This window comes from Tachyglossus aculeatus, chromosome 25 (assembly GCF_015852505.1).
Source record: "Tachyglossus aculeatus isolate mTacAcu1 chromosome 25, mTacAcu1.pri, whole genome shotgun sequence".
NCBI classification, from domain to species: domain Eukaryota; kingdom Metazoa; phylum Chordata; class Mammalia; order Monotremata; family Tachyglossidae; genus Tachyglossus; species Tachyglossus aculeatus.
The window spans coordinates 19,998,878-20,575,593 of NC_052090.1; the positions used below are offsets into that span (position 1 = coordinate 19,998,878).

General features: G+C 43.7%; 4 protein-coding genes across 5 annotated transcripts; 2 read left to right on the top strand and 2 right to left on the bottom strand.

Moving 5' to 3' along the window:
* The first annotated feature begins 80,988 nt into the window (after positions 1-80,988).
* On the top strand, positions 80,989-374,640 carry NKAIN3 (sodium/potassium transporting ATPase interacting 3). Its single transcript, XM_038766751.1, has 6 exons — positions 80,989-81,042; positions 254,059-254,196; positions 261,054-261,134; positions 324,508-324,705; positions 359,764-359,824; positions 374,260-374,640. The coding sequence occupies exons 1-6, from the start codon at positions 80,989-80,991 to the stop codon at positions 374,271-374,273; spliced, it is 546 nt and encodes a 181-aa protein (XP_038622679.1). The 3' UTR covers positions 374,274-374,640.
* Positions 374,641-390,964: 16,324 nt separating this feature from the next.
* GGH (gamma-glutamyl hydrolase) lies at positions 390,965-415,370 on the bottom strand. The gene is made up of 9 exons (XM_038766756.1): positions 415,241-415,370; positions 406,187-406,301; positions 402,742-402,792; positions 401,604-401,688; positions 398,390-398,528; positions 396,943-397,049; positions 396,734-396,824; positions 394,640-394,777; positions 390,965-392,281 (listed from the first exon to the last, which is right to left on the bottom strand). The coding sequence occupies exons 1-9, from the start codon at positions 415,347-415,349 to the stop codon at positions 392,160-392,162; spliced, it is 957 nt and encodes a 318-aa protein (XP_038622684.1). The 5' UTR covers positions 415,350-415,370; the 3' UTR covers positions 390,965-392,159.
* A 7,803-nt stretch (positions 415,371-423,173) lies between these two features.
* On the bottom strand, positions 423,174-447,493 carry TTPA (alpha tocopherol transfer protein). The gene is made up of 5 exons (XM_038766769.1): positions 447,116-447,493; positions 433,672-433,825; positions 428,781-428,974; positions 426,841-426,951; positions 423,174-424,398 (listed from the first exon to the last, which is right to left on the bottom strand). Exons 1-5 carry the CDS (start codon positions 447,335-447,337, stop codon positions 424,225-424,227), a joined length of 855 nt encoding a protein of 284 aa, XP_038622697.1. The 5' UTR covers positions 447,338-447,493; the 3' UTR covers positions 423,174-424,224.
* A 39,320-nt stretch (positions 447,494-486,813) lies between these two features.
* Positions 486,814-524,800, top strand: YTHDF3 (YTH N6-methyladenosine RNA binding protein 3). Of its 2 annotated transcripts, XM_038766430.1 has the most exons (6): positions 486,814-487,067; positions 490,807-490,831; positions 502,912-502,965; positions 503,719-503,804; positions 508,291-509,889; positions 521,727-524,800. In XM_038766430.1, exons 1-6 carry the CDS (start codon positions 487,044-487,046, stop codon positions 521,748-521,750), a joined length of 1,812 nt encoding a protein of 603 aa, XP_038622358.1. In that variant the 5' UTR covers positions 486,814-487,043; the 3' UTR covers positions 521,751-524,800. The 2 variants fall into 2 exon arrangements, with proteins under 2 accessions (XP_038622358.1, XP_038622360.1); XM_038766432.1 differs by lacking the exon at positions 502,912-502,965.
* The last annotated feature ends 51,916 nt before the right edge of the window (positions 524,801-576,716 follow it).

The following is a 576,716-nucleotide window of genomic DNA, read 5'->3' on the forward strand; positions in this document are numbered from 1 at the left end:
GTACTCACACAAGCACTTTAATACAGTGCTCAGCAGCCAGTAGGCACTTAAATGCTATGAACTGACAAGCTCAAAAACCTAACGAAAACTGCCATGCCCACTCCTTGCAGAAAATACCAATACCTTTGTTCAATCACCTCAGTTTCATTCACAAGCTCCTCTAGTATTACCCACCCTCAGTATAATGGAAAACTGAGAAGGACTGAAATATGAGAACTAGATTTAAAACATCTGCTCCTTTCCTTCCCACTCACTCCCAGACCTGACACGTAAACACATGGTGGGGAATAAAGGTAACCGAATAGCAAGGGGAAATGAAAAGGAGGAAAGGGGAAAGGCAGTGGTAGTGGCCTAAAAAAGTCTTCTCCACATGACAGTATTCTCCCTTCACCATCTGAAAGTTTTAAAAGTGGCAAAATGCATTCCAGTAATAGTTGCAGGGTTAAAAAGCAGCCAAATTGAAACATGGAACAACAACTTTCAAGTTAAACCCCATCAGATTTATCTTTAGCATTCTTCCACCAACTACCATTCTTGGTCTACAATGAGGCTTATGACTGCTCTTAGGTATTATTTAGTTTCAAATGGATTTCCTCCAGATAGGTAAATATGAATCCCGGCCCAGTTCAGGGTGGCATCTCTTTTTTCATTCCAGCTCTGTCGAGAACTGGATGTTGTATGTTGCCAACTTGTACTTCCCAAGCGCTTAGTACAGTGCTCTGCACATAGTAAGCGCTCAGTAAATCATCAATAATATTTATTGAGCACTTACTATGTGCAGAGCACTGTACTAAGCGCTTAGCACTGTACTAAATAAATACAATTGATTGATTGAGAAGCAGCTAGAAAATGCACGAGGGCCAAGTAGGTTCCGGAACCCGAAGCGTCCAGTCTCCATTTCTGTTCGTACAGGTGAAATCAGGAGGAAGATTAGGATTCATTCAATCATATTCATTGAGCGCTTACTGTGCGCTGAGCACTGTACTAATTACGGAGCCTCAACAGCTACTTTTTCAATAGTATTTTTCAAGCGCTTACTATGTGCCAGGCACTGCACTAAGCACTCGGGCATCTACAAGTTAATCAGGTTGGACACAGACCCTGTCCCACGTGGGCTCCCAGTCTTCATCCCCATTTTTCAGATGAGTTGCCTGAGGCCCAGAGAAGTGACTTGGCCAAGGTGACACCGCACATAGTAAGCGCTTTCTAGACTGTGAGCCCACTGTTGGGTAGTGACTGTCTCTATATGTTCATTCATTCAATTGTATTTTAGCGCTGTGTGCAGAGCACTGTACTAAGCTCTTGGGAAGTACAAACTGGCAACATATAGAGACTGTGAGCCCACTGTTGGGTAGGGACCGTCTCTATATGTTCATTCATTCATTCAATCGTATTTATTGAGCGCTTATTGTGTGCAGAGCACTGTACTACGCGCTCGGGAAGTACAAGTTGGCAGCATATAGAGACTGTGAGCCCACTGTTGGGTAGGGACTGTCTCTATATGTTCGTTCATTCATTCAATCGTATTTATTGAGCGCTTATTGTGTGCAGAGCACTGTACTAAATGCTTGGGAAGTACAAGTTGGCAGCATATAGAGACTGTGAGCCTACTGTTGGGTAGAGACCGTCTCTATATGTTCATTCATTCAATCGTATCTATTGAGCGCTTACTGTGTGCACAGCACTGCACTACGCGCTTGGGAAGTACAAGTTGGCAGCATATAGAGTGGCCCAGTGGAAAGAGCCCGGGCTTTGGAGTCAGAGGTCACCGGTTCAAATCCTGGCTCCGCCAATTGCCTGCTGTGTGACCTTGGACAAATCACTTAACTTCTCTGTGCCTCAGTTCCTTCATCTGTAAAATGGGGGTGAAGACGGTGAGCCGCCCCGTGGGCTAACCTGATCACCTTGTAACCTCCCCAGAGCTTAGAACAGTGCTCTGCACATAGTAAGCGCTTAATAAATGCCATTATGATGATGATCATCATCAATCGTATTTATAGAGCATTTACTGCGTGCAGAGCACTGTACTAAGTGCTTGGGAAGTACAAATTGGCAACATATAGAGACAGTCCTTACCCAACAGTGAGCTCACAGTCTAAAAGGGGGAGACAATAATAATAATAATAATGATGGCATTTATTAAGCGCTTACTATGTGCAGAGCACTGTTCTAAGCGCTGGGGGGGGGATACAAGGTGATCAAGTTGTCCCACGTTGGGGCTCACAGTCTTAACCCCCATTTTACAGATGAGGTAACTGAGGTGAGGCTCAGAGAAGTTAAGTGACTTGCCCAAGGTCACACAGCAGACATGCGGTGGAGCTAGGATTCGAACCCATGACCTTTGACTCCAAAGCCCGGGCTCTTTCCACTGAACCACGCTGCTTCTCGTTTTGAGACAAAACCAAACATACTAACAAAATAAAATAAATAGAATATGACGATGATCATCATCATCAATTGTATTTATTGAGCGCTTACCATGTGCAGAGCACTGTACTAAGCGCTTGGGAAGTACAAATCGGGAACGTATAGAGACAGTCCCTACCCAACAGTGGACTCACAGTCTAAAAGGGGGAGACAGAGAACAAAACCAAACATACTAACAGCCAGGATTCGAACCCATGACCTCTGACTCCAAAGCCCGGCCTCTTTCCACTGAGCCACGCCTGCTTCTCGTTTTAGGACAAAACCAAACATACTAACAAAAGAAAATAAATAGAATATGACGATCATCATCATCAATCGTATTTATTGAGAGCCTACTATGTGCAGAGCACTGTACTAGGCGCTTGGGAAGTACAAATTGGCAACATATAGAGACGGTCCCCTACCCAACAGTGGGCTCACGGTCTAAAAGGGGGAGACAGAGAACAAAACCAAACCTACTAACAAAATTAAAATAAATAGAATGGATATGTCCTCCGCTAATCTCCTCACCGTACCTCGTTCTCGCCTGTCCCGCCATCGACCCCCGGGCCTGGAATGCCCCCAATCCCTCTGCCCATCCGCCAAGCTAGCTCCCTTCCTCCCTTCAAGGCCCTGCTGAGCGCTCACCTCCTCCAGGAGGCCTTCCCAGACTGAGCCCCTTCCTTCCTCTCCCCCTCGTCCCCCTCTCCATCCCCCCCATCTCACCTCCTTCCCTTCCCCACTGCACCTGTATAGATGTATATATATTTGTGCATATTTATTACTCTATTTATTTCACTTGTACCTATCTATCCTATTTATTTTATTTTGTTAGTATGTTTGGTTTTGTGCTCTGTCTCCCCCTTTTAGACGGTGAGCCCGCTGTTGGGTAGGGCCTGTCTCTCTATGTTGCCAATTTGTACTTCCCAAGCGCTTAGTACAGTGCTCTGCACAGAGTAAGCGCTCAATAAATACGATTGATTGTTGCCAACTTGTACTTCCCAAGCGCTTAGTACAGTGCTCTGCACAGAGTAAGCGCTCAAGAAATACGATTGATTGATTGATATGTAACAAAATAAAATAAATAGAACAGATATGTAACAAAATAAAATAAGACTGTGAGCCCACTGTCGGGTAGGGGCCGGCTCACTATGTTGCCAACTTGGACTTCCCAAGCGTTCAGTACAGTGCCCTGCACACACTAAGCGCTGTTCAATAAATAGGAATGGTTGTTCTTGGCGGGATGGCAGGGACCCGGGCATCCCCCGGCTGCACTGACCTCTCCGGGAGCCGCCGCCGCCGCCGCTTTTGTTGTTCTTCTTCGGGGCCATTGCACGGCCGCCGAGCGCTTCGCACAGAGTGGCAGTTTCACGGGAGCGGCGCGTGCACGCACCCCTGCTGCTGCTGCTGCTGCTGGAGTCGCCGCCCCGCGCGCGCGCGCCCGCCGAGCGCGCCGCCGACTCCTCTCCGCGCTCGCGCGCGCGCGCCCCCGCCCCGCCGGCGATTGACGGGCCGCCCGGCCAATCGCAGCGAGGCTCCTCCGCGTCGACCCCGCCCCCCCAGCCCGCTGCCACGCAACCGCTCTGCGCGTGCAGCGGCGGGGGGGTGGTGGTGGTGCTCCCGTTCGGGCTCCGCCCCCTCGTGGAACGTGGCAGACATGGCAGCGGAGGCCGCTCTCGCGAGCGTTGGGGGCCGCGGGCGCGAGGGGTGGGGACGGGATCCGTCGATCAATCATATTTATTAATAATAATAATAATAGTAATGATGATAGCAAGTATTGAGCGCTTACCATGTGCAAAGCGCTGTGCTAAGCGCCGGGGAGGTTACAAGGCGATCAGGTTGTCCCACAGGGGGATCAATCAATCATATTTATTATTATTATTATTATTATTATTAATATAATAATATAATTATTAATAATAATAATTGCATTTATTAAGCTCTGTCCTAAGCGCTGGGGAGGTTACAAGGCAATCAGGTTGTCCCACACGGGGCTCAATCAATCATATTTAATAATAATAATAATAATAATAATAATAACAATAACAATAATAATAATAATATCATTTATTAAGCGCTGTTCTAAGCGCTGGGGAGGTTACAAGGCAATCAGGTTGTCCCACACGGGGCTCAATCAATCATATTTAATAATAATAGTAATAATAATAATAATAGCATTTATTAAGCGCTGTTCTAAGCGCTGGGGAGGTTACAAGGCAATCAGGTTGTCCCACACGGGGCTCAATCAATCATAATAATAATAATAATAATAATAATATAATAACATTTATTAAGCGCTTCCTATGTGCAAAGCGCTGTTCTAAGCGCCGGGGAGGGTACAAGGCAATACCAGGGTTGTCCCACAGGGGGCTCAATCAAGCGCTCAATAAATACGATTGATGATGATGATATTTAATAATAATAATAATAATGATAGCATTGATGAAGCGCTTACTATGTGCAAAGCGCTGTTCTAAGCGCCGGGGAGGTTACAAGGCGATCAGGTTGTCCCACAGGGGGCTCAATCAATCATATTTAATAATAATAGCATTTATTAAGCGCTGTTCTAAGCGCTGGGGAGGTTACAAGGCAATCGGGTTGTCCTACAGAGGGCTCAATCAATCATATTTAATAATAATAATAATAATAATAATAGCATTGATTAAGCGCTTACTATGTGCAAAGTGCTGTTCTAAGCGCCGGGGAGGTTACGAGGCAATCAGGTTGTCCCACAGGGGGCTCAATCAATCATATTTAATAATATAATAATAATAATAATAATAGCATTTATTAAGTACTTACTATGTGCAAAGCGCTGTTCTAAGCGCCGGGGAGGTTACAAGGCGATCAGGTTGTCCCACAGGGGGCTCAATCAATCATATTTAATAATAATAACAATAATAATAATGATGGCATGTATTAAGCGCTTACTATGTGCAAAGCGCTGTTCTAAGTGCTGGGGAGGTTACAAGGCAATCAGGTTGTCCCACAGGGGCCTCAATCAATCATATTTAATAATAATGATAGCATTGATTAAGCGCTTACTATGTGCAAAGCGCTGTTCTAAGCGCCGGGGAGGTTACAAGGCGATCAGGTTGTCCCACAGGGGGCTCAATCAATCATATTTAATAATAATAATAATAATGATAGCATTTATTAAGTGCTTACTACGTGCAAAGTGCTGTTCTAAGCGCCGGGGAGGTTACAAGGCAATCGGGTTGTCCCACAGGGGGCTCAATCAATCATATTTAATAATAATAATAATAATAATAATAATAATAATAATAACATTGATTAAGCGCTTACTATGTGCAAAGCGCTGTTCTAAGCACTGGGGAGGTTACAAGGCAATTGGGTTGTCCTACAGGGGGCTCAATCAATCATATTTAATAATAATAATAATAATGATAGCATTGATTAAGCGCTTGCTATGTGCTTGCTATGTGCAAAGCGCTGTTCTAAGCGCTGGGGAGGTTGCAAGGCAATCAGGTTGTCCCACAGGGGGCTCAGTCAATCATATTTAATAATAATAATAATAATGATAGCATGTATTAAATGCTTACTATGTGCAAAGCGCTGTTCTAAGCGCCAGGGAGGTTACAAGGCAATCAGGTTGTCCCACAGGGGGCTCACAGTCTTCACCCCCATTTTCCAGATGAGGGAACTGAGGCCCAGAGAAGTGAAGTGACTTGCCCAAAGTCACCCAGCTGACAAGTGGCGGAGCCGGGATTCGAACCGGCATTTGTTAAGCGCCCCACATGGGACAGGGACTGTGTCCAACCGGATTGGCTACATATTCACCCCAGCGCTTAGTAGAGCTTAACAAATACCATTATTGTTATCATTATTATCATTATTATTACTATGTTTATTCTGTTTATCAGGTTGGACACAGTCCCTGTCTTACATGGGGTTCACTGTCTAAAGAAGAGGGAATAGGATTAAACCCCATTTTACAGTTGAGGAAACTGAGACACAGAGAAGTAAAGTGACTTGCCCAAAGTCACACAGCAAAGTGGCAGAGCCAGGTCATAATAATAATAACAATGGCATTTATTAAGCGCTTACTATGTGCAAAGCACTGTTCTAAGCGCTGGGGAGGTTACAAGCTGATCAGGTTATCCCACGTGGGGCTCACAGTCTTCATCCCCATTTTACAGATGAGGGAACTGAGGCACAGAGAAATGAAGTGACTTGCCCAAAGACACACAGCTGACAATAATAATAATAATAATCGTATTTGTTAAGCGCTTACTATGTGCAAAGCACTGTTCTAAGCGCTGGGGAGGTTACAAGGTGATCAGGTTGTCCCACGGGGGGCTCACAGTTTTAATTCCCATTTTGCAGATGAGGTAACTGAGGCACAGAGAAGTTAAGTGACTTGCCCAAAGTCCCACAGCTAAGTGGCGGAGCCGGGATTTGAACCCATGACCTCTGACTCCAAAGCCCAGGCTCTTTCCACTGAGCCACGCTGGTCATCTAACTCCCTTTAGCAAGTTTGTGCCTAACTCCCATGTGCAAGATAAGATATTTATTGATACAGTTCTAACTTTAGGAACTAACTTGACAGTTCCAGAGAAATCAGTAGAAGCTGAATGATATTATTTAGAGGAGCATTCGGCCAACTTTAAAAAACCCTACTGCAATTAGCACTGCAATGCAATAACCCCAGTATCTTGGTGGCTCTTTTAAATACCCTTTCATCTGCGCTCCACTATCGAGTTGTCCAGGAATTATACAAATGGGGGTTGGATGATCTTGATTATTTGACTTCCAGAATAAGTTTAATGTTGTACTGTGAGAGACTGACCCAAACTAGTTTGCATGGATTGAACATTAATATCAATTATTGATGCCATCCAGGTGCTAGATTTTAAAAAGCTCTGCAACAACAAACTTCGCTTGGGAAAACAGGAGTTTAGAAATTGCTGGGCTTCCTAATTATAATTATTTTTCTCAGTCTCTAATAAAGTTAAACCATTAAATAGCTACAGTACCTTTCCTAGCTTCTCTTAGCTTTAATACGCTTGCTCCCAAGAACAATTCAAACCCCTGTGTACAACGTTTCCAATCATCAACATCAGTGGAATTTAATGAGTGCTTATGGCATGTAGAGTACTGTACTAAGCGCTTAGGAGAGTATAATATAATAATAAGCAAATTCCCTGCCCACAACGAGCTTACAGGCCAGGCTGCCTCTTGATTCATGAACTCAGTCTGTTTTCAGTTCATGCCCAATACCAGCTTATGTATATTTTCTAAAGCCAGTCACTGCATTACTAAATAAGTAACTTGTTAATGAATGAGGCTTAACATCTCTTTTGGCTCTACATTTTCTGGGACATTCCCCGTTTTGAGGTATGCTATCCTACCATCCGGCCACATTTCTGAAGCATCGTTAGACAATTCCGCAGCCTCTTAGTTGTCAAGTTGGAAGCAGTTGATTGCAGCACAAATAACTAACTTACACATCAGCAGTGTAGACACGACTGCAAATATTACCATGGTAGGGATCTGTAAATAAGTGGAATGTGTTTTACAGCAGAAACCCCTGGATGTATTGACATTAAATGTGTTTAATTATGTGTTGAATATTTCATTATGTGTTGAATACATAAGGGCCTCGGGCAAAGGGTGACCTCTTCGTAAATAGTAGAGTCAAATGCATTTGCAGTACCCTACCTCCTAAATAATGCTGCTGTACTGTAGTCCTAAACTTTTTCATTGCTCTGGATGAGCGGTTCTTCCCAACCTTAGCTCTAAATTGGAAGATAATAGTCGTAAAAGAATGATGAAATAACTGGAGTTGTAAGACCTCTTACAAACTTGCCCACAGAAAAATCTTAAGCCAATCTACTCAGGCGAAAAACTAACAAAGTTAAATGATTTTCATTTGTAAACATGGAATTAGAGCCCGCCATTCTCTGTCTTGCAAAGATCTCTTCCCCTCCACCTTGCCTGCAGTATTTAAGTGCTGTCAACACCCATGGGTCCTGAAGCCTTACCAAAGGTTGTTTCTGTTTTATATTTTTCAGGCCTTTTTTTATTAAAAAAATGGTATTCGTTAATTTATTATGTGTCAAGCACAGTTCTAGGCACTGGGGTAGAAGCAAATATTTCACATCCCACAGTCCAAGTTGGAGGGAGGAGGATTTAATCCCCATAAGAAGCAGCGTGGCTCAGTGGAAAGAGCACGGGCTTTGGAGTCAGAGGTCATGGGTTCAAATCCCAGCTCCGCCAATTGCCAGCTGTGTGGCTTTGGGCAAGTCACTTAACTTCTCTGTGCCTCAGTTACCTCATCTGTAAAATGGGGATTGACTGTGAGCCCCCCGTGGGACAACCTGATCACCTTGTAGCCTCCCCAGCACTTAGAACAGTGCTTTGCACATAGTAAGCGCTTAATAGATGCCATTATCATCATCATCATCATCATCATTTTATAGGTGTGAGGTAACCGAGGCAGAGAGAAGTTAAGTGATTTGCCCAAGGTCACACAGCAGACACATGGCAGAACCAGGACTAGAATCCACTCCTTTGATTGCCCTGCCAGTGCTGTTTCCACTAGGCCATGTTGACGCTTCCTTGTGCTGGAATTTTTAGTTAGGAAGGGGGTTCTAGAAGTGGCCAGTGACAACCTGTCGCATTTATTTTTAGCAAAATAATTGATATCAGAGATTGGACAAAAGGATGAATATGTGTTTGTCCAAGTAGTTAGCAAGATTTCTGTATTGTATAGTTTAAAGGGAACCGGATAGAAAGTGACTCATTTAAGCAACTGTTTGCATTAGTCTAAATCAACAGCAGCCTATTTGCAGTAGCTTCTTTTACTGTTTACTCAGTACACGAAGAAATGATCTTATATTCAAAAAGAATAAAGGTCATTGTCAGTGAAGCATAACGTGAAGAGCATGAGTTCTGGTTGTTGATCAATTCGGGCTTCATTAGAGGTTTTGGGGAGATGATTGATTGATTGATGGAAAGTACTACCTTCTCCTATAATCCTAATTTCAGGTCAGAAGAGATTTCACCCCTGTAATATACAATTCCAAGTATATGAAAATATACTCTATATAAGAGTATAAGAGAATTTAGAGTCTTCATTTTCCCAAGGCTGAAAGTGGCTGCAGAAAATGTGGTAGGCTAAGTCATTCTGAGCAACTCCCATAATTTAGCATAATTTTTTTCCTCATATCAATCAGGCTTCCATCATTCATTCATTTGTATTTATTGAAGGATTCCTGTGTGCAAAGCACTGTACTAAGCACTTAAGACTAATAGTTCTACTAGGCCTTTCGAAGAATCCCCACTCACCCCATGCAACTATGAATTGATTTTCCAATCAATCATATTTATTAATAATGATGGTATTTCTTAGGTGCCTACTATGTGTCAAGCACTGTTCTAAGCGCTGCGTTAGATAGAAGGTAATCAGGTTGTCCCATGTGGGGCTCACAGTCTTACTGTGAGCAGGGCACCGTACTAAGCATTTGAGAGAGTACAATGTATTGAAAGAGTTGGTAGTCTAGGAGCCTTTGCCTTAATGGAGTCAGAGGTCATGGGTTCAAAGTCCGACTCTGCCAACTGTCAGCTGTGTGACTTTGGGCAAGTCACTTAACTTCTCTGTGCCTCAGTTACCTCATCTTTAAAATGGGGATTAAGACTGTGAGCCCCACATGGGACAACCTGATCACCTTGTAACCTCCCCAGCACTTAGAACAGTGCTTTGCACATAGTAAATGCTTAACAAATAGCATTATTATTATTATCATTAATAATAATAATAATAATTGTGGCATTTGTTAAGTGCTTACTCTGTGCCTAGCACTGTAATAATAACAATAATAATACTACTAATAATAGTGTTTGTTTAGCACTTACTATGTGCAAAGCACTGTATTAAGTACTGGGGTGGATACAAGCAAATCAGGTTGAACACAGTCCCTATCCCACTTGGGGCTCACGGTCTTGATCCCCATTATACAGATGAGGTAACAGGCTCAGAGAAGTAAAGTGACTTGCCCACAGCCACACAGCAGACAAGTTCCAGAGCAGGGATTAGAACCCATGCCTTTCTGACTCCCAAGACCTTGTTCTATCCACTACACGATGCCGCTTCTAAGCATTGTGATACATACAAGATAATCAGGTCCCACATGGGGCTCTTGATCAAAGTAGGAGAGTAAACTGATATTGAAACCCTCCCTTTGTCTCTCCCAACCTAAGTCCATACTTCACACTCTACTACCTGGATCATTTTCTAAAAATGTCAGCCACATCTCCCCATTCATCAGGAACCACCAGTGGTTGCCCACCCACCTCCGCATCACACTGAAACTCCTTAACAGTGACTTTAAATTCAATCGGCTTTTCCCTTCCTGCCTCACCTTACTGATTTCTTACTACAACCCAGCCCACACAATTTGCTCCTCTAATGGCAACCTACTCACTGTAACCGATCTCATTCATCTCACCACTGACCTCTTGCCCACTTTCTCTCTTTGGCCTGACCCCCTCTCCCTTCATATCTGCCAGACCACCCCTCTTCCTGCCTTCAAAGCCTTACTAAAATCACATCTCTTCCAAGAGGGCTTCCCCGACTAAGCCCTCATTCCCCCTACTCTGTCTCCATTCTATGTCACCTTTACACTTGGATTTATACCCTTTAAGCACTTGATTGTCACCCTCCTCTCAGCCCCACACACTTTGTATATACCCTTATACAAATATAAATATATATATGGGCATTTTGACTAGGCAAGCACGGAGCCCAATGAATTGGGTAGCGAAGACCGGGTCTAAGAATGATGAATGACAAAATCAGCTCCTTAGTCTCACTTACACTTTATCTTTTTGGGCCTTGAAATCATTAGATAGTTCCCAAACAAGGATCCAGGCGCCACCAGAAAGCAGCTTCTGCCAATAGACTGGCTCTCAACTTGGGTTCTATTTCTGGCTCTGCCGTTGGCCTGCTGTGTAACCTTGGGCAAGTCACTTGACTTTTTTATAGTACTTGGTAAGTGCTTACTATATTTGAAACACTGTTCTAAGCCTTGGGATAGGTAGAAGTTAATTAGGTTGGACACAGTCCCTGTCCTGAATGGAACTCATAATTTAAGTATGAGGGAGAATAGGTATTTCCATTTTACAGCAGAAGAAACTGAGACACAGAGAAGTTAAGTGACTTGCCCAAGGCTATACATCAAGCAATTGGTAAGCAATTAACTTCTCTGAGCCTCAGTTTCCTCATCTATGAAATGGGGATCAAATACCTGTTCTCCCTTCTTTGAGCCACAAGTAAGGGATTATGTCTGACCTGATGATTTTGTGTCTTTCCCAGAATTTAGTACAGTGCTTTAGCACATAGTAAGCACTTAACAAATACCACAGTTAATATTATTCTCAAGAGAACTATGCCTACTTTCAAAATGTATCTCCTCCATTTCTGATCCTGAACCCAGCCCTTCCCAAATTCACGTCCCTCAGATGGGTGTATTGGATAGGACCACTTTTGAAACTAGAAATATTCTGGAGATGGAAGTAGGTTAGAAACAGGAGAAAAGTTGGATTTTGAAATGGAAAGGACAAGCAAAATCTAAGAAAACAAATCAGGACAAGTTCAACAGATGTTGCTCAAGGTTTTCTTGCCATTCCAAAAAAAAAAAGCGTAAATCCAGTGAACCACCTTTTTTTTTAATTATAAAGGTTGGATTAAAAATGTACACACGCATTTGGACTTTACCATTCTATTGGATAAAGTATAACGATCCATTGATTTTGCTTTACAAAATTTGTCCTTCCTTCCAAGCCTTAATCCTATTTTACACCAGAGCTAAAACTGCCAAATTATTACATCTCTGCTGGTTCAACTGACTAAATTCACTTCAGCCTGAATTAACTAGATCGGTCATGTGTGAAATATTAAGCTTTATGTAGAAAATAAAAGAACACAAGAATATAGGAATGTGACCTGATACGACAAACCTGGAGAGACTTTTGTTTGAACACATTTCTTGTTGTTTCATTTTAGCTTCTCCCTGTTCCAACTTCTCACTCCTTTGTCCCTTCCGGATTTTAACTCTTTTCTGGCCTGCTCCTCTGCAAGAATCTCCCTTCCAATCAATGTCCACAACCCCTCCCCGCCCCCCTCTGCAAAACGCTGCCACTTGAATCCTTTATCAATCAGTGATATTTCCCACCTCTAACCTGTATGTTTGTTTGTTATTATATTGTATTCTCCCAAGTGCTTAGCACAGTGCTCTGCACACAAGAAGCACTAAATAAAAGCCACTGATTGACTGATAGAGCACTCACTTTGTGCAGAGCACTCTACTAAGCCCTAGGGAGAGTAAAATGCAAGAGTGTTTGTAGACACATCCTCCGCTCACAAGGAGCTTGCAGTCTAGAGGGAGAGATGGACTTTAATATAAGTAAATAAATTACCGATACGTACATAAGTGCTGAGGGTGGGGTCAGTATCAAGAGCTCCCTCTCCCTCCCCACTTTCAGGTTTGCTTAAGGCTTTAGTGGACCTCTGTTCTGTTTGTGCATTGGATTATAAAATCCTTGGATCAGAAATCATCTGGCAGAATTCCATCTGTTACACAATGCTTTGGAAACTTAAAATGTGATCTAAATCCTCTGACATGTGGGGAGGAGACTTGAGAGTCAGAACCCCCTTACTGATTTGCCAAAGACAGCATTTAATATAGTGGTTAGACACAAAGAAGCCCTTCAAAATCTTCAACCAGTTGATGGGATACTGAAAAAATTTAATGCTTTCTTTAAAATTCTGGTCATTTTCAAGTGAAGACATGGAAGTCAGGGATGACATGGAGGATATGGACAGCGGAGTTGGTTAGACACTTTTTGGCTGCTGCCTCAATCCTCTCCCCATCTATCTCTCCTTCTCTTCAACCATCCCACATACCTTCCCCCAGTTTTCTGTGGGTACACTTCTGCCGTAGTCAATATGTCAGTCAATCAGTCAGTTGTATTTATTGAGCACTTATTGTGTTCAGAACACTGTACTAAGCACTTGGGAGAGTACAATATTACAATATAACAGACATAATCCCTGCCCACAATGAATTTACAGTCTAGAGAGGGAGACAGACATTAATATAAATAAACAAAATTAAAGATATGCACAAAAGTGCTGTGGCATTGGGGGGGGGGATGGTTTAAGGGAGCAAGTCAGGGCGTCGCAGAAGAGAGTGGAAGAAGAGGAAAGAAGGGCTTAGTCAGGGAAGCCGTCTTGGTGGAGGTGTGCCTTCAATAAACCTTTTAAGATGAGGAGGGCAATTATCTGACAGATATTCCAGGCCAGAGCCAGGATGTGGGCAAGCCATTTACAGCTGTCCAAACATGGCTCGATCAATTCATAGTATTTATTCAATCAATCAGTAGTATTTATTGAATGCTTAGCCTGTGCAGTACACTGTATTAAAAGAGTTAGTAGACATGACTTCTGCCCTCAAGGAGCTTATTAACTGAGCACCCATTTGGGTCCTCATCCACTCCTTCCTCTCCCCTCCACCTTGCTTCCCTAGAGAGGCAACGTGAAGAGAGTGGCATGGAATGTCAGAGACGTTTAAGAATAGGTAAGATGGCAAAGAGGAGCATGCCTCAGGTGGAGCTATCAACAACAACTATAATAATTAATAATAATAATAATAATAATAATAATAACGGTGGCATGTGGAACACTTATGTGTCAAGCAGCGGGCTAGGTGCAGGGGTTGATCCAACATAATCAGCTACTTTAAATTAACCCTGTAGAAGTCAAGAAAGTGCAACACTGGTTTTATGACTAATTTTAAATCAGGCATAAACAGGCCTTAACAGACCTACATAATTTTGAATCAACAGACAACCCGGCTCCACTAAAAACATATGGCATAAAATGGGTTGGTAGTAGTAGTAGTAGTAGTAGTAGTAGTAGTAGTAGTAGCAGCAGCAATGTATTCTTAATCCCCATTTTACAGAGGAAGAAACTGAGGCACAGATAAGTTAAGTGACTTGCCCAAGGTGACACAACAGACAAGTGGCGGAGCTGGGATTTGAAAGCCAGGTCTTTCTGATTCCCAGGTCCGTGCTCTATCCATTAAGCAACACTGCTTCTCAAATCTGTATTTGGTATAAATGACTATGTGAGCCGTTGGTGTTTCTGATTCATTCATAACACATGATTTGTGTTTGTTAGGATCTGTTATGTAATATGCTGGAAGAGAGGATAATGTGAAAAGCTCAGATACTTGCAGCTGTGTTTACTTGTGTAATCTTTCTAAACAAACCTATTGCATTCAATCTGGTTAAAAGAGCTATGCCAGAATGCTTAGCATTTAGCTGGTTGTCTTGCATTTTGTTGGTGATTGGAAATATTACCTTATTGCTGCTTGAGAAGACACATGAAGCATGGCTGCTTTGATTGCTACTGGGAGTTGAATTAATGTTAAAATTAGGCTCTTACAAAATAACAAGGATAGTTTACAGTGACCAGTAACCTTGAGCCATGTGTTTAATCTGAAGAACACTGGGAGATTCTTTTGACTTTACAGTGACGCAGTACAACTCATAGAGTGTATTAATCAGGGTTCTGTGGTTTATGTGAGTTTTTTGACTCCCTTAAATCAGGCTTGACAATAATTTTCAGAAATTTACCAACCCACACACAACAAAATACAAAACCATCTCCCCAGCCTGCGTTATTGGGGTCAAGCAATAACAGCCAGCCTTCCATGGACTCCTGATAGGCTAGAGCAATCACTAACTCCTCTATAGCCACCTTGAAACTGGTTTGGGCCAGTTCTTCCAGGCTCTCTGATGATATGAAACTTAGCAAACCCTGCTGTCACTAGGAAGCCTTGGCGTTCGTGAAGCAAACTTGCCTGGTGGAATGCCAAGTTATTCCCAGATAATAATAATAATAATGATAACCAACCACAGACTCGTGGATCTGAATTTATGCAGCCTTCAAGATAAGAAATTGATGCGATTTCAGTACTGTCACAGCCTGCTTATAACTGATTCAGAAGGACTGCTCTGAAATGTGTAATAATTTTCAGTTTTACACTCATTGTAACAAGTTTGGTAGATTGTGTTTTCAGTTTGTGGCATGTGGAACTCTTAGGTATTGTGTTCTTCCTACTCTCTCCTGATCTCATTTTCTGACTTATAGTCTTTTAGTAGAAAATGATTAGATCTACCTTCTTTATTTTTTTTAATTTTGGTATTTGTTAAGCATTTATTATGTGCCAAGCACTGTGCTAAATGCTGGGGTAGATACAAGCTAATCAGGGTGGGCACAGGCCATGTGCCATGGAGAAGCAGCATGGCTCAGTGGCAAGAGCCCGGGCTTGGGAGTCAGAGGTCATGGATTCGAATCCTGGCTCCGCCACTTGCCAGCTTTGTGACCTTGGGCTCACTTAACTTCTCTGGGCCTCAGTGACCTCATCTGCAAAATGAGAATTAAGACTGTGAGCCCCATGTGGGACAACCTTATCACCTTGTATCCCCCCCCAGCACTTAGAACAGTGCTTTGCACATAGTAAGCGCTTAACAAATACCATCATCATTATTATTATTATGTGGGGCTCACAGTCTTAATCCCCATTTTATGGATGAGATAACTGAGGCACAGAGAAGTGAAGTGTCTTAACCGAGATCACACAGTAGACATGTGACATAGCCGGGATTAGAACCCCAGGTCCCCTGACTCCCAGGCTCTTGCTTTTTCCATTAGATTGTGCTGCTTCTCTTCTTTTGCCTTATTCCTAGGTAAAATCCCTCAACTCATCTTTGAGTCCCAAATTCCCCTACCTGGACTAATATCTCTCTCACTCTCTCTCTCTCTCTCTCTCTCTCTCCTCCCCCCCCCCCCCCCCCCCCCCCCCCCTCCCAATTCATACAAGTGACAACTGAGTTTGTATCGCTGCTTCTTTTTTAGAAGCAAACTGGAGACTACTGCAACACACTTTGAGTCCACCCCCAATACACTGCTTCCCTGGTCACCAACCACTATGACCACCATTGATACTGGTGCCAGCGGAGGTTGCTGAATGCCAACATTCTCCAGGAAGAACTGATTCCCTAGGGGAGTAATTGTATTGGCTGCCCGGAGCAACTGCACCTTCTTCCCTTCCTCTCACCCCTTCCTTCACTTCACCTTGTCCTGCTGGATACAATCTAACTTGGACTTGGAGGATCCCAAATAGATCCTGTGGCTCTCACTGGGTAACAAACACAATCAGTTCTAGATTAGAGAAGGGTCTCCATTTTAGAGTTGATAGACAAGTTCCTCAGATTCTGCTCCCTTCATCAGAATCTGTCGGAGCATGCCAATTTGCCCTTGATTTTTTTGAAAAACATCCACAGAAAGGTGGTGTTTTCCCCCTTCTATGTCAAGGAAAAGGTTAGAAAGCTTTTCAACAGAAGGACATCTTAAATCTTCTTAGCCTCTTGTGTTTAACAGAATCACAGAGGTGTGTGAAACATCACCTACTGCTGAACGGAGCCCGGAGATTACTGAATCATATCACCCACCATTGCTAGATGGAGAGTGAGTCAGAAACTATTTACACCATTGAGAAATAAAAGGATTCTGGGAACTATTTTCACCTAGCTGTTAGATTTGTCTCTAGATCTACTGGTGAAAACAATGGACCTCCATGGAATTAATTCCAGAAAATAAATCATGTCATTCAAGCTACATTTCATCCGAGCCAACTGGGTGGGAGAATCAGTTCTGTTATTTGGACAATTTACTTCAAATCCCTCCCTGAAATTAATAATAATAATAATAAGAAGAAGAATGGCATTTTATTAAGTGCTTACTATGTGCAAAGCACTGTTCTAAGCTCTGGGGAGGTTACAAGGTGATCAGGTTGTCCCACGAGGGGCTCACAGTCTTAATCCCCATTTTACAGATGAGGTAAATGAGGCACAGAGAAGTTAAGTGACTTGCCCAAAGTCACACAGCTAACAAGTGGTGGAGCTGGGATTTGAGCCCATGACCTCTGACTCCAAAGCCCGTGCTCTTTCCACTGAGCCATGCAGCTTCCCAGAAGCTGTGGCTTCCTGGTACAGTTGGTCTCCTTATTTATTGTGGTAGAAGGAGTGTGGCCTAGTGAAGAGTATGGGCCCGGGAGTCAGAGGATCTGGTCCTAATCCCACTCTGCCACTTGTCTGCTGTGTGACCTGGGGCAAATCTTCTAACTGTTCTGTGCCTCAGTTACCTCATCTGTAAAATGGAATTAAGACGTGATCCCCATCTGGGACATGAACTGTGTCCAACCTGATTACCTCAGCGCTTAGTAGAGTGCCCGGCATATAGTAAGCCCTTAACAAATACCTTTTAGAAAACAAAAAACCAAAACAAACTCTCTAAGCATGCCGTACTTGGACTCTTCGTATGTTATGCTAGTGGCTTCGGAAGTGTTTGCAGATGTAACTGGACATGTAAATTGTCATTTACATTGTGACTAGTAAAACAGGCCAGGAAATGCCAAATTGATAAGTTGGTCATGTTTCAAATGGTTCATGCTGAACAAAATCGAGGATCAGTGACCCAAGAGATTGCTCTTCTCTCTAAATAGATTTTGATCTCTGACATATGATAAATTTCAGCTGCTTACTCAGGGATCATTCAGGATTGGAATTCCCCAGCCATTAAGGGAAATCGCTGTTCACGTTCAGATATTAGCAGTGGAGTTGCTGCTTCAGTGGAGAGGGAGCTGGACCCCAGGGTGGAGTCAGTGTAGACTCTTAGGCTGACTAATGCAATCAGCAGGCAGATCTTCTCTTTATCCGTAAACTCACCCAGCAACATTGCCGAAGGAGTGTTTTTATAGGCATCAAATTCAAAACAAATAAACCAGACATGACACTTGAACAAATGTGTATTCTGTAACAGGAAAGGAGATTTGTGATTCCCCAGAAGCAGAAAGATTGAGTCCTGTCTGTTTCTATCCTCTTTCCGTAACTGCAGATGAACAGTGTTTCTGTGAAAGATGACTACTTTAGAATCAAGGCCTGGCCTGAGGCAGGTGCCATCATGGGGTTGGTTCATCCAACCTCCCATCCACCCTCACTGTCTTCCCTCTGGCCGTGACAGCTGGGAGAGAGTTGGGATATTGGGCAGAATGGAACTTGGAGAGTTATGCCGGGGCAATGGAGAAACTGCCCATGACTACTGGGATATGTTACTGGTGGCCCCCATATCTTCTCCCAGTTGGAATGCCGAGGTCACTGGTGATAAGCGGATGCCACTGGCAGCTGCCCAGGGCACAGCCACAGGTCAGTTTCCTTATCTGGGGCAGGCCTTCACTTAGTGTGAAATTTATGGCGACTGGTCCATCTGTTCTTCTTACATCCCCTCCTGGCTCCAGTTTTGTCTTCTGGGTTTAGTTGTTTGCTCTCCTACTGTTGCCTTTTGGCATCTGTGAATAGACTGTGAGCCTGTTGTTGGGTAGGGACCGTCTCTATATGTTGCCAATTTGTACTTCCCAAGTGCTTAGTACAGTGATCTGCTCACAGTAGGTGCTCAATAAATACGATTGAATGAATGAATGAACCGATTGTATTTATTGAGTGCTTACTGTGTACAGAGCACTGTACTAAGCACTTGAGAGTACAGTGCAATAGAGTCCTGCCCACAGTGAGCTCACAGTCTAGAGGACCCCTCCTCTGCCTATTTGCACCTCCTCAAGAACATTCCTAACAGAATTGTTTCAGTGTGTTCCTGTAGAAAAAAGTCATGAAAATGTATGCACTATGCCCACATCTATATGTAATGTATAATATAAATAAACGTATGGAAACACAGGAAGTTTCAAGTTTCAAGCTCTCTGTGGGCAAGAAATGTGTCTGTTTATTGTCATATTGTACTCTCCCAGGCACTTAGTACAGTGCTCTGCACACGGTAAGCACTCAATAAATATGACTGAATTTCTGAAATGCCAGTTCTGTTCTGATCTTCTACCACAAGGTGGCAATTCAGCTTACTCAAGCCTGACAATGCAGTCTCTCTCCTATCTCTCTTTTAATACAAATTCTTATTGTCTAAGAAGTTATTAATTACAAAATAAAGCATTTGCCAAGAAACACCCCTTGATCCTCTTTTTCTTGGGAAGGAGTGGATTATTAAATTAGTAGCAGGAAATAGAGAAATTGTACCTCAACCTCATCTCTCTCGCTTACATCCTGCTTCTGGCCTGGGGTGCACACCCTCTTCATGACCAACAGATAATTACTATCTCCTCCAAGAGTTCCTCCTTGACTAAACCCTCTTTGCCTTTTCTTCCACTCCCTTCTGTGTCACCCTGACTTGCTCCCTTTATTCATCCCCCTTACCAGCCCTTCAGCACTTACGTACATATCTGTAGTTTATTTATTTATATTAATCTCAGTATCTCCTTCTAGACTGTAAACTCACTGAGGGTAGAGAATGTATCTGTTATATTGCTACAATATACTCTCCCAAACACTTAGTACAGTGTTCTGCAGGCAGTAAGCACTCAATAAATATGATTGACTGACTGTGTTCTAACCCCAGCTCTTCCACTTGCCTGCTGAGTGACCTTGAGCAAGTCATTTCAGTCCTCTATGACTCAATTACCTCATTTATAAAATGGGGATTAAGACTGGGAGCCCCATGTGGGACAGGGACAGTGTCTAACTTTGTTATCTTGTATCTACCTCAGCACCTAGAACAGTACCTGGCACATAGTAAGCGCTTAACAAATACCATAAGAAAGTGGGCAAATTGGAATCTACCATTCCAGAAAACCTAGATCAGTTAAGGAGTTCCTGTTGGCTGGAACACAAGTTCTCCTTAATAAAATTAGGGTAACAATTAAAAGTCTTTAGGGGACTACATGATGGTCAAGTGGTGGCTAGACTGTGAGCGCACTGTTGGGTAGGGACTGTCTCTATATGTTGCCAACTTGTACTTCCCAAGCACTTAGTACAGTGCTCTGCACACAGTAAGCACTCAATAAATATGATTGATTGATTGATTGATTATAAGCTCCTTGAGGGTAGGAATCATGTCTCAACTCTATCATCCTCTTCCAAATACTAGGTACACTGCTCTGTACTCAGTCTCTCTCTTGAATGCCACTGAGGTGCGTCTGATTCATAGTGACTCCACGGCTACATCTTCTCCAGAATGTCCCATCCTCTACTATAATCCACAGTCCTGCCAACAGCTCCTCAGCCATCACTGTCATGGTCCCATCCATCTAGCAGCTGGTCTCCCCCTTCCATGTCATTCTGGCATGTGTAACCATAGATTTTCTTGGTAAAAAATAGGGAAGTGGTTTACCATTGCCTTCATCTGCCTGCTCACAGTAATGTTCAATAAATACAACTGACTGCTTGCCAGACAGGAGAGGGAAAAAGAAGGGTCCAGGTCGTCCAGGACTTTTTTCTGGTGTGAGGTGCAATGACGTTGGGACCACCGCTTAGAGTGGGAGAATTTCAGAATTTTAGGAAAGCTATGATGCTGCAGCACAGTGGGTTCACATGCCCCACAGTGCTCCATCTTTGGATTGCTGGATGTTGGCTTAGACGGCTGGAGAGAACCCTAGATTTGGGGCCCATCCTGATCCAACCAGCTGGTAAATTTACCATTTTTCTGGCCATCACTAAATGCCATGGGATTTACCTTCTTGCTTTGTTTGTTTGTGTGAATGAAGACCTTTGTTCCTCCCTCTCTGTTGATGGACACCTGTTTTCTCAAACAATAGTGTAATTAGGGGAGGAATTTAATGTGTAAAAAAATTACTTTGGATAAGTTTCAAGGGAAAAATATGTGCTGTAATAGAAGCCAGAAACATCTTCCTCATCTATAGTTTGACTCCAATTTCCCCTAGTGAAAGTAGAGGCTCACAGTGGTTCCTCCACTCAAATTAAAATCCTGATCATAGATTTCCAAGCCTCTCATTAAAGCCAACCCCACCCTACATCTTATCCGCCCTCATCTGCTACACACCTGTTTAAGCACTGGCTCCAGAGAGCAATTATCCTTCTTATCTCATATGCACACCTCTCCTGCCAGATTGCCATTGCAGTTGTCATTTCCCCCAACCTGGAATATCCTCTTTTCCTCACCATGGCTCTTCTGTTCATCGAATTGCTACAAAAATAAATCAATAAATGACTCCGTGAAAATTATCAGAGCAACATCACCTTCAATCTCCCCTCAGCAATAGCGAATATTCCTACCAATATCCATTGATAGATTTCCACATTTTCCTGACATTTGTCTTTTATATCTATTTGCATTTTTGTGCTCGATTGGTATCCCCCAATTAGACTGGAACCTCTATGAAGTCAGGAATTGGGTGTTTGCATCATCCCTATCTCAGAAAGTGCAGAGAGCACTATAGCAGATGTATAGTTAATTGAATGCTAATATTTATGGTATCACCCGAGGTATAGTAAGTTAGCATTAGAGGATTGAAGTGTGTGGGCTGGGTTATAGTAAGAAATCAGTGAAGGTAGGAGGGGGCGAGCTGATCGAGTGCTTTAAAGCTGATGGTAAGGAGTTTCTGTTCGATGTGGAGGTGGTTGGGCAACCACTGGAGGTTATTGAGGAGTGAGATTATGTGAACTGAACTTTTTTTAGAAAAATAATCGAGGTAGCAGAGTGAAGTATGGACTGGAGTAGGGAGAGACAGAGGAGGCAGGGAGGTCAGCAAGAAAACTGATGCAGTAATCAAGTTGGGTTAGGATAAGTGCTTGGATAAGCATAGTAGCAGTTTGGATGAGGAAGAAAGGGAGGGTTTTTAGTGATGTTGTGAAGGTAGAAGTAACAGGATTTGATGATAGAATGAAAATATTGTTTGAATGAGAGAGATGAGATAAGTGAAGGATACAGCACACGTTTGTGAGGTAAGGAGGACAGTGGTGTTGTCTGTGGTGTTGGGAATGACAAGGGGAGGACAGGGTTTGGGTGGGAAGATGAGGAGTTCTATTTTGGACAAGGCCTGAAAAAACCTATTCAGGCAGACGCTACATGGGCTACCAATTGGGCTTTCTGATATTTCCTAAAGTCAGCAAAACAAAATCAGTAACCAACACTAAAAAGTCAATTTTTTAAACTTTGGCTCCTGAATATTCAGTATCTGCCAAAGATTTCTGAAATTTTACCTCTGGCTCTTTTCCCCTCAAACTCGGCCTTTTTCATTCCAACTTACTTTGGAGGGGGTTTCCCTTCAATTAGGATGAAGAAAAAGCTCATAGCGGAGGAGAGCATGCTGTATTATTTGATTGCAATGGCCTAATTTGGAAATTTATGCTTTTTGCAAGAATCATCAGCGTTTGGAACCCTGTCGCACTGCCACTGCATCATTTGAATCAAATTGTTAGTAAGATGCAGTCCTGAAGATCACAGAAGATCTAACCAGTATGCATGTTGGGAGGGAAACAGAACTTAATAGGAAGAGTTTCTCTAATTAAAAAGGATCGTTGTTCTCCAATCTGTTTAATGATCAGTAGAGGGCAGTAAGGAAACATGGAAAAGAAGGAGCAAATGAGCCCAAGGTATAAAAATATCCAATCTAAGAATCTACAGGTTTTCAAAGGTATGTTTAGTTGTAAAGCATTTTGTGATATAGTTAATGAAATGAGGTTTCTTGTAATTATATGTGTAATTATATGTATATAATTATATGTATTATATATTCATATATATTATATATGTATAATATATATTATATGTATATAATTATATGTATATGTATATGTGTATACATATATATGTGTATATGTATATGTGTAATTATATTGTGTGAGCCCCTCGTGGGACAACCTGATGACCTTGTATCCCCCCCAGCGTTTAGAACAGTGCTTGGCACAGAGTAAGTGCTTAACAAATGCCATTATTATAGAGAAGCGGCGTAGCTCAGTGGAAAGAGCCCGGACTTTGGAGTCAGAGGTCATGGGTTTGAATCCCGGCTCCACCACTTGTCAGCTGTGTGACTTTGGGCAAGTCACTTAACTTCTCTGTGCCTCAGTTCCCTCATCTGTAAAATGGGGATTAAAACTGTGAGCCCCCTATGGGACAACCCGATTGCCTTGTAATCTCCCCAGCGCTTAGAACAGTGCCTTGCACATAGTAAGCACTTAATAAATGCTATTATTATTATTATATATTAAAGAAGCACTGTGGCTAAGTGGATAGACCATGGGCCTGGGAGTCAGAAGGTCATGGGTTCTAATCCCAGCTCAGCCATGTGTCTGCTGTGTGACCTTGGGCAAATTACTTCACTTCGCTGGGCCTCAGTTCCCACATCTGTAAAATGGGGATTAAGAGTGTGAGCCCTACGTGGGACAGAGACTGTGTCCAACCTAACTTGTATCTGCCCTAGCTCTTAGAATGGTGCTTGGAACATAGTAAACATAATTACAGATAAAGGACAAACATGAGACACTAAGAGGTGATGACCTATATTATTTACCAAGAGGGTGACACTCATTCATTCAATCGTATTTACTGAGCGCTCAATGTGTGCAGAGCACTGTACTAAATGCTTGTGAAAGGTCCTTTCCTTGATACATTGCACTTGGTAAATAATATAGTTCATCACCTTTTAAGGTCTTGTGTTTGTCCTTCATCTGTAAGCTTCTTGTGGGAAGGGAATGTGTTTGCTTATTGTTGCATTTGGCTCTCTCAAGCACTTAGTACAGTGCTCTGCATGCAGTAAGTGCTCAATAAATATGATTGAATGAATGAATGGAAAAGGGACTAATTATCTTAAGGATAGTCTTTGGATTTATGGAGGGAAAAACACCTGTGTCCAAGGATGGGCTGCTTCACTGCAATACTGTCTGGTGCTTAGCAAGTGTAACCTACATGGGCAGGTGGCATTGAAGCTTGACTGAGCCATGCTAAGTCCACCTCCATCATCATCACAGTTATTTATAAATAAATCACTCATATCATTTGTAATACATTAGGTTTCCATCCCAAATCCCTCTCAAAGACTATCAGAGTGCAGGTGTGGGGAATTTTGGGGTATCCCCTCCACCCCTCCCAGAATGCTGTGTGATCCAAATGGAGCACAAACACTGAGCTCTTCTATAGTGTGTAGGTCTGATCCCTGACGAATTATGGTTTAAGGAAAACCAGCACTAAAAAATTGGCCTTTATTGGCACCTCACAAAGGCGTACATCTGCTTCTTCTATTCATTTTCTGACCAGATAGATGTGCATTTCCAAAGGACACCCCTTAATTTCCAGCTGCAATCTGGAGTTTACAATGTAAGAGGGGAGATGAAACAGACTCATTCTTTAAATATAAATACATCTAGATATGGGTGTAAGGCTTCACTGCTTTAAGGCAAGGCAGGAATTGAGTCTTTGACCCCTGTTGTGCTCTCCCAAACTCTTATTGCAGTGTTCTGCACAAAGCAGGCACTCAGTAAATACTGGTTATTAATCAGGGTTGGGAGGTAGCTCTGATGTAGTGCCATCAACTGTAAAAGCAATGCCTAAGATTTAAATTGGAATAGAGCTTATATATTCTCAGATATTTTTTCCTTTTTAAAGAAAAACTAGTGAATAGTCACTCCTCTGGTAGGAAATAGAGGTGCCTGGCTGCTTGTCTCCAAAACCAAATAGTCTTATGCTTGTAAAATCTTTCATCTGTGAGAAGCTCTAAGTTTTCAAACTTTGCCATTATCTGTCTGAGGCAAAGAGCAAGAAGGTATTATTATTGTCAGCTGCACAGCTAATCTCTTTCCCTGAATTGCTTCAAGAAACCATCAAATACAGAAATCACACCCTCTTCCTACCTCTCTGAAGCCACATCTGTCCTGCATTAATGTCAAGATGATAGTATCTGGTTGCTATATCTTCTGTGAAACAGTAAATGTACTTTTCTCTAGCTCTTAAGAACATCTGCCAGTGGTATCAAAACAAATCCTTGTGTAATTAGACACTTCTAATGTAAATGTTTAATTTGACCATGTGATTCTCATTTGCTATTATATTACTGCAGCATGAGACCAGGACATAATTTAACTTTAAGCCTACAATTAACAAATTGTTTTCTTTTGCTAACTTCTACCAAGTCCATCTCCGTTTTGACAGTGACTTGCAGAATAGTAAGGGAAAAACAAGATATGAAATAATAACCCTGCATTGTATTTAACTGTCAGTGCTAAGCTGCTTATTTTTTAAAATAGTTTCAAACCATTAATTTCCTTGAATCAGCTTGGGTTAAGAGAGAGCTTTAATAGTTTCCTCCTCCTTTCCCATTCCTTCCTTCCTTCTCCCCACATCCTGAAAGCAAAGAAAAAATGGTACATGTCATGCCTAGCATTATACATTATGGTGTATTCTACGGGGTGGACATGTTTCTCTATAGGGTGTAGAGTATACTCACAAAATACAACATATCATGCCTTCTAACTCTATTGCACTCTCCCAAATGCTTAGAACAGTGTTCTGTACACAGTGGGGGAAGGGAGGGATGTGTGTGTGTGTGTTAATGCTGCAGGATGGACAGATGTGATTTGTCCTCTCAAGAAGCTAAGCAGATCAAGGTTCATATTTTATTATCTGCCATCTCCCTGTTTATTATCTGCCAAAAAGAGAAAAGGAATTTGGTATGAAAAATGTGTTTTAAGGTATAATATTCAAGAGAACCCACTTGATGTAAGCTCTGGTCTCATTGGATGTCCAGACTGGACTCTACCCCTCTACATTCTTCTCCAGGAAAGAATATCCTGAAAGCAGCGACTTTTTGGATCAGAGCAGACAGTGCAGTGAGGGAAATTGGGCTTTATTTCCAAAGGGATTGGCCATCTCATCTCAACCACGTAAAGAAGTTTTCCAGCTAGTCTTCTCCTGCAGCGCCCTTTAGTGATGCTCAGCAGAAATTGTGGCAAATGCCAACCCATTGGTTCCAATGCATTCCAGTCTTGAAAAGAATTCTGTAAAATCTACCAGCCCTCGGAGTTTTTCCCAGACTTCCAACTTTCCACCCTATGCTCTCTACTACTTCACTTTTCTTACTCCAGAGCCAGTGTTGTGCTGCGGATTAATTCTACTCTACACCTCTTTGACATGAACTCACTGCAAGTGAACATGAGGACACACTGTAATCTTTTCTTAGAATGTCAGCCCATAACTACTCAGCAAAAACATATTCTCCCCAAATTTGACATTATTTTTACCAGCCACGTCTAAATAATTACCAGTCTGCTGAGAGTTGAAAGCACTACATGTGTCTTTGAAAGCATTAGTGGTGATTTCTGTGGGGACTATGAGAACCAGGGATTTTTTTTTCCTAAAGGAATATACGTTAACTCTGATTGGGGGAAGGCAAAATCAGCTTGGTCTAGTGGAAAGAGCAAGGGCCTAGGTAGTCAGAGTAACTGGGTTTTAATCCCCCACCTGCCACTTGCTTGCTCTGGGATCTGGGACAAGTCACTTAACTTCTCTGGGCCTCAGTTTCCTCATCTGTAAAATCGGGATTAAATACCTCTTCCCCTCCTACTTGGACTGTGGCGCTCATGTCCGACTTGATTATCTTGTATCCACCTCTGTGCTTAACATGGTGTTTGGCACATAGTAAGCGCTTAACAGATCCAACAATTATTATTATTATTATACAGGAGGCACTCAATAAGAGGTAACAGTGAGGGAGGTTTCCTACCTTGGAGCAACAGAATTGAGAAATCTGATCCCAAACTCCTTTCAGTCTTAGAAATTGATATTCTGGAATCTCAATTCTGTGTTGACTCACAGGGTCTATCTGGTTTTTTTTTTTTCTTTCTTTGGACTGATGTAGATTTTCACTGCCTGGAAGGGCAAGAAATCACCCGACCTTGGGACCCAAGGTTGGGTGGGTTTGGGGAGGTTCCCACAGAAAGGGATTTCGAGCACTGCCTCCTTTGCCAGCAGCTATGGATTCAGAACCAGGCAAATGACAAAACCCACCCCTTCCCAAATAAAAAACAAAAAAGAGCTCACTGCTTCCAAGCCAGCACCCACCTATAATTCTACTGGATGGCCCAAATTCCCAAATATTTGTATTTTTCTGACCAAACTGAGACATAGGTATCACCCCAATTTAATGTCAGGTGTTATTTGTGCCAATAAGGCACAGCCAGATTCCATGAGAACTTTTCTACCTATTATTACCACACCTCCAGGGGAAAAAATAGGAGCACTGAATCTGCTTGCAGCTAACTTACATAGGGAGAGATCACACATATGCTTTGCCACGTGCTGCCACTCGTTGCTCTCTATCATCATCATCAATCGTATTTATTGAGCGCTTACTATGTGCAGAGCACTGTACTAAGTGCTTGGGAAGTACAAATTGGCAACATATAGAGACAGTCCCTACCCAACAGTGGGCTCACAGTCTAAAAGGGGGAGACAGAGAACAAAACCAAACATACTAACAAAATAAAATAAATAGAATAGATATGTACAAATAAAATAAATAAATAAATAAATAAATAGAGTAAAAAAAATATGTACAAACATATATACATATATACAGCTCTCTATGCCCTGCTGGGAATGTGGCTGGTAGGAAGGAGAGAGTATGAGTAGCTCTGTGCAGACTGATTACTTCCTCAGGACTGAGTCTCATGTGGCATTGCTGATGGGAGACACCATCTTCGCATTTGAACCATGTGGATGTGGGTGAGAGACAAGAGGAGGAGTCAGACATGAATGGGATTTAGAAATTCTGATTGTTTACCTGCTGCCAAACTACCTGCTTCCTCTCTGCACCTGCCTTTTTTTAATTTCCTCCCCATTGGAAGCAATTACTCTACTAGCAAAGAGACCTTCTTTTGTAGTCTTAAGAGCTAGGTTTTATTCACACCTTGCTTAGAGTCTTCACAGACGGTGGGAAGTTTGTCAAATTCAGCTGTTGGCTGCTTTGATTGTTTTGGTACCAAAATGCTATTAAACTGAAACCATTTTCTTCAGTAAGAGTTAGGATTTGGGGAAACAGCAGAGGGAAATGATGCTCTTGCTTCAACTTCTTTTTTCATAAAATATTGAAAAATGTTCCATGGGCCATACTAGAACATTCATGATGTTACTCATGCTGGGCAGAAAGATTGAGTGTGGAGTGTGGAGTTATCAGAGGTTCCCATGGTAACAGATTTTTTTTTACAAGCTGAATTCCAGAGGGTAAAATAAATCCTCTCCAGCAACATCCCCGGAGATATGAATTGCATTAGTTATTCAGCATTCCTGTGTTTTTAAACTGAGTGTCATCAGGCAGAAGCAGTTTGAATTCCCTTTAGGAAGATCTTCTTCAGGAATATGCATGCAACACCCTGCCCCAAATTTATGCTTCATACCCGTCTTCCAACTGTAGTTTGCTACTAATTACAGTAGGAATTAGTCTTTAAGATCCCTGAGGGCAGGAACTGTGTCTTCTGTATTTATTGTATTCTCTAAAGTGCTTAGTGCAGTGCTCTGCACATAGTAAGCGATCAGTAAATACTGCTGATTGGTTGACTGATCAGCATTGTAAGCTTGGGGAGAAGGTGGCTCAGTGGAAAGAGTACGGGCTCTGGAGTCAGAGGTCACGAGTTCAAATTCCGACTCCACCAATTGTCAGCTGTGTGACTTTGGGCAAGTCACTTAACTCCTTCTAGACTGTGAGCCCACTGTTGGGTAGGGACTGTCTCTACTGTTGCCAACTTGTACTTCCCAAGCACTTAGTACAGTGCTCTGCACACAGTAAGTGCTCAATAAATACGATTGATTGATTCTCTGTGCCTCAGTTACCTCATCTGTAAAATGGGGACTGACTGAGCCCCCTGTGGGACAACCCGATAAACTTGTAACCTCCCCAGTGCTTAGAACAGTGCTTTGCACATAGTAAGTGTTTAATAAATGCCATCACTGTTATTATTGAAATATCTTATATTGGCCCAATGCAATCCCTTACTGAGTTCTGAAATAGTTGAGGGAGTAAGAGTAATAAAATGAGATTAGAAAAAAGCACACAAATTAAGTGCAATGAGGCTAAGCAATTTATATCCGGCATGTACAATCTGGGTTTTTTAGGAGGATTTTCTTTTCTTTAGTAAAAAAGACTGAGATTATCTTTTGGCCAAATTTGCCTCCAGCCACTTGTCACTAAAGTTTGAGAGTTAATGTTCGTGTAACCGACAGCTAAATTCAGCCTAGCATATTACCGCTGTAATTTTTCAGAAGTCACCTTCTAAAACCCCTTTAGGTGTCCTGGATTTCCAAGGTATTGAGAAGTGAAAAATGAATGTCAGATAGAGAATGTAAAAAAGTGACATTGCTTGGTTCTTAAGACTTCATTAGAATCTGGCCCTTTTGTAAAAAAATCTTATATTTTCTACAAGGTTAAGAATTTCCAGTGGGGGAAAATTATCCATTCAATTGGATCAAAAAGTAATCCCATCAAAAGTTATGTCATCCTATGGTTAATTTACCCTGTGGATAACATTATATTTATCTGACTTCCAATGGGCCCAGAGCAAAAACCCTTGAGAGGCTTGCTTTGTGTCAACTGCTATTTCATGTCCCCGAGTGTTTGAATAGCTGTAAAAAGGGCACATCTATATTAGTCCCTATCTTCTAATATCCCCTGGATTCTTTTTTTTTTTAAATGGAATTTGTTAAGCACTTACTACTTGTTAAAAACTCTTCTCAGTGCTGGGGTAGATACAAGTTTAGCAGGTTGGATACAGTCCCAGTCCCACAAGAGGCTCATAGTGTAAGTAGGAGGGAGACAGAAGCAACATGGCATAGTGTATAGAGCACAGGCCTGGGTATTAATTCCTGTTTGCTTGTTTTGATGTGTATAATTCTATTTATTTATACTTATGCTATTGATGCCTGTTTACTTGTTTTTATGTCTGTCTCCCCCCTTCTAGACTGTAAGCATGTTGTGGGCAGGGATTATCTTTATTACTGAATTGTGTTTTCCAAGTGCTTAGTACAGTGCTCTGCACACAGTAAGTGCTCAATAAACATGATTGAATGAGTCAGAAAGTCATGAGTTCTAATTTTGGCTCCACCACTTGTCTGCTGTGTGATCTTGGACAAGTCACTTCACTTCTCTGTGCCTCAATTATCTCATCTGTAAAATGGGGATTGAGACTGTAAGCCCTACGTGGGACAAGGACTATGTTCAACCCGATTTGCTTGTCTCCACCCCAGTGCTTAGTACAGTGCCTGGCACATAGCGCTTAATACCATTAAAAAAAAGAAAAACTGGTCATGAATCCCCATTTTACAGTTGAGGAAATGGAAGCACAGTGATGTTAAGTAACATACCCGAGGTAACATAGCAGACAAATGGCAGGGCCAGAATTAGAACCCAAACCTCCATCTCCAAGGGCTGTGCTCTTTCTTCAAGGCCCTGTTAATTCTTCTTAAATTCTGAATGCTTTTTCTTCTAAATGATTATTCCATCCATGTAAATATATGGTTTTTTATCCAGAGCAGAGTCTCTTAGTTCGTATTCCAAATACTGGTGGAATTAATATTACTGTAGGCATTGTCACCTGAGTACTGATTTTCTTTTCTAAAGAATGTGTGCCTGACCTTTTCACAAGTATCAAATTCATGAGGCACAAGATGAGAATGGAGCCTCAAGAGGACTTCTCAATGTTGGACTGCATTTCCAAGAAATGAATGCACTAAACCAGTCCAATTGACCAGTTATAGAATTTCAGAGAGGGAAATGTCAGGATCTGTACTAAGTGCTGGGACAGATTCAAGGTAATCAGGTTGGACATAGTCCATGTCCCACATAGAGCTCACATTCTTAATCCTCATTTTACAGATGAGGTAACTGAGCCACAAAGAAGTTAAACAGCTTGGCCAACGTCACACAGCAGACAAATGCCAGAGATGGGATTAGAAGCCAGATCCCGTGACACCGAGGCCCTTGCGCTTTCCACTAGACCACACTGCTTCTCAAATGGACACCTGGTCTTTTCCAAGTAGCTAGGTATCCTGCCTCGTGGAGACATGAGTACCTATTCTCTTCTTACAAATGTAGAGGATGAAATTCTCCAACCTCTGTTTAGTTGTAACATTCTAGAAGGCTGTCAGGAAGCAATCCTTCTCACTGGTCAGAACTGACTGTGTTTTAAGAACATCACAGTGCAAGAAACACCATTACTGGGTAAGACTATGATCCGTCCTGCTTGCTGTGGAACTGTGAGATGGTTGTCCTCTTGGAAGAACATAAGAAATGACCAAACTCCTGGGCTTCCAAGCCAATGGTAAGAGCCTCCACCCTGCTTCATTCCTTACAGAGATATAGGGAAAGTTGATCAGGTCTTGAAACAGCTACTAATTAAGTAGAAATCAATTTGTGTGGCTTTTTCTGTTCTTCCTACATAGAAATTGACTAATTAGGAACACCTTTCTCCCCTCCTGAAATGTGCCTACTTTGTGTGTGGCATCACACAATTTATTATTGATTGACCTTTGGTCACTGCCCTGCTCTGTGACATTGAACAAGTCACTTAACTCTCTTTGCCTAAATTTCCTCATCTGTAAAATGGGGTTAAGAAACCCACTCTCCCCACTTAGACTGTGAGCCCCATGTGGGAAAGGGAAAGTAACCAATCTGATTATGTCGTATCTACCACAGTGCTTAGCACATAGTAATCAATTCCTCAGACTACCACAGCACCAACACGGTCATTTTGGAAGAGATGTTTAAGCATGCCCTTTCCAACTGGAAGGTGGGAGAGATTAGGGAGGCAGAAGCCCGCTAATGGAACTGGAGTCTGTACAGAAACTCTGATCTGCTTTATTGTACTCTCCCAAAAGCTTAGTACAGTGCTCTGCACATAGTAATCCCTCAGTAAATACCATTGATTGATGGATTGATCTGATCAGAAAGCCCTAGTTCAGAACTACATAGAAAAGAATGTACAGAAACGTCATACAGTTCTTTCTAAAGAACTCCAGGACAATTTGTCTGCTGTTCCTTGTAGTCATAAGCTTAAAGGAAGAAAAACAGCCTTTATCCATTTCCTCAAGAAAATATCGAAGCTGAATTGGGTGGAGTGAACCTGGCATTTCAAACCCACTTTTGACATTTCAAAGCAAGCTTTCCTGCCGTTTCTGGACCATTTCACGAGATCGTGTAGCAGGACAAGTAGAAAAATAGTTTCCTGGTCACTTCTGAGAGACAGGGCGATCAAATGGAAATTGGCAACTGGACCCACTTTTTGAATGGGTCGAACCTCTGTTTGAAGAACTGGTAAAAAGAGGCTGTCCCTGATTTGACATTCTTCTGGTTTTCTTTCCTTCTGAACCTGTCACGTCCTCCAGTGAGAAGGGTTTGTGACTCGAGCTCCACGATCTCTGGGATGCAAAGAAAGATGCCCGTGCCTAATCATGAAGAGGGTAATCCCATAATCCCACAGAATGGACCAGTGCAGGTTTGTGTCTTCTTTTGAAAATGATGAATGCATATTTCTATACATATCTTTTATTTTTGAAAATCCACTTTCTGGGTTGAAGTTCCCATCAACCACTTGCATGTTGTTCTCATTCCATTTTGGTTATGAAAACACCTCAGATTCGCTCTGAGCAATCTCTTCTCCCTGCCAAACCATGCTGCCGGTCCACCTCTACCAGATGACTGTCATTCCCACGGGGACATGTTAAGAATGACTCCAGGAAGTCTTTCTAGTTCACGACCAGCTCTGAGAGTGGATGCTTTGGTATCCTTGTACATTTGAACAATACTGCAGATGCTCCCGATTTCAAAGCTCTCCACCTTACGTATCTGCTCTCTCCCAACTTGTACTTCCCAAGCGCTTAGTACAGTGCTCTGCACACAGTAAGTGCTCAATAAATACGATTGATTGATTGATTGATTGATTCATCAATATGCTCACTCCATTCCTCCAAGCTCACCTTCTAAGTAGATGTCACTATCAACTCACATGGATCCCCTGGTCCAAGCCACCACCCCTCACCACCTGACTTGGAGGCCCTTCCCGCCTCAAATCTGACAAACCACAGCCCTCCCCTAATTCAAAACCCTGAAAGCCCACCAACAGGCCTTCCCTGATTAATTCCCAACACCCCAAGTCACATTTTTTTCTGGTATTTGTTAAGCACTTACTAAGTGTCAAACACTGTTCTAAGCGGCGGAGAAGTACAATTTAATTAGGTCGGACACAGTCCCTGTCCCACTTGGGCTCACAGTCTAAGTAGGAGGGAGAACAGGAAAAAATCCCCATTTTGCAGTTGAGGAAACTGAGACACAGAGAAGTTAAGTGTCTTGCCCAAGGTTATACAATAGACAAGTAGCAGAGCTGGGATTAGAACTCAGGTCCTCTGAATCCCAGGCCCATGTTCTTTCCACTAGGCCACACTGCTTCTCCACGTAAACCCATCAGCTATCCCTTGTAATTAATACACTTTTACCCATCCTCAACACTTCTTCAATTGCACATTCAAGTATTTATTTTGAATATTAAGTACATGCTTTTATGTCTGTCTCCTCCATTAGACATAAGCTCCCTGTGGACAAGCAATGTGTCCCTGGCTTGCTTTGGATTTCCCAATGGCTTCGTGTACAAAAACATTCCTCTGAGGGGTCGCTCAATAAATGGTTTTACTACTAGTATTTCTTTTATTACTAGTCCTACTGCTACTACTATTACTACTACTATTTTTACTCCTACTACTAGTACTTCTAGGACTGAGAAGCAGCATGGCCTAATGGATAGAGCACAGGCCCGGGAGGCAGAAAGACCTGGGTTCTAATCCCAGCTCTGCCACTTGTCTGCTGTGTGTCCTTGGACAAGTCACTTCACTTCTCTGGGCCTCAGTTACCTCATCTATAAAATATAAGACTGTGAGCTCCATGTGGGACATGGATGATTATGTCCATCTTGATTATCTTGTATCTACTCCAGCACTTAGAACGGTGCCTGGCACATAGTAAATGCTTAACAAATACCACTATTTTTATTATTATTACTATTTTCCAAATGGAAAGTTACCAGACAGTCCATCTAGTACCTTCGTAGAGATGCTGATTTCCCTTTTAGGATTATGGTAATTCAAACCTTTGCATGCTACACACATCCTCCCTCTCCCTGATTTTCTGTGACTTTGGGGGGCGAATTCCCAAATGCAGAATTTTTGTACTTCAAATGACACTGCCCCAATCTCATCGCCAGGATTTTCTGCCAGAATCCTGAGGTAGAATTAACCTTTCTTGGTTTAGTTACTTCTCAATAAGACTTGAGAGGATCTCACTTCCTTTCATTTTCAACATGGGAATATCTTTCAGCAGAGCTAGCTGTGCTCTAACTTAAGGAAAGCTAACTCCCTTTCTTCTTGCTGCAATCAATTGATCAAGCAATGGTAGTTATTGAGTGCTTACTGTGTGCAAAGCACTGTTCTAAAAACTGGCAGATGAAACCCCTGCCCTCAAGGAACTTGTAGTCAACAGGGGAGACAAGCATGAAAATAAATTTCAGTAGTAGATGCTCAGCATTATACATTCTGGACACTATCGGGTAGAAATGATACTTATTGAGCGTCTACAGAGTGGTCAATTTAGTGCTTGGGAAACAGGAACTCAGATTCACTTAGGAGCCTGGATTTATGCCATCAGCGAGCACCAGTCCAGAGGACACTGTTGGGAAAAAAGACAGAAGGAAAAAAGAATATACCTGTCACTGTAATTGATGGTATGCTGGATTTGAGCAGAATGCACACCTGATCCCTTGGTCGGAGAATTGAATCATTTTATCCTAATTTTCAGTGCCCTTCTTCCTTAGTGACTGTGGTGGAAGACAACACCCTTCTGGTTAGGAGATCTATTTGCGGGAACATAAAGTTTTAGAAAACTGAAGAATAGTTTGTGCTCCTGAAAAATGACTATACGTTTCCTGTATTTTTTTAAAAGATGTGTTGAAAATTACCTTTCAAAGCTTTAAATCTTCTCAAAGATATGTCCAGTCTTAGATGGTGAGGAAGCATCTGGACTCTTCTCACCAAATAATTAATCAAAGGAGCCATTACCATTAGTCACACTAATGCCGGTTTCCACTGTTAGCTTAAATCAACTAATGAACAGTATCAATTTCCTTATTCTCCTTCCATGAGTGAGCTTCTTATTTCTAGCCAGAGCAGCTGGCTAGGACTAAGTCTCTGATAAGTCAGTCATTGAGGATTTCTTTTTCTCCGATTCTATTTCTTCTTTAGTTAGACAGACATTCCCACATTACCCCTTCGCCAGAGTCAATCAACTGACTGGGAGACAACTTGGTAAAAAACAAACAAACAAACAAAAACAAAACTGGAGAGAAAAATGATATGCGAGAAAGGGAAAATCATTGAGCACTGTTCTAAGCACTGGGGTAGATACAAGACAGTCAGGTTGGATACAGCCACTGTCCTACCTACATAGGCCTTACAGTCCAAGTCAGAGGGAGTAGGATTTTATCCTCATTTTACAGATGAGGTAGATGAGAAACAGAGAAGTGAAGTGTTTGCCTGAAGTCACACAGCAGATGAGTGTAGAAACTGGGATTAGGACCTGGGATTAAACTCCTAGGTCCTGCTCTTTCCACTGGGCCACACTGCTTACTCCCTCAAGAGAGTCCTGTTGAGTAATACACTGATTCTTTAGGACCGTAGTTCGAGTGTATGTAACTCACTTTCAGGTCTCTTCCAAAGAGTCAGCATTCCTTTATCCCAGTCATTGATAAAGACATTGATAATGGTTCCAGGGAAGCAGCATGGTCTAGTGGCCAGAGCACAGGCCTGGGAGTTAGAGGACCTGGTTCTAATGCTGGCTGTTGTATGACCTTGGACAAGTTACTTCACTTCTCTATGCTTCAGTTACCTCATCTGTGAAAAGGGGATTAAGACTGTGAGCCCCATGTGGGACATAGGCTGTGTCCAATCTGATTATCTTGTATCTACCCCAGTGCTTAGCACAGTGCCTGGCACATAGCGCTGAACAAATTCCATTTTATTTTTAAAGGACTGAGCCCTGTGTAGCACACTGGACTCTCTCCTTTCCCAATTTGGCAAAGTGACTATCATGCAGATAGAATCAAATGCCTTAGTGCTGTCTAGGAAGATCAGATCTATTACTTTTCTTTTGTCTGTGTGGTCTAGCACTCCACCAGACAAAGAGATTAAATCAATGGAGCAGGATATGGGCTTTTCAAAGCTACTGTTGATTGCTTCCTTGTACCTTACAGTTTTTCAGGAGTTTACAAATTGGTTGTTTAATAATGTATTCTATTATCTTTCACGGGATTGATGTTAAACTGAGTGTCCTGTAATTATGAACATCCTTCTTCCCCTCCCCCCTATTTAAAAAGGTGACAATTGCCTCTGTCCTTTTCCATTCCTTAGGAGAACCCTTCTATACTGTCCTTCAAGAGTTCTCAGAAATAATCACTTGTCATTCTGAAGTCTTATTGTCCAAATCCTTAAGAATCCTTGGGTGTTTGTATTTAATCAGTAGGGACTGATGACATTTAGTTTGGTTTGACTCTTAAAAAATATTCCTTTAACTGTTTCTTCACTCATTCTAATTTGGCTTCCCAACCTCCTGTGACTCCACCTTATCTGCTGTTTTAATTGGATCTTTTTTCCAAAAGACGAAACCTCTCCCTTTTCAGCCTGTCATTAATTTTCCCTTTTTCCTTCTTGTAATGGGTCCCATCTGTGACTGAAAGTTAGTTACAGTGTTTATAAAATTCTAACTAGGTGCCAGAGACCCTGACCCTGATTATCAAGTGGAACATAGTTCCTATCCCTAGCAGCACTTTCAGTCTAAGATGCGGGAAGGGAAAGAAATTGGCCCTCATTTTGCAGCAGCCCAAGGGAGGTTAAGTGACTTACCTAAGGACACACACCAAGCCAAATGGAAGAGCTAGGGCAAAAATCCAAGTGTCCTAACTCCCAGTCTTTTCATTAGGTTAAGTAGCCTCTTCCACAAGCACTGCTAGAGGTGGACTTTTCTTCCTGAACCACTTTCTTCACCCACCGCTCCCCCCCTGTCTTTTAATGGTACTTATCAAGTGTCAGTCATGCTGAGAAGCAGCGTGGCTCAGTGGAAAGAGCACGGGCTTTGGAGTCAGAGGTCATGGGTTCAAATCCCGGCTCTGTCAATTGTCAGCTCTGTGACTTTGGGCAAGTCACTTCACTTCTCTGTGCCTCAGTTACCTCATCTGTAAAATGGGGGTTAAGACTGTGAGCCCCCCGTGGGACAACCTGATCACCTTGTAACCCCCCCCCCCAGCACTTAGAACAGTGCATTGCACATAGTAAGCACTTAATAAATGCCATTATTATTACAATAATAATAGGTTGGCCACAGGCCCTGTCCCACATGGGGCTCACAGTCTAAGTCCCTGGGAGGAGGAGGATTTAAACACATTTTACAGATGAGGTGACCGAGGCACAGAGAAGAGAAGTGACTTTTAGACTGTGAGCCCACTGTTGGGTAGGGACTGTCTCTATATGTTGTCAACTTGTACTTCCCAAGTGCTTAGTACAGTGCTCTGCACACAGTAAGCTCTCAATAAATACAATTGATTGATTGATTGATTGATTGATTGACTAGCCCAACATCATACAGCTGACAAGTGGCAGAATCAGGATTAGAACCCAGATCTTCTGACTCCCAGGACCACGCTCCTTCCACTAAACCACATTGCTTCCCACCTTCCCACCCTATCTCCAAGGAAATCACACCCTTATGTTATCCCTCAAAGATTAAACTCCATGATTCATCCCACTCACGGCTCATGCCAAATTTTAGCCCTGGGTGTCTAGAACCAAACAATTAGTGATATTTATTGAGAACTTACTGTATGCCAGCACTGTACTAAGCTCTCAGTAGAGTACAATACAAAAGAGATGGTAGACACATTCCCTGTCCACAGTGATTCGAAAGGGAAGCAACATGGCCCAGTAGAAAGAGAAAGAGCCTGGGAGTCAGAGGACCTAGTTTTTAATCCTGGCTCTGTCAATCGCTTGCTGTGTGATCTTGGATAAGTCACTTAACTTTTCTGTGCCTCAGTTTCCTCAACTGTAAAACGGGGATTTAATATCTCTTCTCCCTCCTACTTAGGCTGTGACCCCTATGTGCTACAGAGACTGTGCCCAACCTGATTAACTTGTGGCTACTCCAGCGACTAGAAAAGTGCTTGACCCATAGTAAGCATTTAACAAATTCATTTTAAAAAGGAGCTTACAGTCTAGAGCAGGAAACAGAAAATTATGTAGTCGATCCCCATTATAAATATATAGAAAATGCTTTCTAAACTATTTGTACTAGACTTGTGTATTGGAAGCAATGACTTCTATTTCAACAGAAACAACCTCTGAATTAGAAGCTCTCTTACAAGGATATTTGGATTATTTTAGAAATTTCACTTAGTGTATTTTGAAGGATAAGTGTCACTGAAATCTGAAATAATGGTAATCTTTTACTTGGTCCTAAATCAGTCTTACTAGATAGACCACTGGGTATATATTTAGAATGGAAAAATCAACTATGAGAAGCAGCTTAGTTCCATAGCCACTATGGAAAAAACACAGTCCTGGGAATCATAAGACCTGGGTTCCAATTCTGGCTCTGCCAAATGTCTGCTATGTGACCTTGGGCAAGTCATGTAACTTATCTGTGCCTTAGTTACCTCATCTGTAAAGTGGGGATTAAGAGGGTGAGCCCCACGTTGGACACGGACTGTGTCCTAACCGATTATCTTATATCTACTGCAGTGATTAGTACAGTGCCTGGCACATAGTAAGTGTTTAACAAATACCATTAAAAAACCCAAAACTGTCAAGAATCTGGAAGTCTGAAACCCATTTCCCTTTCATATTATTCACTACAAAGGCACAGACTAAATACACCAAACCTACTACAAACTTCATCTTCTGCTTGGTGATTTCATTACTAGCAATAAAACTCTTTCAAATATAAGAAGGCAAAAGCTGACTGATTACTCAATGAGCTGGCAGAATAAATCTGCATCCAGCTTGATAGCAGCAGGGAAGTTCCACCCTAGCACACAGTGAATATTAAAGGTATTACCTGCCTCAAGCAGCTGGGTTACTAATTACTGAGGAAAGCAAATTTATTCTCCAAGATTCTCAGATAGTTTTTGCATTTTATAGATGTAATAAACTTTCCATAAGACAGAATATTTTTGCCTCCCCAGCGAAAGGTACCTGTGGCCAGGAAGAGAGAGCCGTTATTAGATCTATGTTTTACACACGAGGAAATTGGTCTACCCACCTCTCGGACTGTGAGCCCTGTGCAGAGCAAAGATTGCGTTTAATTAGAGTGTCTTGTGTCTACAATGCATAACACATAGTAAACATTTAATAAATGTTTAGTCAATGTCAAGAGAAGCAGTGTGGCTTAGTGGCAAGAGCATGGGTTTGGGAGCCAGAGGTTATGAATTCTAATCCCAGCTCTGTCACTGTGTGACTTTGGGCTAGTCACTTAACTTCTCTGTGCCTCAGTTACCTCATCTGTAAAATGGGGATTAAGACTGTGAGCCCCACGTGGGACAACCTGATTACCTTGTATCTTCCCCAGTGCTTAGAACAGTGCTTGGCACATAGTAAGCGCTTAGCAAATACCACCATTATCATTATTATTAAATGCTATCATTATTATTGTTACATTTTAGCCAGCCACCTCCATTTCCTCTCCCATCCTACACTCATTGATAATTATAATAATAATCATGGTATTTAAGCACTTACTATGTGTCAACATCTGTTCTAACTGCTGGAATAAAGCAAGTTAATCAAGTCAGATTCAGCCCCTGTCCCACATGGGGCTCACAGTCTAAGTAAGGGAGGGAACAGGTATTAAATCCACATTTTACAGATGAGGAAACTGAGGCACAAAGAAGTGAAGTGATTTGCCCAAGGTCACACAGCAGGCGAGTAATAGAGCTGGAATTAAAACTCAGGTCCTCTGAATCCAAAGTCTGCTCTTTCCACTAGGCCACACTGTTCCAAAGCCACAAGCAAAAGCAAGATGAACAGATTCAAGTTTTGGCTATTTTCCCTTTGCTGGCACCCCCTCTAGTTGAAGCACTCATGGACACTGTCGGGGCCATAGGAACATTGCAGGAGGGATGAAGAGAGGAAGCAGAGGCCTTAGATACTCCACTAATCACCATCAACACCATTTATTTAGCTCGTACTGTGTGAAAAACATTGTACTAAATGCTTGGGATTGTTCAAAAGAGTTGGGAGATACAGTCACTGGCCTCCTGGATTTTACAGTCTGATTATCCTGGGTTGGATAATTATCTCTGGCCGGTCAAGAAGTAATGAACCACCACTGCCCTGGAAAGTACACTTTCCTCCTCTTTTCCTTAAAAAGGGCCCTGACAAGGCAGGGATTGAGGGTGAGAAACCTGGACAAGGAGATGGATGCACTCTCATTGTAAAGAATTTGAGTCATTGTCAATCAATCAATGGCTCTTCTCAAACACATCCCCAAATTCACAGGTGACTCAATCCCCCCAGATTCTTAGGACTCTTTCTCCAAATCTCTGGTGGGGAATTTCATTCAAGGGAGCTGCCACCTATTTTCACTGAAAGGTGTTCTGATACACAAAAGCCACTTAGTAGTCGATGGAAAGAAAAGCAAGGTGAAGAGGAAAGAGGCAGAGGAGACAAAGAGGTGTAGCCAGAATACAAATGTGGTACTGACTGATCATTACACCACCTATAAATATGGCCTTCTTGTTGTGAAGCAAGCAGGATGATGCAGAATGGGTTTAGAGGAGCTAGCAAATAATGATCATCCCATTCAGGAATGCTCAGGTCCTTCCTGGGAAACTAAGTCCAGTTCCAGCCTAAAATGGAGGTGAAGAACTTGAAGAGGATTCTTAATAATATTATGTGGTATGCTTAAAGCTTATTCAGTGCTAAGCACTGGCATAAATACTAGAAAATCAGGTTGGACTCAGTCTCTGTTCCACATAGGGCTCAAAACCTAAGTAGGAGGGAGAATAGGTATTAAATTCTCATTCTGTGGCTGAGGAATCTGAATCAATCCCTGATATTTATTTACTGAGTGCTTGGGAGAGTACAGTAGAAGAGAGTTGGGAGATACATTCCCTGCCCATGAGGAGGTTACAGTCTAGAGGTTAGATGAGGTACATTCGAGGTTGGTTTTCCTCTCTTTCAAGGTTTTAATGGTTAGAAAAAGGTCTGGTGCCTTCCCCTGCCAAGTCTTCCCAATTCACCCACCGCCCGTGCACCCACCCAGTTCACTAACTAGACCCCTGGGCCAGACTTTGTGTGAGAACACAGTCTCCTTTAAGACTTGCTCCTTTCTGGATTAGACACCCTAATGACACATCTGCATTCTGGATGAAACTTTTTCAGCACGTATGATGTAACTTCAAATGTATTCAATTTTTTAGGATCAAAAAAGTTGTGAGAGAAAGTTTTTAAATGATTACTCTCAAACTATTTGAAAATCAAACCTATTTCATTTTGTTAAAAATGAATTCAGAATTGATCAGATGTGGGTTGTGGGGTGTTTCTCAGGTACTATTTTGAAGATTATAATACCAACACTAGGTGTCACACTAAGAGAACCTCTCTCTCCTGCAGGATTGAAAATATAAGTTGCAAGTGTTGTCTGGTGTTGAAAATATATCCTGGCAATAGTGTTCTAATTATGGGGGTTGAATCTTTGCATTTATGTTTTCTGAGAGTTATCTTCTGATATTTTGCCTTCACATGCTACATATCTCTGAAACTTCTAGCATGCTTCTTTACACAATTTAGTGTCCTGAAGTCTGTAAGCTTCTTGTAGCCAGGGTTCTTGTCTACCAACTGTATTGCATTGTTCTTTCCCAAGCACTTAGTACAATGCTCTGGGCAGAGTAAGCACTCGATAAATACCATTGATTGATAGAGGTGCTCCTTCTAGACTGTGAGCCTGCTATGGGCAGGGATTGTCTCTATTTGTTGCTGAATTGTACTTTCCAAGTGCTTAATACAGTGCTCAGCACACAGTAAGTGCTCAGTAAATATAAGTGAATGAATGAATCATCATACCTCTACACTCCTCCTTGGATTCCCCCTAAATTCCACTGGCCCCCAAATTTCAAGACTAAATGAACTCTAGCATTTGAAGCACTTAGAGTTCCACCATAAATATACATATCTTCCTATTCCTATCCCATTTGACTTTCTTGGGAGAAGTGGAAGGAACAGAAGCAGTGTGGACTAGTGGCTAGATCACAGGCCTGGGAGTTGGAAAAACCTGGGTTCTCATCTCGGTTCTGTCACTTGTCTGCTGTGTGACCTTGGGCAAGTCACTTCACTGCTATGTGCCTTAGTTACCTCATCTGTAAAAGGGGGATTAAGGCTGTGAACCACATGTGGGACAGGCACTGTGTCCAACCTGATTTGCTTATATCCACCCTAGCACTTAGTACAGTGCTTGACACATAGTAAGCATTTAACAAATACTGCTATTATTATTATTATTATTATGGAGCAGAGGTCAGGGACTCAGGAGATGTGTGTTTTAATCTCGGCTGTGCCCCTGGCCTGCTGTATGACTTTAGATAAGTCATTTAACCTCTCTGGGTCTCAGTTTGCTCAACCCTAAAATGGAGAGAAAATACCTGTTCTCTCCACCTCTTAGATTGTGAGCTTCATGTGATCTGGGAACAGTGTTTGATTATCTTGTACCCACCCCAGTAATAATCATGGTGCTTGACACCTAGTGCTTGATATCAAAAAGATCATTATTAGCCTATTAAATTTCTCTTAGGCTTCTCTTAGGCCAGTGGCCTTCCTTTTTATGCCTACTTTGAGTTCTCCAAACCACAGGGAACTGCTTGTTTTCATTAATTTAATCTCCACAGACCGCTAAGCCTCCTGCCAAGTACAGGAGAGAGCTCAACTAGCCAACAAGTGAACTGGAGGAATGAAGTACCTTGTTTTCGGAGAAGCAGCGTGGCTCAGAGGAAAGAGCACGGGCTTGGGAATCAGAGGTCATTGGTTCTAATCCTGGCTCTGCCACTTGTCAGCTGTGTGACTTTGGACAAGTCACTTAACTTCTCTGTGCCTCAGTTCCCTCATTTGTATAATGGGGATTAAGACTGTGAGCCCCATGTGGGACAACCTGAGTACCTTGTATCCCTCCAGCACTTAGAACAGTGCCTGGCACATAGTAAGCACCTAACAAAGGCCATCATTATTATTTTTATTTTTTTTTGTTTTCCTTCTCCTTAGAGTGGGGATGAAACAACCTGGGGACGTGTGGGTGGCTGTGGATGTACTGGGGAGCAGCCTGTTCCTAAATCTGGTTCAACAGTGATAGCCAGGAACAGACTCAGAGGAAAAAAAGGCTTCTGGAACAAATCCAGCCAGATGGGAACTGCTTGGGAGATAGGAACTCTCCCAATCAATCAATCAATCGATCGTATTTGCTGAGCACTTACTGTGTGCAGAGCATTGTACTAAGCTCTTGGGAGAGGACAATAATAATAGAGGTGGTGGACAACTTCCACGCCCATAATGAGCTTATAGTCTAAATCTCAGAAAGGCTTTCCACATCAGCCTGCTGGCCCTTCTTTTCTATCATCTGCACCAGCTTAAATTGGAAGCTTAATAATGTCAATCATAATAGTAATAATAATAATAATAACAGCCACGGCATTTGTTAAGCACTTAAGGCCAAGGCCTGGGGTAGGTACAATCAGATCGGATACAGGCTCTGACCCACAGGGGCTCACAGTCTAAGGAGGAAGAAGAAGAAGAGTCAATCAGACAATGGTGTTTATTGAGAGCTTACTATGTGCAGAGCACTGCATTCATTCATTTATTCAATCATATTTGTTGAGTGCTTACTGTATGAAGAGCACTGTACTAAGCATTTGGGACAATACAACACTACAACAATAAACAGACACATTCCCTGCCCACAACAAGCTACAGATACATTCCTGGCCCATAACGAGCTTGTAGTCTAGAGGGGGTATTTAGTCTTCATTTTACAGATCAGGAGACTGAGGCACAGAGAAATCAAGTGACTTGCCCAAGGTCACACACAAGTAGCAGAGTCAGGATTAGAACCCAGGTCTCCTGACTCCCAGGCCTGTGATCTTTCCACCAGACCATGCAGCTTCTTTAGGGATAAGGATAGTTATGTCTGTTGAGCATGATTATATAACATTCAGCAAATCCATGCGCTATGCTCACACTAAGGCCTAATCCATTTAATGGGACAATGAAGAAAATCAATCTTGAAAAGTAAGGGAATCCCTAAAGAACCAATCCAAACTTAGTATTGGCACAGGTGTCATTTTGCACGATCACTGCAGACAAGGAAGTACCAAAAGTATTTGTATGAAACAATATGTTGTTAAGTGAAGGGTCACCACCTAGTGCATATGAGACCAAGCGGTGACAGGTCACGCAGAGAAAGTTGAGTTTTCTAAAGCTGAGTTTTTCCGCTTAGTTTGGTTTGAGACAAATACACTGGACAGGGGGAAGTGGTGCCATTTTTTCATGGCAGTAATTTCCAGCGCCGCTTGACTAAGCATGTTCTCTGTCTGTAGCTATGGTTCACTAATGCTGACAGGCTTAGCAGGCTGTTGACTGCCAGACTGTTTTAGATCAATTGCCCTTTTATCGTTTTTTATTGTTTTCACTGCCTTTTAAATTTTCCATCAGTTTTTTTTTTTCCTTTAGTGCATCTTTCCAGTTTCAGACAGGTAGGCTGTATCTCTGTCTAGAGAAAATAACCGTCTTCTTATGAGGGAGTCTGGCAGGAGGGGAGGGGTCCTTACCTTCCTTCTGATATACCTGGCGGGAGAGATTTTATATCCAAACTTCCCACAAAATGTGCATAATAATAATAATAATAATGGTATTTGTTAAGTATTTACTGTGTGAGCCCATGGAGTTCACAGTCTAAATTGGAGGAAGGAAGATCTAATCCCCATTTTATACTTGAGCAAACTGAGGTACTGAGAAGTTAAGAGATTTGCTCAAGGCCACACAGCAGTTAGTCGGTAGACCAGGATTAGGACCCAGGTCTTTTGACACGCAGGCCCTTGCTCTTTCCACTATGCAACACAGGTGAACCCCTAATGTAATCCAAAATGGGCCCCCAGAGCCAGAGGAAAAAAATCCTGTTTGAGATTCTGGGAACCATTCTCCTCTTCCTCACAGCCCCTAGCCTCCTTTCCAGTCAAACAACTAACCAATCAGTAGTGTTCATAATTATTTTAAAATTTGTTAATCGTTTACTGTGTGCCAGGCACTGTACTAAGCACTGGGGTGGATACATGCAAATCAGGTTGGACACAGTCCCTGGTCCATGTGGGTCTCACAGTCTCAATCCCCATTTTATAGATGAGGTAATTGAGACCCAGAGAAGTGAAGTGACTTGCCCAGGGTTACATAGCAGACAAGAGGCAGTGCTGGGATTAGAACCCATGACCTTCTGATTCCCGGGTCCATGCTCTATCCACTACTCCACGCTGCTTCTTACCCAGTATCTATGGTGGGCAGAGCACTGTTCTGAGCACTTAGGAGGGTACAATCACATTAGAAGACACAATCTCTGCCCTCCCACATCTTAACAATCGAATGAGGAAGGCCAGGGCCTCAGCAGACTTCTCCAGACTCACCCGCTGCTTGGAAAAGCATGCCATTCACTCCGTCGCAGGCGCCGGCAATCCCAGTCCATTGATCAGCGCTGATGGTCAGTATGCCACTCTCCCTAAAAGGCACAGCTAAGTAGGAAGCCCATAATGGATCCTGCCATTTGGTACAACCTTTCTTCCTGTCTGACTGAGCAGCCCATGGAGAGCATGAAGCTCAACTGACAATGTCAAAGTCGCCCCTTCAACACCAGCTGAAGCAGAGAAGCCAAGCAGAGAGGCAATTTCTGGCAGGTTGTGAGCTTGGCATTCATTCATTCATTCATTCAATCATATTTATTGAGCGCTTACTGTGTACAGAGCACTGTACTAAGCACTTGAGAAGTACAAGTTGGCAACATATAGAGACGGTCCCTATCCAACAGCGGGCTCACAGTCTAGAAGGGGGAGGGGGAGGCAGGGTGGCAGGGTGTGAAGCTCCTGTGGGATGGAATGGAAAGCCTGGAGGGGAAAAGTGGAAAAGTGTGAAAGTCAATGTGGGCTTAAACACTGACTATAATCAGAGACTGGTCTGGACTACTGCACCAGCCTTCTCTCTGATCTTCCATCCTCGTGTCTCTCTCCACTTCAATCTATACTTCATGCTGCTGCCCGGATTATCTTTGTCCAGAAACGCTCTGGGCATATTACTCCCCTCCTCAAAAATCTCCAGTGGCTACCAATCAATCTGCGCATCAGGCAGAAACTCCTCACCCTGGGCTTCAAGGCTCTCCATCACCTTGCCCCCTCCTACCTCACCTCCCTTCTCTCCTTCTACTGCCCAGCCCGCAACCTCCGCTCCTCCACCGCTAATCTCCTCACTGTACCTCGTTCTCGCCTGTCCCGCCGTCGACCCCCGGCCCACGTCATCCCCCGGGCCTGGAATGCCCTCCCTCTGCCCCTCCGCCAAGCTAGCTCTCTTCCTCCCTTCAAGGCCCTGCTGAGAGCTCACCTCCTCCAGGAGGCCTTCCCAGACTGAGCCCCTTCCTTCCTCTCCCCCTCGTCCCCCTCTCCATCCCCCCATCTTACCTCCTTCCCTTCCCCACAGCACCTGTATATATGTATATATGGTTGTACATATTTATTACTCTATTTATTTATTTATTTATTTATTTTGCTTGTACATTTCTATCCTATTTATTTTATTTTGTTGGTATGTTTGGTTCTGTTCTCTGTCTCCCCCTTTTAGACTGTGAGCCCACTGTTGGGTAGGGACTGTCTCTATGTGTTGCCAATTTGTACTTCCCAAGCGCTTAGTACAGTGCTCTGCACATAGTAAGCGCTCAATAAATATGATTGATTGATTGATTGATTGATTGACCAAGAAGGAGGAGAGGGAGGTGACTTCAATCAATGGTATTTGTTGAGTGTTTACTGTGTTCTGAGCACTGTATAAAGAGCTTGGGAAAGTACAGTATAGCAGACTTGGTAGACACTTTCCCTGCCCACAATGATCTTACAATCTGGCTCCTTGTGGGAAGGGAATTTGTTTATTGTTATATTGTACACTCCCAAGCACTTAGTACAGTGCTATGCACAAAGTCAGTGTTCAATAAAGGCAATTGAATGGAGGGACTACACTTTCTGTAGATAGCCTTTTTCACTTGAGATTTTGACTGAGAAAATTAGAAATACATGACTTGATCAATCTATCAATCAATGGTATTGATGGAGCACTTACTGTGTGCAGAGCACTGAACTAAAGGCTTGGGAGAGGACAATACAACAGAGTTGCGGTTCTCATTCCTGGCCCACACTGAGCTTTCAGTCTTTAGCTTCATGGAACCTAAAGGGTTATGGCTGCTTTAACTACAAGATAGATATACCAAATTCACTGAAGAACAACTTAAAATAGATCATGGCCAAAGTTGGTGTTTACCACTTGGATTATTCTCGCAAAAGTGCTTAGTACAGTGCTCTGCACACAGTAAGCGCTCAATAAATACGTTTGAATGAAAAGTCTCACTAAGGCAGTGTACTTAGCCGTCCTCTGGGAAAATCTGAATGATGTGGATTAAATTACAAACCTAAAATATGGCACCTCAGATCTCTTTTATGCCTCATGTGTCATTGTTTCAGCCTATTTTGTGGAAGCAATCTTCTTTTCCATAATAAGTTTGAAGCAGGAAATATTTTGAGGCCCTCTAGCCTACAGCTATGTACCAAAACTGTCATTTTCATCATCTGGGAACACAAACATAGTTTATAAAGCCTCTGCTGTATAGCTAGAGAAAGAGTGTGACACTGTATAATGTTGCTTTAACGTTAATGGAAAAGCTGTGAGTGGGTCCGATGAAGAGAAATAAAACTTTTACACTTTTGCCTCTTTGGTTAAGCTCCTAAGGGTAGTAAGAGATGGAGTTTCCTCCTTGTTCATCTGGTTTTCAAAGAAACTGCACCCACTCTTCACTACCTTCATCGACAAACTTGTGAGTGTGTACTCACATTTAAAACATTACGGCTATAAAGAGAAAACGAGAGAGAAAAAAGACAGGATTCCATTTCTTATTAGCTTAATACACTACAAAGAAATCCATGGATAGTGAGGTGATTCCTCTGTGGTAAACCATGACCCTCTCTTGAGGGACAGGGATCAAGTCTAAGTCCCACTTGTATATTCTCTTCTATGCTTAGTAAAGTGCTCACTGTAAGCACTCAATAAACACTACTACTGCATTCTCTGGTTAATTCAGTTGTATTTATTAAATGCTTACTGTGTGCAGAGCACTGTACTTAGTGTACAATGGTACACTTAATTACTCCCACTGCCTGATTTGGCCATCACAGCTACCTCAGCACCAGGGGTTTATGTTTATTTATTTGTTATTGATTCAATTGTGTCCTTTGTATCTACCTATTCCTTTGTTTTTGGCTATGTGCCACATCTGTCTGCTCTTTCCCTGCCTTACTCATCAATCCATAATGTTTATTGAGCCCTTATTCTGGGCAGTATACTGTACTAAGCAGCATGGCATAGTGGATAGAGCACAGGCCTGGGAATCGGAAGATCATAGGTTCTAATCACAGCTCCACCAGTTATCTGCTGTGTGACCTTGGGCAAGGCACTTCACTTCTCTGTGCCTCACTTATCTCATCTGTAAAATGGGGATTGAGATTGTGAGCCCCACATGGGCCAGAGACCAGTCCAACTCAATTTGCTGTATCCACCGCAGCACTTAGTACAGTGACTGGCACATAATGCTTAACAAATACCACAATCATTATTAGTAGTAGTATGTGCTTGGGAGAGTACAATAGAGTTAGCAGCCATGATCTCCCTCAAGGAGCTTACAGTCTCGTGGTGAGGAGACAGACACTAAATAAATTACAGATAAAGGGAAATAATAAACTAGAAAGTTTGATACATATGTCCTACTGGGGTAATTGTAGGGCGAGTGGTGGGAAAGGGAGGAATAACCAAGTACTTAGGTGTCACGGAAGGGCTGAAGTGGGGACATGAGAGATTAATTAGGGAAGGCCTCCTGGAGGAGATAGGATTTCAAAAGAGCTTTGAAGATGAGGAGTGCAGTGGTCTAACAGATACGAAAGCGGAGGGAGTTCCAGGAAGAAGGGAGGGTATGAGCAAGAGTTTGGTGGTGAGAGAGATGAAAATGAGGCACCATGCGTAGGTTGGCTTGAGAGGAGGAAAGTGTGCGAGCTGGGGTAAAGTGGGAGCGGAACAAGGATAAATGGTGGTGGGGAGGGGACGGTGAAGAGAGCTGATGGAGTGTTTTCAAGCCAATAGTCAGGAGTTCCTGCTTGATGTAAAGTGGAACCTAAGGCCCTATCTTATATCCATGGCTTTGGGGGCCCGAGTGAGATGTAGAGGAGGCTGTGATGGCAATCCCTCTTCCTCCCCAGCCCAATCCTGCCCGTCCCCTCAGCTCTGTGTCTGTCGGGGTAAGCCGTAAGGTGGTACATCTGTTTATTGGCACGGGGCTGGCCCAGTGGTAACAAAGGTTGGGAAAGGGGTTGGAGCTGCAAACGGACTGTGAGCCCGTTGTTGGGTAGGGACTGTCTCTATATGTTGCCGACTTGCACTTCCCAAGCGCTTAGTACAGTGCTCTGCACACAGTGAGCACTCAATAAATACGATTGAATGAATGAATGAATGAATGAGTTACTGGGCATGAAGAGCACAGGGAGAGCCATAGGAGACAGTGTTTTCAAAAAAAGCCACAGGGAGGGCGGAGCAGAGGGAGGAAATTTAGCAGTCTTAGGCTGGGTGACATGAACAAGGCAATGGGGCATCATCCTAAAACAGCCAGTGTTTTTCATGACAAAATGAAGTTCGCCATGCTGTCATGCACTCCAAGAGGAAGATGTGTAAGTAGTGACAGGAGCGGCAAATAGCAAACACATTAGCGCAACAAGAGGCTTCTCTTTACATACACACGGTGCAGAATGGATTGTCAATCCCACATCTGCCTTTCCAGGTCTCTGTTATCTAAATGTATATATGACAGGGAAGTGAGCATGAAGTCTGTTCCTGGGAGAGGTGACAAGCCCCAAATTAGTATATATATTTTTGTCCTTCGTATCTGGAAAAGACATCACTGATGGTGAAATTCTCCCACGAGGTTGTGTGTGACTGAGCAGGTCAATCTGGGACCCTTAGTCATGGTCACATTCTAAATGCACAAAAATGCTGTCTTTTGGTGGATTGCCATATTTGATAATAATAATAATTATGGTATTTGTTAAGCACTTACTATGTGCCAGGCACTGTACTAAGAGCTGGATTTGATGTTTCCAGTGCTTGGTACTGTTTTCACTTTTATCTGCTTTTCTCTAGTTTTTGTTACTATTATTGTGTTTGTTAGGCATTTACTATTTATGTTTCAAGCACTGTTCTAAGCGCTGGGGTAGATAACAGTTAATCAGGTGGGGCACAGTTCCTCTCCCACATGAGTCTCACAGTCTGAGTAGGAGGGAGAATAAGTATCAAATCTCCATTTTGCAGATGTTTAAACTGAGACCCAGAGAAGTTGGGTGACTTTCCCAAGGTCCTACAGCAGAGAGGTGGCAGAACTGGGATCAGATCCCAGTACTTCTGACTCCTGTCTGGCGTTCTTTCCACTAGGCCATCTGCTTCCACAGATTCCTACCACATTTCTTAATCCCTTTATTTTAATTCTGCAGGGGCCCTTCAACACCTAGTTTCCTCTGATCAAACAGAGCTGCTCCTTTCCTAGTAGCAGTGCACCATCCTGTTCCTGGCAATTGACTCCCAGTTTTCATCTAGGAGGCAGCCTGCCTGAGGTTTGGTTTTATGTGCCCTTAAAATGTTTCCTCCCTTGTTCTTGCAGTTCCAGCTCTCTATGCAGCAGTTCTTTGGGTATTCTGACTTCCTGATGAGCTTAGTGATCTCACCCTGGGTATCTCCCTCTTTCAGTTCTAGCCACTGGGAACTGACAAAGTGAATTGTACTGCTGATTGTATTAAGTACTTACTAGGAGTACAGCACTGAGGTGAGGGCTGGGTAAGATATGAGATAATCAGATCAATCGATCATATTTATTGAGTGCTTACTGTACTGTATTAAATTCCTGGGAGGGTACAATATAATAATAATAACTGTGGTATTTGGTAAGCACTTAGTATTTGCCAGGCACTGTACTGAGTGCTGGGGTGGATACAAGTAAATCGGGTTGGACACAGTCCCTGCCCCACGTGGGGCTCACAGCCTCAATCCCCATTTTACAGATGAAGTAACTGAGATACAGAGAAGTGAAGAGACTTGCCCAGGGTCACACGGCAGACAAGTGGCAGAGTGGGGATTAGAAGCCATGACCTTTTGAGTCCCAGGTCCCGTGCTCTATCCACTGTCATGCTGCTTTTTGTGAGTTGGTATCCATATTCCCTGCCAACAGGGAGTTTACAGTCTAGATTAGACACAGTCCCTGTGCTTCATGGGACTCACAATCTAAGAATTGGGTAGAGCCAGTACCATATTATTCCCATTTTGCAGAAGAGGAAATTTAGACACAGAGAGGTTAGATGATTTATTATTATTATTGCATTTGTTAAGCATTTGCTATGTGTCAAGCACTGTTCTAAGCACTGGGGTAGATACAAGTTAATCAGTCAAATTAGGAGGGAAAACAGGTGTTTAATCCCCATTTTATAGTTGAAGAAACTTAGTCCCAGGGAAGTGAAGTGACTTGCCTAGGGTCACACAACAAGCAATTGGCAGAGGTAGGATTAGAACCTGGGTCCTCTGACTCCCGGGCCCAGGCTCTTTCCACTAGACCCACACTCTTTCCACTAGGCCATGCTACTCCTTTTTGCCCAAGATTACCCTGCTAGCCAGTAAGTAACAGAGCTAAAATTGGAACCTGGCCAGGCTGCCTAGATAGGGTCATTTTTAGATTACTCTGGCATAGATTTGAAAACTGGTAGTGACACACTTTGACAGCTGCACAGCCCTACCTCCTACCTACGCTACTTCTACAGTTTCTGTTTGCTTGTCTTCATCATTCATTCATTCAATCGTATTTATTGAGCTCTTACTGTGTGCAGAGCACTGTACTAAGCGCTTGGGAAGTACAAGTCGGCAACATATAGAGACGGTCCCTACCCAACAGCGGGCTCACAGTCTAGAAGTGCTTAGTAGTAGTAATGGTATTCATTAAGTGCTTCCTGTGTGGAGAACACTGTACTAAGCGCTGGGAGAGAATACCCAGAACTTTACACTCACTCAAATACCACTGATTGATCCCATTTGCCAGTAGTCTACTCTTGCAGGGTAAAATAATACCACATCTGACCTTCTGACACAGCTGCTGGAGGTTTCAGCACAGCAGAAAAGAGCTAAACCATTTCCTCAGAATGCAGTAATGTAGATAATTCCCATCATCAATGCAGAAAATTACAATGGACTTAAGAGGGGAATTCACAGCAGTTCTGCCTTTGCTCCTCACAATGTACAAAGGAAAATGGTGGCTTTCATCATCTGCCTTAGGACCAATGTTCTTCACTTTGTCTACAACGACATATCCCGTGTGTAAATGAACCTGCTCATAATTCTTGGAAATGAAATTGCCTCTTTCTCGCTTGAAATGATTTTTAAAAGGATTAAGTCCACCCCCAAGATAAAAACCAAGCCCAGAAAATGGGAAATTATTTGCATTGCTGTGAAAATATGAAAAATGGCAAATATAAAAGCAGAGATGACTATGAGAAATAGCAGTATCCTTGAAATTTAGATTTCTTACTAAAATTTGCCCAAGTTGAAATAGGTAAAACATATTTCTGACAATGTAAACTCACCCAGCCATGTCCCTGGGGAATGAAAGGTGACTGGTGATCATCTCCAGGAGCAAGTGAGTACTCCAGGAAGTGTGAACAGTTTTCAGACATCATTTCGCTGAAAAAAATTGCATTTCACTTCAAAAATTTGCATTGGCTCCACCAACATCACCCAGTGCCCAACTACTACTTTAGTTCTTTGGCACCAACTATACATTTGGGTTCTCCTACTACTACTATTACTACTACTAATAATGTGATATTTATTAAGCATGTACGTGCCAACCCCTGTAATAAATGCAGCGTTAGATACAAGCTAACCAGGTTCGATGTAGTTTCTGTCACTTATGGGGTACACAGCATAAGTAACTGTAGCACTTCAATCAATCAATGGTATTTATTGAGCACTTACTGAATGCAGAGCACTGTATTAAGGTCTCGGGAGAGTACAATACAACAGAGTTGGTAGACACGTTTTCTGCCCACAACTAGCTCACATATCCTCTTGTGCATCCTATTACTTAAGCAATAACTCATTCACATATTCACTTCTCCTTCCTCCCAAGTGTTTTAGTGTCTGTCTTTACCACCAGATTCTAAGCTCCTTGAGGGCAAAGATTGTTTCTCCTTATTCTGTCATCGTTCATGGGTTCTAATCCCGGCTCTGCCACTTGTCAGCTGTGTGACTTTGGGCAAATCACTTAACATCTCTGTGCCACATTTACCTTATCTGTAAAATGGGGATTAAGACTGTGAGCCCCACGTGGAACAACCTGATTACCTTGTATCCCCCCAGTGCTTAGAACAGTGCTTGGCACATAGTAAGCACTTAACAAATATTATTATCCTGTAGTACTCTCCCAAGCACTTAGTACTGTGCTCTGTGCACAGATGACACTGGATAAATACCTTTGATTATCCTCTTCAAACCGCTTTGCATAATGCATAAACATTTCCTTGTTGCCAATTAAATGTCAACCAATCAATGGTATTTAGTGAGCACTTACTATGTGCAGAGCACTGTTCTAAGTGCTTGGGAGAGTACAATACAACAGAATGAACAGAAACGTTTCCTACCCATAATAAGCTTACGGTCTAGACGGGCAGACAGACATAGTTCTCACAAAGCCCTCAGCCCATGAAAGTCTGGTTAAAAAAGGTAATTTATTTGACCACTTACCCTCTCCTTCTTTCCCGTAACTCTCACCTGAAAAATGACATATACCCCAGCTTGTCTCCACATAGACTGGATGTGTGGTCATAGTTGCCCTTGTGTGAGGTTCTTCTATTTTGGGTTTCACTTGTGCCTCCTACTGTGTTTGTGGAAAATAGAGTTCATGTCTTCTTTATTTTTTTAATGGCATTTGTTAGGTGCTTACTATGTCCCAGGCACTTTACTAAGTTCTGGGGAAGATACAAGATAATTAGGTTGAACATCGTCCCCTGTCCCACATGGGGCTCAGAGTCTTAATCCCTATTTTACAGATGAGTAACTGAGGCAGAGAGAAGTTAAGTGACTTGCCCAAGGTCTCACAGCAGACCAATGGTGGAGTCGGGATTAGAACACCAGTTCCTTCTGACATCCAGGCCCACTAAATCACACTGCTTCTTACCTTCTACCTGGTGAACTCTTTCAAGTGCTTAGTCCAGTGGTCTGCCCACAGGAGAACCTCTATAAATGTTATTGATTGACTGGAAGAAATATGCACTAGATGGGATCTGAACAACCACAGCTCAGATTTCCCTTTTCCAAATGAAAGATTTGTTATTTTTGTGACAGACACCAAGTGTAATCCCTGGCAGAAACTCTACGAAGGAGAGACAATACTGAATTTCAATTGTGAGTCTCCTTTATGCATCCCTACAGACAAGTAAAATATACCATTTCCCTAAAATTACCTGTAGCTCTCTATATACACTCTGGAAATGATATACTCCTTTGAATGAGAAATGGACTTTCCCAGCACATGCGTTGGGTAGTCAAATGCCCTTGTCCATTTCTCTTCAGGTACCGGAAAGGTTTGGGATTGGAATGGCAACGTTGGATACTGCCTGCTGAGGGAGTGTGGAGAGTCCTGAAGCTTCAGCGGCTTCAGAGGTGCTTGATGGGATGGCAAGGGGCCAATTCATTCATTCATTCATTCAATCGTATTTATTGAGCACTTACTGTGTGCAGAGCATTGTACTAAGCACTTGGAAAGTACAATTCAGCAACAGATAGAGACAATCCCTACCCAATAAAGGGCTCACAGTCTAGAAGGGGGTGACAGACAACAGAACAAAACAATTAGACAGGCATCAATAGCATCAACATCAACTTTTAAGAGTTTTGTTGTTGTTGTTTTTTCCCAGAAAAAAAAAAAATTTAGACTGTGAGCCCACTGTTGGGTAGGGACTGTCTCTATATGTTGCCAATTTGTACTTCCCAAGCACTTAGTACCATGCTCTGCACACAGTAAGCTCTCAATAAATATGATTGATGATGATCAACAGTGGAAAGAGCATGGGCTTTGGAGTCAGAGGTCATGGGTTCAAATCCCAGCTCCGCCAACTGTCAGCTGTGTGACTTTGGGCAAGTCACTTAATTTCTCTGTGCCTCATTTACCTCATCTGTAAAATGGGGATTAAATCTGATCACCTTGTAACCTCCCCAGCGCTTAGAACAGTGCTTTGCACATAGTAAGTGCTTAACAAATACCATTATTATTATTATCATCAAATCACCACTGAGAAGCAGCATCACTTAGTGGAAAGCGCATGGTCCTGGGAGTCAGAGGACTGGGATTCCAACCTATAATTCTATTTATTCTGATGAAATTGACACCTGTTTACTTGTTTTGTTTTGTTGTCTGTCTCCCCCTTCTAGACTGTGAGCCCCTTGTTGGATAGGGACTCTCTATATATGTCACCGATTTGTACTTCCCAAGTGCTTACTACAGTGCTCTGCACACAGTAAGTGCTCAATAAATATGAATGAATGAATGAACCCCAACTTTGCTAAGTGCTTGCTGTGTAACCTTAGGCAAGTCACAAGTTTTTTTGGCTTAAGTTTCCTCAACTGTCAAATGGCCATTCAATACCTGTTCCCCCTCCTACTTAGGCTGTGAACCCCATGTGGGACAGGGACTGTGTCCAACCTGATTAACTCGAATCAGTCTCAGAACTTAAAAGAGTGCTTGACACATAGTAAGCACTCGACAAACGTAGTAGTAGTAGTAATAATAACGTGACAGTGTATCCAAAGAACAGAGGAGTGTCAGCAAAGTGGAAGCCGGTAGGCCACGTGACTCAGTGAACACCGCATTGTAAAGTTATCAGGGTTCTAATCCCTCCTCTATTTTTGGCTTGCTGCACAAACTCGGACACATTACTTAATCATTCCAGGCCTCAGTTTCCTCACCTGTAAAGTAGGGACAGACTCCTATCTCCACCCCACTTGGCTCCCCTTACCTCTTCAATTGCAAGACCTGGATGAGATAAGGTCTATACCTGATCTGATTACATCTCACAGGTATTGTAATTTAGTCTCCTTGAGAAAGATTTTGGCAAACAGCATCAGGCTGATAGCTAGTCCCCTCTTCCTCCTCCCCTCTTCCTCCCAGAAAAACTAGCCTTGGGTCACAGTCTTTGAGAAGGAATCACAGACTGACTTCAAATCAGAGAAGCTGATTTTGCTAAATGAAAATGAACTCCTTATGACCCCAGTACTACTCCTCCAAAGCCCCACTTTTATAAGACTCTAGAAAACAGAATTTACAAAGGATGTAATCAAGGGGAAGAAAAATGCATTTCAACTGAACTGGAACAGCCCAGCAGACTAAATCTGGGAAGGGGTTATCAATGGAAATACAACTGCCTGAGTACCCACTGATTATGATGGAAAGGGGAAAATTTTGTTATCTTTGGAAAAGTCAAGATACTTCTCTTGAATTATAGAGCAAGCCCAAAAAGGAACCAAAAGTGAAGCCAAGTTATCAGGGTAATACGTGAGAGTAACACCTTGGCTAGGTTTTTAATGATACCAACCATGGGGGGGGATTGGGATCAGGTGTGATTATTTTGGTTTGCTGAATAACCCACAGCTGGGTCACAGCTGTTTCTGTGGTAACAAGGTTTTCTCGGGTTGGAGGGGCAATTGAAGGTGGACTTCCCACAGGTGTGATCAAAGCTAATGCCTAACTGCGTTAGTGGAGGAGGGATTTGTGGGTAAATGCTACCTTACCCTGGCTTTCAGTGTGTTTGCTTCTAGAGCCCCCCGAGAATTGATTTCTGAGCCATTGGATAGCCTTGCAGATTTCCTTTAAGAAAGGTAGGGTTCCAGAGATTGGCCTTTCAGTTTTGAATTTATTATCTGCTGATTTGTCCACTTCATTATGGTGTTTTATTTTGCAGCATTTCAGATTTATCAGTCAGTGTCCTTGAACCATCTCTAGTATTAGAAGAGTTATTTCTGTTTTTCCAGTTCCTTCCACTGTTTAGGTGTTGAATATATTACCCTCATCTGTAGTTTTGTAAGGCTTGCATTATTGCAGTTGTAATAAAAGGCAAAATATCCTGACGAGTGCAATACGATTCCTCCAAACAAACTCCCCGCTGGGGTTCTGGTTTGTTTTCTCCACCCGACATGTAAATCCAAACAGCAAGTAGTTATTACTGAACTAACAGGACTCATGTTGTTTTGCCCTCCAAACATTCTTTTGTGCATTTTTCTTTAGTCTTTTGTTTTCAAGTGAGAAGTGTATCAGTTTTGAGAAATAATACAGGGACAATCTGAAACATTAAATGTTCTTCAACCAGTGCTATGTTGTGGCATCAGGGTGAGTTGAAACTCATTGGTTGTGTGAGTTATTTTAAAGAGAACCAGTCAACTATCTAAAACACAGTGTAGAGAGTAGCTGAATAATTCTTTGCATGTGATAGGCTAAAGCAGACATTGTTTTTACCAACCTTTTATTTGGTGTGTTCCCGCAACCCCTTGTAAAATCCTTATAGTTGTCTCCTCTTGTAGGCTTCTGAGCCAGGTGACAAACTTGTAAGCTGATTTGCTCTCATGGGTGGAGAGTTCTGCCTGTCCTAGATTTGTTTGTCTTCCATTTTCTAGCAGGAAGTGGCTCTTGCACTCTTTCAGGTATCATTTGGAACATTTCTCATTGATCTGGGCTTGTTAAGCTTTCCAGCTGTGTCTGAGGTAGCCTTTATGGCATTGTGTGTGTTGTCAGTATCACTTATCTAGTATCGCTTCTGACCCAGTAGAAAAAGGACTGTAGAAAGGGAAACAGCACACGTATTTGAGATTTGACAGCTGGGAATACAAGAGCCTTAGGGAGTCTGAGTTTCGTATTGCTGCTCAAGATATGCACTTTGGAATTAGGGATCCAGACATTTAGGGCCTTAATTTTGGCACAGTTTGTAATAGATCTCCCAGGTGCTGTGGAGTATGGTCAACTTAAAGTGAAGGTATATCAACAATAGTCTGGAGTCCTACCTTTTCACTGAACAGTTGTTCTGGATTTGCTGAATTAACATGGCACTTGGAAACCTGTGCAGGCAATTGGCAACCATTTTCCCCATAGCCTGTTTGTCATGTATGCAGGGTTTAATCAGTCAACCATTTTTTGAGCACTTACTGTGTACAGTGGACTGTACTAAGCTTTTGGGGGAGTACAACACAATATAACAGTTTCTTTTCCCACGGTGAGTTTACAGTCTCGAGGGGGAGAAGATTTGAGCTACACAATATCAACACTACAAGTGTTGTAAAATTATTTTCCCCCCCTATGGTATTTAAGTGCTAATTATGTGCCAGGCACTGTACTAAGCACTGGGGTAGATACAAGCTAGTCAAGTTGGACACAGTCCTTATCCCATATGGGACTCACACTCTTAATCCCCATTTTACAAATGAGGTAATTGAGGCCTAATGGAGTGACTTGCCCAAGGTCACACATCAGACAAGTGGTGGAGTGGGGATTAGAACCCAGTTCCTTTGGACACCCAGGTCCCTGCTCTAGCCACTAGGTCATGTTGCTGCACACAGAGGAAGTCACTAGATAAGGCTGATTTCTGACTGTGAGCCCACTGTTGGGTAGGGACTGTCTCTATATGTTGCCAATTTGTACTTCCCAAGTGCTTAGTACAGTGCTCTGCACATAGTAAGCGCTCAATAAATACGATTGATGATGATGACGATCATTCATCAATGAAGTACTTCCTTTTTAATCCATCCTTTGCCCTTATGGAACAATATTCATCCTAGGAAATAAATTCTGCACAAACATCAATTAGTTCTTAAAGCACTCATATGGGGTAAGCAAGGAGAAAAGGCTTTGGAGTGCAGCCTGAGAGAATGACTTTTTAAGGGTTTTTGATGGCCTTGTTAATGCCTACCTTTGGGCATTCTAATAGTGTTACTGCATTCCTCACAGATACTCCCTTTATTCAATTAACCTGCATCTGAGTGATCTACTTAGACAAATCAGAGTAGTCAATGGCCTACCAAATTTCTTTATAGCCTGAATGGTGTAGATATAGGTCACAGTGTATCCTAATTCTAGCAATGACTGAGTCCCCTCTGGTTTTGTGGATCATGAAACCAGAAGAGAAAGCTAAAATGATAACCCTGGACTTTCCCTCCCAGGCCTCCTGAAAGGCAATTCTATACTTTCCCTGTAAATTGCAAGCTTGTTGTGGGCAGGGAATGTGTCTATCAACTGTTTTATTTTACTATACCAAGTGTTCAGTATAGTGCTCAGCACACAGTAAGCGCTCAAATATGACTTTCCCCCCCTTTGGGTGACTTATAGCTTCTCTTAATTCTTGTTTATTGCAATGTGTTTCTTTGGAAAAACGTCTTCAGTTTGTTTAATCTGCTGAGAAGCTGAGACTCGGGTTCTAATTTTGCCATTTGCCTGCTGCGTAACCTTGTACAAATTACTGTTCCACATTTTAAAAAATAGGAATTAATAATAATTGTGACACTTAGATCAACACTGCATGTCAAGCACTGTTCTAAGTGCTTCAAGAAAATTAGGTCAAATACAGTTCCTGTCTCAAATTGGGCTTGCGATCTAAGTAGGAGGGGAGAACAGGTATTGAATCCCCATTTTACAGATGAGGTAACTGAGGCATAGGGAAGTTAAGTGACTTGCCCAAGATCACACAGCAGGGATGTGCCACAGCCAGGATTAAAACCCAGGTCCTCTGATTCCCACTAGGCCACAATGCAAACCTGTTTTTCCCCCCTCCTTAGACTGTGAGACCCATTTGGGAAATGGGCTGTAAAACAGCCCAATGCTCATCACAGAGTAAGCACTTGAATGTTACATACTTTCCCTTGGAATCCAGTTAATAATAATGTAAGGTCTGATTTTGTGTGTGTGTGTGTGTGTGTGTGTGATCTAGTCCTTATTGCTCTTATTTTCTCTGTCCATTGGCATAACATACTGCAGAGCAGTGAAGGGCTACATACTTGCCCTTCTCTTTGACCCATAGTCAAATCTATGGTCTCTGCACTCCCACCAATAGCACCAAGTTTGAAATAAATCTACTGTCTCTGGATCAGGAAGAGAGTGAAAAATCTGGACTGAACAACTTGTAGTTTCACTAAACTCACTTTGTTTCATCCAGCGGTAACACAATAAAGGAAATTAAAATCAGTGATTGATTGTGTTTGAGTACATTATCATCAAGGCTGAATACATAAACAATGTACCAAATGAAAAGCCATTTAATCACATTCTTCCTCTGTATCTAGAACGGTATATCAATAGCCAAGTAACTGACATTTATTTTATTCAAAAGAGGGAAAGAAATTCATTTATTCAGCCTAAATGGTTCTCCCATGTCAAAAAAAAATGTTTTATTTTGCTTCAAGTATCTATGTTTAGGAAAATGTATAACAGTCTTTAAATTTTAAAAGTCATTTGTTGTTCCTACCCAGGACGTGTCCATGCATTTCAAAGGTTTCCTCAATTAGGGTAGTTCTTTGCAGCTCTTCTTTATTCAAATGGTAATTTTTTTAAAGTGTTTAATTCATTGGTATTTATTGAGCACTTACAATGTGCAGAGTGAGTTACTAAGCACTTGGGAGAGTATAGTATAGCAGAATTGTACTGCCCACTAAGAGCTTACAGTCACCTTTTGGTTTTTGTAGGGTGAGGGCTGAAGGGAATGATTTTCTATTTATGGGACGTTGGGAGTGGATTAATGAGGCTCTTAGCTGTGGCTCTGTTGGTAATGTTTCTCTGAGGGCTACCTCACTGTGAGTTGTGCCCAGTGTGTTAGGCAGTTCTGGACCCTGAATTTTTCCAAAGTGCCTCCTTGCTGGGCTGATAGGGGAAAAGGTGATCAGAGCCCCTGAGCACTTGACTTTCAAAGGGGTCCAGAAAGGATGGGAGGGAAGTGGATGGTTAGAGGAAAGATGCTGGATCTTGCAATTCTCTGTGGCTTTCCTGGTCCCTTCAGTGTCTGGAGGTCACTTCTTCCTGCCATCCTAGTGGGACACTGTATCATGGCAATCCTTTGTCAGTTCCCTACTAAGGAAGTGGTCAGGCATTAGGAGAATCCAGTTCATTGAACTCTGAAGTCTAATGGTTCCCGTTTTTAGGTTAAACATATTCCCTACCCATAACGAGCTTAATGCGAAGAATCATTATAGAGATGGCCCAGCATTTCTGGCATGGGGCACAGAATTCAGCTCACAGTCAACACTTAAAGTTGATGACTGAAATGCAAAAACTGCTTAAATCGAGAAGCATTGTGGTCTAGTGGAAAGAGCATGGGTCTGGGTGTCAGAGGACTGGGGTTTTAATCTGGCTCTGCCACTTGTCTGCTGTGACCTTGGGCGAGTCACTTCACTGTATCTCAGCTGCCTCATCTGTAAAATGGAGTTTAAGACTTTGAGCCCCTCATGAGTCCTGGACTGTATCCAACCTGTTTATCATGTATATACCTCTGAGCTTAATAGGATTCCTGGAACATGGTTAGGGTTTAGCAAATACAATAAAAAAATTTTAAAAATCCCTAGATCATTGACGAAACTCCTATTAGGCCCTGGCTGAAAGAGTAACATCACATGGAACGATCCTATGTGTTGCAAGACTCAGGTCACTTTACTAAAGGTCAATCAGTGGCATTTATTGAATGTTTACTGTGTGCAGAGCACTTTTCTAAGACCTTGGAAGAGGACAATACAATAGAGTTGGCAGGCACATACCCTTCCCACAAGGAGCTTACAATCTAGAGTCTCCAAAAAGTGTAACTTCCTTGCTTTTGTGGTACAAGGAGTGGATTTCAGTATAAATCTAGGAGATGGACTGCAGGGGAAGCCCATAGGTCTTGGATATGACATTATTCTGGCTTTTTTTTAAATGAGAAGTCGGTGGCTTTGATCACCAAGAACAGATGAAATGGATTTTCAGTGTGTTTGATCTAGTTATCTTGTATCTACCCCAGCACTTAGTACAGTGAGTGGCACATAGCAAACATTTAATAAATAAGAATATTATGAATAATAATCTTAGTTGACTGGATCAAGGATTTTGTGTAGATTATCCTAATTGTTGGAGTGAGTTATAGCAGCAGTGAAGTTCAGAGATTTCTGTGAATGAATTAAGGCAGTGGAACATATATAGCATTCTTGTCCTTTCAATAATAACACGAATAATAGTGTTGGTATTTAAGTGCTTACTATGTGCAAAGCACTGTTCTAAGCGCTAGGGAGGTTACAAGGTGATCAGGTTGTCCCACGGGAGGCTCACAGTCTTCATCCCCATTTTACAGTTGAGGTAGCTGAGGTGACTTGCCCAAAGTCACACAGCTGACAATTGGCGGAGCAGGATTTGAATCCATGACCTCTGACTACAAAGCCCAGGCTCTTCAAGGCTCTCTCTGATTCAGGAACTTACATTTGTTCTTGGGTAATCAGTCAGTAGTATTGATTGAATGCTTACCATGTGCAGAGCACTGCCATAACTACTTGAGAGAGAACAATATAGCAATTAGCAGACATGTTTCCTGATCAAAATGAATTTACAGTCTAGAAGGGGAGGGATAAGACCCAGATTTTATAGTAGAATCATGCCTTTCCAGTAATAAATCCTGGTTGGTTGTTCTGGTGTATAAATTGTGATGGTTTTTGCAGTCTGCAGTGGCAGATCAGTGTTACTTTTATTAAACACACTGTGGGCAAAGCACTATACTTTAAACCCTTGGGAGAGTACAAGAGAATAGATTGACATGGTCCCTGCCCACAAGGAGTTTACAGATTAGAGTGGGGAGATAGACATTAAAATATTACATTTTGCTATGTACACTAGTGCCATGGGGATGGGGGAGGGGTGAATATCAAAGTGCTAAAGGGGTACAGACTTAAGTGCATAGGTGACAAAGAAGTGAGGACTTAAACAGGAAAGTAAGTACCCAGGGAAGACCTCTGGAAGACCCTTTTTCTTAAAAAAAATATTTTGGATGGCTCTGAGGGTGGGGAGATTGGTGGTTTCTTGGATATGAATAGGGAGGGAGTTTCAGGCCAGAGGGAGGATGAGAACAAGGAATAGGTAGTGAGAAATACAAGATCCAGGTACAGTGGGTATGGCAGGAGGAGTATGGGACTGGAGAGGTTTTGGGGAGATCAGACCTGATGGATTCAGCTTTATCAGTGAATTCGGTGGCAAGGTCATTAGGGGCAAGAATCTTGGGAGGAATTGGGAATTGGGAATTTGAAGAGGGAGTTAAGGTCTGAAGCAACTGGCCTGCTCTTGGTAGGGGAACCACTAAAGATGGAGAAATCCTACAGGGAAGCTCACAGTCTAAGTAGGAGGAAGGACAGGTATTTACTCCCCATTTTACAGATGACGGAACTGAGGTACAGAGAAACTGTGATGTGTCTAAGGCCATGCAACAGGCAAGTGGCAGAGGGGGCTTAGAACCTAGGTCCTCTGATTCCCAGGTCTGTGCTTTTTCCACTAGGTCAGGCTGCTTTAAAGTCCCTCAGATAATCAGTTGGGCACAGTATGTATGTGTGTGTACACACATAGGAAACTTCTCACCCCAGGGAGGGGAAAGAAATAGCTTATCATGATGTCAAACAAATTGGCTCTAATTTATGGTTGCATTTGTTGACAAATATATATTCTCTTCTGTTAAGTAGTGATTTGGTGCAATATTTTAAAACCCATTCCTTCAGCTTCAATTTATGATAAATGTACACATCTCTATCAATTTCTTTGTTTCATTAATTTCAGGAGTTGTTTTTCTTTGAAAGGGTTCACACAGTAAAGGAAAAAAGTAGAAAAAACAATTAGGTAATGACTCAATTTTCCTTAAACTGAATTTAAATCAGAGTAGCTAGAATAATCATTACAAATTATGATTTTTTTACTCGGCTATATATATTCACCTGATAATAATTTCACAATCATTTTTGTTAGCTGTTTAAGCACTTATCTAATTGCACTCAACTCATAATCCTTGAAAATGAGATTTGCATAAAGTAATTTAAAACAGACAGGGCAAACTAGGAGTACATAATTATATGTCATTCTGAAATAAATACATTTTTGGTTTTCAATTTCCATAACTGGGTTCATTTAAATGCAATTTAGTCAGTGTGGTTGAATTAATGTGAAATTGTATTCTATATTTTTATACAAATGTGTTTTTCTATCTGATTGTTATAGACAGCTGTTCCTTTGTACTACTTATTAGGATACTTGGAAATGCAGGCCCTGGGAGTCAGACAGTGGAAGCAGTAAATGAAATGCCTTCCATGGACCTATTAAGAGGTTTTTTTTAAAGAGCCAATAAGTGTGCATTTTGAACACATTTTTGATTCTTTGCTGGCAGTTTGCAGAATATGTAGGCAAATATTGACTTCTCCCCTCCTGTAAATCTTACTAACTCAACTTGGGCCCAAATCAATCATGGCTCCAAAAAAGGAAGAAATGAAAAGCATTATCTTTCTCTTGCCCATAAAATTGAAATTTGCCCAATTGGATTAGCTAAGGGCTCTTCTGCCTCTAAAGTTCCCCTTGACATCAAAAGGGCTATTTGGAGGGGGGAAAGACAGTGTTGGAGACTATCATGAAGCTAAAAAAATAGACTTGACTTTTTCCCAAACTCAATCCTGCTATCACTTTAAGGAATTCAACTCTTCCAGGTGGGGTTTCTGGGGTCTACCCCAGATAGGGGAGGTAACAGCCTGGTCTCAGACTGATCAGTTTTCCTCCAGATACCCATGATCTTGGCAACTATAGTGGGTTTTATGGCAACCTGGGCTCACTTTCCACATATTTAAAGATCTAAGTTTTTAAGGCTTCCCTTGTATGAATCTCACCCCACTTCCAACTCTCTTGAGGATGGGTGTTCGTATGTTGGCTGTGGAGAATCATATGTAGATCACAGTACCATACATTCTCAGGACACAAAGCACTAACTGTGAACCTTACCACTCTACGGGTTTGGTGTTATGCTTGCACCAAAGTGTTTTTAGATAGAAAATTGGGAACTCAGTCTCCATTACCAAGTGCAAGACAACTTCAGCAAGTACAAGAAAATGTGCAGGATTTTAAAATATCTGGGACTCTGCACACAGTGTGCTCTGCATACAGTAAGTGCTCAATAAATATGATTGATTGATTGCTCTTCTCTATACCTCTAGCAGAATCACAGCTTTCCTATGTTATTCCAGCTTTCCTATGTTGTTCTGTGTTATTTATTCTATGCACTTACAATGTCTTCCCATAAATCATATTTACTGAATGCTTGCTGTCTTAATTCCCATTTTACAGATGAGGAAACCGAGACATAGAAAAGAGAGGTGATTTGCCCCAGGTTACTCAGAAGACAAGTGGCAGAGCTAGAATTAGATCCCAGGTCCTTCTGACTCCCTGGGCCCTTGCTCTATCCACTAAGTTATGCTGTTTCCCTATTTGTAAAGTAGACTGAGGTGTTTGGTAGCTGTATTACCACACTTGATCAGGATTATGATGCAACTGACTTTGACTTCATATTATATAAAATGTGACTTTCTGAATTCCCTGGTTACAGTAATTCCAAGGCTAAAGATTAACCTAAATGCCAAGGAACCTGAACTGAAACTCCATCAGCAGAGGTATGCGTTCTTTGTAGTTCAAAGCCTAAAAAATATGGTTATGATTAGGGCCAAGTGAAATTTGTTGGTTTCTGGTGAACATGGATGACAACATCCCAATGCTAGATAGTAATAACCTAGTAGTATGAAACAGACTAAATATTCAGATGAGAATTTCAAGGATTTTGAATTGACTTTTCAGATTTTGAAAACTTTTATTTCAGAATTTTATAGCTGCTCTAACATTACTATTTTATTTCTGGCTTTTAAGCATGTAAAGTTTCATATTTACAGTTGAATGAATTGAATGAATGAATATTTAATGTACATTTAGCTAGTCTGCCATCTCAGAGCTCAAAATCGCTAAGGAAAAATGACATCAACAATCAATCAATCAATCAATCGTATTTATTGAGCGCTTACTATGTGCAGAGCACTGTACTAAGCGCTTGGGAAGTACAAATTGGCAAGTACAGACCCTTCACCTCCAGTTTCTCCCCACCCACTTGAATGGCAGTAATCTGAATTGAAGCAAGGTGTTCTTGGGGGGGTCTTGAGAAGCACTTATAAGGAGCACCTAGAGAAGCAGTGTGGCCTACTATGAAGAACGGGGACCTGAGTTCCAATCCTAACTCCACCACTTGTCTGCTGTGTGACCTTGGGCAAGTCAGCTTGTCTATGCCTCAGTTCCTTCATATGTAAAATGGGGATTAAGACTGTGAGCCCTATGTGGAACATAGGAGGCCTCCAGGAGGCCTTCCCAGGCTGAGCCCCCTCTTCTTCCTTTCTTCCTCCTCCTCCCCTCCCCATTTCCCCCCTTCCCTCCCTCTGCCCTACCCCTTTCCCCCCTCCCTCTGCCCTGCCCCTTTCCCCTCTCCACAGCACTTGTACATATTTGTACATATTTATGACTCTATTTTATTTGTACATATTTACTATATTTATTTTATTAATGATGTGTATATAGCTAAAATTCAATTTATTCTGATGGCATTGACACCTATCTACTTGTTTTGCTTTGTTGTCTGTCTCCCCCTTCTAGACTGTGAGTCCGTTGTTGGGAAGGGATCGTCTCTATATGTTCCCAATTTGTACTTTCCAAGCGCTTAATACAGTGCTCCGCACACAGTAAGCACTCAATAAATGATTGAATGAATGATATGGCTTGTATGATTGGCTTGTGTCTATCCCAGTGCTTACTATAATAATAATAATATTGGTATTTGTTAAGGGCTTACTATGTGCAAAGCACTGTTCTAAGCACTGGGGGGGGGGGTGTACAAGGTGATCACGTTGTCCCACGTGGGGCTCATAGTCTTAATCCCTGTTTTACAGATGAGGTAACTGATGCATAGAGAAGTAAAGTGACTTGCCCAAGGTCACACAGCAGACAAGTGGCGGAGCCGGGATTAGAACCCGTGACCTCTCACTCCCAAGCCCAGGCTCTTTCCACTGAGCCATGCTGCTTCTTACTACAGTGCCTGGCACATAGTAAACACTTAACAAATACCATTTACATTTTTTTTTAGCTCAAATGGACAAGAGGAAGAGCCGATCCTTTCTCTCTTCACAGAAGCCCCAAGTCTCCTCTCTTCACAGAAGCCCCAAGTCTCCTCTCTTCCTCATTTAAGCTACCAAAATACATGCTTGGTCATTCCAGCAAATCTGTAATTCTGCTTTCATCCAAGAACAGGCAGATGCACATTTTCACGGTGGATGAAATTTGGAAACATAAATATGTTCAAAGTCTGAATAATAATAACTGTTTAAGTACTTCCAGGCACTGTTCTAGTGCTGGGGTGAATACAAGTAAATCATGTTGGACACAGTCCCTATCCCACATGGGGCTTACAATCTTATCTCCCATTTAACAGATGAGGTAACTAAGACAGAGAAGTTAAGTGACTTGCCAATGGTCATACAGCAGACACATGATGGAGCTGGTATTAGGACCCAGGTCCTTCTGACTCCCAAACCCATGCTCTATCCATTAGGCCACGTTGCTTCTCTAAGTTCTCTGAAGTTCCCATTCTTCCATTTTCTTTTGTAATATTTTGAACCAAAACTCAGCAAATGATTGGAACTGCTGTGTGCAGTGGACCGTCCACAATGTGCATTGAAATGTGAGGATAGTCCATACAAGATTTGATTATCGTAAATGGGATGGTTTATTGAACAACAACCTGCACCTCTAATTGTAAATGAAGGGAGATTTGTTGCATTATCTACTCTATTTGGTTTCAGAATCACACCTTTGGCAGCATTTATACTGTAGTCAGTGAAACAGAGAGGGAACAGACTGGTGTGGGCGACTTTTATAGAAAGAGTCCTATTTGCCTTGAAAGACCAAAATGTTTGATTTTAGAGATGGAGGGATAGTTTTATCCTTTGGAACCACTCTTCAACTCTGGACCAAACCCAACCTTATCCTGATTGCTGTAGAACTCTGAAAAGAAGACTGAAACCTCACTGTCAAATCCATTACTTGAAAAGGTTTTTGTTTTGTTTTTTGGTGGTATTTGTTAAGCACTTATATTGTGCCAGACCATGCACTAAGCGTTAGGGGAGGTACAAGATAACCAGGTTGGACATAGTCCATGTCCCACATAGGGCTCACAATCTTAATCCCTATTTCGCAGATCAGGTGGCTGAGGCAGAAAAGTTAAGAGACTTGTCCAAGATCACACAGCAGACAAGTGGCAGAGCCTGGATTAGTCCTCTAGACTGAAAACTCATTGTAGGTAGAGATTGTGTCTACCAACTCTGTAGAAGCAGCATGGCTCAGTGTCAAGAGCCCGGGCTTGGGAGTCAGAAGTCATGGGTTCTAATCCTGGCTCTGCCACTTGTCAGCCGTATGACCCTGGGCAAGTCTGTTCACTTCTCTGTGCTGGAAAATGGGGATCAAGACTGTGAGCCCCAAGTGGGGCAACCTGATAACCTTGTATCTATCCCAGCACTTAGAACAGTGCTTGGCACATAGTAAGCACTTAGCAAATACCATCATCATTATTATTATTATACTGTATTCTACCAAGTGCTTAGTACAGTGCTCTGCACACAGTAAGCACTCAAAAAATAGGTTTGATTGAACGCATGTCCTCTGACTCCCAGCCTCGGGCTCTTTATACTGGTCCACACTGCCATTCAGCACTTGTAGAATGGACGTTTTTACTTCCAGATGGGGAGGAGACCATTTTCCTTTATTGTTGGGGGATCCACACAGATTTAAATGAGGCATTGATTATTCAAGGAACAGAATCTTCCCTCAGCAGGATATTTGCAAAGCGAAGACCTTAGCTGTGGTCCTGTTCTGAGCTCTTGCTGTTCTCTTGTGGCAAATGAACAGCAATCAATAAAATCGGTAGCAAGGGGAAAGACAACTGGCAGGAAAAAAACAAATTGGAAAATATTTCATCAGTAGATTTGGAACTGGAGCCAGGAAACTCTTGGTAGGTGAACTGGTTTTGTAAGCTCCTTAAGAGCGGGGATCATGTTTTTACTGCTCTAGTATCCATTGGTAGTGTTTATTGAGCACTTTGTGCAGAGCTCTGTACTAAGTACTTAGGAAAACACAGTGGAATTAGAAGAGATGATCCCTGCTCTCAAGGAGCTTATAATCTAGTGAAAGAAGCAGACACTAAAATAAATCAGATTGAAGGAAATAATTATAATGATCTGTATTTTAAGTCTTTAAATGATGTGGAAGTGGCAGTGGGAGGGAAAAAGGGTAGGCAGATGAGAAATTAAATTAGAAAAGCTTCTTGGAGGTTATATACTCCCAAGCTCTTAGTACTTTGCACTATACACAGAAGGTGACATCCATCAGCTAAATACTACTGTTTAGCTGGTTTCTCAGACTGATTCATGGAGCCCATTTGAAAGAGGAGCTCCCCTTGGTCTGGATGAGGATGATTAATTATGGCATTTATTAAGTGCTTATATGCTAAGTGCTGGGGCAGATAAAAGATTGAGATCAGACACAATCTCTGATACAGTAGACCTGGGGCAGAGTGGGGACTCAAACCTGTATTTCTTGGCTTCTGGTCCTGTACTCTCTTTGTCATACTGGACTATTTTTTTAATGAAGAATCTAATAGATTTTGTTCACTGGGAAAACAAGTTTGGTGGGCTGTTTGGTTTCGTTTTTCTCCCTCCCCAAACCAAACCTTTGAATAGTTCCATTCTCTATACAAGAAGTTCAAAGCAGTTAACTGATGTAGATGCTTTGATTCCCAAATAGCACTGAACCTTTCAAATATTTCACAGAGTTGGGCACTTCAGAGCATCAAGCTTTGAACATCTCAGAGGTTTATAGAACCTGGTGGTGTCCTCTTGCTCTGAGACTTGGCTCAATGGCAGAAAGTTCATCTGGCTTCTAGAGCAAGTGAACTTAGATCTGCTCCCTTTTTTTCACCTTTCACTCAGCCCTTATGTACATACGAGTAATTTATCTTTTTAGATTAATATCTGCTTTTCCCCGCCTAGACTGCATCCTCATTGTGGACAGGGAACATGTCTACCAACTCTGATATATTTTACTCTCCCGAGTGCTTAGTACAGTGCTCTTCACACAGTAAGTGCTCAATACATTTGATGGATTGAACACCCTCCTCAAGCCACACTCAGCATCAAATGGTGAGGCAAGATCAGCAACCAAGTTCTGAATTTGAGTTCTGCTCCCACGCATTGAGACGATGTCCATGGCAACTCCGCTTCTCTGGGTAGGATGTGTGTGGAGAATAACAATAAAAATAATAATTATACTATTAAATGCTTACTATGTGCCAAGCACTGTTCTAACTGCTGGCGTTGTTACAAGCTGATTAGGTTGGACATATTCCTTGTCCCACACGGGGCTCACCATCTTAATCCCCATTTTACAGATGAGGTAACTGAGGCACAGGGAAGTGAAGTCACTTGCCCAAGGTCACCCAGCAGACATGTGGTGGCACCAGGATTAGAACCCAGGTCCTTCCAACTCCCAAGCCTGTGTTCTAAACACTAAGCCATGCTGCTTTACAGTGTGTAATGGATGAGAGTGGGATTCCCAAGCAGCTTCTGAATTCTGAATAGGGAAATGAAATGGCAGGACAAATCTAGTGAAGCACAGCATCACACAATGAGAACTCCGTTAAAAATGCCACTGGACTCTAGATTTTAAAGGTCTGAACAGATAAACTTCACTTACCTGTCCGAAAAGAAATGGGAGTGGAAATAGCTCTATTCAGCTGAAACTGACTTGCTTAATCTATCCAAGGTCTTCTACTTCCTGCTAAGATTGTGCCTAGTTTATATCATTGGACCATGCTAAATTGACTCCTTGTTTTCATAAGTATTCCCTTCATGCTGAGTGTTTTAATAAAAAAAAAAGTTCCTTTCAATTTGTGTACTAAGTTTAGACCTAAGACAGGGTAATGCGTTCATTCTATACAAACTGTTTCAATTTAGTTGAAGAATGCTATCTCCTAGCAGGAGAGCTAAGCATAAGAATGTAAAATTAGATCATTTATATGTCTGTCCTTTGAAGGATCAGCCAAATAGGATTTACTAAATTCACGGATGGTATGATGAAATATTCAGTTGTTTCTACACATGGGATCGTGGTGGACAGGAATCACTGGTGAGCTGGCAAAAAGCTGAGTGAGCAAATGTTGCCTGCTCACCGGCTAAGCAGAATGGGGCTGAGCAGACAGTCAGTGGCATGGACATTGACCAATGGGTGGAGCATAGGTCAGTCAATCATATTGATTGCTTACCGTGTGCCGAGCACTGGACTAAGCACTAGGGAGAGTATAATATGACACACATTCCCTGCCCACAACAAGCTTACAGTCCAGAGGTCATGCGAACCACAAGGTGAGTAGTATTCTCTTTACTCCGACATCACTTTGCTTGACTTTCTGTAGGCTTAGCCCTCATATGTGGCAAAGAAGTCATGTAGCAGCATCCAGCTCTGCCCAGGACCAGTCAATCAATGGCATTTGTTGAGCGCTTACTGTGTGCAGAGCACCATACTAAGCACTTAAAAGAGTACGGTGTAATAGAGTTGGTAGGCATGTTCCCTGATCACAATCACAATCTTGTATGACTCCTCATCAAGCTTCTGATGGCCTTTTCTTCCTTTCCACTGGGTAAAGAGGATATTAAAATGGAAAAGTCACCTAGCACCTCTCTTCCAGAAACACCATAGCAAAAACAAGATTTCCCCGTGTGACTTAGCCTACAGTCTGCATGAACTATACCACTATGGAAGCAGGGTGCCTCTGGGTCTAATATCAATCTTCAATTATTATTTATAAGCAGGGAACAAAAATCCCAGGAGAAATTGGGCGTGGTAATATCTACAACAGGCAAACCAAAAGGAATTTTTGGTTACTTTTCTTGCAGATTGGAGAAACTGGAGATAAAATAGCAGCCCCTAGCCCCTGACAAGGGGTGAAATCTCCCTGCAGACTAATAATGATGATATTCAGGATGAACAGGGTCCGTTATTTCCAAGGGACACTCGCACACACACAATGTAATTTTCTCTTGAAATAGGAGCCATGATGGAGAGTCTTAATGACTAGGGAAATCTGCTTGGCATATTTTTTTAAATCTGACCCTTATAACTCTGTGATCACATGCATGCACTAGATGGGAAACAAAAATATTCACCTAGGGATACTATTGAGAATTGCTAATTGTATTCTTCCAAGTGCTTAGTTCAGTGCTCCATGCACAGTAAGCACTCAATAAATACCACTGATTGGTTTAAGGGACCAAAAAAGGTCACATTTTACAGTAGAGGAAACTGAGGTATAGAGAAGCTGTGACTTGCCCAGTCAAGCAACCGGCAGAGATGGGATTAGAACCCAGGTCCTCCGACTCCCAAGCCTGTGCTCTTTTCACAAGGCCCCACTGCTACCTGAATCACCAGAGAGACTCTCTGCATTTCTCCCCTCAACTATATTTATTTGATTATTGAGAGCTTAGTGTGTGCAGAGTACTGTACTAAGTGCCTGGGAGAGTACAATAAAAAAAGAGTTGAACATATTCCCTAACCACAGTGAGCCTACAGTCTAGAAGAACAATGTGGAGGTGAGCATAGGAGCAGTCAAGAGTGTGAGCTGGGCTGAAGTGAGGGGAGAGCAAATAAGCAAGAGTGAGACAAATGATAGACTCATTCAAAAAGAAAATCTTTCTCCAGCCAGGTGAGCAAAAGGAGCATGGCATTTGGTAACTCTGGGGCTGGGGAGGAGCCATATTGGTGGGGGTAGAGGTGATGTAAAGAGACATGCTGGGACACTCTGGAGAGGAAGGGAGATAACAGATTTGGGAGAGCCATCTCCATTGGCCTTGCTCTTGTTCTTCACTCTTACCTGGGGAGGGAAGGGGGGCGGGAGAGAGAAAGGAGGTTGGATCGCTAACTTTTCTGCCACTCTTTGCTGAGGATGATAGGACTGATGGTGATTAGACAGAGGCCCCACAGGCTTTGGAGATTAAAAGCCCACCATCCCTAACAGAGCTGGTTGCTAATTCCTAAATGTATTCTCAGTGAAGCAAATAAAAATCAAAAAATTTCACACAACCCTTGGCCCTCTCTACTAAATATCAAAATTGCCCAGGTGATATTGCAATATTTCTTATGAGAAGTGATTCTACCTTAACTATTTCAACTCTTCCCCAGGTGGGACTGTTTGGGAATTTAGGTGATTACATTGCTTTAATGTGTGGCTTTCCACCTAGTTTAGGTTTCCTGAGAAATCAAAATGGAGAAAGAGTAAATACCTGCTTCACTTCTATATAGTAACTTTGTCCTCCTGATATAAAAGCACTCATATTGAGCAGCTGATTTTGGGGTAACTGATTTGTTGGTAACTCTATATGACTTTTTTCTAACTAAATATGGAACTACATGAGCAAACAAACTATACCTAGTAACCTCTATTTTATTTTCTCCTATGGGGCTGAATAGAATATTGTCCTGAATGCTTGTTGAAGTGAGAAGTGTTTTTTTCTTTTGTTGTTGTTGTTTTTTAAAATTGAATATGGTATTGGGCAGGAATCAGGTTTTCTTTTGACTACCAGTAGAACCTCCGAGATCCAACCCACACTACCTGGATCTTCAGTTGAGTGTTAATATTATTAATGATGCTCATCTTTAAGTGTTTGCTATGTGCTAAACTCTGAGGTAGATAAAATGCAATACATAGTTCCTGTCCCACACAAGGCTAACAGTCTGAGGGAGAATGGGTGTTGTTTCCATTTTCTAATGAATCAGTGAATCGTAGTGAGCACTTACTGTGTACAGAGCAGTGTAAGTGCTTGGGAGAGTATAATATAAGAGTTGGTAAACGTGTTCCCTACCCACCAACGAGCTTACAGCCTCGGGAATGGGGAAATTGAGACTCAGAGGTTAAGTAACTTGCCCAAAGTCAAAAGCAGGCCAATAGCCGAGCTGGGATTTGAACCCAGGTCTCTTGACTCCTGGCCCTGAATTCTTTCCATTAAGCCATGATGCTTCTGGCCCCAGTTCCAGATTCTTGACTCTTTGAACGGTTTTTAAGTGGCACTGACAATAACCCATCTCCATTCCTAGTTTTAGGAAGGAACTAGGGTCATGACAGCTTTAGGGTCACACCAGAATCAAGGCAAAAAGACTGGAGAATAGCTCATATGTAGCTAGTGGGGAAGCACTTGCCACATTTTGCAGAGATTGTAGGAAGACAGTGTGAGACTTGTGGAATTAATCAGGCTCACTCCTTTGCTCCTTGGAAAATTGAGGCTCTCCAGTAGTTCACCCTATGCTCTATGCAAATGGTCAATGAATAAACATTTAATTCTACCATTTCCCAACCCAGTTGATCTTTGATCTCTTCTGCTCCAGCATGTTCTGCCCCCTGGAGAAAACAATGACCTCCTGTTTCAACTTCAAGTCTTAAAGAAATCTGCTTCTCAAAAGGGCTTCTCTACCCTGGCAAATCCAGGACTGATGCTTGTCTTCCTTGTTGATTTGTGGTGATATTGTCATGCATTTGCCAGTCACTGGTCCAGCTCTCTCCCATATCATCCACTATCATCCACTATCATCCACTTCTTCTGGGCAACTGCAAACTCAGGAGGGTACGGCTCCCTTGTGGGCCAGGCTGGGGCCTGGAATGGCTAGACATAGCACGAAAGTCTCACTGTGGGGTGCTGACCTGTCACTGGTCTCATTTCAATCAATCATATTTGAGCATTAAAGGCTTGGGAGAATAAAATGAAACAAAGTTGGCAGTCAAATTTCCTGTCCATGATGAGCCTACAGTCAAGAGGGGAAGACATATATTAATATAAATGAATTTATGGGTATGTACATAAGTGCTGTGGAGCTAAGGGAAGGAGTGAATAAAGGGAGCAAATTAGGATGGCACAAAAGGGAGTGGGAGTGGGAGAAGAGGAAATAAAATCTTTCAGGGAAAGCCTCTTGTCCCCAAGGTCTGCTATGATATGTTGGGTTTCTAGGAAGGTGCATTCAGTTTTCCAGCCACAGGAGAATAATTTAATTTGCTGTAGGTGTGTGTGTGTGTGTGTGTGTGTGTGTGTGTGGCAGGGGGGCGGTGAACACCCACCTACACAAGCCTATCAACAAGTATGTCTTTGGAGTCTGAAGCTCTGGCTGGGTGAATATGGCTGGAAAACTGGCTATCCAGCTTGGCACGAATGAGGTTGGCAATCTCTAGTGCATGTTTTCTAGCCTTTATCCTAATCAGGGAGAGCAGAGTGTGCCATGGAGTCCATGGCCTTGTTAGCCAGTCCAGGACACTGTAGAGAAGCAGCATGGCTCAGTGGAAAGAACACAGGCTTGGGAATAAGAGGTCATGGGTTCTAATCACCTGTCAGCTGTGTGACTTTGGGCTAGTCACTTGACTTCTCTGTGCCTCAGTTCCCTCATCTGTAAAATGGGGATTAAGACTGTGAGACCCATGTGGGACAACCTGATTACCTTGTATCCCCCCCAGCGCTTAGAACAGTGCTTGTCACATAGCGCTTAACAAATGCCATTATTATTATTATTATTACTGAAAGCAATAATCTCCAGGGCAGTCCCACTGCTACTAGAACATTGCGTGACTTGGTTTTCTGGTAGTGAGATGGGTTGTGCCAAGTCATCCACCCCAGCGGCGTCTTCCCTGAGGCCAGCGGCCTCTGCTGTGGGATGGCTGGCTGGGCTTAATGGTGTGGCCCCTGGCCATGAAACATGGACTGCTGCCCTTTCTGCCACTTTAGGTGCCTCCGCTCCTGGTCTGTTGCTGGTAGTTATTTGTACCAAATGAATAGTTGGGATCTCTACTGCTTAGGTGACAATTTCCACTGGGCTTAATAGCACACTAGGGGATATGCTTGGCCACAGAAAATGACCAGACAAATAACTGAAATGATGATTTTTCTGAAGAGGTTGGGAAGGATGGGGAAAAACAATCCTTCAAGCAAAACCATTCTTTTCTTTGACTCTTCTGGGTAGGTTAGGAACTGTCTCTTTGATCCTTAGACTCCAGAAGCGAGGGGCCACTGATGGTACTTTGGAACATCAGACAGAAGCACATGTATGCCTTAAACTGGACCTGAAGATCCGGGGAGGCAGTATGGCCTCGTGGAAAGAGCACAGAGCTGGGAGTCAGGAGACTTTGTCATTCATTTGATCATATTTATTGAGCACTTACTGTGCACAAAGCACTGTACTAAGTGCTTGGGAGAGTGCAATGTAATGATAAACAGACACATTCCCTGCCCACAAGGAACTTAGTCTAGAAGGGGAAACAGACATTAATATGAACAGTTTACAAATATGTTCATAAGACCTGTGGGGCTGGGAGGGGAGAATGGATAAAGGAAACTTTTGTTCTAGTCATTCATTCATTCATTCAATCATATTTATTGAGCACTTACTGTGTGCAGAGCACTGTACTAAGCGCTTGAGTCCTGGGTCTGCCATTCACTTGCTGCATGAACTTGGGCCAGTTGGTTGATTTCTCTGTACCTCGGTTTTTTCATCTGTAAAACGGGAATAAAACCGCTCTCTCTCCCTCCCTTATAGATAGTAAGCCTCATGTGGGACAGGGACAGTCTGATTTAATTATTTTTCATCTACCCAAGTGCTCTGTCCATCATCTTTGTGCAGAAACGCTCTGGGCATGTTACTCCCCTCCTCAAAAATCTCCAGTGGCTACCAGTCAACCTACGCATCAAGCAAAAACTCCTCACTCTCGGCTTCAAGGCTCTCATCCCCTCCTACCTCACCTCCCTTCTCTTCTTCTACAGCCCAGTCCACACCCTCCACTCCTCTGCCGCTAACCTCCTCAGTGTGCCTCTTTCTCACCTGTCCCACCATCGACCCCCGGCCCACGTCCTCCCCCTGGCCTGGAATGCCCATCCTCCCCACATCCGCCAAGCTAGCTCTCTTCCTCCCTTCAAAGCCCTACTGAGAGCTCACCTCCTCCAGGAGGCCTTCCTAGACTGAGCTCCCTTTTCCATCTCCCCCTCCCCATCCCCCCAGCCCTACCTCCTTCCCCTCCTCACAGCACCTGTATATATGTTTGTACAGATTTATTACCCTATTTATTTTACTTGTACATATTTACTATTCTATCTTGTTAATGATGTGCATCTAGCTATAATTCTATTTATTCTGATGTTTTTCACACCTGTCTACATGTTTTGTTTTGTCTGTCTCCCCTTCTAGACTGTGAGCCCGTTGTTGAGTAGGAACTGTCTGTATATGTTGCCAACTTGTATTTCCCAAGTGCTTAGTACAGTGCTCTGCACACAGTAAGCACTCAATAAATACGACTGAATGAACAGTAGTAATAATATCAGTGAAGGTATTCAGTTCAGTTTTGTGGAAATGTGCCAAATTCTTCCAAACCTTGAATGTCTTTTAAAGGGAGAGCCTGCTTCAGAGTCATTGTGTTCATGGGCTCCCCACGGTGAGCCAAGACTGAGTTTAAAATAATACCAGATCTAAAGGTGTCTAGTGACAACAGTGTAGTCCAGTTATTGCTCTACAGAAGTAAGTGTTCTTTAAATACCATTAATTGGTGCCCTACCAGGAGCAGATGGGGGACAAAGCCCCTGAAAGCTGAACTTTCTGGTGTTAAAAAATCAGCTACCGTAAGTATTTTGTATCCTGTTGTCTTTCGGTCTGTAAATTTTTAGCGTCTGTATCCCTTGCTAGGGTATGATCTTTGAGTCAGCCAATCTTATTTATTAAGTGCTTACTGTGTGCAGAGCACTGTACTAAGCACCTGGGAGAGTACAGTATAACAGGCACATTTCCTACAAGGGATCGTGTTTATTTACAGTTTCTTCCCAAGTGCTTAGTATAGTGTTCTGCACATAGTAATCACTCAAAGATGGATTAATTGACCTCTTGGCCCCAGAAGCCCAGACGGTGACAGGCATAGAAATACCCTCTAGCCGGACCCCATTTCTGACTGTTTCTGCAGGGGCACGTGGCCCTGTTATGGCAATAATGGAGTGGGATTAGGTGGATTATACCCTTAGGGTGCCCACGACCAGCTGTCTTGAACTCAGGGGAGACTAAAACTTGCTAACTTCACCTTACCGGCAGCGGTTGTCTCAGTTTATTCTTAACTGCGGGATTTAAAAGGCCAAGTTGAGAGATGTCGGCAATAAATCTAAATAAGTAATTAATTAGGCTTCCTCAAATAATTAAAATATGCAAAGTATTTCTATTACCTCCGAGCGTGCTTGGTTTCACGCTATTTCGGTCTCTGGCATAATACACTAAGTGATTCTATATAAATGTTGTATTACTTTTGCAACAAGATTTAGGGATTACGATCCTAGTGGCTAGGCAATATGCCACGTTCTTCCAGACACTTTGGAAGGTGGTGGCGCGATTTCCTCCCTCCCCTTCACCCCACACCCATCTCTGATTCTCTTTACCACGGTAAATTATTCATTATGTTGGGTTCACTTACCTCGACTCCCTCAGGGAAGTGGAGATTTTTGGTTTGGAACACACTGCGACCTCAGGATCTGCTGTCTGTGACATCCTAACCGCCGCCTTCTCGCCCCCCTCCCCCCTTTCAGGCTTTTACTAGACCAGTGCTTGGCACATAGTATGCGCTTAACATACCATTATTATTATTATTTACGGACAGATGAGGAGAGATTGAATTCTGAGCCTCCTTCCACCCATTAATTATGCAAACATTCATGAACCACTTCAGGGCTGCATTAGAGAGAGTGTGTATGGGGGTGGGGTGGAGGTGTGTGTACATTCATTCATTCAATCGTATTTATTATTATAATAATAATGGTATTTGTTAAGCGCTTACCACGTGCAAAGCACTGTTCTAAGTGCTGAGATACAAGGTGATCAGGTTGTCCCACGTGGGGCTCACAGTATTCATCCCCATTTTACAGATGAGGGAACTGAGGCATAGAGAAGTTGTGACTTACCCAAAGTCACACAGCTAACAATTGGCGGAGTCGGGATTTGAACCCATGACATCTGACTCCAAAGCCCGTGCTCTTTCCACTGAGCCACGCTAAGCGCTTACTGTGTGCAGAGCACTGTACTAAGCGCTTGGGAAGTACAAATCGGCAGCATATAGGGACGGTCCCTACCCAACAACGGGTTCACAGTCTAGAAGTGTACACGCTTACCGCAAACCCCCCTGCCTTGCAGCAATCGGCTCTGTGTGCTGAGTTCAGGTCCCGCGGCGTGTAGCCTGGTGGAAAGTAGCCCCGGGAACAAAGCTTGGCAGCGGGATTTCGGGGAGAGGCGAGGCTCGCCCTCGGGCGCCTGGGCTCCCAGGGAAACTCCTTGTGGGAGCCGGTCATCGTCAATCGTATTTATTGAGCACTTACTGGGTGCAGAGCACTGTACTAAGCGCTTGGGAAATACAAGTTGGCAACATATAGAGACGGTCCCTACCCAACAGTGGGCTCACAGCCGGTCCTTCTGTCCCCCCTCCCCTTAGCCCACCTTGCCCCCCATCCTCGGGCCCCCCATCCTCGAGTCGTCCCACGTCCCCTGGGCATCTCCCGCCGCCCGACCACCCCTCTGCCCTGGGGAGGGACCCCCGGGAGTCCGTCCCGCCCCCCGTTAGGGGACCCTCGCCCCTTTCCTGGGCTCTCCCTCCCCTCCCACTCACTCCAAGACCACCCCCCCAAAAAAAGGACCGGACTGGAGATCCAGGAGTGCAGTGATTCCCCAGGGAGGGCAGACCCCGGGACCCTCCACCCCCCTCAAGGAGACCCACCTCCCCCTCGCCATCTGGAGCCCCCTCCTCCTCTCCCTCCTCCTCCTCTCCCTCCTCCTCCTCCCCCCCGCAGGACCCCGCAGCCAGATGCTCCACCGCGCCGGGCTGCGCTAAGCTCCGCTCGGCCGGACCGGAGAAACTACACAAAGGAGCGAGGGAGCGGAGCGGCCCTGCTGCGGAGACCCGGGCCCGGGGGCTGCTGGCCGGAGGATGCACTGAGCTAAGCGTTCGGCCCGGGGCTGGGGCGGGGGGCTGGCTGGCCGTCTGTCCCGCCGTGCCTGTGTGGGATCCCGGGTGACGATGGGCTGCTGCTCCGGGCGCTGCACGCTGGTGTTGGTGTGCGCGCTGCAGCTGGTGAGTGCCCCGCCACCCCGCACCCCGGGCCCTGCACCCCCGGGGAGGGGCGGGGGGAGCGGGGACCCCCCACCCCGGGCCCTGCACCCCCGGACCTCAGGCGCCCACCGGCCGGTCGCCGTTTGGGCTGGGCTCTGCTGGGCCCGGGGGACGGGAGGGGACGGGAGGGTCCTCCGCCCGGGACCACGACCTGGGAAGGGGAGGGCTTCAAGCACCCTCCCTTTCTGGAGCCGGACCCCCTCCGGACCCTCCCTTTCTAGACCGGGACCCTCCCCTCCGGACCGGTCCTTTTCCAGAGCAGGACCCCTCCGGACTCCTCCTTTTCTAGAGCTGGACCCCCTCCGGACCGGTCCCTTTCTAGAGCCGGACCCCCACCCCACCGGACGGTTTCTTTTCCAGAGCCGGACCCCCCCCCCCACCCCCCAACTCTGGACCAGTCCTTTTCCAGAGCCGGACCCCCTCCGGACTCCTCCCTTTCTAGAGCCGGACCCCTCTCCGGACCGGTCCTTTTCTAGAGCCGGACCCCCCCCCCCCCCCCCGGACCGGTCCTTTTCTAGAGCTGGACCCCCTCCGGACTCCTCCTTTTCTAGAGCTGGACCCCCTCCGGACTCCTCCCTTTCTAGAGCCGGACCCCCTCCGGACCCTCCCTTTCTAGAGCCGGACCCCCTCCGGACCGGCCCCTTTCTAGAGCCGGGCCCCCTTTCGGACCGGTCCCTTTCTAGACCTGGACCCCCCCCCCCCCCCAGACCGGTCCTTTTCCAGAGCCGGACCCCCCCCCCCACCACTCTGGACCAGTCCTTTTCCAGAGCCGGACCCCCTCCGGACTCCTCCCTTTCTAGAGGCGGACCCCCCCCCCCTCCGGACCGGTCCTTTTCTAGAGCCGAACCCCTTCCGGACCCCTCCTTTTCTTGAGCCGGACCCCCCTTCGGACCGGTCCCTTTCTAGAGCAGGACCCCCCCCCCCCACCTTCCTTTTCCAGAGCCGCCCCACCCCACCCCTGGACCGGTCCCTTTCTAGAGCCGGGCACCCCCCCCCCCCAACCCCCGGGTTCGGTCCCTTTCCATTCATTCATTCAATCGTATTTATTGAGCGCTTACTATGTGCAGAGCACTGTACTAACTGCTTGACTTTCCAGAGCCGGACCCCGCCTCCGGACCGGTTCCTTTCTAGAGCCGGGCCCCCCTCCGGACCCTGCTGGGCCGGTCCCTTTCCGTTCATTCATTCAATCATATTCATTGAGCGCTTACTATGTGCAGAGCACTGCTCTAAGCACTTGACTTTCTAGAGTCGGACCCCTGCGGGCCGGTCCCTGGCCATTCATTCATTTAATCGTATTCATTGAGCACTTACTATGTGCAGAGCACTGTACTAAGCGCTTGACTTTCTAGAGTCGGACCCCTCCGGACCGGTCCCATTCCTTCATTCAGTCAGTCGTCTTTAGTGAGCGCTTACTGTGTGCAGAGCACTGGACTAAACGCTTGGAAAGTACAATTTGGCAACAATTAGAGACGGTCCCTACCCAACAACGGGCTAGAGCCGGACCCCTCCCGTGTCCGGCTGGCCCAGAGGCTGGCAAGGGGAAGGATGGACACGTCAATTTTCCTTCCCAACACGGTGGGAAGCGTTTTCCTGTAAAAAACAGGCAAGAGTGGCCCCCTTCTTCTAGACTGTGAGCCCACTGTTGGGTAGGGACTGTCTCTATATGTTGCCAACTTGTACTTCCCAAGCGCTTAGTATAGTGCTCTGCACACAGTAAGCGCTCAATAAATACGATTGATTGCTTGATTGCTGTGCATTTGAGTCCTTTTTGGAGTGGGGGTCGAGGCTGCCTCTTCTGCGAAGCACATAGGGGTTCTCTCGGTGGTAAACCACAGGAATGGTCCAGGGGGCTGCTTGGAAAGAGTTCTGCTGCCATGGAAAACGCTCGTATCGGGAACTAACGTGATGGGAAATGCATTTAGTTTGTCCTCTCTCCCTCCTGCTGAAGTTTGTATCTTTTTTTCTTTCCCCCTGAGGAAAGAGCCGTTAGGTGAACTGTATTGAGCAATAACAGCCCCTTGCTTAACTCATATACAGAGGGATCAAATAATGCCGTTTCCTTAAGTTAGTCTTCTCTCCCTTGAGTGATTTTAAGGGTTTTCCCCCTTCCTTCAGCTTCAGTCATCTCTCTAGCCGTGGGCTTCCGTGCTGCGGAATCAGGACCAAAGACAGCTTTATGTGGGTTTTTGAGGGCTTGGGAGCGTGTTGGCTTCTTGGGAAGATACCTTCTCTTGTGTGATACTTCTTATAAAATCGAACGTATATCATTGTTTAGCCAGAGTCCCCTGAACATGATTCTTTCACTTGTGCAGGTGAAAAAGAAAATTAATCGGTCGGTGGTATTTATTGAGCACCTACTAGGTACAGAACACTATACTAAGAAATTGGGAGCATACAATCCTTAGTGGGAATGATCCCTCCTTTCAAGCTTTCAATCTAGCAGGAGGAGACTGATGCTCAACTAATTTACAGATGGGAGGGCAAAAGAAAAGGGATATGCATATTAATTGGGGCTTTAGTATTTCTTTTGGGTGTGGAAGACAATTAGATGTTATCAAAGAAGCAGCATGGCTTAATGGAAAGAGCCCGGGCTTGGGAATCAGAGGTCGTGGGTTCTGATCCCGGCTCAGCCACTTGTCAGCTGTGTAACTTTGGACAAGTCATTTCACCGTGCTTCAGTTCCCTCGTCTGTAAAATGGGGATGAAAACTGTGAGTCCCACATGGGACTACCTCATTACCTTGTATCTACCCCAGTGCTTAGAAAAGTGCTTAGCACATAATAAGCACTTAACAAATACCACCACCATTATTATTATTATCATTATTATTATTATTATTATGTTAGAAAAAGAGCTTTGCTTAGGAACAAACCTGTGTAGACTTTTTTGGCTATCTCTGAAGCCGGTAATATGAGTGAGTCCTGAGAGCTGTAAGGAAGGTGAGCACTATTCTCTAGGATTGCTTTGTTGAGAAATAAACTGCTAAAGTGAGAGGGTGAATAATTGGTCTGTCGACCAGATCTTTTGGGAGAAGCATTATCATTTGGAACAGATCCATCACACCCAGGAATAACTTTCGGGGACTGCAACACCTCTTATAAAGTAGCCACTCTACTTGCTTTTATAATGAGGGCTAGTTTAGCTAGATATCTGTCAAATGTGTATAATCGAGCAATTTATGCTATCTCTTCCAGGTACGTTTTTCTGATTTATTTTCAGATGAGATAAAAAAAGTAGCCACAGCATAGATAGATGTGTTGGGTCTAAAATTTAATCTAGTAGACATAAACTCAGTCAAGGTTCTCTGATATGTCAGGGCAGTTTGGTTGAATTTATGGTGGTAGGAATCATCACTATGGGGGTGTCAGGTCTTTCTCAAACATCACAGAGGTCATAAGTATAAAGTATGCCCAACTAAATGGTGCCCCCAGATGTTGTTGTTAAGCAAGAATAATTGTACTTGCATTCACTTATGGAGAGGTGAAAGGCATAATACAGATTGCAGAGGAGGTCGAGGTGAAGTGCCACAAGGACTAATTGGCAATAACACAGAAGTCAAATACCTATGGAAAACAACTTCGCACGAAAAGTAAGATGACCCTGACTATTCTTTAAAAAATAGGTAATCCTGGTGTGTGTGGGGTTTGTTTGTTTTTTGTGTGTGTATGTGTGTGTTAGATTGTAAACTCCTTAAGGGCAGGAACTATATCTATTACTGCTTGTTCCTGAGTGCTGGAGACAGTGCTCTGAACTCAAGTGCTCAATAATTCTAACCTATCAATCATCAGTATCAATGAAGCAGCTACTGTGTACACTGTATGAAAGTGCTTGGGAGAGTACAACAAAGCTTGAAGACGCAGCCCCTGCCCAATAGGAGTTTATAGTTTAGCACTGTGGAGACAGATGATTTGAGAGACAAGGAAAACAGATATGTAGGTGAGGAAGGAATGAATACCTCCCATAAGACACTTTTGTAAGCAAAATCATTAACTGCATGGTGTGTTATTTGAATGTTGCAAGCTTCCTAGGTAATTTGAAGGTTTATGGAAGGGCTTTGGAGGTTGATGTAGCTTGGCAAAGTCCCTTTTGTATGAGCCACGTGGAAGGTGCCAACTTCTTCATCTTTCTCTGGATCTGTGCCAATAAATGTTTCAGGAATGTGTGGTGTTCCATAGGGAACTTTTTTTTTTTATTCTATAGATTTGGGGATATTTGCCATTTAACAACATGTCCCCTGCATTTGCATTAACAACAACAACTTGTGTGGCAATCAATCAACCGTATGTATTGAGCGCTTACTGGTTGTGGGCAGTGAATGTGCCTGTTTATTCTGTTATATTGTTTATATTCTACTCTCCCAATGACTTAGCAGGTGCTCAGTATGGTTGACTGCAGAGCACTGTACTAAGCACTTGGGAGAGCACAATATAACAGAGTTGGTAGAAACATTCCCTGGCAATAATGAGTGGCGTACTTTTCAACTGTGCCCCCCAAGCATAGCCGATAAAATCATATCCATGTACCTAGATGATTAATCAGAGGTATTGAGTGCTTACTGTGTGCAGAATACTTTACTAAGTGCTTGATTAGGTTTTGACAGGCATGGTCCTGTGGTGAGCAGGGTGCTACCTTATTCCTCCTTCTCCAACTCTCTGGTGGGCAGAGTGGCTCTGAGTTCTCTCCTTCAATTAAATGGTACCCAAAACTCCCCAAATGAGGAACTTCATCAACAACAATAGTAGTAGTAATGACATTTATTGAACATTTACTGAGTACTCCGCCCCATACTAAGCACTTGAAAAATGTAACCCAGACACAAATAATGTTTCTTGCCCGCAAAGTTTCGGCAGACTTAATCACTTTTATCTCAGGGCTGAAATCCTGGCCATATTCAGCCTTCTCAGCACAATTTCTCTAGATCCCCAGACTACACTTGAATTTCTCATGGCATTTAGATTTGTTCAGGGGAGATTTCTTGGTTGGCCACTGGTTAACAGTAGAACACATGAAAATCTGCCACAAGGAGTATCGATGCATTTTAGTAAATTTGATTCATCCAGAAAGATGATGATACCGAGATTATACTGGGCATGGTGCAGAGTGGCTTCCTAGATTTAAGCATTAGTAAAAAGTCTCAATTTTATCATAGGTGTGTAAACAAGCATCTCTCCACACTTTCCAAGCTTGTCATCTGTTTTGGTACCCTCAAAGATACTTTGAAAAGTGCTTTACCCATAACATTTCAGATGATTGCTTAAAAATACATTTCTTTAATTGTAAACATGGTTTTCAAACTTTTTATAGTCCTTTGTACTGTTGAACACTAATTTTTTAAATGTACCAATAACAGACTACAACATTGTACTATGTAGTGTGGTAATGACTCTGAGCAGCAGTGAAGCTATCTGGCCAAGAGAATTTGGTCTGCATGTCATCGTTGGTCTCCACCCTCCCTAGCATCATGATTTCCCAATGTCACAAGAGTGAAGTGCATAGCATGGCGGCCAAGGGGTGAAAATGGAATCCAAGGATTTAGAGCAGAGAAGCAGTGTGGCTCAGTGGAAAAAGCATGGTCTTTGGAGTCAGAGGTCACAGGTTCAAATCCTGGCTCCGCCAGTTGTCAGCTGTGTGACTTTGGGCAAGTCACTTAACTTCTCTGTGCCTCAGTTCCCTCATCTGTAAAAATGGGGATTAAGACTGTGAGCCCCATGTTGGACAACCTGATCACCTTGTATCCCCCCAGCACTTAGAACAGTGCTTTGCATATAGTAACTGCTCAACAAATACCATTATTATTATTATTATTATTGAATTGGGCGCTAACCAGTGAGTTTACTCACAGACCAGGACTTTTACAGCAATTGGCCAAAGGAGGGAGTGCTGCTCTGGCCTCCCTCCAGTAATGGTGGATTAGACCAAGGGCTCAGGTAGCAGCTTCTTCCTCATCTCTCTTCTTCACTAGGTTGGGTAGTGTGAGCCAAAGGAAGAAGTGAGTTGAGAAGTCATGACCCCTTGAGACCCTCTATGTGGGTTGGTGGTTCTGATTAGGTCCAACGAGAGGGTTATATGGTCTAATAGAAGTAACTTTGGGCTGGGAGACCAGAGATCCAGGTTTTAATACCGGCTCTGTCACCGATCTGTTGCATGACCTTAGCCAAGTCACTTAACCTCCCTGTTCCTTAGTTTCCTCCACTGCAAAATGGAGATAATAATGCCTGACTCTCCCTCCCTCTTGAGCATGTCGGGAGGATAAAATGAGAATTGCTGTGAAAGCATTTAGGGGAAGAAAAAAGTCCTAATCAAATTCCAGGTATTACCATTATTACATTCTAAAAAGACAGAAGCACAGAATGCTGGCCAACTTGCCATTTTCTGTTTATACATTTCTCCTGCCTCATTTTCTTTCATGCACTTCTAAGCCCCTCGCTGAAAGCAAAATCCCAGATTCATATCTAGTGTTAGAGAGCACCTCTCTCCAACTAGGTCTCCTCATAAGAATTTGAGGTAATTATGTGGATTATGCAGGCCCTCTCCTTGCTATTGTCTGAACTATCTGAGGCTTTTATTTTTCTTGAAGTATCAGGCTAATAAGCTCAACCTTCCCCTTAACATTGGCTGGGGGAAATAGTCACTGCTGCTGCACCTCAGGGGGGTAGGTGTGAGAATGTGGCTTCCTCCTCTCTAACCCTTCCCCGGCTTCCAGTGACACTAACCAAAGGCTGCTCAGGGTCTGAGCTATGGTAATGGTATTTATTGAACACCCATTGGGTGCAGTATACTGTACTGAGTGCTCAGGAAATATTAATCCATTATATTTAGTGCTTTCTCTGTGCAGAGCACCGTACTAAGCACCTGGGAGAATACAGTGGAGCTGGCAGACACATTCCCTTCCCACAATGAGCTTACAGTCTCGAAGGGAAGACAGTCATTAGTGCAAATAGATGATTTCTAATATACAACTTAGACGTGCATAAGTGCTATGGGGTTGAGGGTGGGGCAAATATCAAATGCCCAAAGGTCACAGATCCTTATTAAGATAAAGAAGCACCATATTCCATGCCCACAATGAATTTACCCTCATATGGCACAGGAAATTAATTTTGTCAGCCTGATTTCCTTATAAGAAATACAATGGTTATCAATTGGTGGTCGGCACTGAACTAAACACCTAGTTATTAAAATATGTAAGAATTGTGGCCTAATGGAAAAGGCACAGGATGGAAAATCAGAAGACGCTGATCCAAGTCCCAGTGCAACTACTTGCCAGCTGTGTGACCTTGGGCAAGTTATTTAACCTCTCTGTTCCTCCCTCTCATCTTAGGTTGTGAGCTCCATATGGGGCAGGGACTACATCTGATCTGATAATGTTGTTTCTACCTCATTGCTTGGCACATAGTGTTTAATAAATACTGTTGTTAATTATGCAGCAAAATATATTCATATGTAGGCAGGATTCAAGTGACTGTCCACGTGGGCAGAAGAAATAGTTGAAAGATTGGGTAGAGTAAATTGGCCTGACCTTGCCAGCTAATTCATTAGCCATTTTATAGTTGTACAATTCCATTTTCTCAGAGTGCTCCGGAAAATCTAAAGATCTGATGCCAAAGTCGAATGACCCAACCTTTGTGCTAGAATTGGGAGTGATTTTTTTTTTTACAACGGCACAATTGAATGTAGAAGATGACATGAACCCAATTAAGTTCTAAATGCTTCCACATCTTGACTGATGAACTATTTCACTATTGTGTTTGTGTGTGTGTGTGTGTATAACATGTATAAATATATATAATATAACATGTATAAATATAAATATATACATATAAATGTGTGTCCACTAAAATCAAACTTATTTGGGTTAATTTAGGAAAATTGCCTGCATTATTTTTTGTGAATGTTCCAAAACTCTGTTTTAGTATTTCTACTTGAACAATATTTAGTGACTCCCTTAGTCAATTTAAGGAATCAAGTTCTTCTCTTGATGGGTGGAAGATTTATGCTTGTAACTCCCATTAACACTAATTAGAGTAATGTGTGTAAATCCTCACACATTGAAATGAGAATATATCCATTAGACTAAAAGATAACACTTCAGCATTGATTAGCATTCAGAATGCCAATTAAATGGCATTGCAAGCAAATGACACACAGCCCACAGTGCATTAATTTACATTTTTCATGTCCCATTTTGCACATTGCCCTAAAATGAAGCTACAGTCAAGGCCAGGCTCCTCTTTGTGAATGTTTGCTTTTCAGTTGCGAGACCCACAGTCAACCGTATGCATTCAAGTGGGCATGTCATTATTCTGTTAATAGTATTGGGACTTGGGAGAGTTGATGAATTAGAGAAAGTAAAACCCTCGAACTGATAAATTGCTGCCCCATTTGATGTTGGTAGAAGAATCATCAGTTCATTGATTTGGAGAAGCAGCATCTGCCCATGGGCCAGGGAAGAGGAGGGTGGGAAGCCGTGGTTAATGACACTGGCAGCACACTGATTGGGGGAATTAGAAGCCCTGTTACAAAGAGAAGCAGGTGTGGGATCACAATGATGGGGTTGGTTCAGTATTTGAAAGCTTAAATTCGTTTTAGGGGTCCCTGCCTCCTTCCCTTAATTGTCAACTACAGCCAAGTGTGCCGGTCTTGGGGTTGGAAATATTCCCTCCCGTGCCCCATTCTCTTCCCAAAGCTTGGTACCCAAATCACCACAGTTCCTTCATGCTTTAAAAACAAAACAAAAAACCCTCATCCTCATGGCAAAAGAACAGGAATTAAACACATCAGCTGCAGAAGAGAGAAACAAGCCCTCTGCACTCGTTAATGACCGGTTTCTAAGGTATCTTTGGCCAAAGTCATGCTACAATAATAGTCACTGCACCAAAAGTCAGCTCCACCTTCTTGCCTTTACATCCCATAAATTTTCCAATCCTTTTACAAAGTTTCTCGGAATCCAGTCCTCTCATTCAAAAATGCCCCGAAGATACTTCCCCCCCACACACAGCCACGTAAAGCTTCATGTGAGCTGCTAAGACTGGTGTGAACCCTGCTTTCTCAAAGTCTCTGAATATTTATGCTTGGTCAGAGAAGAGCTGTGCTAAGGGCTCCCATGGGGTAGGAGTCGGGACTTGTGGCAAACGCTCCCTTTTCAGCAGTGAGGACAGAGAGAATAGAAAGAAAGGTTTACATTAACTCTCTTCTGGGAAGTTATTCCTTCTCCTCTAGTCTTCCTAATCTCTTGAGAAGCAGCATGGCCTAGTGGATAGAGTGGATAGGCCTGGGAGACAGAAGGACCTGTGTTCTAATCCCGGCTCTGCCACTTCTCTGCTGTGTGACTTTGGGTAAGTTATTAACTTCTTTGTGCTTCAGTTTCTTCATCTGTAAAATGGTATTACATTTTAAAATTAAGACTGTGGCCCTATGTGGGACAGGAAGTGTGTCCAAACCAAACTTGTATCTACCTCAATGTTTAGTACAGTGCCTGGCACATAGTAAGTGATTAACAAATACCATTTTTAAAAAAACCTCTTGCTCTCATTGAAACCCAATTCCTTTTCCTTTATTTTACTCTGTTGAGAATGAAAATGATTGGGCAGTGCCAACACTGAAGGATCATGGCCCAGTAGAAAGAGCCCAGGATCAGGAGGGCCCTGTTCTAATCCTGGCTCCACCAGTTGCTGTGGTGTGACTTTGGATAAGTCACTTCACCGCCCTTGTCCTCATTGTCCTCATCTGTAAAATGGAGATCAAATAACCTATTCTCCTTCCTCCTTAGGCTGTGAGGCCCCTGTGGGACAGTACAGTCCTTAAGACAGGGTAAGCTCTTAACAAATACCTCAGTGATTATTATCACATTGTCTTAACTCTCCAAACCCTAAGTAGTAGTAATTGGCTGCAGTGCATTATGATAAGAGCTTGGAAGATAACAGCAGAATGAAGAGACATGTACTCTGCCCTTCAGGAGATTATACTTTAACAAAATTTTGTTTTTGTTTTAAATGGCATTTATTAAGCACTTTATTTCAGGTACTGTACTAAGCGCTATGGTAGATATAGGCTAATCAGGATGGACACAGTCTCTATCCCATTTGGGGTTCACAGATTTTAGTCCCCATTTTTCAGATGAGGTTACTGAGGCTGAGTAGTGAAGTGACTTGCCCAAGAGCACACAGACAAGTGGCGGAGCCAGGATTAGAACCCAGGTCCTCCTAACTCCCAGGCCTGTGCTCTTTCTACTAGGCCATACTGCTTCTCATCCTTTCATAATAGGTTCTCTCTTCTGACCAGTCAACCAGCTTGTTCCTTTTTTATAGAATATGCCCATTCTCTACTCCTCTTCTAAAGGGGAGAGCAAAACCAGACTCTCTGCATAGCTAATTCAGTTAGTAATGGAAGGCTCCTTAGCTTGTCCAACCTGATTAACTTGTATTTTCCCCCAGTGCTTAGAACAGTGTGTGGGACAGAGGAAGTGTCTAACAAATACCATAAAAAAAGGCTTGCTTCCAAATGCTTACATTTTTTGTTCTGTTACCAGGTTAGTGTTGCTCTTTTTCCATATAAAACCCTTGAATTGAATTCTCCTTCCCTCATTGCAGAATCAGTCAAGTCACAAGTGATAATTGCCCCAAATTTGATCTGCTTGTCTCTTATCAACTTTCACAGAGATAATGTGCTACTAAAAAAGTCCAGAAGTTGAATTTCCCATGTCCAACAGCGTTGAAAACCTCTCTGACTTGGATATGTATTTTGGAATGGATGTTACTGAACGAGGGGCCAAGAAGGTCAGAAGTGGCAATGATTCATGGATTTTTACCTCTGGATCACTGATTCAAATTCTGCCCAGTGCAGTATAAATTAAGTGACCCTTATAATAATTACTATTCTTATTCTTATTATATTTGTTAAGCACTTACTGTGTGTCTTACACTGTTCTAAACACTGCAGTAGATAAAAAAATCAATCATCAGAGCCAGTCCCCATCCCACATGGGGCTCACACTCTAAAGTAGGAGGGAGGACAGGGATTGAGATTGAATCACCATTTTTCAGATGAGATAATTAAGGCATAGAGAAGTGAATTGATTTGCCCAAGGTCATATAGCAGACAAGTGAGGGAGCTGGGATTAGAGCCCAGGCTCTTTCCACTGGGCCATGCTACTTCCCCATGGAAAGTGTTAAACTGAGTGCTGTGCTGAGGGGGCCAGGGGCAAGGAGCTCAACGGGGCTCATAAAACAAGTCAGGGGAAGCTTGGCAATAAACACATGGAAAGGTGAGATGACCAAAAAAATAAAAATGGAAAAAGACAAGACTTAAGTATTTATTGAGTGCTTACTGTGAAGCTTTGTACTACCTGCTTCGGAGACTACAGTACAACAGAGTTGGTAAATGTTTCCTGGCCACAAGAAATGTAAAATCTAGAGGGGAGGACAGGAATTAATACAAAAAGAAATTAAAGTATGTACATAAATGCAGTGGCGCTGAGGGTGGGGTGAGTATCATGCTCAAAGAATATAGAACCAAGATTAACAAAGTTACAGTTTTGGGTGCTGAATGTCACTCTCCCAAGAACTTAGTACAGTGAGCACTCATTACATACCATTGATGGATTGCAGTAGGGCTGCTGAGTGGCCTAGTGGAAAGAGCATGAGTCTGGGAGTCAGAAGATCTGGGTTCGAGTCCTCCACCATGTTCCTGCTGTGTATTCTTAGGCAAGTCACTTAAATTCTCTGGGCCTCTTACCTCATCTGTAAAATGGGGATTAAGACTATGAGCCCTCTGTGGGACAGGGACTATGTCCAACCCAGTTACCTTGTATTCACCCCAATGTTTAGTACAGTGCCTTATGCATAGCAATCAATTAAATACCACACACACACACAAAAAAAAACCACATAAAAAACCCTCTGCTGCAAGAATCTAATACTTCAGAAAGCCATGACCTGTGGCCTTGTCCTGACTCCCTGTAGCAGTGGAGAGCAGGGTGGAGTTTGATATCTCTTACTTCTATTACACTCTCCCAAGTGCTGCGTGCAATAGGAACTCAATGAATTAACTCTCACCTTCTTTCTCTTCCTCCCCAAGAGGGCACCCGTTTCAAAAGAACTCCCCTCCGCTGACACAAACCAGTTCTGTTGTGTTATTACTTTCTGACTTTCTAATTTTCTTCTCCCAGAACACACTGCCATCACTGTGTGAAATTTTGTGCTATCAATAATTTTATTTCAGTCTCAAAAATCAGTGGGGCAATTGAGTAGATATTTCTTTTTGTTCTTTCTGAGTTTGTTTCCAAAGCTCTGGAGGGGTGGAGTTGCCTCCTGGCCCAAAATGGTGTTAAGTGATTAATGAAGTTGTGACTGATCTTCCTCAGTGTTAGTACTGGTCTGACTATCAACACTCTGATATCAATCCTTTCCATTCAGAATGACCTAGTTGATAAAACAGGACTTGGGAGCCAGAGGACCCAGGTTTTAATCCAAGTTCTTCCACTTACCTGCCGTGTGACCTTGGGCAAGTCACATAACATCTCTATGCCTCAGTTTCCTCAACTGCAAAATGGGCATCAAATCCCTGTTCTCCTTCCTACTTTAGAGTGTGAACCCTATGTGGGACAGGTACTGTGTCCAACCTGATTAGCTTGTATCTACCCCAGCACTTAGAACAGTCCACTACATATAGTAAGAGCTTAACAAATACCATGAAACAAATTGTTGAAGGGTGTCTTATGGTCAGCAGGGCTTACACACTGGTATTGGAGAGCGGGGAAGATGGAAAGTCATTACCTTCTGATAAGTATTGATTGGTCAGCATGAAACAAATGTCTGGTTTCCCATCTAATATCCAGGTCACAAGACTCCTGTCACGATTGGCGTTTAGGTCCTCTCCTGCAGGGATGTGGATTAATCAATGGTCACAAGAATTGAACAATTAAGCAGCCTTCTGGTGTCTTGACCCGCTGTGTCTGCCTGGGTTGAGGTACAGTCCCCCCCACCCCTCCTCCCCCCCCGCCTCCGGTCAGAGCAGTGGAATAGAAATTTCTGAAAATTCTGTCCTGATGGAAGGACACCATAGCTAGAATGCATGTTATTCACTTTCAAGGTAGGCTTCTAATTTAAAAATTAATCTTAAAATAATGTCAGAGACCAGACAATATCATAAATTATTTTGTCCAAGTTCTTTTAAGTTCTCCACACTTGTTAAAGATTATCTTTTGAGTCCAATTTTACAAATATCCAGTTCTGGTTTTCATTTTATGTTTTGGCTGGAGCTTGGTTAAGAAATTAGGAAATGTTCACTTGACAATGTGAACCAATCTGGTTAGGGTGAACCATAGCGTTAGGCAAAATGAAGTGTATGTGCATGCGCATGCCCTGGATCAGGTGAGCACTACGTCACAAGTTTTCCTTAAGTGCATTTATTGAGTGATTTCTCTGTGCTGAATCCTGTACTAAATGCTTGAGAGAGTACCACAGAAGTAATAAACCTGACACTTGACCTCACGGAGTTAAAAATCTAGTGGGGAAGACGGACCCTAAAATAAATAACAGGTAAAGTCAAGCAAAAGAGTTTAAAGTTATGTGCATAAGTGCTACTGGGGTGAGTTCCCTAGTGCTTAGAGGTGAATACCGTAAATCGCAACCCTGGTGCTCTAGAAAAATGGGGGTGTAAAAATATTGCAATTAATCAAGAATACTTATTGAATGCTTACTAAGTGCAGAGCACTGTACCAAGTTTTTGAGAGGGTATAATGATATTGGTAGATAAGGTCCCTGCTGTGAAAACATATCCTCCTCTAGACTGTAAGCTTGTGTGGGAAGGGAACATGCCTACCAACTCTATTATACTGTAATCTCCCAAGTGCTTAGTACAGTGGTCTGCACACAGTAAACACTCAATAAATGATTGCTGTCATCTTAAGAGAGGATGGAGAAGGTTCACACTTTAAATTTCTTCCTTTCCCAAAGAGGCTGACACTGCGGCATTTAACTGTTTTGAAGGAGTCGAGATGAGAGGTCATTAGTGAGTAACCTTCTCCCCAACAGATCGCAGAAGTGTTCTAGGTCAGACAAATCCATTGGCGAGAGAAGTGGACTGTAACTCTTTCTCCATGACTGTTTAAAACATCTATGAATGGTCAGCATGTCCATTCTGCTGGTAGAGAGCTTTGACAAGCTTGCTACTCTCTGCAGCTCCTGAAGCCTTCTGTTACTTCCCCTGGTTTCTCTCTGCTTTGGGTAGTCACCCAAAACCTGACCTCTTCATCAGATAGTGAGAGCCCTCCAGGTGTACAGTTGTCCTACACTTTTCTCTTCAGATGCGTAATTCGATGTCTCCATTATTAACTCTCGCCACAGCTTCCCTTAGGATCATAAAAGCTACCAATGCCTTCCAAGCTCTTAGAACAGTGCTCTGCATGCTCAGTGAATACCACTGTTTGATTCTGACTGTGATTGCTTGTGGGTAATTCTGCCCATCTGTATCCCCTGTTAGAGAGAAGGTTCTGTCACTTCATTTCTCTGTGCTTCAGTTCCCTCATCTGCAAAAATGAGGGTTAAGACTGTGAGCCCCAAGTGGGACATGGGACTGTATCCAACCTGATTACTCTGTATCTACCCCAGTGCTTGGCACATAATAAACACCTAAATACCATTTTTAAAAAATCCCGATTCACCTACAGCAACCATTCTTCAAGCGGCTCATTCACAAGGGTTTTATTATTTCCTTTCCCCCCGAACCCCCCCCGCCCCAAGAATTCATCATGAATGATTTTCATATTCTGAGGGCTCCTCTCCATTGGGCTTAAAGTATGAAACATCAAAGGTGGAAACAGTGGCAGCTCAGTCAGTTGCCTGGCCTGCCCAATTAGAGGGAACTGTTAGATGAAGTCATTGAAGCATTAGGAAGCTTGTGAAAAATTAGATCTGTCTCCTCGTCTAAAAAAGAGCTGTGGTTGAAAATATACAGATGGAATCCTCCTCTAGGGACATTTCCTTTCACACTTACCAACTCCATCCAAGTTCCCATGCAGCGTTTCCCTAGTATGAGAATTAACGTTTTGTAACATTTCAAAGGCTCCTACCTCATGCTGAGTAGCACTGACCATCTATTATTTATGGATTGGCTTTCTTTTGCAAGGCTAAAAGGACCTTCTGAGCCATAGCTTTTTAACCCCTTCATGGCTAATGGAGCTTGCATTAATGTGTGTTAGGACAGTCTTCATTCCTTCCCCCTGCAGCCGGGGCTTCATCTTAATAATTTATTTATAATTTACAAATAATAAGAAAGGTGGTTATTCACTTCATAAATGTTAACAATTTATATTGACTTCTGTCTCCCCATCTAGGCTGTAAGCTCGCTGTGGGCAGGGAACATATCTACCAACTCTATTATATACTGGACTTTCCCAAGCGCTTAGTATAGTACTCTGCATACGGTAAGCACTCAGCAAATATGACTGGTTCATCATGTCCTTTCCACCCACTCCCAACTCCACCCACTGTTAGTTTTCCCCATGGGAGCAGCTGTGACTGTTGGATATGTTAGACTGAGCTGTGAGGAGCCTGAAATTCTGCTCCTCTATCTATTACACCCTATTACTCTTATTACATTTATCACCATCCCTGTCTGTGTGGTGTTTTTATTGTTCCATCTCTGCTTGTGTGCCTGTTGCCAAACCCCTACCATACAGAGTTCCTTCAGGGCCAGGGACCTTGTCTAATTGTCATCAGTCTTTTTTCCTCCCCAGTGTTTAGAAGGATGCTTTGCATCTAGCTGGCACTTAACAAATGCTATTACGACTAGCCTTCATTTTTAGTCATGTTAACCAAGGTAAGCAAACCGATATTTTGGTTTTGTTTTAGTGTGCTTTCCTTTTCTGAGGAAAATTTCACTTTTTTATGGCATTTGATAAGTGCTTTTAATAAGTGCTAGACATTGTACCAAGCACTGGAGTAGATAAAAGCTAATCAGGTTGGACACAGTCCATGTCCCACAGTCTTAATCCCCATTTTACTGATGAGTGATTGAGTCACACAAAAGTTAAGTGATTTGCCCAAGGTCACACACCAGGCAAGTGGCAGAACTGGGATTAGAGAACAGATCCCAGGCCCATGCTCTACCCCCTAGACTACACTGCTTCTCTAGAGTCATGGTACTTTAGGATCATAAATTGCACTCTAGGACTATTCAAGTTAGCTCCCTTCCAGTCAATCAGAGGCAATGTTTGAGCACCTCACCCTCTCCCTCCACTGCCTGCCCCACCAAGTGCAAAGCACATGGCTGTATGTTTGGGAAAGTACATCAGAGGTTCCTTACCAACAAGAAGATGACAATCCCAGGGAATCTTACTTAGGAAGGCTAACCATCGTGGACATGCTTGAAATAGTTATGAGTGTTTGAAAATTCTGTACCATTAGGCAGACTGCTGAATTGCAGCCAACATGGATTATATATCTTGAGCTTTGCGTATTGCAATGAATACAGCTGCAGTTTTTGGTGAATACACATTCTGATGTTTGGAGATGAAAATACGGTCAATCATGGTGTTTGTTTTTTCCTTCCCTCTTTAAAAGAACAACACCACAGACAAGGAAATTAAAAATTAAAGCAGAAATCAACTTAATACAGCATCAGCTCAAGCAGTTCTGGATGAGATTCAAAGAGCTACATGACAATGAATTCAGAAGGACAATATACTTCCCGCAGTTATCTCTGGGTGTCTTGCAGTAAGACAGCAGTCCAAGGGATCTCCTCTTCTGGCTTTACCTTCCTTTCATTGTATTTTCCCAAACTCCTTTTCCATGGACAATGAATGAACAGGTGGATGGATGGATAGAGAAGCAGCTTGGCCTAATGGATAAAGCATGGGCCTAGGAATCAAGAAGAACCTGGGTTCTAATCCTGGGCCCTGCCATTTTTCTGCTGTGTGAACTTGGGCAAGTCACTTAACCTCTCCATGCCTGTTATCTCAACTGTAAAATGGAGATTGACTGAGCCCCATGTGCTTCCAAACTGATAATTTGCATCTATTCCACAAAACTTCCCCCAAACTGAGTTTGTGTTCTCTTTAAAGACAGTTTATGACTTTGATAATCATCAGTGATATTTATTAAGCACTTACTGTGTGCAGAACACTGAACTAAGCATTTGGGGGGGTACAATACAACAGAGTTGGAAGAAGCATTCCCTGCCCAAATGAGTGTGGCAACAAGTCCATTGAGAAAGGTGGCTTATTCACTTGAGAAATATTAAGAATGATATGCTCAGGAAGGGAAGAGACTAAAATTTGTCCAAAGAGATGATTGGGACTGTTATCTGTGTATTCACTATTGTATCCTCATCTTCATGTTCGCTTCTTGGGTTCAGTGTTTCAGGAGCTGTTTGGCCCCCAATCTTGACTAAGAGGTTTCTGATCTCAGTCATTGATGTACTGAATAGGCACCAAAGTCACCGGAGCTGGGGTATCCATTTTTATGGCTTGTGGCCTATTTCTGGCCCCATTTAGGCTTCTTTATGTGTTCTACGGATCAGACACTGATAAAGAACTGCTCCCCGACCCAGCCAACAGGTTTTGAAAAAACTACCACATTGTTAAGGTTGTAAACTTGCTAGACTGTAAATATGCTAGATTCTAAGTTCCTTGAAGACAGGAATCTTCAAGCTGGGAAGCCAGTGTGGCTTAGTGGAAAGAGCCAGGCCAGGAGTCAGAGGACCTGGGTTCTAATCCCAGCTCTGCCACTCATGCTGTGCGACCTTGGGCAAGTCATTTAACTTCTTTGCCTGTCATCTATAAAACAGGAATTTAGAATGAGAGCCCTACATGGGACATGGACTTTGTCCAACCTGATTATCTTGTATCGATCCCAGTGCTTAGTACAGCACCTGCAACATAGTAATAGCTTAACATATTGTTAGAAAAAAACCTGATCTCTCTCTCTCTCTCTCTCTCTCTCTCAATCTCCCCACATCCTTGGGACAGGAGCACTTCCAGGAGCATTAAGGAATCAAGGATGATGTCATCTTCATTTCTTGTACTGCTAGACTGTAAGCTCCTTGAGGGCAGTGACCTTGTCTGACAACTCTGTTGTGCTCTCCCAAGTGCTGAATACAGTGCTCTGCTGCTAATCTCCTCACCGTGCCTCGTTCTCGCCTGTCCCGCCATCGACCCCCGGCCCACATCATACCCCGGGCCTGGAATGCCCTTCCTAGGCCCATCCACCAAGCTAGCTCTCTTCCTCCCTTCAAGGCCCTACTGAGAGCTCACCTCCTCCAGGAGGCCTTCCCAGACTGAGCCCCTACCTTCCTCTCCCCCTCGTCCCCCTCTCCATTCCCCCATCTTACCTCCTTCCCTTCCCCACAGCACCTGTATATATGTATATATGTTTGTACATACTTATTACTCTATTTATTTTACCTGTACATATCTATTCTATTTTATTTTGTTAGTATGTTTGGCTTTGTTCTCTGTCTCCCCCTTTTAGACTGTGAGCCCACTGTTGGGTAGGGACTGTCTCTATATGTTGCCAACTCGTACTTCCCAAGCGCTTAGTACAGTGCTCTACACACAGTAAGCACTCAATAAATACGATTGATTGCATACAGTAAGTGCTCAATAAATACTATTTATTGATTGATCTCAAGTGTATAGTACAGTGCCCTGCACCCAGTAAGATGCACAATAAATGCAATTTATTGACTGACTTGAAGACTGCTGCTCGACTCCCTATAACACATCCCTCCCTCCCATCAAGGGAGAGGCAGATACTGTTGGTTGAAATGGAGGAATGTAGGTTCAGAGGTTGCCTGGGTGGTGGGTGGGTCATTTACCAGTGTCTGCTGGGGTAGTGGGGCAGGTTAGGACCAATTTAGGCAACTGTAAGTGCTAAAGCTCAAATTTTGCTGATCAAACCATCAGTAGTATACATTAAGACCCTCTGAAAGTGTGAGCTCCTTGTCATCAGGGAATGTGTCATTGCTTGTACTGAATGTTGCACTCAGTGGGTGCTTGGAGAGTACTGTAGGGTTAGCAAATACAACCTTTGCCCACAAAGAGTTTGACTACTATGAGGAGACAGACAATACAGGAAATTTGGAGGAAGGAGAAATGGATATTATAATAATAATATTGATGGCATTTGTTAAGCACTTACTAAGTACTGGGGAGGATACAAGGTGATCAGGTTGTCCCATGTGGGGCTCACAGTCTTAATCTCCCTTTTACAGATGAGGTAACTAAGGCACAGAGAAGTTCAGTGGCTTGCCCAAAGTCACACATCTGACAAGTGGCAGAGCCGGGATTAGAACCCATGACCTCTGACTCCCAAGCTGCTGCTATGCTATGGATATGTATATATGGGTATATATATATATAAGTTAGTGATTAAAAGGTAGTGTATGTAAATTGATATGTGCAGAAGTGCTTCAGGTAGTTGTGAGCCCCCATGGATGTAGTTGGTGTGGAAGAATGTTATCTTTTTAGCTCACCGACTATTTGTGCAGGTTTTCTAGGGCAGACTTGTTCACATCCTCAGTTTGGAGGCACGGGCCAACTGTAGTAAAAATCTTGCCAGATCTGTTTAGTAGTCCAAGATAACGTATCTGCTGTCCTCTGTGTTTGTGTGCGTGCTTACAGAGCACAGATACAATTGAAACATCAGAAACAGAATCGCTACTGAGACATAAGAAATGGCAACCACAGAGATGCTCAGGTTTCAGCCTCAAAAGTAGTTTGAGCCCCTCTCCTCTGGGAACTTAGAAAGATTATTGAATAGGACAATGCACTTGTTTTTGCAATATTTCCTAGACCCTTCTAAAAATAAGGACAACATAATCCCTGTACAATTATTTTCAGAGCATTACAGAGCAGAGATGCTGGTTGAATAACCTTACTGGGGCTCTTCCATCTTTAAAGAGATGAAGTTACTTCCCCTTTGATAACAAGTCCTGTATTTGAACAGGCCTGGGGACTCCTCCTTAGAATTGCTTTTATCTAACAATTGTGAAGCACTTGGCAAATATGAATTACTATACAAATGTTAAAAAAAGATAATCTTGAAGGTAGCTCCATAGACATTGTCAAAATATTCAGGCAGATCAGTAAATGGGCTTAGAACATGAGATTTGCTTTTCTAGCTGAGATTCTTAAGAGGAAAGTTGTGAATTGTAGGCTTTTTGTGTTCAAATGGGTTGTTAGTGATATCGTAGCAATCACGTTTGCAATAATTTGAAGCTTTTTATTTACTCCTGTCATTATTTTCTACAGGAAAATAAGTTGGAACTTTGGATAGATAGAAAAGTATTGGTTGTATGAGAACTTTGCTTAATTGTGCATGAGATATGATAATTTTGGTCCTGGGGTGTGAATATCTATTGGAGGTTGGGAGGAGAGAGAGAGACTCCTCCATGAACAGAAATACTGCAGCACTATTTCCTTGTGTTCCCACAGAACAAAATGGCCTGTTTTGATATTGTGTTTTCATAGCCAAGTAAAGTTTCCTGAATAAGAAAACTCCTTTAATAATCTAGCTACAGGCAATGAGTTCTAATTCTGGCTCCACCACTTGTCTGCTGTGTGACCTTGGACAAGTCACTTCACTTCTCTGTGCCTCAGTTACCTCATCTGTAAAATGGGGATTGAGACTGTGAGCCCCATTTGGGACACAAACTATGTCCAACTTGATTTGCTTGCATCCACCCCAGTGCTTAGTACTGTTCTAAGCACCAAGTATGTATATATGAATGATCAATCATATAACCTCTTAAATCTGATTAACTATTTGTTAATCAATTTTCTTATTGAACACCTGCAGTGTGTAGAGCCACTGTACTAGACACTTCGGAAAGTCCAATATAGTGGATAGAGCATGCTGGAAGTCAGAAGGACCTGGGCTCTAACTGAAGCTCTGACTCTTGTCTGCTTTGTGACCTTGGGCAAGTCCCTTACCTTCTCTTTAAAATGGGGATTAAGCCAGTGAGCTCCATGTGGAACATGGACTGTGTCTATTTTGTATCTACCCCAGAGCTTAGAACAGTGCCTGGCTTAACAAATACCACTAAAACAAAACAGAACACCAAAAACAGAGTTGAGACACATTCCCTGACCACAGAGAGCTTTTGATTCAGAAGGGGAGATGGACATTAAAATAAATTATGGATATGTACATCAAGAGCTCTGCACACACAAGTACTCAATGAATATGATTAATAATAATTGTGGCATTTAAATGTTTACAATGTGCCAGGCACTTTACTAAGTGTTGGGGTAGATATGTGAAAATCAGGTTCCACATGGGACTCCCAGTCGAAGTAGGAAGGAGAACAAGTTTTGAATCCCCATTATGCAAATGAAGGAACTGAGGATTGATTGATTGATTGATAAGTGCTGGGGCCTGAGGGGTGAATAAAGGGTGCAAATCAAAGTGCAAGGGTGAAACCCAAGTGCAAGGGAACTTAATATTTTTGTTTTCACCTCCCCATCGGTATGTGCAGCTCACAGGAGCTTTCTCTGGAATGGGGAAAAGGGGAAGGAGATGACGAACAAGTAGGAGATGAATTGTGGGAGGTAGAAACCACAGTTGAATTTCGGTCTTGATTCTGAGTTGCCAGAACAATTTAGATTGGCAGTATATTTTTGAGACACAGAAACACCCAATTTGTCATCAAGAAGTGTCCTAAATCATGAACTGGGCTGTAGTACTACTTCATCTGGTTTTTTAGAGCAATCATGTTAAAATAAAGACTGAAGTAGGAGTGAAAATGAATGCTAAAAGAGGAACAAATAATGGAAACAATTCAAGAAATCACTCACTGTACTTGGGGGGGAGATTTTAGTTTCTTAGCTTGTTAAGTGCAGGAAACATGTCTGCTAATTATCTTGTAAGCTCCCAAGCGCTTAATACAGTGCTCTGCACGTAGTAAGCACTCAATAAATGCCAATAATCGATTTTCATTTTTTTTAAGATCCAGGAAAAGAGTAGGTTTGAGTTGCTGATAAGGATGTTTCTTCAAGGGGTGAATGTTTGAGATAGAGATAGGAGGTTTCTCCTACAAGTTTCCTTGTGGGGAAGTGCTGTACTAAGCACTTGCTTACTGTTTGGTTTCTTGGAGCCAAACCCCAGAGGTCTTGCTCCCCAGAAACCCTCCTCTGCCCTCATTGTGGGGGTCAGTGTCATGGTACAGGGAGGGGAGAAAAGGCCTGGACTTTACGATGACAGCTGTCAGTCACACAGTCTTCCAGGTCAGCCAGGCCTAGACAAGAACCTTTGCCCTGGGACCCCGGAACCTGGGTTGGGATCCGAACCCAGCATTGAGACCAGCCATGCTGACCTGGGCTACAGAGTATCACATCCCAAGCCTCAGCTCAGGAGCCTGAAAACAGGGCTGAAATTATTCAGACTCCTAAGAAACCGACAACTTGCATTGCATTTCTCTGATGCAGTTACATGCAATGTTCAGCTAAAATGTCAAGGAGCTATCCACTCATTAAAATTGAGTGTTTGCTAGTCCTCTACTGTTGGTGTTGAGAGAGCATGTTATTATTCTAAGGATGTGTGAAAACAATCTTTTTTTTTTTTTTTTGCTGCCAGTAAGAAACCTAGATTGTGGGCTTTCCGAGTACATTTATTACATTAAATGTGTCCGTAGACTTTTCTCTGCAACTCCTCTTTGTCGGCTTTTTTTTAAATTACTATCAGTTTTAGCCACATTTTAGAAGTAATGCAGAGGGTCAAAGCCTCAAGTTACAGCACCTTAAGTGGATCAGATTTTTCACTATTGGGATACAGCTAGAATATGATTTACTGGGACTCAAACATTCCATAAAATAGCCCATGACAGCTAAATGCTAAAACAAATGTTTTTTGGGGTTTTTTTTGGCAGGGGTAAAGGGGGACATGCAATAAACCCTTTGACTTGTCCGTTCGTGCAATTGCTTTAAGTGCAAGATTTGTGCCCAATGTCAGAAAGGGGGACTTTTAGAAAGAAAGATGTAAATGGAGCAGAAGTTCCTGGGAACCAGGCAGATGGCAGAAGAGTAGGGAGTTTTGGGAGGGCTGACTGGTCCGAGATAATGGGAGAAGAGGGCTTACTTGGGGAAGGGCTCTTGGATGAAACGTCCTGGTGATTACAACTGAAATAGCCTGGGACCATAGTCGGGGACAGACTTTGACTCAGAAGCCTCTGGGGCAGTCCTGCCCTGGGGAAAAGCCCTTGCCTTAGATTGGGCATTGGTCTCAGAGGCTTGTTGTATTCACTCAATCACAGTTATTGAGTGCTTACTGTGTGCATATTCATTGAGTGTCAACTGTGTGAAGTTGGTCATAACCCAACTTCATAAGATTCTGATACGGATGCCACAAAAAGAGAATTGCTTCAGTCTGGGTAGAAAGCTTGCCTGCCCAGGCAATGATGAAAAGCAACTTTTTTGAATTTGTCTCTTTTTTGCCCCTCAGTTGTAAACTCTCCCAGATCATAAGGGTTTGGGATATAAAGATTTATTTTTCTGGGAAGGGAACCAAATCTGCAGTATTGCACTCTTCCAAGTGCTTAGTAGGGTGATCTGGACACGGTAAATGCTCAATCAATTAATCAATTGCATTGAATGTGTACTGTGGGCACTTTCTAATCACTTGGAAGAGTGCAATACAGAAGATTTTGGAGACATTCCCTGCCCACAGTGAGCTTAGAGTCTAGACAGGAAGGCAGACACTCATACAAATATTGGATATATACATAAGTGCTCAATAAAGGGAGCTCAATAAACAAGATTTTTCAGAGATGTGGGAACCCATGGAATTATTTTTTGGACCATTGGGCAAATTAGGAAGGAGCTAACTCCCTCTCTGGACTGTAAGCTTCTAGTGGGCAGGAAATGTGTTTACCGACTCTATATCGTATTCATCTGAGTGTGCAGTACAGTGCTCTGCACACAATAAAACTCAATAAGTCCCATTGATTAGTGATTTTTGTTTGACATCTTATTTTAACAAGTAGACAAGAGAAGGCCAAGCCAGCAAATGAGGTCTTTTACAATGGTCATGTAGTAGTCACCTGGCTTTTCCAAGCCCCTGCAGGGTAGGATGATAGAGAAGAGAGAATACAGAAATGATTTTTAATGACCACGGCTCTACTCTGAGTTGAGCCATTTAAACGTTGAAGATGATACAATATAAAACATTTACATATGTCATGTTTGTCTCTAAATCTGGGGCATGTAATCTGTTTTGCAAGTTAAAAACGTCTCTTTTGTCCCAGGTTAGCAAATTTTTCTCTTCATTAGTTCTTCACATTTCCTATATAATATGTTAAAACCAGGCATGTGGTGTAAAGCGCAAAGAGATGTTAAAAATGAAATGACCAGCAATTTCTTATGCCGTGAAGTCATGTAACGATACGTTAGTAAGGGATATTTCACTTTTATGTGCAGAAAACTGCCTGGTCCGAACAATTCCCTAATCTTTTTCATATGTCAATTAAAATAATGTCCATTTCTCATCAACAGTTTTGATAATTGTGTAATTGAAAAAATTACCTGGTCTTTGTGCTACAGTTTCTTTGATGATTTGCCTTTCAGAATCACTTTCCTTCATTGACTTATTAGATAACTAACTATTGGAGAACAAGTCAGTATTTATTAAGCACCTATTGTGAGCAGAGCACTGTACTAAATGCTTGTTTGAGTACAATAATTAGACATGCTCCCTTCCTTCAAGAAACATACAGCAGTGTGGACTAATGGATAGAGCACAGGCCTGGGAGTCTGAAGGACTGAGTTCTAAAGTTGGCTTTGCCACTTGTTTGTTGTGTGACCTTGGCTAAGTCACTTCACTTTTCTGTGCCTCAGTTCCTTCATCTGTGAAATGAGAATCGAGACTGTGAGCCCTGTGTGGGACAGCGACTGTGACCCACCTGGTTAGTTTGTATGTACCCTGGTACAATTATTATTATTACAGTGTGGCCGGGAAGGCAGACACTAAAATTAATTATAGATAGGACTTTGGAGATGACAGAAAAGCAAAATAATCCTGTTTTTAAAATATCATAACCTATGTTCTCTCCAGTGCTTCTCCATTTTAAATCATAGCCAAATATGTCAATTTTCAAGAACCAAAAGACCTGCGTAACCTTTGGTTTGGAAACAGGATGCCACAAAAAGAAGAATCCAGCTTTCTGTTCTGGAAGTCTTTGCCCTGTCTTGATATCGAGGCGTTACAGTCTTCTTGGGAGGCTTGTGCCACACAGGGTTCCTGATCAGGCTCAGAGACCAAATAGGCATTCTGGGACAACTTCTCCCAGGAACAATTGCCCAAAGTGCAATTCTGGGACATGAATCCATCCCCTGCAATTCTGAGGCTTTCTCAGCCAATCCAGCACATTGGGTCACTCTTGTTTAGTAGAATGCATGTATTTTACAAGGAAGGCATCCCATTTGCTGCCTATGTGAGTAGTTTAAAAATCCAAACAAGATAATCATTAGCATTTGTGAAGAATGGCCAAGGAACACCAAGTGATGGAAAGGAAGAAGGAAGGTGTTCTCCCATCAACTCAAACTTAACTTGTCCAAAATAGAACTCCTTATCTTCAGACCCAAACCCTGTCCTCCTCCTCCTCACTTTCCTATCACTATAGACGGCACCACCATCCTTCCTGTCTCACAAGCCCATAACCTTGGTGTTATCCTAGACTCCTCTCTCTCATTCGTTTATTCATTCAATCGTATTTATTGAGCACTTATTGTGTACAGAACACTGTACTAAGCGCTTGGGTAGTACAAGTTGGCAACATATAGAGATGGTCCCTACCCAACAACGGGCTCATAGTTTAGAAGGGGGAGACAGATAACAAAACCAAACATGTGGAGAGGCGTCAAGTCATCAGAAAAAATAGAAAAAAAGCTAGATGCACATCATTAAGAAAGCTAATAGAATAGTAAATATGTACAAGTAAAATAGAGTAATAAATCTGTACAAACATATATACAGGTGCTGTGGGGAGGGGAAGGAGGTAGGGCGGGGGGATGGGGAGGAGGAGAGGAAAAAGGGGGTTCAGTCTGGGAAGGCCTCCTGGAGGAGGTGAGCTCTCAGTAGGGCTTTGAAGGGAGGAAGAGAGCTAGCTTGGTGGATGTGCGGAGGGAGGACATTCCAGTCCAGGAAGAGGACGTGGGCCAGGGGTCGATGGCGGGACAGGCGAGAACAAGGTATAGTGAGGAAGTTAGCGGCAGAGGAGCGGAGGGTGCGGGCTGGGCTGTACCCACATATTCAATCCCATCACTAAATCTTATTGGTCCCACCTTCACAACATCACTAAAATCTCCCCTTTCCTCCTGATCCAAACTGCTACCCATTAATACCATCACAAATCCTATCTGGCCTGGATTTCTGCATCAGTCTCCTTACTGACCTCCCAACTTCCTGTCTCTCCCCACTCCAATCCATTCTTTAATCTGCTGCCTGGATCATTTTCCCACAAAAATGTTCGACATCTTTCCCACTCCTCAAAAAACTCCAGTGGTTGCCCATCCACCTCTGCATCAAACAAAGGCTCCCCACTGTTAGCTTCAAAGTACTCAATCACTTTACCCCCTCCTACCTCACCTCATTACTCTCTCACTACAACCCAGCTGGCACACTTTACTCCTCTAAAGCTAATCGTCTCACTGTGCCTCAATTTCCTCTATCCCCAGAATGACCCTCCTCCTACATCTTGCCTCTAGCCTGGAATGCCGCCCCCCCGCCCCCCACATCCTGCAAATCCTACAGAAAATTACTTTCCCCGACGTTCAAACCCTTACTGAAGGCACACCTCCACCGAGAGACCTTCCCAAACTAAGCCCTCTTTCTTCTTCTCTCACTTCCTTCTATGTCTCCCTTATTTGCTTCCTTTGCTCTTCCCCCGACTCCCAGCCCCACAGCACTTATGTATAAATCTGTAATTTATACTAATGTCTCTCTCCACCCCCACCCCCCAGACTGTAAGCTTGTTGTGGGCAGGGAATGTGTCTTTTGCTGTACTTTCCCAAGCGCTTAAAACAGTGCTCTGCACATAGTAAGCACTCAATAAATACGATTGAATGAATGAATGAAAGGTGGAGGCTATTTCTACTTGGATTTTCACTATCGATGTTCTCTAACCTTGACCCAGTCTTAAATGCCTACTCTTTCATGATATTGTCATAGCCAGATTATGACTTCAGTGCACCTGGGGAAAAAGAAGCCAGGGGAAATCTCCTGGATAATACTGACCTGTTCTTGTCCTTCCCAGAGCTCTCCCTATGTGTGCCATCTCCTCTCCCAGGCACAACTAACTCCATTTTTCTCCTCAGTTGGCGGCTTGAGCTTCACCACATGTCTGGTGTGTGACCTTGGGTATTTCTCTAGGACTCAGTTACCTCATCTGTAAAATGAGGATTAAGATTGTGAGCTCTCTGTGGGGCAGGGACTGTGTCCAACCTAACTTTTATCTACCCTAGTGCTTAGAACAGTGCTTGGCATATAATAAGTACTTAACAAGTACCATTATTATTATTGTTACTATTATTAGAGTGGTGGTATGACTGGGGGAGAGGGAGGCAGGGGGTTGACAGGATGACAGTAGTGGGCTTCTTTTTCAATGATTAGGAGGTCCACGGGTGCTCAGTCTTCAAGGGGCCGTGGAGACAATCACCCTGACAGCTTTCTGAACTGGAGTCCTAGACTTGTTTATACCAAGCTTCTGAATAGACTTGAAAGTTTTCGATCAGGGCTGGAAGGACTCCAAATGGTGGCTTCTGACCTGAATGCTCTTTAAAGCCTGTCAATCAGTAAGTGGTATTTATTGATCCCTTGCTGTGTGAAGAGCATAAGCACCGGCCCTCCCAATCCTCATCTCCCCTCTCAAAATACTGACCTCAGTGCTCGGCACAGAGCCATGGTAAATATAATTGAAACTGTCTCAACAATAGTTTGCCAGAATTTTAGTTAGAATGCGTCACAGGCAGCATGTCAGAGGAAATCTGTTTCATCTCTGTCAGCTCTCAGTGAGGTTCTCCTTTGTGGCATTGAAAAGACATCTCTTGGTTCAGGCTTTATCTTAGTTTTTCTTTTGGACTAATACGACTTCAGGCCTACGTTATCATTTTTCTTCAATTCATCATGCATTTTGTTCTTTCACTGAAAGACAAGTTATTGCAGAAACCATTTTCCTCCAACTTGCTCAGCATTACATCCTTTCCTTGTTACAGCAAATGGACTTTTAATAAGCTTCTTAGGGACTCCTGAAAGAAAGTAATTAAAGCATTTTCCTTTGAAGTTCTGGCTTTGTTCTGCTTCAGGGTCTCTGCTGTAGATTTGGGGTTACAGTCACTAAGGGTAGGAAGTCCTCTTTTAAAGCTTAAAGTAAATTATTTCCAAGACAAATTAATTAACCAAGTGAATGTGGACACAGCATCCCTTGTCACAGAAGGGGCCCAAAACACTCTCCATCAGAAGATATAGAATGAGTCCAGGAATTTGACAGTGACCAGTCTGGGACTAGGACCCAAGTTCTCTGACTCACTGATTTGTGTTCTTTCTACTAGATTAGGTGCAGAGAACTTCCAGACTGTGTGTGTGTGTTGTGGGTGGTAGAGAGGAAGGATGTATCTAGCTGTGCTGAATTGGACAGGATTTCTGCCCTGTCCAAACTGAGTGTGCTTGGCACAGGGCATCTCTGTTTCTTCTACACAGTCTCAGGCAGGAAATGGAATTTTCTATGGGAAATTTCCTCTATGGAAATATTCCTGGCAGAGGCAGATGGGCTTCTGACATGGAAAGTGAGGATAACTTGGGGCATGGCACCCTGAACAGCCCAGAAATTTGGTTATTCAAGTCTTTCCATCTTCCTGCCTTTTGGCAAAGATGAACAGTCTCTCAGAATAATCTCTCTTACTTTTGGAGAAACTCTTAACTCTCACTGCGTGTCCTGGGAACACTCGCCACTAATGGTTGTTTCGGATTAAATTTATGTCAGCCGATTCATGTCAGGTTTCAAACTAAATGGAGAAAATTAGTGATTGGTGTTGAATTTAAGCTCTCTATATACCAAGTAGCTCGAGAATTGCTAGGATTAAACTCCCTCACTCTTCTAAAGTCTTCAGCATTATATATTTCCCATTCTTTGCATCCACTTGTTGGTGTGAATCAGAAGATGAAGACAAAAGCCTCACAGGTGATTAAGCTTACCCTGGTCAAAGTTGCATAAATGGATATGCTTCAGCTTTATGGGGTTCAAGCGGATATTGAATTCATATAATTAAGGAAATCTGAAAGGTACTTGCTTCTGGGTTAAGGAGAGTGCATTGGTGGATTCAGAATTCTTAAAGAGAAAGTATCTATTTTCTATGGAGTAAGTTTGGTGTAGTGTGCTTCTCAGATGGTGAATGGACACAGGAAATGTAAAGAGGAAGGATGTGAAATTGACTAATGGGGGGATATCTGTAATTTATATTAATGTCTGTTTCTCCCTCTAGACTGTAAGCTGAATGTGGTCAAGGAATGGGTCTGTTGTATTGCACACTCTCAAGTGTTTACAACTCTGTACACATAGTAAGCGCTCAATAAATACAGTTGACTGAGGGACACCAATTCCAATAATTCAATGAATTCAAATCATCATGGTCATCATTAATATTTATTGAGTGATTACTGTGTGCAGAGCGCTGTACATAGTGTTTTGGAGAGCACAATACAACAGAGTTGGTAGATTGTTGAAAATGCTGCAATTTACTGTCAGTAAAAGCTTGATTTTTCCCAGACCCCAGCATACCCTGCAATTTTCCTCAGAGGGTGACCTGGCTGGAGCTCTCTTCTTTTATTATTTTTTTTTTAAATTTTTGAGGTATCTATTAAGTGCTTACTCTGTGGCAAATACTGTACTAAATGCAGGAGTAGCTACAGATAATCAGATGGAATGTAGTCCCTGTTCCAAATGGGATTATGGTCCAAAAAGGAAAACAGGTATTCTAATCCATTTTATAGATGAAGAAATTGAGACACAGAGAGGTTAGTATTACCAATATTGTTATTCTTGTTAAGCATTGGGTGTCAAGAACCATACTAAGCTCTGGGGTAAATAGAAGTTAATCAAGTTGTCCCACATAGGGTTTATAGTCTCAGAAGGAGGGAGCAGGATTTAATCCCCATTATACAGATGAGGAAATTGAAATTCAGTGACCAGTGGGGTCTGGAACCCAAATTTCCTGACTCCCGTGCTCTTTTCATTAGGTCACGGCTAGCTCCCGGGGTGACTGAAAGAGTAGTGGGAGGAAATAGGGAGGGGTGGCCAAAAACTTCTCAAGGTCAGTCCCAACTGGACCAATCCAATGTACCAGACCATGCTCCCTTAAAACTACTTAAAAATGCAAAGGATCAGAGCAAGAATGTGCCATGGCTCCTCCAGGGGGGCTTGGGGGATTCTGAGAGACTTTTTTTATGTTGTTTGTTACGTGCTTAATATGTGCCGGACACTGTACTAAGTGCTGGGGTGAATACAAGTTGGACAGAGTCCATGTCCCACATGGGGCCAACATTCTTAATCCTCATTTTATAGATGAGGTAACTGAGGCTCAGAGAAGTTAAGTGACTTGCCCAAGGTCACACAGCAGAAAAGTGGTGGAGCCAGGATTAGAACACAGGTCCTTCTGACTCCCAGGCCTGTGCTCTATCCACTAGGCCAAGCTGCTTCCTATATCTTCATTTCTCTTCATGTCTGACAGATGTGCCTTATTAAAGGCACATCTTCTCCATGAGATCTTCCCTGACTAAGCCTTTCTTTTTTTGCCACTCCCAGCTACTTTGCCATGACTTGCTCCCTTAATTTACTCCCCCTAAGCATACGTACACATCTGCAATTTATTAATATTGTTCTCTGTCTCCCCTTTTAGACTGTAAGCTTGTTCTGGACAGGAAATATCTGTTGTATTGTACTCTCCCAAATGCTAAAGTGCTCTGCCCACAGTAAGCATTCAATAAATACAATTAAGTGATTGATTAATCAGGTTGGACATAGTCCCTGTCCCATCTGGGGTTCACAGTATAAGTCAGAGGGAAGAGAATTTAATTACCATTTTGCAAATGAGGTAGCTGAAGCAAAAAGAAGTTAAGTTTCTTGCCCATGGTCACACAACAGACAAGTAGCCAAGCTGGAATTAGAACTCAGGTCCTCTGAATCCCAGGCCAGTGCTCTTTCCACTAGGCCATGCGGCTATAGCCCTCTGGAGGACTCTGAGTGAAACCTAATACTCTTTATGAGAGGGAAAGATTCCTTCTCACCAAGTGTCTGCCATAATTGACTCAATATTTCCATCAAGGAGAGGTTTAAGTGCGATGGGCTGCTCAGACATAGGGGTTGTCATGTGGCCCATTTTACAGTAAATGGGTTCATGATGGATTAGTTCAGTATTTCTTACCACACAGAGAGGGGGAGAGAGTCCCATGTGATATGAACTGAAAAGCTCCACAACAATTACTCCCCGCCCCCCTCACCTCCTCACCCCAGCTTGGGGTCTCAGAGAGTCTGATTGAGGTATCATATTTCCAGATAAAAATGCTGTTCAAATCATCAGTTCAGAGTTGAAAGTGCAATTCCTTTGAGGGTATTTTCCTTGTCCACAAAGCTTCATCACAAATGAACTTTATGTTCTCCTCGTCCCTTGGCATTGTGAAACCCATCATGGTACAGGGTGAATTTTCAAGTTGGGGGCACTTGTGTGGATTTGCTTGTGATAGGTGACTCAGAAGAGCAAATCTGATTGAGCTGTTACTTGTCAGTCCTTCCTGGATTTCGGCCCCTTTGATTTCCCAGATCTATTTATTGTTTCACTGCTGAGTCATTAAAATGGACTGCATCACAAGGTGATTTAGAAAATTGGTATTATCCTGATAACAGATTTCATGAGCACAGTACAGTATGTGTAAGCTTTCAAAACCAGTTATTGTTGGTTTTCTTTTCATTTGAAGTAAGCGGCGAACACAAAAGACTACCAATTTCTGAAATTAGTTGCATACAAAATGGGACACAAAATAATCAGTTGTTTTTGATTAGTTCTCTTCATGCTGGGGGATTCCAAGTGGCTACTGTCCGGAAATCGGGTTTGGGAAGATTCAATGCTCTTCCCTGATTCTTGATTGACAGATGTCAGGTGTGAGCCCAAGGTTGGGGGGAAGGGAAGGGGGATGATGATTTCCCAGGACTTTGGAAGGGGACAACTGTGCAGCCCGTGATGGGTCCTTGGCTAGGCGAGGCCTTCCTGATCTTGGAACGCTGGGAAGCCTATTATCAGGACTACAGTTGCAGGACTCTGTATGCCTGAAGCCCCATGGGGAAACAGGGACTGAGTCTCCTGTGGCTTGGAGCCGCTTTGTGAACAGGTCTCTGGGATCTACCACAGGATGACCTAGTGGAAAGAACACTAGGCTGGGATTCAAGAGCTCTGAGTTTGAATTATAACTCCACCCCTTGACTTCTGGGTGACTTTTTTGGGGGTGGGATGTTGTGGGGGAGGAAGGGGCACGAACCACCTCTCTGAGCCAGTTTCCTCATCTTAAAATGGAGCTATGTCCATTCTTCCATCCCCCTGCTGAGCCCCATGGGTGGCAAGGACTGTGTTTGATAAGCTTATATTGTATCTACCCCAGCCCTTAAGAGAAGGATTTTGTAAAGATAGTTTGGGGAGCCTCAAGGACCAGGATTTGAGCCAAGGAAATATGAGGAGGTTGGGAGTGCTGTCCAAAATACAGCTGGAAAGTAAGATTGAGAAATCGTGAAATGGAGAAATGGAAACTGGAAAAGTAGGAATTGAAAGAACATTTTCGCACCTCCATGGAAATAGCATTCAAAAGAGATGAGGCTTCTTGTAAATGGTGGCTCATGGAGTGGTAACATTCATCTACTTCAGTGCATTGCAAAACCTAATCTTCAAATTCTCCCTCTTTCCCCTTGGAAGGAACTTCTGTTGTCCAATCCACCCAGCTTCTCTCACTACTCCCGGAGTCACGGGTGACTTTTCCCACTCCAGGCCCCTTCCCCAACTGTATGCACCCTACAGAGTACCGTAGAAGTGCTTTCCAAGAAGCAGGGGGGTGGATATGAAAAACTCTGAGGGTGAGGGAAACCCTGATTTTGCCCCATCGAAGATTTCCTCAGACTGAACTTTTGAAGATTCTGGAAAAAGACTTACGACCTGTACTGTGTGAACACATGGAAGCGACACAGCCTAGTGGAAAAAGCATTGGCCTGGGAGTCAGAGGACCTGGGTTCTAATCCCAGCTCTGCTAATTGGGTGCTGTGTGACCTTGTGCAAGTCACTTAACTTCTCTGTGCCTGTTTCCTCAACTGTAAAATGGGGATTCAAAGCCTGTTCTCCCTCCTTCTTAGACTGTGAATGCCATGTGGGACAGGGACTGTGTCCAGCATGATTATCTTGTGACTACCCCAGCACTTATAACAGTGTTTGATACATAGTAAGTACTTAAAAATACAATAATAATAATAATATCATGAGCTTGGCCAATTCCAAGGAACTTCTAATGATATGGATTGTGTCCAACCTGTTTAGCTTGTATCTACTTCAATGCTTAGTAGACTGCCTGGCACATAATGAATGCTTAACAAAAAATAACACAAGACCTCTGCAAGAATGGAGTCCTAAGAATTTCCTTGGATTTTTTTTTTTAGAAGAAGATTCTCTGTAGGATTTTCCTTTGAAAACTTGTAGTTTGTTGCTCCATTACATGGGTCACCACTATTGACATTCAATAGTAAATAATTTACAAATAGAACAAAGGCAAAGGAGCAGAGGAACAGAACATAAAGAGCACTTCCCTAGCTATTTCCTTAGCTGAAAATCTGCCCTCTGACATTCACCCAATTTCAGTTTTAGATTGAAAGCTCCTTGAGGGCAGCAACTGTGGCTACTAACTCTACTTCACTCTAACGCTTACTGCAGTGCTGTGCACACACTAGGGACTCAATGGCTGATTTATTTTAGAAAGTGCAGTTCTGTTCAAGTTCTAAAGTGTGAATCAATTGCAAGTATTAAGTGCTTACTCCATGGGGAGCACTGTACTAAGCACTTGGGAGAGGTCAGTAGTTAGTAGACCTGATCCCTGCCTGGAGTTAAAACCAGGGGAACATTCCTGATATAGGGGGAAAGTTGGTTTCGTTGTCCTGAATCCTTCATTCATTCAATCGTATTTATTGAGCACTTACTATGTGCAGAGCACTGTGACCTCCCTCCTCGCTTGCAGGTTTGGGTTTATTACTGCTTCCCCGTGTTTTCTTCAAGCTGGCGACCGTGTTCTCTTCAAGTTGGCGAGCCACAACCAGTCCTGGGTCCTCAGAGAGTTCTGCTATGTAGAATATCAAGGATCAAAAGCCTTCACTGGGGAAGAAGAGGGGCAATTTGATATGAGGGGTAATTTGAGGCTCTTTAAGTGAGTGACATGCCTGCCGGGTGAGAGATTATCCCATGTGGGAAAACTTGAGTGAAGGAAGTCTCAATGAGATGTTAATACTGAGTGTTGCTGCTGGGATTTCAGGTGGACAGATGCTGAGATTTTTCGGGTTTAATTAGGCCTCTGGAACCCTATGGATCAGAAGCTCATAACCCATTGTTCACTTTGGAGGCAAGGTATGGAGAGAGAATTGCCGAAGGTCTGCTGGAAGAAATAATTGAGGATCGTACCTTGCCAAGCTGTTTTTGTATTTATCTGCTTGCCCCTTACTGGGGCTCACATCAAGACATCTCCCTAGTACGACCCCAAATAATAAAGAGTGGTGCTTTTGCATTAATTTCATTTCTTTCTCAGCTCCCATATCATTTGAGCTTTTGAAAAACAGCATGGCCTAGTGGAAAGAGCAGGGGTCTGGGAATCAGAGGACCTGGGTTCTAATCATGGTGCTTTCACTTGCCTCCTGTGTGACCTTGAACAACTTACTTAACTTCTTTAGGTCTCAGTTTCCTCATCTGTAAAATGAGGATTACATACTTATCTTCCCTCACCATAGGCAGTGAGCCCCATGTGGGACAGGGCTTGTGTCTTTCTCAACTATCTTCTATCCACCTCAGTGCTTAGTACAGTGTTTGGCACAAAGTGCTAAATATCAAATAATACCACAATTACTTAACCATCTCATCAAATTCTCATCAGAGAAGGACAGGAACTGATGGCTTGGGGCTTGCTGATTTGGGGGTAGGTGTAGAATTGCAGAAAAAAATGAGTTTTTGTCTTTTAGAATGAGAGCCCCCAGGCGGACATGGACTGCTAGAGAAGCAGCGTAGCTCAGTGGAAAGAGCACGGGCTTAGGGGTCAGAAGTCATGGGTTCTAATCCCAGCTCCGCCACATATATGCTGTGTGATCTTGGGCAAGTCACTTCACTTCTCTGAGTCTCAGTTACCTCATCTGTAAAGTGAGGATGAAGACTGTGAGCCCCATGTGGGACAACGTGATCACCTTGTATCCCCCCCCAAAGCTTAGAACAGTGCTTTGTACATAGTAAGTGCTTAACAAATGCCATTATTATTATTATTAATTCCCAACTTTGTATTATTTTCTAGCACTTAGTACAGTGCCCTAAATGCAGTAAGTGCTTAATAAATACTAACACCGCTATTACTATTTAAATGCATTTGGCAAGAATAGAGCTTATTTCCTATATTCAGTGAGCAAATACAGCAAGAACAAGATGTTTGAGCTTTAAGTGGCTATAAAATAAGTACGCTTAATAAAACATTATTATATATTGTAACAGTGGAGTCTCCCAGTGAGAATAGGGGATGAACCTTAGTCCTGAGATCTCAGGACCAAGAATGTTCCTGAAAATGGGCAGCACTTCTGGCCCTCTCTCGTCTTTACCTGTTGTGTTTCCACTGGAGCATGGGGTGCAAAGAGCAAGTAAGAGGGCAGGGATACAGCACATTAAGTGGAAGAGGGCCTTAGCAGCCCATAATAATAATAATAATGGCATTTATTAAGCACTTACTATGTGCAAAGCACTGTTCTAGGGTAAATAGCAATAGGAAGCTTGTAAGAGAGCAAACCCCTTGGCTAGAACAAAACTGATAGAAGGGATTTTCTTTATAGAGCAGTCTAATCCCTACCCCTTTCAAATATATTTAGAAGCCCCCAGGCCCTGTCTCCAATTATTGAGGGAACCCTATCACCCTGCCTTCCCTCCCCCAAATCACACCCAGGCTCAGACCTAGCTTGTCTCCCTCGACCATAAACTCATTGTGGGCAGGGAACGTGTCTACCAACTGTTATGCGTAGTACTCTCCCAAGTGATTAGTAGTGCGCTGGACACAGCAAGTGCTCAATAAGTACGACTGATTGACATCTTTTTGTAGGAAAAAAACCATTAATCTCGAGTCAATATATTCTTGGTCTCTGATCCTTCCAGTTGTTTTCAGTGTAATGAAGTATCATGAAATCCAGGGGAATATCTTACGGAGCTAATTTTGTTATTAATATGGTCCTGAGAAAGTTCTTTAAAGATTGCCAGGGTTTCTATGCTCCCTGGGTATTTTGACACTTTTCCCATTGATGATGTGGAGAAGTGGATTAACCAGAAGCCATGAATGGCAACTGACAATCCCAACCCAGCTCTTCCTCAGAGCTCCACCTGCCACCCCCAGATACAGATGTCCTCTAAATATCCTATGTATGAGGCAGAGAGGAGGTGCAGGGGCTTTGCTCCCCTCCCCAGGATGATGAGGGTGTGAGTGGGTTGATGGAACACTGTTGTTTTTATTTTCTCTAAGGTATTTGTTAAGTGCTTACTATGTGGTAGGCACTGTTCTAAGCACTGAGCTAGATGCAAGCTAATTAGGTTGGATACAGTCCCTGACCTACATGGAACTCCCAGTCTTAATCCCCATTTTATAGATAATAATAATAATAATGGCATTTATTAAGCATTTACTATGTGCAAAGCACTGTTCTAAGCACTGGGGAGTTACAAGGTGATCAGGATGTCCCATGGGGGGCTCACAGTCTTAATCCCCATTTTACATATGAGGTAACTGAGGCACAGAGAAGTGACTTGCCCGAAGTCACACAGCTGACAGTTGGCGGAGCCAGGATTTGAGCCCATGACCTCTGACTCCAAAGCCCTTGCACTTTCCACTGAGCCACAAGAGCCACACTGCTTCTCAGATAAGGTACCTTATCTTCTGCTACCTTATCTTCTTAGATAAGGTAGCAGAGGCCCAGTGAAGTGACTTGCCCAAGGTCACACAGCTGACAAGTGGCTGGGCTGGGATTAGAACCCAGGTCCTTCTGGCTCCAAGGCCCTGTGCACTATCCGCTAGGCTAAGCTGCTGTTTTGAATGGGTTTGGATACAAGGAGCCTCGACTCAGGGTGGGCATCAGAGAGGCCAAGATCCTCCAAGAAGGAACCACCAATCCTGCTCTCCAGAGTAAAGAAGTCTGGGGACAGCCCCAACCTCCACTTCCAGGGAGTGGCCTCTCTTCCTTGGGTCTCCCCACTCCAGTCCATGCTTCACTCTGCTGCCTGGATCATTTTTCTACATAAGCTTTCTGTCCATTTTTCTCCACTCAAGAAACTCCAGTGGTTGCTTAACCACCTCTGCATCAAACTCCTCACCATGGGCTTGAAAGCCCTCAATCACCTTGTCCTCTCCTATCTCACCTCACTGCACTCCTACTACACTCCTCTAATGCTAACCTCCTCACTTAGAATAATAATAATAATGTCATTTGTTAAGCGCTTACTATGTGCAAATCACTGTTCTAAGCGCTGGGGGGCGGATACAATGTGATCAAGTTGTCCCACGTGGGGCTCACAGTCTTAATCCCCATTTTTACAGATGAGGGAACTGAGGCTCAGAGAAGTTAAGTGACTTGCCCAAGGTCACACAGCAGACTTGTGGTGGAGCTGGGATTCGAACCCCTGACCTCTGACTCCAAAGCCCATGCTCTTTCCACTGAGCCACGCTGCTTCTCTATAAGGTACACTTTATGTACCTTGATCTCTTCTATCTCACTGTCAACCTCTCACCCACATCCTATCTCTGGCCTGGATTGCCCTTCCTTTTCTTGTCATACAATTACTCTCCCCACCTTCAAAACCTTGTGGAAGGCACACCTCCTCCAAGAGGCCTCCCCTAAGTCCTCATTTCCTTTTCTTCCACTCCCTTCTGTGTCACCCTGACTTGCTCCCTTTATTAATTTCCCCCCTCCCAGGCCCACAGCATTTATGTAAGTACCTGTCATTTATTTATATTGATGTCTGTTTCCCCCTCTGGACTGGAAACCCACTGTGGGCAGGGAATGTGTTCTGTTGTACTCTTTCAAGCATTTAGTAAAGTGCTCTGCACATACTAAGCATGCAACAAATGATTGATTGCCTGCCTTAGATATGAGATGATTAGGTCAGTCTGTGTTCCACACAGTGGCTCATAGTCTAAGGGGAGCAGATGACTCATTTAATTTCCCTCGGGGCAGGGATAGTGTATACTGTCTTTTGTATTCTCCCAAGCACTTACCACAGTATTCTGCACACAGTGATTGCACAAATGCCTTCATGGATTGATTGATTAATAGTGGTGCTTCCACTGCTGGTCTTCCACAGTCTGTTTCCCAAGCCAATCTTCTACATACCTGCTCTTTTGGCAAGTTCACACTCAAGATTGAAATGCCACATTTTGCAAAAGGCACTAGAGTACGATCAGTGTTCTATGAGACATTCATTCATTCAATTGTATTTATTGAGCGCTTACTGTGTGCAGAGCAATGTACTAAGCACTTGGGAAGTACAAGTTGGCAACATATAGAGATGGTCCCTACCCAACAGCGGGCTCACAGTCTAGAAGGGGGAGATAGACAGCAAAACAAGACATATTAACAAAATAAAATAAATAGAATAAATATGTACAAATAAAATAGAGTAACAAATACATACAAACATATATACATATATACAGGTGCTGTGGGGAGGGGAAGGAGGTAAGGAGGAGGGGATGGGGAGGGGGAGAGGAAGGAGGGGGCTCAGTCTGGGAGGGCCTCCTGGAGGAGGTGAGCTCTCAGTAGGGCTTTGAAGGGAGGAAGAGAGCTAGCTTGGCGGATGTGCAGAGGGAGGGCATTCCAGGCCAGGGGGATGACGTGGGCCGGGGGTCGACCGCGGGACAGGCGAGAATGAGGCACTGTGAGGAGATTAGCAGCAGAGGAGCGGAGGGTGCGGGCTGGGCTGTAGAAGGAGAGAAGGGAGGTTAGGTAGGAGGGGGTGAGGTGATGTAGAGCCTTGAAGCTGAGGGTGAGGAGTTTTTGTTAAACCATTATTGCCCATGATGTGTTCATTACTTGAAATTGGGCCAAGTATGTGTTCTCCAATGACTGGTTTAATGTTATTCTTTGAATGCAGAAATAGACTTTATCGAAATAAGATGAAATGTGTGAAAATGTGGCATTAACCCTGGGCGAGAATGATAAAACTGGGCATGTCTGCTTGGGTGAGTTGGTCTTTTCTAAGCTTATCTCCAGACTCCCAATATCCAGCTCCCTCAGATCTAATATCCAGCCTGCTCAGCCCTTGTTTCATGTATTTTTAATGCAACTCAATGGGAAAAGAAGGTGTTTTCTAAAGCCCAACTATATTTCAAAAGACCCAAGTGAGTCTTTTACTGCAGAGATCATGCTATTTAATTGCAGATGAGATTGCCTTAAAATTGTGGCTCTTTGTCAGGATTTGGAGGTTAATGTGGTGAGAGTATCCGAAGTCATTATTTAATAGCAAATAGAAAGCAGAATAGGCTGGAGGTGGAACTGGATCCTAGTTGGATTCTACCACCTCAAGAGAACCAGTGGTTAACTCACCAAACGGACCTGTCTCTCATGTTATTTAAATACAGTGTGCCAGACACTGTATTAAGCACTGACCTTGGTGTCATCCGCGACTCCGCTCTCTCGTTCACCCCTCACATCCACTCCGTCACCAAATCTTGCCGGTCTCACCTCCACAACATCTCCAAGATCCGCCCTTTCCTCTCCATCCAAACTGCTACCCTACTTGTTCAATCTCTCATCCTATCCCAACTGGATTGCTGCATCAGCCTCCTCTCCGATCTCCCATCCTCCTGTCTCTCCCCACTTCAATCCATACTTCATGCCGCTGCCCGGATCGTCTTTGTGCAGAAACGCTCTGGGTATGTTACTCCCCTCCTCAAAAATCTCCAGTGGCTACCAATCAACCTACTCATCAGGCAAAAACTCCTCACCCTCGGCTTCTTGGCTCTCCATCACCTCGCCCCCTCCTACCCCACCTCCCTTCTCTCCTTCTACAGCCCAGCCCACACCCTCCGGTCCTCTGCCGCTAATCTCCTCACTGTGCCTCGTTCTTGCCTGTCCCGCCGTCGACCCCCGGCCCATGTCCTCCCCGTGGCCTGGAATGCCCTCCCTCCGCACATTCGCCAAGCTAGCTCTCTTCCTCCCTTCGAAGCCCTACTGAGTGCTCACCTCCTCCAGGAGGCCTTCCCAGACTGAGCCCCTTCCTTCCTCTCCCCCTCCTCCCCCCTCCCCATCCCCCCCCGCCTTACCTCCTTCCCCTCCCCACAGCACCTGTATATATGTATATATGTTTGTACATATTTATTATTCTATTTTACTTGTACATATTTATTCTATTTATTTTATTTGGTTTATATGTTTTGTTTTGTTGTCTGTCTACCCCTTCTAGACTGTGAGCCTGCTGTTGGGTAGGGGCCATCTCTATACGTTGCCAACTTGTACTTCCCAAGCACTTAGTACAGTGCTCTGCACACAGTAAGTGCTCAATAAATACAATTGAATGAATGAATGAAAGCACTAGGGTACATGTAAACTAATCAGGTTGAGCACAGTCCCTGTCCCACATAGGACTCACGGAATTAATCCTCATTTTACAGATGAGGTAATGGAGACACAGAGAAGATAACTGACTTGCCCAAGGTCACACAACAGACAAATGTTGGAACTGGAATTAGCACCCAGGCCTGTATTCTTTCCACTAGGCCACGCTGCTTCACAGTATCTCTTTCTATGACTCTCTCTGGTTAATCTCAGGAACTAGGTGATGGCAGGCAGGCTGCGGGATTACAAACTCTTGGGTCTTATACAGATCAAAGGTAGAGTCTGATATAAAAAAATAAGAGAAGATAACTATTAAGACTTAAAACTGGCTTCTGATTTTCAGGCTTATCTTGATGAAAAATTCATAAAAAATAAATGGGAGGATTGAAACATCTTAGGAGGTTATTAACACTGCCACAGGCTTGGAGACTGAGAAGGCAGAACTCAGGGAGAAAATTAGAATTGAACAGAAAGGAGCATCTTAGCTTTATTGTTTCCAGGAACTTTAAAAGTTATTCAGACAACGTCACAGAGGCAAAACCTCTCCTGGTCCCCAGGGAGTAAACAAAAAAGACAGACTATTTCCTCCTCGATGAAGCCTCTCCTTTTACTCTACTGAATTAGTGGCCCAGGCTGGCTACCAAAGAACCGTATGGCCAAGACAGAAAGATGAAAACTAATCCTACAACAGGAATCCAGTGTCTCACCAGCATCCCAAAAGACTTTAAAATATTTGATTGTACCGAGGACATTACTACATCTCTGGGTCTTTCAGTGGAAGAAGTAAAAATAAATCTATTTCACAGTACTTACTGTCTTTTACACTGCAAGCTCACTGAGGGCAGGGAATGTGTCTACCAACTCTATTGTACTGCACTCCACCAACTACTTAGTACAATGCTCTGCACATAGTGAGTGCTCAATAAATGCCATTGATGATGATTTGCAAAGTTGCTCTCCACAATAATTTAAATTGGGAAGGTGAAAAAGTACAGAATGATTTTTTTTAAATATGTTTCCCAGCCTTTTCTCCCTAAGAAATGGTAGCAAAAATGAAATTTATTCCAATTTGTCCTTTCCTAGCTCATAGCAAATCCTTGGATCCCTCCGCTCCTTGGCGGTTCTAAGTCAGAGAGGCAAGGGATACTCTTCTGTCTGCAAGCAAAGGGTATTTGGAGGGAGCGATGTGGGCTGGCTGTCATTTAACAGCCACTCACAGATGAGGGGCTACCTCGTTGGTGGGGTGGAGCAAATGGTGCAGATTCTACCTCTGTTTCAACAGAATCAATTAGTGGCATTTGTGGGCTTCCTGTGTGCAGAACACTGAACTGAGCAATTCAGAGAGAGCAATTTAGTTAGTAGACATGATACCTGCCCTCAAGGAGTTTATAATCTAGCAAGGGAGACAGACACTCAAATGTCTGGTAGGGGAAGTAAAGAATTTAATAAGTATCTAAACACTGTTGTAGGGGAGATGGGACAAGGGGATTAAATTGCGAAGATGACACAGGTTGGGAGAAAAAAATAGGGTGGACAGATGAGGGATAAGGAACTGAGAAAGTTGTCTTTTTAGCGGCTTCTTTTCTCCTTTCTCTCCCTGTACCTTCCTTTTGTCTCCTCCCCTCCTCATCACACTGCAGCCAGCCAGGGCTTGCTGGCTCTCTTGAGAGATCTAAGCATGAAGCTAAATCCTAGCTATCTGAGGGCCCCTTCTCTAGTGTCTCTGGGGTAATGTCAATGGGTGATGAAAGGGGCAATGCCTTCTCCCACCCCATTGTGTGGTTTGTGTGGACGATAGGGTTAGACTTGGGGAATCTCTATGTTCCTGTTACCCCTGTGGGCAGGGGGCAGCTGGTTCCTCAGCCCCCTGCCCATGTCGCTCAGGCGAAGGGGTCCTGGGGAGGCAGTGATGTTGGCAGAGGCTCCTCTCACCTCACACAGGTGGAGCTGCTCTGGCTGAGGTGCTGGAGGATCCCAGAGTGGCTGACAACAACTGACAGCAGTGGCCAGATGGCTCCAGTCTGTTTCTTCCTGGTTTTCTGGGAAAACCCCCTTCCCCCTCTGTCTACTTTGTAGCCAATGGTTCCTGGACTACAGGTGACAGGAGGGCATATTGACTTCCCTTCAGCTGCAGGTACTGGATGGGGAGTGGAAACTGTTCCAAGGTAGTGGCTGGTTTGAGGGTCATCTCTAAGGGGGCAGTGGAGGTGTGCATTGGGCCTTCCAGCTTGTCCAGGGGGACTCTGAAGGATGCTCTGTATGAAGAAAAGCAGACTCTTCTCTTTTTAAAATGGTATTTGTTAAGCACTTACTCCACAAGATGGATACAAGCTCATTGGGTTCAACACAGTCCATATTGCACATGGGGCTCACAGTCTTCATCCCCATTTTACAGATGAGGTAACTGAGGCCCAGAGAAGTTAAAGGACCATACCGAATAGTCTTATTTTCAGTTCTTGAAGATAGCAATTAAATTACAAAGCCAGAAACCTTGTTTCTCAGAATAGAAAATAGTAGCAAAAAAAAAGTATTAAGTGCTTAACGTGTGCAAAGCCCACGGAAAAGGTACACAGGTGGGAATTAGAAACCCTGGCCCTCTAGAGGCTCCCAATCTAGCCTTGCTCATAGCTTTCTGGCCATGGGAAGCTTTAACTTCCAAATTCTGAACCTGGTTTAAGTTTTTTGAGAATTTCCCTAGACTGTTGGGAAATGCACATGTTCAGGTGAGGGCCAGAGGGTAGTTACAAAAAGGGTGTTAGAAAGTAACAGGGGAATATGTCCTTTCTACCAACTCTGTTACATTGTACTCTCCCAAGTGCTTAGTACAGTACTCTGTAAACAGTAAGTGCTCAGTAAATACCACTAATTGATAATATATCCCAGGTGAGGCTTTTGGTGAGGCTATTAGAAGCCTAGTTGCCTCTTTCCTTCCTCCTTTATCTCCCCCCTTTCCCAACTCTGTCACCTGATATGGATTCTCAAATGGAACTCTGTTTCTCATTCACCTTCGTACAGGGAAATGGATTTCTCAATTAACTATTCCAAATGAGCTGAGATTTTATGCATGTTTTGCCACTTTGTTGGACTTCTGCAACTTTTGTTCCACTTTTAAGGAATTAATGGCCTGCCTCACCTACACACGTTGGCTCTACACATGTGATAGGATCTCACATGTGCACTTCATCAACAGCACCAGGTATATTTTACTTTAACCCAGGCAACTCCCTGGGTAAGGCACTGAAATCTTTTCCTCCATTTCCTTGGCAAAAATCCGAAATTCTCTATAAAGGACTAAGTGACCTGGAGCCCCAGGAGTAAAGTGTTTTGTTTACCTTACAATAAAATCCATTATTTCACTCCGAGGCCAGAACAGTGAGTAGACTACTCAACTCTGGGTTGACATTTGAAAGGGCATTATTATTTATACCGAGGTTGTCCTGAGAGTTGGTGACATTCAAACGAGAAGGAAATTAGCATTCTAATATTTCTTTTTTTAAAAGAAAATTCCCTGTAGCAATTTTCAGACATGAATATTTCATCCCTGGCAAAACAGTTCTCTCACACACAAAAAAAATACCAAGAGGTCTGAATCTACAAATGTTTCCTTTTTGGAAACAAGGGTCATGTTTTGTTTTTTTTTGGCTCAGAAGCAACAAGCCTGGGCTAGGATTTGCATTTGGGATGTCTGTGGGGTTTTTTTTTTTTTGGTATTTGTCAAGAGCTTACTATGTGCAAAGCACTGTTCTAAGCGCTGGGGGGTTACAAGGTGATCAGGTTGTCCCACGTGGGGCTCACAGTCTTAATCCCCATTTTCCAGATGAGTGAACTGAGGCACAGAGAAGTTAAGTGACTTGCCCAAAGTCACACAGCTGACAATTGGTGGAACTGGGATTTGAACCCATGACCTCTGACTCCACAGCTCATGCTCTTTCCACTGAGCCACGCTGCTTCTTACCATCAGCAGTAATAGAGATTTTTTTTGGAATTTGATTTGTGGAGCAGGAAGCTCACTACAATTGTAAATCACAAGGACTGAGTTTCCCCTGTTCCAAGTGCTCAATAAACATAACTGAATGAATGAATTCTCAGTACTGTTGCTTTCTTTGTCAGCCTCAAAAGTCATTTGGGTGACAGAATGCTAGGTTGAGGAGGGAACTATTTAAAGTACCAAGAGCTTATTGTGTGCAAAGCACTATATTAAGGACTCAGGAAAAATACACAGGTGAGAATTAGACTCGGTCCCGGGCCCCACCCCTCAAGTAGTTCTTAATCTTAGTCTGAGAAAGGTGAGAGCAAAATTAAAAAGTGGGATAGAATTCTATAAGAAAGTAAAATCAAGGCTTCTCTAGCTGAACCGGAGTCTGAAGAGAAAGGGCGAACTTTCAAAATTTAGGTTGCGAAGAGGAGAGCAAGGAAAGTCAGGAATAATTTTCACCTTTATATTTGAGAACTGAGAGGCCTGAGACGATGAATTCATTCAATTGTATTGAGTGCTTATTGTGTGCAGAGCATTGTACTAAAGCTCTTGGGAAGTACAATACAACAATAAACAGACACATTTCTTGCCCACAGTGAGCTTACAGTCTATGATCCAGACAGAACCAGAATAAGACACTCATGAACTTCGTTCATCTCCATCTCCCAACCCTCTCTTAGTCTGCCTGGGGTGAACACTTCCCTGGCCAGACTACGTCATTTTACCTTCAGCAACTTCTCAGAGACAATGACGGAAAGTCAACTTTACTGTTTTGCATAACCTGCAGGACTACTGTGGAAAGTCAAATTGGGTCTCTCGAAATCAGGGCTTTCAGATTTCTTTCCACAAAATGAGGAAGAAGCTATAGTTTAACTTTTTAAGTGTCAAAACACAGTCAGCTTCCAAGCTCTCTTGTGATGGAAGTAAGAGTTTCACTTTAGAAGAGAGTGCCCAAGGGCAGCTCTCAGCTGGTGTGTGAGAGCTGGCATTAATTATCCGGAGCTCAGAGGGAAAACAGCAGATATTACTGGTGGGAATAATAGGACACAAAGGGGCTGTATTCATAAAAAAAAGTTGTGCTCCATTTTCAGGAATTTTTTTACATATTTCATTTCAAGGAATAAAGCTCAAATATCACTAAGTTTGTGCTTTAGGAACTTAATTATAGGCCTTCACTTGACCCCCTCTGGGTTTGTTTCTCCCAGCCTGCTCCATCTCCCCTTCATCCAAATCTGGTCTTTGCCCCTAGCATTTCGGCGCCATATTTTAATAAATGTCCAGTGTTGGGGGTGTGCCTGGCTGGGGGATGGTCAGAAGGAGGAGAATGAGGGTGTGCAGGAAGTTTCTTTATCATTGGTACCAGAGAGTGGAACTCTACGGACACACTACCAGAATGATTGCAGATGGAAATGGGGTGTTCATTCATTCATTCAATCATATTTATTGAGCACTTACTGTGTGCAGAGCACTGTACTAAGTACTTGGGAAGTACAAGTTGGCAACATATAGAGACGGTCCCTACCCAACAACAGGCTCACAGTCTAGAGGCTGTTCCAGGAAAGGTGTGTCTATGGCTTCGCTATGGGTCAGACACAAACTCAACAGCATAAAGCAACAACCAGAGAGCGGAGTTGAGGAAACTCTGCCCAGCTCTTGGTCTTGGGCAGGGAAGTTCCTTGACACCAACCCCCTCCCTTCATGAATGATTCTTAGCCTAGGAGATTACTCTTCACTGATCCCTCAGGCATTGACTGTACCCTCCAGCCTGAAAAGGTCTACTGGCAGATGATTTCTCTGTGGGTCTTTGATCCTAGAAAAAAGAAAATAGGTATGTGTTTGTGTGTGCATGTGTATACTAGGTGGAGAGGTGGAATGTTACATATAGTCCAAATGTAAGTGTGTGTCTGTTGGGTGGGAAGGTGGTGTGTTATACAAACGCCATGTGCGTGCACATATGCATATACACTCCTTGCATTTCATTCTCTGGCGGGATAATAATAGTAATAACTGCAGTATTTAAGAGCTTACTATATTTCTGGCAATGTACTAAGGGCTGGGGTAGGTACAAACTAATCAGGTTGGACACAGTTCATGTCCCACTTGAGGCTCACATCTTAATCCCCATTTTACAGGTGAGGAAAGTGAGGAACAAGGATGTGACATGACTTGCCCCAAGGTCACACAGCAGACAAGCGATGGAGCCTGGACTAGGAACAAGGTTTTATTGAGTCCCAGGCCTGTGTTCTATCCACTAGGACATGCTGCATCCGAGTTTAAGGCTCTGCTTAGCCACAAAGGGGACCTCAGTCAGGCATGGTGACTCGGAGGCCACAATGAAGATCAACTGTTTCCGGTAGGCAGATTCTCAGCTGGAAATGGGTCCCCATTCCTCTCTCCTTTATGGTAGCCGACGGCTTGCCCCTTTGTTTTCCTTTTCAGACAACGAAATAAAGCTCACAGCAAGGATCTCTCCACACCCACTGAATTTTTGGATGATTAAATCTTCTTTTGTGTTCTCGGGAGAGAATGAAGGTTAAGGTTTGAACCCCGCCATATTAAAACCCTGTTTCAGGTACTCAGACTCCTTCTCTTAAAGATGGTTAGGTTTGCCAGTGCCGGCCCAGACGGTTTATCTTCATCAATTGGGTCTGGTTTGCAGCACTTGATTTGAAATACGGGAGTTCGGGACTCAGTGAAAGCTAAATCTTCGGGGGGGATTTAACAGGCTCCTGAGAGAGAGCGGGACAGTTGACAGACTTAATAAACTCTGGCCGTGACAGCAGAATTGCATGTTCTGGCTGTAGCCACTGAGGTAATAGCGGCTGCCTAATTATTTTTTGTAGCTGCTGCAGAGAAAGAACTGGGGCCCTGTTTAGGTGAAGCTGCTCTCAAATGAGCTCAGTGAAAGCTAGGTATTTCATGGAGCAAATATTGTTTGTTTTGGCAAAGGTTGCCATCGGGGTGGAGGGATGGAGTGCACAGCACCATCCGCATACTTACATCCAGTATTTAATTCATGATGAGAGGGGTTGGGGCTAAAGCCATTCTGGAATTTGATGTTTTTAGTTTTTAAAAGCTTTGTCTCTGGGGCAGCGTTATTGTCATTATTCCTAAGGTTAATAATACCAGTACAGATTCAGTCATAACACGTTTACTTGAAACAGTAGCCTACCAATTTGCTGTCTAAAATTTAGGATTTGTTTTGATTTGCAATACCCATGTGCCCATTCCCGAGGGGTCAGGAGCGTGCATTGCCAATTTAGAGTTTGTCTCTGGCCCAGATTAAGACCCACTCCCACCCCACAGACCCCAAATATGAAAGCAGGATGTCTGCTAGGGGTTTGGGTAGAGCTTGTCATGGCTGAAATAATAATAATAATAATGGCATTTATTAAGCGCTATCTGCAAAGCACTGTTTTAAGCGCTGGAGAGGTTACAAGGTGATCAGGTTGTCCCCCGGGCTCAGTCTTCATCTGCATTTTGCAGATGAGTGACTGAGGCACAGAGAAGTTAAATGACTTTCCCAAAGTCACACAGCTGACAATTGGCGGAGCCGGGATTTGAACCCATGACTCTGACTCCACAGCCCATGTTCTTTCCACTGAGCCACGCTGCTTCTCTGACAGAAAGCATCTCTCCATGCACACTTATAGTACACCCTGACTCCAGCCAGTTTTCCTTCAGAGGAGAAACAATCGATGGTATTTATTGAGCACTTACAGTGAGCAGAGCACTGTATTAAGCTTTAGGAGAGTACAATATAATTGAGTTGGTGGACATGTTCCCTGTCCATAGTGAGCTTACAGTCAAGAGGAGTGTGGCCTTACTGGAATGAACCTGGGGGTCAGGAGGCCTGAGTTCTAGTCCCAACTCAGCCAGGGTCCCTCTGGGTGACCTTGGACAAGTCACTTCTCTTGGTCTCAGTTTTCTTATCTGTAAAATGGGAATCAGTACTGATTTTCCTTCCTACTTAGACTGTGAACCTCATGTGGGACAGGGACTGTGCCTGACCGGATTACCTTATATCCACCCCGGGGCTTAGTGCAGTGCTTGGCACATAGTAGTATCACTATTATTAGTATTATTCTTCTTGAGGAGTCTCGGAAGTTGTGTATTTGACTCCTTTCCTGTTGAATTATGTGCCGTTAGTTCTGCCCCTCTTCTTTTCTCTGGCGGTCACTCCAGCACTCTGAGAATTGGGGGAAGCCCCCCTCCCTCCACTACCAGCTTTGGATCCCAAATTACCATGGCTTGATGTTTATGACTGTACTTAAAGCACATTTCAGTATATAGCCAAGAATTCTAGAAATATAGAATCATGTTGGAGTGTGTTCTTTAATGTGTTATTTAGGAGAGGCTCCGTACATCATAAACTTAATTACCATGGGGAGCCCCTCAGTGCATCAGTTTTCAGAATCAAATTTAAAATATATAACTCTTTCCTTCACAAATTGTGTAAAGCCTTTCTCCAGCGGAATCTTCTTTCATTGAAGGTGCAAGTTAAAAATTGCAGCACCAATTCTGTTAACTCTTTCTCTGGAAACATCCTGTGGGCTGAAACCTCTGAGGAGGCTGATTGATGCCTTTTGTGCCAGGAAGTGTGTTCTTGTATAACAGCCCTGAATCCCAGGCTAGTCCACAGTGGAACAAAGCACTGTCGAGAGTGTTTTGTGGTTTTGTTTTGTTTGTCTCCCCTTTCTAGACTGGGAGCCCATTGTTGGGTAGGGACCTTCTCTATATGTTTACGACTTGTACTTCCCAAGCGCTTAGTATAGTGCTCAGCACACAGTAAGCGCTCAATAAATACGACTGAATGATTGAATGAATGAGTTTGGTCCACACCAGCCCTGAGGGCTTCAAAGATGAAAGATTTGATATGTAGCAGAACCTCACTGGCAAGAATGCAAGGTAGCAGCATGGTTTTGCTGATGACCTGAAGAGACAAACCACCTCTTCTCTCAGTTCATTCTTCATTCATTCAATCGTATTTATTGAGCGCTTACTGTGTGCAGAGCACTGTACTACCCGCTTGGAAAGTACAATTCCAGTTGTCTGGAAGCTTGGCTGTGTCTGGATTTTGTGGTCTTTTCTACTCCAGGCATAAGAGACAAGGGAAGCAGCATGCCTTAGTGGAAAGGGCATGGGCTTGGGAGTCAGAGGACATGGGTTCTAATCCCAGCTCCACCACTTGTCTGCTGTGTGACCTTGGGCAAGCCACTTCACTTCTCGGTGCCTCATTTACTTCATCTGTAAAATGGGGATTAAGACTGTGAGCCCCACGTGGGATAACCTGATTACCTTGTATCTACCCCAGCACTTAGAACAGGGCTTGACACGTAGTAATCCCTTAACAAATACCGTTTTTATTATTATTAATAATAATAATCAGAGACCTATGTCTTTTAGCAATGGTTGGGTCAACAGAGTTAACCTTAACAGGCCCGCCCCCCCCCCCCCCCCCCCCATCCAGCCAAGTCTGGGTTGTTGATTTTTCTGGAAAACAAATTCATTCAGAGATAGGTCTTTACAGCCAGGTACCTTTACAGGGGCATTCTTGGCGCAATGGAATTATGCCAGACTGTGGAGTCTCTTAACAACCATTAGCGACCCCGATCAAATCCGGGGAGTGCTGAATTTATCCTTGATCTAAAATAATGAGTTTTATGTGTTTATTTTTCTGTTGAATGAGCACACTCTCGGTGAATGTAGTTTTTCCATTTGCAAAGTAAACCTCGACTGGTATTCCTTTAAAATTGAATGGGGACTCGGGTAGCGGCACCCTATAAATGAACTATTAATTCAGACCATCATTTTCTCAATGCTATAATTTCAAAACAATTAACTTAATAATGATTTTTTTTCATATTGGCTCCCACCTCAACACATTAGTAGCTCATTATAGTCCTGCATTGTGTATTGATCCATCTATTATGTCAGCCTGTTCCATTCTTATGCAGAAAGAAATGCTTTTATCAATTGTACCCATGAGCCTAAATTTATTGGAACAGATAAATGACATTTAATGCAATGTAGCTGGGAAACAGTGCCAGTAGACAAAGCTATTATTATACTAATGGAGTTTTTGAATTACATCTCACTAAACTCAGCATTATCTTCTACAGTATTCACGAGCCCAATGACAGGTAAGGAAGTGTAATATCTTCTGCTCCGTGGATAGTTCTGATTTTCTTGCTTAATAGCCCTGCTGCTTCAGATGTTGTTTTCCTTTATTTCTAACTCAGCTTAAATGCTTTAAAAGAGTCATAAACAGACCAGTCTCGAAGCCACTGGAGTGTTCAGTTCTGGAGGTGACATCCATCTTTCTGTATTTGATTGGTTTCAAAGACCTTAGAAGATTGTCCTGTTGTTCTCCGTTACCTCCCTACTTCTGAGAGCAAGGCTGCTCTCAACCTTTATTCCCAGACTTCAGATTTAGTTGGGGAGAAGTGGGGTTGGGGGTAGGGGAGAGGAGAAAATGCCCCAGTTCTGGGCTGGAGGATCTTTTTGCTGGCTTTTCTGTACAGATGCTGCCAGCAGCTGTATAATTTCTCGACATTCAGTGAAATGTACTCCTTTTTAGAAGAGAAGAGAATCCATGAAATTGTATTTCAACTCCATTCCTCATTTAGGGAAGTGTAGATGTCCCCCACCCCACCAATCCCAACACTTAGGATGAAAATGAATTTGGGGATATTGGCAAGTAAGCCTAATGGAAAAACTGGGCCTTAAGGATTTGGTAAGGACCATCCAGAATACCAACTGGAAGACGGGAGACTTGGGTCCTAATCCCAGCTCCTCTACATGCTTGGTGTCGGCGAGTGACTTAACTTCTCTAGGCCTCAGTTTCTTCACCTGTATAGATTGGGGATTCAATTTCTGTCCCCCCTTCCCACCTAGTCAGTGAGCCCCTTGTGGGCTAGGGACTGTCTGATCAGATTGTGTATTGTGTCTACCTCAGTGCTTAGCACAGCAATCTCCTGTTACCAGGAACAAATTTTTTTTTGTGGGGGGTCATTCCCCACATTGGCTTCTGGGAACATTTCCGCCATCTCTCATCGGACTATGAAACTGAGCCTAAAACCTACATACATCTGAGCACGTTGGGAGCACAAAGATGGTGTCTACCACCTCTGTTATATTGTACTCTCCCAAGCACTTAGTACAGTGTTGTGAACACAGAAAGCACTCAATAAATACCACTGGTTGAGAAGGAGTTCTGAGATAGGGAGTCCCAGGAACACTTGCTCTAAGAGCACAGATGAGTGTCCTGGAAAAGGTCCTTGCCTGGGCTTGTCTTGAGAAAACTGGCTTAGATGGACATTCTGACTCCCAGTTAAGCATCTCTGGAGCTGGTTTGAGGCCATGAGCCTAATATTCCTGGATATATGTGCCCCAGCTCTGTTGGGGATTTTATTTTGGGGTGTTTGTGGTCCACTCAACATGGTACCTCTTCTCCAAGGGGTAAGATACTTGCTAGACTCCCCCAGCCTAGTACTGTTCGGTAAGCTTCGATGAGAACTTCCCAGCCAGGCCAGCCCTGATGGTGGGGGTGCGGAGGTTGCAACTAGAAAAGAAACAAGTCCCGATTTCCAGAGGGAATACTAACTTGGGATTCTTTTCCATTTAACATCCATTTTCAGGCCCTTTTATCTTAAACCTGGCTTGTGTGTCTCTGACACACCGACATAGCCATCTAAGAAGCGATAAAAGGGAGCTTGAAAAGGAACATGTGAAATCATAAATACTTCAGGAATGAGAACAAGCCATTCACCCCATTAAATTTTAAACTCCTTCCAGGTAAAGTGCAGAGTTTTCAGATCGTGTTCAGGGGAGGTGGGGCAATTAAAAGGATACCCATTTGACCTTCAGAATTGTAACTTAACAGGGCCACAATGGGGGATATGCTACATACATCATTTGCCTGGGGCCTCTGGACTTGATTGATTTTATTTTCATGGCTTCAGATGAAGTGACTGGGCCTGGTGCAATCTCATGGTATGAAATAGGAAAAAAAATTGAATTCAGTCTTGGAATAAGAGTTTGTTTTCAGAATTTTACAAACACAGTTTTTAGATGTGGTGGTACTGGTCTGAAGGGTAGACTCAGTTTCATCTCTGCTGCTGGTGCACAGATATTATCGGCTTGACACCCCTTTGAAAATTTAGGACTTAAAGAATCCTCCTCCTTAATTAGGAGGGGTTTTATTTTTTAAGCGGAATGTAAGTGCTTACTATATTCTAGGCACTGTACTAAAAATTGAGTAGGTTCAAGTTAATCAGGTTAGACACAGTCCAAATCCCACATGGGGCTCACAGCCTTATTCCCCATTTTACAGGTAACTGAGGCACAGAAAAGTTAAATGACTTGTCTAAGGTCAAATAGACAAATGGTGGTGCTGGGATTAGAACCCAGGTCCTTCTGACTCCCTGGCCAGAAGTTAAGGTATTAATAACAATAATAATGATGGCATTTGTTAAGCACTTACTATGTGCAAAGCACTGTTCTAAGTGCTGGGGGGATACAAGGTGATCAGGTTGTCCCACGTGGGGCTCACAGTCTTAATCCCCATTTTACACATGAGGTAACTGAGGCCCAGAGAAGTGAAGTGACTCGCCCAAAGTCACACAGCTGATAAGTGGCAGAGCCTGGATTAGAACCCATGACCTCTGGCCCCCAAGACTGTACTCTTTCCACTGAGCCACGCTATTACTCTATTACTGCTGGCAGCACCCCAAAATGCCAAAAGTAGAACTTGAATGTTGTTGACTCTACCAAATATTTAGAGACTGTTGGATTACCCAGTTATCTTTCTCTGAGAAATTGAAATTCAGATCTACGACAACCTGTCCACCTGGCAGCTTTCACTAGATCCCTATGGACCTCTCCATGAAAAGGACTAGAGTTAGGACAAGTGTCAAGTGCTTGGGAGAGCTCAGTTGTTTTTTTTTTTTTAAAAAAAGACTTGAGGCTATAATACACAACATCATAGTTAATTGATAGTTTATGTTTGGTTTCTTTCCCAGTCCACTGAGGTGTTTGTGATTCTCCACAAACTACCTCTATATACCCTAGAGCTATTAGGTTACCCATGATACTGCTGTCAGTTGTGGCAGAGTGTCTATTTTGTTTATTTTAAGGACACCTAGAATGAACAGGCAGCTTCCTAGCTAGCCATTAATCTAAGGTTTTTACGGCTAAGGAGTAGCTAAGGTGACCCAAGGACTGTCAGAGAGAGAGAGAGAGAGAGAGAGAGAGTGGGGTGTGTGTGTGTGTGTGTGTGTGTGTGTGTGTGTGTGTGTGTGTGTGTGTGTGTGTGTGTGTGTGTGATTTTATTTTGATCCAGTATGGCCTATCATGAAACTGGTGTCTTGTTTTCAGATTCTAATGCACAAAAAAGGTCCAAATAGCACTCAGCCTCTTGCTTCGCCAGCTGTTCAGTTGTAATGGGTATTTGGTTGGGCTAAGGAATTGGTTCAGGCACAAAAAAGACTTCCACATGCTAGCTGGCATTTCACGATCAAGAAATGACCTGCCTGCTGAAAAGTCTCATCAATCTGAACTCGGGGTACTTATGGGGCTGGGGTTATATGGGTAATTTGCAGGTAGAAGCCACAAGGGCATGATCCGTAAAGCTACATGGATGGTTTTCTAGTTTGGCAAAGGGAAAACTTTTTATTGTAACACACACAAAAACCCTTCAGTAGTATTTGAGGACCTACCTTGTCCAGAGCCCTGTACTGAATGCTAGTGAGAGAACAGTTGAGAATCCACTACTGGACATTCTTTGTCCTCCAGAGCATAATACTTGAACTAAAGTAATTGTTTTCATACCACTTACCAATCATTGGTATTTACTGAGCACAGACTGTATGCAGAGCACTGTACCAACTTCTTAGAAAGCTCCTAGATTTTTTCTCCTTTTTGGCTCCGGTAGAGGAAAGTTTTTTCCAACTTGCTCCCATCTGGGGAAGGGATTGGGGTGACCTCAGGGAACAGCTCCCAGATTGGTGTGTTTCACAGGCTAGTTATAGCATATATCAGACCCCAAATAACTGGCCAATTAAGTATAGAATAAACCTTGTAGTTCAGCCAAAGTATAGCAGCGTGGGTCTCCTCTTGCAACACGCAATGAGCTAAATTTCTCAGAAATCATTCTTGAACATCCATGTGGTGCTTTCCTCATAAAAAGATTGTCTCAATGGCCTGTAGATCAGAATTTGGGAGTTCTCAGGGCAGTGTGCTGGTGAAGAATGGTAAATCCCTTTGTAGACAGGGTATCCGTGAGAAGCAGAGCTAAGAAAACAATGGTAGGAAGCACTGTCCATCATTTAGTCTCTTACTCTGAATTCATTATAGCTCTTTGACTATCTCCCTGTCACACACTTGCCTGGGCATCAGGCTGGCTGACTGGGGCAGGAGCAGAGAGACTTCTGAACAAATAAATTCTTCCTGCTTTTGATTTTTTTGATCTGGTGGTGCCGAGTCGCAGGGAGCCTCTCCTATTGATGCAGGGAATGAAAGAAGGGGTTATCACAACAGCCTCAGCTCGAGCCGCCCAAGCTGCCTGCGCTCTTTGTGATGTTCCCTGAAAAGAATACATTACTGAAGGCCAGCCCTGGGTGAGCTTGTCAGTCATAAAAGTCTGTTTGGAGGCAGGGTGATCAGTGTTTCTAAGAGTATGTTCCTGAAAAACATGCAGTGGGCCAGGAGAAATTATAATAATAATAATGATGGTATTTATTAAGCACTTACTATGTGCAAAGCACTGTTCTAAGCACTGGGCAGATTACAAGGTGATCAGGTTATCCTACATGGGGCTCACAGTCTTAATCCCCATTTTACAGATGAGGTAACTGAGGCACAGAGAAGTTAAGTGACTTGCCCGAAGTCACACAGCTGACAATTGGCTGAGCCGGGATTTGAACCCATGACCTCTGACTCCAAAGCGCGTGCTCTTTCCATTGAGCCACGCTGCTTCAGGGAGTTAACACTTATTTGACTCACTCATTGATGAGAAATGGGAGAAATTGAGGAAATTAGTTTTATTGGCAGCAGATTGTGAATGTGTGAGAATATTATTTTAGCTTTCCACTCGCCTCTTGTGACTAATGGCTTCTTGGGCAAAGACATTCTTTCATTTCATCTGCTTACCCTGAACAGCCATATCATGTGTCTTCTTTCAGTATTAAATTGAGCAGGCGCTAAATACTTTATCTTGGAAGGTGTTTCACTCTGAGTATGATCAAGTGGTAACGAGAAATCCCTTTGGGAAGCCCAATCTTTCCCTGCCTTTCAGTTGAGCGGGAATTCATGGATTCTTCTCAATTGTCTCCAGTTCTCTGGGGTGTACATTCCGACTCAGGTTAAGTGGGGCAAAAGTGTTGCAGAGAGAAGGCTGTGGGGGCTTGTATTTGTTTAAAACACACTTTCATTCATTCAGTAGTAGTATTTATTGACCGCTTACTGTGTGCAGAGCACTGTACTAAGTGCTTGGGAAGTACAAATTGGCAACATATAGAGACGGTCCCTAATAATAATAATAATAATAATGGTATTTGTTAAGTGCTTACTATGTCCAAAGCACTGTTGTAAGCGCTGGGGGATACAAGGTGATCAGGTTGTCCCACATGGGGCTCAGAGTGTTAATCCCCATTTTACAGATGAGGGAACTGAGGCACAGGGAAGTAAAGTGACTTGCCCAAAGTCACACGGCTGGCAAATGGCGGAGCCAGGATTAGAACTCATGACTTCTAACTCCCAATCCTGTGCTCTTTCTACTGAGCCACGCTGCTTCTTTGCCACACTTCTTCTCCCTACCCAACAGACCCAGTTAAACTGAAATGTCAGATGTAATTCATTCAATCGTATTTATTGAGTGCTTACTGTGTGCAGGGCACTGTACTAAGCGCTTGGGAAGTACAAGTTGGCAACATATAGAGACCCATTAACTTAGATGGAGGTCTCTAGGCTTTAGTGTCACTTCATAATCTTGAGAAGAGTAGATAACACCAACTTGGGGATATGTCAAAAGAAAGCCCTGTCTACTGCATATGTTGGGAAGGCTGGTTGAAAGAGGGAACTTTTTTCACACTACCATTTCTAGCCTAATTCTAACATGTCTTTGGTCCTAAATGGCTTTTAATGGACTTCATAACAGACCACAAATAAGCAACAGACTATGAAACATGAGAAGTTTGTTTTTCTGTGTAAATATCAGCATCTTTCTATAAATTAAAAGCAGCTTCAGGCAGGGACAAGAAAAGGGGAATATGCATTTCCTATTGTGATGGAAAATGCTGTTTTTGATTTTGCTCCTTCAGTCATGCTTCTTATTAGTTCAGAATGAGACTGTAAGTACAGGTACTTTATCCAAAGCATTTTCAAAGATTCATTCTTGATTTGGTGTAGTTCATTTACATACTGTGATTCCTTTTTCTTGTTGCATTCTGAAACCAATGCCTAGAATTTGTCTGCATTTCTAGATACTGTAAATTTGTTCTGAATGATAAGCTCACTGTGGGCAGGGAACATATCAGTTATATTGTGCTGTACTCTCCCAAGAGCTTAGTACAGTGCTCTGCACATAGTAAGCATTCAATAAATGCGTTTGATTCTGAAGTTTGGTGAGATTTCAGAAGTTCAGTCAAATGCTCCCTAGGAAGTTCTAGAATATTTCAACACTTGCTGGTATCAACCAAAATTGTTACAATACAATAGTTACAGAGAGGCAGCGTGGCTCAGTGGAAAGAGCACCTGCTTTGGGGTCAGAGGTCATGGGTTCAAATCCTGGCTCTGCCAATTGCCAGCTGTGTGACTTTGGGCAAGTCACTTGACTTCTCTGAGCCTCAGTTACCTCATCTGTAAAATGGGGATTAAGACTGTGAGCCCCCCATGGGATAACCTGATTACCTGATTACCTTGTAACCTCCCTAGCACTTAGAACAGTGCTCTTGCACATAGAAAGCACTTAATAAATGCTATCATTATTAATACCCTCTCTTCTATACTGTTGCTTTTCGTTTTGAGTTGTCATCGGGGAGAAGCTGGTTGCACCCATTCTTCTTACCAACTGTTTTGTGACACCATGCTCTTGGGCACCGGGAGACTGGGCAAGAGAGTGTTAAAGGGTCAGGGCAAGCCATCACTGCTATTGCAAAAACAATTGCATTTGCTGCTGGGGGTAGGGTGTACCCCTCTTACCCATTGGTGTCTGAGCAGTGCTCACCCCAAAGGCATTTCCTTTGACCAAGGGTGCATTAATCACAAAACCAAGAACAGTTCAATTGCTATCCCTAGTAGGGGAATCATTTCCAGGGCAGCTTTTTGCCATGTGGAACCAACAGCAGAAATCTTCCCTAGGGATGCAGAGATGCTCCTTCATGGAGGGAGTGAGAAATGAAGTCTTGCATGTGAATTTCCAGGTTGAGGAGCTAGCTGGTAAGCTCTGACTAAATGACTTCTTAAATAGCTAATATCTGACCCTGTCTGAAACTTAACCTTAAAATTTCCTGAGGAAGTGAGGTAATTTCAAAGGCATAAAATTCTGACATAATGTACGTCAGGGGCTTGTTTTAAGATCCCAGAGATGTAGGCGTTTTTTTGGCACTGTGGGAAACTTCCGATAAGAAATCTTACTGTCATGGCTTAGAGGAAAGAGCACAGGCTTGGGAGTCAGAGGTCGTGGATTCTAATCCCGGCTCTGCCACTTGTCAGCTGCGTGACTTTGGGCAAGTCACTTAGCTTCTCTGTGCCTGTTACCTCATCTGTAAAATGGGGATTAAGACTGTGAGCCCCATGTGGGACAATGTGATTATGTTGTATCTACCCCAGCATTTAGAACAGTGCTTGGCACATAGTAAGCGCTTAACAAATACCATAATTATTATTAGTGGAGGTGATGGTTCTGTAGCATGTCAAAAGAAGTGAGGGTGTTTTCCACAGAGACAGATCTATTTAGAACAAGATGTTGGCATCCCTGGAGCAAAACAAATTTTCAAAAGGAAAGGAATTTTGTGGCATACTCCTAGGCTTCCTAAATAAAGCACAGAAGAAAAGTTGTATCTGTTGAAGTTTTGGCTATGGGGTTCTTTGAGGAAAATGGAGCTCATGAGTTTTGGAAAAGGACAATAATGAAGTCACTCAGTTGTCTGTTATGGCTCATGCCATCTGTTAGTGAAGAAGCATCACTAGTTCAGAAATGGTAGGAATTAATTATGCCAGTTCCACTTGGCAGGACATTTCCATGACTCCTGTGTTGCGTTTGGTGTCAGGGTGGGTCAGCATTGGAAGCATCAGGAGAGTTCTATTCAGGGCAGAGACTATTACCTCCTTGACGAGGAAGCGTTAAAGTCCTAGACAGTTGTTGATTTCTCGCTCCTGAGAGTCCCTTAAGGGGACCTTCCTGACTCCAGATTGAGAGACACCCTGGGGTCTGGAACCTCTTCCTAAGGTGTACTAGTTGGTCCTCCCTAGGGTAGCCATGACTTCTGATGGGTACCGGACTAAGCGCTTAGTACAGTGCTCTGCACACAGTAAGTGCTCAATAAATATGATTGATGATGGACTAGGCCAAGAGAGAATCCCCTGGGGAGTGGCATTGTGGTCTAGTGGAAAAAAGCACATGCCTGGGAGTCAGAGGACCTTGTTTCTAATCCTGGCACTGCCAATTTCTTGCTCTGTGACTGTGGGCAAGTTGCTTAACTTCTCTGTGATTGTTTCCTCACATGTAAAATGGGGATTAAATCCTCATCAGTGGAACAGGGATTGGGCCCAGGGGTTAGAACAGTGCTTGACACATAGTAAGCGCTTAACAAAAATCATAAAAAATAAACACATCAACATGAAAATCAAGAGTAGATTACTTGGAAGAAATGGGGTCAGGACCAAGCTCACAAAACTGGGTGAGTCGATCAAAAAGCCATGAAAGCCCAGGCTTCTCATGGCACATCATTGTGCAGGCCAATAGAAGGAAAAACTGAACTACTGAAACCAAATCCCTTCCTCCCCTCCCCGGCCTGAACATTGGAGAGTGTTGGAAATCACTAGAATAGAGGTATTGACTTCATTGATAGTTTTGTCAAGAAGCCCACAGATTCTCAAAACAGAGACTTGAAACTAATTAATGTATTCCTTGGGTTCTTTTAATACTCTAAGGACCCAAAGTTAGTAGTTTAATAATTAGACCATTCTTCATATTTAGGCAGAAATTAGAGATGATGAGGAGTGCTCACGCCTTATGCAGGTCAACTGGGTGTCATTATCGCAGCCATTTAATGCATTTTAATGGTAGTTGATAAGTTGCAAAGTGCTAGTTAAGGCAAAAGTAGACCTTTTGTTCCATTCTGTGTTCAGCGTAGGCAGAAATAGGCTCGGATTTGCATTTTTTATGCTATGAGTTCCAAAAACTGAAACTCATTCTCACATGATGCCAGACTGTGTGATTGTGTAAGAAATGTCTCCTGCTGATGACAGCCACCCTAGCCACTCTGCACCTTAGGATTCTAGAAATAAATTTGGCATATTTTGGGGGACGAGTGAAATCACGAAAAGATGTCCCAGCGTGGCTCAATGGAAAGAGCACGGGCTTTGGAGTCAGAGGTCATGGGGTCAAATCCCAGCTCTGCCAATTGTCAGCTGCGTGACTTTGGGCAAGTCACTTAACTTCTCTGTGCCTCAGTTACCTCATCTGTAAAATGCGGATTAAGACTGTGAGCCCCCCCGAGGGACAACCTGATCACCTTGTAACCTCCCCAGTGTTTAGAACAGTGCTTGGCACATAGTAAGTGCTTAACAAATGTCACCATCATCGTCATCATATCCCCTGTACCTTTTATGAGATACTTTCATTGCAATGTCAAAGTCAAATATCAGTCAGTAGTATTTACTGAGCACTTCTTCTGGGCTGAACACTATAATGAGTGCTTGGGAAGGTACTGTAGTTAGTAAACCTGCTCTCTGTCCTCAAGGAGCTAACTGTATAGTGGGAGAGATGGACATTAAAGGCTGAAGTAACAGTGAGTAATGGTATGTACATATAGTAGATTGTGTTAGTGTTTTTCCCCCCTCCTGTTGATCCTTTCTTTGGGAAACCTAAAACAATCGTTTTCAGATGTCTGTTCTTGTCCTGTTGACCCCAGCTTATGGAGATAGAAGGTGTGTTACTGTGGGGTCCCTACTTCTCAGGACCTGGTTTTAGACTGGTACCATCCTTCCTTGCTCCAAAAACAAGCCAGGCTGAAGCTTCCTCTTTTTCTTTTTCAGGAAAACCCACAAATGTTAGAGCCACTGTTTTTCCTTCTTTTTCTTTCAACCAGAGACTCTCTGAGCACCTGCTGAACCTTCCAGTGTCTACTACTGTGTGCGTGTGTGTGTGTGTGTTCGAGAGAGAGAGAGAGAGAGAGAGACAGACAGAGACATACACAGGCAATGTTCATAGCACTACAAGGAATGAGCAGGAAAGGAACAGGAGAGGCAGCTTGGCTGTGGCAACCCTCCACTTTCTCTTGCTTTCAAAGCGAAGGAGGATTCCATGATGACCTGAATCGGAAATGGCAGTTCATCGATGGGAGAGATCCTGATAACCGGGACCTGCTGACACAAAGAGTAAAGGAAGGCTGCTTCCAACGTCAAGTGATGAGCTCCTCAGGGACCCTCTCCCCATTTGGCCTTTAACATTCAGAAACCCCCCACACCCCCCAACCTGTCAGGAAGACCAGCCAAGCATAAGGCAGCATCGGCTCGAAACCCACCCACCCGTCAGGCAAGATGGCTGACAGGAAAGAGCCGGAACAGAGGAGATGGTTTCAGCACTGATTAAGTAGTCTCTCTCTAATGAATTACTCTGTGGAGGCAGGCTTCTGGCATGCCAGTGTCTGAGTGAGGCTTTGCGACTTTAACTCGGGCCAAGCAAGCAGATTGCTGGTGGGGGTTTTCAAGCAGTTCGTGCTTCTGCTTGTGTGCATCTTTGAAAGGCAGGGGAAAAACACAGATTGGTTGGCTCAAGAGGCTGGGGATGGGATCGAAACTTTTCACCAGCATGGAGCTGGTCTCGTGGGTAGCCGTTGGCTGTCATGATTTGGGTTGCCACCTGAGGCTTATCTGACTCCCTTTATACCAACATGGAGCATATCTGTGAGGTTCATTTGACTTGAGGACATTGGTACAGGCTGCATGTGAGATGTAAACAATGTAGGGAAACGAAAGGCTGGGAAGTAATGGATGGAAGCATGGCCTAGCAGTAAAAGCACAGTTCTGAGAATCAAGATACCTGGGTTCCCGTCTTGGAACTGCCATTGGTGTCTAGCGTGATCATAAGCTAGTCACTTATCTCTTCTGGTCCTCAGTTTCATCGTCTGTAAAATGGGGATAAAATAGATTGCGAGCCCCTTGAAAGACCGGGATTGAGTTCAATGTCGCTCAGTGGAAAGAGCACGGGCTTTGGAGTCAGCTTCGCCAGTTGTCAGCTGTGTGACTTTGGGCAAGTCACTTAACTTCATTTTGCCTCAGCTACCTCATCTGTAAAATGGGGATTGACTGTGAGCCCCCCGTGGGACAACCTGATCACTTTGTAGCCTCTGCAGCACTTAGAACAGGGCTTTGCACATAGTGTTTAATAAATGCCATTATTATTATTATTATTACCTTGTTTCTACTCTAGTGTTTAGCCCATAATTATGGCATTTATTAAGTGCTTTCTATTATTTGTCTGCCAACTCTCTTGTGTTGTATTCTTCTGACCGCTTAGTGCAGTTCTTTGCACACAGTAAGGATGAAAACACCATTGATGGATTATTATTCAAAGAAGGATTGACCCTACATAAATACTGACCCTACGTAAAGACAGTGTCATCTATCTTCATGCCATTTCTGAAAAGAGGGAGGGGTGAGCTTTGGCCCCATTTTACAGATGAACAAATGGGAACTCAAAGAGGGTGTGACTTTCCCAAGGTCACTGTGAGAAGTGGAGCCAGGCTAAAACACTCAGCAACCAGACCACTAACTTAAGGTGCTTACTGCTGTCTCTAAAATATCATCATGTGAGAAGAAATGAGATCCATCACAGAAAGGCAACACTGGCCATTCACCAGCACAAGTGAGCATCCTGGAGCTTTTATACTAGCTAATCAAGGTCTAACTACATTAAAAGTAAATTAAACTGATGGGTCCCGTTCTCCTGGAGGCTGATGGCCATTGACAAAGGTAAACAGTTTGAATCTCATCAAACTCTAGCAGCCAGGCCATGTGTGTGACAATAAGGAATGGCTGGGAGAGGACGATTTTAGAGCAGAGGCTTTAGGGAAAATGTGATGGTGGGACAAAACTGAAAACAGCACCCAGTAGTGAAGACAACAAAGGTAGGGATTTCCCAGTTCCTAATTGGTCTCTTCAGGCACATCTGCACACCTGGATAAAATTTGACCCTCAGCAGTGTTTTATGTAATCTCTAATTCTTTCTGTTAGTGACACATTGGGAATTTTCAACTACTTCCCCTTTTCTCTGAGATGACTACAGCATGTCTTTGTATTTTTTAATGTTATTTGTAAAGTGTGTGTTATGTATCAAACACCGATCTAAGTACCGGGGTAGTTACAAGTAACACACACAGTCCCGGTTCAGCATGGGACTTGCGGTCTAAATAGGAGGGAGAATAGGAGAACTGAGGCACAGAGAAGTTAAGTGACTTGTCCAAGGTCACCCAGCAAGCAGTTGACAGAGCCAGGATTAGAACCGGGGAATTAGAACCCAGGGCCTCTGAGTCCCAGGCTTGTGCTCTTTCTGCTAGACCACACTGCTTCTCGTTTTGTGTGCTTGCCCAAGTGACTTAGATGGGTGTTTCTTAAATCTGAAGTTCTCCCTGGCCATAGCTTGAAGAATTGGCAAATCCCACCAGGAATATAGCTTAGCTAGTTGGCTGATGAAAACCTCCTGCCATAGTTAATGTGGGTCAAACCACAGGGAGTGAAGGGGTCCTGCTTCGCTGTTCCATAAACAGCAGAGAAAATGGAGGGGATCCTGAGGAGAATGGGCCAAATGAGTTAAAATATTAGAAAATATATGTTGCATGAAGAAGGAAATGGAAGCTGTTTCAACTAGAGAAAAGAAGGCCAAGGGGTGGCAGAAAATGTATTGGAGGCCTTTCAGAGTTTATCATTGGGAGGATGCAGGACCATCTGTTCTATCTCTATGGAGAGCAGTAGGGGAGGAAATGGCTGGATGTGATTTATATGAGACATAAAGATGACTTTCCTGATTAAACGGATGATAAAGGTAGGTCAGCGAGATCTCAGAACGCATCTCTAAAACCCCTTATCTTGGGTGGTTTTGGAGCTGTCTTACATGGCAATCTGGGGGCCTGGATAGATGCCCTCTTGGAGAGCACTGCTGGCTGTAGGATTCTATAAGTTAGTCCCTTATTTATTTTTCCCTGACATAAGCCCTAATAATACCGGCCTGGTATTTGTGAAACGTCTCGTCCCCAGGTAGGTGTTCCAGACAATTCTCTCATTAACTCTTCCCCATGTCCCTAGATTTAGGACTACAGTCAATGACTCTAAGGACTTCAGGGAAATTAAGCAGGCCAAAAATACCTTGTCTCTTGGTTTTCAAAGTGAATCTGTTTTAAATGCTCTAACCCTGAATGAAAAACGACACTGCCCTAATCTCTGAAACCACCATCTCTTAAGCCACCAGCCTCCTAACTTGGGAACATGAAACCAGAAGAAATGAATTGCTCAGGTGAATTTCTCAGCATGGCCCTGTAGAATCTGCTTTAGTGCTCTTCCTAGCTGTTCAACGTGAGCTCAGAAGAAATTGTTTGTTAATTAGAGAGGTGGTGATGTGACCCAGATATCCATCCACAAGGCATTTCTCGGTTTGTCTTTTTGGCATGTCTTGTGCATCGATGGGTTTTAGATTTTATTCTTCATCCCTTGATAAGTCCATCAGAATGCAAGGAAAAGTGGCTATTTATTAGCTGTGTTAAAGAGTGACTGAATGTGCTTCAATATATGCCTAGTGTATTTCCATTAAGTTAAAGCATGAGAACTAATTGGAGCATTACTTATGTGATTAAGTTGATTAGCATACAAAAAGTCAATCAACAAGATCAAAACATGCAGCATGGACATAAGGGTGAATTGCAAAGTAGTAGAAGTAGTGGTACCATTTACTGAGTGCCCTCTTGGTGCAGTCCACTGTACTAGTCGCTTGGGAAGCACAGAATAATGAGGTGATATGTTCCCTGCTTCCAAAATAGTGCTTGGCACATATTCATTCATTCATTCATTCAATCATATTTATTGAGTGCTTACTGTGTGCAGAGCACAGTAGTAAGCACTTGGGAAGTACAAGTTGACAACATATAGCGATGCTCCCTACCCAACAACGGGCTCACAGTCTAGAAGGGGGAGACAGACAACAAAACAAAACATGTGAACAGGTGTCAGGTCACCAGAATAAATAAAAATAAAGCTAGATGCACATCATTAACAAAATAAATAGAATAGTAAATATGTACAAGTGAAATAGAGTAATAAATCTGTACAAACATACATACAGGTGCTGTGGGGAGGGGAAGGAGGTAGGGCAGGAGGGATGGGGAGGAGGAGAGGAAAAAGGGCCTCCTGGAGAAGGCCTCCTGGAGGAGGTGAGCTCTCAGTAGGGTTTTGAAGGGAGGAAGAGAGGTAGCTTGGCGGATGTGTGGAGGGAGGGCATTCCAGGCCAGGGGGAGGACGTGGGCCAGGGGTTGACAGTGGGACAGGTGAGAATGAGGTACAGTAAGGAGGTTAGCAGCAGAGGAGCAGAGGGTGCGGGTTGGGCTGTAGAAGGAGAGAAGTAAGCGCTTAACAAATACCATAATTTTAAAAGCTTACAATGTAATGGGGAGACCCAGAAAAATACACACAAACATAAAATTGTTTTGTGGCAAGACCCTAAGGTTTCAGATCTTGCAGGCCAGCTGCAAATAAGTGTTTGAAGATGAATCATCAGATAGATGTCTCTTTCTGGGTTGGGCGAGACCTGGGTTTTGATCCCCTGAGTTTTACTGACCTCAGGCCCTGGAGATCTATCCTTGGGAGGAGCTTTTTCCATGTTGGTTGGAGTGGTAGTCCTTGGAGCCTACCACTCAAGTTTGGACAGGCCCAGCATACTGTGGTTGTCGGTACTTTAATGGTATTTCAATAAATCAGTCAATCAGTGGTATTTATCGAGAGTTTGCTGTGTGCAGGGCACTGTACGAAGCATTTGGGGGAGTACAATATTAGAGTTGGTAGACACCTTCCCTGCTCACAACAAATTTACAGCCTAGAGCTTTTATTAGGCTCTTCCTTTGTGCAGAGCACTGTGCTAAGCTCTGGGATATACAGAAGGTCATCAGCTCAGATCCAGTCTCTACCCTACCAGGGGCTCCCCCTTTGACAGATTGGCAACTGAAGTCAGGAGAAATCAAGTGACTTTCCAAGTCTCACAGCAGGTTAGAGGCTGAGTTGGGTCTAGAATCCAGGTCTCCTGATTCCCAGTTTCATGATTTTTCTACTAGGGTCCATGTTGGGACCTACTGCCCCATTTTTACCAAGGACTTGACAGGGCTAAAAATGTGGGACCACAGTGCACAGTCTCAGAAGGCTGGACCAGCCTCCACCTCAGAGCCTTCTCTCCACAGTGAGCTGCTAGGAGTCATTGGTTTTACTATGTCTGTTCCTGCCTGCTTTCTGTTCTTTCAGCAGGATGCCTTTTCTGGTTGGAGTTAATGGACTCTTCTCCCCTTTGTGAGGCCATGACCTAGCCTAGGGTCATCAAACCACTCTCTCGCTCGGCAGATTTGCCTAGGGTGGGACAGTGGAATAGAATGTTTGTCTCCTAAATCCTGGTCCAGAGCTGATTTGTTGCAGCGGTGTGTAGGAATGCCACTTGGTGGTGGGCCCATTGGTGTTGTTGTGAGCAAGGCCTCCTCCCAGAATTTCCTTGGGGGCTCACCTTCTGCCCCGCCTGCACTGCTGAGAGGTGCTTCTCCCTGCCCATCACCAGAGAAAGTTTGCCGATTCTGCTGCCATGAGGGGCGGGGCTAGCCAGGGCTCTCGGAGCTGGCACATTGGGGAGAGTGAACTCTCAGCTGTACAGCTTGAGAACCTGCAGGGGAGGGAAGGGAGGCTAGAAGTGGTTTTCTGTCTGCAAGAAGGGGTCTACCGCCTTCAGTTGGTTGAAATCTTTGCTTTCATTCTATTGATCCACTTGTCCAAACCATTCACCTGAAAAGATATTGCCTCAAACTGACCTTCAAAGGGAGCTAGTGAAGCTTGACCGTGTGCGTCTGTGGAGAGATCAGCTTCAAGGGGAGTCTCTGCTGGCCTGTAACCCTTGGGGGGAAATTAATGGGGAGGCAGGAACTGTGAGAGGATGACCAGCTCCACAGTGGTGTGTGGGGAAGAGGCTGGAGTGAGGTGGGGAGGAAGGGTGAGGTGAGGGGTGATAGCTTGAAACCAGTGCTTAAATGATACTTGACACATAGTAAGAGCTTGACACTATAGCAAATTAGAGAAGCAGCATGGCTTAGTGGAAAGAGCACAGGCTTGGGAGTCAGAGGTCATGGGTTCTAATCCTGCTCCACCACTGATCAGCTGTGTGACTTTGGGCAAGTCACTTGACTTCTCTGTACCTCAGTTACCTCATCTGTCAAGTGGGGATTAAGACTGTAAGCCCCACTTTGGGCAACCTGATTACCTTGTTTCTACCCCAGTGCTTAGAACAGTGCTTGGTACATAGTAAGCGCTTAACAAATGCCATCACCATTCACGCATGTAATTAGTATGAATGATTTCAAAAGGCTATAGAAGTAAGAGTGAGGTGGAAGCAAATCTTATTTTCTTTTCATAAAACTCTACACTTTGCTAGCATTCCTCCGAACTCTGATCCTGAGATATTTTCTTCCTCCTTATTACCACCAACAAAGTATGGGTTTCTCAGTAAGTGGGAGGAAAAAGCTGTCATCCAGGGAAAAAAAATACCCAGTATTTAGATACTTGTGTGTTGGTGGGTATACTTCACATTCAGAGAAAATCACTGTAGGTATTTCTCCCTGCCAAGTGGCTGGAGAAATGGGCTTTATTTGAACAAATGGTGCATTTTCCAGTGACTGATTGAGGGAATGGAAGATTTTGAGGCACACTCACCAGTTTGAATGCCATTATTTTCACTCTCCTGACCTATCGAATTTGGTTTCATGAAGACTTTGTTGTTTAAAGTTGTCTGGTACTAAAATACTTTTATATTCCATGGTTGGAACAAGTTGCTTTGTACTGAGTGGCAAGCAATTCTGCTCCAATAAAATCGTGATTTTTATGAAGTCGTTCTAAGCTAGTAAAAGAGCAGATTAATGCATCAGTAGGTGATTTCCCCCTAATAATTTTCCTCTCCTGAGGGTGCTGGATAGCTACAGACTTTACTGAAGCTGGTGTGAATGTCGTCTTATGGAAGAGGGTGAGTTGTTCTCAATCAGTTGTATTTACTGAGCGCTTACTGTGTGCAGAGCACCGTACTAAATGCTTTGGAGACTACACTATAAAGATGTAACAGACTTATTCCCTGCCCACATATACTCAGGAAAGGTTTGCTCTGCTTTGGTTCTGAGCACAGATCAAGCCCAAAGTACTTAGTTCAAGAGACCAAATGTGAGTCTATCCTGTTTTTCCTGACCACAACTGCCACACGGGCTTTCCTAGAGAGGAAAGAAACCAAGCCTCTTTCCTCCCCTAATGACTGGCTCTCAATATTCTGCAGATTTTTGACTGCATCCAGGCTGCGGCTGTATGCCCAGCAGCCCTCTTGTGGAAATGATCAACAAGGATGCCAGAAGGGAAGGTGGCGTGAGGGACTGTGGGTGGGGGAAAACCACAACTCTCCACCCACATCTTCATCTGAAGGGCTTGGTTAAGTCGTTCATCTCGGGTGAGTTGTACTGACCTTTCTGTAAAATGCCTGAGGATGTAGCCAGGAGCCCCTAGATCCATCTGAACGGTGCTGTCTGATCAATCACATTGAATCACGTTCAGGAAATGCCGAGGCTCAAATTTCCTTACCTCTCATCCTCGGACTGAATCTGAAGTACGAAGTGGGAGTACCACAGAAACTGAGTGCGGGGGAGCCGGGCGACAGCTGAAGAGATGATTGTCTGGATGTGGGGCGCTGAGAGGTGGTAGAGGAGCACAACTGGTCTGCCCACTTCATGCGAGGCCTCCAAGGGCAGCCCATGTGCCACAGAGCAGCCACATCGTAACAAACCTGGTCGGCAAACTCTGTGGGCAGCTGTGGGAGTTAGTGATGCAGGATGTAAATCTCACAGACCATTCGGTTCTAGGAGTTGTATGGAGCTGGGCTCAGGTGCCCGCAGATGCTCCTCTCGGGGACTCGGGCCGGTTCATCTTGAGCATCTTGTTGTCTGATTTGACCACAAGGAGAGCTTCCATGAAAATAAGCGCCATTTGCACTTTTATGTCGGGGGAGAGCCTAGCCAGGCAGTGGCCCATGGTGCATATCAAGTCGTTAGCAGCTCTGTCACAGAAAGCCCAGCTGGTGGGCCACTGGGGAAGCCAGATCGACTCCCCATTGTCCCTTTTCATTCCCCGCAGAAGTGGACCTGGTGCTGGAAGGACATCAGTTCATTTTCTGATGGACAGCCCTCTCCTTGGGGACTTGGAAATCACTGGAGCATTGGCTTCAGATGTGCTCATATTTTCCCTATTTCCTGTGAGGTGGGAGTGCCCTGGAATTGATTTTTTTCAGCAGGAAGGCTCTCCAATTGCACACCCCACCAGGAGAATCTGGATTGGGCTGCACAACCTGTAATGGAATCACTAGTAAATTGGAAAATCCTCTGCATTTAGGTGATGGTTCAGTACTTGTGGCCGGTGATGAAAGGTTGGATGATTTTTTTTTTTCTGTTGAGTTTAAGCCCCTGAAACATTTCTGGATGCTGATGAGACTAATCAGTGGCAGTGGATCTAACCTTAGCTGCATTTTTACTCAGCAGTTGTCGTAGGATCATTTGACTTGGCAATCGGAGGTAACTCCCGCTCAACTGGAATCCTGATTTTCACACATGGTGACAGAAGAGATACTAGAGGAGATCAGAAAGAAGAAATCCCCATGACTCCCTCACCCGACAGAGCTCACTTTCAAAGGAGAGATGTAGTGCTGTCTGGAGCCTCTTGCTTCCAAGAGGAGCCTTTAAGCATTTGTGTTTTCTTAGGCACTTTTCATTCCGGACATTATCCATTTTGTGTCCGGGTATGTAGAGAAGGCTTTGAAGGACTGTCAAGTACCCGATTAAATATTAGGAATGAAAATGTTTTACTATGGATCATTCCATTACTCACTCCCAGGTTGGCAGGAAGATTGATCAGAGAAGCAGTTGCTTCCTTTCTCTCATCACTGGGTTCCCCTACCCACCCCCACCCCTCAATCCCCTTTGCCCTCACCTAATTCTGTGTTTTAAAACATAATGCTTTATGGACAGCTTGGAGGAAACGGTCAGAGTCTTCTCTTCCCGTGGATTTTAGTGACCTTGTCCTTACGCGGAGAGAGTAGAATAGGCTCATCTGTTGTGTTTCCCCTTCGGTATCCTGCCAAGATGGAAATTTAAAGCTTTCAAAGTGAAGGTTTTTGGATGTTATTTCAGACCTGTAGGTTAGCTCTATTATAAGATCATTGCAGCAGAATAATGCTTTGTTTGCCTAGTCCTTTGACTTCTGCAAAGCTCTCTCATTTGTCACATAATAATTGTGATATTAGTTGAGCACTTACTAGGTGCCAAGCACTGTACTAAGTAGTGGAATAGATGCAAGGTAATCAGATTAGACACAGTCCCTATCCCACATTACGCTCAAAGTCTTGGAAGAAGGGAGAGGCAAAGTGGCATCATCCCCATTTTACAGGTGAGAAAACTGAGAGGTTAAGTAGCTTGTCCAAATTCACACAGCAGGCCAGTGGCAGAGTTGAGAATAAAACCAAACCTCCTAACTCCCAGTTCCATTGCTCTTTCCACTAAGCCAGGATGCCTGGAGCTGGAACCAGGAAGGCTTATTTGAAGGATGATTTCAAGGGCAAAGCTGATAAAAATGGTAACTTTGGTTTAGTGGAACCAAGTGGATGAGATACCATTGACTGGATCAGGAGTCTAAATGTGCGTCTGCTTAGCTGTTGCATTGTAGAGTAGGGGCTCAGTCCTCTCCATGAAAACCTCTCTGCTCTTCCTCATGAGTGTCTTTTTGAAATCCCAACTCCCCCAAATCAGGGCTGGTTCCAGGGTGGTCTTGGATCAAGGAGCACTGCTACTGATAGGCCCCCTGACAAATTCCAACAAAAACATTTCCATCAGCTGAGGGAGGACCTCTTGTAGGAGGATGAAATGTAACTTCTTGGCATCAGCAACTGCAGCATCATCTCCACTGATCTGAATTGGCAGCCGAGGTTTGTAATCACCCCTGGCCAAGGGGAGGACGTGGGCTGGGAGTCGACGGCGGGACAGGTGAGAACGAGGTACTGTGAGGAGGTTAGCGGCAGAGGAGCGGAGGGTGCGGGCTGGGCTGTAGAAGGAGAAAAGGGAGGTGAGGTAGGAGGGGATAGTCTGATACTGGGTTCACAGAGCAGACAAGTTGTGGAGGTGTAATTAGAACTCAGACTTCCAGGTCTGGGCTCTTACCATTAGGGCACACTCTCTAACAAAAAGACTTGCAATGTGCTGGTATTTAAGTGCTTACTATGCGTCAAGCATTGTTCTAAGTGCTGGGGTAGTTACAGGACCATTAGGTTGAACCCTGTCCCACTTGAGGCTCATAGCTTTAACCCTCATTTTACAGATGAGGTAACTGAGGCATAGAGAAGTGAAGTGACCTGCCCAGGTCACATGACAGACAAATGTAGAGCAGGATTAGAACCCATGTCCGTCTGTGACTCCTAGGACCATGCTCTTATCCACTAAACCATGGGTCCCCAAGGATAGCATACCCTAAGTGTGGTGCTGTTCTGAGGTAGCAGGGCCCTTGCCTATTGGAGTTTATGATCATTATTAACCATTCATTTGGGTTGTGAACCCAGTGTCAGACTGGGACCCCTATTACCACTGTCAGCAGGATCTGCCTTGTGCTAGAAATGAAAGCGAGAGGGATTTCTTTAACACAGCTTTCCCTGTATTTCAGTAGGTAGGAATTACCACATTTTGGACCAATTTCTGCCCGAATGAGAGCCTTGAGATTGCCCGCCCCGTATCCCCAGGAGACAAGTGCGTCTGAACCTCACCTCTCAACATGATTGCTCAAGCATTTTCTTGAAGAAAGTTGCGGCTGGCCCCCACATCTAATAAAAAAGGCTGATTGGGGAGAGTTCAGACTCTTCTCTAATATCTGGGAAATTACTTTGTTCAGGTAGGATTGGGAAGGTTAAGGCAAGAATTCCATCAGAATTCACCAGCTTGACCAATTTGATTTTTTTTTTACTTTTTAGATTTTAAATAGATAACACTGCTTAGACCAAAACCATGAACACCACGGACAGTTTTTAATAGGTCTGTCATGTGGGAGGAAGGAAGAGAGTAAAAGGCACTATTTAAGTTTAATATTGCACTGCTATCGATGGTCTGGCACACCTCAGATTCCTGAAAGGAGCCAAGTGTTAACCGCCAATGACGTGTATTGAACACATTCTATCACTCACCACTCTGACCTTTTCATAAAGGTTCCAGTTAGAAAGATTGCTGCTCTCCACAAGAGAATGGGGAGGTCCATGGTAGGAAAAAAAACAAAAACTGCCCAGCAAGGAACCTGATCTGGTCATGAACTGAGGTCAAAAATTGTAGCCAGTAGCCAGTGGTTGATCCTCAGAAAGTTTGGTTACAATGACTTTTTTTGTGGTATTTGTCAATTTGTTAATTTTTAAAAAATGGTATTTGTTAAGCACATACCATGTGCCAAGCACTGTACTAAGTGCTGGGGTAGATACAAGCTAACCAGGTTGGACACAGTCCATGTCCCACGTGGGGCTCACAGTTTTAATCCTCATTTTACAGAGGAGGGAACTGAGGTACAGAGAAGTAAAGTGTCCTGCCCAAGTTCTCGCAGGAGGCAAGGGTTAGAGTCAGGATATGACCTCCCCACTTCTAGACTGTGAGCTTGTTGGGTAGGAATCGTCTCTGTTTGTTGCTGAATTGTACTTTCCAAGCACTCAGTACAGTGCTCTGCACTCAGTAAGTGCTCAATAAATACGATTGAATGAATGAATGAATTCAGGACCACTAACTCCCAGGCTCATGCTCTTTCCTCATGGCCACCCTGCTTTTCTGACATTGAAGCTTTCAACAAGTCACTGGACAAGCTTTGGGCAACTGATTGCCAATTCAACTGGAGTAGAGGATGTGGTTGGGGGGAGGTAGAAAAGGGGGTCTGCTCCTCTCTGGGTACAGAGTTGGAACCAGTCCAGCTCAAAGGTCAGGCTTGGACTCAGTAGTGGCTGCAACTGTTTCACTAGAGCTCCTTGTGAGCAAAAGAAAAGTAACTATTCTATGTTGAACTTTCCCAAGTGCTTAGAGCAGTTCATGGCTTCCAGAAGGCACTCAATAAATGCTACCTTCACTACAACTTTTTGCCCATTTGTTTTTTATTTTGTTCATCAACCATGGCAACAGTATTTATTGAACACCTACTATGCACAGAGCACTAAGCCAGGCTCTTTGGGGAACCTTCAAAAGAAGTGAAAGGTGCATCTTCTGGTCAAATAAGGGAGTCAAGTGGAAACAAATTGCTGGCTGTACAGTTGTGAGAGATTAGATGTATTAAACCCAAGTGAGTAATTAATCAGTGGTATTTGAGTGCTTACTGTTTGCAGAGAACTGTACTAAGGGCTTAGGAGTAGTAGATTGGAGTCGGGTGGTCCTGTTGGGGTTGAATAGTCAGGGAAGGGGTTTATCAGTCAAGGGATGCATCTTGGAGGAGATGATGTTTTTAAGAAGGCTTGAAGGATGTGGGGGAGAGGAAGCCAGGAGCATTCCAGGCTGAGGAAACAGTGTGAAGGAGTAAATCAGAGGTGGGACGGTAGTGAGTGAGATATAGGACAAAGTTTGTTTGGGTGGGACGGAAAGCATAACTAAACGTGAAGAAGAATTCAAGGTCGAAAGGCTGAAGAAGGATCTAAACTTTTTCAAGGTTTCTTTTATGAAGTCTTCGTGTTTAGAAAAACCAAGATCTAATGAGAAGTTTAATGTGATGGAAAATTAACAAGAAGAGACTCAAATTCACTTTTTGCCATCTAATTAGCCTTTAATTAGAAGAGATTTTTCATTTTGTAACACGAGGAAACACATTCTGCAGTCAGGTAGTGTATCTCCAGAGCTGTCTTCTCTCTTTCTCTGCCTCTTTTTTCTCCCTCACTTTTTAGCCCTCTGCCCCTCTCCCCACAACACTCTACCCCATCATTATCAGTGGTACTTACTGAGCATATACCATGTGCAGAGCACTATTCTAAGTGTTTGGGAGAGAGCAATATAGCAGAGTTGATAGGCACATTTCCTGCCCACAACAAGCTTAAAATCTTACCATTAACGAGCTTATAATTGTTGCTTTCTCATTTTCCTTGCCATAGACCATCCATTCCTTCACTCGTAGTGAGTGCTTACTGTGTGCAGAGCACTGTACTAAGCACTTTGGAGAGTGCAATATAACAATAAACAGACATTGGTCTGTTGGTTTTCGTATTAGTCTGTTAGTATTAGTCTTAGTATTAGTCTGTTTTCCCTTGCTATTTGTATTTTTTTTTGTAATGGTCTGCCTCTGCTACTATTGTCCTGCTCCAGTGCTCCTCTGTGCCCCATTCCCCCCACCCTACCTCCTTCCCCTCCCCACAGCACCTGTATATATGTTTGTATAGATTTATTACTCTATTTTACTTGTACATATTTACTATTCTATTTATTTTGTTAATGATGTGCATCGAGCTTTATTTCTATTTATTCTGATGATTTGACACCTCTCCACATGTTTGGTTTTGTTGTCTGTCTCCCCCTTCTAGACTATGAGCCCATTGTTCGGTAGGGACCATCTCTATATGTTGCCGACTTGTACTTCCCAAGTGCTTAGTACAGTGTTCTGTACACAGTAAGCGCTCAATAGATACGATTGAATGAATGAATGAATAATCTGGAGAATGAATCTTCCATCTTCTTGACAAGAGTCACTGATCTACAGCCCTTCCAGTTTGAACTGTGCACCCTGGATATTTTAGGGATGGTCTGAAATCAACATTTCCTACTGACTAAGCTTTGGACTGCCTAGCGCCTTAGGCATTTTAGGGGCTCCGTGACCTCTTAAATAAATCCTTTAACATCATTAATGCAAGAGTTTCTGAAAAAGTGATGAGAAGTATAACAACAGTAATCAAAGCGAAATCAACAGGCAAGCTTTCTCACTTATTTTTAAGGCACAACACTATCTTGAGTTCCTACAATCTCCAGTTGCTACCTAAAATGCAAATATTTAAAGACAACCCCAAAAGGTGTCCTCAATCAAGTCTTCACATGTGAAATATGAACTCCACTGTAAGCCATTCTGAAGAACTATTATACCAATAAAAAGCAAATGTGAGCTTTTTCATTTTTTTCTGTGGTCCCCAGATTGGGAGTTTATAATTTCTTTCTTCAGAGAAGTTGGAATATCCATTGTGATCTACCTTGAGGAACACATTACCCTTTGAAAAATATCAATTATTTTGTTTTGGAATTAAAGTCATAAATTTTGTGACTAAATAATTGAACAGGGGCCTCATTATATTTTTCTAAACTTTAAAGGGGTATTCATTGTGATTCTTTACACATTTCAAAGTCTTTTATGGGTTTGAAGCATTTGTAACTCTATTATGCTTACTTTTTTGACTCATTAATGGATTTTTTTTTGTTCTGGGTACATGTTTGATTCTATTTCTCTAAGGCAAGAAAATATCTGAATCTTTCATTTCTTTCCCTTGCTCCATCAGTTTTTCAGGATTTGTGGAACTGGAAGGGCCCTCAAAAGATAATCTGGTCCAGTCCCCTCTAGGAGGACTGGCAGGAGTAAGTCATCCATGATGGATGGGTGTCTGTCATTTTCCTAAAAATCTTTAGTGATGGAAACTCTAACCCCCTCCTTTGTTGTGCTTTTCAGTGTTTGATTTCCCTGAGAGCCTAAATAAGCTCAAAATCTCTCTAATTTGTTATAGCCAGTGTTCTTTTTCTTCTTTTTTGGTCCTTCATTATTTTGAGTGTCTTCCCTGTTATATTGGGAGCTTCTTGAAGCTGAGTATTTGGTCTTTGACATCAATTGTATCCTGCCAAGTGCTCAGTATAGTGCTTGGCACACAGTAAGTGCTCAATAAATACTATTGATTACTTGATCAGCAGATGCATGTGGATATATATCTGGTCTTCTTCAATTAAGACAACTTTAAAATACCTAGGCTAATTATCTTAACCTCTGCTTTTTCTCCTGGCTACACCATCCTTCCTTCTTAATTGATCTCACTTGACTATAATTAATGGTGATGTACATTTTTTGTCTTCTGACAGAGAGTAATTAATATCCCATCATTGTTACTGTAGGGTAGAATATCGTATTAGAGTACTTTTCTAGTATTGGGGAGACTTTGCAGATGGCAAATATCTGGAGGTTCTGAATACCCTTGAATGACTTTCAAGTTCCAAGACTTTTGTACGTGAAAGGAGAACACTTTAAAAGGAACTAATTTCAGTAAACTAAAGATCCCAGTGTGACAATCCTAGAATAAAGAGATGGTGCTGTGCTTAATGGTCTGTTGAGTTTCCATTTTAAACTACTATCTGAGAAAACTGTAACTCAGTCGGCATAATTTACATCGGGTGTAGGTCTTAGCACACAGATCATCAGTCTCTTCAGGTGACAGTTTATCACCATAAAAATGACTTTATTTGATTAAACTATATTTAATTCTAGAGCCCTAAAAATATTTTTCTCCTGCCCTTTATTTTATGGCTGTTAACGGTCATGCTCCTGATTTCAAAAATGAAAATGTACCCGGGGCCAATAGGAGAGGTTTACAAACGTAAGGTCTGTCAACTTTCTGATGAGAGGGACCAGTAGAGAACTACATAACTGGAGAATCTGTCTATGACCTGTTAAGTCATTCCATCCATGCTGTCTCTTTGCTGGGCTAATCAGCCCCTGGTAAGAGAAGCAGCGTGGCTCAGTGGAAAGAGCCTGGGCTTTGGAGTCAGAGGTCATGGGTTCAAATCCCAGCTCTGCCAATCGTCACCTGTGTGACTTTGGGCAAGTCACTTCACAGCACTTAGAATAGTGCTCCAGCACTTAGAACAGTGCTTTGCACACAGTAAGCGCTTAACAAATGCCATCATCATTATTATTCTCTGTACTTCAGTTACCTCATCTGTAAAATGGGGGATTAAGACTGTGAGCCCCCCATGGGACAACCTGATCACCTTGTAACCTCCCCAGCACTTAGAACAGTGGTTTGCACATAGTAAGTGCTTTATAAATGCAATTTGAAAAAAGCAGCATGACCTAATGGATAAATCATGGGCCTGGGAATCAGAAGGACCTGCATTTTAATCCCACCTCCACCACTTGTCTGCTGTGTGACCTTGAGCAAGTCACTTCACTTCTCTATGCCTCAGTTCCCTCATCTGTAAAATGGGGATTAAGACTGTGAGCCCCATGTGGGATAGGGACTGTACCCAACCTGATTAGCTTGTATCTACCTCAGTGCTTAGCACAGTTCTTGAAATATAGCGCTTAACAAATATCATGATTATTATTATCATTAAGACCAGATTGCAAACAATGAGGACATGGAATAGGCAGATCACCTATGTGGAAACATCATACCTTACCTGGTCAGAATGTGTGAGGCTGTAAACTCTGGAGATGAGTGATGTTGGTACTGTCAACCTCCATTTTCTCGGGGAGTTCACTAATTTGTGTGGTTTCAGGTTCCCCCTTCTAGACTGTGAGGCCGTTGTTGGGTAGGGACCGTCTCTATATATTACCAACTTGTACTTCCCAAGAGCTTAGTACAGTGCTCTGCACACAGTAAGCACTCAATAAATACAATTGAATAAATGAATGAATGATGTTGCGCCCCAAGTCTCCAGCCCTAATCTATAATTCTGCATTTCCTCCTGCCCCTGGGTGATTGGTCACAAGTTAGTTGCCAAAAAGAAATGTTGATCTTAAATCGTTTTAGATTGGGTGTACTGGTAGATTACTCTGCCCTTTATCCAAAATGTAACTTAGCCAAAATGTTTAACTCAGTTCTGCCACACCCCAGTTAGCACTCTTAGTTGGTTCCATTCCAATTCCAGAAGAAATAATGTAAAGTGCACTAATGCATTCCCAAGAGCCAGAAAATTACCTAAAGCAATACATATTTGAAGTGATAAAAATCCAATAACAATAATTGCATGATCAAGTACCAAAATAAGAGATTTTTGAATAGGTTTGTGTTAATATGTAAATCCTTATCTTTGAAAATATTATATTCCCATCCTTTCCAGCAAAAGGCACCTTGTGCTAACGTATTTAAGATTCATTCATTCAATCATATTTATTGAGCGCTTACTGTGTGCAGAGCACTGTACTAAGCACTTGGGAAGTACAAATTGATCTATCATCTCTGTAAGCAGCGTGACTCAGTGGAAAGAGCACGGGCTTTGAAGTCAGAGGTCATGGGTTCAAATCCCGGCCCCACCACTTGTCAGCTGTGTGACTTTGGGCAAGTCACTTAGCTTCTCTGTGCCTCAGTTACCTCATCTGTAAAATGGGGATTAAGACTGTGAGCCCTATGTGGGATGACCTGATCACCTTGTACCCTTCCCAGCACTTAAAACAGTGCTTTGCAAATAGTAAGTGCTTAATAAATGCCATTATTATTATTTTTATTCTCTAATCCTAAATTGAAATATTTTAATCACACTATTCAAGGCAGTCAAAATACTTCAGGGGTTGAGGAGGAGGAGAAGAGAGCTGTTTCAGCCAATATAAACAATGGACTGTTATCTCTATGTGAGAGGGCTGTAAAAAAAATGTTGGCATTAAAATTCTAAAGTGCCTTTGCAGAAGATTGCTAATGGAAGAGCATTATATCACCCTTTTAAGCCTTCTCCTCTTTCTAACATTCCCAGCATGATGGACTACCCCAGGATCACAGGACCTCTCAACCTTGTCATCATGCTTTGATATCACACCTCCTCCAGGAGATCTTCCCCAGTTAATTTCTAATCTTACCAATTCATAGTTCCCTGATCACCACATCAACACTTATGTGCCACCAAAGTATGCACATCTCCTCAAAGCACTTATATACATATTTTATATTCTTGGTTGCTTTCTCCCTTTGATAATTTTAGTATCTTGTCTCCCTGGATAGATTGTAAGGCTCTTGAGGGCAGGGATCGTGTCTAATATATTGCACTCTCCCGTACACTTAGTACACTGTAGATGGTTAGGGTTCAAATACTATTGATTGATGAACCTTTGACTTCTCTCTATTGCTTATCTTCCACATTTTTTACTCCAAGCATGAACGATTCTTCTGCAACATTTCATGCAACGACCCCTTTTTTTCACTCTTCCTACCATCACCCTGGTCCACCTCCTGGCCAGACTATTACATTAGCTTCTTTCCAGCACCTGTCCACCTCAAACCACATCAGTCCATCTTACGCCGAGCTATTCATAGCATATAAAGTGCTGTTTAGAACAAACCTCGTCCTGACTCAGTAATCTCTGATGATGACCCATTTCTCTATGCTTAAAGCATAAATTCCTAGCCTTTGGCTGCAAGTCTCTTAGCATGTTCTCTTCATCTTACCTTTTCTTACTTAATCACAACTCATTTTGGTAGAGCTGGTGGGAAACCCTTGATGACTGAATCTTGAATTTTAAATGAGCTTCAAATGTGCCTAATGATCACATTTCCTTCTGGCATGTTTCTCCATACTCACACATGAACTACCCTAGAGAGGGAGCCTTAGCAAGACAATATCTTATGCTATAGCTGTTGAACTTAGATTATTTATTAAATCCTTTGTTGCTTTATGAAGAACGAAGTCAAATCCATTAATCATATGCTCAGAGAAGGAAATCACTTCCTGAGAGGTGACACTAAAACATGCAAAATATTTTATTCTTGTTTCCCTATAACCCCTTCCTCTTAAAACCTTTTCAGAAGTTCTTTTTGTCTGGCCTCATATCCCGCCTCTCTGTGCAGGGAGCAGAAAAGCTAATTTCTCATTTAAATAACCTGTTGTGCCCTGTAATTTATAAGAATTATTCTTGTAATGCAGCTGCCTGGTTTAAATTAAGACAACCCCCATTCTTCAGTGTAAGGGCTTGATGAGCTTTGATAACAGTCTACTAAAGGGTTTAGCTGGGTCTTCTGTGGTATTTAATCTCATTTTCATTTGGAGAGGAAAAACTGAGATGGGGAGGAGCAGCAGTGTTGCCTAGTGGATATAGCCCAGGACTAGGAGTTAGAAAGACCTGGGTCTAGTCTTTGTCAATATCAGCATCCCACCTAGTTCTTGGAAGGAATACAGCCTCTCTGTTATATTGTACTTCCTTCATTCAATCATATTTATTGAATGCTTACTGTGTGCAAAACACTATACTAAGCACTTGTACTCTCCCAAGTAGTTTGTACAGTGCTCTGTACACAGTAAGCACTCAGTGAAAACAATTAATTGTTTGATTTGGGGAACAACCTGCTTCCCTGGCTAATTCCAGTGGAATTCTGAATTACATTAACAGGTGACTGGTAGGGAGGAATGTGGCCTAGATGTAACGCACCTCCAAAAAAAATCAGTTAACCAGTAGTATTTATTGCAGTCTTACTGTGTGCAGAGCACTCCACTGGGAGCTTGGTAGACACCTTCTCTACAGTGAGTTTACAGTCTATGCTAACTCAGTTCTTTTTCTAACATGGGGTTAGCACTCAATGAGAACTACTGACTAGGGACTACTATACTACTATAGTATATACTATATAGTATGCTATAAAGTCTATACTATATATATACTATATAGACTACTATAATGAATTTTATATTAAGGAAAACTCACATTGTGGTTTATGTCCCTAAGTGATGATGATGGTATTTGTTAAGCACTTACTATATGCCAAGCACCATTCTAAGTGTTGGGGTAGAAGGAAGCTAACACAGTCCCTGTCCCACTTGGGGCTCACAGTCTTAATCCCCATTTTACAGATGAGGTAATGAGGCACAGAGAAGTGAAATGATTTGCCCAAGGTCCCAGAGCAGACAAGTGGTAGAACCAGGATTAGAACCCAGATCCTTCTGACTCCTAGGGTCTCACTCTGTCCACTAGCCATACTGCTTCCCTAAATGGTGCATCTTTCAACGTCATATCACACTCTACCCAAGTAGCCATGTGTTGCTGCAACAACATTCCTTAATTCCCTGTCACCCATGTAAACGAAGTGGAACTAAATGAATTTCACCAACAAGCATGCTTCCTTAAACATCTGAATTATCTGAAGTAGAGCTCTTTTGGAAAGTAGATAGTTACTTTTAGAAGGAATATAGAGAAGATTTTATTAAAAACAAAGGTAACAGCTGTAAAGATTTCCAACACCTCAAACCTTTGGGTATAAGAAGTTAAAAAAGCTGTTTTGCTTACAGAAACTCTTGATTATGCAAAGAAAAGCACAAATGTATTATGGTCATTGAACCATTAAATAGGAGTCCAGCAAGCCATTAAAATTAATAGGTCAGTTTGGAGCTGGCTAGATATCGAAGAAAAAGACTCAAGGTGATTAGCTGTCAAAGCGTTACCTCTGCTTGTCAAGATGAATGGAGGAAGCCCAATATTTTGTAATAGTCTTTCCATTTTGCTCCATTATAATTCATGTGTGGTTGTCACTTTTAAAAGTTGCAGATTGGAATTAAGCGAAAATGGTATACGCATCCTCTGCAACAATAAAAGAAATGAATTATAGGACCTAGAGGAGTGGAAAATTGATTTCATATTCTCTGCTATTGGTTCCTTGGACATCCCCACATTGGGCAAGGTGAGGTGGGTATTTTTCTTTACCTAACCTGCAAAGACGGGACAGTTTAGTGGTCTGCTACCTCAAGTATTCCTCCTTACGTGATGCAGGTCAAATGGAAATGTCAGGATCAAGTTCCAGTGTGATGTCAGTAAATTCTGTACTCTTGGAAAATGAGAATAAAGCCCTTGCTGACAGCACACACCCATGGGATTGTTCACTGTGTGTTTGTATCCTCTAGACTCTAAACTCTACTGAAGGCTCACCTCCTCCAGGAGGCCATCCCAGACTAAGCCCTTCTTTTCCTCAGCTCCCCTGCCTTAGCCCCAACTTGCCCCCTATGCTCTACTTCCCTTCCTGCCCTACAGCACTTATATATATACACATCTATAATTCTATTTATATTAATGCCTGTTTACTTGTTCTGATGTTTGTATACATCTATAATTCTATTTATATTGATGCTATTGATGCTTGTTTACTTGTTTTGATGTCTTTTTCCTCCATTCTAGATTGTGAGCCCATTATCAGCAAGGATTGTCTCTCTTTGTTGCTGAATTGTACTTTCCAACCACCTAGTACAGTGCTCTGCACATAGTAAGCGCTCAATAAATAAATGATTGAATGAATGAATGAAACTCGTTATGGGCAGGGAACATGTCTGCTAACTACTTTCAATTACATTCTCCCAAGCACTTAGTACAGTGCCCTGCACATAGTAAGTACTCAATAAATAGCATTGATTTTTATGGAATTTCAGTACTTACTTTGTGCCCAGCATTGTAGTAAGTACTGGGGTAGATGCAAGATAATCAGACCGGCTATAGTCCCTGTCTCACATAGAGCTCACAGTCTTAATCCCCATTTTACAGATGAGGTAACTGAGGCTCAGGGAAGTGAAGTGACCTGCCCCAAATCACACAGCAGACAAGGGGATTAGAACCCATGTCCTCTGACTCCCATGCCTGTGCTCTATCCACTAGGCCACATGGTTGGGAGGACTAGGGAGTCTCTAGTTCTTTGGAGGGGGCTGGACTGAATTGGCCCATAGGGCAAAGAGACACTAAGCTTTCAATCAATTGGAGGTATTTGTTGAGTGCCTACTGTGAATGAATGAATGCAGAGCACTCTACTTGGTAGAGTTCATTACTATAAAGTTATTAGACATAATCACTGCACTCAAGGAATTTATCATCTAGTGGGATTTTTCAGTCATTGAAGCTGGGGTAGTGGGGAGGAAAGGTACTTGCTTCCCGAAGACAGTTTGAAGACTGCAGGAATCTTAAGGCGACTAAGGACTAGGAAAGACTTTAAAGAGCTAATAGGTCAGAAATAGGCAGCATGATCTCATGGAGAAAGCACAGAACTGGAAGTCAGAAGGGCCTGGGGTCTTATCCCAGGACTGCAACTTGTCTGCTGTGTGACCTTAGGCAAGTCACTTAATTTCTCTGTGACTCATTTACTTGTAAAATAGGGATTAAAAGTATGAGACCCATGTTGGGTAAGAACTGTGTCTAACCTGATTTGCTTCTATCTACCCCAGTGCTTAGTATAGTCCCTGGCACATAGTAAGTGCTTAATAAATACCATCGCCCCTCCCCCCCCCAAAAAAAAATATAGACTGGTGACTGGGTTTCTCATCCCAGCTCTACCACTTGCCTGCTGCCTGACATTGGATAAGTCACTTAGCCTGTTTGTGCCTCACTTTCCAATCAGATTATCTTGTACCTACTTCAGTGCTTAGCATGTACTAAGACTCTGACACTAATTCTTTCTCCTGGAAACACTATTTAACTTTGGCTTCTCTGACACAGTCCTCTTCTGCTTCTCTTCCTTCACCTCTGGACACTCTTTCCTGATTTTTCACTGGCTCATCCTCTGCCTCCCACTCCCAACTATAGAAGTGGTCCCTAAAGGCTCAATTTGAGGTCCCCTTTTATTCTCAATCTACCCTCACTCCTTTGAGAAGCTCATCCACTATTATGGCTTCATCTTCCGGAAGCCTCTCTCACTATCTAGGACCTCTCTCCTTCTCTGCCATTTTACATCTCTTCCTGCCCCCAGGACATCACTGTTTCTAGTGGCACCACAAACTCAGCTTGTTCCAAACTGAATTCCTCTTCGTCCTTGCCCAAATCCTTTCTTCCTCCTAATTTTCCCATCCACATGATCAATCTCAGCATCCTCCCTGCCTCTCGAGCCCTACAACCTTGGCATTATCCCAGCGCTTAGAACAGTACTTTGCACATAGTAAACGCTTAATAAATGCCATCATTATTATTAAGCACTATGTACCAATCACTGTACTAAGTGCTGGAATAGATACAAGATAATCAGTTTCCAATGGAGCTCACAATCTAAGTAGGAGGGAGAGCAGGTATTGAATTTGCATTTTACAGATCAGGGAACTGAGACACAGAGAAGTTAAGTGACTTGCCCAAGGTCCCACAGCAGACAAGTGGCAGAACAAGGATTAGAACTCAGGTGCTCTGACACCCAGGCCCGTGCTCTTTCCACTAGGCCATGCTGCTTTTTATAGTTGAGTACATTTTCCCAAATATGGATTCCTTCCCCCTGTATTCTAAATTTTACAGCACTTCCCCCTCCCCATCCCCCTGCCTTACTTCCTTCCCCTCCCCACAGCACCTGTATATATGTATATATGTTTGTACATATTTATTACTCTATTTTATTTGTACATATTTATTTTATTTTGTTAATATGTTTTGTTTTGTTGTCTGTCTCCCCCTTCTAGAATGTGAGCCCGCTGTTGGGTAGGGACTGTCTCTATATGTTGCCGACTTGTACTTCCCAAGTGCTTAGTACAGTGCTCTGCCCACAGTAAGTGCTCAATAAATTCGATTGAATGAATGAATGAATTATCCTTAACTCTGTCTCTTTCAAACCCCATGTTCAATCAGTCACTCGATCCTGTCAGTTTTTTTTTTTTTTTAATATCTCCAGAATCTGCCCTTTCCTTTCCATCCAAACTGCCATCAGGCTGGCCCAGGCATCAATCCATCTGGAATACATGGAATGTCCTATTCAGGGTGAATTCAAAACTAGCAGAACTATATGAGAATTTAGTCTGTGTACTTTGAACCTGATTCAGTTTTTAAATGATAAAAGAAAAATTTGTTGGAACCCTCTGCAAAGGTGCTCATTGATGGGCCAGACCCAAACACAATTCCATTCCTCACTATTCCTACTGGAATCTTTTACTTCTCTTTTCTCCTCTCCTCTCCCAACCCACAAATTCTTGAAAAACCACTGGGGACATCGGGGAGATTACATTTTGAGTCTTGTGCATTCTAAATTTTTCTTCATTCCATTGATCGGTTATCTTTTCACACAAATCTCCCAACAATAGTTTTAGCGTGGTAACTGTGAATGTATTGAGTATTGATTTATGTTAATCCCTTGACTGTGATTAGAGGGCCTGTTTGGGAAATCTTTTAGGCTGGTTAACTTGGTTTTTATATCTACCTGTGTGGCACTGGGTTCACATATTGACCAGGGAGAGCAGAGCACTGAGATACAGAGTTCGACATAAACTACTTGGGGAGTTTGGCGTCCATTTTTGGAATTTAAGAAGGTGGTTTATGGCTCTTGAATGCTTCTGGGTCATGATGAACCCCAATGTTAGTCTGAAAGTTTCATTAAAATACCTCTTTCAAGGAAAATATACTAGGTTTCTTTGTGACTATTTAGAGGTGATGTTTTTGAGAGTCAAATTTCTTATAAATGATCAGTCACAAGAAATGGGCATAGAAAGGATTTGTTTCTCAGCTTCATTTAGTAATAATGGCATTTATTAAGCCCTTACTATGTGCAAAGCACTGTTCTAAGCTTGGCAACCAAGAGTCTGAAACTAGATGAGGAAGGGTGGGAACATCTATGTGTTTAAAAGATTAGGTGCAAATTAGGCAAAAAAATCCCAAATCCATTTAAATTTACACCTCTCCCCTTGATAAGATGCATATAAAGCATAAATCCCTTCTGAACAGAGCTCATCAGATACATATTTCACCCAACTAGATTTACTAGTGTTGGGCTCTGGCTTATTTGAAATTCAAAAAAAAGCAAAGCATTACGGCATTTTCTTCCTAATCCTATATCATCAGACAAGCAAAAACTAATTCCCCCAACCAAGTAATATTGGACAGGAATGATCTCTTGCCCACAGAAATAAAGCACATTCTTATTTGAATTAAACTAAATGAATTGCTAAGATTCACGTGTTCTTTAAATAAATATTTTGTATTTTGGCCTTTCTGGTATCCTTACCAGGTGTATTGGACAGTTCTAAAAGTCATCACGAAGTTGTCATTTTTAATCATGGACAGGGATGGTTGTATTGGAGAGAAATCAACATGGACAGAATGAATGGAAGCCGTAGGTCGAGGGCAACTGCCAGGAGTGGGAGAGGTGATGTTTATTCACCAGGGATGTTTCCATAGCAACACTAACAGCTGTGCGGTATCCAAGGAATGAAGTTTTAGAGGAACAAAGAGAAAATAATGCACTAATGAATTATTCACGTTGTCAGCACCTACTCAAAGAGGACAACTAGATATAGGATCCTTGTTCGTGAAACTATCGCTTGTAGGTCATATCAGCATAGTAATAAGACATACTAGAATTAGTATTGAATTAAAGTGGCAGCAACTAATTACCCCATCTGTTTTTCTTTAAATGGTATTTAAGTACAGTGCCAAGTTTTGTACTAAGTGCTGAAGTAGATCCAAGATAATCAGGGTGGACACAGTCCCTGTCCCACATGGTGCTCACAATCTTAATCCCCACTTTACAGATGAGGAAACTGAGGCACAGAGAAGTTGTGACTTGCCGGAATTAGAGCCCAGGTCCCCTGACTCCCATGCCATGCTGCTTCCTCTTTTCACTAAGCCACACTGCTTCTTGTCTCATTCTAATCACCATACTGACCATCTTCCTTTTCTCTTTGGCAATGGAAGCAGTATTCGTTAGAAACTAAATTCCAAGTTTCTCTTAGACTTGTAATGAGAAGAGACCGTAAAACATGGGTTTGACAAGTTATCTGCCCAGGCCATTATATTGCTTACAGTGCCAACAGGATGCTTCAAAGAACTTGGTGATCAGTGTTGAAACTCTTTGACATCTCTCAAGTAATTAGTACATGCTCTGCATATAGTAAGCATTCAATAAAAAACATTGATTGGATATTGTCAATTGATTGAAATTGATCGAACTTCAGTTTTTTCGAATCTTGTGCAAATTTTGGCCGCTGCTGACATAAATCAGTTGATAGGATGGAACTTTTTCGGAACCAAACCGTTGTGATTGTATTGTTCATGTGGCCCAGGATTCATCAGCCAGTCCTTCAGCAACTACAAAATTGGCAAGAATTTGGTATCCTTCATATAAGGAATTGTGCATTTGTGAGCACAAATGAGTATCGTTCAAATACAGTTCTTCTGCATTTATTTTTCTGACAGAGCTCGGGATCATTTTCATAGCTCACATCAAGGAACTAGTCTGACTTCAGATCTGAAGGTGTCCTTCATATGTGATTCCAGTCCTGCTATTTGACTCATGTCATCTATTGATTAACTTATCTCGATTTTATACTAGTGATGATCTAGGATTGCTAACAAATTTGACATCTTTGGCCTGTATATGCCAGTCCACTGGAAGTCAAAATCACAGGTGAAAAATATAGTGGTCCTCCTCTCAATGGGGGTAGCCAGTGAATTCTGGGTTGTGAGGAAATCTTAAGTGATTCAAAAGGTCTATTCAGTTACCGGATACCTTCTAGGTCTTGCTGTTGGAAGCCGTATAAAGGGATAAAGCTAGGCAAAATTTTCTAGTTAGAAGTTTTGCTTCCAAAGCTGCAGGTGTGAATTTATTGATCTAATCAGGAGGCATTATTTACCAAAAAGGGTGGAGCAAAATGTTAGGAGGTGCACAGAACAGCACTTTAAAATGTCAATAGCTGTGGTAATTACCAGCAGGAGGGTTTGATGAACCGAGAAAACTCAGTGCTACTCGTAGAAAGTCACCACCTCCAAATTTGAAGCTTCAATATTTAGCTGACTGTGGGCCTTTACATTGGGGAAAAAAATATATACAATCACTTGCTTTGTAAAAAAGGGAAATGTGCTTCTGCTCTCAGTCAAGAGGCAGAGCTTGCTGGGGTGTTTGCTTAAACTTTCCAAAGCAGTAAAGTCTATTGTAACTGTATTCCCCCAAGCGTTTAGTACAACACTCTGCACCCATTAAGTGCTCAATAAATACTCAACCCTTAGCCCCTCAGCACTTATGTGCATATCTGTAATTTTTTTTCTTAATGTTGGTCTCCCAGTCTAAACTGTAAGCCCCTTTTGGGCAGGGAATATGTCTACCAACTCTATTGTATTGTAGGCTTCTCTGCACACAGCAAATGCTCAGTAAATACCACTGATGGATTGATTGATCAATTGAAAATACCAAAACCATACATTTCAGGCTAAGCCACCTCCATTCTTTTCAACTTTTTTTTTTATTTTCCCCCATCTCTCTTCCAACAGAAGGTGAATTTTCTTAGAAAGTTCTCAGCAACCACAAATTGAGGTTATAGGTGAAAACAGATTCGCAATCTCATCTGTGGCAGTCATCATCATCAAGCACAAGTTCTCCCATCAGGATTCCAATGTGAAGGAGGAAGAAAGAAATGAAACCACTTTAGAAAAGAGTGTTTCAGATTAACCTTCTTAGGGATGGGAGAAGAGCCTGGTTGCCACCCTCTAGACCAGGTGATTCCTTCTGTTTATTCAGTCTTTTCCATAATAGATCATAGCTGCTTTTCCTCTTTTCTGTCAGGGAATTTGGCTTATACCGAGGTAGCCATGGTTTTGGCTTGGAAACTGAGCCCGCTCCCTTTTAACCTTTTGTGCTAAGGTAGAATCAAATTTGTGCAAACCTGAATCTCAAAGGACTTTGGTCAGTGGGCTCCAATCACTTTCAATTTGTTTTACCATTGAAAAACATATTTAATATTAAACAGTGTAACTACTGACAGATCCATCTTCTAGACTGTGGGCCCATCTTCTAGACTGTGAGTCCATTGTTGGGTAGGGAACATCTCTATATGTTGCCTACTTGTACTTCCCAAGTGCTTAGTACAGTGCTCTGCACACAGTAAGTGCTCAATAAATACGATTGAATGAATCCATTGTCACTTGTTTCACATAATTTATGGTAACTTGATATGAAATGCAGTGTTCTCATTGGATGTGCTCCTATGTTTATTTAAATTAAAATAGGACTCCACTCTCCCATATTTAGAATTCCAGCATATCTGTGGGAGAAAAATGATGGGTGGGAGGAGTTCCCCTATTTTAGAGGAAATGTGAACCTGAGAGATTTGGTAACTGGTCTTGAATGTTCCAACTGATGGGCTATAATTACTATTATTATATTTATTAAACATTTACTATGTGTCATTCTGTGTGTCAAGACTGTTCTAAGTGTTGGGGTAGAAACCAGTTAATTAGGTTGGATAGTCCCTGTCCCACATGAAGCTCACAGTCTAAGTAAGAGGGAAAACAGGTATTGAATCCCCGTTTTATAGATGAGAAAACTGAGGCTCAGAGAAGTGAAATGACTTACTCAAGGTGAGACAACAGGCAGCTGGCAGAGCCAGGATTAGAACCCAGGCCATCTGATCCTAGTCCTGTGTGTGCTCTTTCCATTAGGCTGCATTTTGCATATGTACATAAGCTTAGTACACATTCTCCCCAGAGGGTAGTTCAGGTTGGGGTTCACACAGTGGATATTCAATAAATTAATCACATTTATTGAGCACTTACTATGTGCAGAGCACTTTACTAAGCACTTGGGAAAGTACAATATAGCCAGGTTGGTAGACATGTTCCCAGCCCACAAAGAGCTCACAGCCTGGAGGGGGAGATAGACATTAATAATAATAATGGTATTTACTAAGCCCTTACTATGTGACAAGCACTGTTCTAAGCAGTGGGGTAGATACAAGGTAATCAGGTTGTTCCACGTGGGGCTCACAGTCTTAATCCCTATTTTACAGATGAGATAACTGAGGCACAGAGTAGTTAAGTGACTTGCCCAAGGTCACACAGAAGACAAGTGGCAGAGCTGGGATGGGAGCCCATGTAACTCTGACTCCCAAACCCATGCTCTTTGCCACTAAGCCACGCTGCAGATACGTTCTTGGGGAGAATAAAAGGTACAAATCCAAGTGCAAGGCTAATGCAAAAAGGAGAGGGAGTAGGAGAAGCTAGGGCTTAGTCGGGGAAGTCCTCTTGGAAGAGATAGGATTTTTATAAGGCTGTGAAGTTGGGGAGAGTATATTAAAATGGAATCAACTTCCACTTCCGCTGCAGGGGTTAGGAAATCCATTACTTACATCGTAGCAATAGTAGAATTCATTTTGAAAACTTGAGCCAGGAAATTTAGGAGCAAGGGATAATGCCTCTACTGCCTTGTTAAGGTTGTCATAGTGTAATAGGCAAGTATATTTTTCACGTTGAGTACAGTTGGAGGATTCTAAGGGAATGCAAGATATATTAATGATTTACCCCATTTTGGCCTGTGGTAGGGTTAATATGGTTTCATCTGATTTTAATTAATTTTCCCCCTGCCAAGCTTGAGATAAATAGACTTCCTGTGTTTACAAACCTGCTAGGTCTGTGTTTCCTGTAGAAAACATCGCAGTTGTCATAGTAACAACAAAAAACAAGGTAACTCAAATTCCTCATCCTAATCCTTTGAGAACCACATTAACATTTATGCCTTTCTAATTTTGACAATGGAAAATATTTTGACTTGATAAGGACTTCTTTTAATGCAAAACAGACTCTTGCCCTACTTTGACTTGCTTTTAGTATTAAAGATGATTTGTCTGACAATGTGCCATCTTTCCACACGAGTAAAATTAGTGGGTGGACCATGATGGATTCAGTTGGTCTCATGCAAGCAAGCAAATTCAGGTTCCTTCGAAGGCTTCACTTTAGGGAACCACAAATCACAGGTGAGACCAGAAGAACTGAGTGCCTCATCCTAAGTCCCCAAGTTTTTAATTTTAGTTCCCCCAAGTTAAGTCAGTGCCAGGTACTTAGTACATAATAAGTGCTTAACAGACACCATAAAAAAAAAAGAGCCAGTGCCTCACGCAAGGTCCCCAAGTTAAAAACTTCATTATCATTAGAGGCATTATTGAAGCTACGCTTTTATTTTGATTCATGTATTATATCATAATTGCTTGTATGTATTTAAATTAGAAGACATTTCTTTCTCAAAGTCCTTTACCTTGATTGTGAGTTTGGACTCCCAATTGTTCATTCTCCCTGGCTGTTGCTCTGTGTTGGGAAATAAAAGCTTTCCCACTCTCTGTAATCTGTCCAACAATGGTAAGTATTAAATATTTATTAATAATGATAATAATTGCAATGCTAATTACTAATTGTGGCATTGGGTAAGTACTAACTGTGAGTCAAGTTCTGTTCTTAGCCCTGGGGAAGATGCACGATAATTAGGTCAGACAAAGTTTCTGTCTCACAGAGGGCTCACAGTCTAAGTAGTAAGGAGAACAGGGATTGAATCCCCATTTTATAGATGAGGTAACTGAGGCACAGAGAAATGAAGTGACTTGCCCAAAGTCACACAACAGACACACAGCAGAACTGGGATTAGAACCCATGTCCTCTGACTTCAAAGCCAGTGTTCTTTCCACTAGGTATGCTGCTCCTCTTCACCCTGCACTATGGAGTTGGAAATGTACAATACAACAGACTTGAAAGATAGATCCCTCCCACAAGGAGCTTACAGTGTGGTAGAGCAAATTGAAACAGCAACCTCTGAGATCACACACACACACACACACACACACACACACACACACACACACACACACACACACACACACTCTCATTGTTAGGCTGCAAAACACACATGTAGACCTTTTCCCCTCAACTGCCTTTGTTCCTTCAGACTGCAGGCTGGCGGGGCTTAACACAATTCCTTAGGGACCTGAGAAAGCAAGTGAGCCCTTGGATCATTTTGTTAATACCATTCGGGATTATTTGCTATGTTGAGCACTTCCTTTGGATAATAACGATCCGTTACACCAAACCATGCCAATAGCTTTGTGATGAGGACAACTCCATGCTGTGAATTTCTTATGGCAAGGTGCATTATACTCCAATGGGCTTGAAAATTGATTTCCTTCACCAACCTTCAGTGTAAGTTTACAATTGCCTCATTTGACCTATTTCAGGAAATGCCCAATGAATTCCTCTGAACAAGGGCCGACTCCTTTTAAGAAAATAAAAATAAGCTAAGCAAAGCAGTTTTCCGTTCTCGATCTTGTTTTCATGGAGTTTCGTCTTTCCTGGGAAAAAGGTTTCTATTTTCCATTATGTAAATCTGACCTCCCATAATTCTAAAAGGGGCAATTCTGAATATTTAATAATGTTATTTGTTGTTTTTTATAGCATTTATTAAGCACTTACTATGTGCAAAGCACCGTTATAAGCACTGTGGAGGTTACAAGGTGATCAGGTTGTCCCATGGGGAGCGCATAGTCTTAATCCCCATTTTACAGATGAGGTAACTGAGGCACAGAGAAGTTAAGTGACTTGCCCAAGGTCACACAGTTGGAAATTGGCAGAGTTGGGATTTGAACTCAGGGCCTCTGACTCCAAAGCCCAGGCTCTTTCCACTGAGCCACGCTGCTTCTCAAGTGCTTTGTTGAGCAATTACTGTGTGCCATGCACTGTTCTAAGCACTGGGGGAGTTACAAGCTTATCAGGTTGGACACAGTCCCTCTCCCACTTGGGGATCCCAGTCAAAGTAGGAGAGAGTAAGATTTAATCCCCATTTTATAGATGAGGAAACTGAGGCACAGGAAAGTAACTTGCCCAAGTTCACACAGCAGGCAAGTGACAGAGCTGGGATTAGAACCCAGGTCCCTTAGGTTGATGTCTTGTTGTAACTACACTCGAGGTTCTACTGAACTTTCTGATTCTGTTGTCCAGCTCTTTACCAGTGCATTATTGGGTCGAATATTGCTGAGGTTGTTGCATTGAGACGGACCTCTGTAGCCAATGGTTGGGTGGAGGGTTTACTGCTTGTGAGATAGTATGTGCTGTCTGTGGTCTTCCAATTTAATAATAATTATGGTATTTGTTAAGCGCTTACTATGTGCCGGGCACTATACTAAGAACTGGGGTGGATACTAGCAAATCAGGTTGACTACAGTCAAGTCCCACATGGGGTTAACACTCTCAATCCCTATTTTACAGATGAGAAAACTGAGGCCCAGCTAAGTGAAGTGACTTGGCCAAGGTCACACAGCAGACAAGGGGCAGAGCAGGGTTTTGAACTCATGACCTTCTGACTCCCAGGCTCTTGTTCTATCCAGAGTGCCATGCTGCTTCTCACTTACTGTCAGAGCAATAGCATTGTATGTCTCTGCGAAGTGACCTGCCATCATACACCTACACCATCATCATCATCAATCGTATTTATTGAGCACTTACTGTGTGCAGAGCACTGTACTAAGCACTTGGGAAGTACAAGTTTGCAAAATATAGAGACAGTACCTACCCAACAGTGGGCTCACAGTCTAAAAATCGGGGCTGGACAAAGGCCAGCGGCCGTCCGGGGAGGGGCCCGGGGAGACAAAGGTGCCGGGGCCCTCGGCACACTCGCCATGATACGGCGATACATATCAACTCATTCCCAAGGGGAGAGGAGGCCGTTGTCAGTCCGTTTCATTTTGAGTAAATATAACTGCTCACCACTGACAGGAATTGGGGTGTTGGGTTGGTGTGTGAGAAATAAATGGTAGCATGGAGCAAATTGGCCACCCAGGTGAGTTTGATACCTTATGTGGGAAGGCTACCGTCCTTCATTACTTCCTCTTGTCAGTGCAGCATTTGTGAAGGTCCATTAGCCCTTGGAAAGACAGACACTCCCAGAACAGGCCTGCTTTCTGAATCCCTGTCAGTTGGAACCTTGCCAGCTGGCAGGTGAACTAGAAGGGGGCAGGTCATTAAAGACCCAGCAAAGAATTCTGAAGTAATTCTGTATATTACAGGGAGTTGCTTGGGAGCAATCTTGACAGAGTTATGAATTTGACCCTGGTGTGAATTTAAGGAGTATATAGCAGGTGGGAGGGGATTTCATAAAGTTCCAAATCTGGCTTGAAAGTCGTAATCTCATATTGTTCTGAAACTGAAACTAAGACTAACTTCCCCCCTCCCCAACCCCACTGCCTAATTTTAAACTGAGAAAACTAAGGGTGGTTTAACATTGCCATTGGGGGCAATTGTATGCAGTACAGAGCACTTCTTTGTCGTTGACCAGCGTTATAGGCATTGTGATGAGTCCTGTCTTGGTTTCTGAGATTTCTGTCTTCTGCTTATAGAAGAGGGAAGCATATCTGCAGGAAAGGATGAGGTTCGAATTCATGCAGCCACAAAGTAAGCATATGCAGCCATACACACGTGCGCGCACACACACATTTTATCAATCCATTATAGTTATTAAGCACCTTCTGAATGCAAAACTGACTCAGAGGCTGAAGATGGAGAAAGAGAGATTGTGTGGACTCTGTAAAAAAAAAATATGTTTCTATTCTCGATCAATCAATCGTACTTATTGAGCACTTACTGTGTGCAGAGCACTGTACTGAGTGCTTGGGAAATACAAGTTGGCAACATATAGAGACAGTCCCTACCCAACAGTGGGCTTACAGTCTAGAAGCATCTCAAGCATCAGATTTTAGGAAACTATCTTACATTCAGGGTCATCTTAGTGTTGGTGTGATGCGGAGACTTTGCATATTAATTCCACAGCTCTCCCCACATTAAAATCCCTTTTCCTCCAACAGGTTTTCTCTGCAGAGTCTCTGATTTACTTCCCAGCATCCTGAGCCATGTCATGCCTTCAGCCAACTCTAGCATTTAAGAACTTATTTATACCCTCCTTATCACTCATGTTTAAATGTCTGCTCCATTTAGTTGTGAATACTTATATGCTTGCCTCCTTTGTCAAGAGTGAAGCTCCTTGTGGGCAGGGAAAGTTTCATTTATTTATTCTCTACTTAAGTGCCTGTTAAACAAACTGAGTGGGTGTTCAGCAATCATTCAATAGTCATTTATTGAACACTTACTTTATGCTCTGCACACAGTAGTAAACATTTGAGAGAGAACGATAAAACAGATTTGGTAGACATGTTCCCTGTTCACAAGGAGCATATAGTCTGAGGGGGAATAAATGCCTCTTCCACCACCATTATTATTGTTGTTGTTGTTATAATTAATAATAATGATGATCATAACTAATGATAATAATGGTTAAGCATTTACTATGTGTCAAGCACTACTTTAGGCACTGGGGTAGATACAAGTTAATCAGGTCAGACGCAGTTCCTGTCTCACATGGGCTTACAGTCTAAGTTGTAGAGAGAACAGGTATTGAATCCTCACTTTTCAGCTGAGGAAACTGAGGCACAAAGAAATTAAGTGTCTTGTATAGGTTACCCAGCAGGCAAATGGTGGAGCCAGCATCAGAACCCAGATCCTCTGCCTCTCAGAAATGTGCTGCTCTTATTAACACAAATTTAAGATTTTTTAAAAAATGTATATTCAAAGTCAAAGTGGAGTCACAGTAGACCATTATTAGTATTTTATTTTAAATCTGAAAGGTTCATGGCCCAGTTCTGATATACCTTATATTGTTTAAAAGTTGTAAAGAAACATCGCATTCATTTTCAATACATTTGTTTCGAGCTGTTGCAGAATATAAGGTCATTGCTTATAGGACCTTTAATAACCCTATCCTATATTATAGACAGATGTCTAAAGACATAGTGGACTATAAACAAAGCTGATTCATAGAGCTGTGTTGATGTTGCTGGTGATATTGGAAATCCAAAAGTTGGTGAGGAAAAATCCCCCTGGTTGTTTATCTTCTACTCAAAAGAGAGAGAAAATCCACATTTGTCATATTTTGAGGAGAAAAAAAATGGATTAAAAAACAGAAAGTGGCTTTAGCAATATTTGTTCTTCATTCATTCAATCATATTTATTGAGCGCTTACTGTGTGCAGAACACTGTACTAAGTGCTTGGGAAGTACAACTTGGCAACATATAGAGATGGTCCCTACCCAACAATGGGCTCACAGTATAGAAGGGGGGAGACAGACAACAAAACAAAACATATTAACAAAATAAAATAAATAGAATAGTAAATATGTACAAGTAAAATAGAGTATAAATCTGTACAAACATATACAGGTGCTGTGGGGAGGGGAAGGAGGTAGGGCGGGGCGAAGGGGAGGGGGAGAGGAAGGAGGGGGCTCAGTCTGGGAAGGCCTCCTGGAGGAGGTGAGCTCAGTAGGGCTTTGAAGGGAGGAAGAGAGCTAACATGGCGGATGTGCGGAAGGAGGGCATTCCAGGCCATGGGGAGGACTTGGGCTGGGGGTCGACGGCAGGACAGGTGAGAATGAGGCACAGTGAGGAGGTTAGTGGCAGAGGAGCGGAGGGTGCGGGCTGGGCTGTAGAAGGAGAGAAGGAAGGTGAGGTAGGAGGGGGCGAGGTGATGGAGAGCCTTGAAGCCGAGAGTGAGGAGTTTTTGCCTGATGCGTAGATTGACTGGCAGCCACTGGAGATTTTTGAGGAGGGGAGTAACATTCCCAGAGCATTTCTGCACAAAGATGATCTGGGCAGCAGCATGAAGTGTAGACTGAAGTGGGGAGAGACAGGAGGATGGGATATCGGAGAGGAGGCTGATGCAGTAATCTAGTCGGGACAGGATGAGAGATTGAACCAGCAGGGTAGTGGTTTGGATGTAGAGGAAAGGGCGGATCTTGGCAATGTTGCAGAGGTGAGACCGGCAGGTTTTGGTGATGGATGTGAGAGGTGATCAAGAGAGCAGAGTTGAGGATGACACCAAGGTTGTGGGCTTGTGAGATGGGAAGGATGGTAGTGCCATCTACCCTGACGGATAAGTCAGGGAGAGGGCAGGATTTGGGAGGGAAGATAAGGAGTTCAAAGTGAACAATTAAAAGATCCTAATTTTTGCATGGAGCACAAACCTGCTTGTGGATTTGATTCGTAGGCATAGATGCTATATGTGATATAGATATTGATTGAAGTTAAGTGACTTGCCCAAGATCACACAGCAGACAAGTGATGGATCATAACCTAGGTTTTCTGACTCCTAGACCCATGCTCTTTTCATTAAATTGCTGCATTGAACCCTGCTTTTGAACTTTGAACCCATTTTCCAGATTTCTTGACTAAGGCCGAGACTTTCTGGATATCTTGATTCTCCTTTCTTACAGTTAAATGTACCTTTCACTTCTTTCAAGTAAACATTATAATAGCAGCATTTCTTCTATGGTGACTAGATCTTTCTACGTGCCTCAGGCTTGAACTGAACTGATTTGTGTTAAATTGACTGAGATATATGACCAACAATGTCAATATTGTATTTGAAATTGTTTGCCAAACAGAAGGAAGGTGGGGGAATTGGTCTAATTTTAGGTACACGATCCTTCTGACAGGAAGATTCAAGTTTCATAAAGTGGATAATTTCTCTGTCATTACCTAGAGCTTATTTCTGAAAGATATTATTTCTGGGCTAATCAATTTTCTCAAACTCCACAGCAGCATTAGTTCTTTTTTATCTATTTGGATAACCTGATAAAAAAAAAGTGATTTATGTTCTGCTAAGTGTTATTAGTAATCAGTGGTAACTAGGATGATAAAAAGGCCTTAGAGAATGTCTAATTATCTTTCCCAGATGTCCAAACAGCAACTGAAACAGGGACTGATGAAAAACAAAAAGTTAATTAAGTTGTTTTTAAGAACTGCAGTCATCCAATTAAAACATAACTGATATATAATCAACTAATCTCAGAAACCTCTGGGAATCTGATTGCACTGGAGATGGTAATCTTACAAGAGATGGGAATAGGTGTGGAGCATAGCATTGAGTGTTTAAGGAAAGAGTTGACACTTCGCTTTTTAGGATAGATCTCTTAAAAATCTCCTTCACCCACTGAGCAACCATCATAATTGCTACCTCATCTTGTCCCTGGAAAGACGATTCAATCTCTGAAATTAGGTGACTGAAATTCATACCCAGAGCTGGTCCTACACCTTTCAAAAAGCTCTAGAATAATGGTACCCTTTATCAGAAGAAAAAGTCAATAACGCTCAGACCGTCTAAAGAATGTGTATTATCCCTCAGAATTGATTTTAGTTGAGGTTTTTGGTTTTACTTGAGTGACTTCCAAGCTGATTCTTCTCTTTCCCACTGGGGAGTATCTTAGAACAAGAGGCTCTTCACCTAATTCAACAAAACTTTAACAAGAGATACTTAGCCCATCTGTTCCAACCAAAATTGCTTTACTAGCGATGTTGAATGATTTTCAGAAACCACTTCTTTGTGAAAAGTGGGGGCTGTTGTCCACTTTGTGTGGTGACCAAGAAAAGTCTCCGTGATGGTGATGTAACCTATGGACATGGGCTTTAAAAGGATATTAGCATGCTATCTGATGCCCTGTCACATTGAGTCTGTATCTTTTTTTTTCCCCACTGCTCTTGATTCTTTCCTAAGGATGGATGGTGGCAGTCTCATACTAACTGAACACTTACTGTGAACAGAGCACAGTACTAAGGGCTCGGGAGAGTACAGTGTAACAGAGGTGGTTGACATGTTTCCTTATCCACAAGGCATTTATAATCCAGAGGAGTGGACAGACATAGATATATGCAAATTATGGGTATGTATATAACTGTTGTGGAGCTGAAGGAGGAGTAAAAAAGGGTGCAAAACCAAATGCAAGCTTGTCACGGAAGGGAGTAGGAGAAGATGAAAAGAGAGTTTAATCAGGGGTGGCTTCATGGGTTAGATGTGCTTTTAATAAGGCTTTGATCAGCATGGCCTAGTGAATAGAGCACGAACCTCCTAGGCTTCTAATCCTGGCTCCGCCACTTTCCTGCTGGGTGACCTTGGGCAAGTCACTTCACTTCTCCATGCCTCAGTTACCTCATCTGTCAAACGGGCCTCATGTGGGACAGGGACTGTGTTCACCCTGATTTGCTTCTATTGATCTCACTGCTTAGTACGGTGCTCTGCATATGTAAATGCTCAACAAACATGATTAACTGACTGACACTCAGATGGACCAGAAGTGACTCATGGGGGGCTCTGGGACCAGCCACCGCTTACCTGGTCCCTTTGCCCCCAAAAGGATCTGCGCAAGAAGAGATGGAAGTCCAAAGAATAGGTTGGTGGTAGGAGTGGAGTGTGCAGACAGGGTTATAATAGGACAAAACTTTTACATGCTCTTGACAATGTGCCAGCAACTCTGCTGGCCTACTCACTTCTTGTACTTCATGACTCATTCACTCATTCATTCAATCGTATTTATTGAGCACTTACTGTGTGCCGAGCACTGTACTAAGCGCTTGGGAGGTACAAGTTAGCAACATATAGAGACAGTCCCTACCCAACAATGTGCTCACAGTCTAGAAGGGACCCAGTCTAGACCCAGCAAGTACATAACTGCCTGAGGCAAAAGAGAGTGAATGGCACAATTCACTAATAATTGCTGTATTTGTTAAGCCCTTATAGTAATAATGGCATTTATTAAGCACTTACTATGTGCAAAGCACTGTTCTAAGCACTGGGGAGGTTACAAGGTGATCAGGTTGTTCCAGAGGGGGCTCACAGTCTTAATTCTCATTTTACAGATGAGGTAACTGAGGCACAGAGAAGTTAAGTGACTTGCCCAAAGTCACACAGCTGACAGTTGGTGGAGCTGGGATTTGAACTCATGACCTCTGACTCCAAAGCCCGGGCTCTTTCCACTGAGCCACGCTGCTTCTCCAAGCCCTTATTAAGTGCTGGGTTGGAAACAAGATTGAGCGTGCTGGGATTGAAAGGTGGGGGATAGTTCCTGTCCCACAGAGGGCTCATCAATTCTCTGTGAGAAGCAGCGTGGCCTGGTAGAAAGAGCACAGGATTGGAAGTCCAGACCCGGGTCCTAATCCTTGCTCTGCCATGTACCTGCTGTGTGACCTTGGGCACTTATCCTCTCTGTGCCTCAGTTTCCTCAATTGTAAAATGGGGCTAAATATTTGTTCTCCTCCCCCATGTCAAAAAGGGACTAAGTGTGATCATCCTGAATCTACTCTAGTGCTTAGCACAGTGCCTGGCACAGAGTAAATGCTTAACAAATATTATCATTATTATTGCTATTTTCTCCCATTCCACCATCAGTAATTTATTTTAATTTTCATCTACTCCCTCTAAACTGTGAGCTCCTTGTGGACAGGGAATGTGTCTACCAACTTTACTGTATTGTTCTAGCCCAAGCGCATAGTATAGTTCTCAGCACACAGCACTCAATAAATGCTACTGACTGATATTCTCGATCTATAAATCTCAGGATGCAGACTCATCTTATTTTTCTGGCAGGAGACTCCATCACAGAATATATGAGGCACTAGTATTTGTGAGGAAATGGGGCTGTCACTCCTTGACTACCAGTAGATGGTACTTTTCCTCAGCTCCCACTCCCTTTGCTCTTCCCCCCTTTTCCTGCCCCACAACACTTATGTATATATGTATATATCTATAATTCTATTTATTTATATTGATTCTGTTTACTTGCATTGATGTCCGTCTCCCCCACCTCTAGACTATGAGCCTATTGTGGGCAGGGATTGTCTCTCTCTGTTACTGTATTGTACTTTCCAAGTGCTTAGTACAGTGCTCTACACATAGTAAGCACTCAATAAATATGATTGAATGAATTGGGGCCTGGCAGCACCATCTACTCCTCTGGAGAATAACTTTTTAAATTCTTAATATGGGAATGAGAGTTTGAGCTAAGAGGAATAATGCTAACGCACTCCTTCTTGTCACATTAGGGAGAAATTTTTTTGGCCTAAACACCACCATAATAACTGTGAAATCTGACTTAATTAACAATCAATGAATTCTGATATTACACTCTCTCTGTTGTGGGTGATTTAAAGACTAAAAACAAAGTATTTATGTTAACAGTATTGGAAATCAGTGTAGAACACCTTTTTCTGAAATGGCCAGCTTGTTAATTTAAACAGCAAACCTTCTCTTTAGACCCCTTGTTCTAAAATAATTACCCTCAACCCTCAGGAGCTAAAAGCCAAGATCCCTAATCACAGTCTCTCAGGCCTTGGAATACAAATGACAAAAGCAACATGAGTTCTTTCTGGGATGGGGAAAGAAGAAGTTGTGTTACTTTTTGGGATAGAGATTTCTAGAATGGTTTCAGTCCACCTACCTTTTATTCTCTTTAGTTCAATCATCATATCTCTGAAAAGGTAAGAAATTTCCATTTCGAGCTTTTCAAATTGGGACCCAAACTCAGATTTCCAGTGTATATCCAAAATATGTTTGTATATATGCTAAAAACAACAGGAAACTGTGGTGGTTTAGGCTGGCCTGGAGCAAGAGTCATGTGGTGCTGTGCCAGACTTCCATTCTTGAGTGTTTTACATCCCTAATCACACATGTGTTTTCTTTCTTTTTAGGCAAATGCATACTAATGATTTGGCCTTCATTGAGTTATATGCTTGGTATGAGTTGTCACCATGGGCTGTGAAATTGCAATCCGGGTAGCGGCATCAGTATAAAAGTACATCCGCTTCCTCTCGGCTTGAAGAGGCTTAATAACTGGGAGACGGGGAAACCAATAAGGCACCCTCTACTTAACAAATAGTGTGGAAATATTATAAAGCATAATGAACAGAGCAATCATTCTAAGAACAACATGAAAACAGATACACCAGCAACTCATCTTGAGCCGCAGGGAGACATTAAAATTCTCCTGAGCTGTGTGGGTTTTTTTCCCCTTCAATGAAAAAAGAGCTTTAATGTGACTAGTTAAGGAAAGGAAAATTAGTTTTGCCTTTCACAATAAATTTCCCCAGGCTCAGGAACCTGTGCAGATAGCAGAGTATTTAGATGTTTCATTTACACACAGCCTTCATTTGGCGTTCTGAATGGGAAAAGACGGAAAGGTTGACGGATGGTTGGCTGGGGAATGGGCATTCACTGTAGATCAGCTGTAGTGATACCTTCACTCATTCATTCAGTGTATTTACTGACTGTCTTCCTCATACAGAGCACTGTGCTAAGTGCTTGGAAAAGTACATTATAGTAATAATGACTGTGCTAGTTGTAACACATTTACTAGGTGCCAGTCACTGTTAAGCACTTGGTTTAGATTCAAGATAATCAGATCTTGAATCTGATTATCAAGGGCCTGTACCACATGGGGCTTACAGCCTAAGGGGGAGGGAGAACTTGGTATTTTAAATCAATTTTACAAACGAGGAAGCTGAGGGAGGCCCAGAGAAGTGGAGTGATTAGCCCAAGGTTACACAGAGTACACACTGCAAATTCCCTTTGGGGAATTTATAAAGTAGCAGATCAGGAGCCCAGCAAGCCTCTGTGTAGCTCGAGTTCAATCAATCCACCATTCAACCAGAGGTATTTATGGAGTGCTTACTATGTGCAGAGAACTGTACTAAGTGCTCAGAGGAGTGTAATACAACAGAATTAGCAGATGCGTTCCCTGCCCATATCAAGCCTACAGCCTAAAGGGGGAGATGGAAAAAAAATGAATAAATAATTTATAATATGTAATTTAAAGATATGTACAGCTCCCAGCAGCAATTTCAAGTGACCCTTACTTCTCCAGCCCCTCCAGTCCTGGAGGGTGTTTATGGCTCCGGGAGTGTGCTGGAAAGGGTAGATCCTGTGACCTCCTTGCCCCCGATTCCTAGTTCTGTTGTACTGTTCCAAGAGCTTAGTATGGTGCTCTGCATGTAGTAAGTGCTCAAGAAATCCTAATGACTTCCACTTGTCCACCTGTGGGCTCTTTCCACTTGAAGCAGCGTGGCTCAGTGGAAAGAGCCCGGGCTTTGTAGTCAGAGGTCATGGGTTCAAATCCCGGCTCCGCCACTTGTCTGCTGTGTGACCTTGGGCAAGTAACTTCACTTCTCTGGGCCTCAGTTCCCTCATCTGTAAAATGGGTATTGAGACTGTGAGCCCCACGTGGGACAACCTGATTACCTTGTATCCCCCCAGCGCCTAGAACAGTGCTTGGCACATAGTAAGTGCTTAACACATGCCATCATTATTTATTTATTTATTTATTTGTGCTCTCATTCAATCATGGTATTTGAACGCTCACTGTGTGCGAAGCACCATACTAAATGCCCTGGGAAAAACAAGGCAACAGTGTTGGTAGACTTGATCCCACCCCACAGGGAACTTGCAGTCTACAGGGACTCCTTAACATTGTCTAGAACCCTGCTAGACCCTGTTGGAGCTGCCAGTATCCCATTCCCCTGCTTGTTTTGGGCCCCAGAACTGCAGTTTCCCCTCTCCCTCAACCCCACCCCCAGACCAGGTGCAGAAATTTAAGAAGCCATCTGCATGTTTCACAGGAACCCTCAGGGTTCACACACATTTATCCTCTGTGCTGCCTGAAAACTCCACTTGACTCCCTCAGATGGTACTTCCCCTCTCTGACTTGCCAGGCTCGCTATCTCATCCAATTTAATCTGGAATCGTTAACATTTGTACTTAGCCACATGGATCCTAGCACTCAGTGGGCTGAACTTTTGCAGGCAGATGTTCGCAAAGACACTTTCCCTGTCAGTTTCCTCAGTGAATTTGCATGAAAAAGTCATTGCTCCCGAGGTGCAGTCAGCAGGAAAGGAATGAGGCACTCGATTTTATCAAGGTCCAGATTGGTTTCAAGGATGAGAGGTTTCGATCCGGTTTGCTCCGAAAAACATCGGTACCTAACATTCTCGGGAATAGATTCTGGTGTGCCCCAGCTTGTAAGGTCAGAGATTGGACACCATTTTCTATTGTTCAATTTAGGTGAAAAGATTTTTCGCTTCTTTCTTCCATTTAAAACTGTGTTTTCCCCTCTAGAACCCAAATTTGACCTCAGAAAGGGGAAGAAAGTCTTTTCTAAACCATGGCCCCTTCTCCAAGGCCAGCATTTTCTTGAATTGGCTAAGAGTAGCATAATAATGATAAATAAATAAATAAATATGGTATTTGTTAAGCACTTACTATGTGCCAAGCACTGTTCTAAGCACTGGGATAGATACAGGGTAATCAGGTTGTCCCACGTGGGGCTCACAGTTTCAATCCCCATTTTATAGATGAGGTAACTAAGGCACAGAGAAGTTAAGTGACTTACCCAAAGTCACACAGCTGATAAGTGCTGGAGCCAGGATTAGAACCCATGACCTCTGATTCCCAAGCCCATGCTCTTTCCACGAAGCCATGCTACTTCCCTATAATAACAATGATATTTGTTAAGGGCTTACTATGTGCTAAGCACTGTTCTAAGCACTGGGGTAGATACAAGGTTATTGGGCTGTCCCACGTGGGGCTTATAGTTTTAATCCCCATTTTACAGATGAGGCAACTGAGGTGCTGAGAAGTTGTGAGTTGCCCAAAGTCACACAGCTAAATGGGATTCGAACCCATGACTCCCAAGCCCATGATCTTTCCACTAAACCATGCTGGCCACTGATCACTCTTATTTAGCTTCCATAGCTAACACCACAAAGACCAGAAAATGGCTATCAGAAAAAGTACTCAGGAACCAGATTTCTTGTTTGCATGCAACCGTTTCAGTGGCTTTGGTGTGGTTCAAACACGATTAGCAACCTGGGGGTTACTGGAGAACAAACTAGGGAAAGGTATTGGGAAGAACACTTCCACAGAATCCGTCTAGTCTTGCCATGATACCGACTCTCTGAAGCCCCAGGACAGATCAGGTTTATTCCTGTGACAAACCAAGATTGGGTCTATTAGGTAAAGAAAGTCTCCTCCCACCCCACACTCTTTCCTTAAAATTTATCTCCTCCACACCAACCTCCTCTGGATCTGGCTATTTACAACTCCAGAATCCTCTCCAGTGTCTTTTTATCAAGCCCCAGTCTCCATTTCCCACATTTTAGGGCATCTACCTGTACGAGACTGCCCTGTGTTTCACTCATCTCACTGCTCATAATAATAATAATAATGATGGCATTTGTTAAGCGCCTACTATGTGCAGAGCACTGTTCTAAGCGCTGGATCTAAAGTGGCAACTCTGTTACAATTGCAACTGTTTTGTAGCATAACCTGCTTTTCCTGGCAGATGTTAAGTGGCTTTTGAAGTTTCAAGGGCCAGTAGAAAGTAAATAGTCATGTTCTTCTAATCCATTGTCATTTCCTTGCCTGCTTTCATGAGTGAGAGATCACTATTAATATTTTTTATTGAGCACCCACTGCATGTGGAGCACTAATCTAGGCACTTGAAGACACACATAAGAAGTAGGAAAAAAGATCCCTGACCTCAAGGAGAGGTCTAAGCTGAAGCATTAGACAAAACTGATTCACCTGTGCTGGGCGGCAGCAGCAGCATGGGAGAGAGTCTAAGGCAGATGATCAAGTGAACGAAGCACTGATCAAAGACAATGGCAGAGATTCAAGTTTTTGCCAAGAAAACTCTATGGATATATATACCAGAATGACCTTATGAGAGAAAATGAGATGTTCTGAAGAAGGTGTGTCCTTGGTGTCACTATGGGTCAGAAATGACTCGGCGTTTGAAGAAGAGACTGATGTCAAAACACTGGGGTAAGCACTCAGTGCTCAGGAAAGTGCAACCCAAACAAGAGTCTTGAAAACAATTTATGGTATTTAAGTACTTACTAGATGCCAAACTGTACTAAGAGCTGGGGTTGAAATGAGATAACTAGGTCCCACATGGGATTTAGTAGAAGAGAGAACAGGTATTGAATCCACATTTTGCAGGTGGGGGAACCTAGGCACAGAGAAGTTAAGTGACTTGTCCAAGATCAAAGAGCAGGTAAATGGTAGAGAAAGGGATAAGAACCCAGGTCCTCTGTCTCCCAGGCCGATGCTCTTTCCATTAGTGAGCCCGTTGTTGGGTAGGGACTGCCTCTATATGTTGCCAACTTGTACTTCCCAATAATAACAATAATAATGATGATGGCATTTATTAAGTGCTTACTATGTGCAAAGAACTGTTCTAAGCACTGGAGTGCTTAGTACAGTGCTCTGCACACAGTAAGTGCTGAATAAATATGATTGAATGACTTAGGTCACGGGATGGGCAGGCATATATTCTTTACAAATGATGAGAGCAGGAGGAAGAAAAAGGATAAAACTGGCATTAGTACAACTGTACCCAAATGGGTTTGCCTAATCAGATCAGTGTTCCCCATTTACAATGGGACAGGGACTGTGTCCGATCTGATTAGCATCTATCTACAGTGCCTGCAGCATGGCTTAGTGGAAAGAGCACGAGCCTGAGAGTCAGAAGGTCATGGGCTCTAAACCCAGCTCTGCCACTTGTCTGCTATGTGACCTTGGGCAAGTCGCTTCACTTCTCTGGGCCTCTGTTACCTCATCTGTAAAATGGGGATTGAGACTGAGCCCTGTGTGGGACAAGGACTCTGGCCAACCTGAGTAACTTGTATCTATCCCAGCACTTAGAACAATGCTTCGCATACAGTAAGTGCTTAGCAAGTACCATAATTATTATTTTAGTAAGTACTTTGCACATACATCAGTACTCAGTACATCAGTACATCAGAGAAGCAGCATGGGTCAGTTGAAAGGGCACAGGCTTTGGAGTCAGAGGTCGTGGGTTCAAATCCCATCTACGCCATTTGTCCACTGTGTGACTTTGGGCAAGTCACTTCATTTCTCTGGGCCTCAGTTACCTCATCTGTAAAATAGGGATTAGGACTCTGAGCCCTCCGTGGGACAACTTCATCACCTTGTAACCTCCCCAGCGCTTAGAAGAGTGCTTTGCATATAGTAAGTGCTTAATAAATGCTATCATTATTATTATTACTCCCAATGATGTTCCAGTCTCTAGACTGTAAACTTGTTGAGGGCAGGGAACGTATTTGTTGTATTGTTATATTGTACCCTCCCAAGTGCTTAAGTACAGTGCTCTATACAGAGTAAGTGCTTCATTCATTCATTCAATCGTATTTATTGAGCACTTACTGTGTGCAGAGCACTGTACTAAGCGCTTGGGAAGTACAAGTTGGCAACATATAGAGACGGACCCTACCCAACAAGAGACTCACATAAATATGACTGACTGACAATAGGTGTAGTGAAAAACTGTTTTTCTGCAGAACTGGCTACTCTGCTCTTTCTCCTCTTATTTAACTTTCTAACTGAAGGCAGTGAAATGTACTGGTGCCCAGCCTACGTGAAAAGGCTAAACAAAATGTACCTGAAGGTTCACAATGGAGTCTGAACCTGTTAATAAAGTCAGACTCCCACATCATCCCACATTTACCCTCTAAAGCAATCAAACCTCGGCTGTCCAAAAAGGATTCCCCTTCACTAGGCTTGTAAAGTGTGCAATCTTCCAAAATAACCTCCTAGAGGCACGTGGAGAGAATATTGTACTTAAATCTGCACCAGGTTACATGCTGCTATGTAACATATCTCCCTGTCTTCTCTTTGTGACACACCAGAATAGATTTTTAAGGTAATGAAGCCCTGTTATTTGACATTAAAATGAATATGCTGTTTTTAAGAGCCAGTAGGTAGTTGTGCTGAGGCATGAGTGACCCAATTTCCATGGGGTCAGTGGTCTTCAGGAGATCGATTGCTGCCTTGAGATGCAGTGTGGCCTAATGGATGGAGCCCGGTCCTGGGAGTCAGAAGGACCTGGGTTCTAATTCCGGCCCTGACACTTGTCTGCTATGTAACCTTGGGCAAGTCACTTAGCTTCTCTGTGCCTCAGTAACCTCATCTGAAAGATGGGGATTAAGACTGTGAGCCCCATGTGTGGCAGGGACAGTGTCCACCACAATTTGCTTGTATAAACCCCAGGGCTTACTATGGTGCCTGGCTCATATTTAGCAAATACCACCGTTATTATGGTTCCTGAATGTGACTTCCAGGTAGTCTTTGGGAAAATCCCAGGCCAGAGTGCAGCACTTGATCCGGGAGTTTGGAAATAACTGTGGCTCTGGGAACAGAGAGCTCAGCCTGGGTAGACCTTTGCCTTTCAGAAGGGTGAATCAAAAGCATCAATTCTAGTCACATCTGTCTCCCTCTCTAGACTGAAAACTTGTGGGCAGGGAACGTGTCCTCCAACATAACTATATTGGACTTGCCCAAGCGTTAAGTCCAGTGCTCTGCACATAGTAAGCACTCAATAAATATGTGTAGTTGATTATTGGCCATTTTCAGGAGTGGAGAATCCCAAACACCCATTAGGGACTGGGGATATTCTTCTGAAGTCACCATAAATGTCTGTAACAATGTGAGAGGAGGGAACTGCTTTTCTCATTGGGAATTGAAGTTCATTCTGTCTCCTTTGTTCCTTTGATGAGTGGCACGTGATTGGATTCTGTGACCCTCTTCCTCTCTTCTCCCTCTCTTTTCTCTCCCTCCCTACCCCCACTTCTTTCCTGGTACCCTGTCTGTTTCCTTCCTTTCTTAGGCTCCCTGCACCTGTCTCTCCCAGCTCCTCAGCTCTCTCCCTTTGAACCTCCCTCACCCCACCCTCAACATCCTACCAGTATTTTCTCAATAAATAGAGCACTACTTTCATTGGCTTGCAGCAAACGGCATGAAAGAAAAATCTTTTAGAATGGGGCTCTAGTAGTCATAATTTGAAACAAAAGCTTGGCCTGTTAATAAGCCCCTTCAACCCTGCTGATCATCTTGTTTCTTGATATACATCAGAAAGTCATCAGACAGCCACCTGATAAAGAATACACTTCTTTATAATGGCTGGTACTCACTTTATCATGCTGCGCTTTGAAAATGCAGTAGTCTGTCACAACTGTGAAGACATTAATATCTCTTTATCTGAGATAGAAGTGAAGTAAGGCACTCGAAGTAAATGAAACATGTAAATTGGATGCAGGATGATATCTCCATTTTTCTTTGTATATAATAAAAGGTGAATTAATTCTTATTGTTATCTCACAGGTTAATGGGAAATGATGAACAAAATTCACTAATGCCAGAGTACAGCCCTGATTCAAAATGAAACCTTGATTTTTGTCAAATTAGGCTCAAACTTTACACACCAGCCATCATCATCATAAAAAACATAGGATAAATGAAAAAAGCGTGAACTCTTCTCCATAAAAATATTCCCTCCTGACTGGCAGTCAATTGGGAAAACGTTCCAAGAGAACATTTCTGGAAGATCTATTTGTTCAACCAAATGTGTTCAGAATGAGAAGAAAGGCCTAATATTTCAATAGAAATGCATTTTTACATTTCCAAAGAGTGGGAATAATTCAATGCAGGCTCAGATAAGTTCAGGATATGGGATACAAAGGCATAAAAAGTGTTGAATTTTGTGAGACAGTCAAATGATCATGTGAACAAAACTCCCAACATCTTGGATACTAACATGATTGGATGCACGAGAGCTTCAAGGGCTCATCTTTTCTGTGCACAAAGAAAGAAAAGAATAATAGCTTGAATTTTGACATCCAGAGCAAAAATGACCAAGGCACCTGCTAAGACCAACGTTTCCAAGGATCTGAAGGGAAAGCATTCTTTAAAGCACTCAATCACCTTTCCCCCTCCTACCTCACCTCTTGACTCTCCTACTACAACCCAGCCTGTACATTTCACTCATCTAATGCCAATTCACCTATCTTGTCCATGTTCTGCCTCTGTCCTGGAAAGCCCTCCTTCTTCATATCCGACAGACAATTACTCTCCCTGTCTTCAAAGGCTTATTGAAGGTACATCTCCTCCAAGGGGCCTTCCCTGACAGCCATCTTTTCCTTTTCTTCCATTCCCTTCTGCCTTGCCCTGCTTTGCTCCTTTTGTTCATCTCCTCTTGCAGCCCCACAGCACTTATGTACATATCTGTAATTTATTAATATTAATGTCTTTCTCCCCCTCTACACTGTAAGCTCCTTATGGGTAGGGAACGTGTTTCATATATTATGTTGTATTCTCCAAAGTGTTTAGTACAGTGCTCCACAAACAAAAATTGCTCAGTAAATTCAATTGATTAATTAGGAAAGGCAGCTGATGGAGACTGCTGGTTGGGTTGTTGGATCAGGGCTCAAGAACTCTTAGAATTTCTACCGTCTTTGTGTCCTGGAAAAAGTCACTTTGTCTTCTAGTTGGCATAATGAGGACGCTAACAAGAATGGTCTTGTCTCATGCCTCTAATTCAGAAGAGTGTTTCCCAGATCAAATAGCTTATGATTGTGGGAGGTAATACTTAGTGCAAGTTGATTATGTTGTACTTAGTGTATGTTGAACACTCCTAAACTGTAAGCCTCTGAAGCCGTGTGTGGGCAGGGATTGTCTCTATTGCTGAATTGTATTTTCCAAGCGTTTAGTACAGTTCTCTGCAAACAGTAAGTGCTCAACAAGTACGAGTGAGTGAATCATGTCTACCAACTCTGTCATACTGTACTCCCTCAGCTGTTTAGTATGGCATTCTGAAAACAGTAAGCACTCAATATATTTGATTGAATGATTAGAGATAAAACTGAACATGATGTGCCAATTAGAGCAGGCCACCCAGGGTGTTCTACTGTTTTCTAGAGTTCCCTATGGACTATTATTATAAGCAATTAAACAGCAAACAAAAAAGAATGGAGCCCGTTTAGTGCTATACAATTCATTCATTCATTCAATCATATTTATTGAGCGATTACTTTGTGCAGAGCACTGTATTAAGCATTTGGGAAGTACAAATCGGCAACATTGTTCAGTGATTACACCCTTGTTCACATGATTTTCTGGTGATTAATACAAATGAGTATAGATTAAATCTAAACTAGTTATTTATAGAAACCTGATCATATTAAGATTTTCAAGCCTTCTGTGAAGAGTAATAAGTCTTTTTATCCCTCTCACAGAGCTAAATAACAACCCTGCCAGATGCAGTCAGTGAAAGGGTATTGGAGCTCACTGAACCTGGATAATCAATCAATGGCAAGTTTTGAGTGCTATACTGTGGGCTGAGCAGTGTACAAAGCACTTGGGAGACTATAGTGTAAGAGATTTGATAGATTTGTCCCATCCAAAAGGAATTTACGGTGTAGGTGGCTATTCCAACTACACTACTACTATTACTGCTGTTGCTACTTCTAATACTGCTCAGCGTTAACTGAGCACCCACTTGAAGCAGTGCACCTAATTAGACACTTGGGAAGTACAGAATAACAAATCGATACATTCCCTACCCACGAGGTCCTTACTCTCCCACTGGGGAGATAAACATAAAAACATAACTAGAGAGGTCAAAAGTCAGTAAAGTGGACGTGTATATGAGGGTGTAAATAAGTTTATAAGTGCAAGAGTTGGCTGAAGACACTATATAACTCAGGGTGCTAGGAAATAAATTGGGGGAAACTTGGAGGAGGTGGGATTTAAGGAGGAATTTGAAAGTGGTCTGTCTGAAGTGGCCCATGTCCTGGCCCACATCCTACCTCTGGGCTGGAATGCCCTCCCTCCTCAAATCCACCAATCACACTTGCCCCCTTCAAAGCCCTACAGAAGGCTCACTTCCTCCAGGAGGCCTTCCCAGACTGAGCCCCCCTTTACGCTCTGCCCCCCACGTCCCTCCCCATTGTCCTGACTCACTCCCTTTGCTCTACTCCCCTCGCCGCCCCATAACACCTGTGGATATGTGTACATATATATAATTCTATTTATGCTATTGATGCCTGTTTACTTGTTCTGATGTCTGTTTCCCCCCTTCTAGACTGTGAGCCCAATGTGGGCAGGGATTATCTCTGCTGCTCAACTGTGCTTTCCAAGCGCTTAGTGCCGTGCTCTGCACACAGTAAGCACTCAATAAATACGATTGAATGGATGAAGTGGAGAGGGAGGGCAGTTCCAAGCCAGGGGAACAGTGCAAGTGAGGGAATGGCCGTGCAAACATCCAAAGCGAGCTACCGCTAGGAGGTTAGCTTGAGAGCAGTGAAGACAATGAGTTGGGGATAGGAGCAAGGTAGATAAGGTGGGCCCTGGTGTCCTTGAGTCCAATTTGTGAGTTTTTGTTGGATACTGAGAGACCTGGAAAGCCAGAAAGTGGAAGGTTTGGAGGAGTGTAGATGTTATTTCCTTTTGGCTCTTACACTTGTTTCACCTTCAGTCCCCTTGCTACCATCTTTGAGAAAACCCAACACCTCCAAAGGCAGATGATGTGTTTTCAGGGTCTCTGTGTCAATTTCAAATACTCAGTAGACCAAAATTCAAGAATTGCAATCAGTCAGATACCAGAAAAAATTCCCAAGGCAACAATTAGATTTTGTTTTATATAAAAGACAACTAATCAGGTAAAAAAAAAATTGAACAGCTCTTAAGAGTCACTATTGTAAGTATAAAATGGGGACGATGGAAAACTACAAAGAGGCATCATTTCACTGGCACATTTAGAATTAGATGATTTGTTTTGAGTTTTGATAGTCCCTATTATTTGCAATTTGAGAAATTTAAAATAAGCTGACCAGCCATAAAAACTGGGTTTGTTCAAGTCAAAAAAAATAAATCATCACTTGAAAAGGCAAGAAAAACCAAAACACCTCCGTTTCAAATTCTGCAAAGAACAGGATGGCAAAGAAATGATGAAAACCCAAACCTTTGTGAAGTAGGTTTCAAAAGGCAGACTGTCATCTTTGTCATTACTGGCAGCATTTATTGAGCACTTTACCATGTCCAGAGCCCTGAGTTTGATATTTGAGTACCTAAGATAGAAGTTAAAAAAACATTTTCCCTACCCTTGAGGAGTTGTCAGATATAATTATAAAAATAATTGTGCTGCTTAGCCACTTACTTATGTGCCAAACACTGTACAAAGGGCTGGGATGGATGTAATATTAATTAGGTTGGGTACAGTCCCTATCCCACATGAGTTCACAATCTGAATAGGAGGGAGAACTGGTATTGAATCCCCATTTTATATGAGGAAACTGAGGCCTAGAGAAGGGAAGTGACTTGCCCAAGGTCACCCAGCAAAGCTGGGATTAGTACCCAGGTCCTCAGACTCCCAGACCTGTGTTTTTTCCACTGGGTCATGCTGCTTGTGATCTGTTGGTCTCCTGAGTCTATAAAACCGTGAGATAACTTGGGACATTCCTGGGGCTCATTTCCCCAGAGCATGATACAAAGGATCACATCATTTTTTTATGGTATTTGTTAGCGCTTACTATGTGCCTGTCACTGTACTAAGCACTGGGGTAGATACAATCTAATCAGGCTGGACACAGTCCATATCCTACATGGGGCTCATGGTCTTAATCCCCATTTTACAGATGAGGTAACCGAGGCACTGAGAAGTTAAGTGACTCATCTATAGTCACACAGCAGAGAAGCTGTGGAACTGGGATTAGAAATCAGGTCCTTCTGACTGCCAAGCCCATGCTGTAATCACTAGTCCACACTGCTTCTCATCCATTCTGCTGTACTTCTCATCTTATCCACTCCATTCAGACTCCATACCATGACTGCAGATGGAGGTTTATGATGGACTTCATTCTCCCCAGAGTCTTCCAGAATAACCGGAGGTAAAGAGGGAAGGAAAGCAGGAGGGAGAAGGGTCTTCTTTGCATTGCCTAAGGATGTAATTAATACTTGGGCTGCAAACGTTTAAAGCTTTGACCATTTCTCCTATCGAGTGGGGCTCCACATTCAGGGACACTCACATTTCCAACCCCCGCCTCCCACATCCTGCACTGTGGGTATCAGCACAACCAGTTTATAGTCAGACAGGCGTGCATTCCCAGAATAATGTTCCTGAAGTCTGCTGTCACATTCTATCCAAATGCAGAATGAAAATATGTTCATGCATCTCTCTCTCTCTCTCTCTTTCTCTCTCTCTCTCTCTCTCTCTCTCTCTCTCTCTCTCTAACACACACACACACACACACACACACACACACACACACACACACACACACACCCCGCCCCCTTTTTGCAGGTCCAGATTTCCCTGTTTCAGTGAAAACTAGCTGGCAGTTTTCTCCTGAAAATCCATTATACTCTACTCTAGGCCATGCTCACACTAGAAACCCCCACTGTAGTGCCATCTTGAGACCCCACAAAGACAAAACAAATCCAGGGTGAGATGCCAAGTGTCATTTTGTTCCCAGGCTTTTTGAGCTGGACTGAGCCTGCCCCAGCCAACTTACTTTATCCCAGTGCCCCTCTCCGTTTGGCTGGAAGCATTCACAAATGGCAAAGGCATAAAATATTTACAGCGGATGAAGCACTCAGGCCTGCCAGAATGATCTATTTCACACGTACGGTGCTGTACTATGGCTTTTAGGGCAGATTGTCAGTTTATGTTCACTCTAGCTTGGATTGCTGTTTTCTTATATTTCATTGAACCCTCTCATAAAAGGAACAATAAACTTTGGTATATGTCTTAAAGTTTTTCTTGCTCTCTAGCCCTCAGGTTTGGTCTGATTTAGAGAGGTAGCATGCATCCTAATGAGAAATTTGGAAATATGGGCGATGGGCATCAGAAAATAACTATAGAGCTTGAAAAGAAAAGAGCACAAAAGCTCCCCACTTCAATCATGCTGCCTCCCTGTCTTGCTGAATCATCAGAATGATTATACTTGTGTTTATTCAAATTGCTAATGAACTCCATTAAGGTTTCCAAACTTCTTTCTGGGCCTGGAGGAAATTCATTATGATCCACCCTATGTGGTCCTTTCCTCGCTTGGCCTGCCACCTGTCATTAACTGCTCCTAATGGTTTAGATTGAACAGAATTTGTGGGATAAGATGAATGTACTTTACGAAATAAGAGCACATCAGTATCCTGGAATATCACCTTAGGGAGAAGCCAAGAGCACTGAAGTTAAAATTACACTATTTTGCATGCAAGATTTTGAATCTTGTTGCAATTAAAGTATATAATACATATATAATATATATCTTCACATACATACACACACACACACACACACATACACACCACACACATTTATTCCTGCCTTTGGTAGTCTGTTATTCTCTGACTTTGTCCCTCTGCCGGAGTACTTGATGAAGAGAGCCATGACCTAATGCCTGGTAAAATTAAGGATTTGAAAGGAAAATAGTAAAACATGGAAGATTATGTTCATCCACATCCTGCCTCTGGTCTGGAACTCCTTGCCCCTTGACATATGAAAGACCATCACTCTCCTGACCTTCTAAGCTTTATCGTATCACATCTCCTCCAAAAGGTCTTCCCTGCCCAAGTCCTCATTTCTCCTAATTTTGAGTAGAGGGGTGAAAAGGGGGCAGGGATTTTAGAGGATGTGCACCGGTAGGGTGCCATTTTGCAACTCTTCAGCCCTGCATGGAGACTGTCAGGTCTTGTCAGAGATCTAGAATGAGCAAGACAGGAAGTCCTGTGCCCTATACAAGAGGGGACAGTAGATCAAATTAACCCGATTAACTCTGCCAATGGTCACTTTAGCTGGTCGTGAGAGCTGTGAATCAGCACTGCATACTCAGTTTTTCAGGTGAAAGAAGGTTCTTTCTGACTGGGGATGAACTCATTCAGTAGTTGTCTTTCTGAATGGGGAACTGCAGGTACAACTCCAAAGGCAGCGCAGAAGGGAGAGGGATTAGGGGAAATGAGGGCTTATCAAAATCACTGTACTTGATGGAATAATTTACTGCCATTCCAAGAACACGTATCTTGTCTTTTTGTGGCCAAAGGGAGCAACACTGTCTTAAGTTTAATAAATGCCATTATTATTATTATTAAGCAAAGGTGGGATAAATTTCTAACCATGAAGAGCAGCATGTGTAAGGTGAATCTGTAAGGTCTAAGGCAAAGATCATGAGCCTTTGAGTAACCCATAGATCAGAGCTGCTTATTGAGCACTTACTGAGTGCAGAGCACTGTACTAAGCGCTTGGGAGAATGCAATACAACTGAATTAGACATACTCCGGCCGCTTTCCTTTTAAAATAGGAAAGTAATACTTCTGCCGACCTAAGGAGAAAGGAAGACAAAGTGAGATCTTTAGTATTAAAATGGATTGGAAAAATTCCAAGCACAATTCAGTTTCAGGAATTAGAAGCTGATGTCTTGGTAATATTCTCATGCCAAATGAATAAGGAAGCATTTCAGGGTATTTAGAGATGCCAGCAGAAGTGAATGTAGAAGAAAAATATATTTTATCAACTTTTCTCTTGGTTGACATCTTTATGAGTGCCCATGTGTGAGTGAACAAGTAAATGGTCATAAATGAGTGACATATACTTAAGATAGATACCGCTACCCACTTAGAAATAGAATTTAAATATTTTCATAGAGGTTACAGTCACGCATGGCTGGTCAAAATCTAAGTTCTCCTATCTACCATGTAAATCTTTCATGGCTTGGATTTTCGTGATCATTGTTCAGTACAGCTCTTCCCCTTTTAGAAGGAGAGAGAGGTTTGTTTTCTGACTGAGAAGGGATATGTGTGTGTGTGTACTTCACCTGCCAGGGACAGGAAGCCTTGTGACCCTCCACTGGCTGTGTAGCTGAGTTTGAAGTGGGGTTGTAGGAGCTGATTTGCAAGAGTTAATTTGCAGGGACTGATTTACAGGGGCTGATTTGCAAGCCACTTGATCTAGTGCATAAAGCAAGGGTCTGGGATTCAAAAGGACGTGGCTTCCAATCCTCACTCTGCCACTTGCCTGCTGTATGACCTTGGGTAAGTCACTTAATTTCTGGGCCTCAGTTACCTCATCTGTCAAATGGGGATTGAGACTTCGAGCCTCATGTGGGACTGGGACTGTGTCCAACCTGATTAGCTTGTATCTACCCCAGCACATAGAACAGTGCTTGGTACATAGTAAGCGCTTAACAAATACTATCATTATTAACCTGTCACTTAGCAGGGGATCTGACACATCATAATTAGGGCACTTGATAATACCATAAAAAGGGATGAGCCTCACAGCAGACTTAGACAAGGGCCCGGAAGCTGAGTGGGCTTGAAGTGGTAATCGATGCAAGATGAAATAAAATATTTGGCTGACGGTGGGTCAGGTTAACTTGCTTTGGATAGCACCCAATACAGTGCCGGGAGTCTAGAAGTGCTTTAATAGATGTTATGTGGCTACGATGATCTGAAGAAGAGATTGGATTTTCACTTGAGAAATGTGAGTCTCACTCACCTAGTGGCTTATCATTTTATCAATCTATGATCCTCAATCAATGGTATTTACGGAGCCCTTACTATGTGCAGAGCACTGTACTTGGAAGAGTACAGTACAGCGGAGTTAGAAGAAATGTTCCCTCTCCATAATGAGTTTGCAATGTAGAGGTGGAGATAGACATTAATAAGAATAAATAAATGATTTAGAATATAAAATGTAAAGATATGTACCTAAGTGCTATGGCGTTGGGGTGAATATCAAATGTACCAGGATAATTTTACTGCGAGAAAATCATTTCTAACCCCTCTGAGGTACCTGTTGTCTTGTGTCTCTTGATGAATTCTTTCCTGCTTGTGGATTATAACTGATAAATAATTTAAATACAGTTTACCATTGATCCTAATTTACACCAAGAGTTTTTGATATATTACTGTGTAGATATGGGTACAATCAGAAACAATATAGGCCTGCCACCTCTAGCAAATTGCTCTTCCTTACCATAGTCATCAGCAGCTGTCCCTTGTTCAATTAATTCCTATTAAGGTAAAATTTAGTCACATCTGTTTCAGCCAGATAAAATGGGCTGGTGGCCAAAATTACCTAAACCACTTCTCTGTAATAGTTCCAGTATCGATTCCTTACAGATTTTCTGTCTCTTTTGTTTGGGCTCTATCTATAGGTAGGTCCCTGAGGTGAATAGTAAGTGTATTAATCCACTTCCATCCGGCCTTCAAGTGCTCTAGTTTTAGCTGAAACAAAAATATCGACAACGGCAAGAGGCAACATGAGGCATGTAATCATCTGACAGCCTCACCGCCTGCTTATTTGTCCAACTCTGTGATGAATCTCTCTCTCTCTCTCGCTCATATTCTTGGCCTGCACACGTGCCTATGCAGAGAGAGCACTTTAAATCGCTGAGCCTCAATGACAATAACTGAGGTTTTAAGTGCTCAGGCAGTAATAAACACCTTGCCGGGGTGGGTACAACACAATCAAATCTTACACAGTCAGTCCCCGACCCTCCTGAGGCTCCCAGTATAGAAGAGCGGGAGAATGGCTATTTTATCCCTGTTGTATTCCCGGAGGAGGAAACTGAGGCACAGAAAATTTGGGACTTGCGCAAGGTCACACAGCTGGCAAGCGGTGGGTGCAGAACCACGCTGCTTGTTCATGAAGCCTTGATTTCAGTGTTGTCCTGGTAAGCGTTAGCTTGGATTTTGGGATTTGGGAAAGAAGGGAAAATCAAAGATGCAGGGGATTTAAGCTGACAAGGAAAAAAGAGAAAAATGAGATGTTTTCAGACCACTTTATTGCAGTTAATGAAACCCAACTGTTCTTGGAAATGTGTTTTCTAAGGCATGGGGAATGGCCGGAACTGAGGGTCCGCAGGGTGTCCAGGAGAATTTGTGAGTGCCGGCTCTTGATAGCCCAGCCTGTAGCCCAACTTGTGCAGGACTGTTAGCAAATACCAGTCTACCCAGCTTGAGGGCAAGGGTCACGTCTACCTCTATTGTACACCCCAAGTGCTTAGCATAGCACTCTGCATGCAGGAGGTGCTCAAAAACTATCATTTGTGGTCTCGTGCGATATCATGAATTGATCAATAATAATAATAATAATAATAATGGCATTTATTAAGCACTTACTATGTGCAAAGCACTGTTCTAAGCAATAGAGAGATCCCAAGGTGACCAGGTTGTCCCACAGGGGGCTCACAGTCTTCATCCCCATTGTACAGATGAGGGAACTGAGGCACAGAGAAGTTAAGTGGCTTGCCCAAAGTCACACACCTGACAATTGGCAGAGCCGGGATTCAAACCCATGACCTCTGACTCCAAAGCCTGTGCTCTTTCCACTGAGCCACACAGCTTCTCTGTTTCAATGCAGAGAGTTGTCCGAGTGTATGACTTTGGGAAGAAAACTGAGTCTTGTGGAAGGTCAGCCAAATGGTGTCAGTAATCCCAGGTGAGCAGTCGACTTCAAAAGCACTATGGTGTAGTGGGTAGAGTGTGGTAGGCCTGGGAGTCAGAAGGTCAGGAGTTCAAATCCTGGCTCTGCTGCTTGCCTCTTGTGTGGCCTTGGGTAAGTCACTTCACTTCTCTGTCCCCGAGTTCCCTCATCTGTAAAATGGGAATTAAGACTGTGAGACTGTGACTCTTATCATTGGCCCTGCTTGTTTGGTTGCCAGCGATGGCTAAAGGAGGAGTCAGAGTGGCCCATGTGGCCTCTCTCCCCTCTCTAGCCTCTCGTTGCCCCCTCGGTTACAGAATCCACAGAACTAGAATCAACTTTGTTGAGAAGCAGCATGGCCTATTGGATAGAGCCCAGGAACAGTGCCTGGTACCTAGTAAGAGCTTTAACAAATACCCTTTTTTAAAAAAAGCAGTACCTGGCACATAGAAAGTGCTTAACAAATGCCATAAAAAAAAAAAAAGAATCAGACTCGATTCTGGTGACAGCTGAAGATAACAACTTCATCTTCATACTGTGGGGCCCTCCGCCTGTCTCCTAGGGCCAGAGGGAGTCAGACCCAAGAGCAATTCTGGTGGTCAGCCCCTCCCTCTTCCTCAGAGGTGTGACCATAGAGGACAACCACCTCCGGGAAAATCCCAGAATTCCTCTCTGGTCTTTTTAACTGTGCTGTCATTCCACCCACATACCTTCTCTCCAAGCCCTCCTTAGTTAACTGTTGCATTCTACTCTCCCAAGTGTCTTGAGAAGCAGCATGGAGTAGTAGATAGAGCATGGGCTTTGGAGTCAGAAGGTTGTGGGTTCTAATTCAGGCTCCACAACTTGTCTGCTGGCTGATCTTGAGCTAGTCACTTCACTTCTCTGGGCCTCATTACCTCATCTGTAAAATTGGGATTGAGACTGGGAACCCAATGCAGGACAGGGACTGTGTCCAACCCGATTTACTTATATATACCCCAGTGCTTAGTACAGTGCCCAGCACACAGTAAGCACTTAAATACCACAGTTATTATTCTCTGCACACAGTAAACACTCAATAAATGCCACTGACTGATTGATTCCTTTTCTTCTTTGTGCTCCATCACTACAAGAGCGGTCTCATTGTTATTTACCACATACTCTGCCTCTAGACACACTAAGGGTGTAGTTTAATATCTGTGCAGCTTCTTGGGGGTCTCCATGAAAGCAGACATTTGCTGTCTTCTGTCTGGTCCCCTGCTTGACACAACCATAGCGGGGCATCCCTCAGCCTGGTTGGTGATTGAGCCCTCTTTGGCAGGGACAAACCCTGCTGAAGCAGATCCACAAGGGGCTGTTTCTGGCTGTAAGCAGTGGGTCTTCCTCTTTCCAGGCCCCAGACTGCAGACAGACCACAGACAGCAACCTGTAATGTCTCTGACCTGGGCTCCGGGAAGCCAAAGCCCAGTTCTGGAGCCTGACAAGCGAAGGAAGCCCCAGGCAACTTGGCACTCGTTCTTTATCTTCCGGATTGCATCTTGGCGACCGAAGGTTTTCGTGTACAATCCATCCTTTCCCTTGCTTTATTTTCTGACTCTTACATCCAGCCTGATGGGTTTGCTCAGGGGCAGAGAACTGCAGAGGTTTCATGGGGGAGGAGGAAAGCGGCAGTATTTGATTGAACTTTCTTTGAATAGCATTTTCCTTCAGGTGGTGGCTCTGCTTTTAAGTCCCGACGGACTCTCCTGTTTATATACCTGGAACCAGTTTGGTTTGCCAGGGATTTGCTGACAGGGAAGAGGAATATTCTGCATCAGTAAGGCATCAATAACAGTTCGCCAGTTGGTTTAGACTGCTAGTTAGTTTAGAAGAGGGAACACATACCATAATGGATCCATTGAGTTGTGACTGGGAAGCATCAGAGAGAAAATCCTCCCTGACACCCCCAGGACTGGGCTCACACCCAGGAGTACAATTTGATTAGCTGGAATGGAAGCAAGCTAGAGAGAGGTTTTCTAATTTGCATTAATCAAGTGTCTCTGTTCAGATTTCCTTTCCTTTGTAAATCTGCCTGGGGGTGGAGTTCAAGCTTTGAAGTGTGTTCAAAGGTAAAAGGTGGCTCTCGCCTAGCTTGTGAAGAAAATGTGGGGGGTTGTATATAATACCCTAACTACCTCTTAAACCAATTCTAAGGGCAGATGACATCCAGAAAGTCAATATGAGTTTATTACTTCAAAGCATTTTGGAAAGGTCCAAGCTAAAACATTTTCTCACCTAAACAGTAGCTCAGATTTACAATATTTTAGACAACGGGCACTTTTATATATCCATCACAATGTAAACATTGTTAATATTGCAAAATCAGATTCTGTTATTTCACAAGCATGCATTGTTTTAATTACCCTCTCAATCTACCTTACATTCAAAATAATTTACTCTAGCTTTTTAAATGCATGAGAATTTATGTAAGGAAAAGAAAATGAACACAACAAAGTTATATAATAAACTCAATTGGAAATGAGGAAATTTCTAGGTACTAATTGTTTCTCCAATAACCAGCTGGGAAAATCAATATTTAAAGTAGCAGTTTAATATCTGTCTTTGATAGTGAAACAAGCCACGTGGACAAGGGGGAAGCAATAGATGTAAACTTTCTAGATGTAAAATCTTTGTGGGCAGAAATTAGGAATTGTGTCATCATCCTGTCATGCTCTCTTGACCAAGGTCACATAGCAGACAAGTGGAAAAGTCAGGATTAGAACCCAGGTCTTTCTGCTTCCCAGGCCCTTGCTCTAGCTACAAGCCCAGGTTGCTTCTAAGGCCTGGCCTAGGCCACGCTAGGCTGATATGTGTTTGCCCCTTTCAGGGTGTGTGGCCATTTTAAAATCTGTGTTCTGGTTTTGTGCTGCCCAAAGAGGATGCTCAAGAGAGCACCTCTCCACCTGTCTCAATCACACTATACCTCCACAGCTTTGTTAACCTTCAGTTGTGTGTAATGCTCGGAGCCCCATTGCTCCCTAACTCTATCAGTCTCCAAGATTCTCTCTGTCAGGTCTCAGTTGACTTTTCTTTGGGGTCTCCCAGCAGGATTGCATAGTGTATCACCTAGATAGAAGGGTTTGATGAGCCCTCCATGCTTCTGAAGGGAATTTTGCAGTGTGTAGGGTTTCTGGGGTGTAGCAGGTTAACCAGGTAGATAGCTAGGCCTTCTGGCTTATTAGCCCATAGAGCTCTCTTGACTTTGTGAAGTGACTCATAGTTAGCTTAATCAGCTGTACATTTTCCATGGGCCTCCAGAGCACCCGGAAGTGCTGACTCAAAGACTTTTGATGACACTTACTGCTCTGGATCCCAAATATATTCCAATCCTAATCTCCACCTGCCTTATCCCATCCTCTAACATAGCCTATGCTACAGTCCTGGTTTCCTGATGGGAATGGAGAAAGGCCAGACAGGGCACCTCCAATGCTGTGTCATTTGCTAATTTGTTGCTGGTGTCGACTGATTTCATAAGATCTATGAAGTCAGCGTGGGTAGGCAACAAGGGTGCTAATTGCCTAAGGTGTGCTCGATTGGTTTATGGATGTGCCCAGGCAGCCCATCTGATTGTCCTCCAATATGACCCATCTCCTCTGATTGGTTCTTGCAGATAGGATCAGATCCATTTAAATCATCTGCCAATCGTACGATGCTATCGGGTGTCAGCATAAAATGTAAGATCCTGGAAGATGGGGACCATGACTATCCACTCATTAGAGTGTAAGCTCCGTGCAGGCAAAAAACATTTCACCTCTTTATTCTGTACTTCCCACTCAACAGTGCAGTGCATTGCTACCATTGCTAATTTTACCAACCTTATTGTAGTCTCCCAAAAGTTTGGAACAGCTGCCCAGAGGTGCGCCACAAATTCTAATTATGTTAATTGGGCACTCACTGAGTGCGGTGCAATCAATCAATCAATGGTATTTATAGAGTGCTTACTGTGTGCAAGAACTGTGCTAGGCTCTTGGGAGAGAACAATGCAGCAGAGTTCATAGACATGTTCCTTGCTCCCACAAGGAGTTTACAGACTAAGTGCTTGGGAAGTATATGACCCAGAAGTGATAGGTTCTCTGCCCATTAGGAATTTAGATATCAACTTGCTTCCTGCTTTTTTTATGGTATTTGTTAAGTGCTGACTATGTGCCAGAGATTATACTAAGCAATGGGCTAGTTACAAGCTAATCAGGTTGGATACAGTCCATGTCCCACATAGGGCTCACTGTCTTCACCCCTCATTTATAGGTAACTGAGGCACAGCAAAGTGAAATGACTTGCCCAAAGTCACACAGTAGACACATGGCAGAGACAGGATTAGAACCCAGGTCTTTCTGACTCCCAGAACAGTGCTCTTTCCACTAGGTCATGCTGCTTCCTTGTGTTTCCGCCAGCAATTTTCAATATTCTGAATACACACCAGGGCCAGAGCCTACATAAATCAATCAGTTAACCCATCAGTGGTATTTACTGAGTGATTACTGTGTGTTTAGAGCACTGTATTAAGCACTTGGGAGAGTACAGTACAATAGAGTTGATAGACGTATTCCCTGTCCACAGGGAGCTTACAGTCTAGAAGGAGAGCTAGACATTAAAACAAACGTAAGCCACATTTCCTATTAAATGATGAACTTGACCAGAACTTGCCTTGTCACTGTTGTACACTCTAAAGCACTGAGTGAGGTGCTTAGGACTCAGCTAATGTCACTGCTGGTGTGTTTGATTGACATGGGATGCAACATGATACTGGTGAATATCACGGGCTGACTAGTTCTCTGAATATGATAGGTCAATTTGGCATTATGGTGATTATTATCATTGTATTTGATAAATGATTATGATGTGTCAAGCTCTGTTCTAAGCCCTGGGCTAGATAAAAGTTAATCAGGTCAGACACAGTCTGTGTCCTACGTGGAACTCACTAAGTAGGGAAGAAAAGAGGTATTGAGACCACCTTTTACAGATGAGGAGACTAAGGTACAGAAAAGTTATGTGATGCCCAAATTCATGCAGCACACAAGTAGCAGAACCTGGTTCAGAACCCAGGTCTTACTCCCAGGCTCTTGCTCTTTCCACTAGGCTGCACTGCTCCTCATCTTGGCAATAGAGATCCCTCGACAGATAGTGATGAGTTAAGTGAAAGTAAGGCATTGGGAATCTAGGATCCCTGCAGAATTTGGATGGGGTAACCTGCCTCAGGAATTGACTATTTGCCCTATTGTCCAGATGCCGAAGGAGCAGTTTCATGGTGGCTTTGTTCTGCAAGACTCAGCAATCCAGATGATTGATTGTGAATTTACTCTTGTAGAGAAATGCACATATACATCAATCCTCTGCTGCTGCCTTTTAAGTAGCACTAAAGGTAATGATGAGGTTATTTACTGTTGTCTCCATGTCACATTTAGGATGCAGTAGTCACTAGAGGGAACAATTGAGAAACACTGGATGGCTTATAAATGAATAATCTAAACTTTGGCCAAACAAAATTGATTAGACAGGAGTATTCGAGGTACTGCTTGCTTTAGGAAAGGCATTGCTGATCTGATTAGTGACTATAGATCCACTATAGGGGAAGGGCTTGTGAAGGCTGGCAAAAACACTATCCCTTACTCTACTCAAAAGATCAGTCCCACCACTTGTCTGCTGTGTGACCTTGGACAAGTCATTTAACGTTTCTGTGCCTCAGTTACCTCATCTGTAAAAGGGGGATTAAGACTGTGAGCCCAATATAGGACAGGGACTCTGTCCAACCTGATTAATTTGAATCTACCCCAGCTCTTAGTTTAGTGCTTGGCATATAATAAGTGATTAATAAATACCTTTAAAAAAATCAAGCTATTGCTAGCATTTAGTCTATGCCAGGGTTTGCCAGGGGTTAGCCTTGGCACTTTGGAGCATGGCAATTCATAACCTACACCTCTGGGTTTGACAGTGATTTGTAGACTCTATGCATGTAAAAGAAAATTACCACTGGTGCAGTGCTATCCTAGTGGCTTCTCTTTCAAATAAACTTGTTATAATAATTATTAGTATCAGAAGGGCTTACTATTTGTCAAAATCCTGTGTGCTAAGTACTAGGGTAGAGATAAGGGGTCCCTGTCCCACATGGGGGACTCAAAGTCTGGGAAGAAGAATCCGTATCTTTTCTCCATTTTACAGATGAGGAAACTGAGGTGCAGAAGTTGTCACTCAATGTCACAATTCAGTGTCAACTGCTTAGTACAACCTCTGCATGGAGTAAGTGATCAATAAATACCTTTGATCAATTTCCAGTGGCAATACTATAATTAAAACCCATCTCTCCCCATTCCAATTTCTGTGCTCTAGCCACTGGACTACATAACCTCTGTGGGGACTGAATGTGCAGCAGTATTGCAATATCAAGAATGCCACTCAGTGCTCAAGCCTTTACAAAGTTTCAGTGTAAAATTGTTTCATAATTTGAGTTCTGGCAACTCTTTGATTTCACATTTAGTGCTGATTAGTACAGTGTCTCAGCACTTAAGGTCATCTGGCTGCATTGTAGAATCCATCACTTGAACTGATGAAATTTATACAAGAAAGACTGTTTTCTTTTAAAAATTAAGCTTCCAATAATCCTAAGGTATTAGATCATTTGAAATTTTGTAAAACCCTAGGAATCAACCAAGCACTTTTTCTTTATACAGAAGCAGCATAGCCTAGTAGAAAGATCTTGGGCCCGGGATTCAGAGGATATGGATTCTAATTCTGGCTCTGCCATGTACTGCTGTGTGTCCTTGGGCTTAATTTATCTATGCTTCAGTTCCTTCATCTGCAAAATGGCAATTCAATACCTGTTCTCCCTCTTACTTAGACTTTGAGCCCCAGGTGGGACATGATTCTTTTGTATTTACCCCAGCCCTTAGTACAGTGCTTTGCATATACTAAGTGCTTAACAAGTACCACAACCTGAACATTCCAATTGATATCCTGGATATAGAAGAAGTTTCAGCAATTAATCCTAATAGAAAAGTTCCTGGGTGGAATTTTACATTGTAAAAACTATGAGAGTAGGGGCTGTGTCATCATTTTCTCTTGTGCTCTTCCAAACACCTGGTACAGTGCTATGCATCTAGGGGGCATTCAATAAATTCAGTAATAGGAATAATTGAAGAGACAAGGGCAAAAACCTTTCAGAAGGTCAGGAATTATTTGCTGATGCTATTTCTATGTGCTGCCATGGAATTCACTTTTTAATGCTGTAAATAGTAATAATAGTATTTGTGAGGCACTTTTTACATGCCAAGCACTGCCCTGAGGGCTGGGATAGACAAAAGATAATCAGACCCAGTACCTGTCCCACATGGAACTCCCAGTTTAAGGAGGAGAACATATGTTGAATGCCCATTTTACAGTCGGGGAAACTAAGGCATAGAAAAATTAAATGACTAGTCCAAGGTCACACAGCAGGTAAATGTCAGAGCCAGAATTAGAACCCAGGTCCTCTGATGCCCAGACCTGTACTTTTTCTATTAGGTCATGCTGCTTCATTCACATTTTTATTCCCACTCAATTCATTGCAGCTATTCCAAAAGAGTGAATTATGTCGGACCTTCCTGGCACTTTCCACATGGTTAATTAGCTCTTGGTATTAACACAGTGATCCGTATTAAGTGCTCAGTAAGCACGATTGATTGATTGATTGAGATTGGGAAGGCAATCTGGAACAGTACGCCCAAGTTCGTAAAGGGATCCAAACAAATCAGGGTCCACACTGGTCCCTCTGCCATTATCGACCCTTGTTCCCTTTAGATTTTCTTTCATGGGCAGCCAGAAGGCAGGATGCATTTGCTTTCCATCCCTTTAGGTCCAGATATACCTGTTACCATCTCTGTGATCCAGGGGGAAATGAGAACCGTAAGCTTGTTTGCAATTTCTGAAATCATCTGGGCTCTTTTCAGATATTTGGTCTCCTTTGGAGGTTTTTGCCTATGAGTGAAGAAGCTGCTTATCTCTCTGACTGCAAAATTTAGTGTTCTGAAATAGTGTGCTGACAGATAATTATCTGGGTAGCACAATAAGCCTGTCAACACAGATGATACCGCAGTTGATAGGGGCCCTGTGGAGACTCTGCCGGGGTAAGCACCAACCAAGCCCCATCGGGTCAAAAATTCTAGTGATGAAGGAGCTAAACTAGGGGGCAAAGTGGGTCTGTGCCAGGTGAGGAGGACATTGGATGGATGAGGAGAAGGAGCGATATAGGGTGGACCTGGCCCGATAAGACCTGAGAGTGGAAAGGAGTGTATGCCCTGGTCTCCAACTAAGCTGGGAGCTCCTTGGGACTATAGGGCCATTCACACTGAGACAGCCTGAGAGACTGAGATCAAGAAGGTCAACTCTTTTCTTTTTTTGTACCCCAGCGCTTAGTACAGAGCTCAGCCCATAGTAGGCACTTAATAATTCTCCTGCTCAAGACCATGAGCTTGTTGTGGGCAGAGGACACGTCTACTGACTCTGTTATATTGCACTTTCTCCCAAGCGCTTAGTACAGTGCTTTGCATACAGGAAGTGCTCAAAAATATGATTGACTAATAAATACTGGAATTGACTGTTCAAGTGTAGAGGTGAAGTAATGCCAACTTCCTTGTCAAAAGGGAGAGAAGAAGAAATGTAAGGACTGTGTCCAGACAACTCAGAAACTTTGCTCATTGGTCTCAGATGTACTTATTTAAAGTCCTACTTGTACACTTTTGAAGTTTATTTTATAGTATTTAAGCACTTACTATGTGCCAGGCACTATACTAAGCAATGGGGTAGAAACAAACTAATCAGGTTGGACACAGTCCATGCTCCACATGAGGCTCACAGTTTTACTCCCCATTTTACAGATAAGGTAATTGAGGCAAAGAGAAGTGAAGTGATTTGCCCAAGGTCACACAACAGAGAAGTGGCAGAGCTGAGATTAGAACTCAGAACCTTCTGACTCCCAAGCCTGTGCTCTTTCCACTAGGCCACATGGCTTCTAAGCGCTTAGAACAGTGCTCTGCACATAGTAAGCGCTTAACAAATGCCATCATTATTATTATTATTCTCCACTGGAAGAGAACTTCAACATGGAAACAGGTGCTACAACTTATTGCTAAAACATTGGGAGGCGGCGGCACCCAACTCATCATACCTTAGTTGCCATGGTAACAGTAAAATCTTGGTCCCATTCTTGCAATTTTTTTTTAACTTTTCCCTGTTTGTCCCCGTCTCCTCTCATAAATAACAGTCTGCTTCCATCTGACATTCTAAAGAGGTCACAGGCATTTTAGAATGGATTGCTTCGCCAAGGCAGGACGAAATGAGAGACAAGGGAGTACACTGTGACTGAAGGATGAATTGGCATGCGTTGTGACTACCAATGCCAGAGCAGCTTTGATTGAAATGAAATATAGGAAAGGTACAGGAGCAATCAGAGGAACCTATTACACATCTCCCGGACAGAGGAAGGAGGCAGAGCGGGAAATGTTCACGCAGAGAGGAAAGAGGAGAACCAGCTGGCTGCAAAGCTGGAATGGGAATCAGGTTGGGGTAGGCCTCGGCATGGCGGGAGATGAGTGGGAAATGCTCACTGAGCCTAGGGAGAGGACAAGGTTTGAGCTTGCTGAGGAGGAGGAGGAGCGTAATGTCTGGCAGTTAGGACCACAGGCCTGGGAGTGAAAGGATGTGGGTTTCTACTTCTGGCTCTGTCAGATGCTTGCTGTGTGATCCTGGGCAAATCCCTTAACTTCTCTGTGCTTCAGTTTCCTCAACTGAAAATGGGGATTGAATATCTGTTCCCCCTCCTACTTGGTTTGTGAGCTCCATGTGGGACAGGGATTGTGTCCAACCTAATTAAATTGTACTTACCCCAGTGCTTAGAACAATGTTTGACACCTAAAAAGTACGTAATACCTTCAAAAAATTCTGGAGTCTTTCTGGGAAAGTGATGAGCACAGAATATGGACTCCTCGGGCCTTTAAGTTATGAATCTTTTCACTCCTAGGTAGTGCACTAAGTCCTTTGCAGAGAAAACAAGAGGCCAGCTTAATCCCGAGGTCTTAGAGGCCAGAGAGTTGGCTGGGGGAGGAAGAGGTAATGGGTGGGAGGAAGATCCCCCAGAGAACCCACGAGGGATGGGAACATCCAGTTTGGAGAAGGCTCAGCATGGCTCCTCAAAGCAAGCAATCAGTGATAATAATAATTAATAATTATGGTATTTGTTAAGCGCTATGTGTCAAGCACTATTCTAAGTAATAATAATAATAATAATGGCATTTGTTAAGTGCTTACTATGTGCAAAGCACTGTTCTAAGCACTGGGGGGCTACAAGGTAATCAAGTTGTCCCACATGGGGCTCACAGTCTTCATCCCCATTTTACAGATGAGGGAACTGAGGCTGAGAAGTTAAGTGGCTTGCCCAAGGTCACACAGCTGACAGGTGGCAGAGCTGGGATTCAAACCCATGACCTCTGACTCCCAAGCCCGTGCTCTTTCCACTGAGCCATGCTGCTTCTCAGTAGTTACCAGTCACACAGTCCCTGTCCCACAAGGGATTCACAGTCTAAATAGAAGAGGAACAGCCATTGAATCTCCATTTTTCAGATGAGGGAACTGAGGCACAGAAAGTTTAAATGACTCACCCAAGGTCACACAGTAGACAAGTGGTGGAGCTGGGGTTAGAACCCAGGCCCTCTGACTCCCAGTTTCATGCTCTGTTCATTAGGCTATGCTGCTCCTCAGTATTTCAGGTGTACTTGAGATATTTTATGAAAAGTAAATGATGGGAGTTTATTCCAGTGTAAGAGATAATGATTTTTAATTTGAACCAAAATACCCCTGAGACTTGTCACGAAAATTGGTCCCCAAAGAGGGAATTGGTGAAAGAAAAGCTCTTGAAACAAACTGTGTTTGGGGTTTGGAGAAGAAAAGCTGGATAAGGAACGAAGTACTTTTGGAAATGAAGATGAAAATCTTGTGGGATATTATTATGAGGGCAATGAATCTACACCCCTGAAAGAAAACGTTCCTACCACCATTAAAGGGGGTCTCTTCGAATGTTTGGGAAGAGTCTAAGGATGGAGGGACTGGATTCTGATGATGCCAATAGTATAATGAGACTGGCACCAAATGGATGACAAGTTGCCCCAAATACTAGATGGTTTCTCAAAACTCTGTTGCAAACCAAGAAAGGTAATTGAAAACATTGGCTAGAAAAGAAAATAATAGGAATTAAAGCCATCAAAGACAATTCAAGCAGCACCGTTACTGAACATGCACTCCGTATTTCTTGGCGCCCCTGTGATTGGCCTCAGATAAAGGCTGAATTGAAGAGAATAAAATCTGCTCATAGTGTTCAGAATGGAAGATATTTTCTAAAGTTGAAGAGACCCAATTTTAAGGACAATAAAGAAGAATTTAGAAATGACAGGAGAGAATCATAAAAATAATGAAATTTTCCAGGATTTACAGTCACCGATTGGACTTTTCTATGTTCTTACTGAAAGGAAGATCTGAAATAAAGCAAAGGGATGTTTCAGTAGATCGTTATCATCCTAAATGGTATTTACTGAGTTCTTGCTCTGTGCAGAGCATTCATTCATTCAGTCTTATCTATTGAGCGCTTACTGTGTGCAGAACACTGTACTAAGCACTTGGGAGAGTACAGTATAGCAATAAACACACATTCCCCGAGCACAACGAATTTAGAGTCTAGAGGGGGAGAGACAGACATCAATACAAATAAATAAATTACAGATATGTACATAAGTACTGTGGAGCTAGGATGGGGGAAGAACAAAGGGAGCAAGTCACTACACTAAGCTCTTGGGAGAGTACAATTCAACAGAGTTGGTAGGTATGTTACCTGCCCACAATGATCTTACAACCTAGAGGAAGAGATGGACATTAGTACAAATAATTTATAGTATATCATTTATAGATATGTACATAAGTGCTGTGAGGTAAATAGCAATTGGTCACAGATCCATGTGCATCCAAGTGAGAAGCAGCGTGGCTCAGTGGAAAGAGCACAGGCTTTGGAGTCAGAGGTCATGGGTTCAAATCCCGGATCTGCCAATTGTCAGCTGTGTGACTTTGGGCCAGTCACTTAACTTCTCTGTGCCTCAGTTACCTCCACTGTAAAATGGGGATTAAGACTGTGAGCTCCATGTGGGACAACCTGATCACCTTGTAACTTCCCTAGTGCTTAGAACAGTGCTTTGCACATAGTAAGCGCTTAATAAATGCCATCAAAAAAAGTGCATAAATATAGAAGGGAGAAGGAGCGGGGGAAAAGAGGACTTAATCGGGGGAAGGTAGATGTTTTTGCTTATGCTAAGCAAATTATTTCTGGCAAAGGGCCATAGAAACAAGAGGAGATATTCTAATAACTAGGAAATTTGCAATGATAAAAGTCCATAAGCATGCAGAGGGAATAAACAGATGGGACAGATTATCTGGAAGGACTGTTCAAACAGGGAAGATCACTGTGAGCAGGCAGCTTTCAAGCACAGAGCGTACACAGGACAGGAATGTGTTTTGGGCAGGGAATGCATCTACTAACTCTGTTATATTGTACTTTCCCAAGCTGTTAGTACAGTGCTCTGAATACAGTAAGCACTCAATATAATTGAATGAAGTGGGAGGTGGTGGGCAGAGTTCTTCTATCCATACTTTCTTGCCCCAGTTAAGCCTGCTTCACTGGAACAAAACACCATTCTCTCCACTCTGGGGTTTTGACCCCTCTCCTCACACTGGAATTGACCGACTGTCCCTTTGCTCTCATGGAAGTTACATTTATATGCCTTAGGATGACCATACACTCTAAAGTGATGACATCATACGGAATTGGAACATTTTATGGGGAAGCAGCGTGGCCTAGTGGATAGAGCACGGGCTTGGGAGTTGTAGGACCTGGGTTCTAATTTCAGCTCTGCCATTTGCCTGTTATGTGACCTTGGGCAAGTTAATTCACTTCTCTGTGACTTAGTTTCCTTAACTGTAAAATAAGGATTCAATACCTGTTCTCCCTCCTACTTGACTGTGAGCCTCATGTGGGACAAGGGCTGTGTTCCACCTGAATAACTTCTGTCAGCTTCAATGTTTAGAACAGTTCTTGACACATAGGAAGCACTTCACAAATACTTATTTTTTGGGGGGGAAAAATAGTCTGCAATACTGAGAACATTTTTCTGGGGGAATCCTGACCCTCCCCCCCTTGTTTCATGAATGTTCCTTTCCCGCTGCGAGCGTAACACACAGGAACCTACAAGCATGGGTGACAGCTCTTAGCTGTTGGGCTTGGCACCAGGAGTCAATCTATTGCTTGGAATAGTGTAATAAAACAGACTTAGAAGATACATTCCCTCCCCAAATCAAGTTTACAGTCTGGAGATGAGTTTACCCTCTTGTGTGTTAACCCTAGAATACTGGACATTGAGGCATAGGGCAGGTAAAGCCAGACAGAAGCCAGGAGTCCTGAAAAGTGCTTAGAACAGTACTTGACACATGGTAAGTGCTTAACAAATACTATTTAAAACAAGACAGAGAAAGAACCTACATGGAGTCAGTCAACTGTAGTTATTGAGTGTTTACTGTGTGCTGAGCACTGAACTAGGGGCTTGGGAGAGTACAATATAACAGACACATTCCGTTCCCACAACGAACTTACAGTCCAGAGTAATGCAGAGGAATGGATTTCGGCGACGGTGGTTTGCACACATCCTGGTGTAAGCTTGTTGGGGGTACAGAATGTGTCTGTTATATTGTACTCTCCACAGTGCTTGGCACACAGTAAATGCTCAATAAATACGACCGACTGATAGAATGCAATGAGGAGGTAGGAGGCTGGGTGCAGCACTGAGAGGAGAAGGTTTATGTGGGAGGAGACATCAGCAAAGGCCAGAACTGGGCTGTAGCTCCTGGACCCAGCAGGAGGAAGTCTTGTAACCACTGCAGTCCTTCTCCGCCTCTCCTCAGCCAGTTATCTTAGAGGATTCCCTCTACACCTTCTCATCTCAACTAACTCCCTAAGTGATTTCGTGGTCAGAAATCTTCGTCACTTCTTGCAGATCAATCAGTTATATTTATTGAGTGCTTACTGTGTGTGGGGCACTGTAATAAGCACTTGGGAGAGTACTGTATAACAGGGTTGGTAGACCCATTCCCTGCTCACAATGAGCTTACAGTCTAGAGAGAGAAAAAAAGGTGGTATTTGTTAAGCACTTACTACGTGCCAAGCACTGTTCTAAGCCCTGGAGTAGATACAAGCTAATCAGGTTCTCCTGCATGGGGCTGACAGTCTTAATTCCCAATTTACAGATGAGGTTACTGAGGCACAGAGAAGTTAAGTGACTTGCCCAAAGTCACATGGCTGATAAGTGGTAGAGAGGGAATTAGAACCCAAGACCCCTGACTCCTTGATAACAACCAAGGAGAAGGCCTCTAAAACAATAAATCAATCAAGGGGTCTTGATGGTGTCATAAAATGTGCAAACCTCACTTCAGTGCTGTATCAGATTACTGGGGAGTCATTTGATTCCCTGAGAGATTTATAGTTCCATTTCATTCTTGGCAGTGTTTTTGTCTTAAGATTCTTTTCATTTTATAAGTTTAAGAATTGCATTTTTAAATGGAAATCTTTAAAGTTTTGCATGAATAAAATAGAGGGGGAGATACACCGGGATTTTAGGAATATGTTAATCCAGCTGTGAAAAGATGAGATTACAAAAGGAAGAAGGGAAAGAAAGGAGTACAAAATGGAACATCTAATATATTCAGCCTCCCTTCTCAAGCCACTTTTCATTCGGTTTTCCTGCACATCTCTGGGAGAATGAGTTCTGTGGACAGAAATTTGAACCTCAGCCAATAGGGTGGTAGAGAATAGGGTAGCTAATACTAATAAAAAAATGGTGGCATTTAAGTGCTTACTTTGTGCCAGGTACAATACTAAGCTCTAGGGTGGATACAAGCAAATTTCATTGGACATTGTCCCTGTCCCATATGGAACTCACAGTCTTAATCCCCATTTTTATAGGTGAGGTAACTGAGGCACAAATAAGTGAAGTGACTTGCCCAAGGTCACTCAGCAGACAGGTGGCTGAGCCAGAATTAGGACTCATTCCTTTTTGATTGGAACATGTGGATGGGACTATTTAGATTTTCTTTAACCCTGCTGATTTTGGAAATGATTTCGAATCAATCGATAAATACTGAGTGCTTACTATTTGCACAGCACTGCACTAAACACTTAAGAGAGTACAATATAACAGTTGGTAGGCAAGTTCCCTGCCCACAGTGAGTTTACAGTCTAGAGGAAGGCGTTTTTAATCTTCATTATCTCATAGTCAAGTGACAGGTTTGTTTATTCAGAGTGAGATTCCCCTTCCCTTTCCTCTCCCTTCAAATTCCTTCTTGCTATAGTTTTCTAAGATTCTCTAGGTTCATTTTCTTGCCTGAAAAATGGGAGAGGTCATGCTGACTTCATCCTGGGCACTTTGCAAGAAATAGCTAATGCAAGTGATGATACTGAAGTGTTCTGGCAAAATAATAAATGGCAGGAGCTCCATATCCACTGTCATGGGGATTGCTGAGCAGATGCAATAAGGAGCTTGATATTCTGCTCTAAAACAGGTAAAAAGGACTTCTGTCATTTTAAACCTGAACTTTAAAGGCAAGAACGTAAAGAGCCAATTAATAGTATTTGAGCACCAACTGTGTGCAGAGTACTGAACTAGGCCCTTGGGTGCGTATAATAGAGTTATAAAACATGATCCCTGCCCTCAAGAAAAATACAAATGTTTTCTGGGTTCCTCTTCTGTGTTTCTACAGCCTCTTTTGTGGTCTGGGTAAAATGGCTGGCAAATTAGGGTATTAATAATAATGGTATTTGTTAAGGGCTTAGTATGTTCAAAGCACTGTTCTAAGCACTGGGGGGATACAAGGTGATCAGGTTGCCCCATTTGGGGCTCACAGTCTTAATCCCCATTTTACAGATGAGGTAACTGAGGCACAGAGAAGTTAAGTGACTGGCCCAAAGTCACACGGCTGACAATTGGTGGAGCCGGGATTTGAACCCATGACCTCCAACTCCAAAGCCCAGGCTCTTTCCACTGAGCCACGCTGCTATTAGATGGGGGAGGATCATGAACCAACCTTGTTGGGAAGATAAAGAAAAGATGAAACTAATCCCTCATATCCATATGACATGCCCTGTGAGAAGCAACATAATCTAGTGGAAAAAACACGGGCCTGGGATTCACGGGACCTGAGTTCTAATCCGAGCTCTGCCACTTGCCTGCTATGTGTCCTTAGGCAAATCACCTAACTTCTCTAAGCCTCAGTTTCTTCCTTTGTAAAATGGGGATTAATTATCTGTTCCCTCTTGTACTTAAAATGTTCACCCCATGTGGAACAGGGACTGTGTCTGGCCTGATTGTCTTTATCTGCCCCGGTGCTTAGTCACAGTGCCTACTATATAGCAAGCACTTGACAAAAATACTATCAGTATTACTATTCATTCAATCATATCTATTGAGCACTTGCTGGGTGCAGAGCACTGTATTAAGTGCTTGGTAAAGTACAGTACGACAATAAGTAGACATATTCTCTGCCTACAATGAGCTTACAGCCTAGGGGGGGGAGACAGACATCAATACAAATAAATAAATTACAGATATGTAAAGAAATGCTGTGGGGCTGGGAGCGGGGGAGAATAAAGGGAATAAGTCTGGGTGATGCAGAAGGGAATGGGAGAAGAGGAGAGTGGGGGGCTAGTTTAGGAAGGCCTCTTGGGGAGATGTGCCTTCAGTAAGGCTTTGGAGTGGGGGAGAATATTATGACAAATAGGGAGTGTCCTTGGAAAGGGGAATGGCAGGAAGTGCGAGGGCTATAGGCTGGGTAACTGTCAGCTAGGATGTGTTGCTTAACACTCAGTCTCCGCATCCTCAACAGCTGAGCATTCCAGAGCTGGCAGCTGCACCCCCCGGCCCCAACACTCCCTTACCCCTCTCCAGTCCCCTGCCAGTGTGCTGCAAACTCCAGCTGGGTTCACCACCCAATTTGGCCCGGTGACCTTACTGGGTGGTGAGGAGGGCCAAAATTCACCATCTGACACTCAGTTCCAGGCCAGATCGACTGTGTTTAGCAGCTGGGAAGGCAGGGAGACAGAGTCAGAGCATCATGCTTCATGGAAAAGACAAAACAACCCAGAGAGAGAGTAGAGCAGGGAGCAGGGTGTTTGGCGATGCCAAAGTTGATCACCTGCTGTCCAAGACCGAGAGTTTTTACTGGGACCTCTGTACTAGTTATTCTCCCCAGACGGTTTAATGGACTGAATCTCACAAGTCAGATGTGCCTATTTCAAGGGAAAATGATGTTGAGAAAATGGGATCAACTTGAGTTTAATTTAATAGCATTCATGAGGTGACTTAAAAACAAGAATGTACGCACTTAGCTTAGAGCTTCCGGGCCCTCGGAGTACTGACTCCCTCAGAGGCAATCTTTTTGACACCAGTTCAAACAGTTCAACCTAATTAATATCTACCCCAGTGCTTAAAACAGCTTTCTACACACAGTAAGAGCTTAACAAATACCATAAAAATAATAATTAGACAAAACCTGGCTTGAGGAAGAACCAGAACGCACATATTTGTGCATACATCCACCTTACATGCTCCCAAATACACCTGCACATTCTGGTTAGATGTAAGAAGCAGTGTGGCCCTGTGGAAAGAGCCTTGGCCTGGAAGTTAGAGGATCTGGATTCTAAACCCAGCACTTCCACTTATCTGCTCTGTGATCTTGGGCAAGTTATTTAGCTTTGTGCCTCAGTTTCCTTATCTCTAAAATGGAGATTCAGTACCTGTTATCTCTCCCCCTTAAATTGTGAGCCCCAGGTAGGACAAAGACTGTGTCTGGTCCGAATGTATCTACCCCAGCACTTGGCACATAGTAAACTATTAGCAGTTATTTATTATTATTGTTATCAGAGTAGAAAACAGACTCAGCATATCAGGCAATCAGCAGTGTAATAGGGAATGGTTGAAATCCTAGCCAAAAGTGGGGTCATTGATGAGTCCTTTTAAATTTGATAACATGAGACTCTCCTTCCTGGCTAATAGAGGAATACAGAGGATTAGCATCCTTCTCCATGGATAATATGGTATGCTTCTCCTGCATGTGGCTGGAGAAGACCAAGCTTCCTTTTTGTTTTTTTTTAAATGGTATTTATTCAGTGCTTAGTATATGTCAAACACTGTTCTAAGAATTGGGAGAGGTACAAGTTAATTAGGTTGGACACAGTCCCTCTCCCACATGGGGCTCAGAGTCTCAGAAGGAGCAAAAACAGGCGTTTAATCCTCACTTTACAGTTGAGGAAACTGAGGCACAGAGAAGTTGAGTGACTTGCCCACTGTCTGTGTCCCACATGGGGCTCACATTAATCCCCATTTTACAGATTGTGTTTTTGTGTAGGGACTGATCAGTTTTGTGGGGTATCCTTGCTTCCCCTTCCCCCCCCCAACCTCATGAGTAATGATACTCTACCATTGGAGCCAACAAATACTCTCTCCTTAATGAGCCTGAATATGAGAGAAGAATGTCACTTCTGCAAACACTTAATGCTTTTCACAATTAAGATGTTGAAGTTCAAGGTCTTTTCCAGAAATGAAGCAAAGGCATTTTCTTAATGGCTCTGATGGCTGTATGAAGAGTAGATAACCTGAAAAAAAAGTGTCACTCCCCCCACCACCCACCTTCCAAAGAACTTAACCCCTGGCTTCATTATAGCACATAAATTACAGAAATCTATGTATTTGAAACATTTCCAAAGGCTTTCACACAGAGGTCTGCAAAATAGGAATGCACGCTGCAAGGTGAATGAAAGAACAGACTTGTGAAACGCTTTCAAAAGTTGAGGAAGAAAAGGACAAAGGTTGATGGGGAGAGAGTAAATGGGGGAAAAAAATGAGGTCTAAGATTCAGGTAGCTCTGATTAGAAATGTTGAATCCATTAGAGGCAAAAGAGGTGGAAACCACTCCAGTCATATATGACCTTAGATAAGTCACTTAACCTCCTTGGGCCCCAGTTTTATCAGTCATAAAATGGGGATACTGATAATTCCCTTTCAGTATGTCACTGGGGTGCTGGGAGAACAAAAGGAGATAAGCACAGTAAAGACAAAAGTGCTCTTCAGATTTTAGGTATAATTACATACAGGGATGTTCTCTGGACTTTAAGCTCCTTGAGGGAAGGGAATGCGTCTGCCAGCTCTGTGGTACTGTTTTCTCCCAAACACTTTGGTACAGTGCTTTGCACACAGTAAGGGCTTAATAAATGCTATTGATGGATTGATTGATTGGAAGGAGAAGCCCTCTAGACTGTAAGCTCACTGTGGGCAGGGAACGTGGCTACCAAATCTGTTGTACTCTCACAAGCGCTTAGCACTGTGCTCTGCACACAGTAGGTGCTCAGATACAATTGACTAAATAAAACTGGGCCAGATGTAGCATGGAGCTCTGGTGCCCTCGGCCATTGTGGTAGCTCCACACATGGCCCTTTACCATTCGATCCTGCTTCAGAGAACTGTTTCCACCCAGTCAATTTTGAGTCGGGGAAAACATGTCAGATAACATCTCTGGCTAAAACAGTTAAACCTGTATATATGTATATATGTTTGTACATATTTATTACTCTATTTTACTTGTACATATCTATTCTATATTATTTTGTTAGTATGTTTGGTTTTGTTCTCTGTCTCCCCCTTTTAGACTGTGAGCCCACTGTTGGGTAGGGACTGTCTCTATATGTTGCCAACTTGTACTTCCCAAGTGCTTAGTACAGTGCTCTGCACACAGTAAGCGATCAATAAATATGACATTGATTGATTGATTAAACCTCATGAATAAGTACGGATTGGGGCCACCGGTTCTTTCATTTCAGGCTCACCTCTTCCCATATTTGCATTTATAATAACTGTGGCATTTACTGAGTGTTCACTGTGTGCCAACCATGGTACTAAACTCTGAGGTAGAAACAAGATAATCAGGTAGGTCACAGTCCACCTGGCATTCGCAGTCTAGGTATGAGGGAGAACAGGTATTGAATCTCCATTTTACAGATGAGGAAAGTGAGGCCCAGAGAGATTAAGAGACTTGTACAAAGTAACACAGCAAGCAAGTGACAGAACCGACACTGGAACCCAGGTCCTCTGGAAACTTTGAAAAGGTAGAGGTTCTGTGGTGTCAGGGGGTCCTGGAGGATGTCCAGGGTGGTGAGGGGTGGGGTGCTCTAATCTCTCCTTTATTCTTTACACTGTCACACTATTTATCTAGTGCAGTTCACACCCAACCGAGCAAGAGAAATTGGGCTCAGCTAGGCTGACAGCTACAGGAAGGAATTTCCATTCATTCTGAGAGGGCTTTTTAAGGGGCTGAAGGACAGTTTTGTGAAAGTTGACAAACAAGACTCTGCACACAGTAAATGCTTGATAAATATGATTGATTGATTGATTGACTGATTAAGATGGCAGCTTTAACATAGGTCCTAATAAGAAGCATGCCACCCTGGCAGCTTGGAAACCTTGGCACTTCTTTTTTTTTTTTTTTTAATGGTACTTAAGTGCCAGGCATTGTTCTAAGCATTGGGATAGATATAAAGTAATTGGGTTGGACATAGTCCATGTCCCATTTGGGGCTCAAAGTCTTAAACCTCATTTTACAGATGAGGCAACTGAGGCACAGAGAAGTGAAGTGACTTGCCCAAGGTCACACAGAAGATACGTGGTGGAGTGGAATTAGAACTCACTTCGGAGAAGCAGCGTGGCTCAGTGGAAAAGAGCCCGGGCTTTGGAGTCAGAGGTCATGGGTTTGAATCCCGGCTCCACCCCATGTCTTCTGTGTGACCTTGGGCAAGTCACTTCACTTCTCTGGGCCTCAGTTACCTCATCTGTAAAATGGGGATTAAGACTGTGAGCCCCCCCGTGGGACAACCTGATCACCTTGTATCCCTCCCAGCGCTTAGAACAGTGCTTTGCACATAGTAAGCGCTTAATAAATGCCATTATTATTATTATTATTATTATTATTATTATTATTATTATTATTATTATAACCCAGGTCCTTCTGACTCCCAGGCTCTTGCTCTATCCACTAGGCCATGCTGCTTCTAGCCTAGTTGTGTTTAAAAAAACTCTGTAAAATCCAATCCTCAGCTCTTTATCCTATACGGTGCTCTGCATAGAGTCATCGCTCAGTAAATACTATTCATTGATTCCAGGGACAGAGTTATTCAAGTTGCTAAATAATGTTTGTTTCCTTTCTCTTCCTCTTTCTCTCTCTTCCTTAAGAAGTAGGCTCTGATCCTACTACAACCTAACCTGTCCACTTTGCTCCTCCAGCACCAATTACTCACTGTACCTCAATCTCATCTTATCTCGCCTCCAACCCCTTTTCCACATCCTTCCTCTGGTCCAGATATCCCTCTCTTTTTATTAATAATAATAATAATGACAATGATATTTGTTAAGCACTTACTATGTGCCAAGCACTGTTCTAAGTGCTGGGGGGATACAAGGTAACCAGGTTGTCCCACGTGGGGCTCACAGTCTTAATCCCCATTTTACAGATGAAGGAACTGAGGCACAGAGAAGTGAAGTGGCTTGCCCAAAGTCACACAGTTGACAAATGGCAGTGCCAGAATTAGAACCCATGACCTCTGACTCCCAAGCCGGTGATCTTTCCACTGAGCCATGCTGCTTCTCTACATATGTCTTTAATGTATGGCAGCCCACCATTCTCCCCATCTTGAAATCCCTATTAAAATTCCACCTCCTCCAAGAGGCCTTCCCTACTGAGCCCCCATTTCCCCCAGTCAGTCTCACTTCTGCAATGCCTATGCCCTTGGTTATCCACCCCACAGAAAAGTCATAAACCTAATAAAGTCACAAACCTAATAAACCCTCTAGACTATAAGCTCATGGTGGACAGGGAACATGTCTACCAACTTTGTTATACTCTCCCAAACACTTAGTACAGTGCTCTGCACACAGTAAGTGCTCAATAAATACATTTGATTGAATAATTTAAAAGGCAGACTCCATTCCCTCTGGGTCTTATGGCTAAATATTCTTGCCTGGCTGTGGAAGAGTCCGTTTCCCGGGCCATTGTTCTAATAAACAACTCAATCAATGGTATGTATTGAGCACTTACTGTGTGTAGAGCACTGTCCTAAGCACTTGGGAGAATACAACTCAAGCATTTGTCTTACTGACAGCAGGGCACACTTGTCTTCTCAACCACTGCTGTCTGAGCTATATTTATCCACAAGGCAAAGGGCCAGAAGTGGGGCATTAGTGATAGTAATAGTACTTATCAAGGAACTATTGTGGCCAATGCACTGTTTTAAGCACTTGGGAAAGAACGTGTGTTAGTCAATGGAATTTACTGAGCTTTTACTCTGTGCAGAGCATTGAAATAAACACTTGGGAATGTGTCATCGAGTGGACACAATCGCTGCCTTCAAGGAGCAGGGTATTTTCATGGGCAAAGTTATCAGTGTGAAAAAGATCATCAATCGTATTTATTGAGCGCTTACTATGTGCAGAGCACTGTACTAAGCGCTTGGGAAGTACAAATTGGCAACATATAGAGACAGTCCCTACCCAACAGTGGGCTCACAGTCTAAAAAAAAGATGCTCTCTCACTGGCACCCTCATGAATGCAGCTGTCTCCTTGTCAGCGGAGTCATTTCAAACCAAAGGATATCTTGACGGTGAAGCTATTGACCTGATATTTCCACGATCTGATAAACTGATTGGTTGTATAGAAGGCAGGGCCAGCTTGGCCTTGCTTCCTCTGAGTAATCTGCTGGTTAAAGCTACATGGCACTTACAGTGTTAATGCCCCAGCTCTATTCATACTGTCTCTCTCCATCTCTTCCCCACCTGATGTGGAATTGATAGTGCCCCAGAAGACTCTATCTCATCTCTTCAAAGCAAAATGAAGCAACAGAACCAATTATTGGTAACGGAAAGCTTTCTGGATGAGTGTCTGATGTTTACTGCTATTGTAAAATGTCTTTAATTCGGGACACATCACTTAGGAGAGCCTGCGAATGAAGATAATTTTGCACTGTGCGAAAAATTTCCCATTGCTTGAAAAACCATTAAGACAGTTGGAAGAAAGATTTCAAGTCCGAGTTTTCTCAATTTCAGGTTCCAAAACAGACCTGATCCCAGATCCCAAGATATAGACTGGAGTGGAATAGGAGTCCACCTGTTGAATCTTGAACAAGAACTGACAAATTGAGAAATAATGACAATCGCAGTATTTGTTAAGCACTTTTTATGTGCTAAGTACTGTTCTCAGCACTGGATTAGGTATAAATTAATGAGGCCAGACGTAGTCCTTGTCCCATAGAGTGCTCATGGTCTAAAGGGGAGAGGGAACTTTTTATGTTCCCTGCCCACAAGGAATTTACACTCCAACAGGGGAGGCACATGTAAAAAATATTTACAACCAGAATGATCAAAATCAATAAATTGAGCAGACATATGCATGAGCACTAAGGAGGCTGTAACTAAATTCATAAGTGCTAGAGTTGGCTGAAAGGATAATAATAATAATAATTGTAGCATTTGTCAAGTGCTTACTATGTGCCAGGCATTGCACTAAGTGCTGGGTAGGTACAAGATAATTGGGTTAGACACAGTCCCTATCCCACAGAGAGCTCCCATTCTCAACCCCCATTTTACAGATGAGGTAACTGAGGCACAGAGAAGTGAAGCCACTTACCCAAGGTCACACAGCAGACAAGTGATGTGAGCCTTCTAGACTGTGAGCCCATTGTTGAGTAGGAACCGTCTCTATATGTTGCCGACTTGTATTTCCCAAGTGCTTAGTACAGTGATCTGCACAAAGTAAGCGCTCAATAAATACATTTGAATGAATGAAAGTGATGGAGAAATTGTGGTATTTCTTAAGTGCTTACTATATGCCAAGCACTGTACTAAGTGCTGGGGTAGATTCAGATAATCAGGTCCCACCTGTGGTTCACAGTTTAAGAAGGAGAGAGAATTTGCCTGCTGTGTGATGTTAGGCAAGTTATTTAACCTCTTTGTGTCTCAGTTTCCTCATCTATAAAATGGAAATTCAATACATAGTCTTCCTCCTGGTTAGATTGAGAGCCCCAGGTGGGACAGGAACTGTATCCAATCTGATTATCCTGTCTCTACCCCAGCACTTAGTACAGTGTTTGGCATATAATAAGTGCATAAGAAATATCACAATTATTATTATTATTATCATTATTATTATTATTCTGCATGCACAACACATCACTTAACATCTCTGTCCCTCAGTTACCTCATCTGTAAAATGGGGATTAAGACTGTGAGCTCCACGTGGGACAACCTAATTACCTTGTATCTTCCCCAGTGCTTAGAACAGTGTTTGGCACATAGTAAGCACTTAACAAATACCATTATTATTATTGTTATTATCAATCCTTTTATCTGGAGGATGTTGAAATAGACTCAGTTCCAGAATTCCTTCATCTTCCCTAGTGATGGTGAGATGAAAGTCTCTTGCCCTTGTCAGCAGGATTTCTCAATTTGTCATTGCCATAGTCTGAGTCCCTTGTTTTTTCCCGGAACAAGGGCCTACCAAATGGCTTCTCTTCTAGACTGTAAGCTCATCTTGGGCAGGGAATGTGTCTATCCATTCTTTTATATTTTACTCTCTCCCAAGTGTTTACTACAATGCTCTGCATGCAGTAAGCGTTCAACAAATACGGTTCATTGACTGATTGCCTGGGCCAGCCTGATGTGGGACCTCTCTGTGCTTTCTGGTCCCAAACTGCCTCTGCCTTTTCCACAGATGGTGTGAATTAGTCAGTGGATTAAAAGCTTCTCTTCGGTGAGATTTGTGAGGGATGTGACACCTTGTGCCAGGCAAGCCCATTGCAAATGCCAACTAGGGAATAGTGGGCTTCTAAAAGAGACTCATAAAAAGAGATGGATGATTGAGACGGCATCTAATGACCTTTGGAGAGTTTCTGGCTGTTCTGAAGTTGGTGACCGAAATTGCCAGTTTTGTAGTTCAGGGGCATAAATATTGCTGAAAAGATACTTTTTAATGTGCCAAACAACTGCTCCATCTGTCACAGAGTTAAGGAAACCAGTCTCGCTGGAAAGAATGCAATGAATTGGGAGGATGGAGGAATTTCATTTATTCACTCATATTTATTGAGTGCTTACTGTGTGCAGAGCACTGTATTAAGTGCTTAGAAAGTACAATTCAGCAATTAAGAGAGATAATCCCTGCCCACACTGGAATTGCAGTCTTTCACCCCACATCCTTCCCCGATCCCTGGACCAGATTGGGATGAGGTGGGGTGGAGAATGAATTGTAAGTTGAGGAAACTCAGAGCAGGAGCCCAGAGTCAGTGATTCAGTCCCACATCTCAGGCGAGCGCTCACTGTGAGCCGGGACTGTGTCTGTTATATTGTATTCTCTCAGGCGCTTAGTACAGTGCTCTGCACACAGTAAGTGCTCAGTAAATATGATTGACCGACTGAATGACCAATGTTATCTCCCCCTCCTCCTGCCAGGCAGCCAACCATCCAGCAAAGCACAGACACAGGGTCTAGATGCTCTTATTGTCTTTCCTCCTTTTTCAGCCTCCCTTTGGCCACTTACAGTGACCCTGTTCAGGCAAAGTGGCCTACCCAGCAAGCTCTTTTCTACTGCTCATCTCCTTTCTCCCTAAAAAAAAAAAGACAGGGAAATCATCAGGGTGCTGGGGCTAGAAGAACAGAATTTCAGGCTCCTCACAACTTAGAGTCCAAGTCAAGACTGCCCCCACAATGACCACTCACAGCAGGAGCTGCCACAGCCTTCCTGAGGTTTTGAGGAGGGTGCTTTATGAGAAGGCTGCTTTTCTCCTTCCCATCAGGATGGAATGTAGGCTCCAGGATGAAGCAGGGATGAAGCAGTGAGAGTTCCCAGGGAGGCCTAGCAGTGGTCTAATGTGTTCATGATGGTAGTCAGATATTAGATTGTAAGCCCCTTGTGGGGAGGGAATGTGTCTAGCAACTCAACATGAGAAACAGCATGGCCCAGTGAATAGAGCACAGGCTTGGGAGTCAGAAGGACCTAGGTTCTAATCCCAGCACCGCCACTCATCTGTGTGACCTTGGGCAAGTCATTTCACCTCTCTGTGCCTCAGTTACCTGTAAAATGGGAATTAAGACTGCGATCCCAATGGGGGACATTCTGGCTAGCTTGTATCTGCCCCAGCACTAAGCACAGCATAAAGAACATAAGTGCTTAGCAAATACCATAAAAAAACTCTCTGTTGTATCCTCCCAAGCACTTAGTACAGTGCTAAACTCACAGTGAGCACTCAATAAATGCCATGGATGGATTGAGCATATCTCCTCTTTTCCCTGTCACCTGTAGTGTCTGAATATATTGTCACTGGCTTAAGCTCATGAAAATTTTCCCTTCCAACTTTACACCGGCATTTCTTATTTATTGCGAATTTCACTTTTTCTAAACAGATGGGACATTACCAGCTAGTGACAAAAAACAATCTCCATACAAGTATTTAAAAAAGTTGTTTCTTTTTTTAAAATTCTGTGACAGCAGGGTGTGTTGGGAACTCAATGAGAAAGTGATTTGATCACACCATTTGCTTTTCTACTGACATCATAAAAGCCGTTTTAGAAAAAAAATTAAATGCCAAAGGAAACTCATTTTGACAGCTCAGTTAACATCATACACATTTCTCTGTGAAGTCAATTAATGTGAAAAATAAATAATCTTTTCTTGTCAAAGCATCTGTGTTCCTAGAAGGCAGCAGTGCCGTTTAGCACCGTGTAAGTAAATAATGTGATTCAGTTGGATAAACAGATGCTTCGGATCCCACTGGAAAGGATACAGAAGTCGTGTGCTGCAGCTCATTGTAACCCAGGATTCTGACAACTGTTCAGTGGCATTTTCCTTTTCCACTGATCAGAATTGCCATCAGACCGTTCGTTGGCTTCTCTAGAAGTAGCTTCTTTACGTAGCTAGTTGTCACCAATAGGGAAACATCTTGGAATCAGTAGAGGTTAACTGTTTGCATTTCTGCCTTCTCTGGGCAAGAATTCCTAATCCATCATCAATCCATCGTATTTATTGAGCACTTACCCTGTGCAGAGTACTGTACTAAGCACTTGGGAGAGTACAGTATAACAGAGTTGGTAGGTTCATTCATTCTTTCAATCATATTTATTGAGTGCTAACAGTGTGCAAATCATTGTACTAAGCGCTTGGGAGACACAGACACATTCCTGCCCACAACAAGCTCACAGCCTAGAGGGATGTGTTCCCTGTCCACATGGGCTTACAGCCTAGAGGAGGAGATGGACATTAATGTAAATAAATAAATTTCTATATATACATAAGTGTTGTGGGGCTGAGGGAGGGGTGAATAAAGGAAGCAAATCCAGGGTCAAAGGTGACACAGAAGGGAGTGGGAAAAGAGGCGATGGGGCTTAGTCGGGGAAGGCGTTTTGAAGGAGGTGAGACTTCAATAAGGCATTGCAGGTGGGGAGAGTGATTGTCTGTCACTGGAAGTTTCCATTGAGATTGATGGCTGGACCTCAGTGGAGGAATCAGTTATAGTGCTAGTGGTTGGCACAGTGCTACTTGCATTCGCCCATGACTGCCACTTATGTGTCACTGTAGGGGCAGGGGTACAGCACTTTGTGAAGGGCAGGATTCATTTGTGGCCAAAGTGACTGCAATTGAGTGCCAACACTGTGATGTAGCTGCCTGACCCAACTTTGGTAGCCATTGTGGTTTTTACCATCTACTTCATCCAACAATTTTTCAAGGTTTGTCATTGGTCTATCTACCTTGCTTAATGCTCCTTGCTCTGGTCCTCTACCTTCACTTATGCCTTTACTCAGATGGATTAGCCCCAGCTGGCCTTCGCCTGAGGAGCAGCATGGCCTAGTGGAAAGAGCAAGGGCCTGGCTGGGAGTCAGAGGCCTTGAGTTCTATTCTCTTCTCCGCCACTTGCCTGCTGGATGACCTCAGGCAGGTCATTTAACTTCTCTGTGCATCTGTTGCCTCACCTGTAAAATGGAGGGGTAGACACCTGGTTCTCCTTCCCTCCTAGACTGTGAGCCCCATGTGAGACAGGAACTATGCCTGCCTTGATTATCTTGTATCTACCTCAGCATTTAGAATAGTATTTGCCACACAGTAGAGATTTAACAAATATCGCACTTCTATGGGCAGAGCTCGAACCCAGGACTTCCGATTCCCTGGGTTGTACTTCAGGGATCAAGAGCAGGGCTAACCAGTTTGTTTTGAAAGTCTAATATTTATTGTCATAAAGAGTTGGGCATATATGGGTGTGTACCTTAAGGACCTAGGTGGTTATAACTGGACATGTCAGCATAGTTATACTTAAGAATAGGACTTTTTGGCAACTGAATCGTGCAAAGCTCATTTTTTTGCTTTATCCTTTCTCTTTTAACATCCTAACCATGTCAAATTCTCCCTCAAGTTCACCATATGTCTTGATCTGTGAATTAATTTTTTTAATGGCATTTGTTGAATACTTACTATGTGCCAGGCACTGTATTAGGTCCTGGAGTAGATACAAGTTTATCAAATTGGACAGAGTCCCTGTCCCATGTTGGCACTTATGATCTTTATTCTCCATATTACAGATGAGGTAAAGAGAAGTTAAGTGGCTTGCCCAAGGTCACCCAGCAGAGAAGTGGAGGAGCTGTGATTAGAACCTAGGTCTTTCTGATTCCCAGGCCGGTGCTCTATTTACTAGGCCACATTATTTAAAGTGTTTTAAAAGGCATTGAGACGATTAGGCTAATTTTGTTGTGCTATTTTTGATGCCTGTAAGAGCACGGGCTGTGGAGTCAGAAGTCATGGGTTCTAATCCCGCCTCTGCCACCTGTCTGCTGTGTGACTTTGGTCAAGTCACTTAACTTCTGTGTCTGATACCTCATCTGTAAAACGGGGATTAAGATTGTGAGCCCCACGTGGGACACTCTGATTACCTTGCATCTCCCCCAGCACTTAGAACAGTGCTTGGCACATAGTAAGCGCTTAACAAATGCTATTATTATTATTATTATTATTATTATTATTATTATTATTTTACTTGTAATATAAGACCTGCAGTGACTTGTTATTTTTTTTTTTAATAAAGCCACATGGCTTTCTTGATGTCAGAACATTGTTGTTTCTCAGGAATACCCACACAGAGATGGTTTTCCTGACAGTGTGGCTTTTTAAGTAATTTTATAAGGGATATGCATCTCAGTCACTGCTACACAATCTGAATAGATAAAAAAAATCAGTCAACATCATTCTGGTAGTTAATGCTTCACACCCATCTATAATATTCTATGAACAGGTATTGCTGGGGTTTCATTCTTGTTTTTTTTTTCCTTACTTTCCCATTTAAAAATTGACTAGGCAGAAGAATAGGTTCAGAATAGAGCAATTTGGTGCCCCAGAGAGAAAATTTCTTTGTGAAGGGGGGAAAAAAAAGACAAAGCACTGCATCTTAAACTACTCTGTCTGTCACCTCTCTTCTCTCCCACTACACCTCGGTTCTCACTCTTTGTTTCATTCAAACTCACCTACATACTGTGCCTCATTCTCATCCCACCCACCTCTGACTTCTTACTCTCACCCTCCAATTTACCTGGAACTCCCCCACTCTTCGAATCCACAGCTCTCTCTATTTTCCAAGTCCTTCTTAAATCACATATTCTCCCAAAGATCTTTGCTAATTCACTTCTAAAGATTGTAAGCTCCTTGTGGGCAGGAAGTCTTTCTAAGTCTGTTGCATTGTACCTTCCCAAGTGCACAGTAAGTGCTCAATAAATATGATTGATTGAATTAATTTTGAATCTCCCCAGATTATTTCTCCCTAACTATTATCAAAGCACTTCTGTGCCTACTAAGCCTTGGTGTACTCACCACTACCTGTACCGGTTTGGTACAATTTTTCTATATCCTAGTCATTTGGCAATGACTCACATGCAATTCTACTTTTCTTTCATCCTCCAAGCTGTAATTTCTTTTTAGGGTCTATCTCTCTGCAATCTTGAGGGTCATGCTTACTAGTGCTGTTGTATTTCCCCAAACACTTAGTCCAGTTCTCTGGGAGGTGTTTGATAAGTACTATTAATTGGTAGGTGGTAGTTCACTGAATCTATTCATTTCCTCCTGAAGAAAACAGATAGCATGAAAATACTGAAGGATGCTGAGTTTAGATGATCCCAGAGTGGGTGTGCTCTGTTATGACTGGTGGATTAATTAAAATGGAAATTTTCCTAGGGCCATTTTAAATTTTACGGTAGAATTGATCGCAGCTGTACAAGTTCCTTAGAGTTATGCATGACTCTAAAGTATTGGTTTAAAGTTACAAGGGAAATGGCCTTTATAACTTTTGACTAGAGAATTCAGAAGGCAAAATGTAGATGCATTCGTTCATTCATTCAATCATTTTTATTGAGCGCTTACTGTGTGCAGAGCACTGTACTGAGCGCTTGGGAAGTACAAGTTGGCAACCTATAGAGACGGTCCCTACCCAACAATGGGCTCATAGTCTAGAAGGGGGTCAGAGAGGCGCATGCGTCCAAGGCATGAAGCCAGTCCTCTTTTGCTGACTAGTATTTTTAGTGTGCTTTCTGGCACCAGGGCCAGGAATATCCAGATGGGTACTGTCAAAACTTGGGTATATGTCATGGAGGTAGTCCTGCCTTTTGCCAGCACTCATGTTATTATTGTTCTTCCTGTTGTCTGGGTCACAAAGACCCAAATGACAAGACTCAAATCTGGGGTTCATGACACTAAGCCACTGCCCCCTTTTGCTGGCACCCAAATTTTAAAATTATTATCCCTGGTGCCCAGGCCATAAAGCCCCAAATAGGCAAGACTCAAATCTGGGGTTCATGGCATGAAGCCATTCCACCCTTTTGCTGGCACCCCATCTTTGTTGTTCCCAGTGGGTAAAGGGTCATTGGAGAGGCTAACAAACCTATAGGTAATCTAAGATAGTTTCTATGACACAGCAATGGATTTTTAACATCAGAAGCTGATGAGTCAAAATAATAATAATGGTACTTGTTATGCAAATAATATGTGCTGAGCACTGAACTAAGTGCTGGGGTAGATGTAAAATAATTAGATTGGACACAGTCCCTTTCCCACAAGAGGCTCACAGTCTGCTTAAAAAATGTCTAAAAATGTTTGTTTCTTAGCCAGGAGCTAGTGGAAAGAAATCTAAACAGATTGAATTTGGAACCATAGACTGACACTCACCCTCTATGAAAAAGACATGGGTTCAGCTGATATGGGAAAAGTGAATTAAAGCACTTAGGTCAACTCATTGGTTTATGGTTTGAAATCTCTCATGAGGCTGAGAAAATAGTTTAGAGTATCCAACTGAAGGTTCACATTTAGAGTGCTACAAATTATCATTAAGTGTTTTAAGCTCTCAAAGTACTCTGATCTTAGATTTTTCTCAACAAACGAGCTTATCCTTGTGTTTTTTTCTGAATCCAGCTTCATTATTGCACCTGGTGATTCACATCAGCCAGTTGACAGAACAGCGCCGAGACAGTTTAATCAATAATGATGATGTTCCTTACAGGTGCAGCCTGAAAGATGCAGGTCTCTGTCATTGTTGTTCATTCCACCAGCAACAACACACAAATGCCAAGGAGTAATGAACGGCTTCGTTTTTTCGGGGTGCAATTTTGGTTCCCGCTGGCAGCTCAAGCAGATACATGTATTGATTGTCTTACGTTGATCACTGATCAGAGAAATGGTAGACCTAGTGCAAAGAGCATAGGCCTAGAAGTCAGGAGATGTGAGTTCTAATTCTGACTCTGCCTGCTGTGTGACCTTGTTGGGCAAATCTCTTAACTTCTCTGTGTCTGTTTTCTCATCTGTAAAATGAGGATTAAAACCTTGTTCCCTCACCCCATAGATGGGGAACTCCATGAGGAACAGGGACAGATTATCTTGTTTCTACCCCAGTGCTTAGCACAATGCTTTGCACATAGTAACAAATGCTATTGTTATTGCTACAACCAGCAGCAATTACAACTGGACAACTCTAGAAAGGAAGGTCTTCTAGAGACTCTTCAGATTCTAACCTTATCTTCAAAAGGATAGGACAACAATTTACACTTCTAAGCTTACAGTTCTCATAGTAGCACCTTTGATCTTGAAATTTGAGGTTTGAAGAGGACCACATGATAACAATGTAGACAAACTGCAAGAGCAAGCCGAAATTGGGGCTGAATGCTAATTTCCTCTGTCTGTCAGAACAGCTCTGCGAGAGAGGAGGGGCCTGGTCCAAGCCATTGCTCCTGAAATGCCTTTGAAATTTACCAACAAATCATTCAAGCTGCTAATAAGATTAACAAACAAGAGACCAAAGTGTTTCTGAAGGGGTTGCAGGAGCCTTGGCAGGGCTGTGGGAGGAAGACACAGAATTTTGAGTAAGCCAAGACAGATGCCTTACTTCACCACATAGATTAAAATCGAGGATGAGCAGTGGTAAATCAAACTCTTTAAATCATTTCAGAAGGAAGTCATGGGTTCTGAAGGGGAGATGGAGTTTAAGTACCTCTGGTCGGCAAACATACATATCAGAGGGGTGAGGGCTACAGAATCTTTGGGGTGTTTAGTTTCTTTGGATGGGTATTTTAAAAAAACTTTAATTTTAATACAAAATTTAAAAATCTAATTATTACTATTCATGAGGCAGCCTGTCAGCTTTGTGTGTCTTTCTTCAATGTCTTTCTTCAATTTGTCCCCTGGAAATCAGCACAAAAGCTATCTCACTAGGGATATTGTTAGAGGAGGAGGAACACCTAAGATGAGAATGGCTTACCCAGACAATTGAAGGGCAAGTAGAATCAGGAATATGGGATTTATGGGGCAAAGGTTAGTGTAGGTAAAATTACACCAGTTTTGCCCTATGCAAAGCTGCCAGAATGCAATCTGTCCATCATCAGTAGTATTTACTAAGGCCTAAACTGTGTTGTGCAGTTCTAAGCATTTGGGAAAGTACAAGCAGTAAGGCTTGGTGGATACAGCATGGGCCTGGAAGTAAGAAGGACCTGGGTTCTAAACCCACTTCTTCCACTTGTCTGTGGTGTGACGTTGGACAAGACACTTAGGTTCTCTGTGCCTCAGTTACCTCATCTTTAAATCAGGGATTAAGACTGTGAGCCCCATGTGGAACAGGGACTATGTCCCACCATTTTGCTTGTATCCACCCCAGCACTTAGTACAATGCCTGGAACATAGTAAGTGTTTAACAAATGCTATTATTATTACTGTTCTATAAATTAAACCTTTGCTCAGCAGTCTGCCATTTTATTGCATTATCACCTTATCTCCTAAAATTCTACCAGTCCCTGTGTGCTAAGAAGGAAAATGGACTCTGAGAGGGTAAGTGGTTTACCTAAATTCCCTCAGTAAGACTGGGATAGAAGAAGGAGCTGAATTCTATGAGAAGCCTGCCAGCAAGCATTGTGGTCACAAATTCAAATTTGCACACTTCAAAATGAGGCATGGCTGGAATTTCCTAGGCAGGCTGTTGGCTTGTACTAAGGGAGGTTCATGAAGAAATGGACCCTTTTGCAAAAATCAAGTGACCGGAGTGAGTAGGGATGCAGTGTGGAAGGTAACAAAACTCCAAACCATAGACAGTTCTAGAGCCCGTTGTTGGGTAGGGACCATCTCTATGTGTTGCCGATTTGTACTTTCCAAGCACTTAGTACAGTGCTCTTCTCACAGTACGCACTCAGTAAATACAATTGAATGAATGAATGAATGAAAGCTGTGTCATTTGAGGGTTTGAGTGCCTTCTAGGGTGGAGTCATAACAATCCTGATCGGGTTTGCGGTTCTGAGTTAGAGTTCTATGATTCAGCATCTTTGTTTTCCTATTCATTTTTTGAACTCTGTGTCCAGTACTGGTATGCAGGTTGATTCATTCAATCGTATTTATTGAGTGCTTACTGTGTGCAGAGGTTGATCTGTAAACCCCACCCCCCCAATCCTGCCCAAATAGTTGACGGCTGTTTTTGGTTTTTTTGATGATCTCTCTTTTCATCATCATCATCATCATCATCATCATCATCATCATCATCATCATCAATCGTATTTATTGAGCACTTACTGTGTGCAGAGCACTATACTAAGCGCTTGGGAAGTACAAATTGGCAACATATAGAGACAGTCCCTGCCCAACAGTGGGCTCACAGTCTAAAAGGGGGAGACAGAGAACAAAACCAAACATACTAACAAAATAAAATAAATAGAATAGATATGTACAAGTAAAATAAATAAATAGAGTAATAAATATGTACAAACATGTATACATATATACAGGTGCTGTGGGGAAGGGAAGGAGGTAAGATGGGGGGGATGGAGAAGGGGACGAGGGGGAGAGGAGGGAAGGGGCTCAGTCTGGGAAGGCCTCCTGGAGGAGGTGAGCTCTCAGTAGGGCCTTGAAGGGAGGAAGAGAGCTAGCTTGGCAGATGGGCAGAGGGAGGGCATTCCAGGCCCGGGGGATGACGTGAGCCAGGGGTCGATGGCGGGGCAGGCGAGAACGAGGTACGGTGAGGAGATTAGCAGCAGAGGAGCGGAGGGTGCGGGCTGGGCTATAGAAGGAGAGAAGGGAGGTGAGGTAGGAGGGGGCGAGGTGATGGACAGCCTTGAAGCCCAGGGTGAATTTTGTTTTCCCAGAACAAAATTGCAGAATCTGAATCAAAGGCCTGAAACCATCCTCGTATGGTCGGAGTTTTGCTTGGCTTACCTCAGACTCCCCTACTTCCTTATATATAAAGCTTTCACCAGACCAAATATGTGGAAAACAAATTCTTATTTTCCCCAAATCCCATTACTTCAACCCAACCAAACCTCAAACATGCCCTTTGCTGCAAAGAAAACCTCAACTCAAACTTAAACCAGACCATAAAACTCGACTTAAGAAATAGTAGGTAAGTTTGTACTGATTTACAAATTGGTAATAGAGCCAGTCAGATGTCAGCTTGCCTTAGATTGGAAACTCCTGGAGGGCAGAGACTGTCCTAGACATACTCTGTTTGGCATTAGGAGGTGTACAAATATCAAAAGGTATTAATCAGTGCATCTGTTCCATTTTAGAAGACCCAGATGTTGACTCTGAGAGTTCATAGTCCAAAGAAGGCAAAAAAAAAAAAAGAAATAAAAAATAGGTTCATTCATTCATTCAATCATATTTATTGAGCACTTACTGTGTGCAGAGCACTGTACTAAGCGCTTGGGAAGTACAAGTTGGCACCATATAGAGACGGTCCCTACCCAACAGTGGGCTCACAGTCTAGAAGGGTTCAGAATAACTTTAAATCATTCTTTTCACCTGACTTTTCCACTATCAGTTTCATTCAAACTTTGCACTCCTTAAGTGTGGAGCTGGAGATAATTGAAGTGGAGCAAGGATATCCCTAAGCATTTCTAGTTACAACTTCTCGACGAGGATGAGCTTTTCTAAGCCCCAAGGGTGGACAAATATTCTAGTCCTCTCATTTGGAAAGCAGCCATCCCTGGTGTGTGACTGACAAGAGTCAGCGGTGCTGCCTCCCCATTTCAGAAGTCAGCACGGTGTGGAAATGGGGAAAGAATCCTTCACTTCCACTCAGCACCACTGAGGCATCCTCACTAATTCCGTTAAGTTATGTCTAACTTCCCTGCTTTACATCCCCCGACGGCTGCTTCAGCTCTTCATCACTCCTGAAGCAATAAATTACTATGACCACCCCCAGAGAACACTTAATGTACATGTCTTATGTACTCTAGTCAGTGCTCCTCCTATCTGTAATCTGACTTTTTCCCGCCACTGGACTGCAAGCAACTTGAAGGCAGAAATCTTTTGTACTCTCCCAAGTGCTCAATGGGGATCTTTCCCCCAGATTTCTTTAGTTTCAGCCCAACAGCATTTGTCCTATAGAGATTTGGGGCAATTAGGAATGAATGATTGACTCGGGGAAGAACTAACCATCCAGCAGCCGATCAAAACCAACAGATGCCCCGTACGTGGGCCTGAAAACAAGGACCAGAGGAGTTAATTTTTCACCTCCAACTTGAATGGCTTTCTCAATTAATAATAATGATGATAATAATAATAATAACATGATATTTGTGAAGCACTTACTATGTGCCAAGCACTGTACTAACCACTGGGGTAGATACAGAATAATCATATCAGACAGCATCCTTGTCCCTCACTGGGCTCACAATCTATGTTGCGGGGGGAGAACAGGCATTGAGTCCTCACTTTACAGATGAAGAAATAGTCAATTAACCAAGGGTACTCATCAGGCAAGTAGTGGAGCCAGGATTAAAACCCACATCCCCTGACTCCCATGGCCCATAATCTTTCCACTAGGCCAAGTTCTTTGTCCTCAGGACATTAATTAACCTTCAGAATCACCATCCCGTGGCCCATCCTTGCTAAAACAGATCAGCTCTCTGGGCTGCTCTGCTTTGCTCTCAGCAGTTTGAGACTGCTTTATTCTAAGGAGCACTCGGCCCATCCCATCTGAAGCCGAGCAACTTCTGTACCCATCACCGAGCACATCTTGACATTTTGAAAAGGAACACAGGCCTCCAGAGAGGCGCCTGTGGGCCCAGGTCCAACAGCTGCTCAAGTTTAGCGATGCATACAGTCGCGTTAAAAATATTAATTGCACATCAGGATGAACTCAGATGGAAGGGCCTTCAGAAGCAGAGCTAGCCCAAGACCCATCCATGTCTCTTGGCACCACCATCTTCACTGAGACTGTGGCAGAAAACCCCTCCCACCCCCCTAGAGTGAAAGAGTCCATATACAGTTCTTCAATCAGCGATGGTTTTGTAATTCCTGCTGCGAGCTGTCAAGTGCACTCAGACATTGCCTTAATGGAGAGCCATGAACGGACAATTCTGCCACATAACCACATAATGGGAGTTGATTACATAAAAAAAATGCTTACTACAAAAGGTATACTTAAAGGTGAATTATAACCTTTCCAAAACTTGAAATTATGAAGGGAATGAATATTGAGGTGGAGGATGGAGGGTGGTTTAATCAGAGGGAACAGATTAAACAGGACAGGCATTTGCTGTGGATAAACCTGCCAAGGGATGCTTCTCAGCAGCCACTGTTTTCCCTTCCCCTTTTGCCTCGGTCCTGGTCCCTAAGTTTTCCAAGATGTGGGTATTTGTTACAAGTTTGGACCCTGTGAGTATAACCCCCCTTTTTATTGTATTTAAGAGCTTATTTATGTGCCAGGCCCTGCACTAAGTGCTGAGGTAGATTAATCAAGTTAATCAAGTTGGACACAATCCTAGTCCCACATGGGGCTCACCGCCTTAATCCCCATTTTACTGATGAGGTAATTGAGGGCACAGAGAAGTGAAGTGACTTGCCTAAGGTCACACAGCAGACAATTGACGGAGTCAGGATTGGGACCCTTGAAATCGGAAGTCCCGAACTCTAGTCCAGGTTCTGCGTTTGGGAACTTTGTCATCACTGGGGAAATCTCCTGACCAAAGAACCACATAGGGCGTTCCTTGGGGTGGGAAGGCCCAGCAAGAGGGCTGGCTAATGTGGGAGGGGAAGAAGGCAGTGGTTACCATGGCAACCGCCTGTGGCATCATTCCATTCCAGCCCAGCTTCGGCCTTAAACTATTGCTGTCATTGGCCATAAATGGTTCCTGAACCTGAGAGGATGCTTGTGTGTGCTTTATTTAATGGTATTTGTTGAGTGCTTACTATGTGCCAGGCCCTGGACTAAATGTTGGGCTAGATACAAACTAATCAGGTTGGACACAGCCCATATTTCAAGTGGAACTGACTGCCTTAATCCCCAGTTTACAGATGGGGTAACTGAGGCCCAGAGAAGTTAACTGAATTGCTCAGGATCACTCAGCAGACGAGTGGCTGAGCTGGAATTAGAACCCAGATCCTTTGATTCCCAGGTCCGGACTCTCTTCACTAGGCCATTCTGTTTTGATGGCTGCTGCTCCCTTGCCCACTTACTTGCTCACTGCACCCTGAACCCTAACAGTCGATCATATTTATTGAGTTCTTACTGTGTTCAGAGCTCCATACTAAGAACTTGGGAAAGTACAATATCATAGTTAACAGCCCCATTCCCTGCCCACAATGAGGTTACACTCTCTCACCATCAATCTCTTGTTTACTCCCTCTCACCTGCTTGGAACTCCCTCCCCCTTCACATCCAGAAGGCCACTTCTCTCCCCATCCGCAAAACCCTTCTGACATCACCTCTACTTCATGAAGCCTTCCCCAACTAAACTCCCATCTCCCCATCCTATTTTCTCTCTTCTGTTTCACCTGTGCACTTGAATTCTTAACCCCCTAAGCACTTAGGGACAACCTTCCCACCGCTACAGCACTTTCATGCATATCCTAGACTCAGTTGCTTCCCCAGCCTGTATTCTATTTTAATGGCTATCTCTGGATTGAGAACAGGGATTGGGTCTGCTAACTCCCTTAGTCCAGTGCTCTGCATGGAGCAAGCACTCCATAGATACCTATGATTGATTAAATGATTGAAGAGTCAGGATGGATGCTTGTCCATCACTCATATTTTAGTCATGTTAATATTTGTCTCCCCATCTAGATTGTAAAGTTGTTACAGGCAGGGAACAAGTGGTGGAGCTGGGATTAGAACCCAGGTCTTCCTGATTCCCAGACCTGTGGCCTATCCACTAAGATATGCTGCTTGTCACCTTCAGAACTATTCTACTCCTTACTATTTAAGAGTCTTTGTGGGAATTTCCATTTGCTTTGTCTCTCTCTTAATATATCCCACAGGGCTGAAATTTTTCATTTTTAAAGTGAGTGTTGCTTTGGAGACTGTAAGGAAAATTTATCCTTCTCTCAATCCCTTGTGTTTTTTAAGAAGACAATGCACTTAGTCAAATGTGTAAACCAGAATATAAACAATAGCACTGAATATTCCAAGTACGTACTGATATTCTCCTGGGTAATTTGAAAAACTAAATAAAATAACATCATTAAAGTGATGCAAAATTGGGTATAACTAAATCCACTCATAAAAAACATAATGTGACAACTGTCTAGGTATATAATTCTTTTATATTCTTCTCTCCCAAGTGCTTAATACAGTGCTATTCACATAGTAAGCACTCAATAAATAATAATAATAATAATAATGGCATTTATTAAGCGCTTACTACATGCAAAGCACTGTTCTAAGCGCTGAGGAGGTTACAAGGTGATCAGGTTGTCCCACGGGGGGCTCACAGTCTTAATCCCCATTTTACAGATGAGGGAACTGAGGCACAGAGAAGTTAAGTGACTTGCCCAAAGTCACACAGCTGACAATTGGCAGAGCCGGGATTTGAACCCCTGACTCCGAAGCCCATGCTCTTTCCACTGAGCCACTCTGCTTCTCTAAATGGAAAGAACCTGGCACTGTGAGTGATAAGCCCTAGATTCTAGTTTCAGTTCCACCACAGGCCTGCTCTATGACTTTAGGCAAATCCATTATCCTCACTGGGCCTCAGTTTCCTCACTTGTAAAGTGGGCATAATATACATGCCCTCATTAAATCTAATACTATGAGTCTAATGTGAAACAGGGACTGGTTCTGATCATATTACTTGGTATCTTTCCCACTGCTCAGCTCAGCATAGTAAGCACTCAGTAAATACTATCATAAAAATGTACAGAATGTATTTAGTTAAATATCCCTTTTTATTACTAAGTTGTATTTTAGCTCATCCTGCACTATTTGGGAAGGAGTTTCTGGTTGTAAAATGAATCCTTAGCAAATAAGTATCTGAAAGCATGGAAGTTTGCAGAGACATCAATATCATGTGCGTAACTCTAGAAATGGAGAAAAATAATACCAAGATGGAGACATTCCGTATAGGCAGAAATTGGTCTTCCTACACTGTTTGCATTGTACTCTCCGAATCCCAAAGTCCAGTGCTCTATCCATAGTAAAGCGCTCAATAAATACTACTGATTGATCAACATTACCTAATCTTGTTTCTCATCCTATTCTGTAAATGGATTTTGGCTATCTGGCAGACCTGTAAGTGTACAGTGTCTTCCATTGTGTTAAATTTTCACAACATGTCTATCCCAGCATTGGCTTTAACTGACTTTCAATTCTGTGAGTGGTTAATGTTATCTCTGCATTTTGCTTTGCTTTTGCATTTAACAGAACAGTCTTCAGGTAGGATTAAACTGCAGATTCCAATTTCAGCTCAGAAAACCTCTGAGATCCATCCGGGTGATTTAATTATCCATGCCAAACAGTTCCCTGACCCCTTTGGCTTACACCACTGCAGTACAGATGGAGTTGATCCCTTCTTTTCTAGCAGTGAGGGATGCCCAAAGTTCAGGGACTTATATGACATGGGATGCATTTTCATGGTTCTTCCTGAGCTGTAACCTTAGGTCCTGCTTAGCAAAGGCTTTGTGGCACTGAGGTCCGTTTTCTTTTCCGAGAGAAAAGGTGTATTTCCAAAATGGTTCCCAGTTCCAAATAGCTGTACTTATATTGCTGCTAAGTAAATTAATTTTGCCTGTTGCCATTTAAATATTATGGAAAATATGTGAAATACCATGCTGTGCAAAATGGGAATTTTTGCAGAGGGAATGTGAGGGGAGCGGTGATAGGAGATGGGAAATACCCTCCCGGATAGTATTATAAATTAAATGTGTCATTGATTTAAGCACTTAGTACAGGACTCTGCACACAGTAAGCACTCAATAAATGCCACTGATTGACCAACAAGTTGATTTTATAGTTGAAAAATAATAAAGATTCAAAAAATGGCAGAGACGAAACTGCCTTGTGAGGTGGCTGTGGAGAGGCTTTGCCTCTTGTTTCTAATCCCCAGATGTAGTTATATATGAAGCAACATGGCCTAATGGAAAGAGCCCGGACCTGGGAATTAGGGGACCTATGTTCTAATTCTGGCTTCCCCACTTGTCTGCTGTGTGACCTTGGACAAGTCACTTAACTTCCCTGCACCCTTGTTTCCTCATCTGTAAAATGGGGATTCAATATCTGTCCTCCCTCTTTCTAGGCTGTGAGCCCCATTTGGGACAGGGATGGTGTCCAATGAGCTGAATTGTTTCTACCCCAGCACTTAGAACAATGCTTGACAAATAGCAAGTGCTTTACTATTATTATTATTATTACTATTATTATTATTAGTGTATTTACAATTACAACAGAATTATTGTTCTTGGTATATTTAAAAATCGCAGCAAAAATATTTATGATTTTGCCATCACATTTATTAAGCACTGTCCATGTGCTGGGTGCTGGGGTAGATAAAATATCAAACATGGTTCCTGTTTCACATGAGCTCACCATCTAACCTCCCCATTTTTACAAACGAGGAAATGGAGGCCCAGATTGCTGAATTGACTTGACTCAGATCACACAGCGGGCAAGTGTCAGAGTCAGAATTAGGACCCAGGTCCTCTGATTCCCAGGCCCGTGCTTATTCCCTTCAGAATGTTCTGCTCATCTTAAATATCTGTAAGCATATTTACTTCTTACAAAATCCTTGAAAGGGCTAGATTTAGAAATGTATGGTCATTTGGATTCTCTGTGAACTCTGAAGAATTTACCTCCTAAATATCCTTCCAGAGAGTATACAGATTGTGACTCTTACCTTTGATCATCTCCTAGCTGATGGACGGACATTGAGAACATTAAAGGCTAATAGGAGGCTTTCAAGCTTCTCTTTCCAAATGGGTTTAGAGAACTGGCAAAGAGCAACTATTCTCATGTCAGATATTTTGGGATGAAGCATCTTGCCCTCTTTGGGTATTTGACATTTCAAAAACCAACATTAGTCTTGGTTGTCTTTAGCAGCCAGAGGCAGAGTCATGTGGTGGAAGGGGGGAATTTTTATTTATTCATTCATATGATCGTATTAATTGAGCACTTACAGTGTGTACAGCACTGCACTAAGTGCTTGGTAGAGTACAATGTAACAGTAAACATAGTGGCGTGTTTAAGATTAAGATGACCTTTGCTCTGACAGTCGAAGCTAACTTGGACAGTTTGGCTTCTAAATCACCTTTTGAGACAGTCTCAGGAGCAGATTTTTGGTTTTTTGGAGTTTTTAAATGGTATTTAAGTGCTTACTCTGTGCCAGGCACTGTATTAAGTGCTGGGGTAGATGCAAGTGAATCAAGTTGGACACAGTCCCTGCCTCACACGGGGCTCACAGTCTTAATCCCCGTTTTCCAGATGAAGGAACTGAGGCTCAGAGAACTGAAGTGACTCACCCAAGGTCACACAGTAGACAAGTGGTGGAGGTGGTATTAGGACCCAGATCCTCTGACTCCCAGGCTCTCACTCTTTTCACTAGGCCATGTTGGTTCTCAGCCACTTTGGGGCAAGTAAAGAAAACTGGGGGGAGCTCCTGGGGAGTCAGGCGGCTGCTGGCGGGAAGAGTCTCTGTCTGTGACAACGAAATGATTTTAAGTTCACCACCTGTTTCCTTGGTCTTCACTTTCCAAGTTGTACATGTGCCTTCGGGCAGGTAGAGGATGGGTCAGGGCGACTGGGCTTCCAGTCTATGCCAAAGGATCCCAGATCAGAGGAGCAGTGTGGCCTGGTGTCACATGGGCACATGTGACATGGGCATGGGCCCAGGAGTCAGAGGTCTTAGGTCCTAATTCTGGCTCCACCGCTTGTCTGCTGCATGACTTTGGATGAGTCACTTAACTTCCGGGTGCCTCATTTTTCTCATCTGTAAAATGGAGAGCCAATCCCTGTTCTCCCTCCTATTTAGACCATGAGCCCCATGTGGGGCAGAAATGGTCTGACATAATTCCCTTGTATCTACCCCAGTGCTTGGAACAGTGTTTGACATGTTTTAAGTACTTAACATATACCAAAATTATTATTATTATTATTATCAGCAAGGAAAGGCAATCTCTTTGGCTGATATGACCCATGGCATCTTCGACTCCCTTGGGCACTATCAGGACTTCTGAACTGTTAGAACTGAAGAGAAGCAGTGTTCCCTAATGGATTGAACATGCGCCTGGGAGTCAGAAGGACCTGGGTTGTAATCCCGACTCTGCCAATTGTCTGCTGTGTGACCTTAGGCAAGTCACTTCACTTCTCTGTGCCTCAGTTACCTCATCTGTAAAATGGGGATTAAGGCTGTGAGCCCCACGTGGGAGAGGGACTGTGTCCAACCTGATTACCCTGGTGGTTAGTGCAGTGCCTGGCACATAGTAAGTGCTTAACAAATACCATAAAAAGTAGCTCCTTGGGCTGATGAGTTGTTCATCGCTTTAAATACTTTCAGGAGAACATTGACCACAGTTTACCCTTAGAACCTGACCTTGACCCTCTGGAGATTTAAGCAAGGATCAGTCAATTAATGCTATGTATTGAGCACTTACTGCATGCTGAGCACAGAACTAAACACTTGGAAGAGTACAATACCACAGAGTTGGTAGACCTATTCCCTCCCCACAATGAATTTACAGTCTAGAGGATGAGGGAAATGGCCCTTCTTCCTCTCTCTTCTCCTTTGCCTCCCCAATTGCTCATCCCTCCTTGCTCTCAGGTAAACTTTAGTACTAAGTGTCATTGGAGAGGACAGTTACCACAGCTTCCATGGGAAAGTGTGAGTCACAGATATTTGGGGCTCTGGAGAGAGCAAGGGAAAGGGGGGCTGCCACACCACACCTCCTTAAAGTGGATTAAGAATCAGTGGGAGAAACAGACCTGGAGCCCAGCTCTTGGTCTCATATCACTCATATCCCACTGACAGAACTGAATGATGCACTGGCTGCTCACAATTTATTCCGAACTCTGACATCTATATTGATGTGGCAAGCCCTGAGGAAAAGTCTTGCAATTAACATGTGCATAGTGTTAAACAATAAATATGCTGCTATAATTATCCGTGTTTTCAGAGAGTGGGAAAATAATATCTGGAAGAATTAGTGTCCCTGGCAGACACGCTCAGTGTTTTGCATTTGGTTTTGTGATGATGTATGACCTTAGTGGGCATTTGTTGGTGTCAGCATTTCAGCTCTGTTAGAATTGAAATTTCAGTGGGTTGAAGTGTGCTTGCAGGAGCCTAATTTCCAAAGTCATGCCCCGGAACAGGCAAGGCCGTGAAGACCCACTAGCTCAGGATCATGTACCTACTGTGATTCCATCAATCAATTAATGGCATTTATTAAATGCTTACTGTGTGCCAAAAGCTGTACAGCGTGGGTGAGAATAATATGGTAGAGTTTTTTTGTTTGTTTTTTTATGATATTTGTTAAGCACTTACTCTGTGACAGGCACTCTTCTAAACACTGGGGTAAGTACAAGGTAATCAGGCTGGACACAGTCCACGACCCACATAGGGCTCACAGTCTTCATCCCCATTTTCCAGATGAGGTAACTGAGGCACAGAGAGGTTAAGTGGCTTGCCCAAAGTCACCCAGCAGATAAGTGGCGGAGCCAGGATTAGAACCCAGGTCCTTCTGACTCCCAGGTTGGGGCTCTAACCATTGGAGCACACTGCATGTTCCCTGCCCACAAGGAGCTTAAGTCTTCTGTCCCCTCCCTTTTCTTGGATATGTTCCTTTGTTCTTGTGATTATGTCCTGTCTACCACAGGAGAAGGCAAGCCCTCTGAAGAGGATCCTCCCTCTCCTTCCTGTGTAGCTTTGGGTACATGGAAATCATTTCCTTTATGTTTTTTAGAAAAATCCAAAATGACTCAGGCCCGGTCACTGTTTTTAATTGGTCCCATGAAAATCAAGTTTTAAGCAAGGAGTGCTAAGCTAAGCAAAAGAAATAACGTAAAACCCACTGATGTATTCCCAAGATCCAAATGTTGACCAAATCAGTATCAATATATTAAAACAGTTATACGAATATATACATACATCATCAAATAGCAATGCATGTGCTTATCAATATTGAAAGGTTTTATATTGCTTTTATGTGAATATGTGTAAATACTTTTCAAAATGTTAGCTTGCTCATTGTATAGTACACTCAGGGTCAAAATCATGAACTTCAAATAAATTCCTGTAGGTACAGTAAGGATAGGAATTGGAAAGGTGAAATGTTGGAATGAAAAGGAAGTGGAGTGAAGAGAATGGTAGAGAAATTTAGAGGTACCAATTCTTATATAGTGTACCAACTCTGTTATATTGTTTATTGCATTCTACCAAGTACTTACTACAGTATTCTGCACTCAGTAAGCACCCAATAAATACAACTGATTGATTGATTGATTGAGTTGGAGTTTGGGGTGGGAAAGAGGAAAGGGCAGCAAAGCTCAGTGAGCTTAAATATTTTTGCTCAGAATTTTTTCATTGAGTGCCATTTATTAAACAATTACTCCATCCAGAGCACTGAATATGATTGAATGAAAGAATATAAGTGCTTAGCACTGTACTAATTTGCACAATTTGGCATCTTTGATTAATCTTCTTCTGACCATCTTCCACAACAGAACTTCAGTGTGGTAGAGGAATTCTTTTATTATGACACTAGAGCGGAGGCCCATTGAAACGTTATAATTGTTATAAAAGAAGAGAAATGAACAAACATCTTCCAAGTTAGGAAGAAATAGGCACTGAATCACTCAGAGGCTGGGTAATGAGATCCGGTGCCCCGGACTCATAACCCATGATACTTCAAATCCAGCCTCCATAGGTCAGTAAAGACTAGAAACCATTTCCATCGAACAGTTGTTTGATGACTCCCGTGAAATGAGTTCAGTGTTGCAGTTGAGTGAGAACGGCAGGTATCTGTAGTACAGACACCCCCAACCCTATTTCCCAAGTGGCTGAGAAATCTGTGCCTAGGAAATTCAGTGTCAAATAGCAAGGCCTGGGGCTAACCATCGAGTGAGGGTCATTGCAGACTTTATAAGTTTCTGTAACCTTCACAGAATGTTGCTAATCACTGGACCCGCCCACCCTGGGCAGATAAGGCAACTGAAGACATTGCACAGAATTCACTTGCCTCTAGGGCTCAAACTCTGTTTGACTTCTGATCTTATTAATGTATGGGGGCTGGATGGCGATATACCTGGCCATGGCTTAGCTCATCAGAATTTTAAACTGTTATAGGAAGTGGTCCAGGGAATTCAGCTTCAGGATTGTACATCCCATGAGCCTCCTTTGTAGACAGAGATTCTACCCAGTCAGTGATGCAGCCCAAGGGTTCTGGAGTCCCTGTTATCTCCACCTCAGTTTTCCATCACCTGGGTTCTTTTTGTCCAGCCCCACCAATTAAGGACCAGTCCTTTTGTAGGTGAGGCTAGCCCCTCCTGCAGAAAAAGCTATATGGTGGGAAAGCGGTAGTGCTGTTATCAAGCCTTGCTGGGAGACTCCAAAAGCATTAATGGAGTCATCCTGATTCAGGTAAGGACTGAACATGTCCCACAAAGAATGACCAGCACAGAGATCTCTCCTAAAAAGTGTCTGTCAGACACAACATTTGTTTATGCCCCAACAGCCAGGCTCATTGTTTGGAAACCGAAATGGTCTCTTATTTTGAAGTCTTCTAGAGAGCATCCTACTCCATCGATGCCCTAGGAGTTGGCTGTTTGGGCTTTGATGTCCTAATTGGAACCCTGGGGAATCTCTATGCCACATTCGTCTACATATGACTCTATACATGTGTTTCCTAATAAAATGTCTCCTTCTGCTTTGTAAAAGAAAAATTTAGTTAAGAGCTCTTCTCAGAAATCTGCATGGGGTGGTCTCTAGAGCACAGGAGCCATATAAATGAAATTTATTGACACATTCAGCACCTCACTGATAACACAGATTTGATGACATCTTCACCAGCATTTTTAGCGAGGCCTGTGAAGTGAAGATATACAAAACTGCAGAAACCTCCTCATGTGGTGTCATCTTTGACTTTTGCACCTTATTTGGGGCTTGGAGACAAGCTAATGCCGCCAAAATAAAGTATTTGTTGGCAAGGTTCTGTTTCTTTTTAGTAATGGGAAAAGAAACTGTTAGCTGAGGCAGCAGGCAGTTGTCAGTAAAGCTGTGTTGTGCCTCCTCTGAATGGTGACTGGATTGGGGGCGAAACAGAAACCTGCTATTTTTCCACCTGCTGCCGGGCCTCCTGCTCGTCTTTCATCTCATTCTTTGGCTTGCAATCCTCAGTTACTGTTGTTGATGAGTGTGTGGACGTTTGAGTGCCAACTGGGCCTGAAGTCTCACAGAGGAAACATCGCTGGGAGACACTGGGTTTGAAGCCACTACTGGGATAAGGGGTAACTGCCCCTGGATCCCAGCTTTCCCCACCTTGGACCATTCTTTGAACTGCAGCACCATGCTAATGGATTGCAGCTCCAAAGGCAGAGAGAGAAAATTGCTAGATCCGTGGCTGGCAGGGGTAGGGGTTAGATAAAGTTTGCTGTAGAATCCAAAGTGGGTGATCAGCATCAGTAGATGTTGCCATGGAGAGGTCAGTATAAGGTGAAAACTAGGTAGCAGAGGATACTGGGACAGAGTGAGGAAGTGGCAAAATCCATGAGAATCCAAATCCAGGAGAATTAGTCTTTTATCTCCTTTAAACAGATGAGGAAACTGAGGCCAAAGAAGGTTAAGTGACTAGCCTAAGGTCATGCAGCTGCCAAACAATGGGCCTGAGACTAGAACCAGGTTCTCCTGTCTCAAGCCCTGTGCTTTTTCCACTATTCTATGTTACGTCAGTGCTTAGCGTAGAGCTTAGCACGCAGTAAACATTAAAATGTGCAACATCATTACTGAAAATCATTATGCCACAATTCAGGGGTTAGAGCAAATGATTTCCACAGCAGGGGATAGTGTTTTAAATGAACTTTCCTTTTGTCTCTTGAGTCACTGACAGTCAGCCCAGTTGACGGGTTTTGGGGTTCCTAAAAATAGACGCTTTGTTGGTTTTTTTCCTCACCGCTTTTCACGAGGACCTATTTAGCTGGTTACAATTGGAAATAAAAAGAAAACTTAAAAAGAATCTTTCAATCAATAGCCCAGCTCTTCTGTCTTCTGATGGTATTTTAATACTGCAAGCATGGGAGTCTTCAATTCCATTGGCGAGCAGATTTCCTTCAGCTGTTTGTGGGATTGTATAGGTCAAGCAGCCAAGGGGCTCAACTTTAGTGTTCTTGAAGCAGTTATGACTTGACTGGAGGGTGCAATTCCATCTTAAATCACTGTTCTGAAGCTAACTGGCACTCTGGGTTTGGGTTTAAATAGTTTCCTCATTTCCATCTGGAGCTAGCTGGACTCTAACTGCACTTTTATCGGGCCTGCTTGGTACGGCTGGGGTCATTAGGCTGTGGACTGCTCCACTGGCATCAACTTGGGAGCCAATTGTTGAAGAAATTCCCTAGCCTGAGGAGCGAGGGACATCCTCAAGTAAACATTGGCAGATTCTCCCTTCTTCCCATTTCGTTGAGATCTATACCCAGAGAATTAGGAGATCATAAAGAAGGATGGAATGCCAACGTAACAGCCTGGATGGCCCAAGAACATCTTTGTAGCAGCAAATACTTGACAGAGACTAATCAATTTTATTTTTTTAGTCAATCAATTGTATTATAGGGTGCTGCACTAAGTGCTTAGGAGAGTACAGTTGCTCCCTCCTTTTCAATATCAGAAGTTCATCTGATGGGAAATGTCTTCATGAGCAAAAATTCTGGGTAGTCTGGTTTTCAACTGAGAAGGTGGGGTAGAGAAGGCAAGCTGCAAAGAGCTTCTATCAGTCCCTTCCCAGATGTGATGGCTTTGCTCTGGGCTCTGAGGCTGAAAGTACAGAAAATAATACTAATGATAATAATGATGGCATTTATTAAGTGCTTACTAGGTGCAAAACACTGTTCTAAGCGCTGGAGAGGTTACAAGGTGATCAGGTTGTCCCACGGGGGGCTCATAGTCCATCCCCATGAAATCAAGGAGTCAGTAGGGGTGTCTATAAAATACTGTTGTTAGAACAGTGAAAAGAGTTCATTGTCGTATTTATTGAGTGCTTACTATGTGCAGAGCACTGTACTAAGTGCTTATAATGGTATTTGTTAAGTGCTTGCTATGTGCCAAGCACTGTTCTAAGCAGTGGGGTAGTTACAAGGTAATCAAGTTGTCCCACATGGGTCTTACAGTCTTAATCTCTATTTTACAGTTAAGGAAACTGAGGCACAGAAAAGTTAAATGATTTGCCCAAAGTCAAACTGACAGTGGTGGAGCCGGGATCAGAACTTACAAACTCCGACTCCTAAGCCCATGCCCTTTCCATTAAGTCACACTGTTTCTCTTAATCTTTCTAACCCCCTTCTAGACTGTGAGCCCATTGCTGGGTAGGGATTGTCTCTATCTGTTGCCAAATTGTACGTTCCAAGTGCTTAGTACAGTGCTCTGCACACAGTAAGCACTCAAATATGATTGAACAAATGAATGAATGAATGTCTGTCTTCACCTCTAGACTGTAAGCTTGTTATGGGCAGGGAACATGTCTGCAAACTCTGTTTTATTGTGCTCTCCCAAGCACTTAATTCATTGCTCTGCACATAGTGGAAGAAGTGTGGTTTAGTGGATACAGCACGGGCCTCAGAGCCAGAAAGACCTGGGTTCTAATCCTGTCTCCACCACATGTCTACTGTGTGATCTTGGGCAAGTGACTTAACTTCTCTGTGCTTCAGTTGCCTAATCTGTAAAATGAGGATAAGCACATGAACCCCATGTGGGACAGGGACTGTGTCCAACCTGATTAACCTGGATCTACCCCAGCACTTAGAACAGTGTTCAGCACATAGTAAGCGCTTAACAAAGACCATAATTATTATTATTAGCAGTAATAGTAAAAGCTCAATAAATTCTATTGATTGACTGAGACCTGGGGTTAAACGCTTACTAAGTGCCAGGCACTGTACTAAGCTCCGGGGTGGATAAAAGCAAATCAGATCTAGCCCTGGCCTCGCCTCTATCTGATTTACAAAGTCCCAGCACAGAGGCCCTTCATCAGTTCTAAACACAGATTCCAATGGGGATGTCTACACAAAGGGGAAGGAGAAGACTTTGCTGACTCGGTAGGAGGAACTTGAGAATTGTCCAAATTAATCGATGCTGTAAGGTTGCTGAGGCCAGCGTTTAACACCCCAAAGCAAGGAAAGTGCCCCCGAAGTGGGTGAGCCAACCAGACCCTTCCTTTAAAAGATGCTATAGCTGACATTTATTTAGCCTGCTTTGAAGATGAAAATTGCTATATTAGAGCCTGGAATTGGTGGTATTGATTTATTAAGAATCACTAGATGTAGCCCGAGTGATTCACCTCATTTTTGGCATGAAATACATTTTCTCCAAGTAGAGGTCAGTCTCAATATTGATATTTTAACAACAGATGATTTGGGCTCTCATTTCTTGGAACTTTTGCTATCTCCTGTGAACAGGCTTCATTGCGTGGTAGCTTTGTAGACTCATGGGCATTTGGGTTTGAATGTATTTTCTCAGCAACATAACCAAAAACATGTCAAGCACTTGTTTACACGTAGCCCAGTGTTGGAGCTCCCAAAGACAGGGATGAAGCACTCAACTGTTTACAAAGGTTTCTTGGGTTTCCTGTTAATCCAGTATCAAAAAATGGTTGGCAATTTCTCGGTAAAAGCTGAATGATTTCAAGCCTTGGGACATGCCTTGAAAATTCAGTTTGTTGCTTTTTGATTATCGTAAAAGAGGTTATGAACGTTGTCTCCAAGATTTCCCTGGAGTGTGGTCCATTGAGTTTCCAAATTAGCTCTAGCTAACCAATTTAATGGAGCAACCTTAAGAATCTCTCAGTGGGCAGTATTGGCCTTTGATTTTGCTGTTTCAGTGCTTTGGTCTGTACTTATCTTTCTCCATGTTCTTTGTAGTGAGCGCTTCAGTTCTGCAAGAGCCTTTCTTTGCTTCCTGACTCTTAAGAAGTTAGGCCACTTCAAGTCAGCTGATCAATCAATCAGTGATATTTAGAGAACACCTCTTGATTGCAAAGCACTGTACTCCATGCTTGGGGGAAGATAACAGAAGTCAGGGTACCCATTCCCTACCCTCAAGGAGCTTACAATCTGGGAGAGAGAAACAGGCAAAAATTATTTCAAATGGTGGAAGCAGATCAAGGAATAGTGAATCAGGATGAAGTAGCTACATGAATGCTTATGTAGTCAAATAGACCTATGTATGTAAACCCAGAAAAAAAAGTCACATGGTAAGGCCACTGGATAGACTCTCTCCGTGTTTCTTTGGGCTTTTGCAACTTTAATACAGTAAAATGGCAATGAGTGGCAAAGGTGTAAAACATTCTGCTAGTGGTGACCAAAGCACTAAAAGGAAGATTTTATCCAAAACTTATCATAGTTGAAAGCCTGCCTTCAACTCTCTGCCCCAGTAACTGCCATTGAATCAATGATTCAGTAACACATTTTTTGCATAATGAAGTTCTTCAAGAAAACAACCTCGATATTATAGGAGAAATCCTCCCTGCTCCTTTGTTTAAAAATATTCCCTTTCATTTATTAGAAAGTTTATTCCTCCTCCAGGCCTACAATTTGTTCTAAGGCTCCTGCCACTCCAAAAGATAAAGGCCAAATAATCAATGGCATTAGAAAAATGTTTTGAATTTTTCTCCTTATTATAAAATTGAGTGTTACACATAAAATTTCTGACAGAAGAAGGAACTGGACTGTACACTCAGTTTGAAAAGTTCATTTTCGCAGTTATTCTGATTTTCTCAGTTTTCATTTTTATTTTAATTTTTTTTAAGTTAATTGCTTACTATTTGTCAAGCACCATTCTAAATGCTGGGAAAGATAATCAGGCTGGATAAAGTTCCTGTCCCACATGGGATTCACAATCAATTAGGAGGGAGAACAGATACTGAATCCCCATTTAGCAGTTGCGGAAACTAAGGCGTAGAGAAGTTAAGTGATTTGTCCAAGGTCACACAGCCAGCAAGAGGCAGAGTTAGGATTAGAACCCAGGTCCTCTGGTTCCCAGACCCATGTTTTATTGATCAATGGTATTTATTGAGTGCTTACTATGTGCAGAGTACTGTACTAACTGCTTGGGAGAGTACAATGCAACAAAATTAACAGACACATTCCCTGCCCATAAGAAGCTTACATCCACTAGGCTATCATCCAGACAGTCGGTGGCTTGTTCTTTGAGAGTATAATATAACCCAAATGTTTGCTGGAGAAGGGGGTCCATAATGTCAGCAATAAGAATCTGGTGTATAATCTTCATTTAGAACAATGTAGCATGTTTCTTTTGGACTATCATTTAGTCAATTGTATTTATTGAGCAACTGAGCACTCTACTAAGTGCTTGGAGAGAATAATAAAATTAGTACAAATAATCCCTCCCCACAAAGAACATACAATCTAGGTAGAGAGACACTAAATTGAACTGCAGGAAGCAGTGGAGTGGGTTTGTAGATGCTCTGGTGCGTGAGCGGTGTGATTACCCAAGTGCTTAGGGGATGTGGAAGTGGCAGTAGAGGGGGAAATGGGATGGGGAAATTATTGGTTAGTCAGGGAAGGCCTCTTGGAGATGATGTGATTTCAGAAGGAATTTGACGGTGGGATATGTTGCCAACTTGTACTTCCCAAGCGCTTAGTACAGTGCTCTGCACAGAGTAAGCACTCAATAAATGTGATTGCATGAATGAATGAGAGCTGTGGTCTGCCAGATGTGAAGCGGAGAGAATTCCAAGCAGAAAAGAGGGTGAGAACAAGCAATTGGCAGAGGGAGAGGCTGGTATATCACAGGACTATTAATGGCTATAATAGGCTCCTCATTCTTCTCAGTGTCTCCATCCACTTAGTACAGTGAATGCATCTAGTGTGTGTTCAGTCAATACAGTTCATATTACCATTCCTCTCCCCTTTTCAGTCCATACTTAATAATAATAATGATGGAATTTGTTAAGCGCTTACTATGTGCAAAGCACTGTTCTAAGGTGATCAGGTTGTCCCACGTGGGGCTCACAGTCTTAATCCCCATTTTACAGATGAGGTAACTGAGGCCCGGAGAAGTTAAGTGACTTGCCCAAAGTCACACAGCTGGCAAGCAGCAGAGCCAGGATTAGAAGCCATGGCCTCTGACTCCCAAAGTGTCTTCCTGAAAGCTCACTCTGCCCACATCTTTCCCTATCAAAACCCTCCAACAGCTACCCATTTCCCCCCATATCAAGTCAAAACCCCTGACCTTCGATTTCAAGGCTTTCACCAGCTCTCTCCTCCTTACTTCTACCTCTGCTCCCCAGCTCACAATCTATCCCCCTCCCAAGCCAATCTCCTCGTTTCTCTTCCTCCTGCTTCTGGCCTCTTGCTCTCTCCCCTGCAGAGAGTTACCTCCACCTCCAAATCTACCAGAGCATAGCTCTTCCGAAACTCCACCACCTCCAGAAGACGTTCCCTAAATCACCTTTCTTCTCCCCGGTCATATTTTCCCAATTCCCACCTCAACAATTCTGCACTCTCAGCCACACGTGGTTCACGTACACAGCAAATTATGGACTTCACTTTTTGTGCACTTTTCATTCACTTAGCCTTCTTTCCCTTTTCCTGCTTATCCATAAATGATTTAGGGTCTGTCAGTAGAGTCTAAGCTCCCAGCAGACAGAAATGCTATTTTTTAGATCTATTCCTCTCTGAAGTGCAGGAGTGCTCAGCACACAATAGGTGTTCCAATCCTCCCCACACTCCCTGGAAATTAATGGCACACTGAAGTCTAGAGTAATGAAATGACTGCGGAAATAGTCATGCTTAAAGGCTAATGTCCTGTCTTTTGTATTTTCTTCCAGCTCTCTGCATTAGAAAGGCAGATCTTTGACTTCCTGGGCTTCCAATGGGCTCCGATTCTTGGAAACTTCCTGCATATAATTGTTGTAATTTTGGGCCTGTTTGGAACCATACAGTTCAGGCCTCGGTACATGGTGGTGGTAAGTCCTTCACTTCTTTTCATATTTGTTATAAAGCTTTAAACCCTGCTTAGTCAATAGAGTAAAATGAGTGGAAGGATTTAAATTGTTCCTCTGTGTCTTGAATCATACACCTAAGGTTATAGAGGAAGCAGTCTGATGGCGACATTCAGGTTTTAAGGTGGAAATTCGATGCTATCACTCAGTCAACATTTATTGGGTGCCCTTTATTTTCTGAGCAGTGAACTGGGCATTGGAAAGATTTACAGAGACGAAGAGGACAAAGTCCCTGCCCTTAAGGAGCATAATCAGTGAAGCAAAAATACTGGGAATGACCACCAATGTTAATGACATAGAATTAAAGTAGTCCTGGAAACTCTAATTGAGCCTCTTCAGATAGTCCTTGTAAATATTTGGCTCTTTTCTTTTCTACTCCAACTTCCAAAATCTATTTCACTTGAAACTCCTGTGTTGTGAAAGGGGTGTGGGTGTAGGGATCATATAATGGGAACTAGCAGAGATTGCTGTGCATTTAGAAAACACATGCCGCATGCAGTTCATTCATCCAGTCTTATTAAGCGCTTACTGTGTGCAGAGCACTGTTCTAAGCACTTGGGAGAGTACAGTTCAACAATAAACAGGCACATTCCCTGCCCACAATGAGCTTACAGTCTAGTTCAACAAGGCTAAATCTTCACACCCCTCAGCGTGCATAAAAATGGGGCTTTCAGTTTCCTGAAAGGTGCCCAACCCCATCACATGGCATAAACAACTCCTATCAAGTTCAATACTGTCCATCGCTGGTCTTTTCTCTAAGTTTACATGAGTTCCAGTTCCAGTCTGGAGAATTGGATTAGGGCCCTCCCACCTGGGTGAGCATGCTCTCTATTTCATCAATTAAGCCAATTAAATGGATTTTGCTGCTAATCTGCCAGCCAAAAGAAACTGTTTTTCCTCAGTTAAGATGATAATAATGCTGAGACACTCCCTGCTGTGGTGTGAAATAAGAAATAATTGCACTGAAGTGTATAGGCTACTTTTTGTTTCTCTTCCCAGACCTCCCACTCTCAATAGTCTGGGGATGCCATGTTGATTTTCATGGTGAACAGTTTAATTCCTCAGCCTGCAACCTGCCCTTCCATTTCATCCCCCTCAACCCTATGCCTTACTTCCCCTCCCCAAAAGATCCTTCCACTGTTCTCTGTGTCCACCTGATCCAGGCTCAAAGCTCCCTGTTTTCTCTGGATTTCAGGGCCCTTAGTCTGGGCCTCTGAGTGAAAGGTGGAAAATGGAGTGGAATTGAACCATCAAGCCGGAGGATAGGTGTGGGTGTCTATGGGAGGTGTTGAGAAGCAGCTTGGCTTTGTGTATAGAGCATGGGTTTGGGAGTCAGAAGGACCTGGGTTCTAATCCCAGCTCTGTCACATGTCTGCTGTGTGACCTTGGATAAGTCACTTAACTTCTCTGGGCCTCAGTTACCTCATCTGTAAAATGGGGATTAAGTGTGTGAGCCCCATGTGGGACAGGGACTGTGTCCAGCCTGATTAACTTGTATCTACCCCAAACCTTAGAACAGTGCTTGGCACATAGTAAGTGCTTAACAAGTACTATATTATAATTATTATTGCTTAGATGTGGAGTCCCCTTCAGAATTGATTAAGAGAAGGAAGGATACCCGGTGAGACTAGAACTGTGGGCCTCCAACCCCTTTTATCCTATAAGGCTTTGCTCATTCCAACCATGCTTTTGCCAACTATGGGGGCTTTGAGAAACCAAATCCCAGAGATTGGTGAAGAGAAGACTGCCATTTACTAGAAAGTACAGAGTAAATGAGAACCTATTCAAAGACACCCAATGTGATTCATAGAAGTGTTCAAATCTCCTATTTCCTTCCCCATCTGAAGGCTAATCTTACTTGTTTTATATAACTTACTGTACTGATCTCCTCACTTCTGGTAAAATCTCTTTAGTTTTTAGTAGGAGTCCACCAAGCTGCTTTGTAGATAGTTATGTTTAAGAATGATGAGGTCGTGAAACAGCGAAAGGTCTTGAACATCTTCATTTGAAAAGGATAATGAAATTCAGAATGTAACATTAGCTCCATGCATGTTTATTACCCCACTGGGCAGGATATACTATTTCCTGGTTCTGAAATACAGCTAGCAGGAAAGTAGGCAAAGCTTAAACATAAAATATCAAACAAGGTTAGAGGGAATAGCTGAAAACTCAAATCTGAATTCAAGGATGAAGATTGGGGCATTTGATGCCAATTGTGGTGATGCTTCTTGAAGTCAAAGTTTTCCTGGAATAGCTGAAAAGCTTTTTCCTGGTCTTATATTCAATCATTTGTCCCCTCCTGCCTAGATAAATTTGAATTTCCACACATCCCAACCTCCCAGTCACCTTATCCCAAACACCAGTGACCATTTCCCCACACATCTTCCTCTTTCTTTCCTTTTCTGACTTGCTTCACCCAGCATTAGAAACAGTAGTCTTGTTTGGTCCCATGCACTAAGGCTTCTATGTTGAATTTCACACACCTTAGAACAAGGAATCAACAGTACGTTTAGATGGTCCAGAGCAAACTTTTTCAAAGTGTGGCTGCCATATTAATGCAGCAAGAGAACTTGTACGCGATCAGAAACTCCTGGGCAAGTGACAGGAGTCTCTGACTAATCACCCTCTACCATCCTGCTCCCCTGAGAAGCTGCAGAAGGACACAGAAGAGAGCCAGTCCTGAGGCTTTCCAGGATGGAGTGAAGGGGAGGCTGAGCCACATCAGAGGGATGAAAACCACTCGATCCCTCCCAGGCCTTCCTTTGGCTCTTTTCCCTTTCCCCTGGGCTGATCCTTGGGGTTTGCTTCTTCTGCAGCTCCTACCAGAGTCTCCCCCCAACCCCTCAAGTCCCTCACTTTAGGACTGCAACACTTCCTGCCTCCCTGCTCCCACCTTTTTCTTCCTCCCAGTCATTTTTCATGGCATTTATTAAGCGCTTACTATGTGCAAAGCACTGTTCTAAGCGCTGGGGAGGTTACAAGGTGATCAGGTTGTCCCACGTGGGGCTCACAGTCTTAATCCCCATTTTACAGATGAGGTAACTGAGGTACAGAGAAGTTAAGTGACTTGCCATTTGATAGTGTCCTTAGGCTAGTAAATTGTTCAGTTCTTCTATAGAAGCAAGCATGTCATTACCAAAATGGTAAAGTAAAAGATTGATAGTTCTAGGTGGATAAAAATGCTACAGGAGACAGCTGAGAAATTTACTCTATCCCAACTCCTGAAGCCGGTCAGAAAAATCCCTAGAAAAGTCAAGAGACTTTAAATCCCAGATGGAACATTTTTCTGTCCCCTTCCTTTAGCCACAGTAAATGTGAAGCCGCAGTGGGCCTGGGTTGTTGATACCAAAGAAGTGTACTTAGAAAATGAATAGCATCCTCTTTGGACACAAGAAATCTTTCTCTCTCTCCCTTTCCCCTGCAAGAATGTCTGGGTATTCAGCACATAGCTCTGCTTCAAGACTGATGGAGAGCCACTTGTTTAAAGGAAGAGCATCTATTACTTTTTCACTCTTGTTTTGCTTGGATTCCATATAATGACAATCACTTTCTAAGCTCTTGCTGACAAGTGCCAGGCTTGTTTGAGTTATACGCTGTGTCTTCTGCCTTTCAGCATAGGTAGCATGTTTTATTGCTAGAATAAATTTTCCCTTGTCTTCAGAAGAATCTAATTCCTGTTTCCTAAATGTCCTATACAGTATTAAGTTTGCAAAGGCAAATACATAAAATAAGTAAAGCGGAGGTTAAAGATTTCACTGTGTGACAAGCTCCTTTAATTATAGAATCTTAATGCTTGAAGGGTGTGTAGAAGCCATCCAAAGCCATTAAAGTTGTTCCAAACTTTCCTCAAAAGGCAAATACAAGTCACTTACTTCACTGGGAAGGATGGCAGGAATTTACATTCATCTTTTGTTCACTTATTTAGGTCTTCAGGACCTGAAAAATGAAACACTAAACTGAAATCTTAGAGCTCCTAGAAAAGGGGATTCTGTACCTCTCTGGGTAAATCATTTAATCTGCATTGCAGTCGCCTCAATAGTCAGTCAGTCAATGGTATTTACTGAGGGCTTGCTCTGTGCAGAGCATAGTACTAAGCGTTTAGGAGAGTACAATACAACAATATAACAGACACATTCCCGGCCCACAGCTAGCTTACAGTCTAAATGGGGCGAAGTTTAGAGGGGAAGTCTCCACTTCCCTAAAGCCCCTGTCTCCAAGTAGGGGATGGGCTGAAAATAGTTCCAGTAGGGCCCTGTGTGTCCATCTGAGTGTGCACATGTTTTTGTGTGTGTGTGTGTCTTGGTGTATCTGTGCCTGGGCACCTATTCACACTCATCCAAGACTGAATGTCCATTGTGCTAACTAGGATGTTGCCCTGCCTATGAGCATGGGCACATACATGTAAAACAGTCCCAGCCACACTGGCAAAGCACTCCCATCCTCTCCTCTCCCCTTTTGCATGCACATCCCTTCTCTTGCTTGCTGGTACTACTTTCAAGCCCCTGAAAAGCAGCCAGGACAGAAGTAAAAGCTGAGGTAGAGGGCAAAGCGGGCACCCTTAAACATGAGTGCTTTGTAACGCTGGCATCAGAGGTAAGAATTGGGTTTAAGAGAATCATCAAGGCTATAGGAATATATAGGCATAGTTAGATCTGTACATTTGCATCTGATTATAAATCCCAAGCAAGAAAAACCGTCAGCCAAGACCCTGTATTGATTTGGTTTAAAGCAAAACACCAAAAAAAATTAAGAGGGAAGAAAGGTGCACTTTTCTGATTTGCAAATGCATAATTACGTTCCAAGTTGCTGTCCCTCCCCTGAGTTATGAGCTCCAGCCCAGTCACTTGCTTGTGAGGTGTTTTTCTTTTTCCATCTATGCAAGACCATTTTCCTCCAAAAAGACTATTTATTTATTCCTTCAGTAGTATTTATTAAGCACTTACTGTGTGCAAAGCGCTTAGTACAGTGCTCTGCACACAGTAAGCGCTCAATAAATACGATTGATGATGATGCAGAGCACTGCATTAAGTGTTCAGGAAAGTAGAGTACAACAATAGAGTGACAATCCCTGCACTCAACAAGCTCACAATCTAGACGGAGGGAAACTGAATAGAAATAAACAGATATCAATACAAATAAATAAAATTATAGATACATATCTAAGTGCTGTGGGGCTGGGAGAGAAGGGCAGAGCAAAGGGAGCAAGTCAGGGTGATGCAGAAGGAAGTGGGAGATGAGGAAAAGTGGGACTTAGTTTGGGAAGGCTTCTTGGAGGAGATTTACTTTCTGTTCCAACAGCTGAACAAATATTGAATGTCCCCAAGATTCAAATTTACTAAAAGAGGCTCCTTTTCACTCATGACTAAGGTAAACTATACCAAAGGGATCCGTTCAAGCCTAGGACAGTTCATTGCAGTTTTGTTTTATTTTCCAGAAAGTTAGAAATATTTGAAGAGATCTGTAATAGAGTGGGACAGTATTGCCAGCATAATGCCCACACTTTATGATTCAATTATTTGATACACAGTGAAGTATGTTAGAAAAACATGATAAAGTATCTATTACATTTAATTTCAAAGCAATATTCCAAAACTGCAATCATCTTCACTAATAGGTGATCATTTATACTGGAAGGCCTGCTTACATTGTATGTAAAATGGGAAACCAGATACTCATAGATTTTTCTCCATAAAATGGCACAGTCCAATTCCCATATTTACCCTGTTGGGTGGTACTTTTCTGCTCATCCATCCAACCACTGTAGATCATAACTTAAAGAGCAAAAATGAAAGTTTGAGAGACAAGTCTCCTCAAATAGCAGTCTTCCCCACAGACTACTTGCAAATGTACAGAGAGCTATTAATGGGGTGTTCTGATATTAGCCAGAGTTAACACATAAGATTTCAGCTTTTAGGGCTTTTAGGTAGGTCAACAATCAATCAATCAGTGATATTTGTTGAGTGCTAACTGTGTGCAGAGCACTGTACTGAGTGCTTGGGAGAGTACAGTACAACAGAGTTGGTAGCCACGTTTCCTTTCCATGACAAGTTCACAGTGTAATGGGGAAGACAGACATTAATATAAACAAATAATTTATGGATTTATTAGCCCCACCTAAGTGCTGTGGGGTTGAGAGGGATGAATGAAGGGAGCAAATGAAGGTGATGCAGAATGGAGTGGGAAAAGAGGAAATGAGGGTAGAGACAGCTCTCCTCTTGTAGACACCTGGGCCTTCAGGTGTTCTTCCTTTATCAAATTTGTTTAGATTCTTCTCTGCTCTTGCACCTGTGGACAAACTGTCAAAAGGGACAGTTACTTCTTTCTCCAAGAAGCAGATAAAAAGTCCCAGTTCAGCATTTCCCTTGCAAATTCATTTTCAGGCAATATCTTTATGGAAGAGTAATGGTGACTCTGGCTTTCAACTTGCACCCGCACTGTTGGGCAGATAACAAACGCCTGAATTATTTCAAAATAATCAGCGACCCCATTGCAGATTTACATAATCGAGTTCATTGGAGGATAAAATACTCAGGAAACAGTAATCAAAGGAACGTTTAAGGATTATCTGGAGACTATGGACCAGTAAACACTTAAAAAAATAAATCTGGCCCTTCTGGCACCTATTTAAAGCAGCAGAGAATATTGGATTTGTAATTTCTTGGCTCTCAATGGGCCTGAGTAAGGAGAGCCCTTGTCAAGCCTTCTCTTCCTGGCAGTTCCTGGAAGAGTTATGCTTATTGATTTTTTTTTATTATCGATTGGTTTGCTATAAGAAGTCTTTCATCTTCACGGTGTTCTTTGTCTTTTTTCTTTCTGTCTAGTACACGGTATGGACTGCCCTGTGGGTCACCTGGAATATTTTCATCATCTGCTTCTATTTAGAAGTAGGTGGGCTCTCTAAGGTGGGTTCACTCTAACTTTGACTTTGCGGGGATGGGAGGGATGAGAACAGGGAATGGCTGGATGGATGATGACCACGATCTGTCTTGTTCTTAGTACATTAATGATTTCAAAAGGTGGCCACTGAGGAAATTGCCCCCTTCCTAGACTAGTATTTGGGGCCCAAAGGGTGGTGTTCAATAAACATAATTGTTGCGTATCAATGTGGTTCCTGAGGAAATAATCCTCTTTGGAAAGCATGTAAATGCTATTGAGTTGGGCATCTGGAGCCCAATCAAGTTAAGTCATATTTGTGATTCCCGCGTTCCAAAAGTGATTCTGCTGTGACACAAAGAATATTTGTGGTACACAAAGAATACTGGGGTAACTGGAGCTCCAAAGGAACGAATGGAAAATGGTTATGAACATCCTTGGGTCTGAAGCCCCTAATGTGATTGATTAAGGAGATTAATGCCATAATACGGAAAGCTTAATGACATCGTAATTTGAATACTAACCCGGAGACAGCTGATAAAGAATACTCCCCCAAACATCTGAATTCCATGATTTTATTTTCCCAAACACCTGAATGCTTCATTGTGTGGACAGTAGGTTCTAAGTCCTGAACAGATAGTAGAGACTCTATTGGGTGCCGCGTTACAGAAATTGTGTTTGGCCACATTCAAGAAGCAATATTAGGATAAGCAGATAAGCAGGGCTGTCATGGTGACATTTTTGGGTTCCATTCAAATGAGCAATAAGTCTTTTGTCATGACTTTGTCCTTTCTTTTCCTTGCATACCAACAAGTCCTGTTTCTCTAAAGGCAGAAATTCCCCTCTAGGCTTAGCATAACCAATTATCTGATACTTGCATGACTTTGTGGCATTTTGCTGGGGTGGGGGGGGGGTGCTGGAAAGAAGGGCGGGGGAATGCAAAGTTCCCCAAGGAGTGGTGCCAAGTGTCATGTGACTCCCAGCCACTGTGTAAAGAAGAATTTCCAGCCGGTTGTCCAGCGTCCATCACAGGGTCAGGGTTTGTCCTGTGGCTGTGGGTGGGGGAAGTGTGCCCTTTCCACTGCTCAAGCTGGCCCCCTACAAGTCCCCCCTCCCCTATCTCTGGTTTTCTAGATCCTCTGCTTAAGAGATCAGGCTGTCCCAGGAGTAAAGGTACCAGAAAAGTGCAGATCCCTGGGTGGTGGGGAGCGGGAGGACACCACAGTACAGCTGAAAGTGTCACGTGGAGGGCAGGCTGCATAGTAATCAATTGCATTAATTGAGTGCTTACTGTGTGCAGAGCACTCTACTAAGTAATTGGGAGAGTACACTATAACAAGTTAACGGATACATTCCCTGCCCACATTGTGCTTACAGTCTAGAGGAAGCTTACAATCTAGAGGAACTTACAGTCTAGAGGAAGCTCAAAGCCTAGAGGAGCTTCCAGTCGAGAGGACTGCATATCGCCCCTTATCCCCTGGGCACTGACAGAAACTGCTTCACTCTTTCAGACCATTAGGGCAACCTGCTGGCTCAGCCTTGGAATCCATCAACCCAGTGGTGGCATTTATTGAGTGCTTTCAGTGTGCAGAACATCAAACGAAGTGCTGGGAAAAGAACACTGAAGCCTAAAAACATAGTCTCTGACCTCAGAGGACTTACAGCCCACTGGGGGAAGGCAGGTAGATTTGGTGGAAGCAGGAGGACACAAAGGATAGAGGAGGTAGTCACACACATATTCAGAATGAAGTTGCCGAATGAATAATTGAATGTGCAGTTGAATGTACCGTTATATGAAAGGACTGAGGGAGAAAGTAAGTGGTAAGAGGCGACAGTGGGGTGGGTGTGGTTTAGGGTGTGGAGAATGAAGCTGTGGAGGCTTCTCGGAGGAGGTGAGATTTTAGGTGCAGAGATTTGGGGTCTAGTGGGATTGAAGTGGGAGGGAGTTCCAGACTTGGGAAGTAGCTTGAGAAAGGAGTCAAAGACAGGAACCCCTGACTTCAAGCACAAGTCCGATCTTTGCCAGGAGCACCAGGTTTGGAAAGCAGAATGCCCAGGCCGCTTTATAGCTGGAATCCTTCTGCGGTTGAGAAGCAAAGATTATGAGATCACACCTCACCTCTCTGGTAGGGGGTGCCTCAACCCTGCGGCTCCAGAAGTATTTGGCTGAAATCTGCACTATTCTCCTTATATTAGCCTCCTCCCTCCGCTCTCTCCACTGCATTGATTGCAAGCAACCCGGGACACTTGCAAACACCTGTATTGGCTCTTGTCTTGAAGGAGCAAAAAGGGTTTTCAACATATCACCTTTGCACAGCACTCAGCCTGGCTGTTTACGTGAAGGGGCACAGACCAGGCTTCAACAGGTGAAGACGTGAAAGGTGAACCAGAAGAAATAAGTCAATCAATTATTGAGCACTGTACCAAATACCTGGGAGAGAACAGCATAACAGAGTTGGTAGACAAGTTCCTTGCCCATCTCAGCAGCTCAGGAAATGACATATATATTCCACTGATTTAGAATGGGTCAGGACCCAGCCATATCCAGATCCGTGGAATTTCTGGAGGAGAGGATCGGTATATGAGTTGGTCCTTAAACAAAGGGGTATTTGCATTATGTAGGCAGATTCTGGGTGTACTTGTGAATGTATGGATATTTAGATGGTGCTGAAGTGAGGTTTAGGGAGTAAGAGCAGGGCAGTTTAGAAATTAACTGGGGGTAGACTTCCTTGAGGAGATGTGATTTCAGAAGGGCTTTGAAGATGGGGAGAATTTGGGATGACCTAGCACATAAGCAAACAGAAAAAAAAATTAAAAATCAGTCACCTAGTGGCTAGAGCATGGGATTAATCATCAGGAGACAAGAGATCTAATCCTCAGAGCCTCAGAGATGCAGCATGAGTGGCTAAGTCTGAGATGCTGTTTGTCAGTGTGCTGATGTCAGAGTTTCTTCTCCTCAGCTCTGTCGCTTGCTTGCCCCTCCTCTGCCAGCAGTCGCTCCACTCCATGAGTGGCCAGACACTCTCCCCTTGGGACCTTGGGCTGAAACAGAACTTCACACTGAAAAACATAAGTGCCACGGGTGAGACCAGCTGCGAATGGACAGGACAACAATGGTCTTCCTTTGTCAATTCCTAGTGTTAGAGGGAGCCATTTTCCAAACCTTCAAGAAAACCACAGTGTCATAGATTTTGATGGAGATGAGAAAGTGCCCACAGTAGGAAGAGAGGATGTGTCTTGGGGGTTTGCTTTCCAGTCCTGTAGGCAGGTTTTTGGTCTCTGAGGTTTTTTCTCTTTTCCCTGGTTGTGTCTGGGGAAGATCTTGAGTGCATAACCCTGCTTTAGGGCCTAGAGGGAGCGGAAAGTGATATGTGCCTGAATCTATGGAGCGTGTCTCTATGCATGTAGTTTGGTTTTACATATTTGCCCAGGCTTTGGTGAGTATGTATGTTGGTTTCCGTGGATGCGGTGTCCACGTATCTGTGTTTGTCTTACTCTTTTTATGTGCGTACTCACAACTGAGAGTCTAGAAGGCCTAGGTTTTAGTCCTGACCCCACCAACTGCCTACTGTGTGAACTCTCTGGGCTTCAGTTCCCTCATCTGTAAAATGGGGATATAATGCTTGCTCTCCCTCTCTCCTAAACTGTAAACTGATGGAGACAGGAACTGTATCTGACCTGATTATCAAGTAGCTCACCCAGCACTTAGCACAATGCTTGGCACATGTTAAGCACAATAAATAACATTACTATTATTTATTCAAATGAATCGGCCCATCCATGTTTGCTTTACTTTATCCTGGGAAAGGGGGCCAGGAGGGGTCTGCTGCAGGGGCACTCAGTACAGTGCTCTGCATACTATAAGTGCTCAATAAATACCATTGATTGATTAATTGAGGGGCAAGAAGGAGTAACAGTAACTTGGCCATGCACAGGTGGTATTGAGTGCCATTAAGAGCAGAACACTCAACTAAGCGCTTAGAAGAATACACCAGAGGCATCAGACTCATTCTCCATCCACAGGGAGCTCACATTCTCTTGGGGAAGACAACCAGACTGTTGTCCTTGAGGAAGGATAAAGTGTTAGCAGTGTGATTATGACCGGATGGAGTTGCGGAATAACTCAAAATGAATAATTACAGGCATAGGTTTTGTTTGTTTTTTAAATGGTCGTTGTTAAGCATTTACTACGTGCCAGGCACTGTTCTAATTGCTGGGGTAGATACAAGATCATCAGATTGGACACAGTCCCTGTCCGACACTGGGCTCACAGTCTTAATCCCCATTTTACAGATGAGGTAACTAAAACATAGAGAAGTGAAACGACTTGTCCAAGGTCACACAGCACAAGTGACAGAGCTGGGATTATAACCCAGCTCCTTCCGACTCCAAGGTCTCTGCTCTATCCACTAGATCACTCTGCTTCTCTCCAGTTGACCCTACATATTTACATATGCTTGAAACAGTGGCAGCATAAATGGCAGAGCTCGTTACCTGTTGAGTTTTACTCAGAAAGCAGGTTTGGGGGCTTTCAGATGGTGGCTCTGAGGCTCAGGTCAGTTCTCCCACCTCCTCTATCCCGTGACTGTGGTGGTTAAGTAGTCCCCAGACTCTCCTAATCACTGTGGCCCGTGACCCATGGCCAGCGGTGGCCTCCAGGGGCCGAAGCCTCGGGGAACTCCAGTGGTCCTAGCTACTCTCGGATTCAGGGCTCTGTATTAGACAGGATCATGGATTTCTCCCAAGATTTCGAAGGAAAATTATAGATGCTGCTGGCAGAAACCTCGGTTGTACAAGTTGAACATAAGGTCATTCAGAAAGAACATCATGTGGAACAAATAGAACACTCATAAATGCCTCCAAGATTTTGGATTCTATCACCGTGATGTTAATTAGCGGGTTTGGCTGATGTGATCTCATTGTTGTGGAACTTCAATTAAGAGCATAATCCAGACGATGCCTACACGCGAAAAGGACTTCATATCCTTCCAGGTGACATTTACAGCAGTTCACGGGATTGTAAAAAGACAACACGAAAAATGTGTTTATCTGCATTTCTATTTCTATAGCTTACACCGCTGAGTGTCTTTAGAAAATAAAATATTACAGCACAATTAAATTATAACACATGGACACTAAGCTGAAGGGCCTTTTTGGAAGAAGATGAGTCTGGTGAGTTATTCAACACTATTCTCTGAGATCCCACAAAGAGGGAAAAATTGTCACTTCAGTGCATCTCTGAAAGAAATGGTCAGTACATCTATTAAATCTGCTTTTCGATTGGAAGGATGAGTGTGCCCCCAAATGAATATTATCCCACCAGAAAGTGTTGGTTAACTGAGGAGTATGAATTAAAATATGTTTTGGGCACCTATTCTGGATGTTTAATGACCACTATGCCTATATATTAACACATAGTAGTATTACTATTATAAAATACAGACTATATTATAAGGCTTAGGGAGACATACACATATAAAGGTCACTATACATACCGCAGCACTTAATACAGTGCCTGGTACATAGTAAGTGCATAACAAATACCATAATAATAATTATTATTATACTGAGTCTTCTAGACTGTGAGCCCACTGTTGGGTAGGGACTGTCTCTATATGTTGCCAACTTGTACTTCCCAAGCGCTTAGTATAGTGCTCTGCACACAGTAAGCACTCAATAAATACGATTGATTGATTGACTGATTGAGTGGAGCGCAATATCTTTCCATCAGTACGAACGGGACAGACTTCGAAGGAGGGAAGAGTGGATGGTTTGAAGAAGGGATGACTTGTTTTGCCTATGGCAGAGGGCAGTGCTAACAGTGAGCTGGTCCATCTTAAGTGGCGCATTGATACAGCAGCATTGAGAGCCACAGACTCAGGATGTAATGTAGTGGGTGAAGATGGGAATGAACAGGAGCAAGAGTTGAGAGACCAAGGGTAACATAGGATGGGGAGGGCAAGGATGTGGCCCAAGGAAGAGAGCAGGTTTGAAGGCAGATAGGTGGTTCCCAGAGATCCTGCAAGTAGACATGGCCAGGTTTGGGGAAACCATTCATTCAATGGTATTTATTGAGCACTCACTGTGTGCAGAGCACTGTAGTAAGTGTTCTTAGGGAGAGTACAATGCAACAATGAGCGGACATATTACCTGCCCACAATGAGCTTACAGTCTATAAAATCAACAGAATGGATAGAGTCTCCTGACTTGTGTGGCAGGTGAGTCTCCGGACAGCCATGAAGACATCAGAACCGACAACCTGCAGGGAGGAATTGAGGTCAGGGCTACTGGCTTGGCCGGTGCCACTTGCACCCGCTCTTCTGGGCAAGAGACGCAACAAGCATGTAAGAAGGCAGGGGCACAGCACGTTGGAATGGCATGCAAGAGTTTTGGGTGCAAAATCCAGATTTGGGCCAAATGCCACAGAAGGGTGCTGATGCTGTACTAAGCGCCATAGACCAGCCACCTTGGTATCCACTGCACCTATGTTCTGGATTCCAGCTGAGCCTGTCCACCAAGTGAGAAGACGGAGGTGGTTCTTTTGGTAGAATCCTTCACTACTGATGACACGGTTTCAGCAGGCTCTCCCCTGCTTCTGCAGGTTTCACCGTCCCTCCCCGACCTGTGGCGAGGTGTGGTTCAGACTTTGTGGGGTGGGGGAATAATAATAATAATAATTATGGCATGCATTAAGGCTTACTATGTGCAAGGCACTGTACTAAACGTTGAAGGGGAAGTAGTGACCAGAGGGACACACTGTGGAGCTTTCAGGTCCATCTTGATTGTATGAAGTCATGAAGCAGTGTGGCTCAGTGGAAAGAGCCCGGGCTTGGGAGTCAGAGGTCATGGGTTCAAATCCCAGCTCCGCCACTTGTCAGCTGTGTGACTTTGGGCAAGTCACTTCTCTGTGCCTCAGTTACCTCATCTGGAAAATGGGGATGAAGACGGTAAGCCCCCATGTGGGACAACCTGATCACCTTGTAACCTCTCCAGCACTTAGAACAGTGCTTTGCACATAGTAAGTGCTTAATAAATGCCATCATTATTATGAGAAGCAGCGTGGCTCAATGCAAAGAGCCCGGGCTTGGGAGTCAGAGGTCATAGGTTCTAATCCCGGCTCTGCCACTTGTCAGCTGTGTGACTTTGGTCAAGTCACTTGACTTCTCTGTGCCTCAGTTCCCTCATCTGTAAAATGGGGATGAAGACTGTGAGCCCCACGTAGGACAACCTGATCACTTGTATCCTCCTCAGCGCTTAGAATGGTGCTTTGCACATAGTAAGCGCTTAACAATTGCCATCATTATTATTATTATTATTTTGGTGTCCAAAATGGGACTGCATGAACTGCTGTTAGGTTGATTTGGCCAAAATGATCAAACATTCTTTGTATGAATAGTGTCAAAGGGGAAGAAATCTAGGAACTTCTGACATTCTTTTTTCTGTCCCTGTTTATTTTCTAACTCTAGGCTGCCTGGGAAAAGTCAGTTTCTGAAGTAGACTGGTCCCCTGTGCTTTGGAAGAACTCTTAACTGAATTAGACCTTATTTTCTTTAATATCAACAAGATTAAAGAAAAAATGAGAATGTAAAGGGTGTTAGGGAGAGCGCTTTTTCCTGCTTGAGTGGAGAAAGCTCCCTGGGCGATTAATTTATCAGCAAAAAGTCCACCTAGTTCAGCTGCTCACCTGCATGTGGAGAACTTATTTCTGCCACCTATTCTCCGCCCCTATAAATGTGCATTTATTCATTCGTACGGTCACTTACCTATTTGGATTATTCCAAAAAAAACATTAGGCCCCATTCTCCCGTTAGAATATAAACTCCTTGTGGGCAGGGAATGTGTCACTGCTCTGTTGTGTCTTTCCCAAGCATTTGGTATGGTGCTTTGTACACAGTGGGTACCCATTACAAACCATGACTGCTAGTGATAAACTTTCCAGATTATCCGCTGGTTGCAGTTTTAATCTCACATCTGAAGAGAAAGGGGAAGATGGGCACGAGAGATTCAAGGTTCTTGTGAATCACAGGACTGCTGGGCCCTGAAATCAATGACTGTCAGAGTTGTCCAAACCCCGAGCAATCTGCATGAATAATTGAAATGTCTGCCTTGTTAACGCACAGAAGTCGAGTTATCCATGCAGTCAGACACATTGTCAATTACCAGCTATTTACTGTGTTTTTGAAAACCACAGGCAGCAATTTACTGAAAAGATTAGACCGGTTACTCTACACGCATGGCGTTTCCTTGATTTAGACTGTCAGGCTGCCAAGCTGTTAGCTGACAACTGAAGTTTGGAACGAGCGGCCGGGTTTAGGGGAGAGGCCCCTTTCAGACTGAGCCCTGTCAGAATTGGACCTCTGAAAGGGCCCCTGGAGAACATATCATGTGCTGGAAAGGATGCGTGTGAACCTCGGCAATGGGGAAAACCGTCTGCTCCCCTTTAGATGTTCAGTCTGCTTTGGGCACTTGGGGTCACGGTGTGGCGAGAGAAAGAGATCTGAAGTGCACTTCTTGAAGGGCTCTGCAAAACTTTCCTTCTAAATGCATCTATCCTGAGCCAAAGCAGTAGGTGTAATCTTGGGCCTTCTGACTCAGGAGATTTTTTTGTTCCTGGGCCTTTCATAGAAGAGCTGATGATGCTTCTTTTTTTATGGTATTTGTTAAGCCCTTACTATGTGCCAGGCACTGTACTAAGCATTCAGGTAGATAAAAGATAATTGAGTTGGACACAGGTCCTGTCCTACTTAGGGTGCATAATCTTAATCCCTTTTTACAGGTGAAGTAACTGAGGCACAGAGAATTTAAGTGGTTGCCCAAGGTCACACAGCAGACAAGTGGCAAGGCCAGGATTAGAACTCAGGTCCTCTGACTCCTAGGTTCTTTCCACTAGGTCATGCTGCTTCTTCACCTCACCCAGTTTTTCATTTGTGTTTATTCTTTCTGTTCCCTCCACTTTGATGGCATTGTAAGTAGTTCCACTTACCTCCCCGCTCCCTCCCTACCTTCTTCCCGCCCTGCCCCTAGCTCTAATTTGAGTGAGAGAAAAGCTCTTTTCCCAGAAGAACCTTTGGTAAACAATAGTGGACTCTGAGAAACCCCCAAAACAGGGAAGCAACTGAGGAACAATCAGAGAATTGTCCCTTATTTGAGTTCAACAAACTTGGGTGTGGCAGGGGAGAGGGAGGCCTACAGGAAGGGGAGGATGGATGGGGGAGCCTACCATTTATAATTATGATTAGTAGCCCCCTGAATTCGAATCCAAGAAAAAGTGGAATTTCTCTTCAGAACAGGGCTCCCTAGAATTGAGTCTGGCCTCCTACCCTCCAGGCCTTAGGAACATGGGCAACCTTTAGACACTAGGTAGAAGTGCTGCTGTCTAATGGGCATAGAGGAGTCCTTTGGCTTGGACACTACTATCACTGAGAAGCTCTCGCATGCTGTTACTAAAGACTAATGTAAGACATAGCTATGGTGGATCTCACAACTGTGAGTCACTGCACTTACCCCCGGTCCCCAGATATGAGAAAGATCTGGTAAATTTGAGTCATGCACTATCTGTGAAAAATCTGACTTTCCATGTATTGTACTCTCCCATGTGCCTAATACAATGCTGTGCATGCAGTTAAGCGCCCAATAAATTCTATTGAACATTTGTGTGGAAGCATCACGTCACGGTGAAGCTCTGAGAGAGAAATAAGAGAGAACTCTGATCCACAACTTCCTCAGGATTGATTTTCTTGAATCCAGCCCCGCCTCCTGCCACCCTCCAAGCTTGATAAACTCTATAGAATCGGTCTGTTCTGGGTTGGTCTGGACTGTCATCATTTGATGGTTTGTTTCGAACTCCCCATTTTCCTTCCATTTTTCTCAAAGGAGACTTGAATGGACTGTTTCATAAATTACTTTTTTATCTCCCATCTCAACTTTCAAGGGCAAAAATGGAAAATGCTAGAATTTCATCTTTGAAGTCAGCAACTGAAGTGGGAAGTGAATAGAGATGAATATTGGGCCGTTTTTTGGTATTACCTAAGGTTTTTTCTTATATATAAATACAGAAAATCAATACCCTTCAAACTGCATGGGAATAAGCTGGGAAAGCTTAGTCTCCTTTTTAAGAGTGACCACGTTTGCTGCAAATTGGGTCAGCGGTTGAAATGATTTTCCTGTATAGGCCTCCAGCGTGAAAGCTATTGGATTATACATTATTGATCGGCTCACGTGATTCAAGCTTGATAATCCAGGTATCTCTCTGGAATGGCAGGAGGCAATATCTTTCAACCTTTCTGAAATAAACTCTACTCTCCAGCTACCCCAGGTCTCTAGTAAAGGTTGACCAAATGGAAACCTAAAGCTCCTTAATCCTTTTTGTAAGTGTCTGGCCCAGAAAATTCGTGGGTAATATAACTGGAAGAGACCCTCTGGGATCAGAGCTAAGACTACTGGGTGCCAAAAGCATTATCCCCCTTCTAGACTGTGAGCCCATTGTTGGGTAGGGACCGTCTCTATATGTTGCTGATTTGTACTTCCCAAGCATTTAGTACAGTGCTCTGCACCCAGTAAGCGCTCTGTAAATACGATTCAATAGATGAATTATCATTGGTGTATAAGAAACTCCTGGATTAGGGATTCTTGTTTGCTATAATTAGGTTTAAGGAATGGAGCTTTGTTGGAGACTGCAAGTCCATGCAAATCCCAGATTACAACCAATCCAAATGGTATAATAATAATAATTATTTTTATGGTATTTGTTAAGTGCTTACTATGTGTCAAACATTGTTCTAAGCACTGCGGAAGATACAAGCTAATCAGGTCGTCCCACATGGTGTTCATAGTCTTAAATCCCCATTTTTACAGGTGAGGCAACTGAAGCACAGAGAAGTAAAGTGGCTTGCCCAAGGTCACACAGCAGACAAGTGGCAGAGCTGGGATTAGAACCCATGTCCTCTGACTCCCAAGCCCAGGCTCTTTCCACTAAGCCATGCTGTTTCTCTACTAAGCCACGCTGCTTCTCTCCACCCAGAGGTGTAACTTTAATCAAATGATATTGTACCCCAGGTTATAGCCATCTCAGTCAGTTAACTGTATTTATTGAGCGCTTACTGTGTGCAGAGCACTATAATAAGCTCCCAGGAGAGTACAGCATAATATAGCATAACAATATGTAATGGACACATTCCCTGCCCACGAAGCGTACAGCCCAGGTATTCAGCCATTACTGTTTGACGCCTAGACAGTCCAGTCAATCATTTCAAGATACGAAAACAGATGAGGGTCTCTTCTCCATCAGCTAAGAGTTGGGGATTTAAAGAAAGTGGATGAATTTTCAAAAATGACTGAAAAAAAAAACCGTGAGAGATGGAGGAGTTCTGAGGTTTAAAAGAGGTGTTCAGAAAGAAGTGGCCTGCTGCAAAGGACATGAAGAAACCACAGATTGTGAGCCCCTGGAGGGACATGGTCCCTGTCTAATTCACACTTGTGTATGCTCTGCACACAGTAAGCGCTCAATAAATGCAACTGAATGAATGAATACTTTTTCCTGGCACTTAGTACAGTGCTAAATACCATTACTACTACAACAAGGCGGCTATTATTCAATCGAAGTTGGAGATAATCTTCACTAAAGTTGAAAGGCCGCTACCACAGTCAGCAGAAGAAGCTTCTATTTTTTCCAGCCTCTTGAGAAGATTTATAATCATGAAGCTCCTCATTTACTGAAGTGGGATGTTATGCTTTAAATAAGGTTAAACAATAGTTTAGTGATGCTTCATATAACAATATATAGTGCATGGAGGGATTTTATATTTCCAGAAGTTTTGGAAGAGATCCCAATTTATATCATGTAAGTCTATGGGAAAGATAAAGCCACATGTTTAGTAAACAAACTATATTGTATAATAGAGTATACCTTTACTGAAGTATGGAGGTGGGAATACAGAAAGGGCCAAGTTGAGCAGGAAATCCCTTAAGAATAAATGGGGAGAATAAATAAGGGAAGCGGGTGGCTGGGTTGGTATTCATTGTAATTTTGACTTACCTTTAGGACCCAATCATCATGTTGGGGATGGTGATGGAACAGAAACTAACCAATTAATTTTAAGTCTAAGGACCAGCTTACCTTACAATACAGCTGCTCATGATGTATTGTGTCCATATATCCATGATTTCAAGGAACACATCATGGCTCTCTTGTGGGTTTTGCCTGGAGTAGTAACAGGATTTATTGTGCACCTTCTTAGTTCTTCTAAGACTGTAAGTTCCTTGTGGTCAGAGAACATGTCTACCAACTCCGTTGTACTGTATTCTCCCAAGGGCATAGTCCAGTGCTCTACACTTAGTAAATCCTGAATAAATACCATTCACTTTACACTCCTAAAATGAATGAAGAACTGAAAGAACTTCCTGAAGTGAACCAATCGCAGGCAGGTTGGTAGGATAAGACAATTTCGCCTCTGTTCACTCACTCATCCCTAGCTGCACCTTCTTCCTGAAATGCCCCAGCTCCAATTTTACTAAATCCTCATTCAAGCAGCCCCTGACATCTCTCCTCTTCCAGGCAGTCTTCCTGAAGTAATTAGAAGAGAGAGTAGTGAATTCCACCTGGTACTACCCTGAATAAACATGTCATTCCCATGACGATGGTTTTCCCTCATCTCACCACAATCTGCCCCAAACCCTTTGTTTATTTATGTTCACACTTCATTATTTTTTAATTCAGTTTATGTACTTTCCCGTGGTTTGTTGAGTTGTCTGAATATCACTGAAGTCTCTCTGGGGCAGCATTGCCTGTCAGAAGGTTTCCAGGCATTAAGTTACTGGGTCTGTCATCCAGTTTACTCATCCCATGGCTAACACAGTGGCCACCCACAAGGAAAATCTGGAGAAAGCTTTGTCTGTGAAATTTCACCATGCATAAAGGAAGCAAAAGATGGTGAGGTAATGAGTATTTCTTCATGTGGGATTGGGATGTGGCAAGCATTTGTGTCTGACCCTGAGGCTCAAAGGAGGATGTCTGCTAATGAAAATATTTACAGATGGGATTAGACCTTTGAGATTTTTACTTAATATATGAATCACATTTATGGAAAGCCCTGTTTTATTTTTCCTGAAGTCTCTGCCAAGGCTGAGCGCTTTATTACAAATGGCCCTCCCTTCAGATGATACTGGCTGTTATTAGTCTGCATTAATAGAGCACTCAGACCTCTGAGGCATGCCTGGTTCTTTACAGAATGTAACAGTAATCATTGCCACACTCCTGCCAGGTAAGGGGAGAATAAATAAAATGGTGCAGAAGTGCCATAAGCAAAACGTTTACTTTAGAAATTGGACTTTTTGTCACCTATTTCATCGAGTAATAATTAGAAAACAATTTTCCAATATTTTTCATTTATCCTCCTCACTTTTCCAAGACCTCACCCCTCCTTCCTTTTCTGCCTCTCTCCCAGTCCCTTTTGTCCATGTCTCCCTCCTCTCTTTATTTTTTTCCTCTTGCTGACATTCCCTAAGTTTCTGGCTATTCTCTTTTTTTCTGCTCTCTTCTCTTCAGCAAGGAACTGGGAGCTCTAGAAGGAAAATGAACACAGTAGCAAAAGAAAGACAACTTCTCCCTCTTCCCATTGACATTTAAGCAAATTCTGCCCTGGTTTGGAATGTGCCATGTGTAAGACTGTCTTTCTTTAGTAGTAATAATAGTACTTTATTAAGCACTTCTGTGCAGATCACTGTAGTAAGCACTTTTTTTTGTTTAGGACATTACCCAACACATCTTGGGTTTATACTAAAGGGATTATATAATAGTACATTTGGTTACCCCATTCAGAGGAAATAAGATCTTGGTAAGGAAATGAGGGATTGGGAAGGGGGTAAAAGGGCTGAAATGAAGTCATGCTGCATTAAATATAAGACAATCCGCAATGGCCTTTTAGTAACGTAAAATTTTGGGAGAAGGAATTGCATCTTTTTGCTCGACTGTACTCTCCCAAGCGCTTAGTACAAGGCCCGCACACAGTAGGTGCCCACTAGGTAATATCGATAGATTGCTTAGCCGGCACCCATGGTTAACCCTGTGAGCAACAGCACTGATATGGAAGATGACAAAATTGCTTTTTAAAGTAGGAAACAAGCCCTGACATCAGTTTGTGAAAGGACTGTCCGTCAGCCAGTCAATCGTATTTATTGAACACTTATTGTGTGCAGAGCACTGTACTAAGGTCTTGGGAGAGTACAGTATAACGGTATAACAGATACATCCCCTGTCAAACCGAAGCTAGGGTTGACTGGGTTGTCTGCCAATTGATTGTTCTACATCAGGCTGCATCTGATGGCTTGTGAGTGGTGAAAATCCAAGGACCGGTCCCATGCTTAGAATCATCTGGTCCATGCCAAGGAAGTTAGTGAGAAGTGTTGGAGCAGCAGTAGTCTTTATTGAGCTCTCATTGGATGTCACGCACCATGTAAAGCCTTCGAGATAGTGCATCCCCAAAACCACTCTGTTCTTGGCTCACAGGAGTTTGTGGAATGGCCCGAACTCTTAGGTGGAGGGGTTAAGGAAGAGAACTTAATGGAAAGGAAGGCCACACTCACTAATAATAATAATAATAATAGTTGTGTCATTAGTTAAACGCTTGCTATGTGCCAGAGAAACGGCATGGCATAGTGGAAAGAGCACTAGCACTGGGTTCTAATGCTGCTCTGCCAATAGCTTGCTGTGTGACCTTGGACAAGTCACTTAACTTCTCTGTGCCTCAGCTCCTCAACTGCAAAATAGGGATTAAATACCTGTTCTTCCTCCTACTTAGGCTGTGAGAAAACTGAGGCACAGAGAAGCCAAGTGACTTTCCCAAGGTCGCATAGCAAGCAATTGACAGAGTCAGGGTTAGAACCCAGGTCCTCTGACTCCAAGACCCTTACTCTTTCTGTTTGACCTTGCTGTTAGAGTTGAGTGATAGCTGGTGAGGAGACAGGAGAGTCAGTTGCTGAGGAGAGGACACAGAGATATTGTCTCATGGCCACGGGCTCCATCCTTGACCCTGGGTAGCCATCTGACAATGTGAGAGATAGATATGGCATTGACAACTGGGGGACCGGTTGAGAGAGTGTGGTTGGCTCAGATCAAACCCTCAGCACCCCTGGAAGAATGATCCGGGCTTCTGTGTAGCTGAAACGCAAATATGTCCATCCCAATAATGGACCTGAGGCTGTGGGTGACCTGGGGCATTGGTAGTGGTTCTGCTCATGCTAGTTGAACTTCCACTAGGTGACATAGGCTCCACTAAGCCCTTGGGAAGTAAAAAATAAAGAATTGATGAGTTGCCTGATGTCACGTGCTTACCCTCCGACCAGTGTGGTGTTGGGGCCTGGTCAGTCTCTGCCTTGTGGAATGGGTTGCCAATCGAGGCTAGATGTTTTTATCCTCCCTTACCCACACAGGGAGGAACTCCTTGACAGTCGTCCGATGCCCAAAGACAAATAGATGTAATGAATTAGGTACTTGGTGAAAATCGCCTGGCTGGCAGGACCGCATGCTTCTAGTGAGGGATTGTCTTCTGCTGGGCTCCTAAGTGTTTTATCGAGTCTGCCCTTGAGTACTTGTGACTAGCAGTATCTCAAAGTCGTTTCCTGGCAAATTACTCCATTGTCAAATCCATTTTGCCATTACAGGTTCCTTTCCTACTAATGTATAAACTAAATGTTCCTTTTTCAGGTTGTTAGCAGTGATTCCTGGTTATGGGGTCCTTCATCACATTAAGTGAGGCCTTCCCCCTTTTTGTGTGTTTTTCCCCTCTCAAATATTAATACGTGGCTCTCCTTTCCTCTCAGGATCACTTTGTCTCCACACTTTACACATCACATTTCTTTCACCTCACTCTTTAGGTCGCGCCCTTAATCATTTTTATCGGCTGAGGTTGGGTTCTCATTTATCAGGTCTTCGTTTCTGTGCAGAAGGTGTTTGTCGGTTTTAGTGTCGGTGATTTCAGGCTGCGGCTCGCGGATGAACGTTACATTCCTCTCTGAACCGTATCTCGGAGCCACCGGAGACAGTCGGTTAATTCGAGGCTGTGTTGCTGTGATGTTTCTCTCCCCGTTTTTAATTGACCTCTACAGCTTTCTTGTCCCACGTTGTGTTCAAATATCTCCTCTGGGTGGGATGTGCTTTTGTACAGTCGGCCATATGAGGTTTTCATCATTCCTGAATGAGACAGCAGAAGTCGACGGGGCTCCGCCACCAGAACTTGCTCCTTCCCTCCCTGTGCCCGCCTCCCTCCGATAACTCCCTGGGACAGTTTTTCTCACAGTATGTGAGGTGGAGGACCGTGCCTTGCTTTCTTCTCTAGCCATCGGTCCCTTGCTCATGCCCTCTCTCTTACCTGGAGCTTCCTCCCCCTTTCACACCCCAAAGACTACTACTCTCCCCATCTTCAAACCCCTACTAAAATCATGTCTCCTCCAGAAAGCCCTCCCTGACAAATTTCTCACCTCCCTAACCTGTTTTCCCTCCATACTTCCTCACCTATCCACTCAAGTCCTCTCTTCTAAGCACCCCACTGTCCTATACCTACAACCCTTATGCTTATACTTGGTTATAGTGTATTGTAATGCCTTATCCCCTCTAGTGAAATCATTTCTCCTCCAAGAAGCCTTCCCTGAGGTTATTTGCCCTCCTTTCTGCAATCCCTTAAGCACTTGGACACTTCCCTGACCCTTATGTATATATCCTCATTCTCTGACACTGTTTCTATCTATAATTTCTTTTAATGTCCCTCTCTCTCCCCGTGTTCCCCTGATTAGAAGATCCTTGAGGGGTGGGATCATGTCTACTTACCTATTGTACTTTCCCAAGCACTTAGCTCTGCTCAGAGTAGGAGCTCAGTAAATTCCATTGATTGATGGATTGAGGGAGAAGTTCAGAGTGGAATGGAGTGACAAGATGGCTGGCGGAGGGGCACCCATTTTGCCATTCTTCTCTGATGGATATCAGTGGAGGCTTGGCCACCTGAAGAAAGTGAAGGTAAAGAGGGATGTAAGAAAATGTAGAAGTGACCATCTCTGGAACACTTGTCCCTAACAAACCCCATGGTTGGAAGATTTAAATCATGTGAGACAGAGACTCCATCCTGCCTGCTTATCTGCCCTGTGACTTTGGGCTAGTCACTTCACTTCTCTATCCTCAGTTTCTTCATCTGTAAAATGAGGTTGAAATCCTACTTCCTCCTACTTCGACTGTGGGACAGGGACTATGTCCAACCTGCTACCCCAGAACTTAGAACAGTGGTTGGCACACAGTAGATATCCCTTCCCTTTAGGAGCTTTCAGTCTAGTGGGTGAGGCAAACACTGAAATAAATTACAGATAGGAAGGAGCAATAGGGTATATGAGGTGGATAGAAGTGATTCCTGCAGATGTGCCAATCAAGCTCTAGGAGGATGTTGAATTTTCTCTCCTCTTATATCAGTCAGTAGTACTTTTTGAATGCTTACTGTAGGCAGAACACTGTACTAAGCACTTGAGAGAGTACAATACAAATCCCCCTCTTGACTGCGAGCTCATTATGGGTAGGAAATGTGTCTGTTGTTGTACTCTCCCAAGTGCTCAGTGCAGTATTTTGCACACAGTAAGCACTCGATAAATACGGTTGAATGAATGAATGAAATGCCATATATATTGCATTTATATCATTTAATCTGTAAATGTTGTAAATATTTCTCACCTCCTCTACCTCCAGAACCCAGCAGTTCTTAATCAGGGTCATTTGCTGAACCCTAAATTCTCACGGGATGTGAGAGAGAAGCAGGGGATTAGAGCCACAGATCTCATAACAGCTCATAAAGAAGCAGAGAACGGGAACTCTGGGAGCAAAATTCGGCCTAGAATCCTTCCGTCTGGGTAAATACAGCTGATGTGACAGGGAATGATGTGGTGTAAGGTGTAAAACAGGCATCAGGAGTGGGATTTGACCTAATTAGTGTTGGTGACCGAGTTGCTCATAAAAAAGCCACCCTCTCCGGTTATGTTCTGGTGATGGTTCAGTTCTCAAAGGCTAATGGGTGTCCTGACCTTAAAGAGAAGAATAACGAAGCTCGAGTCCTGGGTGTACTTGGAGGGCCAAAAAAGTGTGCTCCATCCCTGCTTGTCTCTGGCCTATCCACAATGCCGCACCAGTGATATGCTTTTTCTGTATTGAACCAATTTGCAGTGGATTGGAGATTAATTGCGTACTATGTGGTTAGTGCCAGGGGAAATACAAAATGATCAGATGAGATACAGTCCCTGTCCCACATGGAACTCCCAGTCTGAGAGAGAGGGAGAGCATTTGTATTCTCCCCATTTTGCAGATGAGGGAACTGAGGCCCAGACAAGTAAAATGGCTTGCCCAAGGTCACATAGCAGACAAGTAGCAGAGCAGGGATTAGAACCCAGCTCCTTTGGATTTCCAGACCCGGACTCTATCTATTAGATCATATCGCTTCTCGACTGTGAGCTGTCCAGGGTGGGTCCAGCTCCGAAGGACTCTTCCCAACTGCCCAGAGTTGGAGCCAATCATGGAACAGGTCTGAGCCACAGGAGTTTCCATTCCTAAAAGAACAGAGCAGCATGGCTTAGTGGAAAGTGCCTGGGCTTGGGAGTCAGAGGTTGTGGGTTCTAATCCCGGCTCCACCACTTATCAGCTGTGTGACTTTGGGCAAGTCACTTAACTTCTCTGTGCCTCAGTTACCTCATCTGTAAAATGGGGATTAAGACTGAGCTGCACGTGGGACAACCTCATTACCTTGTATCTAACCCACTGCTTAGAACGGTGCTTGGCACATAGTAAGTGCTTAACAAATACCATTATTATTATTATTAAAGTCTTTCCACCTCCATCACACACTCCTGCCTCACCCAAACAATGACAATAAAATTGGTATTTGTTAGTGGCTGGCTATCTGCCAAGGACCATGGCATAGTGAAGTAACATGGTCTAGTGGAGAAGTAGCATGACCTAGTGGCAAGAACCTGGGCTTGGGAGTCAGAAGACATGGGTTCTAATCCTGGCTCCTGCATTTATCTGCTGTGTGACCTCGGGCAAGTCACTTCACTTCTCTGTGCCTCACTTACCTGAACTGTAAAAATGGGGATTAAGACTGTGAACCCCATGTGGGGCAACATGATTATCTTGTATCTACCCCAGCACTTAGAACAGTGCTTGGCACATGATAAGTGCTTAACAAATACCCTTGTTATTATTATAGTAAGCACTGTGGTGAATACAGTGCAATCAGATCGGACACTCTGTGTTCAGGGCTCACAGTCAAAGCAGGAGAGAGAACAGGTATTTAATCCCAGTTTTACAAATGTAGAAATTGAGGCCCAGAGAAAAGTCGGGTGACTTGCCCAAGGTCACACAGCAGGCCAAGGACAGAACTGGGATTGGAACCCCAGTGTCCTGAATCCCAGTCCTGTGTTTTTTGTTTGTTTGTTTTTCTTTAGGCCACATAGCTTCTCTCAAGGACCCGTACCAGGAATTTCCAGGAATTCCTGGGCCAGCCAACCCTGGTTGCCAGGGGAGTCAGAGTTGGTGACCCTGTTGGGCGTCATCCTTAGACGAGACCCTAATTCTCTGCCAGGCACAGGCAAGCGTAGGTGCTGTGACCACAGTGTCCCTGTACCTTCTCTTCTTCCTCATCTTTTAGGCCCCACCTTCGAAACCCTGAAGAAGCTGGTGGGGACAACCATCTGAAACAGCAAGTTTTCACATCCTGATCAGGAATCTGGCTCTTTTGGCCTGAGCCAAAGGGCAGTGGCTTCAGCTGGGCTATTGGGCTGGGGCCTGACTTCCTGCCTGGTGATTCAATAGCTGTTCTCTGCCCCTCTTAGACTGAGAGCCCTATGTGGGACAAGGACTTTGTCTGACCTAATTATCTTGTATCCACCCCAGGGCTTAGTACAGTGTTAAGCACAAAGTAAGCACTAAACACATACTATTATTATAATTACTGCTGTTACTGCTCATCAGTCTGTTCCCATCCGTGCATCCTAACGCACATGATTCAGTGACCATGTTTAATCCTGAGACCAACATTGCACCCCCCCAATTCTGCCCACTCCCCCAATCCCACTCCCCAGGAAGGGGAGCTAGGGAAGCTTTCATCACCCTCGATGACTGGCATCCAGTGAGGAATTGGCCTCTCTTACCAACCCCTACTGGCCTTGGGCTGTCCTTGCCTCTGCCCCTGTCCCTCTGCAGAGCTGACACCTGAGCACTCAAGTATTCAATGTCTCCACAGCCACACAAGGATTGCAGCTTCTGAAAGCCCATTCTCCCCCTCCAGAGCAAGGCTCAGAATGGAGAAGGATCTAGCAAGGTTGAGGGAGAAGCAGCGTGGCCCGAGCAGAAAAGCACCAACCTGTTAGGCAGAGGGCCTGGGTTCTCATCCCAACTCTGTCATTTGTCTGCTGAGTGGCTTTAGGCAAGTCACAGAACTTCTCTGGACCTTGGTTTGCGCATCTGTAAAATGGGGGTTCAATACCTGTTTTCCCTTTCTATATAGAGTGTGAGCCCCTTGTGGGCCAGGGACTGTGGCTGACATGATTATGTTGCGTCTACCCTAGTGCTTAATATAGTTCTTGGCACATAGGAAGCACTTGGCAAATACCACTATTATGATGATGATAATGATGATTAAGGAGGAAGAGAATGGAAGAAGCATTTCTCCCCTTTGGGAGAAATAGCACGGCCTAATGGAGACCACAGGCCTGGGAGTTAGAAGGATCTGGGTTTTAATCATGGCTCTACCACATGTCTGCTTTGTTACCTTGGGCAAGACACTTCACTTCTGGGTGTCTCAGTTACCTCATCTACAAAATGGGGATTAAACTTTGATCCCCATGTAGGCCAGGGACTACGTCCAACCAAATTGCTTGTTTCCAACCCAGTGCTAAGTACCGCTCCCAACACACAGTAAGTGCTTAACAAATACAATTATTATTATTATTTGGGCTTAGAGGGCTAATGGTTGGGTCCTCCTCGTCTCTAAGGGAAGTGATGTCTGGCGAATCAAATCAGCTGAGATCCTGCAGAGGAGCCACGGTTCACCTTGGCCTCCCCTAAGCAAAGCAACCACTGGCAGATTGATTTTGGTGAAGATGGACTTTCCCCTCTGAAGTTGACAGTTTTGAAATGAAATAGGCACACCTTCCCCTTGAAGGATGCTGTCTGGTATCCAGGATTTTCCTGGGTTCCGAAGAGGGTCCGGCAGACCTGGGCCTCTGAGATCTCGCACAAGTCTCACTAGGAAATGTGCCTTGTGGAGCCTCATTTCACCTTCCAGAGACCTTGAGGTGAAATAGGAAGCACATTAGAATTCCTTTCTTTTTCCTCATTAGGTTTTCAGCCATAAAAAGAGTGCTGGTGAAGACATTGTTTAAGTACCTAGCCTCTCATTTTCTAGAAAATGATAATAAAACCCACTGGAGTTTCCATATTTTAGTTAGAGTGGGCATGTAATGGATGTTGCAATTAGACCAGTGTTAGCAGCAAAAGCCTAATGGTATATAGTAGTTGCATTTATTAAAGGTGGGAAAGGCCTATCACTATTCTGCTACAGTAGCAATTGGAGCAGCACAACGTGTTGTGAGCTGTAGCTTTGAATTTTCCTCATAAAATTCACACTGGGTCTCCAAAGGCTTCTTCAATGTCCAGTCCCTTAGTACTGAAATTAGAAAAAAGGACGTAGAGTGATGATTGTTTCTAGATTTCATAGACATGAATTTGGAGGAGGGTTTAATAATGATAGTGGTATTTGTTAAGCATTTACTATGTGCCAGACACTGTGCTAAGCACTGGGGTGGATACAAGCAAATCACATTGGATGTAGTCCCTGTCCATGTGGGGCTCACAGTCTTAATCTCTATTTTACAGATGAGTTAACCGAGGCACAGAGAAGTGAAGTGACTTAAGGTCACAGAACAGACAAGTGGTGGAATTGGCATTAGAATCCATGACCTTCTGACATCCAAGCCCATGCTCCATCCACTACGTCATTTTGTTTTTGACTTGCATTATGCATGAGGACTGTTGCCTTTATTCACCCTTCTGTCAGCCCCAGAGCACTTAGGTAGATAGTCATCATTTACTCATTTCTATTAATGTCTGTCTTCCTCTCTGAACTGTAAGCTGGTTGTGGGCAGGTAACATGTCTACCCACGCTGGTGTATTGTACCCTCCTAAGTACTTAGTACAGAGTTCTGCACATAGTAAGCACTCAATACAGTTGATTGATTGATCCACTTAGAAGGGCAGCAAGCAGACAGGACTTTAGAAAGTGAGCAGATATCTGCAGCTCCTGGAATGCACTGCTTTTTTCCCATGAAAGTCACTTTAAAGAACAGGTAGGTGAAGCAACACAATATAAAGATACGTGTATGGGTCCTTTGGAGAGGGCATGACTGGAAAAGTGGCTTAAGGTAGTGGTGGGAATGCTATTTATTAAGCTCCCTCTTTAGCCCACTTGTTTCATGTAATAATTGTGTTTATAAGGCAACCGACTTCAGCCTTAAAAATCTGGAATCCTTGGAGTTTTGTCCTTCAGCTTTGACCCCCAGGAGTATGTGCCCAAACTGAAGCTTTACACTGAGCCCCCAAAGCAGGCAAAAATCATTAGGTACATAAATGGGTATTAGGGGAAGGGGAGGGCAGAAGAGGGGTGAGCCTCATTTGATTATGCATCCTGCTTCACCCTTTCAACTCTTTTGAACTCTTCATATAAATGCATAATTTGTGCCTGCTGGGCAGTTTCTACAGCTGCTGTTCTCGAAAATAATATTGATTGATCGATTGCTGAGTTCCTTTAGAAATCTTCCAATACACCAGGGGCAGTGAAATGCCCTTTTGTTCATCATAGATTGCAAGGATCAAAAGAAAAGCATATGTCGTTTTCCTCTGTGTGTGTGTGTGTGTGTGTGTGTGTGTGTGTGTGAGAGAGAGAGGGAGAGAGAGAGAGAGAGAGGAAGGGAGGGGTATCTTAGGAGTTAAATTCTCCCTTAATTTGAAGGACACACAAGTTCAGATCCATGGAGTGGTGTGGGATTATGTAACTGTTGATTAAGCCGGCATATGAATTTATATGAACCAGAAACCGTACGTACAATTCTGTATATATCTGTAAACTAGCAGAGAATCCCACAGGCTGCTTATCTATACATGTTGTTATGTTACTTTTAATGCACTGCCATTCCATTAAGAGAAGGCAGTTAAAATGTTTGTGTATTTGTGCATATACATGCACAATACAATCAAACTATTCCAAGGAAATGAATTACTTCTAAGAAGCAGGAAAAATAACTTCCCCCAACTTGTAGCAGGAAGACCATGTGCTTTTCGTGTTTCTGGCTAATCATGAAGCAGTAATGAGATTTTTGCTAACTATTGCATTATAATCTTAATTTGCTATCACTAATTACTATCATTATACTGTGCAAATTTAAGATTAATTGATATTTCTGAATTCACTAATGAGGTCCCTTGAAGCCAGATTTATACCCATGACATAATTTCCTTTAATTTGGGAAATCGCCGTGCTGAAAATTTTATAAATTATTTAGGGCCTCGATACTCAGCAATCATGTCTATCTACGAGGGTAGTTTCACAGGCTCAGGAAAGATCTGGTTGGCGATCAGTGTCAGAGCAGCTATTTGGAAGTGCAACTGCGATACTGTCTGTCCGCTATGCTGGCGGGTAGGCTTTCCAAATGCCAAGTGCCTGATTAGTCTCCAAGAGGAAGAGTTGGCACATAAATTGAGACCTATTTCTGAGAAGAATTAAGGACCCTAATGGCAAAACTGAGCACTCACTTGTCCATGTATTTTCTAAAAATGACTGTAAATTTAATCTTTCCTGGAGAGGAAGAGAAGGCAGCAGGATTGCACTCATCCCTAAGGATGGCCCTTGGTGGTTACCTCATTGTATGGGACTCGCAGATGGTGTCATATGCTTTAAGCTGGGCAAGGAACATAATGGAGTGATGTTAATAATAATAATAACAATGGTATTTGTTCAGTGCTTACCATGTGCCAGGCACTGTACTAAGTGTGAGGGTGGATGCAAACAGTCCCTGTCTCTGTGGGGCTCACAGTCCCAATCCTCATTTTACAGACGATGTAACTGAGGCACAGAAAGTAAAATGACTTGCCCAAGGTCACCCAACAGACAAGTGGCAGAGCCGGGATTAGAACCCATGACCTTCCGACTCCCAGGCCCGTGCCCTATTCAGTACACCACGTTATAGGCCTTGCTTTGTAAAAGCGTGCCCCAGGCCACCAGAACCTAGAGCATTTCACTAGAGGTACCCCGATCCCCTGACCTTAGCTGTCCACCTCACCTTGCTCCAGAGCAATTGGGTTTTCCCAGGCCCCTGTGAACCTTGGTGCCATTTCTGAGATGGGAAACTCGGTGGCAAAAGCAAGGCTGGTGCCTACAATCAGAATATGAGACATAAAGACATCTGATATCATATCAGACTAGGGACACACCAGCTGGAAACTGAACTATCTGATGTAAACCCTGACAAATGGTCTCTGTCCCCAGCAGTTGTGATTAAATAATCCACGGGGCATCCGGTAGGGTAGAACAAAACTATCTACAGTCCTCTGGACTTTAAGCTCACTGTGGGCAGATAACATGTCTACCAACTCTATTATATTGCACTCTCTCAAGCACTTAGTATGGTGTTCTGCACACAATAACCTCCCAATAAATGCAATTGATTGATTGTTTGATGCTATCCTCTTTGGCCCAGGGCTGCATCCGTGAGGGATGGAAGATGTGCCAATTCATTCAGTCACATTGATTAAGTGCTTACTGTGTGCACAGCACTATACTAAGCACTTGGGAGAGTACAATATAACAATAAACAAACACCTTCCCTCCCCACAATGAGCTTACAATCTAGAAGGGGAGACAGACATTAATAGAAATAAATAAATTATAGATATAATGTGTGGGGCTATTTCCGCAGTCTGGCCTATTTCTGCAGCCTCTCCAAGTTCTGAAAAATGCGAGCTTTCTTCATTTTGTCTCTCATGCGCAGATGATTTATCCTGTGGGGCTGCTACAGAGCAACATTTCTCCATCTGCCACCTTACTGAGGGGTAAGAGGCTGCTGCTGATAAAGTTGAGAATTCATAGAATTGGAAACTCAGCCAGAGCAGCCTCAAGCCTCATCTTCAATCTATTCCTGTAGCTGGGAAGAAAGGGAGACGCCATCACAGCGAACTCTGTTGCTTCCCAGAAAGGCCTCCTCCCTGCTCAGCCTTGATTAAGAAACTCTGGGATCTCTGCCCATAATTAGATTCCCGATTCAATGCAAAGAAGATGCCTTCCCTTCCCTGAGAGACCTCAAGTAGTAACAGTAGCATCTATTAAGGGCCAATTGGTTTCAGCACACTGTACTAAGTGCTTGGGAATGGGGAGGCAGACATGAAAATTAGATCATTACCAAAGGGATTAACAAAGCCAACCCACTTAGCTGCGGATATTTTTGAAAACATTGTTCCTATCAATAAATCGTATTTACTGAGTGCTTATGGTGTGTAGAGCACTATACTAAGGGCTTGTCAGTCAGTCATATTAAGTGCTTACTGTGTGCAAAGCAGGGTACTAAGCACTTGGGAGAGTACAATATATCAGAGTTGGTAGATATGTTCCCTGCCCACAATAAGCTTACAGTCTAGAGAGCCTGTATTAGAACTGAACAGTCCTAATTATTATCCTATCAAGCCCTTGGCAACAGGCAGTTACTCTCCCCCCAGCTTCAAAGTCTTTTGAAGGCACATCTCCTCCAAGAAGCCTTCCCCGACTAAGCCCCCCTTTCATCTCCCACTCTTTTCTGCATCACCCTGACTTGCTCCCTTTGTTCTCCCCGCCCTCCCCAGCCCCACAGTACTTACGTACATATCTGTAATCTATTTATATTGATGTCTATATCCCTACTCTCTAGTCTGTAAGCTCAGTGTGGTCAGGGAATGTGTGTGTTTACTGTTGTATTGTACTCTTCCAAGTGGTTGGTAGAGTGCTGTGCACACTGTAAGCACTCAATAAGTATGATATGAATGATAGCATAAGCCATTCCTATCCTATTGACATTGGGAGACCTTAAACCCCTTGGTGCTCACCCCAGCCCCACAGCACTTAGCCCCATATCCTTTTATTCTGTTTCCCCTTCCCCTAATTTCCCCAGGGAGCTCCTTTTGGGCAGAGATCCAGAGATCGTGCCTACAACTCTACTGTATTGTATTTTTCCAAGTGTTTAGTACTGCCCACAGTATGCGCTCAATAAATATTATGGGTTGAGCCTTTCACCTAAACAAAGTGTCTGTAACCCCAGTAGAGAGTGGTTATTTGCCCTCAAAAATCAACCCCAGGCCTCAAGAAAACAATTGTTACCCACTGTTTTCTGAGAGTTTCCATGTCACACTCTTGGTCTCAGAGAGTGTAAGGTTCATTTGGTTGATCTATGTCAAACACTGAACTTCAAGAGGTAGGGATAGATTTTGAAGGGGGAGGACTTTGGGAGTGGGGAGTTGGGGGGCTGAAGGATAGCCCTATTTACTGTCCCCCAAGCACATTCCTAGACATGATTTTGTGGCTGCTACCCAACCTTCCTGAGAATCTGGTTCCTGTGATTTCCACTAGAAGCCAAAGCACTAAATCACTTGGCCTTGGCAAGTGACATTGCATCCACACTCAAAGACACTGGACTTCTGGCCTTTGGATCACCAAAAGTAAAGAAGGCCCATGTTTCTAAAACCCCATGTATTTCAAAAGCTCCCCAGAAATGAAACTAAACAAACTGATTTTGAATATCTGTTTAAAGCAACTGGCTTCCTTCTGATATATATAAGAGCAATAATTTGAAACTTTTTTTAAAAGCAGATTGATTATTTTGGACATATGGAAGGGTATCATTACTGTTGCAGCACCTGTTTTAACTTGGATCATCAAGGATCTGTTGGGATTTCCCATCTAAACTACTGTTTTCAGACATTTAATCCAATTTTATCATGGGAATTTATCTGAAGCTCAAATTCCAGCATTTGCCTCAGAAACAATGCCAAAGAATCAGATTTTTCCCACCAATCTAAGTGCCAGTGGCAGATTGCCCTTCAGTGAATCAATCAGTCGTATTTATTGAGCACTTACTGTGTGTAAAACACTGTACAAGTATTTGGGAGAATACAATATAACAGAGTTGGTAGATACTTTCCCTGACCATAGTGAGCTTACAGTCTAGAGGAGGAGACAGACATTAACAGAAATAAATAAATTCTGAATATGTAAGTAAGTGCTGCGGGGCTGAGGGAGAGGTGAATAAAGGATGCAAATCCAAGTGCAAGGGCCACTCAGAAGGGAGTGGGAGAAGAGGAAACCAGGGCCTTTGGTTTTGCACTTCAGTTTGCTGTGACTAGCGAAAGACTGAGAAGGTTCTTTTGGGGCAGAAGCAGCTGCTCTGTTTGTCCTTTTTTCAGCAGGTAGGACAAACCCCAGTGCAGATTGCCCTGGGGAAGACAGAGTGGTCTAGAGGAAAGAGCACAGGACTGGAAGTCAGGAGACTGTAGGCTTGTTGGGGGCAGGGAATGTGTCTGTTTATTTTTGTATTGTACTCTGCACACAGAAAATGCCCAGTAAATACAATTGATTCTTGTCCAAGCTCTGCCAGTGTTTTACGGTTTGACTTTGGGCAAGTTACTTGACCTCTGTAGACCTTGTTGACCTCATCTGTGAAAAAGAAATGGGGATGATGCCCATTCTCTCTCCTTCTTAGATTGTGAATCTCATTATTGTGCGGGGACAGGGGAAGATGGGAGCAATTATTTAGTTTTTATGGTATTTGTTGAGAGTTTACTACGTGCCAGGCACTGTGCTAAGCTCTGGGGTAGATGCAAGTGAATCAGGTTGGACACAATCCATGTCCCACATGGAACTCACAGTCTTAATCCCCATTTCATAGATGAGGTAGCTCAGGCACAGAGACTTTAAGTAACTTGCCCAAGGTCACACAGCAGATAAATGGTTGAGCCGGAATTAGAATCCAGGTCTTCTGACTCCTGGGTCCGGGCCTTTAACCACTGTAGCTCTGTGGCTCCAAGAGTTAGATTAGCTCTTGGTTGTGACATGGGGCATTATGGGGCATTAAGGAGCATAGTGGAGATTGCTATGTAGTAGTAGTAATGGCACTTATTGCACTCCCACTTATTGCACTGTACTACATGCTTGGGAAAGTACAACAGAAGCAATAGGCTATCTATCCCAGCTCTCCGTACAGCGCTTGGTATATAATAAGCACTTAACAAGTGTCCCTGTTATTATCATTACATGGGCTGGATTAGGCAAACTGCTCTTTGATTTAATCTGCAGGGAATAGACAGTGAGTGAGTGAAAGATTTAAAAAAGCATCCTTTTTTAGTTCAAACCAGTCTAGATAACTGCCCAGATCAGTGAAATCATGGTCTTGGAGGGAGGGTCTTGACCAACCTACTTCAGCTGATTCTGGGACTATTTTAGCCTGGGAATTGGCTTCTCCTTTCTCCTAACAAAAGACTGTTTACCATTCATTCATTCAATTGCATTTATTGAGAGCTTACTGTGTGCAAAGCACTGTACTAAGCACTTGGGAAGTACACGTTGGCAACATATAGAGACGGTCCCTACACAACAACGGGCTCATCGTCTAGAAGGGGAAGACAGACAACAAAACAAAACATGTGGACAGGTGTCAAGTCTTCAGAACAAATAGAATTCAAGCTAAATGCACATCATTAACAAAATAAATAGAATAGTAAATGTATACAAGCAAAATAAATATAGTAATAAATCTGTACAAACATACATACAGGTGCTGTGGGGAGGGGAAGGAGGTAGGGCAGGGGGGTGGGGAGGAGGAAACGAGAATGGGGGCTCAGTCTGGGAAAGCCTCTTGGAGGAGGTGAGCTCTCAGTAGGGCTTTGAAGGGAGGAAGAGAGCTAGCTTGGCAGATGTGTGGAGGGAGGGCATTCCAGGCCAGGGGGAGGACGTGGGTCGGGAGTCGAGGTGGGATAGGCGAGAACAAGGTACAGTGAGGAGGTTAGCGGCAGAGGAGCAGAGAGTGCATTAGCACCTCTACTAATGGCCTGGGAAGGAAGAGGTAATGAAATTCAAAGCCCATGGGTTTACTACAGGGCAAAGCGGTTTGGTGGAGAGAGTCATTCAAGCTAGGGACTGAATGGGGGGGGGATGGTGGGGTTTCTTTGCCCTGCACCCCAGCTTTTGTGGAGAATGAAGAGTCAGACGTTCTGTTGAAAGAATTCTCGGAAAAATACAGGGCTCTAGCTGCCCTTTTCCCTCCTGTGCTCTCTTTGCGCACTTAAAATGCCCAATAAATACTATTGAATAAATGAATGAATATTCATTGTTTATTAATGTATCCTATTTAGCGATTAGAAGTCCTGGTGTGACACCTGTACAGTAATTACCTTGTTCAGAATAGATTAATCCAGGAGTCGGTAGGAGTTCAAAACAATGGCAGTGTTTAGACCACATTTTCATTGTGTTTGATGTCAGATTGCTTGGAACTTCGTTACAAGTTAAAGATTTAGAATATGCATCACTTAGAACAGCGTTGTAGAAAACGGATAGGTGAGGAGTTTTAAATCGGGAAACAGGAGAGATAGTGCTAGCTTTTTCTTTGACTGACTGATATTCCTTTTCGTTCCCCATGGAGAAAAGGTTTCCATTAAGAAAGCTGCTTCTTTGTCTTTCCTCAGGATCTTAATTGAGCTTCTGAACTGCGTTCAAGCCTCACAATACCTATAGCACCCAATAAGATATATATATATTTGAAATGAATCTAAATTTGAATAAATTTTCTGATTTCCCACCAACACCTTCAAAAAAAAAGCCCATCTTTTTGAAAAGGAAAGTGAATGCATTTGCAAGTTTAATTTCCCCAAGGAAAAGCAGGTTTTTCTAAGCAACTTTGATATGTTTTGCTTTTCTTCCCCTTGCAACTTGTGATTTAATTTTTATTCACATTTTTACATTTGTATTTGCATGATAAAAGAGGTGCCATGTTGCTCTTTTTTGAAAGTCACCTCTTCAAAGTCTAAGTTGCTGAGGGGAAAGGCATAAAGTAGGAATAAAGTTTTGAAATCTCATTTTTGATCAATTTATATAATCTTCCAAAATTCATCATTCATTAACTGGTGGTGGCAGCTGACTGTCTTCCTTCTGCAAATTCATGAAGAATATTACTTTGCTACTTTAAAAGCAGCTTTCTAATTTAATTCTGTAGCTTTATCCAGCACCAACACGGTAATGGAATCTGTGACCTTCGGTATTAGAGATACCATCTTTGAATTTTCCCTTAACTAGAGCAGTCAGTACGATTGATTCACATCACATCAGAAAGCCTTTTTCAAACATTCCATGCTGCTCAAAAGAGTCAATGGAAGTTTTCAGGAAAAGTAAGGCCACGTTTTCTCCTCCTCCTCCCTTCTCTTCCTCCAGGGGCCAACCTTTGCTCCTTTTTGGATTGAAGCATTTCCATTGGAATAAAAAAGTTAGCTCCCGCATTCATTCATTCAATTCATTGTCATATTTATTGAGCGCTTACTGTGTGCAGAGCAGTGTAGTGGATAGAGCACCGGCCTGGGTGTCAGAAGATCATGGGTTCTAAGGCCGGCTCTGCCACTTGTCTGCTGTGACTTTGGGCGAGTCACTTCACTTCTCGCTTTGCTTGTATCCACCCCAGCCAAGGGCCTGGTGCATAGTAAGTGCTTAATAAATAGCATAATTATTGCTTTTACTATTACTACTAAGTCACCTGATGAAACACAGAAGTTAACTGAATAATCCAACCTCTATTTAGGAGGGAGAGGGGGACAGATTTGGGTAGAGCATTTGTCATCAATGGCTTTGAGTCTGTAGACTTTAGCCTAATTTATGGCCATTGTGGCATATTACATGTAAATTAAAGCATCCTCACTCAGATACTTTCTTTGGTGCATTATATTTTTTAATAAATAAGCAGACCTGTGAGGCTCCTGGGAGATATATCTAATCTTTAAACTACCCACCATATTCTCCAGCTCCTGCCACCTTCCTGCTGTGATTTATCAAAACTAAACTTGACTATTCTGGTGCTGACTGTATTTGTCTCATCAGTTTGGGAATTTTATCCACTCCAGCAGAAAAGGACAACTCACCCTCTCCCGGTACCCTTTGGGCAGTGAAGTATTGCTAACCCATTTCTCATTCTGAGGCTCGCAGGCAGCATTGTAATTCTAACTGGTCTTTGCTCTGTTTAGATATATTTTAAAGTGACAGGCTGTTCTGCATATTTACACAAGAATATGGGTCTAGAATTCAGGGGCTGCTTGAGGTCTGGGGAAAGCGAGCTTTCCTCTGGAAAGGATTGGGGAAAAATGAGAGACCTTTCTACTGGATAAAGACAGCTTCCCTCCCTGCTCCAATTCTGTTTCAGCTTTCCAGTCCCCGGTTTTTTATATCATGACACTATCCTGTGAAGCTGTACACTTTTAAGCACTTGATATTCACCCAGTCAGTCAAGAAGTGGTATTTACTGAGCACTTACTGTTTACAGAGCACTCTAAACTGTTTACTTGGTAGACAAGTTTCCTGCCCACAGAGAGCTTACAGTCTGGAGGGCAGGGCAGACATTGAAATAAATACAGATAGAGGAAATGGCAGGGTAGAAGAATATGTACACAAATGCTCCCTTATGCTTCACCTATGCACTTACAACTGTGCTCTTTAAGCACGTGATATTCACCCTGCCCTCAGCCCCATGGCAGTTATGTATGTATCTGGAATTTAGTTATTTTGTATCATCACCTGTTTCCCCCTCTAGACTGTAAGCTCAGTGTGGCCTAATGGATAGAGCACAGGCCTGAGAGACAAAAGGACCTGGGTTCTAATCCCTCTCTGCCACTTGTCTGCTGTGTGATCTTGGGCAAGTCACTTAGCTTCTCTGTGCTTCAGTTTGCTCATCTGTAAAAATGAGGATTAAGACTGTGAGCCCTATTTGGGACAGGTACTGTGTCCAGCCCAATTAGCTTGCATCTATCCCAGTGCTTTGAACAGTGCCTGATACACAGTAAGTGCCTAACAAATACCACAATTTCCTTGTGGTGAGGGACTGTGTCTTCTATCTCTGTTGTACCGTATTCTCCTACGTACTTAGTACAGTGCTCTTCACAGTAAGTGCTCAATAAATACCACATAGTGATTGATTGGGGTAAATATCAAGTGTTTAAAGGGTACAGATCCAGATTTGGGGCCGAAATGAAAGGCAGTGTCATGAAGTTGAAACTGGGCATTGGAAATGGAAAGCAGAAACAGAAATGTTATGAGTGCTACATGGCATAACTCAGAACGTCTTAAAGTGGAGGGCAGCCTGTACTCAGCATAGCACAGAGGGAAAAGATCCAGGCAAATTGAGTTTCACATCTTATCAATCAATCAGTGGTATTTACTGACCCGTAATGCATACTGAGCACTGCACTATATATTTGATAGAGTTTAATAGAGCTGGTGGGCATGATCACTCCCCTCAAGGAGCTTCCAATCTAGTGGGGGAGACTGATCCTGGAATCATTTTTATGCAGGAGGAAGGAAGAGAGGTGGCAGGTCCAGACTGTCTCATGAATCATTCCCAGGGAATCTTGACCTGAGCTCTAGACTTGCATGGTGGGAAGAGGAGTGTGACTTCCATTTGCCACTCTCCTGACTGGCTCCCAGCTACTCCTTGTCAGCTCTGAGCAGGGAGGGAGCCCATTGTGCCCTAGGGCTACCCAGGGCAGGTGAGACAGACACTGACCTGCCAGGATTTCCCAGATATCCCAGGGCCAACCTGGCCCTGCTTGTGGTTAGTTGAGTCATTCCAAGGCCTGGAATTTTGCTTCTGAATTTGAGGCCTGCCTTTTACTGAATTCAAATTATTGTAGAAAATATTTGGAGAGGTGAGAGCTAATGACTGCACTCCTAATAACCTGAGACCATCTGTAGAGAAGAGAAGAGAGGCAGCGCTGCCTAGTGAGTAGAGCATGGCCTGGGAGCCAGAAGGACCTGGGTTCTAAATCCAGCTCTACTGTGTGGCCCTGGGCAAGTCACTTAACTTCTCTAGCCTCATTTACCTCATCTGTAAAATGGGGATTTGGACTGTGAGCCCCATGTGGGACAGGGACTCTGTCCAACCTGATTTGCTCATATCCACCCTGATGCTTAGTACAGCGCTTGGTACATAGTAAGCCCTTAACAAATAATAATAATAATGATGATGGCATTTATTAAGCGCTTACTATGTGCAAAGCACTGTTCTAAGTGCTGGGGAGGTTACAGGGTGATCAGGTTGTCCCACGGGGGGCTCACAGCCTTAATCCCCATTTTACAGATGAGGTAACTGAGAAGTTAAGTGACTTGCTCAAAGTCACACAGCTGACAATTGGTGGAGCAGGGATTTGAACCCATGACCTCTGACTCCAAAGCCCATGCTCTTTTCCATTGAGCCACGCTGCTTCTCCAAATATTATTAATACTGTTATTATTAATACTATTATCACTGTATGAGTATATTGGAATGAAGAAAATCAGCAGTATGAGCGGTACACCTCTCAACAATGCATACGTGAATGTATCCATCAGTCTTCAGTTCATCCTTTCCCCCTTTAAAGACCTCTTTGGGATACAATTTAAAGGGTGACTGGTTAAATGAATATGTGTCCTGTATCTACCTCAGCCCATAGCCTAGTCCTGTGGGGAGGAGGAGTGGAAGGATGAGAAACGGGAGAGGAGGAAAGAGGTGCCGGGTAACCAGGCAGGCGTGAATGAGGAAGAGAGGGGTTTGCATTTCCAAAGTATGTCAGCGCACCTTAGAGATTTCACAGTCTGTTCTCACTGTCTCTGTTTATTTGGCTGGTTAGAACAACTGTCACCTGGTGCGGTAGCATGGGGAGAGCTGTATTGTGATGGATGGAACTGTCAGAAATCATCCCGGGAGTTTAGCTATTGCACCAGTGCATTACATTTACAAACAGCTGCATTCCTGCAAAGCTTGAACGCACCCCTCTCGGATGTCAGAAGAGTGACTGCCTTGGGCCAGAAATCTGGAGAGTATTCTTTTCCTGCCCTTTGATATGTTCTGAACTTCACTGCCCCTGTAGGACTGGATTAATAATGGCTCCCAGTCTCCTCAGGTAATGATAATAATAATAATAATACTGTTGGTATTTGTTAAGTGCTTACTATGTGCAAAGCACTGTTCTAAGCGCTGGGGAGGATGCAAGGTGATCAGGTTGTCCCACGTGGGGCTCACAGTCTTCATCCCCATTTTACAGATGAGGGAACTGAGGCACAGAGAAGTGAAGTGACTTGCCCAAAGTCACACAGCTGACAATTGGCAGATCCGGGATTTGAACCCATGACCTCTGACTACCAAGCCCCGGCTCTTTCCATTGAGTCATGCTGCTTCTCAGGTGGCTTCATTGTGGAAAGGAAATGTGTCTGTTTATTGTTGTGCTTACTCTCCCCAGCACTTAGTACACACAATAAATGCTCAGTAAATACAATTGACTGACTGATTTCCCCAGGGAGGCATCTAGCACCGCACTGACCGGTCAATCCACACCCAATTCCAAGGCCATGGGTTCTAGCCAGCAAGTAGTTTGGGGACTGACATGGCAAACCCCAAACTGAGTGGGCTTCTCTGTAGTCCAGCGCTTAGAACAGTTCTTTGCACATAGTAAGCACTTAATAAATGCCATTATTACTATTATTATTAGTTCGAGTTGCCTGCTTCCTTCCCTCGCATTGCTCATTCCCATGCCTGTAAAATACTCCCTAAATTGTGAGCCCCTCAGGGATCCTTGTCTGATCCATTTATCCAAGATCTACCTCAGTGCTTAGCACGGGATTTAGGTGCAGAGTAAGTGTTTAGTACTGTGATTACCATCAGTAAGCTTTTATACAGTGTGTGCCCTTAGTTGCTATCCGGTCTCTTCATTCAGCAGTTACTTTTCTCCCCACAGACTCTGAATTCCCTCTTCCACCAGCAGACCAGAAGCAAGATCATCCTTCAGTATCTTGCCTGGGGTTTGCAGCTGCCATCTTTATGAAGGGATCGTTTCTTGTTTTTATTTGCACAAAAGGATATAACGGGGGAATCTCTTCAGAGACGTGTGGTATTTAATCAGCACACTTCACTTCTGTGCTATGATTCCAATGGGTGTTTCAAGTGCACCGTTCCTACAAGTAACATTTGACTCTCCAAGAAATGGTGCATATCTCCTCACCTTTAAATCAGTAGAGCACAAAGCTGCTTCCATCTCCCCATCTCCACCAAAGATCATGCAGCAGGTATTAGAATCAGGTCTCCTGATTCCCAGCCCCCATGCTCTTTGCACTAGACCACATTCCTGCCCAGTTTCCTCTAATAATCCATTCTAAGCTGCTCGGCTAAGAATGTGTCCAGCCCTTCACTCTGTGAAATGTTTTGCATTTTCTATTTTTCTGGTTACTATTTATAGATGTACCTTCGCGATGAAAACCCCACGGTGCGTTTTCAGATAATTAGTATTTTTTGGTTGGCAAAGTGATTCCATTTTCAGTTTGGTGCCTCTCTGCCCTAACTGAAGTAAACCGTAACTGTCCAGATATGTGCTATCTGCCCTATCTCACCCTGAGTAAGATTTATAATAATAATAATAATTTTGGTATTTGTTAAGTGCTTACTATGTGGGAAGCACTGTTCTAAGCGCTGGGGGAGATACAAGGTAATCAGGTTGTCCCACATGGGGCTTACAGTCTTAATCCCCATTTTACAGGTGAAGTAACTGAGGCCCCGAGAAGTTAAGTGACTTGTTCAGTCACAGAGCTGATAGGTGGTGAAGCAAGGATTAGAACCCATGACTTCTGACTCCCAAGCCTGTGCTCTTTCCACTGAGCCACGCTGCTTCTCTGAATGAATGAGCTTCTCTTAATGAAGGAGCATGTTGGCAATTAGAGTGTAAGAATTGATCAGAATTCCATGAACATTAGTAGGTAATTACATCTCAATACTTCATCATCACCAAATGTTTAAAATCTGTTGGGGGGAACGTATTAATTGTCGGCTAACTCTGTTGTATTGTACTTTCCCAAGCACTTAGTACAGTGCTCTCCACAAAGAAAGCCCTCAATGAATACCATTGATTGATTAATCGGTGAGAAACGTAGTGACTATCCCCAGGCCCCCAGGTTAATTCAGTTAAAGAGTTATTTGTGGTATATTTACACAGCATTTGACATATGATTATGGGAAGGGGCTCCTTAGTGAGCTATCATGGTGGAGGGTTTCATCCATCCCCAGTTAGAAACCTCTGGCCAGCTTCTGGGTCTGGAACTTGGGTTGTGCTGCTCTTAAGTAATTAAATAGGAAAAATCTTCCAGCAGGCCCTGACATTTCTGTCTCTCTTGGTTCCACCAGTTTGCAGGATTGTTAGCCACCAAATAAAGTGATTTTCGTATTTGAAGGTGCTGTCTCTGCTCCCTGCCCTGTCACATTTACGGAGCTTGAAATAACAGACCCGCTGCCAGGGTGTTACATTTTCTGCTGCGGACTGGTCTGGCTCTGAAATTGAGAGGTGATCCCATCATCCCGTCCCCTGTTTAAAGTCAGGCATTTTTAATTCAACAAAGTGATTTTTATCTGCAAACCTCAGAGAAACTTTCCTTAGAAGTGACAGCTCTTTAGCGAGCACTGAGGTTGGTGATTATTTATCACCCAGGTACGGAAGCACTCCGAAAAGGAGGCCACTCTAGTGCTGGGAAGTACAATTCAGCAACAAATAGAGACAATCCCTGCCCAATGCCATGGCCTTAGAGTCTCATCATCAATTTTGTGGATTGAAAATGCATCAAGCTGACCCATATAGCACCTAGGTGGGCTGAAAGGAGAGATTTGCTATTCATCTTCCTATAGGAAGTAATTCCTTTCCCCAAAAAGAGGCTCTTAGGGGTCCCAGAAGTAGATTTCTGAAAGCTGAAACCAGGCTACAGAGGGGGAATCAAGCGCTCTAGGGCAGAGGGGCTGAATGTTCTCACTCCTGAATTTCCCCAGAAAGGAGAGGGAGGGAGAAGTGATCATGACCAGTAAAATCAAAATCACAAGACTATAGACATCTTGAGTTCAGGGGCCCTATTTACTACTCTGTTATATCCTCCCAAGCTTCTACTGAAATGATCTGCATACAGTAGCTGCTCAATAAATACCATGGATTGATTGATTGTGTTTACAAATGAAGAACAGGCAGAATCCAGCAGACTGTGAGAAGATCACGTTTTACTTCTGAACACATTTTAGATGGAAAAGAGTGCAGGTGTGTTGGGATTTTAGATGGAAGAAAGGCATTTAAGTTTATACTTAGTATTTACAGTAAGCGACGTTTTGCTTCTTCAATATGCTTTTCACTCATTAAGGTCTCCACCCCATGGCCCTCTGAGAGAAGCATCCTGATTTTTCCTTTTTGCAGACAAGGAATCAGACACACAGGTCTTAAATGACTTGCCCAAGGTTACGTAGCAAAACCAGAATTAGAAATGAGGCTACTTGACTTCTAGACCTCAATACATGAAGCAGCTCTGCCTGGTTCGTGGCTGCTTTCCTGAGGGTTCAGTGTAGAAAATTACCCTGTCTCAGCCCCTACTTCTCTCTCCACTGTGTTTGATCTCGGCTCTGCCACGTACTCTTTCTCGTTGAAGTGAGTGTGTCACCAGCCTGTGAGCTCGAGGTGTTTAACCTCTGGTGGCTCCCAGTGCTGGCTATGTACAGCAGAGAAATAGATTCACCACCCAGTGCTTATAACAACTCAGAAATCATTCAGGGAGGGAATAATCAAGAGGGAATGGGTGATTGTGTCAGGGGAGCACTCAGGAAGAGGGTGACAGCTCAACTTTTGAATAATAGCAGCAATTTTCAATCTTTTGGGAGATTGGCGAGGGGTGGGGGTGAAATTAACTAACCGCACTTGGAAAAACAGCTGTCCCTTCTTTAGAAATGTGCTGGGTTCTTGGCCCTGGGATTTGGGCTGGAATGAACCAATTATGCCTAAGGGAGAGAGGCAGCAGCTGCCAGAAATCAAAAAGCATCTTCCTTGTAACACAGCCTTTGTTCCCCAACAGGGGAAGCAGTTTGGCCAAACTGGTCACTCTCAACAGTGGCTGAGGAGTGAGCCACACAGGATCTTTGCTTAGTAACCAGGATTTTTGCTCCAGGGTTTGACCTCCACAGAGAATGGACCATGCTTAGCAGAACCCAAATAATCTCTCACTGCTCATCATAAAGATTCATTCCCACTCCTCCAACCCCCCCAGCCCTGCGGGCTCCAGCCTTTTCTTGAGTTTCCCAGATTTGGTGTTTATAGTCTCAAGCTGTTTAACCCTTTGGGCATCCATCTAATGTCCACAGTGTCACAGTCTGGTTGCGGAGGACTATTTGAGAAAGTTGCTTTTTTGAATCTTTGACGGTTAATCTTCAGCATCATCTCACATCCTTGAAGAGACTCATTAGTGTGAGCATTGCTACAATACAGCACTTCCCTTCCATGTAAAGTGGGAGACCGTGGTCCTCTAATTAGATTCATTTCATGAGCAATGACTCAGTAAAATTAAACATATGCTGAAATAATTAGATGATGAATTATGCCACAGCTGCCCTCCCTACCAGCATTCTCAAAGGGGGTTCTAAAAGGTGGGTCTTAGAAATACTTGGTTTTCTGTCACATGAACTTGAAGACATATCCCTAAAGAAATCCTCTTTCAACTCCATCCTCCCCTTCCACAACCACCACAAAACAAGGATCAACCTGGCTTCATCAAATGAGTGAGGAAACTCTACCTCTGACCTTGCCCTTGATTTTCTATTTGGAATAGGAATTTCTTTGCCATGGCGAGGGTCAGAGAGGAAATCACTTCCTGGCTGTCCTTCTACAGGACACTCAGGAGGGATCTTCCTGTTGGAGTGACCTTGTTTATTATCCCATCTAATTGTGGCAAGTTATTTGGAGAGAGCACTGTCCAGATTTCTGACTTGAAAAAGCCTCTCAGCTTTATTCAGTTTTATTAACTTTCTAGAACTCATGATGAAGCAAAATAGGCTTAATAAGCTGTAATTCCTTTCTCCTTGACCACCTCCACTGTTCAGTCTCTTTTGGAAGTTAATCAATAATGGTCTTTCTGTTCTTATCCACAGAACCAGGACTTCACTTACTTTTCCTTTTAACACAGTGAGTCAGGGAACATTTGTTTCCCACCCTGACCCCCTCTAGTCTTTGAATTTGTATTTGTAAACCCAGCAGCATTCAAACAGTGTCTTGAATTTTATTTTAAAAGATAATGGAAGCCATACAAAGATCATCCAGCTGTGTGTACTAAACTGCCCATCTGAGCAGCATTTAGGATCTATCCTCACCAGTGGCAAAGGACTCAATTTGCTCTACGAACTGGGACAGAGATTGTTCATTTGCTTGGGTGCCGTTCAGTGGATTTTCCATTGGCCCAGCCCAGAACTGCCCTTCTGTTGAGAAGCAGCATGCTGTAGTGGATAGAAAACGGGTCTTGGAGTCAGAAGGTCACGGGTTCTAATTCTGCCTCTGCCATTTATTTGCTTGCTGTGTTACCTTGGACTAGTCACTTCACTTCTGTGGACCTTCTCAGTTACCTCATCTGTAAGATAGGGATTGAGACTGTGAGCTCCACGTGGGACAGGGACTGTGTCATTCATTCATTCAATCGTATTTATTGAGCACTTACTCTGTGCAGAGCACTGCACTAAGTGCTTGGGAAGTACAAGCTGGCAACATACAGAGACGGTCCCAACCCAATATGCTTGTATCCAACCCAGCACTTAGTACAGTGGCTGGCACATGGTAAGCACTTAACAAATACCATAATTATTATTATTATCTCTGCTCTCCCTCCTCTTCTCACTCTCTCATTTTGTTCATGAGGTCTGTGAGGGTCCCGTTCCCTTCTGTTCTAATTACACGGTCAGGAAAGATGGCTAAGCAGAATATTCCATTTCTAGATTGGGATGAGGGGAAAGCCCCACCCAGAGTTCTTTCCGTAATTAAGTAGGTTACTGAACGCTCATCACGTGCCAAGCACTGTGTCAGGCACTAGGGTGGGTACAAGATAATCAAATTGAACCCAGTCCCTTCTCACACAGAACTGGCTTACTAAGGAGGAGGGAGACCAGATCCCCATTTTACAGAGGAGGTAACTGAGACCCAGATAACTTAAGTGACTTGCCTTAGATCCCACAGCAGGACATCTGAGATTAGAACCTGGGACTCCTGACACCCAGGAGTTCTTCCCACTAGGCCACGGTGCCTCCCCATTTCCACCCATGTTTCCCTGTTCCCCAGCTCCTGCCCCTTTAGAGCAGAAGTGGCAGCTCCATAGAAAGTCCCAGGGACCTCCAGGCAAGCCCAAACGGGTGAGGGATCATGGCTGGGGATGTAGCCTTGGAGCTACTTTTGTAGAGTCTTTAGAAAAAAGAGCAAGGACCGAGGGAGGTTTCTGTAGTGAAATGGGGAGGCAGTGTGATCTAGTGAAAAGGGCAAGGGACTGCAAGTCAGGAGATAGGGATTCCAATCCCACCTCTGCCAATGCCCTGCTTTGTGACCTCAGACAAGTCACTTAATGTCCCTGGGCTTCTTGTTTCCTGGTCTGTATTGCAGATGGAGGTGGGACATTCTGTGAGAGATGTGTCCATGGAGTTGCTATGGGTTGCAGATGTCTCGACAGCATAAGACAAGACAACAATGGGGGTAAAGACCCCTGTTCTTCCTCCTCCCTAGACTGTGAGCCCTATATTCCACAGGGGGCTGTGTCTAATCTGCTTGGTGTATCTACCCCAGTACTTAGTATAGTGCTTGGTACTAGACTTCTAGACTGTGAGCCCATTGTCTCTGTATGTTGCCAACTTGCACTTCCCAAGCGCTTAGTACAGTGCTCTGCACATAGTAAGTGCTCAATAAATGCGATTGAATGAATGAATGAATGTTACCTGGTAAGTGCTTAATAAATGTCACAGTAGTAATAATTATTATGATTTTTACTTAACCTCTGTGGGCCTCAGTTTTCAGTTCTTCACTCCCTCGGTGTCTGATCTAATTATCTTTGCACCTAGTACTTGCCCAACACTTGCACTAAGTGCTTAATAATTAATATCATTATTGAATTATATGCAAATTAAGAATGAGGAGCAACGGGAACACTGCTGCTTTGTTCACTGTTACCTTTCAGGCTGCTGTATTCACCAACCTTTAGGGGACCATTCCTATTGGTTTCCTTATAACTGATTTTCTTGCAAAACAGTTTGTTCTCCTGAAACCCATATATCATAGCCTTCCTAGCATTAACCTGAATGTCAGGATCCCGTTCTACATACCGAATGGAGCAGGTCTCTTGAATTCATTTTATAAGCCTTCATTTCCTGTTTATAGTTTTAAGTTGTCTCTCCTGTGGTGTTCTGAGCTTGAAAAGGGCAGGACCAGGCTCCAGAAATACTCAACCATTTCACCTTGGAACATTCAGGTGTTTGGGAAGAGAAAGGCGGCAAAATCAGAGAGCAGCAAAAACCCAAGGACCGTTTGTTCACCCCTACTTCCAGGCAGATGAACTCTTGAGCCCCCACCAAATCCTCTCTTTCCAGCTGTCTCTAGATAGCTCTTGATATCCTATCAGTCAGTCGGAGCACTGTACTAAGCACTTGGGAGAGTACAATATAATAGACACATTCCCTGCCCACAATGAGCTTACAGTCTTATTTATTGAGTGCTTATTGTGTGCAGAGCACTGTACTAAGTACTTGGGAGAGTACAACAGAGATGGTAGACACATTCCCTACCAACAAGGAGCTTGCCTTCTACTCTACATTTCTTCCCCAGGTCTACCCAAACTCCCCTTTGCTGCACTTTCAACTCATTTTCCTGTCATGCAGTCCTCTGGATTGGGAGTTGGCCGCTGATATCCCAGCCAAGTGGGGCCTCTTTCTATGATCTATGGCCAAGGCTAACCCTGTTCCATGTCTTTCTAGGCCCAGGATCACAGGCAGTTCCCAGTTATGCAGGCCTGCATGATGTCACAGGTGTTATACTGGGCCTGTAGGGTAATCTATTAGCATTTTAGCAGCATTTTGTGTAACTTCACCGAGTCCACCCAAACTTACAGCATTTCTCCAGAGGGGAAGGTATGGGGGGATGAGGAGAAATGACATTCATTCATTCAATCATATTTATTGAGTGCTTACTGTGTGCAGAGCACTGTACTAAGCGCTTGGGAAATATGTGTCGGCAACATATAGAGATGGTCCCTACCCAACAACGGGCTCACAATCTAGAAGGGGGAGACAGACAACAAAACAAAACATGTAGACAGGTGTCAAAATCGTCAGAACAAATAGAATTAAAGCTCTATGCACATCATTAACAAAATAAATAGAATAGTAAGTATGTACAAGTAAAATAGAGTAATAAATTTGTACAAATATATATACAAGTGCTGTGGGGAGGGGAAGGAGGTAGGGCGGAGGGAATGGGGAGGAGGAGAGGAAAAGGGGGGCTCAGCCTGGGAAGTCCTTCTGGGGGAGGTGAGCTCTCAGTAGGGCTTTGAAGGGAGGAAGAGAGCTAGCTTGGAACATGTCCCAACTTGCTTGTGAGCCTTGACAATCCCTTCCCAGATCTCTGTGAACATGGACATCGTTTCCAAGAGGCAGAACCAGGTGGTAGGAGCTGAGGCACAGGGAGGCAAAAAGGCACCCGGTGCCATGACCATAGCCAACTGGGAACAAACCTGCCGAACCCCAGATTGCCCAGTATCAAGCCAGGTAATTGGCCAGCCTCCAGGTGACTTTACACCTGTGCAGTTTATAGTCAACTCAGATTTCTGGCCGGAGAGGAGAAATCTGGTCAAGTGTCTTGCACTGGAGTTGGGCATGTTTGGCAATTAGCCCAAATGAAGTGTAGATCTTAACATCTACTGGCTTGCTTTTTTATAATATTTGTTAAGTGCTTCCTATGTGCCAGGCACTGTAATAAGCTCTGGGGTGTAATAATAATAATGACATTTATTAAGTGCTTACTATGTGCTAAGCAATGTTCTAAGCGCTGGGGGGGATACAAGGTGATCAGGTTGTCCCACATGGGGCTCACAGTCTTAATCCCCATTTTCCAGATGAGGGAACTAAGGTCCAGAGAAGTGAAGTGACCTGCCCAAAGTCACACAGCTGACAAGTGACGGAGCCGGGATTTGAACCCACGACCTCTGACTCCAAAGCCCAGGCTCTTTCCACTGAGCCAAGCTAATCAGGCTGAACACAGTCCATGTCCCATATGGGGTTCACAGTCTAACTCCCCATTTTACAGATGAGGTAACTGAGTGACCTGCCCAAGGTCAGATAGCAGACAAATAATGGAGCAGGGATTAGAAGACAACCTGCTATATGTCAAAACTCACCCATGCTGGGCAGATGCAGCATGGGAGAGAGTCAAGGGTGGAGACTCAAGTTTGCTACGTGGAAGGAGGCAATGGTAAAACACTTCCCTAGTTTTACCAAGAAAACTCTATGGATACACTACCAGAATGATTGCAAATGGAGAGCGGGGCATTCCAGGAGAAACGGATCCGTGGTGTCTCTATGGGTCAGAAGTGACTCGACAGGATAAGACAAGACCAGGGATTAGAACCCAGGTCCTTCTGACATGCAGGCCTGGGCTCTTTCCACTAGGCCATACTGTTTGTCTTATTTGCTAAGATACTTGTAAAGACACTGGCTAAGTGTTTTTACCAATTTTGGCTTAATGGACTGTCTAATGGAAAGCTTGAGGTGTGCAGGCATTCATTTTTATTTTGAGGGTTTTGAATGAAAACCATTCACTCCATGAAATATGGGTGTTTCCTGTCTTTGCCATTGGATGTTGCACGGTCTGTTTATTTCTCAAGGGGAACATCTCTAAGGGAAATGAAAATGCTCTATTAAACCTGTCTCTGAAATTAGTGCTGGGATTTATCCTCAAGGTTACTCTTGGACTAGGGAGTAAGGACAGATTTAAGTCTAGATTCAATCAATCAGTCATATTTATTGAGCACTTGGTATATCCAGAGCACTGTACTAAGCACTCAGGAGAGTAGAACAGAACAGAATTAGCAGACCTGGTCCCTGTTCTTAACAAGCTAGAAGGGTATTTTTTTTGTATGTGTGTGAATTTATAAAGTAATTCCCTCCCTGAATTGCTCGGTAGTTTACAAAGAAATTGATTTGTACTGTGGCATGACGAATTTAAAGTAGGTGTAGGGGAAACTGGTGAAAATGAGAATGGTGAAACACTGGAATCATTGTCCTTTTGTTCTTAGGTTGTTTTGTCTTATTTTCTTGTCTTCCCTTATGTGCTGAAGGCCACTCCTGCCCATTTTAGATGGCAATCCCCGTGAAGTCCAGGGACCTTGTCTGATTTATACTTCATTGTATTATTCCCTGACACTTAATTTAGTACTCTCACACAGCAGGTGCTCAATAAATATCCAAGAATGAATGAATGAATGCCCGAATGAGTGAAATTGGATGGGGTTGTAAGGATTCCTCAAAATAGAAATGCAGAAACTTCTGCTACCAACTTCTAGGTATCCAAAGACCCATAGATGTGATGGGTTTAGGTGTTGGATGATGCAAACTTGAAGCTTTTCACATATAAAGAATGATGGTCCAATTTTGTAAAAACCAAGAATTTCCCATCACAGTTAAAACTTGCTCTAGCTGCTAATGCTTTGTAGGAAAGCGGGAACATTGAATTGTTTAGGGGTAGATAAGAAGATGGGTATGGAACTAGAAGAAGGGCAGTGGCAGAGAAGCCATCAGAAATTAAGGGAAGCTCCTTAGCTCCTCAGGTATTTTAATACAATTGTGTTTTTATAAACGTTTTATGAGCTCATTTTTGTATAGTCAACTGAAGAACTTCAAAATTGCATAGTTTCTGAGTGTCTGAGACATTCTCCCCCTTCTAGACTGTGAGCCCACTGTTGGGTAGGGACAGTCTCTATATGTTGCCAACTTGTTCTCCCCAAGTGCTTAGTACAGTGCTCTGCACACAGTAAGTGCTCAATAAATACGATTGATTGATTGATTGATTTAGGACCCGTCTGTTAAATGACACCAGAAATTTTGTTTATTGTCAATCATCAAATATTCCCAAGGTGGAGAATACTTTTAAAGACAATTAAGTGTGTTCTTCCTCAAAAACCTGGCAGATAGGTATGGGATACCCAAAGTATTAAAGCCAAAAAGAGAGTGAAATCACAGCTGCAAAGGAAACATTGTAATTTTTTTTAAAAAATCTAGATTTGGTGTGTACTACTAAGACAGTGATACTTCAAATCAGTGCCCAGCACTGTTGGCAGAGGATCAGGAACTGTGTCCAACCCCATTTGTTTGTATCCACCCCAGCGCTTAATACAGTGTCTGGCACATAGTAAGTGCTTAACAAATACTATTATTATTATATTATTATTATCAGGAGCAGGAAAGTCCCCCACTAAATTAACTTAACTGCTTGAATTCGCAAGTTCTGGCCAGATCTGAATTTCTGGCAGTGTGTTTAAGTGATTTGTGGGAGGGCAGGAGTCTGTGTTTTCCAGGCTCACATGGCACAGGAAGGCAAGTTAAAAATCAGAAGAGAAGCAATAGGCCTAGTGAAAAGACCATAGGCTTGGGAGTCAGAAAGGATCTGGGTTCTAATCCCAGCTCTGCTACGTGCCTGCTGTGTGACTTTGGGCAGGTCATTTAAGTTCTCTGTGCCTGCTACCGCATCTGTAAAATGGGGATTGAGACTGTGAGTCCCACATGGGACATGGACTGTGTCCAACCTGATTAGATTTTATCTACCCCTGTACTTAGTTCAGTGCCTGCCACATAATGAGTGCTTAGCAGATGTCATAAAAAAAAGTTAGCAATAGGTCTGTCAGTTCAGCTCAAATGACAGCTGAGCAGTCAGATCCTATAAAAGTGATTGAGAGATATTGACTTGGGAGCTCTGACTACATCCAGGATTGTAGATGTGATTGACAGGTAGCTCCTCTCATTTAATCCTCATCTGAAATTAGAGGCACTGGTGGAGGTTTTTCTTCTTTGGATTGAATGCTTTCATTGTGATAATCAATGGTAGAGCAAATGGAGAAATGGTGAAAAGAAGTCCCACACTTTTTCTTGTGTCAGGTTTTTCTGTTTTGATGGAGAACTCTGCAGTTATTTTATACTCCCTCTCCTTCCAGAGTTCTTGACATTAGAAAATTGAAATTCAGGTAAAATCTTGCTGCTGGGTAGGTAGGACTAGGTACAATGTGAACTCCGCGATGGAGATGGTGAGGAAATGCCTTGTGGTTTTGTTGATTTCCAGGTGTGTAATTCAATCTAACTCCAGCATTTCTAAGACGTGTCACTTTTAAGACAAAAACTACCGAGGTAAGATTCTCTGAAACCAAGCCCCCAGGAAATCATGAGGTTGCTTTGATGAATGGAAAATGACATTATATCAGTCTTGCATTTGTCTTTTTGAACAGAAAACATTGATGATCGCTAACAGAACTTGAGCCAGGCAGCTTTAGATGGCACTCCCTGCCGAGATGGAGTTTATGCTGCTGAATAAGTCTAATCTCCTGACGATGATCATAGAAAGTTGAATCAGATGAGGGTCACTACAGCTACCCAGAGAAAATGATGTGATCCATGCATTTAAATGTCAGTTCCTCTTCCCATCCGTTGGTAGTCTTCCCAGTGGACCATCCATCAGATTTCCTCAGTCACGGTTGTCACTCCTTATTTTAGAATTGAGACTTCGTTTCAGGGCCTTCAAGCAGCTGCTCTAAGCAAGTCACATCTGATTCATTTTTTTCCCATTTATGTACTTGCTTATCTTTTGTTTATGGTTTATTTTAAGTGCTTACTATGTGCCATGCACCGTACTAAGTGCTGGGGTAGACACGAACTAATCAAATCGGACCCAGTCCATGCCTCACATGGAGCTCACAGTTTTAATGTCCATTTTACAGATGAGATAACTGATTACGTACTGAGGGCTCACAGCTGGTTGGCCAAGATTGCAATCAGTCAGTCAACCAGTGGTACTTAGTGAGCAACTACCATGTGAAAGCACTGTACTAATCTCTTGAGAAAGTGCAACTAAGCAAAATATAGGATCCCCGTCCATAAGTTTTATAATGTAAGGGGCGAGGCAGACCTTCAGAATTATGAGCCCGTTGTTGGGTACGGACCGTCTCTATAGGTTGTCAACTTGTACCTCCCAAGCGCTTAGTACAGTGTTCTGCACACAGTAAGCGCTCAATAAATACGATTGAATGAATGAATGAATGCATAGTAGTGAGAGCAGTAGGAAGAAGAATCAGCTAGTAAAGCAAACATGATAGAATAAAATTGAATAGTTGAATGTTCATTTCTGCACTTCTGCATCACTTAACTATCTGTGGACTTTTGCACTCTCTCATAGCTCTTTGGACTATATCTTCATTAGCCAATCAGTGGTATTTATTGACTGCTTACTATGTTCAGAGTTCTGTACAAAGTATTGGGAGAATATAATAGTGTTGGTAGACCTGATCCCTACCCTCATGGAGCTTAAAATCTGTCTTCCCTGCTAGATCGTAAATTCCTTGAAGGCAAGAATCATGCCCATTGATTCTATTGTACTTTTGCAGGCACTTATTACAGTGCTCTGCCCACAGTAGGGGGTCAGTCAATAAATACTACTGACTGATTGCTACGAATGAATATATACACAAAAAACAAATTCCTGAAGATGGGTATAATACATTTGTGCTAAGGTGGCTGTGGGGAGAATGTGACTTTGGGTGTTGGGAATTAGTCATGAAAGTGACAGGAGGAGAGAAAGAAAGCAGCCATAACTGTTAATGGAAGATGCACCTATACCCAGAACTACACTCAGAAGCAGTAGGGCCTAGTGAAGAGCACGGGCATGAAAGTCAGAGGACCTGACTTCTAATATTGTCTCTGCCACTTGCCTGCTTTGTGTGGCCTTGGGCAAGTGACTTAACTTCTTTGTGCCTCACTTACCTCATCTGTAAACTAGGGTTTTAGACTGCGAGCTCTATGTGGGACAGGGACTATATCCAAGCCAATTGTCACCTTAGCACTTAGTACAATGTCTGGCACATAGTAAGCACTTAACAAATACAATAAAAGCAAACTTTCAGAAGGAAATAAGGACTGGAGCAGAGGAGAGTTGAAAGTGAAGTGTGAGGTAAATCAAGGAAGGCTACATGGAGCAGAATGATTCCAGCCCTCCCTCCAGCCTACTGATTCCCAATGCACACTGTAACAAGTGATGGTCATAGCTGACTCCTTAAATAGAGAAGTTTCCAGGTCTACCCTCACCCAAAGACAATTCCCATTACAAACAGAGGTTGCTGGTCACTCCCCACTCAACGGCACTGGGGTAGGGAGGGAGGTCAGGGGGAAGGGAGGTCCAGTGGCAGAGTTGGGCAGAACTGCTGTGGAAGAGAGGGAATAGATAACCTACGACCTCATAACTGCCCATTTCATGGGCAAGACCGACTGATTTGGGGAACCTCTCTTTCCACCTTCAAAGCCCTCCTAAATTCATGTCTCCAAAACGCCTTCCCCGACTAAGCCTTCATTTCCCCCTACTCCCTCTGCCTTCTGCATCATCTATGCACTTGGATCTGTACCATTTAAGCACTTAATATCCACCATAGTAATAATAATAATAATGATAGCATTTATTAAGCACTTACTATGTGCAAAGCACTGTTCTAAGCGCTGGGGAGGTTACAAAGTGATCAGGTTGTCCCACAGGGGGCTACAGTCTTAATCCCCCTTTTACAGATGAGGTAACTGAGGCACAGAGAAGTTAAGTGACTTGCCCAAAGTCACACAGCTGGAAATTGGCAGAGCTGGGATTTGGACCCATGACCTCTGACTCCAAAGCCCGTGCTCTTGCCGCTGAGCCACGCTGCGCCCCACAGCACTAACACATATATCTTCATGCTCTGCTATTTCCCCTGTCTGTAATTTACTCCAGCACTTAGAACAGTGCTTCACACAGAGTAAGTGCTTAATAAATGCCATCATTATTATTATTTTCACATCAAGTCCCCTTCTAGGCTGTAAGCTCTTCATTACCCAGCATTTGGGTCTATCAACTCTATTGTACTGTGCTCTCCCAAATGCTCAGTACGGTGCTCTGCTCCCAGTAAGCTCTCAATAAATAGCATTGATCTAGTAATTGCTTGATTGAGTTGGCCAACCCAGGGACTGCTGTAAGATTTTGTTTGAGAAACTATGCTCCAGATCCACCACTGGAACAGTGGAACTATTGCTGAAAATGGAAGCCCCAGAGAGATGGAGAGAGAAGAGGCTGAATCTAAACGTCAGGCATATTGTTGTCTCCCGAGGCACCACCCTGTTATCCTGACACAGCAAACAGAGTAGTTTCACTGTGCCCTTGGGTAGAAATGATGACATTTTCAAGATAGGCAGCAAATTGCCAGGTTTGTTCATTCGTGTGCTGAGGCTATCAGGAGGCTCTTGTCTTTTTAATGTCTGGAGAAGATTGCTAATTTCTCCTGTACTTATCATAAAAGATACGCACACCGGATCATATCTGTGATGGGAGAAAACAGGCTATTTGTGGGCCTTCATAATCATTCATCACTTTACAGGCCCAGTGTCCTCCACTGAAGAGCAGAAAGCTCCACAATGATTTTGATGCAGTGCTCTGCACACAGTAAGTGCTCAATAAATATGATTGACTGGTGCAGTACTGTGCAGTCAGATCCACCTGATGGCTAACAGCTGTAACGGAGCAGGTGTCACCCATGCTCTCCTTTGGACAAGGAGTTTGAAGACAAAATGGTTCTTGTGGAGGACAGCACCATCCAGAGCCAAACTGACCTTTTAGAAAGAGTCACACTGGCCTTTTCCATCATATCCTGCTGCCCCCAATTAGATCCAGCTCCCTCCCTGTCCGTTTGCCACAGCCCTTGGTAAAACAAATTTAGGCGTTTCCCAGCAGTGAGAGGCAGAGTCTGATCTGCGGGGCACTTGAGAAGTTCAAAACAGAGGAACAACATCTTTCCTGCCCGTGGGGCGCTTATCCTCCAACAGACTTCATTTTTCATGGTATTTGTTAAGCACTTATTATGGACCAGGCACTGTACTAAGTGTTGGGGTAGATACAAGCCGATCAGGTTGGACACAGTCCCTGTCATCATCATCAGTCGTATTTATTGAGCACTTACTATGTGCAGAGCACTGTACTAAGTGCTTAATTGGGTTCACAGTCTTAATCCCCATTTTATAGATGAGGTAACTAGGGTACGGAGGAGTTAAGTGACTTGCCCAAGGTCACACAGCAGACTAGTGGTGAAGCTGGGATTAGAACCCAGTCTCTTCTGACTCCTGCTCTATGCAATAGACCATGCTGCTTGCTAACTATCCTGAGCAGCCAAAGACTGAATCATGGTCTTGTGCTAACCATCTTCCTGTAGCATCACTTGATCCATATCTCTCCTCTCCTCAATACCTTCCACTGGCTCCCTGCATTTCTTCGCATCAAACCAAATCCTCAGAGTTGGCTTCAAGGATCTCCCTCATCTGCCCCTGCCCCACCCCACCAATCTATCTCTTTTTTTCTCCCTCTGCTCTCCAGCTCACTGTCTTCATTCCTTCCAAGCCAATCTTCTGACTGTACCAAACTCTCCCACCTCCTGATTTTCCTCTGGCTTGGAATTCTCAGTCCCCATTTCAGATAGAGCACAGCTCCACCCAGATTCAAAGCCCTTCTTAAATCCTACCTCCTCCAACAAGTTTTTCCCTACTAATTTCCCATCACCCTAGCCCATATTATCCCTTCAGCCAATTCTAGCACTTACAGACTTCCTTGAATCGTCTTTTGCATTGATGCATTTATCCTATCCACTCAGTTTATTTGCATTTGACCCTTCTAACTGTGAGTATCTCCATGTTTGTCTCCCTTGTTAGGGTATCAGCTCCTTACAGGCAGGGGATGGGTTATTTCATTTTTCAATGCCTGCCAAGAGTCTAGGATAGTGCACCGCACCAAGTGAGCACTAAGTAAATATCATCACAACTACTAATTCCCAATTCCAGGGAAAATAATTCTGTCCCAGTGATGGCAAGTGTAAGCTCTGTTTCTATACTATGAAGCTGTTTTAAATGGCTGAAATCTGAGGAAGCACATGGACTTTATTTTTTTGTTATCTGTGTCTTAAATTTCAGATAGAAAATGTTTGATAGGAGCCACAGAGTTCGAAGTGGCAATGTCAGAAATGGAAGCCTAATTACACATTCAAGCTTGAATGTGGTCAGACGGGTGGGGTTTTTGACTTTATCTGCTGGAAATAGCAGTCATTTCCAGAATAGTTGTTCTGTTCCTCTGTTTTAGGGAAATGGATGTTAATGGCACTATCCACGGCTCATAAAGTGGCCTGGAAGTCCTCTGTGAGAAGCGAGTCCATGAAGTAAATTAATAATTATTTGTTTGTGTTTTCGAGGATGAAGGCAGCTTATTCAGGCCATAGCTCCCAGCCCCTCCCAATTTTTTGGGTAAATTCTATTTAGTGCTGTATTGTATTCTCCCAAGCACCTAGTACAGTGCTCTGCACCTTGTAAGTGCTGAACAGATTCCATTGATTGATTGACTGTTCTTAGGAACTGAACATCCCGGTAAGAAATGTTCAGTACTGACTTGACCATATTGACTTTTTCTTAAATTATTTCACCAACTTGGTAATGCCCCTCGAAGATCCATTTGTGAGGTATTATGGATGGCACTGGCCTGGATCTGTCTGTTAAAGAGTCCTGCTACCGAGGAGCCCCTTGAGATTTCTTCTACATTTCAGGAGAGTTATGTTTGTGTTCCCTCATTTCGGGTCAAATTTGGACGTAACTTCTGAAGACCGTCCAGGTATACCCCAAAACATGTCAATGCAGGCCTTAATGATGTCGTAGAACAATAACAGACTAAAACTGTGGAGTTCTGCAGCAGAGTCATAATGTCAGCATTAATGATTGCTTCTGTTTACTCCAGTATTTCATGCCTTTCATTCCAGAGCACCATTAAGGTAATATATTCCAGAAGTGCTCGCTACGGTTGGATGGGGGGAAGGAAGAGAGGCGGGAGGTGTTTTTCCATGACAGGTCTTCCAAGTTTAATTGCCTCTCTTCTGCAAGCCTGACAGCCATTCAGTTCTCTGAATTATTAAACGTATATGGGCTAAAATCATAGTTAACTAAGTAATCTAATTGTTTAAGCTTGTAATCGCCTCTGCTTTTTGTTCCTTTCCAGTAGGCGCTCTCCAAAGCAGATTGTCATTCTTTCTCTGGCATATTTGTTGCATGCCTTGAGGCACTGGTTTGCCTGACAAGAGAACGAGATGGATTTTAAACTAGCTCTTGGCATCAGATTCAAGGCTATTGGGCTGCTCTAAAGCCAACCAGAACTGAGATGGCACAGGGCATCTGTTCAGGCCTGTTTTAGTTTTCTGCAGAGAAAAGTGCTTGATCCCAGGGACCTTGGCTTTCCCTCGCCACCAAACCAAGCTGTAGAAGCATGAATGAGTAGAATTACCATGGAAATGCAGGGCATGCGTATCTCTACCAGGGGGTATCCAAAAAGATATCTGTCTGTTGGAAAGGGACCATGATAATGACAATCAATCAATCAGTGGTATTTATTTGTTTATTTTAATGGTATTTGTTAAGCTCTTGCTATATCCCAGGCACTGTACCTAGCGCTGGGGTAGATACAAGTTAATCAGGTTGGATACAGTCCATGTCCCACATGGGGCACACAGTCCTAATTCCCATTTTACAGATGAAGTAACTGAGGCACAGAGAAGCTAAGTGACTTGCCCAAAGTCACGCAGCAGACAGGTAACAGAGCCTGGATTATAACCCAGATCTGGTGATTCCCCGGCCCAGCCCCAGCAAGCTCTCCCCCTATACTGGATTGATTTCTCCTCTCCCCCAGTATCACCACCACTTCCATGTCATATAGCTTTGGGGAGGGATCGAGAGCAGAGAAATAAAGAGGCTCAATTAGAGTAGGGCCTAACAACTTATGCAAAGCATGAGAAGTAACAAAAAAAACAAAACAGGAAAAAAGAATGCAAGAAAAGGAGCAGAAAAAATTAGTGCTGTTGTGGCAGTTTTGTCACAATGAAAGATGCTTACTTAGCCACTCCTATTCACTTCTTTGCTCAGGAGTTTCTTCAAACTTCGGAAGCAGCGTGGCCTAGTAATCAATCTGTCAATCAATCATACTTATTGAGCACATACTATGCCTGTCTATTTGTTTTTCTTTGTTGTCTGCCTTCCCCTTATAGACTGTGAGCCCATTGTTGGGTAGGGATTGTTTCTGTTGCCAAATGGTACTTCCCAAGTGCTTACTACACTGCTCTGCACACAGTAAGCGCTCAATAAATACAATTGAATGAATAATAAATGTGCAGAACATTTTACTAAGCGTGTGGGAGAGTGAAATATAATAGAGTTGGTAGACACGTTCCCTGCCCACAATGAGCTTACAGCCTAGAAGGGAAGAAAGACATTGATGTAAATAAATGTTACAGATAATAAATTCCTGTGAGTTTATGAACCGTCCACCAGTGTTTGACATTTTTCTGTTGTTCATTTTAGAAACAGGTGTGTTGTTTATACTAAGAAGCATTTCCTGCATAGCAGTTTAAGTTGTGAAACTGAGAAATCTCATCTTGGGAAGCGTCTACCTGAACCAGAACAAATTAACTGAGTGATAAATCTTTATATTTAAAGTGGAAGCTAGCATTTATTTGAAAACAAAAGTTACGTATATCATACATAGTATGTGCTGCTTTTTTTGTAAAATAACATGCTAGGATAAATTCATTTTACAAAAATACCAAAGCTGACAAAGGTGAAATTATTTTGTTATGGATTTTGTGCTGGTTTAATATGAATTAATTGGATTTTTTAAATGTAAAATATTGAGGCTCTTGGACTTCAAATAAAAAATTAGCTACCGTGTTTAGAAGTAAAAATTGTAAGTTAAAGATGATTTTTTGGGAAAAAATATATAATTTTTTTTCTTTTTAAAGCAAGGGGCTCATTTCCAGAATTAATTTAGGAGTAACACACAATTCTTTTTAGGTTAATGACACTTTAAGTCTGTGAGATGGTATTCTCTCCCAGTGCTTAGCACAGTGCTCTGCACACAATAAGCACTTAAGTACTATTACTGCCACTAAGAGCTCAAAAAAATAGTTTAGCAGAGTCTTCAAAATCTTTATCGGTTTGCAATTAAGTATAAATGCAAAAAATAAGTCCACTTGAGAGAGGAAATATATCACAGGTATTACAATATTAAATGTCTCTCTCGTATGAGTCACTTAGTGTTACAACGTTTGTACTCTGGCTCTCACCAGAGCCCAGAATGCTAGATGATTTTGTTTACAATTTATGCATTGTATTACTTATATATTATAAGTAATAGCTTACTATGTCATTCCTCATAATGTCCTTGAAAGAGTTCAGAATGACTGACCCCATTTGACTAATTAAGCCCCAATTAAGACTAGCTCCTAATAATCCTGTATCTATCCCAGAACTTAGTAGAGTGCTTGACATATTGTGAGTGTTTAATAAATGGTCCATTTATTTTATTATTATTTTATGAGTGAGACCATTGAGGTTCTGGGAAGAGAAAGATCTACGGGACAGTGTTGTCTAGTGGAGAGATCTTGGGACTAGTAAACAGGGGACCCAGGATTTAATTTGAACTCGGCCACTAGCTTGGTGGATGACTTTAGCCAAGTCACTTAACCTCCCTGTGCCTCAGTGTCGTCTTCAGAGAAATGGGGATAAACAACCTGCTCTCTGTACCTCTTAGATTGTGTGCCCCATATGGGACAGGAACTTTGTCAGATCTGGTGACCTGCTTTCTACCCAGTGCTTAGCAAAGGGCTTGGTTCTAGCAGACCCTTAATAAATATCATAATAACATTAATTATTATTATTAAACATTTTTGGAATTTGGGTAGAGGAGCAGCAGGAGGAAAAAGGGAAGGGCATGGAAAATCCACGAATCGGGGGGGTGATTAAGCGCAATCGGTTAGCGCATTTGGCTGTTAACAGAAAGGTTGGTTGTTTGAGCCCACCCAGGGCCAGTGGTTTCTCAGTGCTTAGTACAGTGCCTGGCACATAGTTAAGTTTAGTGCTTAACAAGTACCATAATTATTATTAAAGAAGAACTCCAGGCCCTTCCACTAGGACTACAGCTTTACATGGACACCTCAGGGACACCGTAGATCAAAAATAGGCAGTGCTTTCATGTTCCTGAAGGACATGATTCATTGTGATTTACCCGAGCATCCCAGATTAGTATTTGTGTGATAATGCATTAGTGGCAGGTATACAAAGCTGGGCTTGGCATGGATCATTAAACAGAGATGTGGCTTTTTCTCAGTTATAAAAAAGTGACCAACTTTAAGACCTTTTTTAGCAAGAGATGATCGGGACTTAATACCTCTTAATTGCCCATTATATTCCTTTGGTCTTGAACCTGTTATGTGAAAACGTGTACCTAGATGGCATTCAGAGCTCTTAGTCCATTCTTGAGAGACCTCCTCCCCCCACTTCCCCTGACTCCCCCAAACCTTTGACTCAGCAATTGAAATTCTAGGAAAGAACTCAGGGACGATGGGGCCATTCACATCCATCTCACAAGCAACCCATTGCTGGATTGGCGATAAATTTACAGCTGCTCCCAAAGGGCCATCTTAGCCTCCAAAAGTGTGGGGAGGGTTCATCAGGGCTGTGACTTATTTCCCCTAAAGCCGTACTTAAAAAATGGTTCTGAAGAAATTCCTGCCTTACCAATGAGGAAACTGACAAATAAGAATGGAACTGAATCTGGAAAAACTACTTTGGAACAAAGAGGGCTATGGATCTACCTAGTACAAAACTTTTTGTCCCCTTTCTCAATATTTTTTTCTTGAAGAGCACATGCATGCACTCATAGGCTGGTATTTGTGCTGTGGTCGGGGCAAACACAAGATTTGACACAGTTCCTGTCCCACTTGATGTTCAGGGTCTGAGAGAGCGAAGAGATATTTTATTCCCATTTTACAGATGGGGAAACTGAAGTTGAGGGAGATTTAAGAGGCTTGCCCAAGCTCACACAGCAGATCAGTGACAGAGCAGGGACTTGGATCCAACTATCCTGTCTCCCAGTGCCCTGATCTTTCCAGTAGGGAACACCACCTCCCTACACTGATGATTTACAGAGACTCTTTCTTTCAAGGAAGAAAAATTGGTGATATGTATAGTTTGCAACCCCTCTGAAAGGCAGTGCATTTCTGGGTCACCATTTTTGCCCTACAGTTTCCTTCAGTCAATTGGGAAAGAGAATTCAGATTCTAGTATTGCAGATCTAGTACTTGGTCCTCTTTGGTTGGAAATAATTTTATTGTCACTAGAGTTTGTGGTAGGGAAGCCAGGATTTGGGTGAAGGAATCTACAGCAGCACAGAGAAGTAGCATGGCCTAGTGGTTTGGGAGTCAAGAGACTTGGGTTTTAATCCTGGCTCTGCCACTTGCCTGCTGTGTCATCTCGGACAAGTTGCTCAACTTCTCTGTGCCTCATTCCCCTCAAATGCAAAATGGGGATTCAATACCTGTTCTCCTTCCTAGTTAGAATGTGAGCCTGATGAAGGACAGGAACTGTGTCCCCCCTCGATTATCTTGTATCTACCCTGGCTCTTAGTACAGTGCTTGGCACATAGTAAGCGCCTCACAAATACCGCCACTAGAGCATGTTCTTGCATCAGTTATTGACCGTAACTGGGTTGGGGTGAAAATACTGTGGAATATTGTGTCTACCAACTCTGTTATATTGTACTCTACCAAGTGCTTAGTACACTGCTCCCTGCCCACAATGAGTTTACAGTCTAGAGAGGGAGACAGACATTAATATAAATCAATATATTAAATTATGGATATGTACATAAGTGCTATGGGGCTGAGGGAGGGGTGAATAAAGGATGCAAATGTCATCATCATCCATGGTATTTATTGGGTGCCTACTGTGTGATAAGCACTTGGTAGAGTACAATACAACAGAGTTGGTAGTGACGCTCCCTGCCCACAACGGGATTGTTGTCTAGAGGGCCTAAAATGTGTCTTCACTCTGCCTTGTCTAGTTTTCAGTGAGACCATTTGGAAAAGCAGCTGCTGCTAGGAAATGGTTCTTGCTACTCAGGCCAATGTCGTTTTGATTCTGCTTCAGTTTGGACCCAGCCCCACTAGTAATGGCTTGGTCGAACACCATGGGTGGTAATCCCCATCGGGTTTTCAGGGGCTTTTGATGAAGTCCTTTGTGGATAACTAGTGCTAACCTTCTCACTGTACCTATGTCTCACCTCTGACCTCTCGCCCACACCCTGCCTATGCTATTGCAGTGCTCAGCATACAGTAAGCTCTCAGTAAATACCATTGATGGACTGATTGTTCACCAACTTGTATTTATCAATGGACAGTCTGCCAGCCAGACTCAAAGAGAGGCCCATGAAGAGCTGCTGGTTAGGCAGAGGAAGCAACCCCTCTGCACCTGGAAGGCTTCCAACTTTCCGGCTTAAATGCCAGGATTTCTAAAAAGCGGAGTGAGCTCCCTGGCTGGGCCAGATGGAGCTGGCGATGATGAATGTGTCTCAAGTTCCCGCTGCCTGGGATCCCGCAGAGCGGCGACTGCTTCCCAGCTGGGCACCCAGAACACCACCCGGGGCCCAGCTTCACCTGCCCACGAACAGCAGGGCCGTTTCCTGCCCTGGATCGCCTGGGACTGGGAATTGGAACAGCCGGTGGATGGCAGGGGATCGGAGCACTTCTCCCAAAAAAATGGGATGACTCTCATGGCGCTTTGGGACTCGCGGAAGCTTGGACATGGTGCTGCACAAGCTCCTCGAAGACCTCTTTCATGCAGGTAGAGGCAGTGTGGTCTAGTGGAAAGACCTGGGCCTGGGAATCAGAGGACCTGGGTTCTAATCCCCACTCTGCCACTTGCCTGCTGTGTGACCTTGGGCAAGTCATTTAACTTCTCTGTGCTTCAGTTTCCTCATCTGCAAAATAGGCACTAAAACCTGTTTTTCCTTTCCTCTTGACTATGAGCTCCATAAGAGACTGGAACTGTGTCTGGCCTGATTACCTTATATCTACCCCAGCACTTAGTATATAGTGCTTGGCAGATACTAAGCCCTTAACAAATACCCCAGTTAGTAACAGTACTAAGTGCTTAGGAAATACTGTGGTTCAGTGGAAAGAGCACGAGCTTGGGAGTCAGAGGTCATGGGTTCTAATCCCGGCTCTGCTGCTTGTCAGTTGTGTGACTTTAGGTAAGTCATTTAACTTCTCTGTGCCTCAGTTACCTCATCTGTAAAATGGGGATTAAGACTGTGAGCCCCACGTGGGACAACCTGTTCACCTTGTATCCATCCCAGGGCTTAGAACAATGCTTTGCACATAGTAAGCACTTAACAAATGCCATTATTATTATTACTACAAAACAATGGCATGACACATTCCCTGCTCACACATGAGCTTACACTCCAATGGAAGAGAGACAAAAATGTTGACAAGTAGCATAGCCATGATAAATAATTGAATGTACAATTGAATAATTATATATGCAAACGTTCTGTGGATGGTATATAAGTTCAAAAACACTAGAGGTGGCTGATGGGTTTATAAGACTCATACCCAAAGAGCACTTCCTCATGCTGTTTCTGTTTGATCTGTCTCAGGCTCTAACCTCATCCTTCATTAACCAACTAATGGAAAACTAACATAGGCCACGTTTTCACTGATTATAAAATCTGCTGTAGTGAGAGAGAAAATAAACACTCTAAAACTGTGATGATTGGACTACATTATCCTAATGCCATTTTCAAAAATATTGATTTGTTTCCCTACAATCGCTGTTACCAGCTATATTTATATTCCTGCCCCTGTTGTATGCTTGAAATTTATTTCTCTCTGCCTTCCCTAGTAGACAATAATAATAATGATCATCATATTTGTTAAGTATTTACTATATGCCAGTCACTAAGCATTGGGATGGTTACAAGCAAATCGGGTTGGACACAGTCCCTGTCCCACAACAGGCTCACAGTCTCAACCCCCCTTCACAGATGAGGTAACTGAGGTACGGAGAAGTGAAGTGACTTGCCCAGGGTCACACAGACAAGTGGTGGAACCGAGATTAGAGCCCATAACCTTCCGACTCTGAGGCCCTTGCTCTATCCACTAAACCAAGGGCAAGGGACATGTCTTTACTGTGCTGTCTCAAACTTCTAGTATGGTGCTTGATGAACACAGTATATATGTTGTTGCCCTTTGGAACTGAAGGGGAAATTCACTGATGGGGAAATTTAGCTTGAGTGGGAGAAGAGAGAAAGAGAGAGTGTGTGAAAGAGAGAGAGAGAGAAAGAGGGACACACACACACTGAAAAGGCCAATGGAGAACCCACAGTCTGGATTGTATGTTGCATGTGCACACATACATGTACGCAGGCTGTCCCTTGCTCCACTTTCGTGTTTCTTGTTTGCAACAGCTGGCCAGGCTCTGGTACAGCCAGTACACAGTTCTGGTTCTGGTGACCAGTTCTGATAAAATCCTCAAGTTGGGCCAAGTAGATCCGGGGTGGGAGGAACAAGCTGGGCACATGCATGAGTGACAACAGCTGAGGCATCAGTCAGGGTGTGACATCACTGCATGTCCCAGCCTGTGCCTCAGCATGACTGGATTATGCCAGCAGGAGTTTGTGGGGCATTATATTTTTGCATTGAGCCGCATTCTGATAAAGGTGCACATGGCTAGCCAACAGGAATAGGAGTTGTGTCATTCCCAAGAAGAGACAGATTTGAGACTACTGAGAAGAAATGGGAAGCAGCGTGGCCTAGAGCACGGGCCTGAGAGTCAGAAGGACCTGAGTTCTAGTCCTAGCTCTGACACTTGTCTGGTGTGATTTGGGGGCAAGTCATTCAACTTCTCTGTGCCTTAGTTACCTCATCAGTAAAATGTGAATTAAGATGGTGAGTCCCATGTGGATCATGGAGTATAGCCAACCTGATAATCTTGTATCTACCTCAGTGCTTAGTACAGTTCCTGGCACAAAATAAGCACTGAACAAATGCCATTAAAAAAAAAGGATTTTCTGGACATATTCATTCATCTCCAGCCTAACTCTCTCCACCTTCAAAGCCTTACCAAAATTTTATCTCCTCCAAGAGGCCTTCACTTAGTAATCCCTCATTTCCCCAATTCACCCTCTCTTCCTCATCACCTGGACACTTTAGTTTGTACCCCTTAATTGCTTTGATACTCAACTCAACCTTGGCCATTAATATTTATGCACATATTCTTATACTCTGCCTCTTCTTCTATCTGTACTTCATTTTAATGATTGTCTCCTCCTCTAGACAGAAAGCTCCCTGTGGACAGAGATCATTACTACCAACTCTGTACTCTCCCAAGAGCCCAGTGCAGTTCTCTGCACACAGTAAGCACTCAATTCTCTGCCTCTTGTCCGATCTGTAATTAATTTTAATAGCTGTTTCCCCCTCTGGGTTGTAAGCTCAATGTGGGAAAGGAGCATGTCTACCAACTCTGTTGTATTGAACTCTCTCAGGAACTTAGTACAGTGCTCTGCACACTACAAGTGCTCAATAAATACCATTGATTGACTGAATACATACCGCTGATTAACATTTAGCAGTGTGTGTACAACTGTACTGCCCTGACCGTTTTAGAGTGACATAAACAGCTATAAAGAATGACTGTATTATCATCCTAGTTTATGAAAGTCTGCTTCTTTTTTTATCATGTTCTCTGGGTGATGCTGGTTGTGGCAGATGGAGATGATAACTTTAGGTGGTCTACCTCTATTCTAGTTCTACATATTTTACAGAGGATTGGAACAAGGATCAGATCAAGGGGAACGAGTCCCCATTCACGCTGCTGATCCTGATCTGAATTAGGCAGTTCCAAAGAAATGTATTTATAAAAGCACACCATTACCACAGAGTATATTTCTGAATTGACAGAATTACGGTGGATGATTTTATGAGCCTAACAGATGTATCATTAGTGTTTGAATTCCCAGATGTTTTAGGTTGATCAAATAAATTGGAATCAAAGCCATATTGAAAAGGACCTTTCCTCCTGAACCAGAAAAGTCACAGTAGAAGCACACTTGGTGACAGAAGTTGCTGGTGAATTTTAATAGATTGGGAAGACTCATTCCGCCGCCCTAATGAAATCTATGGAAATGGAATAGAGAGGATCCCTATCCCCCAGTGATCAAGAGGAACTGACGGAGAGTAAATCTGATTGCCGGGAAGGGGAGTAATCAGGATGCAACTGTATGGAGTTTGTCTGGGGTAAATTACCGGGGGTTGACTGAATTTTGGAGCTAATGCAATTATTTTTCTATAATGTGTTCTCGGCTAAGAGTCCTTGGCAAGCAGCTTTGTCACGGAGCAAGGCAAGAAAAGGTTGGAATCAATATCATTAAATGAGTCTGGGAAGATCTGTGAGAGCAGAGCTGGCGAAAGCCACTCTGAGCTCCAAGATGTTTGGTCTGAGAGGTTTGGAACCTTCATTAGAAGCTGCCCTCCTTGTGTGTCAACATTTCACGTGGAGCATTCTCTTTTTATTTTTACAGTACTTGTTAAGTGCTTACTATGTGTCAAACACTGTTCTAAGCCCTGACATAAGTACAAGTTAATTGTTAGACACCATCCCTGTCCTACGTGGGGCTCACAGTGTAAGTAGGAGGGAGAACAGGTATCTCCACTTTATAGTTAAGGAAACTGAGGCACAGAGAAGTGAAGTGACTTGCCTGAGTTCACACAAGAAGCAATTGGCAGAGCCAGGATTAGAACCTAGATCTTCTGATTCCCGGGCACGGACTCTTTCCACTAGGCCACATCTTCCCCCATGTGTGTTCTTCCATCCCTCATCCATCCCTCCCTTTCCTGTGCACCCTATAAATAATGCATGCACACAGAATTAGTCACTGGAGCCGAGTCATCCTCTCTGCTTTCCCCTCCTGTTGACCTTTTCCTGCCCATTTCATGGTCCAGGTCTCAGTGTGACCTCAGAGCATGGACCTGGGTGTTAAAAGGACCTGGGTTCTAATCCCGGCTCTGCCACCTGTCTGCAGTGTGACCTTGGGCAAGTCACTTAGCTTCTCTGAGCCTCAGTTACCTCATTTGGAAAAATAGAGATCGACTATGAACCCCATGCGGGACAGGGTCTGTGTAGCTTTTATCTACTCTAATTAGTTCAATCTTATTTATTGAGCACTTATTGTGTGCAGAGCACGATACTAAGCACTTGGGAGAGTAATAACATATGTATGAGCTTACAGTGTAGAGGGGGAGACAGACATTAATATAAATTATTAAATTACAGAAATATACATAAGTGCTGTGGGGCGGGATGCAGGATGATTGAAGGGAACAAGTTAGGGTGTTACAGAAGGGAGAGGGAGAAGAGAAAATGAGGAATTAGTCAGGGAAGGCCTCTTGGAGATCTACCCCAGCACCTGGTACATAGTAAGCCCTGGAAAAATACCATGAAAAAATAAAAAATTAAAATGCTGCCCAGGCACCATCTTTGAGTCAGAACACTTGCAGGCTGTAATCCAGGGAAAAGGTTCTACTTTGTATGAATTGTCAGCTGCTTGAATTTGGGGATGTTGTCTTCCACTTTCTATTGTATGCTCCCCGATGCCTAATACAGTGCTGCAGTAGGTGCTCAGTGAATACTGATGATGATGAAAAAGCAGTGATCTACAACAGAATTTTGGAAAATAATTCTCAAGAATTCAGTGGCCTTCTTGGTTAGCCAACGTGCACCAATGTTGGTCTTAATTTTTCAAACCGAATGGGAATATGTGATCATTCCCTCTATTGTGTTTTCAGATACTTAGTTGTATGTCAGTCTCCTGAAGTAACTAACAACTCACTCCCCTACAGCCCTCTAGACGGTAAGCTCGTTATGGGCAGGGGACACTTGCTAATTCTGTGGTACTCTCTTAAGCACTTAGTACAGTGTTCTGCACATAGTAAGTACTCAATAAATATGATTGATTGATCCCCCATTGGCTGCTTTTCCATTTCCACAGCTCCCCCTGCCACCATGCCCCTCTTCCCTGATGATAGAAAGTATACCCTGCCTGGAAGATCGTGGTGTAAAAGGGCTTTTCGTTTCTCCCCTTTTCCGTCCTCGCAGGATACGGACCTAATGACCTTCAACATCTCAGTGCACCGCTCCTGGTGGCGCGAGCATGGGCCAGGCTGCATACGGCGCGTGCTACCCCCTTCAGCCCATGGGCTGATGGACGATTACATGTACGTCTCGGTGACCGGCTGCATCGTGGACTTCCAATACCTGGAGGTCATCCACAGTGCCATCCAAATTCTGCTGTCCGTAAGTGACCCTCCAAAGGAGGGGGGAGAAGTGGGGAGGTGTGACCGAACCCCTGCCCTTACGCCCAGTTCCCCTGGAGCCTGAGGGGTTGGGATCTTGGAAACATCACACTGTGAAAAACTCACCTGGTCCTTCTGGGGTTTTTTTAACAGTATTTGTTAGGTGCTTACTATCTACCAGGCACTGTATTGAGTGCTGGGAAAGATACAAGCTAATTGAGTTGGAGACAGTCCCTGTCCAACATGGGGCTCACAGTCTTAATCCCCATTTTATAGATGAGGAAACTGAGGTACAGAGAAGTTAAGTGACTTGCCCGAAATCACACAGCAGACACATGGCAGGGCCAGGATTAGAATCCAGGTCCTTCTGACTGTGTCCAATTGGCCCCGCTGTGGTCTGATCACAGTGTCTGGGTCTCTTGGAATGGATCATTCCAAAATCTCTCCTAAAAGGCCAACAGTGAGTCAATCTTATTTCAGTCTTATTGGCTGTGGTTACCAATGGGACCTTGCCACTAGGAGCCTTTTTTTTAAGGTATTTGTTAAACGCTGTATTAAACATTGGTAGATACAAGCTGATCAGGTTGGACACAGTCCATGTTCCACTTGGGGCTCACAGTGTTAATCCCCATTTTACAGATGAGGTAACTGAAGCACAGAGAAGTGAAGCAGCTTGTCCTAGGTCACCCAGTGTACTTGTGAAGGAGCTGGGATTAGAAACCAGGTCCTCTGATTCCCAGGCCCGTGCTTTAACCACCAGGCCATGCTGCTTCACCTTTTGAAAGGAAGGAAAGCCAAACCTGCAGCCTGAGGATGATGGGGAAAGCCCTCTATCTTGGCCTGACCTTGTGGAGTTGCCTCAGGATTTCAGAGAACATCTCACAACACTAGAAATTGCCTAGATCCACCTTTACCACTGTTACAGAATCTTCCGTAAGGTGTACAAACACCATCCGTGTCTGATTCATCATGTTCATCTTGGTCTGAGGCGAATCCTTATTTAACTTCGTTGTCCTCTCCCCTACCCAGTGGACTGTTTCATGGCAGCCCACAAATGTCTGGACAAGGTCCTTTTTATTCTACTGGAGTAGTTTTTCTGTTGGCTTATTTGTATGCATCTCATTTTCAAAGTGCATAGTATTTAGGATGGACAATTCCCACCCTGTAGAGTTAGGCACTAATTTACATACCATTTTTATGGAGCAATAGGGGAGTAGCCAATTATTGCACAGTTCAGCAGGATTTTCGGGAATAAAACATTGTTTCTGAATACCAGTGTTTGGCGAGATGAGAGTATTTGTTGCCAAAGAAGCTGGCTCATAAAATGCAAAATTGGAGCAAAAGAAAGGGTGTGTCACCGCCTGAAGAATCCCTGCCGTCTGAAAATGAATCTCTCTTTTTATACATCTGTTGAGCAAGGGTTTTCAGCAGTTTGTGCACGTAGAGCACTGGCAGTTGTGCTCGTTCTTTGGGAAACAAGTAGTTCATCTCTGACCTTTCCCGAGTAGTGCCTACAGGAGGATCACTCCAGCTTTCTACTCATTTACAAATGCGGCTCATGCTCAACTCGTTTGGGTTATGCATTTCAAATTATATTACCATCAGAGCAAGTCACTTCACTTCTCTGTGCCTCTGTTCCCTCATCTGTAAAATGGGGATTAAAACTCTGAGTCCCATGTGGGACGTGGACTGTGTCCAACCTGATTAGCTTGTATCTACCACAGTGCTTAGTACAGTGCCTGGCACATAGTAAGCACTGAAAAATACCACAGTTATTATTATTAAGTGGTTTATTTGTGTCATAACATCAGGGGCCTTTTCCTTTCCAAAAGTCGTCAGTCCTGACTTCTGGAAAGCAGGCATTAAAATACTTCCGTGATTCTTGAATACAGAGAATGATCAGGAGGGAGTTGAAAGGCTGACGGAGGAGTGGGGGGAGTAGAGAAGGGTGACCAGGGGACAGTGGAAAATTGCTTCCTTAGGTCTTTAGGCAACTACATTTTCCAAGGTATCAGTGTTAACTCTTGGCTATATTCACTTCAGCAAACTGTTTCTTCTGCTGGCCCTTTAGAAAATCCACTTTTTTTTAATGGTTTTATTAAGCGCTTACTATGTGCAAAGCACCATTCTAAGTGCTGAGGAGGTTAAAAGGTGATCAGGTTGTCCCACGGGGGGCTCACAGTCTTAGTCCCCATTTTACAGATGAGTTAACTGAGGTACAGAGAAGTTAAGTGACTTGCCCAAAGTCACACAGCTGACAATTGGCAGAGCTGAAATTTGAACCCATGGCCTCTGACTCCAAAGTCCGGGCTCTTTCCACTGAGCCACGCTGCTTGTAGTAGCATTAATTGAGCACCTACATGACGCAAAGCACTGTACTACACGCTTAGGAAGCCAGGAATGAAGAAGTAACAAATTCCCTCTCCACAAGGAGATTACACTCTAACAATCAATCAATCAATGGTATTTACTGAGTGCTTAATATACGGAGAGCACTGTACTAAGCATTTGGGAGAGTACAGTACAATAGAATTAGTAGACAAGATCCCTGCCCCTAACAATCTTACAGTCTAGAGATTGTAACAGGGAGATTAGCAGCACACTAGAGAAGCAGTGTAGCCCAGTGGAAAGTGCACGGGCCTGGGAATCAGAGGACCTGGGTTCTAATTGTGACTCCACCTCTTGTCTGCTGTGTGACCCAGTTACCTCATCTGTGACCCAGTGCCTCAGTTACCACACCTGTAAAATGGGGATTAAGACTGTGAGTCCTAGGTGGGACAGGGACTGTGTCCAACCTGATTATCTTGTACCTACCCCAGTGCTTAATAGAGTGCCTGGTACATAGTAAGTGCTTAACAAATACCAGTATTACTATTGTTATTATTATTATTATTTTTAAAAGTACTTACAAATAGAGGAATCAAAGGAAATAATTGAATGCCCATCTTCTAAGCCCTTCTAATCAATCAATCAATGGTATTTTTGATTACCTACTGTGGGCAGAGCACTGTACTGAGCACTTGGGGGAATATATTTGGTAGAAATATTGTTAAAATCACGTCTCCTTTAAGAGGCTTCTTTGGTAAAACTCACATCTCCCCACCCTGTTCCCCTTAGCCTACTGACACTCCAGCACTTCCCCATCATTGAAGAACTCGTGTGCTCACCCTCCCCGCCACCCTGTCACCCTCTCCCTGCTGAGGCATTTTATGTACCTATTGTTCAAGTCCATTGCTTTCCCCTACCTGTAATTTATTTTAGTTCTGTCTTCCCCACACAACTCAGCTCCTTGATGGCAGGGATCACGTCTACTAACTCTATAGTCCTCTTCCAAGTGCTTAATATAGTGCTCTGCACACAGTAATTGCTCAATTCACTTATTCAATCATATTTATTGAGCACTTACTGTGTGCAAAGTACTGTACTAAGCACTTGGGAGTGTGCAAGACAAGAATAAACAGACATAGTATCTGTTCACAATATATACTTTATATTGATCAACTGATAATAGAATATATACAAACATGTTCTGGTTGAGGAATAAATAAGTATAAGTGCAATGTGGGATATAAATAAGTTACTGAGTGCTGAAGATTCCTGGTGGGCTTGTGTGACTTCAGATTCACAGAAAGGCTTGTTATAGGAGGTGGGATTTTAGGAGGGCACTGAATATAGGGAAAGTCAGTCAATCATATTTATTGAGCACTTACTGTGTGCAGAGCACTGTACTAAGCACTTGGAAGAGTACAAAACATGTTCCCTGTCCACAGCGAGTTTACAGTCTAGAGGGGGAGACAGACATCACTGTAAATGAAAAGTTGTGGTCCATTGGATTTGCAGAGGAAAATGTTCAAGGTTGGAAAAACAGGATGGGCAAGGGGAAGAAGGTGGAAGACGTGAGGATGAGGTACAGTTATAGGGTTAGTTAGGGAGGAATGAAAAGAATGAACTGAAGAGCAAAGGAGGAAGAGAGGGAGTTGGTTAAGAGTCTTGAAGATGAGTGTGAAGAGTTTTCATTTGACTTGAAGGGCTGGGGGAAGCCAACGGAGAGTTTTGAGGAGTGGCGGGAGAGGTGTTTCATCAGAGAAATGGAAATTTAATTAGGAACTATATTTTACCTCAAGAGCTATTAATACAGAGTCCCCAAGAAGCAGGGTAGTAATTAGTCAAGGCTATCACTGTAATTGTGTTGGTACAGATTAAGGGCGACCAAACTTAGTGGACTTGGGGCCTGTGCTTACAGCAATTCAGTGGCAACCTCCTCATCCTTCACTCAAGAGCCCAAATCTGTTTTATCTTTATAAGGAGAGCTTGCCACAGATTTCTGAAGTTCATTCAAAATTTACCACTTCCGCTCCTGAAGGCACTGAGATTTTAGTTAATTCCTCTGAAGAGCCTCTTCTCATTTCTCCTCTTCTCATTTCTCTCTCCTTTTGCATCAGAACCAGACCTGGATCAAGGATAATGTCATTCAAGCATTTTTTTTTCCTCCTCTGGGATGGCCCCTCCCTCTCAAGGGAATAATAATAATAATGATGGTACTTGTTAAGCACTTATTATGTGCCAAGCACTGTTTTAAGCACTGGAGTAGATACAAGGCAATCAGGTTGTCCCACATGGGGCTCACAGTCTTAATCCCCATTTTACAGATGAGGTAACTGAGGCACAGGGAAGTTAAGTGACTTGCCCAAAGTCTCACAGCAGACGAGTGGTGGAGCCGGGATTAGAACCCCCAACCTCTGACTCCCAAGCCAGTGCTCTTTCCACTAAACCATCCAAACTCCCGCCTTTTCCATTAGACATAAAATAGTCCCATTTTTCCCAAAAGGAACCTCTATCAGAGCCATCAGGAAACCTCAAACCAAATCTCCCTCCTCCACAACCTCTCTGCTGAGCATGAGGCCACTCAACATCAACAAATGATGTCAAATCCTGGGAAGAAATTTAATGTTAAGCAGCTTGGCCAAAAGCAGCCTAGTTATTCAGAGATCAGTATTATCAGGGAGCCTAATATAATAATGCTAATAATAGTGGTATCTCATATGGTATATGAGCATGAGGCCTCATATAAATCAAGAAAGCTAGTGGCTGCATACCCATTGCTGTGGACTCTGAGAAATTCTGCTCCTATAGCCACAGCTCCCTACTGACCTTTATGTTTTTATTTTGTGTGCTGCATATTTTTCCTTGTCCGTTGGTTTAATATTTTACTGTTTCATTGCTCCTGATACATCTGTCTCCAACCCCCACCATGCTTATATTTATAGACTGTGAGCCCTTGAGGAATAGGGTCCATGTCTAATTCCTACCTGCATACCCTTTCCAAGCACTTAGTACAATACTGTGCACATAGTAAGTGCTTAATAAACACTATTACTACTACTATTTGTTAAACACTTACTACGTGCCTAGCAATGTGCTAAGCACTGGAGTAGATACAAGAAAATCAGATCAGACACAGTCCCTGTGTCACATGGGGCTCACAGTCTAAGAAGGGGAGAGATCATTATTTAATCCCTATTTTACAGAGGAGGAAACTGAGGCACAGAGATTTTAAGTGGCTTATCCAAGGTCACAAAGCAGAAAGGAGCAGAGTCAGGATTAGAACTCAGGTCTCCAACCTCTAGGCCTCTGTTCTTTCTGTATCCTACAGTAACCCTGGCTATTCGCCCTTAATTGCATGTTCATATCTCCCCTAGAACAGGGTAGCTCTTTGCAGTTAAGGACCGTGTCATATTCTTCTTTTTATGACTCCCCAGTTGCCTAGCACATTGCCCTCCACAAAGTTGGCATTCGGTAAAAGTGAAGGCTGTTGCCTATGATGTTGATAAGGAGCAGCATAAGAATAATAATAATAATAAGGATGGCATTTGTTAAGCACTTACTATGTGCCAAGCACTGTTCTAAGCACTGGGGGGATACAGGGTGATCAGGTTGTCCCATGTGGGGCTCACAATCTTAATCCCCATTTTGCAGATGAGGTAACTGAGGCTCAGAGAAGTTAAGTGATTTGCCCAATGTCACACAGCAGAGCCGGGATTCAAACCCATGACCTCTGACTCCCAAGCCCGGGCTCTTTCCACTGAGCCACGCTGCTTCTCTTCTTCAGCATGGCATCACAGCCAGAGGACTCGGGCTTCCTATTTGGTAGCATCTTGAAGCTCTGTGCCAGAAAGAATCTCATCAATCACTGTAAAGCTTTGCAGCTTCTTTTTCCAGTCACCTTCCCTTATGCCCAATTTGTTACATTCTCTTTTATCTTCATTTGGAACCTTTGCTTCTAATTTTTTTTTATAATCATGCTCTAGTACAGAGGCAAATAGGAATGCCCAGACTGTCTGCAATCGAAATATGACATCTGAATTAAAAAGTATAATTCAGGTAGGCCAGACCCAAATGCATTTCCTATACTACTCTTTATGAATACAAATTATATTATTATCATTGATGTCCTTTTCCATATTTCCTCCAACTTGGGCATTTGGATAGTCTCCATCTCTTAGTCTTCCCTTTCCCATTTTTTGGAGGGGGGAGGTCTAGACTCCATTCCTCTGATGCTCAGTCACTTCTAGACTTTTTTTTCATTTTTTATGGTATTTGTTCAGCACTTACTATGTGCCAGGAACTGTACTAAGCACTGGGAAAGAGACAAGCAATCAGGTTAAAATAGTCCATGTCCCACATAAGGTTCACAGTCTTATTTCCCATTTTTGCTGAGGAGGTAACTAAGGCCCAGAGAAGTGAAGTGACTTGCCCAAGGTCACACGGCAGACAAGTGGCAGAGTCAGGATTAGAACCCAGGTCTTTCTAACTCCCAGGCCTGTGCTCTAACCATTAGATCACACTGCTTCCCCCCCCAAAACACTAGAGGTCATGCATCATACATTTCACCCGTATCAAAAGGCCCATGGAATAATTACTCTCATTTTCTCCTCTGTTTGAGGGCTAAATGCCACCTTGATTTTGTCGAGTGCTTTTATTTTTTCAGAGCATTCATTTAACCCCCCTAATATTCCTGTGAGGTAGGGAAGAGGAAGGCATTATTATCCCCATTTTACAGATGAGGAAACTGAGGCACAAAGAGATGAAGTACCTTACCCGGGTTTCCCAGCCAGCCAGTGGCAGAGCTGGGACTAGGACCCTGGCCTCCGGACACTCAGTCCAATATTCTGTCTCCTAGATCAATCAATCAATCATATTGATTGAGTGCTCACTTTTTGCAGAGCACTGTACCAAATGCTTAGAAGAGCATAGTAGGCTTGGTAGACACAATCCCTGCCCTCAAGGATCTTACAATTTAGTGACATTATTGCAATTTTGCATCAAAAATTCTTCCCTAGTGACTACTGCTCATACAAAATCAATGAGTGAATCACATCTGTGTAACTTATCCAAGAGAAATGTTCTAGCAGGATCCTAAAACACCAACAGACAAATGGAAAGCTATGTTTTCCACTCACAGGAGACCCTGCATTTCCAAGGGCATAAATATGTTCCACTCTAATGTTTTGAAATTGTAGAGATATTTCATTTCAGCATCATATGTAAGAGGTTTAAAAGAGTGAAAGCTACATCAATCCATTCATAACTGATTGGAAGTAAAATCACTAACAGATCCTGGGAGCAGAGTTTATACAGAACAACAATCCACCCCCCTCATTTCCATTTTATTTTTTAATGAATTCGAGCAAATATTTGCATTGAATAATTGTTGTTTAGAACCAAGGCTAGCAGGAAAACCTGCAGTGGGAATGGGAAAGTGGTAAGAGTAAAGTAATCAATTAAGATTGTCATCTTATGTGCTCCCTTCTAATTTGTCTCTAGAACCAGCTCAACTAAATAGCCCCAAGGGCAGTAAAACTAGTTACCATGGATAGAGAACACTTTGAAAGCTGACTAAACTCCAGAGTCTCAGACTGAGCCTTCATTTTGGAAAGCACAGTTTTTTACAGATCCCTGTTTTTGTTCAAACTTGAGTATTGATGAACTGCGTCATAGGGAGAAAGAAATAAGGGCTTCAAACAAACCAAACATGAGCTTTTTGGTTGTTTGGTTGAGTCCTCCCACCAGTAATTACTTCTTTTAGACCTTGGAGATAAACTGTTCCCAAGAGAGCCAAGGAATAAGTTGGTTGCATTAAACAGTCTTTTTAAAAAGGTCTCATTAGATTGCAAGCTTCTTGAAGGAAGACAACTGTGATTTATACTTCCACATTATCTCTCCTTAGACTGTCAGCTCCATGTGTAGCAGTGACTGCCTTCAATCAAAATATCTGGCATTTGCCTCAGTACTCGTCCCATACTGAGAATTAAAAATCTTAATAAGTTCCCAAGGCTTAGAACTTTTGCCAAAGTAGACAGTCAGTGAATGCCCTGTTGGTGATGAGGTTTGGAAGCTTCAGGGGAACTAACATATGGGAGCAAAACTGACAGTAGCAGCAAATGATCTGAAACCACTGACATCCCAGGATAACTTTAGCTACCAAAAGACAGGGTGCAATTGCTCTGACGTTCCAGTCTTGGGCAAAGTTAAATAAAAATGGTGGCTAACCCAGATCAGAATGTCAAAACCCAGGCTTCAGCTTGTAACTGTGAATCTGAGGTCACTGATGAAATGGACTGTTCATCCCTCTCTAGCTTCCTGGCAAAGAATCCAATGATCCTCTGGGAGCAGGTGGGATGGAGTGGAGGGTGGAGTTGGAAAGGAGGGTGGATTGCTATTGATGCTTTAATACCCCTTGATTTTGGCTTTGGACTCTGAGTGGCCACAGAGCAAGTTTTGGGGGATTGGGTATTGTCATCTTCAATGAAGACATTTTCACTTTAGGATGGAAAAGTTGTTGCCACAGTAGATGATAATGAAAGCAAAGACTAGGCTCTTCCTTAAGTGCACACCTGCTCTTCCTCCTTTTCCTAAGCCTTGAGAGTATAGGGGAGGAAGAAGACCTGCCTACAAAGTACTGTAGCTTTTGAGAGAACATATTTTAATGACTGTACCTGCCAGGGAAAACTTCTTGAGGGCAGAAATCAGGTCTACTAATTCAACTGAACTCTCTTCCAAGATTTTGCACAGTGCTATGCAGACAGTAAGAGCTCTGTAAGTACTTTTGGTAGATTGGAGGCCCCGATGGCTACCCTAATGCCAAACCAGGGGCTTCCTCTCCGAACAAGTGGCCCGGTTTTTCCCAGAGTCATCTGTTCCAAAGGACTGACTGACCTAGGAATCAGAAACTCCATTACAGGTGGTCTCCTACAGGAAAGGCCTGAAAGCAAACGTCCTTTGTGAGGAGATCTGGCATCTTTATAAACAGAATGACTGGATAGGCAGCAACTGTCAGTCGTCTGGGGGCTGACCAACCCACTGGAGATTATTCAGGCTTCCAGCTCTGCTCCGTCTCCTTCCAGACATAGAGATTTGGGGTTGCTTCATCGCTCACCAGCTCTCCCATTAGATTAGGCATCGGCATCCCCAGAATCCCCATTCTTTTCTCCCAACCTTTCCACCACACCTACCTTGGGATGGCAGTGGCACATCAGGAGCATGGTGCACAGGATAATCAGCATTAGGTCCCTAAATCCTCATTGTCCTGGAACCAACTGAGGGCTGGTAGTGGGGGCTTGGCTCGGTGTTCAGTGCTAAAGAGCCAAGAGAACAGGCCCAACTGAGCAGAAGAATAAGACTAAGAAGATTGGACAAAATGTGGGCTCTTTCCAGAAGGTTTGTCTCAAATGGGTTTTTGTAGGCAATCCAACTCTTTGTGCCCGTGTTTTTCTCCCTAAAATTAAATGAAAAATTCCAACAAAGCAGATGACATTTGATAGTTCTGAAATGTGGTCCACTCCTTTGAAGCCTCAGTTTCCTTGGGCCCCTTTTAATGATCAAAAAGAAGTCAAAACCCCCAAGATGAAAGCCATGCCTTTAAATAATTTTACCCACGCTCTTAGAATATGCAAAGGGTGTCTCTCACAGAGTTGTGGATGTTTCCCTGCTAAATTCAGTGTGTTCAGGAGGAAATGGCCTTCATTTCATTTCAGGAAGCCAAAGGTCTTGAATACCACAAGCACAAAGGCTTCGCTCTAATTCTTTCTGCTCATTTCTCGTAACTGTCTTCTGAACTTGGAATTGGAAGTTGAATTCTAAACTCACCTCCTCAGGCCAGAGCTCATTGCAGGGAAAACATCCTAACATCAATAAATTTTATTTTTGGAAAAAGTAAACCCATTCAGCTGAGGAGGAAGCAAGTATGGTGGAACTTGTTTGCCACCCAATAATAAGGGGTCTGGAGTTCAGTTCAAATGAGGGACAGGCCATTCCCATGATCCTTTCTTTTCCCCTTTCCCACCTCTACATTGTTCTTCCATTTCCCTTCTGGTTTAAAGAGAGGACAGAAAATCAGGGAGCTTCATTCTAGCCTTGACCCTGGCCTTGACTGGATAGGGAAGTCATGTTTTCATAAGCATCATCAATACTATTTATTGAGCCTCTACTGTGTTCTAGGTGCTTGGAAACATGTGAAAGAAAAAACACACAATTCCTGCCCTCTATGACCTTATAGCTTATAAAATCTCATACCAGCAATAGCCAAACTGCAGCTTGCAAGCCATATGTGGCTTTTCTTAACTTGTGTTGTTCACAGTTTTTTACGTATTATTTTGCTGTTGTAGAGGTGGCTGTGATATACCTTGAAGCCCAGGCTCAGGAGTTTGTTTTTGTGTATAAACCAGTGGGAATTTTTGCAGTCATTCATTTGATGGTATCTATTGAGTGCTTACTGTGAGCAGAACACTGTATTTAGTGTGGGGAAGAGCACAATACAACAGAATACATAGAGACATTCCCTGCCCACAAGGAGCTTACAATCTAGAGAGGGGGTTAACATTGATATAAATTAATACATTATGGATGTATACATAATGCTTTGTGGCTGAGAATGGAGTGAATATCAAGTCCTTAAAGGGTACAGATTCAAGTATATAGGTGAGAAGGGAGAGGGAGTAGGGAAAATGAGGGCTTTATCGGGAAAGGCCTCTTGGAGAAGATGTGATTTTTATAATATTTTGAAGGTGGGAAGAGTGGCTGTCTCCCAAGTGCTTAGTACACTGCTCTGCACACAGTAAGTGCTCAATAAATACGATTAAATGAAGGAAGGAAGGAAGGAAGTTCCAGGTCAAAGGGGTCAGCGGTGAGATAGATGAGATCAAGACACAGTGAGCAAGCTTGCGTTTGATGCGGAGGTGGAGGGGCAACCACTGGAGGTTCTTGACTGGGTACACCTGGACCGAATGTTTTTTTTTGGGGGGGGGGGGGTTGAAACATTATCCAGACAACAGAGTGAAATGTGGAGTGAAATGGAAAGTGACAGGAGATAGGAAAGTTACGTAGAGGAAAGTAATGGGTTCCAAGTGGCAATTTAAAAAGTTGGTACAGGTAATGTGTGTAAGTCTCCTTTGGATGACATAACTAATGTTGCGATATTTTTATTGACAAATGCAAGCGAGGCGGGTTGTGACTGACAATCTTCCACCTTGAGTGCATAATCAGTAAGTGGATGTTCAGGACTCAGGAGTACATCTTGCCTGTTGTCCAGATGACTTGACAGAGAATGTCTTCTAGGGCCTTCAAGAGAAGTCACCCCATTATCACCGTAATTCCCACGGCAGTCCCCCACACCACCTCCCACACACACTCGAATTGAAGGATAGCAAATATCCAGCTGCTCCATACTCTGACCTGAGACGAGATCATTTTGGCCTGAAAATAAAGCAGTTTAAGGTTGTAGGGCAGATCCCCTGCTGGGTAGACTGAATCTGACAAACACAAGCAACAGGGAGAGGGATGACCAGGGCCAGAACTTTAGTGCCCTGATCTGCTTTCAAAGGGATGGAGATCCAGCTCTTCTTCCCACTTTACCTCAGCCTCTTCACTCAGCATGGCTTTGCTCCTTTCAGCTTGACATCGGGACACCCAGCAACAGGAAGAGAAATGTGCTATGTTAGGATTTGTACAAAGGTTCCCCACTCTAACCATGGTCAGTCCTATCCTGGAAGATGCTATCTTATCATCATCATCATTGTTGTCATCATCAATGGTATTTATTGAGTGCTTATAGTGTGCAGAGCACTCAACTAAACATTTGGGAAAGTACAATACAACAGAGTTGGTAGGCAACTTCCCAGCCCACAGCAAGCTTAAAGTCTAGAGGGGGAAACAGACATTAGTATAAATAAATAATTGGTGATTTATAAATAGATACATAAAAGGGCTGTGGGTTTGAGGGTAGAACAAATATCAAATGTCCAAAGATCACAGATCCAAGTGCAAAGCTCTTGTTGAGAGCTTTAAGAGCAACCCCAGGGGACCTGAAGAATTCCCTTTGTGTTCTGTTTTTTTTCTCTGACGGGGTCACCAGCTCAGGTCAGTGCTGGCCATTTGTCCAACCTGACTGCACAAGCTGCCTTGCTTAAGGGAATCGTATTGAGTTTGGCTTCCGCTTCCTAGCTGAGTAGTTACTGCTAGGAAATCTATCCACCCCACAGATTCCCAGAGCCTCCAGGGAATGGCGGTTGGTGAGCAACTGAAAAAAAAAAAAATGTTAAAGTAGAAAAATAAATGGCTATAGAAACGAGAACAGTAAAGAGCAACAAACATGATGAAAGGACTAGAAAATGATCCTGTGAGGAAAGGTTAAAGAAGTTTAGAGAAAGAAAAGAAAAGGCAGTGCAGGGACTTACTGTCTTCAGTTCTCCAAGGAATCAACATGGCCTAGGAAAGCATCATGGCTTAGTGGAAAGAGTACAGGCCTGGGACACAGAGGACTTGGGTCCTAATCCCATCTCCAATGCTTGCTTGCTTTGCAACCTTACACAAGTCAACTTCTCTGTGCCTCAGTTTCCACAACTGTAAAATGGAGATTCAATAGCTGTTCTCCCTGCTACTCAGATTGTGAGCCCCATGTAGGACAGGGACTGTGTCCAACCTGTTTAACTTGTATCTCCCCCAGGGCTTAGAATATTCCTTGTCCTTGTACAATACAACTGGGTTGGTAGATGTAAACCCTGTTCACAAAGAGTTTGCAGTCTACAGGGGGAGGCAGGCATTAAACAGAAGTAGTAGAGCTTAGGAATAGTTATATATTACTGTGGGGCTAGAGTAAGTATCAAAATACTTAAGGGGTACAAAGCCAAGTTAATAGTCGATCAGAGGGGAGGGCAAATAAGGGGAATAAAGGGTGTGGCATAGTGGATAGAGCACAAACCTGGGAGTCAGAAGGTCACGGGCTCTAATCCTGGCTCCACCACTTGTCTGCTGAGTGACCTTGGGCAAGTCACTTAACTTCTCTGGGCCTCAGTTACCTCGTCTTTAAAATGGAGATTGGGACTGCAGGCCTCATATGGGATAGGATATGTGTCCAACCCTGTTTTCTTGTATCCAGCCCAATGCTTAGTACAGTGCCTAGCACATAGTGAGTACTTAACAAATACCATAAAGGGCTTAGTCTGGGAAGGACTCTTGGAGGAGATGTGATTTTAGGAGGTTTTTGAAGTTGGGGAGAGTGGCTGCATGTCAGAAATGAAGCGGGAGAGAGTTCCAGACCTAGGGCAGGACATGGAAAAGGGGATGGTGGTGGAATAGACGATCAAGGTACAGAGACTTGGTTATCGTTAGAGGAGCAGAGTGTGCAGGTTGAATTGTATTATATCAGCAAGTTTACATAGAGGGAGAGAGCTGAGTGTGGACTTTAAACCCAATCGTAAGGAGTTTCTGTTTGATACGGAGGTGGATGGGCAACCATTAGAGATTTCTGAGGAATAGGGAGATATGGACTGAACCGTTTTCCAGAAAAATGATCCAGGTAGCAGAGTGAAGTATGGATGGAGAGGAGGCAGGGAGGTCTGTGAGGAGGCTGATATAGTAGTCAAGGCAGGAAACAATGAGTGCTTGGATCAACATGGAAGCAATTTGGGTGGCAAGGAAAGGACAAATTCAAACAATGTTGTAATGGTAGAACTGAGCAGAGTTTGGGACAGTTTGAATGAGAGAGTTGGATTGAGGATAATGTCAAGTTTACCAGCTTAGGAAATAGGGAGGATGGAGGTGCTGTCTACAATGCTGCCTGCAGAAATGCATGGGGAGGACAGGATTTGGATGGGAAGATGAGTAATTCTGTTTTGGACATGTTTAGCTTGAGGTGTCAGCAGAGCATCGAAGTACAGATGTCCTGCAGGCACCAGGAAATGTGAGACTGCAGACTGCCTTATGAAAGTCTCATCTCCAAAAGCCCTGCCCCAGTAGAAGCCCTCTTTTCCCTGGCTCCCTCTCCATTCTGCCTTATTTGTGCACTTGGATCCGTGACTTTTGAACATTTGGTATTTGCCCCACCCTCAGCCCATAGCACTTGTGTACATATCTACAAATTAAATATTATAAATTATTTGCTTATACCAATGTCTGTCTCCCCCTCTAGACTGTAAGCTCGTTGTGGACAGAGAATGTGTCTACAAACTGCTGCATTGTCCTCTTCCAAGGACTTAGTACAGTACCCTGCACACAGTAAGTGCTCAATAAATACCATTGATTGAAGGAAATATGTCAGGGCTGGAAAGGAAGATCTGAGAATCATTCAAGTAGAGATGGTAGTTGAAGCAGTGGGAGCAACTGAGTTCTCCAAAGAATTGGTGTAGATGGAGAATAGAAGGAGAATAGAACAAAATTTAAGGGGCTTACCTCTGCCACTTGCCTGCTCAGACTACCAGACACCTCAGCACTCATTGATTTATCTGTTACTGCTTTATTCACTTGTATCTGTTATGACAATCTACTTCATCCCTCTTAACTACAACATATTGATGGCTTCTTGTCTACCATCTTCCCGTTTGGATTGTCAGCTTCTTGGAAGCACATTGTGTTCTTTCACTACTTTTGTAAGTCTTCCAAGTGCTGTACTCTGCACACATAATGGATACTTAATAAATATTATCTACACTGAAGCCAACACTGTCACCCAACAGCTTAACTACGACAGTAATGATTTGGAACATGTTTTATTAGGAGACTTAAGACTGACTTTGGTTAATGGCAAAAGGAGATGTTCTTGCTACTCAACCAAAATGATTTTTCTATCCCAGAACAGACCTTTTGCTCTGGGAAGATTCACATTTTCTCAGCTCAGTGTATGTCACTGCAGGAGCAGCGAGCATATCTGGTGACCACAAAGGAGGAAATCCAAGCCTGAATTTAGAGCAAGGTAGCTCTGGCTCCCAATTCAGCCAGAACAGAGAACATTCCTGTCAAAATGATGGGCTGAGGGTTTGCATAAGGAAAAAGAAATACCTGCAAGTCTTCCTGTAAGGATTCAATGTGATTAGTGGCCTTCTGGTGTCTGGAAGGAAGGTTTAAAGTGTGCCAGTAAGCTCCAGGATCATCATCCATATTTAATGAACACCTACTGTGTATAGAGCATTGTTCTGAGCCCTTGGGAGAGTACTGTGAAAGTAGACCTCTTCTAGAAGAGGTGATAATCTAAAAACAGCATTTCAGTTCTTAGCTTTATTGCTGAGGCTGAGACTGCAGGGGATCCGTGGATTTGGGAGGGAGTCAGGATAAAATGGATCCCTGAGGGAAAACAAGGAAAGAGAGGAAAGATGTCCCCAGTAGAAGAAACAGATACTGCAGGAATTCATCACTTGGTTCCCCTCCTTTCAATTCAGCTGTCTCTTGGGACCAACCACACTGCTCTCTTGTTCATCATGTTTGTCACTAATTCTACTCCTTTTTTGAAAATTACTCCTCCACTGAACCATCCCACAAGCTTTCCATAGCTCAGAAGTGTCGATAGCATTCTGTGACCCTACTGATTTTCCAATCATTTTCTTTCATTTTAGCTGCTAGGTCAAGGCAAAGGAAACTGCCTCCCCACCATCCACACCCCCATCCCCACCACCACTAATCTTGCCTTAGCTTTTTCATTCCCTCAGAGCTGCACACCCATTTAAAGTGCCAATGTGATGTTGAAAGAACAAAGCGAGAAAGTGGAAGGATTTTCAGATTAACGAATGGAGAATGGGCAACAGGTTGGGCTAAAGCAGGCTTTGACAAATAGCTTCTCCTTGGAAATCAATGGCCAAAGGGCAGATTTATCAGAGCCACAACAAATGCTGCAAATAGTTTAACCTTCTTCTAATTTTAAGACTAAGAACAGCCCATTCAGACATTAAAATTCAGGTGGGCCGTACATCATTCTAATACTGCAGACTCCAGAGGGCTGAAGCCAGACTTGAATATGATGAGGGGCCAGATTTATGCAAGGGCTGCAGTTCTCGAAGTGTCTGCAGTGAATAGAGAGAATATTTATTTATGCCATTTGGAAAAAAAATATATTATTAGATGTTGTTCCCTAGCTAAATTGGTTCTTCCTTAACTCTACCTCATCGAATCAAGTGACTGTACCGAAGAAAAGTGATGTGCTTTGGAGGAAAGACTGTGTATGCAAGGGGGTGTACTCCTCAGATTGGGGTTTAGAGAAATAACATCTCTAATCTCCTAAAGGCACGGGATGCTCTCCTCTGGACTGTAAACTCATTATAGGCAGGGAACAGGACTTCTAATTCTGTTGCACTGTACTTTCCCATGGGCTTAGTCCAATACTCTGCACATAGTAAAGTGCTCAATAAATCAGCCTCTTTGCTGCCCTCCCAGCCTCCTCTCTCTCCCCACTCCAGTACATACTTCACTCTGCTGCCCAGATCAGTTTTCTACAAAAACATTCAGAACATGTTCCCACACCCCTCAAAAAACTTCAGTGTTTGCCCATCCACCTCTGCATCAAACAAAATCTCCTCACCATTGGCTTTAAAGCACTCATTCACCTTGCCCCTTCTTACCTCACCTTGCTACTCTCCTACTACAACCCAGCTGGCACACCTCGCTCCCCTAATGTTAACCTTCTCACTGTACTTTGTTTTCATCTATCTCACCGCCAACCCCTTGCCCACATCTTACCTCTGTCCTGAAATGCCCTCCCTCCTCAAATCCGACAGGCAATTACTCTTCCCATCTTTTAAGTCTTACTGAAGGCACATCTCTTCCAAGAGATCTTCCCTGACTAAGCCCCCATTTCCTCTTCTCCCACTCCCTTCTGTGTTGCCCTGACTTGCTTCCTCAGTTCTTCCCACCTCCCAGCCACACAGCACTTGTGTACCTATCTGTAATTTATTTATTTGTATTGACATCTGTCTCTCCATCTCTAGACTGTAAACTCTTTGTGGGCAGGAAGTGTGTCTTTTTATTATTGTATTGTATTCTCCCAAGTGCTTAGTACAGTGCTCTGCACACAATAAGCGCTCAGTAAATACGATCGAATGAAATATGTTTGAAGATTCCTACTGATGGTGATTCAGGGAGGTACAGAGGCAACCAAATCAAGTAGAAGAAAATGGAAGGAGGGTCCAGAGAGGGAATGAAGAGAAAACAGCAGATGAAAAGAGAGGTTGCTGGAAAAGCAAGGAGAAATGAGAGATGGATTTGTAGTGGTCTTAGCCCCTTTGAGAGTGGTTAGGGGTCTCAACCCCCAAATTCCCATTTTGGGATTCTCCCCACCCCCCATTGCCTTGTTTTGGGAATTTTCCCTGGCTTCCCTGGAGTGGGAGGCTGGAGCTGCCTGGGATGGACTGGACTTTGCCTCCCCTCATTGCTGTAAAGAGTTATCCTTCGGGTGGGAGAGAGCTGAGGGCTGCTAAATCAATCAACTTGTGCTGTTTATTGATGCTTGCTATGTGCAGAGTATATACATATATATATATATATATATATATATATATATATATAATTTTTGTGGTACTTGTTAATGCTTATTATGTGCCAGGCACTGTTCTAAGCACTGGGGTAGATAAAAGATAATCAGGATGAACAAGGTCCATGTCATTCATTCATTCATTCAATCATATTTATTGAGCACTCACTGTGTGCAGAGCACTGTTCTAAGCACTTGGAAAAGTACAGTACAGCAGTAAAGAATGACAACCCCATCCCCATTTTACAGATGAAGGAATTCAGGCCCTGAGAAGTGAAGTGACTTGCATAAGGTCACACACAGACAAGTGGCAGAACCAGGATTAGAATCCTGGTCCTCCTGACTCTCAGGCTCATGCTCTTTCCACTAGGACATGCTGCTCCTCTAATATTAGGTGCTTGGAAAAGCATAGTGAAGTTGTTCAACCCAATCCCTCCTTCCTGTCTAGTGACCAGATCCCTGGAAGGGATTCGAGGAAAGCTTGGGAAAGGAGAGGAAGGCAGTGGTGGGGGGCCAGGTTTCTCTGAGCCAAGGAGCCTACTTGGAGGAAAGATAGGAAAAGAGAAGCAAATTAGGGTTTCTTTCTCTCACGAAATAGGAGGTAGGCAACCTGAGACCTAGCCCTGACTCTCACTTCTAACATGCTATGTGACTTTGGTCAAGTTGCGTAACCTCTCTGGGCCTCAGAGTCTCCACTTGTAAGATTGAGATAGTGCCTGCATTTCCCTTGTCTTCTTGATAAGGCAAGTGAGATAGTATAGGTGAATTGTTTTGGGCTTTCCAAAATAAAAAATACTATTCAAATCCAAGGTATTATTAGGATTTTACAACTATTTCCCCTATCTGTAATTTATTTTAATGGTTGCCTCCTCCTGTAGACTGTAAGCTCCTTGTGGGCAGGGACCATGTCAACCAGCTCTTTTGTATTGTACTTTCCCAAGTGCTTAGTGTCATGCTCTGCACATAGTAAGCACTCAGTAAATACCATTGATTGATTGATTGAAATCATTTACTAATGTACGTTTCTTACGAGCCGGGATTCTTGGCCAATTAGAGAAACAGCATGGCTCAGTGGAAAGAGCCCGGGCTTTGGAGTCAGAGGTCATGGGTTCAAATCCCGGCTCCACCAATTATCAGCTGTGTGACTTTGGGCAAGTCACTTAACTTCTCTGTACCTCAGTTCCCTCATCTGTAAAATGGGGATTAAGACTGTGAGCCCCATGTGGGACAACCTGATCACCTTGTATCCCCCCAGTGCTTAGAACAGTGCTTGGCACATAGTAAGCGCTTAACAAATACCATTATTATTATTACCGGGGACAATATAATAATGATGGTATTTTTTAAGCGCTTACTATGTGCTAAGCACTGTTCTAAGCATTGGTTTAGATACAAGGTAATCAGATTGTCCCACGTGGGGCTCACAGTAAAATAATCCCCATTTTACAGATGAGGTAACCGAGGCACAGAGAAGCTAAGTGACTTGCCCAAAGTTACACAGACAAGTGGCAGAGCTGGGATTAGAACCCATGACCTCTGACTCCCAAGCCATGCCTCTTCGTCTTTTTCCTTCTATCTGGGGCCTCTTGTAATAGAAAGTAAGTCAATGACTTATTAGGGTACGACGCCCACTACACACTTTACTCTGTCACAGTAGTTTAAGATGGATGCAGTCATCTAATTGGGCACTTTGAATTGAATCAGCACGGTGGCTGCTTTGTAAAAGAAATGACCCATTCTTTCTTTTCTAGATGACAAGAGTTCATCACTCTTCTATCATTCCTTATTAGGCTAAGGGGCTTGGTGGGTTTGCTCTCCTCCAACTCTGCGGCTGTTTTGCTTTTAGTGGTTTCACATTGAATTGAAGTTCGAGGCTGTGAGAGATCTTTGGAGAGAAACATTAGCAAGTATGGGTTCTGCTGTGTTTTCTCCTCAAAAGATTTGAATGAGGATTAAATGGCAGAAGCTAAGCTGGCTTGCTTCACTGGGACATAAAGGATCTTTTGGGAATTATTTCTTTGCTTTTGAGTCCAACAGGTGAAGCAAACAGAATCCTTGAGGCGTCATATGGACAATTCAGGATGGCAATTGTTTCTTCAGATCCTGAAATGATGATTTTCTTCCCATGGCGTTTCTCTGCTCACATGTGATTTCCTGCAACGTGGTCCTTTTGCTGTTCAGTTTGGCTGTAACTACTGATTAGGCAAAAAGAAAACTTGTCAGTGAGAGTATAGATGTGCAGACAATAGCTGTGAGACACTTGACCCTTAATATCTTGCCACTGCAAGAAAGGCATTCTCGAGCCCTATTTATGTGACCAGTTCTATACATTCTGTGTTAGTTTGAAGATTAATAAAATGCTGTGAAGTCCTGGCCAGTTATAGAACTAAGGATTTCATGAAGCATATGTAGCTAGCATGAAGGAGGGGGGGATTTGAGAGTGATCACAAAGAAGACGTGGAAGGTTTAATGCAGAGTAAGTGTTCAGTGAATACCTTGGATGGTGAGGCGATGGCCGCAGTGAAAATTTGGAGAGGAGAAAATTTGACTGCTGGCTCCCAGTGGTCATATTGTCCTAGTGACGAGTCAATGTCTACTTACCTACAAGAGGAGGGGGTGATGAGGAGCTAGAAGAAGCAGCATGACATAGTGAATAGAGCACAGGACAGGGAGTCAGAAGGTCATGGGTTCTAATCCCAGCTCTGCCACGTGTCTGCTGTGTGTCCTTGGGTAAGTTACTTCACTTCTCTGAGGTTCAGTTACCTCATCTGTAAAATAGGGATGGAGACTGTGAGCCCCACATGGGATGGGGACTGTGTCCAACCCGATTTGCTTATATCAACCCCAGTTCTTAGTACAGTGCCTGGCACATAGTAAATACTTAACAAATACTATTATTATTATTATTATTATTATTACTACTACTACTACTACTACTACTACTACTAAAGGAGTGATCAGAAAGGTAGGAAGGAAACCCTGGATGAGCTACTGCCTAGAAACCAAGTCTGAGCATTTGGAGGAGAAGGAGATGGTAGTATTGAGTACAACAGAAAGATGATGGAAGGATTAGTATAGAGAAAGGGCCATTGGATTTTCCCACTTTGGAAACCTTTGAGAGTGATTTCAGTTCAAAGGTTAGGATAATAAAAGAACTGGGCAACTGAAGGCAGCAGAATGATAGACCTTGTGCTCTGTTTGTTAGGAAGGCAGCGACCCTGTTAGGGGCAGTCAGGCGTTCCACTGAAATGATGACCCAGTAATAATACCAATGAGCCAGCTGCAAAACTCTGGCTTTTCCCCTGAAGATGGTGGTTGTAACACGGGTAGCAGCAAGGATTTGGGGGAGCTAGCAACTGGATGATAAATCCTAACATCCCAAATCATATCAAACCAAGAGCCACTTCTAAACACTTGTGAGAAGTGCTTCTAAACACTTATGAGAATCAGGGTTGCCTAGTGGATAGAGCATGGGCCTGGGGATCAGAAGGACCTGAATTCTAATCCCAGATCCCACTTGTCTGCTGTATGACCCTGGGCAAGTCACTTAACTTCTCTGTGTCTCCATTTCCTCATCTGTAAAATGGGGGTTGATTGTAAGCCCCATGTGGGACTTGGACTGTGTCCAACCTGATTAGCTTGTATCTACCCCAGTGCTTAGTACAGTGCCTGGCACATAGTAAGTGCCTAGCAAATACCATATAAAATATATATTTATACCAATCTGTAGTACCCGGGTATAGATAGGGACTCCATTAAGCATGCAATTATGTGTTCTGTTTCTACTAGTTGTAAATATTTTTGTGTGTGTCTTCCCCCATTAAGCTCCCTGTAGGCAGGGACCAGAGAATCCCAGATCTGGAAGGGAATTTGGGAGGTGAAACAATCTAAGCCCAGGCCTCCAGGTTGATGAGTGGTTTATCCATCCAAGACATTGGCTGAGTGATAGAGACTCATGGAATTGAACTAATTGTTTGAAACAGCAACTTTAGGCCAATGCCTACGTATGTGTTACCGCAGTTTAGAAATTATGAACTAGAAGACTTATATTTGATGGGCCTGTCACCAAAAATGAACAGATTACTCCCAGCTAATGGGTAAATGGTATTTTCATGCTTGTTTCTGCTTTACCAGTCTTTACTAAACTCTGTAAACTACTCTAAATCGTCACCCAGCACTTTAGCGCTAAGATTTATAGGTCTTCATATATACAGAGATCTATGTATCGTATCGAGCTGTATAAAAGTAAAATGAGTTTTCAGCATATCGGCAAATCAACAACTAAATCATTAAACAGACGAGAAGTATTGTATGCAGGGTCTGAATCATTTGGGAGAAAATGTATCCAACATGACTGGAATGTGTTAAAAGACTTGCTGTCCAGAATCTGAGACATAAGAAGGATGAAGGAAGAAGAGTTGGGAGAAGTTTTGTAGAAGGAAAGGATAGAAGTTCTCCCTGAGTGAAAATTGAAGGTTGGAGACTTTGAGGAGTCCCAGCTATCCTAAGGAGTCCCAAGAGGGCAGTTAGCTATGACAAGAACAGAATTAATTTTATCATGCCAACAGTGGGATTTTTCCTTGTACTTAATATTCTTATTCCATCATACCTTTCCCTTAATGTCACCCTCTCTCTATAAGGCTGTAGTTGTGAGTAATATCCAGTATGGACATCATTTTAACTTCCTTCTTCTTCGACCTTTTATGGTTTTATAGACCTACCTAACCCCCATAATTAACCACCTTTCTTTGTCCCTTATCTCACACATAGAGAGTAGGGAAATGAACTTGTTAGTTTGGGGTTTTATTGTTGTTGTTGAGGTGTAAATTGCAATATTTGCTAAGGGTTATTTGCCTTCCTCCCTTACCATCACTCCCTCGAAGTCCTGAGTGCACACGGGAAGAGAAAAGAAAAATGGGCAGGCATTTTGTAAGTCAGTTTATATTTTGTCAGCTCTCTTCATGCTCTAGATACTGTCTTTGCTTCTGAGGGGAGTTACAGAAAGATCATAGAGCCCTGTCATCGGTGAGTTTAGAATTTTACCAGTCCTGTTTCACTCAGCTGCAAAAACCTTGGCATTGTTTTACCATCTGTTTAATGGGTGTGTCCTTTGTGGTGATAGCTTGATGACTCTTGAAGAGCCTATAAAGTCTTACATTCTACTACTACCTTCTATCTGTAAGGTATTTTAGTGTCTGTCTTCCCCTCTATATTGTACATTCCTTGAGGGTGGGAATTGGATCTATTAATTATCTTGTATAGGTGCTTAGTAGAGTGCACTGCACCCAGGTGACACTCAAGAAGCACAATTGATTGATTGCCTGAGACATGAGTCTGCAGCTGTGCAACAACACTTTTGAATCACTATTCACAATGTCACTCCTGGTCCCTTTCTGAGCTCTTTGCTTTATTTCCACCTGTGATTAATGAATTAATAATGGAGCCAGGAAAAATAAAGTGGAAACCAATGGACATCTTTCTGCTTCCTCTTGCTTCCTTCGTATCTAGACTCCCCTTTGAAGTCAGGGGAGCACCACGTCGGGGGGGAAGCGTTAAGAGAATATGAATCTGGCAAACAAGATTAGTGCCCTAAAGGCCAGCCCTTGCTTTTACCCAGATGACCTCAGTGATCTCTTTGGAGAAGGGTGCTTCCGCTAGACTGTCATCCCAATGGAAGGATGCTCCACAGAGAAGACTTTCAAATGGAAATTTGTGAAAAGAAGAACTTAAGCCAAAGGAAAGATTATTGGTCTGGAGAAAAAGGGAAAACTCGGTCCTTGGAGCTAGAAAAAAAATAGCCTAAAAGATTGCTTGGGTGTCCTCAGCAAAAAAAAAAAGAAAGAAAAAAAGAAGTCAAGTAATCCTTCTGTCTTGCAACTGAAGCCAGCCCAGAAATTTTAGACCTGGGAAGAAAATGATGGCTTAGGCAAAAAAGTGTCACTATAAAGAGTTTCAGTGGGTACTGAAAAAAAAAAGGCTGCTGGCTCTGGATGAGACTAGTTGAGAAGAAAAGGCCCAAATTCAGGTTAGCAGACCTTAGACCTCTGTTTATAATGAACCAAATTATATCTTTCACAGGCACTCTAGTCCCTGATTCTGGGATACAGAAATTAAAGATCAAGGCTAGCCTCATCCAATATCTACCAACCACTGGTTCAATTCTAAGCCCGAAAGAAAGTAGGAAGGACTGTCACGCAAAGCATCTTCTTTCCCACTTGTTGGAACAGGACTAGATCCAATGAGACAGAGCAATTTAGCCTCTTCCAAGCCTGAGATTTTAAAGGTGCTAAGCGAGCCTCCTGCTCACAGGTTGATATTCCAGTCAGCTGATCTCTGTGAAGGCTGCATCATGGAAATTTGACTCTCTCTGAACCCTTGAAGATGACCACTCCTCGTAGAAACCACTGGGATCTTCTATTCTGTGCTCAAGCTGAAATCTAAATAGAAAAGGAATCCTGGATGTTTCCTCAGCTCTGTCTCAGTGATGCAGAATCACTCAGCAGATCTCCAGAGCTTGGACAGCTGTCAGTGGGGGAAACTAGTTTCGTTTAGAGGGATGAAGCCCCTGCTTATTCCAAGAAGGCAGAACCTGACCATCTAACTGTGAGGTAATGATAACCCTGCTGATTTTGTTCAAGAACCTCTTTGGTTAAGGATGTGTGTGCACAGACACCTGACAATGTCACCAAGGACTCTATGGTAGAGTCCTTTTAGTTTGACCTATTCAGTGTTTTTTTAATGTATTTTATCAAGAGCCTTCTTTTTTGATACCAGTTAATCGCAATTTCAAAATCACCATCTGCTAAAGTGTGGCTAAGTATGATTACTTTGGCTATAGCATGTCTAATATTTTCTCTAAGTAGGCCAATAATGGACACAACACTGGAATCTTCATTTTCTTATATATCAGGAGAGAAAGGTTTATCTCTGGAGGTTATAAAAATGTGTATGTTAGGAAGGTGCAAACAATATTAATGAGAGAATCATTGATGAGTCAAGCAACAGTACAGTCTGAATATGTGAAACCATTTGATTTATGTGACTCTAATTTTTATTACTGAAAAGTGATGCAGAGATGAAAGGAGAATGTGGGGCTGTGGGTTTGTGGGCAAAAAATTGGGAATAACCTAGGCTAAATGGTGAAGTGTCATCTGAGTGTTTGATTTTATAGGATGACAATATCCCCTAGCCAAATTCCAGTGTGGACATTTTTCAGATTTGTGAAACAATCCTCTCTTCTTGGTCCATTTTTTCCCATTTCTCCCATCTCCTTGGAATACTGTTTAAAACCTAATTGTGCAAAGCTGCAGCTGTGACTGACTTTCATGGTAATTGGATTCCCAAGCTGGCTCCAGGGCCCCGACAAATGGCCCCTATTTACCCAGCCTGCACAAGGCCAGGACTGACCTGTCCACAGTGCACCCAGCTGTAGCTTTCTCTGGATTGAATGCTGACAATTTTAGGTTTCCTACTCTACCCTTGCCACTGTGGTTTATTCACGTAGTAGTTACGGTATTTGTTAAGAACTTACTATGTGCCAGGCACTGTACAGGTCATGGGTTCAAATCCCAGCTCCGCCACTTGTCAGCTGTGTGACTTTGGGCCAGTCACTTCTCTGTGCCTCAGTTACCTCACCTGTAAAATGGGGATTAAGACTGTGAGCCCCATGTGGGACAACCTGGTCACCTTGTATCTCCCCCAATGCTTAGGACAGTGCTTTGCACATAGTACGCTTAACAAATGCCATCATTATTATTATTATTACTAAGTGCTGGGGTGGATACAAGCAAATTGGGTTGGACACAGTCTCTATGTAGCTCCACATGGGGCTACATATTTGGTGGCTGACACAGAAAGGTTAAGTGACTTACCCAAGGTCACACAGCAGAGACACAGCGGAGTCAGGATTAGAACTCAGGTCTTTGATCAAACAGTAGCAACAAGTTGTCCAGTAGAAGGGAGAAACGGTGCTCTGAACAGTGCATGAATGTGCTTTTTGAAAAAAGACCCTAAAGGGGGTTTGTAAGTTCTAAGCAGCAAATGTGACCTCATTGGCCCTGCTGAATTTCTGGATGTGCTGGAGCAGATGCTGCAGATTCTGCTGCAATGGACGAGGTTGTTTTCATTTGCCCGCTGTGGTGCCTGTGTGTTTTATGGGACCAGACCTGCATTGCAGCACAGTTCTACCCAAGTGGGAGCCGTTAGTGCTGAGGAGAAGAAAGCGGTAAAAGAGATGGAGATTTTCAGCTGCTGCAAACTCTAGGCCAGAGAGCAGGGCCTAGTGGAGAGAGGAGAAGTTTGGGAATCAGGTGCCTCGGGTTCTAATTCTGGCTTCTTTACTTGACTTCTGGGTGACCCTGGGCAGGTCACTTAACTTCTTTGCTTCAGCTTCCTCATCTGTAAGATGGAGCTTCAGTGACTGTTCTCCCTCCTGTGTGGTATAGGAACTGTCTGATGTGATTTTTTTGTACCTAGTCCAGCGCTTAGTACAGTGTCTGGCAAATAATAAGTGCATAATAAATGCCATGATTATTATGATTATTTGGATCATCATAATATTCTCTATCCTTTGCCTCTCCACCTACTTTAGTGATATCTTCGATCACAGCATTTTTACACTAAATTGGATCATTAACCCAATTGCTTCCTACACTTTAATGAGCTGCATTACTAAATAACTCAATTACATCTGAATAATCAATATTGACCTAGGTCATATCTTCTCAGCCCTAACTGAGCTTTTTGCTTTCTGTAAATGCATGCAAGCTATAAAGAAATCCAGGGTCACTGCTCCACTAATTAAAAGGTCAGGTTTTTCCCCAGTAAAGTTAGGCCTTGGGAAATATCATCATCACCAATCATTTTCATTGACCTCTTTCTATGATCACTATATTAAGCACATGGAAAAGTACAGTAGAAGGAAGAGACACTGCCTTTGGCCTTAAGGATCATAGAGACCAATTGAAACCTGTGACATTTGGATATGTGATACTCATCCCACAGCACTTATGTAAAGATTTTTAAGTAACATATTATGAAATTATTTATTCACATCAGTCTGTCTCCCCCTCTGGATAGTAAGCTCCTTATGGGCAGGGATCGTGTTGGCTAATTCTGCTGGATTGTACTTGCCCAAGCACTTAGTGCTCTGCACATAATAAGTGTTTAATAAAAACCATTTATTGATTTATTGAGAGAGATGTCAGTAAGACTGCAGGCTCTCGAATGACCATGGCTATAGGTAGTGAAGTGAGTTGAGGGTTGATGGACTGTCTTTATTCATCAGGTTTTGATCAAATTGTTTTAGGAGACTTAATCCTTACAATCATTTCAAAGCAGAGGCATTTGCTTCTCAGTGGCCCCTCCCCCTGTTTTTCACCTTCTTGCATTAAGGACCCTGAGACCCTCCTCTTCTCTCTTCCCAAATATAGCATTTGGGGACTCAGGGACTGCAGAGATTTGCTAGGCACTTTACTTCCTGGGGCCTCTTTTCCCTTTATGCTTGAATGTGTTGCCAACTGGAGTAGAGTGGCATACATCTTACCATACATTTCTGGGCCCGTAGTTCCTGAAAATTCTATCTGAGTGTTTCACCAGGGGCTAATAAGAAGAGCCTGGTAAAGTGGAGGGATAAATCTTCCGCCTCACAGTTCATTAGATCAGAGGATGTTTTCTCTCATAAGTTAATATGATGATAGCTTGGTTTTACCTGGGCTTTTTTCCACTGTAGTCAGACAGGGTAAAGGTCATTTTACCCAAGCTCAGAGTGCAAGGTCTAGAGAAACATTTGGTACTTGTCATTTATGGCAGTAACCTTTCTTCCCAAGTCACTACTAGGAAAAAATACCACTTAGAGAAACAATACACTCATCTTTGGCCAATGACACTTGAAAAAAATTTTTTTCTTAGGATGAGTGGCCAAGTGGTTAGACAACAGGAAGTGATATTACTATTGCTACTAATAACAAGCCTGAATTAAGACTGTGACCAACACAAATCAATCAATCAATCAATCGTATTTATTGAGTGCTTACTATGTGCAGAGCACTGTACTAAGCGCTTGGGAAGTACAAATTGGCAACACATAGAGACAGTCCCTACCCAACAGTGGGCTCACAGTCTAAAAGGGGGAGACAGAGAACAAAACCAAACATACCAACAAAATAAAATAAATAGGATAGAAATGTACAAGCAAAATAAATAAATAAATAAATAAATAGAGTAATAAATATGTACAACCATATATACATATATACAGGTGCTGTGGGGAAGGGAAGGAGGTAAGATGGAGGATGGAGAGGGGGACGAGGAGGAGAGGAAGGAAGGGGCTCAGTCTGGGAAGGCCTCCTGGAGAAGGTGAGCTCTCAGTAGGGCCTTGAAGGGAGGAAGAGAGCTAGCTTGGCGGATGGGCAGAGGGAGGGCATTCCAGGCCCGGGGGATGATGTGGGCCGGGGGTCGATGGCGGGACAGGCGAGAACGAAGTACAGTGAGGAGATTAGCGGTGGAGGAGCGGCGGGTGCGGGCTGAGCAGTAGAAGGAGAGAAGGGAGGTGAGGTAGGAGGGGACGAGGTGATGGAGAGCCTTGAAGCCCAGTGTGAGGAGTTTCTGCCTGATGCGCAGATTGATTGGTAGCCATTGGAGGTTTTTGAGGAGGGGAGTAATATGCTGATACACCCATGTGGAACTGAGTTGACTTGATCTCGGCCTGACCAATGGGGAGAGAATAAAACCAATCAAGTGGAGATGTGAAACAAATGCCCGGTGGGAATTTTAAATGATGTTCATTCCCAGCCTTCTCAAGGTTTGCCTTATATGCCATGTTGGGAGCAAGGGGCAGAAAATTCTCATCCTGTGGGAATTGAATTTTACGTGGGCAAATTAGACGAGTAATTCAGGTCCCCCAAATACATGTTGGTGTCAGTTCTGTGGCTACCTGGGGTGAAAATGAGTGACTTGGGAGCTGAGCCATCCACTTGAATGAGCAGATAGCAATCCCAAGTGTATTCTTAGGCCCAGATGATCTGAACACTCTGCAAATGTGCTAGCGTATGGAGAGTGTCACCCACTCTATTTTCCCGAACCCAAGGGGAATTACCTCGATTCCACTGAACGCTTTATGGGATTTACATTTATGGGTGGGGGACTCGTCACTTTGATTCGGGCTTAATGAGACTTAGAGGAAACAGCGAGAGCCCCGGACTTGGGTTTCCAGTTTTCACATTTGTATATGTGAAGCATCAACTAATCCAATTCATTCACTGATCCTGGGTGGGCAGTGCCCACTCCTCTGCTTTCCATTCACATCCAAGGAGATGGGATTGCTCCTACCAGCTCCAGGGTCCAGTTCTAGGCTGGCCAAAGAGGCCAGGAATGCCTGCCTGGAGCAGGACCAGAGAAGATGACTTCAGGATGAACCCCTTTCTCCCAAAAGGGGGGTGACCAGAAGGGTTTTCCTTGGATATTCCTTCATTCCATATTCATTCCACATTCTTTCATTGTGGATGGCTCCCTAGTAGGTTCCAAGCTAGTGGAACGAAGCAGCAGAGACAACAGGAAACTCTTTCTGTTCAACTCAGAGCAGCCAAATCCTCCAGATCACCAGCTCTCAGCAAATTGGTGATTAACATGATAGCTGGGCAAGGTTGCCTGAGCATAACGTTATTAATTAAAACAGCAGTTTGGTTAATCAAGATAGCAAAAAGGAATTGGCTGGAATAAATATTTTATTAGCAGGCCCATCAAAAGGAGGCATTTTAATTAATCCCCCAGCACTAATATTGAGACGATGGGTGAGTAGCTGTCTGATCTCTCAACCTCGCCTCCACCCCAGCACTTAGCGCAGAGTGAGCACTTAGTAAATGCCAGAATAATCCAGTGTTGGGGGCCCAGTATCTCTGATATTTACAATGGGGCATTTTGGTCCCAGTGCTCCTTGGGAGGGCTCCTGGAGGGCTCAGCATTTTGGCACAGGCTCAATAAAGGCAGCGCAGTGTCCTCTGGTGAGGAACTGGATGTGACAGAAGTCCGAGCTTTGTCTGGATCCCAATGGATGTGCTATCCCCTAGTCAGGAAGAAAATGTCCGGGGCCGGAAAGGGACAGTGAGCTGTTACCATGATAATAGACCTGCCTTCCTCCCACCTCCCACACCCCATCTCCCAAGTTAATCTGAAGATTATGCTTGTCCCAAATAATTTGGCCAAGGAGATCTAAAAAAATTGCCTCATTCCAGTCATTTCAGAGTTGCAAGAAGCTGCACACTGCAAACCTAGTGCCTTGATTTCAGGCTGCGCTTAGGGAAATGGGAAGATCCAAAAAAGACTGAGAAGTAGTGTGGCCTAGTGGAAAGAGGCCGAGTCTGAGATTCAGAGGACCTGGGTTATAATTCTGGGTCAGCCATGTACCTGCTATGTGATATAGGGCACCTACTTTTCTGTGTCTGTTTCCTCAGTTGTAAAATGGGGCTCTAATCTCCCTCCCACATAGACTGTGAGGCCAATGTGGGATAGGTACTGTCTCTGACAAATGCTTAGTATGTTTTTTGGCACACAGTAAGCACTTACTGGCGGCGCATCATGGCATAGTGGATAGACCACGGGCCTGGGAGTCGGAAGGTCATGGGTTTTAATCCCAGCTCTGTCACTTCTCTGTCACTTATCTGCTGTGTGGTCTTGGGCAAATCACTTCACTTCTCTGTGCCTCAGTTACCTCATCTATAAAATGAGGATAAAAACCGTGAGCCCTATATGGGTCAGGGACTGTGTCCAACTTGATTTGCTTATATCCACCCCAGCACTTAGAACAGTGCCTGGCACATAGGAAACGCTTAACAAATGCCAAAAGTATTATTATTATTCTTACTACAATTAGTAGTAGTAATAGTCATAGTTTTATTTTGGGATTGAAGAAACTAATATTCTCTAGAACTGAGGTACTCTGAGGCTGAGAGAACTCTGTAGCAGAGACAGCTGAACATTCATTCATTCAATTGTTTTTATTGAGTGCTTACTGTGCACAAAGCACTGTTCTAAGCACTTGGGAGAGTACAGTATAACAACAAATGCACTCCTTGGGCTGCCACCGCTGTGACCACCAACAGTCCCACGAGCACTTGCTCCCCCCCCATCGAGAGAGCAAAGATGGTGATAAGGGAATGGGTGGCTGGGTGTTGCAACAGCTGCTCCTTATTCTCTCTCCTATGGAATAGAAGAGCAGAGGTTTTTCAATCAAGCCGTGGAACTTATTGAATGTTTATTGTGTGGAGACATTGTACTAAGTGCTTGGGCGAATACAATTCAACAACCTCAGCTCTGGGAAGGTGGAAGCTGACAGGTGACTGAGGGGAGGGAGAAAGTGAGAAGAAGGGAAATAGTGGGATAGAGGGTGGCAGAGAGAAGGGACATAATGGGATGGGGGGAAGCAGCAGATAGGAAGGGAGGAATCAGTTACTTCTGAGGCCACAGGTCTTAGACTCCAGGAGGAGCTAGAGTGATGAGAAGGAGGAATGAGAGTGGGGGTGCCTGAATCTCCAGGACCAATTTACAGAGTGGCTCTGCCCCAGACATCATCCTGTTGCTGGGCAAGGGGCCCCAGTTTGACTTCTGCCCATGGTTCAGAGTGATATATTGTGATATTTCTCTGCTTTCCCCAGCCATAATAAAGCAGACAAAAAGCAAACAGCAAGGATGCAGTTGAGAGGAGAGATCAATTGAACCTAGTCTTGCCTCTTAGTGTTCAGGAGCAAAGAAGGGGCCCCACGACAGTTAGAGTTATCTCCCCAATTTCAGACTTCTCCTGAGTCTGCCAGGGGACATCTTTCAGGCACAGCTCTTGCAGACTGGGAAAATCCTGGGCCAAAGTCATCGTGAGGCACCCGGCAGGCTCGGGCAGAATGCCCTGGGTCCCTCAAAACTCTTTTCCGAAAGCAGCAAAGCAGGAAGCACACCGAATGTTTGAGTTCTTCTTGGGTGGCCCTTGGGATCTGAGAAAGAAGGTGGGGCGCTTCAGACAGTTTGGCACCCAAAGATGGGCTATCCTGCCTTTGTAGGGGGCAAACTCGGCCTGATGGTCCAGGACTCAGCTGAGGAATGGCTCTCTGATCAGAGGCCAGGTGGACAATGTGGTTGAAACTTTATCCTCGAGGAAGGGGCAGTTTCCTGTGGTTCCTGGAAGGTTTTCCAGGTGACTCCTCAGCCACAGCCTCCCATTACATTGTCTATTAGCTATGGGGGAAAGCTCTCATCTTATACTGCTTCAGGATCCAGAAAATAGAGGGAGCAGAGTGTCCACTGCTCACTGTTCTGGTCTGTGTGGATAAAGAAACATCAAGGCATCAGATCAAAAAAGCAGGGGCCTGGAGAATGGAGGGAAGGGAGTGAGGTCCTCACCACTCTCTAAGAGACTGGAAGAAGAGAATCTCTGACTGAACCAGGTGATGAGCTTGGCTGGCGGCGGGGAGGGGGGCGTCAAAACACCATTAGTCAATGGTATTTATTGAGCGCTTATTCTGTGCAGAGCACTGGTACTAAGTCCTTGAGAGAGTACAAAACAACAAAGTCGGTAGATGCATTCATCACCTATAAGAAGCTTACAGTCCAGTGGAGGAGACACACATTTAAAGAAATTACAGTTAGGGGAAGCAGCGGAGTAAAAGGCAGGTCCCTTGAGGATCTTGGTATTTAATTTACCCTTTTGGCCCGGTGTGGGCCTCCTCCCCAACCCCTTTCCTTAAAACACACACACGCACACACACACACACACACACACACACACACACACACACACACAAAGGAGAAATAGAGATCAAATTTTTTGTGACTCCACAGGGACAGGAAGACACAAAAGTCGAGGGAATTGGGAACCTCCAAAACTTCACGGTGGCCACACCTAAAAACGTACTTGTGTTCAATCCTCCCTGTTTTCAAGGGCAAAGGAGTTCCTCTCCCAGATTGTATAAGGCAAAGGGTTCAAAGTACTAAGTGCTGGGAGGAATATAGTCAATCTTAACAGACATTGTCTCATAAGGGGCTCACAATCTAAGAGGGAGAGTAATAATAATAATTATGGTATTTGTTAAGTGCTTACTATGTGCCAGGCCATATACTAAGTGCTGGGGTAGATACAAGCAAATCGGGTTGAACACAGTCCCTGTCCCAAAGGGGATTCACCGTGACAATCCCCATTTTGCAGATGAGGTAACTGAGGCACAAAGAAGTAAAGTGTCTTGCCCAGCAGACAAGTGGCAGAGCCAGAATTAGAACCTATGACCTTCTGATTCCCAGACCAATGCTCTATCCACTCCACCATGCTGCTCCCCACCATAGTGTATCTCACCCCCATTTTACTGAGAGGGAAACTGAGGCCTCGAGAGGTTAGGGCCCAAAGTCACAGAGGAGGCCATGATGGAGGATTAGCAAACATGTCTCGTGACTCTCAAGCCTATTCCCTGCCCACTAGGTCACACTGCTTCCTCTAGAGCTCAGTGTCTCCCTTACCTTTTAGAGAATGCAACCCCCATGAGAATTCAGATCACCGATTTTCAATTAATTTGAAAATAATTTTCCCCAGTGACTACGTATTGGATTACAGCTTCAAGTGGATAGAGCAGAATAAATAGCAATGATGTAGTTTACTGGATGCCTAGCTAAATGTGAAAATCTAATTTCTAGTATTAGTGTACAATTTTCAAGCATCATAAGGAAATAAATAGAATTCTGTTTGCGCTTGTCATCTGTGAAGTAGAGATGCTCTCATTTTTGACTTTCAATTTCTGAGCCTTCCCGAAAATAGACTTAACTTAAAAATGATTAATTGGATTGCACTAGGGTATATTCATCAAATTGCCTTCAAAAAGGTCCCCACATTTCAAGTCTTGTAGGGTGATCAGACAAGTGTGGTGGCATGTAATAAAGTGGCATGTAAATCATTTTTTAACATTCCCTCCGCCATCTCGGAAGATGCCTCACTCAACTCTTCCAATTGTTCTCTAGTAAGAGCCAGAAAACTCCTCTGAGTGGTTGGGACTAAATAGTAACTTATCTCTTCTGGGATGCCTGGTGACAAGCAAGAGCCTGTTGCTCCAACAGTGCTGCTTTGAGAGCCAACCAGGGCAGCCAGGTTGGTGAGGTGGAGGAAACCAAGATAGTGGCTCTTCCCCTACAAAGTCAGTCAGTCATATTTATTGAGTGCTTACTGTGTGCAGAGCACTGTACCAAGCACTTGTTACCAAACATTGTTATTGTTATATTTTTCACACCATTACTCTTTTCCCCTCTTTCACCCCCTTGTTCCTTCTCCCCCACTTCAAAACCTTATTGAAGGCACATCTCTTCCAAGAAGCCTTCCCTAATTAAGCCCTCCTCTCCTCTTCTCCCACTCCCTTCTGCGCCGCTCTTACTCGTTCATTCATTCATCCTCCCTCCCATCCTCACAGCACATATGCATACATCTGTAATTTACTTGTTTATTTAATCTATTTATTTATATAAATGTGTGTCTCCCCCTCTAGTCTGTGAGCTTGTTGTGAGCAGGAATGTGTCTGTTGTTAGGCTGTACTCTCCCAACTTTGTACACAGTAAGCACTCAATAAATATGATTGACTGAATGAATGAATTCTCTGCTCCCTTCCCAGTCCATTGAAACATCAAGAACCTGGGGTCATCGGATGGTAACTTCTGCATTTCCAGAAAATAAACAACTTACTCTCTTCTGACGACATGGTTGGGCCTTCTGGCTAATTGGAAAATATCATCTCGATAATAGAATACTTCACGCTTAAATAGAATCCACATTCTGAAGAGGTTCAAAAACAATTACTCGACTAATTGCTAGTTGACTTAAAATTTATGCTGCTGGTTATCTGATTTAGTGTAAAAATAAAAGCTCTTGAATATTAAATATTAACTTGTTTGGGGAGATAATTAATCGGGAACTATGGTCCAAGCTCCTCTTTAAGGAGCTCATCTCATATGCATGTTTGAAAATAACTGCACTTCATAGGGAGAAAATTAACTTTAAAAATTCAGATTGAAGACCTCGTTCTTGACATTCCTGGGTAACTTTGATGCCCTTAATGCCAATGGAAGTAGTATGTACATTTTGAAATTGTGGCTGTTCTTGCTAAATTGTAGATTCCCTTCTCATGTCAAAAAATGATGAGTTAATTCAGCGAGTGTTCTATCTGCTTAACTGCAAAGACACCAACTGACATCTGTGCTTTACGTATATTGAGTGTATCTGTGATATTCCCTGATTTTTGTTTTCTTTTCATGCAGCTGATCGGTTTTGTGTATTCCTGTTATGTGATCAGTGTTTTCATGGAGGAAGACGACAGCTGTGAGTACTGATACCCCCCTATCTCTGTAACTCTTTGGCGAGTGACTTAGCTTTCCAATAGCTAATCACATACTGAACTATGAAACCATTCACCCTAAGGACTGAGTGATCTGAATCAACGCAATAATGTGCTGTGGAAAGCTCACACTGATGAGAGGCCACTAAGTATGTCAGACTCCATAGGCCCCCAGCAGCTGCTTGGGTGGGTGAACTCAGGGATCTACCTAATTGTGTCTAAGGAGTCAGAGAGGGATTGAGTCCTAGCTCGCCTCTCTCTGAAGTTGTCACCAGTGTTCTAGAAGTGGCCGGAAATAGAAAACCAGGAGTACCTGTTCACATTACTAATGTGCTAGAGCTAGCAGATGTTTTCAGCCTCCACCTGGTGTAAAACCTGTGATTTAACCCAGAAACCAGCAAGTTTCACTCCTGAAAGCAATAAGGTGGATCCTCAAGGAAGAGCACAGAGTTGGCTGAAAGAAAATTGGGACACAGAGTGTATATTGAGTCTTTTAACCCATTTAAGGTGGGGTAATTAAGTAACCTGCTTGGATAGGAGTGTAATAATGCCAGAAAGCGCACAGATAAGTGGCACCACCTTCCATGGAGAACAGACTGGACGATTGCAACTTGCCATTCTGGAAAGCCAAAGGGCATGAGAGAAGGCTAGAAAATCATGAAGGGAGAGGTCAGGGTGGAAACAGAATCGCTGCCCACAAAACCCCACCCCAGAGGGATGAAGGGATGTCTGTCAATGTTAGAAGGGAGGTGGCTCCAAGATTTCTTCACATGCCGGGGGGTAGGGTGCACAGAGAGAGGAGAAGAGTTAAGTGAAGAGAATCCATTGTCAATGGAAATGGTGAATACAAGTGAATCAGGTTGAACATCCCACATGGGGCTCACAGTCTTAATCCCCATTTTACAGATGAGGGAACTGAGGCCCAGAGAAGTGAAGTAATGTGACCAAGGTCACACAGCAGACAAGCAGTGGAGCAGGAATTAGAACCTGTGACCTTCTGTCTCCCAGGCCTGGGCTCTATACATTAAGCCATGCTGCTTCTGCAAGCAATTTCTATGTGCCAGAGCACCGTGCTGATAATCATGCTGAATGCAGTTCCTATCCCCCATGAGGTTCTCTGTCTAGGAGAGAGGAAGAGGAAGTATCTTATCCCTATTTTGCAAATGAGGAAACTGAGTCACAGAGAGGTTATGTGACTTGTCCTCCATCAACCACCAGGCCAGTGGCAGAACGGGGATTAGAATCTGGATCTGCTGACTCCCCATCCTGCTCTCTTTCTACTAAGGCCATTCAGCCTCACTGGTCTACCTCTCTATCCCTAGGACTAAAACAGCAGTTAACTAACTTCAGTAATGTGATTTAATATGTTATCATTAATGCTTTGTTAGAGTAGCCCATCTGGATATACTGATTTCTATGGTGCCATCAATTCAGACCATATGAAAAGACCAAAGACATAGTATATGGTCAAAGCAGAGCAAATGGATCCAAGAACGCCTGAAAGGAGAAATAGGTGTAGAAAGCTAATAAAAATGTCCTTTTTTTCAAAGTTTCTCAGGCTTAGGACAATTTTATAATTTTCATTCAAGGAAGTGAAAATAAAAGAGAAATTCCAAGGTGCATTTTTATAAGCTGTTTATTCAGTTTGCTTCAGAGAGCAAGACTGATTTAGTAAGAAGAAATTTGCTGGGAGCCAATACCTAAGATTTCATAAACTAACACATTTCATGCCAGCACTTAGTTTTTAAGCATAATGAAATACTCTCCCATTTCATGCAATGTTCTGGAATGGCTAGGTGGATCCTCCTACAGATGCCCAGAGAGCTTGTTCTATATAGAAATGCAGGTGTAATCTAATGTCACAGTATTTGGGTACCAAATAACTCCTGAATCATTGTGATTTAGATCTGACTTAATGAGAATGCCTGCATTATTCAATTCATAAAGTTAAACTTCGTTCTTCGACAGAGACCTGTCAGAGAAACTTAAAAATCACCAACAGTCACTCCTGTGCCTGCCATGTTTTGCCTAATGGATCTACAGAACTATGCTTTAGCTGATGGACACTTTCTGGCGGGTAATAAGTGCTTGAAGAAACATTTATTTCCTGCCACTCTTCTTCTCAGTTGAGTTTCAGTCTCCGGCATGAACTGCTACTTAGAAGGAAGATGATTGCAGGTCAAAGACAGTGAAATGAATGACATGTAAAAGGTACATTTCTGAAATGGTAGTTAATGCCTTCCATCATTCATCCTAATGAAAGAAGTCTATTTCTGTATCCTTTTGTTTTGTTCATTTTTCCCCTTGAGCTATATCCATCTCTATGAGTCCCAATGAGAGACTAGAATATGGGGAATCTGTAATCATAAGGACCTGTCACCCTCTCAGTGAGTCATTTACTCCTAAAAATGGACTTGGAAGCCTGTTACTATCTTGTCTGACTTCCCGAAAAGAATGCTTTTAATCAAGGGGAATGGAGAGGCTTGGCGAAAGATTGCCCCATCCCCACAAAAAAGTAATTAACCTCCATAAACATTTGGCAGGCTCTCAGGAGATCGATTGCTAGCATCATTCCTTCTAAATACAATTCAAATTCATGTAAGCATTACTCTAAAGGCCAGTCTTGTGAATGAAGTGTCTGCTTGAGTTTAGGAGGAATTGTCCAGGCTGTTTTCTCTCTCCAATCCCTCTTCTCCTTCCTACTTAGACTGTGAGCCCCATTTGGGACAGGGATTATGTCCAACCTGATTATCTTGTATCATTCAATCAGTCATATTTATTGAGTGCTCAGTGAGTGCAGAGCTCTGTACTAAGGGCTTGGAAGAGTACAGTATAACAGACACATTCCCTGCCCACAAGGAACTTACAATCTAGAGGGAGAGACAGAAATAAATGACAGATATGTACCTAAGTGCTGTGGGGCTCAGGGGGGAACGGGAATAACAGGAGCAAATCAGAGTGATGCAGAAGGGAGGGGGAGAAAAGGAAAAGAGGGCTTAGTCAGGAAAGGCCAATTGGAGCGGATGTGTCTTTAATAAAGTTTTGAAGATAGGGAGAGAAACTGTCTGTCGAATATGAAGAGGTAGGGCATTCCTGGCCAGAGGCAAGATATGGGCAAAATGTCCGTGGCAAGATAGATGAAATCGAGGTACAGTGAGTAGGTCAACCAAAGTGTGTGGGCTGGGCTGTTGTAGGGGAGTAGTGAGGTGGGGAGGTGATTGAGTGCTTTAAAGCTGATGGTAAGGAGTTTCTGTTTGATGCGGGAGTGGATGGGCAACCACTAGAGGTTTGGAGGAGTGGGGAAACATGAACTGAAACTTTGCACATTGCTTGGCTCATAGAATGTGATTAACAGAAATTGTTATTAGGAGGAGTAAGAGTAGTTGTAGTAGCATCTGTGAACATTGTGGGGATAAAGAAGTAAGAATCTCATTCATTCATTCAATTGTACTTATTGAGCGCTTACTGTGTACAGAGCACTGTACTAAGCACTTGGAAACTACAAGTTGGATGTAAGCCAGTTCATTGCTGAGTCAGAACAGCAATCCCCTCAGGCCAAGATCCATCTCCAGCAGGCAGAGCCGGATGCTGAGAGGAATAGATAATAACTGTGGTATTTGTTAAGTGTTTCCTATGTGCCAGACACTGTACTAAATTCTGGGGAGGATATAAGCAAATCGGTTTGGACTGAGAAGCAGTGTGGTCTAATGAAAAGAGCATGGGTCTGGCAGTTAGAGGACTTGAGTTCTAATCATGTCTCTGCCACTTGCCTGATTGGACAAACCACTTCTCTGTGCCTCAGTTTCCTCTTCAGTAAGAAATGCTCTTACTCCTAATTAAGACCGTGAGCCCCAGTTGGGACAGGGACTGTGTCTAACTTGATTATCTTGTATTTACCCATTGTTTGGCACAGAGTTTGGCAACAGTAAACAAAAATTATCATTATTATTGCATTATTTTTATTATTATTATTTCCCCAGTTGGAATGGAAGTGCCTTGTGGGAAGGGAGTGTGTCACTTGCTTGATTTGTACCTCCTTTAGCACTCAGTATAGTCCAGTGCACCCACTGATTGCTCAATAAATGCTACTGCCACTACCACTACTACCATACCATTTAGTTAAATTTTTATCCTTCTTGCCCTTCCCCGAGGCCCTGGAATTCTTCCCCATTTTCATATATTCAGTCTTCAGTTACCTTCTCTAGAAACTGCTCTGTTTCTGGTCTTCCACTTCAATTACAACTTCACTCGGCCGCCTTAGAAGTGGTCGTGTTTCAAGCTCCATCTCCGCCGCTCTTCTGTTTAAATCTGCTCTTAGAAGGCTCTTATCCCAGTCCTTAGCTTCCAGCACCTAAACGTCTCCATTTAAATTGCATCTAGTGTTATATATATATATTTGTTCTGACGATTTTCTCAGATAATATCCCCATTGCTCTCTATTTGACACCTCTTGTATCTTTATTTGAAAGACTCCTGGAAGACCAAATAGAAAGGGGGAGCCAGCATAGCCTATTGAAAAGAGCACAGGCCTGGTATTCAGAGATCCTCAGTTCTAGTGCCAGCTTCACCCCTTGCCCTGCTGTGTGACCTTGGGTAAGTCACTTAACTTCTCTGTGCCTCAGTCTCCTCATCTAAAAAATGAGGGTGAAATACATGTTCTCTTCCCTGTAGAGCCCCAAGAGGGGCAGGGTCTTTGTGGCCAAAGCTAACAAGCTGGGTTCAGGCTCTCATTGGTCAAAGTTGAGTTTAAGTTTGGTGCAAGATGTCATTGGTGAAGACTGGGGAGCTGGCCTCAGTTAATAAACACAGCTAGGTCTCAAAACTCTCAAGACCACCAGCTGAGTGCATCTGTCTTTCTTTCTCTTCATCCCCCATGATGCCCTATCTTTGCCTGGTTCCACTGGGTTCTCTGACTTGACCAGTGTCTAGTCATTACCTCTTTTTCCATCTTCCTAAGACCTACCCTACATAGGTAGATCTCAGCTCAGAGAAGACCTGATCATCTCCGAAATGAAAGAATTGAAGGCAAAGTTCTTTGCAAAAAATGATGTCCTAAAACCATTTCCCTGCAAATTCCTTCTGAGGATTGAGCAGGGAAGACAGGGTGTGTGGGAGAGAGAAGCAGCATCATCTAGTGGATACGGCCCGAGCCTGGGAGTCAGAAGGACTGGGTTTGAACTCTGGCTCCACTGCTTGTATTCTATGGGATCTTGGAGAAGTCATTTAACTTCTCTGTGCCTGTTACATCATCTGTAACTGAGGATAATCTTTTATCTACCTCAGCACTTAGTACGAGCCTGGCACAGAGAAAGAGCTTAACAAACACCATTAAAAAAAGGAGGAAAAAGGTTTGTCCGGCCATCAGCTGTAGCAACAGGACATGTGCTTAAACTGTTTTTGCGGGACTAGTGATGATTCACTCTGAGCCATCCACACTCTCTTGCCCAGTCCCCCCTGTGACCAATGACAGCATTGAGAGGTAAACGGCAGAGATCACGGGTGCAGTCCGAGGGGACAAAACTGAATCTCTGGGGCTGCAACAGAAAAGAAGAGGAGGAATAGGTGCAGTTCCTCAATGAACGAGCCCAACATGAGATCTGGTGGGCCAGCTGGTGGAGGAACATCAGGACACTTTACACGGATTCAAGGAGGAACGGTTTCAGATGGGGAGGAGGCAGATGGATCAGAGAGGAAAGAAAGGCTTCTCCAGGCTGCCGTCTTAAATTATGGAAGAGAATCTTCCAGAGATGCATTTGGGTGGGGGGTGGGGGGGTGTTCCTTGTTGACTTCCGAGGGGCTGGGTGATAGAACCTCACACATGCTGGGGGTGAGGTTCCCCAGATCAATCCACCCATTCAGCCCTCAGCGGTATTCCTCATATGAAGAGCAGCACAGAGGGGAAATCCATTACTCTAAGTTCTCTTCTGCTTGTGTGTAAACAAGGACCCAGCCAGGGAGACGAGTTTGACCCAGAGGGATGCTTGTTATCCAAAGGAAAAGTGGTTTCTGAGCTCCTGTTCTTGTGGGCGCATTGCAAAGTTTTGAGTGGCTGGGTACTCTCCAGGCAGTCAACATGAAGCACTTGGGCCCACCTGGAGCCCTCCAAGACCCACTGGGCCTTGGGCCGCCTCTCAGCTCTGTCAAAAATGCTTGTCAGGGATTTGAGATGACTCAAGTGGTAACCACACAGAGATTCATTTACAAGTGATATTCTTTCTTCCAAGAAGTGCCTTGGCAGCCATGGGCCGGGTATGAGTTTGGCATAGGAAACAGACTTAAAATGCCCTGGGAGTAAAAACTCTCTCATCTAATCACAGGAGGATTTCTGCTGTCATTCAGCAGCATGGAGGGGGCTGCCTGGTCCCTCCAGAACTGTGTTGGGGGTAGAGTGGCAGGGCTCTGCTTTATCTCAAGGGCCAGAGCGCACAAGCGTTTCTGACTGGATGGTGTGGATGGAAAATCGGTGTGGCAACTTCTGCTCGACCGAAAAGCCAGATGTGAAAACACTGATGGTGGGGTGGGGGAGGGTGGTGGCTTGGTGAAGATTGTAACTGATTGCTGATCAAGCCCCCTTGGCACTTGAAGAAAAATGGAAGGTGAATTGGGGGGGAAACATCTTGAACTGGAGCAATTCTCAGGTTCAGGCTGGCCATTTGGAACTTCATCGCCATAATGATGATGATAGTATTTATTTTATTAAGTGCTTACTGGTACTATGCTAAGCACTGGGTTTGATACCTTCAGAGCAGAGATCCCCAGCCCATGTGGGGTTCACAGACTAAGTGGTTGGAAGGACAGGCATTTTATCCCCATTTTACAGATAAGGAAACTGAGGCCCAGAGAAGCTAGTTGGCTTACCCAAGGTCCTACTGCAGGCCAGTGATGGGGTTGGGGCAAGAACCAGGTCTACTAATTCTCAGTCTGGGGTTCTTTCCAATAGGCCTCACTGCCTCCCTGGCAGTCAGTTGGTACAGCCTTGTGCCAAGATAAAGGGTCTGTGGGTTTGGGGAGAGGGGCAGATGAGAGCCTTCTTAGATGGTTGGAGGGTAGTCCTGTACAGAGACCGGGGGATGACCTTGATGACCTCTTCAAGACCCTGCCATTTCAGAATTAGGAACCAATTCTTTTGTGAGAGAAATTATTCTGGCAGCTAGCACAGAAAAGAAAAAAAAATGATGGTAGTTGTTAAGCACTTACAGGCACTGTAATAAGCACTGGGGTGGATACAAACAAATTGCTTTGAATACAGTCCCTGTCCCATGTGGGGCTCACAGTCTCAATCCCCATTTTACAGATGAGGTAACTGAGGCCCAGATAAGTGAGGGACTTGCCCAAGGTCACACAGCAGCCAAGTGGTGGAGTCAGGATTTGAACCCATGACCTTCTGACTATCAGGCCCTATCTCTATCTACCATGCTGCTTCTCTGAGGCGTCATTGAAATCTATGTAGAAAAGGTATCTATAGGTGGGTGAGTCACTATCTTCTTCTTAACAGCCAAATCCTTTATGAACGTATCAATACTCCGACACCAGTCTAACTGGAAGTTTGGAACTTGGTGTGGTGAAGTTTTCAGTTCCCAAGATTCCGTGATTCCTGGAGAACCGCTGGACAGCCCTCTGGCTATTCATTTCAGCTCTAGGGGTTAAGGCATTCTGTGTCCGCTTTGAATTTTTGGATCTATTTCACACCTACCTGGGTGTTATGATTATGATTTGTCATTATTTGCTTTGTTCTAATTTAAGTCTTCAGTCTTGTATGTGCTTTTTTGTTCCTATCTATCTATATTTATTTATTTTGGACTGTTATATTTTCAGTTGATTTTATAGGTGGACTTGACACCCTCCCCTACCACCAGCCCCCCCCGGGATCATGTTAAATCTGCCCGTTAAACCTGTAAGTAGGAGGGAGGAGGGGGTGGGTAATGATGGGGGTGACATTAATCCTTCGAACTTGGCCCTGACTAACCTACTCGGTGCTTTATTTGTCCTGGGAGAGGTACTTAATAATTGTGATTATTTGTTAAATGCTTAGTAAATGCCAAGTCCTATATTAAGGCCTTCCCAGACAGAGTCCACTCCTTCCTCTCCTCCTCCTCCTCCTCTGCCTTACCTCCTTCTCTTCGCCACAGCACCTGTATATATGTATATATGTTTGTTCGTATTTATTACTCTATTTATTTATTCAACTCGTACATATCTATTCTATTTATTTTATTTTGTTAATATGTTTTGTTTTGTTCTCTGTCTCCCCCTTCTAGACTGTGAGCCCACTGTTGGGTAGGGACCGTCTCTATATGTTGCCAACTTATACTTCCCAAGTGCTTAGTACAGTGCTCTGCACACAGTAAGCGCTCAATAAATATGATTGATTGATGGATTATTAAGCACTGGGGTAGAAGCAAGATAATGAGATTGAGACCAGTCCCTGTTCCACCTGGAGTTCACAGCCTAAGTAGGAGAGCGTTGGGTTTAATTCCCATTTTATGGATGAGGAAACGAGCCCAAAGAAATTAAGCGACTTGCCCGAAGTCACACAGCAGGTAAATTGCATCCCTGGCATTAGAACCCAAGTCCTCTGATTCCCAGACTTGGGCTCTTCCCAATAGTCCACATGGCTTTCTGTGCTCTTTGCACCTGGGGGGCAAACCCTGGAAAAACCAGGCCCCCTCCTAGGTGGTGGACAATCTCTGCCTGGGAAGTTCGAGGGTAGTTGCTGGGAGGGGTTTTATGGAGGAGCCCCAGTTCTTCCAAGGACCAAGGCTCCATGGTGGCTCTGTGGCTACCTGATAAACCAGGAATGGACAAGCCCAAGGCCAGCTCAGGGCAGCTCTACCCTGCTGCCCGGTCTCCGTTGGTTCCATTAAGGGAGACTGCCAAGTGAAATCACCTTTAATCAAGCAGCGCTTCCAGTAGGAAGTAACACAAACACATTCCTGAACCACAAGTCCCATAAAAGGGGCTAAAAAGTATCTATTTTAAAAGTGATTACAAAACACGTATGACATAATCAAATAGCAATGTAAACCTGTAGCCATAATGAACTATTTTGAATTAGATTTGGGGAGGGAGTACCTAAATAAAATCCTAAATTTCAAAGTGCAAACGGCATCTTGTTCTAAGGTACTAAAAATCTGTCATTATCTATGCTAAATAAATCTGTCATTATCTATGCTGTCATCACCCAGTGGAGTCAGTGGAAATACTTTGGAGGTTGAAGAGGTGAGGGGAGAGGCCTAAACAGAAGCAAACTTTGCACCCACATCTCTGCATTAAAATTCAGTTACACCACAGAAAGAGCACTCAAAGAAGTTGGTCAGGGTGGGAATCTTCCTGGCTAACTATTACAAATTCAGTTAAGGGGCCTTCCAAGAATTGGCCGTTACATTTATCACAGGAAGGAGATTTCTTCTTTCATTTCATCGAAGGTGAGTGTTATTTGTCAACCCTCAGTGCAAGGTTATGAAAAGCAGCATTTATTCCCAGCAACAGGGACAGGCTGTTGGCCTAGGAGAGAGGAGATACTTGAGCTCAGTCACTCTTTACCAGACCAGATTTGCTAGTGCCTTCCCACCCCCTTCCCCTGGTTGAATCGCCTCCTGCCTTCGGAAAAGCGTCTGCCCCATCTTCTTTCTGAAGGGCTATAGTCACCTGCCCCAATTTAGAGTCTTCTCCAAATTGGTCAGGCAAACATCGATCCCTTCTCCCGCTTGCCAATAAAGATATTTGTATGGGACCAGTGAAATGGTTTCCATCCCAGGAAAGTGACAGGTTCTAGAACAAACAGCCTGGCAGTGGCAGAACACACAGCCGGAGGGTGATGAGCTGAATTGGGCTCTTTTTACTTAGAGAAGGAGCAAGGCCTAGTGGATAGAGCATGGGCCTAGGAATCAGAAGGACCTGGGTTCTAATCCCAGCTCCGCCACATGTCTGCCGTGTGACCTTGAGCAAGTCACTAAACTTCTCTGCATCTCAGTTACTTCATCTGTAAAATAGGGATTAAGACTGTGAGTCCTATGTGGGATATGTACTGTGTCCATCCTGATAAGCTTGTATCTATCCCAGCGCCTGGTACATAGTAAGCACTTAACAAATACCAGAAAACAAAAAAGACTCTGAAGGATGTGGACAGAAGAATGGTCATTGAGTCCCCCAGCTGACTCCAAGAAAGGGGTGAGGGGAAAGAGAAGTTGAGAGTTCCTGAGCACTGACAAGGATGGTGGGAAGTCAAAGAAGGGTTCTTCACTGTCATTATCCTCCATGGTATTGAGTAAGCACAACTTGGTACAAAACACTGCATTAAGACCTCATCTGTGTCAAAGGGTAATACCAGTTATGGAATGGAGTGAATGGAGCTAGGATGGGACTGAACTCAAGCTAAATCTGAATTCAAGCCATGGTGTGGGGAAATGTCTGGCCGAGCTAGTCACAAGGGAGCCAATGTGGAGGCCTGTTTGAGAAGTCAGAGGTGGTAGTACCAACTGGATTCCAGCAGGAATGAAGCAATTGTTGTTTTGAGCCATGCTGTTCCAGAATGTTGCTTGGGTCAGAAGATTGGAAAAGTGGCAGAGCCTAGGTGAAAACCCAGGTCCTCTGAATCGCAGGCCTGTTTCCACTTTGCTGCTTGTTGAACAGTAGAGAAGCAGTATGGGCTAGACTAAAGAGAATGCGTCTGGGAGTCAGAAGGCCTGAGTTCTAAGCTTGACTGTACCTCCTCCATGCTGTGTGACTGTGGGCAAGTCACTCCAATTCTCTGTGCCTCATTTCCTCATCTGGAGAATGGGTATTCAATGCCTGTTCTCCCTACCTTTCAGACTGTGAGTGTATCTGCCCCACTGCTTTAATTCAGTGTTTGGCGTAATAATAATAATAATAATAATAATAATAATAATAATAATAATAACAATAATGATGGCATTTGTTAAGTGCCATGCACTGTTCTAAGCGCTGTGGGGGATACAAGGTAATCTATCCCACATGGGGCTCACAGTCTTCATCCCCATTTTACAGATGAGGTCACTGAGGCCCAGAGAAGTGAAGTGACTTGCCCAAAGTCACACAGCTGACAAGTGGAGGAGCCGGGATTTGAACCCATGACCTCCGACTCCAAAGCCCGTGCTCTTTCCACTGAGCCACGCTGCTTCTCTGAGCCACACTTAACAAATACCACAATTATTATTACTATTGTTATTAGAACTGTGCAACTGTTTTAGTATTGGGGAATGGGAAAAGAAGGGGGCGAGGCAGAAGCTAGCTGGTTTGGGACTCGGTGGCGGGTGGGACTTGGGGTATCCATCTTTGTCCCTCTGCCTTTTCTCATTTTCCATGATTCATCGAGGCATGTCCATCGAAAACCATTCCCAATTACCCATCTCGCCATTCTGGAGCAGGAACATATAACATCAAGTTGGAAAGTTCCTGGCTAACTGCCAACTCCACCCCTCTGGGAAGGTAGAATGACCAAGTGGAAAGAGCACAGTCCTGGAAGTCAGGATAACTCAGTCTAGTCCCAACTCTGCCTCTGGCCTGCTGAGTGACCTTGGCCAAGTCCCTCAACCTCTCTGGGCCTCATGTATAAAACGGAGATGATCGTTCCTCTCAGGGATAATGTGCAGGCCAAATGAGATAACTGATGTAAAACCTCTTTGGAAAAATGAAAGCGCTGTAGAAATTCAAGGTGGTATTGTTAATGATAGGCACAGTCAAACCTGTGTCATGTTGGCTCAGAGGCAAGGAGGTGGTAGAAGAGTGGGCAGAATCCAGCTGTCTGGGATCCCTGTAAAGGGTTTCTAGGGGCACAGGGCCGCGGGGTCGGACGAGGTGCCAAGTCCCATCATCTCTTTACCCCCCACCCTAGCAACCAGTGAAACACTACATCTGAGATCACTGGGCCTGCGGTCTTCAGCAGGGGTCAAGGTCACCTAAAGGATGCTCTGTATCCACTATGTCTCCACTCCGGAACCTGAAAACAATACTTCGATCTCTCTGGGGAACCTGACTGGCCCTTCCTTCTCTGGATGCAGGTGGGCATTTAAGGTGCTTGATGAGATAGTATTTCTAAAGGCAGAGCACAGTGGGGCAGAGCAGAGAAGTTTAGAAAAGGAGAGCGAGGAAGATCAAAATTGAGCTACACAATAAGAGCTGAAGCAGTTGGCTCAGATAATGCAGCCCAGGGGAGTGGGGATGAACCAAGGAGAAGTACGTGAGTGACAGGGATTGACTGAGTGAAGCAGACAATGAGAGCCAACCTTAAAACTGGCTCCATCACTCAAAGCTAAAGACAAATTTATCTGCTGTTAGGGCAAGTAGCTTAGCTCTTCTTCCCAGACTCCTGGTTAGCCTAAGTGCCTCAGGCACCAATAGCCAGGGACTGGTGTCATCAATTAGAGGTCACCCACCTGAGATTCCTGTATCAATCAATCAATCAGTGGTGTTTATTGAACACTTACTGTGAGCAGAGCATCATACTAAAAATTTGGGCAAGGTCAAAATGACAGAGTTGGAAGGCACATTCTACAGTCTAGAGGATGTTCATCTGCTTTCTGAGACATCATTTGGAAGTTGAAGGCTTTGTACTATGGAGTTTGGGCTGGTAGGGGAATTTTCCTTTGGAGATTCTGTTCTTTGGTGGAAAGGTTTCTTTGTGGAAGGTAATTCCAGATCCCAGAGTATCTTTGAGCAGATTCAGTGGGACAAACATGAGGTAACCAAGGGCTGACATCCTTCAGTTCTTTGGTCCTTGCCAGTGACATCAAACGACCCCTCTGTAGCATGCCTACCGGTGTGGAATGTGACTTGGCTTGGGAGTGAGGGGTGAGAGCTTCTGTTGCATCTGATAGTGACTCCACTGACTCTGTGGTTTCAGTTCATTGAGAAGGTCCCTTGCATGTTGTCCACAGAAAAGCAGGAGGCCCTTCTCCTAGTGTCTTGTTCAGTGAGGTCAAATGGCCCCTCTGCAGTGTACCCACCGGTGGTGGAATGTGACTTGGTTTGGAAGTGAGGAGTGAGAGCTTCTGTTGCATCTGATAGTGACTCCACTGACTTGGTGGTTTCAGCGTCATTGAGAAGGTCCCTTGCATGTTGTCCACAGAAAAGCAGGAGGCCCTTCCCCTAGCATCTTGTCCAGGTGGGCTGGGCGGCCCTTCCTTAAATCAGGAACCACAATATGCTACTGTCACTGCAGCAACCCAGAGAGCAGCAGCCCAGAGAGGCTGGGCTGCCAACTTTACATGGAATTTTACTTTAGGGATGGAGGGGAAGGAAGGGTACAGACTACTGTGGTTTGCCGGTGGTGGGTGGCACTGCACCATCCACACACTCACGATCTTCCCCCAACCCCCCACCTAGAGCCAGCAACACACCCTGTGCAGAGATGGGCGGAGAGCATGGGGGCTGTCTGTGGTCATGGAGATGTTCTCTGAAAGCTGTCCTGAGCACCAGACAACATTCTACCCACTGGTAGGATCACAGTGGCTGCAACTGTCTCTCCACCAGGCACCTTCTCCACCAACCCTGCAACAAACACATACACAGCTGTCGATTGCCTAGTTCTATCCCATGCATACAATCAGTTGTCAGGGAAGTTCTCCCAAATGCCTCAAGTAGGGCTCAGCATGTATTGTTGCTGAAGGTACCTTGTCAGCAAAGCAGAATGTCAAATACCAACTGGGCGATGCAATGCCTGGAGTCTGCAGACAAGCATGGAGCCCAAACAGAACAGGATCCAGGTTCCAAGTGGATGGGATCCAGGCATTAACACATCTTGTGTGTTCATTGTGGTTTTGTTGTGTGGTTTTTCTCTCATGAAATTTATAAGCTTTAATTGGAAACTTTCAATGAAGTATTTCACATCCCATTTGGAAAGGTTCTGGGTTGCCAGTGACCTGGAGGATTCATTCATTCAGTTGTATTTATTGAGCACTTACTGTGCTCAGAGCACTGTACTAAGCTCTTGGGAAATACAAGTTGGCAACATATAGAGACGGTCCCTATCCAACAACAAGTTCACAGTCTAGAAGGGGGAGACAGACAGGAAGCACCAGTGAGACTGATGGGGATTTAGGGAGAGGCTACAACTTCCAATCAGGTATGGAAATGTTCAGGTTATGTTTTTATTCTTAATATGAAAGCACTAGAAGCTTCCCTCCCATGTCCACATTTGGGAATATGAATTCAGGCAGATCCAACCCCGTTTTCCATATCTGTAATAGACTTCCCTATGGTTTTTCCAAGCTGCTCTGTCTCTGGCCACCACAGTGCCACTTTGTGGTTGACAGAGGACAGAATGGCTGTGTGGCTGACAATTTCCCTCCCTAGATTCATATCTGTCACTTGTCCTGTTTACCTGGTCCCCTCCAATTAGATTAGCAGGAACCCACAAACGTGCCACTTTCTTTGAAGTAACTTGCATTTTCTATTTCAGGTCGAAATAAGTAACATATGGTGACTGGGCTGTATCCACTGAACACATTGACCTGAGACGGAAAGAAATCAACCTAAGACGGAGAGCACCCCGAGCGAAAAACGCTTCTCACGGACACACCACCTCTCGAATTTTTAGGAAGAACGGACAGCCCCTTGATTTTCCAGTCACCAACGAGTCCATCGATCACAGCCTGCATCATATCCACATTGTCGTTAAGTGAACTGTAGGTACCAGGGTGGCTTTTTTTTAACCATTTGCTATGAAAATGGACATGTGTAAATCGAAACCTGAAGGGGGTTTTTTTATGCTGTCTAGTGTAAGGTGTGAAAAACGAGGGTATCTGGGATGAGGCCCTTCAGTCAGCTTCTATGAGATATAGGTGTGCATATTTCTATGACTGCATTAGAATTCTAAACCTGATGCAGTTGTAGTATGGCTGCTAGTACCTGTGTTGGCCAAGGTGAGCTGTGGACATTGCCAGATGCCTGCAGGATGGTGCTTTGCTCCCTGCCACCCTGTCTCCCTTCTGGGTTTTTCAAACCTGAACAGAAGACAGGGTACGTCCCTCATCAATCCATCAGTGGTATTTATTGAATGATTACTGTGTGTGGAGCACTGTACTAAGTGCTTATCTTCCATTGCCCTATCCCTTAAGCGGTTGGGGTGTTCAGCTCCTCTCTTGCCCTCAGTGACTCTGCTCCCCAAGGTGGAGGGGAGAGGCAAAGGGAGAGTCCAGGGATGGTTCAGTCTATGAAACATCTTACCCTTGGGGTGCTGTGGATCTCTGTAATTTGCACATTTTCTACTTTTTTTCCACTTCCTCCTTTGGAGACACTCACATGCGTAGAGTTGGCATCTCGGCACCAATCACAGCCTTAGACGCCTCTGCCGGATGCCCCTGTTGCTGGAAGAGAAAGAAATGAATAGATTGGGCCGGGGAAATCTCTGAAATGTTTCTTGAGAAGAACATGTCCAGAACTGAGAGAAGTGGTGCACCAACACAGAGAGGGATTTAAGCAAAATCGTTTTCTGTGGAGGAAGTGGCTCCCCTAAGCCCCTTCCTGTTCTTTGACATTTCCTAGTTTTCCCCACTGGGCACCCGGGTGGAATTTACTGCAGGCAAAGGGTCCCAATCTAAAGAGAGGCTTCCTTCAACTCCCTGAACCGACATGACATGGCAGATTGGGCCGTCACAGGTGACCCCCTCCCCTCCCCCTTCCCACCCAGTACCTGACCCTTTCCCTTAGGACTTAGCTCAAAACCTAGAAAGTAGCAGTGTGAACAGCAACACACTTTGTCACCTCCTGATTCCACCCCCCACCTCCTCTTCCACCTCTCAATGCACTTAGACTCCTTGGTGATTTAACCCCATTCTCACACCTCACCCTGTCCTGGTCCCAAGCAGAGCCTCATTGGTGCGTCACCCTCAAAACTGCCCCAGTTAGTCTTTTGAAGGTTGTCTGCCCTCCTTGCTTGAGGCTATGTAAAAGCTGAGCGAGCCGCACTGACAACTGCTCTTGCTCTGGACGCCACTGGTTCCCTCCTATCTTCTCCAGCTCTGGGTAGGTGATTCAGGGGGCTCAAAGAAGGTAATGTGGAGCCCAGATTATAGTGATGGGCACTGGCCAGGCTGGCCTCACCTCTTGCTCGGCCTCCTAATGAGGACCTACTCAGAGCTTTCTCATGAAGTCCTTTCCTGCCATTTCCCTTCTGATCCTCCCCAGTGACAGTAGAAGTGCCCAGTGGCCTGGAAGCCCTGCCACAAGTCAGTGCCATCCTTAGCCTAGGGCAGTGAGGCCAATTGCTCTGGGCCCCTGGACCAAGGCTCCCTCCCCATGCCACACACCCACCAATCGCCCTTCTAGACTGTGAGCCCACTGTTGGGTAGGGACCGTCTCTATATGTTGCCAACTTGTACTTCCCAAGCGCTTAGTACAGCGCTCTGCACACCGTAAGCACTCAATAAATACAATTGATTGATTGATTGATTGCAGCTGCTACAAGGAGAGGGCAGGAATGACTTTTCTGTGATCTTGTCCTGAATATCCATGTTGTTGGTCTGCCTGTTGTCCGGACCTCCTCAGCCTGCTTGTTACATTCTGGGGGCCGGGTGGTCTACCTCAAAGAACATTTGGGCATCTGTTTGGTGGTAGGGGAATTGCGTGCCTCTTTCCCGAATTTTTGCACCCGCATTGGTTCTGGTTCCAGGGGCAATCAGCCACACCCGATGTTGGAAGCCCAAGGGTTGAAGTCTGGTGGGTCCAGGGGCTCTTGGCAAGGGGATCCGAGGTGCCATGACCCCCTGCCGGGGAAAGCACAGTACCCATCTCCTCAGGGGCTGATGTTTCCTCATTGTAGAGGAGTGTCCTATCAGATGTGATTCCCCATCTCATGCTAGCAGGTGGCATCTCTCAGAAGTCCTGCTGTCTGGGGAGGCAGAGGGTACCTGGATGATTTTCAGCAGCTTTTCTTCTTGTCACCCGGGATAAGGAGCACATAGATCACTTCCAGATGCACCTATGGTAATGCAGGGACTTTCAGAGGGTGCTGGCAGTGAAAGGTGTAGAGAGGGCAGGGGAAGGATGGATGGTCAGGGTACTTGTGGCTGTTAGGCGTTGTCAGCCCAGAGTTAGTCAGTCAGTCAATCATATTTATGGAGTGCTTACTGTGTGCCGAGCACTGCACTAAAGACAGGATTCCTCTCTCCAAGACCTGCCCCACAATGCCGGGCCAGCACTAAGGACACACAGGCTATTAAATTGTATCATCAGGTTGCCGTTTGTCAGCTCTCCCATGAAAAATATTGGAAAGTGTTTCCTTTCCCGAGAAATGAGCACCAGGGTTTCCCGGTAGATCTAAATAGGGGAGGCAGCCAGCTGTGGGAGCACAGAGGTCAACCCATTGAACTTCTTGACCAAGAGGAATCTGTCTTCATTAGAATGAGCCCAAACTCCCTTCACCCTGGCTGAGGAGAAGCTGACGTGGCTCTTTCTAAATGGAGGAACAAAGAAGAATTCTGGGCTTGTCCATCTTTGTCAATCGGAAGGGAAATCTTGGCTCCTGTGGGTTGGAGCAGGGGTGCCTCCTCCACTAAAAAGTTCTGGCATCTCTAGTGATAAGAAGACCGTGACTGCACTGGGTGTCCCCCCGGCCAGGCACGGCTAAGTGGTGGGCACGTGTGCCAGTTGGGATGGGACCACTGAGCAATGAGAGGATGGGGAATTTCAGGGTGGATTGGCCTTCATCTTAGTAGTGTCTGCTTTCAGGACAAATTCAGTTTCCCAGCCTGAAAGCAATTCATTGAAAATTCTAAACTAGAAACTTCAGATCCCCTGATTCTCTTTTTGGGGTCTGTGTCTTTCAGTCAGTCATATTTATTGAGTGCTCGTTGTGTGCAGAGCACTGTACTAAGTGCTCGGTAGAGTACAATAAAGCGACATGTGGCAATTACCCAGGGAAACCGATTTGGGGGTCTAGAAGCTGAATTCTCAGCCCAACCCAGAAGCAGCATCTCAGGATGGATGGGCAGACTTAAGGACTGGACTCTAGCACAAGAGAAACCACAGAGGCAGAAACAGTTTGAAAATTAAGGCTGGTTTGCAGAAGGAATTTGGGGAAGGGCCGCAGTCTGGTGGGATGGAGACCCCCACCACAACTGTGGGTGTGGAGGAGGGGGTCCCTACTTGAGAATCCCAGCTGCTACCCATTTTGTGGATGGAGATGACTCTTTTGAAAGGCATAGGCTTCCAGAGGAAATTGATTTGAGACAATCATTTTAGTGATGGACGCTAGTGACTCAGATACTTTCCTCTTTGAAAAGAGTCTCTGAGCGGGGACATCCTGGGTAGCGCCACGGCATAGAGACTGTCAGTCGATCAGTCAGCCAGTCAGTCAATTGTATTTATTGAGCACTTACTATGTTCAGAGCACTGTACTAAGTGCTTGGGACCATACAGTATAACAATAAACAGACACATTCCCTGTCCACAATGAACTTTTGATCTAGAGGGAAGCTTACACCCAGCATATTCTAGGGGCTGGACAGTGGCTTCTGATGCAGTTGCCTGGCTCTTAGTCCAGGCCTCTACCAACTGGTCCTCTATAAACTGATACTTCACTTCAATGGGCCTGCTTTGGGTACAATTTCCCTCCCCTTTCCCTGCACTACACTGGCTTGCCTTGATTAGAACAGGGCACTTGGTGGTGGAGGGAAGTTGTTCTCTCTCCACTGTTTCAGCTCCTCCCCTTATCCCACAAGCACCTCCGACCCATCTCCTGGCATCGGCTCTAGGCTCGTGGGGTCCCGCTTGCTCCCCTTTACGGAAGCAAATTTGTTTTTCAGTGCCATGGGTCAGACCAAGCAGAAAATCCATCAGAATCCTTCTTGCTCCTGACCTCTCTCCTGTATAGTGCCGTTGGAATTTGAGTGCTGGGTTTGATGAACCTAAGCTGGCTTGAGGGCTGGACACACATCTGAGGACTTTTTTTAACCTTTCGATGCTGTGTTTTCAGTAAGAGATCCAAGGATACGATCTGTGGAATACTGCATATTCCACCCCTTTGCTTATCAACTTCTTGTTTCTCCCCAATTCCCGCTCCGGAGGTCGGCACAGTGGGCAGTTCTGGCTGCCACGGTTCTGGAAGGACAGAAAGGGACAGGTAAGGGTGACAGTGATGATAAGGGGATGGGGCAGCTTCTGCCAAGATTGAAAAGGTGCAAGCTGAGAGGGTTGGCCTGATGGAGCCCAGCTCTAGTCCGGTCCGGAGCCTTATGGATGGGCTCTGCTCCAAGGCAGGTGGTGTTCCTATAGCTTCTTGCTCCTTCCTAGCTCCTCCTACTCTGGAGCATTCAGCAGCAATGGAAGTAATAGTCCTTAAGATCTGATTGTCAGGAGACTCGGGTTCAAATCCTGACTCCACCATGCACCTGCTGTGTAACCTTGGGCAAATCACTTAATAATAATGATGGTATTTGTTAAGCGCTTACCATGTGCCAAGCACTGTTCTAAGCACTGGGCTAGATACAAGGTGATCAGGTTGTCCCACGTGGGGCTCACAGTCTTAATCCCCATTTTACAGATGAGGTAACTGAGGTACAGAGAAGTTAAATGACTTGCCCAAAGTCACACAGCAGACTTCTTTGTGCCTCAGTTCCCTCCTTAGCAAAATGGGGATTCAATGCCTGTTCTCCTTCCTACTAAGATTGTGAGCCCTATTTGGGACTTTATTATCTCGTATCTACCCCAGCGCTTAGTACAGTGTTTGACACATACTAAGTGCTTAACAAATACCACAACTATTATTATTATTATTATTATTATTATTAAGATTGTGTGCAGAGAACTGTACTAAGTGCAAGAAAAAAGTACCAGGTGAGGCTAATAAACATGGCATTTGTTAAGCACTTACTGTGTGCCAGGGACTGTGCTAAGATCTGTCATGATCCCTATCCCACGCAGGGCTTACAGCCTAAGGGAGGGAGGGGGGGAAAAAGTATTTAATCTCCATTTTACAAGTGAGGAAACTGAGGAACAGATAAGTTAAATGACTTGCCCAGGATCACTCAGCAGGCAAGTAGTGGAGCCTGGATTAGAATCCAAGCCTCCTGTCTCCCACTCCTGTGTGCTTTCCACTAGGCCATGCTACTGCTAGCTCCAGTGAATTTATGCATGTTTTCCACTTTTCCTTTTTCATCCTGACCCTCCTACCTGGTTTCCCTCAATAGCAGCTCTTTCCCCACTTGCCCCATTGTCACTTATGCACTCCTCCAAATCCAGAGGGCTTTTTAGGCCAGCAGCAGCTCTTATCTACTTCCCCAACCCGAATCTCTAATCTGCAGCTCTGCTCTCACTCCTGCCCCTACAGCTCTATCCAGAATGTAGAAAACAGCCTTCCTGCAGTCTCCCATTTTTTCATTCTCACTTCCCTTGATTCCCATCAGTGGGCTACCCCTGCAGATAATTAGATTGCAGGAGTAACGGGCAATAGGCTACTGTTTATTGGGGGAAATAAAGTGACCTCACCAGTGTAGCAAATGCAACCCCACTGTTCCTCTAGGTGGAAGTGAAATTGAGGTCTCAAGGAGGCTTTCTGAGATGGAGTCTTCAGGAAAATGCTTAGACAGTGAGGTGCTTTCTGCTGGAAAGAAGTGCAAGGATCTCCTTGCACTAACTCCTCTCCTCTGATATTCAAAACTGGCCCCTGGAAAAGGATACCTCCTCTCCCCTCATAGGAGCAGCTCCTATTTCATGTGGTTCCTCCCGGGAATTGCTACACGCCCATGGGTAAGTTTGTGCTTGTTTTTTGGACTTCTAGAATTGAGGGATCTCAGATGGAAATCACACTGTGTTTGAGTTAGCGCAGCTCATATCAAAAGGGTCTGTGGTCTCATGTCTTCCGCATGGAGTCTCAGCGGGGAGTCAGTTCCCCATCCTCCTCCGGGCCGCTGGGATCCCAGTAGCTTTCCTCCAGCACTGTGCGCCAAGGGGCTGAACTAGGTCCCAGTCCCCCAAGTTTCCGGCCCCCACCGGGAATCTCTGCCTGTGGAGATGCCCTGCGGGCAGACTGCCATCCTCGAGTTCAGTGTGGCTCAAGTGGCACATCCGACACAGAGCTGATGGACATCACCTCTGGGTCCCACCCTGCAGGGACTTTGTGTGTCCTCTCCTGCCACCCCTCGTGAGAGGGGGCAGGCCTGGGCCAGTTTAGTAGACTCACAGGCCAGTGCCTGCTGTTTAGGGTCAGGGACCGCGGTCCCAACCATCTGCTCGATATCCTGAAGATCTCTGAGGAAGATGAAGCCGTAAACAAGGGCAGGGGTGAGACGCCCCGTATAAAGCAGTCAAGGTGGCTTTGCATCAAAGTAAAAACCAGACAAAAGTCAGTGACCTCAACTCCTTTAAAAGACCTATGGCGGTGCTGTTTTGAATTAACCCAAAGCCGATGATTCTGTCCCAGGCTGGTACTACAGAATCAGCCCAAAGTGCAGTCGGATCCTCCACGCTGTCTCCCATGAGCTGGCTGCCTGCTGGCAAATTCTGGATGAAAATGGAGAGTTCACCCCTAACTCAAATGTGCCTGACGTCGGGACTGGCAGAAGGAAGGTCCGTTTGCTCTCACCATTGTGCCAATTCTGCCATCCTATGGAGAATGAATGAAACGCCTGCAGTATTTGACTTTTGGGAAAGCACCGTCTGAAGAAAAGACGGAGCGAAGGACCAGGCTTCTGCACCTCCTGTCTATTTCTCCGTTCGTAACTTTCCCCGTTCCAGCAGACAGATGTCTTGACGACGCTCTCCATCTCAAACACTGCTTGTTCCTCCCGCACTGCCTTCCGACACGTCTGTGTCCCTTACTCTGCCACTAGAACTTGTCGCATCTCATTGTAAATATGTTGAATGCTATTTTATACCGATCTGAATTTCTACTGTCCCATAGAAACACTGTGGAGTGACTTCACTATGTACTACCATCTTTTTGTATGGACCTCGAAACTGCCAGCTCTCCGTAAACTGGAAAGGTGTTGTTTTAATCATTTCAGGAGAGATCTATGTGCTGATTGGTAGCCTGTAAAAAATGAATGTTTTTTTAATATAAAAATAGAATCCAGATTTTTTTGCACAAGTTACTTTTTACATTGTGTGTGTGTGTGAGTGTGTATAATACCGTGCATATTATACTCACATTCTAATGTGATGGAAAACTTATAAATAGGAACACTATGTACATATTTTTATGTCTCTATGAACCCCTTTTATTCTGGGTACAGTGTACATTAAGTTGAAGGAAACTGGACTATTCTTTCAATTATGAATAAAATATACCTTGAAGTAGAAAATGGTGCTAGTTTTTAATCTTTGTTTTCTGTATGAGGAATGAAATTGCCTGAGGGGACACTGTGACTCCATGTTATAATAATGCTTTGCTATCTCCACTGCTTTGAATTCAAACATTTTTATTTGCTACTCCAGGATCAAAATGATTTAAATTTCTGCTTTCCAACCATGGAAGTACTAGGAAACACGATAAGGTTTTTATTTTATGGTATTACTGAAGAACCTGCTATGTGCAAGGCACTGTACTAAGCGCTGGGGTAAATATAAGCTGATCAGGTTGAACCCAGCCCATGTCCCACTTGGGGCTCACAGTATTAATCCCCATTTTACAGATGAGGTAACTGAAGCACAGAGAATTTAAGTGACTTGCCCAAGGTCACACAGCAGACAAGTGGAGGAGTCAGGATTAGAACTCATGTCCTTCTGATTTTCAGGCCCGCAAGCTATCCACAAGGCTTTGCTGCTTCTCAAAAGGATTGACGAAGCTACTGAACCACCAGTATGACAAAGGTAATGGAGCTATGTTTGGGGTTTTATGACAAGGATTTTTTTTAAAGCTGTCTCTTCATAACTAGGATCTTCTTTTTCAAATACTTCAGACAATGTGAAAAACAGCTTGCCAGATGTCTTGGAATATACAGATTCTTCTCCATTCATAACTTTTTCTTTGGATAATTCTAGGCCTGGCTCTTTACTGAACAGTCATTTTTTGATGGCAGCAGGTAAGTGATTAATCCAATTTGGTTTTCCTGGTTGGTGTGCTTTCGAGGTATGGGTTTGTAGAAGAGTTAAAGCTTCATTCAGTTTTCTAAACAGGGGTGGGGAGTTGATGTTGGCAGGTGCTTGTGACAGATCTAAAAGAGTAAAATGTATCTTGAAGCTGGAACTGAGGTAGGTGAAATTAAGGAGTGCTCCAACTCCGGGAGTGATGGATGCATTTCAGTTCCACTTTAATGTTATTTTTTTTAAATGTTATTTGGTAAGAGCTTCCTATGTGTCAAACACTGTTCTAAGATCTGGGATAGATACAAGTTGATTAGGTTGGACACAGTCCCTGTTCCACATGGGGCTCACAGTCTAAGTAGGAGAGAAGACAGGAGAGCTGAGGCACAGAAGTTAAGTGACTTGCCCAAGGTCACCCACCAGACATGTGGCAGAGAGGATTTAGAACCCGGGTTCTAAGACTCCCAGGCCTGTGTTTTGGGCTCCCCCTTTAGACTTTAAACTACTTGTGAGCAGGGAACATGACTACCAGTGGCTCAGTGGAAAGAGCATGGGCTTTGGAGTCAGAGGTCATGGGTTCAAATCCTGGCTCCGCCAATTGTCATCTGTGTGACTTTGGGCAAGTCACTTCACTTCTCTGGGCCTAGGTTCCCTCATCTGTAAAATGGGGATTAAGACTGTGAGCCACCCGTGGGACAACCTGATCACCTTATAACCTCCCCAGCACGTAGAACAGTATGTTGCACATAGTAGGCACTTAATAAATGCTATCATTATTATTATTATTATTATATTTTTGTCTCCCAAGTGCTTCGTTCAGTGCTCAGCACACCATAAGCACTCAATGAATACCATTGATTGGATCTGTTTGGAAAGGTGGGGGCTGAGATGGGACATGATTGATAGTCTCAAAATCATTTAGTATTCTCCCAAGTGCACAGGGCAGTGCTCTGTACATAGTGAGAGCTCAATAAATACCACTGGTGATGATCATGAAAGGTGGGGGAGGAGAACATGAAATTGTTTTACAAATCCCCCAGCACCAGGGGCATGCGTTAAAGCTGTGAGGAAGCTTCAATCAATTAATGGTTTTTATTGAGTGATTAATATATGCAGAGCATTGTTTTAAGAAGGACTGACTTCATCCAACAGCTGGCAAATCAAGGGGATGGGTCGCTGCAGGGTGGGGATACAGTGACAGATCCAAAATGGTTAGCTCAGGGGAGAATTAGGGATGCTAATTTCAGCTGTGACTATTTGAGTGGATGGTAAGGCGGCAGGTACCCATCCTGCAGCTTCACAGAGCCTACTTTGGTACCCCTTATAAGAGGCCAAATGCCAGGCTGATGGGACCAGTGGTCTGATCTAGAAAGATGGTACTGTCTGAGACATTTTTCAACAGCTTGCTAATTGGGTCACAAATAAACAGTGATAAAATGTAAGCTCCTTTTAGGCAGGGCTGTAATGCACTTTCCTCAGCTCAGAGTTCTCTGCTCTGTAAACACCACTGATTGATTATATGACCTGATGAGTTTGGAACTTTTCTGGAGTTCAGGGACTGGCACGTTCTAAAATCTCAAGAATCTTTTTTCCATTCTTTCGATTGTATTTATTGAGCACTTACTGTGTGCAGAGCACTGTACTAAGCGCTTGTGAAGTACAAGACGGCAACATTTAGAGACGGTCCCTACCCAACAACGGGCTCCAGCCAACACACCAACAGAAACGAGAAGCGGCAAGTTTGATTTTCGTTAATTCTGCCACCTTTAAAAGTGTTTCCAGTGGTTTGATGATGTCAGCCGTATTTTTCCTCAGGGAAGCAGCTTGGTCTAGTAGAAGGAGTATGAGCCTGGGAGTTAGAGGACCTGGATTCCAATCCCGGCTCTGCCACTTGTCTGCTGTGTGACCCTGGGTAAGTCAGTTAACTTTTTGGTGCCTCAGTTACCTCATCTGTAAAATGGGCATTAAATCCTATTCCCTCCTTCTTTGACTGTAGGTCCTATATAAGACAGAGACTATCCAACTGGATTGTCCCCAGCACTTAATACAGTGCTTGGTACAGACTAAGCACTTAAGTATCGTAAAGAAAGTAACTTTGTACTCTAATGATTCTCTTCTGCACTATTCAGCACGGAGTGGTGACCGGCGTAAGCACTATAATATAAATTTTACCTCAGTTTGGATATTTTTACCATTTTTTAAATGGAGGGAGTCTTACCTAGGCAAATGCAGTGCGATACTGGGCTGCTTCCAATCCGTCTTCCACCTCCATTCAGGCCTAGCCCCACCCTTATCATTTCTGCTGCGTGTGACATAATTAGGCCTGACATTAGTTTCGTACATTGGAAGAGGAGACTCGGACCTGAAAATCTGTTTCCAGATTATGCAGCAATGAGACTTTCTAGTCGGCTGTCGAAAATGTGATCTCTAAAAAACCCTTTGCCATTTACAACGGCTTAAAAAAAGATTCTAATGAAGACACTGGGCAGCGTCACTAGCCGCTAATGGTGGTGCCCACTCAAGTCTTTGTCATTTTGGAAATGAGTATGTGATGGGAGACTTCTTGCAGGACTTTAATTGAACAATTACTTAGAGGACAAAGCGACTTTAGGAATAAGAACCTCAAATGGTCCTCCTTTGCTGAGCAGACAGGTGACAGAACAATTGTTAATTGCAGAGCCAGTATGACGTGGCATACACAGAGAAGTGCAAACACACTCGTGCACACCCACTGATGGCTTCTCCCAAAGTTTTCAAGGCACTACTACCTGAGGGCAATTCTGGATCCCTGGCTGATGGAAATCAGGCTGTGAGAAAGAGGGGGATGTTCATCTACCTGTTTGTCTTTTTCTCTAGAATGAATCCCTGTCCCACATGGGGCTCTCAGGCATCATTTTACAGATGCAGTAACTAAGGCACAGAGAAGTGAAGTGACTCGTGCAAAGTCATATTTGAAGAGAGAGTACTGCAAAATTTTTGTAACATCCATTTTTAAAAAAGCTTTGGAACCTTCACTTGCGAGCACCAAGGAGGTCGTGTGAGTTTTTTTGCTTCTTAACAGTATTTGTGAAGCCCTTATACAGTGGACTACAACTCACCAAGTAGCCTCCTGGCTAGATGTCCTGGTTTGTGCCTGCCTTCTGCAGCAGAGGCGATGGGCTCTCCTGGACCTTGAGCCCGGCTTGAAGGCAAGAAGCAGGAGAATAGGTTACTAGGCAGTTTGTGGTACAGCTTTCCCCAGGAGCCTTTTCTCTTGAATCAATCAATCAATGGTATTTTTTGAGCACACTTTTTTTTATTGGTATTTGTTAAGCACCTACTATGTGGCAGGCATTGCACAAGGGTAGATACAAGCTAATCAGGTTGGTCACAGTCCCCATCCCACATGGGGCTCAAGATCTTAATCCCCATTTACCAGATAAAGCAACTGATGCCCAGAGAAGTTAAGTGAGTTATCCAAGGTCACACAGAAGACAAATGGTGGAGTTGGGATTAGAACACAGATCCTTTTGTCTCCCAGGCCTCATGTTCTATCCACTAGACAACACTGTTTCTCCCGCTGCTTACTATGTGCAGAGACACGTTTCCTGCCCATAAACAAGTATACACTCTCAAGCCTCCCTGATTCTCTGGTACAAAAATATTGCTCTGCAGGTAAAGGCGTCCCAGAGACAAAGACTACCTGAGAGGAAAAAAGGTCAACCAAATTTGGCATTTGCCTTTCCTTAATAAATCCCCAGAATAAATCTCATGTAAGTAAACGGGAAAAATCTCACATCTCTTAAAAGTAGTAAGCATCAGAGTGAGACTCCATGGATTTTCTGTTGATTGTCTCTCTCTGGATCAATCCAGCTCGAACACAGCATATATGATTTGACCAGAAAGTCTGAGAAATTGCACGGGGGCTTGGTGAGCAGATGGACCCCAGTATATCTGAACGTTTTTTTCCTTTTATCATTTTTTTTTTACTATGAACATCAGTGAAGGCTGGATGGGGTTGTGAAAAGTACAGGCTAATAGACATTCCAACAGTTTGGCTACTGGAGTCTTTACAAGTTCACAAGGCCAAATTCTAAGAGAAATCGGGCTGCAGGTAAAGAAGAATTCTAATTAAAGTTGGAAGTATGAAGCCTGAGATGGGTAATGCACTTCTTGGATAGCCAAGAGAGAATGAGTCAGAACAATTTTCAGGCTGGTGGGAGTTATTGGAAACTCTGCAAACCTGCATCATTCCAATTATGAGCTTTAAGCATAATTACAACCTTTTTTTAATAATGGTATTTGTTATGCACATTCTAAAGGCACTGTATTAAGCACAGGGTAGTCCATGTCCCACATGGGCTCACAGTCTTAGTCCCCATTTTTCAGATGAGATAACTGAGACACAGAGAAGTTAAATGACATGTCCCCAGGTCCTCCGACTTTTCCACTAGGCCACCCTGCTTCTCCCTTTCTCCCACTGCCTCGGGCTCTATGATACTGTAGGAAGCTTCCTACAGCTGGGAAATCTGGACCCTCCTCTTCCTAAAGACCACATCCGATTCACTGAGTAGATCCAGTAGACTCAACCCTCCACACAAGGCAGCATCACAAATGGCAGTGTTGCTTAGTGGTTAGAGCACGGGCCAGGCAGTCAGAAGGACCTGGGTCCAATCCTGGCTCCACCACTTGTCTGCTGGGTGACCTTGGGCACATCACTTAACTTCCCTTTGCCTCAGTTACCTCATCTGCAAAATGGGGATTGATTGTGAGCCCCCATGTGGGACAGGGACTGTGTCCAACCAAATTAGCTTGTATCTGCCCCAGTGCTTAGTACAGTGCTCGGCCTAGAGTAAGCATTTAACAAATACCATTAAAAAAAAAAGTCAGTCCTACCAGCAATGAAGTGATGCTCAACTCAGCTGTCCTGGGTGGCTATTGTCAGGTGAATGGATGCCAGCAGGATACTCAAACAGTGACTGCTCAGTGAGCAGAATCTGGGCAACTGAAGACAAGAGGGAGAGTGGAAACGTTTGAAGGACGCCATGAAGCGGAGCCTCGGACCAAACTGGGAAACCAGTGGGGAACAAGAACAGCACAGGGCCAGAGACTCCAGAGAGGACCAGCTCCTTCTGAGCAAAAGAAGTGCCAGATGTTGCAAATGACAATGTCTGTCGGGACAATCTTTGTGTGATCACAATGTGGTCGGGACTGAGTCCCACGTTGGCCTTTCCAACCCCACCTACCCTTAACTGTACTTCCCTGTCAGTGGTGTCCTCTTCAAGGATGAAGGCTAGCCAGTTAAAAGTTGAAACCTTGGAATGTGGGTTCTAAATTCTGAGCTGGATGTAAGTAGGGGTGGGGAAGGAAGGGTTACCAAACTGTTTGGCAGAGGCCTGAACTTTGTAGAGTAGCCACCAGAGAAATGACTTCTCCAATTATGATGGATACACTCCCTTTTGAACTTCATTCCTTTGCACTTAACAAAACCCCCAATTAGTATTTTTGTCAGGCAATCATCCTTCAGTCATGGTGTGACTATTCGCCTTTGCTTCCAATGTCATGCAAGTGAACTGCTCACACTAAATGCTACTCAACTTTTCAGAGGTGGGCTTCTTATTACTTACATATCTTCTGTTCCTTTGGTGCAGAATGGAAGCCATGGGAGAACACACTCAACATGTGCTTCAGTGTGAAATCTGAAAGCTGGTATATGGCCCAGAAACAAGATGGATCGGGAGAAGGGTTGGGGATGCGGGGGAGAGCAGAAAGGGCACAACTGCGGCTATGTGAAAGCAAATAAGAAATCTCTCCTGCTGCTCAAAGGTGGTGATGACGATTCCAGGCTTACTGGTCAAGGTATATAATCTGTCCAGAGTCATTCAGCAGATTTCTACTAGAATCAGAAGAGGAGGAATTAGCATTTCTACAGTAGAGGCTTGGAGGCTGTATGGCTTGTTGCATTAAAGCATGACATTCCTTAGAAAAAGATCTTAATGTTGAATAATCAGAAGGAGCAGGCAGCATTAGACTTAAAATGTGTCAAGTTCTAAAGTTGTTCCTGGACTTTTGAAGTCTTTTATGTTTGTTAGCTGTTTAAATATGGTGCCCTTTCAAGGGGAGAGCCTAATTCAGTTTTGTCATCCTCTAGCTCTGTGTGGTGGGTACGTGTATGTTTGTATTTTTAAAAGAGCCCAAAGATAAAAAGCACTATTTTCCAGGACTCTTAATGTGGAGCAAACATTAAATTGGGCTAGCCAGCTCTGTCTCCACCTCTATTTCCTAAGCCTCGTTTGTGAATAGCAAGAGACTATGACACCTACTTTAATTCTCCCGTAATTAATCTTTCCCTTTCCTCTGCAAAATGGGAGCAGTAGTGATCACACCCACAGGCCAGGTCAACAGAGTTTGATGCCAGGGCAGCCGCCTCAAACCCACATCTCCAAGATGCTCAAATGGTGGAATTGCTTTTGTAAGAGGGCTTCTCCCAATGGGGATTCAAACAGGTTTTCTTTTGTAAAAAGAAAACAGGAATTATTTAGAATCTGTTTACAACTGTGGATCGGTGGTTTTCAAAACTCCCAGGGAGATAATACCCTCCTGAGAACTGTTTTAAACAGAAAAGAATATCCTTGTTCTGTTAATATTTCCCTGGCACATTCTGTTTTGCCTATTTTACTCAGAACAATCATTTTCAAATAACCAGAAGTTGTAAGATGACTGGACATTTTTGATCCATGTCAAATTCTCAAAACAAATATTGTCGCAAACCACCGTGCGCTAATATATCACTTATAAAAGAGTAAATTTTGAATGGAATGAATTTTCTCCACACGATTAGAAAAATCAAAAGAAAATACCTAACTTTCAGGTTTATGAACTTTTTATTATCTCCTCGTGTTTGAGGAAATAATTGGGGCTGCATACTGTATAGTAGCCAAGGTAGAAATGGAAATTTTCATGAGATTGCTAAAATTTCTCTTACATGTACACTGTAATGTACTGCTTTTCAGGAGGGACATGCTGAAACCACCCTGAACCTCACTCCCCATGATCGCAGCCTCTCTGCTGTTAGCTGGTGCAAAATTCCTTTGGGGTGGTTTGTCTTAAACTGGTTTCAGGTGATTCCATCTCAGAATGTTTGGACTGCGGGTCTTAAGAAGAAAGATGCTTGTGGGCGGAGTCGGCAAGGAGGCATAATGTGCAGAACTCAATCTATAATTGCCTTTTCTGGCTGGTGAAGGAAGAGGGAGGAAGGCACAGGTAGCTGGTTCACAGAGGGCCCAGTAACCCAGGATCTCTTTGAACACAAAGTCAGTGGCACTCAAACTAGAGTGCCAGTCTTTTAGACTGTGAGCCCACTGTTGGGTAGGGACTGTCTCTTTGTGTTGCCAATTTGTACTTCCCAAGTGCTTAGTACAGTGCTCTGCACATAGTAAGCGCTCAATAAATACGATTGATTGACTGATTGATTGGAGGATGACAACTAAACTTCTAAGTTTTTTTTAAACTTTGGCTATATGCAAATCTTTAAATATCGCTAGTGTGTCAAATCAGAGCGATCACACATTTTAAACCAAAGATGATCTGGCTCTCTTTTGCCATCTAGTGTTGCTCATCTAAGTGCTGCAAAGTAGAAACACCTTCATTCAGCTTTGAATACATCCATGTGCCACTTACTAAGTACTCAGAAATAATTAAGGGATGTACATTTATGGTAAAGAGTGCGGTAGAGCAGGGAGATATCACTTACCCCCGGTCAGAGAGGGAGGTGGTGATGTGGCAGAGTCCAGATGTCCCGGCTCCTAGCTCTGACGACCTCGCTCTGCTCGTAACCCGCAATGACCGGCCAGCCGCCGCCTGGTCAATCTTCAGATCCCTCAAGCAGGTAGAGGGGGCGAAGAGAGGTTTCGGGCAGATTCTGGCTCATCCCCACCATCGTTCTCCGAAAGTGGACACCCGACCCCTGCTCACCCTTCCCCTCCAAACCCCCTCTCCCCCCCACCACCAGGGCTACTCCAGATGAGGTCCAGACAAAGCATCTCTAGAACCAGATCAGGGTGGCCTAGAATCACACCAAGAAAGCTCCTTTGCACTGAAAGCCTCAACTCTACAACATCTGAGGGGAAATCATGGTAAAGAATTTAGGCATAAGAAAGAAACACGGTCTGCTTCAGTGAATTTTATTTCTAAGGGCCACAGAAGATGATAATTCCTTAACCATGTCAGTGAAAAAAGGCTTGCAAAATAGAATTAATCCAAAGAAAAATCTTTACATACACTGAAATAAAATTATGGCTCATTCCCACGGACATGCATTTCTCATGCACACAGAATTGGTTTGTAAACACTACAGGTATTTTATAATGCTCCAATACAACTTTTGGATACAAGCACTTTACATATCTCACACTGGTTCCTACAATTTCAGTCAAGGATTGTTTCTGGCCATGGCCAACAGTATAAGAACTCCCATTAAAACTGTGTGACAAACTGTCCTGTTCTTTAGGTTCTGGGACTGTTTCTTTAACCCCTCCAATACTTGACTGCATCTCCCTCCTCCTACACAAATCACAAAGCCTCCCTTTTTTCCTTTTTCCAGTACAGACCCTCACACTGACAGAGGTCACCCAATGGACACCACTAAATCCACTTCAATCTCCTGCCCTAGACCATCCCCTCCTCCCTCTCTAGGGGAAGGAAGTAAGATCAGGCTTGAAGGTTAGCTGGCCTACAGTGATGTCTGCTTACTCTCTTCTAACAACGGAGAAGCTTAGTAAGTCAATGAAGATAAGCTTCCCATAAAACTATAAGCTTCTTGAGTAAATGGCTTAGAGATTGGAAAAATTGGCAAGGACCTTGAACACACATGAAGTGATGGTCATTCAAAAGCTCAATCCTTAGATGGCAGTCACTGAAAGAGTGCTTGGTTTTCCAGCTAATTGTCATCCATCCAAGAAACTCTAATTGTGATTAAAGCCTAAGCTAGTCTAACTAGAAGTGAAGAGTCCTGGATATTTTCCAAATGGAAATTTCCCTCTATACAGCATGAATTAAGTATTGGCAGCCCAAGTCATTCTGAGGTGCAGAAAGCAAGTGGCATACTTTCCCCTTAAAGGGTGCCAGGGTGCCTCCCTCTAGCCTATGCTAAAATACGGCCTAGATGGTCACATCACTGAATGGAGAGCTGGTAGGAATTTCCTTAAAGAGGCAAAACAAGCAATAAATCACATTCCAGGAAAGGAAGAATTGCTCTATCATTCCACTATGGCCAGGTCCGACATTAATTACAAAATTCAGAACAAGTAGCTCCAGCCACAGAGGGCTGTGTTTCTGTCTAACATACCTTTCGGGGAATACTCAATCAAAAAAGTAGCACTGCTGAAATCCAGAAATATTCCCAGTGAAAACGGGGGCATAATTATAAATCAAGGCCTTGAGCTCAGTCTCTTCACTGGCAAAACGATGTTGGCTCTTGCGGGCTGTAAAACATTAGAGAATAGAGAATCCATCAGTGCCATCCCACTCCGCCTGCCTACGGTGATCCCATCCCCTTGTTTCTGGTCACAACTGGTCCTCCCATGAAGGAAAATAATCACTGAGCTGAACCCAGGCAGAAATGACTGTTGAGAAAAATGCATCCCCCAACTTTCCTTCCATTCATTCATTCACTCAATCATATTTATTGAGTGCTTACTGTGTGCAAAGCACTCTACTAAGTACTTGGGAGAGTACAACACAATAAGCAGACATATTCCCTACCCACCACAGGCTTCCCTCAAAGGTAGCACAATTTTGCCTTGTGTCTCTGTCACCCCGTTACCTTTGGTATTCAAAGCCCTGATCTCAGCTCCTAAGAGGTTCTGTATTCAAAGCCAGGCAGGTTTTGTTCTCAGGGAGCTAGCGGAAGGGAAATGTGAAAAGGATCCCATTATCCCAGGAGAGCGTCTGCCTGAGGGAGGATGAGGCTGGTCGGTCATGTGTCCAGCAGGCCTTTTAGGGCGGGGCGAGAATTGCAAGAAAAATCCCCCAAACCTTCAAGTGGTGATAAAGGGAAAGGGAAAGAAGGCTAGGCTACACACATGCCCTCCATTTGGGACTTAAATGTTTCTGCTTTCACCGCAGGAAAACAACAGACACGTCAGAGCCTGGCCAACTGCAACCACCACCAGGACTTCTCCAGGTACAGAAAATGGAGGGGGGGCGGACAAAACCACAGGGCGACTATCCAACTCCTCAGCCTAACCTGAAACCCTCCTGAAACTCTGTCTTTTCCTTGGGATCCGTAGCTGATAAAATAGAGGCAAAATACAGTTGTAGAAAAAAGAAACAGTTCTTTTTTTTCCACAACCTTCAATATCCCAAAGCAACACATCTAAATGTGCAGTAAGATTTGGGTCAGGAGTAACCAAAGCAGGCTTGTAAACCCCTTCAGAAATAATTTGAGCTTCCAAAATATTTAACTTGCCCTTCAAACCTATTTCAACCCAGTACCTGGCCTACTACTACTACAATAATGATGGCATTTATTAAGCGCTTACTATGTGCAGAGCACTGTTTTAAGCGCTGAGGGGGGATACAAGGTGATCAAGTTGTCCCACATGGGGCTCACAGTCTTCATCCCCATTTTACAGATGAGGTCACTGAGGCTCAGAGAAGTGAAGTGACTTGCCCAAGGCCACACAGCAGACATGTGGCAGAGTTGGAATTCGAACCCATGACCTCTGACTCCAAAGCCCGGGCTCTTTCCACTGAGCCACGCTGCTTCGCAGTGGAAACTCCGAACACTTCATCACCTCCCTGTACCCAAGTCTAGCACCCACCCCCTTGCCTGAGAAAAACGGGCTGTCAGCAAGTCATCTTTTTTTAATATAGTCCCAAGTATGCAGAATGGTACTGTGTACAAAGCAGGAGCTTGGCACATATTAATAACAACAGGGTGGTGAGAGGGGACAGAGGGGGATAATTAAATTCCTGTTAGCCCACCTGGGTGGTTCCCTCCAGATCTTGAGCAGGTGGTTGGGTGGTAATGATTTGAAAAGATGCTGTTCAACGTTTCAGCACTCTGACAAAGTCAAGTTTTTCCAGCCCCCAGGCTAGAGAAGAGTGTGATGGGACCTTTTGTAAAAATCAATCTATCAGTGAGTGCTTGCTTTGTACAAAGTACCAGACTACACACTTGGAAGTAAACAGTAGCTGACAGACCCACTCTCTGCCCACAGGGAGTTGACAGCCAGTGGGGTCATATGATCCGCCGCTCCCAATAGCAGATCCGTCTCCATGGTGCTCTGGGAGGGCTCTCTCCCGGGAAGGGGCAGGGATGGCCTTGACGGGAATTTATGGAAGACGGTGTCCTGGACAGACCCTGAGCTCCCAGGCAATGGAGTGGGCAAGCTGGCATCGGGGAGGGTCCAAAGGGACCAGAGGAGTGGAGCTGGGGCAGGAAAGGACAGCATCCAAGAACCGGGCGAGCCTGGGGGGTCTGTGCTGACTGCTGACCGCTTACTCTTCCTGCACAGCCTGGCTGTCCTCACAGGAGGGAGGGAGTCCGGGGTGAGGCATTCCTTAATGGGCAATCTTCAACCCGACCCACTATCATTCGGCAAACAGAACTCGCCCGGTTTCACAGGAATGTCGTCTTCTCAAGGTCATGACTTTCCTGTTATTCAACTATTCATCCTGCTCTTTTTCTATGAGGACAGGTTGTAGCCTAAATTATACTAAAGATAAGGTGTAACGTGAAGGTTTTAAGATTTGAATAACAAAGCATTTCCCTTCAAACCGAAAGTAACGCTGCTGTGTCTCTCTCTCAAACCAAGATCAATAAACCAGTTCCTTACCTTCGTTCACGAGGAAGTCAGCCATATAGTACGCGGTTTTCATAGCCAACGGTGAGTGGGGTATGCCGGTTACATTCTTCCATTCAAAGGCGTTTTTCTCCGGGTGCCACTGGACGCCATAGATTGGATAGGCGTATGCTAGTAGAAAAATGCATGGTTTAGAGGGACAGCAATTTAAGACTTCACTTACAAGAAGAGTATCCCATTCCCTATGGATGGAGTGACACTTCTGAGTTCACATTTTACCTCAAGTCAAATTTACAGGGGAGTGGTCACTGTTAAATAATCACAGTAGTCTGTGCTTCCCCAGAATAAACTTGGTCAGCCTCGCAACAACATTTTCCTGAAATGCAAATGCCAACCTGATTTGCTTGTATCTACCCCAGCACTTAGTATAGTGCCTGGCACATAGCACTTAACAAATACCACAGTTATTATTATTGTTATATTTGTCATTGTTATTATTATGTGCAAATGAGCCTAGTTTCTGGAAAGATATAAAGCAAGGTTCCTAGTACAAGTATATCTCAGCACACTGGCCCAGAATGCCTTTCATTAAGGGTTGTCAGGAGCCCCTCGCCCCCTAAAACCGCTACACCTCACACCCAACCACATCCCTTAGAACAGTGCTTTGCATATAGTAAGTGCTTAATAAATGCCATTATTATTATTATTATCCCTTTCTGGGCTGGCTGCTGGAATGGCCTAAACACATTCTCCACTGACCCGGAGGGTGTCACCATCAATCATCAATCGTATTTACTGAGCGCTTACTATGTGCAGAGCACTGTACTAAGCGCTTGGGAAGTACAAATTGGCAACATATAGAGACAGTCCCTACCCAACAGTGGGCTCACAGTCTAAAAGGAGGAGACAGAGAACAAAACCAAACATACTAACAAAATAAAATAGACTAACAAAATAAAATAAATAGGCAAAATAAAATAGACAAAATAAAATAAATAGTCACGTGACTGAACCATCCCCAGAGATAGTTTGCCAGCCCCTCAAGCTGCTGTGCTTATCATGAGGAACTTGTCCACCCCTGATTTCAATGGGGCTGTGTTAGCCTTCGGGGCTAAACTGGAGCCTGAGGGACTGTGCTGGGCAGACAGAGAAAATCTTGGGCCCTACTAAATCCAAATCGGGGGCAAACAGAACCCTCAACCTGCCCAGTGGGAGTTGAAGTCAGACCAGAGCTTAGAACAGTGCTCCAGTGCTTAGAACAGTGCTTTGCACATAGTAAGCACTTAACAAATACCATCATCATCATTAGTATTATTATTATTATCTGCAGGAGCCCGAGCCCAACTGGAAGCCGCTAAAGCACTAGCAGCCCTTTCCAGAAGTGAAGCTGTGCCTGCTTTGTCAGCCAAGCACGTTTGTTCTTGCAATCCATCAATAATACTCACTGAGTGCCTTATGGCATTCTCAGGCCTCCCAACTGGATGCTGACTCGGCTCTAAGGTGAATACAGCCTCAACTCCATGATTCCTTTCCCCTTGCTCCAGTTATGTTATCCCCTGAGATTCCCCCTCGCTAAAAACAATGTGGGCATCAGGGCTCCAAAGTACAGGGCCCAACCAGACCTTAAATCAGCTAAGGCTCAGAGCCTGGAATTGGAGGGGAAAAAAAAAAGAGTAGATTTAACATATGGAAAATTCCTTCCCCCAGATCAAGTCGGGCTAAACATAAAATTTCACATTCTATATAAAGGTTGCAAAAAGAAATTATGTAATAATGGGATGAGCACCTTATGCTTACTCTGCTTAGGGCCCCAGAGCCTACCCCTCCCCAGGGGCATTTAGAAGAATAGGTGAATGTGCACACCCGCTGAACTTTGCCCACTGCAGCAGACCCAGTTCCGAGGAAGCTTGAAGGCAGAGTTCGTCAGAGAGCAAAAGTCAATGCATTCAGAGGAGGCTTACCGGGAAAAGAAAACATTAACCCACCAATAAGAGAACGGCTCAGTTAAACAGTGAGCGGGGTGAGAGGGCCCGTTCTCATTCCAGTTGGCCCGGATGCTGCCCGGTACAGACCAGTGAGATCAGCAGGAAGCCCCAGAACAACAGCGGGTATGGCCCTGATCTCTACCTTCCATCGTGGAGACAAATTCAATTTGCCCATGCACATTGGTTGTCAAAATCTTGTAGAAGTCATGCAGTCCCTTATTCCTTGTGAAATTCTGTGGCATAAAAGAGGAAAGAAAAATGAGAAGGAGTGTAGCCGGGGCGGGCCAAGTCTGCAAGACTGAAGAGCCCGAACCCAGTGGCTTTACTCTGGAAATAGAGCCATCTGAGTACCTGCGTGGAGACACTCCAATAATGGAAGTTGGAAGTCAGAGGTTCCGACGCAAACGCCTCCAATAAATCACTTGGGAAATTCTGGAACAATCTGCTTCCCTTTGCAGCTGAAACGAGGAAATAAAACCTTCACGAGTGACACTTGTAAAATGTTGCCAGAGAAAGATGGCAATAGTACACGGTAGTCAATGGGATCAAACTACTTGCTAAATTCATTACAATTCTCTCAAGTTCATCTGTTAATCCAAAATGATCCAAGCCAAACATAAAATATGCCATGCACAAAATTGCAATTAACACTGGCCAACCTTAAATTTACTGCCAACGCTTAAATATCCTGCTAACTCTGGCAAAATGAAAAAATCCTAGACAGGTGAGCAGGCAGAGACAAGTAGAAGATGCTGCCATCTATGTGGAAAGCCAATATTCCCCTGGAAAGTCACCATCTTGGCCAACGATCCACGCCATGTCTTCCCGCAGTGAATATCAATAACTCGTTTATATTCAGAAGGAACTAATCATCTAAATGACTGACAATCTAACCTGAGATTAATTCCATAAACCAAATGTTTTTCTTGAACAAAATGCTGGGAGTGCCTGTCCAAGGTGGCACATTATCACAATTTGGCATGAGCTGAACTACCCTTAGACCTCCTTAGTTTGAAGAACCTGTTTTCTCCTGAACTTCCTTTCCTCTCCAGGACCATGACTTCTTATGGACAATCTCCGTGAGTGGTCGGCACTGAGTGGGAGCCACGAGCCAGCCCTATTTTATGAGAAAATGGCTCCCGAGTCACTGACTGACCAAGATAGTCATACTTGAAATCATTAGACCTGACCAAAAACTGAACTTTGAATTGGACCTCGCTGATTGCTTTTAGAAGACTAGGTTCCAGAAGGCCTTTAAAACCACCTTAGCTCGTCGGAAAATGTCTGCTTGCTTCTAAAAACAATTCTTCCCATCCCCAGGATCTGCCCTGGCAGCCAGATTGATAATAATAATAACGATGGTATTTGTTAAGTGCTTACTATGTGCCAAGCACTCACAGCCATACACTCGGCTTCTGACCTAGTCTAAGCCCACTCTGACTCTGGTCGGGGGTCCAGGAGGATCTGGGGAAGCAGCATGGCCTAATGGAAAGAGCATGGGCCTGAGAATCAGAGGACCTGATCTCAAATCCTGGCTCTTTGAACTGTCTACTGTGTGACTTTAGGCGTCACTTACTTCTCTGGGCCTCCATTTCCTCATCTGGAAACTGGGGATATAAACACCTGTTCTCCCTCCCTCTTAGACGGTGAGTCCCATTTGGTCTAAGGACTGTGTCCAATCTGTTTACCCTGTTTCTACACCAGTGTTTTAGTACAGTGCTTGGCACATAGTAAGGTCTTAACAAATACCACAGTTATTATTTATCTGAAGACCTGTCTCGGCTCACAGGAAGATTACCTGAAGTGAAGTTCAGGGGTAGGGCCAGCCCGTGAGTGTTTGTCAGAGTCAAAAGCTTCTCCCCACTGGCCAGGAATGTGAGCTCTTCAAATCCAAGGCAGGTTCCCCACACTGGGAAATAGTCTCCTTTGTCATTAGCCTTAAAATGGGAAAGAAAGGAGGAGAACAAGGATAATAATTAATAGTAATCATGGTTAATTAGAGAAGCAGCGTGGCTCAGTGGAAAGAGCCTGGGCTTGGGAGTCAGAGGTCATGGGTTTGAATCCCGGCTCCACCACTTGTCAGCTGTGTGATCTTGGGCAAGCCACTTAACTTCTCTGTGCCTCAGTTACCGCATCTGTAAAATGGGGATTAAAACTGTGAGCCCCACGTGGGACAATCGCATCACCTTGTATCCCCCAGCGCTTAGAACAGGGCTTTGTACATAGTAAACGCTTAACAAATGCCATCACTATTATTATTATTATTAATTATGTTGAAGTTTAGTTTGATTGCCTTGCAGGGCATGTGAATGAGAGAATAGTCAATACAGGCATCCTGCGAATCCCTGTTCTTTGAGGTGCTGAGAGTAGAAGGGGGGGTGAGGTTAGTTTAACCCAGAATGTGTTCGCCGGAAGGACACAGGCCATGGGTTCCAATTCCAGCCGGGACAGCATAACTGACCGGGAAACAACGGAACCAGGAGTCACACTCAGCGATGAGCAGGATTTGGGGTCCCGGCTGCCTCAACTCCTGCCTTCCTGCCCTCCTTGCCACTTACCAGAGGGGTGTCCACCCCATATTCTTGGAAGAGGGAGAGACTGTAAACTCATTCTCTAGATTATAAGCTCACTGTGGGCAGGGAATGTGTCTGCTTATTGTTATACTGTACTCTCCCAAGTGCTTAGTACAGTGCTCTGCACACAGTAAGTGTAAGATAAATACAACTGAATGAATGAATATCCAAGTGCCATTTCCTAGGGAGAGAGGGGAGGAGGCAGAAGCAAATCTACAGTGCTGGATCTGGACACGGCGGTTTGGACTGGTAACCAGGACTAATTGGATTTGGGCCCACCCAGTTTGGTGAAGTCTGCTCGTTCTGAAGCAGACTTCTCAGCCACACCCAAATCCTCCCAGTCAGCAGTCCCAAAGCACATTATGACAGACAGTGATGAAGCAATGCACTTTGCTGGTGACATCTTCTTGCGGGTGGTTTTCTGTATCCTGTGCACTATGCATTCTCCCACATCCCCCCGCCCCCGTTCTGACCACAGGTCCGAGACTTAACGGCAAAAAGCGCAGTAGACAGTGACTCAGAAACCAGCCATGCTCAGACAGTGGCAGGATTCGGCTACACAAGTTGTTCCCTGGAAGAAAGGAAAGGAGCCAGCAAGGGGCCGGTAGTTTTTTAGGCTGTCCTGAATACATGAGTCCTCCTGGCCCAGAACACGGCCTGAGGTGGGGAGGGGAAAGAAGAGGCCTTGACAGTTCCCACTTGCTGTCAGTTTGGTTCTTGCCAAAGTGGCAGTGTGCCATTTTTCAGAATTACGCTTAATTACGAGAAATCTGAGACTACTGGAAGCAGCGCAGTTATTCCAGAAACTGAAGTAAAAGCAGAATGAATCTTACCAGTCATAGTGAAAATGGTACAAAGGCACTTAGAGTTCAGCTGCTACACTAGGTCTGACCTGAGCCGAAGTCCTCCGCCCAGTTCACTGGGAGGAACACAGCAATCTCCGCTCAGGGGCAGCAAGCCGGTTAGGTGACCTCAAGGTCCTCTGGGATGCAGGTGATTAGGAACTGAATTTACGGCAGATGATAAGCATCTTTTTCTCTTAGGGTTTTGATACTCTCCCCACAAGATGGTTGCATGAAACACTCCCCAGGTCACAAAGAATGTAGATATGGATCCATTTTTATCCAATGAAAGTCAACTTGTTCTCCAAGTGTGCAGGTGGGTCGGCAGTGAGGGGTAGCTGAGGCCAGCTTAATCTCGTTGCAACAAAATTCTCGCTTCTAAGGACAATGTTTCCAAGCGCCAGTAATGGCCCAAGCGACATTCCACACAAAGAAATTTCAGTTCAATGAACTAGTCCGGACTTTAAATTTGTTCTACTATAACAAGTGAACTTGCCTGAACTGAGTGATGGTATTTTCTGAATGGCACTTCCTGGTGTCATCCCAAGTCCCCTATGTCAAGAAATCGAAGAGTCCCCTAGGAAGAGGCTTCATTTGGGAGTGTGGAGGAGGATGGAAGGCAAAGGGGAGCTCTCAGGGGCTCAGGCCTGGGGTACTTACTTTTTACCACCTGAAAGGTCCAGGAAACATACTTGCACGCAGCAAGATTGTGGGAGCAGGGGTTGGGGTGGTGGGGGCACAAATAGTCCCCAGTAACTTTTCTTTAATACCTGAGAAAATTAATACCAGTTCCCCAAATTCCTTCTGGAATTCCCTGGCATTTCAGGAGACGCATCCATCTACCGGGTTCTGATCCAATGGGTCCAGCAGGAGGTTTTAAACCTGCTGCGCTGTTAACAAAAACAACTTTCCTTGTTGAAAACTCCCTGGAGTTGTCAGCTTATTAATCATTCGATCAATCAATGGATCACGACCTACTGACTGACTGGCTGGTTCCAGCCCGCCAGACCATGACTGCAGCCTCGATCCCACTGCCAACGGCTCTCGACCGCGGCAACAGTGCCAAACTGGGCCCAGCAAGGGCAGACGGATGGACAGCTACGTCACTGGCTGCCGGAGGTCCCGTTCCCACCACCTCTCTGGGCCGTGTGCTGGGCCTCCCTCCACAGAAAGACCCCCCCCCCCAGCTCTGGGGGCAGCTGGCTGATCAGCCCGGACTGGCCCCTCGGGGCCACACTGAGCCTCCCAGTGACTGAGGGGGACCCTGAGGGAAGTCCAGGCACTGCCACACCTCAGCACAAAAAATGAATTAACCCGGCAAATGACTTCCACCTTCAAAGCTGAAATGTTCAGAGCCCGCCTGGGACCTACCATTCAAGAGAGGGGTCTTCAACCATTCGTCTGTTGCCCTAACCCCTGATCATCTTCCCTGAATCATCGCGTGGCGTCTTACCTTACGCAACGCTGGGCTCCCGTTTCTTTGCGTGTCTCACCTTTGAGGGCTTAAAAGATTAACCCTACGACTTGTATTTTTTTGGATTAAACTGGAACTACATGTGTGAAACCCCAAACACTAAAGAAAACAATAGAATTTTACCTTTAGGGCTTTGTTGTACAGTAGTTTGGCCACGCTAGCATATTGCGAAGTCTGCAGATCCACACTTCCTCCAGGAAAAAGGACCCTGAAACCCAACAGAAAACACGTCTTTCAGACAAGCTGTCTACTTGCTCGATTGGATGCTGGTGGAGGGGAAACTAGGCCGGGACCAATTGAGGGTGGCGAGTACATGAGAGAACTGACAAGGCGTAAGAATGTTTACTGCAAGAGAACAGCGGCTTCCTAATTCCACACCATGCTGGATTATGTTTCCAAAGAGGAATCAGTTTCAATTATGTTCCCAAAGAGGAACCAGTTTCATTTCTATCCTTTACCACCAGAACTGGGTTTTTTGTGTCTTTTTTAGTGGCACTTGTTAAGCGCTTACTATTTGTCAAGCACTGTTCTAAGTGCTGGGGTAGATATAAGCTAATCATGTTGGACCCAGTCCATGTCCCATGTGGGGCTCGCAGTCTTAATCCCCATTTTACAGATAAGGTAACTGAGGCACTGAGAAGTGAAGTGACTTGCCCAAGGTCACACATCTGACAAGGGGCGGAGCTGGGAATGGAACCCAGGTCCTTCCGACTCCAAGGGTCAAACTCTATCCACTAGGCCACATTGGACTCTGAGCTTTGTCATTTATGTACTGTTATTATCTCATATTTCCTTTAGGGTCTGTCACCAAAAGCCCTTCTCACCTTACTTTTAGACCGTAGCCCCTGAAAGGCCAGGGATGTGTCTAACTCTCACCTGGCTATGTTTTCCTCCTATGTTTAGTACAGTGCTTTGCACACAGTAGATGCATAATAAATACTAATGCTACTACTTCTGAATTCTGACAGAAAAACAGCACAGACCCTTCCTCTTCAACCCACCTGACTAGAATGAGAACCTGAGGCCGACCACACCGAGGAAGACGAGCAATCAGAAAGCTTCTGCTTAAACTTGGGGCTTCATGAGGTAAATCAAACAAGGAGATTGCAAACTAAAAGAAACTGCAGACATCGTGCTGCGGAGAGTCATGCAGAGGACTGAATGCACCAAGAGAAAAGAGTGTAATGAAGGTATGGAAAGGAGACTATCAACTAAATAACCAAATATTTTCTATGTGAATAAATGGATCCTTCCAACTTACCCGTTGATAGACTGGAAAAGTGTTTCATACTCTTCTTCTGAAAGAGTTAGGCTGAAAGAGCAGAAATAGTTTCAGGACAGGTGTGACTACAACTAAAAACAAAATATCTTTAGTCATTCAGTCAGCCAATTGTATTTACTGAGCACTTACTGTGTGCCAAGCACTCTACTAAACACTTGGAAGAGCACATAGTAAGTGCTTAATAAATGCTATCATTATTATTATTATTACAATACAATAGACGGCAGCCAATGATACCAAAAAAGGCTTTGTGAAAAACAAAGCAAGACCTCTAAAGAAGAAAATGTTCAAAATACTGATAAGCTAAAACCCATTCCTTTTTTGCCATCTTTTAAAATTCAGCCGTGTTTCTTTAATGCCACATGTGGTGTTACTATTTTGAATCACACAGGCAAAGAAGTTTCTAAATGTTCTGATGATAGTTAACATGGATTGAGCATCTTCAAAGGTATAAAGAAAAGCAGGAACCCTGCCATGTGGCCACCAACACTTTTTTTTTTTCAGCTAGCCACCAACAGCCCAATGAGTTGAGGGATTTCAGCTCTGTGGCACTCCATTTTCATGCCTACCTTGACTATCGGACTGCCCTGCTATTTATTCATTCATTCATTCACTCATTCAGTTGCATTTATTGAGCACTTACTGTGTGCACAGCTTTGTACTAAGCACTTAGGAAAGTACAATACAGCAAAAAAGAGAGACAATCCCTGCCCACAACGGGCTTACAGTCTAGAGGAGGGGAGACAGACATCAATACAAATAAACAGACATCGATATAAATAAATAAAATTTCGGATACACACATAGGTACTGTGGAGCGGGGGTGGGGGGGAGAGCAAAGGGAGCGAGTCAGGGCATTTAGTACAGTGCTTGACATATAATAAACACTTAAATACCATTATTATTATTATACTGTAAAGCCTGAAGATGGCTCAGGTTTCTGAACCTGAAATCAAGGATTTTCATTGACTACACAGAATTAAGGAGGCCCCTATTCATTCATTCAGTCGTATTTACTGAGCGCTTACTGTGTGCAGAGGACACAGTATTCTGCTAAATTCCATTACCCAGGCAGAACACCCCATCACTGGCCTGGTTAATAAAGAAACAGAGGAAGGCATCAAGAAGACCAACAAGTCTTTGGGTGGTTTGTTGGTAGCTGGAATCTTCCCACCATTTCCTAAGGCTGCAACTTCCCACTGCTCCCAGCCCCACAGCATATATATATATATATATATATATATATATATATATATATATATATATATCTGTAATTTTATTTGTCTTATATTAATGTATGTCTCCCCCCACCCCAGACTGTGAGCTCATTGTGGGCAGGGAATGTCACTGTTTATTGTTGCATTGTACTTTCCCAAGAGCTTAGCACAGTAGTATGTACACAATAAGCACTTAATATGATTGAATGAATGAATGAATGAGCAGTTGCACATAAGATGAGCTGCACTAACAACAAATGAAGAAAAGGATCGCTAACCAGATCCTGGAATACCGTCTATCTACCAACAATGGAATGGTGCTTGTCACAATAGATGCCACTGTGCAGGACATGTGGAAACAGGACAGCCAAATAACTGCCAAACAGTTCTTCCCAACCTGCAAAGCCTTAGTAAAATCACATCTCCTCCAAGCGGCCTTCCCCGACTAAGCCCTCATTTCCAGTCAATCAATCAATCAAATTTATTGAGTGTTTACTGTGTGCAGAGCACTGTATTACGTGCTTAGGAGAGTATAATCTAATAGAGTTGATATACGTGTTCCCTGCCCACAGTTAGCTTACAGTGTACATTTCCCCTACTCCCTCTCCCTTCTATATTGCCCTTACACTAGGATTTGCATACTTTGTTCACCTCACCCTCAGCTCCACAGCACTTAGATGGCTAAGGGTGGGGTGAACAAAGTATACAAATATATATATATGCCATTCCTATCAATGTCTGACTCCCCCTCTAAACTGTAAGCTCCTTATGGGCAGGGATCGTGTCTACCATCCCCGGTGCACTGTACTCTCCCAAGTGCTTAGTGCAGTGTCCTGCCCACAGTCCTGCCCGCTGGAACAAAACACACTCTCTCTCTCTCTCTCTCTCTCTCTCTCTCTCTCTCTCAATATATATATATATCATGGTCGGCAACATTATCCTCAGGGTGAGGATGGGAAGCCAAGAAGTGTCCAGCAAGTGTCCGGTGACCGGGATCAATTCCACAATGGGGTGAGGGGGTGAAGGCTGAGGCCTTGATGCCCAGCAGTTGATACCCAGCACCACAACCAGCCACGGGTTGCTGTCGACGCTAGGCCTGTGAAAACGCGGGGTTGTGTTTCCTGGAGGCACAGCTGCCGTGCCACCTTCCTCTCCCACCAAACTCCACGAAGCCAACCTGCCTTTCAATGGCTTAAAACACTGAGAACATTAGGGCAGGCTCTATGCTGCCAGGGGACCCCCTCATCCCCAGTACTGTTTTACTTCCACGTTAAAATGTTGATACTTGGGTCTGTTGAATTCAAACTTGCTTTCAGGGTTGGTTAAAGGAAATTCCCATTGGTCTGTGAGTCTGTCTCCCCCGCTTAGGTTATGAACTTTTTGTGGGTCAGTGATAATAATAATAATAATGGCATTTGTACAGTATTTACAATGTGCCACACACTGTTCTAAAAGTGCTGGGCAGATACAAGTTAATGAGGTTGGACACAGTCTCTGTCCCACATGGGGCTGAACAGTCCAGGAAGGAGGGAGAACAGATACTGAATCCCCACTTTGCAGATGAGGAAACTGAGGTCTAGAGAAGTTAAGTGACTTGCATAAGATCACACAGTAAGCAAACGGAAGAGCGGGGATTGGAATCTAGGTTCTCCGACTCCTAGGCCCATTCTTTTTCCTGTAGGCCACCCTTGCTCACAATGTTTGAATTGATATTCATCTATTTATCCCAACGCTTAGTAGAGTGCTTTGTGGGTGTTTGATAAATGTCACAGACTAACAGCAGTAGAATATTAACTGGTCGTTTTTAGTCGTATAAAAGTTTGTTGTCATGATTGTTCTGCCCAGGAGGCAAGACAACTAAAGAATGGTCAAGTTTCGGGTTTTTGTTTTGTTTTTTTTAAATACCACTCATTCACTTTGAGCTACCTGATCAAATCCTAATTTTGCTCATGTTTTCCAGGATAAAAGGAACATATCACTCTTGCCTTAATATACTTTTTCTCCCCTCAAAACTTGCTTACCTGCACAATATTTTCACCTCCTTCGGAAACTTAATATTTGAGACTCTGGCCTATTATTTTTGCGACAAAGCCATCTACCCTAACCCGAGACCACAAAAACACCGTAAAATTGGCTGAGGAGAGGCCCTGAGAGTGACCACAGGATACAGCGCCTTAATCTCAGAGACAGAGCATTCTGAAACCTACCTTATTGGTACGACTCTTGCGCCTGCGGACTCCAGGTACTTCACATAGGAAGCAGCAATGTAGTATTTCCCCAAGCTCTGGAAAGCTTGAAAGTCACACTCTTGCATCAGTATTCCTAATGGGTTCCCCCAACAGAGAGAAAAGATTCAGTTACATTTTTGAACAAGTTCTGCCTCTTCCACCTACTTGTCCAGGGACATTGCAGGACCTCAGAGGTGATGCTTCAGGCAAGACAGAACACCCTGCAGGAAGACAGGGAGAGAAAATTAAAGTAACAGTGGAGGCTGCCCGAGGACCAGTGAAATGCTGCACGAGTAACCAGCCTTAAATATCTGACTCCCACTCTGCAGTGAAAAATAAATTTAGATAGAAGCTGTAGAACCACCTGCATCCCGTTGTCTCCTCTCCTCCTCCCCATCCCACCTCCTTCCCCTCCCCACAGCACCTGTATATATGTTTGTACAGATTTATTACTCTATTTATTTTACTTCTACATATTTACTATTCTATTTATTTTGTTAATGGTGTGCATTTAGCTTTAATTCTATTTGTTCTGACGACTTGACACCTGTCCACATGTTTTGTTTTGTTGTCTGTCTCCCCGTTCTAGACTGTGAGCCCATTGTTGGATAGGGACCGTCTCTATATGTTGCCAACTTGTACTTCCCAAGCGCTTAGTACAGTGCTCTGCACACAGTAAGCGCTCAATAAATATGAATTTAAGTAAGTAAGAGTAATAAGTAAGAGCGTTGCTGCTTTGGTTATTATTACTCTTAATTACTCTAATATTGTTACTCTATAATATTATATATTATTATTATTATTACTCTATTTTACTTGTACATATTCTATTTATTTTATTTTGTTAGTATGTTTTGTTTTGTTCTCTGTCTCCCCCTTCTAGACTGTGACCCCACTGTTCGGTAAGGACCATCTCTGTACGTTGCCAACTTGGACTTCCCAAGCGCTTAGTACAGTGCTCTGCACACAGTAAGCGCTCAATAAATACAATTGAATGAATGAATGAATATATGTACATATTACTCTATTTTACTTGTGTATATTCTATTTATTTTATTTTGTTAGTATGTTTTGTTTTGTTCTCTGTCTCCCCCTTCTAGACTGTGACCCCACTGTTGGGTAGGGACCGTCTCTGTACGTTGCCAACTTGGACTTCCCAAGCGCTTAGTACAGTGCTCTGCACACAGTAAGCGCTCCATAAATACAATTGAATGAATGAATGAATATATGTTTGTACATATTACTCTATTTTACTTGTGTATATTCTATTTATTTTATTTTGTTAGTATGTTTGGTTTTGTTCTCTGTCTCCCCCTTCTAGACTGTGAGCCCGCTGTTGGGTAGGGACCGTCTCTATATGTTGCCAACTTGGACTTCCCAAGCGCTTAGTACAGTGCTCTGCACACAGTAAGCGCTCAATAAATACGATTGAATGAATGAATGATGCAGCGGTGTACAGATGCATGAACTCTGACCTCATGTTTGCTGCAGGTGTGATTGGAAAGGGGCCAGAAGGATCTGGGAAGGGCTAGGGTGGGTGGAGCACCTAGAAAGAACTGTGCTTATCAGATGCCCTGGTTATCAGATGTCCTTAGAGAGAGGGAAGTTGAAACTGGGAGGGCCCCCAAACATAATGGCCTAGTGGAAAGAGCGCAGGACTGGAAGTCGGGGGACCTACGTTCTAATTCTGCTGAGTGACCTGGGGTGAGTCGTTTAACTCCTCTGTGCCTCTGTGTCCCCTGTAAAATGGGGATTCAATGCCTGTTTTCCCTTACACTGTGAGCACCATATCGGACAGGGTCTGCGTCTGATATGATCGTATTGTATTGACCCCAGCATTTAGCAAAGTGCCTGCCACAGTAACAAATACAATTAGTATTATGATAAAGAGAATCTTTATCTAGTTCTAGCCTTCTCACTAGGCCTCGATTTGTCTCACCGCCAACCTCATTCAAGCTCTCATCCTATCCCGTCTGGACTACTGCATCAGCCTTCTCTCTGATCTCCCATCCTCGTGTCTCTCTCCACTTCAATCCATACTTCATGCTGCTGCCCGGATTGTTTTTGTCCAGAAACGCCCTGGGAATGTTACTCCCCTCCTCAAAAATCTCCAGTGGCTACCAATCAATCTGCGCATCAGGCAGAAACTCCTCACCCTGGGCTTCAAGGCTCTCCATCACCTCGCCCCCTCCTACCTCACCTCCCTTCTCTCCTTCTCCAGCCCAGCCCGCACCCTCTGCTCCTCCGCCGCTAATTTCCTCACCGTACCTCGCTCTCGCCTGTCCCGCCATCGACCCCCGGCCCACGTCATCCCCCGGGCCTGGAATGCCCCCAATCCCTCTGCCCATCCGCCAAGCTAGCTCTCTTCCTCCCTTCAAGGCCCTGCTGAGCGCTCACCTCCTCCAGGAGGCCTTCCCAGACTGAGCCCCTTCCTTCCTCTCCCCCTCGTCCCCCTCTCCATCCCCCCATCTTACCTCCTTCCCTTCCCCACAGCACCTGTATATATGTATATATGTTTGTACATATTTATTACTCTATTTATTTATTTATTTTATTTGTACATATCTATTCTATTTATTTTATTTTGTTAGTATGTTTGGTTTTGTTCTCTGTCTCCCCCTTTTAGACTGTGAGCCCATTGTTGGGTAGGGACTGTCTCTATATGTTGCAAATTTGTACTTCCCAAGCGCTTAGTACAGTGCTCTGCACATAGTAAGCGCTCAATAAATACGATTGATGATGATGATGATGACCTCTCGCTCCTTTTACTCATTCCCCCTCCCAGCTCCACAGCACTAGTTCTAGCCTTCTCACTAGGCCTCGATTTGTCTCACCGCCGACCTCTCGCCCCTTTTACTCATTCCCCCTCCCAGCTCCACAGCACTTATATATGTATCTGTCATTTGTTTATATTAATGTCTGACTCTCCCTCTAGACTGTAAGCTCATTGTGGGCAGGGAAAGTGTGTTATATTGTATTCTCCCAAGCATTTACTGCAGACTCCGCACACAGTAAGTGCTCAAAAAATATGATTGACTGGCTGACTGACAGGATGTTTTGTATTTATTTGAAGCATCTTAAGCTCAGTTCTTTCTATCTTCCTTATCCACCCCACTCCCTTCTTCAATTCCAGCCTGTAGTGCTTTGAAAATAGGGTGTCTCACACACACACACACGCACACAACACACATAAACACGATGGGGCTGTCATGGGCTTGAAAAGGTAGGCTATTAAGTCTACTAATAATGCTGTGCCCGACATGAAAGCATTAGAAAAAAAAAAAGGGAACAGCATCTCCCTTTTATATAACTCATGGTTGTAACCACATTTTTCTAACCCTGCACTGTGCCAGTGCCAAGCAGATGAAGCCTATTGCCAACTTGAATTTGTGTTGCATTTTTGTCTTTTTTTTATGGCATTTGCTAAGTACTTACTATGTGCCAGGCACCTGTTTTAAGCACTGGGATAGATGCAAAGTAATCAGGTGGGCCTCGAACCATGTCCCACATGGGGCTCACGGCATGACGTAGCCTGGGAGTCAGAGGGTCATGGGTTCTAATCCCGGATCTGCCACTTGTCTGCTGTGTGACCCTGGGCAAGTCACTTAACTTCTCTGTGCCTCAATTACCTCATCCGCAAAATGGGGATTAAGACTGTAAGCCCCACGTGGGAACAACCTGACTACACTGTATCTTCGCCATGCTTGGCACGTAGTAAGCATTTAACACACACGATTATTATTATTATTGTTACTTATTGTTGCAATGTATTTTCCCTAGCGCTTAGTACAGTGCTCTGCACACAGTAAGTGCTTAATAAATATGATTGAACTAATTAAATGAATGAATAAGTGAATGAATGACGGGGGGGGGGGAGAAATGCAGGTGAGAACTTCTTCTTCTCCCCCTCCCCACCCCCTACAGCCTCCCCGCCCCCCTCAGCACTTATGTATATATCTGTCATTTACCTGTATATATGTATATATGTTTGTACATATTTGTTACTCTACTTATTTCTTTATTTATTTTGCTTGTACATATCTATTCTATTTGTTTTATTTTCTTAGTATGTTTGGTTTTGTTCTCTGTCTCCCCCTTTTAGACTGTGAGCCCACTGTTGGGTAGGGACTGTCTCTATATGTTGCCCACTTGTCCTTCCCAAGCGCTTAGTACAGTGCTCTGCACACAGTAAGCGCTCAATAAATACGATTGATGATTGATTGATGATGATTTCTTTCTATTGATGCCTGTTTACTTATATTGATGTCTGCCTCCCCCCTCTAGACTGTGAGCTCATTGTGGGCAGGCATTGTCTTTCTTGACTGTTATACTGTACTTTCCCCAAGTGCTAAGTACAGTGCTCTGCACCCAGTAGCGCTCAGTAAATACGATTAAATTAATGAATAAATGAATGAATAACCGGGTGGGGTGGGGGGAGAACCATGAGAGAGCGCATCTTGTTGGGAGGCGTGGAGGGGGACACGGGCGAGAACACCTTGTTGGGGTGCGGGGAGTGCAGGGGACCCGCCTCATCAAGCGGCTGAATAATAATAATTAATAATTGTGATATTTGTTAAACATTTAATATATGCCAGGCACTGTACACTTAGAACAGTGCTTGGCACAGAATAAGCACTTAACAAATACCATCATTATTATTATTATTATTATGAGGCACTGGGGTGTATACCAGCAAATTCTTTCATTCGATCATATTTATTGAGCGCTTACTGCGTGCAGAGCACTGTACTAAGCACTTAATATTGGGTTGGGCACAGTCCCTGTCCCACATGGGGCGCACGGTCTTAATACCCATTTTACAGATGAAGTAACTGAGGCCCAGAGAAGAGAAGTGACTTACCCAAGGCGACACAGCAGACAAGTGGCTGGGGTGGGATTAGAACCCATGACTTTCTGACTCCTAGGCCCGGGCTTTAGCCAGTATGCCACACCAGGTAATAATAATAATACTGATATTATTTGTTAAGTTCTTACTATGTGCCAAGCACTGTTCTAAGCACTGTAGTAGATACAAGGTGATCAGGTTGTCTTACATGGGGCTCACAGTCTTAATCCCCATTTTACAGATGAGGTCACTGAGGACCAGAGAAGTTCAGTGATTTGCCCAAGAGGTGGAGCGGGATTAGAACCCACAACCTCTGACTCCCAAGCCCGGGCTCTTTCCACTAGAACATGTGGCTCACAGTCTTCATCCCCATTTTCCAGATGAGGTCACTGAGGCCCAGAGAAGTGAAGTGATTTCCCAAAGTCACACAGCTGACAAGTGGCTCAGTGGTAAGAGCCCGGGTTTTGGAGTCAGGGGTCATGGGTTCAAATCCCAGCTCCGCCAATTGTCAGCTGTGTGACTTTGGGCAAGAGAAGCAGCGTGGCTCAGTGGAAACAGCACGGGCTTGGGAGTTGGAGGTCATGGGTTCTAATCCCAGCTCCGCTGCTTGTCAGCTGTGTGACTTTGGGCAAGTCACTTCATTTCTCTGGGCCTCAGTTCCCTCATCTGTAAAATGGGCATTAAGACTGTGAGCCCCGCGTGGGATAACCTGATCACCTTGTAACCCTGCTAGCGCTTAGAACATTCATTCATTCATTCAATCAGAACAGTGCTTCGCACATAGTAAGCGCTTAACAAATACCATTATTATTAAGTCACTTCACTGGGCCTCAGTGACCTCATCTGGAAAATGGGGATTAAGACTGTGAGCCCCCCGTGGAACAACCTGATCGCCTTGTAGCCTCCCCGGCACTTACAGTGCTTGGCACTTAGTAAGTGCTTAACAAATGTCATCATTATTATTATAAGTGGCAGAGGTGGGATTAGAACCCACGACCTATGACTTCCAAGCCCGGGATCTTGCCACTGAGCCATGGTGCGGATGGGCAGCAGCAGAGCCCTGGGTTAAAAACGGGGGTTCCCCCACTCCCAACCCCCCTGGGGGCTGACGGTAGATGGGTGTCAATACCATCAAAATAAATAGAATTATAGCTATATAATAATAATAATAATAATAATAATGGCATTTGCTAAGCGCTTACTATGTGCAAAGCACTGTTCTAAGTGCTGGCTCAGTGGAAAGAGCATGGGCTTTGGAGTCAGAGGTCATGGGTTCAAACCCTGACTCCAATTGTCAGCTGTGTGACTTTGGGCTAGTCACTTCACTTCTCTGGGCCTCAGTTCCCTCATCTGTAAAATGGGGATTAAGACTGTGAGCCCCACGTGGGACAACCCGATCACCTTGTATCCCCCCAGCGCTTAGAACAGTGCTTTGCACATAGTAAGCGCTTAACAAATACCATCATCATTATTATTATTACAAGGTGATCAGGTTGTGCCAGGTGGGGCTCACAGTCTTCATCTTCCTTTTACAGATGAAGGAACTGAGACACAGAGAAGTTAGGTGACTTGCCCAAAGTCACACAGCTGGCAATTGGCAGAGCCAGGATTTGAACCCATGACCTCTGACTCCAAAGCCTGGGCTCTTTCCACTGAGCCCTGCTGCTCTTACTTCATTCATTCATTCATTTAATCGTATTTATTGAGCACTTACTCTGTGCACAGCACTGCACTAAGCGCTTGGGAAGTACCAGTTGGCAACACAAAGAGACGGTCCCGACCCAACAACGGGCTCACAGTCTATATACACAGCCACGCTGTTTCTCATGATCTATCTGCATGATATATAATAATAATAATAATAATGATAGCATTTATTAAGCGCTTACTATGTGCAAAGCACTGTTCTAAGCGCTGGGGAGGTTACAAGCTGATCAGGTTGTCCTACGGGGGGCTCACAGTCTTCATCCCCATTTTACAGATGAGGTCACTAAGGCCCAGAGAAATGAAGTGACTTGCCCAAAGTCACACTGCTGAGAAGTGGCAGAGCCGGAATTTGAACCCATGACCTCTGACTCCAAAGCCTGGGCTCCTTCCACTGATCCATGCTGCTTCTCTGTGCATATGTATATATGCATACACACACACACACCACATGTGTGTATACATACATATACATGCACATGTATATATGTGTGCGTGTATATGCACATACATATATGTGCATATACATGTATGTGTGTATATATCTATGTGTATGTGCATATATATAATGATAGCATATATGTGTGTATATATGCTTATATACGCACATGTGTATGTATGCATATATATTCATGCACATATGTGTGTGCATACACATGCACGCATATGTGTGTGCATATATCTGCACATATATATGCACATGTATATATGTGCAGATATATGCACATATATGCATATATATGCAAATGTGTATATGTGTGTATGCACATGTATATATGTGTGTGTGCATCTGTATGCACATATAGTGCTTAGAACAGTGTTTTTCACATAGTAAGCGCTTCAGAAATGCCATCATTATTACCATATCTACACATACACATATCTATCTACTATCATTCATTCATTCATTCATTCATTCAATCGCATTTAGTGAGCACTTACTGTGTGCAGAGCACCGTACTAAGCGCTTGGGAAGTACAACGAATAAAAGAGAATCCTAAATGAGAAGCAGCGTGGCTCAATGGAAAGAGCCCGGGCTTTGGAGTCAGAGATCACGGGTTCGAATCCCGGCTCTGCCAACTGTCAGCTGTGTGACTCTGGGCGAGTCACTTCACTTCTCTGGGCCTCAGTTCCCTCATCTGTAAAATCAATCAATCAATCGTATTTATTGAGCGCTTACTGTGTGCAGAGCACTGTACTAAGCGCTTGGGAAGTCCAAGTTGGCAACATATAGAGACGGTCCCGACCCAACAGGGGGCTCACAGTCTAAAAGGGGGAGACAGAGAACAAAACCAAACATACTAACAAAATAAAATAAATAGAATAGATATGTACAAGTAAAATAAATAAATAAATGGAGTAATAAATATGTACAGACATCTATACAGGTGCTGTGGGGAAGGGAAGGAGGTAAGATGGGGGGGATGGAGAGGGGGACGAGGGGGAGAGGAAGGAAGGGGCTCAGTGTGGGAAGGCCTCCTGGAGGAGGTGAGCTCTCAGTAGGGCCTTGAAAGGAGGAAGAGAGCTAGCTTGGAGGATGGGCAGAGGGATTGGGGGCATTCCAGGCCAGGGGGATGATGTAGGCCGGGGGTCGACGGTGGGACAGGCGAGAACGAGGCCCGGGGAGGAGATTAGCGGTGGCAGAGGAGCGGAGGGTGCAGACTGGGCTGTAGAAGGAGAGAAGGGAGGTGAGGTAGGAGGGGGCGAGGGGATGGACAGGAGAAGCAGCGTGGCTCATTGGAAAGAGCACGGGCTTTGGGGTCAGAGGTCATGGGTTCGAATCCCGGCTCGGCCACATGTCTGCTGTGTGACCTTGCGCAAGTCACCTAACTTCTCTGAGCCTCAGTTCCCTCATCTGTAAAATGGGGATTAAGACTGTGAGCCCCACGTGGGACAACTTGCTCACCTTGTATCCCCCCCCCCCCCAGCGCTTAGAACAGTGCTCTGCACATAGTAAGCGCTTAACAAATGCCATCATTATTATTATTGTTATTATTATTATTGAAGCCCAGGGTGAGGAGTTTCTGCCTGATGCGCAGACTAATTGGTAGCCACTGGAGATTTTGGGGGAGGGGAGTGACATGCCCAGAGCGTTTCTGGACAAAGACAATCCGGGCAGCGGCGTGAAGGATGGATAGAAGTGGGGAGGGACAGGAGGATGAGCGCTTACTGTGTGCTGAGCACTGTACCAAGCGCTTGGGAAGTACAAATTGGCAACACACAGAGACAGTCCCTACCCAACATTGGGGTCACAGTCTAAAAGGGGGGGATGGGGAGGATGAAGACTGTGAGCCCCCCCGTGGGACAACCTGATCACCTTGGACCCTCCCCAGCGCTTAGAACAGTGCTTTGCACGTAGTAAGCGCTTAATAAATGCCATTATTATTATTATTAATGGGTAGCAACAGAGCAAGTGCCCATCACTATTATTATTATTATTAATGGGTAGCAACAGAGCAAGTGCGGTGGGGCCCCGTCCTTACCGAGGACCGGTCTGTCGTTGCAGGGCTGGGTCCGGGCGGCGGGGCCGAGGAGGAGGGCGCCCAGCAGGCCGCACAGCGCTCCGCGCAGCGCTTCGCACGGCCACCCCATCGCCGCCCGCCCGCCCAGGACAAGCTGCTCCGCTCTGCGCCGCGCCGCTCTGCGCCGCCCACTAGGGGGAGCTCCTGGGTCGGACCCGGACCTGTCAATCACGCCCCCCCGCGCGCGGCCTGCCGGGAAATGTAGTCCTCACCGCTCGGAGGCCTCATTTCATGCCACCATTCATTCAGTCAATCAATCAATCAATCAATCGTATTTATTGAGCGCTTACTATGTGCAGAGCACTGTACTAAGCGCTTGGGACGTACAAGTTGGCATGTTTTAGTCATAATCGTGGCCTGTATTAACCAAGCTTACTACGCGCAAACTGCTCTGTTTATTCAAAATCAATCAATCAGTCGGATTTATTGAGCGCTTACTGTGCGCGGAGCACTGGACTAAGCGCTTGGGAAGTACAAGTTGGCATGTTTTAGTCATAATCGTGGCCTGCATTAACCAAGCTTGCTACGTGCAAAACGCTCCATTTATTCAGAATCAATCAATCAATCAATTGTACTTATTGAGCGCTTACTGTGTGCAGAGCACTGGACTAAGCACTTGGGAAGCACAAGTTGGCATGTTTTAGTCATAATCGTGGCCTGTATTAACCAAGCTTACTACGTGCAAACCGCTCCGTCTATTCAGAATCAATCAATCAATCAATCGGATTTATTGAGCGCTTACTGTGCGCGGAGCACTGGACTAAGCGCTTGGGAAGTACAAGTTGGCATGTTTTAGTCATAATCGTGGCCTGTATTAACCAAGCTTACTACGTGCAAACCGCTCTGTTTATTCAGAATCAATCAATCAATCGTATTTATTCAGCGCTTACTGTGCGCGGAGCACTGGACTAAGCGCTTGGGAAGTACAAGTTGGCATGTTCTAGTCATAATCGTGGCCTGTATTAACCAAGCTTACTACGCGCAAACCGCTCCGTCTATTCAGAATCAATCAATCAGTCGGATTTATTGAGCGCTTACTGTGTGCAGAGCACTGGACTCAGCGCTTGGGAAGTACAAGTTGGCATGTTTTAGTCATAATCGTGGCCTGCATTAACCAAGCTTACTACATGCAAACTGCTCCATTTATTCAGAATTAATCAGATTTATTGAGTGCTTACTGTGTGCAGAGCACTGGACTAAGCTCTTGGAAAGTACAAGTTGGCATGTTTTAGCCATAATCGTGGCCTGTATTAACCAAGCTTACTACACACAAACCGCTCCATTTATTCAGAATCAATCAATCAATCAATCATATTTATTTAGCACTTATTGTGCGCAGCACACTGGACTAAGCGCTTGGGAAGTACAAGTTGGCATGTTTTAGCCATAATCGTGGCCTGTATTAACCAAGCTTACTACGCGCAAACCGCTCCGTTTATTCAGAATCAATCAATCAATCAATCGGATTTATTGAGCGCTTACTGTGTGCGGAGCACTGGACTAAGCGCTTGGGAAGTACAAGTTGGCATGTTTTAGTCATAATCGTGGCCTGCATTAACCAAGCTTGCTACGTGCAAAACGCTCCATTTATTCAGAATCAATCAATCAATCAATTGTACTTATTGAGCGCTTACTGTGTGCAGCGCACTGGACTAAGCACTTGGGAAGCACAAGTTGGCATGTTTTAGTCATAATCGTGGCCTGTATTAACCAAGCTTACTACGTGCAAACCGCTCCGTCTATTCAGAATCAATCAATCAATCAATCGGATTTATTGAGCGCTTACTGTGTGCGGAGCACTGGACTAAGCGCTTGGGAAGTACAAGTTGGCATGTTTTAGTCATAATCGTGGCCTGTATTAACCAAGCTTACTACATGCAAACTGCTCCGTCTATTCAGAATCAATCAGTCGGATTTATTGAGCGCTTACTGTGTGCAGAGTACTGTACTCAGCACTTGGGAAGTACAAGTTGGCATGTTTTAGTCATAATCGTGGCCTGTATTAACCAAGCTTACTACGCACAAACCGCTCCGTTTATTCAGAATCAATCAATCAGTCGGATTTATTGAGCGCTTACTGTGCGCGGAGCACTGGACTAAGCGCTTGGGAAGTACAAGTTGGCATGTTTTAGCCATAATCGTGGCCTGTATTAACCAAGCTTACTACGCGCAAACCGCTCCGTTTATTCAGAATCAATCAATCAATCAATCGGATTTATTGAGCGCTTACTGTGTGCGGAGCACTGGACTAAGCGCTTGGGAAGTACAAGTTGACATGTTTTAGTCATAATCGTGGCCTGTATTAACCAAGCTTACTACGCGCAAACCGCTCCGTTTATTCAGAATCAATCAATCAATCGGATTTATTGAGTGCTTACTGTGCGCAGCGCACTGGACTAAGCACTTGGGAAGTACAAGTTGGGATGTTTTAGCCATAATCGTGGCCTGTATTAACCAAGCTTACTACATGCAAACCGCTCCGTTTATTCAGAATCAATCCGTCGGATTTATTGAGCACTTACTGTGCGCAGAGCACTGGACTAAGCGCTTGGGAAGTACAAGTTGGCATGTTTTAGTCATAATCGTGGCCTGTATTAACCAAGCTTACTACGTGCAAACCGCTCCGTTTATTCAGAATCAATCAATCAGATTTATTGAACGCTTACTGTGTGCAGAGCACTGGACTAAGTGCTTGGGAAGTACAAGTTGGCATGTTTTAGTCATAATCGTGGCCTGTATTAACCAAGCTTACTACGTGCAAACCGCTCCGTCTATTCAGAATCAATCAATCAATCGGATTTATTGAGCGCTTACTGTGCGCGGAGCACTGGACTAAGCGCTTGGGAAGTACAAGTTGGCATGTTTTAGTCATAATCGTGGCCTGTATTAACCAAGCTTACTACGTGCAAACCACTCCGTTTATTCAGAATCAATCAATCAATCAATCAGTCGGATTTATTGACCGCTTACTGTGTGCAGAGCACTGGACTAAGTGCTTGGGAAGTACAAGTTGGCATGTTTTAGTCATCATCGTGGACTGTATTAACCAAGCTTACTACGTGCAAACCGCTCCGTCTATTCAGAATCAATCAATCAATCAATCGTATTTATTGAGCGCTTACTGTGCGCAGAGCACTGGACTAAGCGCTTGGGAAGTACAAGTTGGCATGTCTTAGTCATAATCGTGGCCTGAGGCACAGAGAAGTTAAGTGACTTGCCCAAGGTCACAGAGCAGGTGAGTGGCGGAGCTCCCACAGCCCCACAGTTTTAATCCCCATTCTACAGATGAGATAACTGAGGCTGAAAGTGAAGTGACTAGCCTCAGGTCACACAGCAGGCAAGTGTTAGAGTCGGAACTAGAACCCAGGACCTTTTGACTCCCAGAACCATGCTCTGCCCACTAAGCCACACTGATTCTCGCAGCATAGTTGCAGTTGTAATAATTGCAATAGTATTTATTAAACGGTTGTGTGTAGCTCATTGTATTAAGGTCCGGGGAAAAATTCACAGGTGAGAGTTAGACAGCGTCGCTGGCCCTGCAGGGGCTTATAATCCAAAAATAAGGTGGAGGCGTATTTGGGGACAGACACAGTAGGAAGGATAAAATTATACAAACAAAAAAGAACATAAAAGCACGGTCCCACAAGCCCAGTGGTAGAATGGTCCTGCAGGGGCCACAGCAAACTACCACCCACGTCTTTAAGAGTCAAGTCTGGGCAAAGGGTGAGGGAAAATAGGCTGATCCATTCAACTCCCTCCCTTCCTAGATCCTGCACAATTTCTCTTTCCACCACAAAGTGGCATTTTCGCCCTCCGCTGAGAGAATGTGACTGAATCCCAAATGCTGATGAATGCAAGGATGGAGAGGACCTAGGCCCAGGCCGATCTTTAATTTACCACTTGTCAGGAACTGTCCCTTACAAGCCAGCCTACCCAGTAACTGCTTACTCTATCAATCAGCCAATTAATCAATAGTATTTATTAAGCACTTACTGTGTGCAGAGTGCTGAACTAAGTGCTTGGAAGAGTGTGATAGGGTAAGTAGACACGCTCCCTGCCCTCGAGCGGTTTACAAGATAGCAGGGGAGACCCGTGAAATTAATTACAGGTAGAGGAGGCCACCTAATATAAAGGCATGTACGTTAAAGCTGGGTTGAGAGGAGGTAAAAAATGCTATCAAACTCCCATACAACAGGATGGTGAATGAGACCATAGTCAAAGGATTCAGCTTTTAAAACAACGTCCCTGCTTTTGTTTAATCCTTTGTTTTCAGCCTGAAAATTTCTGTGCCAGGGCCTGTTCGGAATTCCCTTCTTATTGTCAGGACCGCTAAGGTTGTATTACAGGGAGGAGAAAAACGTAGACAGGCTACCCACCCACCACACTCTTGGCGACTGGGCCGTGAAAATTCCCAAATTAAACTCCAATTTTACAATGAAATAAATTATTTAGATCCCCACTGACTGCTCTGGGGATTTGCCCCTTTTATTCACTCCTCCCTCAGCCCCACAGCGCTTGCATACATCTCCATAATGTATTTATTTATATGAATGTCTATCTCCCCCTCTAGACTGTAAGCTTGTTGTGGGAAGGGAACATGTCTACCAACTGTTACACCGTACTCTCCCAAGTACTTAACACGGTGCTCTGCTCACAGTAAGTGCTCAGTTAATGCATTCGACTGATTGCAGCTTCAATGAAAACAAGTGTCTGCAGCAGGTTGACGATGCCGTGGATTGCCCTTCTATTTTATCTAATGATACTGAACTCAGCCACAGCAAGATTTGCCACTAGTAGCATCTGCAGCATGTCAGCATGGTTGTACAGTTGCGTTAACGATATTTACTGAAAACTTACTGAGGCGTTGCACTGTTCTAAATACTTGAAATGGTACAGTAAAAGCCAGAGGCATGTTTCCTTTTCCACAGTGAGCTTAAGCAAATGGGAGAGGCAGACACAGAGATACTTAGTAATAAATAATAATCATTATGATATTTGTTAAGCTCTTACTACGTGCCAAGGACTGTTCTAAGTTCTGGGGTAGATGCAAGGTAATCAAGCTGTCCCAAGTGGAACTCACAGTCTTAATCCCCATTTTACAGATGAGGCAACTGACACAGAGAAGTTAAGAGGCTTGCCCAAGCTCACGGAGCAGACAAGGGGTGGAGCCAGGATTAAAACCCATGTCCTTTGACTCCCAAGCCCGTGCTTTTTCCACTAAGCCATGCTACTTCTTGTATGTATCAATGGAGTAATCAGGGTCAGTAGTCGACTGTACAATTATCCAAAACTGGTTGGTGGGCTGTGGCAGCATCCTTGTACGTTCCTCCTAATTGGAGTGAGGGAAGAGTTGAATCCACCAGTATTTCCTGCTGCCCCAGACACCTGGGCACTGGAGATGGGGTGAGGATGAGGTGGGAGAGGGGAATGGGTAGATTGTAACCTCCTTTTGGGCAGGATCATTGTTGTATCATCATCAATGGCATTTATTGAGCACTTACTATATGCGGAGCAGTCTACTAAGCGCTTGGGACCATCCAATATAGAGTAGGCAGGCATGTTACCTGTCCACAACAAGCTTACAGTCTAGAGGTTGGGCTTCTATTGCACTTTCCCAAGCACTTAGTACAGGGCTCTGCACACAGTAAGTGCTCAATAAATACGACTGAATGAATGAATGAATGCTCTGCACACAAGCTGCTTCTCATGTTCGCTGTCTCTTTTGAAAAAAAAAAACCACAACAGAGCAGAATGGTTTCTTTGAAATGCATTTATTTTCTTCTGAATCTAGCAGCATCATTAAACCAAAGATAAATGGATTTGGATGCAGTTCAGGAAACATGATTCACTTTAAACAAGGCATTATAGACCAGTCAAAGTAACTTCTGTCTGCATACCCACCTACCCGTCATAATAAGTTGCCCTCAATTGAATTCTTTAGTCCTCAGCTACCTGTAACACCCATTTCATAAAAACATTTTAAAAATTAGTATCAAAGGTAATTAAGGCCAATTTTAAGGGATTAAGAATCCCAGCTAAATATGCCTTAAACTAACTGACTCCACCACATGAATCAATTTAAAATAAATTGGGTTTAGAAAGACTTCTTGACTCAAGCTTATGACAAATCCATAAGAATTTTCTGTTAATCCTAATCACTATCCCTAGTTAAGAAAGCATCATATTACACAATGAATTTCATAGGTTTTCATATGACAATTTCCTTTTAGAAATTAAGGTACAAGCAACCATAAGGGCAAGTTTCCAATGCTAAATTAACCCCAAATGTTCTAAGACATATATATATATATATATATACTATATATATATATATCCTATATATATATATACACACACACACACACACACAAGAAATATGTACATAAGTGTATGTATTTCTTTTTTTTTTTTTGAATTTGGGATTGCGTTCCTGAATAGGGCATAAATGTACACCATTAGAGTGATCAGTTGCACCCAATTAGTCCCTTTTTCTTATAAAGAAAAAACCCTTCCATTTATCCCTTTTAACCAGGATACTATTATATCAACTCCCAGGTTGGAACTGACAGACAACAAGCAAACATTGTTCTTTTAAGTTAAAAAGAAAGAGAAAAACAAATCAAAGAATGGCAGTTGAAAAAAACTGATACCAAGGAAATTGAGCGAGAGGCCAACTAAACTTCACTAGGAGCAATAGAAATGCTGCATTTTAATTCCTCGACATGATTTTCGAAGAAGCCCTGGAAATTACTGCAACAGCAAAATCCAAACTCTTTCACAAATAATCTCGAAATATGACTCAACTGACACAATGCACTCAAAGGCAGAAGTGAGACATTTTATTGCTCCCCATTTTAGACATCCCCCTTACCAAGACAAAGTTGAGTGTTGGCTCCACATTTGAAAAACATAATTGGATATGGTTTATCCAGTTGAGTGGGATGTACCTAAATGGCACACCTTTCAGATGATTAAAAAAAGGATCATTTGTAATTACAAACAAATTAGGATAGAAGACACTGTATTTACTGCATAGATATTTTCTTTCTTCTTCCCATTTGTGCTCTTATCAGCAACAACTAATAGATGCATTTACTATGCCATTACCTGTCTCTCCCCCAAAGCAGACGGCAGTGCGGACCACGTGGTTTGCCACTCTTTGGCCAAGGGTGCCTTCTGTGCAAACTGGCTGAAATTCCATTTCTCCAAGATGGATTTCTCTTTTCTCTTGCTTCCCTGGAGGCCCAAGGAAATACCCAGTGGCACACAGCCCGAATCGTGCTATCGGTGGAATCAATATTATAATAACTGTTAAGCGCTTCCTATGTGTCAGGCACTGTTCTAGGCTCTGGGGTAGATGCAAGACAATCGTGTTGGACATAGTCCCCATCCCACACACGGCTCACATTCTTAATTCCCATTTTACAGATGAGGGAACTGAGACACGGAGAAGTTAAGTCACTAGCCCAAGGTCACACAGCACACAAGTGGCAGAGCCAGGATTGGAACACAGGTCCTTCTGACCCAGGCCCGTGCTTTATCCACTAGGCCACGCTGCTTCTCTTCTTGCTGACTGCTGGTTCATTCATTCAATTGTATTTATTGAGCGCTTACTGTGTGCAGAGCACTGTACTCAGCGCTTGGGAAGTACAAGTTGGCAACATATAGAGACGGTCCCTACCCAACTCAACCATGGGGTCGGGGTTGGGGGGGGGGTGCTTTTTTTAAAATGGCATTTGTTAAGTGCTTACTGTGTGCCAGACACTGTATTAAGCACTGGGGTATATCCAAGCTAATCAGGTTGGACAGCGTCCATGTCCCACATAGGGCTCACAGTCTTAATCCCCATATTACAGATGAGGTAACTGAGGCACAGAGAAATAAAGTGATCCGCCTGAGGTCACAGAGCCGACGTGGCAGTCCTTCTGATTCCCAAACTCACGCTCTATCCACTAGGCAATGCTGTTTTTACCTGGTATTGAGCTCAATGGTAGCCTGGTTGCTGCTTATAAAGGCACCTCACTCCAGAAATTTCCCATATAGGCCGCCGGGACTACCCTGGTCATGCACACCTAGGCTAGTGGTTAATTTGTACTTTTTTCTTTCTCTCTCCCTTCCTTCCTTCTCTTTATTTCTTTCTCTCTCTCTCCAATTACACCACATGCTCTCATCCTTCTGAGACTAATTCTCCCCTCCCACTATTGCAACCCTTCCTCTGGCTAGTAATAGCCAGCTGGAGCAGCCAGGCAGGGATACATGGCCTACATGTGAGGAGGCGGCAGGGTGAAGGCTGGGGAAAGAAAGAGAAACACCCTGCTGGGATGGAGCAGAGGGCCCCCCTTGAGAAGGGGTAGGCCCAGAAAGAAGGGACGAGACTCGGTCTGAGGTGGATGGAGGAGGATGTGTGTGGTGTATCTTCTGGATGCCCTCTGTCGCTCCCAGTTCAGTGTCCTGCATCCACAGGGTAATCTGAGGGAATCTGAATGAGCTGTGGAGATAGGGTCCTCTTCCCTGTGCTCAGGGGAGGCCGGATACCGTCCCTTCCCAGGGGCCTAGGTGGGAATCCAGAGCGGCCATCTCCAAGGAACAAGAAAACACAAGAAGGCAAGGATCACCTCCATCCACCGCCACACACCAGCACTTTCCCGTTCATTCATTCATTCAATCATATTTATCGAGCGCTTACTGTGTGCAGAGCACTGTACTAAGCGCTTGGGAAGTACAAGTTGGCGACATATGGAGATGGTCCTTACCCAGGATTGGTCTTACTGGAAGCAATTTCACATTAGACAGATTACCATTCATCGCCAGGGTTCACAATTAGCAAGCCCCACCCTGAGACATAATCCTAGCACTTCCCAGATTCAAGCACTCAATACAGTGCTCTGCACACAGTAAGCGCTCAACAGATATGATTGAATGAATGAATGTTCCAAGTCATCTTCTCACTCGACCTTCTGAGAAATGCTGTGGAGATAATCTTCTGACTTCATTATGAAGTCTGTCCATTCCTTACAGAGGTCTTCCATGGAGAAATCCTCGCCGCCATACTCCACGGGGAGAATATCTGGGAAGTGCTGAGTTAGGGTTTGTTCATAATTGCTCCCGTGCAGGTGAATCTGAAACAATTAAGATGGAGAACTGTCTGTCGTTTCACAATACACAAAATGTACCAAAATTATTCCCACCATCATTAGCGTCTCGGGAAGGCTCATGATGGTTGTTGGAGTTCATTCATTCATTCATTCAACCGTACTTATTGAGCACTTACTGTGTGCAGAGCACTGTACTAAGCACTTGGGAAGTACAAGTCGGCAACATATAGAGACAGTCCCTACCCAACAACGGGCTCACAGTCTAGAAGGGGGAAAAAGACAACAAAACAAAACATGTGGACAGGTGTCAAGTCATCAAAATTAATAGAAATAAAGCTAGATGCACATCATTAACATGATAAATAGAATAGTAAATATGTACAAGTAAAATAAATAGAGTAACAAATCTGTATAAACATATATACAGGTGCTGTGGGGAGGGGAAGGAGGTAGGGTGGGGGGGATGGGGAGGAGGAGAGGAAAAAGGGGGCTCAGTCTGGGAAGGCCTCCTGGAGGAGGTGAAGTTGTGAAGGTCACTGTGGCTGCGCCTGTGGACTCTGAGGTAAGAGGAGCCCAAAACTGAGATCTTCTAGCCACATGAATAATAACACTAATAATCACAACTGTGGTTTGTGTTAAGCACTTACTAGAGAAGCAGCATGGCTTAATGGACACAGCACGGGCTTGGGAGTCAGAGGACATGGGTTATGATCCTGGCTCCGCCTCTTGTCTGCTGTGTGACCTTGGGCAAACCACTTCACTTCTCTGTGCCTCAGTTATCTCATGTGTAAAATGGGGATTCAGACTGTGAGCCCCACGTGGGACAACCTGATTACCTTGTATCTACCCCAGCACTTGGAACAGTGCTTCGCACATAGTAAGTGCTTAAATACCATTATTATTATTACTTCATGCCAAGGACTGTACTAAGTGCTGGAGCAGATATGATAATCCTGTCAGACACAGTCCCTGTCCCAAACGGGGCTCACATCTGAAGAGGGGTGAGGACAGGTGCTGAATTCCGGTTTCATAGTTGAGGAATTTGAGGAACAGAGAAGGTGAGTGACTTTCCCAAGGTCACACAACAGGGAACTGTTGGAGCCAGGATTAGAACTCTGGTCCTCTGTGCTTTGTACAGTGTTCTGCATACAGAAAGTGGTCAATAAACAGAATTAATTGATTGATTCCCAGGGCAGGGCTCTTTCCATTAGGCCATGCTCCTTCTCCTGCTACTGCCTTTCTATTTTTAGTTGGTGCACTTGTCTAATTCTAATTCTGGGTTCTAATTCTGGCTCTGCCACTTCTCTGCTGTGTGACCTTGGGCAAGTCAATTAATTCCTCTGTTCCTCAGTTGCCTCATCTGTAAAATAGGAATTAGGACTGTGAGCCTCATGTGGGACAAGGACAGGATCCAACCTGATTAGCCTGTATCTACCCCAGTGCTTGGTACAGTGCCTGCCACATAGTAGTCACTTAACAGATACCATAAAAAAAAGAGTTTTCAAAATTGTAGTCTGAATACTACTTTTAGAGATGGAATTAATTTCCAGTGGACTCTCAGGTCTTTGGTTAATCTTAAACCATAAATGTTTCAAACATCATTGTCTATCAAGGAACTGCCTTGGGCAATACACTGTAGTAAGTGCTTCAAATCTATGAAGTTTCTTGACCCAAAAGAGGATGGTCGGTGAGAGGCAATGGGGTATTGTGGAAAGGACAAGGGTCCGGGCAACAGAGGACTCAGGATCTGTGCTTAGAACAGTGCTTGGCACATAGTAAGCGCTTAACAAATACCATTGTTATTATCCAGGCCTACCTCCGACCCCTGTCCCCCTCCTCACAGGACAGGTAGTGTGAGAACCCTTTAGAACATAAAAATGCTCATCAAATCCCTACTGCTTCTCCATCTTCATCAGAAACAGAATAAGATGAAACAGCATAAACGTGGCTCTGGGACTGAGGACACTGTACAGAATTTCTTCTTGGAAAACTTCTTTAAATCAGGAATGTGTTCCCCATGGGACTAATGTAATTGACTTCCTGGAGGCAACACCTGCCTTTTTTATTATTATGGTATTTTTTAAGCACTTAGTATCTGCCAGGTTTAGTTCTAAGTGCCAGGGTAGATACAGGCTAATCAGGTTAGACACTGTCTCTGTCCCACATGGGGCTCCTAGTTTAAATCCCCATTTTATTTTACAGATTAGGTAACTGAGGCCCAGAGAAGGTAAATGAATTGTCCAAGGTCATTCAGCAGACAAATGGCAGAGCAGGGATTAGCCCCAAGGTCCTTCTAGCTCCCAGGACCATCCTCTATCCACTAGGCCAAATTGGGTAGGGTCTCACCCCTCTGGAGGGTCCCAACTTGGCCCTTCCTGAAGTTGGAGGAGTAGGCCAGGCGGCTACACAGTGGGGCTGGACAACCCCAGAGGAAGAGTGATTTGAAAGTGTACGCACTCCACTCACCCGCTGCTTTATTTTTTCTGTCAGAAAAGGCCTTATCATCATAAAAACAGAATGGAAGAAGGAAGGCTCATTTATCAAGTGAATGCCCCGGACTTTTAGGGGAAAAGAATCCTGTCAAAAGATAAAAAAAAAATTAAAATCCATTTGTGCCCCTGTGTTATAAAGAAGATGGCCATCAGAGTCATAATTTTAGGACGCTTAAACCGGTGTCTGAGGACGGATGTCATTTTCGAAAGACGCCTTCACTTAGAAACTAATGTTCTGCTCATTGTATGTCCTCTGGGAAATAGGGGGGAGTTATTAAGCACTCTTCCACCTGATGACAGGTGAAAGTAAACATCAACTTTTACAGGAGTGGGTGGTGGTCATTCCAATAAGACCCAGCATCATGGGTGGGAGAGGGTCAAGGGAAGGGAGCAAGAGATTTAAAGCCACGGTGGTGGCAAGAGCTTCTCTGGTTCTATGATCCTGCAACCCCAAGAGGATGAGTGAAATCAGCCCCTCAGCGACCCCGGGGCCCAGATGGAGGCGACCCCTGCCAGTTGGGGGGAATAAAGGGGGGTAGGAGCAACAGGCCACTTCTCTCCACCCTCTCCCCACTCCCCCCATCATCATCATCAATCGTATTTATTGAGCGCTTACTGTGCGCAGAGCACTGTACTAAGTGCTTGGGAAGTACAAACTGGCAACATATAGAGACAGTCCCTACCCAACAGTGGGCTCACAGTCTCCCCTTGGAGACTTCACACCGAGCCCAGGGCCACACCACTACTGCTGGTGGCCAATGGGCTGGCTGGTGCCACTGTTGTTGTGGCCCTCACAGCCACGCCAGCGAGGGGCTGCCCAGCCCCCCATTGCCACGGACGTCTCCGGTCTAGGATGCTCGGCCCCAGGAGGGAGAAAAAGAGCATCCACATTCAAGTAAGTCAAACCCGCACGGACACACCACCTGGGCAATTAATTCCAGATGGTTCCCAGGTTCTTTCCAATCAATCCATTGTAGTTATTATTATTAATAATAATAATGATAATGGTATTTATTAAGCGCTTACTCTGTGCCAGACTCTGTACTAAGCACCGGGATGGACTCAAACAAATCGGGTTGGACATAGTCCCTGTCCCATGTGGGGCTCACAGTCTTAATCACTGTTTTACAGATGAGGAAACTGAGGCACAGAGAAGTGAAGTGACTTGCCCAAGGCCACGCAACAGGCCGAGCCAGGATTAGAAGCCATGACCTTAGAGAAGCAGCGTGGCTCAGGGGAAAGAGCGCGGGCTCTGGAGTCAGAGGTCATGGGTTCATATCCCGGCTCCGCCAATTGTCAGCTGTGTGACTTTGGGCAAGTCACTTCACTTCTCTGGGCCTCAGTTACCTCATCTGGAAAATAGGGATTAAGACTGTGAGGCCCCTGTGGGACAACCTGATCACCTTGTAATCTTCCTAGCGCTTAGAACAGTGCTTCGCACATAGTAAGCACTTAATAAATGCCATTATTATTATTATTATTATTATTATTATGACCTTCTGACTCCCAGGCCTGTGTTCTACCCACTAGGCCAGGCTGCTTCCTGCTATTGGAGCGCTTACCATGTGCAGAGCATTGTACTTAGCATTTGGGGGAGTACAGTACAATAGATTGGTAGGCATGACCCCTGCCCTCAAGCTTACAGTCTCCCTGACTCTCAGTCTTCACAGTAAGACAATAAATACCACTGATTGATTACCTCCAGCTCTTCTATAAGAAGTGTTTCCCTTACCCAATTTGGCGAGGACATGGTGAAAGAATTGGGAATCTTCTCCCCTGAGAACACCAATCTCTTCTGCCCAGTTAAGTGCCTTCCAAAAGAACTACGGAAACTCCGTTACATTTACATTTGGCTCCTTAAACTGGTATTTGTGTTCTGTTTTGAAAGGCGGCAGAAGCAAGGATTCAACTTACCGTGAGCACGGCAGCGATCTTTTTGGCCACTGTGGGGCTGATCTGGAAGGCGTGTGCGAACTGCCACCCTTCGAGATCAAAGATAGCCTTGATTCCATTCCGCTGCGTCTCCACTTCCTTCACGATGAGCTCGGAGGTGATCAGACTCACCCGGAACACATCATAGGCAGAGAATTCCTTGGGATCCCACTGGGCTGAGAAAAGAACGTGAGGCGGAGCATTAGTCTGGTTCACTTTTCTCCATGCTGCCAGTTCTCCCATCTGGGAGTTCCCTGAATTTATCAGAAGTGACAACTGAGTTGGGGCAAACTTTTACTTTATAGGTCAGGACATTTCCGTCATGTAATATATTTCCTAAAGTGCAGAGAGGAATGAGTTTTGAACCAAACATTGTTTCTAAAGTTGTTGCATTCATTTTTTTTTGGATGTTCAAGTGTATTTTATTTGTAAAAAGGACACCTTTAGAAATTTGGCCTATCCCTTATTTAACCTAATCAAGGATATTATGCAACTCTGAAAACTAGATCTATATGTTGCCGACTTGTACTTCCCAAGCGCTTAGTACAGTGCTCTGCACACAGTAAGCGCTCAATAAATACGATTGAATGAATGAGATGTGCTACCTTGTCTGCCCTAACCCTCTGCAGCGACAACTCGATGGAGTACTTGTCGCACTCCAGGAAGGGCGAAAGAGGAAAGTAGAATTAAAAATGTGGGCAGAGATGTGAGCCCGAGAGAGCTGCCCAACATAGCCCAATCATCTCCCTAGGGAGGAAACAAGCCCATTCCAAAATCATGCCTTTTTCTTTCCACAGAATGGGGGTTTCCAGAGAAAATATACTCCAGGAAAATGGAATGTCCCTGTGTTTCCGATCTGAGGTATCCCAGGACATAGAAGATGAGCTGCCAGTCATTAGAACAGGGGAAGGGATTGTGGCCCCTTGGCCCAAACCTGGGGACCAGCCTAACTCGTATGGCTGCCCTAAAAGAAATTGGATTCCATGCAGTAATAATAATTGTGGTATTTGTTAAGTGCTTATTATGTTCTCAGCTCTGTACTAATCATTGAGGAAGATACAGCAAATTCAGATGAGACACAGTTCCTGTTCCATAGGGGCTCCCCATCTATGGGGGAGGGATGGCAGAGCCAGGATTAGAACCCACAACCTTCTGACTCCCAGGACCATGCTGTGGATGAGATCTAGGGAAGCTCCTTCCCACCATGTGCTGGGAAACCCACAAGCTGTCAGTTCCCAGAAGAAATGATGGGCTTTTTCCTTCGGGGGCTTGGAGGGTAGCAGGTCCACAAGCCCGAGGCTACGGGTTTGACTCCCCAGAGTCCCCACCCCCACCTGGTGACTTCCCCTGCCCCCCAACTACTGCCCCCGGGTCTGGGGTTCCCCCCTCCTAGCCCCAAAGCACTTATGTACATATCTGTAATTTTATTTATTTGTATAGATGTCTGTCTCCCCCCCTCTAGACTGTGAGGCCATTGTGGGCAGGGAACGCCCCTGTTTATTGTTGTATTGTACTTTCCCAAGTAGTTAGTACAGTGCTTTGCACACAGTAAGCGCTCAATAAATACAATTGAATGAATGAATGAATGAATGAATGAGAAGAGGTATTTAATCCCCATTTTACTGATGAGGAAACTGAGGCTCAGAGAAGTTAAGTGACTTGCCCAAGGTCAGAAGCAGGTAAGTGCCAGAGCTGAGGAAAGAATCCGGGTCTCTTGACTACTAGTCTTGTGTTCTTTCTACTAGGCCAGGCCGCACTGGTGATTGTGAAACAGATGGGAAGGAGGGTTGGAAATTTTGCTGGATGTTAAAAATTGTGCATGGGGTCAAAGGGAGGGCACTGCCATTAAGACATTTCTGAAATAGTTGCCTGACTGCACAGTAGGGCCCCTGTGGCTCGGTTGAAGTCGGGTGCCGGCAGGATTAAGGATTAGCTCTTTACCACCTCTACCCCTGGCACTGAGACCAGTCAAGAGGGGTGGAGCTTGGCTCTATTTGGTCCCCAGGATTGCCCTGGTGAATAAACACAAAGCCCATCTGGCCAATCCCAGTGGCTGAGTCATGGAAGACCAAGATACAATCAGGCCAACTAACCAATCCAGGATACCTTAGAAAGCAGCAAGACCCCACGATATCTCAAAATACTCAAGAATGAAAGCCTAGAAAAAGCGGCCCAGTGGAAAGAGCAAGAGCCTGGAAGTCAGAAGACCTGGGTTTTAATCTTGGATCTTCCAATTGCTTGCTGTGTGACTTGGTAAGTCACTTAACTTCTCTGTGCCTCAGTTTCCTCAAATGTAAAATGTGAATTCTATTCCTGTTCTCCCTCCTACTTTGTCTGTAAGTCCCCTGCGGGACAGAAACTGTGTCCAACCTATTTAACATGTACCTACCCAGCTTAGGACAGTGTTTGATGCAAAGTAAGCACTTAATAAATACAATTTTTTATGAAGACCAATAAAAGAAAACAAACTGCTTGGAGGCAGGACTATCAAACTCTATCGTCAGCTAAAGAAGCTGAATGCTGCATCAAAAGAAAGCTGCAAGAGCTACTTTTATTACCCCAGTCATGACTTTTTTTTCCATTGACCACATCACACCAGTGGACCAGTGAAGACACGCATCCTCACTTTCCAGATGATGAAATGACTAGCTCGCTTTGATCTGAAACTTGATGAAGCCAGACAACTTAATTCCCTCCCCTCTAAACTGTGGGTGAAAGCTTCTTTCTTCTCTCCCCAAAGCACTCCAAACCATTTGCACCAACTTCTGTTGATGTGCCCAGAAGTGCTTTCATCCACACCCCTCAGGCCCCTGGAATTTTATGCCCTCGACTGGGCTGGTTGAATTCCAATCCCCAAAATAAATTGGGAGAGCATGTTCAAAATCTCTCAGGAAGAAGCTGCCAATAACTTGGTGTTTTTTTCCTGTAATTCTCACAGCGATCGCCCAATAAAGGCCAATATTAAGTAGTTAATGTTTAGAAGCTGGACTGCACGTTGGAGGTAAGGTTTGCGGCATCACTGAGGTGGCAGAGCCTATTTTCCACTAGACTACCAGGGGATGCTGCAAGCAAAGAAAGGCTGAGCCTCAATTCCTTCGGTAAACAGGAATATAAAGGATTCCTAAAGGAATATAAAAGGAGCTATAGGTTTCAAGCCCAAAATCCAGTGGCAATTCATTCATTCACTCATTCATTCAATTGTACTTATTGAGCGCTTACTGTGTGGCAGAGCACTGTACTAAGCACTTGTAAACTACAATTCCGCAACAGAGACAATCCCTGCCCACAACGGGTTTACAGTCTAGAGGCATTAAAATAGGGCAGGACATTTTTCCCTAAACTGTTCTTTGTCTTCATCCCCCTGGCCCCTAACCTGCTCCCTCAATAATTCTTTCTCCCTCTGTCCTCAAAAATAATAAATGTTTATCCTCCTAATTCTAGTTTTTAATCTGCAGGGACCCATGCTCTAAAATGAAAAAAGACTGGGTACCATCTCCCTGCCCCAGGGCACAGAAAGTGGGGCAAAAGAGGCAGGAAAAAGAGGCGGAGAGAGGTGGGAAGAGGAGGCAGGATGCTGGAGACAGAGCATGATAATCCTGCCTCCTCTTGGGACAGTTCAAAGTGGGCAGACCAAGAAGCAGTGTGGCCTAGTGGAAAGAGTGCAGGCTGCTGAGTCAGAGGACCTGGGTTCTAAACCCAGCTCCACCACTTGCCTGCTGTGTGACTTTGGGAAAGTTGCTTAACTTCTCTGGGCCTCAGTTTCCCCATCTGTAAAATGGAGAAGAAATACCTGTTCACCCATCCCCTCAGACTGTGAGTCCCAAGTGGAACAGGGACTGTGTCTGACCTGATTAAAGTCCAGAGAAAACGTAAAAGAGGCAGACCAGCAGCTAGATGGATAAAAACCATATCAATGACAACAGAAGAGCCGTTAGCAAGGTTACAGATTATGACAGAAGGTAGGACGTTCTGGGGAAAATACATCCATACAGTCATTATGAATCGGAAATGACTTGACTGCATTTGATAATAATAATAAACTCCAGCACTTACTAAAGCGCTTGGCACATAGTAAGCACGTAAATGCCACAACTATTATAATCCTCTAGAGAAGGGGATCCTTTCTCTTTCTCTTCCTCAGGGGTGAGATCTTCCCCATTAGCCCCAGATCCTTATTCCTTATACCTTCATTTCTCCTCTCCAACTGTGGCCTACCCCTTGTTTCCTTCCACACTTGTTTCAACCTCTTCTACTTCACCCTTTTAACTGTCTCCTTGTCGCCTCCCATTCCTTACTCCTTTCTTTCCTCCTCCCCTTATTCTCTAGGACTTCATCAATTACTAGTGGGGCCCATGGAAGAGCTAAATCTATCAATAGTATTTACTGAGCGCTTACTCTGTGACGGGCACTGTATTAAGCCCTTCAGAGAGTACAAAACAATAGAGTTGGTAGTGACAGTCCAAGCCCACAAGAAGCAGTGTGGCCTAGTGGATAGAGCATGTGTCTGGGAGTCAGAAGAACCTGGGTTCTAATCCTGACTCCACCATTTGTCTGTTGTGTAACCTTGGGCAAGTCACTTAACTTCTTTGTGCCTCATGTACCTTATCTGTAAAACGGGGATTAAGACAGTGACCCCTATAAGGTAGAAGGACTGTGTCTGACTTGATTAGCTTGTACCTAGCCCAGTGCTTACAAAGCCTGGCACACAGTGAGTGCTTAACAACTACCATAAAAAAAGAAGCTTGCAGCCTAGCTCCTCTGGAGTAGTTCCGAGTAGAAAGACTGTTTCAGTGCGAGGCCTGGAGGATGGGCTCCTTGGTGCCCTCCCTATCCCAAGGCCCCTGACAGGCCACGCGCACGGATCGCCACGTACCAATTCTGTAAATGAGAACTCTACTGCCGGTCTGGTCTCTGGACCTCAGGACTCCATGGTAACCAGCCCGAAGCAGGCCAAGAATGGTTGCTGGTCGGAGGTCTGCACTGATTTCCGGGCATTCGGCTCTCCATTTGTGATAGTTTTGCATTAGCTGAAAAGAAAATGAGCTTTGGGGTAAATGGGAGGCAGAGACGCCGGCCTTTGGCACTACAACATTTCCCATTTCTAAAGCTGCCACCCTGTTTTTTATTTGGCGTGCACACGTGTGTGTTGTGTGTATGTGTGTTACATCTGCCTTTCATTGCTAAAGCTCCTGAGGAGGAAATCCTACCCACACGTTTGACTGTGGCTGATGAATAGTAACAATAATAATGAGTGTGCTATTTGTTGAGGGCTATCAGGTAATTGGCAGAGCCAGAATTAGAACTCAAATCTCTGGATTCCTAGTCCTGTGTTCTATCCACTAGGGCAGACTGCTTCTCTGCATGTTTCTGCAGCACTGTTGGCAAGGGAAAATCAGATCCTTGGCATGCAGATGGGTTTGCTCTATGCAAGGCCTGTTCAAGACTGTGAGCCCATTGTTGGGTAGGGGTTGTCTCTGTTGCCAAATTGTACTTTCCAAGTGCTTAGTATGGTGCTCTGCACATAGTAAGTGCTCAATATATACGACTGAATGAATGAATACCTGTTTAGGTCCATCTATTGGTATCCTGACCTTGGGGAGAGCACCCACAAACCCACACAGTATTTGCTCTTCTTAGCCTCTGTGTGACATCTTTCAGAGTGACCTAAATCGAGATTCTGAAAAGCATCAATAAATCCTCCATCTACAGAGCAATATGCATGCACACACATACACACACACAGACACACTTCCCGCTTATGATTATACTCGCAACCAGTAAGAGAGCTTTTAATTTTTCTATTAATTAATGATGGTATTTGTTAAGCGCTTACTATGTGTCAAGCACTGTTCTAAGCGCTGGATACTAATATTAATGATGGTTCTATATGATAGCAACAGCAATTCCCCTGATCTAATAGAACAAATGGGTGCTAGAACAAAACTGATGCATCTCATCTTTGACACAACTTGAGGCAGCAGCAGGGCCCAGCAGAAAGTGGATTAGGAGACCTGGGTTCTAGTCACAGCTCTGCCACTAGCCTGTTGTGTGGCCTAGGACAAGTCACAACTTCTCTGTCAAATCCTCAACTGCACCTACAGGCACCAAAGGGAGATGGAAATACCTGCCTCTCCCTGTTTCACTTCTCACAGAGACCCGCTAAGGAAAATATGTGATGGGTGATATGAAAGTGCTTATGGATAATTTTAAAAAACAAGGTAGTAACTCAAGGATTCAAGAAATCTATGGAGAGTAATTCAAAATTCAAACTGAGATCCTTTCACCACAAAGTTCCCCAGCAGTTACTTTTCCGGCCTGTTTACCTGCCAATCTGTTCTCCCATCCAATTAGACTGTGAACCCCACTTGGGACAAGGACTGTGTTCCACCTGATGAATCTGTACTATGTGCCAAGAACAGTGCTTGACGCATAGTAAGCGCTTAAACACCAGTTTAAAAAAGACAAAAATGCTGCTGTTGTTTCAAAATGAATTTTCAAAGACCAAACTGTTACTTCTAGTTGGTTAAGGAGGAGTCATTACTCAAAACAAACCATAGCGAAGACAGACTTTTCATGTAGGGAACTTTTAGCAAGATAATTTCCTCCTAGTTTTATTACTTCCTCCTACCTGTAATTTAAGTGTCTGATTCCCCCTTACCCTCCCTAAGACTGATGGCTTCTTGAGGGCAGGGATCACCTCCCCCTGCTAGTCTGTGAGCCCGTTTTTGGGTAGGGACTGTCTCTATATGTTGCCAACCTGTACTTCCCAAGTGCTTAGTACAGTGTTCTGCACACAGTAAGCGGTCAATAAATACGACTGAATAAATGAATGAATGTCTAGGAATTATCGTGCACTTTCCAAAGAACCTTGTACAGGGCTTTGCACACAAAGGTGGTCCACAAATACCACTGATTGATTGACTAGGAAGACCTTCCTGAAAGACCCAATCAGGGGTGGTTCAATCATTCGATAATGTTATTCATTGAATGCTGTGTGCAAAGCACTGTACTAAACTAGTACAATAGAGCAGACATGATCTCTGATCTCAAGGAGCTTACAATATAGCAGATTATCCTATTTCCTCAAGTATTCTTGATACTCCCATAGGGAAAAGCTAAACAATAGTAGAGTTTTAAAAGAAGCTAAAGCGCATATTAACTGAAAGGAGTAAGGGTTTGTTTCAAAGAATGTCACCCCTATGATGTCAAATAAAATACCATGTGGACTGGTGGGCAAGTTATCAGTCCCCCTGTCAGTGAAGGGGGAGGAGGGGGAGGCTCCTGGCCCTTTGGTTTTTCCTCTATATTTCATATTTCCAAATTGCCGTCTTCGTCCCTGGTATGGTCCCCTCAATCAATCTCGATTTTCACTGCCAGAGTGGATGACTGCTTGTGAGACCTGATTGTAGTCATGTTTAAAAATGCAAATCGGGCCGGAGATTGGTCATTTAAATTTCAGTTGGGTTTCCCTGGAACTCCAGTCCTGGCAAATTCAAGGACTCTCAGATCCTCCAAGGGACTACATCCTGTTATTCTAATGCAGCACCTTGACAACACAGGGCTGCACACTGGCAACTAACAATGGGAGAAGCAGCGTGGCTCAGTGGAAAGAGCCCGGGTTCTGGAGTCAGAGTTCACGGGTTCAAATCCCGGCTCCGCCAACTGTCAGCTGTGTGACTTTGGGCAAGTCACTTCACTTCTCTGTGCCTCAGTTACCTCATCTGTAAAATGGCGATTAAGACTGTGAGCCCCCCGTGGGACAACCTGATCACCTTGTAATCTCCCCAGCGCTTAGAACAGTGCTTTGCACACAGTAAACACTTAATAAATGTTATTATTATTATTTATTATTATTATTATTATTAATGGGGAGGCACGCAGCCAAAAATGTCACCCCTTGACACCCCCCTCCCACAAACAGGTAAAATGCTATTTCCTTCTCCCCTCATTCCAATCGAAGGCCCTCAAATGGGCTCTGGGTAATCTGCTGTCTCCCCATCTTCTCTTCCATCTCTTCCAGACCCCCTGACTGGAATTCACCTTCCTTATTTCACTCTAATCTGTTACTTTCAACATCACTGACCACCTGCTTTTCCTTGAAATGCACTTTGACCTTGGTTTCACAGACACTGCAGCCTTTTAGAGAAGCAGCGTGATTTACTGGAAAGACCATGGGGTTGGGAGTCAGAGGTTGTGGGTTCTGATTCCGGTTCCGTTACTTGTCAGCTGTGTGACTTTGGGCAAGTCACTTAACTTCTCTGCGCCTCAGTTACCTCATCTGCAAAATGGGGACTAAGAATGTGAGCCCCACAAGGGACAACCTGATTAACTTGTATCTACCCCAGCGCTTAGAACAGTGCTTGGCACATAGGAAGCGCTTAACAAATACCATCATTATTATTATTATTTAGTATTTGCTCCTTTTCAGGTTCCTTTGCTGACTCCTCTCCCTCGCCCTTCTTTCTTCTTTCTCTCCCTTCTTTCTGTTCTGGCCCCTCTAGGCTCTTGCTTTTACCCACTCTTTCTCAGAGAGCTCATGGGCATGCATGGTTTTAACTACATCTATGCAGGTGACTCACAAATCCACGTCTCTGGCTCTGACTCATTTGCCCTACAATATCTATCTCCTTTTGTCTTTCTATCTGAATGATCTATTATCTTATACTTGATGGCTTCATCTGAACTTTTCATTTTCTAACTCTCTTAATCCCTCTCCTTTTCTTAATTTTCTTATCACTGTCACCGCAGCCTTACTCCATACCTCCCACAAACTGGAAACTTTGATATCTTTATTGCAGCTCTTTCACATATTCCTCACATTCAATCTGTCTCTAAGTCTTTCTGCTTCTTCCTCAATGTCAGAACTATCCCTTCTGTTCTATTGTTTATATTTTCATTATTATTATTATTACTACAGTATTTGTTAAGTACTGAACAATGTGTGAAGCACTGTTCTAAGCTCTGAGGTCTTTTAATCTAAACACTTCCTGGCTGAATTTATTATAGCACCTTCCCTACTGCTCTTCAGCCTCTCCCCACTTAAATCAATAGAGCTTCACAAGTCATCTTCCTAAAATGTGACAGATCACAGGACTTCCCTCCTCAGAAGCAATAGCTCCTGCCCAAAGTTTCCAAACTGTCCATTAGCTGACTCGCTCACACCAAGCTCCCCTCTTTTCCCACTTCGCCCCAGCTTGAGCTCTCTGCTTCCCTCAAATTAATTTCAGGACCTCCCACCCTCAACTCTCCTACCTCCTACATTTCTTCCTACCCCTGACAGCTTTACTAACCTTCATCCCTTCCCTATTAATCAATCAGTGGTATTTACTGAGTGTCTACTATGTGCTGAGCAGTGTACTAAGCGCTTCAGAGAGTACAGTGCAATAGAGGAGGTCAACACGATCCCTGCCCACAAGGAGCTTTGAGATTAGAAGTCCTTAAGCCCTTCTAAAAAGTCACCATCTCCATGATCCATTTCCTGCCTGAAAATTCTCTTCTACCCCAATCACCCTAGCACTCCCAAGTCATTCTCATGAATTCAGTCATTTGGGCTTGCTATTTTTTTAAATCCTTGCCCAAATACCCTGAACTAATTCTATGCATATCACATGTGAGCTGTATGTCCAATTAGGCTATATGCAAATGATGGGCAGGAGGCATGATATACACTTCTTTTGAATAATTCGTAAATGCCTAGAACAACACACTGCACAGAACAGATGCAGAGGAAGAACTGACGGGATTTGGTGACAGACTGAACATGGCAGGGAGGTCAAAAGAGTCAAGGGTAATATCGAGGTTACAAGCTTGAGAGGCAAGGAGGATGATGTTACTGACTGCAATGGGAAAGCTAGGTGGAGAAGGGGATTTGTAGGGGGAAATAATAATCATCATATTAATGATGGTATTTGTTAAGCGCTTACTATGTGCCAAGCACTGTTCTAAGTGCTGGGGTATATACAAGGTAATGAGGTTGTCCCATATGGGGCTCACAGTCTTAATCCCCATTTTACAGATGAGGTAACAGGCACAGAGAAGTTAAGTAGCTTACCCAAAGTCACACAGCTGATAAGTGGCAGAGTTGGGATTAGAACCCACAACTTCTGACTCCCAAGCACCCAGGCTCTTTCCATTAAGCTAGGGTGCTTCTCACTAAGCCAACGTGTTGAGTCAGGGGTGTGGGTAGGACAGCGTGGTTCAGTGGAAAGAGTCCGGGCTCCGCCGTCACCCCCGGCCCACGTCATCCCCATGGCCTGGAATGCCCTCCCTCCGCTACCAAGCTAGCTCTCTTCCTCCCTTCAAAGCCCTACTGAGAGCTCACCTCCTCCAGGAGGCCTTCCCAGACTGAGCCCCCTCCTTCCTCTCCCCCTCCTTCCCTTCCCCATCCCCCCTGCCTTACCTCCTTCCCCTCCCCACAGCACCTGTATATATGTATATATGTTTGTACGGATTTATTACTCTATTTATTTATTTTATTTGTACATATTTATTCTATTTATTTTATTTTGTTAATATGTTTTGTTCTGTTGTCTGTCTACCCCTTTAGACTGTGAGCCCGCTGTTGGGTAGGGACCGTCTCTACATGTTGCCAACTTGGACTTCCCAAGCGCTTAGTACAGTGCTCTGCACACAGTAAGCACTCAATAAATACGACTGAATGAATGAATGAATCTATGTAGAAATGTCCTGGAGGCAGGAGGAGTTCTTAATAAATACCACAATTATTATGCAAGATGAGGGAGAAAGGCAAATTGGGACTGTTGAGGGAGTGGTAGGAATCATCTGTATAGAGATGGTAATTGAAGCCATAGGCATGGATCAGCCATTAAGGGAATGAGGGTAGACAGAGAATAAAAGGGGACCCAGAATTGAGCCATAAGTGGCAACCATAATTAGGGAATGAGAAGCAGAGGAAGAGCTGGAGAAAGAGACTGGGCACAGCCAGATGGAGTTTGCAGAAGAACCACCAGGAAGAGGACAGTGCCAAAGAATCCAAGGTGAGATAGTTTTCTGGGGTTTTTTTTTTCCAGGAGAAGGGGGTGTTTCACAGGGTCAGAGGCAGCCGAGAGGCTGAGGAGGCTAAAAACGGTACAATTAGATTTGGTGAGAAAGAGCTATTTGATAAACTTGGAGAGGGTGGTCTCAGTGGAGTGAAGGGGCCAAAAGCTGGATTGTAGAGGGTTAAGATAGATGAGAAGTGAAGGGAATGGGTGAAATCAGTCTGCTTAGGAGTTAGGACAGGAGTGGTTGGAGGAAGATGGAGCAGATGGGCTTATAGCTGAATGGGACAGTAGGGTCAAAGGAAAGTTTTTTTGGAATAGAGGAGATGTAGGCCCATTTGAAAACCATGGGGAAGGAGCCATCAGACAACGAGCATGTGAAGACATTGGTCTGGGAGGAAAGAAAGGTGTTTTTGGACCCTCCATGTCTATGAGTTAGTATCGAGGCTTAGATGGCCTTGCACATATTCAAATCACCAACACCTACATTCGACATTTTTTTTTCCAATGGAAAATATATGCCCAGCCTGGTGAGTTTGCCTTCGTAGAGGTATTCAGATACAACTGAATAAAGTGACCCAAAAAATTGAAACGCTGTCTGTAGCCACACAGGGCATGACTCCTCCTCAAATCTCCACCCATGGTCCAACATTTCAAAATCTGTCATGCCCATTTCTGGGCAGTTGTCAAGTTGTATCCATTCTCTTTCTCCCCCACCCACCAAGCCTAACCAGCAGCAAAGGGAATTGAAACTTCGCAATCCTGAATTCAAGAATCCCAAACATCCAAATACTTTTAACCAGTCTTATTACACCCAATTTTTCTGTAACATTTGTTCTTATCACCCGGTTTGGCTATGCCCCAGTGGAAGTATTAGAAAACATCCCTCCAACAGCAAGACCTGTTCTGGAATAACACCATCCACAAGGTGGCATGAGAAGATGAGTTATAGGAGGAAATGTTTTTCTAGGTGTCAGTGGAAGCTGCTGCCCTTCTCAGTCTCTGCTTTTCATTCATTCATTCAATCGTATTTATTGAGTGCTTACTGTGTGCAGAGCACTGTACTAAGCGCTTCAGCTTTATTGCTTTGTATCCTAGAGAACTTCATGTATTTGCAACTTTACAGTATTTACTAGAGTAAAATAACAGTAAATGGCAAGGATGTAAAGAACTTTTTTGATATTTGTTAAGTTCTTACTACGTGCCAGGCACTGTACATAGTGCTGGGGTAGATAAATAATAATAATAATAATTGTGGTGTTTGTTAAGTGGCTCAGAGAGTCAATCCCCATTTTACAGATGAGATAACTGACTGAGGTATAGAGAAGTAAAGTGACTTGACCAAGGTCACATAGCAGACAAGTGGTGGATCCAGGATTAGAATCCATGACTTTCTGACTCTATTCATATGCCACGCTAGAGGCTAATCAGGTTGGACAGTGTCCCTGTCCCACTTGGGACTCACAGTCTTAACCCCCATTTTTCAGATGAGGTAACTGAGGCCCAGAGAAGTTAAGTGACTTGCCCAAAGTCACACAGCTGACAGTTGGAGGAGCCGGGATTTGAACCCATGACCTCTGACTCCAAAGCCCAGGCTCTTTCCATTGAGCCATGCTGCTTCCCCTTTCATATCTGACCACCACTCTCCCCATCTTAAAAGCCCTCCTACAATTACATCTCCTATAAGATTTCTGACTAACCTCTCATTTCCCCAAGCTATTTTTCCTCCCTTCTGTGTCACTGATAATAATTATGGTATTTGTTAAGCACCATGTCACAAACACGAGTCTAAGCACTGGGATAGATAGAAAATAATCAGGCTGGATACAGACCCTGTCCCACATATGGCTTGCAATCTAAGTATGAGGGAGAACAGGTAGAACACCTATGCACTTGGGTCTTTGCCCCTTAAGCACTTTGATACTTACCCCACAACAAATGTCCTTATATTCTGTCATTTCCCCTAGGTGTAATGTATTTCAATGTCTGTCTCCCCGATGAGATTTCAAGCTCCCTGTGGGCAGGGATCTATTATCACTGCACTTTCTGAAGTGCTTTGCACACTATAGGGCACTCAATAAATACCACTGATTGAATGACTGATCTGTCCATTCACAGACAATCACTCTCCTGAATCAAAAAGTGACAAATAATATTGGGGAGGAATTAATGTAATATAATTCAGAACTTTGAGTTTCATAAATGATACTTGGAAGAATAGCAAAAATGACCCAAAGGGTCAAGTAGAGCATCTGGTGAAGAACACCTACAAAAATTTGGCTTTATTTACTTCAGACATCTAGTAGCACATAGATATAATACAGGAGGTAAATGGAAGCAAATTTCTGAATGCCCTGAGAGCACAGACTGAAAATAGTAGGGCTTGAGAGATATTAGAAAGTAGTAATGATGAGAGCAGGGATGGGGAAGAGGGAAGTATAATTTGTTTTAATGTCTGACTCCCCTCTAGACTGTAAGCTCCTTGTGGAGAGGGATTGTGGCTACCAACTCTACTGTATTGAATGCTCCCAAGCATTCAGTACAGTACCCTGTACATAGTAAGTATTCAAGAAATATCATTGACTGGAGGGTAGGAGGGAGAGAGGAAGTCAGAGTGACAGAGAGCCAGAAAAGTGACTAGTTTGTTTCCTCCTTCCTCAGGACCCATCATGGAGACTAAGCCATCTCCAGTCGATGTGCAGCCACTTGCTTCAAATTAACTGATCATTTCCAGAATGATCATTTATTATGGGGATCTGTTTCCAGCCCCCTCCCACCTCCAAATTTCCTAGGAGCAATTCCTTTGGACTAACATACCAATTTCACAAAGAAAATCCAGGCAGGGAATGTGTCTGTTTATTGTGATATTATACTCTCCCAAGTGCTTATTACAGTGATTTGCACACAGTAAATGCTCAATAAATACGACTGAATGAATGAGCTGAGGAATAGCCTTAGAACTGACTTAAATGAAAAACAGAAAATAAAATGTTTCACTACAGTGTTTGAGAAGACAGGTTGTGGGAGAGAACGTAGGGGTTATTATAGATAGGAAAGACAATGCCTCATTTCATGAAGGCAGGGTTCTGACTGGAGCTGGGAGGCGGATAACTTGTGGGGAAGCAGCATGGCCTAATGGATAGAGCACAGACTTGGGAGTCAGAAGGATCTGGGTTCTAATCCTGACTCTGCCACTTGTCTGCTGTGTGACCCGGGGCAAGTCATTTTACTTCTCTTGGCCTCAGTTACCTCATTTGCAAATGGGGATTAAGAACGTGAGCCCCATGTGGGACAGGGACTACGTCCAATCTGATTAGCACTGTGATTAGTATAGTGCCTGGTACCTAGTGTGCATTTAATACAAAGGGAAAAAAACCTTTTCACTGTCTGGAGTTCAGTCATTACTTCCAGTTGCCCGTACTAATGGCACAGTTGAGAGAGTCCAGGGAAGGGGACAAATGATTGACCAGAAAAGTATTATTTTCTTATTATTGATGCTTTTTTTTAGGTATATAAGGCCAAAACTTTTAGAAAGGACTTATCCCTAGCATCAAAAACACAGTATCAACTGCAACATTAGGTTGCTTAGAAGACTCGCCCTCTCTTCGAAAGCAAATGAAGTTATATAATTCTGAGGGCTTTCAGAGCCCGTAAGTTGCAGTTCTTTTACAGTTGTTCAGGATGCACATGTGGAGCAATTTAGGCTGCATCGCTGGGTCACCTTTCTGGGGAACAAGGATTAGACCCCTTGTCTGCTTTTCCTGGCTTGTGTTCTGATGTGAAAAGTACTGACTCCATGAGGCCACCCTAGATATGGAGTTTCAGGTGATCCTTCTGCTCAAATCAATCAATGGTATTTACTGAACACTTACTATGTGCAGAGCACTGTACTAAGTTCTTGGGAGAGTACAATACAGCAGAATTAGCAAACAGGTTCCCTGTCCATAACGAGCTTACAGTGTGGAGGGGGAGGCAGACATTTATAGGAAAAAGTACTTTATGATATATAATTTAAAGATATGTTTATAAGTGCTAGGGGTGGGGTGAATATCAAATGTCCAAAGGTCACAGATTCAAGCACATAGACAACATGGAAGGGAGAGCGAGCCAGCGGAAAAAAGAAGGTTGAATCAGGGAGGCAGGACTGAAGGGTCTTTCTCCCCCTATCTTGAGCCAATGATGACAGGTCAGTCAGTCAATCGAATGTATTGACTGCTTATCGTGTGCAAAGCACTGTACTAAGCACTTGGGAGAGTACAACATAGCACCATAAAGCATTCCAGGCCCATAACAAGCTCACAGTCTGGAGGTGGATGAGAAGGATGTGAGGAGTGAGAAATCAAGATGTGGCCTTAAAGGGAGCCGCTTGAAACGGGAGAGGTGGTGTAAGGCGTTTAGTACAGGGAACTGCACACAGTAAGCACTCAGTAAATATGCTTTATTGATAGGGGGGCCACCGACGGTCCTCACGGACACCAGACACCCAGACACATGTGACGTCACGTGCTGCCGGACTCACCTAGGCACCACGTTGCGGAAGCCCACCCCAACCTAGAGCATGTAACTGGGTGGTTCCCCTGTGCCCCTGCCCTCCCAGAAACCATTACTCCAGAGCCTTTTCATTCCCTTCCCAGGTCTCAGTGAACAAGGCACCTCTTGAGCCTCAAAAACTCAGAAGCAGGGGTCGAAGCAGAGGGTGCCATGTCAGGACTGGAGAGGGGTCACACCAGCTGGAAAGCAGACAGTCCACCCTAAAGCTCGACCAATGACCAAGGTACATGATGGGATCTGTGCATGAAATAATAATAATAATGGCATTTGTTAATTGCTTACTATGTATGAGGTACTCTACTACGCGCTGGGGTGGATGCAAGTAAATCGGGTTGTCCCATGTGGGGCTCACAGTCTAAATCCCCATTTTACAGTTGAGGTAACTGAGACATAGAGAAGTGACTTGCCCAAAGTCACACAGCTTACAAGTGGTGAAGCCGGGATCAGAACCAAGATCCTTCTTACTCCCAGGCCCATGGTCTATTTAGAACTGACAACTCTCAAGTGACCGTCTTAAAAGGGGAGAAAAGTGTGGTGAGACGCACTCTGAGGCTAATAACAACAATGCCACTTTCCTTGACCAAAGCCCCTGCTGCCCCAGGGAGCGGGATGATTTTCTTCCTTTGGCTTTGCATCCCTGTCTGCTGGAAGTCCGCTCTGCCTAAGAGCACTTAGGAGTCCACGGACGAAGTTTTTGGGCATTGCAGGGAGAACCCTCCGATTCCTTTCTGCAATTAGGCTGCAATTCCCTGGCTGAGGGCCCCAGGCTCGCCCCAGGACCCCCATAGGAAGAACTACCCCCATGGGGCCTGCGCTTGGGGGTGGGCAGGGAAGTTCTGGCCCAGTCGAGGCAGAGCCATGCAGAACTGCGCCCCAGGATAGCAGCCCCCCTCCTCCCCGCCCCTTCTATTGTATTTGTTAAACCCTATGTGCCAGGCACTGGATTAAACGCTGGGGTGGGCACAAACTGCACCCCAGGATAGCAGCCCCTCTCCTCCCCGCCCCTTCTATTGTATTTGTTAAGCCCTATGTGCCAGGCACTGCATTAAACGCTGGGGTGGGCACAAACTAATCAGATCGGACCCAATCCCTGTCCCACACGGGGCTCACAGCCCTAATCCCCATTTTACAGACGAGGGAACTGAGGTCCACAGAAGTGAAGCGACTTGCCTGAGGTCACACGGTAGCAGACAAGTGGTGCAGCTGGGATTAGAGAAGCAGCGTGGATTAGTGGAAAGAGCCCAGGTTTGGGAGCCAGAGTATGTCGATTCTAATCCTTGCTCCACCACTCGTCTGATGTGCGATCTTGGGCAAACCACTTCACTTCTCTGTGCCTCAGTTCCCTCATCTGTACAATGGGGATGAAGACTGTGAGCCTCACGTGGGACAACCTGATCACCTTGTATCCCCCCAGCGCTTAGAACAGTGTTTGGCGCATAGTAAGCGCTTAACACATATCAGTAGTAGTAGTATGTGCTGCTGTGTGACCTTGGGCAAACCACTTCACTTCTCCGTGCCTCAGTTCCCTCATGTGTACAATGGGGATGAAGACTGTGAGCCCCACGTGGGACAACTTGATCACCTTGAATTCCCCCCCCCCCCTCAGCACTTAGAACAGTGTTTGGCCCATAGTAAGCGCTTAACACATATCAGTAGTAGTAGAATGTGCTGCTGTGTGACCTTGGGCAAACCACTTCACTTTTCTGTGCTTCAGTTCCCCCATCTGTACAATGGGGATGAAGACTGTGAGCCCCACGTGGGCCAACTTGATCACCTTGAATTCCCCCCCCCCCCAGCGATTAGAACAGTGTTTGGCACATAGTAAGCGCTTAACACATGTCAGTAGTAGTAGTAGTATGTGCTGCTGTGTGTCCTTGGGCAAACCACTTCACTTCTCCGTGCCTCAGTTCCCTCATCTGTACAATGGGAATGAAGACTGTGAGCCCCACGTAGGGCAACCTGATCACCCTGATCCCCCCCCCCCCCCAGCGATTAGAACATTGTTTGGCCCATAGTAAGCGCTTAACACATATCAGTAGTAGTAGTATGTGCTGCTGTGTGACCTTGGGCAAACCACTTCACTTTTCTGTGCCTCAGTTCCCTCATGTGTACAATGGAGATGAAGATTGTGAGCCCCACGTGGGACAACCTGATCACCTTGTATCCCCCCAGCCCTTAGAACAGTGTTTGCCACATAGTAAGCGCTTAACACATATCAGTAGTAGCAGAAGTATGTGCTGCTGTGTGACCTTGGGCAAACCACTTCACTTTTCTGTGCCTCAGTTCCCTCATGTGTACAATGGGGATGAAGACTGTGAGCCCCGCGTGGAACAACCCGATCACCCGGAATCCCCCCCCCCCCAGCGATTAGAACAGTGTTTGGCCCATAGTAAGCGCTTAGCACATATCAGTAGTAGTAGTATGTGCTGCTGTGTGACCTTGGGCAAACCACTTCACTTCTCCGTGCCTCAGTTCCCTCATGTGTACAATGGGGATGAAGACTGTGAGCCCCACGTGGGGCAACCTGATCACCCTGATCCCCCCCTCCCCCCTCAGCGCTTAGAACAGTGTTTGGCCCATAGTAAGCGCTTAACACATATCAGTAGCAGTAGTATGAAGACTGTGAGCTCCACGTGGGACAGTCTGATTAGCTTGTATCTGCTCCGGCGCTTAGGACACTGCTTGGCACATGGTAAGCCCTTGATAAATACCGTGATTACTATTAGTCCGGTGGTTGTGACGGGGGGCTGGGGGGGTGGGGGTTACCTTCCAAGCTTGGTCGGTGTGGAAGTCCCGGGCGCGCAGGAAGCGGAGGAGGAAGGCGTCGGTGAGGGTCCCGGGGCCGGCGGCGGCGGCGGCCCGGCGGCGGAGGTCGGCCACGGCGGGCTTCACCAGCGGGGACTCGTCCGGCTGCTCGTTGAGGAGTTTCCCGGACAGGACGCCGCCCGGGTGCTCGCCCGACCCCGGATCCGCCGCCTCCAGGGACATGGGGCGGGGGGAGAGGGGACCGGGGGGCCCGGGGCAGGGGCCGAGCCCCGAGCTCAGCCTGCCGCCGCGGACCCTGCAGACCCGGGGCTCAGGTTGAGCACGGGCAGGACTGGCCACACCAGCCTCCTCCCCTCCTGCCGATCCTCCTCCCCTCCTGCAGGTCCTCTTCCCCCTGCAAGTCCTCTTCACCTCCTGCTGATCCTCCTCCCCCTGCAAGTCCTCCTCCCCTCCTGTGATCCTCCTCCACTCCTGCCGGTCCTCCTCCTCCTGAAAGTCCTCCTTCCCTCCTGCTGATCCTCCTTCCCCTGCAAGACCTCCTCTCCTCCTGCCGGTCCCGCTGGTCCTCCTCCTCCTGAAAGCCCTCCTCCCCTCCTGCAGGTCCCCTTCCCCCTGCGAGTCCTCTTCACCTCCTGCTGATCCTCCTCCCCCTGCAAGTCCTCCTCCCCTCCTGTGATCCTCCTCCCCCCTGCCGGTCCTCCTCCTCCTGAAAGCCCTCCTTCCCTCCTGCTGATCCTCCTTCACCTGCAAGTCCTCCTCTCCTCCTGACGGTCCCGCTGGTCCCCCTCCTCCCCTCCTGAAGGTCCTCTTCTCCCTGCAAGTCCTCTTCACCTCCTGCTGATCCTCCTCCTCCCCTCTTGCCAGTCCTTCTCCTCTTCCTCCTGCAGGCACTCCTCCCCCTGCAAGTCCTCCTCCGCTCCTGTGATCCTCCTCCTCCTGGAAGTCCTCCTCCCTTCCTGCCGGTCCTCCTCCTCCTCCTGAAAGTCCTCCTCCCCTCCTGCTGATCCTCTTCCCCCTGCAAGTCCTCCTCCCCTCCTGCCGGTCCTGCTGGTCCTCCTCCTCCTGAAAGCCCTCGTCCCCTCCTGCAGGTCCTCTTCCCCCTGCAAGTCCTCCTCCTCTCCTGCTAATCCTCCTCCTCCCCTCCCGTAGGTCCTCTTCCCCCTGCAAGTCCTCCTCCTCTCCGGCTACTTCTCCTCCTCCCCTCCTGTAGGTCCTCTTCCCCCTGCAAGTCCTCCTCCTCTCCTGCTAATCCTCCTCCTCCCTTCCTGTAGGTCCTCTTCCCCTTGCAAGTCCTCCTCCTCTCCTGCAAGTCCTCCTCCCCTCCTGCCAGTCCTCCTCCTCCCGAAAGTCCTTCTCCCCCTCCTGCAGGTCCTCTTCCCCTCCTGCTGATCCTCCTCCTCCTGCAGGTCCTCCTCCCCTCCTGCTGATCCTCCTCCTCCTGCAGGTCCTCCTCCCCTCCTGCTGGTCCTTGTCCTCTACCTCCTCCTGCAGATCCTCCTCCTCCTCCTCCTCCTGCGGGTCTTTCTCCTCCTCCTTCAAGTCCTTCTCCTCTTCCTGCGGGTCTTTCTCCCCCTCCTGCCAGTCCTCGTCCTCCTCCTCCTCCAAGTCCTCCTCCAAGTCCTCCTCCTCCTCCTCCTCCTCCTCCAAGTCCTCCTGACGGCCCTCCCCCTCCTCCTGGTCCTTGCCACTGTTGCCTGTCCCCTGTCCCTGTGGCCCTGGCCCGGAGGCACTGGCCGGGCGACCTCTACACATTGCACAACGTGCCCCGCGCCCCTGGGCCACTGTTTGGTTTCCCTTGGCTTGGGTCACCCTAGGGAGAGCCCAGCCATAGTCCAGGCCCTCCCCGCACCTGCCAGCTCATCCCCACCCCTGCACACAATGCCTGTGTGGGCAGGTGGACTGGTGGAAGGGTTGCGCCGAGCTCTGGTCGCCCGGCTGGAATAATAAGAATAATAATTGTGGTATTTCTGAAGTGTTTACTAGGCACTAGGCACTGTTTTGAAGGCCATCTCCCCCCTTCTAGACTGTGAGCCCATTGTGGACAGAGATTGTCTCTCTTCGTTGCTGAATTGTTCTTTCCAATAAATGCTATTGAATGAATGAATGAATGAATGTACTAAATGCCAGGGTGGATACAAGCAAACCGGGTTGGACACGGTCCCTGTCCCACTTAGGGCCTGTAGTCTCAATCCCCATTTTACAGATGAGGTAACTGAGGCCCAGAGAAGTGAAGTAACTTGCCTAAGGTCACACAGCAGACAAGTGACAGAGTTGGGATTAGAATCCACAGGCTGTAAGCACCTGCACCCACCCAAATATCTTCCGGGTTCTGGGGCAGTGTATGGGCCATCATTATTATTATTATTATTATTATTATTATTATTATTATTATTATTAATCCTATTTATTGAGCACTTACTGTGTGCAAAGCACTGTACTAAGCACTTGGGCAAGGACAATATAACATTCAACACATTCCTTGCCCATAACGAGCTCACAGTTTAAAGGGGGTGATAAGTGGTATTCATTATTATCATTATTTTTATTAATCATATTTATTGAGCACTTACTGTGTGCAAAGCACTGTACTAAGCACTTGAGAGAGGACATTATAACATCAGACACATTTCTTGCCCATAACGAGCTCACAGTTTGGGGGGGGGGAATAAATGATACGCATTATTATTATCATTATTTTTATTAATCATATTTATTGAGCACTTACTGTGTGTAAAGCACTGTACTAAGCACTTGAGAGAGGACAATGTAACATAAGCACATTCCTTGCCCATAACAAGCTCACAGTTTTGGGGGGGGGGATAAATGGTATTCATTAGTATTATCATTATTTTTATTAATCGTATTTTTTGAGCACTTTGTGCAAAGCACTGTACTAAGCACTTGAGAGAGGACAATGTAACATAGGCACATTCCTTGCCCATAACGAGCTCACAGTTTGGGGGGGGGATAAATGGCATTCATTAGTATTATCATTATTTTTATTAATCCTATTTTTTGAGCACTTTGTGCAAAGCACTGTACTAAGCACTTGAGAGAGGACAATATAACATGACACATTTCCTGCTCACGTTGAGCTCACAGTCTAGAGGGAGAACAATGGTATTTATTGAGCGCTTACTTTGAGCAGACTACTGTAATAAGGGCTTGGGAGAGGACAGAACAACAGAGTCAGTAGACACTTTCCCTGCCCACAATGAGCTTACAGTCTAGAAGTGTCCCTTTCTTGGGATAGTCATTTGCTCAATCATATTTATTGAGTGCTTACTGTGTGCAGAGTGGTCGGTCAATAGTATTAGAGCACTTACTGTGTGCAGAGCATTGTACTAAGCACTTGGGAGAGTGTAATGATAAACAGACACATTCCCTGTCCACATTGAGCTTAAAGTCTAGAGGGGGAGGCAGATGTTAATAGAAATACATAAATTACAGATATGTACATAAGTGCTGTTGGGCCGGGAGGGGGGATTTATAAAGGAAGCAAATCAGGGCAACACAGGGCGTGGGAGAAAAGGTAAGGAGGGATTAGTCCTTCCCAGACTGAGCCCCTTCCTTCCTCTCCCACTCATCCCCCCCTCCATCCCCCACATCTTACCTCCTTCCCTTCCCCACAGCACCTGTATATATGTATATATGTTTGTACTTATTTATTACTCTATTTATTTATTCATTTATTTTACTTGTACATATCTATTCTATTTATTTTATTTTGTTAGTATGTTTGGTTTTGTTCTCTGTCTCCCCCTTTTAGACTGTGAGCCCACTGTTGGGTAGGGACTGTCTCTATATGTTGCCAATTTGTACTTCCCAAGCGCTTAGTACAGTGCTCTGCACATAGTAAGCGCTCAATAAATACGATTGATTGATTGATTGATTGATTGATTGATTGATTAGTCAGGAAAGGCCTCTCGGAGGAGATATGCCCTCAGTAAGGCTTTGACGGAGGGGAGAGTCATTGTCTGTCGGGTTTGAGGAGGGAGGGCCTTCCAGACCAGAGGCAGGACATGAGCTAGAGATCGACAAGATAGAGGTTTAGTGAGAAGGATAACATTAGAGGAGCAAAAGAGTGGCAGAGATATAGTAAGAGAGCAGCGAGGTGAGGTAGGAGGGGGCAAGGTGCCTTAAAGCCGATGGTGAAGAGCTTTTGTCTGATGTGAAGGTGGATGGGCAACCACTGGAGTTTCTTGAAGAGTGGGGAAACATGTCCTGAACATTTTTGTAGAAAAATGATCCGGGCAGCAGAGTGAAGGATGGACTGGAGCGAGGAGGCCTTCCCAGACTGAGCCTCCTCCTTCCTCTCCCCCTCCTCATCCCCCACCCCGCCCTACCTCCTTCCCCTCCCCACAGCACCTGTATATATGTTTGTGCAGATTTATTACCCTATTTTACTTGTACATATTTACTATTCTATTTTATTTTTTTAATATGTTTTGTTTTGTTGCCTGTCTCCCCCTTCTAGACTGTGAGCCCGCTGTTGGGTAGGGACCGTCTCTATATGTTGCCAACTTGTACTTCCCAAGCGCTTAGTACAGTGCTCTGCACACAGTAAGCGCTCAATAAATACGATTGAATGAATGAATGAATAAGGAGAGACAGGAGGCTGGGAGTTCAGCAAGGAGGCTGATTCTGTAATCAAGGCTGGATAGGATGAAAGATTGGATTAACGTGGTAGCAGTTTGGACGGAGGGCAGAACACTGTATTAAGGACTTGGGAGAGTACATATTAACAGAGTTGGTTGACACGTTCCCTGTTGCTCCCTGCTTAGTATAGTGTTCAGCACATAGTAGGCGCTTAGTAAATACTATTGGTTGATTACCGTGAGTAGCTCTGGTTACTGCTCCTCTTTATCAAATGTTCATTCTTCTGGTTCCTGGCATTTAGCCACTCCCCACAAGTTTTCAGGAAGCCCTACCTTCTCCTTTCCGCCTGGGCCGCCCTTCAATTCTCAGATCATAAGACTGGGGCTCAGTGGGAATCTTACCTGAAATTGGTCTGAACAAGCTGCTGGTGGCTTTCCCAGAATTACAGTCGAACCTGAACCTGAACTGAAATCACCTCCCTGCCTAACAAAACTTGATATTGTTTAGCAGGAACTCACATTCCTTTCAATTGTGTCGGGGAGGTCAGAAGCTTAAGCCAGTTGGGCACCTGTATGAAACAGGACCCTGAAGGAGCACTCGGCTTTTCTGGTGTTAATGTGGTTAACTTGAGCGTAGGGTTCGTATCTGTCAGCAGTACTGTATTGGGCTATCCCAAGTGGTTAGTACAGTGTTCTGCCCACAGTAAGTGCTCAATACATACTACTGATTGATTGATATCCAAACTGAGTTGAGCCCTGGCGTGTGAAAGTGAGGGAAGCTAGCTCAAGCTTAGTACAGTGCTAAGTGCTTAGTACAGTGCTAAGCGCTTAGTACAGTGCTAAGCGCTTAGTACAGTGCTCTGCACATAGTAAGCGCTCAATAAATACGATTGATTGATCAAGCAACACTGACAAACCGCAAGTAGTGGATTGGTTAGCTGCTTCAATCACCGCTACGAAAAGCAGCATGACCTAGTGGAACAGCATGGGCCTGGGAGTCAGAAGGATATGGGTTCTAATCCTGACTCCGCCACTTCTGTGCAGTGTGACTTTGGGCAAGTCCCTTAACTTTTCTGTACCTCAATTACCTCATCTGTAAATTCAGCATCGTCAATCGTATTTATTGAGCGCTTACTATGTGCAGAGCACTGTACTAAGCGCTTGGGTAGTACAAATTGGCAACATATAGAGACAGTCCCTACCCTACAGTGGGCTCACAGTCTAAAAGGGGGAGGCAGAGAACAAAAACAAACATACTAACAAAATAAAATAAATAGAATAGATATGTACAAACAAAATAAATAAATAAATAAATAGAGTAATAAATATGTACAAACATATATACATATATACAGGTGCTGTGGGGAACGGAAGGAGGTAAGATGGGGGGGATGGAGAGGGGGATGAGGGGGAGAATTGGGGATTAAGACTGTGAGCTCCATGGGGGGCATGGACTGTGTCCAACCTGATTAGCTTGAAGCTACTCCAGTGCTTGGTATAGTGCCTGACACTATAAGCACTTAAGTAAGCACTTACGTAAGCACTTAAGAAATACCATAAAAAAGAGAAAATAACTGTTCCTCCTTTGGAGGCCTAAAGCAGAAGACAACTATTTCCTCCCACCAATTACAGAACTTTTTTCTTCCCTTCCTTTGTAATAATTATAACAATAATTGTGATATTTGTTAATCAATCAATCAATCAATCAATCAATCATATTTATTGAGCGCTTACTGTGTGCAGAGCACTGTACTAAGTGCTTGGGAAGTACAAATTTGCAACACATAGAGACAGTCCCTACCCAACAGCGGGCTCACAGTCTAAAAGACTGTGTTAAGTGTTTGTTAAGTGTTTACCATGTACCAAGCACTGTAATAATAATAATAATAATAATGGCATTTATTAAGCACTTACTATGTGCAAAGCACTGTCCTAAGCGCTCAGGAGGTTACACGGTGATCAGGTTGTGCCACGGGGGCTCACAGTCTCAATCCCCATTTTACAGATGAGGTAACTGAGGCACAGAGAAGTTAAGTGACTTGCCCAAAGTCACACAGCTGACAATTGGCAGAGCCGGGATTTGAACCCATGAACTCTGACTCCAAAGCCCGTGCTCTTTCCACTGAGCCAAGTTGCTTAGCACTGTACTAAGCACTGGGGGAGATATAAGATCATCAGGTCCCACATGGGGCTCATGAGGAGAGAGAACAGGTATTGATGAGGTAACTGAGGCACAGAGAGGTTAAGTGACTTGCCCTAGGTCACACAGCAGGTAAGTGGCAGACCTAATTATGTTATTATTAATAATAATAATGCCTTGTTTTGTGCCTAATTAGAAAGTCAACAATCTCTGTCCCTTTAGTAATCATTTCCATCCATCACAGAACATCTCCATTAGCTATCTCTATAGGGACTATCACTATTTCTCTGATATTAGAGATCCTCTCCTGATTGAAGACCATCTCAATAGGATGGTCTCAGTAACTTCCTATTAGTCCTCAGTTCTAGGTAACTTCCTATTTCAATGGGAGGGCGTGAAAAGTAGAACGGCTTGGGGTGATTCTGTCCGTCAGGTTTTTGGGCTGATACTGGTGATCTGACAGGTTCAGAAGTGAGACTAGAGGATGATGGCTCTAAAAATATTAATCTTATCTGAGAGGTACACAGATTTGGTCCCAAAATAGATTCTCCCACCCCAAAAAAGATGTTCTCCTTTCCCAAATGTTTATAAACTTGATTCCCTTAAAGAAAACTGAAGTTTGTCTTCCCCTGTAGACTCGTGGATAGGGATCACATCTATCAATTCCATTTTACTGTACTTTCCCAAGTGCTTAGTACAGTGCTCAGCACACAGGAAACACTCAATAAATACCACTGATTGATTGTCCTCGAGGCTGATGGGAAACTCAACAGGTGGTTCCCCTCAACCCTGAGACTCTGTGGGGACATGGGCTCAGGAAACATAACTTTGTCTGGGGAAGCGGAGTTCCTGTTGGACTTATCTGTCACTGTTTCTACCAGTTTGGATTAATTGGTTCTGGTTTTTAAGAGATTTTACTTAGCTCATGATCGAGGAATAGGCATTGTTTTGGCACTTATGGCTCTCAGACATAAATAAATCCCCCCTCATACAGGGCTCTGACAAGGCAGCTACTTCTTGGAAACACTATGGATGATAATGACACCCGATGGGGTCTCTGACAAAGTATTTCAGAAAATGTAGACCATCAGTTAAGTTTTGACTACTTTCCTTAGGGAGGTAAAATCATTTTTGCAAACCAAATTCTGATCTGAACATAAGAGAAAAACATTTCTTAGGAAAGCAAACCAAAGAGGGATGGTAGCTGTATTGGATTTCTCAACCATGCATTCATAAGCTGATGTTTGCTCAATATTGGCTCTTGAAACACAAGCCAACCTTGCAAATGTCCAAGGCCTCACTCTGATCGTGAGTTTATTCAGCCTTGCCCTTTGAATTTGTCTCTGGGGTCTAAAGATGTCAATTAAACAGTTCCCCTTTGATGTCACAAACCAGCTTTAACTTGGGGAGCTCTAAATGGAGGTGGCTTCTTTCCTGTTCAACTGGTTTTTTTCAAATACATATGCTTTAATAACTATGAATAACTTCTCTACAAAAAAGATTAGAAATAAATCCTGGATGTCCTACTACCCTTCTCACACAAGAAGAACACACCACTACCCACACATGGATCCACTCATTAATTCATTCACTCAATCATATTTATTGAGCACTATACTGAGAAGAGCACTATACTGTTTGAGAGAAGGCAATACAACTATAAAGAGACACATTCCCTGCCCACAGCAAACTTGCGGGCACACTCATGTAACAGTGCATACGTTCTCGGTGTGAGACCGTAGTCAGAAAATACAGCAGCAGGAGCCACAGCTCCCCTGAACTGTTGGGTTCAGGGCTCAGAGGAGTGACCTTCATGAGAGTCAATGTAGGACTTCTAAAGGTCACACTCTTTCAGGAGGCGTGGTTGGGGAAGGCAGAAAGGAAGGGGTTAAGTTCAGACATGTCCAAAAGTGAACCCCTTATCTTCCCATCCAAACTCTGTTCTCCACCTGGCTTTCCCATCACAATCAGCTATTCTCCCTATTTCACAAGCCCATAACCTTGGCATTGTCCTCAACATATCTCTCATTCCACCCATATATTCAATGTCACCAAATCCTGTCTGTTCTACCTTTTCGAGAAGCAGCATGGCTCAGTGGAAAGAGCCCGGGCTTGGGAGTCAAAGGTCATGGGTTCTAATCCTGGCTCCGCCACATATCTGCTGTGTGACCTTAGAAGCCACTTAACTTCTCTGAGGCTCAGTTGCCTCATCTGTAAAATGGGGATTAAGACTGTGAACCCCCCGTGGGACAACCTGATCACCTTGTGACCCCCTAGCATTTAGAACAGTGCTTTGCACATAGTAAGCGCTTAACAAATGCCATCATATTATTATTATTATTACCTTCACGACATTGCTAAAATCCACCTTTTCCTCTCCATCCAAACCGCTACCACACTGATCCAAGCACTTATCCTATCCCACCTTGACTACTGCATCTGCCTCCTCACTGAACTTCCCTGACTCCTGTCTCTTCCCATTCCAGTCCATACATCAGTCTGCTGCCCAGATCATTTTTCAAGAAATGCATCCAGTCTGTTTCTCTCCACTCAAGAGCCTCCAAAAGCTGCCCATCCACTTCCACATCAAACAGAAACTTCACTCTCTCCACCTTCAAAGCCTTATTAAAAGCACATCTCCTCCAAGAGGTTTTTCCCAACAAAGTCCTAGTTTCCTCTTCTCCCACTCCCTTCTGCATCACCCATACACTAAGCTTTGCACCTTTATTCACCCCTCCCTCAGCCCCACAGCACTTATGTACATACCCTTAATTTAATTTATTTATTCATACTAATGTCTGTCTCCCCCTCAAGGCTGTAAGCTCACTGTATGTCTAACACCGCTGATATATTGCACTATCCCGAGCACTTACTACAGTGCTTTGCAGGCAGTAAGTGTTGAATATATGATTGAACTGGTAAATTCATGAGGCTATTATTGCAGCATGTGTGTGTGTGTGTGTCTATCTATACACTAGGATCACCAGAGTTCCCCTGAAAAACTACCCAATTTCTGAAAACTCCCCCAAGGAATAAAATCAAGAGGTCACCCTTAATGTGAAGAGAACGATATTTTCATATTTTCTCAATCTACTCCCTCTAACAGCACCATTGCCTTCACTATTTGAAGAAAGGGGGCATAAATGAGTTTGTAGAGTTGAGGCCTTCAGAGAAGCCATGTGGCTAAATACTCTGGAGCTCCTCATGACCCAGATAACAGGGAGCCTTTGGAACTGGCAATGAGCTTGTAGTTCAAAATAGTATCAGAGGTGGGATGTGGAAGATCAAACAGATCTAGGGTTATGAAGTCTGACATCGAACCCAAGATTTCTACACTGAAGCCACAAGGGTGAACGGGCTCAAACACCCTGCTGAAAGGTGGAAATGGTTTTTCCCCTTCTTCCTCAGCAGTATTTCTCAGGGTCTGCTGTCTACAGAGCACTTAAAAAGACCTTTGGGAAATACCTAACATTTTGGTAACTGGAATCTGTCCGCAAAAAAGTTTACAATTGAATGGGGGTACAGGCAAGCAGACATGAGTCAATAAATGCAGAACAGTTAAAAGAGCATGAGACAACAGCAGGCCTGTTGCTCTGCCTGCTTTATTTAACTACAAACAATAAGTTTATTTCATTAAATAAGCCACATACAATTACATCTCTCTCTTGCTCTGTTCTGCTGTATTTGCTGCCAGCTTGCATCATTTATGGATTCTGGAATTGCCTCTTTCTTGTTCCCCCTTCAAGATGTAGGACCCTAACAGGTGCCACCCTTAAGAAAGTCATGCCAGGACGCGAATTAAGAAATACAGTAAAGTGACTGCCAAAATAATGAAATATGGAAATGAGAGTGTCTAGCTTAGCTTTCCGAATGGTAATACCACCCTAAGATTTTGAAGATGTAAATATCATTCCTATCATCAGTAAAGAAGGTTGAAAATTTTCACTGGGACACAACATTGAGATATCTTAGTCCTCTCCAAGATTCTGGCTTTTTTTTTTTTATTTGTCAACTGAGGCCATGCAAATTTTCAACTCAACAGCAGGCAGATAAAGCCAACAAAGTGCAGCAGAGTACTAATGATGACTGTGTGCAGAGCACTGTATTTGGGAGAATACAATACAATAAACAGACACATCCTCTGCCCACAGAGAGCTTACAGCCTAGAAGGGGAGATAGTAATAGTAATAACAATAATAATAATAATTATTATTATTATAAAAATATCAGTTAAGTACTTACTAAACCCTGCACTGAGGCCCAGGTAGGTACAAGACAATCAGGTACAAGACAATCAGGCTTGACATAGTCTCTGTCCCACCTGGGGCTCAAAGAATATGTGGGAGGGAGAGTGGGTATTTAATCCACATTTCACGGATGATGAAACTGAAGCTCAGAGAAGCTAAGTAATTTGCCCAAGGTCACAAAGCAGGCAAGTGGCAGAGTTAGGATTAGAACCCAGGTCCCCTGACTCCAAGGCTGGTGCTCTTGCCACTGGATAGCAGCCTGGTCTCTCAGAAAGAGCCTGTGCCTGGGAATCAGAAGACATATGTTCTAATCCTATCTCCGTCACTTGTCTGTTATGTGCCTTGGGTCAATCACGTAACTTCTCTGTTATCAGTGTTCTTTTTTATGGTATTTGTTAAGCACTTATTATGTGCCAGACACTGTACTAAGCGCTGGGGTAGATACAGGCTAATCACATTGGGCAAAGTCCATGTCCCACATGAGGCTCACAGTCTTAATTCCCATTTTTACAGATGAGGGAACCGGGGTACAGAGAAGTTCACCATGCTTCTGTTCCCTCATCTGCAAAATGGAGATTCAATACCGGTTCTTCCTCCTATTAAGACTGTGAATTCCATGTGTGGCCTTGTTATCTTGTATCTACCCCAAGTACGGTGCTTTGCACATAGTAAGCGCTTAACAAACACACAGTCATTATTATTATTATCGGACTACACTGTTTCTCAATATTAAACTATACCAAGCTTTTCATTCTTAGGATCAATAAATGAATAATATTTATTGAATGTCTAATACTTTGCACAGGACTAGCACTATTTGTTTGCTACTTCTTTTTACTACCAATGTATATTGATGTGTGGATACTAAAAAGCTATGGCTTACACCTGAGAGAAAAAGTTATACAGTATATAGTATCAACTTGTAATAGTTGGCAGCCATATCTGTCACCTGACTAGTATGTAATGGGACAAATTTAGCCTAAAGACCTCTGAACTAAATAATTCGTAACTTGAACGATGACAGCAACATTTTCACAACTGACATTTATGAAGTACAGAGCAGGTGAGTGAAAAATCAAGCTCTGTCTGGCATTGAATAAATTATTATTTTTTTTAAAAAAGCATTTACTGTGTGCTAAGTACTGTTCTAAACATTGAAGTAGATACAAAATGAGCCGGTTGAACACAGTCCCTGTCTCACATGGGACTCAAAGTCTAAATTGGAGGGGGAAGGATTTAATTCCCATTTTACATATGAGGTAACTGAGACAAAAAGAAGTGAGGTTATTTGCCCAAGGTTACATAGCAGACAAGTAATGGAGCTTGGATTAGAACCCAGGTTCTGATCCCCAATAGCATGCGCTTTCCATTAAGGACACACAGCTTCTCTATTACTGATTTTGAACATTCTTACTTCCTAGTTGCAATTCTCAATGTGACAACTCCTCATCAGTGTGGAATAAAAGCGTTTAAAGCTTTGTAGCATTAATGGATGATCCAAAGAAAAGCAACACAAAGGCATTGACTCATCTGTTACACTGAAGCGACATACAGAGTAATCTTAAGTACTGACCTTTTCAAAAATTTTATGTTCAAGTTCAAAGTGAGACCACCCTAAATTCTGAAAGACAAGAAAAGAAAAAGTCAATCCCCTCCTTCTGTCACTATGGACAGCTAGAGAGACTTCCAGTTACTTAATCTACCCACAACTTAGTTTCTCCTCAGTGTAAAACTGTGATAAATATCCAAGATTTCCCTGAAGCAGCATGGCTTAATGGATAGGCCATGGGCCTGGGAATCAGAAGGACCTGGGTTCTAATACCGGCTCACATGTCTGCTGAGTGACCTTGGGCAAGTCACTTAACTTCTCTGGGCTTCAGTTACCTCATCTGTAAAATGAGGATTAAGAGTGTGAGCCTCACATGGGACAGGGGCTGTGTCCAAACTGATTAATTTTATCTACCCCAGCGCTTAGACCAGTGCTTAACAAATACCATAATTATTCTTATTATTCTTACTATAATTTCTCTTCCTAAGTCCCACTTGCATCACGCCACTGTGAGGGAGGTGAAATAGCCAGAACCAGGGGAGGGCCTGCTGAGAACATGCCATCAGCGTTTAAGTGTTCTGACCAAAGAACCACCTTGGTATCTCACATGGGGGTCCTAAAATATCTAGCGATTGTGGATGATAAAGATTGTGGTGGCTATAGTCAACTTTGGGGCTATGGCTCAATCATATTTATTGAGCACTTGTGTGCAGAACACTGTACTAAGCACTTGGGAGAGTACAACAATAAACAGACACATTCCATCAGCCCCATACTGTGGTCTCTTTGATCATAAATGTATTTTGTATGGAAAATTCTTATGTGTACATCGCAATGTGCTACACCCCCCCCCCCCCACCCGACTATTTGCTCGCTACATTCACTGCCTCAGCAGGAACAAGGCTGGCAGGGAAGAGAGAGGGCAAGAGGCGCTGGGAAAATCTTAAGCACCCTGGCAATCAATCAATCATATTTACTGACTGCTTACTGCACGAAGGGCACTGTACTAAGTGCTTGGGAGAGTACAACAAAAGAATATAACAGACAAATTTCCAGCCCACAGTGAGCTTGCATCGGTTGTCGGGCCTGTAGTGTTTATGATCGGTTCTGTTGATCAATGATCGTTTCGATCGAGTGTGTTGAAAGTGCTGCAATCTATTCTGGCAGGCAGTACCATATTCAGGGTATAATAAATACAAAGTATTATGTTTTCTAAGCAGATTTAATATATTGGGGGGCAGACATCCTATTAATGCAGCATAGTGTTAGCACAGCATTAACAAAACATGGTGTTCACTTACATCTTGCGGATGTAGAGCTCCTATATGCCCCAAATTCCATATTAATTACTAATATTTTGGGACTTCTCTACAATGACAGAAGCAGCATGGATAGATCCACTAGGATAGAGTACGCACCTGTCTCCCCACTGACTCCTAGCCCATGTTCTGCCTCTGGCCTGGAACGCCCTCCCTCCTCCAATCCAAAAGACAATTAATTTCCCCCTCTTCAAAGTCTTATTGAAAGCACAACTCCACAGAGGCCTTCCCAGACTAAACCCTACACTTCCTCATCTCCCACTCCCTTATGCATTGCCCTGACTTGTTCCCTTTGATCCCCTGCTTGTTTCCACCCCCCCCCCCCCCCCCCACACAAGCCCTATGGCAGTTTTGTACATACCTGTAATTTTATTTTTTGTATTGATGTCTGTCTCTCCCTTTCTATACTGTAAGCTTGTTGTGAGTAGGGAATGTGACTGTTTATTGTTGTACTGCACTGTCCCAAGCACTTAGTACAGTGTGCTGCACACCGTAAGTGCTCAATAAATATGATTGAATGAATGAATGAATGAATGAATGAATGAATGAAGAGTCAGAAGGACCTGGCTTCTAATCCCACCAGCTCCTCCATGTGTTGGCTGTGTAATCTTGGGCAAGACACTTTACATCTCTGTGCCTCAGTTACCTCACCTGTAAAATGGGAATTAAGACTGTGAGCCCCATGTGGGACAGAGACTGTGTCCAACCTGACAGCCTTGTATCTACCTAGCGCTTAGTCTTCTAGACTGTAAGCCCGGTGTGGGCAGGGATTGTCTCTCTTTATTGCTGAATTGTACTTTCCAAGTGCTTAGTACAGTGCTCTACATATATTAAGCACTCAATAAATACAATTGAATGAATGAATGCGGTGCCTAGCACATTGCAGGTGCTTAACAAATGCGATTTTAAAAAATGGGGCCCAGCATAATGGTGTGTCTTTGGGATTCAAATTGGACCCTAAGTATAGGGCAAGGCTAATGGAGGGCTGGAAGTTGGGATCCCATTATATCGCCTCACCTTTAGTGAGTCAACAGTAGAGCTGCACCCCAGTAGATTTTAAACACTTACATCCTGTCGTTCAGAACAGTATTAGATTCCCCCCTGCTCAGTGGAATTACAGTCTAAATCAGATCAACCCCTAATCAGAAATCTAAAGATGAGGAGAAACAAAAGGAAAGAGAAGAGTACTATTAGCATCCAACCATGATAATGTCACACAGTTAAACTCCCCCCCCCCCCCGCCCCCAAAAACTCAGTGGTCATTCCCAAACTCTTGCCTAAACTGTGCTTTGGGGATCAGCTCGATTGCCATTATCCGTGAGGTAGATAGGCAGACAGAAGCCACCACATGTCAGTCATTCAGACCATTGTATTTATTGAACCCTGTCTCCTCCCCTCCTCCTCTTCCCCGTCCTAACCTCCCAGGTGACCCACCCTTGCACGAAGACAGCCTACTGATGTCCAACCCTAAATTTCTCTCTGCCATTCCCCAAGTCTTGCTGATGTTACGGCCCTCGGAGCAGGCTCTGAATTGGGCTAGGCAGACTTAGTTTCCAAAGTGTTCAACCAGGGTGCATTTTTCAGCCCATCTCCCGTTAGAGTGTAAATTCCTGGGAGGCAGGATTTCTGTCGTATCGCTCAAGTGCTTAGTTCAGTGCACTAGTCACTCAATACCATAAATACCATTGCGGCTCCTACCCCTTGAGTAGCCTGGATCCTAGTTTTAGGTTTATCCATTGCAGATTAGGTCAACAAAGAAATTTTCCACTGAAATCTCTTCCCCAAAGAATGTTTACCTTGTAGATAATGACCAAGCCAGAACTTGCAGGACAGCTGCCAGGAGGCTTTGAAGACCCATGGTTTCCAGCTCAGCCCCACCCATCACCCTCCCAGAGAGGCTTATGTGTCCTTTCCCCTCCACTTCTCTGGTCCCGACCAACTCCCTCCCTCAGAAGGGGGGTGATAGGGGAGGATTCAGTTTTACCAGGTTTTTCCTTCCCAGTAGAATATGAGAGCATCCCAAATACACTCAGCAGGCCATAGCCTCAAAAGGTTTGAGAGCATTCAGTTCAAACGAATCACAAATATTTGCTGATTTCTTAACCCAGTGAAGGCAAAACCAATGAAAATCTCAGTTTCAATCATTATAATTAACCTTGCTTATTTGTAGTGTAATTACTTTAACAATCATTTATGAAACAAGGCTTGATTTGAAGTTAACCTTTACAAAATGTATGTTCTTGTGATACATAGTCATTGTTTTAAACTGCTAATGCAGCTATTTAATGTAAAAGATATGGTTCTATTTGATGTTCAGTTGACTGATACTGTCCCTCTATAAGTGATCGGACTATGTTACAATCTTGAGTTAATAAATGAGTCTATCTTTTTTGGGAGGGGGGGAAATAAAGTTTTCTGGACTTGGAAGTCATCCAAAAACATTGCCTTTGGCCAATATGATTACAGACACAAGTAAACATAATATTACATAATCAAGGTTAAAACTGAGATTTAATTTTCCCTGTAGGCAGTTCTTGAACTTCGCGTTTGGACATTCAGAACTCGTCCCCAAGGAAATCCAAAGTATCAATGAAGTAATGAAGCAATGGCCTTTCACCCACACTCATATGTATAACTAACAACACCAGATTTTCAGATGGTGTTTTCCCTAAGCATTCTCAAAGAGTTCTACAATTTGTTTCTGAAGACAGTTGGAGGAAAGGGATAATCCATCCAGGGGAGAGACCACCTCCTGATGGGCAAACAGTCAGAGCTAAGTCTCAAGCCTCCAATTTCTGCCTAGAGGTAAAATGATCAACCGACCCATGGCCTAACCTGATTTGCTTATATTCACTACAGCGCTTAGTATTCATTCATTCATTTGATCATATTTATTGAGTTCTAACTGTGTGCAGAGCACTGTACTAAGCACTTGGGAGAGTACAATACAACAATAAACAGACACATTCCCTGCCCATAACGAGCTTACAGTCTAGAGGAGGGGAAACAAACGTTAATATAAATAAATAGATTACAGATACATAAGTGTTGTGTGGCTGGGAGGGGGGAATGAACAAAGGGATCAAGTCAGAGTGATGCAGAAGGGAGTGGAAGAGGAAAGTGGGGCTTAGTACAGTACCTGGCACATAGTAAGCTCTTAACAAATACCATTATTTTTTTTCCTTTGCCACTATTTTCACAACAGCTGCCACATTACTGTTGATTACTGACATGTAAAACTCTATAAAAATCCACACAGATTCATTACACCAATACCAAAGATCTGAGAAGCTGATCATCGCAGGGGATTTTGAAGGACAGGTGGGAAAGGATGTCAGAAGGTGGAAAAAAGTCAGACCACATGGTAATGTAACCCCAAATAGAACTGATTCATTTCTACTCAGTGAGTGTACCAAATGTCAGCTTAGTTTCAACACCCTCATCCATGTATGAAATAAAACACATTTTGGATATACCAGAGAACTAAAGAGAGTTCTATAATTGATTGCATCACTGACCTGTACCACAGTGCTGGACTGATCACTGAATAACCCACTCCAAATTTCTGCACATTAGCAGTTGAGCTAATGTACTACCAACGGACTCCCCTCTAGACTGCAAGCTCATCGTGGGCAGGGAACAGGTCTATCACCTGTTATATCGTACTGTCCCAAGCGCTTAGTACAGTGCTCTGTACACAGTAAACACTCAATAAATATGATTGACAGATTACCAAGTGGTTTTCAACCCACTCCAGTTCCAAGTCATCAATCCAGGTGCCCTGTTGATGGTCAGAAGGCCTGCTACAATTACTAAGTGAACCACAAATGGTGGTTCATTATGAACCAGGCAACCATCAAAACTGGGGATTGGCAAAACCATTCCACCTGAACTGATTTGATGAAAATTACTCAGAGATTAAAAGCCTACTTGAAGCAAAACATAAAAGGTAACATCAATACCTGGAGGGTACCATGATTATGAAAAACCAAAATCAGCAGTACGGCCTAGTGGACAGAGCACGGGCCTGGAAGTCGAAAGGTCATGGATTCTAATTCTGGCTCCACTATCTGTCTGCTGTGTGACCTTGGGTAAGTCGCTTCACATCTCTGTGCCTCAGTTCCCTCATCTGGAAAATGGGGATTAAGACTGCAAACCAAGAGCAAACCAAGAAACAGAGGTTGGCCACCACCAAACTAGAGCCTCTTACTCTCTCACTAAAGAAGCTATATGGCTCTACAGAGGTATTCGAAGGCTCTGAAGAGTGTACATGCCTCTACCATAACCACAGACTTATAGTTAGGTTATTTACAAATTCTGATATAATATGGATATCATACTCTGCTGCCACCTCATAAATAGCTGGTGATTTTAATCCAGGATTGTACCTCTTTAGCACCCCCAAGATTAATGATATGATATATTTCAATCTCAACTCTACCGCTGACTGCTCTGTGACTTCAGGCAAGTCGCTTATCTTTGCCTCATTTTCCTCACTTATAAAATGAGAATTAAATACCTGTTCTCCCTCCCTTTTAGACTGTGTGCCTCAAATGAGATTTAAATACCTGTTCTCCCTCCCCTTTAGACTGTGAGCCCCAATAGGACAGAGGCTGTATCTGATCTAATTGCAATGTATCTAACCCGGCACTTAGTACAGTGCCTGGCACATAGTAAGCTCTTAAAAATTACAATTATTATTATTGTCATTATTATTATTACATCAGTCAAAAACATATTGCCAAAGCAGGAGTGCTTGGTAATCACGTTCAGCTCCATGATAAACATGGCAATCTTTGGCCTGTGTAGGATTTTCCTTGAAGGAGGTTGGCCCAACCACAGTCTCCTTTATGATGATTCATAGCACTGGGCTGACTTATCAAATGATCTCTATCTGTCATTTTCCTGGGAAATTGGAAAGACTCCATAGACAAAGATGGATGTGATCCATGCCAAAGAGAAGAGGCTCATCAGCTGGGAATAACTGCCTTGAAATTTCATTACCACCTTTATGGTTCTAGAAATTACCATGAGACTTCAAATATGCTTAGCACCAAACTCTGAAACATGCAAACTGGCTTGTTAAAATAGACACAAAATTATGGTATTAAACGAATCATCACTCAAAAAGAGATGAAGCAAATTTACAAACAACTTTTCTGATTCTCATATATATCGTATCAACAGAAATGTTGTTATGTTTAACAATTGCTATTCATTTGTATATTGGGCCAATCGATCGATGATATTTATTGAACACTTACTGTGTGCAAAGCCCTACTAAGCTCGTGGGGAAGTGCAATATAATATTCATTCAATCGTATTGGTAGACGCGATCCCTTCCCACAAGTTCACAGCCTACAAAGGATCTTACAGTCTACAAAGCCATGAACATTTCTACAGTCTATAAATCCATGAACATTTTTCTCTCTCTCTCTATTTCTCTCTCAGTAGAGACAACTGACCTAATTGCATGTCCAGAAATTAAAAGGGCTCAACAAGGAAGAAGCCCCCACAGCACGGTGTAGTTTATAGAGCATGGGCCTGGGCGTCAAAGGTCATGGATTCTAATTCTGGCAATGCCACATGTCTGCTGTGTGATCTTAGGCAAGTCACTTCACTTCTCTGTTCCACAGTTCCCTCATTTGTAAAAGTGCGTAAGTGACACCGAAGGGAGAGGGAGGGGGGGAGAGAAGATGAAGGCTCAATTGGGTAGCACCTCTTGGTTGAGGATGTGATTTTAAAAAGGCTTTGGAAGTAGGAGGAGTGGTGGTCTGTGTGGTTGTACTAATAATCGTATTAATAATTGTGGTATCTGTTAAACGCTTCCCCACAGCACCTGTATATATGTTTGTACATATTTATTACTCTATTTATTTTACTTGTACATATCTATTCTATTTATTTTATTTTGTTAGTATGTTTGTTTTTGTTCTCTGTCTCCCCCTTTTAGACTGTGAGCCCACTGTTGGGTAGGAACTGTCTCTATATGTTGCCAACTTGTACTTCCCAAGCACTTAGTACAGTGCTCTGCACACAGTAAGCGCTCAATAAATACGATTGATTGATTGATTGATTGATTGTAAAAAATGGGGATTAAAAATGTGAGCCCCATGTGAGGCAGGGACTGTTTCCAACCTGATTAACTTGTATCTACCCCAGTGCTTAGAACAGTGCTTGGCACATAGTAAGTACTTAACAAGGACCATAATTATTATCCAGCGCTTAGAACAGTGCTTTGCACATAGCAAGCACTTAATAAATGCCATCATTATTAGTAGTAGTAGTACAGCAAGCTAGTTGTAGCCAGGAAATGTTTCTACCAACGCTGCTACACTGTTACATTGTACTCTCCCAAGAGCTTAGTATAGTACTCTGCATGCAGTAAACACTTAATAAATATGACTGATTGATGGATTGATTGATAGATAGTGTCACCTCCCTCTCCCCAGAGGTCAGCCCAGTCCTGGCCTTGACCCCGGAGTATAGATCTAGGCTGGAGTGAGCGCTGGAGTGAAGCACATAGAGTTCATGCTGTTTTAGCGTCCCAGAAACCTCGGGGATAAGGGCAACCCAAGGCAAGGACTGAATTTCTGGAATCAGGTTGGAACAAAGTGGACTCCTTTCTGCCACTCTGCCTTGGTCTCCTGCCCATGCGAATCACCTGCAGAAGTGATCTGTCACCTAGATCAAGACCAAAGGGAGGTGGGGGGTGATAGAAAACCTCGTAATGTCAATCGATCATTGGATGGTATGGCTCAGTGGAAAGGAGCGTGGGCTTTGGAGTCAGAGGTCATGGGTTCAAATCCCGGCTCCGCCAATTGTCAGCTGGGTGAGTTTGGGCAAGTCACCTCAGAGGCAGCGTTGCTCAGTGGAAAGAGCCCGGGCTTTGGAATCAGAGGTCATGGGTTCGAATCCCGGCTCCGCCACATGTCTGCTGTGTGACCTTGGGCAAGTCACTTCACTTCTCTGAGCCTCAGTTACCTCATCTGTAAAACGGGGATTAAGACTGTGAACCCCACATGGGACAACCTGATCACTTTGTATCCCCCCCAGCGCTTAGAACAGTGCTTTGCACATAGTAAGCGCTTAACAAATGCCAACATTATTATTATTATTATTGTACCACAGTTTTGCATTTCCACTTTGGAGTAACGTAGGGAAGACAGTATTGGCCTGATATTTAAAGTAGAAATCAAAATCAAGATTCTAGGAGTACAATTCATGACAGATTCTGAAATTTAAAAATGGAAACTTCTCCCATTTAGGATATTTTTAAATAACAAAAAGTACGAGCAAGGGCACTTCCAGTGAATTGCAGGTTTTTGTCCCAAGTAGTTAGAAAGTTATCAGATATAAACTTGGCTAATTATAGTCAATTAAAAGCAGCAACGGTGCTATACACATTTTACTGAAGCACCATCTGGTGTTTTGTTGAATAACTGCATCTAATCCACAAATATAATAATAGTGAACTGTGGCTATGGCCAATACCTTGCTAAAAGCCTGCAAAACCATATTTTAGATAAGATTAATTTAAAGTGAAGCTTAATATAAATTACACTTCAAATAATAATTCGGCAAACTTCAACAAGCATTGTTTTTTTGTATAATTTTCTCCGAAACTCTTGGTCCTCAAAAGTAATTTTTAAAAATGTATTTTAGATGTTTATTCTTCCTTTGAGTATTTACCCCAGTGGTCAGCATTCAGGTGAAACTGATTAAAAATTGCATTTATAAAACTTGGGTCCCTAGAATAATTTTTATGAAGCAATACTTAAGGAAAAATAACATCGGGAACCTGGAATTTAAAGGAAGGTGAATGAATATTTATGAAATTCATAGTATCTGTCTCACCACTAGATTGTAAGCTACTCAAGGACAGGGTTCACATTTATCAACTCTACAGTACTCTCCTCAGTACTTGGTACCTTGCTCTGCACATGGTAAGTCCTCAAAGAATGCCATTGATTGATTAATTGATTGGAGCATAGGAAAAATGGAATATGGATAGATCCATTTATATGCTCCAAAGAGAGTAATATTCTATCTTTCCTATGTACATATCATCCAATCAATTTTACAAGCATTAAACCTTATGGTGTAACAATTTTAATATTATCTTTATTGTCTTAATTTGGAAATCTGACCTACATCGACCTAGTTTCTCTTTTTTGAAAAAGGCACTATTTCCTCCCAATAAATCAATTTTCAATTCACCCATTTGGAGAATGGGCTCAACTTGTTCTTACAACTCATATTCAAAAGATCCACTCTACTCACCATAGAACATCTAGGGAAGATATTCCTGGCCTTTAAAGATCTTACTATTTAATTTACTCTTTCCTAAACACACATATTTTCTCTCTCTCTCTCTCTCTCTCTCTCTCTCTCTCTCTCATATCCTCCCACTAGAGTATTGGCTTTTGAGTCTATCAATGCATTTTTCATTGAAAAATGTTTTCCTTATGTGCATTTTTGTACACCTCATCCCTAAGTCACTGGATTTTCATAGATTTTCACTGTTGCTCACATGTTACTAATGTGAACTAATGTTCAAACACATTAGCAAGACATCATATTTTATGGTGCTCTGCACACAGTAAGCACGCAATAAATCTCACTGATTGACTGATGGGTATCATTTTTTATGGTATTTGTTGAGGGCTTACTATGTGCCAGGCACTGTACTAAGTGCTGGGGTAGATACAAGCTAATCAGGTTGGACAAAATCCATGTCTCACATGGGGCTCACAGTCTTAATCCCCATTTTACAGATGAAGTAACTGAGGCACAGAGAAGTTAAGTGACTTGCCCAAGGTCACACAGCAGATAAGTGGAAGAGTCAGGATTAGAACTCAAGACCTTAAGACTCCCAGGCCCGTGCTCTATCCAAACTGCTTCTCATGCTTCTTTCTTATTATTTTAATAATAGAACAGCAAGGGGTCAAAGGGCAGCCACTCTATTCTCCTTCTCTCAGGACTGTTCTTCAACAATCCAATAACAATGAACATCTAAACTTCCAGATCTCCAAGGTAGGAAATTCCACCATTTCCCTCATATTCAATCAAGGATGTATCAACCTTCTAGCATGAAGTTCTCGAAAGTCAACTCTAAATTCTTCTTTTTGCAGTGGAAGCAGTTTTCCTTCTACAATTAAAGCTCAATTACTTGTAATTCAGTTGAAGCTTAATTATCCAGAGCTCATGAAGCTGAAGACTGTTCAACTGCTTGGATATTCTCAACAATTATTGTTGTAGGCTGTGAAAATTTATCTCTGTTGTTCTTTGGCATGGATTGAGACAGCTTTGAGGTCTTCAGGTGTTCTGGGTCTCGATGTGGGAATCTTCCTTTTTCTGTTGTTTTGTTGTAGATATTTGGTGAATAGTTCATCTTTTATACATAAGGATTTAAGTCACCCAACCTTCTCTTTTCAAGACAATTGCAATGATTTAAACCTTTCTTTATCCTATTTTCCAAACCGCAAATCCAGGTAATGGTAATATATGAACTTCTTATTATGTGCCAATTACTGCATTAAGCACTGGGGTACTGCTGCTACTACTAATAGTAGTAATCATAATTGTGGTATTTGTTAAGTGCTTACTATGTGCCAGGCACTGTGCTAGGTGCTGGGATGGATATAACATAATCAGATCAGATGCACTCTGGGATCCACATGGGGTCACAGTCTAAGGGGGAGGGAAGACAGGCATTTTAATCCTCATTTTATGAAAGCAGAATGGCATAGTGCATAGGGCATGGGCCTCGGAGTCAGAAAGTCATCGATTCTAATTCGGGCTCAGCCACTTGTCTGTTGTGTTACCTTGGGCAAGTCACTTCACGTCTCTGTGCCTCGTTACCTCATCTGTAAAATGGGGACTGAAGCCAGGAGCCTCTCATGGGACAGGGACTGTGTCCAAACCAATTTTCTTGTATCCACCCCAGCACTTAGTAAAGTGCCTGGCACATTATAAGTGCTTAACAAATACCACAATTATTATTATTATTATTAGGTCAGGAAAATGAGGCACAGAGCAGTTAAGTGACTTGATTTAGATCACGCAGCAGGCAAATGGCAGATCTGAGGTTAGAACCCAGGTCTCCTGATTCCCAGCCCTCTGTTCTTCCCACTAGGCCATGCTGCTAGGTTGGAAATGAGTACCGACCCATTGGAAATGATTTTTAGGAAAATTTTTCCTCCACTCTCTGAAAGTGACACGAGCGCATAGACAACTCACCAGATCCCCTTGGCCTCCATACCTGGATTCAAGATTAGATTCTAACTCCTAGGTTAAGAGGTGATTCTGGAGACCTTGAAACAACTTGCCAAGTTTCCCCTCTGTACAACTACACCCAGATGGCTGGACCAGTTACCCAAAGTGACTCACATGACATCGCTGTCTTATTCACTTCTTTTTCTTTTTCCTTCAACGGTTCTTTCATTTTGCTTCTCTCTTCCTTTCCCTTCTCTACTTCCTTATGGTTTTTTTTTCATTGGGAAATTGATATTATGGTAAATGAAATCCTAAAAAAATGACTCATCATGGAAGGACTTTTTAATTTTAACTAAAATGTCATGAAGTGCTAAAATTGCAAAAGACACGATTTTGTCAGAACTTTGACATGTGCCCCCCGCATCTGGACTAACTACAGAGTTACAGATAATGTCTAGAAATAGGAACAGCGTATAGGACAATAAATTACTTTTACTTTTCAAGTACCAGTCCGGGCAAGCTACTTTGAGGCTTGCTTTAGAAATGGAATCCTTCCAAAAGGTGAGGATATTTTCCTCTAGGACACCGAATAATACAATAAATGGGCTGATTATCTCCGTATTTCTACGTTCCACCAACCTAATTCTAACTTACCTGGAAAAGAAAGTTTATGACAAATGGCTGCAGACTTCCCTAGCTCTTAGAAGACTGGTTCAAAACACTAATGAGGTGTGAAAGTTAATTCCCTGGAATGCAGTCAAGGCAGTCAAACAAAACTTGAGTCTGTTCCTCCAGGAGCACTTAACCTAAACCTCAAACACATAAAAGCACACACCAATAATCCACTGCATAACAAACTTCATCTCAAAGTATTTTCAAATGAAGTTATCACAAATCAACCCTACTAGGTTTCAAACTCCATGAGGGCAGGGAACAAATTTATCAACTCTATTGTATTATACTTAGTACAGTGCTCTGAGATGTGATGTGCCTTAGTGGTGAGAGCACATGTTTGGGAGTCAGAGGTCATGGGTTCTAATCCCGGCTCCTTCACATAGCTGTATGACTTTGGGCAAGTCACTTAACTTCTCAGTGCCTCAGTTCCCTCATCTGTAAAATGGGGATTGAGACTGTGAGCCCCACGTGGGACAACCTGATGACCTTGTATTTACCCCAGTGCTTAGAACAGTGCTTGACACATAGCAAGCACTTAATAAATACCAACATTATTATTAATAAGCACTCTATAAATATCAGATTGATTGATTGCCAGAAAACTGAAGAGAATGGTCTCAGGAATGTCTGAGTTTTTGCAGAGTACCTTTAGTTTTCCCTGTGGAAAAGCATGCACAATTAAATGAGTAGGTCAAAGCTATAGACGAAATGACAGAAATGGAATCTGAATTCAGATTTCCTTGATCCAGTGCATTGGAGTCACATGGCACCTCCATTTCATCATCACTCTCTTTAGAACATTATCAGTAATTAGAATTTGGTCCTTGTGAGTAATTAGAACTCGGTCTTTGTGGGGCTATATGAAGATGCACATTCATGATCTTCAGATCAATCTAAGGCCTCTGAGGGATAATTGCTTGTCTGGTGAGCCACAAAGGTGTCTAAGTAAGACTTGTGCAGTTTCTCTATTACCATTTAAAACTGGGTTTAGACTTTGCTAATAATGACCTTGTGGTTCCCAGAGTGACTTGTTTGGTTCTGTGGGCTGTTCACGAGCATTTATAAAAGGTAAAAAAGAACTACCTGACTGACATTAACAAAGGATGCTGTCAATCCCAATTGTTGTGGTATTTTCCTTAGTATAAGCTTAGTTTAAATAACTCAGCTATGGTTATAGAAACGGTCAGTTACTTTGTCTATTGGGAATATTGTGTGAACTACAAGGAGTAGTTCAATCATTCCAGGAATTTTATAGCTGGACACAAATAGAGCTGAAACAAAAGTAAGCAGTAAACACGAACAAGGATGAATGAGAATGATATTTCCAATCAAATGTTGGATTTATGGGCAAAGAAAGACTTCTCCCAGGTCATCAGCATTTTTTCATAGACCAGAAAGCCCCCAAACCAAACCAAAACAGGATTGCATTTGTAGTATTTGTATTTCTAAAGATCAGTACACCGGGCTTGCTTGGATGTCCCCGATGTCTGGTAGAGTGCTGCACACACCAAAGCCCAGATGACTTGATACTTAGGTGATTACAATCAATCCAGGGTAACTAGTCTTTTCTGCCTGACAAATTTAATGCCTTGAGAAAGTTGTGGTTTTCTATTTTCATAATAACCTCTGAAAAGTAATTCCATTTTCAGTTCATGGTAAGTCCCACTCAACCCAGATTTGGAACTGAAATATCAATTTACCAAGGGTACTTGGACAGGTGAAGAATCTATGTAAGGTACCCGCACACTTTTTTCTGGTATTTCTTAAGTGCTTACTATGTGTCAGGCACTGTACTAAGTGCTGGGGTAGATAAAAGATAATCAGGTTGGACACAGTCCATGTTCCACGTGGGGCTCACAGGCTCTATCCTCGTTTTACAGATGAGGTAACTGAGGCACAGAGAAGTGAAGTGACTGGCCCAAGTTCACACAGCAGACAAGGGGCAGAGCCAGCATTAGAAACCAGGTCCCTCTGTTTCCCAGGCCCGTGCTGTATCCACTATGCTGCTTCTCTTTAATATGCAATACCCACATATACAGCATGAATAGCAGCACGTCCTAGTGGAAAGAGCAGGCCTGTCTGTGAGTTAAGGGACCTGGGCTCTCATTCATTCATTCAATCATTCATTCATTTGAATGTATTTACTGATCACTTACTGTATGCAGAGTCCTGTATTAAGTGCTTGGGAGAGTACAACAGTGAACAGACACATTCCCTGCTCACAACAAACTCTGATCCTAGCTCTTCCACTTGTCTGCTGTATGACTTTGGGCAAGTCGCTTAACTTCTCTGTTCCTTGGTTTTCTCATCTGTAAAGTGGGAATTAAATACCTGTCCTTCCTCCCTCTTAGCCTGTGAGCCCAAGTGGTACTCTGTGTGACCTATCTTGTGTCTACCCCAGCAGCTTAGTACAGTGTTTGGCACATAGCGCTGAATAAGGGCCACAGACATCATAATTATTACCTATTCTATAAGTATAAAATACAAATTAATTTTTTAGCCTGATGTGCCAAGGGATTAACAGATGTTAGTTTGATTCACCAGTCAGATACAATCACTAAACCTCTGATCGTCTCTGCCTCTTCTTTTTTTGGCCTGTACTTCTTCTCCATCTGTGGTCTTTAATATATCTGGGCTTCCCTACTGTTTCTCTCACTGCAACTGTGACTTGTAGTACTCAACCTGAGCTTGATGCTGCATGCACACACTCAAAACTGTTTCTTCTAACACCAAACCACATTCTACCTAAGCATGTGCTGTCGGAAGGGCTTGTGTATTCTACCCAGTCTGTCCCGTGACTGCCTCAGCCCAACTGTGGGCTAAGTAAATAGACCTTTCTTGTGGGTAAGGGCAGCTGCTGATTAAGGTATGGTTGAAAAATGTAATATTAATTCATTCATTCAATTGTATTTATTGAGTGCTTACTGTGTGCAGAGCACTTGGGGAGTACAAGTCGGCAACATATAGAGATGGTCCCTACCCAACAACGGGCTCACCGTCTAGAAGGGGGAGACAGACAACAAAACAAAACATGTGGACAGGTGTCAAGTCATCAGAATAAATAGAAATAAAGCTAGATACACATCATTAACAAAATAAATAGAATAGAAAATCTGTACAAGTAAAATAAATAGAGTAATAAATCTGTACAAACATATGTACAGGTGCTGTGGGGAGGGGAAGGAGGTAGGGCGGGGGAATGGGGAGGAGGAGAGGAAAAAGGGGGCTCAGTCTGGGCCCCCTATATCCATGTAGGTCTCTAGTTCAAAGTGAGCAGTTACATGACTATTAATTAGAATTTTCAGAGTCACATTGCTAATTCATACTGTTGGTTTAATGACAATCATGAGTGAAAGCGACTGCAAGCAATTACTTCTTATGTAATATATAGAGAGCTGGATTGTTAATGATGCTCACTTAAGTCTCACAGTTACAGTGACTGGGAAAAGAAAGCTTTTTGAACCACAGTGTCCACTTTGCAAGCCACTGGACTTTTGTGCAATACATCTTCCTGGAACTGGAGATAAAAGATGCTAATCCGTGCTGTTTCTTATGCATTCAAAAAATGGTTGAATTATGTAAAAGCTGGAAAGCGCTGGGTGACTTCTGGCTCAATTTTGCCTGGAGAAATTCCAGTCAAGTGACCAATAACAATCGAGTGTAAACTGCAGTTGAAACAGTGCTTAGGGTTGCCATCACAGCAGTACTGTAAATTGTTCCTATAACTTTTGTGAATGGACAGAAGCCATAGCAGTCGTTCTAGCTCACTTACTCAAATTGAAGCCAGTGAACTAAATGAGGCTCGGCTCCGTTTTCTTTGCTTCTCATTCGAGAAGCAGCTAGGTCTCTATCGTAATACTCTGATATTCTTCAAGTCCAGTTAAAGCGAAGTGAGGTTCTTCGAGAGCATAACACCCATGATGTAAGGGAGTTTCAGTTCTTTATGGCATTCCTTTTTTAGGCATTGTTGCCATCCTCCCATTGATTCTTCCCATGGTTAGTGGAAAGACCACAGGCCTAGAAGTCAGAAAATCAGTGTTCTCATCCCCGATTCACTTTGTGATCTAGAAGAAGACTCTTAAGATCTCTGTGCCTCATTTTCCTTACCTGTCAAATGAGGATTAAATTTCTGTCCTCTCAATCAATCAATCATCAATCGTATTTATTGAGCGCTTACTATGTGCAGAGCACATAATCAATCAGTCTCTCTCCCTTTTAGACTCTGAACCTCAGGTGAGATAGGGACTGTGTCTGATCTGACTATCTTGTATCTATCCCAGGGACTCAGTACAGTGCTTGGCTTTTTAATGTGCATGCAGTAAGTGCTAAATAAATGCCACTGATTGATTAATAAGCCCTTAACAAATACTCCTATTTTCATCCCCTTTGGGATAATAATAATAATGATGGTATTTGTTAAGCGCTTACTATGTGCAAAGCACTGTTCTAAGCGCTGGGGAGATACAAGTTGATCAGGTTGTCCCACGTGGGGCTCACAATCTTAATCCCCATTTTACAGATGAGGTAACTGAGGCACAGAGAAGTTAAGTGACTTGCCCAAAGTCACACAGCTGACAATTGGTAGAGCCGGGATTTGAACCCATGAACTCTGACTCCAAAGCCCGTGCCCTTTCTGCTGAGCCACGCTGCTAGCAGTAGGAATAATGGTACTTACTGAGTGCCTAATGAGAGCATTGTATATTATATTGTATTATATTATATATTACATATATAATATATATTATAATTATATATTATATTGTATATTGTATATTATATGTAAATATTATATATGTTTGTACATATTTATTACTCTATTTATTTTACTTGTACATATTTATTCTATTTATTTTATTCTGTTAATATGCTTTGTTTTGTTCTCTGTCTCCCACTTCTAGACTGTGAGCCCACTGTTGGGTAGGGACTGTCTCTATATGTTGCCAAATTGTACTTCCCAAGCTCTTAGTACAGTGCTTTGCACACAGTAAGTGCTCAATAAACATGATTTAATGAATGAATGAAATTGGACTAAGTGCTTAGGAAAGTACAATAAAAAAGCACAGGAAAATGGTCCATGCAGACAAGGAACCTTCACCCTAATGAGAGAAGCAGACATAAAAATGCTAAAAGCAGTGGCATCATTATAAATTGAATAGTCGATTAATGAATATCTATTAAGTGCTAATTCTGTGCAAAGCACTGTATTAAGCACTTGGAAGGGTACAATAGAGGTAATAGGCATGACCCCTGCTCTCAAGGAGCTCAAAGCCTAGCGGAAGAGTTTAAAATCTAGCGGTCAAATATGTCTGTGTACAGAGGTGCAGAATCAATCAATCAATCAATCAATTGTATTTATTGAGCGCTTACTGTGTGCTGAGCGCTGTTCTAAGCGCTTGGGAAGTACAAGTTGGCAACATATAGAGACAGTCCCTACCCAACAGTGGGCTCACAGTCTAAAAGGGGGGAGACAGAGAACAAAACCAAACATACTAACAAAATAAAATAAATAGAATAGATATGTACAAGTAAAATCAATAAATAAATAAATGGAGTAATAAATATGTACAATCATCATCAATCATCAATCGTATTTATTGAGCGCTTACTGTGTGCAGAGCACTGTACTAAGCGCTTGGGAAGTACAAGTTGGCAACATATAGAGGCAGTCCCTACCCAACAGTGGGCTTACAGTCTAAAAGGGGGAGACAGAGAACAAAACCAAACATACTAACAAAATAAAATAAATAGAATAGATATGTACAAGTAAAATAAATAAATAGAGTAATAAATATGTACAATCATATATACATATATACAGGTGCTGTGGGGAAGGGAAGGAGGTAAGATGGGGGATGGAGAGGGGGACGAGGGGGAGAGGAAGGAAGGGGCTCAGTCTGGGAAGGCCTCCTGGAAGAAGAATATAAAGAGTATAAAGTATAAGAGTGAAAGGAGTGAGAAGCAGTGCTATCTAGTGAATAGAGCACAGGCCTTGGAGTCAGAAGGATCTGGGTTCTAATTCCATCCCCACCACTTGTCTGTTGTGTGACCTTAGCCTAAGCAATGGGGTAGATACAACATAACCAGATTAGACCCAGTCCCTGTCCCCTATGGCGTTCACAGTCTAAAGAGGAAGGAGAACAGGCTTTTAATTTTTTAATCCCCATTTTACAGATGAAGTAACTGAGGCACAGAGGTGCTCTGAGTGTGCCGTATGTAACCCAGTGTTTGACATCTATCATTATTATGATACTTGTTATGCACTTGCTTTGGATCAAGCACTGTTCTAAGCTCTGGGGAAGATATAAGTAGAAGCCTAATGGATCGCGCATAGGCCTGGGAATCAGAAGGACCTGGATTTTAATCCCAGCTCCATCATTTGCCTGCTCTGTGTCCTTGGGCAAGTCACTTCACTTCTCTGGGCCTCAGTCCCCTCATCTGTAAAATGGAGATTAAGACTGTGAGAAGCAGCGTGGCTCAGTGGAAAGAGCCCAGGCTTTGGAGTCAGGGGTCATGGGTTTGAATTCCGCTCCGCCACATGTCTGCTGTGTGACCTTGGGAAAGTCACTTGACTTCTCTGAGCCTCAGTTCCCTCATCTGCAAAATGGGGATTAAGACTGTGAGACCCACGTGGGACAACCTGATCCCCTTGTAACCACCCCCAGCGCTTAGAACAGTGCTCTGCACATAGTAAGTGCTTAACAAATGCCATTATTATTATTATTATTATGTGGAACAGGAACTGTGTCCAACCTAATTAGCTAGTATCCACCCCAGTGCTTAACACATAGTAACTGCTTAACAGATACGATATAAAAAAAAGCTAATCGGGTTGGACACAGTCCCTGTCCCACATAGGACTCCCAGACTAAGTAGGAGGGAGAAGAGGAATTGAATCCCCATTTTACGGTTGAGGAAACTGAGGCACAGAGAAGTTAAGTGGCTTGCCCCAAGGTCACACAGCAATCAGTCGGCAGAGCTGGCATTAGAACAGTGCTTTGCACATAGTAAGCGCTTAATAAATGCCATTATTATTATTATTATTATTAGAACTCAGGTCCTGGCATTAGAACAGTGCTTTGCACATAGTAAGCGCTTAATAAATGCCATTATTATTATTATTATTATTATTATTAGAACTCAGGTCCTCTGACTCCTAGGCTCATGCTCTATCCACTAGACCAAACTGCTTTTCTGTAAGGGCTTTAGAAATAACACAGTGAGTATTGTTATTATTACAAAAATAACACAAGAGACAGGAACAAAAATAAAATAACTTCCATAGGGTGCTGCCCTTCCTTTCCTCCAGATATTGGGAGCCCTGGCGGCACCTCTGCTATTTTTTTTTTGTTTTATAATGGCATTTATTAAGCACTTACTACGTGCAAAGCACTGTTCTAAGCGCTGGGGAGGTTACAAGGCGATCAGGTTGTCCCACCTGGGGCTCACAGTCTTCATCCCCATTTCACAGATGAGGGAACTGAGGCCCAGAGAAGTGAAGTGACTTGCCCAAAGTCACACAGCTGACAGGTGGCGGAGTCGGAATTTGAACCCATGACCTCTGACTCCAAAGCCCATGCTCTTTCCACTGAGCCACACTGTTTTGATCCAGTAAGAAGCATCATGGCCTGGTGCATAGAGCCTGGGCCTGGGATTCAGAAGGAACTGGTTTCTAATCTCCACTCCATCACTTAGAGAAGCAGCGTGGATCAATGGAAAGAGCACGGGCTTTGGAGTCAGAGGTCATGGGTTCGAATGCCGGCTCCACCAATTGTCAGCTGTGTGACTTTGGGCAAGTCACTTAACTTCTCTGTGCCTCAGTTACCTCATCTGTAAAATGGGGATTAAGACTGTGAGCCCCACGTGGGACAACCTGATCACCCTGTATCCTCCCCAGCGCTTAGAACAGTGCTTTGCACATAGTAAGCGCTTAACAAATGCCAATTATTATTATTATTATTGGGAGTCAGAGGTCATGGGTTCAAATCCCAGCTCTGCCAACTGTCACCTGTGTGACTTTGGGCAAGTCATTTAACTGCTCTGTGCCTCAGTTCCCTCATCTTTAAAATGGGGATGAAGACTGTGAGCCCCATGTGGGACGATCTGATCACCTTGTATCCAACCCAGCGCTTAGAACAGTGCTTTGCATGTAGTAAGTGCTTAACAAATGCCGTTATTATTATTATCACTTCTCCGCTGGTTTATCTTGGGCAAGTCACTTATTCATTCATTCAGTCGTATTTATTGAGCACTTACTGTGGACAGAGCACTGTACTAAGCGCTTGTCTTCTCTGGGCCTCCACTCCCTCATCTGTAAAATGGGGACTAAGACTGTGGGACAGGGGCTGTGTCCAACCTGATTCATTTGTACCTATCCCAGGGTTTAGTGCAGTGCCTGCAGTGCCTGTCCTTGGCACTTAGTAAGCGCCTAACCAATACCATCATTATTATTATAGTAAATGCTTAACAAACACCATTAAAAGTCATCATCATCACCAATCGTATTTATTGAGCGCTTACTGTGTGCAGAGCACTGTACTAAGCGCTTGGGGAGTACAAATTGGCAACATATAGAGACAGTCCCTACCCAACAGTGGGCTCACAGTCTAAAAGGGGGAGACAAAACCAAACATACTAACAAAATAAAATAAATAGAATAGATATGTACAAGTAAAATAAATAAATAGAGTAATAAATACTCTAAATAAATAAAGTCAATTGTGTCAGCGCATAGCATAGTGCTTGGCACATAGTAAGTGCTTAACAAATACTATCATCATTATTGTTATTATTATTATTATTATTGAGGGAGGAGACAGGCCTCAGGAGGTGACTCTGCCTCACTCGTCAAGGCTGACGAACCCCACTTGATGCCCGAGTCTGAGCTCCGAGCCCACTAATCCCGGCTCCACCACTTGTCTGCTGTGTGACCTTGGGCAAGTCACTTTGCTTCTCTGGGCCTCAGTGATCTCCTCTGTAAAATGGGGATTCCAAGTGTGAGCCCCAAGTGGGACAACCCGATGAGCCTGCATCTCCCCCAGCGCTTAGAACAGTGCTTGGCACATAGTAAACGCTTAACACTTACTATGAATAATGAATAATTGTTATTCATTCATTCAATCGTATTTATTGAGTGCTTACTGTGGGCAGAACACTGTACTAAGCGCTTGGTAATAATAATAATAGTATTTCTTAAGCGCTTACTTTGTTCAGCTCTGTTAAGCCAAACACTGTTCTAAGCGCTGGGGTAGATACAAGGTAATGAGGTTGTCCCATGTGTCCCATGTCACAGCCTTAATCCCCATTTTCCAGATGAGGTCACTGAGGCACAGAGAAGTTAATTGGCTTGCCCAAAGTCACACAGCAGATAAATGCCGGGGTGGGGATTAGAACCCACGCCCTCTGACTCCCAAGCACCTGGGCTCTTTCAGTGAAGCAACGCTGCGAGTCACAGGTCATGGGTTCAAACTCTGGCTCCGCCAATTGTCAGCTGTGTGACTTTGAGCAAGTCACTTAACTTCTCTGGGCCTCAGTTACCTCATCTGTAAAATGGGGATTAAGACTGTGAGCCCCCCTGGGACAACATGATCACCTTGTAGCCTCCCCAGCGCTTAGAACAGTGCTTTGCACATAGCGCTTAATAAATGCCATTATTATTATTATTATTATTATCAGTATTAGTACTATTATTATGACGATGACCCCCCTCTCCCTTTTTCATTCAATCAATTGTATTTATTGAGTGCTTACTATGTGCAGAGCACTGGACTAAGCGCTTAGGCAGTATAAATCGGCAACCGATAGAGACGGTCCCTACCCATCAACGGGCTCACAGTCTAGAAGGGGGAGACAGACAACAAAACAAATAGACAGGTGTCAGTACTATCAGAATAAATAGAATTATAGCTATGTACACATCATTAATAAAATAGAGTAAATATGTACAAACAAAATAGAGTAATAAATATGTAAATATGTAGAAATATATATACAAATATATACATAGAGGAGCAGGGTGGCTCAGTGGAAAGAGCACGGGCTTGGGAGTCAGAGATCATGGGTTCAAATTCCGGCTCTGCCAATTGTCAGCTGTGTGGCTTTGGACAAGTCACTTAACTTCTCTGGGCCTCAGTGCCCTCATCTGTAAAATGGGGCTGAAGACTGTGAGCCCCACATGGGACCACCTGATCACCGTGTCTCTTCCCCAGTGCTTAGAACAGTGTTTACTTCTATTTATTCTGATGACTTGACACCTGTCCACATGTTTTGTTTTGTCGTCTGTCTCCCCCTTCTAGACTCTGAGCCCGTTGTTGGGTAGGGACCGTCTCTATATGTGGCCGACTTGTACTTCCCAAGCGCTTAGTACAGTGCTCTGCACACAGTAAGCGCTCAATAAATACGATTGAATGAATGAATGAATAGGGACCGTCTCTGTATGTTGCCGATTTGTACTTCCCAATCAATCGATCAATCAATCAATCGTCTTTATTGAGCGCTTACTGTGTGCAGAGCACTGTACTAAGCGCTTGGGAAGGACAAGTTGGCAACATATAGAGATGGTCCCTACCCAACAGTGGGCTCACAGTCTAGAAAAGTGCTTAGTATAGTGCTCTGCACACAGTATACGATTGAATGAATGAATGAATAGGGACCGTCTCTATATGTTGCCAACTTGTACTTCCCAAGCGCTTAGCACAGTGCTGTGCACACAGTAAGTGCTCAATAAGTACGACTGAATGAATGAATAGGGACCGTCTCTGTATGTTGCCGATTTGTACTTCCCAAGCGCTTAGTACAGTGCTGTGCACACAGTAAGCGCTAGATAAATATGATTGAATGAATGAACAGGGATCGTCTCTGTATGTTGCCGATTTGTACTTCCCAAGCGCTTAGTACAGCGCTCTGAGCACAGTAAGCGCTCAATAAATACGATTGAGTGAATAAATGAATGGACGGGGACCGACTCTGTATGTTGCCAATTTTTATTTCCCAAGCGCTTAGTACAGTGCTCTGCACACAGTAAGCGCTCAATAAATACGATTGAATGAATAGGGACCGTCTCTGTATGTTGCCGATTTGTACTTCCCAAGCGCTTAGTACAGTGCTCTGTGCGCAGTAAGTGCTCAATAAATACGATTGAATGAATGAATGAATGAACAGGGATCGTCTCTGTATGTTGCCGATTTGTGCTTCCCAAGCGCTTAGTACAGTGCTGTGCACACAGTAAGCGCTAGATAAATACGATTGAATGAATAGGGACCGTCTCTGTATGTTGCCTATTTTTATTTCCCAAGCGCTTAGTACAGTGCTCTGCACACAGTAAGCACTCAATAAATACGATTGAATGAATGAATAGGGACCTTCTCTGTATGTTGCCTATTTGTACGCTGTGCACACAGTAAGCGCTCAATAAATACGATTGAATGAATGAATGAATAGGGACCTTCTCTATATGTTGCCTATTTGTACTTCCCAAGCGCTTAGTACAGTGCTGTGCACACAGTAAGCGCTCAATAAATACGATTGACTGAATGAATAGGGACCGTCTCTGTATGTTGCCGATTTGTACTTCCAAAGCGCTTAGTACAGCGCAGCACAGTAAGCGCTCAATAAATACGATTGAGTGAATGAATGAATAGGGACCGTCTCTGTACGTTGCCGATTTGTACTTCCCAAGCGCTTAGTACAGCGCTCTGCGCACAGTAAGCGCTCAATAAATACGATTGAATGAATGAATGAATGAATAGGGACCGTCTCTGTATGTTGCCGATTTTTATCTCCCAAGCGTTTAGGACAGTGTTCTGCACACAGTAAGCGCTCAATAAGTACGATTGAATGAATGAATGAATGAATGAATGAATAGGGACCGTCTCTGTATGTTGCCGATTTTTATTTCCCAAGCGCTTAGGACAGTGCTCTGCACACAGTAAGCGCTCAATAAATACGATTGAATGAATGAATGAATAGGGACCGTCTCTGTATGTTGCCGATTTTTATTTCCCAAGCGCTTGGGACAGTGTTCTGCACACAGTAAGCGCTCAATAAATATGTATGAATGAATGAATGAATAGGGACCGTCTCTGTATGTTGCCGATTTTTATTTCCCAAGCGCTTAGGACAGTGTTCTGCACACAGTAGGCGCTCAATAAATGCGATTGAATAAATGAATGAATGAATGATTGAATGAATGAATGAATAGGGACCGTCTCTGTATGTTGCCGATTTTTATTTCCCAAGCGCTTAGGACAGTGTTCTGCACACAGTGAGCGCTCAATAAATGTGATTGAATAAATGAATGAATGAATGAATGAATGAATGAATAGGGACCGTCTCTGTATGTTGCCGATTTTTATTTCCCAAGCGCTTAGGACAGTGTTCTGCACACAGTAAGCACTCAATAAATGCGATTGAATGAATGAATGAATGAATGAATGAATAGGGACCATCTCTGTATGTTGCCGATTTTTATTTCCCAAGCGCTTAGGACAGTGTTCTGCACACAGTGAGTGCTCAATAAATGTGATTGAATAAATGAATGAATGAATGAATGAATGAATGAATGAATAGGGACCGTCTCTGTATGTTGCCGATTTTTATTTCCCAAGCGCTTAGGACAGTGTTCTGCACACAGTAAGCACTCAATAAATGCGATTGAATGAATGAATGAATGAATGAATGAATAGGGACCATCTCTGTATGTTGCCGATTTTTATTTCCCAAGCGCTTAGGACAGTGCTCTGCACACAGTAAGTGCTCAACAAATACGAGTGAATGAATGAATGAATGAATGAATAGGGACCGTCTCTGTATGTTGCCGATTTTTATTTCCCAAGCGCTTAGGACAGTGTTCTGCACACAGTGAGCGCTCAATAAATGCGATTGAATAAATGAATGAATGAATGAATGAATGAATGAATGAATGAATGAATGAATACGGACCGTCTCTGTATGTTGCCGATTTTTATTTCCCAAGCGCTTAGGACAGTGTTCTGCACACAGTAAGCGCTCAATAAATGCGATTGAATAAATGAATGAATGAATGAATGAATGAATGAATGAATGAATGAATAGGGACCGGCTCTGTATGTTGCCGATTTTTATTTCCCAAGCGCTTAGCACAGTGTTCTGCACACAGTAAGTGCTCAACAAATACGAATGAATGAATGAATGAATGAATGAATGAATGGGGGCCGTCTCTGTATGTTGCCGATTTTTATTTCCCAAGCGCTTAGGACAGTGTTCTGCACACAGTAAGTGCTCAATAAATACGATTGATTGAATGAATGAATGAATGAATGAATGAATAGGGACCGTCTCTATATGTTGCCGATTTTTATTTCCCAAGCGCTTAGGACAGTGCTCTGCACATAGTAAGTGCTCAACAAATAGGAATGAATGAATGAATAGGGACCGTCTCTGTATGTTGCCGATTAGTATTTCCCAAGCGCTTAGTACAGTGTTCTGCACACAGTAAGCGCTCAATAAATACGATTGAGTGAGTGAATGAATGAATGAATGAATAGGGACCGTCTCTGTATGTTGCCGATTTTTATTTCCCAAGCGCTTAGGACAGTGTTCTGCACACAGTAAGCGCTCAATAAGTACGATTGAATGAATGAATGAATGAATGAATGAATGAATGAATGAATGAATAGGGACCGTCTCTGTATGTTGCCTATTTTTATTTCCCAAGCGCTTAGGACAGTGTTCTGCACACAGTGAGTGCTCAATAAATGCGATTGAATAAATGAATGAATGAATGAATGAATGAATAGGGACCGTCTCTGTATGTTGCCGATTTTTATTTCCCAAGCGCTTAGGACAGTGTTCTGCACACAGTAAGCGCTCAATAAATACGATTGAATGAATGAATGAATAGGGACCGTCTCTGTATGTTGCCGATTTTTATTTCCCAAGCGCTTAGGACAGTGTTCTGCACACAGTAAGCGCTCAATAAGTACGAATGAATGAATGAATGAATGAATGAATGAATGAATAGGGACCGTCTCTGTATGTTGCCGATTTTTATTTCCCAAGCGCTTGGGACAGTGTTCTGCACACAGTAAGCGCTCTATAAATGCGATTGAATGAATGAATGAATGAATGAATAAATGAATGAATGAATAGGGACCGTCTCTGTATGTTGCCGATTTTTATTTCCCAAGCGCTTAGGACAGTGTTCTGCACACAGTAAGCACTCAATAAATGCGATTGAATGAATGAATGAATGAATGAATGAATGAATAGGGACCATCTCTGTATGTTGCCGATTTTTATTTCCCAAGCGCTTAGGACAGTGCTCTGCACACAGTAAGTGCTCAACAAATACGAGTGAATGAATGAATGAATGAATGAATAGGGACCGTCTCTGTATGTTGCCGATTTTTATTTCCCAAGCGCTTAGGACAGTGTTCTGCACACAGTGAGCGCTCAATAAATGTGATTGAATAAAAGAATGAATGAATGAATGAATGAATGAACAGGGACCGTCTCTGTATGTTGCAGATTTTTATTTCCCAAGCGTTTAGGACAGTGTTCTGCACACAGTAAGTGCTCAATAAGTACGATTGAATGAATGAATGAATGAATGAATGAATGAATGAATGAATGAATGAATGTCATTTTTTTCCCCCTCCTCCTGCCGGGTTCCCCGCCCTTCCGCTAGGCCGCCCAACCCGCTACCGCGGGCTCTGCGCATGCGCGCCCCAGGCCGGGGCTCAGGCGACCCGCCGCCGCCGGCCCCGCGCGTGCGCGCCCTGCGGCCGGCGCTCACGTGGCCCGCTTCCGCCGGCCCCGCGCATGCGCGCCCCGGCGGGCGGGCTGGGCCCGCGGGTCTCGAGGCGGGGCGCGCGCGAGGCTCACGTGACCCACGGCCCGCTGAAAGGCGGGGGGGGGGGGGGGAGGGGTCGGCGCGAACGTCAGCGCGGGAGCGGAAGGTCAGGCGGGCGCGGAGCGGAAGTGAGCCGGGGGAGGCCGGCCGCCATTGCGGAGCTGAGGAGGGAAAGGCGGGGAGGAGAGCGAGCGGAACGGACACAGGGCGGACGGTCCCCCGTCCTCCTCCTCCTCCTCCCGTCGTCCTCCTCCCGTCGTCCTCCCTCTCCCGGCCCGGCCCGGCCCACGGCGCCAGCTGCGGGAGGGAGCGCCCACAGGCCCAGGCCCGCACGGCCCTCGGGGGGCGGGGAAGAATGTCAGCCACTAGCGTGGATCAGGTGAGGGAGCCCAGGCCCGCGACCACCACGGGCCCGGGGACGGAGAAAATCAATAATTTAAAAATGCCCGGTTTGGTTAATAATAATAATGACGGCATTTATTAAGCGCTTACTATGTGCCAAGCGCGGGGGGGGGGGTTACAAGGTAATCAAGGTTGTCCCTCTCGGCGCTCACGGTCCCCATCCCCGTTTTACAGACGAGGGAACTGAGGCCTAGAGCGGTGACTTGCCCAGAGTCACTCAGCTGACAAGTGGCGGAGCCGGGATTAGAACCCACGGCCTCTGACTCATTCACTTATTCAGTCATAATGAGCGCTTACTATGTGCCAAGCGTTGGGGGGGCGGTTAGAAGGTAATCAAGGTTGTCCCTCTCGGCGCTCCCATCCCCGTTTTACAGACGAGGGAACTGAGGCCTAGAGCAGTGACTTGTCCAGAGTCACTCAGCTGACAAGTGGCGGAGCCGGGATTAGAACCCATGACCTCTGACTCATTCATTTGTTCAGTCATATTGAGCGCTTACTATGTGCCAAGCGCTGGGGGGGGGGGGGGGTTACAAGGTAATCAAGGTTGTCCTTTTCGGGGATCACGGTCCCCATCCCCGTTTTACAGACGGGGGAACTGAGGCCTAGAGCGGTGACTTGACCAGAGTCACTCAGCTGACAAGTGGCGGAGCCGGGATTAGAACCCACGGCCTCTGACTCATTCATTTATTCAATCATATTGAGCGCTTACTATGTGCCAAGCGCTGGGGGGGGGTTAGAAGGTAATCAAGGTTGTCCCTCTCGGCGCTCACGGACCCCATCCCCGTTTTACAGACGAGGGAACTGAGGCCTAGAGCAGTGACTTGCCCAGAGTCACTCAGCTGACAAGTGGCGGAGCCGGGATTAGAACCCATGACCTCTGACTCATTCATTTATTCAATCGTATTGAGCGCTTACTATGTGCCAAGCGCTGGGGGGGCGGGGGGTTACAAGGTAATCAAGGTTGTCCCTCTCGGCGCTCCCATCCCCGTTTTACAGACGAGGGAACTGAGGCCTAGAGCAGTGACTTGCCCAGAGTCACTCAGCTGACAAGTGGTGGAGCCGGGATTAGAACCCATGACCTCTGACTCATTCATTTATTCAATCATATTGAGCGCTTACTATGTGCCAAGCGCTGGGGGGGGGGTTAGAAGGTAATCAAGGTTGTCCCTCTCGGCGCTCCCATCCCCATTTTACGGACGAGGGAACTGAGGCCTAGAGCAGTGACTTGCCCAGAGTCACTCAGCTGACAAGTGGCGGAGCCGGGATTAGAACCCATGACCTGTGACTCATTCATTTATTCAATCATATTGAGCGCTTACTATGTGCAAAGCACTGTTAAGCGCTTACTATGTGCCAAGCGCTGGGGGGGGGGGGGCGGTTAGAAGGTAATCAAGGTTGTCCCTCTCGGGGCTCACGGTCCCCATCCCCGTTTTAACAGACGGGGGGAACTGAGGCCTAGAGCAGTGACTTGCCCAGAGTCACTCAGCTTGACAAGTGGCGGGAGCCCGGGATTAGAACCCATGGCCTCTGACTCATTCATTTATTCAGTCATATTGAGCGCTTACTATGTGCCAAGCGCTGGGGGGGGGGGGGGGGTTACAAGGGTAATCAAGGTTGTCCCTCTCGGCTCTCATGGGTCCCCATCCCCGTTTTACAGGATGAGGGAATTGAGGCCTAGGAGCAGTGACTTTTCCAGAGTCACTCAGCTGACAACTGGGGCGGAGGCCTGGATTAGAACCCAGTGACCTCTGACTCATTCATTCATTCTGTATTGAGCGCTTACTGTGTGCAGAGAGCACTGTGCTAAGCGCTTGGGAAGTCCAGAGTTGGCAACATAGGAGAGACGGTCCCCTACCCAACAGCTGGGGTCACAGACTCCCAAGCCCGGGCTCTGTCCATTGAGCCACGCTGCTTCATTCATTCAGTTCAGTCGGATTTATTGAGCGCTTACTGCGTGCATTCATTCATTTCGTATTTATTGAGCGCTTACTGTGTGTAGAGCACTGTACTAAGCGCTTGGGAAGTCCAAGTTGGCAACATAGAGAGACGGTCCCTACCCAACAGCTGGGTCACAGACTCCCAAGCCCGGGCTCTTTCCACTGGGCCACACTGCCTCATTCATTCAATCGTATTTATTGAGCGCTTACTGCGTGCATTCATTCATTCAATCGTATTTATTGAGCGCTTACTGTGTGCAGAGCACTGTGTTAAGCGCTTGGGAAGTCCAAGTTGGCAACATAGAGACGGCCCCTACCCAACAGCTGGGTCACAGACTCCCAAGCCCGGGCTCTTTCCACTGACCCACGCTGCTTCATTCATTCATTCATTCAATCGCATTTACTGAGAGCGTACTGTGTGCAGAGCACTGTACTAAGCGCTTGGGAAGTACAAGTTGGCAACATATAGAGATGGTCCCTACCCAACATCCCCCCTGCCTTACCTCCTTCCCCTCCCCACAGCACCTGTATATATGTTTGTACATAGTTATTACTCTATTTATTTTACTTGTACATATTTATTCTATTTATTTTATTTCGTTAATGTGTTTTGTTGTCTGGCTCCCCCTTCTAGACTCTGAGCCCGCTGTTGGGTAGGGACCGTCTGTATATTCATTCACTCAATCTTATTTATTGAGCGCTTACTGTGTGCAGAGCACTGTACTAAGCACTTGGGAAGTACAAGCTGGCAACATATAGAGATGGTCCCTACCCAACATCCCCCCCCGCCTTACCTCCTTCCCCTCCCCGCAGCACGTGTATATATGTTTGTACATATTTATTACTCTATTTTACTTGTACACAGGTATTCTATTTATTTTATTTTGTTAATATGTTTCGTTTTGTTGTCTGTCTCCTCCTTCTAGACTGTGAGCCCGCTGTTGGGTAGGGACCCGCTCTATATGTTGCCAATTTGTACTTCCCAAGCGCTTAGTACAGTGCTGTGCTCACAGTAAGCGCTCAATAAATACGAATGAATGAATGATTAGAGAGAGGCAGAGGCCCGCCGGTGGGTAGGGACCGGCCCCATGGGGCTCCGATTTGTCCTCTCCCAAGCGCTTAGTCCAGTGCTCTGCACCCCGTAAGCGCTCAGTAAATAATGATCGAATGAATGGAGGGAGGGGCGGGAGCCAGTGAGTTGGTTGCCACGGAAACGGGCCCCGGGCCCCCACCCCGAGGGGGCAATCCGGCTGAATCCTGTATATATGTATATGATGTTTTGTACATATTTATTACTCTATTTTACTTGTACATATCTATTCTATTTTATTTTGTTAGTATGTTTGGTTTTGTTCTCTGTCTCCCCCTTTTAGACTGTGTGCCCACTGTTGGGTAGGGACTGTCTCTATATGTTGCCAACTTGTACTTCCCAAGCGCTTAGTACAGTGCTCTGCACACAGTAAGCGCCCAATAAATACGATTGATTGATTAATTGATTGAATTGGCCTTTCCAAGCGCTTAGCCCAGTGCTGTGCACACCGTCGGCGCTCCGTAAATACGATCGACCGGGCGAATCCGGCCCACGAGGCCTGGGGGATCGGAGATGGGGCGGGCGGGCCGGGAGCGATAGGGAGGAGGAAAAACCGATCCCCAGAAACGAGGCAGGAGGCTGGAGGAAAAAACAACAACAACAAAACATCGTGCACGGGGCCATTTCCCTGATTAACGCGCTCTTCCCTTCCTTCCTCCGCTCATCCCCTTTTTCATCTTGTCACACAGCGACCTAAAGGGCAGGGAAACAAAGGTGAGTGGCGCTACTTTTATTCCAATTACATCGGCGTTCGGTGGAAGCGGGGCCCGGATGGCCTTGGGAAGGGAACATTTTGTGTCGAAAGGCCGAGGGAAAGGAGCCCAGGTCCGGGGAAGGGGGAGGTCAGGGTCATGCTCAGCAGCGACCGTTTCCCTGTCTTGTAGCCACTTCTCTAAAACAAGAGAGGCACCAAATGCGGAGAAAGAATTCCTCATCAAAAGCGGGGAATTCTGGCAAAGGATGGCCAAGTGTTAATCTTGGCCAAGGAAGGTTTTCCTACGGTATTCTACCGACGGGGTGGCCAAAATGCCATATATAACTTAAGGTGCAGAAATTTTTGCACTTCTTGTAGACCCGGTGTAACTTGCGGTGCAGAGATTTTTGCACTTGTTGACTCGGTGTAACTTAAGGTGCAGAAATTTTTGTGCTTGTACACTCGATGTAACTTAAGGTGCAGAAATTTTTGCCATGTTGACTCGGTATAGACAAGGTGCAGGAATTTTTGCACTTGTAGACTCGGTGTAACTTAAGGTGCAGAAATTTTTTGCACTTGTAAACTCGAGTCTATTCTTAAAATTGACATTTTATTTGACATCTGGGAATTAGATCGGGGCCTGTAAAATAGCATTCATTCAGTCGTATTGAGTGCTTACTGGGTGCAGAGCACCGTACTAAGCGCTTGGAAAGTACAATTTGGCAACAGATTTAGCAGCCCACGTAACTCTCGATGTCATACGTTGTTAGATGTTGCCATACTGTAATGACTACTTCTATTGAAATCACTTGCTCTGAGGCAACAATGCATGGGAAATCAAAACTGAACCTAATGAATCCCCGTTCTGTTGGTATGACTAGATAGCCCGTTTAGAAAAGATGGCTGTTATTTTGAATCTGAGATCTTGCACTCGACTCCAGAAGAATAAAATTGGAGAGCCCGATTTCCAGATACTACTCCAGATGAGATACTACTGGAGGCTAGGGTTAATTTGTATTAAAAAGTTTTGTTTTGCTTGTTTTTTGTTTTGTTTTGTTTTTGCTTAAGAAGGAACAGTGCTGTCAGCTGACCAAACGTAGTGTGACTTAATCATGTGACATGAATAAATGGAGACCATCAACTACCTTCTGAGACATTGATAATTTGATGACTTGACAACGAAGTAAAAGAGGGTGTTATACACTAAATTTAAAACTTTTAATATTAGTAATTGAGGTTTTTGGAGTTATTTTCCTCCATATCCTTTAGTGTGCCAACTCTGTCTTCATCAGATATCAAAACCAACTCTTCATTGCTCCCTGATTTTACACCTGGAACCTGTTGATGAGTATATTCCCTTGAAACTATTTTTTATATACATTTAGCTTGGGTGATTCACTGTAAATAATGATTTCTAACTATTTTGTGTTTTAGACTAAATATCCTTTCCTTTTTCTTTAACGTTCCAGATGTTTATCAAAGGAATTGACACTTGGGGGAGGTGTGACATGAGGAACTTAATCAGTTATTTATGTTGACCACAAATTTGTATTAATTTGCCAAAGATTTTGTTTGTTTCTTCAATCCTTATATGCTGAACTATTGCAGCTTGAATCTCAGGAGTGAAATTTGTGGAATATGGTCTGTAACTTTAAAAATGCCAGTTGCTTTTTTTAAGCAGTCTGTCTTATCAGATGCAAAATACACTGACAGTGTAATACATAAAATCAGAGCACTTCATTAAATACCTGCCATAAGTGTTAATCGTCCCGAGTGGGAATGTTTTTTATTTTTTTAACACTGAGGTATATCTAGAGGTGTTAAATATTTTAGTGTATGCTGTCTCATGGTAGGCAAACAGGTTTAAAAAAATGCATATAGAAGGATTTTTTCAAATGTGTTTTAATTTTGTTTGACAGAAAAAATGCATGGCAAATCAGAGCTGGTGTTAATTTGATAAGAATGTATGCTCAGTAAAAATGAATGCTGTGTTCATAAACCAGTTAATCTCATGGAAGGTCACAAAGCAAAAATGGCACATTTATTTGTATTTCTAGGCTTTCTGTGAGACCTGCAACCCAAAATTTTATGAATAACGCTTTTGAGTACTTTACCCTAGGGATAATATATTGGGGATTCCACTCTGTGTCAATCCATAAGGTTTCTCATCTCTGGGCAGCACTGGAAGTAAGCTTGAGTTAAGCAGTGTCCTGTCCCCAAAGCCCTGGTTGGGTCCTTTGGGAGGAGAATCCTCTACCTCGTGCCCTGTGGGGAGGTGATTCCCTCTGGGAAATGATGTGTCATATTTCATGGGCTCCTACTGCATTTCAGGTTATTTCATTTTTATTTTAAAAATAACCTGAAGGAATTCCCCTCCCCCACACCAGATGCTCTCCCTCCTCTCCCTCCTCTCCCTCCTCTCCCTCCTCTCCCTCCTCTCCCTCCTCTCCCTCCTCTCCCTCCTCTCCCTCCTCTCCCTCCTCTCCCTCCTCTCCCTCCTCTCCCTCCTCTCCCTCCCCTCCCTCCTCTCCCTCCTCTCCCTCCTCTCCCTCCTCTCCCTCCTCTCCCTCCTCTCCCTCCTCTCCCTCCTCTCCCTCCTCTCCCTCCTCTCCCTCCTCTCCCTCCTCTCCCTCCTCTCCCTCTCCCTCTCCCTCTCCCTCTCCCTCTCTCTCTCCCTCTCCCTCTCCCTCTCCCTCTCCCTCTCCCTCTCCCTCTCCCTCTCCCTCTCCCTCTCCCTCTCCCTCTCCCTCTCCCTCTCCCTCTCCCTCCTCTCCCTCTCCCTCTCCCTCCTCTCCCTCTCCCTCTCCCTCCTCTCCCTCTCCTCCCTCTCCCTCCTCTCCCTCTCCCTCCTCTCCCTCTCCTCCCTCTCCCTCTCCTCCCTCTCCCTCTCCTCCCTCTCCCTCTCCTCCCTCTCCCTCTCCTCCCTCTCCCTCTCCTCCCTCTCCCTCCTCTCCCTCTCCCTCCTCTCCCTCTCCCTCCTCTCCCTCTCCCTCCTCTCCCTCTCCCTCCTCTCCCTCTCCCTCCTCTCCCTCTCCCTCCTCTCCCTCTCCCTCCTCTCCCTCTCCCTCCTCTCCCTCTCCCTCCTCTCCCTCTCCCTCCTCTCCCTCTCCCTCCTCTCCCTCTCCCTCCTCTCCCTCTCCCTCCTCTCCCTCTCCCTCCTCTCCCTCTCCCTCCTCTCCCCCTCCCTCTCCCCCTCCCCCTCCCTCCTCTCCCTCTCCCTCTCCCTCTCCCTCTCCCTCTCCCTCTCCCTCTCCCTCTCCCTCTCCCCTCTCCCTCTCCCTCTCCCTCTCCCTCTCCCTCTCCCTCTCCCTCTCCCTCTCCCTCTCCCTCTCCCTCTCCCTCTCCCTCTCCCTAATAGAACATTGGGCTGGGAATCCCAGGAAACCTGAGTTCTAATACTGGCTGTGTTACTGCTTGCACATTTTGGTGTGTGAACTGCCCCATTTGGAAACTGAAAGTTACACTTGCCACAGACTTTTGGAAGATTTCTAGGGGGTACACTGCTAAGAGTTAGACTTGCCCAATTCACTGGAGGAAAACTAGGTGGCCTGTTCATATGAGGGAATATTGTTTGTGAACATTGTTAATCTGATTACCCTCTTCTCTTCTCCCCTTACCCCCAGTTTCAGCAGAACAACACACTTCTGCCTCATTCTTGGCAAAGGGAGAAAGAAGAGAGTTACAGACCAGCTGTATAAACAGTGGAAAGTCTCTTACAAAAATAAAGTAGGAGTTTGGGGTGGTAGTAGCACTTGGGCACCAATAATAGTAATCTTGGTATTTAAGTGCTTACTCTGTGGCAAGCACTGTACTAAACGCTGAGGTAGATACAAGATCATCAGGTTCGACGCAGTCACAGTCCCACATGGAGCTCACAGTCACCATCTTAGGGGAAGGAGAACAGGTATTGAATCCCCATTTTACAGATGCTGAAGCACAGAGAAGTTAAATGATTTGGCCAAAGTCACTCAGCAGGTACATGGCGGAAGCAGGATTAGAATCCAAGCCCTTTGACTTCCAGACCTGTGGTCTTTCCATTAGACCACACTACTTCACCATTGCAGAGAGAGAGTAAAGTCCTTTATTATTTGAGGGGAAATGAGGCTCAGCAAAAATAACAGCCCATAGCTATGTAATTATCATTGAGAAACATTGGCAATGTGCTTTAAGTTCTTTAGTAGACTGTGAGCCCACTGTTGGGTAGGGACCGTCTCTATATGTTGCCAACTTGTACTTCCCAAGCGCGTAGTACAGTGCTCTGCACACAGTAAGCGCTCAATAAGTATGATTGATTTATATGAGTTACAGAAGCCTTAAATCATTAAATGATGCTAACTCAGTTACGGATTTTAAGTAAATGTGAATTTTCCATAGGAAACTGGGTGTGGGTAGATATAAGATAATCAGGTTGAACAGTGTCCCTCTCCCACATGGAGCTCACAGTCTAAGCAGGAGGGAGAACAGGAATGGAATCCCCATTTTATGGTGGAGGAATGTGAGTCATAGTGAAGTTAAGTGGCTTTCCCAGTTCCACTCAGCAGACAAGTGGCAGAGCCAGCATTAGGACCCATGTCCTCTAATTCTCAGGCTCTTTGCACTAGGTCGTGCTACTTCTTCACATCACATGCATAATTGAAATTAGGAGAATTCCAGAACCTCATTTTAGCGAGTAATTTCAACCTCCCTCATCAAAATCTGTATTTGAGCTACTATTTCAGTCCTCTGGTTTGAGTGTCAGTCTTTTTATTGCCCTGATGCACTCTGCCTTGAAGAAACCAGAGGCCTAAGTAAGACAAAAATCTTACAGTAATTTTCACTGCTTTAAGAAGATGTTTCTGAACATAAAGAGCAGGATTGATTTGTGGCTGGATTTTTATAATATTACAATTCTGTGTTCCTGATTTTATACTTAATTTTGGATTTATGTAAACTTTTAAAGAGCTCAAGTGCCCCTCAAGAACCCCCCCCCCCCCACCCCGTGCCTAAAATGTTTTCAAAAATAACAGTAAACAATGGAAGTGGAGTGCAAAAAATCCCATTGAGGGCGGGGTGTGGAGATAATAATGGTGATATCTGTTAAGCGCTTACTGTGTGCAAAGCACTGTTCTAAGCGCTGGGGGGGATACAAGGTGATTAGGTTGTCCCATGAGGGGCTCACTCTTAATCCCTATTTTACAGATGAGGGAACTGAGGCACAGAGAAGTTAAGTGATTTGCTCAAAGTCACACAGCAGACAAGTGGTGGAGGCAGGATTAGAACCCACAACCCCTGGCTCCCAAGCCCAGGCTCTTTCCACTGAGCCACGCTGCAGATTCAGATGAAATAGTCCAGATCTTCCCCAAACTTCTTCAATTAATATTTTATCCACAGAGTATCAGTTTTGCCACACCTCAGTAATGCTACATGCACATATGCGCACACATGCAATATGAAATCAAGGTGGGATTTATATCGCCACCTAAAATAAGGAGACTTCGAGGAAACTCTTCTTATTCTTCACCTGCTCCACTAGCTTTTGGAGGGGGCAGAATGAGGCCTGATAGTATACTAGGCCTGTAGTGATAGTGAACATCCAACTAGAGAACTGAAGAAAGCAGAGAAGAAAAAAGAATAACTCCCACTAGGGCTTTGTCCCTAGGGCCACTGAAATATTTTATGGAGGGATGAAGGCCAGGAAGTGGCTTTCTTTCCCTCCTACAAGAATAGAAGTTCTCATTAAATAATTTTGGAATAACCACTGTTCACAAAGTTCACAGTGTCTCACTCTACAGGATTATACGTGACACCCCGAGGCCATCTCATTAAGCATGACTCTCTTTCACCTTCCCTAACAAGTTTAGATTCCACACCGTGAGAAAAATCTAATCTACGCCCATCAATCTTTTTAGCCTTATACACCCATGTGGTTTGGATCTCTGGTCAGAGCTCATACATATGCACATGTCCATGTCTAGATCTAAAATACAGTACATATGGATTTTCTAATATCTGGGCTGTGCAGTGTGCAGAAGGAATTTAGCTTATATGAGGTCCTACAAATGTCTTAGCTCACTAGTCAAAAATGTCACTTCAGATGTTTTGTGCGGTTGCTTGTGAGTGCTAATTATGCATAGTGTTGCTGGTTCTCAGCCTTAGTCCTTCATTGTACAAGACTGCTTTTTGAGACCTACGTATTTACAGATATAAATTGTCTGAGTGGGTATCGAGAACTTTTGTGTCTTCATTAGGTGAACATTGCTACTTACAGGGCTGCTTCTGCTGGCATCTTGACCAGGAGCTCTGACTCGCTCAGAATAGCTCTTTGTGTCTTGCTCTGTTAAACACAGGTAAAGGGAAAGGGAAACCTGGGTGAAACATCGATTCGGCCAGTTTAATGAAGAACAGCTTACCTGTGGCACCCACCAAGAATTTAAGGCTACTAAGCTCCAATACTGCTAACTGCAAATTTTACATAACCTTATGATGTAATTCTAAAGAGTTAAGCGTGGCTGAGCATCTTAATAGCGGTTAGTAAAAATTCCCTCTCTTGGTTCAAAGTCTCCCCTGCAAGTTCAGAGCACTTTCCTGGCATTATTTCAGTCTTTGCCTTACCTGGACCCAGATTCATTCATTCATTCAATCGTATTCATTGAGTGCTTACTGTGTGCAGAGCACTGTACTAAGTGCTTGGGAAGTACAAGTTGGCAACAGAGAGATGATCCTTACCCAACAACGGGCTCACAGTCTAGAAGGGGGAGACAGACAACCAAACAAAACATGTGGACAGGTGTCAAGGCATCAAAATAAATAGAAAGAAAGCTAGATGCACATCATTAACAAAATAAATAGAATAGTAAATATGTACAAGTAAAATAGAGTAATAAATCTATACAAAGATATATACGGGTGCTGTGGGGAGGGGAAGGAGGTAGGGCTGGGGGATGGGGAGGAAGAGGGAAAAGGGGGGGGGTCAGTCTGGGAAGGCCTGGAGGAGGTGAACTCTCCGTAGGGCTTTGAAGGGAGGAAGAGAGCTAGCTTGGTTTATGTGCGGAGGGAGGGCATTCCAGGCCGGGAGAGGATGTGGGCCGGGGATCGATGGCGGGAGAGGCGAGAACGAGGCACAGTGAAGAGGTCAGCGGCAGAGGAACAGAGGGTGCAGGCTGGGCTGTAGAAGGAGGGAAGAGAGGTGAGTGAGGTAGGAGGGGAGAGGGGATGGAGAGCCTTGAAGCCGAGAGTGAGGAGTTTTTGCTTGATTACTTTGAATCAAAGGTATTTCCTAGTCTGAGCAGGATCCTAAACACTCAATTACCCCAAGAGCTGCTGGAATAACTGCAAAAGTGAGTGCATGAGCCACAGTAGTGCTTCAGAAAGGAAGCTTTCCAGTTTCAATCCACCTGCGGCTGATTTAGAATCTTTTGGTTCCAGGGGTCGGTGCATGCCCAATCAAAACGAGCTGGGTTAAACTTCTTGGCGTGTCTAGGGCTCTTGGGAAGGTAGGAAAAGAATGATGTTGTAATAGAAATTACCACCTGGTTCCCACGGCCCCAAATTCTATCAGGGCATGGTTTAAACTTCATGAAGTGAAGTGGAAAGGAAAGGATCACATATTTCATTTATTCTCTTTTAAATGCCAAAGGACCTTGCTGGGAGCCTATAGTATTTCATGGACTGTAATGATCAAGAGTTGAGGTATTAGACTTGCAGTGCTCAAAAATTAAATCGAAAGGTGTACATTATAGGCGCTAATGCTCCATGGTAGAATAATGTAGCTAGAACAGAGAGAGAAACAGTGTGGTCTAAATGGTTAGACCATGGGCCTGGGAGTCAGGAGGATATAATAATAATAATAATAATAATAATGATGCATTTAAGTGCTTACTATGTGCAGAGCACTGTTCTAAGCGCTGATGTGGGCTGTCATCCCAGCTCCGCCATTTGTCTTTGTGACCTTGGGTAAGTCACTTAATTCCTCCATTCTCATCTGTGAATTGGGGGTTAAGACTGAGCTCCATGTGGGACAGGGACTGTATCCAACCCAATTTGCCTGTGTCCACCTCAGCGCTTAATACAGTGCCTGGCACATAGTAAGCCCTTAACGAATACCACAGTTAACAGAAATGGTTGTATTATTGTGTGTTTTTTGCCGCAGACGTAAAACACTAATAATGTTTTGCTCCAGAACCTGCCCCAATACAATGGCCGAGCCTCTCAGATATATCCCTTCCTGCTTCCCCTCTATTCACCGCTTCCCATCCCCTGTTCCTAGTAGCTTTCCTGCCTCCCCGTATCGCAAACTTCCCCACCCAGATTCCTGCTCCAGTGTCTTTTATTCTTGGTTTGAACTCCAATCCTAAAAACTTTTTCCTTTGGGAGCAGCTGCTTATTTTTAGCCCCATCCTGTGCTCTTCCCTTTGGCTTCCTCTTCCCAGTTGGTAGCCACACCTCCCCATCCCACCTGTAGGCAACACGCTGGGAGGAGGGAGGGGGCTGTAGTCACTGCTCCTAGTGGGAAGGTTAGTTAAAAAGCATTTACTGGAGGTAGGGGTGACTTTGGGGTACAGGACTTTGAGGTCAGTAAAACTGCTGGGAACAGGGGAAAGCCAGAAGGAAGCAGGGTGAAAAGAAGAGGAGGGTGGGGAGGGAATTGTTTTACCATCTGGGATTGGCCTGTTAGGATGTGACAACCTTGGTGTCATCCTCGACTCCGCTCTTTCGTTCACCCCTCACGTTCAATCCGTCACTAAAACCTGCCGGTCTCACCTCCGCAACATTGCCAAGATCCGCCCTTTCCTCTCCATCCAAACTGCTACCCAGCTCGTTGAAACTCTCATCCTATCCCATCTGGATTACTGTATCAGCCTCCTCTCCGATCTCCCATCCTCCTGTCTCTTTCCACTTCAATCCATACTTCATGCTGCTGCCCGGATTGTCTTTGTCCAGAAACGCTCTGGGAATGTTACTCCCTTCCTCAAAAATCTCCAGTGGCTACCAATCAATCTGTGCATCAGGCAGAAACTCCTCACTCTCAGCTTCAAGGTTCTCCATCACCTCGCCCCCTCCTACCTCACCTCTCTTCTCTTTTTCTCCAGCCCAGCCCGCACCCTTGGCTCCTCTGCCGCTAATCTCACCATGCCTCGTTCTCACCTGTCCCGCCGTCGACCCCCGGCCCACATCATCCCCCTGGCCTGGAATGCCCTCCCTCCACACATCTGCCAAGCTAGCTTTCTTCCTCCCTTCAAAGCCCTACTGAGAGCTCACCTCCTCCAGGAGGCCTTCCCAGACTGAGCCCCCTCCTTCCTCTCCCCCTCCTCCGCCTCTCCATCCCCTCTGCCTTACCTCCTTCCCCTCCCCACAGCACCTGTATATATGTATGTATGTTTGTACGTATTCATTACTCTATATTTTACTTGTACATATCTATTCTATTTATTTTATTTTGTTAATATGTTTTGTTCTCTGTCTCCCCCTTCTAGACTGTGAGACCACTGTTGGGTAGGGACCGTCTCTATATGTTGCCAACTTGTACTTCCCAAGCACTTAGTACAGTGCTCTGCACACAGTAAGCACTCAATAAATACAATTGAATGAATGGGATTTATGGATGATAGGATAAATAAGGAAATACCGCAGGATGTTTCCCCAGGTTGCACATAATTGTGTGGCAGCTGTAACATAGGGCTTGCCTCTCCATTTTGATTTAGCCTTCAATCTCTCCAATCAGCAGTTTCTAATTTTAAGCCAATTACTGTGAGTGATTCGCCTTGGATAAAATGTCCTTTTCTTGTTAATTTCTTGTGTTTTTAGACATTGTATTTGTGTATCATTTTTTTTTTACATCACCATTGAGTGTGATTTGGTCTCAGAAATAAGTTAATAGCCTCATCAAATATGAGCAGTCATTATAAATAGGAAAGCGACTAATTGTTCTTAATTTCTACTGAAGATAGACCAAAAGGAAATGGGCTGAAATTGCAGGAGGAAGGATTTAGGTTAGATAGGAGGAAACACTTCCTGACAAGTGTGGTTAAATTTGTAGAACATAATTAATTACCAAAGGAAATTGTGAAATCTCTTAATATAAAATACATTTGAGAGCAGGATGGCTACTCATTTGTTTCGAGGGGAGTTTCTACAGTCTGCTGAGAATTAAGCTGAAGACCCATTTTGATCAAGATACAGTATTCTAGGAATGGATTTGCATTTTTAACAATTATGTTGTTACATGTGATGGGAGAGGACCAAATTCCGTACCTTGAGGAAAGAGGTTGTTATTTTTATTCTTTTTGCTATTCTCCTGATGATGGTATTAAAGCACTAACTGTGTGCCCAGCACTGTAGTAGGTGCGGAGGTAAATATCAGGTTGGACATAGTCTCCATTGCCACGTAGGTATCACGGTTTAAAGGTGTGAACGTTCTCGGCTCTAGGCCGAAGTGACTCTTGGAAACGGGATAAGCAGTCTTTTGTGGCCACCTCCATGGCCCCGTTGACTGATTTTGGGTTCCAGCAGCTCTGACACTTGGGCGGCACAGGTCAGTTTGACCCTGGTTTTGATGCAGTCCAGGTTCACCATTCATTCATTCATTCAGTCGTATTTATTGAGCGCTTACTGTGTGCAGAGCACTGTACTAAGTGCTTGGGAGGTACAAGTTGGCATCATATAGAGACGGTCCCTACCCAACAGTGGGCTCACAGTCTAGAAGGGAATCACAGTTATCAGTGGGAGACGGGAAAGGAACCCAGGAAAGAGAGTGAAGAGGAGCAGCCAGAGAGAGAGGAGAGCAGAAGAGGACAGTGTCAGTGAAGACAAGATTGAATAACGTTTCCAGAAGAAGAGGTTGGTTGTTAGTGTCAAAGGCAGCTGAGAGGTCGAGGATGGAGTAAAGGCTGCTGGATTTGGCAAGAAGGAGATCATCATCATCATCAATCGTATTTATTGAGCGCTTACTGTGTGCAGAGCACTGTACTAAGCGCTTGGGAAGTACAAATTGGCAACACATAGAGACAGTCCCTACCCAACAGTGGGCTCACAGTCCAAAAGATAACTGGTGACCTCTGAGAGGGCAGTTTCTGTGGAGTGAAGGGCGTGAAATCAGGCAAATAAATACTTGTGGCTTTTGTTAATCACTTTCTCTGTGCCAAGCACTGTACCAAGCACTGGGGTAGATACAAACAAATTGGGTTGGACAAGTCACCACAAGTGAGACATTCCAATAGTCAGGGTCAGGCTCTCTAAGGCCTTTGTGGAGGGCATCAGACTCCCTGAGGGCCCTAAGGAGCTAAAGCCATGGCCAGGAATGTGGCTTGTTCATCCCACAAATCGGGCTACAGTTTTCAGCTCAGATGGGGAGGCTCATCTTAGCCTGTGCAACCTGCCGTGACTTCCTCGCCCAGTGAGCCGATGATCACCCGTCCACTCTGGTGCAGTTGGGAGCTTAAGGAGTCAAATTCAAGGGAGATTTTGTCCATTTCGATTTATGGAACTGAAATCGTTTTCGGATCATAAGATAAAACACCATATTCTCTTTCTTTATATCCTGTATTGAAGAATAAGTGAATCCTGAAAACTGCATGTGTCTAAATGTTTTGCTCCTGCAGCAGTCGGTACCACTACAAAATTAAGTTGACTTTTTTTTTTTTTGCTCTTTTATCCAAGGGTCAGTCCACACTTTTAAGAAGGCCTTTCTTCCCTTTTATAATATCTATGTCTGCAGTGTAAATATAATAATGTCTGACATTAACTTTGTGCTTGTCTTAAGCTTAAAATAAACATATAAAATGAGTGTTGAACTCTATCCTACAATTGAAAGTGACCTGTCTTTTACCTTTCTTTGTCAAATTATAATTTTAAGTGTTACCTGGATCTCCAATGGCATGGCAATTTCAACTTTTCTGTACAAAAAATGGTTTTTTTTTTAATTGGTTTTTGCTGGTTGGGGGCTGGGTGAACCACAGCACCCTCCAACTTCAGGGGACCTGGGTGGGCTTATCTGTTTAATATGTCATCTAAGTAGTTGCTATAGTTGTCTTTACTATGTTAGCTTAATTTTTTTTGTGTTGTAAAAGACTTAGTCAAGCTGTATTAAACCCATTTGTGAGATGTTCATATTTTTCCCCTTTAGCTGCTGGAAAGATTTCTTACTGTGGCATATTCCTGCATTATGACGTTATGCCAAGTGAGTGCAGCTACTTTCTAGAACTGAAAATTAAAAATAGCCTTAATCAGTTAAAAATATGTTTTTCCTTTCTGAATTATTTCTAAGATAAGCTATATAGTATAATGGATTAACAGAAGATACTGTACTTTCTTTTCTAAAAGCTCTATCATTATGTCTTCATTTGGATTCCACCTGAAGACACCTTTTTTCCTGAACTCACTTTAAAATAGATATTAAGGGATAACTTTAGAATATGGCTTTGGGAAGAGAGCTGCTTTAAATAAGCTTTTGCTCACATTCACAATTCTAAGGGAGATGGTGGTGGTGTTTTAGTGAGCTAATTTGTTTTACTCATGAAGGTAGATCTTCAAATTGGAAAAGAAATTGTTACTTTTGGATACACAGCACAATACTAAACAATTTCTGATTACAATTTTCCCCCTCACCCAAATAAAAAAACAAAACATTGTGTTCTGACACGTAAACATTTCCAAGCTCCAAAATTCGATTTAGCTGGTAAAAGTCTATAAATATGTTCTTAGTTTAGATTTCCCAAATTTTGAAAAGCAGAAATAAAGGCATTTTGTTAATATGTGAACATTGTCAAATTTTAAGTAATTTTAAAATAAGATTGGGTTCACAAATTTGAATTTTTTCAGAGCCCTTTTTTTAAAAAAAGAAATAAACAAAAACCAGTATTCTTAAGAATACTGTAATACTGTCTTAATGTGTGGACAAGTAACTTGTGTCTAATATGAGATTCCTTTTTAGTTTCAGTTCAGAACGGTTCGATTCATCAGAAAGATGCTGTAAATGATGATGATTTTGAGCCATACTTAAGTAGCCAGACAAATCAGGTAAGTGAGCACTCATTGAATTCTCTAACCAGTGACCTGAGGTAATAATTCATCTATGCCTTATAATTTATTTACTCTTAATTTCAGGGTATGCACTTTCACAACATGTAGCTGATTTATACAATTACTAAACAATTTTTAAAATCTTCAAAATGGTAGTCCGGTTTCATGTTCTTAACATTGAAGGTAACCTTTTTACTGATGGTGGAAAAAAATGTATGAGTTCAGAAAATGTGTAACAGAAGTGTCAAGTTCAACTTGCTGAGCTCTTAGGTTTATAGAACATTAGTTAGATGCCGCCGTCCAGAAAAGTTCCCTACGTCTAGGAATTAGAAGTGAATTTAATTGACAGGATTCAATGAAGAACTTAATTATTTTGTATTTAATTATGCTATAAATGTGTTTTGGTTTTTTTTTTTTAGTTTTAAAGGGACTGGACCTTTTTAATGTCACTAATGTGAATAAAGGGTACTAATCCAAGTGCAAGTGTGACACAGAAGGGAGAGGGAGTAGGTGAGATGAGGGTTTGGTTGGGGAAGGCCACTTAGAGGAGGTGTGATTTTAATCAGGCTTTGAGGGTAGGGAGAGTGGTGGGCTGTTGGATAGGAAGAGGGGAGGGAATTCCAGGCCAGAGGAAGTACGTGGGCGAAGAGTTGGTAGCAAGGCAGATGAGCTCAAGGTACAGTGAGTAGGTTGGCATTAGAGGAGTAAAATATGCAGCCTGGGTTGTAGGAGGAAATTAGGGAGGTGAGGTAGGAAGGGGAAAGGTTATTTGGTGTTTTAATGCTGATGTTAAGGAGTTTCTGTTTGATGCGGTGGAAGACGGGCAACCACTGGAGGTTTTTAAGAAGTGGAGAAACATCGGCTGAACGTTTTTGGAGAAAAATGATCCGGGCAGCAGAGTGAGGTATGGACTGGCATGGAGACAGGAGGCAGGGAGGTCAGCAAGGAGGCTGATGCAGCAGTCAGGGCAGGATAGGATAAGCATTTGGATCAGCATAGTAGCGGTTGAGATGGAGAGGAAAGGGTGGATTTTAGTGACATTGTGAAGGTAGAACCGACAGGATTTGGTGACATTGAATGTGTGGGTTGAATGAGAGTTGAGTCGGTGCTAATGGCGAGATTATGGCATAATTCAGGTTTCCAGTTATGTGGCTTGCTTTTATACCAATACTTAAGCAATATCTTCCCCAACTAGTGATACCCCCTCAACACACACTCACCTTGAGTATTATTGAAAGATGAATTTTTCCAACAGAATTAATCCCTTAAAATATTGTCGTTAGAAAAAAAACAATATTCTTGTGGTATTTAAGCATGTAATAGAGGCATTTATTAAGCGCTTACTATGTGCAAAGCACTGTTCTAAGCACTGGGGGGGATACAAGGTGATCAGATTGTCCCACGGGGGGCTCACAATCAATCCCCATTTTACAGATGAGGTAACTGAGGCACAGAGAAGTTAAGTGACTTGCCCAAAATCACACAGCTGACAGTTGGCGGAGCCAGGATTTGAACCCATGACCACTGACTCCAAAGCCTGTGCTCTTTCCACTGTACTCTGTCAAGCACTGTTCTGAGCACTGGGGTAGATACAAGTTAATTAGGCTGGACAGTCTCTCTGACCCTCATTTGACTCCCAGTCTAGGAGGGAGAAGAAGTATTTAATCCCCATTTTACAGTTGAAATTGAGGTACAGAAAAGTTGAATGACTTGTCCAAGTCACCACAAAGCAAGCAATTGGCAATTCTGGGATTAGAACCCAGATCCTCCAATTCCCAGGTCCGTGGTCTTTCCATTAGATCATGTTGCTTTCCGTAAAGCCCTTATGGGAAATTTATTTGCAGTTGACTTAATTTAATATTCTTGAATGTCAAAGTCATCGCGTATTTCTGCAGAGTTTATTTTTTACAGGACGGGCCCAAAGATCCCTTTTCAAAGTGAAATACAAATTAATATTCTGGGACATGCTGTAAAAGATCAGTAAGCCTAATTCAAAAGTTTTACATTGATGTTTAATTTAGTTTGAGGACATAACAGCTGAGCTGAAGAGTTTTTTGTTTGAAGCTGTTGTCAATATTGAGACCTTAAACTACAATCACAACTGCTGTACATGCTCATACCTTTGCTCAGAAAAACAGATGGCACCTTGAAAATCTGCTAATGCTGAGTGAATTGCTGAGCTTTCCCTCTTGTTTAATTTCCATTTTACACTAATATCACAATGCATCAGTTTTTATTTCACTTTGAAATGAGGTATGTTTGTGTCTTGGAGTGTAGAGGAGAGTTTTACCCCATGTAAACAGAATTCTTGCATAACACAAAATCATGTAAAGCTATGTTTTTGAGTTTTTTGGAGAGTCGGTGAGAGGTGCATCGGGGATCTTGAAGTCAGTCAAAATGGAGTTAGGGAGTTCCTAAAGGGTGACTCTTAAAGTAATATTGTGTTCTTAGGCTAGACAAACTTAAATCAGTTGGTGTTTCTTAAGCCAAACTGGACTTCATTTTGAGTGATATTTTAATATGGGAAAATGTCTAAATAGATATATCCAGAAATATTTTTATTGTGCTTTTAGTATGGGAACAATTAAGAGCCTCTTAACAGTTACAGTTGTGGAAAGCTGTAAAAATTAAATGCATGCTTAAAGGAACTTCTGATTGTTTGGAGAGCGTGAGAGGAAAGGCTGAGAGAAGCTCCAACTAAAAGTCTGTCCTATGATTGTTTAAGAATGATATTTGAACAGCAGGAAGCTGACAAGAGCAAACTGTAGCATCCATAATGACGCTGGAGAAAAATGAAAAAGCCACATAGCACTGACTTAAATATATATATGTTAAGTGTTTCACGTTTAACTCTGTGTCATTTAAACCATTTTAATACGTGAAACACCTTAAAGAAATTTAGCTCAAGACTTGAACAGTGGAATAATAGTGGTCTAGTGAAGTGTGGTCAACCATGCCCTTTTAAACACACGGGGGAAAGGCAGACATTTTACGCTTCATCCCTAACTCTTTGAAGGAAACAGGTTTGTCTCCATTTGAAGGAACATTGGGCCTGGTACATGGACACTGAGTTCTTTGAATGCCCCACCTGGCCCCCCTCAGGGAATCAATTCCAGGCTTCAGATACTTTGGAAAGAATTTGTGGGTGGGGGGGAGATGATACTTCTTGGTTCTTGGACTCCTCTCTTTCCCCAGCACAAGGTGGGACAGTTCTGCTGAAGCAAGGAATTGCTTCTGCTCCCACTTCCCATAGCTAGGGGATTCTCCAAACTGGGAACTATCCTGGCCTGGATCCATTTAGGAGTGACTGCAGCTCAGTGCAGGCTCCTTAATCACCCCTGAATCCCTGATATATCCTGGTAGTCTTGATAGACACACATGGAGACCCTTTGTGCCTGAGGGGCAGCTACCCCATCCATGATCACACAGATGCCTTCACTGGTGCCAGAGGCTACATAACAGCTGTGTGCCTGACATAGTGTCCTTTGGGTTTTCCTTTCTCTCTCCCCTCCCACATCCATGTAGATCTGTGAAGGGCACCCTTCACAGGTTTACATTTAGTTCATCTCCCTCAACGCAGTAGGGAAGACGGGCTCGTTGTTTGCAAAAGCATTCAAAGTTTCCTAAGTCATCAAAATCTTGCTCTCTCAGTCAGTGATATTGACTGAGTGTTTACTGTGTGCTGATCACTGCACTAAGGCTCTGACTTCTAGAGACAGCCCATTCACCTCTGCATCAAACAAATTCCTTACCCTTGGCTTTAAAGCACTCAATCCATCTATTTTCCTCATTAATTTCATTCAAAACTCAGCACACCCACTCTGCTCCTCCAATGCCAACCTACTCACTATACCTCGATCTCATCTCTTTCACTGCCTACCCCTAGTCCCTGTCCTGCATCTGACCTGGAAATCCCCCTTCATATCCCACAGACCATCACTCTTCCCACCTTCAAAGGCTTATTAAAATTGCATCTGCTCCAAGAGGCCTTTCCTAACTAAGCCCTCACTTCCCTTCCTCCCTCTCCTTTCCGTGTCACCCTCGTGCTTGGATTTGTTCCCTTTACTCACTCCACCTTCAGCCCCACAGTGCTTATATACGTCACCATAATTTCTTTTAATTCATTCATTCAGTCGCATTTATTGAGCGCTTACTGTGTGCAGAGCACTGTACTAAGCGCTTGGGAAGTACAAGTTAATTTTAATATTGGTCATTCCCTCTGAACCACAAGCTCCTTGTGAGCAGGCAACATGCCTACCAACTGTGTTATATTGTATGCTCCCAACCACTTAGCGAGGAGTTCTGCCCACAGTAAGGATTCAGTCTGTTGATTGCCCTAGGCGGTTGGGGGAAAACAATACCGCAGCTTAACGTATGCTGTTTTGCTTAGGTATGTGTGTGATTTAGGGGGGCATTTCTCTACTGATTTTTGTTTTTTTTTTGTTTGTTTGTGTTTGTGTTTTGTTTTGTTTTTGTCTTGTAGAGTAACAGCTACCCACCAATGTCAGACCCATACATGCCTAGTTATTATGCTCCATCCATTGGCTTTCCATATTCTCTCGGCGAAGCAGCGTGGTCCACAGCCGGAGACCCACCCATGCCGTACCTGACGACCTACGGACAGATGAGCAACGGCGAACACCATTACATCCCGGACGGTGTGTTTAGTCAACCTGGGGCTCTAGGAAATACCCCTCCCTTCCTGGGCCAGCATGGATTTAACTTCTTTCCTGGGAATGCAGATTTTTCTACTTGGGGAACAAGTGGATCTCAGGGACAGTCGACACAGAGTTCTGCTTATAGCAGCAGCTACGGCTATCCCCCCAGCTCGCTCGGCAGAGCCATAGCCGATGGACAGGCTGGATTTGGCAGCGATACTCTGAGCAAGGTACCTGGCATTAGCAGTATTGAGCAAGGCATGACCGGCCTGAAAATCGGGGGTGATATGTCGGCGGCCGTGACAAAAACCGTAGGTTCAGCATTGAGCAGTACAGGGATGACCAGCATTGCAGCAAATAACGTGCCCCCAGTGATCAGTTCGGCACCTAAACCAACCTCTTGGGCTGCCATTGCCAGGAAGCCGGCCAAACCTCAACCGAAACTCAAACCCAAGGGCAATGTGGGAATCGGGGGGCCTGCGGTCCCCCCACCTCCTATAAAACATAACATGAATATTGGCACTTGGGATGACAAGGGGTCGGTGGCCAAAGCCCCGCCCAACCAACCCGTTCTGCCTCCTCAGACTATAATCCAGCAGCCTCAGCCCTTAATTCAGCCGCCACCGTTAGTGCAAAGCCAACTGCCTCAGCAGCAGTCTCAGCCGCCGCAGCCGCAGCTGCAGCCGGGTCCCCAGCCCCAGGCTCCGCCTCACCAAGTGCAACAGCAGCAGCTGCAGCTGCAGAGTCGCTGGGTAGCGCCTCGGAACCGGGGAGTCGGGTTCAACCAGAGCAATGGAGCCGGCAGCGAAAACTTCGGCCTGGGGGTGGTTCCCGTCAGCTCTTCTCCCTCTGGAGCAGAAGTCCACCCGGTGCTGGAGAAACTAAAGGCCATAAACAACTATAATCCCAAAGACTTCGATTGGAACCTGAAGAATGGGCGTGTGTTTATAATCAAAAGTTATTCCGAGGACGATATCCACCGCTCCATTAAGTACTCTATCTGGTGTAGTACCGAGCACGGTAATAAGCGTTTGGATGCCGCTTACCGCTCCCTGAACGGGAAAGGGCCACTCTATTTACTCTTCAGTGTGAATGGCAGTGGACACTTCTGTGGAGTGGCTGAGATGAAGTCTGTCGTGGACTACAATGCCTATGCTGGAGTCTGGTCTCAGGATAAATGGAAGGGCAAGTTTGATGTTAAGTGGATCTTTGTCAAAGACGTTCCCAATAATCAGCTACGGCACATTCGTTTGGAAAATAATGACAACAAACCAGTTACCAATTCAAGGGACACCCAGGAGGTGCCCCTAGAAAAAGCTAAGCAAGTGCTTAAAATAATTGCTACTTTCAAGCATACCACCTCAATCTTTGATGACTTTGCACATTATGAAAAGCGTCAAGAGGAGGAGGAAGCCATGCGTAGGGTAAGAATGTAGTAACTGCAGTATAGTTTATAGCGTGATTTATTTTTTTTAGCACTTTCCCCAGCGCAGGTGGGCTATAAGAGCACTCCCCTGGGGCAAAGAAAAGTTATCCTGGATTGAAGAAATCACCCAAATCATAATTTTATTAACAATTTTTGAATAGAACGTACAGCTGTCGCCTTCAGAATGCTTTCTTTTGTCTGCTTGATGTGATTCAAATCTGCCTTCAGTAGTTGGTAAAGAAAAATACAATGGCAGTCTAAATCAGCTATTCTAGAAATTTTTCACTAAGTACGCACATCACTTCCTAAAGTAACACCTCAAGGCTACAAGAGAAAACTGAGGGCCAAATGTGACGGGTTCGTTTTTGAGCCCCTTTCTTTTGTGGTATTCAAGTGCTTACTATGTGCCAACCGCTTTACTAAGTGCCGGGACAGATGCAAGATGGTCAAGTCAAACACAGGCCCTGGGTCTACAGGCTCACAGTCTAAATAGGAGGGAAGGCAGGGATTGAAACCCCATTTCACAGATGGGAAAATAGACACTGAGCAGTTCAGGGACTTGCCCAACATTGCACAGCAGGCAAGTGGCAGAATCTCTTTGCTCTTTCCGCCAGGCCATGCTTCGTCTTACTCTTTATAAACTAATTTGTCATTTTAAGAATTATAAGCCTTAATTTATTTAACAAGTGGTGGGATGAGCAGTATTAGCAAAACTGACCTGTGAAGGTAATTTTGGATTTTTTGCTAATCTTTTATTATTCAGATTGTTCAAAAAAGGCATAAAAGTCAAGCCCAGTTCTCAGTGTCCAAGGTTATAAATGGGACACTAAAGCGCATTAACTTGTAAACAAGCAAAATAATATTCAGTGAATTGCTGGAATGTATGGTCAATGTAAGCAGCAGTGATTCCCTCTAGACATCTGAATAACATAATGTTCTTCCCCAAATATCCAACTTACACTACGGAAGTAATTTTGGGCATTGGGAAAATGGGCTCGTTGTGGTTTCATTTTGCTCGGAGGTGGAAGAATAAATGGGGAAGAAAAGAATTAGGAGGCAAAAAGCAGAAAGGGTAGGGAATTGAAAGGAGATATGCAAGGGAGAAAATGGGTGGACAAGAGACCTGCTGATTTGGAGTCAGCGATTTGGTGGAAATTTCTGTTAAAATTCAAGGCTTAAGACATCAGTTCTATGAGGTTGGAATAAGTTGTAAGTAATTAGGTAACTTAGAGTTGTGATTAACTGTGGTCTGTTGATTAACAGAATCATTTTTCTTGTATCTGGAAAGCACACTCCAGCTACTTGACATTGCAGCCCAGAAGTTCCTGCCTAGGTTAGCTTTGTGGTTGAAGATGCTGCTAGCATATGGTTGTAAAGTATTCTAAATGATCAACAAATACCCTCAGTCTTAACAGTGTAAAATCAAGGTTGACAAGCCACAATTAGCAAACAGAGCAGCAGGAAGTGAGGTCTTGAATGAAGACATCAAACAAACTGAAACAAATAGATAAGGCAAAGAAAGCAAACTAGGCTGAGGCAGGAAACAACATCTGTCAGGGCTAATTTAGTTTGACTGTTGAACTAAGCCAACATTTCTTATCCCATGACTAGTCAGTGCTATTTCCTGAACGATTTTATTGTTCATTGGTAATTACTTGGTTACTTAAACATAGTGGTTGTGAGTCATAGTAAATGTGCTGTAAATTCTTTATAAATTTAGCTTCTTTTAGCTTTCTTTAAATCCACCTTCGTATAATTTGGTTTTGTTTATGTAGTTTTTTAAATTTTTATTTCACTTGCTGTTTAAACAGTATCCTTTTACTTGGAAAATAAGACATTTGCTATAGCTCGAAAATCCTGCAGGCTCTACGGAATAAAAGTGTTTTTAAAATTTTGATATTGTCAACACTGCAATCAGTTGTGTTAATTTTTAGACCTGGAAAAAATGGTGTTTTGGGAAAAAAAACCTTTAATAGTCAATCCTGAATTTAAAGCATGGTGTTGATATTAGTTTATCTTAGTTTATCCTCCAAAATCTAAATAAAGATTATCCTGCAGGAAAGGCACTTCCTCTTTCTCTTCTAATGAAAGAAGACCAGTTGGATCTAAACTGATTTTAGACTTTGCCAGGATAGAAAGGATGGAATGTTCCTTTCTGAGCTATTGAAAATTGCTACTGATTTTGATGTAGGGGTATTGTTCAAAGAAAGCACAACTAGATGTTTATGAATTAAGATGCCTTAGTGCAACAGAAGGGAAATCACTGCATAGTCAAACAGTTTGAAATCTAACTGTCACAGTCACGTGGAAGACTATTCAGACAGAAAATGTTTGTTGTATTGGAAGGGAAACCTTTCAGAAGTGAAAAGGCAGTTTAAAATTGTAAGCGTTGATTCCTTTTCATTAGTATAAATTTCAGTTTTGACTCAGTACAGATGTCTTGAGCAGTATACTTAAAGATAAGAACAGATACTTTCTTTTTTTCTTGAAGGAGGAATGATGAATACTATCAAGTATAAAGTAGAAATGTGAAAGGAGGAATGAAAGAAAAAAATTAATACGAAGGAGGTATGGGGATTTGTATTTCGGATAAGTAGTTGAAAACCTTATTGTTCCCTTATTGTATGAGGTCAGAAAGCCATTTCCAACCTAAGTCTTTCCCATAGATGTGTAAGTAAGCTAGACAACCCTGATAGTCTGGGCTGTAGCTAGAACTTCAAGTATATTTTTAACAAACACACTTGGAACATAGCAAGTTAAGTAGAACCCTAATTAAGATATTCAGTTAAGACCTCGATATAAAAATTTTCACAGCTTCTGTAGTAGACAGCCATCTAGGGTAAAGTTTATGCAGTTATTACCACCCTTGGTTTTTGAGCCTTTCTAACAAATGTTCAGTCCTCTTGCAGGGGTCATTCATTCCTATGGATATAGGGGTACATCTTTGGGCTCTTTTAACTTTACATTTCTTGAGGTTTTTCTTGTGTCAAAAACAATAGGGCAGTACTAACCAGAGACCTCTGCTTGGTTGCAAAGTTGGGAATGAGGGAAATGGTTTTCAGATGTGGAAACTGAGGACTAAAGGTAGAGTATCCAGAAAGGATTGAATGACTTAGAATCCAGTTTTACTGCTAAATCGTGAGTACATTGGCTTGCAGAACCTTGGCATGTGCCCTGTGGGTCTTTTTTTTTTTTTAAAGTCAGTAAAACAGCACTAGGCCTTGGCTGCAGTTGCCTTGCAGGTATGGCCCTGGTTGAGCCACTTGGTCACTTCTGGTCTTAAGTGAGTTTGGAGACTCCAGAGCCAGATAATAGGATCTTTCACAGTTGGACTTTAGCATCCTGGCCAGATTGATCTAAGATTGATTGATAGAGGCAAGAGGAAATTTGGAATGTTATCCACCAAGCCCCACATTATGTAACTACACGGTGGAAGGGGTACTTCTACCTTTTGGGGCTAGCAGTACTTGACTTTACATGCAGAGTGGTCTGGGTTCAGGCAGAAGCCAGCTGCACCATGACAGCAGTGCTACATAAGGTAAAAAAAAAAAAAAAAAAAAAAAAAAAATTTGGTTTTGCTCCTTCCTCGGTCTTGCCTTCCAGCCCTGACAGGGAGCCGACAATAGCCAGAGGAGGGATGAGTTGTCCCAGTCTAGGAATGTTCCATGGGCCCTCGGACTGGGTGGGTCTCTCGCATCTTTACCAGGCTTATCAAAACGAAGAAGAGGAGTTGTTGGGGAGGAGATGTTGGGAGGCGAAAAGCAACTCTTCCCCCTCATCCTGGTTTTGGAAGGTTCTTACTACCAGGTAGTCACCTCACCATTTCATTCATTCTATGGTACTATGAGCAAAACAATGTACTAAGTGCTGGGAATGAATACATCTATGGGAAGTAGGCCCTGTCTTTTGGTCTCCTATGGGCTGGGGCTGGGGATTGGCTACAGACCCCTAAAGAATGATGAAACTATAAGAAAAGCAGTGTAAGAGACCTCAGTACATCCATTAAGATCAATAGAGGAGCAGAGTTTCAGGGTCCACGGTGGCTCAGGTATGATAATAGGGGATCCAAGTCACAACTGCAGCCACAATCTTCCCAACATTTGAAAATTCAAGGGGGTCTCACACTGCCACTGCTCCCTCAATCTGCCTGGTCCGAGCAGGGAACGAAGGGGGTTGGGGAGGGGACCTGAGGTCCTAGTAAAGACTATGGCCACACATTCTGAAATGTTATCAGGGGGTAAGCCAGAGGAGAGGGAAAGTGGAGAGATTTCTGGGAAGTGGCAGAGGAAGCAAGGTGATTAGAGAGATAGGAATATTGCACTAGGCGTTTGGTGATTTTGCCACTTTCTGCCAGCCCCTTGCCAGTGCATCCGTTGGAGCTCCCCTGGATAGCCAACATTTAAGCGAGTGCAGTGAGTCCGGGGCCCGTGTGTGGCCTTTCAACCCCCTCCCCATATACTTTCAGAGTCCATATCAATTCCAGGTAGTCGTTACGGCCCAGTTTGGGTTTAAAGCAGGTCAGAAAGTAGCCCATTCCAACCCCTCCTCTGAGATCTCCCTTTTCACACAGCTCCTCCTCCCTTTATCAATTTTACCAGTAATTGGTAAGGTGACAATTTTAGCTTATATAATTTTTTTAGGGTTTGTACTAGTCTTTGTGTTTTCATCTTTGTAGATTTTCATTCTAGACTTAAATGCACAATTGTTGTAAACTACTAAAAGCAGAGAAACTTGGATACTAGTAGTCACACTGGTACTCTTTAGAAATCATGAATATAGTTGTCTTTTAGGGTCAGCATTTTTTTTTTTAAAAAAAGGAACTGTTTTAGGAAACCGAACGCTGGAACTAGAGCCTGAGACTTCTGGCTTCTGGGCCCATGTTTCTTCCACACTGTCACACCGATTGACCGTATTTTTATCAGTTGGCCATCTAAACAGCTAGCAACACTTGCCAGTGTTGCAAACCCTGCAGACTATAGCTACCTGCTTATTACTGTGTGCTGTTATTGTGCCTTGATTTTTTTCCCCCTCAAAATTCATATGAAGACATTTGGATGAATTTTGTCACTCAAAGGTGAGATTTTTAAGTGGGTCCACAGCACTTACGTTACCTACCTTTAAATTATGAATTATAAGTCAGTTATATTGATGTCCTTCTCCCCACTAGGTGGTAAGCTCACTGTGGGCAGGGAACATATCTGCCAACTTTGTAGTGTACTCTCCCAAGCACTTAGTACAGTGCTCTGCACCCTGTATACCTTTGATATTGATGGGTGTAGTAGCAGAAAAATGGCGCTTCAAAACGATGGCTTTTGTCAAAGCAGTCATAGAGGAAAAAGTAGATAGTCTTTAGGTTAAAAATGAGTCAAAAGTTTTGTACTAATAGTTTTTTTAAAAAGAGGCTTCTCTAGGATACCAATTTATTAAATCTTTTGCCACCTTCAGGTGTATTTCCTGGATGAGTAACTTAAATGTAGTTGAGATGGAGAGATGTTTACGGAACCATTAGGGAACGCTTTATGCCAGTTTAAACCCTGATTAACTTGCGTTTCATTCGCTGTATATTATGTTAACCATAGCGAAATTGTTAAAATGAGCTTCTCTAGTATTGTGAATGTAGTGTTTTCTAGTATTGTGTAGTGAGAATTAATCAATTACTGCACTAAGTACTATTGATTGCAAACCTCTGTACTAAGCACTTGGGAGAGTACAGTACAACAAGGTTGCTAGTCACGTTCCCTGTCCATTAGGAGCTTATAGTCCAGAGGGGGAGACAGGCGTTAATATAAATAAAATTACAAATATGTACAGAAGTGCTATTGGGCTGCAGTTGGGGTGACTATCAAGCGCAAAAAAGGTATAGATACAAGTGTGATAATCTCCTACTTGAAGATTTTAATTTTAAAAAGGTATTGACTTCTGCAGGATTGTGGTCCATATATTGCTTGTAGCTTTAAACTGAATAACATCAATGTGGACTGTGACCCCCCTGCATGTAGAGCACTAGACCGAGACCTTGGAAACATATAGGATGAGAGCACATAGCGCTCAGTAAATATGATTGATCCACAGGTCTCTAAAATTTGGCAAACGCTTTTCATAAAAGGGGTAATGGTTTGCAGTATCTGTGGCAGTGAGCCTCTGGATATCATCATATAAATTGCATTGGAAGTTACAGTTTTCATGCCTCTTCCTGGGATTTGAAGTAGTTGTTCTGAGTAATCTAGATATGTGAAAGCAGATGGTTAAATTGCTAAGATGCTCTAGGGATCAACACAAAATGTGTGGGTTGCAAAGATTATAATGGTAGGTTGGGTATCAGGTTTGGGAAGAATATATTTCTGAGGCAAGATGCTGGGTCACAAAGCATGCCTGTGTATTTTTGACAAAAGCGACCCTTTAATGCTTCTACAGTCCCTAAGATTCATATCTTCCTTCTTAAATCAGTGCCAAGGCTGTGCTGACTGATGCTGGATCTGACTAAGCATATGGGGGGAGGGTGCCTATTTCTACTATCTTTTCCCCATTTAGGATTTTGTAAATCGCAAATTTGAAATAGCATTAGTTTAAATTGGAAGAGATGCTAAAATACGTGCCATTGACTTGAGTGGAAAGAGGTTTAATGATGATGGAACTTTTTCAATTCGGGAAGTTAGCAAAATCTTGAAAGCCTGCGTCAAGAAGTTGGAACTATTTTGCTGAACTAAATAGGGAACTAAATTTAGAGGAACCGTTATTTTGTACTGCTCAATTATGTTGTACAGTAGAGAGTCCCAAGTAAGCACTCAATGCCTACTACTACTTCCACCACTATAAGCTTCCCTTTCAAAATCTAGTTGGAGCATAAATTTTTTTTCCCCTCTAAGTCCCCATGGGTTCTTGAAAGATGTTATCATGTTTCTCTCCCCACTTCTATTTCATTTTGTTTTGTTAATAAAGTAACAAATTCTGTTTGCATCCATGAAAATCTGCTCACCATGAGGTCGATAGCTAGCAGTTACCATTTGCCAGCTGTTAAATTCTCATGAAGTTTTAATTCAAATGCTAATTTAATTTCTCTCAGTTGCTGATAAACCCCACCCAAATCTTGGGTCCATCATGGCTCGTGATAAATTTCAAAGTGAAACAGGTCACGTTGTCCTTTGGCAACACAGGTGAATTGAAAGGTGTTTCAGTGATATTGCTTGGTTGTCATTTTGCTGAATTTGAGAAGGACCGAAAAGTTTGCAGTTAATGAAGATGCTAAGGTAAGCAACCAGGATGCAAGACTGAACTAGTGCAGTTGAGTATGAGAGGTGTAAGCAGAGTATTCTTCTCAGCACTTGGGAGAGTACAGTACAAGAATTGGTAGACGGGTTCCCTGCCCACAAGAAGTTTACAGTTTAGAGGGCTGCAGGTGGCCATAGTGTTGGATAGAATGGGCTCTGATGTCTGTTCTCATTACGCTGTGATGTATGTGCCTCAAAAATGGAATTTCCCATTGGTCCTTTTCTCATACTGGCAATGAAGGGGTGGGAAGGAGGATAACAGCAGTGGTAGAGTCAAGTGAAATGAGATGAATTTAGGGTCTGGGCTCTGAATGGGTCATAAAAATGTCAAGACTTTACATCTTTTTGGTGAAGTTTCCTCTTGAACTGAGGAAGTGACAGTAGGTGAATCTTTAGAAGGACTATATAGAACTAAATTCATCAGTGTCCAGAAAATGGAAGCGGTTTCTGCAAGTAATAGAATTAAAAAGGAGGTGAAAAGAACTAACAGAAGCTGCAAATGTTGTCTTTTTGGGCTGATCTCTCATCTACTTCTCCACATCCCCTTTCATCTTGGCTCCTAGCTCTCCTCCCAACTCCTTCTTTCCCTGCTTTCCAGAGACCATTGGAGGACCCGCCTGTTCAGGGAAGGAAGTAAGGGAATGTGTTTCTGGGTTCACCGTATCCTCCCAAGGATGCCTTTATTGCCCCTGCTTGGGGCCCTCAGCACCAAAACCCTCCAACTCTGGAATAACTGCTTCCCTCCCATTGTCTGGATCCCAGCATTTCCCAATCCCACTAGCCATGGGAGGGGTCAAGCAGTGAGATAGTTTGGGCAATACTGTCCCAGAGAGGAAAAAAAAATTGTGGTATTCGGTAAGCTCTTAGTATGTAAGTGCTGGGGAAGATACTAATAAATTAGGTCAGACACAGTACCTATCCCATGCGGGCCTCACAGTCACACATTTTACACGTGAGGTAACTGGGGCCCAGTGAAGTGACTGCAGACAAGTGGCGGAGCTGGACGGCCCATCCAAACTGGGACCAAAGCTTGGTGAGAGCATTGGAAGCTAAGATAAATACAAACACGTACTCAATTTTGTTAGGTTATTCATACTAACCCTGTCCTTCCTCAGATATCTGCTCATTTTGATACCTGCAATTTGGGGAAACTAGGCTTTCTCCTGAATAAGCGAGGCTTGATAAATGGGGAGGTAAGCCGTTAACTGTGCTGGGGAAGTGAGGAACAAGCTGCCTTTTAATGTTTGTCTCCTGCATTGTTATTGTGGTATTGGAGAGAGGTCCGTCTGCTTGAGGCGAGTCTGCTGTATTCTGGGCAGGGAATGTGTTTGTTCGTTGTTATAGTGTACTCTCACTTAGTAAAGTGATCTGCTCACAGTAAGCACTCAATAAATACAATTGATGCTCGGGGTGCATGATGTTCCCAAGATTTGGGTGGGGTTTATCAGCAGCACAGAGAAATTGTCAGCGAATGGCTAAGATGCCGCTGTGGGACCGGGGAACATTCTTCCAACAGCACATGTCAGTCGGGGGAGAACTTTGGAACGTAGTTGATGGCGTGAACATTATAGCACCAGTTTTCCTTAATGTGAGGTTCACCAAGAACTTAACCCCTGCATTATAGGATAACTGATTGTTATGGTTGCAAAGGTGATTTTTAATCAAGAGGGTATTTCCCACACCCTTTCTCCTTGCTTTGGTACTTTGTGGCCATTCACTTTAATGGATGCACATTTTTCTGGACATTTTGGGTCAAGGAGTTCTAGTTCTGTTTCTATAGATAGTGATTACTTTTATAGTGCTGTTAAATTTCAGCAGTACTGATGTTTTTAAAGGGTACTTGTTGTGCATTGAGCACTGTTCTAAACACGGGTAGATACAAGTTAGGCCACATAGTAGTAATAATAATGATAATAATAATAATAATTTTGGTATTTGTTAAGCGCTTACTGCGTGCAAAGCACTGTTCTAAGTGCTGGGGAGGATACAAAGTGATCCCTGTCCTACATGGGACTCACAATCTACATAGGAGAGAGAGCTGGTATTGAATCCCCATTTTGCAGTTGAGGAAACTGAGGCATAGGGAAGTGACTTGCCCAAGGTTACACAGCAGGCAAGTGGCAGAGCCAGGATTAGAACTCAGGTCCTCTGTTTCCCAGGCCCTTATTCACTCGGCCATGCCGCTTCCCGTGTCTACATTAACCAGCTGTTAAGAAGACATTTTAATGAATGCAAAGAATATATGCCTGATACGCAAAATGAGTGTGAGCCCCACTACCCCTAATAATTGTTTGCTATATTTAGTGTAAAATTTCACTGCAGTCCTGTTATTCGTCCATGCTAACTGTCTTCTTGGGGCCATTTTTCCAGGCATCCATTCTTAGCAGTTGGGTGCAGTTTCTGGCATATTATAGAGTGGAAATGCCTGGCACCACAAAGGCAGATGAGTCCTCTCACGTTGGAAACTTTTTGCTTTCCTTTCCTCATGGCTTGTGCCATTAATTGTGTGAATGCTGAAGGGCATAATAAAGCTTACTCGCTGAGTTTGAATCATGATGCTTCCCACAGTTTAAAGACAGGAGGGAACACCTTTTTACAACACATAACTTTGAGTGTTTTAGTGATGACTCCACCCCCACCCCCCCCCCCGACCCACATCTATCTGCAATCTAGTTACATTTTCAGCAGTTCTTTGTATAGTTGTATATTTTCAAAATAGGATGTTTATGAAAAAAGATGAGTTTGATCTAGTCAAACCTAGTTGTGGCTGTCCATTTGGAAAGAGGGATTCTGATTACCAAAACTACTGACCATATTCGGTTGAAGTTCAGTAAAATGTTCAGTGTGCTTTGTTATACTAGACAGGTAAACCAAGAGACTCTAATAATGTCCTTAGCTCAAACAGCTGTTGAAAGAGCGTAGGTTAAAAAAAAAAGTATTTATGTCTCTGTTGTATGAAGGTGTACCGCCTCTGGCTTTAAGGATTTTATAGACCAGATTAAGGCTACTTGTATACCCCTTTGAGCTCCATGGAGAAAGGACTTTTCTTTATATCTGTGTGGATATGCCCACGGAACCAGCAACAGGGCTGTGAGAATTAGAAGACTTGGGTTCTAGTCCTGGTTCTGCCTGCAGGGACTATGCCATCAGTGGTGACCCCGTCCCGGGTGACCGAGATCTCCACGAGGTGTTCCTGGCCGTCACAGACTTTGATCTCCATCAGGGACACGGCCACGTTCTCGATCGCCAGGATGACCAACTGGAGGGGGGGAGAAAGAGAAAGGGCCCAGATCAATCAGTATCCATCCATCGATCCATCTGTCAGTGGTATTATGTATATATGTATATACCTGTATATATGTTCGTACATATTTATTACTTTATTTTACTTGTACATATCTATTCTATTTATTTTATTTTGTTAGTATGTTTGGTTTTGTTCCCTGTCTCCCCCTTTTAGACTGTGAGCCCACTGGTGGGTAGGGACTGTCTCTTGATGTTGCCAACTTGTACTTCCCAAGCGCTTAGTACAGTGCTCAGCACACAGTAAGCGCTCAATAAATACGATTGATTGATTGGTGAAAGTGGCTGACCTAAGGACCACCATAAATAAAGTGGACATGCCCAGCTGGAACCCTGAAAACTAGCTGACGGACGTGGGCTATGTCACTTTGGCCATAAATGTGCCTCGTTTGAATAAGTCCTCCGACATTGCTTCACAACCTGCTCGTCTGCTTCTGTTTTCACTCTGTGGGCCTCCCCGCCCTCCCCTCACCCCTTTAGTTTGCATTCCTTCTTTAAAGGTCTGTGACCAAAGAGAAGCAGTGTGGTCTAGTGGAAAGAGCGCAGGCCTGGGAATCAGAGGACCGTAATCCTGGCTAAACCCTACTCTGCCACTTGTCTGCTGGGCGACCTTGGGCAAATCGCTACTCTGTGCGTCAGTGACCTCATCTGTAAAATGGGGATTAAGACTGTGAGCCTTATGTGAGACATGGACTGTGTCCAACCTGATTAGCATGTATCTACTCCAGCACTTAGTGCGGTGTCTGGCGCATAGTATGTGCTTAACAAATACCATTTAAGAAGCCCAGCTCTTGAAAACTGGGTGGGGACCAATTGGAATCTCTGGCCCTCAGTTTCCTCATGTAGAAAATGTAATTTCAGTACCCATTCTCTCCTCCACCCCCACCACTTAAACTGTGAGTCCCAAGAGGGATAAGGGACTCTGTCCAGCCTGATTATCTTGTATCTACCCCAGTGCTTGGCACATAGTAAACATTTTAACAAGTAACATTAAAAACGTTATTATCATCATCATTATTATTCGATCCAAATAGATCATCAGGTGATTATCCTTGTAATACTTGATATTTGCTCTTTCAAAATACTGTCTTAAACCGTTAGTAACTTTCATGAAATAGGCGCGGAACGACTATTAGTGTAAAGCAGAATTACTAGGTAGTGGCATTGTTGCCATATAAATCTAAGTTGTGAAAACAAAACGTTTGCAGATGAAATGTGGTGTTTCTTGTCATAACTTTTCTGTTTTGCCTTTTTTTTTTTCCAGGAGAGAAATAGAAACAAACAATAACTTTGGAGATGCCCTGCTAGAATTACAACACTAATGATGTAGACTCTGGAAATGCCTAATATGTCTAAGAAGGCGTTGTTAAAGCTTTTTTCTGCTTAAGGTGACATCTTTGAACACTTTAACACGAAATTGACTCTTGTAATGGTTCTCATCAGCGCATCTGCCCTTATACTCTCACCAAACACCCTTGAGAACTGTAACTTCGTCAAGCACTTTCTGTCCTGAAGCTTTTACCAGTATCTGCTGTCTTTTGTAATTATGCATCCTAGCTAAGGCACAGGAGACTGAACGAATGCAAGGATTCATTAACTCTTGGAATTTGTTAAATACTAACAATTAACCATTAGAAGTGGTTCAATGATGTAAGATTCACACTGCTTCAACTTTTTCTTTGTCGTAGTTTTTTAATTGTCAAATTTTAGCTATTCAAATAAAAAGCAAAATCATGCCATATTTAGTCCTGGAGTAAAACTCAAGTCTAAATGTTCATGTGAAAATTATTGTAGTAAACTTTAATATGGCGGAGCAACCTGACGCTGCATTTTAGCCAAATGACACGTAACCTGGAAGTATATTAGAATGACGTTTCCCTTGTTTCAAACTGGTGTTAACAGAATATTGGTATGCAGTTTGGTGGGCATCAGCAGTTAATGCACATTCTTTATTTCTTTCTCTGTAAACGTGTGTAATCGGAAAAAAAAGTGCATTTGTCTGAGGAATTCTTTTGTTGCTACCACTCAACGAATCTCAAAGGTTTGAGTAAATGTACCTCAGTCTAATCAGACTTTTTATGACCTTTATAACTACATTTAAATTCCAAAATTCCTATTTCTGGGTGTTTGCGAGCCTGACAGATTGCTATCATGAAGTAAAAATTGACTCCTCTAAGTGATTCACTAGCTAAATAAACATAATTCTTGTTTAGCAAGCATATGCTGTTTCTCAACTTTTTTCTTCCAGCTTTCGCAAAGTTTTGCATCCTCAAAATACTTTGGAAAATGCCCTTGTTCCATGGATTAAATCAGTATGTAACGAATGTGTTTGATGTTTTATCGATCAGAGCTATATAAGTGGGAATATAGCGTATATCTGTGTCTTATAGTTATCTTTTTTTTAACATCTTTTTCTTTAATTTTAACCACATATCATCATTAATGTCATTTCTCGGAAGAGATTAATTTGTATCATTAAAAATGTCAAGCAGCTGTATTAACCGATTTGACTGCATAAAATGTTGAACATTCTGTTACCGACTCCGGGGATTGCTGTTCTAGCAGGAGAAGGCTATGTAGAAAGTGATATGTTAAGGCTGAAAGTAGCAACACAGTAGCTCTGAATGCATTGGTGTTCATTCTTCATTACTTCACGTATGTTTACATCTTGTATGGCAATTATTTCATTTACTTGAATATCACTTCAGCATGAAACCTTAAAGGCGAACACAGCGTTGGTTTCTGAGGCTAGTCGCTTTCATGTACAATGTACAAATACCATATTTAAGTGAAATGATCTCGTACTTGTACACAGTAGCCATTTCACAATTCCTCACTAGAAGGGGTCTAATTGTTTCAGCTTGTTGGACGAGAATATTGAAGTCTCCATAGCGCTCACTAAAAGCAAAGATGGGCTTTTTTTAAGGGAAGATTGCATCCATTTTTACTCATTCCAGCTGTTCAAAAGGTAAGCCAAGGAAGCTCTTGATTCCTAGCTGTACACGTTTCTAATTACAGTTGGCTTTGGGTATTATCACAAAACTAATGATTGATATTTTTGATGTTCAGCACCTGAGGAGCCATCCTAAAAGTAACTGAGTTGAGATCCAAACTTACCTAACTTAAAGTTCCAGCATGATGACTGTCATTGTGCTGTCACTTTTGAGCAAGCCAGCTGATTGCAGTAGCAGACTCAGAAATGTCAGCTGTAATTAAACACTTTGAAATACAATTTGTTCATGGTGACAAGTACGTTTTTAGTGCCTTCAACTGGGATTGCTAACATCTTATATAAAATGGGTGCAATATTCCCTTTGGAAGAAGTATTTTCTACTAAAAAAATCCAGTATTCCTATAGTTTGTCAATTGGTGTCTTTTCTCTCTCCCCCGCCCACCCCGGCACACACCCCACACCTCCCCTGGCCCCCCTCTCCCAGTCAAAATTTTCTTTCTAAAGCACTCCTTTCCTCCTCCTTGGTCTTTCAGTGTAGGGATGCAAGACTTATCATCTTTGATGACAATGTCAGAGACTGCAGTCTCACCAACATATCAGGAGAATCTTTAATTGTAGGACCAAGGAAGACAGTGGCTTCTTCTATTGGGAAGAGTTCTTACCAGCAAACATTTGGAGTAATAGAAAATTCAGAAAAATGATTGATGAGGTAAATTGCTAGTTTGCTTTTTTCCAAATTCTAGGATGCACGTTTTAAAACAATTACATTCTGTAGTTTGAAATATTATTTTAAAAGGTGCTCTACATTCTGTATTGAAAAATAAGTTAACCAAAATGAGTATTCTTTTTCAGTATGTACCGGTGTTACTCGCAGATTCTTTCAAAAAAAAAAAGATTTTTCGTTTACTCTCCCAGGACAGTGCCTCAATCTTTTTTCTAATTTTGGTATCTGTTTCTGTCTGAATTAGGACACTATATGTTGCATTCTTTTTGAATACCGTGCCTGGGGATGGGGCTGATACTAAACACCTCTCAGTATGAAGAATCAGTTTTGGCAATTTAACCATTTCAGACAAATTTTGCATCCTTTTAAACTGTATAAGAAAGTTAAGAATTGTGTTTTCATTAAGTTTTGTGTGTCTTTAGTTATGCCATGTAAATTCCTTTCTTTTTCTTATGATTAAAGAAAGGGTTGTGATAAAATGGTTAGTTCATTTACCCTCACTTGTAGCAAAAACATGGGACTTTGAATTTTGTCGTGTTTGGGTTTGTTCATTCATGTGAATGATGGTACAGTTAGGTGAGAATTTCTGTTACGGTACCAAAACTCACCATTGGTCCTCTTTAATCTTGGAGGGTTTCAATAAAAACTGTTCACTCACAGATATTTTTTTTTTTATTCAGTTTTCTCCTCATTATTGTCACGTTTCACCTTCTTGGAAGGGAGTGCTGGAACTTTTTTCTTGTATATGGATGTTTTCAGACTTTAACACAAGGAGAGATGTTTGGGGTAGCATTGTCCCAGTTTGCATATTTTGACTCACCCTTTTTTTTTCCAGACAGTATATAAACTCTAGTAACTTAGTTGGGTTCTCAGTACACTGGATAGTAAAGTTTGGAGGGTGTCTTGTACCAGTTTGGCATCTCCTTCAGAGATCAGGTAAGTTACAACATTATCAGATAGAGCAATTAGTGTAGTCACTACACTAAGACATTCAGTAAACTGGCAGTTAGACAAATGTATTTTCTTGAAAGCTGCATCACCTTCAAAGTTTGTCAAATTAAATTCACTTTGAGCCCCAGACTCATGTTTTAATTGTACTTTAGGGCTTACTTAATGTCAAGCATTGTAATAATAACGATGGTATTTAAGTGCTTACTGTGTGCCGAGCAGTTATAAATACTAGCACTGGAGTAGATGCAAGGTTGGACAAGCGCTTAGAACAGTGCTCAGCACATAGTACGTGCTTAATAAATACCATAACAGTAATAATAATAGTCCCTGTCCTGTATGAGGCTCATAGATTATGTTAGGAGGGAGTAGGATTTAAAGATGCAGCAACAGAGGCACAGAGAAGTTATATGGCTTACCAAGTCACATAGATGACAGTGGCCGGAGCCAGGATTGGAATCCAGCTTCTCTGACTCCCGGGCCCACGCTGGCTTCCTTAAAGTATCTCATTTATACTTGGTTTGTAAGTCTTCATCACGAGGATGTCATACACTTAAAAAATGAGTAGGCAAAAGCCATCCAGTAGCAAGACCAAGAAACTAGTGTCCAAGTAAGTCTTAGAACAATCGCCTTCAGCCTTCTTGCTTCAGATGCTCCGATAATCATTTAAAAACTCAAATCAACACATCACTCCCCTTCTCAAAAATGGCTTCCTAATCAACATCGCTTGTTCCAGACACAACCTCTGAAACAGTGGCCTGAAGCTCTCTACCAGCCTGCTAATTTGACGAAACATTGTTTGGCTTATCCATCAGCTTCCAGTCTCAATATCTCTGTTTCACTCTGCTGCCCAAACCAGTGTTCTAAAATGTCATTCCTGCACACATCTCGCCATCCCCCAAAAGTTTCCAGTGGTTACCCATTCCTCTGCATTAAGCAGAAACTCCTCACGAGGGTACTCAACCAGCTTCCTCCCTCCTATCAATCCACTGTGCTCCACCTCCCAACTTGAACTCGCCATGCCCCTCCAGCTAACCTATGCATGGTGCTTCATTCTCCCCCTTCCTGATGCTGACCTCTTGGTCATTCATTCATTCATTCAATCGTATTTATTGAGCGCTTACTGTCTGCAGAGCACTGTACTAAGCGCTTGGGAAGTACAAGTTGGGAACATATAGAAACGGTCCCTACCCAACAGTGGGCTCACAGTCTAGAAGACTGCTCATGCCCTTACCCTGCCTGAACGTCTCTCCCTATTCAGTAGACTAAGCTGGTTGTGGTCAGGGAACATATGTCTTCCAACTCAGTTGTACATTGTAGGTCCTCAGTAACAGCAATGTTGATCCAGCGGATGACTGCTCTCCATCTTCATAGCTCTTTTGAAGTAATACCTTCCAGAAGACCTTTCCCCATTTTTTGATGGTATTAGGCACTTACTACGTGTAAAGCACTGTTTTTAGCCCTGGGTTAGATTCGAGATTATCAGGTTGGACACATTAGTCTGTTCTTTGATCCTCCTATGTAAATCTTACCACAACGTGCATTTAACTTTGCTGTCTGACTTACCATGCCATTCTTCCCACCTGGAAAGCCCACTGCAAAGCCTCATTGAGCCATTTCCCCCTTGTCCTTCAGTGCCTATGCTGAAAGGCTACCACTTCCACAAGGCATTCCCTGATCAATACCCTCCACTATGTCAGCATTATGTGTTCTTTGCATTCGTTTTCTTTGTTTATGCACTTGTACTTCAGTTCTCTGTTTTTTACGTGGCTGTCAACCTGTGGGTGTTTTTCCCTGATTGGTTGGCAAATTCCTTATATTCTTCTGCTCCTAATATATACATTCCCTAAGCACTTAGTGTGCTTAGTTCTTACATGTAAGATGACTCAGTATTGTTTGATGATTTGAATCCCCCAAAATCTTGAACTGAATCACCCAAGGGATGTTGGAGTATGTGCTGACTCCCTCCCTGCTTGGGCAGGTTTAGGCTGCCAAAGACAGGATAAAAAGAAATGGCACTCACCTGCTTCAAATAATTTACCAAACTCTCAGGGGAGAGAAAGGAAGCCAGTAAAAGATGCCAAAAGTTGTAAAGAAGCACCAGAAATTCTGAAAGGATACAATTCAGGTAAGCCCTTTGTTCTCCTACTCCAGCTGGCTGGCCCTCCAAAGGAACTTTTGGAAACTGAGGGGAGAGGAACACCAAAAAAAAAAAATCGAATGGGGGTGTGGAGCAGAGACAGTCACTTAAATTCTTTTTGTCACTGCTCCTCTTGGAGCTGGAAGCAATGAAGATGGCCAGGAGAGCGGTTTTGAGGAAGGATTTTAGCTCTGATGCTGTGCTTGAGGTAAGTGGAACTAATGGGACAACTGTTAAAAGATTGTGGGTAGATACATGCTTTATCCCAATTCTTTTTTATGGTACTTCAGTGCTTTATACCTGTTCTAAGCACTGAGTTCAACGTAATCAGGTTGGACACAGTCCATGTCCTGCCTGAGCCTCACAGTCTTAATCCCAAATTTACCAGACACTGTTCTAAACTCTGGGGTACATAGAGGCCAACTAATTTGGACACAGTCCATGTCCCACATGGGGTTTACAGTCCTAATCCCCATTTTACAGATGAAGTAAATAAGGCACACAGAAGTTAGTGACTTATCCAAGGTCACACAGCAGACATGTGGTAGAGCCTGGGTTAGAACCCAGGTCCTCCGACTCCCAAGCCTGTGCTCTTTCTACTAGGCCATACTGCTTCTCTTTGGGCACAGAGCCTTAATTGGGTTTACTGAAAGATAATGCTAATTTGGAGGCTGCATTCAGGACTGGGGAGTCGGAGAGAATCTCCTACACACTTGGTCCACGAAAATTCTGTTGTGCCAGTGCTCTCTGACATGGGGGTGAGCATTGGTCCATCAATGAATTAGAAGGGGTAAGATATTTCCAACTGCAAGTAGGAGTACATGAACATCAGTTTTTTTTTTTTGTTTTAATGGTATTTGTTCATTCAATTGTATTTATCGAGTGCTTACTGTGTGCAAAGTACTGTACTAAGCACTTGGGAGAGTCCAATATAACAGACACATCCCCGCCCACAACTAGCTTACAGTCTAAAGGGGGAGACATTAATAGAAATAAATTTTAACGGTTAAACATTGTTGAATGCTTACTTTGTGCCAAGCGCTGTACTGTGCTGGGATAGATGTAAGCTAATCAGGTTGGACAGTCCATATTCCACATAAGGTTCACAGTCATAATTCCCATTTTACAGATGAGGTGATTGGGATCCTGTGAAGTGACTTGGCCAAGATCACACAGCAGACTAGAGGCAGATTTGAACGCAGGTTCTTCTGACTTCCAGGGCTGCTCAATCCACTAGGACATGCTTCTCAGTTGTTTTTGGAGTAGTGGTAATGGTTTGTAGAGTCATCCACACTTTCACCCAGCCTTCATCATCATCATCATCACCATCATCATCATTTACTGAGCACTTACTGCAGAGCTAATCGTATTACTAAGCGCCTGGGGAAAACAGTACAACAGAGTTGGTAGACATGTTCCCTGCCTATAGCGACCTTTCATGTGAACAGTGACATGGTGTGCGAGAACGCTTGCAGAGAGAATAGGATGCAGCTTGTAGCCACAAACAGAATATTTCTGAGACCTCAACAGCCGTAGGGCAGTGCATAGTAAGGCTTGGCAGAAACCCCTGATATATCCCCCTGTTCTTGATGGAATTGGTTAACTCGTGCGGCTTTAAATTGAGAGTAATTTGAGGCCTGCCCCCCAACCCCCCAAGAAATGCTTTCTATCAGTTGCTAAGGAATAAGGTTCTTGCCCTAAGGAAGAGTTAGGGGCGGAAGCAATAAGAAGTTTCAGGTGGCTTGGGCAAAAATAGGGGGCGTGGGGTTTCAGTGGAACTATTTTTTTTTTTATGGTATTTATAAGTGCTTACTGTGTGTCAAACACCGTTCTTAGCACTGTGGTAGATACAAGTGAATTAGGGTGGACACAGACTGTGAGTCCCATGAGGGACAGGGACTAAGTAGGAGGGAAAACAGGAGGAGAACTGAGGCATGGAGAAGTTGTGATTTGTCACACCACAAGCATTTGGCAGAGCTGGGATTAGAACCAAGGTCCTCTAACTGTCTGACCTGTACTTGTTCCATTAGACCCCACTGCTTCTCTGGTTTCAAGTGAGATAAAGGTCATTAGGAAACTTCCAAGGTAACGTAGTACTGACAATCTGCGGCCTTTTTCTTGATTCATACCTGTGTGAAGTCCCGTCTCAAATGGCAAGGGATTTAAGGATTTGCTTTTTTTAAAAAAAAAATTATTTCAAAGAAATGCCATTTAATCCTGCAAATTTCTTCCATTTGGCTTCCTTATTGCTGCAGAATTGGAAGTGCTGATCTGGATCATTTTGTAAGCTTTTTAATTCTTTGTCCTTTGTTCTCCTAGGAGTTTTAGTAAGAACATCGGTCAATGAACATGGTTGATCAGCTACATGGGAGCAGATTAGTTTTTCTGTCCTTCCACCCCCAGCGCTCAATATATTCTCTACATTGCTAGTGCTTGCAAAATGTTATGGATTGATTTTTAAAGGTAGGATCTTCCACAAAGCAGAGAGTAAGAGTACTTGTTGAAAAAATGTCCTTTAGCTAAATGGGCTTTTGTCCGTTTGAAAAGGCCAGGGCCATAATAATAATTACATTTATGTGCTTACTATGTACTAAGTGCTGGGGGTGGTAGACCTTTAAGACCTTTTCAGATTGGACTCATTTTCTGTCCACAGGAAGCTCACGATGCCCTGTCCCTTATGGAGCACTTGTAAATTCACAACCTCTTGTAGCAGATTTCCTTTCAAGCACTAACATCCTTCTTCCTTTCTTCATATCTTTGAGATGGGGTTGTACTCTCCTAAGAATTTAGTCGAGTACACAAGTGCTAATTACTACTAGAGAAGCAGTGTGGCCTAGGAGTCAGAGCACCTGGGTTCTGATCCCACATCTGCCACTTGCTTTCTATGAGCAGATCACTTCTCTGTATCTGTTTTCTCATCTATAAAATCAGGGTGAAATATCTGTTCTTCCTCCCCCTCAATCTGTAAGCCCCATGTGGCACAAGGACTGTGTTCAACCTGCTTCTCTTGGTTGTACCCTAGTGCTCATTATAGTGCTTGGCACAAAGTAAGCACCTAACGAATAGCATTGTTATTGTTCGTGTGTGCTATTAGGAGCCACACACTGGTATGTACTCTGCTTATTCCAAGCAAATCTCCTTACCACAACTTAATTTTAATTCTCCTGCCTCTGACCTATCATGCCCGTCTTCCCACCTGGAAAGCCCACTGCACCCGCCTCATTGAACCACTCCCTTCCTGTTTTTTAGGGTCCCCTGAAAGGCTACAGCTTCCACAAAGCTTTCCGTGACCAATCCCCTCCACCACCTCAGCATTAATATGTTTTGTGTATTTATATTGTTGGCTTATGCACTTGTTCATTCTTTCAGCTATTTACATGGCTGCACTTAGTACAGTGCTCTGCACATAGTAAGTGCTCAATAAATATGACTGATTGACTTGTGGGTGTTCTTCCCGCCCACTAAATGGCAGATTCCTTAAGAGCAGAACATTTTTTTTTATATATCCCCTAAGCATTTAGTGTAGTGTTCTCACATGTAGTAAGGGCTCAGTATTGCTTGATGATTCAAATCCTCCCACCCCACTAAATCCTGAACTAAATCACCTGTGGGAGGCTGGAGTATATTCTGGCTCCTTCTAGCTTCCTACTCTGTCAGGTTTCCAAAGCCCAGTTAGAGTCCTAATAGAGGGCCAGCTATGCACTGCAGAAGGGAGGAAACTTGGGTTTGGGGGTTAAGAAATGGGCAGAAGGCATAGCCTAAAGGGAAGAGTCTGGCTCTGGAAATCAGGAGACTTGGGTTCTAGTTCCAGCCTGCTATTTGGCCTTAGGTAAATCATTTAAACACCCTCAGGATGGCACCTGGAAAGTTTCCAGTACTCTACCAGTCTTGGCTTCAGGAGCAGAGGCATACCCATTCCATTTCTAGCTTGGGCAGCAGCTAGCAAGTCGGAAGCCAATCTGCTACAAGTCAAAACTCACCTGTACTGGGCACCCTATACTCACCCCTCATCCCCCTCTCCACCCCCCATCTTACCTCCTTCCCTTCCCCACAGCACCTGTATATATGTATATATGTTTGTACATATTTGTTACTCTATTTTACTTGTACATATCTATTCTATTTATTTTGTTAGTATGTTTGGTTTTGTTCTCTGTCTCCCCCTTTTAGACTGTGAGCCCACTGCTGGGTAGGGACTGTCTCTATATGTTGCCAACTTGTACTTCCCAAGCGCTTAGTACAGTGCTCTGCACACAGTAAGTGCTCAATAAATACGATTGATGATGATGATGATGGGCAGCAGCAGCATGGGAGCCAGTCGAGGGCAGAGACCCAAGTTTACTGCACCAAAGGAGGCAATGGTAAACCACTTTCATATTTTTACCAAGAAAACTCGATGGATACACTACCAGAACGATTGCAGATGGAGGTGGGGTGTTCTGGGAGACGTGAGTTCCATGGTGTCTCAACGGGTCGGAGATGACTTGACAGCATATAAACTTTATGGGCCTGCTCTCTTTACCTCTTAGATTGTGAACCTTAAGAAGGACAGAGACTGACTGACTTGATTATCCTTTATATGCCCCCTGCACTTAGCACATAAGTTCTTGATTAATGCCATTAGTCTTATAAAATGCTGGAGTTTTCCATTCCATTTAGACTGTGAGCCCACTGTTGGGTAGGGCCTGTCTCTATATGTTGCCAACCTGTACCTCCCAAGCACTTAGTACAGTGCTCTGCACACAGTAAGCGCTCAATAAATACGATTGAATGAGTGAATGAATGAATGAACACAGAGCACTGGACTGGAGGGACCGGATCTATCTGGTGCCGACTTGGACTTCCCAAGTGCTTAGTACAGTGCTCTGCACACAGTAAGCGCTCAATAAATACGATTGAATGAATGAATGACTAACCGCTTGTATATATGTATACTAATAATGATGGCATTTATTAAGTGCTTACTATGTGCAAAGCGCTGTTCTAAGCGCTGGGGAGGTTACAAGGTGATCAGGTTGTCCCATGTGGGGCTCACAGTCTTAAACCCCATTTTACAGATGAGGGAACTGAGGCCCAGAGAAGTGAAATGACTTGTCCAAAGTCACACAGCTGGCAAGTGGCAGAGGTGGAATTTGAACCCATGACCTGTGTGTGTGTGTGTGTATACATATGTATATATAACCACCTGTATATATGTATTTATGTACGTATTTATTACTCTATTTCATTTGTACATGTTTATTTTATTTTGTTAATATGTTTTGTTTTGTTCTCTGTCTCCCCCTTCTATACTGTGAGCCCACTGTTGGGTAGGGACCGTCTCTATACGTTGCCAACTTGTACTTCCCAAGCGCTTAGTACAGTGCTCTGCACACAGTAAGCGCTCAATAAATACGATTGAATGAATGAATGAATTCCATACATTGAAATGTCTGTGGCTACTACTCAAATTGTAGTTTCAAACACAATGAAATTACAACTAGTGGCAGCAGATGGCGCTCTTGAGATTTGATTTAATTACATTTTCCCTTCATCCAGTTTTTTTCCCAAACATTCCCCGTCAGACCTTTTCATTTCTGTTTCCGATATGCAGCAAAAGTTTTACCTAAAACATTCCAATTTAAACCAATTCATTACGCTAGAAAAACCAATTGAATTTAGCATCCTGAGGCAATTGAAAAAAAACAGGCCTCTTCTCTGAAACAAGATTTGTATACAAGGGACATAAAAGACCCTCGTGGTTGTAATTCAGAAATTAATTGACCACCACGAAAGAACATACTAGTTTTTAGTGGGTCCCCAATAGCACTCAGTACAGTGCTGAGAACCAGGGAGTGCTCAGTAAATGCTATCAATTATTAAATGACAGCAGAACTGCTGACATTTTTCCTGGGTTCAGGAGTTGGTTAATGTGCTAATGATTTGCCTGGTGCTACCACTCTCACTCCTCACCAGCTTTTCCCCTGCTGGGGCATGGAGTAAAACAAGTAAGAGGGCCAGAGTGCAGCACAAGGTAAGGTGCAGGAGTGGTCTTTGCCCACATTAGCTAGCTACACATGGAATTGGGACTAGAACCTAGAAATAGGGAAGATCTGATGGGGAGATGAAAGTATAGTGAGTAAGTAGGGTGTCCAGGTAACTTCTCCTGTTGAAATTCAGGTATGAAGATCTGGCTAAGCCCCAGGAAAACAAGCTTGTGAAATCCCTGGGAAGCTCGTCAGATGATGATTATGACTGCATTTTCAGCCCTGAGGAGTTAAAGATGCAAAAGACTTTGAACAATTCATCTGTCCAAAAGAAATTGAAGACTTACTCTGACCTTAGTGATATCAGGATGAGAGGATGGAGCTGAAGCAGAAACTGCAAAATTCAGTGGAGATTTCAATCTGAGGAATTGCCTTTGTCTCTGGCCCCTTGAAAAGGAAGGGAGCTCAACTTTTAGGTTAAATCACCAAAGCTACAGGACATAAATGCCTCATTAATGTGTAGGTAACTGCAGTGACCTTTGCTCTCTATGTTTTGGAGAAAGGGACAAATGAGACTCAGTGTGATGGCAAATCTAGCTTTTTCAGCAGGCTTCTTGAAGCCTGGTCTCACTTGGGAGTTTAGGAATGATCGCTCAAATAAGCACAGGGAAAGATTTTTGTGATTGCTGTTATTAGTAGGTGTCATTATTATCATCATCATCATCATCAATCGTATTTGAGTGCTTACTGTGTACTAAGCGCTTGGGAAGTACAAATTGGCAACATATAGAGACAGTCCCTACCCAACAGTGGGCTCATAGTCTAAAAGGGGGAGACAGAACAAAACCAAACATACTAACAAAATAAAATAAATAGAATAGATATGTACAAGTAAAATAAATAAATTGTGGGGAAGGGAAGGAGGAGAGAAATGTTCTAGTGCAGTCCTAGGTTCTTCCATGAGATAGCCCTCCTGACTTCTAGAGGTTTGATCAGTTATCTTATGAATGGACAATATTTTACAAATTTAAATAATGCTGGAACCAATTTGCCCTCCCCCTGGTCAAAAAAACTTCACTGAATGTAACTGAGATGAAAATGAATTCAAGGACCATGTTTACTGCATGAGGGCAGAAGCATGTCAACTGAATGGAAGACAATGAGAGATTGATGTTCAAGCAAATCTTTTGCATTGTATTGCCCAAGCACTTAGTACGGTGCTCTGTACCCAACACTCAATAAATACCATTGATTGAGAGTAGCAATCTCTCCACCCAACGGGATCTTTCCTACCATTCCAGTTTACCTAAATGAGTACAAAGAGGAGGAGGAGGAGTAATAGTAGTAGTAGTAGTAATGATGTTTGTGTAATCACTGGGTGCAATGAACTGAATTAAGCATTTGTGAGGTAGAAAAAAAGACATGACACATTCCCTGACCACAAGAAGCTGAAACTCAGCAGGCAAAGGCAAAAATATTTATAAATAGACAAATCAAAAAGGTATATTTGAATATACAATCCAAGAAAATGACAAATGAAGAAACTGGAGGAGGTGTGTAAAAGATTTCCAGAGCAAAATGGAATCAAAATCCCAGTGCCTTGTATGCCCCTATGACAATCAACTCTGAAAAATCATCTGGGGATAGAAGTTGCGGGAATGGCTAGGCAGGGTGAAGAGAGAGAAAGGTACCTGTTGGGTTGGGGTGATTGTGCTTGTGAATGAAAAATTCAGACTCTCTTTAAAGTTTTCAGCAAAAGTAATTTCTATGATGCCACATGGAAATAAATGCCATTGATTGAAATACCTGTCACCATTTGTATCTGAGTGGATGTTGTTGTTGATGTCTACCTTAGCTTTTCTTGTAATTAATGATGTACTTACAATGGTATTTCTTTAATTATTCTGTAATATAACATGACCAGTCTGAGGCAAGTATAAATAGGGCAATTTCTATTTTATTTATTGAGCACTATATTCTACACAGAGCACTGTAGTAAGTGCTTGGGAAGAGTTCATTAGAGTTAGTGGACACAATAACTGCTCTCAAGGAGTTTACAGTTTAGACACTGAAATGAATTTCTGGTTGGGGGAAGGAAGATTTTAAAGGTATACATATATAAGTGCTATGATTGAGTGAGCTCCGAGTGCTTAGGGAATAAGGGCTCAAGGGACACGTGAGTGTTGAAATGCCAATAGTGGGGGAAATAATGTGGGGAGAGTAGCCCAGGTAGACCCAATAATGGGAGTCCATTATGCAAAATGGCCTGCTGCTTCTCATCTTTCTTTCGAGTGTACTTGTAATGATGCATGATGGGCAGAGAATTCCCCTATAAAGAATTTCTACAGCCAATAACTGCATTGGTATCACTCAGGTGTGGTCTTCGGTGGCTTGATTTTTTTTTTTTTTGCATTTGTTAAGCGCTTACTATGTGCAAAGCACTGTTCTAAGCGCTGGGGAGGATACAGGCTGATCAGGTTGTCCCACGTGGGGCTCACAGTCTTAATCCCCATTTTACAGATGAGGTAACTGAGGCCCAGAGAAGTTAAGTGACTTGCCTAAGATCACACAGCAGACATGTGGCGGATTTGGGATTCGAACCCATGACCTCTGACTCCAAAGCCAGTTCTCTTTCCACTGAGCCACACTGCTTCTCTAATTCATTGATTCATTGATTCATTGTCAGGACAGTGCTGAACAGACAACATTGGGAGAGCTTTGAGATGAAAGAATTGTCAGATTTCCATGGGCTTATACTAAAAATAGAATAATTGTTTTTGTCATTTTTGGCCAAGCTCTGCACTAAACATCGGGTAAAATTAAGGTAATCAGGTCAGACAGTCCCTGTCCCACATGAAACTCATAATCTAAAGGAGGGAGAGCTAGTATTTCCTCCCCGTTTGGCAGACGAGGAAATGGAAGCAAAGAGAAATGACTTGCCCAAGGAGACACCATAGGCAAGTAGCAGAGCTGGGATTAGAACCCAAGTCCCCTGACACCCAGATCCATGCCCTTTCTACTAAACCGCCCTGTCTGTGGGTGAGAGATTACATCCTGCCTGTTGGGTTAATGAGTTCATTTTGTCGGTTGTATTTGGCTGGGAATCTGTGAGTTACTTTAAAGGCTGTCCCCCTTTTTGACAAAATTCCTTGTGGGTAAGGATCACATCTACCCCCTTTTAGACTGTGAGCCCACTGTTGGGTAGGGACTGTCTCTATATGTTGCCAATTTGTACTTCCCAAGCGCTTAGTACAGTGCTCTGCACATAGTAAGCGCTCAATAAATACGATTGATTGATTGATTGATCTACCAACACTATTATGTTGTAGTTTCCCAGCACTTAAAACTGTGCTCTGCTCATAGTAAGCCCTAAATAAACACCTTTGACTGAATCAAAACTCAGGCTAAGTGCTTCAGAGGCAGTTCTGCTCACTGCCAGGGCACAGTAGGGCCTACTGTGTAGTCACGACTGTTGATCCTGCAGCTACCTTTTCAAATACCTTATTTCCACATATAAATTTCACCATCCGATGTTGGTTCGTTAGGTTGTAAGCTCCTTGAGACCAGGGAATGTGGGTCTTCTGTTATATCTCCCCAGTGTTTAGTAAAATGCCTTGTGCTCAGTAATGCCATTGGTTGATTGAGTGGTGGTGTTAAGAAGAACAACTATATACTATCTTGCTAGAGAGAGGGAGATTAACCAAGAGCATTAAGAGGATCAGATTTCACTTTTTTGACAGCAAGTGAAGTCCAGAAAACTAGATTTTGTGCTCCTCAGGACTTTACGTAGATTTTGATTCATCCTTATTCTGTATTTTGGAGTGGGTTGATGAAACTTGCATTTTTTTTTTGTTGTTTTTTGGTTTTGTTTTTGCCAGCTCAGTAAAAGGCATCTATTCATCCAAGACCTCCTGGATTTCCACTGATTGTAGTCCGTGGATGGGAAGGAGTGACTCTAAGCCAAGCAAAATGAATAAATGGAATTTCCTTTCTTCTGGATCTTGCCACGAGACACAGAAGTGGACAAATATGTTCCCCGGCATGGTACGACACTTGGGGATGCAGGGTCCTCCTGACAAAGTGGCAGAGCCTGGCCGGGGGAAACTGTTGGAAAACATCATGAATTCGGGCAAATGTCTTGGGAGGCCTAATTGATTGTATTTAGTAAGTGCCAAGACTTGCCTTCTGGTTCTACTTGATCAGAGGATAATTCCGGTTCTTTATCTCTGTCCAAGAGAAGGAGCATGCCATAATGGATACAGCACAGGTCTGGGAGCCAGAAGGTCATAGGTTCTAATCCCGGCTCTGCCGCTTGGCTGCTGTGGGGCCTTGGGCAAGTCACTTCACTTCTTTGGGCCTCAGTTCCCTCATCTTTTAGACTGTGAGCCCACTGTTGGGTAGGGACTGTCTCTATATGTTGCCAACTTGTACTTCCCATGGGCTTAGTACAGTGCTTTGCACACAGTAAGCACTCAATAAATACGATTGATGATCTGTAAAATGAGGATCAAGACTGGGAGCCCCCACGTGGGACAGGGACTGCATCCAACGTGAAAATCTTGTATCTACACCAGTGCTTAGAACAGTGTTTGACACATAGTAAGCACTTAACAAGTACTATTATCATTATTATTATTATTAATTAGGCAAAATGCAAAAGATCACACATGTACACGCTTTCAGGTCTCATGATTGAATCCATGTGAAAGTGCTCAGGTGGTCTGTTATCTTAATGATAATAATGGTATTTGTTAAGCACTTAACTGTGTACCAAGCAGCGTACTAAGATCTGGGGTAGCTACAAGATCACCAGATTGAACCTGTGTCCCTGTTCCACATGGGGCTCAAAGTCTAACTAGGAGGGAGTAGGATTAATCCCCATTTTACAGATGAAGATACTGAGGCCCAATAAAGTGACTTGACCAAGATCACACAGCAGAAGTGCAGGAGCTGGAATTAGAACCCAGGTCTTCTGACTCCTAGGCCCAAGCTCTGTGCATTAGGCCACACTGCTTTCCATCTTGGTACTCTGAGGCAGACCCAGACACGCGTACCTTCAGGGGGTTGTTCTTAGCTCCACGGTGGTTCCTTCCTCCCCACTTCTTGTTCCATCCCTGAGACAATGCTAAAAGAGGTGGGAGGTGGGGGGCCGATCAAGCTCTTTGGAGTCTGGAAAAGCAACACCCATTTGACTGTGGCCAAGCCCTGAGGGTTACCACTGTCCCTTTCCTTCGAGAGGGAATTCCGGTCTTGGAGACAGACACTGGTTGCGCTGCCATGGGTGGTGGAGCTTTCCCAGCCCAGATGGGTTCTGAGGCAGTGGCTTCCCAGGTACACCTCCATTCGTTCGTTCATTCATTCATTCAATTGAATTTATTGAGCACTTGCTTTGTGCAGAGCACTGTACTAAGCACTTGGGAGAATACAGTACAACAATGAATAGTCACATTCCCTGCCCACAACGGGCGCACTCATTCATTCAATCGTATTTATTGAACGCTTACTGTGTGTGGAGTACTGTACTAAGCTCTCGGAAAGTACAATTCGGCAACAGAGACAATCCTTACCCAACAATGGGCTTACAGTCTAGAAGGGGGAAGACAGACATCAATACAAATAAATACAAGTGCAGATATGGACGTAAGTGCTGTGGGGCTGGGACGGGGGGAAGAGCCAAGGGAGCAAGTCAGGGTGATGCAGAAGGGAGTGGGAGATGAGGAAAAGTGGGGCTTAGTCTGGGGAGGCCTCTTGGATGAGATGCAAGAGAAGCAGCATGGCTTAGCAGAAAGAGCACAGGCTTGGGAGTCTGAGAATGTGGGTTCTAATCATGGCTCCGCCACTTGTCTGCTGTGTGACCTTGGGCAAGCCACTTAACTTCTCTGTGCCTCAGTTACCTCATCAGTAAAATGGGGATTAAGACTGTGAGCCCCACGTGGGACAACCCAATTACCTTTTATCTACCCCAGCGCTTAGAACAGTGCTTGGCGCATAGTGAGCACTTAACAAATACAGTAATAATAACGTGCCTTCAATAAGGCTTTGAAGTTGGGGAGATTAATTGTCTGTCAGATTAGAGGAGGGAGGGTGTTTCCACGCTAGAGGTAGGATATGGGCTAGGAGTCAGTGAGATTGAGGTGCAGTGAGAAGGTTAGCACTACAAGAGCGAAGTGTGCAGGCTGGGTTGTAGAATTAGCTAAGTATGAGGGGGTAAGATGGTGGAGTGCTTTAAAGCCAATGGTGAGGAGCTGGACCTAGTCTCTGTCCACACAGAGCTCACAGTCCGAGAGGTAGAGAGTACAGATATCTTTTCCCCCATTTTGCAGATGAGGAAACAGGGTCAGAAAGGTTGTGACTTGCCAAGATCTCACGGCAAGGTGGCATTCTGTCCCCGCTTCTCACTGCCAAAAGTCAGCGAGTGCTGGGTCAAAAAAATGTCAGCAAACGCTGGACCCAAACCAGTTGCTAAAAATCACGGACCGTTGGCTTTGGCGGTCCTCCCCGTTGCAGATTGACATTCAGTGGAATGAGTGCTCCGGGGATTGTGACCAAGGGGAAGAGGGCCTCTAAACCACCCCAAGAGGACAATGCTGGTGGTGGGAAGGGTCATACCCTTCCGGGCAGTCCTGACTCTCAGTCCCACTCTGAGTTCTCATTCTGTCACTTTCCTGGAACAACCAGTGCCACACTGACGGAAAACTTGATGGGCAGTCTGAATAACACAAGGCTATCTATGAGGAGAATTCCCAATGGTCTGTGATTGACTTCAGATCCCAGACTCTTTTCCCTATGGCTTGTGCCTTCTGCTGGCTTTCATTTTTTTATTTTTCTATCATCTTAAGTCAATGTCATTCCGAACTCCTAGGCTGTACCTTTTCCAAATCTGTGGACAGGCTGGAAAATTTGTCCTCTTTAATGACTTTCTCAAGGTATGTAATGACAAGTTTGACCTCATTAGATTCCAGCTGTCAGCCAGCCATATATATTCCTTTAGCCTTGGTCTTTTGACACATTGATACCCTTACTTGTTTTTGACTGGTTGGTGTCTCTCCTACAGCCACAATTACCCAGATTTATGAAGCTCGGGTTGAAATGGCGTGTCAACTCTTGGGAATGTAATCGATAGCCAGTGGGCACTCTTCAGAAAGCCCTGCTGTCACTGGCTTCAAGTGATCGCTAGTTTTTCTTGGACAGGAATATGTCTATGTTTAGAAAATGCCTCCTGCCCAATGGATTACCGCAGATTTCCATCCTGTTAGCCTATTTCCAGAGAGGGGAAACAGCCACCACATCCAGTGATGGCTTTCAGCACTTGTGGACTTTTGCTCTGGCATTTTCCCATGCCTTCCATTCACTCTGTCAGCATCACATTAGCCTTTGAACAGCAACCCTAAAGGGGCCACCCCTGGATAGTGGGAGGTTGGAAAAAACTTTAGACCACTTGGCTCTTTGTTTTATAGATGCCCCCACCCTCCCCACCTGCTGGATGATCTCAAGGACTGGATAGCTCTTTCTTGAAGCTCATCACCCCCTCTGATTTAAAGTTTAAGGAGTGGATTTCTATCTTGCTGATATTTGTGGTTTCTTACTTGGGGAGAAAAAAGGAGGTGAAATAGCTGGGGGAAAGGGTGCGCCTTCAGGAGGGAAGATTTCCACACGAGGACTCTTAAGGTTATTAGTGAGATGGACAGATCCATCTGGAATTCTGAAAAGTAGATGACCTTGGTGGCATAAAGAACTGTCCACTTGATCCTTATGTTATGGCACTATATTGTAGTCACTTTAGCCATAAATGAGTTGTGTACATAAAAAAAAAACTTTGTACATTTTTTTAATGGTATTTAAGTGCTTAATATTTGCCAGCCACTGTACTAAGCGCTGGAGTAATAATAATAATAATGATGGCATTTATTAAGCACTTACTAAGTGCAAAGCACTGTTCTAAGCGCTGGGGAGGTTACAAGGTGATCAGGTTGTCCCACGTGGGGCTCACAGTTTCAATCCCCATTTTACAGATGAGGTAACTGAGGCCCAGAGAAGTGAAGTGACTTGCCCAAAGTCACACAGCTGACAATTGGTGGAGCCGGGGTTTGAACCCATGACCTCTGACTCCAAAGCCCGTGCTCTTCTCCACTGAGCCACGCTGCTTCTCTAGATACAAGCTAATCAGACAGGACACAGTCCATGACCCACTTGGAGAAGCAGCATGGAGTAGTGGCTAAAGCATGGACCTGGGAACCCTAAGGTCTTGGGTTCTAATCCTGGCCCTGCCACGTGTGCTGTGGCACCTTAATCCCCATTTTACAGATGAGGTAAGTGAGGCCCAGAGAAGTTAAATGACTTGCTCAAAGCCACACAGCTGATAAGTGGCAGAGGCAGGATTAGAACCCATGACAATGACCATGACCTTGTGCTGCTGTGTGACCTTGGGTGGGTCACTTCACTTCTCTGTGCCTGTTACCTCATCTGCTAAATGGGGATTGAGGCTGTGAGCCCCATATGGGACAGGCGCTGTGTCCAATCTGATTTGCTTATATTCACCCCAGTGCTTAGAACAGTGCTTGGCACATGGTAAGCGCTTGACATATATCATGATCATTATTATTACTTGGGGCTCGCAGTCTTAATTCCCATTTTACAGATGAGGCAACTGAGGCACAGAGAAATTAAGTGATTTGTCCAAGGTCACATAGCAGTCAAGTGGTGGAGCGTAGATTAGATTCCAGGTCCTTCTGAATCCCAGGCCTGGGCTCTATCCTCTAGGCCACGCTGCCTCTGTTTTGCAATGTCCTACCCATCTACTTGGTCACTGCACTCTAGCAGTGCTACTGTTATTTAATCAAATGATTGATGAATTTCCCCATGCACGTCCTAAAGCCTCAGGACCGAGGCTTACCCGCCACTTTGTTCCAGACAGTAGACTCCATCATTGTTCTTCATGACCTTAACTTGGTCTTGAGTTCTTCTCTACCTGAACCTGGTTTATAACCAAATGCTGAGTCCCCTGAGGGTGTCTGAATTTTCTCTTGCAGGGACTCTGGTTCATATCAGACAAGCAGCGTGGCTCAGTGGAACGAGCACGGGCTTGGGCGCCAGAGGTCATGGGTTCTAATCCTGCCTCTGCCACTTAGCTGTGTGGCTTTGGGCAAGTCACTTAACTTCTCTGGGCCTCAGTTACCTCATCTGTAAAATGGGGATTAAGACTGTGAGTCCCTCGTGGGACAATCTGATCACCTTGTATCCTCCCCCAGCACTTAGAACAGTAATAATAACAAATGCCATTATTATTATTATTAGTATCAGCTCTCCTGCCAGAGTTGCAGGACTGTAGTCACACTGGGGCAGTAGAGCTGATGCCTGGTTTGAATTGAAGATGGAGGATGTGTCTGCTCTGGGCCAGACTCCGGGGACTGTGCGTGTTCGTTCATTCGGTCATATTTATTGAGCACTTACTGTGTGCAGAGCACTGTACTAAGCACTTGGGAGAGTAAAATGCAACAATAAGCAGACACATCCCCTGTGTTGGCACGTTGCCGAGCAAGTAGGGTCTTCCCAGCGAGGAGGTTGCCTGGCTGCTACGTCCACTGCACACTGACCGAAGGGCAGAGGGCTTCAATTCTAGCTGGAGAGGCTGCCGTTGTTCTGGGGGCCCGTGCTCTCCACACTGTGCTCTCCGTCGTCTCCAACCAGGCTGACTGGGTGTGAGAGAGCAGCCCCTCCCGGTTTGGACCACCCTGCATCCTTGGCTCAGGTCCCAGATGGGATTGGGGGGTCCCGCCAGACTGCCACTGCAGGGGATGGCTAATCCCAAGCTCTACAGTTTCCCACCCCATGAGCGCCGAAATCTTTATTGCCGGCTTCCCGGCCAGTAACCATCTCAGCTCTGAGGTAGCAACACAGCTCAGGGCATATGGAGCCAGGCCGCTGGGGAACGGGCCGGCGGGAAGCCCCTCCTGTGAGGAAAGGGCTCGCCCTGGGAAACAAATGGCCACTTCCAGGGCTCCAGATGGCAGCAGGTCCTGGGAGGCCGCTCAGCCCCCATCCGTCTGCCTGTGCCCACCGAGGGCCAGGAGCTGCTGGATTCCGCGGGGGCCTCTTAATCCGGCCCTGTCGCCTCCCTCCCTACCTGTCCTCCTGCCCAGGAAGAGTGCCCGGAGCTGAAGCTTTTCGGAGTTTCAGATAAACCCAAGGCCATCCTCTTCCTCTCTTGGCTTCCCTTTGGGGGCTTCGGTCACAGCGTCCATCTGCTCCAACTAATTTGCTTCCTCTACAAAATACAAACAGATCTTTCCCCAGGAGAATATGGGAGGCAGCATGGCCTAGTAGAAAGAGCATGCGTCTAGAGACAAGAGACCTGAGTTTTAGTCTTGGCTCTGCCGTTGGCCCTCTGTCCTTGGAAAGTCACCTGACTGCTCTCTAGGTCTCGGTTTCCTTATCCGTAAAATGGGGATGAAATACCTGCTCTCTCTAACTTTTAGCTGGGAAACCTATGATTGACAAGGACTGGATCTTCAAGGCCCTACTGAGAGGTCACCTCCTCCAGGAGGCCTTCCCAGACTGAGCCCCTTCCCTCCTCTCCCCCTCGTCCCCCTCTCCATCCCTCCCATCTTACCTCCTTCCCTTCCCCACAGCACCTGTATATATGTATATATGTTTGTACATATTTATTACTCTATTTATTTTACTTGTACATATCTATTCTATTTATTTTATTTTGTTAGTATGTTTGGTTTTGTTCTCTGTCTCCCCCTTTTAGACTGTGAGCCCACTGTTGGGCAGGGACTGTCTCTATATGTTGCCAATTTGTACTTCCCAAGCGCTTAGTACAGTGCTCTGTAACAGTAAGCGCTCAATAAATACGATTAATGATGATGATGGATCTGATCTGATTATTTCGTATTTAGCCCAGCACTTAGCAGGGGGCTAGGCACATAATAAGGGCTTGATAAATACTCTTAAGAATCAACTTAGTGATAATGCAAAGCAGGTAATCCCTGCAGCTCTGGGGATCCAGTGGTGAAAGATGCCCCTGCATATGGGCATTCTAATTGATTGGTATGGCCAGCATTGATATTCAGAGGTATTGATTTAGCATTTACTATGTGCCACACTACTGTACTAAAACTCTAGGATAGATTCCAGATACTCAGATTGGCCATAGACCTGGACTCACATGGGTCTAGGGAGGGAGGAAGAACAGATATTTATTTTACACAGATTCTAATCCGGGCTCCTCCTTTGGTCTGCTCTGGGACCTTGGGCAAGTCACTTAACTTCTCTAGGCCTCAGTTTCCTTATCTGTAAAATGGGAATTAAATCCTATAGCCTCTCATTTAGACTGTGAACCCCTTGTGGGACAGGATGTGTCCAACCTGATTAGGTTGTATCTACCCCAGGCCTTAGAAAAGTGCTTGACACATAATAAGTGCTAAACAAGTACCATAATGATTATTTTACCCTTATTCTGCAGATGAGGAAACTGGACCATGGAGAAGTTAAGTGACTTGTCCAAGGTCACACTACAGACAAGTGGCAGGACGCGTCTCCTGACTTCCAGTTCTGTGTTGTACCCACTAGACCTGCTGCCTCCACACAGGAAGATGGGCTGTTGGAGTATATTCCCCTCCCTGTCTGCATTTCCCTGTACTGTATTTAATTTATGCTGTAACCTTCTGATTCTGCCTACTGAGAAGCAGCGTGGCTCAGTGGAAAGAGCCCGGGGTTTGGAATCAGAGGTCAGGGGTTCAAATCCCGGCTCCGCCAACTGTCAGCTGTGTGACTTTGGGCAAGTCACTTAACTCCTCTGTGCCTCAGTTACCTCATCTGTAAAATGGGGATTAAGACTGTGAGCCCCCTGTGGGACAACCTGATCACCTTGTAGTCTCCCCAGCGCTTAGAACAGTGCTTTGCACCTAGTAAGCGCTTAATAAATGCCGTCATCATCATCGTTACTGTGGGACACTCCACACCTTTGGGGACACACACGTACAGCATGGTCTAGTGGATAGAGCATGGAGCAGGGAGTCGTGGCTCTGCCGCTGGTCTGCTCTGACTTTGGACAAGTCACTTAACTTCTCTGTGCCTCAGTTATCTCATCTGTAAAATGGGGATTAAGATTTCGAGTTCCATGTGGGACATGGGTTTTGCCCAATGAGGATTATCTTGTATCTCCCTCGGTGCTTAGTGCAGTGCCTGGGACGTAGTAAAGTGCTTAACAAATACCACATGAAAAGAAGTGGTTTTTGTTGATGCAGTCCTGTTTGATGATAACAATCAATCAATCAATCGTATTTATTGAACACTTACTGTGTGCAGAGCACTGTACTAAGCGCTTGGGAAGTACAAGTTGGCAACATATAGAGACAGTCCCCACCCAACAGTGGGCTCACAAAGGCACAGGGAGTCGGGGAGGCGTTTCCAAAAAACAATTTATTAACGTAACAAACATGTGAGATAGCTCCAAAGGCAAGGCCAGACCGGCCGGGTGGCTGAGAGGAAGCGGCGCTGCCTGGCCCCCCTCCGAACAATGAGTTGGGTGCTGGGGTGGCCAGATCGGTTACTATCAATCAATCAATCGTATTTATTGAGCGCTTACTGTGTGCAGAGCACTGTACTAAGCGCTTAGGAAGTACAAGTTGGCAACATCTAGAGATGGTCCCTACCCAACAGTGGGCTCACAGTCTAAAAGGGGGAAACAGAGAAAAAAAACCAAACATATTAATGAAATAAAATAAATAGAATAGATATGTACAAGTAAAATAAATAGAGTAATAAATATGTACAAACATATATACATATATACAGTATGTATATATACACTTATACATACTATATATGTATATATGTATACATACTATATATGTATATATGTTTGTACATATTTATTACTCTATTTATATATATATATTTATATATACTATATGTATATAGTATGTATAAGTGTATATATATACTTAACAGATTAGTCTTCATATTATTCTATCATACTGTCCCAAGTGTTTGGCGCGGCACTCTGCGCTCAATAAATACGATCGACGGACTGACTCTCCCCTTCCTATTCGTCGTATTTATTGAGTGCTTACCGTGTGCCGAGCACCGTACTGAGCGCTTGGGAATAATAATAATAATAATAGCATTTATTAAGCTCTTACTATGTGCAAAGCACCGTTCTGAGCGCCGGGGAGGTGACCAGGTGATCAGGTTGTCCCACGGGGGGCTCCCAGTCTTAAGGACAGTTCAGCGACGGAGAGAGACGATCCCTGGCCACAACGGGCTCACGGCCTAGAAATAATGATGCTGAGGGTATCTGGTAAGCGCTCGCTATGCGCCAAGCACCTAGTTAATACATTAATTTTAGTGAATCTGAGATTTCACAACTGCTCAGCTTCTCTGAGTTGGTAGAAAAGGGGTCGGTTTTTTTAGCCGCACTACTAAATTCACAAGCTTTTAGTAATGTCCACATTTAGCTGGCAGATGGCAGCAGTGCAAGCTCTCGAAGCCGTTTCCCTGCCGGCTCCCTTTCCTCAGTGGTGTCTTCAGGCCACCGAGCCAGTCAGTTGGTTCAGTATTTCCCCTGTTCCCCCCTTTCACCTTTCCCAGAATCTTCTATTGGAAAAGCTTGTTGTGCTAACGTTGGCTAACGCACGAACGAAATACTTGCCGTTCTTTTGAAGACGGTGGTGGAAAAGTTGCGATAACTGTGAAGTCACCCGGGCGGTGACTGGGAAGACCCATTTGGCCGAGTCTTCAGGCAGCGGAGACCCCCTTTCCGGTGACGGACTCCTGACCGACACGAGCCACCTGGAAAATTCCACCCAGAAAACATACAAGGCCGTGGAAAATCCCTCCTCAATTTCAACCCCGTGCTTTCCAGCCTGACTCCTTGGGGAATCGTTCTGGCAGGAGTGAACCAGTCCCTCGTGGGTAATCATTAGTGAGGTTTTTGTAGAACGACACAAAGTACTCTTGGATAATGTTCAATTTTAAAATTATGATCTTTTTTTTTTTTTAAATTAAAAATCACTTAACTTCACTGATGGTGTCAAACCTAAGGACTTAACAGGTTTCCAACACATCTGAGAATTCATTAAAATTTCGGTTCTTTTGTTCTCTGTGACTTCTATTGACTTTCAGCCTCTTGCACTGAATTCTTTTTTCAACCAGGCGGAAAGGGCTAGGCGTATGCTTATTTTCCATTATGGAATAATTTATCTTCTCATTCTGGTGTTAATTATATTGTCAGTTCTGTGGGGCACAGTTACCCAAGCTGGGAAGGATGATTCGAGATGGGTGTGCTCCAGCGTCACCTCCAAGGTCGGGGTTCGTGCTTCTGGAGCTCTGCGGAGGTGGTCTCTGATGCTTTGGAGCCGTTTGTTGGCAATTGCATTCCGTTGATAACCCCAGAGTGAAATGGGGGGAAAACGCATTCATAGCAGAAGTAGTAGTAGTTGTAATGGCATTTATTGCATGCAATGCACTGAACCAAGCCCATGGAGTGGAGAATGGAATCACAGGACAAATTATGGTTCCCAGAACAACAGCCTGGGAGGGAGTAGGGCAGCCTGGACTTGAGGGCCAGGCCACCAGAACCTCCAGCAAGCACATTTTTTCTCAGTTGGCCTCGCTTTGCTTACACTGTGGCCAGAGGAGAGGCTCCACCACGTTCCAGAGCGGTTGGTCTCCCCTCCCAGGTCCTCGTTGGCACAGGTGCTGCTTCCATCATACACAGAGGGAAGCTGGCCCTTTCTTATTTTTGAGGGCTCTGGTATTCTCTGGCTACACACCCTGAGGCAGCTACCTAACTTGCTTACCTTAAGAAGCCAGCCTGTAGAAGAACAGGTGGAAGATTTATCAGAATTTTAAAAAATGATTCGGGTTCCTCAAAGAAAAGGCTCTATGTGAAGTGTTGTCTCATAATATTCCCTTGGCCTGACCTTAACACTCCCCACCCCCACAACTTAACACACACTCCTTCTTCTCCCTCTTTCCCTCTTCTCCGCCCCTTCCTTCCTCTCCCCCTCATCCCCCTCTCCATCCCCCATCTTACCTCCTTCCCTTCCCCACAGCACCTGTATATATGTATATATGTTTGTACATATTTATTACTCTATTTTACCTGTACATATCTATTCTATTTAGTTTATTTTGTTAGGTTTTGTTTTTGTGTTTGGTTTTGTTCTCTGTCTCCCCCTTTTAGACTGTGAGCCCACTGTTGGGTAGGGACTGTCTCTATATGTTGACAACTTGTACTTCCCAAGCGCTTAGTACAGTGCTCTGTACACAGTAAGCGCCCAATAAATATGATTGATTTCCCTCTCCCTTTTTCACTCTTTCCCTCTCTCCCTCATTCATTGTCATATTTATTGAGTGCTTAGTGTGTGCAGAACTGTACTAAGTGCTTTTTTCCCCTCTCTCCCCCTCTCCCTCTGCCTCTCTCTCTTCCTCTCTTCCCCTCTCCCTTTCTCCTTTCCCTCTCCCTCTCTCCCTCTCTCCTTTCCATCTCTCCCTCTCCCTTCCTCCATCTTTCTCTTTCATTCTCTTTCACCCATACTCTGAAGCTGCTTCTGTTTCCTACTCCTGGATACAAGCGTCTCTGACTTACTAGTAATTCCATTCAAATGCATTCATTTTGTGGAGGGTTATTATCTCCGCTGCGTACATAGTGGTGGGGAACAAAGGGAGCCAACTGTTGCTGCAGAAGGAGCAGCAGATTGCACGTTCTAGAGTGACTGAAGTGACCGCAGCACAATGCCGATGCAGGGCCAGAGTGCCCTGGGCCTTTCCAACTCCCAGAATGTCCCTAGGGTATTTCTTCTTTCATAAACCTTCACCGCTGATGGTATAGCCCTAGCAGGCACATTCTGGACTAGAATCCAGGACTGCTGCTTCTCAGAGGCCTGCCCTGGAGGCAGAGGTACCCATGTGTCAGCATGAAATAGCTAAATGAATAGAATATTCATGTCCATAAGTGCCGAGGGTGGGCTTAAATCACGTAAATGCTAAGGATGGCTGTTGAGATTGATGGGACTTGGATTTTTTTTGAGTTAATCCTCACCAGGAGGAGGCAAAATCTCAAGCAGCCTTGGAAGATGGGGAGACCCATGGTGATCCTGTAGATTGTCTGATGGGAAGCAGTGTGGCCTAGTGGAAGGAGCTACAGCCTGGGAGCCACAGGACTTGGGTTTGAATCCCAGCTCTACCACTTGCCCGCTGGGCCATCTCGGGCAAGTCACTAGCTTCCTTCGTTATGTTGTAAACATTTAACAAATACCATAAAAGAAGGGCAACTTAGAGGAGAAGCTACAAACACAGCCCTTACTTATAGCATAGGCCTAGGGGTATTTCTGAAAAGACAGCTCTACCCATACAGTGCTATGGCCTATCTGAAATCCGTAACTGAAAGTACTTACAACCTCGTCATAGACTACCATTGGTCAATAGTTTGCTGAATGTAGCTGGGGTATGAAGAGATCTAGGTTATTAGTGTTACCACCGTTTTTACGTGCATCTAAGTCCCCTATGGACTTCTTAAAGGTCCCCCTTCCCTGTATCTTTGTAAAGGGTTTCTGAAGAAAGTTGTTAAATCATAATCAGAATGACACGAACAGTAGTAATAGAATGTTGGCAAACACATCTACTAAGAGGTTTTCCAGGAGCATAAATAAGTATATTGGGTAATAAATCATAAGACGTTGGTTTGGTACCTTTTAAGCACCTGCTATTCACCCACCCTTAGTCCCACGACACTTATGTCATGGGCAGGTAATGTATTTAGCAACTCTGTTGAACTGAACTCTCCAAAGTGCTTAGGATAGTGCTCTGCATGCAGTAACACCTAAGTAAGTAGTATTGATTGATTGATTCATAGTTGGAGGATTCATTTTTTCTTAATGAATGTGAAGGATATATCAAGGCTTGGGTCCATCCATCAATCGGTGGTATTTATTTAGTGCTTACTCTGTGCAGAGCACTGTACTAAGTGCTTGGGAGAGTACAATACAACAGAATTGGCAGACATGTTCCCTGCCCAGAACGAGCTTACATTCTAGAGGGGAGACAGATATTAATGTGAATAGATAAGTGACCTATAATATGTTAAAGGTATGTACTCAAATGTTGTGGGGGTGGGGTGAATATCAAATGTCCAAAGGTCACAGATCCAAGTGTATAGATGACATGGAAGGGAGAGTTAGCTGGGGAAAAGAGGGCTTAATCGGGGAAGACTTCCTGGAGAAGATATGACTTTAATAATGCTTTGAAGGTGGAGAGAGTGGTGATCTGTATATGGAGCGGGAGGAAGTTCTGGGTAATTCAGGACCTAAAGCTACATTTTTATGTTTCAGGCCTCAAACGTCCCTTTGGCCCCTATTTTCTACTTGTTTTGCTTTGGTGGTGATTGCCCTATTCTGCTGAGAGGGCTTTAATAATCATCCCACTTTAAGGAACTGGAGCTGTAATCCTATTTCTGCCACTTGCCTGCTGTGTGACTTTAGACAATCACTTCACTTCTCTGTGGCTCAGTTTTCTCATCTGTAAAATGGGGATTCAGTACCCGTTCTCCCTTTACTTAGACTGTGAGCCCAGTGTGGGATAGGGACTGTCTGACCTGAATAACTTGCACCTACCTCAGAGCTCAGTACAGTGCTTAGCACATGAAACTTAACACATATCATAATTATTTGTATTACAAATACCAGTCAGTTGAGACATGAGACTACGTCCCCCTACATTAAACTTATTTTAGGGTCTCTGTCCCCAGCTTGATTGTAAGTTCCTTGAAAGCAGGTATCGGGTCTACTATATTGTACTTTCCCAAGTGTTCAGTACAGTACTCGGCACAGAGTATGTATTCAGTTAATAGAATTGATTAATAGAGGAAAAGTGGTAGGCTTCTTGTGGGCAGGAAGCATGTCTTGTGCTTCGATTGTACTTTTCAAGTGCTTACTATAGGGCATTGTACAATTACTACAAATACCCTGAAACCCATTTTCCTATACCTTCATCCATCCTCCCTCCAGGAAGAGAAGTTGATTTTTGGAGAAGAGACTCGCAGTATGGATGAAGCAACATGGTGGGCTCAGCAACCAAACAGGAGAATTGGTTGCTCCATGCCACAACATTTCCAGGTACTGGGCTCGGGAATTAGATGCATACTACTGGAGACGCTTTGGGGAGAACAGATGTGAAGAACAAAGCCAAATGAGAGTATGCATTTTCCACATCTGTCCCTTTAATTTGGAGTATTTTTAACTCCGTTATCTGGAACATTGCAATGCTGTATCTGTCATATGCCAACAGATGGCAATATTATAAGATCATTTTTTTAAGATGGTTAGAGTAAACCAATCTCTCAGCTGCTCCCAAATTAGTCAGATGGAAGAAACAAGGTCTTTATTGGATGTGCCGCTGGTGGTACAAGTGCTTGGAATCTTAAAGTTTCCTAAAATCCCAGGAAGTCTTATTTCTTTTCAAATTATTTTTAACTGTCCTGAGATGGACTTTAACTCTTTTAAAACTCTGCAGTAGCCTTAAAAACCCTGTAGAGCTGCATTTGGGTTGTGCCTCTCTCCATCAATCTATCTCAAACACGGGGGAAATGATGTAATCGATCAATAACAGCATCAATTAAGTGCTCACCGTAGGCAAACGTGCTGAACTAAGCGTCTGTGAAAAGACATGGTCCCTGACCCACAAAGGATCTTTTCAACTGAGGGAGGAAGGATCCAAAGGGGGAAACGGATGAGAGACTTAATTCAGCACCTCAAAAACAGCAATAGTAAAAATAAGTTTAGAGTTAAACTTCTTACCACTTCCGTTCCACAGCATTCCCATCTTTCCATATGTTCAAAGCCTAGCTTCCCTCCAACTGTGGCCTTCGTTCCCTCTCCCTCCAGATCCCCCGCCCCAAGACATCCCCCCGCCCCGGGGGGCGAGGTACAGTAAGCCAAAGCCCCTTAACGGGGGAATAGAAGACTCTGCAATATTCTAAATTCTGGCTAAGAGGTCCTCAGTCACACCACAGTCTTAAATGCCATCACTTGGTAGAGAACAGTTTTTGTGTTACGGTTTTGTGCAATCAGAGGTCTTCAAATATTTATGAAACCTGAGTTCTAGAAAGCGTTCACTTCTCCCTCCCACTGAAGCGTGTCCTGAGAGAATAGAGTGGTGAGTGAGCCAAGATGGCCCGATTAGGAGGTTAAAATGTTTGAATCAGGACAGCAGCTTGGAGAGCTGAGTTTTCTTAGCATGCCTGATTTACCACACTTAAAGCGAGGAGGTGTCGTGTCTTATAAGGAGCAACTTAGTGATGAACTTCAAGGAAATGAGGGGCTATTAGAGGATAATGACCACCTCTTTTTCCTCTCCCCGAGGATAGAGTGAAAGAAAATGGTCTCAGACAGCAGCACGAGGGGTTTAGGTTAAATACACAGCAGAATGGGTGGACCGGAAGGTTTCGAACAGAAGGGAGGTTGGGCCATCTCCTTTTCGGTGGACTTTAGGAAGCATCAGGCTGGGTCGGCTCAGCTGGTCCCTGACCTGGAGGTGGGGGACGTGGATCAAACCTCCAGTCCTCTAGGTTGAGATACAGTAAGGGTTGCAAGTACTTTCCAAGTGCTTTGTACAGTGTTCTGCACACAAGTGCTCAATAAATATGACTGAATGAATAAATAAAAATGCAGCTGGAGAATTCCACTCCTACCTAGGCTCCCTCTATTGAAGCAGCTCTCTCTAATCAAGGCTCTTTTTCTTGCAATCTAGAGAAAGCTGCCATAGCTGTTCCAGAACCACCCCTTGAGATTGGGTATGTATGTGGGTTGGAGGGAGGGAGGCAGGAACAAGAATCACCGTGAACTCTGAGGAGCAATCTTTCTGGTGGGGCCTGTGGGGATTGCAGACCTTTGCTGTGTTGCTTCTCAGCGTGGCTTAGTGGAAAGAGCACGGGCTTTGGAGACAGAGGTCATGGGTTCAAATCCCGGCTCCGCCAACTGTCAGCTGTGTGACTTTGGGCAAATCACTTCACTTCTCTTTGCCTCAGTTACCTCATCTGTAAACTGGGGATTAAGACTGGGAGCCCCCCATGGGACAACCTGATCACCTTGTAACCTCCCCAGCGCTTAGAACAGCGCTTTGCACATGGTAAGCACTTAATAAATGCCATTATTATTATGAGGGCATATTGCAAGAACCAGCTGGGGTCAGACCCTGAGTTCTGGCTCTGGCAGTGGCCACAGGACACTTGGAGGAAAGGGCTAGTGACTTCAGACATTTGGCAGGAAAAAATGTGCCACCCTATCCTGTTCCATATGCCATCGTACAGGGATTCACCTAAATCAAGAGCACTTCTCTAGGAAGGGGGACTCCTCAATGCTTTGCCTCCCCTCCAAAAAAAACCATGCTACATAACCATTATGCCCCTCCTCCCTAGATCCTGTTCTCCCGGAGCTACTTTCAATTTGGATAGGGGGACAATGGGCTTTTTCAACTTTTTAGTTGCCACCCTCTCTGAGGGGTACCCGAGGATGGCTTCCTGACTTCCTTATTTATCCAAAGCTAGCCCTGTTGGGTTCCCTTCTGGATATCCATCCTATTGTTAGGGATGGACTATGTATCTTCCCACATCTTTATCTTTTCATCCCTATTTCATTCAGTCAGTCAGTCATATTTATTGAGCGCTTGAGTTCATCAAAACCCTTTCTGGGCTGTTGATAGTTTCTCCCTGCAAACATCCTATAGAAATGCATTCCGTATGTATACTACCAGCTAGGTGAAGAGTAGGATAGAATGGTGGTTCCATATACACTGCAATGACATTCTGAGTTCCATTTTTCCATCCAGCTGTCTGAAAAGGAGGTGTACCACTCTAAGAGAGTACGACTTAGCTTCAGCCAGGTGATGGTCCAAAGGTCACAGATCCTAGTGCCTAAATAATACAGAAAGGAGAGTGAGCTGGGGAAAAGAGGGCTCAATTGGGGAAGAGCTCTAGGAGAAAATATGACCTTAATAATGCTTCAAGTAGTCATCCCCTGGTGCATCTGGGTTACCCAAGGATCTCACAAGAGCTGGGCAAAGCTTCTTTCCCCTCCTTGCCTGGGAAGGGTCTCAGCTCTACCACTTGTCTGCAACCTTGGGCAAATCACTTAACGTCTCTGTGCCTCATCTGTAAAATGTGGATTAAGAGCATGAGCCCTCTGTAGGATAGGGACCATGTCCTACCCGATGATCTTGTGTCTACCCCAGTACTTAGTACAGTGGTTGGCACATAGTAAGTATGTAATAAATACCATAAAAAGGGTCATAGCTAGAGTTTTCCAAGGCAGAAAGAGGAAAATGGATCTCAAAATGCCAGTGTTTTTCATCCTTTTCTTTGGAGAGCTCTGTTCAGGTGCTAATTGGCATCTCTCCTGGACCATATTCAGCGATATACTCACAGTGAAGAACTAAGACAACACTTAGAAAGATTTATTTTTGGGCAGGGACTGTGTCTTCTGCCCCTCTTGTGCTCTTCCCAAAGTACTTAGTATTGTTTTAGTCACTCAATAGATACTTATGTTTGATACAGCACACTTTAACCAGAAATGATCCCTTTATATTATAAAAGGGCAGTTATCTTTTTTTATGGGATTTGTTAAGTGCTTACTATCTCCTCAACACTGTACTAAGCCCTGGGGTAGATAAAAGACAAGCTGGATGGACACAGTCCATGCCCCACATGGGGTTCACAGTCTTAATCTCCATTTTACAGATGAGGTAACTGAGGCACAGAGAAGTTAAAAAACTTGCCCAAGGTCACACAGCAAGCAGGCAAGTAGCAAAGTAGAAATTAGAACCTAGGTCCCTTGACTTCTAAGTCCACGCTCTTTCCACTAAGCCACACTGTTTCTCACTAGCCTGTGCTGCTTCTCGGGCAAAAAGTGGACAAACAAGATTAATGTCATCCTTTCAGAGTGAAGCAAGCACTAAAATGTTTTTCTAAGGGCTTGGAACACGCACGTCTCTTGATGTGATGAAGTGCCGGTAAAAGGGCACTAAGTCACTCATGGAAAAGTCCTGAGCTATATAGTATACATATCTATATATGTAAACATATGTGTATATATCCATATGTATTAGGAAGATTACAGTTTGCTAAGTTTTAAAAGCCAACTAAAAATGTCAAAATTCAAATTTAGTTTATTTGTAGAATAGCTTCTGTTAAGAGCAAAATGTCTTATGAAGATAACTCAGCCTTTTGAGATCTAAAATTTTTCATTACAAAGTGCATTTGCATGAATTCAGTCAGGAAGTGTGTTGTGTCTGTGTAAACATATATGCAGCACACTCAGATAATGTTGAGGGATGTGTCTTTCTAGATATGTAGGGTAGTCCATTTAAAATAAAACCCGTTTAAAGCCATAATTTATCATTTTAGTGAGGTCAGGCTATTCCTGTTCCCATTTACATGCTATTATACATACTATATGCAGGGTTTTCCACACCTTTGGATATCAGATTATCCAGTAGCTGGACTAAGGAGTCCTGAAAGTGCAATTTGTTGGTGGGGGGAGGAGCGGGGAGGGGGTGCTCAGTTCTGTTGCACAATACTAAGCTTAATGACAGCAATAAAGTTTGGCTTTTGGCCAAGGCCAGTTGCTGCTGTTAATTAATTGGCTTGTTAGTTAATTAGAAGGAATGCACACAACTTATGTTATTAAGTGGTGTCATTGTCAGATTTAATGGCTGGGAGTGTGGGGTAACCGCTGTGCTGCATCCCCAACTCAGCGATGGGTAGAGTCCAAATTTGTCTATCTCCCCGACTAGACTGTAAGCTCTGGGGGCAGGGCTTGCCTTGTCCAATTCTATTGTGCTCTCCCAAGTTCTTATTACAGTGCACTGCACATAGTAGGTGCTCAATAAATTCCGTTGACTGATTGTCAGTATCAAGCTCTGGCTCCCCAGACTGTGCTGCTTTGATGCTATCAGATTGGGTGAAGTAGAAGCTAAAGTTCCACCTTCTCCTGCAGGGCTGGTTCCCTGAGCAGCTCTGAATTGGGGTTTCTTCCCCAACCCCTTCCCGTCGAAGCTAGGAGTAGATCTGGTCCCATCACCGCCTCATCCTGCTGGTTTTGAGCACGGTTCTGTGGGCACTGGGCACAGCAGAGGGCATGTCAGCTCTGTGAATCCGGTTTTCCATTTCACCAGGGAGCGTACACCCTTATCTTTTCCAAAACGGCCCAAGGTTATGCCTTGGGGACAGAATTTAGTGTAAAAATCTGAGCCCCTGTTCAGATTTCAACCTCCTTTGGGTTTCACACCCAATGGAAGCATCAAGGGAGACTGGGAAGGTTCACTGCTTTTGAAATGGAATAAAGCTGGCCTTTAGCTGGGCAATCTTTCTCTTCAGAAAGAAGCAGCGTGGCCAAGTGGAAAGAGCACAGGCTTGGGCGTCAGAGGTCGTGGGTTCTCATCCCAGCTCCGCCACTTGTCAGCTGTGTGGCTTTGGGCAAGTCACTTAGCTTCTCTCTGCCTCAGTTACCTCATCTGTAAAATGGGGATTAAGATTGTGAGCCCCATGTGGGACAACCTGATTACCTTGTATCCTCCCCAGCACTTAGAACAGTGTTTGGCATATAGTAAGGGCTTAACAAATGCCATTATTAATTAATTAATTTCAGGGTCAAAAGTGCTGGGGTGACAGCCTTCTGGGAGCAGGGACTACTACGTCATACCCTAACCAGACTTAGAACATACAGTAGGGTTCAGTAGTTCCATTAAATGGTAAGTTTGTTGAAATTCTGATCCTTGGTTTTAATGAGGTTGATCTAGTGAACTTATCACTGCCTACAGCAATATTCATTCATTCATTCAGTCGTATTTATTGAGCGCTTACTGTGTGCAGAGCACTGTAGTAAGTGCTTGGGAAGTACAAGTTGGCAATATCTAGTTTCATTTGTAGTTTGGTAATAGTGAAGGTATTTATTTAGTAATGATATCCCTCTAGACTGTAAGCTTCAGGGACCACAGCCGTGAACGCCGTTGTATTCTCCCAAGCCCTTAATACAGTACTCTGCACACAGTAAGCGCTCAGCAAATACCACTGATTGATTACTGAGCTCCCACTGAGTACAAAGCACTGTAGTAAGTGTTCGAGAAAGTATGACAGAGGCATAAAGCTATTCCCTGCCTACAGGGATCTTATACTTTAGAAGGGGAGACTGGGCATATAAATATTTACCAGTAGTCACCAGAATAAATATGTTGACTGTATAATTGATTTTTATATATTTATATTTTATATTATATAAATATATGACATATAATGTATCGCTACATAATATAAGTATGTATATATATATGTGTGTGTGTGTACAAATACTGAGGGAGAGTAAAATAGATGGTAGAGAAGGCTGTTGGGTTGATACGAATTTGCTTTTAAGGCTCTTTTAATTAAACCGTGATCATTTTATGGTAACTGGGGTTGGGAATAGTTCTACCTGGAGTCCATTAACTCTCTCCCCATCTTAGGGCAACGGGTTTGAGTTTACAGAGAGAGATTCTGGTAAACAAGGATTAAGTACAATATACTGAGTCAAACAGAGAAAGACGGTGGGACTGTAGTAACGTCACCCACGCTTGGGGTGTACAAACTGCAGATTTATGCAAGTAATTAATAGTGGCTTGCCAAGAGAGTCGATAGGCTTTTCAAAGAGAATCTTTCTTTGTGTCTTTTGATTTTTAAAGAGCTGTAATTATAACGGCAGAGCTTTGAATTCTTTTTTTTTTTCCTGTCCTCTTATACACATTAATTTATGGACCAATCCAGCATTACAGACAAGCTAATGAAAGAGCCCCACGTTCCCTTTATAATTTTTTTTTACAGTTTCACTTGTTTGGATGAATGTAAAGTAGTTAATGCTATAAATAAGCATAATGATGTATCTCTTCTCTCAATTGCCGGTTGTTGACGCCGCAGTCCTGCACAATAGAAGAAAAGAATTGAATTGAAATCCTGCCCCATCTCCTTTTCTCCCCCTCTTCCTCGTGGGCTCCAGCTACTAAATTCAAATGTGACTGCTATGGTAGAGGGGTTGTTTTAAGCTCAAAATGGAATGTTTTTCCCCTTTTATTTTTAGAGCGAGGGAGAAGCCACCAAAATTGTCTAAGTGCCCAGCAGTGTCTTCTGACTCAGCCCTCACAACGGTTTTAAATGAGGAACATTGCAGCCTTAAAATAATATTCTCTTTCACAGCTGGTCAGGGAAAAGTGGGGAATGGAGAGGCATTTTCTGATGTTATATAGGGTTCAACCAACTCCCCAGCGCCCGGAGAATGAAACGTCCGATGACATAAGTGTGAGACCGAGTCCGCTTTCTATGGGGAAATAGGAATGACTGGAAAGGACGGACATCACTTCAGTGTTTCAGATGGTTTGCGCCTAAACTGGACTGTGGCCAATCTCAACCCAGAAAGCGGCCAAATCAGATCAATGGGCTGGGTCCACGGTATAATGTCTGAACAGCTGAGATGCTCTTACTGAGGGGTTTTATTAGGGGACGGTGAGGAGATGGCAGCAACAAGATGGATGATTCTGGAGTGTGGACCCAAAGAGACGGCTTCCCTGAACCTGGCTTCTACATACCGCCTGGCCGCCAACACCTTCTCAGGGGAAGCGACCCACTGTAAATGAGCAGAAAGCGTAGGATTGTGAGAAATGTCATATTGGACGGGCCAATGGACCAGCCAGTCCAGCAAAATGGTGCCTGGGGGACGGGGGGAGGGAGAGAAATAGTGGTAATAGTATTTATCAACTATTTACTATGTACAGAGCAATATACTAAGTGCTAGGAAAGAATACCTGGGTGGGAATTAGATGTGGTCCCTAGCCCTCATCAGGCTTACAATCATTAATCATTCATTCAGTCATATTTATTGAGTGCTTACTGTGTGCAGAGCACTGTACTAATAATAATAATAATAGGATTTATTAAGCGCTTACTATGTGCAAAGCACTGTTCTAAGCGCTGGGGAGGTTACAAGGTGATCAGGTTGTCCCACGGCGGGTTCCCAGTCTTCATCCCCATTTGACAGATGAGGGAACTGAGGACCAGAGAAGTGAAGTGACTTGCCCAAAGTCACACAGCTGACAATCGGCAGAGCTGGGATTCGAACCCATGACCTCTGACTCCAAAGCCCGGGCTCTTGCCACTGAGCCACACTACTAAGCGCTTGGGAAGTACAATCCATGAAGGGAATAGGAGGCTGAGTTTGGAGTATAGAGGAGCAGAAAAACTAGGAATAAACAAGGGGAGTGGGTGGCTGGGAAGGATCAAAAGTTCAATTTTCATCCGTTCTAGAATGGAAGTAGACAAATTGCCTGCACATGTATGGGAAAACCCAAGCATTCACGGCACAGCCAGATTTTCAAGGAGAACACCACGGCTGTATCGTGAGGTATTCCGGCTTCAAACAGTGGCACAAGGGTTGCTTGGAGGAAAGCGATGGTGGTAGCCCTAGTGGCTACCAGCCTCATCCTCACTATGGGTCCATCTATCATTCCCAAGTCTTTCCTCTAAGGACTCATCACGGGCCGCTCATCCCTTAATTGATCTAAAGGCCTGTTTGAACGTATTCGTGCCGGCAGCCCGCACGGCTTCCAGTGGTAACGAATTCACAGATGGCCCATCGCTTCCTCATTTCTAAAGAAATCATTTTCCACAGGGCTGGGGCAAGGGCTCTGGTCCTGGGGAGATCTGAACCGCCTCTACCCCAGCTGGCCAGACCTTTTGGATAATTTGCAGCTGTCCCATTTAGTTGCTTTGTTGGGAGCATCCATTTTTTTGTTACATGTGTTATGAGCAAGGGGTAAGTGTTTCATTATACTGCCGACAATTGAGCAACATTAAATACCGTGGTGCCTTTTTATCTTGGGCCACCTGGTGTTGACACCTTTCTCACAAGGGACCAAACCAATCTTACTTGACAGACAATAACCCCCGATGCCCCAGTGAGCCTCATCAGCTGGCTTCAGCTAACAAGGACCTCAAAGGGTGTACTTTGCCTTTATTTTTGTTTATGTTTATGGCTTTCCCCCCAGGTTTGTGCCAGAAAGTGGAAAAGGCCTCCTAGCCTTAAGTCGCTCTGAGGTCAATCAATCAATCAATCAATCATAGTGGTGTCAGCTTCTGTTGAGACCTCGGAAATTCTCTGTTCCACGACCAGAGACGGCTGTCCCTGCCAGCTATCTTGCAATGCTTCCCTCTGGGCCCAGGGAACCGGCTGAGAGAGTGTGGGTGGCTCCTTGCAAGCCATCACCACTACTAGTAAAACCCACCTAAGCTCTTCACCTGCTGGTGGTAGATTACAACTACCCTCTTGTCCTTATAACCGCAGATTGGAGTCCTAAAAAGGGAGCACCATTGTACCTTGCCTTTGGGTTCTGAGCAGTGCCCCCCCATAATGGCACAGGGCGTAGGTGCCCATTCCACGTGGGGCCATGGGGGCAATGCCCCTACAGCTTTTTGAGCTGGGCTCCCAGACTTGTCCCTTCTTGTTCTCTGAGAAGAGCTGAGAGTTCCCAACCAAGACAGAAAAGACCCAAAATAGTGACTTTCTGGCTTTATTGCAACTTAAACCCTGTCCCTTCCCAGCCCCCACCCTGCTAAAATCTCTGCTCCCTCTTTCCCTTGCACTCAGTGTAGGAAGTTGGCATCCATGGCGCAGGGCCAGAAAAGGCCCACTTTTGGACTTTCCTGGGCAATGTACAATTTTACAAGAAATTCTCTCATAATCACATTCATGGTTACAATCTCACCATTAATAGCATCTCCTCTGAACCTATGCAGCTACTGTAGCAGGAGCAAGTATGGAGTGCCCATTGGGTGCCATGCACTGTACTAAGCCCCTGGGTTGTTCAAGACAATGAAGGGACCTGTTTCCTGCCCACAGACGGTTTATTCTCTAAAAGGGGAGACAGAAATAAACCTATTTACAACAAGGGTAGTCAAAAGAAATAGACAAGTTTTTTTGTACACAAATACTAAGTGTAAATACATTCATAAATGCTAATTCTGCTCTGGATAATCTTCAAAATCAGGGATTTAACTAGTGATTCTTATTACTTATCATGGTTTCTCGTGCCAAGCCAAGCAAAACTGTTGGCAATAGTTGAATCCCCATAAATATCTAAAGGAGCTGGTTAGGAACCCAGCTGCTTTACCTCATCATGGCCATGTCTCCTACCAAGAGGTGTCAGGGTCTGCAAGTTTTGTAGTTTTGAAGGGCAGAGCCAGAAGAGGAGGAATTTTAATCTATTGCAGTTCTGCATTGGATGAGAGAGGCAAGATTCACAGGGCGGCATTGATTGCCAATCTTTTTGAACTGCGCAGTTGTGTTTTCTGCTCTCCTTCAGTACAGTAGCCTCAGAAGATGGATGGGATGAGCCAGTGTGGGGATCTGGTATAGGGTGGGAGGATGGAGGCAGTGACAGGAGGGAAGTGATGATTCTGAAATCCTTCCCCGCCGTCTCATCAGGAGTCTGCTATTTAAATAAAGGGCGAGCTTCGATCCAGTCACAAAGACACAGGGACTGAGAACCTGTGCAAAGGAATGGATTGTAACTCCGGTGTACTTGAGTATTGTCATTTGTACTCTCTCATCCTGCTAGCTGTGTCTCTGCTGGGGGAATGGGTGCGACGAGCAGGTTGGAGGGCAGAGGTGTAGCATGTTGTGAAGCAAATTGAAGAATGTTATGTATGAGACCCATTTAAGACTCCAAGGACCACCCCATAAAGCTGAGGTGGTGGTAAGCTTCGCAGAAACCCCCCTAAAGGTGTCACGACAGAGTGTTGTGTGTATTTGTGTAGCGTGTGTGTGTGTGTGTGTGTGTGTGTGTGTGTGTGTTTCTGACTCCCAAGCCTGGCCTCTCTATCCTCTAGGTCGGTCACAATGCTTCCCTCTTAGGACCCCACCAGTTTCAAGTAGTTTAGGTCACCCAGGGGGCAGCAGCATAGGGTAGCTACCTAGTGGCCAGCACCACCAATCTCTTACTTTAATATCAGTGAAATTCCTCTTGGCTTCTAGATCTCTTCTGAGGAAAAAAAAAAACCCTCCTCAGCTTTGAAGGGGAGACTGGGTTTTGGGGGAGTCGGGGAGGGAGGTCTGTTTCTCATATAGCTTCCTTTTCAGTGGAGAAATGATTTTCATTTCCATTTGTTCACTGCATTTATTCCATTTCTAGGTCCTCATTTTCACTTCCAAAAAGGTGTCTGGAGGCTGGCCAGGAGCACCTGCTGGGCCAACTGCCTCCTGATCTGGAGTCAGCCATGGCCCGTTGCAGGGGAGGTGGGGAGGGGATGAGGGGGGGTGGAGGCCCTAGCCCGGAATCGGATTAAATAAAAGGCCACACAGGGTGGTGCCTCAGCCGTTTAGGAACTCCCTCCTGGTGCCATTCCCTCCCAGGGCCTGCTCCCGTCCCTGCCTCCTCCCAGCCCCAGTTTATAGCTCTCCTCCTCTCTACCCCTCCCTCCTTCCCTCTTTTTTTCTTTCCTTCTCTTCCCCTCTCTAACTTTCTCTTGCACTTTCTTCTTCTCCACCCTCCTTCTCTCTCTCCTTACCTCTCTTTCTCTCTCCCTCTTTCTCCCCTCCTCCCCCCACCCCATCACTCTGCCAGCCAGAAGAAGCCTATTGGCAATCTTTAGGCTTAAATGAGAGAATCCTTGATTAGGGATGGCAGCGTAACCTAGCTGAAGTGCAGGGGATTGAGAATCAGGAGACCCAGGTTCTAGTACCACTTCTGCCCCTGGCTTGCAGTATGATATTTGACAAGGTATTTAACCTCTTCGGTCCTGTTTCCTCCTCTGTAAAATGGGAGATTTTACATGGTAGATTGTGATCCCTCTGAGGGACAGGGCCTTCGTGTCAGGCAATAACTCCTCACTCTCGGCTTCAAGGCTCTTCATCACCTCGTCCCCTCCTACCTCACCTCCCTTCTTTCCTTCTACAACCCAGCCCACACCCTCCGCTCCTCTGCCACTAACCTCCTCACTGTGCCTCGTTCTCGCCTGTCCCACTGTCTACCCCTGGCCCACGTCCTCCCCCGGCCTGGAATGCCCTCCCTCCGCACATCCGCCAAGCTAGCTCTCTTCCTCCCTTCAAAGCCCTACTGAGAGCTCACCTCCTCCAAGAGGCCTTCCCAGACTGAGCCCCCTCCTTCCTCTCCCCCTCCCCCCTCCCCATCCCCCCTGCCTTACCTCCTTCCCCTCCCCACAGCACCTGTATATATGTTTGTACATATTTATTACTCTATTTTACTTGTACATATTTGCTATTCTATTTATTTTATTTTGTTAATATGTTTTGTTTTGTTGTCTGTCTCCCCCTTCTAGACTGTGAGTCCACTGTGGGTAGGGACCGTCTCTATATGTTGCCAACTTGTACTTCCCAAGCGCTTAGTACAGTGCTCTGCACACAGTAAGTGCTCCATAAATACGATTGAATGAATGAATGAATGAAAGGGCCTACATCCAATCTGATAATCTTGTGCCTTCCCCAGTGCCTAGCACATAGTAGTGCTTAAAAATGCTATTATCATTACTTTTACTGTTAATAATAAGAATAAGCACCTACTGCTCCCTTTCTCATCTGTCAATATGGCAAAAGACTAAATGTCAGTCACAGTCAGTCATGTTTGAGCTCTTACGGTGTGCAGAGCATTGCACTGTGTGCTTGGGAGAGTACAATATAATTGTTGACAGACACATTCCCTGATGACCAGTTAGATACCCAAGCTTGGGTTGGGGGGAAATCAGTGATAGCAAAAATATGGCTAGAGAATGAGGTGGGAGGGGGGTGGCCTTGTGAGAATGTGATTATTAGGTCCCAAATTACAAGTGGCAATTCCTTCCACAGGTTCTTGGTCCCAAAGCTCTGGACTGAGGCTCATCCACTTTTCTTAAAAGGAAGCTCCACTGTCACTGTGTGCCAGGCACTGTCCAAGACACATGGAAGAGTGCTTTAGAAGTAAAAGTCATGGTTTAGAACAGCATTTAGAACAGTGCTTTGCACATAGTAAGCGCTTAATAAATGCCATTATCATTATTATTATGGTGCCTTCCCTCACTTTTATTTCATGAGGGTCCACTCCTCTCAAAACAGTTTCACATTCTCAAAGGATCAAACTGTCTCTAGGCAGAAGCATTTGCTCAGTGTTCCCACTCTGGCAGGATGGGAATCTGTGGGATGGAATAGTCCAGCCCTATTCTCTGGACTCCGAGAGACCCTTCTCTCCATAACATTCTGACTATATGTTTTCCACCTCCATTTCTCCTCCAGCCCAAGTTTCTTTCCCTTAGTATTTAATCTGTTGTCTGCCATTATCTAGCATTTTGCCCAGATGACAGACTGGAAGGAGTGTGCTGGGGAAAGCACATAAGTGAACTAAGGACTCTTACTGTCCCATTTGGCACGGTAGATATACATTTTTGGAGCGACAACATGTTCTAGTGGAAAGGGAGTGGGACTGAGTCAAGAATTCTAGCTTCTAGTCCCAGCTCAGTCATTGGCCTACTCTGTGACCTAAATTTTTCTGTGCCCCCCTTTCCTAATCTGTAAAATGGGGATAAGATAACTGCTCACTTTTGTCTTAGATTGTAAGCCCCATATGGGACAGGGGCTGTGTGTTTAATCTGATTCTCTTGCAACTACCCCTATGATTGAGAATCAATCACAAAATAAGCGTTAAATGAATATCATGATTGTAAAGAACCAGCTCACGTAAATGCTGAGGGTTTTGTTTAGAAATCTATAAGCTGGATTGGCTGGCCAACACGATCGATTTGATTGGATAACTAACCAAGACAATCTTGGTATTTACCATTGTGTCTGCTATGACACCTTTAAAAGAATTTATTAGATGTTGGGAAATCAAAGGCATTAACTTGACTGAGTTATTTACCATGGCTCTGAAAAGGGTAAGATTTTTCCTAAAGACATAGAGGGTTAGATGTTTCATTGCCGAAGCTTTTTGGTTATAAATAATAGATGATTTCTTTGGAAAGCCCATCATTTCTAATTTAATGGTAAGTACGTGAGTAATTGAACTAGCTCTTTGAATGTTACACTGGCAGTGTAAAGAAAATCATAATAGAGAACTTAAATGACATAAGTGGAGAAAGGGACATGTTTATTCTTTGTGCCAGTCTGATTATTACTATTATTATTAATAAAAATACCAGGAAATGGTAGAAAATGACTCTTTTCGACGGTCTTTAAACATCCCGGGAATGTCACATAAATAGCAGTAGCAGCAGCATATTGTAAATTATAGTACAGTAAAAATAAGACCATTGGTGGTGGGTTTGATAGACAGCTGATCCGGTGCCGAAACATCTGCAGGTTGTTTTAGGAAAGAAATGGAGGCAGACCTGCTCCTATCCTCCAGGCTCTGTTTTATTTACGCTCATTTTTGCAGGACACGGGTCTTCCCGACATGTTTCGGCCGGAGTAATGTTAGGGACTTGACAACGTTCGTCCGACAATGTAGACCTGTTTGGGTACAGGACGCCCCGGAGTTGGAAGAAGCGGTTGTAAGCACCTGTGTGATGTTGATGACTGTGAGTACTACAGGGTATTTTTTCCTTAACGTGAGATTCTGAGAGAACGCAACCCCCGTGTTTTAGGAGAACTGGGTGTTCTTTGCCAGATGCTGGTGATTCCAAGTCAGCACAGCCTGGAATGCCTGTCCCCGGTATATCCACTTCCAGATGCAGGCTGGAGTTGGGGATGGAATGGCGAGACAAAAGGGAAATTCTAATGTTGTATGTCCAGTCTGTGCTCATCTCGGGGTATACCCTTCCTCGTGTACCAAGTTTGCCAAGAATTCCAAGGAAGCTAATCAGAAGCTAGGTCTCTTTATCACTGGTGTCAGGAGGGAATGGGTGCAGATGGGACTTGTCTTTTCTTGAAGAAATAACCCCGGGCCTTCCCCTAAGCCCTTTCTGCTCTTCTCAGGCAATTGGATAGTTCTCCCTGAAATCAAGATGTGCTTAGCTTGCTTTTGCAGGTGAAATGACACAAGATGATCTGGGCAACCATCAGGCTTATCACCTGTAGAGATGATGAGGAAATGTCTTTAGACTGATAGGGGGAAAATGAACAGAACAGGTTTAAATTGTATGAGGCCCAGTGTGTAGAGAAGACAGTGTGTGCGGGTGTGTGGAGAGAGTGTTGTCCATTTCAAAGATGATGCCTTTGAAAAGTGAACTCTCCATGCTTGTGGATGTAAATGCCAAGTCCTTAGGAACAAAGAAGGCAATCTCCTCCATAGCTGCTTGAGCTGAAATTCTAGCCTCACTCACTCTACTTCTGACTAAATCTGGGAGTTTTCACCCAGGACTGAAAAGACCCCAAATAGTGACTTTCTGGCTTGTCAGCAACCTGAAATCTGGCCCTTTCCAGTTGCCACCCCTACTAATATTGGCACCTACCCACGTAGGTGTGGCTAAGACTGGTGTGTGATCAACACTCCACACGGGCTGCATGAAAATATCTTCCGTTTTTTTTTAATCTTATCTGTTAAGTGCATACTATGTGTCAGGTACTATTCTAAGCTCTGAAATAGATACAAGATAATTGCATTGGACACAGTCTGTCCCAAGTGGGGCTCACAATCTTAACCCCCATTTTATAGATGAGGTACCTGAGGCACAGAGAAGTGAAGTGACTTGCCTAAGGTCACACAGCAGACAAGTGGCCAAGCTGGGATTAAAACACAGGTCCTTCAGGTCCTTCCTTTGCCACAATGTTGCACCTGTTCCCCGTAAAGTCTATTTCTGTTGTCAAATCCACCTAGTGGGCTCTGATCTTCCAAAATTCTCTGCTCTCAGAGCCCAGCCTGATGGTTGATCTGTCTGTGGCTTCTCTCTCCCAACAATTAATCCCTTTATAGTATTTATTGCAGGTGTGCAGAACACTGTGCCAAATGTCTGGGAGAGTTCAGCAGAGTTAGACCTGATCACTGCCCTCAAGATGTTGGCAATCTGAGGAGGCACAGACACTGAAATATTTTACAGATAAGAGGATGAAGGAAAAGGGGATTTGCACAGTGAGTTAGTGCTAATAGCTTGCTGTTATACTGCTTCAAGAAGGAGCTCCACTGGATATTCAAATGTTTGTCCTGTCCCTTCCTCCCCTTTTGAATGCCATAGATCAAGCCTTGATAATCAGTCTCAGACCACCACCTATCCTCCTTACATGACCAACCCAGCCAAGCTGCGTTGTGTTGAGCTGCTGTGTTGCGTTGAGCACTGCCTCTATGCTGGTGAGATGATTACATTCCAGAATCTCTTGCTGGAGACCCTGCCGTACTATGGGGGGGTAAAGTATGGAAGGGGAGAGGGTAGGTGACTTTGGAGCCAAGGCCCAAGGAGCTGGCTATGATTTCATAGAAGATCCAGAAGGTCTCATGGTCACCCAGGCAGCAGGACACCACTGTGGCTTTTCACACTTTCAGTACTTGAAGACAATCCTTAACAGTTTCAACTTTGCACCCTTTAAGAGTTGGTGTTCATTTATTCATCGACAATATTTCCTTCCCCGCTATGGCAACTGCATTTACAATTTCACCTTCAAATACAACTGGAAAATTGTACTTTTTTCCCCTTCAATTTGGACCGAGGATAAATAAAGTCCATGAGATGAATGAATTCACGAATGCTTCAGTGACAGCCAGCCAGTTAGGCTCTAGAAATTGTGTCTTTCATCTTCTGCATACGTGAATAGGGGGAACATTGACTTCTTCCTCTCCCTGGGAGCGCAGATGGGGAGGGATTCGGCCAAAATCCCCATGCAAAATGGGGAAACCAAGTGAAACCTGGTGGTGGCTTTAAAATAAGGGGAGTATTATGACAGGCAAGAGATAAGGATTGCAGAAGGGACCCAGTGCCCTTTGGTGTCACTGGATTAGGTAGGGTGACCCAAGGTGGTAATCTCAGTGATATCTCTGCCCTTAGTTTGAGTTACAACCCTCTAGTGGGAGGCACAGGAGGACAAATATTCGCAAAACACCAATAAATGAAAGAGTAAGAGATTCGATACAAATGACTTCGGAAAGGGAAGCACTTAACAAACGAACAGGTTTATGCATGCATGGCGGGGTAGCATGACCATGAGGCGGGGAGTCTAGTCTCAATATGGGCAGTGAACGTGTCTGCTAATTCTCTCATATTGTACTCTCCCAAGGAGTTAGTAAACTGTTCTGCACATACTAAGTACTCAATAAATACCACTGATTGACAGATAGTCAGCAGTACTCCTTGGAAGTAACTGGGAAGGCTTTGCCTAGGTCTGCTGTTGAAAAATTACTGTTATTTTCATATTATAGGTGACAAGCACTGGGGTACATAAAGGACAATAATAATAATGATGGCATTTGTTAAGCGCTTACTATGTGCAAAGCACTGTTCTAAGCACTGGGGGGGATACAAGGTGATGAGGTTGTCCCACGTGGAGCTCACAATCTTAATCCCCATTTTACAGATGAGGTAACTGAGGCTCAGAGAAGTTAAGTGGCTTGCCCAAGGTCACACAGCAGACATGTGGCAGAGCTGGGATTCGAACCCATGACCTCTGACTCCCAAGCATGGGCTCTTTCCACTGAGCCACGCTGCCTCAGAATCAGGTCAGACACAGTCCTACATGGGTCTCACAGTTTAAGTAAGAACAGGTATTGAATCCCCATTTTATACATGAGGAACTGAGGCACAGAGAAACCAAGGTCACACAGCAGGCAAGTGGTGGAGTCAGAATTAGAACCCAGGCCCACGGTCTTGAAAACCTGTACTCTATTGAGCATCTTAAAATGTACTGACTGCTGCTCAGGTTTCAGTTATTTCAGAAACTATCTTCTGTATCTGTAACAATTCCCCTGCTGAAGTCTACGTATATTTTGAAAGTGATGTAGCTGAAGTAAAATTTTTCAGACACAACCCGGTGCTCTGGCTTCAAATGTGCCCAGTGATTATTTGAGGTTGTTGATCCTATATTGGGTTTTTAAACCCCAAAGTAATTCAGGCTAGAGCATGGGAGTCTGTAGGTCATGGGTTCTAATCCCGGCTCTGCCACTTGTCTGCTGTGTGACCTTGGGCAAGTCACTTCACTTCTCTGTGCCTCAGTTTCCTCAGCTGTAAAATGGGGACTGAGACTGTGAGCCCCAGGGACAGTGACCACTCTGATTTGCTTTTGTCCACCCCAGAGCTTAATTCAGTAGGTGGCACACAATAAGGGCTTAGCAAATGCCACAATTATTAACATGTGGCATAAAAAAAATTTAAACTACTGTGTGCAGAGTACTGTGCTACGCACTTGGGAGAGCAAACTAGTTAGTCTAGTGAATTATTGATAAAGATTGGCTGTGTCTGCTTAGTACAGTGCTCTGTTCACAGTAAGTGCTCAATAAATTGGATTGATTGTCTAACATTATATTTGGGTGCCAAGCATTTTATTAGGCATGTGAGAAATATTCTACAGCTGGAAAAGGCATAATCCCTACCCACCAGGACCTTGCACTCTAATGGGAGAGACAAGAGGACAAACATTCATAAAAATGCAACATATGAAAGAGTAAGAGACTAGAAACAAATGGCTTAAAAGGGAGGCAATTAAATGAGTAGCTAACAAATAAGCAAGTGTATGCATGGGTAGGGGAAGTAGCATGGCAAGGTAGGTGGAGATGAGGCTCCTGCCTCTCATTTGGAAGGCTTTGCCTAGGTCTTGAAGAGTGTTGAAAAATTCCACTTCAAGGCTAGCATCTCAGCAGATTTATTAATTAGTTTCCTCTTCCAGTCAGAACCATAATTCACTGTTGTTTTGGAAATGAGCTATGGAGAGCTGAGTCCTCCACTCCCTCTTTGTTTGCTCCAGGGGGTATGTTAGTTGCTTTTGGAAGCTGCATGAACACTCTGAAGAAACCAGAAATCCATTAAGTGAATTATTCCCCTAGAGCTCCAGATGGGGACCCTGGGGGGCTTCATCTCTTGCAGTGTCCCAAAATACCCAACTTCCTCCAGAGAAGCCACCTATACCCCCTGGAGTCTAGAGCTTAGAGGACAGAATGTTTTTGATGAAACATTTTCCTCTCCACAAACCCAGGAGAAAGAATTTTACCAATGTGACATGTTGCGACAGATACACACTTGATTCTCTGAGAATTCAAGGGTTATGTTTTTAATCCCTTGTGGGCAGGGATTTTGTCTACCAACTCTGTATTGTAGTCTCCCAAGAGCCAGGCACACAGTAAGGGCTCGATACCAGTGGCTGATGAATGCCTCATTAAGGAAAACACACATTAGAGTAGGTGAGCCTTGGTTGGCTCCATGAGTATACACGCCACTATTTCATCTGACATCACGTTTTACCTGGAGAGACGTGCAGTGCCAGAAGAAAGTCCCCTAATTCCCTGATGATTTGTCCAAATCACGTCAGAAAAAGCTCAGGTTTGAAAGGACTGAGGGGTTGTAATCTGTCCTATGTGCTTGAGGAAGCCAGGGTTGGGCCAGCTGCCCAATGGGTACTAGTGGCTGAGACACCAATGTTGGACATAGTCCCGATCACACTGAGAACAAGAATGACAGAGATTCAAAGATGCAGACTGGAGTGGAAATCAGGGAATCCTTGGGGAGGCAGTGCTGTATCCAAGTGGTTTATTCGTTCAAATGTATTTCCTTCCCATGGACTGTCACCAAATAACAAATAAGTAGGTGTTATTTGTTAAGTCTACAGAATGACTCTTGCAGACAGGGGTAATCAATCAATCAATCAATCAATTGTATTTATTGAGCTCTTACTGTGTGCAGAGCACTGTAGTAAGTGCTTGGGAAGTACAAGTTGGCAACATATAGAGACAGTCCCTACCCAACAGTGGGCTCACAGTCTAAAAGGGGGAGACAGAGAACAAAACCAAGCATACTAACAAAATAAAATAAATAGAATAGATATGTACAAGGAAAATAAATAGAGTAATAAATATGTACAAATATATACATATATACAGGTGCTGTGGGGAAGGGAAGGAGGTAAGATGAGGGGGATGGAGAGGGGGACGAGGGGGAGAGGAAGGAAGGGGCTCAGTGTGGGAAGGCCTCCTGGAGGAGGGTAGTGGAGAGTAGTCTCTGTTAACAGCCAGTCAATGGGGAAAGGGAAGAATAACATATTCACATAATCCGCCAAAGGATCGGGGCAATATGAAGGATATTGGTTTGTAAGGAAATGACCTGGCTGTTGTTTATCTGCCAGAGATCGACGCTGCAGCCTGGAGAGCCTGCTTCTTTCACACCTATCCTAGTTCACTAAGTCACCTCCCCAGTGGTTTCCATGGAAATGGAATGGGAAGTGGCTACCAGCTGCTGAGTTTTTAGTGCTGCCAGCTGAGCTTTGGCAAGGGTTGGGTTTTCACTGGCCTGGTGGCCTATCAGTGGCGTGTCAAATGCTTTGCCAGGGGCTGCATTTGCAGGCTAGGTCTTTCCAGTGGGAATAATCCAGATAATTTGTGAAAGATGCTATTTTGGTCAGAATTACCAGCTAGTGGAGGAATAAGCAAAACTCATGTCTGAAGCATTCTGTTTGGTTGTCCTTATGGTCCTCATGCATAAATGAACTACAGACCAGTAGAGAAGTAGCATGGGCTAGAGGGTAGAGCGTGGACCTGAGAGACAGAAGGAACTGGGTTCTAATCCCGGCTCTGCCACTTGTCTGCCGTGTGACCTTGGGCAAGTCACTTTACTTCTTGGTGCCTCAGTTCCCTCATCTGCAAAACGGAGATTGATTGCGCTCCCCATGTGGGACAGGGACTGCGTCCAACCTAATTAGCTTATGTTGCCAACTTGTACTTCCCAAGCGCTTAGTACAGTGCTCTGCAAACAGTAAGCGCTCAATAAATACAATTGATTGATTGATTGTGTCTACCCTAGCTCTTAGTACAGTGCCTGGCACAGAGTAAGCCCTTAACAAATGTCATTTAAAAAACAAAAAGAAAACCTTTGACTCCTACTCATTATGAGCCTTTACTTGGAATTCAACAGATTAATTAAATAGAGAATTTGCCTCTATCTTCCCTACCTTTCTATCTTAAATATCCAGGTAGGAAGGCATATGTACTATGGCCTGAATTTCCTAGTGGGCTTTGGGCCTCTCAGCCAGAAGTGGAAGTCAACATATGAAACCAGCTTTTTTTTTTACAGCAAAATTCATAATATTTTAATTATCTGAAAAAAATCTATGCTGTTTCTAATATTTCTTCCCTGTAGGAACGCAGTGAGGTTGATCACACTCAGTTGAAACACTAACTGGGTTTTAGTGCTACTTGCCAGACTTGCTGGATAAATTGCCCAAGAAGTATAGGACGTTTCCCATGTCTGTTTCCTCATCCATAAAATGTGAACTACACTAGCCTTATTGATTGCGTGGTATAGCTCTAAGACTTAGGAGTTACTTGAGGGGACTGCCAGGTATTTTCTGAAAGTACCTGTGGATCTAAACTGCAAGCAGTGATAAGTGATTGATATTAAGAACTCGATCAGAGTTTAATGACCCTCAAGTTCTTGAGGAGAAAGGGAAAAGCCTTCAAGGGTTCATCAATATACTTGGAAGGAAATTTATTTCTGAGCCGACTGGTTTAATGTGGATGAATTTGGGCAGCTACACGCTTCCCAGGTTTGACTCAGAGGAAAGAGCATGGGCCTGGGAATCAAAAGGATTTGGGTTCTAATTCCAACTCTACCACTTGTCTACTGTGTGACCTTGGGCAAGTCACTTAACTTCTCTGTGCCTCTGTTACCTCATCTGCAAATGGGGATTAAGACTGTGAGCCCCATGTCGGACATGGACTGTGTTCAACCTAATTAGTTTGTATCTACTTCAGCGCTTAATATAGTGCCAGGCAAATAGTAAGCATTTAACTAAAGATATATATATATATATAAATCATATTTATTGAGCACTTACTGTGTGCAGAGCACCATACTAAATGCTTGGGAGAGTACAGTATAGCAATATAGCAGACACATTCCCTGCCCACAATGAGCTTTCAGTCTAGAGGATGTATATGTACATGTATATGCATATATAAGGGGAGCAAGGTTGGGGGTGGAGGGGAAATGCTCAGGAAGTGATCTGCTAGAAGCTGTGCCCCAGAGATCTATGCCTTGCAGAGAGCATCTTGTGCTGGATGTGATTGTGTTGCAGTCATAGTAATGGTATTTACTGAGACCCCTCTGACTGCACAGCAGAAAGGTTCTTTGAGGAAGAACTATGCATGATGACAATTTGGAAACTCAGACTTCTGGAACTCTGCCCATCATGGGTGGGATCTCCTCCAAACCCCCATGGGAATAGAGGATGGACAGGAGCCTGACAAGCTACAGGCTGAACTTCTCTCTTTCTTGGGGTTCAGTGGACTGATGGCCAGGGTTGTCCCACCCTTCCTCCCCAGGGGAAACCGTTGTGCCTTCGCTTAGGGCGTTAGTAATGTGGGAGGGCAGGGCAACTTGGGACTGGAATGGTGATGGCCTGAGGAATGAACTATGACTTCCTTTTACTGTTTGCTTCTAGTGTTATCTAATTTAGCCTGGTGATTTTTTCCTTCTGCATCGCTCTTCCTCTCATCTGGCACTCCTGCTGATGTACTCGCTTAATAATAGTAATAATAATAATAGTAACAGTAGTAGTATTTATTAAATGCTTACTATGTGCCAAGCACTATACGAAATGCTGAAATAGACAAGATAACCAGGTCCCACACGAGGCTCACGGTCTAAGTAGGAGAGAGAACTGGTGTTGAATCCCCATTTTGCAGTGAGGGAACTGAGGGACAGAGCAGTTAAGTGACTTTCTCAAGGTCTCACAGCAGGAATGTGGCAGAGCTGGGATGAGAGCCCAGGTCCTCTGCCACCCTGTCCCATGCTCTTTCCACTAAGCCATGCGGCTTTTCTCACCTGCGGTACTCCAGGCCGCAGGAGAGACAAGACTGGCAGGGAATAGAAAATGCAAGTGGCACCACACAAACTACTAGTACTCTCATCGATTCCTTCATGCAGGTTCTTGGTTACAAAGTCATTCTGCCTGAACCCAGACTCATCTGTAACTTGCGAAGGGAGACTCTATTGCCATCACCTGACTTCCCCCTCTTAGATTGTGAGCCACGTGGGCCAGAGAGGGTGCCTGAACCAGCATCCAACCCTGTTTTCTTTACAGTGCTTAGAACAGTGTCATGCATGCTGTAAGCAGCCACTTGTGCCACTTGTCTTAGGGTTATATAATTCCTTCTTGGGTGAGATTCAACATCAATTTAGTTTCTTTTTGTGCTATGGGATCCTTTTCATTTTTTTTTTTCAAATTGGTATTCAAATCACAGTCCTCAGAATATTACAGCTTTTGATATTTGAATGGAATATCCTTGCAGGACAACTGCTGAATCTATTAGTTAACCATCTGGTTTAAGACGGCTTGCTTCTCTACTATTGAAAATCATTTATGATTGAACTATAAGCAAGGGCTCATGTGTATCTATGCATCTGTGTCATGCATAGAGAGCATATGTGTACAAAAATATATATATGTAGTGACTGGGAGAGATATATGGACATGTAGCATAGACTAGGCCTGAAGAATTTATATTCTGGGTAAACAAAGTGTAAGAAAATTACACTTTACTCTAGGTGACTGATATTCATTACGCTTCTTATTGTGAATGAGAGCGGTTTATGTCAGTTTGGCAGGCCAAGAGGTTTTTATCCTGAGAGCACAACTCTGGGGGTGTCTGTTTAAGCACACGTGTACGTTTACCTATCCTGGAGTTGTTGATAATTAATAATTATGGTATTTGTTCACTTTGTATCCCCCGCAGCACTTAGAACAGGGCTTTGCACATAGTAAGCACTTAACAAATGCAAACATTATTATTATTATTATTAAGCACTTACTATGCACTGAGCACTGTTCTAAGCGCTGGGGTATCTATAAGTTTATCCATTTGGATACAGTCCCTGTCCTGCATGGGGCTCACAGTCAAGGTAGGATGGAGAAGGATTTAATTCACATGTTTACAGGTGGGGAAACTGAGGCACAGAGAAGTTTAGTGACGTGCCCAAGGTCATGCAGCGGACAAGTGGCAGGCCAGAATTAGAATCCAGGACCTCTGACTCCCTGTGCTCTTTCCACTAGGCCACGCTGCTTCTCTAAGTTAAAGAGCAAATAGTAAGTGTCTCTTTCTGTGGATCCATTAGCAAGCACACAAATACAGTAAATATTAAGCACTTACTATGCGCTAAGTGTTGGGGAAGAGAAAAGAGAATCAGATCAAATACAGTTCAGGTCCCACAGGTGACTCACAATCTGAGGAAGAGTTATTTCCATTTTACAGAAAAGGAAATGGAAGAACAGAGAGGTTAGGTGATTTACCCAAGGTCACACAGCAGACTAATGGCAGAGCTGAATCTCGAATTTGAGCCTCCTGCCATCCCCAGCATCTTTCCCTTAGGCTACACTGACTTTTGTATAGTAAAAGCACAGTGTCGAGCACTCTAAGAGTTATGCTTTTTCCAGAGAAGCGGGAAATCTCAAAAGGGCTTGTCCCTCCATCATTCTTCTTCCCCTATCCAGGCTCTTCTGCTCCCCCTGCTTTTCCCCAATATCCAGAGCTCAAGAAGCCAGAACCCCCAGCTGTAGTGTCAGGAGCCTTTCTCTCACCCTGAACTCTCCTTTTGGGGAGATGCTGCACAGATCGCTTTGGCTGGTTCCCATCAAAAGGAGCAGCTATTTGAGTTGCCTTTCATTTCCTACTTGCTTGGTGTTGCCAGATTCAGGTTGGGGAAGGAAACACTCCCAAAATGAGATGCAAGAGGGCTGCCATGGTCTTTGAGCTTGTCGAGGAAGAACCATTTCCAAACCATCTCCCCATGGAAGTGCCAGACGGTAGATATCCTCTCTTAGCTTCCTATTCCCTTCCTAACTTCTTTTACCTTGCAAGGTTTTCATTCTCATGGTGCTAATAAGCAATATGGTAGCATTTGTGCTCTCAAAACTATCAGCCATCTCAAGCACTTAACTGGATATGTTTATTTAACTGAGGTTCAATTATTGATCTTGACCACTCTGGCTAATATTCTTTCTGTTTTTCTCCCCTGTTAGTGCATAAGCTCCTTGTGGGTAGAGAACATGTCACTTCTTTATTCTGTACAGCCCAGGTAGAGAGTATGGTGCAGTGCACCCCACTCAGTGAATAATAGTAATAATAATAATAATGATGGCATTTGTTAAGCGCTTACTATGTGCCAAGCACTGTTCTAAGCGCTGAGGTAGATACAAGGTGATCAGGTTGTCCCACATGGGGCTCACAGTCTTAATCCCCATTTTGCAGATGGGGGAACTGAGGCCCAGAGAAGTGAAGTGACTTGCCCAAGTCATCCAGCTGACAAATGGCAGAGCCGGGATTAGACCCCACGACCTCTGATTCCCAAGCCCGGGCTCTTTCCACTAAGCCATGCTGCTTCTCATACTACTATA

Coding starts and splice junctions, on each gene's coding strand:
- NKAIN3 (XM_038766751.1), top strand. CDS start 80,989: ATGGGCTGCTGCTCCGGGCGCTGCACGCTGGTGTTGGTGTGCGCGCTG. Junction 261,135..324,507: donor AAGTAGGTGGGCTCTCTAAG/GTGGGTTCACTC, acceptor CCGTCCTCGCAG/GATACGGACCTAATGACCTT. Junction 324,706..359,763: donor CCATCCAAATTCTGCTGTCC/GTAAGTGACCCT, acceptor CTTTTCATGCAG/CTGATCGGTTTTGTGTATTC.
- GGH (XM_038766756.1), bottom strand. CDS start 415,349: ATGGGGTGGCCGTGCGAAGCGCTGCGCGGAGCGCTGTGCGGCCTGCTG. Junction 397,050..398,389: donor ACCCCTGAACTTCACTTCAG/GTAATCTTCCTG, acceptor TCCTCGTTTCAG/CTGCAAAGGGAAGCAGATTG. Junction 394,778..396,733: donor ATTTGTCTCCACGATGGAAG/GTAGAGATCAGG, acceptor TTTTTCTACTAG/CATACGCCTATCCAATCTAT.
- TTPA (XM_038766769.1), bottom strand. CDS start 447,337: ATGTCCCTGGAGGCGGCGGATCCGGGGTCGGGCGAGCACCCGGGCGGC. Junction 433,826..447,115: donor ACACCGACCAAGCTTGGAAG/GTAACCCCCACC, acceptor TTTTCTTTTCAG/CTAATGCAAAACTATCACAA. Junction 426,952..428,780: donor AGATCGCTGCCGTGCTCACG/GTAAGTTGAATC, acceptor ATCTTTTGACAG/GATTCTTTTCCCCTAAAAGT.
- YTHDF3 (XM_038766430.1), top strand. CDS start 487,044: ATGTCAGCCACTAGCGTGGATCAG. Junction 502,966..503,718: donor GCATTATGACGTTATGCCAA/GTGAGTGCAGCT, acceptor ATTCCTTTTTAG/TTTCAGTTCAGAACGGTTCG. Junction 509,890..521,726: donor AGGAGGAAGCCATGCGTAGG/GTAAGAATGTAG, acceptor TTTTTTTTCCAG/GAGAGAAATAGAAACAAACA.